This window comes from Corvus cornix, chromosome 3 (assembly GCF_000738735.6).
Source record: "Corvus cornix cornix isolate S_Up_H32 chromosome 3, ASM73873v5, whole genome shotgun sequence".
Lineage (NCBI taxonomy): Eukaryota > Metazoa > Chordata > Aves > Passeriformes > Corvidae > Corvus > Corvus cornix.
Genome location: NC_047056.1, coordinates 77,815,768 through 78,352,007, shown reverse-complemented (window position 1 = coordinate 78,352,007; position 536,240 = coordinate 77,815,768). Strand labels below are relative to the sequence as shown.

General features: G+C 41.8%; 9 protein-coding genes across 34 annotated transcripts; 3 read left to right on the top strand and 6 right to left on the bottom strand.

The window, feature by feature from the left end:
• Positions 1–18,602: 18,602 nt before the first annotated feature.
• On the bottom strand, positions 18,603–54,363 carry LOC104692323 (gamma-aminobutyric acid type A receptor subunit rho2). Of its 2 annotated transcripts, XM_019285991.3 has the most exons (10): positions 52,582–54,363; positions 46,869–46,975; positions 37,174–37,241; positions 32,971–33,194; positions 29,563–29,645; positions 28,196–28,336; positions 27,825–27,977; positions 27,012–27,208; positions 22,352–22,483; positions 18,603–19,384 (listed from the first exon to the last, which is right to left on the bottom strand). In XM_019285991.3, the coding sequence occupies exons 1-10, from the start codon at positions 52,935–52,937 to the stop codon at positions 19,346–19,348; spliced, it is 1,500 nt and encodes a 499-aa protein (XP_019141536.1). In that variant the 5' UTR covers positions 52,938–54,363; the 3' UTR covers positions 18,603–19,345. The 2 variants fall into 2 exon arrangements, with proteins under 2 accessions (XP_019141536.1, XP_010402607.1); XM_010404305.4 differs by having other exon boundaries at positions 18,603–22,483.
• An 803-nt stretch (positions 54,364–55,166) lies between these two features.
• Positions 55,167–84,042, bottom strand: UBE2J1 (ubiquitin conjugating enzyme E2 J1). Of its 2 annotated transcripts, XM_039569232.1 has the most exons (8): positions 83,910–84,040; positions 72,980–73,053; positions 71,203–71,334; positions 70,554–70,638; positions 69,042–69,147; positions 67,036–67,165; positions 63,201–63,332; positions 55,167–56,388 (listed from the first exon to the last, which is right to left on the bottom strand). In XM_039569232.1, exons 1-8 carry the CDS (start codon positions 83,938–83,940, stop codon positions 56,116–56,118), a joined length of 963 nt encoding a protein of 320 aa, XP_039425166.1. In that variant the 5' UTR covers positions 83,941–84,040; the 3' UTR covers positions 55,167–56,115. The 2 variants fall into 2 exon arrangements, with proteins under 2 accessions (XP_039425166.1, XP_039425167.1); XM_039569233.1 differs by lacking the exon at positions 63,201–63,332 and having other exon boundaries at positions 83,910–84,042.
• An 11,323-nt stretch (positions 84,043–95,365) lies between these two features.
• On the bottom strand, positions 95,366–114,851 carry RRAGD (Ras related GTP binding D). Of its 2 annotated transcripts, none has more exons than XM_039569361.1 (7): positions 114,598–114,851; positions 107,833–108,128; positions 107,217–107,416; positions 106,126–106,240; positions 100,384–100,526; positions 98,483–98,631; positions 95,366–96,548 (listed from the first exon to the last, which is right to left on the bottom strand). In XM_039569361.1, the coding sequence occupies exons 1-7, from the start codon at positions 114,743–114,745 to the stop codon at positions 96,397–96,399; spliced, it is 1,203 nt and encodes a 400-aa protein (XP_039425295.1). In that variant the 5' UTR covers positions 114,746–114,851; the 3' UTR covers positions 95,366–96,396. The 2 variants fall into 2 exon arrangements, with proteins under 2 accessions (XP_039425295.1, XP_039425296.1); XM_039569362.1 differs by lacking the exon at positions 114,598–114,851 and adding an exon at positions 114,438–114,501.
• A 4,007-nt stretch (positions 114,852–118,858) lies between these two features.
• Positions 118,859–210,298, top strand: ANKRD6 (ankyrin repeat domain 6). 12 transcript variants are annotated; one of them, XM_039568563.1, is made up of 18 exons: positions 118,859–118,954; positions 119,333–119,465; positions 124,654–124,753; positions 175,144–175,400; positions 183,620–183,718; positions 191,881–191,979; positions 192,483–192,581; positions 195,823–195,921; positions 196,832–196,930; positions 198,503–198,601; positions 198,820–198,897; positions 199,713–199,817; positions 200,066–200,206; positions 200,434–200,610; positions 202,614–202,766; positions 203,322–203,435; positions 205,185–205,527; positions 206,627–210,298. In XM_039568563.1, the coding sequence occupies exons 4-18, from the start codon at positions 175,281–175,283 to the stop codon at positions 207,184–207,186; spliced, it is 2,385 nt and encodes a 794-aa protein (XP_039424497.1). In that variant the 5' UTR covers positions 118,859–118,954; positions 119,333–119,465; positions 124,654–124,753; positions 175,144–175,280; the 3' UTR covers positions 207,187–210,298. The 12 variants fall into 12 exon arrangements, with proteins under 12 accessions (XP_039424497.1, XP_039424498.1, XP_039424495.1 ...); XM_039568564.1 differs by lacking the exon at positions 124,654–124,753 and having other exon boundaries at positions 200,069–200,206; XM_039568561.1 differs by lacking the exon at positions 124,654–124,753.
• A 279-nt stretch (positions 210,299–210,577) lies between these two features.
• Positions 210,578–212,104, bottom strand: LYRM2 (LYR motif containing 2). The gene is made up of 3 exons (XM_010404184.2): positions 212,004–212,104; positions 211,708–211,848; positions 210,578–211,114 (listed from the first exon to the last, which is right to left on the bottom strand). The coding sequence occupies exons 1-3, from the start codon at positions 212,046–212,048 to the stop codon at positions 211,034–211,036; spliced, it is 267 nt and encodes an 88-aa protein (XP_010402486.1). The 5' UTR covers positions 212,049–212,104; the 3' UTR covers positions 210,578–211,033.
• A 98-nt stretch (positions 212,105–212,202) lies between these two features.
• Positions 212,203–306,243, bottom strand: MDN1 (midasin AAA ATPase 1). 2 transcript variants are annotated; one of them, XM_039568557.1, is made up of 102 exons: positions 306,043–306,243; positions 300,362–300,588; positions 298,709–298,933; positions 297,272–297,379; positions 297,000–297,192; positions 294,811–295,023; positions 293,446–293,577; positions 291,878–291,981; positions 290,243–290,357; positions 288,497–288,690; positions 287,392–287,473; positions 286,635–286,730; positions 285,549–285,661; positions 284,858–285,006; positions 284,698–284,758; positions 283,991–284,202; positions 282,452–282,555; positions 281,309–281,453; positions 279,927–280,023; positions 278,602–278,715; positions 277,856–278,003; positions 277,581–277,691; positions 276,638–276,789; positions 276,010–276,188; positions 275,427–275,635; positions 274,195–274,341; positions 273,333–273,474; positions 273,071–273,205; positions 272,856–272,994; positions 271,792–271,930; positions 271,572–271,702; positions 270,939–271,083; positions 269,700–269,829; positions 268,907–269,137; positions 267,978–268,175; positions 266,329–266,537; positions 265,680–265,802; positions 264,584–264,781; positions 264,385–264,492; positions 263,627–263,815; positions 262,752–262,841; positions 262,397–262,657; positions 261,984–262,254; positions 261,310–261,469; positions 260,916–261,032; positions 259,564–259,772; positions 258,871–259,016; positions 258,184–258,386; positions 256,856–257,076; positions 255,719–255,832; positions 254,775–254,907; positions 253,979–254,088; positions 253,198–253,331; positions 252,451–252,611; positions 251,978–252,098; positions 250,918–251,128; positions 250,545–250,776; positions 249,601–249,727; positions 248,549–248,719; positions 248,193–248,407; positions 247,715–248,096; positions 247,400–247,509; positions 245,614–246,310; positions 244,477–244,638; positions 243,521–243,794; positions 242,311–242,546; positions 241,547–241,642; positions 241,213–241,307; positions 240,396–240,520; positions 239,114–239,260; positions 238,725–238,834; positions 238,203–238,276; positions 237,818–238,013; positions 236,217–236,373; positions 235,902–236,048; positions 235,356–235,482; positions 234,319–234,424; positions 233,110–233,225; positions 231,608–232,087; positions 230,859–231,085; positions 230,366–230,512; positions 229,965–230,137; positions 229,430–229,591; positions 229,154–229,291; positions 228,789–228,930; positions 228,387–228,556; positions 228,003–228,146; positions 227,225–227,357; positions 226,243–226,562; positions 224,576–224,737; positions 224,097–224,198; positions 223,737–223,938; positions 223,097–223,267; positions 221,473–221,630; positions 219,615–219,704; positions 219,110–219,225; positions 218,313–218,487; positions 217,561–217,634; positions 217,353–217,467; positions 216,307–216,370; positions 214,507–214,649; positions 212,203–213,163 (listed from the first exon to the last, which is right to left on the bottom strand). In XM_039568557.1, the coding sequence occupies exons 1-102, from the start codon at positions 306,142–306,144 to the stop codon at positions 212,975–212,977; spliced, it is 16,710 nt and encodes a 5,569-aa protein (XP_039424491.1). In that variant the 5' UTR covers positions 306,145–306,243; the 3' UTR covers positions 212,203–212,974. The 2 variants fall into 2 exon arrangements, with proteins under 2 accessions (XP_039424491.1, XP_039424490.1); XM_039568556.1 differs by having other exon boundaries at positions 228,387–228,559; positions 306,043–306,242.
• An 87-nt stretch (positions 306,244–306,330) lies between these two features.
• CASP8AP2 (caspase 8 associated protein 2) lies at positions 306,331–327,472 on the top strand. Of its 5 annotated transcripts, none has more exons than XM_039568560.1 (10): positions 306,331–306,764; positions 307,916–307,952; positions 309,069–309,149; positions 310,539–310,639; positions 311,811–311,885; positions 313,173–313,288; positions 315,365–317,853; positions 318,847–321,781; positions 323,373–323,472; positions 324,803–327,472. In XM_039568560.1, exons 2-10 carry the CDS (start codon positions 307,943–307,945, stop codon positions 324,857–324,859), a joined length of 5,964 nt encoding a protein of 1,987 aa, XP_039424494.1. In that variant the 5' UTR covers positions 306,331–306,764; positions 307,916–307,942; the 3' UTR covers positions 324,860–327,472. The 5 variants fall into 5 exon arrangements, with proteins under 5 accessions (XP_039424494.1, XP_039424492.1, XP_039424493.1 ...); XM_039568558.1 differs by having other exon boundaries at positions 307,916–307,991; XM_039568559.1 differs by lacking the exon at positions 306,331–306,764 and adding an exon at positions 307,110–307,148 and having other exon boundaries at positions 307,916–307,991.
• A 4,501-nt stretch (positions 327,473–331,973) lies between these two features.
• Positions 331,974–344,925, top strand: GJA10 (gap junction protein alpha 10). The gene is made up of 5 exons (XM_039568597.1): positions 331,974–332,168; positions 334,945–335,480; positions 335,580–335,817; positions 335,947–336,286; positions 343,612–344,925. Exons 1-5 carry the CDS (start codon positions 332,119–332,121, stop codon positions 343,648–343,650), a joined length of 1,203 nt encoding a protein of 400 aa, XP_039424531.1. The 5' UTR covers positions 331,974–332,118; the 3' UTR covers positions 343,651–344,925.
• A 1,127-nt stretch (positions 344,926–346,052) lies between these two features.
• BACH2 (BTB domain and CNC homolog 2) lies at positions 346,053–533,842 on the bottom strand. 7 transcript variants are annotated; one of them, XM_039568570.1, is made up of 9 exons: positions 533,463–533,842; positions 490,333–490,419; positions 459,133–459,252; positions 448,479–448,583; positions 429,556–429,706; positions 395,402–395,656; positions 365,784–367,328; positions 356,256–356,462; positions 346,053–353,009 (listed from the first exon to the last, which is right to left on the bottom strand). In XM_039568570.1, the coding sequence occupies exons 6-9, from the start codon at positions 395,642–395,644 to the stop codon at positions 352,530–352,532; spliced, it is 2,475 nt and encodes an 824-aa protein (XP_039424504.1). In that variant the 5' UTR covers positions 395,645–395,656; positions 429,556–429,706; positions 448,479–448,583; positions 459,133–459,252; positions 490,333–490,419; positions 533,463–533,842; the 3' UTR covers positions 346,053–352,529. The 7 variants fall into 7 exon arrangements, with proteins under 7 accessions (XP_039424504.1, XP_039424505.1, XP_039424502.1 ...); XM_039568571.1 differs by lacking the exon at positions 459,133–459,252 and adding an exon at positions 455,278–455,396; XM_039568568.1 differs by lacking the exon at positions 459,133–459,252 and adding an exon at positions 407,797–407,896.
• Between the last annotated feature and the right edge of the window lie 2,398 nt (positions 533,843–536,240).

The window sequence follows — 536,240 nt, the reverse complement described above, 5'->3', positions numbered from 1 at the left end:
TCCTCAAATGACTTTACTATTTATCTTATCAGCTGTTAGATTTGGTGGGAAGATACGTGGCAAAACATCTGCATTTTGAGTTATTATTTGGTTTTCTTTGATTTGGTAATTCCTTGGCATTTTATTTCTTGTTGACCCATTAAATGAGTGTTCACAAATATAAAATTTAACATACACTCTGCTTTCCAGATACCCAACTAGTAATAACGTAAGTACTAACTTTCCACCGACATCTGACGTTCACCAGAACTCAGAGCAAATTTTAAAGTGGAAAAGCTACAATACTGTTGACTTTCCTAACTTTAACACCAGTTCTATGGATAGGAGACAGCCATTCAAATGTGAAATGATTGCATCAAATCCCTCAAAGCCAGCCAGCAGCTGAGTCAGGAATAGACCAAGAAGTGGGCATGGACTGTAGTCATGAAGTCAACTGAGCAATGTTGAGTTTTGCAGTAGGAAAGGCCAGCTGATTCCTTTTTATAGCAGAAGCCATCTTTCCTGGAATGCTTTTGTGCTTGAAGACAGATACTAGACCTGCTTGGGTTAGAGTAGGAGCTGAATGCAACTGATAATCCACAAGAAAAATATAAAAGCACCTCAGACAGATGAAACAAATGATCCTGAACAGGAAAGGTGAAAGAAATTCTTGAGTAAGTAGCAATGAATAAGGTTTGAAGTTGCATTGGAGGGCAGTCCCCAGCAGCTGCCCTCACTTAGAGCAGCTTGATCTCCCTGCAGGAATGCTGCTCCCAGCTCCTGCTCAGCTCAGGGCCTGCTCAACACCTGCCCCCTGGTGATGCTTTCCCGGCTCCAGGACTTTATCACTTTGATCAGTGTGTTCCTCAGAGTTCAACAGGGTCTTGGGCTTTTACTTAGTTACTGAGGCATAGAAATGCAGGTTTCCCAGACTGTTTAGGACTTTAATCCTGGATTTCCTGGATTTCCTGGATTTTCATTAACAAATGGTAATAAGAAATGTCACAAAAATAAACTTTTCATTCACTTTGGCCCAACCAAATTATTATAATTTGTTAAATGCACACTTTTTCCATTTGATCTCAGAAGAGTAAATTATTTGTCCAGTTCTATTTATAACCTATCCATCTCCAAAATTAGAACATAATCAGAAGAATAAATTGAGACATATTTTTTTGCCTTTGAGTCAACCATATACTGAAATGATGATCTTGTCAGGAGCAGAAATCCAGTCTGGAGAACAGTCACACAAGCCACCAGACACCACAGGAACCCAGGAGTACTTTCAGTGCCTTCAGGGCAAGGCATGATGCAGTGAAAGTGTCTGACACAACAATATCTCCAGTCAAATCACAACCCAGCCTTCTCTTGTTTAACTAACTACCCAAAGCTTCAAATAGTGCAGTAATACACAGACACCCTGTAAATACTCCTGGAGCTATAATCAAACTACAGCACACACACATAAAAGAGCCCATAGGATTTACACGTTCCAACCTCTTCCTAGCAGGTGTCTGCCTTTGTCTAAAAGCTGTTGATGCAAGCATGGACAACTGTGTCACTGTATCCCTGGTGTGATTTACATTTGCAGGAGCTGGAGGAGCACAAGAGTTCCCGTGTAACAGATCAGGTGCTGCTTGATTTCTGGAAAGTTATTTCCCCTCTGCAGCTTGCTTCTTTCTGAAATGGTACTCTGTGCTCCAAGACACAATGGTGAGAGAATAGTTTTTCACTTCTTTAGTGTCTTCTATCATGGGTGTTGTCAGAGACTTTACAAATCTGGCCTAATATGAAGTTAGCGGGGGTTTCTGCATCCATTACTTATGTCGTTTTTAAGAAGTATACTTCCATTCTTGGGGACATTCACAGGAGATCCATGCTCATTCTCTGTAAGGTGAAATATGCCAACTGGATCCCTCATGTTTGTTGGATTATAGGACCATATCCAAGGAGAATGTTAGTACAGATGAGGAATAAAATTTGAACCCATTGGGGATAAGTGTCATTTCCACTGAGTTTCACTCTGGTGGTGTCAGCAGAGCTGGTGGCTATTCCTAGCTCTTGTAGCTCTGTTCTTTGTATGACTCTAAATCAAACTCTCCAGGAAGCTGAGAGAATGAGAGAAGTGTGAAGATATGTATTTACACCAGAATGGTTAAAGCTAAAGAAGCCCACACAGAAAAGGAAAGAAGACAGTATTGTCTCTGCAGGCACAAGAGGCAAATACACCCTTTTCCAGGCTGTAGCAAGATGTGCTGTGATTGTGGAGAGCAGAGGTAGGGAGCTACTGGCTGGAGTAGGGCAGAGAAAATGTCCTAACAGGAAGATTTTAGTTTTCAGTGTTAAAGATCATCATATGATCTGGCATAAGTGTGCACCAGGGTGGGAATCACATCACTTTATACTGGCCAAGGTTTTCACTACAAATAGCTTTTGCACTTTGTTATCACATTTGTTTTCATGCCCCTGCTCCTCTCTGCTGTCTCTTGCACCCCTTGCTTACAACATCGCATCAGAGCAGATTCACAGGCTTTTGGTGACAAACCCTGGAACTTCTCCAAGCAGTGATGAGGACATCGGTGGATGAACCAATGAAAGACTCAATAAATCATAAACGCTAATGAATAATTACATTTCTGTGCAACTTGAATGGCAAGGAGGAGCAAGCGCCAATGAACCTGTGACCCCAAGCCTTCTTATCACAGAATAAAAATCAGATAGAGACAAGGCAGTGTACATGGGGCTCTAAGCCGCTATAAATCCCTAAATGGATTGTGCACTGCATGAAAGAAAAGGGAAATAGGCCAAGCCCGCATTGAGCAGAAACCTGAATGGCTACAGCAAACAATATGCCTAAGTGAATTGCACTGCTTGGGGACTAATGCATCGAGCTGCTGTTCCTCCCTGCCGAAATGAATAACAATGCCACAACCCCCCAACGGGGCACGTCTTTAATTCCACTCTCCTTTCATTACAGCTCTTCCCTCAGGGATGTCTCTCTCCACCAATGTGTCTTTTCTCCCGACACGATGTGTCTCTGTGCCCGTGGAGGCGTATTTGGGTTTGCCAGTGCCTCTCCGTGGCCCTGCACTCTGTCTGAGGGATTATGTGCGTTGCGTGCTGAGCTGTGTCCTTTTGTTTCAGCCCCTTCTGCAATTCCCCGGAGCTGCCTTAGCTGGATTAGGCTGCTTTGTGTGTGCTTGGCCGTGGGGCACCTGACCTTTTGTGTGGAGGTTCTGCAACCAAAACTGAAGAAAAGATACAAAAAAAAAAAAAAAAAAAAAAAAAAAAAAAAAAAAAAAAAGTGAAGGATAAATGAGAGACAAAAAGACACTTTCAGAAGTATACTTTGCTGTTAGCAGTTTAACAGGGTTGAATTAAAATATTGAAACTACGTACCAGTGCCTGGTGCAGCCTGGTGGAAAGGATTTTTGTCTGCTCCTAGCAGATATACTAGGAAAGGCAGACATGGGATGCTACAGATGTCAAGGATTCCCCTGATGCTCCCCAGTATGTCCTAATCCCCAGAGCACACAGCACTCATTTACTAAGAGGGACTGCTCCCTTAAAGGGAGTTCTGTTGGAAGGTCCAGAACTAAAAAATTTTAAAGCATTCAGACTGGATCGAAGTTATGCTCTGGACATTGTAGACAGGGACTAATTTCACTCCAACTACTAGATTCTGGTCCTTAGTCCTCTTATCCAGCCCATGCCATTCCGCTTTTTTGCAAATAGTAAATTTCTTACACATACAACCCTAGCTAAAAAGGGTTTCCCACTTTCCTCTGCTGTTCTCACAGCTCATCCGTAGCACTCCATGGGAAATTCCAACAGCAATATGCTAAGGGCCTCTGCCTGTCGACCAAGAAATTGTTCCAAATGTTTTTCAAAAAACAGCAACAAAATGGAAGAAAAAACAAAGGCGAAGAGTCTGAAATTCTTACACACAAACACTGAGATTCCAGCAGGACCATCGCAAGGTAAAAGCTGACATGGGTATGAGTAACATCTACAGAACTGTCAACAGCAATTCAGAGAAGACAGTAGTGCTTAATAAGGGAGCTGTTCTGCCAATATTCAGAGGGGATTAAAGGAACAACTGGACTAATTACAGCCCTCAGCCTGACAAAATATTGGAAAGGCTGACATGGCATTCAATAAATGAAGAGTTAGTGAATAATTTGATTAATGTCAATTAGCATGGCTTTAAAGAAAAATAGATCTTTCCAAGTTAATTCTTTTTTGATTAATTTAAAATGTGTTTGCCAGAGGAAATGAAGCTATGTGATGTGCTTCTATAAGGCATTTAATGTTGTAGCACATGGCATTTTTATTAAGGGACTGCTACATTTCAGTACCAAGATAAAATATGGAAAATATTTTAAAACTGGATAAACTCCCCCATATTGAGTATGACTGTAAATGGCAAATCTTCATCAGGTAATGCAATTATCTCCCCAAAGAGACTGGTTCTTTATCCTATGCTGTTCTTGAATTCAGGAATAAAACACAGACTGCTTCCTGAATAAGCATGCAATGGCACAAAGCAGATCAGAAAAACTGAAGGATAACTTGACAAGGAGTAAATGAAATATCATAGGGGAAGGCCCAGAAACTACTAGTGTCATTTGACTACAGCTTGCTACAAAACTGTTTCCTTTGTAGATACTAGACTGTATCTAACAGTCAAGAATGTGCCTCATAATTTTAGGATAAGGAGGAGAAATTCTAGACACCAATGGAGAGTTTTCTTGGAAAACTAGCTGACCTTACCATAGCAAAAAAAAAAAAAAAAGAAAAGAAAAAGAGGAAAAAGAAATAGCAGGGACAGAGTTTGCTAGCTTTTGTGTTTCAAAAAGGAATATTGTAAGAGTATGAAGTATGAAGCTTATGTTTCCTCTTTTGGTGTTGAAACAAACTAGGCAAGTATTGAAAGTGAGAGTTCTCTATCCATCAAGCTAAAGATTTATTCAAATAGCTTTATTAATTTTATTACAAAATCCAGTGCCTGGAAGACCACAGAACACAAATTTGAAATAGAATTTTTTTTTCACCATAGCAATGAAGTTAGTTTCACTATACATGTATTTATTAACTAAAGATAGTATGATTTTCTAGGGGATTTGGACTAGTACTCAGACAGGGATAAATACGAGGAAGTCCAATACTAGGGCCATAACAAAGAGATGATTAGATGATCAAATAATGAGCCAGGCTGAGAACCATCAACTATTGGCACCAGATAAGTGATAAATTTGAACAGTGCTTTTGAAAGACAAATTTGTTTGGATGTGACAACCTTTGCTAAATTTGGCAGTGAATTAACTTCAGAGGGCAGGATGTTATAACAGTTAAGCTTTACAAAATGATTGGCCAAAAAGAGTTTCCTAAATGAATAATAGGCTAAAACGGTTTGTATTTTTTAAAATAAAGACAAAAAAAGTCACAATATTCTCCCTTGATAGACGTATTCTGAGGCACATGGTGGTTGTCAGTTAGCTCCTTCCGTCTGGTGGACCCACCTGCCAGTGCCAAATGGTGTCTGGCCATTGCACACAGGACTCACACAGCTCATACGTGGCTGCAGAGTCAATGACCTGATTAATGTCAGCAAGTCTCACCTTTCTAGTCTTGTTTTGTTCTGATGGAGTCTCGTATGAGGAATGCCCCTGGGCAACCTGTCCTATGGCTTCCTGCATATTTTCCCTCACTGGAGTCACTGCAGTTTAGTTTTGGCACAAAGAAATCCAGTAGGTTTTGTTTTCCTCTGTGAATACGCTGCAGCATCTCCAGCTCTGTCAGTTCTGAGATATTTCAATTTTGCACTAACATTGAATCATGACTGCAGGCTGGGGCAACTCTAACAATAATATTCCCTGAATTTCTGTGTGGAAACAATATTAGCTGGCATTTGGATATACTGAAGCTCTGTGAATTATACATGGTCATTTGGAAAATTACTGGTTGGGTCCTTTCCTTCTGCTACTCATCTTCGCTGTAACAATGATGCCTCAAAGCAACAGTAAAAACGAAACTGAACAGGTAGTATGAGGAGGAAACAGGAGCCACTAATTCACATGCAATTCTGCAATTTCAGCGGCAACCTCTAAAAGCTGCTAGGTGGGCATCACAAATAAACTTGCCTGACACAGCTTCTCCAGCATGGCTGGTGCTGTTCACTGCCTCTGGATCCCAGACTCCTGCAGTCCTTCCAGGTCTTCAGATCTGTGGTTAAACAGAAACGCCTCAGCAGACATTTCAGACAATGTCTCCCTTTAGCCCGTTGCCCAGAAGCGTAACCCCACTGGTGCTCATTTGCTCTGTCCTCCAGATTTACAGAGATGAACTGGAGTTCTTTTAGACCATTTCCTCAACCAACAAATTCCCTGTAAAAAATTCTTGTACAGGATACATCTAGGATTTCCATATGTTTTTAAAATTTTATTGAAATTGGAACAATTGACTTTTTAATTGTCTCTCAGGATCTCAATTTAGCAAAATGTTCATTTGCTCAGTTTGTCTTACTGCTGTTGTTAGTGTCTTTATAGAAATAGTGGGCTGAATACAGTGAAACGTTTTGTGTTTCTCCACCAGATTAGCTTCTGCCTCTTGTCTGCAGATACCATATGGTGTAATATGGGAAGAGACAAGACTGTAATTAGTAGACCATTAGTCTGATTGCAATATTTAACTGAAATAAAATGCTAATAAGAGGTCTTGTTCTGCAGACATTGACTGCAAGTGTGCAGGAATCAACAGATGATTGTGTAGCGTAGAAATCACTGCCACTGGCAAATGACCAAGCTTAGAATGTAAAGATTCTTGTCAGATCATCCTGCTTTCCCTCTGCAGAGTGAGGGAGTTCATGACTTTTAATCCTGTTGTTTCCCAAACTGCATGGTCAGTAACAACTGTTATTTGTCAAGTCTTAGTGGCATAATAGATTTGTGTTTGGAATCGAGCTTTTATTAATTTTGGTCTTCATATAATTTACAATCTTTTATTAGCATCATTTTGATGTTCCTTTTGCAGCACAAATTATCATTGGTCTCTTGAGATGTAATTGAAGGTTTTGATAGGCTCTTTTCACATCAAAGTCTTAAAGCAATTTTCCTTCATTGGATGTGAGACAACTGGCCTTGGTATCTGACTTCTTGCTGTACCAAGAAATTGTCTGGGATCCAGACTTATTATTAACACAACCACTGTCTGGAGATGATGTATTTATCCCATGCCATGGGTTTAATTTTTTCTTGTGGTTTGCAAAAATATTTGAATTTAGTATTTACTGTTCAGTATGAACTGAACCTTAAGAGGAAGTCCTGATGTTAGTGTGTCTTTTCTGATGACTATACACTGGTGAACTGGCCTATTTCCCTGTATAACCTACTAAAAAGTTTTGATGGTACTTTATGGTCTCCAGACTGAAAGATCCAATTAGATCAGGCTTCTCAGGACCCTGTACAGTTGAATTTTTTATACCTCCAAGGGTGAAGTTTCTACAGCCTCTCTAAACAGCTTTCTCCTTGTACCTTGCTGCAGCTTGTCACTATTGCCACTTGCCTTCTGCTGAGCATCGCTGAGAACAGGTCTACACCTCACAGAAAGCAGATCAGCCACATCAGCCCCCAGCCTGTATCCATGCTCAGGGCTATCCTTCCCCACGTGCAGGACCCTGCATTTGCCTTCGATGAATTTCAGATGACTCCTCTCTCCACCCCGTTGGGGTCCTTCTGAAGGGCTGCACAGCCCTCTGGGGTATCAGCCACTCCTCCAGCTTTGTGTCATCAGTGAACTTGCTGAGGAGGAATCTGCCCCTTCATCCAAGTCATCGATGAACAAGTTAACTCAGCAGGGTCAAAGATGCCTGGACCTGCTGTGAAGCAGAAGCTGCATAGGAAAAAGAGTGCCAGATGTTGAAAATAAAGGTGTACAGTGTTGAGCTTGTAATGTGTTAGGTGAGCTGTGTTACAGAAAAATCCAGCCCTTTTATTTTTTACCTTTTCCACATCATTTCACCATTGTTTCCTCTTTCCCCCTTCCAAACCAGGTCAATCCCAGTTATATGAATCCATGCATGTACCACTAAAGCCATTGTGTGGAGGCCATTGAAAAGAGTCACTGAAGTATATGAGCAAGCATAAGGCACATCACCAGGAGGACCGGGGCACAAAAGATCTATTAGAAAGGTCTCAGCAGCTCACTGAGGTGGAATAGATAGAAGAGGCAGTCTTTATCTTAGTGGTTTTATTTCCAGATAAAATAGAGAAAACTGGATGTACACTTCGCTGCAAGCACACTAGCAAATGGCAGACTTTAAAAAGGATTATTCAGACCATAGAAGAGGAAAAACACAAACATAATTAGTACAGTTTTTGCTATGACAATTTTGGTTTCTCACGTCATTGATTTCTGCACATATTTCCTCTTCCGCGCATTTATTCCCTTTAGCCTCTCATAGCTAACACATTCCCTTTCTAGTTCAGTTTCTTGCTCTCATTCCATGACACATCCAAGCCAAGGTAAGCAGAAGTGAACAAGCCACAGCAGTGGCAGGACAGCTCAGCCCTGAGCAGCTGCCTGTCCCCAGGACTTGTGTCCACATCAGGGCTGCCCCACTTCTGCCACCAGTGCCATTTGCTTGTGTCGCATCTGGGGACTGACCTCGGGGATGAGACAGGGTGGGGGTGAGCCTTACACCCAGCACTGTCCAGACAGATCAAGTCCTGTAGTGTCAGTCAGGGGAACAGAATCATCTGCAATTTTTCTTTCCACTGCAGTACAGAGACATGGAGGTTAAGGAAAAGAAAGGGAGAAATTTTGCTGTCATTCACTCTATTCTTTCACGTGCTTTTCCATCTGGAATACCAACTTGGAATTTTTTCTTTGCCAGAGACTCCAACACTGCAATAGGCAGCTGCGTCAGGAGGCAGCACCGACTAAGGCCGGGTCTCTGCCTCTTGGAGCATAACGTGGGCAGTGGGGCTGGCAGGGACGTGGGAAGCAGCGGGGGCAGAGCGACAGCCAGGCGGCAGTGGTTGAGGCTGCGAGGCTGAGCGGCGGAGGCAGGCAGCCGGCGGGCAGCGGCGCAAGCAGGCGGCACCGCTGCAGGCAGGCAGCATCTCTGCAGGCAGGCTTCCACCTGCTGGCCACCAGCGGTTCCACAGCTGCTTTTCCGCGCTGCCTGACGCCACGGATCCCAGCAGATGGGGGCCTCGCAGGAATGACCGCACAGTGAAGCCATCGCGGCCCAGGGGCCAGGGTGGGTCAGCAAAGAAGTCTTTGTCATGCAGTTTGGTGTATCAGGGTGCAGTCATGCACCTTTGTCATGCAGTTTGGTGTATGCTGTATTACCCCAGCATGAAAGAGGCTGCAAACAGATGTGTATTTGTATCTGGAAGGAAATGACACCTTCCTGATAGCCTCTGGCCAAGGCAGAGGATTGGAAAGGATGCTTCCTGCCCAGGGTGGGGGAAGCGTCAAAAAAAAATCCAGATTGCCATAGTCCACACTCGCTCCAATGTGCGGGTAACTGGAGGCTTCAGGAGAGCCAGCTGAGCAGCTCCCATGGGTGGTAAAATTCACCCAGAGATGCAACAAACCAGAATAAAATAGATCTACCCTCCTTCCTCACTCCCTCTCCAAAAGGCATCACTCTCTAGCTATGGAAAGATGCTTAGCATTAGTAGGTTTGTTTATGGCTTTGATTTAAATGACAGTTTTTCGTTCATTGAACTCTCAGGCACCTGAAAATGGGCTCTGATTTCTTAGGCTAAATCCTTCCCACTCCCTCTCTGGCAACAGCAAATTTGTTGTCAGAGGTTTGATACTAATAGCATTTGAATGGTTTATGTTTAAAGAAAAATAAGGTCATTATTCCAGAGAGAAATCCAGAGCTAATAGAAGGAGAGATAGTGGTTTGAGATGCTCTGGGCAAGGACCCAAAAAGCAGACTATTAGCATGTGGAGTAGCAAGTTTATGGCTTTGCAGGACAGTGTGCTGTTGTCAGCCCAGAAACAGTCCAGGAAAGTCAGAAATCTCCAGGAATTCAGTCTGTGGTATGGAGGAACACAATGGATGAGGTTTGTGCTGAATATATAAAGCATGACATGTACGGGAATACATCATACCCTTCCCATGATTGTCATCAGTGGTCAGTGCAGGGTGTCCTATGCTACCACCCAGAGTTGAGCTCTGAGAATGCTGCTTTTCCAACATAAAAAAAAAAAAAAAAAAAAGAGAGACAGAGAAACCATCTTCCCCTCTACAATAAAATGTTTCTTTTCAATATTTGTCCTTGAAAGCTTTTCAAACTTTTTCCTTCTGTTGACTTCCTTCATTTCCCTAGCTTCTCAGCAAAGGCTGAGCAAAGAAACTAAATAAATCCAGAAAAATACAGAGCAGACATATCTAAAGCAGCATGTTTTGAGACAGAAAATGTTGGTGAAATTTTCTTTAAGATTTTTTATTTTAAAACTGCAAAACTCAAGATTATATTGAGATTTCTAAAAAAAGGTTGTCTGTTTTTTTGTCTTTTTCTAGTGCTGGAGGTTGTTATTAATCTGTACATGCTTTTTGCACATGGATTCTGAAGCTCTTATTAGAGCTTATCTCTTCATTTTACACTAAAGACATTGTCCAGAGTGCCGGAGCCAAAAAAGCCATTAACAATCTTCAGACTGGCATCCCTTTAACAGTGACTTCTTTCATAGCCCAGACAAAGTATTAGAAACCATTCAGCATTTTTGAGAGATGAGTAGATGATCTAATGGGGCTGTTTCATCCCTGATGCCAATAGTTGGATGTTTTCATCTCGTTGCTCACTTTGTATTGGTGTCACAAATTTTCTCTCAGCTATAAATGTGGCCTGTAATTTCCATTACAGCACATACAGAGTTGTCCATGAGTGAAAAGTAGGTGGATTTTGCTTTGTGCTGAGAAGCATAAAGCTGCTCAGAGACTTTACTGGTAAAAAGCAGTGTATGAAAAAGGCTCAGAGAGGGGCTGTTGACCATTTTCTCTGCTCATGTTAGTACCCAACCCGCATTGCTTGCATGGCAGCCTGCTGGGAAGCCTCCTTTGCACACCCAGGTACTATCAGCTGACAGACCTTTGGTAGTCAGGGACTTCTGGACATGTATTCCCTGGGCAGCAGCCCCGTGGTGTTTCTCTCCACCCCTCTCGTCTGCCACAGTGTGTAGCTTAAGCTGCAGAGAAGTTTGGGGGTGCTGCTGGCTGGGCTGTTGCATTGGAAGTACCTCAGTGGCAGTGCTCCTGTCCTCCCATCCTCAGGATCTGGGAAGCCTCAGGGGCAACATCATGGTCCTAGACAGGAGAACAGGGCTCTTCCAGGTCCCCCTAACACAAGTGTACATGAATGACAAAAACTCTAAGGAGCCATTTAAACAGAAATCAGTAGAGTTCAGCCTCACTCACGTGTACCCTGCTCTGGCCATGCCAATCAGCTGCAAATTCAATCACCTGCCATGCCTCTTTTGAAGTCTCTGCCTATGACAGTATCTCTGCCACCAGCCTCTCTCCCTGTTTGAAGTCCTTTGCCTGCACAGAACTTACTTTGTTCTCACACTTCTTACAGATTTAATCTGCTTTCCGCAATTTGGCATCACTGCAGAAACGCAAGGTGAAACGGAAAAGAGATGAAAGAAAACCCCAGGATCTGAGAGATCCCATTTAACCTGCTGAGTATCCATGCTGCTGGGGAGATATGGGTCTCCTTTGCCTTCTCCTATTCACGTGTCACAAGTTGTGGAGCTTCTCCTGCTTCATGTACATTTATTTTGGGTAAGTCAGTGTTCCATAGAAGATAAAATGCTCAAGTAATATGGAATAATTCTTGCTTTAAGACATTATTGTCAAATTCCTCAGATCATCAGTAAATTAGTAGGAAGATTCTTATCAGGTAATGAATAAAACTAGGTGTAGTAAATAACCAGGCCTCACATGTACAAATCACCTGCCTGCATGTGAAGCAGTTTTATTGTATCCATACCTTAGGTCACAGGGTAACTATAGTGATTTTTAACTGGTAATTTTTGACACTATTTATTGGTATTCCAGGGGATTTAGCTTTTCAGTGAGTTTAGTTTTTGGTCCCATGACTTTGGGAGAATATCTCAGACCCTCTGCTGGGGTGGGTGCAAGCACCTCTGCAAGTTCCCCCTGCAAGGGTGACACTGGCACAAGCCTGGAAAGAAGGTGACACCTACAGAGTAGCCCAGGAACCAGAACCTAAGGCCTCCTCTCAGGGAATGTCTTAAGGAAGGGAGAGGAAAATCAGTGAGTCAGTGGAATGCCTTGCTTCCTTGCAAGTGGAAATAAACGTCCTGGGAGCCTCCTGATGGCGAGGAGGGTGAAAATCTCTGTGTGTGCATCCACCACATCATCGGCTGCCTGGATCTGGGCAGCTGCACAGTCCCCTGCCAACACCCCTGCTGCTTAAGCTGCCTTTGACCTCCTGCTTTTCACAGCCCATCTCACAGCCTGGTACAGCTGCACCCCTGCTCCTTGCACCTTCCCAGGGCGACTCCTTTAACACAAGCACCCATCGGACAGCCCCAAACACCCGTGGCTGAGGTCAGGGAACCTTCATCATCCCTCCAGCTGTGAGAGCCCTGGTGTGGCCCCACAAGGCCATCTTCTGCATCCCTGGGGCTCCGGGTCCACACCGTGCCCTACTCCTGCCTCACACCACCTCCTCTGCCACATCTGCGTCACCAGGCCATGGTGTAACATATTGTACTCTTTAGGAAACAAGCTCAGCGCTCCTGGAATTAGAATCTGAGTGACACTGGCTGAATCATAGCCTTTAAAAAAATAGCAGGTTTGGTTTTTTGGGGTTTTTTTTTGTCTGTTTTTCCTGCAGTGGAACAAAGCCGGATTTAAAGGTCTGCTGTGGGTGGATGATTGCAACCCTTGATCCCCAGCCAGAAGCATTACATTACATAAAGAGTTTTTTCTTCATTAGGAATTAATCTGTGCTAACCAACTGTCAGCTGCTGGTAACGACTGTTTATTAACATGCTGCCCTCCCCAGACTAGGGGCATTTAACTGACTTATTACATTAGATGTAATATGAAAATGCACTTATCCATATCCCAGGCATTCACGTGGCACAGCTTTCCGCCTGTCTGCCCGTGCGTGTGCTGGTGCAGGGGAGTGAGGGCAGCCGGGCAGGGCAGGGCAGCGCAGGGCAGGGCCTCAGCCATCCTCCTGCCTCCCTGCTGCCTGGCTGCAGGGTGTAACCTCAGCTCACCAGCAGCTGAGCTGATAAAAGAGACTTGTCTGTGAAAGTCCTGCTTTGGAATATACTGGGAGCATTATTTGCCTCCATGGCAGGAACCAAAGTTTGCAGCAATGCTGTAGGCATGGAAAAGCCCTTCTATGCATTTATGGAATGCACGAGTTCATTGGTGGTTAAGTCATTGGTTTATTCTGCCTGGTGGGATTTTTTTGAATGTTCAAAACTAGTCACTTCTGGGCTACAGGTAATCTTAACAGGTGTTATGGAAAAGCTGGGGATGTTGCTCATGTACACACCAAAAAAAAAAATTCAAATTCCAGTCTCAAATCATGCCACTTCTTTTGCAGAAGGAAATGGTGGATGCAAGCAGGGCTTGTATGCCTTGATAGCAATAGGACAAGGAGAAACAGTTTTAAACTAAGAGACAGTAGTTTTAGATTAGACATTAGGAAGAAATTCTTTCCTGTGAGGGTGGTGAGGCACTGGAGCAGGTTGCCTAGAGAAGTTGTGGATGCCCCAACCCTGGAGATGTTCAAGGCCAGGCTGGATGGGGCTTTGAGTGATCTGGTCTAGTGGAAGGTGTCCCTGACCATGGCAGGGGAGTTGGAACTAGATGATCTTTAAGGTCTCTTGCAACCCAGACCATTCTACAACTGAAGTAAGGCTGTTGTAAGATTTTTCTGTAAACAACCCAGGGGACTCTGAGGAGGATCTCAGACAAAGTGGAGGTCCCTTAGTCCAGGGAAGTGAAGAGCAGAGGAAACATGGGATATATCTGCACAAATTTAGGTACATGAACTTTCCTTCATACCCACAGGGCATAACAGACCTGGCAAGGCAGATTCAGCCGGGCTACCAGTGAATACTTCCTAATTTTGAGGCTGGTTAATCACTGGTAGAAGCTCCCTGGGGAGGCTGTGGCATTGCAGGTTTTTAAGAGAAGCCTGCACAAGCACCTGCCAGAAGTGGTTTAAATGTGGTCAATGATGCCTCCAGGCACAGGAGCATCAGCTGCCTGGTCCTCCCCACAGCCCTGTTTGGCCTGACTGTTGTGGCATCACTTGGCATGGCAGCCTTGTCCTGGTGGTGGGGACGTGCCCCAAGACTATCATTCCTTGGCCAGAAAGATGTTGGTGCTGGAGCTGTGCTGAGCCTTGCTGTGCTGTGCCGGAGACCTGGCACACACTGAGCCCTAGTGCCATGTGTGTGTGCTCTGCCCAAGCACTCAGGGAACCCAGCTCAGCAGCTTCACCCTCCTTATTCTTCCTGACCCTTTACAAAAATTTTTCAGCCTCTTTCTCTCTTCAGCTTGTTTCTGGGTCATTGCTGATCTCCTCTCACAGCCTTATGGAGAGCAGAAACAAGGATCAGGGTAGATACGAGGAGACAGTTGGAGGGGTGTCTGTTTGGCATGTGAAGCCTTTGACTCCATCACCTGCTCTACTGACAGCAGAAGCTCATGAGGCTGGGATGAGAGATGGATGAGGTCCTTGAGGTGTTCAGGGACCTCCAGATTCAGGGAGGCAGCTGGGAAATGGCACCAGGGGCAGTTTAACACCACAGTGCTGAGCCTGGACAGGAAGCTGAGCCTGGAGGCTCATGAGAATTGAACATCATGGCATTCTGCTCCATACAGGCTGAGCCAGGGCCCCAAGACATGCCTTGGAGTGGACATGAAGCTTTGGGGCAGCCTCTGTACTGGAAATGGATGTGCTTGGAAGCAACTGTGAGCATTTTAGAGCTTAGGTGGCAGCTTAGCAGCCATGGGATGGAGAGACTGAGGAATGAAACTCTGGGTCTAAGGCTCATCCTGCGTGTTTGCTTCAGTCCTGGGTGCAGTCCTGGGCAGCCCACAGGTGTTTCTCCTGTGGGAAGCCTCCTGGACCTGCACCCACCATCCAGCTGGGCCATGACACCTCTCCACCATTGTGTGTCATGCATCCACACAGCCTTGACTGAGACCTGAAGTGAGGGTAAGACTCAGACTTCTTTCTGAGGCTGCTTCCTTCTCTGTGAAATCAAACAAATTTTAATTTTTATTATTTTACCAAGCTGTTTTACCACTTCCCAATTAAATAGCTTCAGCTAATTGGATTCATATAGTAAGGAAACCTTACAGAGTTTGTATTTGTGAAGCAGCCTCGATGGTTCCTTCCCTTGGCAGAGCACCAGCACAAAGGTGTTTTGCACTGGAGCTGTTAGTCACTTGTTTTTATGACTTTTGTCACCAGCTGAGACGTGGGAAGAATACTGACATTCTGTAATATTTACGTCAGCTACCAAAGAACTGAGGAGGAGAAAGCACAAATATTACAGCTGTGATTAAAGAAAAGCTGGAGAACCAAGGAGCAGCTAATGGCTTGGCAAAAATACTGCCTTTGGCACAGTCACAAAAATACTTTCATTTTGGGGGGAGGACTTTTTTCCTCTTCTTGCCTCTTTTGCTACTTTTTCCTCTTCTTTAAGGAAGCCGTGTCCTGCTAAGCACTGCTGCATCTGCAGGAGGGTGGGTAAGAGATATGGAGAGCCCTTCAGTGGGAGGCTGAGTGTGGGGAAGGGAAAGCTGATGGGCAGCATTGTTCCTGGACAGCATCACCAGCCAGCTCCAGGCGTTCCTGTACTGGTTAATGAGGTACAGAATCGCACAGAGCTGCTGCCCCAGCCTTACTCTGTGAGTGGTGGTGAAGGCTTATGGCAGCTCAGCATGTGCCATTTCCATTTAGCAGCTCAGTTCAAAATCGAGTTGCATCTCCTGCGTCATTTAGGACATAGAGTGCCCAAGAGCCTGGGACAGACCCCCTGACCCCCAGTAATCAGCAGGGCCTCCCATTTCAGTAATTTCATTTGCTTTCTGTGTCATACACCAGCCCTTCTCCAAACAAAGGAGCCCTTTGAAGCAAGAGCTCCTCCTCCTCTTCCTCTCCTAGGTCACCACTGGGATGAAAGGGAAGTCTGATGTGGGAGGAATCTGACAGGAAGATCCTGCAAACAGACACCACCTTTTCAGACTGAGCACCAGCCTCCCTCATGGATGAAGAGAGAGCCCCCACCTCAGCCCCAGAATAAGAGAAACACTTCTTTCAGTGTGCCACCTTGGGAGCACCTCAGAGACCTTTGGGGCAGGGGCACACTGATCCCATAAAGAAAGTATCTCACAGAGGCACAGAACATGGGCCAAGTCCTGAGGAAAACTCCTTTGTCACCTTGCCTGGGGTGGCAGTTTGCATCCACGGCACCGTCATGGATGGTGGCTGTGGTTAGGGTGATGACCACCTAGGTGGTTAGTGTCTCCAGGTCTGGCCAAGCAGGAGTTTCCTTTCCTCCTCAGAGAGCCTTACAAAGTCCCCCCCAGCACCAGGCTTGAGCACCCAGAAATATGTGTTAGATGTCAAGGCTTCTATCTGGTGCAAATGATAGGATCTTTCTCCTGTGCAGCTCCCTGGAAAGCACCTTGTGTCCCTGCCCAACAGGTGAATAATTCTGCCTTTCCTGTTTTGTGGAACAGCAGCTCTCCCGAAATTCTAGACACAAAATAAGCAGGTTTTTCACTTGGATACTGCTGCAATTACAATCTGTGCAGAGCACTGAAGGTCTCCTCCCATCTGTACCTATAAAAATGTGGTCATTATGCACCTTAATAAGAAAGCTTTAAAATTCCATGGTTGAAATGAATTTGGACCCTAATAGAAATCCAGATAAAATGGAAAGAGCCAGGAGGCTAGAGAGTTTTACAGCTCTAATGTTCTGTCCCTTTTCCCAAAATATATTTGTTCAAGTAATTCAAACTGTCGTTACAATTAACTTGTCCTTTCATTTCTCTCTCTGAATTCCCTCTAAGCTAAACACACAATTTCTTCTATAAATCTGTGTGACAAGTAGAGCAGTAAAATCTTTCCTTCTTTTTTTTCCACATCATTTATATGCATTTTGCATGGGTTGAGTTGCCAGGCATTTCTCCTAAGCTAATTTCTATGGTTGCAAGTGCACATATCCACACTCAGAGACCCCTAAAAGACTTGTGGTATAAGTCCAATTTGGACAACTGGCCAAAAGGAGTCTTCAGCATTTTCTCAAAGGGAGGAAGTCTTAAAAATCAGGTATTATCTGCTAAGGGCTTTGCTTCTTGCTCTGGGCAGTGGGCAATTCAGGGGTGTCCTGATTCCTGGCTGCCTTGCAAATGGAGTGCTGGGGCACACATTCTTGATGTAGCCCCTATCTCTTTAGTGCTGCAGGATGAGCTGGGGGGGGGGGGGTACACCTGGGAGCTGTGCATGTCTCTCTGTGTTGGTGTGGAGGGGACTCTGCCCGTGGCTACCACAGGCACGTGGCACCTGTGTGAAACCCTGACCAAGGACCAGCTAAAAATACACATGGCCAGAACGGAGCCCAAACCTCTGGCCAAAATAGCTACACCACCTGCACTGCACCACCTCTCATGACTACCCTATGGCTGGTGGGGATCCCACCCCTTCTGGCAGAATATAACCTTTTCATGCCCAAATCAAGGAGAGGCACATGGTGATGTGTGATTCCCAGGCAACAAGTGCCTTGGGAAAATTGGATCCCCTCACCTTTGCCTCCACAGCAGGCTCTGCTCAGCCTGGCGGTCACTCCTGTACTTCCACAAGAGCTGGATGCCAAGAGTGGCACCTTTCCCCTGCTTGAGCACAATTTCCCTTCTCTCTTCATCTGAAATGATAATTCCTCTGACCAGGAAAGTAATGACCCTGATACATTATTTCAAATGTCATTTTTGCAAAGTAATTAATCAGCTTAATGTGGGACTGGATTACATTTTAATTTTAATAGTGCTAAATTCTTGCTGTTTTTTAAATAAATTTTCCTGCTCTTTACATTTTAGCAGGGCAGTATCTCACTTAGTTAGGCTGTACCTTGCTGTAATCTCTCCACTGTGGAAACTTGACAGACAATAACCTTTATTCAGTGGTTCGGGCATCAGCCTCACCCATGCACATTTATTTTTGTTCCATAAGTCGGCATTAGGGAGAATAGCTGAGATCTGGTAGCTGGGACCTCGGAGCAGTTTTATCTTCCATTGGGAAGTGTGGAGACAATGTTTTCAAAGGCACACAGCAGGAATTAAATGAAAAGTTCTCATTTGTAGTCAAATGGAGATTGAGATATATACCTGTCGCTTGATCTTTTGAAAATGTGCCATCAATTGTAAAGCAATTATTAAACTTTCTTCAGTGTGGGTTGCAGTTTTCACAAAAGGTCTCCATAGCTTATAACTGTGATTAACAGCTCCCTTTTCCCAAAGAGCTTTGCATACTTCAAAGTACTCGCACGCTTCCACTACATTCCTTCCACCTTTTGAAATGTTTTTTACTTGAAATCAATTACAAATGAGGTGTTTATTCAAATCCTTTGCCCCTGGATATCAACTCATAGATAACAGATTTCCAAACAGAATTAAAATCACATTTTAAAGTTCACACCATGAAATGAACTCTTTTCCACTCTTTCCATCTGTTATTTTATTACCAGGTTTGATTACAACAACCAGCACAGTGGATTGTACCCATTGCACAAGTTTAGCCTCAGCATTGCTTGCATCCTTCTCAACACCTCCTTTTTCAGAAAAAAAAAAAGTAAGAGAACCCATATTTTTTGCCAATACCTCACTTCTTGGCCCTTGGCTGACAATAAGAGCTTTTCTCCATTCAATGTAGTAAGTTTTCTGGGCATAATAAACGGTAATTTACATACAATATATTACAATTTCACATATGGACACTATTTAACGTAGGTACATATCCCAGTGTCTTCGTTTGTTATAGATTATGCCTGCATACACATTATACATCTGTGCACATAGATATATAGTTACTTTTTCTCAAAGACATGATTTGGTCAGAAGTAAAAGTAAAATGGAGCCAGACCTAGAATGAGCAGAGCTGGCATTTTCTCTCATTCCAATTGGACCAGGTTGTGCAGAGAAGGCATTTTCATCAGTGACCTCAATTTGCCCAAATCTCCTGTGCACTTCTGAAAATCCTGTCCTTCAGTAGGTTCATTGTCCGTCTGCTCAGTGCCTCCCAGGATTGGGTTGTATCCATCAAACAGCATTCAGAGCCCAGCTTCAGGCACTCCCTCTCAAAACGTTGGTTGGATCTGGCAACTGGAAGTTAGACAGTGCTCATGGAGTCTCTTGTAATCCAGGTGAAATCAAAGGTGAAATACATTGTCAATACCATACTTCAAATATTTGCTCTATCTTCATGCCTAGCCACTCTTCTCTGAATAAACAGAAAAATACAATTCATAATGCTGACTGAAGGAGAACTCTTGGCTTTATTTGCATCTATACTTTTCATTTTAATTAATAATAAGCTTAAGTAGTGCCTAAGATAGAGGAGGGATTTTTTTGCTCTAGTGGAAAAATACCCTCTTGATAGTTTTATAGGCTGATAAAAGCAGACGTCAATATCAGTTATGTACACATGCAAATAAAATAACAGTAAGGTATCCTCTCCAAAAGATGCTTATTAGGCTTTAAAACTACAGGGAATGCTAGTACAAAGATGGTAGGACCTAAAGGATGTCTTTGCCATCACATAACTTCTAAGGGAACAGGAGGTGTAATAAAAAGAAATGGCAAAGTAAAGCACTAGGACTTCCTGGGTTTTGTGTGCCAGGAGGCATTATTCATCAACAGCCCTCACTTTTTGGCTATTTGTCTACATTTATCCCTGGTTTAATGTCATTATAATGCAGGGGAGTTGTAATAGCATCATAAGGCAGGAGAGATACCTGCTTTCTGCCAGCTGGACTGGTTCCGAGGATGCATTTAAGAACTCACTGGTAAGTAATACAAAATTGGATTCCCACTGGGTAACCTGCTCAGAAATCATAAGCATGCCCCCCACACATGCTAACTAAGCACATTAAGCCCCTCGGCACCTTATGAGGTAGGTAAATCCTAGTGCTCCTCGCTTTCTAGATGGAGGAGCTGAGGCACTGAGAGGTTAAATGGCATGTGCCATGGGTAATGCTGAAAGACTGGCAAAACAGGGGAGCACAGGAACCAAATTTCTCACTCCCTGAATTTTCTGGTGACTTCATAGTGCAGTTCTGCTTCCTTTCCCCAGCAAAGGTCCCTTTGCTTCACTGTTCTGCTGCCAGCTGGGACATTGTCTCCTGTTTTACACTCAAAACTGCTAATGCTGAAGAACACACTCTTATGCCCAGGCTTTAACATCTCAAAAAATGAGTGATCTATTTCTTTCATATTTTTTGTGTCTTTCTTGTAGTGATCTCCGCCTGCCAACGTGAGAAGTATCCACGTTTCAACTGCAGGAGCAATGAGTGGTAAATGCACTGAGCTGGTGGTGGCTCAGGAGACAGTGACAGGCTGGGCAATCCTGCCCCTCATATACTGTCCTTCCTCTTCTTGCCAGCAATTTCAGGGCTGTGTTTTCTTACTTCCATGACCAGACAGAACTCCATTCATGTCAGTTATTAACATGGCTGATTAAAGGGAAACGTAGTTGTTAATTTTAGCTTCTCTCATCAATTTTGTTTCCACTAAATCGGTGCCATCATCAGCTTGACTTAGGCAGTAATATTTCTTAGGCAGTAATATTTGAGGCACAAGGGAAAATCTGGGTATTGTTGACAGCCAAGAGTTGACATTTCTCTGCCACCTTCTACGTCCCCTGAGATTTAGGATGTAAGAATTCCTGCTATGGTTAAGAAGAAAATTTCATGTGCCAACAAATACTTACAGTTACATCAGTATTCTTTGTTTGCTTTTTCTTTTTTCTAACCTCAGTCCTGGCACTTCAAGCTCAGCCCCCACTGCTCAGTTTCAGCTTGGTAAACAAGTGTTTTGATGTACATAATCTCCACGACAGCCAAAAACTCATGGTGTTTTCTTAAAATAAGGAGCACAAAAACTTGAGCATCGCTGTCTTGTTGGTGTCGTGCTTCTACATTTGGGTTTTGCTGTCAGCATTGTTAGCAAAGAGAAGGGAGATATCACGGGATAGGAGAAGAACTGCCAAGCACGTAAGTTTGTTACAATGCTGTGCAGCAGCTTCAAAGGACTTACACAGACCTTGGACCAACAGTATTACTCTTGGCCATTTAATCTCTGACATGCCTCTGTTTCTGCAGAGAGGTTCTGGCAGACATATACCCCTTTTGATCCCAAATGCCTGAACAGAAGGGCATTGTGTTGACTGGGAGAGGCACATTGGGATGTACAGTTTGTCTGTGGACTGCACTTTGTAATCTAGAAAAAAAGCCTGCTGACTCAGACATACCACCTGTGCTCTGTAACCAGCCCAGCTGATCCTGGCCAGTCAGCTGTCCTAATGGTACTGATGAAGGTCCTATCCAGAGAGAAAGCAGAATCCGTACCCTTAAAGGAGGTGTTCTTCAGAAAACAATGGAAAAAAAATTACATTTGTATGCCAAAGAAAAAACAAAAGAATTTGCTCAAAAGCAGAGATTTTGTAAAAGGAAATGCTCATTCAGTTTCCTTACAGGAGCTGCACTGTCCAGACCTCCCCATGCAAGTTGCATTTATTTAATTCCTTACAGCTCACATGAGCACTGTCTTTGGTTGTCCATTGCACAGCAGGCACCACCAGCGTGGCCAGCCCCAAACGAGCATCCAGCACATTTGGGTGTATGGTGGACACGTATTTTCAAGTATGAGAAATGGCATGTGTCATAAAGCAAACGGGAGCAGGGGTGTGGGTTGGAAATCAACCAGCACAGCAACTTCCTCCATGAGGTCTGTGCATGGAATTGCCTTCTGGAGGATGTGTCCTCCCCTTTACCCTTTGAAGAAGCAATAAAATAATCAGGTTTCTGGCTTTGTGTCCAGATCAGACAAAAAAAATACCAACAAAAGAGTGGTTTGTAGCCATCTTCTGATTCAGTCACTGGTGTGCCAGCATGCTTAGCTAAAGACAGACCAATATATCAAATTAAAAACTATGTAGGTGCCTGGGAATATTAATCTTGAATATTTATCAATTGCATGAGTGTTCTGGATGATGCGCAAGCCCACATAGCCCCTCAGGCCTCTCTTCCTTGATGAATTAGATTCATTGCTCATAGCTAAATGCACAACCACCTTTTCTGGTTTTTCTTCTTCTGGTACCATCTGGTTTCTTGTATATCCTGCCAGGCTGTTGGCATCAGATTCACTGTAGTTTCCATCCAGCATCATAGTTTTCGAGTGAGGTATTCCACATGAACATGAAAACTAGGGACATAAGCAAGAAATACAGCTGAATATTGGAAAAACACGTCAGCAACAGAAATTATGCCTTTCTATTAACAGACAGATGTAAACAGTGGAGTTCAAAATTTTGATTGAGATATTTTAAATTTCTCTTTGAACAAAAAAGTCACTTTTTTTTTCTTGTTTTCAAAAGGAAGAAACAGGGTTTATCTCCACTGCTTGGACGAGCAGCTTCAGAAAAGATTAGAACAATGCTTTAGCAGACATATAGTCTAAGCAAAAGATTTTCTTAGCTAGCTGTTGTTCAGGCTTACTGTCTTGAGGTTCCTTATTTTTCATTCTTTGTTTTTATAAATATTCATGGACAAGATGCAGTTTAATCTGTGGAAATGGCTTATCCAGTACATGTTATGGGAAGAAAAGGGCCAAGTTCTGGTTTCACAGATACACATTTTCTTCATAAATCTGATTTTAAACCAAGCAGAGGACCAGATAAAAGCATAATGTAAAATACCAGCTCTGTTGGAGCTAACATCAAAACTTTCATTGGCTTCAGCAGCACTAGCATGCATCCCACAAAAAAATCCAATGAATACATATAGAATTTTGAATAGGAAATGCAGTCTTCTATCATTCAAAACCTTCAAAACCTTTTCCTGTCCCAGCAATATCGATTATGTATTTATGCACAATGAAAATGGACTCCAAAACCTCCTTCTGCTAGGAGCTCCTGTCTCTGATTTCCCACAGACCAATTTCCTCACCTAGTAATACTTTGCACCCTCCACCAACTTTGTTGTGTGAGTTTTCCAAGAACTTGTTTTCAAGGATATGTTCAGCTAAAGCAAATGTATATATCTGAATATATATATATATATGTGTGTGTGTAAAAATGTATATAACATCAATATGTAATATTCAGGATGCCATTGGAAAACACTACAGTCAAGGCTTTTCCTTCAAATTATTTAAACAACAGGACACATTGCTTATTGAAAACCTTAAAATCAACTTAAGGATTGTTTTCTATGTTCTTGACATAACCAAAAGATTTGGTATCAGCAGGTTATGTTCAGAAAAACATGGCAAGTTAGTGGCCCACTTACTTTACTTTTTTTGAGCACTCCGTGAGTACAATTGAACATCAATTGGATTTTAAGACATATTTTATTCTAGGCACACACACTTAAAAAACCACACACCCCAAAACCAACATAACCAAACCAAAACAGAACAAAACCAGAGTGAAGCTCCCCGAAAAGGACTGTCATGATTTAATCCCAGCTGGCATCTAAGCATCATGCAGTCACTCACTCAACCCACCCTCCCCACTGAACTCCGGAGGGTTGTGGAGGAGAATCAGAAGTAAAACTTGTAGATTGAGATAAGAACAGTTTAATAACTGAAATGTGTTCTGTGGAATATCCCTTTGGCTAGTTTGGGTCACCTGTTCTGGTCATGTTCCCTCCCAACTTTTTTTGTTTGCCTCCTCACTGGCAGAGCATAAGACACAAAAACATCCTTGACACAGGACAAACACAACTTAGCAACAACATCAGTGTGTTACATTATCCTCACACTGAATTCAAAACACAGCACTGTACCAGCTACTGAAAAGACACTAATCCTATGCCAGCCAAAACCAGAATAATACCAAACAACAAAAAAACCACAGGGAAGAGTTACACATCAGGTTCTTTATCAGGAACTTACAGGTCCAGGAGATGGTGGCTGAGCGTGAGGGACAGCAGTTGCAATAACAAGCTAATTGCTGCAGGACTCAGCAGAGAAAGCAATTCTGCAGATTTACTGTCAGCCCCCAGGTCAAATTACAGTTCCCATGGCTTCATGCACACATGATGACAGCCACCTCTATGGACAAGAGAGCCTGACGAGCTAGAAACCCACCTCCACAGATCCTAAAATTACACTCATCCTCACATAGGCACGTACCCACAGAGGTGCACTACATAATTTCACCCTGCAGAAATTTTAGCCTATGTCCACAGCAATAATTCAAAGACTGCCAAAGAGCCTCTTTGGGCATGGGAATGCAGCTGACAGTACATTTAGAGTGTCAGAAATGTCTCTGGCCTGGATTTTGTGCAGCCCAGCTGATGCCTTAGGATTTCAGCTTTTATATTTTTCATATCCTGTAATTCGTTAGTGTATAATTCTAAACTCCATGTAGCCTGTTAGCTACAGTTCTCCCATTTTGGTCAGACAAAACAATTTCTCTCTAAGTCTAAAACTCAAGGACACCTTACTGTCTCAGGCCCTGAGATATGTAAACAAAAGTGAGTTGGGGGGGAGCAAACCTGGGGTAAATGACTTCATTACCTGAAGCTGTAATTGGAGGATTAACCCCTGATATGCAAATGGACCAAACTTATAAAAGTGAAAACCTGTGACCTGTTGTTCATTTTAGGTGTAGCCCCGGGGGGCTTTGACGGCCCTAACGTACCTGAAAGCCTTTCAATAAATATAACTGCTTTTTACTCTCTTAATTTTGTCTAGCCTCTGTAGCCTTACATAGTCCCAACAAGGCATCATAGCAAGCTCTGAAAAATTTCCAGGTATGGGCTGGGAATAAGCATAGGGCCACAGACCTTTTGACACAGGCATTTCACAGCAGCTCCTGTAACCTTGAGGAAGAGAAGGCTTCGTTTTAGACACTGCATCCCTTTGTCCCTGGCACACTGAATTTCTTAATGTAGACATAACACAGCTCTCCTCTGGGTAGTCTTACATGTTCGTGCTGGACTTTTTAGATCTTTCATAGGGGAGTAGCACTGGCTGACAAGATCTACATTTACTGTGAGAAATGTCTCTTCTGCTTCTTCAAGAGCTTCCTCCTCAAATAATGCTCTTTATTATCTCTGTTCCCATTTCCCTACTGAGGAATAATATCGTCACACATTGAAGACTGGGTACAATATTTTCCCTGTTGTAGTAAAAAGGCATTTGCTGAATACAGAATTCAGTGTACAAAACTCAGTAAAGGGCAGATTTATGATATAAATAACAAGTTACACCATCACTGGATGTGGGAAAACATTCCGGAAAACATTCCAGAAAACTTAGCAGAAAATTAACAAACCCTCTCAAGTTCATTTCATCCCTCTAGTAGAGTTAAAAACAAAGGAGAAGAGTTTTCATCTTTAAAAAAAACCATACAGGTTTATTCTAGGCAAGTCAGACCTAGCAAGGATGTTTCTTGTTATTTCCCATGACCTGCCAAGACACTGTATTCTTTGGACTTGGGAAGCCTGAGCATGGCTGGCTAAAATGCCACAGATCACTGCTCACATGCAGCAAGTCAGACACACTGGAGTCGCTGTGCTTGCACAGAGCATCTCTGCCTTGTGTTGCAGAGAATTGCTGGGCCCCAGGTGGGGACTAGGAAGGGCATAGATAAATTAAGAATCTCGGGACCTGTTCAAGTAGCTTTCCAGAATCATAATGCTGTTGAGAAGGCCTTGAAGAGAGGTAAAATCTCATCACAGAAGTCTGGTAAATTTATCCAATTGTTTTTTTAAGTATATCTAATTATATTCTTTTACAGTATGTCAACTGGGAAAGGTGCTGGAATGTTATGTGGCTTGTGCTGCTCTTCAAGAAAGTCATAGGAAGAAGAGGAAGGGAAGAGAAGGACATGCAAAACCAAAAGAGTAGTTCAGAGAGGGAAATAGCATGCTTAAATTGTATCAAAGATGATGTCTGCATTGGCATTTCCAACAAGCTTGTACAAATTTCTCCAGGAGTCAAAGACAGTAGGTTACCAATATTACCAGTAGACTAATGCGGTGTGTTCCTACTGGGAAGAAAGAAACTGTAAAACATGGTGATGTCCTGGGTGCATGGGGACTGAAAAAATTTGGTCCCAAGCCTTAGTGTTCAAAAGGAGATGGTGCTTTGTGTAATCACAAAGAAGAAGGGCTTACAGGTCTGTAAGATACTTCAGGCTGGAAAGGACTTCAGGAGATCTCTAGTCCTATGTCCTGCTCCCAGCAGGGCCAAGCTGCTCAGGACTGTCTCTGGTCAGGTCTTGAAACACTCTAGGGATGCAGGATAAGACCTTTCATGGTACATTAAAAAGTACAAGCATAAGCTTGGCTGAGCATTGTTTGTGCTTGGTAATGGGCAACACCTCCACTATTACATCCATTAAATCCAGTTCCCACAGTAAAGCTGCCTATAGAGAGAGGAAATTAATTTGCTCCAAATAACCCCTTTAGCTTACTAAACAGGAATCGTGGCAGCTGCAGTGAAGATTTTCTACTTTCCCGTCTTGCCATTCCCTCGCAGTTCCAGGCTGCACTCTTTTCCAGTTCAGATCACACTCTCCTTTCTGATGTTTCTATGAAGATCCATAAGATCGAATCCTGTTTTTCTGTGTTAGTAATTCAGCCTGAGGTGGAGCAGTCTAAACAGACCCAATTACACATATGGTTGTCAGTGTTTTCCCATTAACAGACAGTCAATATAAAGACCAGATCAGCTGTAAGGAAAAAAAAAGAATAAATGGATGAACAAAAGTTTTTCTCACCTTCTCCCGCAGTTTCCTCTCCTTCCGCTCTTGCACCGTTGTCAGGTAATTCACAGCCGCGTATTCCAGCACCGAGAGGAACACAAACACAAAACTGACCCACAGGTAAATATCCACTGCTTTGATGTAGGAAACACGAGGCATGGAGGCATTCACCCCAGTGATGATGGTGGACATGGTCAGCACAGTGGTTATCCCTGAAAGGAACCAAGAGAAAGAAATGTTATTGACTGATACAGTCCATAAAGTTTTTTTGTTTTTAGAAAAGCAGAAATTACAGTCTACATGATGATCTAAAAGATGTTCAATATGAAATAAATGTGCATTAAGTATCTGTTCTGCCAGTGCAGAACTGCTCCCCTGCCTACATTTTTGTGCTCATGATGGGTTGAGTTTTGAGGAGTAATGGAGCAGTCAACATTTTGCATTTAACAAACAGCATTTAACTCCTTCCTGAACCTCGAGGGTTTAAACACAATGCTGTTAAAACACATTTTTAACACACCTAATCCTAAGGTCAGGTCTGCTAAGACCAGTGGAGACAAGGACTCCTGTTTCCTAGCTGTACCAATCTGTGTTACAGCTTCATTTTTAAGACCACAGCACTTTCTGTCCTGAGCTACAGAAAAGTGAGGAAGACAGCTTAGTGATGAATGACTTAAAGTGCAAGTTATACATTATATTAATCATCAGATAATACCACCATTTGCTTGCACAATAACTTTAACCATCAAAATGAACAGTTCCCTTTCCTGCCAAAACTTTCATGTTCAAAGTTTTCACACAGCCATGGTTTGTTGCAGTTGTTCTCACCCAAAGAGACTCTGGCAGGAACTGCTCGTCGGTCGATCCAGAAGGACACCCAGGACAACATGACCATGAGAGTGGCAGGGAAGTAGGTTTGGAGCAAGAAGAAAAAGATGTGTCGACGTAAAGTGAAATTTATATAGAGTCGATTGTACCAACCTTTGAGAGAGGAGGAAAGCCAGAATCAGTGAGAACAGCCTGGACAGTAGGCACAGAGACAAGATCTTTCTTTTGTTCTTTTATTTTTAAGACTAGTAAAACAAGAAACTGAGCTTTCAAACAGACTCTGAAGACTACATTTCAGTGACATTATCTCTCACAAGCAGTTAATGCAGCATTAGATTTAGCAATAGTAGGAAATCGGAAAAGGTCAATACCCGTGCTACTGTAGAAAGCCAGTCTTGATGTGGTGTGGAATTTTTGTATCAAAAACTGAGATAAAGAAATTTTTTCATCAGTTTTCAGAGATTCATTGCCATTTTTCCAATACAGCATCAGATCTTCATCAGTGTAAGCATCTTAGGAAAAGAAGAAATACAATGTGATGTGACTTTATCTTAGAGGTTCAACAAAAGTTAATACATCCAGTCTTTGGCATGAACTAATGGCACAAATAAGTTTGCCAACAGCAAGGGAGTTCAAAAGATCTTCTCATATAATGTACCATGACAACAACAAAAATCCAGGTCATCCTGATTCAAGAAAACAAATCCTCTTTTCGCTCATCATTGAAATGACAGCTAGAATGGCACTCCTCTGAACATCACAGACCAAAAATAGATAACAGCTCAGGAAATAATCATGGGTAAAACACCTTAATTTAGAGGAAGGAGGAAGCATGGACACTTCAAACTATCTTAGAATGATAAAAGCAAAGAGGACTGGTGAGAAGCAAGAGCCCAGAAATATGTTAAAAGTGTAAAGAAAAACTTAGAGAATTTGTACACTAACAGGAACAGGGAATGAGAAGAGGGTTATCAAGATGGTCAGGGACTGGAGCACATGGCTTAAGACAAGAGGCTGGGGGAGCAGGGCTTGTTCTCTTGGGAGAAGAGCAGTCTGTTGTGGGGTCCTGTCATGCAGAAGGTGGCAGAAGCCTTTTCCCAGACACTTTGACAAAATGGAGAACGAAAGGACGAGAGGCAAGGGATGCAAGTCTCAGCAAAGGATTGTTCCCAAGCAAGTAAAAGGAAACATTTTCAGGATCAGGGCTGTCAAATATTTGAGCAAGTTGCAGAGAAAAGTTGTGGACACAGCCCCAAGCAACCCATCATAAAGAGCTCCCTGCTCTCAGGAGAGTATTTGGGCAGCTGATCTCAAGGTCAATGAAAATTATCCTCTGATTCTGATTCTGGCTTTTTGCAGAGGAACATTCAGTTAAACAGCTGGAAGGACCTCAAAACAACTGGATACTAGTCTTGCCATACAATGGAGAAGGTCTACAAAAACCCTTACTGTTCACATTACTTTCTCCACAGAACAACTCCTTCCCAAAGAAGCTGAGCCCAGATCACAGTGTTTGCAGAATCAGGATTATGACATAGGACACTTTCCTTGCAAATTCCTGTCTTGCAGCATAAGGGCTAGATACACAATACTGCTGAGTCAATAGAAGGACTCCTAGTAACTCTGATGAACTATTTTTTCAGGCTCTAAAACAGACAGTATTCTGAAATGTGTCCAATGAAATGTCTGTGCAGCCAGCCTTGGAGCACATCTAGCTACAAACACAGATACAACATACAGCTTTCCAGCTCCAGAGAACATGTCTGAGAGTCCAGGGGGAAGCGGCTGAAGTCCATGTTGCACATTGCTGTCACTGTGACCCTAGAAATTGAAAACAAGAAAAGCTGGTTTCTATGAGGAGCAATCAAGCAAGAATGTTATTGCAGATAATTATTCTGCAGCTTTAAAGCCAGCAATCATGCACGACGTAAGCAAAAAATCCACAGGAAAATGCCTACCAATTCTCCAAGTTCAAGCCAGAGGGATTATACACAGAAACTCCAAAGAAAAATATAATCTCAATATCTAGCCAGGAATTAAAGTGCTGTCTTGGGCATTACTTTTATACTAATGTCAGTACAGATATTTCCACTATGTTTAATATCCAACTATTTGCCTACAAGACTACAATGTAAAGTAACTTCACCATTTACATTTGAAAATTCCCTTATGTGCAGTTTGATTAAGGTTTCCTCATTTTCCCTATTGCTCAGTTCGCTCCATAGTCACCCCCAGAATGACCCAAGCCTAAGGAATATGACCACCCTTATTGCAAGCTACAAAATTCGTCCAGTACATACATGATTAAGGCAAACGCAGTTTCTTACAGCACTCAATAAACTCTTTTAATCTGAGGGGTGTATTTCCGGGGCAGGGGTTGTAAAATGGGTGCAGCTGGTTTTCAGCAAGTGAGATTTGCTTCTGTTAAGTTTGTGTCTTAGCTAAAGGGCTGCAGCAATCACAGCTCTGGTTTTTAAACTAGTCCAGTTGTGCACAACCTTACATAAGAAATTTTCCAGTGGATCAGTGAACTTTCTCTTGCAGACAGATTTGCAGTGGAGCTCTCGATTTAGGAGGGGCAAATCAGCTGTGACTCATCATTTCAGAGGCCAACTTATGTTGGCTGTGAACATTTTCTGGATTCTTGCAGATGTCGATGAAGAACTTTTCCTCTGTTCCAGGGAGTGTGATCCAAATCCTACCCTGACCTACGCACTCATCACCTCTGAAAGGCACATGCTGTTCATTTTGACTATAAACCAGAGCAAAATTTTGCCATATTTGCAAAATTTAAAGAATGTTTTTGGGGATACACTCCAGAAGGTATCCTGCAAAAATGACCTCCCCTAACTGTGTGTAGCATTTAAGCATTGTATAACTCAGTCTCATTAAAATGTGTTATTTTCTTTCCTTGGCATCACCTGTGGCACAACCTGTGGTCAATAAGAGTTTGTTAGTCAGGGACAGCACAGAAACTTGCCTCATCAATATGATATTCCTCAATTAAGAGTGCAGTGTCCAGGTGGCTTTGAATGCCCAAGGCACAAAACAGGAATGAAATGTTCCTCAGTCCAGTGTCAATCCCATGCAGACATCTCAAGATATCTGAGGGCATTTCCAGCACCACAGGACACTCATGTTTTTTCAGCTGGATATTGTTCTGAGTGCTCTAAAGAACCACCAGGCTCAAATGCTATTGAGATTTTCTTTCTCCTTGGATTTTACCTATCAAATGATCAATTTGAGTCTTGTGCAATCAGCTGTGGCTTACTCACAGACTTGTCTCTTTTGCGTAACATTAAAAAGTCACATCACCTCCTCAACAGATCACAGAATCAAACTTTATAGACAACCTTTCCTAGTTTTTGAAAATCATTTTACCATAGCTGAAGCGAATAAGTTCCAGAAAGATCCTAGAACAGAAATCCTTGGCTACAAAGCATTCAAAGGTCACTGTACACTTAGAGCATGCTTTCTGTCCTGAGGAAATATCCTTTTGTTTGGGCTCTTGAGCTTTTCTCCTCTGTCACTGTGTTTTTCTCCGCTTCTCTTTTTTCATTCGTCTGAAGGAAATTAAATCTGCTGGGATGCTGATGTGAGCAGCCATAAAGGCAGCCTGGTTCGAAGGAGAAACTACTGAGCAAAAAACCTGTCTGCTGAAAAATATGGACAGAGGTCTGCCAAGCCTACCAGCCTGGGAACAAGACAAATCCTTGAGAAGCACAGCCAGCCTCTTTGACATGCAGATAGGGTACCTAGAAACTGGAGACATCCTGAAATAACATCAATAACTGCCAAAAAAAGTTATTTTAAAGGCAATTGATTGTCAGAAAAGGTAAGAAATTATATTGAAAATAAAAAAGGGTCTGAGAGAGCAGAAAACCTCATTATCTATTGACCATCACAGGTGAAAACCAGAAATTACCAGCATCTACTGCCTGTTCATAGTGGTGGCATCCTACACCCTCTTATCTCTCTGGATATAAGGAGGATATAATTTTTATCCAAAATGAAGCCTTCCTCTGAGAACTTCCCATACTACACATACTTTTCTGTTCCTTAGAAGGTTGAATTCAGCGCATGAACTTTCTACCATCTCTTGGACACCCACCAAGGACACCTGGCTGACTCCACACCCTATGACTCAGAGCATCTCTGAAATGAGATTCTGCTGTCTCACTGGTCCCCTCTGAGCCCACTTTGGAGTCTGTTTCAGTTTTCCCTTCCATCTGTTGGATGATTTGGATCACTTGGTGGTATCTCTATGCACCCACACAAGCAACCTGTCCTAAGTGTACCTGAGGGTATATTGTGGACGAGTTGCTCCACCAATGCTAAGTAACCTGTAACAGTGTATAACCTGGTTAGTTAATGGCTGTTGCCACATAATTGATGGATGCTAAATTATTGACTGCTGATAGTAATTTGCAATAGCATGATATGTATATATAGTCACTTTATTAATCACAGGCATAGTTGCCAGTGGTGATTTTGTGGTAGTTTACTGGCTAGTGGTGATTTTTGTGGTATTTTTGATAATCTGTAATAAGGTAGAGAAGTTTAGAGGATTAAGTCTCCGTGTCCTTGTGTATTACAGAATCCTGCAAATCCACAGTCATGGTCTGGGTATACCTGCAGGATGGATAACTGTCCAGGTTATGACAGACATCCCTCAGGATTCTTCTGGCCAACAAATCTACTAGAAAACCAGGATGTCTTTAATACTGCCATTTCAGCTTCAATAAACTTAAACGCTTACATCAACAGGAAAGCACCACAACTACAAAAAAAAAAAAAATTCTAGACAAACAAGAAGGAAAATAGGATAATTATAGAGGTCACCATCTGGTACATCAGCAGCTTCCAGTTTAATCACACACTGACCCTGGGATGAACACTTCAGCTTGACTAAGCCCTGCACTGACTGCAAAGAGTTGGGGCCATGCTTCCCCCTGGCTTCCCCCAGCATGGTTTCTCAGAGTTTCCTGCAAAGCATTTTGCACTGGACATTGTGGAAACAGAGCACCAGCAGCGGGAGTAGCAGGATTGGCAGTAGCAATCCTGGCGATCACCAAAGTCAAGCCTAGAGCAAAACTGGCAGCAAAGCCCCAGGGGATGCTCAGGGGCAGCAGGGCTGCTCCCTCACCTCATGCTGTAGAGGACATGCCCATCAGGGAACACTCGCAGCATGATGTTGTCTGTGGTGGTATCATGAATGAAGGATCTCTTGGAATGCACGAAGAAGACATCAGGGACCCAGATCTTCTTCACCAGCCTGCCGTCGAAGGTCCTGCTCTTGTTATTGGTGCTGGAAAATGAGAGACGCTCATCCTTCCAGTAGTGCCTTAAGTACAAGGTCATAGTGAAATCCTTCAAAAAAGGGAAGAGAACCAAGAAAAGGAAGAGAGGGGTCTGTCAGTGCTGGGCTCTACAACTAGAACACATCAGAAAGAAAACTCACTCCCAGCAGATAGATGAAATCTCTCCGCTCTCAGCTCCTGATTCTTTCCTAGGTCAATGCTCTCTGTGAATAGATTTTCCTGACAAAATAATTTCAGCCAAAACAAAGCATAACCAACTAACGAATTTATTACAGTACCCAGCAATGTTCAGTCCCAAAATGGGATATAAATATGCCCCAACAGAAGCAGTGCCCTGCAGAAATGATTCTTCAATTCTGGCAAAATTACCTTACAGGACTATGGTAGCAAAAATACGGTCAAGAGAAAAAATTGAAAGTTAGCTTAATGATCAGGCTAAACACTAAACAATTTATCCCCAAAAGGACTAAATTGTTGCAAACACCAACCAAGTGAGGGAACTGTGTTTCCTGCCATATAAATGTGTAAATAAAGTTCCCTTTTAGGCTTGTTAATGGGGCAGGAACTTCAGTCACATAAACAAAAACATCTGTTTGTTGATCCCAACCTGGCAGCTCCTGCTTTTAGAGCTGAATCCACTCTCATGCTGAGAGACCAAATACATTTCTTTTCTTTATATTCCCAATTAAGCAAGTGATTATGGGAGCTGCAGCCGCCAAGCCCAAGCAGGCAGCAACACAAGCCAGGGTCTCTCCCTAACCATGTGGCAACCACTTTCTCAAGCCACAACTGATCAGTTTGGTGACAGTGACAATCAGTTACCCTGACTCTGCTTCAAAGGGCTGTTTCACAACTGCCTTGCATTGCCAGGAGGTTTTTCATTAATTTGTCAAAGAAGGCTTTAGTGCCAGTCCTCACCTTGCAGCCCTGCACAGTAGAGCTGGCCAGACACCCACCTCTCTGACCATGGCAGAGACTGGCCTGGGGGACACTTCTGCTCACCCACCTGCAGGTCCCCACCTTATCAGACTGGTCCCAGGCTCCCCCACTGCTCATCCCAGGGATGCTGCCAGCTCCTGTTTCCTACTGGACACTGGACACCTTCCCCTTACATCTATAGTCCCAAAGAAACACTTTCAGCAGCTACTGCCACTGACAGAGCTTAGGTTGCAACCTGGCTAGAAGAGTCAGCCTCAGGGGCCAGAAATCAAACTCATCAGTTTGACTAGAGCTGGGAAAAAGGAAATCAAGGAAGAGGCACAATTGCTGCTTTCTTAGGAGACAGGGCAAGTTATGGTAGAAGTCAAAAAAGGAGTAAAGAAGAGCCTGGCTATTCAGGGTTACCAATTGCCTGGCCATGACATGAGGGGCACAGGACTCCAGGAGAGGAGGACCATTCTCATGGTTTAACCCCAGCCAGCAACTCGGTACAACACAGACACTTGCTTACTCCTCCCTCCCCCCACCTCCAGCTGATGGGTTGGGGAGTAGACTCAGACGAAGCTGGATTGAGATAAAAACAGTTTAATAATTGAAATAAAGTAAATATTAATAAGAATAGTAATGAAAAGGAAGATAAAAAGAGAGAGAGGGGCAAAACTCCAGAAAAACAAGTGATGCACAAGACAGTTGCTGACAGATGTCCAGCACATCCCCCAGCAGCGATTGGCCCCTCCCAGCCAACTCCCCCCAGTTTATACGCTGGGCATGACATTCTATAGTGGGGAATATCCCTTTGGCCAGTTCAGGTCAGCTGTCCTGGCCATGCTCCCTCACAGCTTCTTGTGCCCCTCCTCACTGGCAGAGCACGAGACACTGAAAAGTCCTGACTCAGAGTAAGCACTACTGAGCTACAACCAAAGCACTGCGTTATCAGTATTATTCTCATACTAAATCCAAAACACAGCACTGGACCAGATACTAAGAAGAAAATTAGCTCTGTTCCAGCCAAAACCAGGACAACTGCAAAATGCCTCTGGGCAGCTCCATCATCAGAGCACAGGGAAACAAGAACCATCAGCCAGGCACCCTCGGCATGGCTTACAGCTGCTGGAGAGGAGGGGAAAGAGACTGTCTGAAGGCACAACATGGGAAGGAGCCCACTGCTTTCCAGGTCACCCCTTTCCCCATCCTACCATACAAGAGCTTTTCATCTTTCACCTTCAGCCCCTTTCTCTCTCCAAACAGCCAACACAGTGGCCTCTGCAATGGCCAGCTCTCCTCTCTCTCCAGTGGCCAACATGGTGCACCAAATGCTGCAAACACAGAGCCAAAGTGGCAGCTGACAACAGCTTCTAAGTATAAAATCCAACTTAAGGAGTCTTTTTCATGGCATGACTCAAAAGAGGCAGTGTGCTGATGGCTTGTTCCTTTCTGACCAGCACACGCACTATTTAAAAGCAAGAAAAGGGGTTTACTTCAGCACTCACAAATAGGAAAGTCCCTTGGAAAACAAGGTTTTACAACACTGGGAGAACGATAGTACCTGCCAGAAGCACAGCCAATGAGTCTACACAAGTACCTCGACTTCGGCAGCACATTTCATGTTTGTTCCATGCTCCAGGCAGCCTCAAGAGCATGCCCCACCACTGCACACAGCACAGCCCATCCACATCAACCAGACAGGCACCAGTTTTAAACTCACATGCTTTAAACAGCCCCTGGCTGCTCTCATTGGCACGCACAGCCTTGCAGATACAGTGGGTTGCGGCTGGTGATGCTCTTCTTTGGGGCACCAGCTGCCTGCTCAAGCAGTGATAGGTAAGGACTGCCCAGCCAAGAGTACCTGATTTGCAGGGCCACTTCAGAGCAGTTTGAAACAAGCCCTGCCTGCAATGGGAAGACCAAGAGGGCACCTTGTTGCAGGCACAGCCAGCCCTGGTCCCCTGGCCAGGCAGACAGCTTACTGCCCACTCTCCTCCCTGCAAACACACATGCTGGGACAGTCTGTTGGAAAAACATACCAACATAACTCAGACCGACCTGGGACAACATTCTTCTACCCCAAACACATGTCAGCAACTGCTCTAGAAAGTACTTGAGCTGGGAAAACAGGAACTATTAACAGCTAAGGGAGAGAACTGACCTCAAAGACTTCTGATGGGCAAGATTTTTGTTGAATCCTGACAGAAAGCACTGTGAGTTATTTACTTGCGCTAATTAGGCCTCTTTGCTGCTCTGACATTATCTTGATATACTAGAGCCCCAGTTCTCCTCCTGGCAGCCATTTCCTATACTGACAGCTCCCTCCCACACACCTCACTGCATGCATACCCCCAAACCCTCTCTTTCAATATCCAGGCATGCAAGCTCCCTGGTTTTAATCACACAACACAGAATAGTTTGGGTTGGAAAGAACGTTTAAAGGTCATCTAAACCAAGCCCTCCAAAATGGGATGAAGATGTAACTGTAGCATAGTAAAAAACACTCAACCTAAAGCTCTTCCTTTACGTTTTGTCTAGACCACAAAATGTGCACAAGAACAGGGAGGAAAAGGCACAAAGAGGGAGGAGCCAAGAAGCTTCCTCTTCTCCTCTGTGTTCCCCTTTCCACTTCTCTTTCAAGTGTTTTTATTCCATTTCCTACAATTAAAAAAAAAAAAAATCACCATGAAACAACCCAAAACCAAACAGTGAAATGTGTGTGAGCACTCATGTTATGTCATGAATGGTTCCCTAAGGAAGAAAACTCCTGCAGCAAGTGCAGCTTATGTGAATTTTACCATATAGCTTCAAACCTTCATATGCAGCTGCTTGTATTTTAGTTGTGACAGATCTTTCATAGCATTGATTATTCTCCCATTCAAGGTCCCTTTTCCCTTCATGCTTTTTATCTTTATCTGGAGATACAGAGGTAAGACTTTGATCACCTGGTTTTATTAAGTCTTTGGCTCTGAATATCAGCCTCTTTGAATTTCAGAGGTGCTGCTAGTACTTTCATCTGACCAATGATTACAAGCCCACAGATTTCAAGTCAGAAGGTCTTTTTATGACTAGAAGCAATTGAGGCTTAGAAGAGGATTACATACCATGTCAACCTCAGAAATGCTGTCCAAGCTTTCAACTTGCACATCCACCCCAACAGGAATCGCAGGGCCTGAAAGAGAATGAGATTTAGATATGTAAATAAATGTTCTCTCACATCATCTGCATTTAATTAGCACTTCTAAGGTGACATGCAAACATTTCTGAGCTAATGTTGTACATTTCTGTCAATGGTTCTTCATGAGGGGGCTGGGGAAAGAGTCAGTGAATAATCATGTAAGGGCCCTTTCGAAACATTGAATTATCTTCCCCTTGGCATATGCTGCAATGTTGACACTTTGCCAGTTAATCCAGAGCTTGGATGAAACATTTGCATATGTTTTTAAAAACTAAGCCATCCCACCTTAAATTTTAGGCCTTTTTGAACAAATTTATCCCCAAGGACAGGGGACTCAGATGAAGAAATGGCAAGCAATGAGCCCTTCCTTGGAGGTTTCTCATTTTTTACCAACAAGACAAGTCACATTAATCTCTCAAGAGCCCATCATCATTTTGATTCATGTTACTCACTGATGATATCACTAGTTTTCCACAGTAGTTTTAAAATTAGCAGCCAGAGAGTTCACAAAGAGTAAATAAGCAGAAAACATCCCATAATGAATGCCCACTCCTCTATTACTAGAAGCCCTGTATCAAAACTTCACTGTAGACTGCTGCTCATTAATGGCCAGGATCTGCTCAGATGACTCAAGATTCCTGTAGTGTGTTTTCATGCAGCTTTTCCCAAATTCTGGTGGTAAGCGCCTCCTGAGACGTGCACACCAAGCACGACCCAGCGGGGCAGCTCAGCAGAAACTGCTGAGGAGCAGTGCAGGCGGATTCAGTGTTGCCTGGTGGTCTCAGTGTGTCGCAGTGGGTCTCACAGGACTCACACCAATGACCCTGCCCGGGTTGTGTCTCCAGCCTGGGCACTGTCAGTGAGTGTGACCATGCCAAAGGAAGCAGAAGCTCTGAAGACGTGTCTGGGACTTGACCAGCAGAAATTAATTTTCCAAGGACCATAGTAGCCTCCATGAAGATATGCAAAGACTTTTAGCAGCTAGATTTTGAACCTGCTTAGCAGTCAGATAATACGTAAGATGCACCACAGTCCCTTTGTGGACTCAGACCCATATTTGCAGTGCCACAAACAGCAGGGCCTGCTGCATGCACATATTTAGCTAGAGTAGCATCTTCCTCAAGACTATATTGAAGCTCTGAATACACCACAAGCCTAACCAGAGAGCAGAAATGCTGCTGAGAGAGCAGCACACTTTTGCAAGCTGATATCCATCCTGTTCCTGTACCTGCAGCAGCACGTACAGACTCCCACACATCTTCAGGGCTTTTGAACACAGCCTTATGTTTGCCTCTGCTGGGGGAGAAAGAAGCACCAACTCTGCCTCAGTAGGGAAAGGCTGATCCCCATGCCCTTGAGACAAGATATGCCCAACCCCACAGCAGGTTTGCCAGGGCTTTGATAAGCCAGCCTCACCTGATTCCAGCAGAGCACACTGTCCCCTTCCCACGTGCCCAGCTCCAGCCTGTTATGCCCACAGTGTCTGTCAGCAGCTGTGCTGGGAACAGGCACCTCGAAGCAAGCCCTGTGGAGCAGGACCAGGCTCCTCAGAATGACCAATTCCAGTCTGAGTGACTGTTGCCCCCAGCAGTGAAGCTCTAACAGGGCTAACCCAGCACTCTGAGATGACTCCCAGATGCTTACAAGCACCTACATGACACATTCAGACACATGGCTCTGCGCTACGTACTTTAAAAAAATTGCCAGCAAACATTTGCAACTGAGAGAAAGAATTTTTCTATGACATTTCTCTTGCTCAGTAAAACATGCTTTGCTTTATTGGGCTTTTTTTTTTTTAAACAAGATAGCAAAAAGCACTGTATCTGTGGTGACGAGACATTTTGATGTGCAGTACAATCAACAGAGAAACAACACAAGCCTGCTGATGGCAGTGTCCTGTTGGTAGCCAATTAGACTTGTTCTGCTCAGATACCTTGTGAAGTCATACATGGTAGTCAAGAAGAGCTTGGGCAATAATTCAAATACTTATCTATTTCCTTAATGCATTCAAGTACCTAAGAGCTCTTCAGTGCGGCCATGCCTGTGACACTGATCTTGGGCCTGTGCTACAGCGAGGCTCAATGCTCAGAGAAGCTTCTTCAGAAAGGTTCCACAGCCCAGCACAATCCACTTCAGGGCAGGCCCAAGGCTGCCCTCAGCACTGCCCTGTCTGGCAGCAGAGAAAGCGTGTGTGACTAACATTACCATTGCCACATCCAGCTGGGGACATTGCAGCCGTGCCCCCCACAGACATGCCGTGGCAGGCAGGGTGCTAGCGGAGGAGAATCGAGGTCTCTGCCAGGATAGCCTCACACTGCAATCAGGCTGTGCCAGACGAGGATGGCAGCAGCTGGCCGTGGTACTTCCCACCACATCTCCCTGGTGGGAGCCGAGGAACACATGGTGGGCTGCCCCCCACAGCTCCCAGACTGCAAGAGAGACTCTCTGTGTATGGATCCTTAATTTAGCCTTGATTCAGGAAATCAACACCCACCCATAGTCTATTTACTGCTGCGATTTCTATGCTTCTCTGAACACTAATCACAGATTTAAAAATACCCAAAAAACAAACAACTAAAAACCAAACCCATAAACATAAGAACACTGCCAAGCTGGTATCTGTCCCGCCCTCCTATTCCTTCCCTATCTGCTCTTGAAGATAAAATACTATGTCCATGTTCTTTTCTTTGTTCATGTTCCTGCATCAAACACTCAATAACCAGAAGTTATCTCATTGCAAGGACAAAGCCTAAGGTTCAGTTTGGGGCTGACACAAAGCTTTGTTAACCCCAAAATAAAGGGTGTTCTTTGTTAAGGTGGATGGTTTGGAAAGTCCTTGAGAGAAGAGGTCCTAGGCTGGATTAGATGTCTTTTCTGCAGCTGATCACAAATTTGGGGGGATGATAACAATAGTGATTGTAATAGAGAGAGGGAGAAATTATTTGAACATTGGACTCAAATGTTTAGTACTTAATACAGAAATGTAAAGATGAGACTGCAAAACTGTTGCAGTGGGGATCCTGCAACATACATATATCAAACCAGGAGTCCCGTGGAAAGGAAATATATAGGACAGACAGATTCTTGCTAGCTGTTTCAGAGATGTTTATTTCTCCAGCCGCATGGCCGGAGCTCTGCCGAGGAACTGTTCCAGTCACGGGCCCAAGGGTCCTTCTGCCCGCGCAGGGAACACAAACCAACCCATGGGAACGAGGCTGAGCAGGGGCAGGGAATCCCCGTGTCTGTGCCCTCAGGGCCCCTCTCCCAGGGCTACATGGCAGGGGAGGGACCCCGACACAAACCCAATTTATCAGCAGAAATATTTACTCTGTCTTTTTTTGGGCAAACTCCTACTACAATCAGCTGGAGTAATCACTACTTTTTCCTTCTCCCTGCTCCTCTTTCAGCACCTGGGGCTGAGGCAATGAGAGAGCACACAAATAGGATATGTTGAGACACCAAGACCCTTTGGAGGAGGTTTAGACAAGAAGCTGGACCGAGCAGGGAAGGGTGAGTGAAGGGCCAGTGGGGACAGCCTGTGAGGTAGTGACAGGAATCAAATGATCACCAAGTCCTGCTCTCAGCGATGAGCATAACTGATAGTGATAATTGCGAATTCACTCGGCCCATCACTCTACAAAACTTCAAGATGTAGTTTTGCAGAAGCACTTGATGGAAGCAACACTGAAAGTGCATACAGCTTCTGAGGCAAAACAGAAGCCCTGTCTAGAAATTACCTCTTTAAACCACAGAAACAAACCCTGTGTTTCCTTGAAGGTCACATTGGCTACAGCACATACCATTGAATTAAATGGCTGTTGATCACTCAGAGAGAAATATCAGGAGATCTTTGGTCTCACTAACCCATAGAGTCAATTAGGAACTCCCAGCTTTTTAATCCTGTCCCTCTGGCAACTAAACTGTTGAACCACAGAGGCTCTGGGTGTTTTGCCAAAATCCTCATCAAATGCCACTAGGGATGAACAAAAGGAAAAAAACCTCTGTATTGAGAGGGAGCAGGGTATGATGAGGGTGTGAATGTGAACAAACAAGAACAGCTGAGATGGCATATGACAAACTGAACTGGTAGACAGAACAATTAACTTAGATTACAGCATTAGATGCAAAATAGCCCTCATCAACCAGCCTTTCTTTGTCATAAGCAATATTTTATCATTATTCACTTTTTCTTCAGAAAGAAGAAATACAGAAGGATCATCCTAGAGAAATATAAGCAACAAAAGACTCGAACACTTTAACACCGGAGAGATCTCAAAGCTCAGGCTCCTCTCTAGGATGTTCACTGCTGGACAGGCAGCTAAATGGATCCATGTGAAAGCTGGGGATATGGCTGACAAAAGGAAGCAGTGCTGCTTTGCTCAAAGACTGCAGTCCAGCAGAGTTTTTTAGATCACAGTTTAGAGTCTCTGAAAAATATCAGCCAAATTCATGGAATTACCTGAATTAAACAAGTATTTACAGTACAAGGTCTAGAGATAACTTGTATAGCCTTCAACTGAAACATTTCTTCCAGAAACAGCAAACATGTCAACATCCTTTATCCCCATCACTGTCCACAGCAATATCTTGCAGAACACAAATCCTAATTCAACAGGACCGATAAAGTCAGGAAACAAATCCTGGACTCTTAAGGCTTCATAGAAGTCACAGGCTTCTCTTTACAACACAGAAATGAACCCACCAATAAACACAGCACAGCGGCAACTTCCAAACAAACTCAAGACACTTGCACCATCATTAGCAAATTTGACAATTTAAAAATTGGAAATGGAAAATAGGAGATTTTCCTTTTGATGGAGATATTTATATTTGTGTGTTGAGGGAGGATTTAAGTGACCTGAAGCACAAACTGGGGCTGATGGGAGGGAGAGCACTGCTTTCTCTCTTTTATTGGGTAGTATTTGTTAGCCCCACAATTTCTGCATGGGATTTACATGCAACATGATGGAGCACCCTTGCACCTTCTCACCATAAAGGTACTGCCTTCTGAAACTGAATCAGACACATCTTATTTCTGTAAATTCCTACACATCAGTGTTCTAGCCTCAGCTCAAACTTTGATGTTAAAAAGATGCTCAGGAACCAGCCTGTCAAGGTGCTTGTGGCTTCAAATATTCATTCCTTTGCCAAGCTCACAAACTGGTGTGCTGACAATCAGTGGCTCCTTATTTCCCTTTCCCTTGCAGCAAACTGCTCTGTCTTGAGACCTGCTCTTCAGTGAAAGCCATTACCCATTCAGCCTAGGTGCTGCACACAGAAAAGATGGTGTTCAGAATACCTTTAGAGAAGACCCACCGCGCATCTGCATTCAGTGGTTGTACAAGGAGAAGAGATGTACCCAAAAAGCCTCCATTTTGGGTGGGTTCTGTCATGAAGACTTTGTGGCTTGTTTCATATTGCAGAAACTCCTGTTTGAGTATCAAACTGCCCCAGATAGAATGGGATGTCTGGCCTGTGGCTAACCTCTCCAGGGAACCCAGGAGGTTTCCACAAGTCCTGTGCAGGAATGACTTCAGAGAAAGTCCAACATTAAAGCCTGTTACATCCCAGTGTGTCTCCACACCTAAAAACACCCACCAGTGAGCAGCATGAGAGCTTCAAAGGGTGAGTCAGTTGCCAGTTAGAACTGGGCACAAACGTGGTTTCTATTTCTGACCACTGGAGCAGGCTTTGGAAGATAGGGAAGAGTGTGCTACCATGAAGATGCCTGGAGTCAGTTTTCCACTCCAGCTCTGAGAATAAAGCTTTGTGATGCCTCTGATTTTTCTCTTTGGCAGTGCTTTCAAAGGCATGTTTGTTTCTCTCTGAGACAGTGTCTCAGTCCACTCATCTATCTTGGAAGGAGGGAGGCCCTGAGATAAAAATATCTACACGGGAAACAAGCAGGTTTGAGATTTCCTTCCTGACAGGTATCTCATGCACACCCAGAGAGACTGCAAACATCCATAAGAGATCCATCCCATGTCTGCAAGAAGCAAAACAGCTTTCAATGTATCTTCATTTATGTGTGTGTGTGTATATTTACTTTTTAATGAATGTATATCTGATTGGGACCTCTTAGGTGTGGGCAGCTTCCAGGCACAGAGCACCAGGACGTGCTCATCACCTGCCTCATGCCTGCAGAGCTTCGTCTCTCTGCATCTCACTGACAGCTGTTCATCAGCAGAGAAGCAAGTTCTATTCCAGTTCTTGATACAAACACTCAGTGAACTGCTCGTGCTTTATTCACCCCACTGTTCACCCATCCTGGCAAAAGCACTGCCCAGAAAGGGCAGTGAGGACCAGCTGACGTTAGGCTACTAGGCTATGAGCAAATATAATACAAGTAAAGCATTAGGCTGGTCCTCAATAAAGAAGATACAGCTATTTTAAGTATCAACTAAAGCTGCTTATTCACAGGCTCCCTGTAAAATACGAGATGTCATAAATGAAATGCTTAAAATGGGTGTTTAAGGAAGGCAGGAAAACAAACATTTACATAATCTTTAAATATTAATAATAGTAAATAATACCTGAACATCTGCTAGCTAGAACAAGGTCACTGACATGGAGATAACTCCCTAAGGGTCAAAACCCCTGCAGTCTCTTTAAGCTTAGGGAGGCTCTTTGACCATCAGCAAAGCAAAAGAACTTTGTCATTGCCTCTGTACCCAGTTGCCTGTCTCTAATGGGCTGAGGGCAGGCAAGACAACCATGCTTATTGGGCTGTTAATAACACAACTTACACAACATTTGTTTGCTCACTTGCTCTTTACAAAAATACTTTTTCTTGAAAAACCCTTCACCTTTCTCTAACATTGGGGGTTTTTTTCCATTTCACCTTGCATAACCCGAGCCTTCTCTGCCCATTGGTCACAGCTGTGTTGGGCTGGCAGCTTGCTGACTGTCATCTGCAGACCAGCAAGAGTCACTGTGGCCACCATAAAGCAGCCCATACCCCCGTCCCCTTTTTAGCTTAAGGTGAAGTTGCAGGCTGGCCCACCAAGCTTGGGAACCATCATCATCACAGTACTGGGTTTCTTTTAGTGTTAATACCACTCACAATTTACTTAGGGTATTATTTAAATTTTCCAGAACTGAGGTGCCTTTCCCACCTGCAAGGTAACATCACAGGCCCATTGCAATTCCACAGAGCTGGAATCACAATTAGACCAGAGAGGGTCTTAGGGCAGCGACCCATCACAGCCACATGTATCCCACAGCCTCCTCTTCTCCACTTCCACAGTACAAAAGCCTTTTTATCCTCCACAGGTCAGATTACATCAGTTTGACTGACATTGCCACAGCAAAAAGCTGGAAGCACTCATGGTCCACAGCAAATCACTGTGATTGCCTGACGAATAACATTACAGACAGAAATATGAGGAACACCTCTTACCAGACTTTTGTTTCCTTTCCTTTATGTTTTTTTCCATCAGGCTTATCATCTGTCACTAAAACCACACTGTGCAGTTCTGCAGCTGAGCAAGAACCTGTAGCACCTGCTATGTCCGTGTGTCTGAGTCAGGCTTTCCAAGGCTGGAGCCTCAACAAAGCTGTTTCCATGCTTTGCTGCTTCTCACATACCATTTCAATACACCTTTGTCCCAAGAATCTCTGCAAGTTAAGGAGGTTTTAAGCAAATTTTTTTTTTAAATGATGAATTTCCATTATAAAAAAGGGAACCTTCTCAGCAAAGCCTCTTAGGATATTTCTCAATTTTATAGACATTTTTCCAAATTTTGGCTCTAAAAGAATCTTGATGCCGTGATGGGAGGTAGCATGGGAAAACAAGGCATAAGAGAGATTAAAATGCAGTTCCATTAACACTAGAGGAGTGACTGTGTAATTCAGTGTGTCTGTTTGCTGTGACCTGTGCTCAAATGTGTTCTTCAAGGACTCTGTGACACTGATGAAAATAGTTAAATTCAGATCTGTTTCCAGAAATACAATGCAGTGGTGCCACTGGGCATCAAACCATCAGCACAACAAAACAAAACCCCACAGCTTCCCCCCAAAACAGGTATGATGGCCTGGCACACATCCAGTGTGCCAGGGGAAAAAAGTTAAAAAATCACCATGGCCCCCCAGCTGTCTCCAACTGAGTCAAGGTAAGGAGTCCAAATATTCTCCCAGAGAAGCCCTATCATCCCACCCATCAGACCAGCATGTCTTTTGTCCAGAGGACAGATCAGCTGCAGAGGGGACAGATCAGCAATTCTAGTTTTTCCATATCAGGCACTCAGGAGTCAACAGCCAAGCTTCAAAAATTGAGATTGGCTGGGAAAAAAAAAAAAAAAAAAGATCTGAAAACCTAGGACAGCATCCTCTGAGCTTATAGCAGGGGAGGACATACCTGGGATTTAGGGTGGCTTGTGCACTTTGGCGAACTCACACTTTTCCAGCCTATTCATAAAGGAGCCCAGTGCCTCCAGGGCCAGCTCCCAAACCTCATCCCTGAGTCTCAGCTGCACCCAGGGCTCTGTGTGTTCCCACTAGCCCCAGGGAGATCTGCCTATGCTGCACCCAGAGGGCAATTTAAGGCAAACCCTTCAACCCTACAAGTAGCAGATCAAGGTTATCACTGATTAGCAAAAACTTACCTCCAATGGTCGGGCTGGACTACAACTTGCTAGTAAATAACATTGTGGGGGCAGGAAACACTGGTGATGACAGGTTTTGAACTCTGGAGTTTGAAAATATATATATATAAATTGTGAGCAGGGGTCAGCACTGTGCTCTCCGAACGGCACATGTGCACTGAGGGGCAAGAAACATCTTTTCAGCCATGCCAGGAACGGGCAGGTCTGAGAAGCTCTGTTCTACGGACCAGGTGCAAAGGGCACAACACTCGTGTGTCCCACTGGGCAGGGAGAGGTAGCACTTCACCCTAGATGGCCAAGTGACAAAGGATACAGCATTAGTCCTTCAAGGAAAACTATAGCAAACGCTGTCCTTAGCTCTGGAAGGGCTTGGTGATTGATCTAATCAGAAAAGGGATTGTCATACTGGTATTCCAGCAGTTTTTGTTCAGGTACGCTCTTATCTCTTCAGTAGTGAATCTAGAAAGGTCAGGCAAGCACATTCCTGTAACTGGGTGTGACCAAAGGCAGAAGTGAACGTGGCAGAGGTCTTCCCTCCCACTCTTTTATTCACTTATGAGCATTTGAGACAAGATTTTTTCTGGACAAAAGTATTCCATTTTCTCCTAGCAATGATGGGCTGTGATTCACCCAATGAGTTCTTTACTCTGCAATTTAATCCCATCAGCTGAAAAGCTCATTGCAACTTCACAACCACAAGTGAATATTAAAACCTGCAGCTTGCTCCTCTTCTCATTAGAGTGAAACACTTACTGGGAGGGTCCATCCTCAGCTCGGGGGAATGCCAGCCAAAACCAGAGCCAACTCAGTAACAGGAAGGAATGTAGGAACTGTACAGAGCGCAGAGGGCAATGAGAATGAGTATGAGGCCTCTCTGAATTGGCACCAAGTCTGTTTCCTTCACACTGATGCATCTGGACAGAGGTTGGTTTGTTTGTTTTAATTAGATTGTTAATTGGATAATTATATTATTCTTAATTAGATTAGCATAAAATCAAGAGAACCATTTTATTCTCACCTCCAAAGGCCGGCCTCATGGTGAAATCATGTTCGTCGATTTTGAGAAGCTGCTCTGTCTTTCCTTTCCAGGCTTTGGTCAAGTCCTCATTCTTCTTAGAGACGTGGCTGCAAAAGACAGCAATAGCATTGTTCTGAGGTTTCTGTGCCCAAGTGCCACAAGTGCCAGCCCGATTTCGGAGCTACAGGAGCAGCAGCCTTGCAGGCACCGTCCCAGGGACTGTGGGGAGACTGCCAGCACCAAAACACAGACACAGCGCTGCCTTCCCCCAGCATTAGTTCAGACCTTTGTACCCCACAGGCAGCCCTGCTGCCTCTGTCCCCCGCCAAGGACATGGTGCTCACTCTGCTCCAGACACCAAGGCTCCCAGGGAGGCACAAGGCGGACAGCACAGCATCTCACAGGGGAGCTGGATGCAGCGAATGTCGCAGCTCAGAGCAAGCAGCAGTAGAAGCAGCTGGCTGCTCCGTGTTACCTGGCCAGGATTTGGCCAGGTACCGAGGCAACATTGTCATGAGAAAGCTCTTTTCAATGGTGGTCACGCAATGTCATGCACTACTTGGAAACTGCCCCACAAACTTCAATTCAGTGCTGGCAGTTTGTGTGGACAGAGGGTCTTCTGGCTTTCAGCAACAACAAAACCACCCATTCCTCCCCACAAGAGCAGGAAGAGAAGAGTTTTATCTAAAGAAGCCTTCAGTCCTTCACTTTTCTGAACATTAAGGTAGGAAAAATTCTTACTTTTTATTTGAGATACAATATGATGAGTGGGAGAAGGATGACAACATACCCCTGAGAACAGTGCAAGATAGTCACTAAAATCACGTAAGGGGATAACTAACCAGCAGGCAAACATACTGCATGCACTTCTGGAAGAAAATCCAGATCAGCATCCCTGGCTTTTCTCCAGTGGTGCAGAATGGAAGACTTGGACTGTTAAGGCTCCTCAATCCCTTTGTGCTCTGGACATAAGATCTGATGAAATTATAAATACTGCCACAATTAGCTGATTTCCAGTAACTCGCTAAAAATAATTATGATAAATAGAAAGAACTTTATACAAAAGGGTTCAGGTTCCTTTTCCTGTATGGAAGAAATATTACTGAAAATAAAGAACAGAAAATCTTGGAGGAAAAATAGAGAGACTACTTAGGCTTAAAGTATTGGTCAAAAATTCAGAACTTATAAAACAATCACACCTCTCATAGGTGTGGGTATGGAAAGGGGTTCTTAGCTTCATTAAAATATAAAGCACGATAAGTATGAGCCAAAGGGAGCATAAATCACAAATTAGATGAAAAGTTTCCCATCAGAGCACTCATTTCAAGAAAGAAATTATGAAACCTAAAGGGTGTGGATAGCTGCTGCTAACATCAATAATCCATTTCCTTATAAAAAGGAGGTGAAAAGGAAGCAACAGAATTTTAAAATAATTATATCAAATAGATGTTTTGAAGGAATATAACCCCTTGTACCCCAGGGCACATGCTACATAGGAAAAGTTGGATCTCCCTCAGGTTACTTTGGGCTCCTGTTTCACTCGGGATGTCAGGGCTTCTCCCCCCGCCGGCTGTGAGAAAGAGCCAGCTGGAGCAAGTGCCCGGACAAGGCTGCATTAATGGTTACCTAAACGCAGGGGTGTAAAACCAAGCACAGCCATTAATGGGAATGGTTGGAGGCAAAAGTTTAGCTTTTAACTGCTTGCTGCAGGGGGGAAGCTTTGTTTTGCTGCAAAGGTTAGGGCTGCTGCCAAAGCGCTCCACTTCACCATCCACAGCGCAGCCTCTGCGCCCGAAAAGCTGCAAGTCGGGAAGAAGGATCTGCCTGTGTCTGCTTGACTTTAATTATCAGGGAAAAGCCAGAGTACCAGTGAATGTTCAACCAAGTCTCTCTCCTCAAAGAAGAGGGTAAAAAAAATCTAATTAAAATCCGCTAAAACATTGGATTGCACATTGTATGAGGAATTAGTATGGAAAACCCTGGCAGTGGTATCTTGTAAATCAATGGCTCAGCCTCACTGAAATGCTACATTTTGATCAATTCTTTAAAAATCATCAAACGGCAAAGAGCACACAGGAGAGCTGCTGAAAACAGTCTGTGGCTGCAGAGGCTTCAGCGGGATGGTTGGGGACACAGACACTGTCTTAGGAAGAAAAGAGGTTTTCAGGCACATCCTGAGCCAGGGGTTGCATTTAATAACCATCATTTAATCATCAGTTTGTGCCCAATCCTTCAGGTATTATGACGGCCAATTCAGATTTTATAGAAAGAGTTCTGTCAGCCCCTTTTAAATCAATTTAATCCATTTAAAAAGTTTTTGTGTTGAGATATTTTTAATGACAGGAAGTCTACACAGCCTTTAAAGTTTATTACTACTTTGTCTATTTAATCCAATTCAAGACCAAGTTTGTTTGAAAAAAAAAATATTTATAACACAGCTTTTATAACAGCTGATGCTTGACATCAGCTCTGCCGTATCTTCTGCTCTCCTCTGGCAGGCACCCCGTGCCAGCCCCACTGCTGTTTGGCATTGGGAACATCTCATTACCTGCAGCAAAGGTGACACCAGCTGCTAATGCTCTTGCAGAGCTGAAGGATGCTCTGAACACTGCTGCCTGCCGGGTGCCTTTACTGACAATCTAATCACCAGTATCTCATAAATCCTCCCTGATGTACTTATGGTCTTTAGCATTTCTGATTATAGATTTGTCAGGGTTTCTTTCAGCTTTATGCACACTCTGCAATTCACCACTATTCATTTAAATCCACCCATCTCCCTTTGTCTTTTTTTGCCACATTTTTCATATATGAAAATATGAAACCAATTTTATTGCTGTTTAGATTTCATTCAAGGGGCATGAATTTGATAAATCTGACTTCTGTGAAGAATTGTTTCTGTTTAAAGAGGAGAGAACTTTTTTAACCAACAATGCTGTTACAGTTCTAGAGCCCTTGGTTCGTGCACCATTTGTATATCTTGCACATCAGCAAGAACACCCTCAGCTTCATACAAACAAGTATCACTGATACCCTTCAAACAGTTTCTCAATATAAGTGGCAGAGACTCTACACCCTGGAAAATGTGAAAAACTACTGTCAAAGTACAAAGCTGGGAGCTGCTACGTGATGAGCACAGACCAATTTCCTACACAAAGCCTGGGCTCTCCAGAACGTAACATGAAGCAGTGTCGGGCAACAGTCAGGGCAGTGATGCACAGAGGCAGTTGTTTCTTTATGTTATACCTCAATGTGTAGGAGGAGAGATGTGTTAGCAGTGAGGGGGGGATGCAGGAGTAAGAGAAAATTAAATGCAAGGCAGTTTCTAATCAAGCAAGGATATCCATTCAGCATGCTGAGCGAGGCACTGCTCACTGAAAAAAGAAAGTGTTACAATTTATTAACACAAACCACTGCAAGTAATTAAGGATGCACAGGCAACCCTTAACCTGGCATTTGTTAATTTGTGTTCCTAACCTGACTTTCCCCATGTTCCTTTCCCACTTAGGCACAGGCTCAACAACTCCTCTGCAGAACGGTGGCAGAGAGCTGCCCCAGAACCTGCAGGACCAGCCACCCCAAGCTCCCAGAGCTCCGTGGGGAAGGACCTCTGCTCCAGGGGAACCTCTGTGCAATGCCCACGTAAGAAACTACAGCACTGAAGGGGTTCTGCACCTGCACAACCCAAGCTATCTTCTTCAAGTCAGTATAAAGGTCTTTACACCAGGCTGACTTATCCCCTTAGTGGACACAAAATACCAAACTTACCAAATGTACATTCCCAAACACAGGAATAAATTTTCTTGAATAAGAAAAGTTTACAGTAAAATTTACTCTATTTCTTACGGTAAGTCAGCAAGAGAAATACTAGGCAGAAAATGTGATGAAATCATTTAAAAGATCATTCTTTTAATTTTTCTTACATGATTAGGAAACCAGCCTAGGAACTAGTTTTAGTTTCCTTTTACTAGAACAGTCCACTATTCATTGTTGGTTTAGGGACAACAAAATTTTTTCTACATAACTAAAAATTAAAATATTAGTGACACTGCTCCATACACTTCTTTTTGTTGCAACATTGCAGAATTCTCTGTATTTAAAACGTAATTCACATTTGACAATCCCTAAAATCTGATTTTATAAAATTTTAAATAACTACATTGCATAGGAATTGTAGGGGGGGGGGGGTGCGTGTATACATATCTATATCTGGCATATAGTTCCTCAGGTCCTACCTAGATGGAAAATTGTTCATTAATCATTACATCACAGAAAACGAAATAGTATTGTTATTCTTTACAGTATATTTATAAAAATAATTTTAGCAGTGCTTCGACTGCCACAGTCACAGCTCATGAAAATATTGGCACTGTAAAAACTGTAAATTATTTTCACCATGTTCAAATAAAGTACAAAACTTTTAACCCAGGGAATAGCTCTACTTCAGGGCAAATTAATATTTAAAGAAGGATTTATACTCTTTTGTTACTTCAAAGCACATGATCTCTACTACACAGAAAAAAGGTTTGCAAGGAAGTGCTACTGTTCAATCCCCCGCATTCCTCAGAATACAGACTTTGAAATATTTTCAGAGTTCAGTGAAAGATTTCACTCAATAATTGAGATTCTGTGAACAAAAGTGGTAAAACTTCAGTAGACTTTAGGATTTCAGGGTCAGGCCCAGGCTGTTTCAGCTTTTTAACATTTACGTCACTAAAAGCATATGCCACTGTATTTTTTCAATATGTAGTGTAAACCTGATAGCATATTATGTTTTCTTTGCTTCCAATTACATCATATTTCTTTTCAAAACATTCAAGTAACACTGCTCCCTATAAAAGTGTTGAGTGATAAACCAAGAAATTCACAAAAATAAATGAAAATATGAAAGTTTACTGTCATAGTAAACCACTTAATAAGATGGATTAACCCAATTTTATTTTTGAGCCCTTCAAACAATGAATAGTCTTGCAAGATACAATTGCCACTGGATGACATAACCACAAAAAAGGATAACATACTTTGGACTGTCTGACAGGTTTGGAAGATTATCTGTTCTAATGTAAACCTCTGGACAAATCTCAGCAGCAGTAAATCTAATAAGCTTTACTAAGACCTTTAACTCTTTCTTGTGCTTTCATTTAACTTTTTTTTTTAAAGCTTCCATGTATTTCTTCAAAATATATTTCTAATTTTACAATCCCTGGGTAACTTCCAGGATTTATTTTGTTATTAATTACCACAATGTGTGCAAACCAACATCCCCATCTCAAATTATCAGAGCATAATGGGCAATTCCAAGTGAATGTAAGTAACACAGACATTCCAGCAAGCAGGTAAATAACCTGCCCCTGAAACAGCGCTGAAACATTAAACAGTACGCACATTTGAACACCTCTGTTAACTGCAACTCCTCTGAATTCTCTCAGTAATTTGCATTTATGGCTAAGAATAATTTTACCACAATCCGTGCTGAAGTAGTCCACTTCTCTGCAAAACCTGCCTCACTCACAGTTAATCAAGGTTAGCATTAGAAGTGTCCACTTACAGATAAAACTGATTATACTACCAGACACTGCTATAAAGACATTACCTATAAAGCTGTTTGCACACACAATGCACACAAAGACATTGTCAGAGTGGGTTTTTATTTCCCTGTAGTAATATATTTGTAACACTCCAGGAAAAGATACATACATGGTTTAGCAACCCTTACCTTGCCCTCTGCATACCCAGATGGGTCCACCTCCTCCTCCTGTGTTTTCTGCTTTCCACAACAAGAACTAAGCAGAATATTAATAAAAGGAGTTTTGTGAAATAAGGCATCTTGCTGGAAATGGGAGCCGGGCACTCTGCACTCCAGTGACCTCCTGTAGTACAAGATCCCCCAGGCTTAAACATTGAATCAACTCTAATTCTGGTGTGGCGCGTTGGTCGGCGATCAGTGTCAGAAACGCTGCGCTCCCGGCGTGATGCATTCCACAGGCTTTCAAGGGGCTTCGCACTCAGAGCTTTTCCCTCATCACCGCTAAATGATTGGCCATTACTCACCAAGTTTGCCTCACTAAACATTTCCACTGGGTCCTAAAGGATACTTACTAAAGCCATTATATAAAAACCTGCAATTCTGCATGCCGGCTTTTTGCTCAATCCCCTAATCTCAGCGCTATCCTCCTGCCAGACTGCAAAACCAGGCTGTCCCTTTTCATTAGGCTTTCTACATTTTTTGATCCTCTGTATGGTATCTTTTTCAACTGGTAACTGCCTGTGCCGCGTTTCAGGCATGTATCTCATTGTAATATGAGTGGATTTTAATGGATTTAGGGCAGGTGAAGTTTTATTTTCTGTCTGGCTCTTCATGCTGTTGAAGACGGAACATGAGCTACGTCCCCTGAAAATGCTGACTTTATTTACAGTTAACTTCAAAGGAAAATTAAAACAGTAACTCCCAATCTATACATGCAATTGCATTCACATAAACCAAGTCACCTTTTTTTTTTTCAAATAGTTATTTGCACAATCAGGCATTTTAACTTTTATCAAAGAAGATCAAAACTAAAATTAAAAGATACAAAGCAGCTATTTCTTTAATCACAAGGAAGAGGCTGTTTCCAAAATCCATTCAAGGCCTATTTCCTCAGAGCCTGGTCACAGGGCAATGCTGATTTGGCCTCTCTGCGGAACACCGGGCTGTGTTAACAACAGCCGGTGTGTGGTACTCACAGGAGGCAGAAGTCTGCTTGGCACAGCAGGGATTCAGCAGGAAAAGCAGAGCACATTCAGAGCAAACGCTCCAGAGCAGCAAGCAACTCAAAATCCAGCAGAATGTCTAGTGGGTCATACCTCTTCCAGAACTCTCTTCCGTGAGCCCATGTTTGCAGTACTTGAATTGAACAGGGATTCAAGCACCACACAACAAGGAAACACAGTACTTCTATTTTAGAGGCTACAGGACCTAAACAGGTTTTTTAGGGTTTTGCTGTGTGATTTTAGGGGGGAATTTGTGTAGTGGTTTCTGCTTGTTTTTATTTAATTTCTAATGAAATAGACAAATCAGGTTAAAAGATGTTAATATATTGACATCAAATTAGCCTGCAGCACAAAGTGTAACTGCTGAACAAATATAGACTTTTGTCTGAACTTCTCACAGAAATTATTTTTTCACCTTTGCTCCCTTATACCTGCAAACAAGATTACCAACAATACAGAGAAACTCTAAAAGACTCAGATTTAGGGGTTTTTATATATTTACACATCCCCCTTAGACGCAAAATGGGCTTTCCTTATTTTGGAAGTTGTTATAGCTACTTTAGTGTTGCAAAACAGTAATATATAGTATAGTTGACAAAATTTAGGAAAGCTCTAGGTAGCTTGATAAATACTTGCTGAAAAACAGGATGAGAATCTCACTTAAGTCATTGGTATTGATGCCTTAGGTTTTAACTTTCTTATTTTTCAAATCCTATACTGCCTGGTGTGTAACTCTGAAGTTTCCTGTAGCCTGTTAACTTCTGCTCTCTCATGCTAGGTAGACATAACAAAGCCTCTCCAGCCCTGCTCTCCAAGGACACTCAGACTGTCCTAGGCCGAAAAAGTATAAACCAGAAGCCTCTAAAGGGGGGGTAGGCTTGGGGAAATTACATCATTAACTGAAGCTTTAATTGGAGAATTAGCCCTGACATGCAAATGAACCAAACCTATAAAAGTGTGAAGAACTCGTGACCTGTTGTCCATCTTGGGGTCCATCTTGGCAGCAGCCTCTGGCTCCCCAGGGTGTACCTCTGAAGGCCCTTCAAATAAATACCTACCTTTATTCCCTTACTCCTGTCTACCTGTCTAGTCTCAAATGTTTTTAGGTAGCCACTTCAGGCATCACTACCATGTTTGACAGCAACAAAATGAAAGCTAGCTAAATTTCCTTGTCTATGAAATAAACATGCTGAACAATAATTTGAACAGTAATAATACAAGAGGAAGATTATCCCACCCATTGCTGTCTTCTACTTCAGTATTTAAACAGTCACAGATGAAACTTCTCAAAACCCTAACAATTGTAGGCCTACTGCTTGTACATGCTTTTTCACAGTATTCATGAATATTACCAGGGACTTTTAAAATAAACTTATTATAAGAAGATCTCTGGGTCCAAAGTATTGATTTTAGGTTAAAAAAAAAAAAAGAACGCATTAAAAAAAGCCCCGAAAGTAACAAAGGAAAAAACCAACCAACCAAAAGAAACCCCCACACAAAAACCCAACCAACCAAAAAAAACCCCAGACAAACAAGAAACCAACTGCCATGTGATATGTGAAACATATCCAAAGACTGGCTTGAAACTTTATTACTAGCAGGGTTGTAATAAATATTTCTCTTAAGCATGTTCATATATATGAGAATTTAAGTATAATAAGGTTTAAATTTTCTTTAGTAAATAAAACTACATATGAAACATTCAGTTCAACACATTATGTATATTTCTGGTATAATTAAAAGACAATAGCTCTGGGTAAATAATTATATTACATATTTATAACTATTGCAAGAATAGACATGTTTCGTATAATCTTCAAATTTTAAAAACAAGATATACAATTGAAAGTACTAGAAGAGGACATTCAAATCTTTCAAAAGGTTATCCAATCTTTGTTCCGAAAAATAAAAATCAAAATAATGCAAGTAGTTTTCTGGCACCTACTTTCCTCCCATACTCTTTTCCCCCTTCCACACACACAAAGCAGCATCACAACCAATTTGTATGTGTTTCCCCTCTGGAAATGTGTCATGGCAAACTAAAGTGGTTACAAAATTGTATTCCCTCTAAATTAGGAGTTCACCAGACACAAACACATAGTAGTGTTTCATTTTATAATCCCCTCTCCAATGCCAAATCTCATACTAACTTAGGGTACTTAGATGGGTGTTTATGCCCCCGTAAAAAACTTAATCAACCACTTCTTAAAAATTGTCTTTTTCTAGTTTATAAATGACACAAATTTAGTCCCATTCCACATGCCTTAATGTTACTACTCCACTGCACTGTTTCTCCAAGTATCTAGCGGGCACTCAATTAAAACTTCTAGCTGCATGTCCAACTTTGCTTTTCTTACAAGTAATGTATCCGTAGGTACATTAACATTCATAAGGATTTAAGCGTAAATACAAAAGTAACCTTTGTAAACAGTTTCCATGTCATAGCCAATACAGAATGTTCAGTGAAGCATTCAAGTCACTGCTGTTAGGACAAACCACCTTACAACTCAAATATATACTCGTTAGCCAAACATATTCTACGAAATATGAGAGCTGCCAGCGCAAAGGTCAGCAGGACGATGAGCACAGTTGAGCCCGTGTGGTTCGTGTTGACCCTCGGCTGCTGTGCCCGGTTGAAGTCGGTTGAAGTCGGGGCCCGTCTCTGGCTCTGCTGCTGCGCACGGCGCTGCCGAGGACTCATCGAGGTGGTGGTAGTGGACACAGCTGGAGTACGCTCCTGGCCAGCCACTGCACTGCTGTTCTGAGTTTCAGACTGGAAAAGAAATGTTGGGAGTTGTGAGACAATACAGCACATAAGATTGGCAAGAGATAAAATCATAAGGACTAAAATGTACTCTTCAGATAACTGTTAATACATGTCACTAATAATTACAAGATTGTTATAGCTGAAAATTAGCAGTCCTATGGACAAGAAAAGGCTGAAGGAATTCTGTCAAACCATATTTGTGTTAAAGAGATTTCAAATATCTTTGTCTATGATTTAACTCTTTGCTGCTCACGAAATCTTTAATAATCCTCCAGATAGTTAAATCTCTGAGGATTTGCAATGTCACCTATACTGAAGGGGAAACAAGTTGGGGAAGCCAAAGGAAGGATGGAGAGAAGTCCAAGTACTGTAATTAAGCAATGCTGCAGTGCTTCCTTTGGACAGCTGGGTTCAGAAGTCTGTTCTCATCACCACCACCACCACTGAAAAAAAAAAATCACAACAGAAGTCCTAACCACAAACCACCTACGTGATACCAGCAGGCGTTCCCAAGCACAGCACGTGTGCAGGCACTTATCTATTGCCCTCTACTGGTCAAATTCGGTGTGACATTACAAGTACTAAAAAAGAAACTTCAGCGAATCATGTTCTCCTCACGAGAGTTTTACACTGAAGAAAACAAGTTTCAATCTTATGAACTAGAAAATATGACATCTGATCTTCCACCAGTCTAATCCTTCTTGCAAGACTAAAAAGCTCAAACTTCCGACATTTAATATCAAAAATAGTGATACAGGACAGTCATAAGAAATAAGCATTTGACAAGGTTCAACTTTGAAGTGTTTAAAAAAAAAAAAAGAAGCTCTGAGAAAAAATCGCAGATTTTAAAATTTTTAAGTCTTATTTTCAGTCCTCAGAACAGTTTTCTGGTATTCCTATTTAAAGCAACTTGCAGCTATTTTCCAGAGTTAGCTTTCTCCCCCTTTCCTTCTAAAAGATTATCATTACAGCAGGTAAAACTAGAACTCTGGACATTTTATATTTGTTTCCAAAGCCTTTTAATGGACACAATACCCATAACCTTAAGCACTGCTTCAGCCATCTACGATATCCATAAAAGATAACCTTTCCACACGACCAGATAGGGAATGTCCTCAACTGCGTATCAGGTTTGACAATCCACAAAACAATAAATATCACTTGGTCTGTGTGTGGACAAATTTTCACCTCGTCAGTGATTTGTCTAGCCCAGGGAAGAGGCTTTCCATTCCTACCTCCTCATCATTATTATTTCCCACTGTTTATCACTGGCAAGGAAGTACTTACGCAATTACTTGCCACATTTGACAACTTGCCTGTTTACACAGGTGTCTTGCCTAAATAAGCAAAGCAGCTTGGGTAGCTTCAAAGAAAAATGTTTTTAAAAGACACATTTTATCAGCAGAGACAGCCACTAACACCCCAAGCAGCCTGTCATGATTTCCAGTACACTGCAAAAAAAATAAATTGCTTCACACTGAACTCACTTGAAAGCTCCTCATGCCAAGGAAAATAAAGACTTAGGGAAGCCAAGTCTTTGAAAAATGAAATTCCTAGACTCATCTACATTCCCATCATCCAGAAGGTGAGGGGGACAAAAGTGAATTCAGGACACAAGAACTACCAATTCAAGTAGGCAGTGTTTTTCTTCTTCTAATAGTTTTTAAAGAAATTTTAAAAATCTATAAATATTCCTAGTCCATCTTACTAACAAAAGTACCTAGCACTGGCTGTCCCACACATCTTCTCATCACTGCAAAACTTTAATAATAAAACAGAAAGGCCCTGTTCTGAACAGAACAAGCTGTCATACACTGACATGAACAGATCTGTGATTCAAGAGAAATCTCACTGAGAATTTCAAGGTTTTAAGCTATTTTTCTGAGGAAATTATAGATGGATTGGGGTGGCAGCAGACCAACAGCTTCACCCAAAGCTCAGCTAATGCACCACCTTGAGATTCTCAATCAGTGGCCAACTATTACCAGACATGCAGAAGAAAGATAAGAAATGAGTGATTATGATCCAATATAAAGTTGAGTCCTGGTGCTACAGTATCTTAAATGACAGATAGATAGATAGATTTTTTTTTTGTTTGAAGACTAAATTGTTAAGAATCCTAAAAGTGGCAGATGCGCTGTACTAGCAAAAAAAATCAAAATCATCTTGTCTTCACCCTAATGGCAAGTCTTTAAACTTTTCATAAGCAAACATTACAAGTTTTTTAGACTAACACAAAACCTCACATAACACAAGTTCCATTAATTATTTCTGCCAAATCATGGTTTTTGTCAAACCACACTGGAAATATGGATGAGGGCTTAACAGACTAAAAATAGAAATATTTAATAATAGTTACATTGTAGCCACCTTTAGCAGCTGATCTTATCTTTACAGACATTTAATACACACATGTAATATTATTACATACTATTTATATTACTACATGTCATATTATTTCTGAAACTTCTGAAACTGTTTGGACTGATAGAAAACTTTGCTCCAAGGACATCTGATTAATTATTTGATGAATAAGCTATTTCAGTAAAATACACTTATATCAGAGTTAACAAAAACTTGTATCGTCTAACAAAATGCAAGTAAGGAAATTTGTAACATGTTTAGTCTACTGAAGAATGGTGAAATTCATTGCATCCTTTATATCTCCAGGCCATTATTTAAAAAAATTTTATCAGAATACTAGAAGGATTAAATAATCATCTTAGAAGGGATGTTTTAAAAATACAGCAAACTCTAGGAACACAGAACCATATAAATCGTCTGGGTTACTGAAGTCTCTTTCTCTTATACTAATGATCTGGGGACAGATGCAGATATCAGGATAGGTGAAATACTTGTTTGTTTGTGTGACTTCCAACTGAAGAAAAGCCAAAGTTTGACACAGCATGGCTTAATGGCTAATATGAAAAACATCTATTTTTTAATGAATCAAAGTTGGGACAAGTATTGTCAATTGCCAAGACATTTAAAATTGTTGCTGTAGTATTACAAAACTAAGACACCCCTTAACAGAGATAAAGGGAAACACTTTTTACCAATATATCATTCAGAACTTATGATTAAAGATAAGGGCTTCTATAAATCTCATGCATCAGAACACAGCCTCATTTTTTGACAGAAACCTCCTTCATCAGCTCAAGAGTAGCTGGCTTCAGTTACACTGTTTATTGGCCCTTGTAATGCTTCATCCAGCCACTACTATCAGTGCAGCTCACTACTATAGGATATTGTTTACTAACAGGTGTACTGAGGCTTAATGTATTCCCAGCTTATCAGAAAACAGCCTAACCACAATTTTTACCTTGTTCCTTGATAAAGCTTATCAAGCATCAACTTTATTCATTAGCTATAAGCCCCAAGGTGGGACATCATTCCATATTAATACACCAAATGTATTGCTACAGATTCGGTGGGAGTTCAGACACCCATAATCCACATGGATTTAGTCAGCGCAATCAGGGGGGAAGACAGAGAAATGCAGCCTACCAGCCTCTGCTGCTGAGTAAACTGCAGTACTCTCCAGTGTCCACCAAAGAGTCCCACGGACTGTGATCAGAGTTTTGGTACCAAAATTCAGGTGACCACTGGACCTGAGTCCAACCCAAGTCAAACCTGAGTATCTATAATATATTCCTTCAAAAACATTGTTTTGCTCAGATGTGGAAGGATCTCACCTTAATACTAAGGGCAATTACTTTTATCAAGCCAACTTTCAGTAGTACCTTGCCTGCAATTTGAATACTGAAACAAGAATAATGTACCACTACTTTGGCCTGAGCAGACAGCAACTACAAATCAAAAGAAAAAAAAAAAAAAGAAAAAAAAATATTGTCAGAAGTAGTCCAGAGGTGTTCTCTGCGCTGGGTTTAGACTCCTCAGACGTACTGTGTCACGTAATGCCTTGGACAGCCTGGTGTTTTACTCTTATTAATGCCTAAAGACGGTTCTTTGCAGCTCTGTATCCTTTTATACAGGTTGCTGTGGAAGCATTTTCCAGAGTAGTGTTGTTCCTTTTCTTGTTCTCATGCTGTTGTACTCGTTGCCTTGCACCTGGCAAACCTCAATAAAGTTGTTGTGACAAGTTCTCTTGGGAAGCAGCTCTCACTGGCATGAGAGCCAACCCCTTCCCCTTCTTCTTCTTCCTTGAAAAATAAGCTGTTTAAAGCCTTGATAAATGTTTAATAATACAGGCACATAAAACTTAGCAGCCAACGTGCAACATCTGCACCAGTGTTGCACATTCCAGTCATTACTAACAGGGCTGTGAATGGGAACAACCACAGCTGGTGTGGCAAAAAGACGAGAGAAGGTGGGGAGGAAGGGAAGTGACCTGGAAGACATGGTCATGTAGGGAAAGCACGAAAGTCAAGAACTCTGAGTGCACCTCTCCCACAGCATAGACAAACACATCCATGAGGCAACTACACAGCATGTATCTTCAAAGGGCAAGAATCTGTAAGACTGAAGTACTGAGTAACACAATGACAGCCAAAATATAAACAGCGGTTTCAAACTGAGTTTTGAAATCGGAAAAACACATGCTTAACTGAAACACTGTAAGTCTTGGTCCTTCTTTAGTCAGTGGGCATACAATCCTTTCCCTAAGTGAAAGCTGACAGAAGGGAGAGCTAACTGAAAATATATTTTCTTCTGATGGAATGAAAAATTCTCTCTTCAGGAATAAGGGCCCCCACAGAACAAAGGAATGGACACAAAGTGATGCCATGCCAGAGACACGTTTCAGTGTGCTCTTCATACAAGAATTATGTTAAGCCTGTCCCAGAAAGGACATCACTGTGCTCACAAATATATTGCCATTAATACATTTTAAAAATCCCTGTCCTTTATACTTAAAGGTATAAAACATTATGGAATGGAGAACTGTTGCTGGAGAGAACAAACATGAAGCAGTCGCATAGTAAAACACAGTCTAGAGATTCCTTCACTTTCACGTAGGGGTGAGCCTTTCCTTAGCACCTATTTACCATTGTGTCTTTAATGTAAAGACTGGTTACAACTGTTCTAGGAGCAAAAGAAAGGTAACACTCCATTTTTTCTGCATGATTACTTCTAGTATTCACCTCTGTATTGTTTAGAAAGACAAAAGGTCCCATGGCTTCAGAGTGAGACACATTAATCTACTGTACCAGAAGGAATTACACAAACTAATACAAGAATTCAGCACTGGGCCTACCTCTCCCCTTTATACTCTTTTCAAAGAGAGTAAACCCAGCAAATTTTCTACAATAGCTTTTAATTAAACACACATTGTAGAGTACATGGCAAACATTTATTTTATCCACGAAGAGAGAATAATATGTTTTGGTGCTGCCTACATCTAACACAACTTAATGAGGCAGACTTAATCAGGTCTTTACATAACAAGAACTCAATAAACAGATTTTACACATGTAAGAAACCCAGCTGAGTAGAAAAGATCTGAGGTTAGCATGGGTAGTCTTTCACACATCTAAACAGAACAAGGCCCAGAGTGCCCTACTTTGAAAAGATTTCTATTAACTTTCACATGAAAAAGAACACAAAAATAGCAAGCTCAAATTCCTTAAAATAGTCTTTCCTGTTACACATTTCTTTCTTCCACTTTGTGTCTGTTTTCCCTACTGAATGGCTCCAGATAATTCCTAACACTCAAAATGTGACAGCTCAGAAACACAGGTGTTGGTTCAAACTAAAACTAAAAATCCCAAATATTAATTCCCTAAAACATGAACCTGCTTATCATTTACAGTTAATCATATATAAAAATATTTTACATGCATTTATATGTTTAAAGGTCTGATTTCCCATGGGCCTGTTCTTCTGGAAATTAAATTTATCATTAATTATTAAATCAGTATAATTGATAAAACCAGTTTTCTTAAAAGTGTGATTAATTTTAAAAAGTTTCTCTCCTCAAGAAAACACCAGCAATGCCTTGGTATGTCAGCTCTTTCTACTATATTAGCCAGGATTTGTAACAAGAAGAATAAAATAAAATGGTTTATTAAATCCTGAACAATCTGGAAAATTTCTTCTTGTGGGGAAAAAAAGTATGCTATTAGCATGTTTATATTTCTACGTAGCTTGAAAATATGTTTCAAACACACAACAGATGTTCTGACGTTATTTGACATGTTTTAGGTTTTTTAACCAATCTGCAGCCCCATCCTCTCTAAAAAAGGCAGCTTAGCTGGGATTTGCCTGCAATTTATCAGTGAATTTAGATTGCATTTGCAACAGTTCTATCAGCAGCTGCCTTGGCCCATCACCAGACCTCAGTCACTTCTGAAACCTTTATGTAAGCCCTACACCTAGCAGTTTTAAAACATAAGTGTCATACTTCAAATGGTAAGAATATTTTAGAGTTACTTAAGAGGTTATAAAAGGCAGGGAGATAGTATTGATTAATATTTAAAAGCTACAGGTTATCACTGAAACATTTTTTGCCTCTGGCTAAGAATTCTGTTGAAAAAAACCCATGCTACATTATGCAGATGGTAAATTGTAGTGCTTCAGACACCATAAAATTTTAATCAACACTTAATGTAATTAAAGGAAACATTGGGAAGAAGAACTGCTAAAAGAACTTTATTTATTGTTTTAAGGGAAGGAAGTGAAAGCAGAGATTGCTATTTCTAAAAGTTATTCAGCACACTATTTGCTAATAGATTTTATATAAAAGTATGCAAGAGTTCCAGAATAAATATGTGAACTACATACTCTTAATCAGGACTCAGCTTAAGAGAACCAATTTCATGTTCAGACTATGCCCAATAAAGCTCAAAGATGGACCATACCGTCGCACTTGTTGGATCTGGGAATGCTCTAGCTGCACCATCCTGCTGAGGCTCACATGAAGCAGCAGAGTGGTTCAGTCCTGATGCGTTTGAGGGTCCAGCCTCAGACCTCCTGGATGAATTGACCTCTGCCTACAAGAAGCACATATGTACACTTCACAGACAAGATCAAAGTTGCTCCAAAAAGATCTGGCTTATTGTGGAATGTGTATTTTATTGTAGAGAATATGAGGCTTACCAAAATGTAATAATCAGATGTGCCAGTTGCATCTCAATCACACAGCAATACGTTAAAGAAATTTTCATTCTTTAAAAAAGTCTGCAAATGTGCAGTTTAAAAAACAATTTTGAAGTTTGTTTGCACGTAAAAACAAATACAACATTCAAAAAAAGCACAGATGTAGAGAGCAAAAAATAAAATTCTTTAGAAGATCCAGGACATTATGTCAGAATAACACCATTTTTAAAACTTGTGTTTTGCATGTCCTTAAGACAATGCTGACCTACTGTTGATACAAGTGAAGTAGCACAGCCTGTTCCCCCACAAGACTAAGGAGCGTCTTGTGAGTGCTAATGTAATGTGGCTATACTGGTTTCAGTACCAAAGTTGCCTCACAGACAGAGTGGGCATATATGCATGACACTACATTGGGTAGTATATGCATACCAATGTTCAGTATTTAAATTTCAGCACAGAGTAAAACAAAAAATGTATCTTATGATACTGCTTTCGTATACATTTACAAAATGTCTACTAGGCATTATTTCCCAGAATTTAGGTTTCATGCCTAGGAAATCTGAGACAAGAAATCAGTAGTATCATGTAGGAGAACACAAACCCTAGTATACATGCTAGCAATAATCTCTTGGGAATGGAAAAGTACGTACCATTATAGTGCTGAACTGAAATACTTTTAAAATTGACACATTTCAAATAAAAAAAGAAGTCATGACCAGACCAATTTTTATCAGTAAGCAAGTCACCTCCCAAGTCATGTGTCTAGATCCCAATTTATTACAAGGACGACAACTTCAAATCTAGTAACTGTCTTCAAATGCAGATATAAGTAGTGGTGGTAGTAGTAGCAAGAAATACAAACGGTGTATTAGAAAACAACCAGTTATGGTGACAACAAACTGATAAGATCACAGTATAATATTCTTTCATTATACTATTTAGTGTGAGGAAATTAAGTTCTCTCTTTCTTGATGTGTATTACCTCAAGAGAATCCAAGAAATATGGCACCGAAACAATCTGGAGATGGATTTAACATTTGAAAATTTAGAAGCTGACAACACTGCTTTCCCCTTGCATTTGACTATTATGAACAGTAATATCAGACAGGAAAAGTTATGATTCAAAAATGGATCATCAACAAAGCAACACAGAATTATGAAAAATTTAGACTGGAATAGACCTCTAGATGTCCCTGGACCAACTCTCTCTAGAGTCATGTCCAGACAAGTTTTGAGCATCTCCAAAGCTGGGGATTCCACAGCCTGTCTGGGTAGTCTGCTCCAGCAATTTGAAAACGCTTCTTTCCTACATTCAATCATAAGTTCCCTGGAACCTGTGAGTACTGATTTTCATACTCTTCCTTTTTCCAAGATGAGCTTATTTAACCTTTACTGTTAATCTCTATAAAGGACTACAAAATGTGCATATGATTTAATTTAGTTTATGAAAGTACTAAGTCTAGTATCTAGACTGAAGTCAGACTAACATTCAAAAGATGACCAACATATTTAAACATAATAATGATGGTGAGCAGAGAATTAATTTTACTGCAAAATATGCTTTGTAATGGCAACATGAAGGTAAACTATACTGTTTTACAGTGATACATATGCGATCAGTAATTTCTTTTTCTTTATCCTTTTTTAAGCAAAATGGAATTTCTGTTATATAACACCTAAAATGCAGAAAACATTTTGGAAGTCAATATAAAACTAATACAAAATATAATTTTCTATTAAAACAGACAGGAACAAAGGTGGATGTTCACAGAAGCAGGAAAACCGTAATGAGAAAGTGTGTTGGATTTTTTTTCCCTCCTGAATTTCATATTCCTATCTCAATACCACACATGGGGCTTTTTTTTAAATTACCACTTTGTTTAAAGCTGGTAAGAAACACAAAAATCCTGGGATCACCTACACAAAGTTAGGAAATCTCTTCTTTAAGGATGAAGCTAATGCAGAGTTTGCTAGTATGTTTGCTAATAGAGAGACTCTCTCACATTATACACTCAATCAGCAATCTGATGTTAAATCTTACCCCATAAATTGACATGAAATATATCCAAATGATTAAAAACTTCTGTATTTCCTGCTAGTAATTCATACTATTAGTTTATTACAAACACATCAACTGAACACCTCAGCCTAACATCAAACAGGTAAGAAAGTCAAGCAAAGCAGAGAAGCAGGAAGCTTAAAAAACCCCAACCCCTAAAATTTGATTTGAGATGGGAAGAAGGATGCAATCAGAGGACAGAACTGTTTTAGCCTTACTAAAAAAACCCCACAACGGATTGTAAAAGGCTGTAGAAACCTAAGACTTTTGTTCATTTTTTCCCTGACAAGTGCTTGTTCTTAGGAGGTGGTGTCAAGCATATAGGTACATGGAAAGCACCAATGTTCTTTAAAGACTGATGTCCCTAAGTCTTTCATTTTAAATCTGAAAAAGGTATGAAATGTAAGCTACGAATTTTCTCTCACAGAAGAAGCCCAAATAAAAACATACTCTGATATTTCTAGAATTTCTCTGATGAAGATTAGCAGTTCTTAAGTAAAAATCAATCCTACAATTTTAAACCCTTATATATTTTTAAAAAGCCAGGAAAAAGCAGTCCATTGCTTCTCCAAGTAGCTCAGCTTTAGAACTCTGTCCCTCTATCTCATCTTTGTAAAATACTTGGAGATGTTTTTATCATAAGCGTTATGGCATGAGAACATGCATGTCCTGCAAAATTGGCAGGAATGCTCAGAAGACGACCATCTTTGCTTTCATGGCACACAAAAAAAGTAAAAGTAGCCTTTAGGACAGCGTTAGAAGAACATGGGTGACAAAAGGGGACATATTGCCAGCCTTGGCCTTAGTGAGGATGTGCTCTGCACTAATGCCGCATTGTCATAAAATAACTGTAGCTCCCTGCCCTCATGCACAGTAGTCTTCCTCTGTGGCTGACTTAAGAGTTTAGTGGTAAACCCAGTGAAAAACAACACTGTGCATGCAAGACATGCAATTCTCTAAGGAATGTATTTGTCTAAACAAACCTTGCTTTCACTGAAACACAAGCTAGAGAACACATTTTTCGGTCACAGCAACTTCCATACCAGAGTTCAACTTTCAGTATCTTCAGATAGTAGCAGAGTAGTTCAAAAGAATTTGCAACCATTTTTCAGTAGTAATATGTTTTATTCCTTCCATAAGCCAAAAGGGAAAAAAAAAAAAATCACAAAGGTAAAAAATTTAGGTTAGCTCTGCCCAAACTTTCCTAGAACTTTCATGATAAGACTAATTCTGGAGAATTCAATCAAGTTATTAGTGTCTGAAAATAGGGAAGTAAAAGGTAGTTTTTACCACACTGGTCACCACTAGAATTAAAATTAACCAATCAATGCTTGAGATGCACAACTTATTAACTAGCAAATTTCAAGAGATCCACTCTTATTTTTCTCTTTCAGACTATACCAAGAAAACAGGCTTCCAAATAGCCATAGATGAAGGTTTTCTGAAATTATGAATGTTTCTGCGATTTACAAGTTTTTCCTCAGTATTTTTTTTCTAATTTTATACAAGAGAGGTAAAAGTTTAAACAGTGACTTCACCTTGAAGCTAATTTGCCTGGCAAGTTCTTTAGCCTCCTTGTCTGCCTGGCTTGACACGCTTCCAGATGTCAGTGGTAAGAGGGCTGTCTTCATAGACGTGCCACACATTTCACAACAGAAGTCTTGTGACCTGCCCACAAATGACAGAATAGCATGTTCTCAGTGTTCCTGTGTGCTTGTTTAAACAAACTTTTTGCAGAACAATCCATACAAAGTCAAGTGGTGGCAAGGCCAGTAGCTTAGAAACACTTCCCTCTGCCTCAAATCACATTATCTTGAAAAAATATGTTGACAATTATCTATATTACTAACACAAATTCTCTCATGTCATTTAGGAAAGTATTAACAACTGACTTACATAACACGATTATTTATACTTTATTAATAATTTCTTACAATTAAAAAACCTATTTTATATCTGCAGCAAATAAAAATGATAAGTGATAAAGATTTAACTATTATTACAAATGTTATACTGGACCCAGGAGCTTGCACCTCCAATCCAGGAATTTCGGTTTCTAGGAAAACCTTACCTTCCCTCTCTTGCACACATCATCGGTATATGGGGCACACTGCAGGCAGCTCTCCAGGCCAGTGAGGAACCGTAGAGCCTTGACAGCACAGTATCAAGACCAACCTGTCCCACTGACTCACTCCTGTTACTGAATGCCACTGAGAAGAGTCTGGTTCTGCCTTCTTTACAGCCTCCTTTCAGATATTAGTACACATAGATATAATCCCCTGAACCTTCTCTTCTCCAGGCTGAACACTCCCAGCTCTTTCACTATCTCCCTGTATGAAACATGTTCCAGCCCTCAATCACCTTTGTGGCACTGCACTGAATTAGCTCCAGGAAGTCCTTATCTTTCTTGTACCCTGACCTGGCCACAGCCCCGACCTGAACCCAGCACTCCTGGTGTCTCACCAGTGCTGAGTACTGAAGTAGGATCACTTCCCTTGACCGCCTGGCAATGCTTCTCCTCATGCTACCCAGGACACCATCAGCCTTCTTTGCTGCAAGGGCATCCTGCTCCCTCATGATCAGTTTGGTCTCCACCAGAACCTTCCCTTCCAAGCTCCCTTCCAGATAATCAGCTGGTGTTATTCCTCTCCAGGGGCAGGACTTTTCTCTGACATTCCTCCAGCCCGCTGAGGCTCCTCTGAATGGCAGCACAACCTTCTGGCATATCAGCTACTCTGCTCTGTTCACCTGCAAACTTGCTGAGGGTGCACCTCGTCCCAGCATCCAGGTTGTTAATGCCACTAATGACACTGAATAGCACTGGCCCCAGTAATGACACCGGGAATACACCAGTAGTGACCAGCCTGCAGTTGGATATTGTGTTAGTTATCACAGTCCTTTGAGCCAGGCAGCTCAGCCAGTTCTTAATCCACCTTACTGTCCCCACCTACCTAGGCTGTACTTCATGACTGAGGATAAGGGAAAGAACACCAAAAGCCTTGATAAAGTCCCTATAAACAACACCCACTGCTTTCCATTTGTCCACTAAGCTAATAATTTCATCATAGTAACCTCATCTTAAGCTAATTTCCTGGAGATCATTTAGAAGCAGTTGCTTCAGAATTTTGTCATTATTTCATTATTATTATTATGTACTTAAGGGCAAAGATACATTATTGTCTTGGTTGTTTTCTCCCCCACTTACTATCAATTCCATCATACCCACTTTCCCTCCATGCTGCAATTAGTACAGGATCACAATGTTAATTACATCTCCAAGCCTGAATTTCCGACAAACCTCTAATATGACCACACAATGCTGGAAAGAACAGAGCCCTCTCAAAAGTATTTTGTTTGACTGCAAGTTCCAAGTTTGCACAATATTCAGAGAAAAAAAACCAACTACATATGCAAGGCATCAAACTTGTTTTATATTTGGAATAAATGCAAGATAATAGACTGAAGTACCTTATTTTCTACTCAATGCATTACTCTAAAAGTGAGTGAATACATATGTACCTACAGTAACAAACTTAGCACTTACTTCTTTGCAAGAGCTCTTCTTTCTTCTGGTGTGTAATCTAGAGATCCTATTGCTCCTTCACCTTTGGTTGGCATAAAACCAATGATGGCTAATAAAGCTGTTCTTACTAAAATGGGAAAACAGAGCTATAAACAAGGTGGCAGAAACAACAGTCATGTAATCTCATTCCACACTCATAAAAGTTGCAGCTCTGACTGCAAAACTTCATTCTGCCAAGTCAATTTCATACAAGCAGCTCTGGTTTGGTGGTTTTTTTTTGGTACACTGCAAGGCTTTCTTAGTTTTGTTTTAACATCATATTGTAAATAAAGAGAAGGCCATCAGCGAACAGAGAAGAAAAAATCAATTGTAACAAAAATGTTCCAACAAGAAGAGTGTTCCATACTTTAAAAATGATCAAAAAAAGGTAAGGCAGAACTGGCATATAAAGGGGAGGGGGACAGGGAGGGGAGGGGAGGCAGGGGGAGAAGAAGAAGGTAAGAAGGTTCACAGGGAATTCTTTTTGTGTGTGCTTTCTATTAGACATTAATTCTGCACTTTACCGTATACATGCTCAGTGTTTTTCTTTTATGTAAAGTATCACAGAGTTTGTTCCTTTTATGTCATCATAATAGGGGAAGGAGCTCACTTAAAATATTAATAACTGCTTGTAACAGAATTGTCATCTAAAGCATCTCTCTTGACAACATCTATACTTGGATTTTGTTTTAGAGAAGTAATGAAATTTTAGAATTCACTTTGCTAATAGATTTAGTAAACAAATACCACATCAAAAATAAGTACCACAGAAAAGAGACAGGTATTTACAACTCCTATTTAGAAACACAGCATTTTCTGTGCTTTTAAAAAACGTAAGAGACCTAACAAAAGTTGAAGAGTGGTCTGCTAGAAAACTCCTAAGATCTTACCAACATATTTTAAAAGTGAAACTGATATGTCAAGAAATAATTGATATATTGTACTCAGCAAAACTAAAATTACTTTAACACAAGCATATTGCCTTGGATGAACTGTGCCAACTCTCAATTTCTGTGATAATAGTGTTTTAAAAAATAGAGCAGATTCAGTTATTCTGAACTCAGACCACATTATCTTTCCTCTTAGTGCTCAGAACCACACCATTAGACTTGAAAACTCCCCTCTATTAATATTCAAGCTGGCTTTAGTGATCATACAAAAACAGGGCAAAGTAATAGCATTTATTTTCATAAGAACAATTTAAATATCCACAAAGAATATTCTAACAGTCTGAGAATTCTTAATGCTTATGCATCCAAGTAAAGTAGAGCTTACCATCACCCCTCAGTTTCTCAACCCTGGCTTTTACTTAATATCATTTCCAAATCCATCTATTTTGCTCTTTCATAACCTTACATTTGACAAATTCCCCCACAATTTTACACCCCCAAAATCTGTCTCCTTTTCCACTATAAATATTCTTCATGAGATTTTTTTAGTTTAAGAAACAAGTAGTTTGACAGGGGTAACATTTTCCAAATAATTGTTACTTACTACTCCACGAAGGCTGCCATGTTTCAGGATGATGCCCTGAGATGCTTAAACAAATTTTCTTCCCCACTTCAAACCTGCCATTTGCCTTCAAAGGAAGAAGGAGGATACAAAAAAACATGCTAGAAGTTAACTCTTGAGTTTTGGTAAAAGTTGTAAAAATCATGATCAAAAGAATTCCATATGCAAACAATATGTGACAACTGTATTACTGCCACCTCACAAAATTGGCATTCAGCTTGCTGAACACAGAACTCTGTCATCTGACTCTATTAGTGCATTAAGAAAACCTTCTACAAAACTATGCACAAAGGAAGGCCTTTGCCCCAAACTACAGGTCTGCCTTCCTACATCTGTGCAATGTTTTCAACAGAAACCCAGCGGGCCCATGAGGAGAACAAAATGTTAGACAATCACATCAGCAATGTGATTTCTCCTGAAGGAAAAAACTTCAATTTATTAGGCATAAAGCTTCATGCAATTAGAGATTACCAAAATCATCTTGGAAGATTTTGGATCTTCAGTTATACTGTACTATGCAACCTTTCTTACAAAAACAACATTATGTTAAATGCCAAGAATCTCTCTCTCTCTCCACCTATGATAAAATTGATGACATGAAAATGAAAAACTAGTAAGCATGCTTACTTACCGTCAGCAAAATAATGCTGGGTGGTTTCATGGGATATTCAGGTGGTAGCACTATTCGCCCATGATAAATCCCTCCATCAAAATCTGAATCTGGCGGGCCTCTAACAGTGAAGTGCCATTCAAAAAGATTATCCTAAAATGCCCCCATCAATCGAAGAAGTGGAACAAAAAAAAAAAAAAAGGGTTTGTCACAGAAATAGACAACTCAATGCCATTTTCTTGAACAAGGACAGGCTGAAGAAACAGTGCTCAGCAGAAGTTTTAAAAAGTCAAAATCAAGTGGAGAGTTACTAGAATGCAGCACTAAGGATATAACATTATAGTTTTCTGGTAATTTTCTTACACAATAATTCGCCAAAACCCTCAAATTCATTATCCAAATTTTTTACGCTAGCTGTATAAATTATGCCAAGAGTTTTATTACCCCGCAGATGGAAAACTGAGTCAATGAAGAGAAAACTGGATCTTTGCCTCAGTTAACAAAAATCTCTGGAGAACCAAGGGGAGACCTACACCAAGAAGAACACTAATGACAGCCTCCCCAAAGCTCCTTCTGTGCCCAGGTCAACACAGGGACTTGACTCACACCCCAGAGAATTCCTATTCTTCCTCTTCCACTAACAGTTTTGAAACAGCTACTGTGCCTTATTGCACAACAGGTACACTTTGAAACAACTTCTCTTTAAACATTATTTCTTTGGGGTTTTGAGCTGGCTTTTGTGTAGCAGAACTTCTGCTGCCAATAACTTCCCAAGTATTTACAAGCAGAACAACTCCTCCTGTTAGGACAGGAGCCCAAAGGAGGCTTGTTGCCAGTGAACGAAATCCCTCAGCTAATCCTAAACACTGGTATTACAGCGTTGGGACTGCCCACCTAGTTACAATTTTTCAAGTACAGGAGATAACTGTTAAGATTTCCAGCATTTCCTTTCATCTGCCACTGTTCTCTTCCCAGTGAGACACTGTTCCAATCCAGAAGTAAGACCTTCATGTAGGTTACAAATAATAGCAAGGATTAAACCTTTCATTTCACCACAGGAAGGGGAAACAAGGTACAGATAGAAACTAGTAGACAATAAGGTATATTTTATAGCATCTAGGAACATGCATCATTACGTGAGCATGTTTAGATTTCTGCAAACAGCTAAAAATCAAACCTCCCAACTGATACCACAGGACAGTGCCTTTTTTAAATTAATCCAGTGAAATTAGAAGGGTTTTCTGTTTAAGCTTCTAACCACCAGAACTTCGTTGTCCTCTCAGCCCAAAAACTTAACCGGGTGTTTAGGCAAGAAGCTACTCCTTACATGAAATCCCTCTCTCTTACAATGCATCCAGAATTCCACACATTTATGTTTTTCACAGGTTTTCTTAAATGCAAAACAGCAATCCTCAGAGATCACTTTGGGTTAAGTATTTCAGTGAGCAACTCAACAACTGAGCCCGATTTCAGGTTTGGGTACAAAAAACTTGACTTAAATATTATGTATTTACACAGTCTTGGAAAGGAGATGGGGGAATAAACACATCCATGCCATAAAACTACTCAGGTGCAATGTAAAACTATTACGTACTTTCACCAAAAACCTGGAACTACAAAACCAGTGAAGTTGAATTCTGCTGCTGATTTCCATCATAGGGAAAAAAAGAGGTTTGCTAGCACTTAAATATGTACATTTTAAATATATATGCATTTTAGAGAAGTATATATTAATTAAGAGTATATGTGAATAAAACTGCCTAACTACAAGCTCTTGCAAACATATAGAGAAACAAACCTCCAAAGGCTGTGCATGATAATGATCTGTAGGATCCTTCAGTTCCGCAGCCTCTTTCATCAAACGTTTGACAGCTGAAAAAAAAAAGGCATAAGACATGAAAATGAAGAAAATAAATTAATATGCATTGCATAGAAAAATACATAAAACATTTCTTGAAGAACTCTACTCAGCTAACTAATCTTTTCCAGCATATTCCAGCTTCTTCACTAGAGTTCATAATTCAAGACACGATATAATTACTTACGATGAATAAAACTTAAATGGGTTATACAAGCATAAAGTTATGAAAAATATGTTGCATGGTCACAGAGTTTCTCAATACTGAACACTGGGACTGAAGTAGTTTTATATTAGTAACTGCACCAGACAGGAGGAAAAACATACATATTAACAGAGTTTCAGACTACAAGATATACACGGCTAACAACCTCAATATTTTATGATACAGGACATCAAAGATGTGCATCTTTAACAACTGCTGAAAAGCTTTATCCTGATACCTCCCGTAACAATTACGTGACTACTCCCTGAGTTGTTCAAAGGGAGGTCACAGTAATACTGGACAGAAACCAACACATCACCAGTGAGAGGAGATGAAGTTTTTATTTGGTTTGGAAACACATATGCCTAGCCATAAAAATTTACCCAGGGCCTCTGCAGTTGGAACCTGCCACTGAGTGTGAATGCCCAGGTATTTTTCTATCATAACTTCAGGATAGTCATTAGTAACCTTCTCCAACCTTCTACTTCAGAAATACCAGCATCATCTGTATTTTCTGCATCTCCTTCTTCTGGCCACTTTGTAAGCTGCTACAACACTTGTACTTCCAGGTGCCCTCATGTGCACCATACATTAATGTCTAATAAAAAACTCTAACCACCCCACAGAGGAATTTTCCTTCCAGTCTACTGTGAGAAGTTCTTTTCCTCCTTCATGCTTTTGGACAGCTATAAACAATGGCTCGAAGTTTGAGAATTTCACTTCTTACAACCCAAAAAGAACAACGATTATGTGGAAATTTGCTGCCGCCAGTTACCCCAGTTATGCTGCTGCCACAGGGAAGTGTCAATTAAACAATTTACAAATCCCACCAGGTCACATCACAGGTAGCAGCATTCTGCTGAATAACAGTTTGTCTCTTTCATCTTCATTAAGGTTTACCAGTTCATTAGAGAGGAATAATAAGATAACCAGTCTGGACCAGAAAAGGCTTTGGACTCAGCATTGGCTCACAGCCAACAAGCCTGGACACTTGCCTTCAGAAGAAGAGTGGCATGCACCAGGATGAGCTAATTCAGGAGCAAACACCCCATGAAGCAAAAGGGTGACCATGAGAAAACTGAGAATATATGTAACGAAGCCTAATAAAGACAGAGCAGTCATGGACAAGGCAGACAACTGTTTCTGAGATTTCCCAGCTGAGGCACCAAGACAGGAAAGAAGAAATACAGTCTCCCATAACAGCATCATGTGCAGTCACCCATGTTCACTGCAGGAAAGCTATTAGAGCATAATACTATTCCACTCTTGGGGCATGAAACACAGCAAAATCTAATTTAGCTCTCATGTACCACAGAGATAATTTGCTTATAAGAAGTTTTCAGTATTAAGCAACCCAGGACATCTTAAAAATCTATCAGGTGACATAACTTCAGCCTTCCAGTACCTGAAGAGAGCCTACAAGAAAGATGGGAAAGGGACTTTTATAAGAGCATGCAGCAACAGGACAGGGGGAATGAGAGTAGATTTTGATTAGATATTAGGAAAAATTTCTTTCCTGTGAGGGTGGTGAGGTGCTGGAACAAATTATCCAGTGAAGTTGTGGATGCCCCATCCCTGAAAGTGTTCCAGGCCAGGTTGGATGGAGCTCTGAGCAACCCGGTATAAAGAAAGGTGCCCCTACCCATGGCAGGGGGGTTGGAAGCAGGTGATCTTTAAGGCGCTTTCCAACCCAAGCCTTTCTATTATTTCATGATTCTAAGCAGCACATGTGTATGCAGAAAGGCTGAGAACTGGGGTTGTTCAGCCTGAAGAAAAGGCTCTGGGGAGACTTTAGTGTGACCTTTCAATACCTAAAAGATGCTTGTAAGAAAGAAGAAACTTTTTACCACAGCCTGTAGTGACAAGACAAGAGCCAATGGTTTAAAACTCAAAGAGTAGGTTTAGATTGGACATATGGAAGGAATTCTCTACAGTGAGGGCAATGAGGCACTGGAACAAGTTGCCCAGAGAACAAGTTGTGGATGCCTCATCCCTGGAAGCACTGAAGGTCAAGTTGGACACGTCTTTGAGCTGCAATCTAACTGAAAGTGTCCCTGCCTGAGGCAGGGAGGCTGAACTAGAAGACCTTTAAAGATCCCTGCCAACCCAAACCATTCTGTGCTTCTCTTCCCACATTGCTGAAAAATGCCAACTGAGAGGCTGCAAAGAAAAGCCTGGAGCAATAAAGGTTCATTCTGAGAACATGTGATCCAGTGAAGAAAGCATGAAACTGTTTCTTCTTTAAGCACTGCTGCAGTATTCATGAACACAGCTCCTCCTTTGGCTACCAAAAACTGTGGCGGAAGAAACAAGCATAATTCACAAAGTCTGCCTTCAACAAGTTATGGTATTTCAACCCAATTAAGTCACACTGAGTCACTGAGTAAACATTTGGCAATGGCAATTCTGAAAAATCAGAATGGTTTGGGCCCATTTGAAATAAAGAATTGCAGACTATCAATGAAGTCAAAGAGTATCACTAATTCAGCCAAAAAAAGAGAAGTCAAGACACTGAATTTGTCTAAGACAGGTTTTAGAGACACAATTATCAATTTATTTTTTAATGTGGCATAATCATCAGCATGAAAAATAACCACACTTTCACAGATACACTCAGCAACACTTTATCAATGTTCATCAAAATTAAATGCTGAGGAAATTAAGTTCCTGGACTAGAGATTACACACCTCCTACCCAGCAGGAAGTGTGGGAACTGTCTACTGCCCTGAGGAGGAAAGAGAATACTACAGGTCAGAGACTCTGCCTGACAGCCTGCCTCTTGTGTTACACTGAACTTATCAAAATTTTCTGAAAAGCAAAATATGGATATTAAAAATCTGAGAATCAAATTTAAAGCCCCCAGCATGCTTTAGGATTGAGTGGTGGAATAACAATTAATGAACAGAATCTGTACAATATATGCATATATGATTCGTAGATTTATTTCTGCCAAAAGCCACGTCCAGTCAAATTCCACTTTCATCATCACTTACTTTAAGCTACCCTGAAACTTCAGTTCACACAACTGCTTCTCTTGGATATGTCTGGAAGTCACATTCAAGTACTCCTGCTATGTGGAGCTGGTTATGTGCCCAACTAGACAAGTCTGCACCTAGTGGCTCAGGACACCTTCTGGACACAGAAAACGCAAGTGATCAGTCTTTGTAAATGTCAGTATTATTGCTTAAAGGGATGACAGGATTTGAACATCCACAGTGTTCTCTTAGTAAATCATTATGCCTTTTCTTTAGAAAAAAAAAAAGAAGGTTGTTCATGACAGTATCTTCCTAAAATGCGTAGCAAACCTTTCATTCTGAAATGAATTCCCAAACCAAAATTTCAGTCGTACTGTTTGAAAAAGGAAGTACATAATGAACAAATAAATAATGGAATCCAAAACAGCTGGCATAAAGCTAGAGATCGCTCAATCTTTCAAGTTGACTTACCTAATCTGGGGAAAGAGGAATAAAACAACTTGACAGCTTTTACTGCTTTGGCAAATGTTTCCTAGCTTTTATTTATGACGGCTATTTTTTTTTTTTCCACTTTAAGCAAGATTTAGAGGTCTACTCAGAAGAAATATAGAAGAAGTAGTAATTTTTCCCTATGGCTCTGCTGACCAAAACAGCACAAGTAAGGATGCAACTTATTTACTGAATACAGGTTTTCCAATGAAAGTAAAACTCTCATAAAACCCTTCATCTCAGAGAAACTTCTGTAACTACTCAATCCACTTAAGCTATTAGTAAAACACAGGTCATCTTTGTTACATGTTTGTCTATTAATGAGGCTACTATCTACAGTTACAAAAAACAGACAACAATAAGAAAAATTTTAAAAATTGAAATCACATAAACCATTTGAGACAAGCATCAAGTCCCTTCAATTACATGCATGTGTCATGGGTGACATGTTGGGAGGGTCTTCTTAACTCCAGCTGGCTTTGTTTTCTTCCCCCCTCCACTCTATTGCCTCCTCCACTCTATACCTGACCATCAAGCCAAGAGTGCCTGACCCACGGCTGGTGTAACCATCAAGTGACTGCAGAGGTCAAAGTGCAGAGAGTCACCTGCTGAATCACCAGTCCCCACAGCAGCCCAAAGTACCAGGGAACCCAAACTGCATTGGCATTCAAAAGAAAATCCCATTTACTAAAGGTAATGTTTAAATTTCTTGTAAGGGGAAAAAATAACAGTGAATCACACTGTCAGTAGTTCCACTGCATAAAGAATGGATCACATCACTAAAAAAAGTTAGGATTAAGTTCATGTGTAAAATACACAGGATTTCTTGTAAGATGACAATACTTGAAGAGCTTTGACATTTTAAGCAAAAAACCCCCACCTTTAGTGATGTGGTGACTGACGCATGTAAGGAAACATATTTAAAGTAAAGAGTCACAGTACCTCTTTGATATGGAAAACAGTATTTTTCAATAGTGGTTTTTTTTGCTGGACTCTGTAGAGAATGGCTTATTAAATCTAAACACAAAGCAACTCTAACAGGTTCACAGCGACCCACACAGTGTCACCAGGTACCTGTGTGTTACCTGTTCCTTCTGGATGTGATTCTCCTGGACAGCTTAGAACCTGTGAATGACGTGCAATCATTTGTGAACTAAAAATAATAGAAGAGGGGGAAAGGGGGCTTGAGACAACTACTCTGAAATACCAATTACAATCCTTTTGCAGAACAGAGTGTTAAATGGTATCTACTCTAGAAATTAACCCAAGGTACCATATTTTCAAGTGAGCTCTGTATCACTTGAGTGATACAGTGCTTTTCTCCTCTACCTCTGCATTCCTTCTGCCTATTCATGAAGCCCCCATCTTAACCCTTCCAAGTTTGCACCTGTCTTTAGATTTTTGAGCTCCTGTACATATTTTTGTATGTTATTTCACAAAAATGTGACTATATTTTCATAAAAATCTGCACAGTAGTTTATAGTAAATTAATTTTGAATCAAGACTACAATTAAAGTTTCATTAGGACCCAGATACCTGATCCTTCTTCACAAAAAAAAAAAAAGCTCAAACAACATCCCAGTCACAGCCAAAAATAAAATCCCTGGAAGACAGACAAAGCTTCAGTTGGGCAAGTCCTTCAAACCACTGATGAGGAGAATATACTATATATTCTGTACCTTTAAATCTCTTTTACAAAGTATTCCCTACCATCTCTGTGATGGGACTACACAAATCTTTGCTCTGACAACTCAGCAGCCATGCAAAGATGTACAGATACTTACACATTTTTCAGTCTTCTGGCACCAGAAAGACAGCAGTAGAAGAAGCAACCCATAATGCTAACGATCCTTGCCATACTACCAGTGATCACCTTATCAAAACTACATCCTCCTGTGCTAGAGGAATGGGCAAAATGAAGAATTAAATTTTCAGTCTCAATCTCTTGAAAACAGTGAACAACATAATTTTAAAATCACCACCTATAGTTTCCACATGATTTTAAACATCATGAAGTACAGAACACTATTCTTCATACTAAAGAAACCACACTTCTTTGTCTAAATGAAAGCAAATGGAGACAATTAAGTTGCTGATCATTGAACGTCAGTACTGCTGTGATGTTCTTTATTAATCAAGTTCCCATTTTATTTTGATCTCATGTACCAAGACAAAGCAATTGTTCTTACAAAACCAAAATGTCTAACTGCAGAACTGGAACAACTGTCTGGGGCAGCCATAGCTTCCAAAATTGCTTTTATTTTCAAATTTGATGTTTTGGTTTAACCCCACACAGCTACTAGAAATTACACAGCTGCTTGCTCATTCCCTCCCAGTGCTCTACTCTGGTGGCAAGGAGTATCAGGAGTGAGAAAAAGTAAATCTTCTGGGTTGCGATAAGAACAGTTTAATAACTGAAGCAAAGTAAAATATAAAACTACTAATGATAATTTTAAAATCATGATAATAATGGTAACGAAAAAGAGAGAGAGAAATAAAATCCCAGAAAAACAAGGGATGCTCACCACCCACTGACCAATGCCCAGCACATCCCCCAGCAGCGATCAGCCCCTCCCAGCCAACTCCCCCAGTTTATACTCTGGGCATGACATTCTATAGTGGGGAATATCCCTTTGGCCAGTTCAGGTCAGCTGTCCTGGCCATGCTCCCTCACAGCTTCTTGTGCCCCTCCTCACTGGCAGAGCATGAGACACTGAAAAGTCCTGACTCAGAGTAAGCACTACTGAGCCACGACCAAAACATCTGTGTGTTACCAACATGATTCTCATACTAAATCCAAAACACAGCACTGGACCAGCTACTAGGAAGAAAATTAACTCCATCCCAGCTGAGACCAGGACATTTCTTTGGCAGTTCCTTCGACTTCTGCTACAAAACAAATGGAACCACCATTTCTGAAGAAAAAGGCCAGCTGTTTTCCACCCTCAGGGTCTCAGATACATCCTTTCTCAAGACCCATAAGCCTCCTGAATAGCTGCTTTACATCTTCACAGCCTCACATACATTCTTTCACACAACAAATAAGCCTCCTGTACTCATACAAAGTATTAAAAACTATTAAAAAAAAAAAAAAACCTTTAAATTAGTCTTGTCTTGCTTTCCTCTCACCCTCAGAAACAGTCAACCTTTAGTACTCATTTCCCTCAGGGCAGCAGCAAGTACAGTACTCTTCTTGTAGTTGCAATTCAAAACAACTGGTTTTTTTGCCGTTGTTAACAACGGGAGGTTAAACTTACAAAATGCAAGGTGCTTGTTGAACACACTAAGATCAAACAATATCTTCAGCCTTAATAAAATTTTAACATCTGTTCAACTTTTTGTTTTTAAACAATCTATCCTTATTTCGTACACAGAAGACACTAAGCAGCACAACAGCTACTCGCTACTTCCTATTTGCTCTGTTTTGTTAAAAAAGAACTGACGTGTGCTTGTTGGCACAGAACACTTACTTGTACAAAATATGGAGTGGAGAAAGAAGTACAGTTTGTAGAAAAAGCCGCAATCTTATTGAAGATGACAGCTAAGACGATCACAATCTCAGCATTGTTATTTTTCCTATGCCTCCAAGATCCCAAAGCACTGCCCTGGGCAAAAATGCAGGACAGCTTGCCGTGCCTCCCTCCACGTGCTCTCCCTATGCCTCCAGTGCCCTTGCTAATCAAATAATCGATGAGGTGGTCTGCTGAAAACAAAACAAACCCTGCCCAGAAAAAAAAACAAAACAAAAACCCACTGCTGTTTGTGGGCTCTGTGTGAGGCACTGTAAGTAGCTCTTCATAATTCAAGTGTCTGTGCTAATACCAGCTCAGATGCCTGGTCACAGCCTACGCAAAAGCGAGAGATTGTCACTACAAGAGCAGTGACTACAAGATTTGGTGTCTGATTTTACAGCAGGCTAAGGGTCACAGCTCTTGGGGAAAAAAAAAGTTAAGAGATTATTCCAAGTAGCTGTCTTATAAATTTCAGAAAACAGGGATGTTCCTGAAGCATGAAGAGGATGAAGTCTGTGCTTTAGTCAGCTGAGCTTTAATATTGATGGGAGAGGTTTATCAGCCATGTGGTAGCAGGCTGATATACACTGACTAAACCATTTTGAAATCCTATGACAGAAAATAGCCTGCCCTTTTACAAGTGCTAAAAATACACACAAAAATATGAAGTAACAGCTTACAAGGCTTTGCCTTATTGAAGCAATACAAAGAAGCCTGAAGTGTGAAATTTCATCCCTTCCAAAATTACCGGTCTTTTTGGGAAGAAATAAAAAAGAAACTCAAGTTCATGGGCAGTGTGAGAAGACAGCATCATGTGAATTCTTCCATGGCTCCTTGCTCTTACAAAGAGTAACTGGCAGGAAACAGGAGCCACTTGGCCATCCCAGACCTGCACTGGCCACGGCCTGTACCTATGGCAAACTGAGACCTGTCAGAGCTGCGCTGCCTCTCATCGACACAGATGTGGTGTGCAGTGGAACAACGTGCTTTGTGTTGTGGAGAGTTACCATCTTTCAGATATGTTGGGATGAACTAATATTAGCTGTAGAAACAGGATAAGGATGAAGATGAACACATTGCCTAGGAGCAATCAGCAGCAGGACAAAGCTGTGCAGCAATATTGCTCTTTTGTGGTCTGCTTGAGAGCACACAAAAAGTACAGCACTGGAGAGCCTAAATGATACCCACTCATCAATCTGGCCCAGCATATTCATAGAAGAGGAATCCAGGTATTAACCACAGATGAACCTCAGGTGCTTCACAATTCTACAGCAGAATTTGGCTTAAAAATAAAGATCAATTAAAAACACATGTTTCTTTTACCAAAATTTTCCTATTTAAAGTGTATTTTCACCTATAACATTACATTAAAGCAACTTATACTAAAAGGGTTACTAAGATTTGCCCTTTTAAAAACTACTGAGCAGATGGAAGTCACCATTTGCAGTTTGCTCAAGTCCAAAAGCAGATTTCAACAGTAGAAGCCTCTTGTACAGGTACAAAACGATTACTTTTCCACTCTGTCTCAAGATAGCATGTTCCAAATCCCTAAAGCTGACCTAAAGGTTAGCAGCTTGGTTCTTCCTCTATTACAGGCAAAGGAACAACAACAGGCACAAGGACAGTTACTTGTTCTAAAGCCCTAGAAGGCTCAGTTACCAAAATAATCCCTTTAGTTCGGAGATGACACAACCCCTTGAAATAGAAAATATGGTGGACTTCTTTTTATGTATTTTAGTGCATTTACATTAATTGAAACCACCTTAATATTAGAATATTCTACAGTTCCATCTTAAGCCTGTAGTCGAATGGCAAGAGTAAGATACCACCACTAAACTGCACATGTAACCGTAACAAGATCAGAATTTGTAAAACATGCACAGAACTATTAAGTAATTACATATGCTTATCTACCTGGTTAGCAAGTAAAGTGCCAGACTAAAAGCAGTGGCTATACATAATTACAGTCAACTCATTTTAATGGACAACTGTTGAAGAAACAATATTTATTTAAAATATTTTTTTATACTTATTCAACACCTTTCTGCCCATCTGTTCAGTGAACGATTTCACACATATTGACTATTGAAATCAATATTTTAAATCGTTATAGAGGTTTTAAAAGTTATTAATATAATTTATAAACTGTCAGTATCTATATAGAAAAAAATAGTTTAATATATTAATATGCAACCAAACATGTTTAATTGGGAGAAGTAATATTGATCCATTGTATGAATTATTTGTCTTTGCTGCATAAAGTTCATTTTGTTATAGAATAACACAGGTGCTGAAAATTAATTCCAGTAATTTTCTCTTGAATATACGGGAGACAAGTAACAACAAAGGGGAAGAACATTTCTAAATTAAGCCACAAGTATTTGTCCTCTCCACCCAGATCCCAGGTGCTTGTCATACAGCACACCACCACTGTTTCCCATGACGTGGCGAACCACAACTAGTGAGCATGTTTGTGTGGCCTTGTAAATTCACATATGGCACACATCCTGCATGTCTCCCTAAAAAAAGTATTCCTTCCTGATATTTTAAATGACAACAAGTTCATCATTTGCTTAGTGATTCTTCTTATCTTTGGGTTATGCAACTTGGGTTGGGTGAGGCTAAATGACATAATTTAGCAATAGACACATCATCTGCATGAGATATGTTTGTAAACAAGCCTGTCACTGACATTTGTAAAGTACAACTCACCGTAACATTCAGTTTCTCCCCACCTCCCACGCTGGTAACAGGACGGTATGATTAAAAAATAAAGCCACTATTCATCATAATAACATGAAGCCGATAATGCCTATTTCTCAACAGCTGGTTAGGGGAAAGCAGGGGCAGGACAACAGCCGACACACAAACCCGACCAGCCCTTACAAGCTGCGGATGAGGTTTTGCTTCGGCAGTGTCAGGCCTCTGGCTGTGCAAGCAGCTCTCAGAAGGTGAAGCCCTGGCACAGCCGGTCAGAAGCCACTGCTCCAACACAGCCATACGGGCAGACATTGCCTGTGCACTATTTGCTTCCTAGGAATCAAAACCTTCCCTTCTAGCGCTGTTTCTCCAGGCATCACCCACATCTCTTGAGGCGTCCCTCTCACTTCAAGGATTCAAAGGAAAGGCCAGGAGTTACAGGCATGAATTTTGACATGCAAACTTGTCAAACCAGACATGTGAACAAACACAGACACACAAGTGAATAGAGCCTGTACAGCAACGCTTCTGCAAAACAAACTGACGGCACACAGGCCAAGTTATCCTTGGCAGTCTGTCCCCTCACACGCACCTAGTCGGAGCGGAGGCGATGCCCCGGGGAACAGGGCACGGCCACCTGACTAAACGTTCAAAGGTACGTTTCCACGAACCACCAAAAAATGCGTGGGCACACAGACTTGGCGGTCAGGGTGTTTTGAACCGAATTACAGCTCGGAGGAAGGTTTCAACGCCATCGCACTGCGAAGGCTAGGCGAACCGATCCCGGCCGGCCTCCGCCTGAACGCCGCCACCGCCCCGGCGCAGGGGACCCGCCGCCGCGGCCCCCGGCCCTCCTCCCGGCCGCGGCCTCGGCCCGGCCCCCGACCCCTCCGCGACCCGCGGTAGCCCCGAGGCGGGCGCGCCGCCCGCAGCGGCCCGGGCAGCCCGTGAAGGAGCGGCCGCCACCCCCGCCCGGCCCCGCCACCTACCCGGGCTCTTGAGGTTGTACCGGGCCTCCATGGCAGCGGGCACCGCTCGCTCCGTCCGCGGCGGCTCCGGCGGGGGGCGGAGGAGGAAGGCCGGGCCCGGCCGAGCCCGCCTCGCCTCGGGACACTCCCCTGACGTGGCAGCGGCGGCGACAGCCCCGCCGTGACCGCGGGGAGGCACCTGCCTCGCCGGCACCGCCCCGGGCCCGGCCCCGGAACCGCAGCCGGGAGGGGACGCGGTGCTGCCGTGCCCGGGCCGCGGTGGCTGGGCCAGTGGCAGTGTCCCTTCTGCGTCCCGGCCCGGCTCCGCCCCGACCCGCAGAGGTGATGGTGCCTCTGGACCTCGATGGGTTTGAAAACTGGGGGCTCGGAAAGGGGACTTTCAGGACCCCCATAGACCCAACGCCCACCCCGCCCAAAGGACTTCACTGTGAGACTTAGTAGGATCTTGTTTCTTGGTTTTCAGGATCATGAAAGACTGAAATGGTGTCATACGCCAATGATTATTATTTTAGGCAAGAATTACCAGCAAGAGTGTGACTTGATAGCCATCCTTTCCATGCCACAGTGACAGAGGGATATTTGTATCTACAACTGTTTCTCTTCCACCATGGTTATAGGCGTAATATGCTTGGGATAGCACTTTTAAGAATATATTGCTCAGGGAATATCTAAATTAAAGTGGTCAGAATCTCAGGAGTCTCTGTTTCCTTTTGATTCAGTACAAGCTCTAAATAAGAAAAAAATGTGCTTGTCCTCATCAGAACTTTGAAGCTCATATCTAGCTCATATTGTCCTTCATTTCACCTGTGAAATTAATTGTCCCTAATTTCATGTTACTTTTATATTCTTCATAATCATACTAAGAAAAATAATTCTTTATGTTTTGATGTCTTAGTTCTCTTTTTCCCTCTTTGAACAGCAATGGCAAACAGTTGTAAATAAAAATATTTGAGTAGGTACATATTTTTCACCTTGCCATGTTCTCAAACGCAAAACAATGTGTTAGTCTTCCCTTCAATAAGTAAAGAAAAGGACTTTACTCCTGAACAACTAGCAGAATTTTCAAAGGGAAGAAGTGATCATCGTTTTTACAGGACAAAGCACTATGAATAATAGAAAGGGTTATTAATGTATAGAGATGGGAAAAGAGGGCATCAGACCTTGGGGTTCCCTCTTGCAACGAAAGCACCCTAAGGTACATTAAATGGCCATCAACTCTTGATGACATTTCAGCATTTCTCACCACTTGAGACAGTGAGCTGCAGGCACTGGCTGTCAGGTTCACAAACTGTTTTGGTCACAAGTATGCCTCGTCTTTCCTTGTCTTCCAGAGCCACCTTGCTGTGCAGCTGGAGAAGGGCGTTGGGACGATCTGTCACTAAATCGTGCCCTTCCCCAAAGTATGAAAGAGATATTTTGCATTCAGAAATCTGGATTTCCATGTAAAAAGTTCTGGAATCTATTTTGGTTGAAGATAATTTTTGAAGTTGTGTTATAACATTAATAGGATAAAGTGGTACTACATAAGTGTCATGTGGAGTTCAGTTTTGCCTTCTGGGCTCTGGCCTTTGACCCTGGATGCACAGTGTCATTTTTTATAGTTCAAGGAGGAAGCACCTGCAGTTAATGTGAAACTTGGGCTTTCAGCTAAAAAAAGATAGTCACTCTAACTGCATGACAGCTAAGCACTATTGAAAATAAGCTGAATAGACTTAAAGCAAGAGAAATAACACTGAAAGGAGGTGCACATTTTCCCCATTTAAGTAAGCTACAGTGTGGCCTGGCTGGGAGCTGGGGGAATCGCCATGAGATATTGTGCAGAGCTAGCAGTACAAGACTGTTTTCATTTTCAGATGTACCATTAGTTAAAAGTCAGAGCTGCAGGACATGAATGCTGCCAGATGAAACTGCTGATTCCTGCAAGGTAGTCAGCATACAGTTAGAGATCTGGGGATTAATTCCCAGCCCCATATCCCAGCAGCTGCTTGGGGCACATGAGGAGCTGGCACTGCAGAGCTCTTGCACAGTCAGTGTTGCCAGTCCAGAAGCAGCAGCCTCCCTCCTCTTCCTGCCTCTGGTTAAAAATACCCTTTGGATTTGTGTTTTCATCTGCCTTTTGTTTAGACTTTTGCAGGAAGAAGCCATTTTGTACTAGAACTTGTGGGTTTTAAAACCAAACACCAAATATAGTAGCAAAATTGCAGTCAAATCCTACATGCTGGCAGCACTTCATGTAGCTTGTGTATCCTGTCATATGATCTAACTTGGTGAAAAAATAAACATGCTCAGCTGAAGCACATAGAAACTGAAAGTTTGCCTGAACACTGCTGCAAGAAAGATTTTGTTATTTAATGCCACACTGAATCGGTGCTGAATTTTTTTCTCATGTTTCTATGTACTTTTCTGTAGTTATCTTTGGATGAAAACAGAGACTCTGATAGATCCACCCAGGTCCAGAGACTGATAGATCCACCTAGTAGCATATAGGCCCTTTTGGTGCAAAAAAAATTATAAAATTAATGACATCATAAGGTTTGATAAAATGAATAATTTTTCAGTTGAAGGTGTTTTTTACTGTGAAAGAAAGGCCAAGTCAGAGTAAATAATGGGCAGAATTCTGCTGAACACTTGCAGACTATGGATACACATTTCTGAGCTGATTTCCTGAGGCTCGCTTTATAGCTGATTGAGAGAACTTGGAGTTCATCTTGCCTGGAATAGATGTTAGCTGTACACCCAACAAATCATGCTTTAAAAGTTCCTGCATTTTTCAGTGAGCTGCAAAGGGGGTTAAGCTAAGTCCTCTGTGTTCTAGACCACCCTAGTTAGGTATTTTTAGATGGATGTATATATATAGCTGCATCTGATATACATAGCTCTCTATACCTGAGAGAAATGTATCCTGCATTTTCCCTCAGTTCAGAAGAATTACAAGCATTTCAGTCAATATAGTCTCTTGTTTTTAACAGTAAGATCCTTGAAGAACTGATTTTAAATGTCCTAGAAGGGAGCTCAGCCAGTATGGGAATCACAAAGGTCAGCATGCAGAGTTGGGGGGATGGACACTTCTCTAAGAAGAGTCCCGCAGGAGCCCCCAAAGAGGGAGTTACTCCCAAAACCTCCCCTTTCTCTGGGAGGCAGAACACCTGTGTGACATAGGGGTTCAGTTTTTGCACAAAGGCGTGATGCATCAGTGTATATTCTTACACATCTCAGGGAATTATGCTAGGTAATGTGACACTGAACTCCTATTTATTTCTTTGTGCGGATTGTGTAATTGTACGAGATGAGGTACATTTCAACAGTGTATAAATATTACCTAAAGTAATTACCTAAAGTAAATTACCTGAAGTGATTACCTAAAGTCAGTTAGGTAATGAGTGGGGTAAAGAGTGGGGCTTGTATGCTTTGTAGGCTGTGTCATAAACTCAGCTACAAACTATTTATTCTAGAGAAGGTTTGAGATCACAGAAGCTTATGATAATACAATAGTTCTTTGTACAGAGTAATCACACCCTGCTTTTACAAATTCACAAAATGTAGAAGGGTTTGCCTCATTTATAATACTAACCTTTCAATACAAGCAGTTGACTGCAGAATTAAACTGTAATGGAATTAAGGAATCTAATATTCATATGCCTATATTGTCAGTGCGAACAGATATGACTCACTTGCAAGAGAAATCATTGTGGTACTCATTGTGGCTGATACTGTCTCGGCTTTTAAAATCCTTTATGTGAATTCAGACGTTGTAAATCTGGATTCAACAAGCACACCTCCTCCTCACCCATACAAACAAGTGTGGCATTGTGTAACCAATGCCCTGTAGCAATTGCACAGATGGATGGTGCTTCTCAGGAAAGCAATTACTGTCTGTTCTTCAAGCTTAGTTCTAAGGCAACCATCTCACAAAATGGGGGGCTTTGCCAGCTGACTTTTAATTAGCATTATTTCAGAAATTAAGAAAGACAGTGGGGAAAGGAATTACCAGATTGCTTTAATTGATGAAGCAAGCGAGTGCCTGATCTGGACCATTGGTGCAGAATTAGTGTGGACTAACAATATGTTCCACAATGTGAAGTCAAAATAAAGCTACAGATTTTTCGCCTTTTCTTTACTCCCTGAAGAATGGGGAGAGTCACGACAATCAGTTGACTCACAGTGTTCTGGCATCATTGCTGTAATAGTTCAGATGGTTTCCTGGTTCAGAAGACATGTGCAAAGACCCAAGTCAAAGCTGAAGCTGTGTCCAAGTGACAGCTGTTCGTGACTCTGAACTTCCCTGATTTAGTTGCTCTATCTTTAGCAGCTACAGATAATGGCAGAAATTTTCTCTGGTGCATATTCTTTACCATGCAAATTGCAGAGCACACCAGATAGTTGGAGGAAGTTGCGAACTACTCAGATTAAAAAATACTTTGCTCCTGTGCCACTATTTAAGGAGAAAAGGCTGAGCATAGCCTTTGACTCATGCAACCAGGTCTCTTTAGGGCTTCAGGCCCCAGATTTTCTTTTTATCACTTTTTCCATGTTTGAATGGCTCTACATGCCCCTTCACTTTAACTTACTCCCATAAGCTTCCTTCTGGGAAGGGAGCACCTGTCCTCACAATTACACACCAGGCAGAGGGAAAGCAGTCAGGTTTGTCTGTTGGACTGCCATCAAGCAATCTTTCCACCCCATCCATTCCAAAACTGTTACTCACAGTGTGCACTTGCATGTTCCTGCCTGCATACAGCTCTGACTGACTCAGCAATAGAAATGAAGGATTGGTGATCAGGCTCTTAATTTAAAGCTCCTCAAAAAGCATTTACCAATCAGTGTAAGCTTACTGTGTCATTAACCAAGATATTTTCAGTTACCAGCTCTCTTCACCAGCCTCCTGTAGATATGTGGGACACACAGGAGTTTCTCAGATGGTTAGTGGAAATCTGTGGCTTGATTCAATTGCACACACATAAGCATCTGATGCTGTCTGAGGTATCCTAAGGTATGCCAGATATCCGTACAGAGCAGAAAGGTATGGGATACTGGTGCCATTCTGAACACAGCAGCAGCATGAGGGCAGGTGAAGTGCCTAGAGCGCCTTCAATGACACAAGGGGTCCATGTGGGCACCCAGACTAAAGCCCTAACTAAAGCCACAACAGTCAGGAGAGCCCAGAGAGTGGCTCTGCTGACCGAACATGCCTACCCTCTGGCAAATTGCATTGCTCCCTGGACTCCAGCTGACTGTACTGCCTGATCTCCTCTGCCTGATACCAGGTTCGCTCTCCTCTGCATTTTCAGCTGCTTGGGCTCCACAGTCCAGTCCTGGTAGGGCTTAGCCCCGGAGCCTTGGTTCGGCATTCTCAGGGAAAGAGCTGCACAGCAGAGCCATGCAAGGTAAGACAGACCCAGACATGGAGGTAGGGCTGTTGAGATATGGTCCAGAGAAAAGGCAACGGTGTTGAAAAGGTGTAAAATGCTGGAGGTAAAAAGCAGGGAGTCAAAAGATGGCAGTTTGGTGACACTTGAGCCAGGGAAGACTCATCTGTTGTCTTGCACAGGAAGGTGAGCATGTTCATGCTTAGTCTAGTAGCTTGCTACCGATATTAACCAATAAATTACTACTTTACATTCCTAAATTGTCTGTAGCTGCTTGCAGGCTTTTTTTTCCTTGCTGAATGGTGTCTAGCAAAGTGACTCATGGGGATGCAGACTTGCAGGGGATGCAGGCTGCAGAGGAATGTTATTATTCTGGAAGAGAAATAACAAAAGCTAAAACCAACTGTGCAGCCTGGTGTTGTCATAACTATTCAGATGACAGGATTTTTATGGGGACTATTAATGGTAGCAATATAAAAAGGGGGGAGAAGAAGGAAAGAACTTCTTCCATCCTGAGAAATTTCTATGAAAGCATTCAGTTCATGGGAGCAGGAAGCTTTCACGGGAGAGAGTGTACTGAGTAAAGCAGAAAGACATTTATAATCTGTCAAGAGAATACTAAATTTAAAGCAAACACTCAAGTTTCTGCATAATGGACTTTATGAAAAATACAAAATTTGAATGACAACTGCTGCTTTATAGACAGAAAATGTGGAATTGAAATATGAAATGAAATTACTGAAGGAACAGAGCTAGAAACAGTGCTGAGGAAGGGGAACAGGACTGGTGGGAGTGAATTAATTTGTGTGCCTCTGCTGCAAAACTTGCATTCAGCACTTAGGATATGAGATCAAGGCAGCATGATGAATGGCATACTGACAGCCCAAAGAAGTTCAAGCAGCTGCAAAGGGAGTATTGGAAGAGAAGCAATTTGTGGATCAGACCATTTGGCTCACCAGAGGACAATTCAGTCATTGAAAATGGCATTGCAGAGAAACAAGAGTATGGTTCCACTTCTCCGCACAGGGTTTGGAGACAAAGATGGTCCCAGGACCTTTTGATCTGGCACTACTGGATTTGCCAGAAGGCACACCTGTTCTCTCTGTATACTGCTGTGCAAAAGGAGTTGAAACAGGTTACATTTCCCACAGCCCAGATGGCTCTCATTATCAGAGCAGCCCCAAAACCAGATGTGGATGTGCATAAGCAATGGGAAAATTCAATCCATAGTTGACTTGACCTCAGAACAAGTCAGAGTTGAATGATACCACCGCACTGGATGGTGGGGCTTCTAGAAACCCCAGGAGTGCTGCTGAAAGGTTTTAAGTTTATTGCTGGGGCATCCATCACTCCATCCAATTAGGCAGTTTTATCACCAGCATTAAGAGGAACTCCAGCTTCAGAAGAGAGCTTGCAGCACTAGTTGTGATGGAGTCTGAAAGCACTACTGGCTCCTAAACTGTTGGATGATTGTTTTATCTGGATAACAGAAAGCTGAGGAAGGACTAGTGCGGTATTTATCAAGGAAGCATGCGCTAGGTATGGGAAGGAGTGTGTGGGAAGGAGTAAGGAGGCAGCCCAGTTTTGAGGACCAAGAACATAAATTTGCAGTGATGCATGGATTGAACTGGCTGAGTGGGCACCTACCTGACACATAAACACCAAATGCAAATGTAAGTTCATCTGGGTCAGAAATTTGCAGTGCTGATGAGGAAGTGAGTTAAGACTATAGCATTCCCTGATGCTAGCACTCTCGAGGAATTGACACACCACAACTTACACCCATTTTCACTGGCAAGCTGAGGTTGCTCTTGGATGTAGTCAGACTGTTTGCTCTCCCTGTGCTGCTCTCCTGCTTTAGAATTCTTTTTGATTTCCAGTGTGAATGTGTTCATATGGTTTACTTATATTTGTACTGACACTACGCTTCAGTTCAGCACAGTTAAGAATAGCATTTAGTTTGCACTGAATAGAGATAAAAACCTACACAAAGGGTAAATCCTGCTATAAAAGGAAAGGCAGCTTTGATACTGTCCTGTTGCTCCCTGTCAGGGCTCCTTGGGCCTTTGAGGACCATATGGTGTAACCAACCTCAACCACATCACCTCCATGTGGCTGATCCTGTTGTGATAAGCCCATTATCTTTCCTTAGTATACATTTTCACAGAACCACAGAATCAATTCAGTTGGAAAAGACCTCTGGGATCATCAAGTCCAACCTATGACTGAACACCACCAGGTCAACTTAGTGCCACTAAGTGCTATGTCCAATCTTTCCTTAAATACCTCCAGTGATAGTGACTCCATTACCTCCCTGGGCAGCCCATTCCAGTGTCTAATCACCCTTTTTGTGAAGAAATTCCTCCTAATATCCAACCTGAACATTTTGTGTAAGGCAGCTTGAATACACCGCAGTGTTCTGGCCTACACACTGTACTTTTTGCTACTCTGTACTTTTTTTCTTGCTTCTCATGTTTGCACTCACCCGTGTATCTAATCCCAATGCTTCTCAATTTAGGCTAGTACATGTTAGTTGTTGGCTTGGTTGTTTTTGGTTTTGTTTTTTTAAGAAAGGACATCAATGGGTTTTTTTCTCTTTTTCTTCTGCTATTCTGCCATTCTGAACTAAATAATCCTTCTTTCTTGTAGCAGGTCCAGATATTAAGGAAAATATTCAGCACAGTATCTTCTCTGACTAGTGTCATGAAAATCTTTCACCTTATTGAAAATGTTAGTTTAGTCCAAGAGGCATTGTGATAGACTGCTGCACTAGGGTTTTTGTCCTGGACATATTTATATATTTTTTTTTAATTTTAAAATATGTTCTGGAGATGATTAATAAATGTTTAAAATCTGACTACGAATATAAACTGTAACTTCAATATGAACATGTATTTTATGGCATGCATAAAAACCAGGATTACATAAGTATGTTGAATCTTTTTAAGGATGTTAATAGCATGTAATGGATTTTTACAATTTAGGTGGCTTCGTACTCAATATTTTTTCAGTATTTTTTAGCTCAAGACCTAGCCTCTGGCTCATAATGCCTAGAAGCCAAAGGGAATAGGTTGGCAGGAACCAAGGAGACTGGGTATCAGAACTGGGTACAGAGCAATGTGAAATTCAGAGATAGCAAATTGAGAAAGGTAACACAGAAGATACCAGGGAGAAAACAAAAGCAACAATCTGCTAGTGTCATTTTTAAATGTAGCTATTTGAAGATATGTGCATGAGCTAATATGCAAATATTAATACAGTGAGAAATCAAGTGGGATGTCAACCATATGCCACCATATAGAGGAGCCCAAAAGAACTTCCCAACCAAGCTTATTTCTCATTTTCCACATAGCTCAAATGGGAGAATTTGATGTGTTTATCTGTAACTGAGTAAATTCACATGCGGCTATTGATAAATATTTAGAATCTGAAAGAAATTTTGGTGTTAATGATCTGTCTATCGAACAGGACAGAGATAAAGCTGCAGCACAAAAATCATGACAATGTCATGTACATCATTCAGTACAAAAAAGGGAAAACCTGTGTTCAGTTTAAGAAAAAAATATTCTACAGTGACTATTGCAAATGACAGTGACAGTAAATATTAAAGTCATTAAAGCAAACAGTGGCTGCTGTATACAACAACCTATTTAGGGTTATTTTCTTTAATTCCTCAACTTAATCTGATGATGCATATAAAAATAGAGGGAGTTTGTAGGTTAACATTTCTTTTAAAAATTCCTGCAGTACTTTCACAGAATGAACTCCCTTAATATCAAACCATCAGGAGTGCAATTTCACATGCAAGAAACCACAGCATTTTTGTTTTAATGAGAAAAAAACCTGTGCTATCATGAAACATGAGATCTCAAATGATCCATCTGAATTATACTTTATCAGAGTAGTTTGCTCCTGTCAATTACACTTCCATGCCAATGCACAGCATGTTGGCAATCACAGGATTTTAGAAAGTATTTCAGCACTGTAACATTTTAAATAGCCATTCCAGTGTATGCTCAAAGGTGCATTTTAACTCTTCAGAGAATCTTTTACACACTCTGAGCTGCTGACTGTTGAATTACTTACGGGGACTTCCTCAACTATAACAAGTTCTTGGATATAACTATTGTATAGTTATCTAGCTCCTGACTTTAAAATGTCTGTGAGATACTAAATTGGTTTGGGTTTATTATAAACCAGTGTTTTAAAATTACAGGGCTAGTTCATTAATGGTCCCTAGCCTTTTTAGTTAACTCCAATGTGGATACAAAAATGCTGCTAGCAAGGATTTTCTTGCTATTTTCTAAGTCCGTGAGAGACTTTTCTCTCACACAGAAGAGGTAGCAGAGTTATGTAAACAACCAAACACCTGCAGCCTTGAAAAGTCTTGTTTATGGTATAGTAGAAAAATATTTTGACAATGGATGTTTTAGGATTTTAGCCAATCACCCAAGGGGTGGCTGATCCTTGTCCAATTGGACTATGAAGAAAAAAGTCTATAAAAGAGTTTGTAAAATAATTAAATAAATCAATCTTGCTGCACAATTCCTGCCTGCTGGATCTTCTCTCCTCCTCCCTACGGCTGCGGAACGCGGTGATATACCCTAGGGTTGCAGTAATACTCCAATGATAAATAAAAAATGGAGACTCTCAGATCAGATACTTTAGAAATACTGGACTATTTGGAAAGTAATTACTTCTTGCACAATTTCTAATTTTAGAAAAGGTGTATCAACACTGCCTTGTCCTAAGTGGCTCTTGTAGCACATGGGGTATTTAACTTCTTTAAAATAAAAACTAGAATCTCAATAAAATTTAGAATAAAGTTTTTTTAAAAGAAAAAGCAAGTTTTAAAATATGTTCTTAAAAAGAATGCCTCACTCAGTACTCAATCACTTCAGCTAGAACATTACAAAATGATTACTCAAAAGTGAAATGAGTCATCACCTAACCTGAAAATACTGAAGTTAAACACTAAAACGAATGAATTTTTAAAATTCTTTCAATTTTATATTTGAAACAGAAGTAATCTGATGAAAATTATACTTACTCTGATAATATCCAAATGGAAATTTTATCTTGGCTAAAGTCACCTTCACTAAATCATGCTAGATAGTCTATTCCAAATTCTAAGGGGGACTGCAAGAGCTAACTCCACTGTCTTAAACAAGCTGATGGTCTCTAATACAAGGGCATGCATGACTACATGGAATTCAGGCCAAATATATGGAAGCTACATTCAGTTATGACTCACACCATAGCCACTATGATGAGATACTTTATTTACACATTAAGAAAAAATCTGGCCCAGCCTGGTAGGTGTTCTTAGTCCCACATAGCCACCTACACCTGGATACGTGTAGGAGTGAAGAGCAGACAGAAATTGTGACCCAGTGGTGGATCTCAACAAATTGAAAGTCCTGTGGAAAGCTGCCAAAAGGTGTTTCTTACCCATCACTGCTTTGGTGAACTCTGAAAACAGCTTTCCATTACTTTACCTGAGGGGCTAGTCAGAAGAATTGCCCTCAACTAAGCTATTACTGGTGACAGTACCAAAAGGAATCTGAACTCTGTGTTTTTGAAAACACACTGGTTTGACTACAGCTACTGTCACTATTCTTCACACCAGCATCAGGATCAGTGGTTTTCACTATTATCAATATTTCTTACCTTCCTGAGCACCTAGAACTGCATTACTTACCACACAACTCTTGACAGAGCTATTGGTTCGATCCTCCTGCCTGCCTCCAGAGCTATTTTGGCTAGGGGCAGATTAGCTGTGAATAAGGTACATTTCCCCTTACCTGTTCCTGGTGTACAGCAAGCTGCCTCCCATTCTGGTCAAGTTCTTCTCACTCCCAAAAGCTGCCAACAAAATCACTGGACTATGCATGCAATTGGTAAAAAAAAGTTTCCCTTCCAACTAGAAACTATAGTTTTGTATCACTAATTAAACAAAAACACTGAATACAGAACATGGAAAGTAAGTGTTGCTTCTTTTTAGGTTTGAGAGTGCTCGCTGTCCTGGCTGATGCTGTGGTAAATCTCCCCATATTCAATATTAAAATAAGAAGTAGTAATGTAGGCTGATTATTACAGCAGGTAGATTGTCCAGTCCTCATTTAATGGTCTCGTCTTGATTTCAATCACAGATGTACCCATTAGAGGGAATCAGAATCCAGTGCTCACATCTTTATGACTTATCAGCACATCAGAACATCAGGGTGGAAATACATACAGATTCTTCACTGCGCCAACTGTACATGTGCAGGCTCTCAACACAAACTTAGCAATGTAAATCCAGCCGTACAGATACAACATACTCCTCTGAAGCCTTAGAAAAATACCAGTGCAACATAGAGCCATTTTACAAAACAATCATCTTTATAGAAAGGTATTTTAGTGGTATATGCTGAGGTAAATAATAAAAACAGACCCAAGAGAGGGCATGACCAGTGTTAAGGAGAACTCTGGATGAAATTTGGCCAAAAGCCTGTTTTATAAAAGCTAATATTTACCTACCAGTTACGATCCCTGGTAAGGTGCTTATTGCTGTAATACTTCAATATTATTCTTCAGTTTACAAATTGAAAAATATATGAAATTAGATCTGTATGAATGTTAGGTATTAGCTGTCACAAATTTAAAAAGGCATTGTACCAAGTTTTCTTAATTGTTTACTAACCAATTTGATTGTAGCAGGTAAATAAACTACAGCATACATTTTACCTGACACCATGCATCAAAATCACCAAAAAACCTAAGTTTATCAAAGTCCAACTCCACAAGGAAAACATGAAAAAGTGCAAATTATGTACCCAGTATTTCTGTCACAGCTGTTTTTTCTTAATACGGCATGAAAAAGGTTTACAGCATATATTAAGAAAATTCTTACAAGTGTTCACCTCAATGTTTATATATACAACATTTTGCTCAAAGTGCTCACTATATGAAAAAAACTGATTGGATAAAAATATTTAAACAGTGCTTTCTGAACCTTCAGGGAAAATTCATATAATACATCAGTCCCATTTGTTCTCCTCTTCACTCAGTGCAATGAGATGCAGAAGTCACATCAACTTCCTGAAAACTTTGCTTGCCACTTTGCCAGAAAACCTCAGTTACAGTGGCATTCTTGGTGTCCCATTGGGAGTGGGTCTTTTATTTTTTTGTAGGTGGCTTTGATGTTTTCGAGATCTTACTACTTTCATTCTTACTTCAAACACTTCTTGTATGGCTTTTCGAAAACAATGGAAATTGTAGTCTATTAATCCTACAGAGACAGAAATGTTTTACATATTAATAAGGACATTCATATAAATAAGGTAATGAAAATACTGCTTATATTCTATGTTTAGTGAAATACCATACTCTCTGTCTGGAAGTCATATTTAGTAAACTGTCCAGGAATTTCTTCTGTGCTAAGCAAAAGCATATTTGATAAATACAAATAATTCAGTAAGCATTACAGCTTGATACCATGCCTGCTATTAAATATACCTGCAAGTTTTAAGAGAAAACAAATAGAAGTTCATTGGCAGATAACAGAGCCTTAATTTCATAAAGGGCTTTGAAAAAGTGCTCAGTACACTAGAAGAAAAACTGAAATCTTTCATAAAATATGGTGTCATTTTGGAAATTTTACAGAATAACTGTGATAGAAATAAGTAGCATCTATTAATCAAGAAATGTTCCTTTTTTGACAATACATAAACTTTGAAATGGATACTTGATAGAACTATTACCAAATCTCAGCCAGCTCTGTTTCATCTTACATTGTAATTAAAAAACAACACAATAGACATGCTGTTAGGTTAGATACTTACATAATAGGCAGATCACATTACCATGTCAGTGGGCTGAATGTGATCCCACAGAAAAGCTGTAAAGCCATATAGGTAGTCAATTGGAAGACTTACTAAGTGCTACAATTCTGTAATACCACAATACAATTTTAGAATTTTGGTACTGAGCTCATGACCTCATTCAATGTTAATGCCATCAGCTTTCTTAAATACTGCAGCATTTTCCACTTCAATTTCCCTAACAGGAGATACATATTTTTAAGTGGTTTAAATCCACCATGTTACACTTTGGGTTTTTTTCCCCAGGAATTATCTTCCCTCTCCCTAGAGTTCAGACAAAATATTACTTGGAAATCATGAGGCATAAAAAGCTCATCTCCATAATAATACCAGAACTGAACTGCAGAAGAGTGCAGGCTACCAAGTTTCCCAACTATGCAGACACAACAACCTCACACAGTTATGGACAAACCCTAATGGCTGTTTATTCACCATGGTGTCTTTTCTGAAACAGTGCTGCTAGTAAGTATGCAGAAATAACACTTTTTATGCTTACAACAGAAAGTGTCTGCATCCAACATTCATATGCAATAAAGGTGGTAGAGGTATGGAAGAGGCATTTGACCAGTTTAAGTTCTATCAAAAGCTCACCAGGCTGTCAAACAGCCCAGCAGACACGGTACAAGTGCTGCATTCACAAACACACCAACACTGACTGATGAATTAATAGCACAAGATGGGGCACACAAGCCCAGATGACGGCTTGCTCTTCCACTGTTGAGTTTTGGTCTCAGGGCATGTCACAAAGACCAGTAACTCAGTGAACATCGTGCCAGTGAGCAGAGAGATCATGAAGTAAGGGTTCAGTATTGACCTTGACCAGGGTCAGAGAGACAACAAGGAAATTTTATGCACTTTAACTACAAAATATTAAAGCACTCCTAAACAGGACTAGGTCCAAAATATGCAACTTTTCAAAAACCTCCTTTCAGATATAAGAAAAGCAAGAACAATCTATCATCCAGTTTCAAAAATTTTCCCTTGGCAAGCAGGCAAGCTATTCCAAATGTGTATGCTGGTATCAACAGTTACAAATCAGTGTCAGTCAAGACAAACAAACACAGTCTACAGTTGCAGGTGGAAGCTTTACTGCATTGGATGTAAGTTTTCAAATGCTTTCGTATCAGAATGTTGTCAAATACGCTTATGATTTCATCCCATCTTAATGCCCAACACAAGTACTTCATGCCTTTAAACATGTTATGTAAGCTTTATCAAGCTGTACTTACCTCAATATTTATCATACAGTTAGAAACTGTTAACAGCTAGTAACAACCTCAGTTATTCATTAACTCAGTAATACAAGGGAAAATTAATGCAATACCACAAAAGGGGAAAATACCTTTTCTCTCAAAGCTTTCTTCTCTGACAAAACAAACAAGAGCAAGGAATTTTGTCACCTCTTTTAAATAAAGGACAGTTGTATTATTCAGTTTTATGATTGCCATTGATTCTTTGTCATAAGGAGTTCCAGTGCCATCATCTTTAAGCCTAAAGAGCAACATTCAAACAAACAAGAAAAGGTAAGACACCAGATTAGCTAACAAAAGTACTGCTACATTGGTTCTCTCACCAAAGAATCTCAAACTTTATGAAATCTTCATTTTAACCTTTCAGGGGATCTCTTCTTCAAACTACACACTACGTAAACTAAGAAGACAAAGAAATTGTTTATCCGATCACACACCAAACCTTAGATCTGGGGCTAGAAATCAGATTGTTTGGTTGCCACGTGCCTGAACTGGAACCTTATTTTTCCTCTGTAAGTTACAAGCCATTTGCCACAAGGCTGCTTTTCTTTTAATCAGTGCTTTCTATTATGACATCATAAACATGTGAAACAGTAGGTCTGTACTGGTAAGTCCAAACCCAGTAACCTTGCTTGAGCGGTGGCAGCTGACTGATAGTTTAAGACATCATGAGACTTTCCTCATGAGATGTTGGCTTTTGCAACATCGTATTATGAAAAGAGATTTCTCCTTCACAGATGCTGTGTCATGATGATCACTGTATTATGTTTTTGTATGTTGTAACATTGTAATTTTATCCTCATTCCTGAATGCACACACAGAGATTGTTAAATGGGTAGTTATCACCGATCTCCCAGAACAATTAGTCTCAATAATATATTAAGTTCCACAGGAACAGAGGACAAGAAATTAATTGTAGTATCATGTCTTTAGTCTGTAACTAAAAAGTGGCAAGCAGATCTCTGGTGATAAATGCTAAATGGCTACACAACCAGTGGCAGAATGATATTTTGTAAATAAAGAGCCCCACAAGTGGTGTTGAACAGATAATTATTAAATGGACAGTCTTTTGAACTACACAGCAGCATCTTTCTCTTTATAAAAATCAGCCATCCTTTATTTTATACCTCTGTAAAACAAGTTCTTATACAATTACTGAAGTGATGACTCCAAAATCTGAAATGCACAGTAGAATATACAAACTTCAGAGATTTTAGGTAAGTATTCAACAGTTTATTGCTCCAGTGCTTACTGCATATCTGCACCAGGACTCTCCCTTGTACCTTCTCCAAGAGTGCAAGTCTGTCAGTGGGTACAAATGCAAAGCTACCTCAGCCCACCACTCTCTAAGCATGCTGTGCATTGGCCTCCAAGTGTAAGCATCTTAATGCACTAACTCTTCACGTGCTCCTGCCTTTCCCAGGAATGGCTGGCATTACATTTAGCCAAGGGCCAAGCCACTGAAAACATAGCTTGCAAGGAGATGTACATGCCAGCCCAGGAGATTCCCACTTGCTAATGTATAAGAAGGGGAAACTGAAAAAAACCAGAAAGGTTATGTAGGAAATAGAGGACAAACAGGGAACTGAAGTGAGAGTGAAACAACTCTCTGAGGTAATTAGAGGCCACTGGCTATTAAATGAAACTAAATATGGCCCCACTTCTTTTTAAAACAGGAGGCATCCTTCTGTTGACTTCATCCCTAGGGAACAAAAAGATGATGTTTCCTTTTATTTTAGGTTGGTTTCTTCCCACTTCTTCCTCCAAATAAAATTATTAGCATAGAAAGAGGAAGATGCTCACAAAAGAGGCTGAACACGGAGCAGTGCTTGTTGCTGGGAAGGATCAGTCCCTCAGAAGCCAGCCGCTTCCTCCTCCCCTCTCCTGGCAAATTACCCATTCTCATTATTGTTTATACCCACATCACTCTAATTTTGAGGCTATTCAGATTGCCAGTACACAACTTTATGGAAAACATTAATAATTTACTTACCCATATATACAAGAAATGTCAATCACAACATCTATCATATCACAGCAGAGCTCGTAAGTTTGCATATCCACTGGAGTGCTGTCCGTTGCAATATAGATCTTGCTGACTACATCAAATAAAAACGCTTTTTCAATCCCAGAATTCTATTCAAGAGAAGAAAAAAAAGAAAAAAAAAGTGGAAGCCATGCTTTCAAATTAACACCAAGCTTTTTTGCTCCCTTACTTGCCTGCTGTACAAAACAACTAGGCTAAAGAAGTTAAACTGCAATCAAGCTCATTTTGAAAGAACTGTACATACAGCACTGTCATATTTGTAACAAACCACAGTGCTCACAGACCTTCCAGCAGTATCTGCCTCTGAGCAGACATAATGCCAAATTACACTCCCAAACTTCTCCACCTGGAGAGAGTACATTTCTTTTCTGTGGAAAATGTGGGGGAGCAAGGGGGGTAAGAAAAAGCTTCCAAGTTCAAGCTTTTGGTGTTTTAATTGTAGCAACAGACATAAAAGAAAGCTGGAATCCAAAGTTTTTCTAGCTGGAAATATAAGAAGATAGAAACAAAGGAAAGAAAACACTGATGGACAAAGAAGACAGTATTGTTCAGGAACTGATCTCTCAAAGAAACTAAGAATTTTTTTCATTGGTCTGTAGCTGTTCTACTGTCTGGTTCTGTAGAACATCTTTTAGGACCACAGGAGAAAGACCAGTGTTTTGATGGTGCCTTCAGGTTTCATGTAGCACTGGTGGTTAAAGCCATGTTTAAAATGCTAAGGCTTGTTAAAGTGATGACAGCTATGTTCCTGTCATCCTGCCAAGCTGGTTAAGATGCTCTCCATACTGGAGATGTATCATATTCACAGCTCTGAGAAGCTAGCCAGGAATGCTAGCTCTTACCCTTTGTGTAGATAAGGTGAACTGCCATAAGGCTCTGCTTCCTGGAAAAAAAATGTGTACGGCTTAACTGAAAACAGTAGCCTTGCTGGCTATCTGGATATCAAGGGATTACACCTGAGCAGTTGTCCCAGCATGAAAAGAAAGGGCAATCTCCCAGTATTGCTAAAGTTATAGAATACACTTCAGTATCCACCTATACCGGAAGACAAGCAACTTTCTTCATCCAACTGAATTGTCTCCATATATGGGATTCCCTTTTTAACATGGTTTAGGACTGCTGCCACAGTAGTTTTGTAACCACCAAAAACCACACTGAAAATCCCTAACAAGTTTTAACTGTTTCAGCTTCTTTTGTAGTTACAGAACTTTTCCTTTTTTTCTTCTTTCTTTTCTAAGTCAACTATTTAACACATAGTTAAGTGACTAAAGTGACTCTCCTGCTTTCCATATTTCCTGAAATAGGCAGAAAAATTTCCAACACTATATATGCTATTGAACAATGGCCAGTAGTATTTTGGGCATTTTCTTCTTTAAAAGGCGTCATTCTTCCATCACTGCACACAGAGCTAAGGCTGCAAACATCCATTAGTAATAACAGAGTATAGAGGTGAATTTCTTGCATTTCATAATGGAAAAGACTCTCTGAGCGGCATATTTCAATAAGTCAGTAATAAAAAATATCAAAACAAAGTATACACTGTGGATACCTTAAGTATATGGGCTGAAGCACAGGATGTACAAGGAGAGTCTAAGAGAAATGGCTTTGTTCAACCTGAAGAAGAGAAGGCTCATTGCTATCTACAGTATCTAATGTAAGGGTTCAGAGAAGCCAGAGCCAGAGCTAAACTCTTCTCAGAGCTACAATGTTGAAGGATAGAAGGCAAAAGGCACAGGCTGAAATTCTGACTTGATGTAAGGAAAAAAAAAAGTAAGAGTGGTGAAGGATTGGGAGCATGCTGAACTGAGAGTTTGTAGAGTTTCTATCCTTCCAAATGCACAAAGCTGAACTGGACCCAGCCATAACCAGCTTGCTGTAACTCGCCTGACTCTGAACAGCAGCTGACCTCTAAAGGTCACTTTCAGCCTACAGGGCTCTATGAATCTATGTTCTTTGAGCACAAAGAACAAAAATGTATGCATATTTATGCTGGTTGTTCTGGCCACATATGGTAGTTCCGTAATTTTACTTTTTAAACAGTAATTCTGACAGCACCTCACACAGTTCAACAGATGCTGTCAAATAAGATTAATTACAAGAGTCACTTGAAATATCACGTAAGTACATAGCTGTAATTAATGGCCAAAATTGTATTTGAAAATACAAGTAATTTCAGACAGAAGAAGCTGGAACATGAGACCTGCAGTGTCATTCTGGAGAAGTCAATTACAAAATTCTGTATTACACAAAGAGAGACATAGCAACAATTTCACCTGTACAATTGCACCCCTAAGATGCACTTTAAATTATTAGGATGTCAGTGACAATGTAGTAACATTTAACAATGAGAAGTGATGTTTTCATCTCAGAGCTCCAGGTGCTGCAGCCTGCCTGTACTTGCAGTGACAGTTCAGAAAGTTCTCATCTTGAGACGCTTGCCATGCCAGCCATTACCCGTGCTGGTAAGGGCAAAAATTGGTCTCTTAACTTAAGCTTGTTTTCAATTGCAACTCATCCATTGTGGTAGGACCTGCTGAGAAACTGCACGTATTTGCTTCCTTAGAACTTTTTATGGTGACAGATATCTCTGTGAAATGGTAGGATGGACTGACAGGAGTAGTAACCACTAAATTGTACCCACATGTCTTCAAATATTTCATTTGCCAGGGTTTTTATTACAACTGTAACTGAAAAATCAGAGGATTTCCCAAAATTTTTGTGTGGAAATTACTCAACACCCTCCTCGCTCCACCCCCAGCCCCGAAAAAACCCAAACAGAAATTGTAGAAACAATAATAACAAGTCATAAAAAACCCAGGAAAAGGTGGATAAAAAGTACTATTCAAAGAGACATTATATCATTAATACTCAGGGAAAATGGCAATAAAAAATCAACTGTTTCTGTTACTAGAGCAGGTGGGTTCCTCACTGAATGAAGGGCTGCCACTGATTAAATGAGAGCAGGGTCTGAATAAACACCAGGTCTCTCTGACACAACCCTACAGTATGAAGAGAAGATGTAGTAAAATGTGCTAAAAGCACTCCGAATCAACGTAACAATATTCCATGGTTAATCTGAACCAAGACATTGTGAAAAATCTGCAATGAATATATGAAATTTTATTTTGGATAGGTAAAGATCATGAGGTACTTGAAATTCAAACCATGTTTCTCAACTATTTGTTGTATGCATGATGATGTAGAAGACAGCTTCTATTCATTAAATAGAATGGGTTCAGTAAAAGTGGTAGTATTACTCCAATTCCTAGGATAGGTAAGCAGGCCTATCTTTTTCTGTCTTTAAAGTATAAAGAGTAAGCCAGAATCTGGCCCTAAAAAGTGATTCTCAGAAGAACTTAAGAGGATATTGCCAGTCACATCCAGTTAGGAATGGATTTTGGACAATTATTTAAACAGGTCTTACATCAAACAGCAGATTTCATGAATTAATTCAAAGCACTACCTTTGAATTTACAGATTACAAAATTTAAGTCATTAAATGATCAAACCTGTACATAATTTTATTTTTACTTTAATAATTGTTTAGTTTTATGCATACATTTTAATATCCCTCAAAACAAACCAAACAACCCTCAAATGAAAATCCACATTCCCATGTCACACAACTTGACTGGTTGATAAGGCAACAGTAATTAAGAAACAGGCATCCTTCTATATGAAGCTGGTAAGTGTGTTAGGTAAGATTTACACGGATTTTGAGTGCCAAACAAACTGTTATTTTATGACTTACAAGTAGTTAAATTAAAGAATGCAGAAGCAGTATTATCACACTGATGGTTCCTTAAACATGCTTGCACACTGTGGCATTATAAACTTAGGCAAAAACCTGCTGTGAACCTGAGAGTGATTGCAGATCTATTTTTGTAATCATCAGGTTTTTGTGTTAGAACTCTCCATGGCATGTATGAAAGCACTTCCTCATGAATGCTGCTGCAAAACCAAAAGTAGAACACGAATACACCCACACCCTGATATCCAACACGCTGGCTTCCTGAGGTAGGGTGTGACCGAAATCCATGCCAAAATTTGTTGTTACTAAGTTGCCAAGGTAAAGAAGCACCCCCTAATTAATTGTATACAGGAGAACAACGTTTAATCTTCCTGTGGTTGCAAACAATCATTCTGAGTCTCTCTGTCTACAGACAGAAGATACAAGCATGCTCTGAGCATAGCAATGCAGCTACACGTGGCCCTTGGTCGCCAAGAAACTGGAGCCAAGAAACAGTCTGAGACTCTTTCCCATACTGAACAGGGGAAATAGCACACTGCCCTCGCTTTTCTGGACTTCCCATTTATTTGAAGTACTTGTTCTTCCTTACAAATTATACCTGATATTCAAGGTATGATTGGGGCTGGGTGTTCCAGACACACGAGCAACTGTCATCAGTCATTCAGGAAGCTCCTTGTGCTCAGTTCATGTGGAGATTCTGTACAAACCCTTCACCAAGTCCAAACAATGAGGAGACTCCATACAAAGCTCTGACACACAATGAGTGACTGGGGTGACTCTGGCACAAGGAAGACTGTTATTCAGATAGCTTTCTCTGTCAGACTGTGTGCCAAAACCACTATCTAAATGGTCTAGAATTGTTGGCATCATTTCTTCATTACCTTTCTGTCATGGAGTTTTGAGACTACGTGATAATAACTAATATACAGTCCAGCTGGTTTGGAAGAAACTGATCTTTGTAGTAAACCATTCATTATGAAACAGTATAAATATGTTGTTTAATAGTAAGAGAATAATATTTTCTTATGTCAAAATCACAAAAAGACACAACAAAATATCTTGCTTGGAAATTGAAGCTTCAGAAATTAGTGCTAGATCCAAGTGCAAAATTAGAATTCTGTGAGAAAGTGTGCAGTTTTTGGAGCCACTATGACCACTAAAATAGGGAGTTTCCCCTTTTCACAACCTACTCACTGTGCTCCCCTTCACTCATTGCCCCATATTTCCATCTCTTACCTTGTGTCATAACAAGAGCATGTTGGACTCCTCCACCACCTGCTTTTTTAACTAAATTAAATAGTGCATAAGTGCATGTCATAGAAACCCCAGGAGGGAACAGGTGAGTGTCAGAACCACTACAAAGGAAAGGAAGGGATCAGACATACAAGAAGAGTGGAGCAAGCAATGTCTTCCACAGTGATGATAAACCACTAGAGATACAAAGCTCCCTAACTGGCCTTCAGGGTAACTATGGAAGTGGTAAAAGTTGTGGTAGATGCTACGGCTAAAAATTTTGCAACATAAGAAGATTTTCTTAAGCTTGGTAAACTTCTGATACAAAGTAAAATTAATTCTGGGAAGCACTATAGACAGCTCCACAAATGAGGTCGGACTAGATTATGTTCTTTAAAGTATTTATTCATACAAGTTTTAAGCACATCTTAAACAAATGCATGCAGCACAGACTTTTGCAACATTCAGATTGATGCTACAATGTGACTCAGGAAATACTGTGAGTAGCTCAGCAGCTCACCAATGCTGTTTAATAGAAAGGGAGGTGAGGCCAAGCTGCATGGAGGTGCATTTCAACTAAGTTCTGATACTTTCTCTGAGAGTTCACACTGCTCATGATCTCTAAGAAGGCAGTGAACAGAGTATCTGAACATGCATGTTGGACATAGCCAGATCTACAGACAAAGGATATGGTAAGTACTTACTGAAATAAAGATGTTAAGCAGGTTTTCCAGTGTTGGGAGCTGTGGAATCAGTTTCTGTACCACTTTGCTAAATGCTTCAAATATAGAATGATCATATATGCTTGTCAGATAAAAGCTGGAAAAAAACGTCACCACATTTTCCTTTTAGCCACATACTGTGAACATGATGTACCTTTCATAATATGAGTGAAATAAAATATTGTCAAACAGTAAGTGCCTATAGTAATGCAATTACCCTGTGATCAAAAGTCACAATATGATTGCAGCACAGGACTTCATCTCTCTACTAAAAAAACCCCAACCTAGACACTGAAACCTAGACCTTGATGTAGAACTTTTTAATGCGACTCCCATGCTGGTATCCTTACAAAACTATTTATCAAATTGCAGGAGGGGAGTATTACTGACTATGTCTGTTGTGATCTAATTTTTGAAAGCTGTGGACCCATTTATCAGTGTAGTGATGCAGTCGAGTAGTTAAGAGCTCTAAAGCTGGCATGTTCACAGAGCAGGCCTCTCTTTTTAATGTATTTGTATTTGGCGTTAAAGTGCTAAGAAAGCCATGACAAACTGATGTCCTCTGGTTCCCAGCCTGCAGAAGTACACTATTTGTCACTATTTGCTACAGTAATCCACTTTACCAGAAGACACAAGGCAAGAATACAGCACAGGTCCTCCCAGGTGGCTCCAAGCCAGCTGCAGCAGTGAGGATGAGCGACTGGGAGGGGACTGTGTGGCAGAGAGCTCTCAAAGAAGGCAGAAGTGATGTAGTGGCATACACTCCACTGCCTGGAACTCTACTGGTTGCTGTCACTGTCCAAGCCAACTTATTTCAAGACAGCAACTGCAGCAAAAACTGAAAGGACTCTGGCATGTTTGTCATCTGTTATTAAGCAGCTCTCCATCTTTCACTCCAAGACAGCAATCAGAAATAAGATACTTTGGCTCAGGTCAAATGTAGCATCTCTGATTATCCCTTTCCTTCACAGATCAAAAGCACATTGCCTGCTACTTCAAGAAAACAGAAAATGGTAACTTGTCAAATAAACTGCTCTCCTCTTTAGCATTCTCTGCACAGCAGCTTTTCTCACCTGAGGTGAATCTTCTCCAATCCAGCATCTGCAAGGTCATCATTTGCCCGCTGGTGAATATCCCTCTGCGTTTCAATCTTGTGATCATCAGATAAACCATCCACTTTATGGATAAAGATTTCAAAGTTGATATCTGGATTCACTTTATAGGCTCTGGTCACAGTAAGATGCAGCCGAGCTAATGCTTCCATATAATCATCCTAATAAAGGAAAAAGAAGAGCTACAAGTTATGAAAGTATTTAAAAATATATGTATTAAGTTTTATGATACTTATTTTTAGATAGTACTACAGCTCAACAACAGCTTAATTTTTTTAATGTTTTATAAGTAGAAGCCTGAGCCTACATCCAGCATGTGCACCAATCTCATGCTGTCAGGACTGAGGAATCTGAGTAAGAACATTGAGATGTTAAAACAAATTAGTTAAACTTCTGAACATACTGCAGAGAGAGATTAAAAATAGCCAAGCAGCTCTTCAAGTTTTAATGACTTCTTTTAATGTGTGTTTGTGATGTAGATTATTTATTTGCTTTGAAAAAACCCTATGCTTTCCAACCCATTTGTCTATTGCTGAAGGAAGAAAAGAAAAGAGTAGCTTAAAGCCCCTTTTTTTACCTGAGAATCAATAACAAATATCAGTGCTCCAGTGCCTCTGAAAATCATCTCATAATCAAACGTAGGGTCAAAGAAGTCAATTTGCCCAGGAAAATCCCATATCTGAAAGTTGACAAAGGAGCTGTTGGAAACATCCTCTCTGCAGATCTTGTTTGTGCTCTCCAAGAAGAGAGTCTCATTCGGCGACATTTTGTGAAAGACAACTTTCTGAATGGAAGACTTTCCACTTCTTCTCAATCCCATGAGCAGGATTCTTGGCTTAACTTCAGTACTGAAGGGATCATTGAAATCCAAAACTGAATAAAACCACACAAGAAGAAAAGGAATATACTATGGCAATATAATTAGTAACTGCCAGATAACATGCATTTGATATTTATTTTCAGGAAATTTTTATTTGAATTTATGCAAATGTTACCAATGTTTAAGCTTAGAGAGCAGTGCTACAGGCATTTTAACTTATTTGCCCCTTAGGCTATACTATCAGAAAATCTACTTCTCACCTCTAAGACACAAACTGTAGAAGCCTTGACTGCTCTGTTTGTACATGAAAAATCTGTTATCACACACAGACATCCTAAAATACCTAATTTTACTCTAATTAACACTATGCCAGATATATTCTTCTTTAAAAGAGTATCATCTGATAACAAATACCCTTTTCAGCTGATAGCTACATCACACTGCTGGAAGAACAGAGTAAGACTGTGTTAAGTACTTCTGCATGACCTTCCTACCTGAGGGCTTCCCTTCTCTAAAATCAACCAACCAATAAATAAATAAATGAATGAAATCACAAATGCAAGGAGCTACAGGAAGAGTTCAACTCAGCAGGCACACAATTCTTCTATGTTGGAACGTACAATACTGAGCTCATGAGGAGTCCTTTTCTAAGGTGCTTAGGATTTCACCTGCTGCTCAGTATTTTGTGTTACAGTCTGTAAAGTTTTGTTACCCAATAAATAAGATTACAGCATATCATCTGCCTATTTGTAAAACAAAGGCCTGGAAACAGGAGTTTCATTGTGTTACCTACCCCAGTTTGAAACTGGTACCACTTTTCCTGGTGCTGATGCAAGTTATATCAGCATCAAGCAGTTCTAACAGTAAACTATGCTGTTATATCTCTAAGGACATGAATGCATAGCTATCCATTCCTGTAGGCACACCAACTTTAGCTTCAGGTATCTCCAATCAAAACACCTACAGCAGTCTAAATTGCTGCATTTAGTCGGCCTGTAACTTTGAAATGTCTTTTGGTGCTGAAGGTGAAGTAGCACTGCCCTTATAAGTAAAAAGCTTTCTAACACCTCTGTGAAACTCTTTCTGCAGTGTCAAACACAAGCAACGCAAAAAAATGAGTTGTCAGTGCTAAATCCACAGAGTACAACTCCGAGTACACAGAGGTCAGGTTTAAAATACTGATCACACAACAGGCTAACAGGCTACTGATCACACAACAATCTAGTGATGTTTGGTAGACCTCCCCACCACTGCACTACAGACTATTCAGATAATACCTCATAGCACAACATAATTGCATTGCATTTCCTTCCCTTTTTCTGCTGGGTAGGTTTTGAATTGCGGAAAACTGGCACATATTTATTCACATGCATAATTCTTGAATATGCCCTGCATACATTAAGCTTTACTCCCGAAATATGAAAATCCAAACCAAGAAACCTTAGCAACAATTTGAACCTGTCAATTTATTACATAGCCCTCTCTGCCAAAAAAGATGGAAAGCTTAAAGGAATCTTTTGCCTAGGAACATGTTTTGCACCCAGGGGTGGTGACCACATCTTGTGTCTTCTTGTGTCCCTCAAGCCTCACTCACATTCCAGAAACACAAGAGCAGGGTATGTCTGCCAGGAAGGTACAGAAGCATGTCCAGGTCTGTTTGTGCCTCCCAATTTGAGTGACAGAGAAGTAGAGCTTCTCAAACTGAAGGTATTGCAGTGTTAGCATAAAACATCTCCTGGCACCATCTACTGGCTTGTGGGAGGTTGTGCCACTCGGTGTAGCCCCGTGGCACCAGTGACTGACAGGAGTTTTCAACTCATATCGGTGGGATACTGTCCATTTCAAATACAATTGAAAGGCCTTGGCAGTTATTACCACTTACTGTGGTCTTGTCAATTATCACACATGAGCACTGCCAGGCAGGAGTAGTGCACAGGGGAAATGCCTTCAGGCAGAACAGGGATAGGTAACTCTGTAAGAATCTCATCCTACAAACACAGCCACTTCGGCTGATCCACACACAACAAATTTAGGAGGTAAGAAACTGAGGTCAACATGCTGCTCTACTCTTCCCATCAACTTGAATAGGGGTAGTACCTCCTGTGGCTGAGAGAAACATGTGCCCTACAACACTTCACACCTACAGAAAACATCAGCTCTAAGATGATGTAACAAAATTTTATGTTTTGGGGGTACTGTGTTGTCAATTAACCAAACCAAACATGCAAGATTTAATGGTGTATCCTCAATCTCACTCTGATTTTTGGCCATCAGAACGGAAAATAATTTATCCAAAGCTTTAAACAGACTTTATAAAAACATATAAAGAACAGTCTTCAGGTGGAGGTTTTATTGCATGTTTCAAAAAAAAAAAAAAAGCCTCCCATTTGCTCTGTACACAACTGAACTTACAAAGTCTCATCTACCATGGATTTGTACTTTGTGTCCCCTTCCTCTTCCCACCACAATAACACCAACTTCCTCCTGTATGTCTTATGACATCTCCTCCAAATAACAGATATGACATGCTGTGGCTGATCTGGAGCTCAGCACATTTCAGCTGGCTACACCGTGTACACCCGTCTGCCAGCTGCTGCCACAGAGAAAACACAAAGCTGCTCCCCTGTTCCTCTGAGGACACTTCATTTAGCTTTCTCCTCTCTTCTGAATGCCAGTTTTCCTCAAACTTGTGGGAACTTAATAAACTTTGAGACGTCTTTTGTTCAAATTTGGTTCAAGGTGGACAGCAGTTTCCAAGGTTCTGACCATTGACGAGACAACCTGAGGACAGGCTACCTACCTAACTTCCTTTTCTTTAAGAAACAAGCTAAAACCCCACATATATCTGAAGAAGTATTTTAAATAACTTGGTGTTTTTATGTTGTTGTATTAAATTATTCCAGGCTGTTAAGATTTTTACTGATTGTAATGCTTAATACCAAGAAATTGCTTTCTATTAAAGCCATACCAAAAAAAAAATACAGTTGCAACTGCAAACAGAATTAGCGATGAGAAGAATGAAGACCAGCTCTTCTGCTAGTAAGACTGTTATTTAGCTTTTGAAATCCTGCCAGTTCAAAGACAGGGAAATGTTAAGAGTATCATCCAAACCTGATGAGATAGCAAGGCTTCTATAGCACTTCCCTCTCAGAGAGAGTTAAGAGATTACCTTATATGTAAAGGAATTGGACGATGCTTTGCCTGCCCACATTCCTTTGCAGGAGTACTTGACAACTCCTTTTTTAATTTGCCACAGAAATGCCAGTAGATGTATCACTGCAACTTCCCAGACTAGGTTACTGAGTGAGATCATAATAAGCCCAAGAGAAACACTAAACTCTTCTCTGTTCTATAACAGGAAAGATATTTTTCCCTATTGTGAGATGCAACACATTTCCTGCTTCATTCACTTCTGCAAAAAGTAAATGTAAAATGCCAGTCTCTAATGCATATCAACAGCCCTTCATATTTCAGCTTTTCTAAGCAGCCATAAAGAACAGAAGCCATGCTGGTTAGAGACTATATCCTTTGAAGTATTCACGAATTTAACTCAACAAACCTAAAAGCACTTTCCCCTAGAGAAGCACTCAATTCCTTACAAAACTTCTGTTAACTGCAGTTGTGTCCTAGCTTAGGGAGTGTGTTTTGCATGCATTGCAACATGCAGAAGAGCACAGCTCTGAGGAGTTGAGAACTCCACGTAGCAGTCCCGACCTGTCTCACCAGGATGCACAGTACAGAACAAATACTTTAATATCTCCTTTATGCTATTAGATACACATGGATAACTAAAACAGTTTTTGAAGCCCATCCTGAATTCCAGGTCAATTGCAATTAATTATCAAAGCAGGTGACTATCAGTGCTTCCCAGGTGTATGGGATGGGGATGCCATGTTCTGTACATCCCACCAGCTTTCAAACATCCAAATAAAAAACATCACAGCTCATCTGTTCAAGTAACATAAAGCCAAAAGGAATTGTTTCGCTCATGTTACCATCCGCAAGTAACAAGCCTTGGAGTCTAGCTTTGAACTAATACAGCTAATAATGTGGGTTTTTTCCCACTTATGCAGTTATATTAAGTTTTAACCATTTCTGTGTAAAGGAGAGGTAGCAGTCCCAAACTTTCTACTCTTACCTTCAAACCCATTCATCTTGTAGCATTTCCAGTACTACCGTGACTGTGGTATTTGCAGCACTTTGGATTGCTGTCAAGACAATGCCCTTACAAAACACATACAATGAACATCTTCAACTCTAACAGATGGCCTGAGACTAAAGAGTTAACAGAAAAAGCTTGTATGCAATAAAGAAGGCTGTTCAGCTACTGTGGGTTCATAGACATTGAAGAAACGCCTGGTGGAAGGAAATTCTTGTGGCTACAGAAAAGACTCAGAACCAGAAGACCTGGTTCCACACTGCCTCAAGTGCAGCACTGTGCAATGCTATGTCTTAAAGCCACTTCCTTGGACACTCTGCAGAGGGCTTCCCTGCTTCTAAACACTTTTTAATTGCATATTAAAAAAATATGACTAGGCTTTATGTAAATTTTAGTGTTTTCAAGTCTCTGAATATGTGTAAACTAAGGACAAGAGCCATGGTTTTAGCCATTGAAGCTGGAGACACAAACCCAGTATGGAGTGAGAGATAACCAATCTTCTGCATGCTTACAAGAATCAATTATGCTTTTACTTTTAAGCCTGGCTTCTCTCTTCACTGTCAACAGCCATGCATTGAAGTCATCCTTCTTATACTGCCCTTTTCATTCTTTCTTTGTAGAAAAGTGAAGGCTGTGATACTGAATTTTGGACTACTTGCTGTACAGAGCCAGGAAGAGAGGACAAAAAATAAGGGAAAGCCTCTTGCCCTGCAGCCCAGTGTTACACAAAACACAGACCTGAATCCCAACCCCCTCCATTTCAGATGCTGTATGTCTCTTTCTCCAGACAATTCAAAATGCAACAGAAAACCAGGGAATCTGGACAGTTAAAATAGATTTTGTTTTAATCCTGTGTAAAAAAGTCCCTGCAATGGACTGTCTTCTCCTGCTATTAACTATGTAAAGGTTTTTTTCTGTTAAGTACAATATTTTGGTGTTACTATAAAGAAGCAATTGCAATTTTTAGCAGTCTAACAAGTTCCTATTCAGAAATATCCAAATAAATTCATCTGAACACAGAATACGGATTACTTTCTACAGAAAATATTAACTCAGTGTAGCACTAAAGAAATTAATTAGAATTTCTTCTCTTTGCATCAAAATGAAGGCAGTTCTTTAGCAGGTTCAAGTAAGACTTTATTTAGTCTCAGTTATACTCTTATAGTCTAACATTCCTATGGCTTTTAACCATGAAGGCTTATACTCAAAGCACTGACCTTCCTCCCCTCCCCAAAATTACATTAGTCAATGCAGCACCTCCCATGGCAGCCTGTAGGACTGGGCCTTTAAGGAGAAGGGTTCCACACACTAATATAGAAGTAGACTTAAAATATGTGGCCTTTTATTATGCTCTTATAAAAAAGCACTTCTTTTTTTATCCTGCTAAACTGAGAGTTCTCCAAGCTCCTTTGTGAAATATGTCTCAGAAGAATGAATTCAGGCTCTGAATGAACGCAACAGGCTCTGAGCTGGCATTTCCTTTTTCTACTGAATGAGACTGCTTTTCCTGGTAAGCCCGTCCTTCTTAGCATCACCATCCATACTGCCACGGACATGCAGTGAGTAACGCGGGTCCTCACAAGCACAGACAGACATTTAGCAGAGCCTGCCACCGTGGGACTGACACTCGCAGCTGCGGAGGAGCCCCGGACACAGAGCTGCGTGTGGCCGCTGCCTTTTATAGCGTGACACCCAACCCCCCACCTCCTTGGCACACTCGGGTCACATCACCAGGCTGTGGCCTCTAAGTAATAACTCCCACCCCAGACAAGAAGAATACTGATGAGAGATTACACACACACACTTTGCCTGCACTCCCCTTGCCTCCTTCCTCCTTCCCGACGCTTCCTGTTACCTGTCAGCCCTTGCCCCGCTCCTTCCTCAGAGCTCCCTGCACCCTCTGACCCACCGAGTACGGTGTCCCCGTTCCGGCCCTTCCCATGGCCACCTCCGCAGCATCCCCGCTCCTCCCGGCCTCTCAGCACCCACCCCCGTCCCAACTGGGCCTGCCCTCCCTCTGGACGCCTCGTCTACCCCGCACCGCTGTCACTGGCTCCCCCCGGGGAGCCTCGCCTCCTCCCTGACCCACATCCACGGGGCCGCCAAACCTCACCTCCTGGCGGCTGCCCCGTGCCCCCCGCCACCGTCCCGACCTCACCCCCACCCCCACCCCCGCCCCCGCCCTGCCTCACTCCACACCCACACTCGTTGCCGGCCGCTGCCCCGCAGTGTCCTCCGAGCCCGATGCTGCCTCTCGGCCCTCCGGGAGGAGCCCCAGCCTCCGCCCCCGCAGCCCCGCGGCCGCTGCCACGCCGCTCCCGCCGCCCCCGGTGCCGCTGCGGCCGCCGCGAGCGGCCACTCACACGCCTCATCGCCGCCGCTCTCCGCGTCGCCGTCCGAAAAGGACTCGGCCCTGTCGGCGTAGCCCGCCAAGCCCACGATCTCCTCCTCCTCTTCCTCCTCCTCGTCCCCCTCTTCCTCCTCCGGCAGCTTCCTCGGCACCTGGCTCATGCCGGCCGCACTCCTCGCGGGGCTCCGCGGCCCCTCTGCTGCGGCGGTCGGGGCGCGGGGGTGCAGGTCCCGCGCTGGCGCCGCGCCCGCCGCCGCTCCCCTCCTTCCCCCCGCACGGCGCTGGCGGAGCGCGGCGCAGCTGCCGGCGGGGCGGGCGGGGAGGCGGCGTGACCCGCGTCACCTGACGCGCCCGGTCACGGGCCGCCGGGGCCTCCGCGCTCGCCCGAGCCCGCTCCCGCTCCCAAGCCCAGCCCGCCGCTGGCACCCTAGCGCCGGCGGGGCATAGCCAGGCGCTCCGGGCTCACCAGCGGGTCCGGGACTGCCGGCGCCGCCGCCGCCCGCCCCGGCCCTGCTGTCCCGAGGGACACCCGTGGGAGCGGTGCACACGCGAGGCGCTGCTCCTGGCGTGCGGGGCACCGTGGGTGGGCGAGCGGAGTGGCCAGGTGTGCCAGGCAGCGGCACCGAGATGGCACCTGGCCCTTCTGTTACAAGCAGCCCTGCTCAGAACCCTTAGAGTCATAAAATCAGTTAGGTTGGAAAAGACCTCTGAGGTCATCGAGTCCAACCTATGACCGAACACCACCATCTCAACTACACCGTGGCACTAAGTATCACGTCCAGGCTTTCCTTAAACACCCCCAGGGGCGGTGACTCCACCACCTCCCTGGGCAGCCCATTCCAATGTCTAATCACCCTCTCTGTGAAGAATTCCTGCCTAATGTACCACCTAAATTTCCCCTGAGGCAGCTTAAGACTATGTCCTCTCGTTCTGTGTTACCGGTTGCCTGGGAGAAGAGTCCAACCCTTATCTGACTACAACCTCCTTTCAGGTAGTTGAAGAGAGTGATAAGGTCTCCCCTGAGCCTCCTCTTCTTGGTCGTGTCATGCAATCTCACCCGGCACAAAGCCCAAAGATGGACTCGGGACTCTCCTGCATCACCCCTACACACCTTCAGCATGTGGGAGACTGTGGGACCTGGGCGGGACCAGTGTGTCTTTCACCAGTCTAAGCTCCAGAGTGTGTGTGTTAGTCCCTGGCTGTTATCCCATGCTGCCCACTGTGGTGACCGGCAGCTGAATTCCTTATTCACCAACACCAAATTTTCCTGTGTTTCTGTTTCTCTCTTACTACTTCTTCTTGTCCTGTTCTCCCTCCTTGCATTCATTATAATGATTAGATTTCTGTTTGGAGTCTCCACGTTTTTCCCTGCAGCTGGTTATTTTTTCCCACCTGTTTTGCACTAACCCACTGGAGATAATGGAGGTACAGGTCTGTTCAGAGGCGGGAGAAATCCCCCTTGTCTATTAATATACATATTTATCGAAATGCCTGCCTTTATTCTCAACTGATCAACCTGCTTAGAAGTTTTGCTTGAACAGATTAACAATGTACTAAAAGATTATGGGAAATGTTTCAAAGTTAAACCTTGTAAAAGAAATTAGAACTTAGGTTTGGAGCAGGACTTTTTTACCAGTCACGTTTTCAGCATTGTGTCTTGGGACAGCCCTGGCAGGCATTAGCCTGCTGAAAACTGATGGAAAGAGGAAGAGAGTTTCCAGGTGTGTAATGAAGGGCCATCTGTCTCACACACCAGCTGACCTCTTATGCGCACAAAGGGCTGTTAGGTCTCAAGGCCAGCTTTGGATATTAGGTCTTGCCCAGAAATCTGTCTGTATTAGGTTTCTTCTATACAAAGAGCTATGAAACATGACCAATGAGAGAGAGAATAATTTGGATATATTAAATACTAAATCAGGCTGTAGAAACTTAAAAAAGAGGACTGGTTACAATGCAGCTCTTCCCACTTCAGGTTCAAAGCCATGTAGACTCCAGGCCCATTGCCGGATAGGTTTTTAGAGTAGGGCTGAGGAACTTCTGCCAATCCCTTGGCAATATAATGTCATGGACTCTACATAAGCCTCAGGACTTGCTCCTCCTCTGTCCTTTTGCCACCAGGTTGTTTTCAGTCCCCTCTGCATTGGGCCTTTTTCTCCTTTTTCTTTAGTCAGGTCACTTGACTTTGAAGCTGGGTGCACATAATGAAACAGCACCCAGCCTTCAGTCACAGGACTTGTAGTAGGGGCAGGTAAATAAGAGGTTGATTCTTTGCATATATGACATGTACAGTGTTAGATGTGACTGTGTCCATGGAGAGCTGTAGTTCATAGACATGATATACTTTCTGTTTCATTCATTTCTCTTCCCACTAGAAAAAAAAAATCCAGAAAAATACAAAACGGACTGTCTGGATTAGAAAAGGTTAATGTTAATTAAGCACAGGGAATGGTCCCACTGACATCCATGCAATCAAGGAGCCTATCTGCATCTAGGTTTGCAAGATCATGATAGGGTCTTATCCTGTTCCTGTTAAAGAGTGAAAATTTCCATAAAATACATTGATCACAGATCAGTGCCAAGAAAGCCTTTTTCTACAACGTGGTAACATCTCGTTTCTCAATCATAATGATCAAACATAACCAAAATAGTTCTGCAAACTTTTACATATATGGAACTTATTTAACATACAGATTAACTGTTACTCACAGAAATACTTCTATTCCTACATTAGAATTTTGCACAATATCAAATTAAATAAAATTCACATGAAGTAAGCCTATCCTGAATATGGAAATAAGCAAACAGAATTGTAATGCGAAGAATCACAGTGCGTTTTTATGTGTTTTAGCAACTACTCTTTAACTTCGGTAATGACACCAGACTTCAGATTAATGTTGGAGTTTTGACAAAGCCTTGCTGAGATCAGGGAGGCATCAGAACAGTAAATCCAGTCAGTCATTTGTGGGGAGCACCAAGGGTTTTGATGTAAACCTGTGGTATGACTATTGCTACAGAACGATGACTACCATAGTAATTGCTTAGTGAAAAAGGCATAAATAGAGTAATCTGAAAAAACATTCAAAAGAATGTATTCATGACATAACTAGGAAGTGGCTGTGATACTTCATTGTTTAGCTTGTTTAGGGCATCAGTTCATTTAGGGCATCCTGAGAATGCCTTCAAGCCAGAGAAAGAGCCTTTGAAAGCGACCAGGCATTGTATGGGGAACAGCTGCTTGTTTTCTGTTTTCTTCTTCCAGTCCCACTTCTATCATTTTACTCAGCCTACTCATACAAACTCCTTTCTCCTCTACCAGCGTCTACAGATGGTCCTGTCTAACTTGCCTCCCTACCAGTTTGTGAATTACTGACATTCACCCATAATTGCCCATACAAACACATGCCTTGGGTGAGCGGAAGGTCCCAGGGATATTGTGGTAGCTGGAGGGGTGGGTGAGGCAGTAAGGAGGCACAGTCAGCTTTCAAGGCGTCCCTCTCTGACCTTCAGCTCAGACTTCAAAGCCCGCTGACTGGCTCCCTGATGGAGGGAAGGGCATCTAGCCTGCCCGAAATTGGGGAAATTTTATTGTGTCCGGTTCTGAGCTCCTCAGTACAAGAGGGACATGTAGCCGCTGTGGGTCCAGCAGAGGGCAAGGAGGGTGATTCAGAGACTGAAACAGCTCTCTTACGAGGAAAGGCTGAGGGAGCTGAGCTTGGTTGCTGAAGATGTGACTGAGGGGAGACTTCACTACTGTGTATAAATATCTAAAGGGACCGTACCAAGAAGATGGATCGGCCTCTTCTCGGTGGTCTCAGCCATTCCAACACGAGGCAATGGGCAGAAACTGATGCATGGGAAGTTCCACCTGAACATGAGGAAGAACTTATTTACTTATTTACAGCCCAGAGAGGCTGTGGAAGTTACCTCACAGGAGATATTCAAGAGCTGTCTGGACGCAGTCCTGTTCCACGTGCTCTAGGACGACCCCGGTTAACCAGGGAGGTTGGACCTGTGATTCTGTGGCTTTGTAGCGCTTCTGCTCCTACGCAAATTGTTATGAGCTTCCATAATCAAGTTGCAAAGGAGCTTCGGTCCAGGAGAGCGTCCAGCCCGCGTGGAGCCAGAGCCCTGCGTTCCTCGCGGGGCTCCGTGCTGGCTCGGCCGCCCGCCGGCGGGGCGGGAGGCGGCCCGGGCCGATGGGCGCTGCCCGCCCGCCGCGGCCGCTCGGTGTCGCCCTCGCAGCGGGCACGGAGCGGCGGCGGCGGCGGCGGCACCACCCCCGGGGCAGCCCCGGCCGGCGGCGGAGGCGCCGCTGGAGGGGCAGTGCCGAGCCCGGCCCGGTGGGAGCGGGTGCCGCGGGGGCAGCGCAGGTGAGCGCGGAGCCCACCCGCGCCCCCCGCCGCGGGTTGCGTGTGGCTGCGCTGGGGCGGGGGAGCGCGGCGGGGGCCGGGCGGGGCGGGGGCGCTTCTGGCGGGGCCGCACAGGTGATGGCGGAGGTGGCCGGGCTGTGGTGGGGCTGACGGATGGGGACGGGGACGGGGACGGGGACGACCGCGGCGAAGCCAATGCCCCGCACCTGAGTAGTGAAAGTGTTGCCTTACTCCAGACCGGGGAGGGACCCCAAGTTGGGAAGACACGGACCCTCCGGTGTGCCGCGGAGGTACAAGAGCCTGTGTCGACGTAGGAGTTCAGTTGCAGGTTTGGGGGTGAAAATGAGGAGTCTTAACGCTCTTGTTCCAACTTTCAAGGGCGCGTCTGATGAGAAATGGAAATCTGGCTCAAAGTCATCCTTCCTGTTGTTGACATCACCTGAAAGCTCCACTGGAAATATTTCCACTAGTTTGCTGCAAACATCAGCCTCCCCTGAGGTCTCAACACCTTGTGAGTACACACTGGCTGCTGATAGAGCTCTAATTGTGGAAATCCATGGCTACGGCATGTAATTGTTCTGCAGTGTTCTTTTTATTGCAAGCATTAATAAAGGGCTTATCGTGCCCTGGGGTGTTGTGTGCATTATAGCATAGGCTGTAGACAGTGCTCTGTTTTTTAAAAAAGGCATAACCAATATCTTCATATTTTTATAATTATATGCAAAGTGACTGTTTGGGTTTCTGCTTGGTATTTCTGCAATAGACACGACCAAAAGGACATGTTGTCTGCTACTGAATACCTTTTGTTCACAGGGAAAACATTGAGAGGTTAGAAAGTAGCTTGTTGGTAGGTGCATCAGTGAATCTTTGCCCCATGAGTTATTTAAATGAACCTAGAATGTACTACCAACGTTAAAGGAGTAATTGGGAAGATCAGTAAGTCCGCCTCTGTCCAAAGACAGAGGAGCATAACTATGTCTTAACTCTTATGCAGCACTGGTTAGGCATGGATCCGATCCCCTGGCAGGACTGTTTGAGTCTATGGTTTATTCTGAGGAGAATGTTATTTACTTTCTTTCAAGGTGATGTGTCAGGCTGCGCAGCTAGTTTTATAACAACTTATTTTGGCAGGCTCAAGTTCCAAGTATTGTGTAATCTTCATTCTCTAGATAGGTGGAAAACAAAGTGTTTCTGGAGATGTGTGATTACGTGTAAGATCTGTAGTTGCATTGCAGACCACAAGACATGGTGTAATGACTCTCATTCAGAACTTCGTAATAATTTCTGAGCAGAAAATACTAAAAATATAGTTAAATACACTGCATGTTGCAAAACCTACAGTTGAGTGGCTGCATAAATTGTTTAGATGCTTGGTATGTAGATAGATGATGTATGCCTGTTTGTCCGTGAGGACCTATTAGTCTGCAAGGCTAAATGGGAATTGTGTAGCAGCAGTAGTAACGTCCCTGCTCTTCTCCTTGTTTTTTTGTTTGAAAAAACCTAATAAAATAAAAAAGGACCTTTGTGATAGTATTCAGTTGGAAAATTTTCACTTTCCCCTGCTCCTTAATATTTACCCAGACAGTGCTACCAACCTCATATAGGAGACTGGCTTTGAACACTAGAAATGAACAGCCAGTAAATGATGGGAAAAAATAAACTGATAACCTCCTGATCGTGCAGGTGCTTTCCTTCACGATTTTTTCACAGAGGTCTTTTTGGGGAACAGAAATTGTGTGAAGTTGTCTGCACTAATGGGGCTCCCATGTTGGCTGTTGTAGTTGCAGCACCAGGCTTAGCATCTTGCCCTGTCACAGGTGGCACGTTCTGGAGTTCACATTATCAAACTTACTATGTTCTTGGACTAGATGAGATGAATGATCTCTTAATAAATCAGGTGCTTGTAGGGTGTGGTACTGAGCAATTGAGCCTCAAGCTGCATTTCTCCACATGTCTTCAGCTTCACCTTCACCTCTGTTTGGCTTTGCCAGTGAGTAATTTTGTGATGTATAAAAAAAAGACCTTACTGCCCCTTATTCGCTAAATCTGTACAACAGGATGAACAATGCTTATTGGTTTGGATAGGTGGTGTACCAATGAACATTTGTAAAGCACTTTCAGGTTCTTAAATTAATTATACTGACAACTATATTTATTCTCATTAGTTTCAGATGTCCAATTCCTCTTTTTCCCTCAACAGTTAGGACTTTGGATGAAGTTGCAGAGAATTCACAGCTCTATGTATTTTTAGAGATATATCAGTACAACACGTCCATAGTGGAAGTATTTTATTTAAAACCACAATTGAGGTGCCCTATTTTATTGGCAAGATTGATCAGGGAGATATATTTGTCAAAGACATAAATTTATTGTAATTCCTTTGGGCAAATAAAAATTTGAAATAAATATTTTTAGTTACTTTTGTTTATTCAGGGATGAAATATGTGACTTCCTCAAAAATGATCCAGCCAAAAATAGAGGGTGTAGAGCTGTACTTCAGAAAGACCTTAATTCATAACAACAAGGGGCTAATTTTCTTCCCTGCCTCCTATGCAGCTATTTTGACCCCAAAATCTCCAGAATGGTTTCTGAAGTACAGTACTAGAAATATTCTTCCATACCATTGCTAACTTGTGAGCCCTTTAGGAACAGCTTAGTTGCTTCTCACTTGACTACTCCACTCCCTGTTTAACAGCAAGTGCAGCTGAATAGTTTGTTACAGTTCATTGACAGCAGTTGTGAGAAAAGTGAAATCCTGAAATACCCCAGGTCTTGCTTGATCTGTCACTGAATTATGTGTACTGGTCTCTTTCTAAACTTTTTCCACTCCTTTTGTCCCTGTTTGGTTTATCTCATGCTGCCATTCGGAAGACTGTTGGATTTGTGAAGGCAGGTGTTCCAAAGTTAGGAAGAGTCAGAATAAGTGTGTGGAGTCCTCACTTATTTGTTGCATAGCTTTCAAATGCATGAGTGTTGAGATACTGCCTGTGACTGGGATGTTCTCTGTGTATTGCTTCCTTTGACAGGTTGTGCATGACACAGTGATGCTTTGTATTCAAAGTGGTGCTGGTTTGGCCAGACAGGTATTTTTCTTGTTCTCTGGAAAACTCTGAGGTCCAGTTGGAGGTGTGTCTTGGGAGTGAAGCAGGAAGGATACTGTTGGTGTGCAGTAGTTTGATACCAGTGTCAAGAATGCTATAAAAAAAAACGGTGATGAAATGAGCATCAATTCAGGACACATTTTTGAGAGGTGTGTGATAAATGAGGCATTAAGGCTGCACAGGACTTCGAGCTTATTGTCTATTATTAATCTAGCTTATTACCACTAACAGTTAGTTGGATTTATTGAAAGAGGAAGAGGTCCTGTTGCGATAAATGAATCCCCATTGGATGGCCTAATGGATACAGTACAACAGCTTGAATTCTTGCATTATGCAGTTGTGGGGAGGTTGTCTTGGTAGCCTTAGTGAGGTACTTCTGATGCAATATCGAATGCATAGGTAGCTCATGGTATGATGCAGGACTGTAGGTTGCTGGCTTGCTCTTGCACTGTTTTACTTTTGATCCTTTGTCAGGGATCCTGCCATGTGTGACATGAAATTAATTAGAATGAACAGGAAGACTCTCTCTTCCAGCCAGCACTCATATCTTCCTGCCTTCTCCTCCGTGGCTCCTTCCTTCCCACTCCCCACACCCACTGCTGGTCCTCCAAACCCTAGGTGCATCTCAGCCAAGCCACAGCCACGGGGGGAATCTGGCTGTGATTAGGGATGGGATTTGGGCACGTCTGTGGGAAAGTGGTGGATGGAAGTATCTGGTATGGATGCCAGCCAGATGGAGTATACTGGTGCTACAGGCTAGCTGGGGTGTGATGTGCTGGGCATAGGTAGCCTAGTGGGATTGCTGTAATCCTGAAGAAATATTTATATACTCCTATGTCAGAAAAGCCTAGGCTTTTTTTCTTACATTGTGTTCAAAAGCATATTTGGAGTACTATTCAAATCATGAAATCATACCTCCTTCAAATCCTGGATTTAAACAAGCTTCTCCTAACAGCCTATCCCTTATTTTCCCTTTCTCTCTCATGATTTGCCACCTTCCCCACCTAAGCACCATCCACTTTGTGAAGTGAGCCGCTGAAGATACAGGTTTTGTGTGCATGTCTTGACATGCTGTTGGACAAAAGCATTTTCATTTGCACTATGGAAAATGCATTTGGATTTGATGGAAATTAGTTCCTTAAGAGTGTGCATCTTCATTGTGTGTGCATTGCAGTGGGATAATTTCCTTTTCCAGTTTGAGATGCCAATTGCTTTAAGCCAGTCAGGAATATTTTCTATTGGTTTTAACAGCATCTGCAATATGACATCTTAGGAAGACCTGTTGCTAGTTTATTTGTATTGTGTCAATACACTTCTGAGTTCAAATGCCCTAAATTGTCTCGGATGGGTCAGTCACTGAGGAAAAGTGCCAGCTTTATAAACTAAGAAAGCACTGTGAATGTGTGGTAATTATATATGACCTTAATATTTGAGTAGCTTCTTAACAGTGATCAGAGTGAATCATTTTAGATATGTTTTACTTGTATTCAGAGTTTGATGTCTGTGTGCAACAGATGCAGAAGTTGCAGCTGGTTTGGAGTCTTGGGTAGGATGTGATCTTTTCACTGTATCACTGCTGTCTCAAATAATTGCTCTAATAACTGCCAGGCAGATCTGTTGCTTAACTTAGTTTGTTAGTATTTTGTAAAGCTTACATATGAGTAATTTTCCTTCATTTTCTGTCTGAGCACTTTCGGGATTAGACTCTGGTCGAAGTCTTTCAAGAGGGATGGAGGGTGTCTGTCTTCTGGCTGCAGAATATCTGCCTGACATCTACAGTCTTTCATTGACGTTATTGTTCTGGTTTAAATCCAGATTTTGAAAGTGCAGCACTTTCGTATCAGTTTGGTTTTTCTGGACTTTACAGCAGCTCCTGAATTCTTGCAAGTATGTGTTTGTGGATACAAAAATGCTACTAGCAAGAATTTTTTTGCTATTTTCTAAGTTCATGAGAGACTTTTCTCTCTCACAGAAGAGGTACCAGAGTTCTGTAACCAATGAAACACCTGCAACCTTGAGAAGCCTTGTTTATACTATAGTAGAAAAATATTTTGACAATGGGTGTTTTAGGATTTTAGCTAATCACCCAAGGGGTGGCTGATCCTTGTCAAATTAGACTATGAAGAAAAAAGTCTATAAAAGAGTTTGTAAAATAATTAAATGAATCAATCTTGCTGCACAATTCTGCCTGCTGGATCTTCTCTCTTCCTCCCTACGGCTGCGGGACACGGTGATATACCCTAGAGCATTTTAATATGTGTTGTTCTTTTTTCACAGCTTCTGTGTAAAATCAGGCCATGCTCTTTCCATGTGCTTTTTTAAAAATTATTTTTAAGTTTATGGTGGTTTTTAATGTTTATTTTTAAGCTTATGGTTTAAGTATTGATATGAATGGCAGACTCAGGTGTGGAGTAAGCTTAAACATGAATTTGAAGTGTAATATTTTTTTAATGAACAGTCAGCTACCAAGTTGGATTCTCTTCTTTCCCTGTAAGACTACACTTAATCAGTTTGGAGAAGCCAGGGTTTAAGAAATCCTGGCCTGGTGTACACTGGGTGAGGCTGTCATCCATTTCACTTTCTCTGGTGTCTCGACAGGCAAGTGGAGGTGCCCCTGCAGGTCAGCAGCTTCATTACCAGCATGCCTGATAAAGCAGAACTGGGTTTGGTGATGAATGAGGACAGCTCAGTCAAGAGGGTATGCTGATGTTAGCTGTGTTAGTTGCTGTTAGCCTCAAAATAAGCAAGATCAAATTTAATTTTTTAAATTCTAGTAATGTAAAGAGTTTTCAAAAGCTTACCAAGTGACATAGATGCTTTTGACATAGCTGGAAAAACAGAGTGCCTAACATTAGCAGCTTCTCTGTGTGACCATTTTTACAAATCATACTTCAGTTGAAGGCGGGGAGAGGTGGACATCTCTCACTGACTGGGACACGACTGTCTGTCTGGGCAGATTTCTTTCAGCTCTTCCTGCTCTGTGGCCAGGAGCTGAGCAAGGTATGATGAGCCTGGTTTGGAAGTGCAGGTGAATGGTTTCATGGTCAGCCTGGCTAATTCTCATCTCTAAGTTGGCTGTATTTCATTTGCAGAGAAAGATGGCATATATTCTCTTTAATGCCTTTCACTCTTGTAGGGCATCCATGTCAGTGAGTCTCTCAAGCTGAGGAGGGAACATGAGTGAACAGTAAACATCCTGAGAAGATCAGAGAAGAAAGGCTATGAAAAACACAGCTTGAAAGTTGCTTTATGATGAGAGCTATTTCTTCTCACTTGTTTTGAGCCTGAAATATGCTGGTTTAATCTGATGCCTTCTAGTATTTCTCCAACCTGATTTTCTTCTACTTAATTATATCCTACCTTTGGTTGTCTCATGTTCTTCTTCCTTGAAACTTTTCTGGTTTTGCTAAACCTTTTCCAAGAAGAGAAGGCCAGAGTTACAACTTCTAACATGCAATTGAGTTTCTTAGATTAAAGGTGGGTTTGGTTGTATTCTCTGCAGTAATGATTTTTTAGCACTCTTCCTGCTTTTTAACTGTGCTGATGCTTTTGTAAGAACAGTCCACCGTCAACCCAGGATTTCATTCCTGAATCATCCCAAACCCATCATTATGCATACGGAGTTGACGTGTTTTTCCCCACCACAAATACCAGACTGTGTTTAAATGGTATTGAAATCTACCAGCCATTTTAACAGTTGTAATCTTTCCCTGTCCCCTTGTGACTCATTAGTGGGTGTAATGGGCACAATATATGCTTAATGCAGATGGCCGTGGGGCTGCAGGCTTAGTGTCCTTCTCCTGGGAAGACTGACCTTGTACTGTTTATTTCCTGTCTAACTGGTTCTCTATACAGATGAGGACTTTTCCTGTTATCCCATGACTGCCTAGTTTTCATAATACTGGGATTTTTTTGGTGGGTTTGCTTTTTTTTTCTTTTAAGCGGCTTTCCTTCCTTTGAAGAGAATCTTTGGGGATTGGACATGAGTTACTGAGGAATAACTTCACATCAGTGAAACCATGGTAACAGGCTATGTGTACATTCACCACAAATGTGAAGTAGCTTAATTTAAACGTCTGTCTTATGTCCAAACAATCAACATTCAGCTCTAACTTGTCTACATTGCAATCACATCCCAGCTTGCTTCATAAAATTTTAAGTTTCAGTGTTCTATTTGGGATTTAGTTTTGGTCAGAGAGTGCCCCAGTGTATTATAGTAACTCACTTCTGTTTCTCGTTCTTCCTACTTGTCAGACCAGGTTGACTATTTCTATATTTAGCTCTGCTTTGCTTATTCATCCTTGCTCAATAAGAATTTTACACTTTGTTTACCTGGAAGCAAGATGGGACCCAGTGTGAAAGTGAATGGCAGAATTAAAAGAGTGGTATGAGTACTTGCACTAAGTAGCATGCCATATCAATAAATCAAAGCAGAATTTGTAGATATAAGCTCTGATCCTTGGCAGAGTCTCTTAACTGAAAAAACCTAATATTTTAAGAAATTGTTCCTAGATTCATAGTCTCCATACAAGAGTAACATAGGTCAAAAAAAAAAAAAAACCCAAATTTTTTCTGCCTCCTTTCTGTTCCCCTTGTCTCTGCCCATCAACACATAGTTGAGAAGTTTAAAAGCTAACTTCTGAGTTCCATATTCTTTCAGAGAATTTAGCCTTTCATGTCTGTAACTGCAGACATACAAATGAGGCGGGTGTTGCTGCTTTATTTACTAGAACTGTGCCAGGTTTTTCCTCTTTTTGTTTGTAATCCTCAAAGTAGGATACTTGGCATGGAAGATAGAAACACATTTTATTCAAAATCAAGCATACAGAACTTGGATACATGTATTTCCAGCTTTTAAAAATATTTCTTTTGAAAAGTTGTAATAATATGAATTTGCTTGCATTTCATATGTGGGTTTGTACATGCAGCAAATGTCTGGATATACTTACATGGGATGAGCTGGTTTTGGTAACAGGCACACCAAGAAAACAGGTAAGGGTGCATTTAGAAGAACTCAGCACAGCCCTTGAAAGAAAAAAACCCCAATATTTTAAAGGTTTATTTGTTCTCCTCACAATTTGAAATTAAGACTCTCTCCTTGACTGAAACAAGTGTTGAGCTACTCAGGAGGCTGTGGTTTAAAGCTAGTTTTGTCTGGGACCCGTTCTCAGTCTTTCCCAGACATGGAATAAAGAGTGTCAGTGAAATTGAGAACTTGCTCTGTGTTTCAGTCCTGTGTAACTCTCATGAAACACACGGATACTCTGCCTTAGTGGAAAAAGCACTAAATGCTCTTTTCAAGTAAGCTAAGCCAGGGAGAGTTATCAGAGGAGAGAGACACTATGATGGAATTTCTCAGTACATTAGTAAATATGTGCTACAGTGTTTCACGCTAAGATGAAGAATTTTTCTATCATTCTAGGGAGCTGTATACTTGTCATCTTCCCCAAAATACTAAGATTTTGAAAATCATTAGCTATATAGGCAGTGTCTTAGTTTGACTGATATTAATAAAGTTGCATTGTAAATTTTAATGTAGCAGCAAGCATCTGTTGTATGTCTGTCCTTCTTACTTGTAAAAAAGCAAACTGACCTTCAGTTGATCAGTTGTCATGATTCAACTTTTGAGTATGAGTACCCACTCTTCTGCTAACAAAAGTTTCTCATGGTTTGTTTATGTTAAGCTTAGCTCAAAATACATATGGTCTTCCAAGAAAAACAGAATCAGGCAAAAGTGTCTGTAATGCAAGAGTTAGCAGATTTTAAAGTACCACTTAAAAATCACTTCCCTTATGCTCTGTAAGTGGCATTTTCAGGCCTTCCTTAATGAGGGATCAAGAATAAAGTGATACTAAAGTAATGACTCATTAAATAAATCACATGATTTATACTCAAATAACAGTATGGCCCATAGAGAGGTAATTATCAACAGCTTGTGTGTAGCAAAATTATAATTAGTTTACTGTATTAAATCTAAGAAGGGTAGAACTGAAAAACAAAACCTCTAACCAGTTTTGGCATTATTAGTTTAAAGACGGATGCTTCTTATTTTGTTCTTTTCTAAATTGAATTTTATGTTGTATTTTGTATCGGTAATGCTGGATCAGAACCTGATTTCCCTGCTTCTGTGGCTGATCTCATTCAATTCAATGACTGTTTATGTGAATAAGACCCAAAGAATGTGGCTTTGTATGAAAAATATCCTCCCAGAGGGAGTTGTAGTAGGCTCACACTTAATATAAAGGGGAAAAAAAAAAAACCAAAAAAGAAATGAGTGTTTATGTTTCCTTGTCTTGTTGTACAATGATTTTCAGTGTAGTTTCATATTCCGTGAAATTAAATCTGTAGCCAAGATGATATGATATTGGACAATTTTTATAATTCAGCATGCAGGTCTGTGCTGTTGAAACAATAGGCTGAGTGTTTTTAGGTGCAGATAGCCTGACTAAAATGATGTGTTGCAAAAGGAGTTGCAGTGCATTTTCGATAATGTTGAGCAGAGATACTTGTGAACTCTGCATGGTGTGTTACAGTCATGGGAGTAGTTAACAAGATAAAGAAAATCTCAGCTTTCTCTCTGTTTACAAAACTGGCCTTTCTGGAAGGACTGGAAAACAAGAATACAAATATATAATCTGCTTGCCTTCTCTTTCTACCCCTCCTTTCTGTCTCCCTGTATTGAGTCAAGAATAAATGGGAAGGCTAAATGTAAGAAAACAGCACGAGAGTCAGTCCTTAGTTTTTGCTCTCTGTTTTATACACCACCGGGAGCTGGTAGTTGTGTGGCGATGCAGATCCCCTGGTAAGGTGTGATTCAGTCCTGTAGTGCTGACAGAGCAGAACTCTGCCCTTAACTCCTCCTCACTCACACTGCAGTACCTGCAACTCCACAGATGGGTCAGCATAGTTCAGGAGGGAAGTTTGATTTTGTCTGCTCTGAAACGCCAGTGCGTGTTTCTACCATATTAGACCACTCCTGTGATTTTAAGGTAATGAAAATGTCCTTAACATCTTGTCCTTTTTCAATTTAATTTTCCCATTTTCTCTTCATTTTGTGCCACTTCTAAAAGCTCTGTATTGTTCCCCAATTTTGTCTTCCCCCCTCTTTTGTCCTAGTACTTTTGCATCATTGATCTGAGAATCATCTGATTTTCTTTGATCTGTTTCTCCTCCCCTACAGATCTCCTATTGTTTTGCTAGCTGTGCTCCTGACAGTGGTTAATAAATTCTGAGTCACCACTTGGAACCCAGAAGAGCTGTAAATAGAGCAAAAGGTTGTTTGACAATCCTTTAAGAAAGAATTTGTCAGAGAGTGAAAAATGATATGTGTCCCTCTTCCATACCTTTCCAGGTGATCTTTACAGATCATATTGATTGTCGTGACACATCTTCCAAGGCTTTTTGAAAGCTTTTTGTTCAGTGTTTTCTTCCTTGTCCTGTCCTCTAGCCTTTACCTGTCTCAATTTGCAATCTTATTTTTTCTGCTTTCACTTCAACTCTAGTGTTGTTTGAGTCTTGGGGCATGTTTTTCCATCTCTGACAGCTTTCAACTCTGTTCCAACATCAGTAGCTTATGGGCTTTTGTGGTTGTGCTTCCAGCTTTGGTAGGCTTCCAATCCTTATCAGTATATTGGTTTTTTGATAACAGTGGTCCACTGTGTTCCTTGGTAGGGAGTGATGGTTAAGGAGTATCTATTTCTATCTTACTGGACAGGAACTGCCACCTCCTTGAGATTTTTATTGTATTTTTCTTCTATGTTGTAAAAGTGAAAATGGAATCTCTTTCAAAAGGGTGTCCTCGAATATACAAGGCACAGAGATGCTGAGCTTCATGAGGGTAGGGAAGCAGGCAGCCATGAGGAAAATTTTTCTGCCTGTTTCTGGGAACATGGTCCAGGCACGTGATGTCACTCTAGCATGATCCTGCCCTTCTCTGTTTTTCCATCATAAGGTTTGGGGGTTTTTTTTGCTTCTTATTTCTCTTTAGAACATGGACAGCCTTTGTGGACAGATAATGTAAAATGTTTTCCATGTCTTAACGCAGTCTTATATGAGCTGGCCTCTTGTAAAGTATGAAGGAGACTCAGATATCCTGAAATTTCAGAGTATTCATTAACTATAAAGCAGATACACTGAACTCCATGATCCTTTTCAGTCTCAAAATAAGACCAAAGCATGTATTTTGACTGAAGACAAATTAGAAACATAAGGGGACTGAAATGGATGCAACAAATAGCATCATTCTCCATGGTTCCTATCAGTGGCTGACCAAGGAGGTGCTTGTACTAAGGGATCCTGACTTCACCAAGGTGCTGTAGGTAAGCCCATGTAGTAGCGCTTTTCCAGATTTTCCTTTCTTTCAGGCTGTGGGAAACATCCACAAGCATTAAGAGGCTGAGTGTCTTTAAACCAGAGAGATGGCTTCCACTGCAGGATTGCTCCTTTGGGTTCCTGCAGTGTCTGTGAGCATACAGGGAAAGAAGGGGGGTCAGGGAGTAGTGAGGGGGAATGGGGTCCTTTGTGTTCCCTTTGCACTCTCAGCTCTCTGTACTTGACAAGAGTACAAATATTTCTGGATGATGAACCTGTGACTTCTTGTGCGCAGCAGCCACGAGGGCGGAGTCTTCACTGGGAGCTGAGGTTCTGTCCTGCGAGAGGAGAAGCTTTCAAGAAATGCAGTCTCTGTAGCGTAGGTTCTTGAATCACCTAAAATTATATTAGTGGTGATCCTTTTAATCTGTACAAAGAGCCTGCTGGTGTGGGAGATTTTTATTTTACCTGGTTGCATATCGCGTTTCGATGCAGCAGATGGCATGTGTATGACAAGTGCCCTTTGGTAGGAGAGTAAACACAACAAGAAACACACCCCAACCCCCTGGCATTTTCTTAGGCCTTTTGTAACATCAAAGCACCCTTGTGCAATGCTCATTACAGTCACCTGATGCAAGAGCCAAGGTTTTGTGATAGCTATTTTCTTCTGTTGTTCCTATGTTAGTACAGCTGGCAAGATTCTCGAGATACAGGGAAGAGCAGATGTGATATTCAAGGTGAGATGTGTTAATTGAGCTGTAGCCTGCACTGAGAGAGATTAACTTCAGTTACTTGTCCTGGAAGTATTTTTTGTTGATCCATAGTTTTTTAAAATTAATTGAGATCCTACTTTGCAATACAAGTAGGACAGGACAGAAACATACGATTTTGTTTATTTTGAGCTTGGTGGGGAGGCAGTCCTCATGATTCAAATGCTGAGTTGAAACTGTTGCTCTGCATGGCTTGAAGAAAAGAAATGAAGAAGGACATTTTGGGAACTGGGCTGTTCAGTGGGTTGGAACAAAAGAGCACTGAGCTAGGGAACCACTTTTGTTATCTGACTGAGATTTCCACCACTGAACTTCTGCATGGAGTGGGGAAGAGTCTTCTGCAGAACTTCCAAAGAATTTGGCAAGTATTAAAGATAGCACAGAGGGTGCCCACAACCCACTGAGAGATCCTTCAATTCCATGTCTGCCAGGGGGCCAGGCAAGAGGATCAGAATTTCCAAAGTGTTGTCTGCATGACCTATCTGGAGATTACGCACAAACATCACCTGTACAGATACAGCTGTGAAGGGTAACTTGACCTTGTGGTATTACAACTTCATAGGGGAATTTAGATGTCTTTTTGCAGATACTGTTTCTTTGGCATCAAACTCTTGATAGTCCTTGACTATTTCATGATAACGGTGATTGGCTTAAACATCAAAGTCTTATTTCTGTGGGGAATCAAGTCCCTAGTCTGGTCCCCCAAGTCCAGAACTTGTCATCCTTTTTGACCCTTCCTATTTTGTAATTACTTCAGACATCTGCTTTCCACCTATACTCTCTAATTACCTAGGGGCAAAGTTAAGCTTTCCTTTTTGTTGTTCAGAGTATCTAGTGGGAATGGCTTCAGAAAACCTTCAGACTGACACAGGATATAAAGCAAGCCTATGTTCCTTCTCTGTACTTTGTAAGTCTTACCCATGTGCTTTCTCAGACTTTCTGAAAGATTATGTTTCTCCTGGTTCATGACAACCATCCTGATGGGTGCTTTTCTACACCAAAGCAGGTTATTTGCTGACTTTAAAAAATAAGACTGAGCTGACTTTTCAGATAGTAATTGCCAAGATTCTCTCTCCGTATAGGATAATTCCCATGGTCACGTTCTGTCTTTGCAATAAACCCTATTTCAGTTTTAATTCACCTTATTCTTCACATTAACTGTGTTATCTTCTGTTTCAGTAACAAAACCTTTAGGAATTAGGAATCCAAATGTAACCCTGTTGCACTTACGGTTATGGCACTCACTGTTAGGTTCATTAGGGTGATGGACTAAAAACCTCACTGACAAACTGAATGTCTAAGATGAGCAGAATCATGGAGTTGTAGACCAGTGCTACTGTTCTCATCTACCTGTGTTTATTTTGCATCTTGTAAAGCACCAGCAAGAACACTGTGGAGGAGTGATCTGAGTATCACAGCGTTGCATCCTTGGATATGAACAGTTGATGAGGAAAATCAACTTTGATGTGCCTACTAGGATTATTGACTTAGTTGTGCTTGTTGCGGAGAAACTGCCTTACTTTGGGTTGGTTTGGATATTCTCGCATATGGGTGGAGGAGTGTCATGGTTTAACCCCATCTGGAAACTAAGTCTGACACAGCTGCTTGCTCATTCTTCCCTTCCCTACTGGTGAGATGGGAAGGAGAATCAGAAAAAAAGCCCTAAGAAAGGGAAAAAACCCCAAACAACCCTCATGGGTTGACATAAGAACAGTTTGAAACACAGTAAAATATAATGCTAATACACTACTAATGATAGCAGTAATATTATACTAATGGTAACAATGCTACTACTAAAAAAGAATAACATAAAACTCCAGAAAACTAAGTGATACACAGTGCAATTGCTCGCTACCCACAGATCAATGCCCAGCCCATCTGCAAGCAGTGATTGGCAGCCCTCAGATAACACACTTCTGTTTATGTACCGGATGTGTTGCTTTATGGTATGGAATATCCCTTTGGCCAGCTCAGGTCAGCTCTCCTGGCCATGCTCCCTCCTGGCTTCTTGTGCTTCTCCTCACTGGCAGGGCATGAGACACTGAGAGTCCTTGACTTAGTGTAGGCACTTCTGAGCCACAACCAAAACATCCATGTGTTACCAACATGATTCTCATACCAAATCCAAAACACAGCACTGAACCAGCTACTGAGAAAATTAGCTCTATCCTAGCAAAGACCAGGACAAGGAGAAGGTGTAACAAGAGTGGGCAGGGGGTGAAATGGACTGGTGCAGCTGAGGGCTTTTAGCAGATACTTCTTCAAACCTCTGTCGGCAATGTTATTCACACAATTCCGGGACTGTCTTCAGACTGTGTTTACATAAACTAAACTTATTCCTGGATTCTCATGTTGTAGTGTCTGAGTCAGCAAATGTGTCCTACTAAGATATTCAGCCCAATATGTTTTGATGAAATAAAGGTCTTGTACCAAAACTCTGCTGCTGTCATTATTGTGTGGTCTGTCCCAGCACATGCCTTTTCTCAAGCATAACTCCCCTTCTTCCCTCAAAATCTACAACTGTAAAAGTCTTACTGGCCTGCCAGCACATGTCTTCAAAGAACCCAAGGGGCATTTTTAGTGAGAAATGCTTTAGAATTCCTGGCTTGATTTATGAGGAAAAGAGAAAAATAATCATAGAAACATTATCCTCTTATCTGTTCAAATTTTTGCCTTCAACTTTATGGTGATAACAGCTTAACTTTTTGCAAATGGAATAACCAAATGTTTACCTGTTTTCCACTTAGAAATATAGACTTTCTTTGCTTAAATGCAAGACAGTTTGAGAGAAAGGGAAGTGGAAATGTAAAGGACTAGAGGTCTTTGTTCTAAATTGTGGAATAAATAAATGTTCAGAGCCTCAGCACTGGAAGTTTCCTGAAAACTTTTCCTGTAACTTGTCTTTGGGAAATAAAGCTGAAAAGTTTTTTAGCAGTTTGCTATACTGTTCTAAGGAGGTTTTTGTAATTTGTACAAAGTGAGACAAACATGGCAACAGGTCTTCACTTTTGATTTCCTTTCATCAGCCCACCAGTGTTAATTATGCATTTCTTTCTTTCTTTTGAGCAAGACCACATTACAGCCACAGAAATAAAGCAAGTACAATCATTCTGCATTACTTATATTAATGCATTCATAATCATAATTATATCATAAGCATGTTCACAGGTACAGAAATCCACTCCAGCCCATGCTGAGGTCACCAGTTACAACAGGTGCCCTAAGTCTTATCAGCATCTTCACTGCATTTCAGAAAGTGCCAAACCTGTTCTCATTTATGCTGCACTCAGCCACTAGCCATAATTTCTCACTATTCAGTAACACCTCTCTCTCCTTCCCCCCCTCCAAAAAAAAGCTTGACTCCCAACATTCCTCTCATGTCTTACAAATATTTGTGTGAGACTGTGGCAACAAGCTGACTCTATTCATCACCAGCAGCGAGTCCTTTTCTGCTTCCTTCTTAAACCTGTGTTTTCCAGCACTTACTCCTGTGGTTCAGGTGCTGGAGGAGGCGTGTACTGTGGTTTTCAACAACCTTGAGTGCAAATCCTGTGGATCGTTAGCATAGGCAAGTGGTATGAGAGAATGCAGAGGCAGGGGGTACTGCTGTATATTTGGTTTTCCGTGGCTTTTATTTGAAAAAGGAAATTAAACATGAAAAAACATAAGAAGAGAATGCTGTGGTGTAAACCTTAAAGACGTCATCGTGTATTTGCTGCTCTGTGGGAGACGTGCCCTGTGTGCTGCATAGGAGAAGCAGTGACTGGGCAAGGCTCTGGAGAGGTAAGAGTGCACTTTTGTGTGGAAGCTGTGACCTGGAACTCAAGAGCAGGAGCAATGCTTGACTAATTCTGGCAGTTCTGCTCTCTCTATGATTTGCTTGGCAGCTTTAGTGTTACATTAACTCCTCCTCAGTGTTACATTAATTCGGGGCAAACAAGTTCCTTAGGTTTCCTGTTGCACTCCCAAACAAGACACATTAATCAAAACTAGGATAACTTTCTGTACATACCTCGCTTTTACTGTATTCTTTTGCAAGCATTTTCACTGCATGCAAGTCTGAACAAAATGTGTTTCATGGTTTTTGTTTCCTTGTTTTAATACCTATCACTGTAAGTACTGTACTGAGGGGTTGGATCTCCAGGGAAGTTTGTTTGCACTGCACTTGCGATGGTCAAGTCACGTGAGTTTAAATCCAAGGAACGAAATAACAACAATATTATTATTATTATTATTATTATTATTTTGTCTCTTGTCTGGTCCAGAGCAGAACTGCCTCTGAAAATGCAGAGAAGGTATTCTTGGAGAGGAGACTGGCACTCTGTTGCAAAGGTTGCCCAGATGCCAGTACTCGAATAAGACATTTTTTGCCCATGTTGGTTCTGCTGACTTTGTTTCAATCTCTTAATTGGTTTTTTTAAGCTTTGAATCAAGCAAGCAAGAGCAATATACTTCTCATAAAAATGGTAGTAAAACCCCCTGCAGCTTCTGAAGTGAATTTCTGTGTACCCTTATCCTAGTAGGTCTGTGAGTAAATCGACATGCAGTCTAGCAAGGAGGAAACTTTTCAAGTAGAACTTTTCCTAAGCAGATGAAAATACAACTCTCCTGCTCTCAATCTGCAAATCTAGTTCATATAAAATCTCAGATGCCTTGTAAGAGAACAGCTGCAAGTCTGTTCATGCAAAATTGCAAGTATTGTTCTTGTGTGTAAATAGTTTGTAAATATTACTGGAGGTACCAAAACAGAAAATGTAAAAAGAAAACTGTGCTCACCAAGGGGACAGTCCTGCTCTGCTTGGTGCTTCTGACAGAAGTTGTGCTGTGGAAGACAGGAACAAGATCGATTTCAGATTCTTCTTTTCTTTACCCTCTGCTGCTTCCTGCTGAACTACCTTTTTTTTTTTCTCCCAGTAGCCTGAAACACATTCCAGAAATGTCTGTCTGAGGTAGAAGAGTAAGAGTGCCAAGGCTGCTGATGAATAAGAGACTTTGTGATGAATCTTGTAAAATTGGACCTTTTCATTCAGACAATGGTCTCCATTACTGAGTCTTTTGTTGCCTTTTGAATTGCTGAGGAGATGTTAAGTGTTGTCCTGCAACACTTCCCTCTAGCGTACCTGAATTACCAGAGGGGTGAATTGCTTTGACGGGGTGGGGGGGTGGGGAAAATGCAAGAGGAAGTTGACTCAGTTTATTAAATCTGAAGGTGCAGCAATGGTATTACTTCACTTCTGAAACTACCCAGTTTTGGGATATTTAAGTTCACGCTGGAAGTTTGATTTTGAACTTGCTGATCCAAGCTGAGAGATGATAATGAAAGCTTTTGACTTTAAAATCACCACTTCTTAAACAGATACTCAGATCCTACTGACTCCCAGTTCCTTTGAATAAATCTGTACTTTTTTTTTTTTCTTCAATTCTAAGCTATTTTGCAACAATATTATTATTCTAAGATTTGGTTTATTTGTTGATATTTCGACTTGGAGTTTCCTACAGGGAGAATTTGGATTGCATGTATATTTTATCCAGGCAATGTCAGAATCCCAAACATACATTTTTCTCTTGCATAGAGTTTTCCTGTAGTAACCTGTGGCAGTTTCTATCAAAGGTGGCGTGCAGTGTGTGGTCAGGGCTGCAGCAGCTGTGTCCCAGGAGTGCACCTTGGTGAAGTTAGCCATCATGCCTCAGATTGTAGTATCTGATCACTAATTGGCAATAGTAATATGTAAACATAGATGTGTGAGCTGTCACTTCAGGAAGGAGCACTTGATGCAATGGAGGAACTGCCCTGTGGTTCGACAGGAGTCCTTGCTTGTGAAAGCTTGCAGTTAGGAGAATTGAGTCTCATGGACTTGTCTCCAAAACCTTAGCTCTTCATTAGGTCTGACAGGGTATCACACAAATGTCTTTGAAATTAATCCATTATATGAAATTCCTGTGGTCATTTTTAACTTAAACACCTTGAGAGAGAGAGAGAGAGAGAGAGAGAGATGTCTTTAAATAGTTCGGTATTTTTTCCTTCAATTATTGTAGGTGCTCCTACTGTCTCCATTTGCAATGCTTCCTTCTCTCCCAGGTTGAAGTGGGCAGCTCTGTTACAGCAAACAACTGTAGCATCCTTTCAGCATTACTTCCAGAGCCATCAGTTTCCAGCTTCAAGGGAGCTGCCCTGTCTCCACAGATTCTTCCAGCTTATTGTGTTGGCTGCTGGTGCATTGGCTTGGCAGCCACTCTTGTCTGGGAGAGCTTTTTAGATACTCCAGTGCTTATTTTGTATGGAAATCTTCTGGACAAAATGTCTAATTCAGGAGGTAGGCAGCTGCTTTCCACACTGCACCAAGTTCTGCATTTCACTTCTTTGTTATGTACAAGGGGTTTGGCTGGGAAATCTGCGCTCTCTCTCTGTGCTGCTTGTTCTTCTGAGCAGTTGCAGCAGCCAGCATCCCTTCAGATCTCAGGGGAGACCTCGGAATGCAGTGAGAAACATCCAAATCTTTCCAGTGCTGGGGAAATGCCCCTGGCAGGGTGCTTGTTGAGGAGTACTGCAAGATATCTGGCTAGATGGGGCTACTTCCCTACATCACCAAGCAAGAAAGGAGAGAAACCAGAAGTGGGTACAAAAAGTTTCAAGAGCAAGGCAGGCTCTTCTCCCTGTCCCTGTGAGGGAAGCACCCCGACAGCCCATGCTACCTGCTGCACCTGATGCAGAACTGCACTGATGCCTCTTCCCTTCTTCCCGCAGTCCAGAGATGTCAGATGGGCTCCCTGCTCTCGCTGATGGTTTTGTTGTGGCAGGGCACCCCAAGGACACAGTCCTTCTGAAGAGCTTCCACACTTACGGGGATAGTGCAGGCCTGCCAGATGCACACCACGGATGAGTGAGTAGTATAGGGTGAACTTGGTCCTGATTTCTAATGTGAAACCTTGCTCACTGATGCAGGGGGAGAAGACAAGCACACTCCTCTTTTAAAAATGCCTTCTGTGACCAGTTTTGTCCTCCGCCCTGCAAAAACTGATAAAGCATTTTAAGGGAATGAATCCTGTCATAAACCAACATTGCTGCTTTTGTTCACTTGAGAAAATTCACTGTGGAGTCTGTTCTTCTAGTTGGGGAGCGCAGCACTGGCCTCTTGGGAAGCAGATAGATCCCTGCAGAAAATAGAGCTGTAGACACATGGTTCCGTGCAAGTGTGCTGAGATACCCTTTTCTCTTGTGCCAGCAGGTGACAGTCTCCCCTCCCAGCAAAGGGACTTCCTCAGTCTTAACTCTTTAACAATACTGTAAAAGTGAGGCTCTGTTCTTAAAGCAAGATGGAGGAGCTGGCATCCTCAGTTTTCTTCAGATATTTCTTAGTTTTTTTTATGGGCTCATGGAAGCTACTGATTCAAGTCAGAAAATACAGAATATTGTGAAAATTGCAATATAAGCCTGCCCAAGAGAATTTGTGGCTGTGTATTACACTTTCTGCAGAATGGTGTGGAGAGGAGTAATTTTCTGCCTATTCTGACGGTTTGAGTGTTTTGGTTTTTTCTTTTTTTAAACCAAAAATCTAGGTTGTTGCCTAGTGTTGTTGCTACAGATCTCCAAGAGGTAGCGTCCAGGACTGAACATGTTTTGCAGGATGTTTGCATTCTTGTCACTGCTCTCCTCTCCCTAACCCCAGCTTGCCACTTCCTCATTCATTTAAGGAAGACAGAGGGTTCTTTATTGTGTGATAGTCAAAATGTAATGTGATAGTGTTGCAGGAGAGCTGGTGGAATGGTACCAGCTGTTTGGTGTTTTCTGTTTCAGGGAGATCTGTAGCTATAAGGATGGCTTCTGTCTTACTCAGTCCCTAAGCAGGAAGGGAAGGCAAGTTGGGAACGCTTTGTGGCACCATCTGTGCAGCCACGAGCCTTTCCAGGGGCTGCAAGTCAATGTGGATGGTGTTGTGAGTTAGGTGCCTCTTAATCTCCTGAGGAAGAACAATGCCAGCTGCTCAGACAGAGGTAAGTGTGGAGCTGGGTCTCACCACATGTGAAAACCTCTGAGTTGGCAAACCAAATAGATGTGAAAACCCACAGAGAATCTCCGAAAGATCCAATTTTAGATCACATTTTTTCATGAAGGAAGTGTGGGGAGATCTGTTGTCATATAAAGGCATCAGGGTTGTTGTGTCCCTGGCCTCTTGTGAAAGAAGCAGCTGAGGTTTCCCTATAGAATATGCTTTTAGTTAGCTGGTCAGATCATCTGTTGTAGATATTCCTTGTTGTTTCTGTTTCACCTTCTGTTGTACTCCAAGTGAGCCAGCACATATTACAGTATTGTCTTTCCTGATGGGCAGATGAGTAAAGCAGGACTGATAAATGGTTGTTTCAGAACTGCTTCTTGAAAGACACATCCATAATTTTGTGGACAAATTCAATAACCAGAACATGCTTTCTTCATTTTTGAACGTGTGTCTCATGAAACGTGTTATCATACATGTTATCCCACAAACACATTGTTCTTTGGAGGTAATATTAACTGTGCTTATTAATGCACAAAGTCCCTGACAAAGAGAACTTGCATAGCCTATATGCAAAAGTAGCTTAATTCTCTTGTCTTTAAGATTAGTTACATTTTGGAGCTTCTCTCCCAGCAATAGGTTTAAAATAAGACACTGCCAGTAGTTGTCTTGGACAGTTAAGTCGTTAAGGCAGTCTCAGAATGAGTTAATAGCAGTAGCAGGCTCCTGTTCTCTCAGAGAAGGATGTGTGACTTTTTCTTCTAGATAAATTGTATATCGGAATTTAGAAAAGGCTTATTGTAAATATTCCCTTGCTGAAGGAGTGTTCAGCCCACCACTGGATGCAATTATATGCCCATATGAAACCATCCTTTGACCCACTAGTATCTTGTATTTCTTCTGGCAAGTAGAATATGTGCAACATAAGCCCTGAAACTGAATTCTTACTACAGTCATTGTACAAATTAATTTATTTCAGAAGTGGCAAAATCTTTTCATATTCTCCCAGTATGTATGCTGATTAATATTTTCTAATTTCATTCATACCACATAACAGTTTGGTTTGGAAGGGACACCTGGAGATCTGTGGAAGCTACACACTTTATATATTGGGACAGTGCTTTAAAAACCTGAGGGAAACTAAATCAGGTCCTTGTACACTGTGCTTTCCTGACTGAAGATGAAACCACTTTTGGCTCAGTAGCTTTCAGTTGTACTGCTGGTCTCTCAACAGTAGCACACTGCTACAGATTTCATCTCAAGTAATCATTTCACAGCTGCCCTTACATCATTGCCATGTTTTTGTCCTTCACCCTTGACTGAGCTTTTGAGCAGTGAGCATCTAGTGAAGGTGATGATGATGATAAAAATGTAGCCATTCAGAAAAAAATCAGCCAAGGACGTTTGCACCAAGTGGTTTATGTTGGGTATTCGGCTTCATAGGTGAAGCAGTGAAATCTCGTCAGGAGGTCATTCGTTCTGAGAGTGATTGGACAGGGCATTGCAAGTTTACATCTTGTCTTATGAAGAGTGGTCATGATGGTCAAAATTTCAAGCTAGTAAAAAGTCATCTCTTGATTTTCGTTTTAAAAAGAGATCAGCATCTCTTGCTGCCACAAAACTAGCCTCCAGAAAGAGAACCTCTCCTCCACCTTTTCTCTCATTACTAGATTTGTGTTGGTGGTTGACTATCCTGATGATCCTGCTCTGGTCTCTTTTCTTCATGGCAAACTTGCAGCCATCTATATTTGAAACTGCGTTAAGTGTTGGGTCTCTGCAGGCATTCCACTTCTCTTGCCTTAGTTTCTTTGCTGTCAAATCACTAGTGGTCAGATGTTTAAGGAATGAGTGAATGAGCTCTTGATGAGTGTTTAAAGACAGCCCCATTGATGTCCGGTGTGACACCAGACCAGTAGCTCATTTCTAAGTAACAGCACTGTAACAAATACAGATCAATTGTACAATTACGCAGGTTCAAATGACAGAAAATCCCGTAACTCACCAGTACTGGGCTAAGCTTAATGTCCAGGTGCACAAAGATTTACATGATCATAGTGACCAGGTAGGCCAGCAGGAAGCTGGGAATGGCTTTTCTCCAGGTGATGAGTGCATTGGGTTTGCGCAGCCAGGTTTTGGTAACAGGTGGGCTACAGGGATTGCTTCTCTGAGAAGCTGCCAGAAGCTTTCTCTGTTCAATACAGGCAATGCCAGCTGGCTCCAAGACAGGCCCCTGGCTGGGCAAGGCTGAGCCCATCACTGATGGTGGTAGTGCCTCTGGGATAACAGAGTTAAGAAGGGGAAAAAGTTACTGCATAGAGGCAAATTGCTGCCAGAGAAGAGAGGAGTGAGAATATGTGAGAGGGACAGTTCTGTGGACACCAAGATCAGTGAGGAAGGAGGGGAAGGAGGTGCTCCAGGAGCCGAAGCTGAGATTCCCTTGCAGGCCATGGTGAAGTAGATGTGCCCCTGCAGGCCATAAGATCCATGGGGGAGCAGAGATCTACCTGCAGCCCATGGTGAACCTCACGCCATAGCTGGTGGATTCCCAAAGAAGGCTGTGATCTGGTGGGAGCACTGAGCTGGAAAAGGCTCCTGGAGGCCCATGAGACCTCGTGGAGAGAGGAGCCCACACTGGAGCTGGTTTGCTGGCAGGACTTGTGACTCTACAGGGGACCCACATGGGAGCAGCCTGTTCCTGAAGGACTGCACCCCATGGGAGGGACCCACACTGGAGCAGTTTGTGGAGGCCTGCAGCCCGTGGGACAGACTCATGTTGGAGAAGTTTGTGGAGGACTGTGTCCTGTGGGAGGGACCCCAGGCTGGAGCAGGGGAATAGTGTGAGGAGTCCTTCCTCTGATCCTGGTTCCCCAGAGGAGGAAGGCAGAGAACCAGGAATGAAGTTAAGCCCAGGAAGGAGGGAGAGGTGAGGGGAAGGTGCTTTTAAGATTTGTTTTTACTTCTTGTTATCCTACTCTGATTTGATTGGTAGTGAGTTCGAGTCTGTTTGGCCTGTGATGGTAATTGGTGAGTGATCTTTCCCTGCCCTTAGCTTGACCCATGAGCCTTTCATTATATTTTCTCTCCCCTGTCCAGTTAAGGAGGGGGATGATAGAGCAGCTTTGATGGGCACCTGGCATCCAGCTAAGATTAAACCAACACAAGGAACAACTTGGACCAGCCATAGGGCTCAAAAAATACCAAGTTCTCCAATAAGATGATTTTTTTTACTGCTGTGTAAAAAAAATGGTCCGTGACCATGTCCTACTTCCACTCCCCCTCTTTGCCAGTTCTGTCCTCGGTGTGCTCAGGTGAGGAAATACTGTGTAAGGCAGTACTAGTCCCATGCTTACACATCTGTCAGCATCAGTTGGGAACTGATTATTCTGTTTTCGGAAGGAATCAGTGGTGATGGTGGCGGCAGATGTTTCCCTGATGTCCAAGTTACGCTCTGCTCCCATGGCAGCTGGTGGTTGTAATGGATGATCTTTGTCTTCACTGTTGGTAGAGATTTATTTTATGTGAGTGTACTCAGTTTTCTTACGTTCCATTCATGGGCTGGAAGGAAGGCAAGCTTTCATTTCCTGATACTTTTAAGGAAAAAATAAGTGGGATAGGGAAGGGGGTCATTTAGTCAGTAATGGAAGCTGGGGACAGGAGTAGGGTGGCCACAGGGTGCCAGACACCAGTTTTTTCTCAGGAGTGCTTTTGACTGTGCTCATATGTTTTATTTCATGAGTTTTTAATGTTAGTTTTTTAAAGGTTAGGGCATAAATGTAAAACTTGTTACGACTTCCTTAAACTAGAAGGGGATCGAATTTAGGATTTCTCTTCTCCTCACTTGGCCCTTACAGGAAATGTTTGGTGCATTTGTGGCTTTCCAAAATGGACAAGGAGAGGGGAGTATCTACTCATGAGGGTTACTTCATTACTGATTTTCCAGCCTGTCCTGTGTATTTCTTTACCTACTATATGCTGACATCATTTGGATCCAGCTGCTGCTGAAATAAAAGGCCATTTTGCCATCTGTGTTCACCTGCCTAAAAAGCTACTGTAAGCAGGGAAGAGAGAGCAGAATACTTCGACTCCATCTGTTAGGATGGACTAACTGCTAATTTAGGAGGGTTGTTCAGTCCCATGGTAATCTTTGCTGTGGGCATGCGAGAACTGAAATAATAATTGTAACAGTCTAGTCTCTTTTACAGTCCCTCAAGGCAAGTGTTTGTGATTATTTGCTGTAAGATACAAATCAAAAGCAATACATGCATTAGGATTTGGGAACCGTCTCATTTCCCCAGTGTAAGAGGAGAAAAAAGAGCCCGGGTAAATTTCCTCGTGCTAAGGGTATTTCTTGCAACACCCATTATCTGCAGCATAGATATCACAAGCTATTTAAAAACGATACCTCTTGAAAACAAATCGCTGAAAATCCATTTCTAGTTGATGGATCAGAAAGGCATTACCGTCTTGTAGAGCTTTTGCTCCAGTATCCTGCATAGTGCTTTATCCTGTGTAGTCATTTTGCTGAGCAGCGGAAGGCACAGAAGGAAGGAGGGTCACTGCCTGCTGTGAAACCTCTCCTGCAGCCCTGCATTAATAGGCTCCTTTCTTCTGGCCTGTGTAATACCTGTTAGCTGCCCCCTGTGGCATGTTTGCACAAGGGTTATTCCTGCAGTGTATTTGGCCCCAGTTTGTGCTGTGGCTGAATTAGATCAACCCAAACCCATATGTAACACTTTTTCCCCCTGGTTAGATTGACCTTGGGAGTAAACCTGTTCCCTGGGGCTATGTCTGGTTTTATGTATGTGCTGGGTCAAGGTATTAACTGTTAGTCAAAGTTGCTGGCTTGTTCACGGTTCATTAAAAATAAAGCAGACAAGTTAACACTGAACCGACTGCTCTAAAGCTGTGTTAATGTTTTCCTCCCTGACACAGGTGGGGACCTGACCTCTTTCCTCTTACCGGTGGTTTTGCATGCAAGAAGCTTAACTTGTCTTTAAAGTCTCACTTATCAGTAAAAACAGCTGTGTTATGAAATACAAAAGCTCATCTCATCTGGTAAAGAAACATACTCTTGCCAGTTACACCGTACATAGAAGGGCAGTGTGGAAGTGCAGTCCCTCTTCCTAATAGAAATGAGTAGGTCACTCTGAAACTCTTAATTGATGTAATTTACTGACCCTGGGTGCCTTTCTCACCTCCTGAGCATGTCCCCTAGGCAGTTTGGGAACTGCCCAGTGCATTAAAGGACACCTGAGATGCTTTGTGTTCCCAGGCAGTGCAGCTGCTCTTATGGATGCAGTGAGAGCCGTACTCCAGTTTTAGAACTCCTTTTACCCTGTAGGGGTAACAGCTGCTTTTGGCGCTGATCCTGAGCACCTACAGCTGTGAGTTACTTCTAGCCTTGCCTCTTCACTTCTGTTCAGAAGTGGTGGTACCACTCTGTAAGTCAGATGGTGAGTTGTGAGAATTTCTTATGGAGGTTGCATCTGCTCTGTTAACTCCTCTACCCAGAGCAGCACAACTTCTTGTGACTGTTGTACTCTGCTTTCGTCACAGTGGTCCTTGCTGTGCCAGAACGCATCCAAATGAGACCTTCCACCCTTGTTTGGCTTCCTCAGGGTAGGTGAATTGCACCTTTGAGAGCAGTAATAAATGTGAGTTCAAATATTGCTTTTTAACTTTTATATTTCTTCCTCAGTGTTTTGATTAAGGCAAATTAAAAATTAATAATGTAGCAGCCTGTATTCTAAGGTCAGGCAAGTTAGCAATTTGAATTCGTTGAGTGTGATGGGGGCATAAAGACAAAATGAGAGGTTTCAAGGGGTCTTACAATAGTAATTCCTTAGGAGTGAGCAAAATAGCAGACTGAGATTTGCTAGACTCAGAGGGATGCCAGGATAATCAAACCATCCACAGGTCTGGAATCCTGTACACTGAGATACTAGATAAACATCCAGACCTGTAGACTGTTAGATCATCCATATTTCGTTGCCATTTCTTTGTCAGTACAAAAAAACCCCAGTACCCAAATGGGGACAAAATGTCATGTACACTTCTGTGTGTATGACTGTATCTGCTGTAAGTATCTTGTGCTTGTTTTAATTCTGGCTGGAGATTTGTCTCTGGTTTCACCGTCTGGAAGCTGGGATATTGGTACCACAAAGTACCTTTTTGAACAGCTGAACTAAATGTTACCTTTTTTGAAAAAAAATGAGTCAGTCAGTCATCTTCTTAATAATAATAATAATGATGATGTATTTTTATAAAGTATCTTACATAATTTTCTAAAATCAAAGCACTGGGACCTAAATAGCTGAGGTTCATTAAGCAGATGAAATGAAAGAAGAGAAGCATCTGGCAGAAGAATGGAGGGCAGTGTAAAAATAGAGGCATATGGTAGTTCGAATAGCATTAGTAATTTCTGAAATTACATTGCCTGTGAACCTCTGCTCCATTCAAAGTAGAAGACTGCACCAACAAAGCCAATTTTCAGGACACTCACCACAGTGTTCCTGTCTTCCTGAAAATAAGTGGCCAAAGGTAGGGGAAATCAGAGGTACCTTTTGGCTAGCAGAAATTTTTGCCACATGGACAATTTGATAATGTACCCCAAATAAGCCTTCAGAAAGTGAATCAGTAAATATTTTTTTTTAATATGCTGTTTTCCTAAAACATGTGCCCTGATTCATTGTGACTAGTCAGTATAAGGATCCTGGAGAATATTCCTTAAATAAACACACCCCTTATTTGTGTATATTTATTTGCACAGACCGTCTGAAGAGGCTGGCTTGCTTTGTGCTGGGTTGTGGAGGTTTTGCCATAACATGGCTTAATGGAAAACTGTATTTCAGAAACATTGAGGATTTTTTCAGACTTTTAATCTTGAGTTAAAGAGTCAGTTTTAAATTTCTATTGTAAACTCCTTGTTTCAGGCTTTTTTTGGTTTGTTTTTTGCATTCCTCTTTGTTTTTTCCTTTTCCTCCCCTACATAATTTCCCCCTACTCTCAACTGTAATCTTTTACGTTCCTTCTAAGAAATTTAGCTGGGTGTAAATGGTAGTGCATTACTTCTTGCAGTATCACCGTATGTCACAGTAAACCTGGAATCAGTGTTTTTACAGCTTGTAAACCAAAAGTGTAGGAAAATTAAATGACTCTCTCAACAGCACAGAGAAAGCCTCTGTCAGACCTGGGACTGGAATACAGATAGGTATTCTGGTCACATCACTGGACCCAGCTACCTCTGTGTCTAATTGCTGCGTTATTTGTCTGTCTGACCTTTTCATCTTTCTCATCTCATTGCTCTCCTAATCTGAGTCTTCTCAAATGGTCTAGGTTGCTTCAGGCCTGGCCACTCTGGAACTGCTTTGGTGGGCGTGTTCACCTGGCTCTCCATAATGCTTTTTTTTCATCGTGGTAGTAACATAGGCAGGCTTCTAGTATCATAAATATGCTTAATAATAATATGGTGGGACATGGATATATTGCTTATTAAGAAAGATTGCAGAACGTATAACTGCTGTTACCTATGGAGAATAGGGTCTTCAGGATTATTTCCAATTTATGTAATTGTGGGCACTATTATACTCAATGTTTCCTAAAGTAGAGAAAGTCTTTTTGACAGTTTGTTGAAAATCCCCTGGTGTCTCTGACTGTACTGTACAAGTAATGTGGTGTAGTCACTAGGGGATTATATTAAATTGGAAATGCGTATTTTGCATTAATAGTCGAAGTGCAAGAGCCCCTTATTAGGAGAATGGCAATTGACAGCTTGCTAAAGGAGGTTTTCGTATTTTAAGATTTTAATAGTGATAAGTACAATGATCCTGTATGCTGCATGCTTCTAATTGTGAAATAAAAGGCACACTAAAATCAGTTTTCCCAAATAAAGGTGGTTAAAATTTATTTCTGAAATGCAGAAGCTATTTAGCTCTGTAGAAAGTGGTGAGACCTGTGCTGGTTTGGAGTTAATGCTGGAGAGGTTCAGCACTGGGACTGTTTCATTTCACTCAGTTTCCAGTGAACAGCTGCAAGTGCTCAGCTTTTCATGCACATTTTAAAAGCAATTTGATTAGCAAAAATGGGATGATGCAGAAGTTGCTTCTCTCAGAAAACTCACTGGTGAGTTCTACTATAATTTAATATGGTCTAGTGGTCACATTCAAAGTGAATAAAATGAAAAATACCCATTATCAGTGTCCATACTTCAATTAGTCCCATTTTTGAGGTAAAGAGATCTGGAGGGACATGAGTAACTCTGATAAGTAGCCTCAGATTTCTTTATCAGGATATGCTAAATTAATTAAACATGGGCTGCTTAACAACAACATCACTTTATTTTTTGTGTCAGTTTAATAGTTGTTTTTAAATCACAATAAGTCACACTGGCATATCTTATTCACACAAAAGAGCCTCTGCATTTTTCTTCCTTTGCCTACTAAAATCAGCAGTTCTCTAGCCACTACTTATGTATCCAGCCTGAGAGGTATCTTTTACACTTCAGCACTATGTTCTTCATTTCCATTTAGGTTTTGGTTCACTGTGTCTTATAGGTGTTTTTTTTTCCAGTACTGCTGCTTAGTCAGTTCATTCCTATTTTTGCGTTTGTATGGAACTTTTCACTTTATTGATTGCATCCTCTTTATTCCATACCATTTCTGCAATTTGAAATTACTTTGAAAAGTGATCTGTCTCCCTCTAAAGAACTTGAAACTTTACCCATTCTGATGTTAGAGACAGATTTCACAAGTGTCATCTCTGTTTCCTTGATCCCACATGGGACTATTGAACAAAACTGGACTCAGCATATACATATATAGGAGCCTATCAGAAATTGCAGGACAGTTTGATAAGGAAACTGTCAGAGATAACTACTGAGCTATTGATTTTCTAAATCACTCAGGCACCTAGCTTACACCCATAGGTTGTATTTCCTTAGTTCGTTTGTCGGTGTCAAAAGCCTTACTGAATTCAAGATGCATACACTGCTTTTCTTTGTGACCCTGTCAAAGAGGAACATTATATTAGACATAATTTTTGATGATTTTTGTGCTTAGTTTTGTTAGCGTACTTCCATTGTTGTATTCTACTTGAGGCTGCTTAACAGTTTATTTCTGGGTGATAAGGACAGGATGGCAGTTTGTAATTCTTTTAATTTTTCTTCTTTTCACCTTTTCAATGACAATTTTAACCTTCCTCTGTAGACTTTGTATTTTCTCTCTTCTGAGCAAGTGTATAAATATGAACCTAAACAGGTGTATGGATGTTGGTTGAGCATTTTAATTGATAATATTTTCCAGAATGTCCTGACCTACCCCTTATTTTCTCTCATGGGCTTTCTTTGGTATAACAAGACAAGGCTGGAAAATGAGCAGCTGTATTGGCTTAGCTGGAACAAAAGCTCTTCTTCCTTGCCTCACACAGTGGCCAGAAGTATATGGCTAGAGAAGAGAAGGAAGAAAAATGATCTCTCCCGTGCCTCTATATGATCCTTCAATATCTACAGCATCCTTTTCCTGGGTAAGATGGGATTGGACAATAGTGACCTAAGCTTGATTTCCTAAATTCCATAAATGAATGCTCATGTTAATTTCTGGAGGTAAAACAGTTCTTTTGCTATGGCATAATTGTTGCTGGATATTTAATCAGACTATAGTCACATAATAAATGCTTTTATCTTCATCAGAACTTTCTGGTAATTTTTCATGATGTTACTCTATCACTCCTGTACCTGCAGATAGTGTTCTTTTACCCTAAACGGTGGCATGACTTTGGAAGCAGTATGTGGCCTAGAGAGTTAAGGCAACTACTTATATATTGTGTGAGAATTGAATGACAGCAATATTATTTTGGGGATATGAACATGACTGATAAAAGGTTTATCTGAAATGGTTAAGCAACATTGTTGTTATTTTAAATTACATCAGTAAGCTGTTTTTAGGGAAGAATGATGAAAGAGGGATGACAGACTGAGGTGAAACAGTAGAAGGAGAGCAATACAAGGTGCAGGATACATTTGGTACAGCTGGGTGAACATACTGAAGTCATGGCGCTTTGAGCTGAAGGGCTGTAACTTTGTATAGGTTTTAGAGATTCGTCCATGAGATGTGAGTGTCAGTGTTACTTGTGTGTTTTATGAAGCTGATGATTGGGAAGATTAGACTCTGCAAACACCTCACCCGGTCTAGGAATCATACCCACTGCTTTATTTGCTTGTAGTTCATCTGTGAATGAAAGAAGAAAATGATACAATTTTTGTTTCAGTGTTGCACCTAGCAAATCTGAAAGGGTCTGCTGTTTCTCTTGACTGCTTTACTTTTCACCATAGCAGTGTTTCGAACACCACAGTCTTCTCTGAGTGTGTTGGAGGTCTCCAGGGAGGACCAGCATGATCAGGATGGGCATGTATCCAGCTGTAGGCTGCAGACTGATAGGATGCAGGAAACACTTTGGCTACTGTAGTGAAGGGATGCATCTTCCTGAACATAGTCCAAAACAAAACAAAGTAACAAAAAGGATTTTTCCTTTCCTTTGGCACTCTTGCTGTGATGACTACTCTGACATCACCTTTCCAGTCATTCATGTGGCATCCCAGGAGAGGCAAGACATGAATTTCTAATACGAGTAATAAACAGGAGCTTTCCTTCTCTTCACCTAAATATGTCATTTAATATTGCAGGGGCAGAGGATATGTTTTCTTTGGCAGGTCATTTTTAAGAGTCTTCCACACAATTTTTATACCAAAACACTTCACTTAAGTAATTCTGTTACAGAGAGACTTTAAGAAGCTCAGGCAAGAAAGGCAAGACACATTTTCTCCTTGGGTTTGAAACAAGTTAGAAAGTAGATGAGGGAGGGAGGTGTACAAAGGCTCTTCCAGATTTCATGAGCAGGGAGATGTTTTGCACCAGCAGTGCATTTGGATGGGCACAGAAGAGGCCTGTGCTGCTTCAGCCAAGAGGCAGGAACATCCTCTAGGGAAGAGACGAGAGAGAGCAGGCTCCCAGCCCAAGGGATGTGAAGGCAAAGCTGTGCCATGGAGTTGTGCAGACTTGGGTTTTGTGATGCTCTGTCTCTGTCCTGTATGGCACCAGGTTATGTGTGGAGCAGTGCCAGAACAAAATGTGGCCTCATCTGAGTTGCTTGCAGATGAGGAACAAGTGTGTTGGCCCATCATGTTGTTCAGTCTGTTTAAATTTGTTAATGCATAATAATGTGAGAATTTAGCAAGGATTCCCATTCCTTCCCACTTCCCTCTGCATTGAAGCTGCCACTTGTATTGTTTCCTTTCTTCTTTTCCTTCTTTCTCTTCTGATGCTCACCAGAAATCTGGAACAATGGAGTTTTACACTGCTGCAGAAAGTGCAGCACCTGCCATGTGAAATCTCTCCTTTTCTCTTTGGGTGAAAGCTTTAAGCAACACTTGTCCCAGACAGAGATTAAGGCCTCGGTATTGCTGTCTGGGCTGCACATTTGATTAATACAGGGTCCCTTTATTGTCACCCTGCCTTTCTGCTCCTCCTCATTGGAAATCAGTGACTCTTCCCCAATTCATTCATGACACAGAGAAAAGAATGTCTAATGATACATATAGATAAAGAAAATATATAGCATGCATTCAGCTAGTAAAATGAGCTCTTTTCCCACATGGGGAGGGGATTAGGCAGGGGGGCATTTGCCTCCTGCAGCTGCTGGTAGAAGCCTCTAACAGACGGCAATGCAATATATGTATATGTATATATATATATATATACACAAACGCATGTATGTGCACACACAAGTAGGAGAGCTAAACACAGTTGGTGTTGACACATAGTTTTGTTTTGTGTTTATGTTTCAGTGAAAGGATGTGGTGGCCTGGAGTTGTGGGGGTGTTTGCCTTTGAAGGTTGGAAATAGTTTTGCTCCTGCAAGCTACTGTTTCCGTTAGCACTTGACAGCCCCGTTGGCACGGAGAGGATTTATTTGCTGGGGATTATCTAGGGAGGCGCTGCAAGGAGGGGTGTGGGGGTGTGTTTTGGCCACAGCATGGTGCTCTGGGGACATAATCCTTCCTGTAAGGAATTGCACAATTTATTTACAGAGATAGAAATGGGTATGTTGATAGTTTGCTGTAACCCTTTTAGCCCTTATATCCAAGGTTTTCTCCACTTTTTAGTGATGCAGTCCTTCCAGACACAGACAGGGTGAATATGTGTATCAGTTCACCTGGGGTTGGAGTTCCACAAGTGCTTTTCTGCTGTGCTCTCCCTGCTGCCTCCCAGCTGACCAGCTGCAGGTCATGCCAGGGCTGGTATCTGGGGCTTGCTGCAGTTCCCTTCAGCCTGGGTGGGAGCACGAGCACAGGACCTGCAGTGCAAAGCCAAGCCAAAAACAAGCTCCCTTGGACACATGCTTATCCTGTGCCAGGGCAGTGTGGAGGGACTGTTGGTGCAAAGAGCAGTGGGAGTTGCTCAGAGGAGACATCGCAGGTCCAGCTGTTACTGGATTGATTTGATGGGGAGCAGCAGCTTTCTTCTGCAGTGACAGGGGGGTTATGTGCAGCGTTGGTGGTGAGACCAGTGAGGCCAGGGCTTGCCTTACCCCAGGGCAGAGATGCTGGAGTTTGAAGCTGCAGGGTTTGGAGCTGGCTAGAGCCTAGCTGTAGGGATACATGCTAAAGGTATGCCCAGAGCAGGGTTACCAGGTTCAGTGTGATAGGTGGTGTTACAGAACAGAAGGAGGAGGGAAAAATCATCTTAGGTATTTATAAACCATAATGCAGAGTGTAGAAAGTAATGTGAATAAAACCATACATATAAAAATATATTTGATATATATAAATGTGTCAAATATATATATATATATATATAATTGCTATATATAAATATATTATGAGTGTAAGGAAAGCTTCACTCTGCTCACCTTGTTGGTCTTCATGCTCGACCCTGGTGGTCTTGCACTTTGGTCGTTCAAGTCTCTGACAGAAATAAGGAACAAAAAAACCACCAAAAAAACCCAGCCAGCAACTGTGGTTCTAGATGAGTTCAGGTGAAATGAACATGAATGAGGCAAATGTAGTTGGACTGTGTTTTATGTGTGCTTTCTCAGTGGAAGATGCTTGTCTGTCCACTGCTGTGGAGGTTCTGCCTTCAGAATGTTCTGGATCCACTCCAGACCATAAGGTGGCAGTGGCCATAGTGTGCCTTCTTTTATCTTTCAGTTGGTTTTACTCCTGTTTTTAATGTGTCAGCATAGTAAAGCTTTTATTATCCCAGCACCTCCCTGAGAAACTTACTCTACTGCTGTATGAAGTGACCTGGTTAGTAACTCAGTTTCAGTATTAATTTTTTTTAATGCATTGTTATGTGGGTACCTGAAACTGTCAGCTTTCTTTGGTAGTGGTGCTACAGATCAAGAACCCAAAAGTCAGACCTCATAAAGCGAGTATTTCCACAAGCACCTGTTCACTTTGTTTATGGAGGAATGTCTCCAGCACAGAATGAGCTTCATTCTTGCAGCTCTGGCAAATGAGCTGTGACACACTCTTACTGATGCTGCTGCTGCAAGTAATCAGCTAGAGGTTACTTTCCTGGATGAAATACATTTAAATGGCAGGGAAGGAGAAGACTGTGATTTATTTTGATTGCTTTTCCCCATGATATTTGAATACTGCAGTGTCTGATATGAACAGGTATATACAAAGATTTTTTTCTCCATACGACACCATAAATCAAGAGAGAGTTTAAAAAAACCCAAATTGCTTTTACTGACTTCACCTTTTCCTTTCAAGAGCCCAGGAGCTTAGATCTGAATGCTTCAAGTGAACATATTGGTCTATTTATGTTGAATGAAGCAATATATTTTTATGTTGGGTAATGTATCTCTGAGGCAAATATCATCACATGAACGTAATAAACATTTAGAGTCAGCCTTCTTTGTTTATGTTTTCATTCCCAGCTCAGTGCTAAAGAAATAGTTATAAATCTGCTCATCAGAGGTTTTGATAAGCATTTTTCTATAGTTGCAGAGTGATTAAGATATAATAATGTGTTTGAGATATGTTTGAGGAATAAAGTGCTTAATAACCCAGCTCTATACTAGCTGTTACAAAACATCTGTAGGTTTTTTCTCCTTACCAAAGAAGTGATAAATTAGGGTGTTTCACTGTGGAAATTCCATCCTTTTTCTTAGGTTCGGTTTCTTTTAAATTGACCAGAATGGGAAAACAAATATGACAAAAATAGGTATAATCGCTCAAAATTCTTCATTAAGAGTGTGTGACTATAAACTGGGGGCACAGGGGTCAATTTGGAAAAACAAAACCCATAAATTTTACTCTGTGATATGTGTGTAACAGGCTCAAAAGATACTAATTTAAAAAGTGTGAGGGCCTTTGAAGGAACTTAGGCAGCAATGGGAGCACTCGCTCGCTTGCTGGCTTGTGCATGCAGGCATGTACGGCTGCTTGTTTTTCAGACAATTGTGCCAGCGCTGTAACAGCTCTTGTTTGGCACAACACCCTTCAGTGCACTGAGACTGTGCTGCTTGTTTCATCCCAGCATCTGGTGAGATTAAGTATTAGTGCTGCTGTTTAACGAACAGTGTGCGGATGTGGATGAGTATTTGGGGTTGTTTTTGTTTCCTCTGGTTTGTAGCCGACAAAGCCGTAGGGATGAACAAAGCCTTCCAGACTGCCTACTATATAGATTAATTTACAGCTGCCAGTTTATATTAGTTGTTCTATTTATTCTGCTTCGGTGCTTTTTTGAGGAAAGGAGTATTTCTTAGTCAATTGTCTGGCAAAGAGAAAGGAATTCAGAAATGTGAGGCAAACAAATTTGCGGTAATTAGACAAGCTTTTGGCAGCTGAGCTGTTTGCTCCCTTTTCCTATGATATTATGTTACATGGAAGGACTGAAGTTTGAAAACAGAATTTAAGTTGATGTCTGAACTTTGTCTTTACTCTCCTGGTCTGTGTATTGGCGATGCTGAGGCTTGATTGATAGCAGCTATAACCACATTTCTTGTTGGCCTACTTAGAAGCATAGCCCTACGGGAGGTTTAGACAAGCAGAGCAGTGTATATCTCTTGCCTCTGCAGCTTCTATGATGCTGTAGGTTTATCAGGAACATCTAATGCTCTTTATTTTTGTTTCCCTATGACTTTCCTTCTCTCTTTCTGTTTGCACTGACTCCTGGTGCCATGTGCTGACCACCTGACACAGCCAGGGACTGCTGACTCTAGCTGCTGGAGATGTCCAAAGCTGTCCACAACCCTGCACACCGTGAGAGACAACTCTGTGCATTGGATGGTTATCAGTGAGGGCATGAGAGAAATATCTGAGAGTTTATCCAAGAGCCTTATGCAAATGTCTGGATATTGACAATACAGACTGACTGATGTCTGTCTTCTAAAATAATTGCTGTGGAGGACTCAAGTAGTTCAGAAGGGGATTAGTTGGTTTACTTACAGCAGGATCAGGCACGCTGGGGTATGTGCTCTTCTTCCCCACCACTTGCAGGAACAGGAACAGGAGCCACTGCTCTCAGGACCCCACAGCGTCAGGGGAGCCCATTCTCCACCAAGATGTCCCTGATGGACCGTCAGCTCTGAGGGAAGGCAAGGAAGTAAAGTCTCCGTAATTCACTCATAAACCTTGGAAGGGAGCAGTTAGAATATCTTGTGTACTTGGATGAAAGTGTCTAATGAGAGATCTGTCATGCAGAGATAGATACAGAGGCATATGTATACATGCTTATTTTTTTTGCTGTGGTGGGAAGGTGGTTTTGTTCCATAGTAGGTGATTAGTAGCAGGCATGACACCGGCATTGTGAAATTTGCTTTCTTCTGTCTTGATTGGACTTTGGCTTTGGAGCTTGCAGGTGTCTGTGACAACAGTGCAGCTGTGCAGTGTGCAGCTGCGTTTGAGAAATACTTTCTACTCCTCTTATGATCTTCATCCTTTTGAAGGTCTTTTAATTGATTTGGAAATACCCATTTAATGAATGTTGTTCTTTTAACTGTTTCATATCAGATGTTTCAAGTATATGTGTGCTCCATTAATATGATTTTTTTTGTTGACTGTGTCAAAAGTTACTTGATATGTTCTGTGTGAAAGATTTCAAAACCTTATTAGCTAATCTTGTTGTTTTTAAGATTGTCTGGCAAAATGGAGCTGGTACTGGATTTCTTCAAAGTATTCTTTGGCATACAGTGGGTGCTTAGAGTTTAAAAAAAACCCTTCTAAATGCACCAAAACAGTCAGTGAATTATCAAAAAGAAAAATGTCATATGTGGGGTATTTTTTATTGTAACCAGTCTTTAAGGTGGTTCAGAATAATTAATAAAACTATTTCAAACCCATTATTTTTCACCATTGTAATTGAAGTACATTTCCTCCAAGAACAGCTCTGCACAATATTGGGAAGTAGCAGTCATACTATATAAAAAAGTATACCAAAAATTCACTGTTTTCTGATACTTTTCTTTGTACTGAATAGACATTTGTGAAAATATAGTACTTTTTTGGTTAAAAAGTAGAACTGTCAAATTTTACTATAAAGTTTGTATTTTGTTGCAATTGACTGTGTGTTTATCACCAGAGATGCCAAGCTTTCACATTTTTTAAATCACATGTAAAATTAGTTCCTAGAATTAGGTAAGCTCCTCCCAATGCCTCACTTACATGCCAGTTGAGTCTGCTGCTCGAAAAAACTCTTTTAAGTAATCTTCTTTTGGGACATGAAATCTCAGGGCACGTTGGGTTGTCTTCAGAAGGTGTAAAGCTGAGTGAAATGTATCTTTTTCTGTTGCAGTTGTGGAAGGTTTTACTCCTGGGTCAAAATGGCAAAACTTCAGCGCAGCCATGTGTCCATTTAGCTGCTGGTAGGGATTAGATGTTTAGGATGATTTGCTCTACAGCTGGGGTGGGTTTACAAGTGTGCTGCTTTGCTTTGGAAACATCCAGTTCCTCTGCCATGGACTACGGCTGGAGACAGCCTGGGTAGCTGTTTGCTGCTGAACTTCTCCCCTCTTAATGAGATGATACAGCAGATATAGGATACTCTTGGGTAATACTTTCAGGCAGTGTTTTCCTTCTTGTTTTTGATACAAACAAGATGACCAATCAAATGGTTTTTACTTTAAGTTTTAAAAAAATATATGTACATTTAAATTGCCTGCTATTAAATCACTGGGTTTTGTTTATGGGATCACTTTTGGAAATTCAGTATGGTTCTCTTTTGTCAAGGAAATTTTATTTATTATTTTTTATCATATGCATTGTTCTATGTAACAGCTGAATAAAGAATCAAATTTCTTCGTTACTACATGCTCTACAGCAATCCTGAGTAGATGGAAGAGAACTAGAGTATATCTCAGTACCTGGCTTCTTTATTCCATGTAGTTTGTGCTGCTTTGGTAGGCATCTAAAATCATTGCACTTATTTTGATTGTTATCAGAAATCAAAAAGCCTGACAAAACTGCAGAGAGACTTGATTTTTTTCTTTCATTCTGCAAAAACATTTATCTATTATTTTCTATCTCACTATCTAAGTCAACGGAGGCTTCATCCTTGTGTGTGTGTGAAAGGGAAAGTGCCCTCCTGTGCAGATGAGCAGGGAGCAGGAATCAGACAGTATCTCCGTTAAGCTTCCTTAAACATCTAGTAAGAGTTTTAGAGTAAAACCTTTGAGAAATATTGTGGTTTAATGCCTTCACGTCAAATGGTTGTATGGGTTTTCTGGTTTTCTTTCATGTGCACAAATGACTTAACAAAAATAATGGCTGTTGACCTTATTATAGAAATATATATTCAGAGCATACATAATTAATAAGACCTTATAAAGTAATTGGTGTGTATAAAAACCCACAGAACCCCACAAAAAGACTTTAAATTACATACGTTACTTTCTTTTGAATGTTTCCCTTTCAACTCCTGACTTTCTTTTATTTTTGCTTCCTTCTGCTGTTTCTATTGGAGCTTACTCTTAGAGCGCATATAAAGCAGAAAGTATTTGGGATATTTTTAGGGTTTTGTTGCAAATACCCAGGTTGTAGCTATCCAGTTGTGTTAGCTGATTTTGATCCTTTTGCCTGTTTTATTTGTGCCACAGATGGGAAGCAGGCAGTGTGCTGAGCAGGTATGTGGTCGCCAGTACAGCAGGTGTGCTTTCTGACAGACCTGCCTGCCTGTCCAGCTGTATCTGTGCATCTGCTCGGAGTTGGATTCTTATGGAAAGACTGGAAATGGTCAGTAGTGGCAGAACAGTGGAAACCACCACCGAGGCTGAATCCCATCTTTGGGTTTTGATATCCAAAACAGAAATGGGACTAATCTCATCCCCTCACATACATACACAAAAAGCATGCTTTTTAGTGTAAATTAGGTAAGGAAAAGTAGTTCCTGTATTTTCTAATATGTTTTAAACATAGTGATTTGGAATGAATGTGAGAAAGTAAACAGGTAATTTTGCAAAGTCTTTCAGGTGCTAGTGAAACATCAGGCTATTCAAATTTGGACACTTGACTCTTAAACCAACCTGTCTGCCTGGGACTCTCTTTAAGCGAATGGAAAGAGACATTTTTCCTCCAAAGGAATGTTGGAGGAAGATCCAAAATCTCCGAATTAAGTGCCTAGTGTGGACAGCCTTCTGTTTCTATCTCCGTAAGCGTGCTCTGCAGTCAGTGAAGAGAATGGATCTGGGCTACCTGTGGATACGTATTGCCAGTCCCTTGTCTTTCCTGCAGGGTGGTGGTGAGGGAGAGAGATGGGGCAGTGTGGCCACCAGGTTCTTCTAGGGGACAAATCCAGCAGCATGCTCATTTACTTGAATTAATTCCTACACATGATGGTCCTAAAATTCCCCATCTTTTAGAGAAAGCTGAGTAAGTGACATTTCATAGGCTGTCCGTTCTGTTATCTAAAGAGCTCTTCTGTTTTCATGTGGAGGGCACCTCATTCCCACGGTCACAGTGCTCCAGAGCCCTTTGTTCATCTTTGCCTCTCTTTTTGCCCCTTTTGGATGGAGGGGCATAAATCTTTTTGAAACATCCAGCTTAAATGTCAGGGTACTTAAAGAAACAGTGACGCAGCTACTTGTGTTCATCATGAAGCATTTAAACAGAGAACAATAAACAGCCAGTAAGTTCATAAATAAAAAGGTATGTTTTCCTGCGAGAACCATAACAATTCACTGGTGTCTGTGCTTTGCAGCCTGTCACGGTATCTGGTTTTAATGTGTGTGCCTTACAGTGGCTTTGCAGGTAGCTGAATTGTCCTTCATTTGGCATCCCTAACTTTAAGTGGACTAAGTTCTATCTGCTTAAACTTCCCCTCTGTTATTTCTTCCCTTTCTCATTTGATTTTCTTTTGAAAAGCAGTAAAGAAACTAGCAAAAGAGAGGGAAGTAAGATCTAGTGGAGAAATGCCATAGTTCAGTTGAACCCAAACTTGAATTAAGAACTGTTACTTTTACTATTTGTATTTTGGAGTCGTATTGCAGGGTGGCAATCCCTGTTTGCTTCAAATACGTGGCTTTTAGTAACAAACATTACACCTAGCAGAAAGAATTCTTCAGCATGCTTTGTTATAGATCGAGAGCCACAGACTAAATATACCGACATGCAAAAAAGTAGCCTGGAGATTTAAATGCATTTGTAAATATGAACAATAAATTAATATGTAGCTCTCTGGGTATCAGGAGTTGGAGTGAAATCATCGATGTCAAAAGCAAATTCCCTGTGATGTAATAGGGTCAAGGATCGTACTTATTTTCTACTTAAGGTTTTGCATATGTAAAGTTAGATATACTCAAGGTGGCATGAGGAATGGCTTTGCTGCTTTAATAACAGCAAAATGAATGGTGGTTAAAAGGTGCTGGGTATCCTGTAGCCTCAGATGGGAGCTAAGGGCTATAATGACAGTTCAGAAGACAGTCTAGAAACAATTTCTAGCTCTTTCTGTAAAGAGAGGGAAGGCTTGACATAGCAAAATATTTTCTCTAAAGGATGGCCAGTCTGTTGTTACGTATGGGGTTCTCACCATCTAAGTAGAGGTGTGTGAAAATTAGAGGTGAGGTCCCTTTGCGGTCAGAGGAAGGGACAAGAAAGAAGCTGGGACACCCCTATGCCTGCATTACAGTTGTTTGTCTTTCTCTGTCGATGGTAGAAGGAAATTTAACTAATCTGAACCAAAACTTTTAAAATATTTAAGTTATGCAGTGAAGTGTATCCAGCGTGGTGAGCAAAGCTTTGTGAGGCACTTGTATGCTCAGTCATTAACCTCCTGTTAAGAGAAAGAAGTGGAGGCAATGACCAATGTATTGCCTGTAAATAGTGTAAAATAGAAATATAATGAGTGGGAGGAGCAGGGAATTGCGAAGAATTGGCTGAAGTCTCCAGGGTTTTGTCTTTTCCCTTCCCCCTTGCACCTGGGTGGATCAATAGAAAGGGAGAGCAGTTGTGTAATGGCTTTTTTTGCCCGTCACTGTGTGCTGCTAGTTTGACACATGCAATTTACTTGGAAAAGCTTAAGTAGCCTTAATAACAGAGAGTCCCAGCAGAGCTGACACTAATGGTCTCCCCCGTTGTCAGTCTCAACAGAGAGATTAAGAACTGAATGAACAAAGAGACCCAATTACCATCTCCCCCCTCTGGATGTTGCCGCATGAAAACAGGTATGAGCTGTGACAGTGGGTCTTTGGACAGACTCTGTCTCTCCCCATGCCTTGGTGTGAGAGGGGGTTTTACTGTGCTCTCAATTTAGTGCCTTTACTGAAGGCTGCTGCAACATCACCCAGTCCAGCTTTTTTGCACAAATAGTGAAGTTCAGTCATCTTGAAAGAAATTCAGTATATCATGCCCTGATAATGCACATTGTTGAACACTCTTCAGACACGATCCAATACACTGTGCTAAACCTAGCCCGGCTAGGTCTGCCATTTTTTCTACTCAGTTTTGCACTGCCAAATCATCTTTTCTTGGCTAAAGCTTGTAGGGAGCTGTCACAGTGCAGCTCTGCAGGGTGTGCAGCCAGAGACAGATGTGTCCCCAGTGCACTGGGTTGAACTTGCAAAAAGTCTCAAAAAAACCAGAACATCTGTTTCTGCTTTCATCTGGAGCTTGGAGTGACTTGGTTAATAACAAAATATAAGCACTGATTGTGAATGGCTACACACTACCCTTTATGAGTGCTGTTCCTCAAATATATTATAAAGCACAGTGCCAGCTCTTTTTTGCCTCCTTTCTTAGGACAGGTTTGTACAATCAATCCAATATTCAGTTTAAAAAATTGCTGCTGCATGTGCTAATAATTTTGTGTCTCTTTTTTATGGCTAATTTGTCTTTATGGCATCAGTGGAAAGCTTTAATTGGAACTCATTTCTCAGTAAGACTGGCCTTTTTAGAGGAATTTTGCTATTCTTCTGTTTCTCTAGCATGACAGACCAAAGATTTCTCACCATTAGGAAATAAAACAAATGTGTTTCAGGAGGGCTCTAGGTGGGCTTTACCAACATAGGGTTTGATTGATGATGATTTGATTGATTGATTGTGAAAAGTAGCTATCCCACCTTATTCAGTCTCAGTATCAAGGAAAAACATCACCTTTCACTGAACAGCTGATTTTCAAAGATACTGTCCTATTGACAAACCAGTTGTTAAACCAAACTTGTCTCCCTGGATTTAGAAGATTAAAACCTAAATAATACTTACAGCATCAGTATCAACATTGTCTAGCCTTGTCAGTCTTTGCTTTATAACTCATTGTGTTTTCCAACATCACTTAAAATACTTTGCCAGGTACACCAGGTACCTGGTGGAGCTCAACATATTTATATTTCAAAGGTAGATGCTTAGCATTTTATTAGCTGAATGTAAGTGTATGAACATATTCAGTTGATGGTTCTATAGAGGAACAAATGCTCTTGTACAATATAATAACTAATATTTATGCTGCTAAAATGTATTTAATATGCATGAAAAATAATGGTTTTGGCTAAACTCAGGTTTATACAGCTTTGTATGTTTTTCTGAGTACATACAGTGTACAAACAAACTCTGCAAATTGAATGAATGCAGTATTTAATCTAAAGTGAAATGCTTAACACTCGTAGCAGCAGTTCAAAGATGAAGACAGCTTTATTAGTGTTGTAGAGTCATGCTTTCTTAAACCCGAATTCTTGTCTTACTGTGGCTAATTAAAGTTGTTGATCTCCAGTGATTAAATTTGCTCCCTTATATATCACAGTTACAGTGTTGGTTTTTTAAGTGATTTGTCCATATACCAAAAATGGGGGAGAGGGGAGAAAAGTGGTAATAATCTCTATTATCAAAGACTTGCATGACTGATACAAAAGAGAGGAGTATATAAACTTTCTATTCCCACCTAAAGAAAATTTGAAATACCTCCTCCTAAACGGACTGGAGTGCATTTTGGGAAATACCTGAGTGTTTCTTTAATCATGTGCACTAAACAAATACGCCAATTTATAAAGAAGCAGTAATTTATTATCAGTATTTACAGCCCCAGTGAGGTTTTTGGCCACGTGGGCTTGTCCCTGGGAGATTCCCTTTTTTCTCCCTCCAGTTCTCTCTCAGTGCAGGAACTCAGCAATTGTTTTGAAGAGAATACTGGCAAAAGAAGCTTTTTCACTGCTTGTGTTCTCTTCTCCTTTCTTACAAGCCATTCGTTCTTCAGCAAAGGCAGAAGTTCTTTGCCTGCCCTCCTTTGCTAACCCCTCCACTTGCCCTGATGAGTGTGTCCAATCTCCAACCATTTCTCTCCTTTTTCATCTCTTCTCTTAGTATCCACCCTCAGGTCTCATTCCTCTGGTTTTGCGAGCAGCGTAAGCTCATCTGAACCTCTTCCAGCGTGAAAAAAAGACCAGATCATCACCAGTTACATTCGCACTTCTAGGTACCTTCTGCAATTCTCTTCTCCCCCTTACTGACAGTGTGCTGTCAGTAGTTGTTGGTGGCACCAGTGCCTTTTCCAGTCCAGCTTTGCACATTTCAGTCTGGGCAGCATCTTTCCTGACCTCTTCCTCACCAAAGGTTACAATATGCACTTCCTCCTCAGCCTCACATCAGCTGTCATCTGTCTGCAGTCCCCAATGTTCTTGTAATCCTGCCCATGCTTTTGTTCCCTGATTTCATACAAGATGCTGGGTAGCACGCCTGGGCTCTTAAGCTGTTCATGGCTTTGCTGCTGGATCTCTCCTACACTGTCTGCCACTCTGTCCGATTGCTGCTGCTTGATTTTCCTCACAAATACAGAACAGGGATCTATTTCACCTTTTGGAACCGTTTCTTTGAACCGAGTCTCAGATTGTGAGTAGTCTTTAACAAATAATGTGTGAATTAGCAGCATGCTGTGTTAATTTCATACTGTAGGTGCTATTTGCCAGGCAATTTGAATAGATGTGGAGTTACTTCTGTTAGTATAGTTTTCAAAGAGTATAAATAAGAGATAAGATACCCAAGTGAAATCACACTAGCTGTCTTCCTGATGAACCTGGTGAGATGAACAGAATGATACAGCTAATCAAATTATCTTGAGTTAGGCTTAATCACGCTTCTGCACTAATGTTTCTGGTTTGTTTGGGTTTTTTTTTTAAAGAACCTTCTAATTTCCCAGTTCTTATATGCAGTTGTAACAGCACGTAACCTATGGAACTTGTACCACCTCTGAGATATTTTAGGAACCTGTTTTCAGAGTATACCATTTATTCCTAAACAGAAGTAGCATATAAGTTCATCCAAGCTGTAGGAAGGGATGAGCTCTGGAGATGTCTCTCCAAGTTTTGCTTCTTGATTCTAACGTCAGGCTATGTCTTTCTGCACATTATCTTGAATGTGACTATTGATAATCGACCTGTAGTTTAAATACTCTTTATTTATTTGGTTCTTTATATTTCAGTTGGTATTTCCAATTAAAATGAAACAGCAAGGTGTATTCACAAGACAATGACATTGTCATTGACAAAATTTTGGTACAATGACATTGACATTGTCATTGTACCAAAAGGTCAAGTCACAGACATAACTAGTGCTTGGTTTTCCAATGCCTTTATGTATTATCAAGTGGTTTTTGTACTTAAACACATCTGCTGATCTGAATGCATCAGGAAAAAAGATAGCAAAAGCAGTTAAATTATGTGGTGATTTTAATTAGTAGGAAAGAGGGATGGTAAGGTCTTCCAACAGCATTTTCTAATTGAAGTCACTGAACTGGCATTTCAGCAATGATTTCTGCTTCAGAGATCAAGAGAGATTATTTATCCTTAGCAGTTTTCAGCTCTCAAAAGTTCATGCAGGCCAAGTGACTTCCATCATTTGTGAACACTGTTGTGAACTTGTCCCTTTCCTGATTTTATTGATTTGTCACATGATTTCTGGGAAGATACAAAGGTCTTTGTTGCATTTACCTTGTCCTTACGAAGCAGTGAGAGCTGCACAATTTTATTTTCAGAGGTCAGTTTGTGGGAACCAAACTGGAGAGCTGTGGTTGGAACTTGTTTATAATGGGAAATGGGCATGTAAACCTCAGGAGGAAACGTCTGGGTTTGCCCAGGTGTATGCTAGCAGCTGAGTGCTGCAGAAAGCACTGGTATTAAATTTCTGTGTTTCTCAGTCTGCTGTGATGCTCCATTTATGATGTGTTTCTCCTCACCCAGGAACAGTGTACCATACTGTGGTACAGAGACTTGCTGTGGTCAACACTGGGAAAGACTGGAGCTGGCATCCCCATTATCCTTCTCTAGGGGTTGCCTTGCAAGACACAGCTGTAAAATGTTCCTCAGAAAAAAATGAATGGTAGATCCTTAAGAGTGTGCAAAAACCAAATACGACCTTTCAAAATTTTTTGTCTAAAATTTATAAAAATAATGCCATGCAGAATTGCATTTTAGAAATGCATTCCAGTTCCTGAGTAACGAGGGGTTGTGAAGAGCTTGGAGTTACACCTGTGACACTGGGTTATGGTATTTATGTCCCGCTGCTGTGTTCTTTGGGGTGTGCAGTTCCTCGCTTCCTCTGCTGTCCTTGTTACACCTCTGTTGAACTGCATTTTTAAGGAACCAGTGGCTTGAGGAGTGTCAAACATCCCACTGAAATGGGATTTCCCTAAGCAGGAGGCTAGCTTCAAGACATTCTTCAAGAATTCTTCAAGACAAAGTCACAGACTTTCCCCCTAGGAGGCCCTATCCTCTGCTCAAGGAGGGGCTTTCCATGTGCTGAAGCTTTTCATTGTTTCTGGAAAATCAGGCACTCTCAACATGGAGAACTAGCTGGGCTAGTCCTAGTGGGACTATTGGGATCCTAGTGGGATCACTGACTAGGGCTTAGAAAATTAGACCAGAGAGTGTGATGTGATTTCTGAAGTCCATGCAGAAGACAAGTCATTACTGAGATTTGCTGATGCTTTCAACACCTGTTCATTTTTGCATTTTTTTTCCAAACTGAGTGTTTTCCCATGGTAAAGTAGAGTGCTTGCTTCAGATGTTTACTCCAGCTCTTTGGTCCCACTGTCCTCAGCTTCCATGATGGATACCTCTGATTGAAGAGGTGAGTTATTTGAGAACTATTAACTGTCAGTGTCCAAGGAGAGTCTTTTCCCTTGTAAAGCATCCCTCATTATCATGCTATCAACACTGCACCTTCTGGTTTTGCCAGAGATTTTTCCATTGAGATAATCCCTGCACAGCTGTCTGTTGTCACCCTTGCAAGCCAGCATGAAAGCAAGATCAGCCATGCTGTCAGCATTAAGAGATCTTCCAGTTAATACCACAATACAGTAAAGCAGCAAAAAATGTAATCTGATGTGGTGCATACAGCCCATAGAATGTGTGCAAAACACCTTATTTTTTTAGTTTTATTTTTAAAGTTATTTTTATCCCCTGGACTTGTTTTTCACAAAGATTTGGTTTGCTTAGGTACTTTGTATTGATTAAGCAGTCATGGGTTGCTGCTAATGAAAGTAATTGCTTTATTCCTGAGGGGACTGCAGCTTGTTGTAAAACAGGATGTAACAGTCCTTTAATACAACGTAAAAGGGTTTCCAGGTAGATACATTCTCTGTTGCTGCCTGAAATGTTTGTGGGCTTTGGCTCTGCAAGTTATTACTGCTTCTGCCCCTCCTGCTTGTGTCACTATAGAGAAATGAGTGTTACTCCTCACACTCAATTGTGTTCTTGGTGCCCCCAGCTTATGAAAAATACAAACAGCTTTTAACCATTAATTCACAAATCGGGTGATGGGACAGAAAGCAGTGTGGGAGGGTGGAGTAGGGAGGAAATGCAGGAACTTCAAAAGGAGAGGAAATCCATGGGGATTTAGGTCCACTGGGTCCAAAATCAAGAGGATTAAACTCTGCTGAGTTGAGTGCCAAGCACTACACTGTAAGAATGGATCTCTGATTGCTACAAGGCAGAGAATTACTGTTTAAGCTGCAGAAATAAGTCTGAGAATTTGGAGTGTGCTGGGAAGTGAATTTGATCTGTCTGATGCCATTGCAAGGAAAGGCAAGCCCAGAGCTCTGGGATGCAGAGGTTGATCTGTAGAGGAGATCAGAGGGAATTATTAACTGCATGGTTGTCATGACCTGAAGGGTTAACTGGCCTGCGGGAGTAAGAAGATTTTGACCATGAGGGGTTTCAGGGATTCTGTAATACAGAAGTGGTCCCAGGGGAAGACCAGTAAAGTGACAGGCAGAGTCTCATGTCAATGATAAGCCTTGTCATGAAGCTGGGAGTCAGCCAGACATCCCTAATGAGAGTCCAAGAGTTTGTCTAGGAGATTTTGTGGAAAGTTCGTGCAGGGAGCTCAACCTGTGTAAGAAAACCACAAGCAGTGCAGGAAATAACCAGAGGATAAAGCTCCACTTTGGGTAAAAAGTAAGTCCTTTCTATGGCAAAAAGACATTAGAGGGTGTACGACAGCAGCCAAGAGGTGCTGTAATTTCTATTTTTCAGCTGGGAGAACCAGTAGATGATGATGATGATTTCTCATATCTCAGACCAATTTTTGTTTTCTAGACTGTTTCCTGTTCTTGTAGTTAGAAGACCCAATGGCAGTTGTTGAACCTTATTTTCTCAGGATGTTTTCCCCTTTTTCCACCTTTCCCACTTTTTTCATCTTTTCAGATAATAAGTTCCTTGGTTTTGTACTTCTCAATGGTACCTCAGGATGCCAGCTGCCCTTCAAAGATGCTGACTGCACTTCTCAAGGATGCTGCTGGCTCCCAGGCTCACAGTCCAGCAGGCATTTCCTATTTCAGCACACATATTCTGCTCAGTAATTCTCTCCTTGCAACCAGGTTGCCTTTAGGGCTGCTCAGGTCAAGAGTCCTCTGCAAATACTCTCCATAGTTTTGAGTACTGAGCCTCAAAAGAACTGTCAGGGGATGAACGAGCAGAGAGCTGGAATAAGAGATCTAGAGCGGAGTGACAAAAAATCTTCAGTGCTTTATCTAGACAAGGAAGGAGTAAAGGAAATTGGAAAGGGGACAGGGATCCTGTAGAGGGATCTTCCATGCTTCATTACATTTGTCAATATAGTAGAAAAATACAAGGTCTCATTTTGATAAACCGGCTTATTTTGTGAGGAAGAGTGTTGTAATTGCCTGGGGTACAACACTGACAGTATTGAAATCTCTGTTCATTGCCCCAGTTTCTGTGCCACTACATGCCTTCACGTGGTAGTCCAGTCTATTTGCTGAAACTGCTGACAAATGTATCCTTTGATATGTGTTGGAATCTTTTTGTCATTTATGAGCATCTTTGCACTAGAATTGGAGCAGAGACCTTCTGTGGGTGTCGTTAGGATCCTGCACAGCCATGAAACAGCAGTTTTGGTAGCTGATTTGACCTGGCTACCAAAGCGAAATTGAGCCCCTGGTCTCAAGAAGAAAAGCTTTGTCCCCTTCAGCTGCTGCTGTGTAACCCAAAGCACTGAGCAACATGGGAAGTGTGCAGCATGAAGGCTTTGTGCACTACATCAGAGAGTCTTTGCTGTCCTTGGCCCAGACTTGTGGATATAGTCCCTAAACCTACACTTTTCTCTCCTTATTAGGATCTCCTCAGAGATGATTTAAAGTTGCTCCCCACTTCTTTCAGGGCTCTTTTAAAGTCTGCTGAGGTCAGAGGGAGCCTTCTGGCAGACTCAGCAGGTTTGGGACCTTTCCTAAAGTGGTTCCCTGTGTGAATCAGGTGCAGCTAATTTTACCTCATCAATAATGTTTTTTTCTTGGGAGTTACAGCCAGCTTCTCAGCAGCAGCACTGGGGGATCAGCGCATGGGTTTAGGAAATGAGAATTATTGTCCTAGCTGTGCTGTGACTGGTGGGGTGATTCCATGCAACAAAATATGACCTCTGTGTTTGCTTCCCTGCTGTGCTTGGTTTCTCTCACTTGCCCATTTTCCAGGGTGTGCCAAATCCCTGGATATTTGTGCTTCCTCTTGCTGTTGCAGTACCCTGGGGTGGGAGGCAACCGGAAAAATCGTAATCTCTTCATGGTAATGGTGTGCACCATAACTGGGGCACACACCTCTTGGGGGGTTACAGTGGACAGACTCAGCACTTCTGCCCATGCTTGTCTGAATACATCTCTCTCCCACCCTGGCCACTCCATCCCTAGGATTTCATCCACTGACTTTCAGCTTGAGCCTTGTTAAGCTTTTAATTGACACACTGCCTGCCAGACCCTTGCTCTCATGCCAGAAGCCTAGCAATATTGGGGAATATTGTGCCAATATCCAAACAACTCACGTTGTCTCCATGATTCAGTGCTGAACTGGGAGACACTGATCCACCTATCTCACCACATCTCCCGGTGCTCTCCCAAGACATCAGCTGTGAGGATACAGGAGGGGCTGCATCATCGCTGCTGGCAGCTCCTAAGTCATGTTTTTCTTGAAGAGGAAGGACATCTCCAGTGCTCTTTTGCCAGCTGAAAAATATTTTGAAGCTAGGAAATGTGTTCTTTTCTTTTCTGCGCAGTCAGCCAGAGCATTTCCTGATCACTGCCTGGCTGCACATCTTTAATAATGTGTATAAAAGATAGGAGTAGCTCAAATAGGAGTTCGTGCCTTGGTGCTGGTTGGCATTAGTTTATCGTAGTGGTGTTTTCTGGCCTTGAAAAAAAAATCTGTAAATGTAGGAATTAGTTTTTTCTTGAAATTTTCTGGAATGTCTTTTTCAGTATTAACCTGAGTTGCTATTATATGCCATCTGGGAGAGTGTGGGACTGCTTGTGCTAGCAGGGAAGGGGGTTCAGGTCATACATGGGCAGGAGGAGACCTCTTCACCAGCACTCTGACATGGCAGCAGCAGGGTTCCCAAACTGAATGACAGATACTGTCCGTGCTAAAGCTAATCTGAACCCTGGCAGCAGAGGACATGCTCTGGGGGTAAGAAAGGAGGGAAGAACAGCAGAGAAGGAAAGGGAGTTGGTTGTGGAAAGGGTTATAGCACTTTTTGCTCACAGCGAGGTCCTGCAGTAATTTTAATTGGCTCCTGCACAGAAAATGATGGTGAGGGACAATTCTCCCATCCGAAGCCCCACTGTGTGTGAGGGCAACATAAACCCCCACTCTCCCACGAGCACAGCCGTGTGTCTGCTTCGTTCCCAAGGTTAGGCTCCGGCACTTCTGTTAAGCAGCAGTCAGCTGGAAAGATCTCCTAACTGGTTTTATGCAAATGGGAGCAGATATGTCATGATTGTGTGTTTGCACACTGGCACTGTCCCCTATCAAACAATAGGTATTGTTTTGTCATGTAAATAGTGCTCAACTGACAGGGCTTGCTGTGAGTTGAGCTTGCTTCTACTGAGTGGTTTTGACGTGTGTGTACGAAGGTGTTGAAAGAGAGGGAGTGGGGAGTAACAAAGCTGTGAAACTTCAATGAGATAAGCCAAATAAACCCCCCAAATCATGTTATATGGAAGGTGGTAAGTATATAACCTGTGTGTTGGGTAAGGGAGGTTAGGGCTACATGGCAGAGAGGTAAGTAAAAGGGGAAGAAAAACAGTTGTTTTTGTACAAGATGAGTAATGTCTAAGCAATGACTTGAAACTGCCTCTGATCTTTGTCATTGCTCTCCATGTGTCCGTGCCTCTCTCCAAGAGCGTTCTGCCTGGCAGGTGCCACGGTGGAGGTTGGTTTTGATGGTACCAAGGCGTTGCCTGAGAGCTGCCAGGCAGCTGAGGATTTACACTGAGTGCAGCCAGTGGTGGAGGCCGGGCGCAGAGATGGGCTGGACAAAGCAGTTGGGGAAGCTGCAGTCGCTGTCTCCCCGTGCTCATTGCCAAGCGGGGCTGGCCGTCGGTCCGGCTGCGGGTGGCCACCTGCAGTGGAGCAGTGACATCAATCAGTCTGCTCTGGTTGTGGTGGGAAGCCTGATGAGCAACTGTCATGCAGATGCTCCCTGGGAGGCTGCTAAATAGTCATTGTTGAAGTAATTAATAGCAACAAGTGAAAAAAAAAGAAGCCCGGAAAATGTTTCCAGATGTCCCAGACAGTGGTGATACTTAGGGTGATGAATATGCAACTGTCCATATGAAAACTGAATAATTGTACTTGCCACCATAAAACACATAATGAAAACAGTACCCCCCCCCCCAGAGACCAACATACAATCTACTAAATGTCTGTGTAGATGTCCAGTTCAAAATGTTGATTGGTGTAAAACCGAACTCCAAAAATAGTATTGATGATGATGTAAAGAAAAGAAGAAAAGTGTGAATCAAAAGCACATTGTTCTCAACCTGGTGGGGGGCTTTGCTGTTTTCCAGATAAAGCTGCTGCTGGTTTTCACAATTACACCTTTGACTGATTTTTAAGTTTCTTTTGGGGCAGGAGGGGGTGAGAGGCAGTGTCCTCCCTTTAGCAAAATATGTAGATATTTCTCCTGAGTAGTTTATACTGGATCGATGGTGGAACTAAAGAAAAACCACTGAAAGGGAAGTAGTGCTGCATGTCTTGGACAAACCCTTTTAAAGTCAGCTGAGAGAAATGGCAGATATATCAGCATTCTGCAGTAAATGATAAATGAGTTCCAGGAAATTCACTCTTTCTAATGCAATAATCCACTCTGCTGAATAATGCTGTTATTCTAAAGTGAATACAATCTTAGTGTTTACGTCATATTTTATGTATGACAAACTGCTTTGCAAAGAGGCTGGACAAGGAAAAGAGCATTTTATAGATTTTATACTGTTATGTACTAATAAAAAAAGAAAGCCATTTTGCTTTGAGAGTTAAGCAAAGAAGAGATGAGCAGTATTTAGATATAGGAAATTTTCTTGAAAGACTATTCTTTATTTTATTATTTTATTATTATAATTTATTATAAATTATAAAATAATATAATTTTATAATTTTACTATTACAAAATGGTACCTATTATGTACCCTCCCATAACAAAATGGTCTGGCTCCGTATCTTAATGTTGGGGTATTCCAAAATAATTTAGACTAATTTTATTCCATTGTTTATGTTGAATGAAATAAAGCTACCAGGTGCTGAGAGTTTTTCTTGGCCTACAGGGTCCCCAGGGCAGTGGTCACAGCCCCAAGCCTGCCAGAGTTCAGGAAACATTTGGACAATGCTCTCAGGCACATGGTGGGATTTTTGGGGCCAACCTGTGCAGGGCCAGGAGTTGGACTCGTTGATCTTGGTGGATCCCTTCCAACTCAGGAAATTCTGTTATTCTATGATTCTGTGATTCTGTTCAGCATAATTTTGGGTGATAAACTAAAAAAGAGAATTTGGGATCCCTTGCAGGAAACTGCAGTCCGTTCTTCTTTTGTTCGCCTTTCATCTTGTACCTCAGTACACATGGAAACTTTTTGTTAGCTATATAAGCATTCTTTTATTCAAATACTAATTTAGCTTAGTGATTGCATTGTGAATGACCTGTGCTCTGGCATATCATCTTTTCCATTTAGCACAGAGGACTTCTTAAAATCGATTAGCTTATAGCTCCTAAATCTTTCATAGTTTTGGCTTTTTTTCTCTTCCCTCAGAGAGGAAGCTGCTGGTTTTAACCCTTCCCATGAATTTAGGAGAGTCAATTGCTTAGCCTTTCAGTCTCTGTGATGTGTGATGTTTCCTGGACTGTCCTTTGGCTTTCAAAAATCATCATTCCTGTGCTTTTTTTGTTATTGACGTGTAGGTGCTACGGCCACTGAAGCAGCCTGGCAGCAGTTTGGAGGGGAGGGAGCTGGGGAGGGGGAAGGTGCAGAGACTGTTTTTTGCCAGCTCTGCCAGTTGCATGGGAGAGAGGATGGAGCTGGGAGCTTTACAACCCTGCCACGGAGCAGCCAGCTGCCCACCCACACCGTGCTGTGCCACCCCAGGCAGACATCTCCTAAGCATCCGTAGGGCAGCGTGGCTCAGTGAGCTGAGGGCTTAATCCGTGGGGATGCAGCTGGACCTGAGCGCCTGGGGACGGTGCCTTGCAGCTGCCAGTCGGGAATACTAATCCACAGTCAGCCTGTCCTTTTCCACACTCCACCGATGGGGTGAGCACGTTATCCTCAGGGCTGAGCCAGGTTATCCTCGGAAGGGATTGACCCACAGCGCAGCAACTGAACCTGTGGGCATCACATCTGGCCAGTTTCCTTGGAGAGGCTTGGGAAGTAGGTGTTGCTTTCCCAGCCTGCCCCAGGTAAGTAATCTGATCTTAAACAAAGAAGCACAGAGATGCTGTTTTTTCATTTAAAAATATGCTAAAGCAAAATAATTTTTTTTTTGTTGTTTTGAATGCATAAGGTTTGAATATTCTCATGCTCTGTGCCTCCCTTGAGCTTCTGGATCTTGGGGGTGATAATGAGGGATTTAATTCTGGGCAGCAGGTGCTGGCAGCAGGGATGCGATGCAGTGTCTGTAATCGTGTTGTCGGGTTCATTTTGCACCATCTGGGTGTGAAAGGAGCAGTCAAGCTTTTAATTGCAGTCCTTTGGCATCTGGTACCTTCCTCCTGCTGCTGGGGGTGCAGACGTGGTCAAGGGAAGACGCTCTGTGTGTCTGAGGCACGTAGAGAGTTAAAGCTGGGGGGAGCGATGCCACTGCCAGTGTAGCCACTCTGCTGGGGATGGGTCCATGGGGAGGGGAATGAGAAGGCTGTTCCCACTTCCACTGTTCACCCATCACCTTTTCTGCCAGCTCAGGAGAAAAGGAAAGTTGGTCTTTCAGTTGTCTGGGCTTCCTATTCTAATTGGATGCTCTTTTCTGAATTGCAAATAATCCCAGCTGAGGAGATGTAAAGCAGATGTGATAGGGAGTGTGACCTGTTGTGCAAGCAGGAACCAGGCTCGTGCCATGACTGCCCTCTGGGAACAGGACCGACACCTGCTGGAGAGCTGGGCAAAGTGGGAGATACCCCTGAAAGATGGATAGCTGAATCAGCTCCTTGCTATGCTTTTGTGTATGATCCAGGGGGTGGAAAAGGCAAGAAGGCAAACTCCATGATAGCCCATGATAGCAGTGATGCCGTCACAGTCCATCACTCCAGTGTGGCAGGGCATGGCAGGAGGAGGCTTATGATCTCCATGTGCTGCTGTAGTGGGAAGGCAGCATGAGAGAGGGAGAATAATTGAATAGGGAGTATGATTTCCAGCATTTACCTTGCATAGATTATCCAGACTTTTCCAGCCCTACATTGTTGAGGTGTTAGTGTGTCTTTCTGGTGGTGTGGTTAATATGTGATGAGCATCTATGGTTTCTGCAAAATTGCTCAGAAATGTCAGTATGTCAGGAAAATGTCTCCATTGAGACTGAGATTTGTAGTGAATATGCAAATCTGTCAGTGACAGTGATGTCACTGTTTTGTTTTTTTTAGTTTTGTTTTTTTTTTAATTTATGAGGTAAGAAAACCAAGCAGGATCTGACCACAGATGTCGTAAGATGTCAGTGTGTTGTACATGACTCCAGCCAAAGTGTTGGTGGCCAGCTTAGGGGTAAGGATGGGGACAAACAAGTGATGCCACAGTTCACCTGGAAACTACCACTGCCTGGGCAGGGGCTGGCACAGAAGCACACCATCCCTCTGCCTGAAAAGCTCCCTGTTGTAAGGTGTGCCCTGCACTGTGTACTGGTCACAGAGAGGAGGTGAGGGGTGTGCTCCTGGGTTATGGAAGCAGCACTTTGAGATGTGATGGGAGGGTCAGGGATGTGTTGGGAGCAGGGGGCCGGGATCATGGGTGGGTGGTGGGGGTATGGAGGGAGGGTGGGTGTTCAGCTTGCTTTGGAAGCACGAGTCACTGGAAATCAAATACTTGAGAAGGTAAGATTGAAACTTGTGTTGTTTGTCACAGATCAAGTTACTAAGTGTAGACCATCTGTATTTCTTGGCGCTTTTTAAATGGTTTGTACTATAATGTGTATAGCACTGAGCCAGAGGAGCAGGGTATGGTGTGCTAGTTAAGGACATGAGGGGTTTTTCTTCCATCTTCCATATTTTCCATGTTACCAGGGTGTACAAACTCTGTCCATCACATTGAGGGTGTGGGTGAAACCAGTCCAGTGGCACAGGGTACAGCACCACTCCTCTGCTGTCCTGTGTTACTCTGCGGCCCAGACACTCTTTGTCTGGTTTCTCTGAATAAATGTGCCGCTATTTCCATATTGCTCCAAGCATGTTTGCACTTAGAAAGGAGGGGGAAGGTGAGGAAAAGCTAACCTGAGTCTTTTACCTAGAATCAGTATTGCCTAATGCTTACAGTTGGAAGTCAAGCGTCAGTTATCTGGAGTTTTTGCTGGCTTTGGCATAACCTTCTATTGACCTCAGAGAAACCAGTAATTTTTCTATGCTTTCGAGGACCTTTTTCTAAAATGCATGTAATATTCTTCTACATATTGTTCACCTCAAAAGGTGTTATAAAAATTAAAGCTCATAAAGCGTTCTAAGATTCGTTAATATAAATTACCATAGGAGTGCAAATTAACTTCTGCTATTACCATCTACTACTACAAACTAACCTACAGTTTTAGTTATTGCTGTGGGGAGATGGATTTAAAGGATAACGTAAGGGTGAAAGACATTGTATTCCACTGTGAATCTCCAAGATCATCTGGACCCTGTACCTATTACTCTTGAGCTATGCAGTGTGTTTAGTCCTGGTGGCTGTTACGGAGCAGTGCAGTGATATTTCAAGAGAGGAGGACAAATAATTTGTAAATACACTGGATATCTTGAAGGTGTTTTTCCTGTACTGAAACAATTAAATACTAAAGTGGGAAAAGCACAAATAAAGCTGAAATCTTCCCAAACTAGGCAGCTTCTGGATCCCGCAGCTCAAAGTGATCTGTCGATACATTTTCTGTAATTATATCAGAAAGCTCTTTCCAGCTCTGATGGCTCATTGGATGGGTCAGTGGAGCCCGGGCAGACAAACATAGTTTCATGATGAGTGCTAAATCTGAATTGTTTCTGGGGTCAGTGGGGCATGATGTCAGCTCTGTGGGGAGAACATAATTTCTCAGTGACAGCAAAGATGAGTGTTTCCCAATAGCAGGTTGTGATCTCTCGCAGTGGTGTCCTTGGGATGGTTCAGGGGGAGGCTGTGAAGCATTTCATACTCCTGAGGGAGCAGTCAGCTGCCTTTAATTGCTGACTGCACTCAGTCCTTCTAGGGCAGAGGTTCGTATATTTGTATCAGCAGCCAGTAACTATAACCTATTCTTGTTCCTTTGGCTGACAGTAGTTAACCCATCCTTGGCTAGTTAAGGACTGGGAGGTCTGGTGGGGGGGAAAGAGGATGAAAGGGGACCACACAAATAGAGGTTAGGCCAAAAGAGAATTAAGCTCTCAGAAAGTTTAAGGATTTTTGTCCCAACCAAGGGGAATGAGGGCCCATTGGAAATGTGCTACTGTCTACATCTCTCTGCCTTGCAACAGAAGTGCAATGTCTTCAGGAGTTCTGAGGAGTTTTTGTGATCCCCTCCCAAACCAATGCTAGATGAACGCTCAGGGAGGAGCTGCTGTAGTGCTCTGTTTCTGAAATCTCGCTGACAGCAGTGTTGTTTTCTGATCCATAGGTCCAGAGGATGGCATAGCAATAACGTCACTGTCCAGGGAGCTGGAGTCCTTCCTCGCCTGCCTGCATGCTGCTTGAACTGATCCCAAGCCTTTGTTTTTGGACTGAAGAAACCTGAAAACCTTTCTCTCCTAATTCATGAGCCAGCAGGATGTGGTCGCTGTGCTTTCAGAACGCCTGCTTGTAGCCGCCTACAAAGGCCAAGTGGAGAATGTGGTGCAGCTTATCAACAGGGGTGCCAAGGTAGCAGTTACCAAGGTAACGAGAGAAAAATGCTTTGCAAGAGCCCTGGGAACTAATGTAACTCTTCTAAACCATTGTCTGTGAAAATGCCCTCCTAGCTTTACCAACTTGAATGTGACTGAAGTTAGTGTTCAGATTTCCTTAAAGTTTGCATTTAATAGCTCATGCAAATTTGCAATATAGTGCACATGTTGTGTTTGTACCCTTTGCAGTGGGTGCAGCTGTGATGAACACTTCGTCCTTGGAAACATGGTGTGTTGACAGAGCGGAGCAACATTTTTCAAAGCATGCATTGACTTCTGAACACTGTGTGACCTGATGAATGCAGCAATTCATCACTGTCAAGAGAAGGCAGTTCAGGGCACCCATCTCCCTGGGTGAGGGGATGGGGAAAAGCCACCTCTTGTGGCAGGGTAAAGGGACACTGAAAGTGTTTCTTGCTGCTGAAGTCTCTTGGTGCAGCAGCCTCACTTATACCCAACATCGTCATTGATTTGTTCTGTGTAGTCCCTTAGTCAGTTTCAAACTTGGGGGTTGCAAATTGTGTTCCCCATACCTTTTCGATAAAGTCAGTCAAAGGATTTCTGCTTAGATACAAGAGAGTTCAAACTGATGCTCACCTATTCCTAATGCTCAGCATGTTATCAATAATACTGTCTTAGAAAAGATGAAATGTAATTGCCTGTTGCAAGAAGGTTTTATCAGCAAAAAACCTTAAAAAGAACTAGGTAAGTTAAGTCTTTAGAACTGTAACATAAAATTTGGGGTGTGCTGTTTTGATGAACTGTTTTTCTCCATCCTATCTATTTTTATTTGTGTTTCCATATTGGTTTTGAACATTCCATATATATGGGAGCTAGTATTTGCAGATAGAAAGCACATTTGGTAAAAAGAGGAAAAGACAGAATAATTATCTGTCAGTGACAGTTGTTTTCAGTCCCTTCACAGTGTTTGAGATGTAGATAATATTTATTTTGAAAGCTGGAGTGATCCAAGGACAACCTGTGTTTGTAAGTTTTGTTTGCCAAAATAACTATCCTCTTGTTGGTAGATAAAAAGCACAGATGTAGTAAGCGTGAATAGTCTCATGTAGATGCCTGTTTGGATCTGTTGTCCAAGCATCTCTGTAGCTGATGAACAGCTATTAAAGGTAGTCAGTAATAGACCAGGAAATACTGACTTACACATACCTGGATGGTAGCTCAGGGTTTTGTGGTTGTGTTTTCTTTTGTTTGGTTTTTTTTTTTCCTTGTTTTTTTGATTTTTTTAGGATGATGAGCTTTGAGGCTGCTGAGGGACCTCTGCTAATTACAATAAGAAACAAACAGTGTAGATTTGACTTTGAAACACAAAATCAGGTTAATTTGATATAATGCAGATTTCCTAGAGTTGACAGGTTTTTGTTTCCTATATGACATAAGTGGCTCCCTTGCTTTGTTGTTCTACCCTGTGTGGAAAATCAAAACAAAGCTCATTTGGCAGTGAAATCGCAGCCAGGTGCAATGTGCTGGAGTTTCTGTTGGAGAGATGTGCTTGCCAACCATGCTGGAGAGCTGTGGGCTCTGAGGCCATCCCTGTAGCTCACCTGGTACTACAGCATTGTAGCTATTCTTTCCTAGAAGTTGTGGGTCATCCCTGTGGAGCCCAGAGAGGGAAGATGACAAAGGCTGTCCCTGTTGTCATGCTGGATGCATCCCAGCACACTGACAGACAGTACAGATGAGGTACTTGGGTAGCCTGGTGACAAGCCCTGCTCAGAAGAGATGAAGTCAGAGCTGCAAGACTGTGGAGGAGTGCACAGAGGAACAGAGTCTCTCAGAGCAGCAGCCAAGGCTGTACTATATACAGGGTGTTTTGGAGGCACACACACTCTTTCTTCTCCCATGCTGTGAGCCAGAGAGAGCTGAGCCCAGTGCGAACCAAGAGGTGTGAGACCAACCTGGTGCCCTCACCAAAGCCCATCTGTTCAGGCTCTGTAATGTCCTGTTCAGTTGTACACAGCATGGAGTTTGCATGGGGCTCTCAGCCAGCCAGCTGGCTGCATAGGGAGAGCATGTGCATAGTTACCTACAAAAGGCTGTATAAACATACCCTGGAAGAGCTTGGCTTGCTAAGCTGATGGCACACATAAGCTGGAAGGAGAAAGAGCTGTTTAAAGTTGAGGACAAGGTTGTCACAAGAGCAAGGATGTAGAAATTAGACTCAGGTATATTTGAACTGGAAATCTGAAGGGGTTTTTTAGCCATCACACCAACAGGTTCTTGTGGAGTCTTCCAATAAGCAGAACAAGCACAAAATAAGAACAACTTTCAGGATAGGGGTTCTTAATTTTAGAAGGGAAATTAGATGGCAGGCGTCTTGTAGTGCAGTAAAATATACCAAGCTCTCAGGTAAGTTGAAACTCAGAACCCTCTTCTCCCCCAAGATAAAAGTCATTGCACAATGAAGCATAAAAATAAATTTATCCATGTGCATGCCTTAGTTCTGTTTTACATGTATGTCTTCTGCTTTTATTAGTAGTTTTCAGTTTGTTCTGTCTCATTATAAATTATAGAGGTTTGCTTCCAAAAAAAAAAAAAAAAGGATTTGATACTTGTCAAGCAAACTTCTGCTGAATTCTCTGGGTTTTATTGAAGGAAGACACATGGAAGCAAAGCTCTCTGGAGGGAAAGAAAAAGTTCCCATATCACAGTAGGCTTTAAATGTATTTCTGATCCGCATCTGTAAGCACAGACCAGTTGCTGTGAATAACACTGCAGAGCCACAGATTAAAGTGTACAGGATCTAGTGATAAATCTAGAGGTATTTATTCAAAAAGGATTAATTGAGCATAGCTCAAGAAAAATGAAGGATATTTTCTGTAACAAACCAAGTACTAGTAAATGCTTTATAGCCGACTTGTCCAGTTCTATTTTTGTCCTGTGTGGAAGGTCATATGATGTGGTTAATTGTTGCTTCAGTAAACAACAATTCAGCTGCAAAACAGTATTTCATTTTTGTCACTTCTGAGTAGATGATTTCAGAAAAAGGAGTAAGAATATGAAAGAAACAAAATCCAATGGAAAATACACATACCTGGGTGCTCACTTCAGCATTACGTTGAGGATGCACTTGTTTCATTTTGGCAGCATTACTAGCAAGGCATCTGTGCAGGTGAAGTCAATATGGAAACGTGCACCTCCTCTGACTCCAGTGAGGGACACTCGGGCTCGTTCCAGATTTGGGGCCTTTTAAAATATGTAAAGAGGAGCTGATGGCCCCTAGGTCACACCAGTGCCAGCAATCTGACATCAGGGAGCCCACAGTCAGAGAGGGCTGGTGGCACTGCGTGGCACATGCGTTGAGCACTTGTTGTGTTGCTGGACCTCTGCCACCAGCCACACGGGGTTGTGGCCTAGGGCAGGTGTGGTGCTCAGCAGAGGCTTTGTGGCTCTGCTCTTCTCAAAGAGTCCCTGCTTGGTCAGGGGCTCTGTTGCTGCTCTGCCTCTTATGACAAAGAGATCATTTCCATTTTTCTGCCTTTTTGTCTGACATTCTTCACAGGTGTGAAATGTGTAGCTGATTCCTTTATGAAATGGGGAATATAGCCTGAAAAACTGGTCATACCTACCAGCTGATCCAACACACAGGTGCCCTTATCAAGTACTTTGGTGAATAAGCTGCAAAAACTGGAAAACTAGGAACTTAAGCCTTTTCTTCCAAGCAAGAAAGCTGGTCCCTTCTTTCAGTCCTTTTGTAGTAGAGCTGTCTTTCAGTGAAATTATTGACAGCTGCATCTTTGGCACAAAAGCACTGGGACTTTTGCTGAGCTGATGTGCCTTGCTGTCCTCCCAGGATGTTGTTGTCCTTTTCCTGACATGGGGGTTTGCATGGCCAGGTTTTGGTAGTGGGAAGGGCTACAGGTATGGTTTCTGTGAGAAGCTGCCAAAAGCTTCCACACGTCTGGCAGAGCCACTGCCAGGTGGCTCCAAGATGGATGTGCTGCTGGTCAAGGCTGGCCCAGTCAGAAATGGTGGTAGCACCTCTGGGATAATATATTTAAAAAGGAAAAAAAAAAAGTTAAAGAGAAGATGTAATTACAGCCAGGGAACAGCAGTGAGAATATGTGAGAGAAACAGCTCTGCAGACACCTAGGTCAGTGGAGGAGGGGGAGGAGGTTCTTCAGATGCTGGAGGTGGGATTGCCCTGCAGCCTGTGGTGAAGACCATAGTGAGGCAGCTGTGCCCCTGCAGCCCATGGGGTTGCAGAGATCCAGCTGCAGCCTGTGGAAGCAGACCCATACCAGAGCAGGTGGATGCCTGAAAGAGGCCTGTGAATCCATGAGAAACTTGTGCTGGAGCAGGTTCCTGCATTAAGATCAAAGCTATAAAATTGAATTCTGCAGAGAGTGGATGATAATTCAGGAGAAAAGCCTCAAAGAAATGCAAAAGGTAGTGCATCTGTTTTGATTCAGTAATTGTTTGGTTTAACATTTGAACTAGTCATGTTATGAACACACCATATGGCAACACTTTTGTAATGCTAGGGTACTTTAAGTCTCAACTTCAGAGCATGTTGAGTTCTTTAAAGCAGTCTCTCTTTTTCTTCTTTTTTAAGCTAAGGCAGAAACAAAAAAGAAATGTATTTTGGTGCTTTCACATTTTTGCACTCCTTCAGTTTGAAAAGCTGTTTGTGTCTGTTTTAAACAATAAATAAAGATAAATTAAAAGGGACTAACACACACTTAGGAACTTGCTGAGTGCCTATTGAGGTCAATGAGAAGCTTTCTGCTGACTTGAGCGAGCAGATTATTCATGGAGAACAGTCTAACAAATCAGCAGTGTGAACAATGTGACAGGACTTGGATTTTGCTTTCAGGCTTTCCAATAAAATGTGGACAGGCATGTTTTTTATGAGTGCAGAATGGATGAATAAATAACAGTCCTTGTGCATCACAAGAGCAGGGTGCGATGGAGAACTGAATGTACCTGCATAAAAGTACCTACATATGTAAACACAAGGAAAGATCATGGAGCTTATGGTGCTAAGGCCCCCCTGTATGGATTTGGTTGTGGAGTGCATGTACATTGGCAGCGATGCTAAGAGAATTCTGCTTTTAAGTGGTGTGTATCGACAGCTGCCTGTCAGTGTCTGGAAGTTAGAGCATGGATTGAATGCAAACAAAAACCTACCCTTGCATTTTACTGCTGAAGTTCATGTGGCTGTTTACGGTGCTGGGCTGCCACCCGATACACCCCACAGCTACAGCAGTGTTTCACGGTGGCTGGAAGTTGCAGTCCAATAGGTCCCATTTATTTTGTCAGTAAGTCCATGACACAGGACCATTTGTATGATTTGTTGCCTCTTGAAGCAATTGTTTACATTTGAATAGAAGTCCAAATTGCCTTTTTTTTTTTTTCATATGAATGACTGCTTTATTGGTTCATTAATCCCAAGATGTAGCAGTCTCTCATTTGTATTTGTAATAACCCCCAAATCATTGCAGTTCATATTTGGCAATGCTCACAAGCTTCTAAGTCAGTACTCTCCAGAACAGTCCCTGGGTTTGGTGTTGTGTCCTTGAAGTGAGCATGTAGGAGATGCTCTGGCTTGTATGTTTTCTTTCCTGCTAGGACCCTTGTGTGTATTCAGATAAACCCCCTCTTTGCTGCTGCATTGAGTGCAGAATGTCTTTATGGAGGAGACACACAGAGGAAGTTTTGTCTGTCTGTGTTCATGTCTCTGCCCCCTATATATTTTGGGTAGGATGAATTGCTGTAAGAGAAAAAGTTTGTGGGCTGTTGGTTTGACTTACAGACATGAAGGCAAAAGCAGCCCTGACTACTGCTGCTGTGGCATGGACTCGTTCAGTGTTTCTCTCCAAAGCTTGCTGTGCGCCAAGTTGGTTATCACAACATGAGGGGCACCCAAACTGCCTTGTCTCTTCCTCCCTGTTTGTTCTAGATTGGAGTGTGCATGTGTATGTACATCCATACCTCCGTGTGTGTGTATGTGTGTGGGGATTTGATGTTTGTCCAGTGTTTCCTTGCCTGCACTGGAACAGTGTCCAGCTGTACTGCCCACCTCTACTCTCATTTGGATGTTGCTGGGAAGAAAAAGAAAATCTGGCATTGCTGGTTCTTGCAGGGCTGTGATTAATCTTGAGATGATCAGTACTCTTCCAAAAGCCTGATCCTCTAATCAATGTAATATGCTGGAATTGATCCTCCTTCCCAGTCTCCTCTCCTGGCTAATGTCATAGTTTTTGTTTGTCGTGTCCCTTTAAAGTAGGAAGAACTCAAGGACTGTATGTGTGCAGAAAGTCTGGTTCCTGAAGTCTCTCTTTAGACTTTCCGGTAGGTGAGATGCCTCTGAACCTATGTTTCTGGATAGAGAATCTGAAACACACAAACACTCTGGAGTAAAAATGATCCTTTAGTCTTTCAGTTCAACCATGCCAGCAATTGCCCAGGAAGGTGTGTTGGGTGAAGAAAATATGTTCCTTGTATTCAAATAAACTCCTATTCTGCTTTCATAGCTTACTTTTAACATAGTACCTTTAACTGCATGTCAGCATTTTTTCAGTGGTTAGAGCTGGTTATCTTATCAGAAAGTTTCCCTGCTGGAATATATATTCATGTTGTTGACACTTTAGTTTTAAAGCACATGAGCTGGCTTCAAGTTGGGTTTGTTTGGGATTTTTCCTTCTCCATGCACAGATTGCTATAAATTGTTTTCATGGTGTATTAATAACCTGGGAAGTGAGATAGATGCCTGGATTGGGTGATTTACTTATTGGCATTAAGGAATGTAGAAAGTCAGGACCTGTAAATCTGAGTGTGCTGGAGCACATGCTCATAATCCAGACGTATTGTTCATGGTCGGGAGTGATTTGCCAGTTTGGTATTTTTTTTAATTTTATTTTGTTCTTTTTTTTTTTCCTTTCTTTCTTTTTTTCTTTTTATCCCTGCGTTGCCTGGGGATTTTATGCCTCCTGCTGTTGAGTTAGCTGGAACAGCAATATAGCCCTGGCTCTCCTCCAGGCTCATGGAGAAGGAAGTGTGGTCAGTGTAGCTCAGTGCCCTTCGATCCAGGGACAGGATTTTAGGCACCTGTGGCCAGATTGAGCCAGAGGCATCCAGGCAGGAGCCTGGATGGTGCCCAGGGGCAGTGGTGGCAACAAAAATGAGCCCTTCCTATGCCTTTAGCAGGGCAAGAATGGAAGTTTTTCATGTGGGAATGTACTGCTGCTGCCAGCAAGGGACAACATATGGGTTTTGAGAGGCTCAAGTGTCATACTGTGGGTGAGGATTTTGTCCTCAGATCTGCCCCTTTAAGTCAATAATGTAGGACAATTAATCAACACTTAATGTTTCCGAAGCTCAGCACAACTAACCAGTAATGGCACAGACATTTTGCCTTCAGCCATTCTGTTGAATTCCAACTGTGTTTTTCCTTTTTGCTCTCAGGAGCCTGAGTTAACAAGGCTTTACCAGCTATGGGGGGTATGGGGTTTGCTATATGAAAACAATTTTGTCTTGAGCTTGGTTTATTATTTACTTGAAGTAGTTTTCTTACTGAAGGAGTTGCTTAAAATCTTGGAGAGCCAATGGTTGCCTTCTGTGTACTTCAAGCCACTAGTCAGACAGCTATTGAAGTGTTTGCCCCTTCTGTGCTTGAAGTATTAGGGCTGTTTATCTTCCTTTGCAGGGTAGATCATTGGGTGGAAAAATAGACAATAGCACCAGTAGTGAAGGAATAGATATATAATAGATACAGGTGAAGAGTAATGTGACTTTTAATGTGATCCTCGCAAAATGCCTGGTGGAGAAAACAGCATTCTTTGTGATGATACCTTGTGAATTTAGCAATTGCTGGAATCAGCAATTGGCTGTACAGAGGGAAGGTGACAGCAGTTGACAGTTCTGTGCTCCAGAGGGACAGAAACAAAATGGTCATGAATTCTGCTCAGGCTTGGACACAGAGCCAGATCTGAATTTGTAAGGAAGTACCCTTATGTGAATATAATATCCCTTTCGTAGAGTGTCATTGGGATAAACTGAAATGTTGCAGAAGGTGGAGGAGAAGTTTGCAGCTTTCACAAAACCAAGGTAAAGCCTTTGTCACACTAATACATGTCAGTTGATACTATTGCAGGTTTCAGAGAGTGAGGTACAAGCAGGAGAATGATGACTATTCAACTACCATGCATAAAAATTCATCTTAAGGTATTATTATTTTCTTCTCATTCATAGCATGGCCGGACCCCCCTGCATCTTGCTGCCCACAAGGGTCATCTCCACGTTGTCCAGGTTTTGTTGAAGGCAGGTTGTGACCTCGATATTCAGGATGATGTAAGTAGATACAACCTTCTAACTTGGGGTGGAGGGGAAAAGGTGATTTGCAAATAACAGTAGACCGTCACTTCTTTGAAGTAGGATTAAATGACAACAAAATCTCTCTCTCTACTTTCCAATTCAGAGATGTAACCTCTAATTTGGAGATGCAAAAGTGTATGGGAAAAAATGTAAAATGTGGTGGTTTTCAGTGAATAGCTTGGTCCTCTTGTTCAAGCTGCAGAGCTTTATAAGAGCTCTGCTTGTGCCAGGTGGGTGTGAGAGCCATCATCTGCTGTTTCTTGTAGAAATGCACTAGGAGTTCATTGTGGGAACCCGCTGGAGGACATCAGGTAGGGGACACAGCCCGTTGTGATGTTTGCCTGAACTGGGAGATGCTTTTTGAGTAGACACACCCCTCAGCATCTAGAACAGCTGCCCGTAGCACAGTGCTGTGCCATGGGATGGCACCATGCTTCATGTGGGGGTGGTCACATCTCTGAGGTTGTTGTGTGGTGGGGCATCAGCACAAAAAAGCTTTGAATTTACCAAATGGTAGTTTGTCTTCATTTGGTAAAATATGTAAGTTACTGGAATTTCTTGGGTTTCTATAAGAGTTGTTCTAATCTTGGACTGGGCTTTAAGGCACTTTGGAGTGACAGGTAACATGGAATTAGTTCCCTCACTCTGGTGAAAAAAGGTGTAGGCTGAAATGTGCAACAGCAGTTAAATAAGCATGATTTCTTCAAATTAATCGCTAACTTCTGATGGCACACTGGAAGAAGTTGAGGAAGGGTTGCTTTTGTTCCCCCTGTAATATATAAGGTGGAGAGTCTTCACAGGCCATAGAGGTCCAGAGGTGTTAGTAGAGGTACGTGTATGACTGTTAGGACACTGGAAATGTCTAGGTGCCTTTTGAAAATGCCCTTGGGCATTTGTTTGCATCTAGAGAGTTAAATGTCTATAGCAATTGGAAAACTGTTTTTTTCTCTGCATGAGTAGCTGATTCCCTGTGAGACAAGAGCAGTCTGTCTGCCTGACAAGCTTGGGGCTGGAGTACTGATGTGGCCAGCTTTCTACAGGGAAACTTAATTTTCCACGTAGAAAATTTGCTTCCTGTGCTCTTTATTCTTTCACTGTGCTCTTCTGTGAAATGGAGCAGATTTGCAAGTGGAATGGGAAAATCAGTTTATTCAGATGTATCCTGGGTATGCTTTTTGACTTCTCCCAGCAGAAATGATTCATTAGATATTTAAGACAAAACTGCAGATACTTTACAAATACAGCCAGTTTTCCTGAGAAAAGAAAACTGCTGCTCTAAGAAAGCAAGAGCTTCCACTGATTTGGTCAAATTTGGTTTCTGTGGAAACTGTTTTTTGAATAAGTCTGGTTCATTTGTTTTAAGCCTCTAGGAATAAAATCTAGGCTGTTTATATGTAAACATGATAGCCATGATGGAAAAACAGTAAAGCAGTGTTCAGCATCATTTCAGTTCAGTGAAAAGTCTTGCTTGTAGAAATGCTCAGCTCATAGAAGACATGTTGTCTTGTGAGCTTCTCAGAGGCTTTGTTCACGACAATTGGATAGTTCCTCTAAATGTGGTGATTAATGTGAGCAGAGTAGATGCATAGATACTGCTTCTTTAAAATGTATTTTGATGTGTAGCTTTGTACTTAGTAGAACTAGTAATTTGGTTGGGATTGAGGGGAGCCTCAGGAGTTGCTGAATCTCAAAGGATATGTTTGGATTTGTCTTGTAGGAGGAGGAAGGCTAAAACTCCAAATGAAGATTTTTGCTTGTGATAGGTATTAACTAAAATATTTCTGCTTTCCTTTTACATAGGTCTTCAAAGAAGGTTCTCTGCTTATGGCTTCTCCTTGTATAATCCATTTTACAGTTTATGCCCCACAAAATATGTTTGTAGTCTCTTTTAGTTGCAATCTATTGATTATACCTTCTGTCACTTTTACTGTGTACTTATGTGGCAGTGAAGGCATCTTAGTCTCAAGTGTTGATTAACATCTGTATGCTTCATTGCTGTTTTTCAGCAGGTTCAGATATGAAAATGCCTGTGTGTGGAGTATTATATTTCATTGAAAAGCAAATTATTTTGTTGATCTTGGTCTATGGCATTGTTGCGATAGCACACAAAAATCCAAAAAGATGACCTACATTTTATTTTTCCAAATAACAAGAGAAACCTAAACACTTTATTTTGGAGTTTTGATCAAATTCAAGACTTAAGTTTTAATTTGCCAGATGATAAGTAGAAACTTAAAAGCTGCTAAATGTTGTGGAGAGATTAAAATGCTCCCTTTCATGTTCTACAGATATATTCCCTAAACACGGTAAGAGCCTTAAGAATTAGTTGAAGAATGACCTCCAGTGGCCTGGAGTGGGATTATTACGAGTTTCAGCCGGTGGAGTCCAGCTCTGTAGAATACGCCACTCCGGGAGCTGACTCTTTCCTTCTCCCTGCCAATACTGACAACTCTTACTGGGATCCCAATGCCATCTCTGAATGGTCAATGAGTGTCCATACAGCACAAACCTCAGAAATAGTCCAGGAGAAAATTGTCCCGGTGAAGGAAATCAAGGATGAAAAAAATAAGAGAAACCAGAAGAGAAAGGCTAGGAAGGAACCTAGAAGATCAGAAAGAGAGAAGGAGGTTAGAACTCTCTTGCATCAGCCCTGCCCTGCGCCTGACGCCTGCTGCGTGCATGCTGCGAATCCTGGTGCGGCGCTCCGGCGTGGCCGAGCTCCCTGCGCTGCATGGCTGCATGGCCCGCTTGGCGCTCCCTGCTCTGCATCCAGTCCCCTGCCCTGTCTGCACCCTTGAAAATCTAACTGGGAAAACAAGCTGATTTAAAACAAAGGCTAGAGATCCTGAAATTTCCCTTCTGGAAGCTCCAGTTTAAGAAGCAGAAAATTAGTTTCAAATGGAACAATAGCCCAGGGTTCATAACCATTTCTAGCTGAATGAAAATATGCAAAGGGGCTTATTCCTGTGGTCCCATTTCATATAAGCTGTAATTTGTTTTGTTCATGATTATTTTTCATGCCTTGATCACTTCTGCTGGACATGCATCATCATCATTTATTGTGCAGAGTGAAGTTGTTCTTAACGGTGTTTCATGACTGCCTCTCTGTAGCAAAAGGGGAGGAGAGCAGCACAGAGACATTGAGAAACATGAGAGCTTATTCAGTTCCCTTTGTGTACAGCTGCTTCAGGATATCCACATATGCTTGTATGCTCCTGCAAGTATTTAACACTTGGTTATATTTTAACTTCAGAATATTTTGATTCTGCTGTGAATTTAGTGGCTTGATTTTATATTACATGACTTTACAAGCACCATTCAGCACTTTGTATCAGGGATTGAAGCCATGAGTTTTTCCTGGTTATTTTGGTTGGTTGTTTTTTTGGTTGGCCGAAGATGTGGATGCTCCATCCCTGGAAGTGTTCAAAGCCAGGCTGGATGGAGCAACCTGGTCTAGTGGAAGGTGTCCCTGCCCATGGCAGGGGAGTTGGAACTAGGTGATCTTTAGGGTTCCTTCCAACCCAAACCATTCTATGATCTTGGTTCAATTTGCCTGTAGCAAGATAGTCTGTTGATTTCTGCAAACATAGAAGTGAAGAGGCAAAGTGTGACATGGGAGAAGGGCTTTAAAGGAGATTGTACAACTGTTGGATGCTCTGGAGAATAGGAATGTGCAGGAAAAAATGGGGTTATAGGTTGGGTTTTTTTTAATCAGATAAAGGAAAAAGTAACATGTATTACAAACTAATGTAAACCAAATCTCATTAATTTGGGTCTGTAGAGTCTATAATAGAGACTCCAGTAACCCAGGAGAGCTGTCAGGAGTCTACCTGAGACTGTGTTGGAAGTCACTTGTGTTGTTTCCTTCCACTTGGGGTGAACTTTGGATGTAAACAGATGCCTGCCCAATTTCCAAGTGCCTGTTCCCAGTGGTTGCATCCACTGTTCTAAGATAGCGCATGAGGAAGCTCAGGGAGATAGTTGCAAACACCAGGACACTGAGCAAATTCCACCAGCAGTGCCAACAGAGAAGTGCTAAACAAAGGGTAATGCTGAAGTCCATGGGGAAAAATCAAGATGTAGGTGTCTGCCTTTCTTCAGGACTCCCAGCCTGTAAGCCTCTCCTGGAAGCAGGTGTTTAAGCCCTCTGTAGAGAGCATGGTTTCCCCCTCTGGAAATGTACCCGCTGCTCTGCAGGAGCCCAGTTACAGGTAGAGCTCTCAAATGTGCAGTCCTGCATCCTCTGCATCAGGGGATGCAGATTTCTATCCCAGTCTCCCAGTGTCAGCCTCTTACTATCCCAGTGAATACCGAGATTTTTTTCCTAGAAGTGGAGAACTTTCAATACTGCAGTGCTATCATGGCAGGACGACCTGGGCCAGTACCACTACCTCTGGGCTACTCTGGAAGAGCCAGTGGCCACTTCCTTTGCTGGCTTGATTTTGAAGGGTTGCAACTATACTGGCAACATGTGTGGAGCTTCTTCCATCAAGCATGTGACAAGGGCACTCACAGGGGCAGAGGGAGGAGGGGAGCTGCCTGCATTAGGGCTGTGCAGGGCCAGGGTGTGCTGTGCCACCGTGACACAGTGCCCTGTACCCACCCACCTTGCAAGCTGACATGTCCAGGATGTGGACACGTTGGAGTGGAATCTCCTGAGTTTGAATTGCCTTCAGGGCTGGGCAGAGTCTGAGGAAGGGGGTTTAAGATTCACCAGTGTCGACCTTAGTGCCTTCCTTCTATTGAGCCTTTTTGGCTTTGGGCAGACTCTTGTTTCTATCAAGGTCGTGTTTCTGTGACACGGCACTGGAGTTGTCTCTCTTCATTGTTACTGATCTGCAGCCTCTTCCTAAGGCATAAATCTCTTGCAAATAGGATCATAAATTGTGCCCAACATAATAGTCTGGACAGTTAATACGCATTTACCAGTGTAATTGCTCTCTGAGCCTCTGGAACAGACCCCTAATGCTTTGCTAAAGGCGGAATTCTAGTGAGTGCTTTCAGAAATGGTTATTTTAGCAATTAATAAAAGGTACACAAGTCAGTGATTACACTGTCTGAAAATTCATGCTGTGAAAAAAACACAACTCATCTGTTTTCTCAGACTCCATGAAAGACAAGGCAGGGATTTGCTCCATTGCTGATGGGGAGGGAAGGCAGGTTAGTGTGCAGTGGTGCAGGCACTGTTACTTATAGGATGACTGTGCCCTCCCGTGGCTGGGTTGCTCAGTGGCTGTTACACAGAAGCCATCACAACCTGGTGGTTCAGCTTCCACAGCACTTTAAGCAGTTTAATGTTTGTGCTGAGGTATAAGGAAACAGTGGACCAGGTGCTGCCCTGTCCTGCTGGCTGAGGGATATGGTCATGGTAGGGACAGACCCTCACCAGGACTCTGACGTGTGCCCTCTCTTCACTGGGAGGTGCCTCAGTTGGTGAAACAAGGTTCGAGATACTCTTTGACACTCCCTGTTGCATGGATGAGGTATTTATTTTGTCCAGTCAGGGTGTGGGTTGGACCTTACTCTTGGATGCTCTTGTAGGGAAGATGTCAGCACCAAAGTCCATACCTTGGGCAGGAAGTACCTGAGCCTGCCATTTGTGGGACTTGTGTCCCTTCACCTATGTAGGCTTCCGTTTCAGAGACCAGAATATATTTTAGGACAAAGCTTAGGCATGGCTGAAGCTGTCCCAGTACTGCTCTGTATTCCCAGTGTATGGCCCCCCAGCATACGGGTTGGGATTACCAAGGGAGACCTGGTCTCTCAGCAGTGAGGTGTGCTGCCCACTTTCCAAACAGACAAATGTCTTTGTTTTAAATTTAAATGAAATGCTGTTAGAAGTAGCTGTCATATCAACAAAGCCCCAAAAGCTGAATAGTCTTTGACCTCACTGTGGTTACTGTGATGGGGACAGGAACAAGCCTTGGTTTAAACTGTCCCAGTAAGAAGATCCTTAATTACAAACCAAATCCTGTACAGTCCCTTCCTGTCCCCAATTTGATCTTCTCCAGAGTAATTTTCCAGGCTGTAAAGCAGTAGGAACTAACCATTCATTGTTCAAATTCCATCCACTGCAGTGGCAGTTGCCATTTTGTTTTAGTCTGTTTTATAATATCTTTTGTAGGTTTGCTGGTGCATCAATACCACTTGGCCGGGGTAGGTTGGCAGATTACTTTCCACTTCATGATAGTCAGACAAAAAGACTTTTGCACTGTCCCACATGACTCACTACTGCAGTAACAGTAGCTGTGCCATTATCAAAAATCAGGTATCAAATTCTTTCTCAGTTTGTTGGTGAGCAGATTTCCATGTAGTCATAGTAACCGGTAACTATCTGACGTTTGTACTTGTGAGATGGTAAAATTTAGACATTTTCCATAACATTTTGGTTGTCTTTGAATTTGGAACAAATACATAAGTTCAGAGCACTTGCCATGCTGTCAATTTTCCAATACTTCTTGTTTTCCTGAAAGTCCCACTTCCTGGAAGCATTACTGTCTTTGTCTCTTAAAATACATTTTCAGTTGCAAAAAAAAAAGCAAAAATATGTAACCTCTAGAAACAAAAAAATTAGCAGGTTTTTAAAAAGCACCTTCAACACAATTTTTTAAAATCAACTTCATGATTATAAGCTAATTTAATGATTTACTGGTAGGGATTACTGAAAGGTTGTGGTTGGCAATGCTCATTTTTTTATAGATTAATAACTATTTTGGTGTCATTAGCACGAAAGCACCCCACCAAGAGCAATTTTTCAGTCAGCTGCTAATTGCCTTTGAGAACAAATTGTTCAAATACGCCAGTTATCCAAAGACTCTAGAACAGAAAATACAGAAATTCCTCTAGTTTTAGTATTTAATATAATATGCTACTATCTGATAACGAATTGTAGCAGAGAAATTTTGTATCTATTTAGGATTTGGCTTCCTGCAAGCTTCTTTTCTTTAGGACATGTGGCATATCTCTGCCCTGTGTGTGTTTGTGGTGACCATTATCTAGATAAGCAGAAATGGATGGGATTCCAAATCTGTTTATTCATCACAGAAAAGTCTGTGTGCAGCTTTGAAGCCTGTCTTTGTTCCTGGACTCAGGCTGTGCTTCAGCATTGATGGTTCAAAGCAACTTCAAAGGAAAGCCAAGACCAGTTGTTGTGGCAGCAGTGGAACTGCTACAGCTCATTTTCCCATTGATCCCTGTGTTACATCCCTATGCACTGCTTCATAAATCCTTCTCTAGCCCCTCTTTTATCAGGTTCTCACCAACATGTACATAAAAACGTATAGATAACCCCTGATGGGCAGGGACACTGGTTTAAGTCTGCCTAGTCTTCAGTTTCTGGAAGGATTGCAGAAAACTAACCTTGGGCTCTCTAGCTGAGCAAATGAGTTCAGCAGTTTTTAGAGAGGAGATAGATGGGCAGTCAGACAAGATGACCACATTGGTGTAATTTCTTTTAGAAAGCTGGCCTTAAAGGAAATAAACTGATGTAAGAGACTTGCTTGTTGCTGCTGCGTGGCGGGTCACTGAGAAATGAAAGTCCTTTGGACCTCAAGATTACTCAGTTGCTCGAGTGAAACAAGTGGATGGTCCTGCAGTTGTGGTCCTCATCGTAAAGTTGCCTCCACTCTTAGCACGAATGGGTAAATTCATCAGAGGTGCTGAAGAGACAGATCTCATGCTCCTTATCCTAAGCAGGGCTGATGGAGCAATCAGAGCCAGAACAGGAGAGCCTTATCCAGTTAGTGTAAGTGCTGGAGGATCATTATGATGAATTACAACAGCCTGTAATTCCCTTTAGTCCCCTACAGACACTGTTGACTATTAGACACATAGAGCCAAACGTCTTCAATTCACTGCCTTCTAATACTGCCATGTGTTTAGAATGCTTCAGCGCTGTATATGGGATTGTGATGACTTGCAAAATACTGTAAATGGTTTGTAGCTCTCTGATAGTTTCAATAACTTCATTAATCTTGGAAACTTCAATGGTAGTTGTTTATGGGGACTGTTTTCAAAGGCAGCTTGGATTTAAGCAGTATGTGTGTCAAAGGTGCAGCCCCTGTGTATGTTGTCTGCATTTGCATTGAGTCAAAATGAGGTGGGAATTGTACCAATTACAAATTTGCTTCTTTTTGCAGGGTGACCAGACAGCATTGCATCGGGCTGCTGTGGTAGGGAACACCGATATAATAGCAACTCTGATTCAAGAGGGCTGTGCTTTGGACAGACAAGACAAGGTAAAAGGCAAAGCAAAAGCCCTTGGGATGGCAGCCTTTGCAGTCAGTAATGTTAAGGTCTAAGAGAGAAAGTTACAGTTTATACTCCTTAGTAAGTGTCTGATGCTTTGAGAGTAATTGGAACAATTACACTGAGAAAAAGGCTGCACCTTCTCTTTAATACAAGTGACTGATTTAGTTATGCTTTTATATTAGGCTGATAGTTTTTGGTTTGAAAGTCTGTTCTCAGCTCATTAAGGGATGAATTAAAGGAATGTGCAACCATACTACGCCCTACACAAAACACTGCACAGTTCCCATGATTATCTCAGAAATTTGAGAATCCCAGGCTGTAAGTTTAATTTAGGAGTAAATATAACTAATTTCAAGTTCCAAACAAATAATATTTTTACCCTCTTCTAAAAGTAAAATAGAAAAGAAGCTAGTAGGAAATGAAAATATTTTTAAGAGAGTAGGTTGGTTATACAGCCCCTAACCTTCTACTCTGTGTGTGTGCTCTTCAGGATGGGAACACTGCTCTTCATGAAGCTTGCTGGCATGGATTCAGTCAGTCTGCCAAAGTGCTTGTTAAAGCAGGAGCCAACGTTCTTGCCAAGAACAAGGTGAGACCCATGGAAGAGGAGCTTTCAGTTCTGGTCTAAGGTGGCTGTTTCTCAGAACTGGAGATTTCTGGCCGTGGCATTTCTCAGCAGGTGGGGGACCAGCTCTTAGTGAGATTTTTTCTTCTTTTTCTTTTCATTTATCACGCCTGGATGGTTCATCCACAGGCATTAGGAAATTCATATTTTGGCAGCTGACGCAGGAGAAACTCAATAACGTGTTGAATGATACATTAATTACAGCTGAGGAACACTGCCATTCCTGTGGAAATCTCCATGGTGCTCTAATTTATACTGAGGAGATTCATTGTGATTGGTGTGATTTAAAATGGAAATGAATTGTACTAATAAGAAAATGGTATTGAAAATCTGTTTTTTTCCAGAAATTAAACAGCCAAAGGAATGTAAGCCACAGAGGGAAACAAAAAAAAGAGTACCTTTTGTTACTAAATTCTTACTAATATATTAGCATAGTCTCTTCCCAGAATCTTGTAATGAACCTGGATTATGTTCCTTTCGGTATTTATAAAACCTTGAGAGCTGTTTAGAGGAAAGAATAACAAAGTAAAGGGGTTTAGTTCCACTCTAATTGTTATAACTGAGGGGCACTTCAATTCAGTAATTCAGAAGTTAATGGAATAGTCCAGGAAATGGTGGTAGCAGCCCATGGTGTGAGCAGAGTCAGGGTTTGGATGGCTGTGCTGCTGGGTTGCTCAGATCACGCGGCTGGCACTGTGCCCTAGGTGACAGGGAGAGGGGCTTTGGGATGGCTTTAGGGGATGTCTGAGCATTTTTGGTAAATTTCTTTCTAAAACAGCAGCTGGAAGGGGCTGGGAAAGAAAGGAGACAGCTGGTCAAAGTCTAAGATTTTGAGTAAAAAGGCATGTTGCCTGGGCATAATGTTCCTGTATATGCACGTGTGTATATGTATATGCACTATAGAAGCATAGGTTTGTACAGTTGTGCTCTGCAATTACATCGTCTTCAATACTGTTTTATGTGTATCCCTTCTTTTATATTATTTCTACTACCAATTCTTATTTTCTGTAATTACTTTTGCTGTAATGCCCACCTAGATTTGTATCAAGGGTACTTCAGAGAACTTCTCATGCTTGACTATGAAGTCTTGTTGAAGCTATCCCTGGATATGCTTGTCTGTGTATAACCATGCACTTCTGTACAAAGGTGTGGGCTTAAGATGCAAGTCTGGTTATCCTGCATGCTTGGGTGCCTCAGGGAGTTAGAAGATTTCGCTTACAATCCAGTGTATGTCAGCTGGAGGCAACCTCTCTGGGAAAGTATGTGCACAAAATAGCTCAGCAGGGTTGATGGCTGAAATATGACTGGCAAACTTAAATACTACCTGAGCAACTCCTGTGCTAGTCTTTGATGTCTTACCCACACAGTCTTACCCTTTGCATTTCACTCTTTGGATGTTTTCTAATGGACAAGATATATTCTCAGGAGCTGCTGAAAAATGTGGGAATCCTGCATGCTTGTACGTGCTTTTTACCCTTTTGTTTTCAAGAAAAATGAAGAGCTTAAGTCTGCTTAATCCCAAAATGGTTTCTCTGTTCTCTCAGCTTTTTGTGTTACTGATGACAAGGCATTATCATTCTGACAGCTTTTCTGGCAGCCAGGGTTGAGTGCCATGTGCAGGAGCATCCCACAGGCTCTTGACTTACACCTAGACAATGTGTGATTTGGGATGGACGGGACAGATATGGGCTGCTAGATTTGCCAAATCTGTGAAGCAGCAGAAGATGGGAAGGATTTGACACTGTGTTTTGGGTAGCTGTATTCCTCCTGCACAGCAATCACCCTGGAGGTGCAGTTTATTTTAAGTTGGCTGAATAAAATCTCTTCTGCTGTGATAGATCATTCAGTGAGATCAGTTGTAGCCTTATTTTTAGATTCTCCATCAGTCTGTACATTTCAGTGAAGACTCCCAGACTGGTACAACTTGGACCCTCTCTCCCTCTCAGAAGTTGGTGTGAGATTTGTCACCCCATGGGAGATGAACCAGATGAGCCACTCTGTGAACTCTGACCCTTGGCACCGTGATTCTCCCAGAATTGAAGTCCTCATCTGCTGCACAGGACATCTGCCTCCCACCAGGACCAAGCTGCCAAACAGCAAATGATAAAGGCATTGCAGAGGCTTTTCAGAGATAAACCCGGGAGGGAAAAAATGAACACTTAAATGCAATTTAGCTGTGAAGAAAAATGTTCATGTCTGTCACAGCTTAGGGACTGCATTCAGGTCTGTAATATCGAAGTGAAGACCTAAGACCACATCTAAGACTTGGCCTTTTGTAATTCAAACCCTGCAGCTTTGATCTGTGTTTTGAAAGCAAGGGGGACAAATTAAAGGACATAATCAAGGTGAACAGGCAGCGCAGTAAGCCTGGTAAACCTTTTTACCTGAGGTGATTTAATTTCTAGCTCCCAATAGCCAAAAACCCTGAATGTTTTCAGGCCAACAAAAGCCAAATGCTGCCAGAAAAACTTGTCAGACCAAAAAAATCATTCACCACGTTAGAGAGGCAATACACAAGCCAACACTTCTTTGATTTCTATCCATTTCTGCACATTTTCTTCTTTGAGGAACCATAGCATGTGATTCTCTGGAGCTTGGGTGGCTTTTTGCCCTCCCTTCTCATCTTGGCTGGAGACTGGTGTGCCTCCTGAACATCAAAGCTTCTTGAGAGCCTAAAAGCTATATCCTGCCTGGTGGGAGCACCTACAGACCCAGCGAGACTTCGAGATGGTTTGTGTTATGAACATAAGGAGACAGGAGTTGTGACCCTGGTCTGCTGAATACCCTGCAGTAGTCATGGCTGGGATCAAAGATCCTGTGCCATGGCAATTTGGTTTTTTGTGTCTGTGCATGGGGGAAACCTGAAACACAAGAATTACAGTTCTTTGAATTAAATATTTAACACTGCTGTTTGAGACTAATGAATGAGACAGTTTTTAGAGTTCTTTCTTCCTGTAAACAGATTTGACCAATGCAGATATCATTAGACTGTCCTGTTTCTGCCTTTATTATGTCCCAGGTAAGCCATTGCCAGAATGAAGTGGGGATTTCACTGTCCGGGTTCATTCACCTCGTATCTTTGGGAAAATAACAGTTTCCCACCCTTAGGTGGATCTTTTTGTGCGAAGACCTGTGAGGTTTTATTTTTTAATATTTATGTCCAATTTCTAAATATGGCTTTTATATTTTCCTGTATTTCTCTAAGGCAGGTAACACACCTCTTCACCTGGCTTGCCAGAATAGCCATTCCCAGAGTACTCGTGTTTTGTTACTTGGAGGATCTCGAGCAGACCTCAAAAATAATGTGAGTTTTGGAAATAACATGTTCATTTTTGTGTGACTTTGTTTTAGCTATATTGCTTTAACTTGTAGAAATACTCAGAAAGGCTTTAAGCTATGATTTTTATTATAAATTATATTGAAAAAACCCCACTATCCAACCATTGTATTCATCATGCACAGGAATGCTTTTGGTAGGACTGAGCGATGCGCTACTTGTGCATCTCTTGAGCAGGGATAGAAGGAGCCAAATGGGGTTTTCCTGTTGCACAGACAGTGGTGAAAGGCTTCAGATCTGCAGATCACATATACTGTGTGTTAGTCTGTCAAATGAGGTAGATTCAAGGTGGCTTCAGTTCCAGACAGCTTTCCTTCTATTTTATAATGATTCTGGCATGATAAATAAAGAGATAAGCAATCTACAAAGGGAAGCCAAATGTTTTTGCCCTGCTTGATAACAAAATCGGCAGAGAAATGGAAACCTGTGGGGTTTTGGTACCCAGGCTCAGCTGCACAAGTGCCACCCTTCATGAAAATGCTGCTCAGGCCACCACTCATGTTTTCTACACTATGTGCAACCCTAAGGTGAGATTCCAAATTGCACTGGTTTGTGGTTCAGAAGAATAGATGTAATGGGAAAATATAACTAACTTGGGGTTTGTAGTGCCAGTAAAATAGCATTTATAATTCCAGTATTTCCCATCAGTGGTTAAAGAATTCATGTTCTCACCTTGCCTGACCTGAGCTCTTGCTAAACTTTCCCACCCATGATAGCAGATTTTGTACTGCAGAGAAGACAGCATTGCTGTTCTGTGGAGGTGTGTGGTGTTTACTGCTCTTTCTGATTTAGTAGGATTATTTCATCCCTGAACACCATGACAAATACAGGCTTTCTCACTGTGATTACATGCTCAGAGCTTTGTTTCTGTTTGCAGGCAGGAGATACCTGTCTGCATGTGGCTGCTCGTTATAATCACTTGCCCATCATTAGGGTGCTGCTCAGTGCTTTCTGTTCTGTCCATGAAAAGAACCAGGTCAGTGCATGAACCTCATTGTGACTCTGTGCCCTTTGCATACGGCCAGTTGTTGGGAAGAGGAATTCCTACTGAAGTAATCCCGCTTCACTCTGTGTGTTCCACTGTACCACCAAATGCCTAAGCTTTTAAGAACAGCCTTAAAGTAATGGCATATCAGTGGTTTATTATTTTGCCATCGCATTTGCATTATTTCTTTAAAGCATTGCTTATTTATGAGGTGATTTAATGATCTTATAGCCATTACAGAGACATTGTGAAGCACAACTCACTGACATTTAGATGCTACTAAAATGCGAATTCCTCTGGAATACTTTTCTTCACTGTGTTTTGCAGTAGAGGGAATTAAGAGGACATAAAAGTGAAGACAAAGTATGCTCTAAATTCAAACTAATGATCAGTCCAGACTAGGATTAATCAGGCATAGTTGTTTTATAGAGAAGTAATTGATTGCTGTACCTATAGCATAGCCTAATTGGGTAGTAGAAGGGAATGAAATTAGTACAGTAAAACGTGTTAAATCTGCTAAATAAACATATTATGTGGTGCTTAACCACGTTTTCTCATGTTCCTGGGAAATTTTCCATGTGTAGTTGAGGATCATAAAGATGTTTTCTGAACTGTACATTTAATGTTCTTTCTTCACTATGAGATATTACAGCAAAGAAAATGGGTTTCAGCATGTTAAATTTACTACGTAATTTTATTTGGAAATGAGTTTTTCAAATTGCAAAATGAGCTACTGAATATTAAGATCAACTGGTGTGAACCTGGTCCAGAGAGATATCCCTTTCCTTCATTCCCCAGCACTACCCAAAGTTGTTCCATATTTGCCCACAGAATGATTTGATTTAGGAGTACACTTCATCTAAGTTAGCAACAAGCAATTGATAACCACTAGTCCTGAGGAGATCTAATTTTATGAAAGCAAAATGCAAGACCAGGGGGACAGGAGGGCATTATACGCATGTGTCCGCTCTCACTTGAACAGTTGTTGGCTCTGTTATGAGTGCTCAAATCTGATCATGGCTGTCTTCACCTCACTGCACCAGGACAAGGGCAGGGCAGTGTGTTAGTGCAGGACCTGGACTGCCTCCTGGCTCTGATCCAAAATCAGTTTTTCCTGAGGAATCTTGTGAAGAGAATGCCAACCCTCTTGCTGAGTAATGTGATACATGACCACCTGCACACCAAATAATCAAACCTGGGGAAAAAAAAAGAAGAGAAGGTTGTGGTGGGAAAACTTGTTCTAGCCTCAGATGTCGTATCCATTTGCTGGAGGTAGAGCCGGGCTGTCTCCACGATGCATCATGTGTCACTTGGTTTAGAAAAATCAGATCACCAGCGCCCCAGCTGCATTTCTCAAACCCAGGCTGAAGTAGCTCTTTGCCTGCTCCTGTCATCTTCCCACTCAGTTATTTTTTATTGACCAGACCTTATTTAAGCTTAGTTGTTGCATCAGTAAGTGTAGGTTTTTTTAATCTCTGAGCATCTTTTAGGAAGGTGTGAATTTTGTAGGGTGAGACCCGAGGACTTGTGTCACAACTTTGTTTTCTGCTTTCTGACTCGCAGGCAGGGGATACTGCACTCCATGTAGCTGCTGCTCTAAATCACAAGAAGGTGGTGAAGCTCTTGCTGGAGGCAGGAGCTGATGCATCCGTTGTCAACAATGTAAGCAGGACACAGAGTTTCTTTGGTATTTTATATTAATGTAGAGTCTCTTCAACATTCTTCATAGGCTTGGTAGAAAATACTTGGTTGAATTATTAAATTAAAGCAATTAGTCACTTTACTCTTGTGCACAGAGTATATACCAGCTTGGTGGGAGAAATTCCACATTTTCAGTAGTTTGTGTTTTGAAGGAAATGCTGTTTTCTTTTTCCTCTCAGGCAGGCCAGACCCCTCTAGAGGTTGCCAGACAGCACAATAACCCCGAGGTTGCGCTCCTGCTCACTAAGGCATCACAGGTACGTTACACATCTCTCCCCAACACACACATACACATGGAGCTGAGGCCACTTAACCTTGGGAGGCTGCATCCCCTGCTCCTTGTCTTCTGCTGTGAAAGGTTCCTGTGTTTCTGCTGGCATTGTGGGCTGGCCTCAGGTCTATTGACACAGAGCCTCTCAGCCTCCAGGGTGAGCAAGGTGTGCAGATTAAGCCTCAGCATGAAGTGCTGTCAGAGGTTTCTCTGTCCTGACTGGCAGAGTGTGGAGTAGTCAGAAGCACTTGTTCCCTGCAGTGGCCCAGGAGTTAGAAAGTTGCCCTGTACCCAGAAGCTCCTGAGTTGTGTCACTCTGCTGCCTGTCTCAGGCATATCCCATCCCCAAAATGGTGGTTAGCACTGGAGGATGCTTTGCAGTGGGGACAAAATGTTTATGTCCTGTTTATACTTTGCAGCTGTGTGTGAAATGCTGCAATGCTCTTCAGGCCAGAAGGTAGGTGGGAGGGCATGAGACCAGGCATAATCCTTGCCCTCACCTTCCTTGTCACCTCCGCATGAAAAAGGCTGGGCTTGGCTTGGGAACCAGCCCAAGGACAGCAGAGGAGGTGCTCACCCTTCTAGGGGACAGCAGAGTGTCCCAACAGACTGAGCTCAGTGGTGGTGTGTTTTAACAGCCATAAACACCCACGTTGCTTGGCCCATCAGTTTCCATCTGGCAGTGCACTCTCCTTTATCCGTTGCCTTTCAGACAGGCAAGGAAAAAGTCTGCTCTATTACTTGTCTTCTGTGGTAGGAAAGAGCATGACATCACTGAGTAACAGTGTGGTCTGCCTTCAGGTCTCACGTTTTAACCGTGGGAGAAGCCTGAGGAAGAAGAGAGAGAGACTGAAGGAGGAAAGGCGAGCTCAGTCGGTGCCACGGGATGAAGTGGTACAGAGCAAGGTATGGCCTGGCATTACCAACTGGATCTACTGTGAAGAGGGACTGTCACTAAAACCCATGAGGAATCAGTCCATTTGGAGCCATCACTTGTGCATGGCCCCAGCAGCTGCCTGAGGCTGTCTGTCATGCTCTGCTGCTAAAGCATTTCCCACTCACGTGTGCAGAGCAGCTTAAAACTGGGCAGTCGAGGAAGAGCCTCCTTTTCCCCATCTCTGCAACCGCTCTGAACTTTCTGTCTTTGCTTCAAGCAGGGCAGTGTCTCAGCTGCTGACGACACACAGAGCAGCGACCAGCCGCCAGAGAGGAAGAACAACCTGAAGGATAAACCCCGGTCAGCCTCACCAGATCCCAAAGGAAAAAAGAGCAAAAAGAAAAAGCCAAAAGAAAAGGTATCAGTAGATTTAAAACAGCAGGGAGAGAAAGGATAGCTGTTCAGAAGTGGTGTGGGTGTCACTTTAGTGTGTTGGGGCAGCAGCCCCACCATGCTCCTGGGGCAGAGATAGTCTTCAGATAAAACTGATTTTTGCTGTAATTGTCTCAAAGGATTTGTCCCATTCCCACCAGGAATAGTTTACCAGGGCTCATATAGGCAAAACACTGTGTGTATGTTATGCAGGTTTCAGCACTCTCGGACCCCATCTCCCCAGCTGATCAGCAGACACTCCCTCAGCCCCAGAAAAACGTGCCTAAGCGCAGAAGTAAACACCACTGCTCCTCTCCACCCCCTCCCCACGAGGTCCGAGCCTACCAGCTCTACACACTCTACCGAGGAAAGGATGGGAAGGTGATGCAGGTGAGCCACTGCCCTCTCAGAGGGAGACATTGCGAGCAGCGTGTGCAGCTGGGACACAGGTAATGGATAGAACATATGCTCCACTACCTGCACTCTCAGGGACATGAAATCATGACTTGGGATTGGTTTTCCTTGCTTGGGCTTCAGCTGCATTTTGGCCTGAATTCTGGCAAACTATAAGCTGGTTTTGTGCCTGTTAAAGAAGCCACACTTGAGTAGTTTTGATCTGCAAAGATAAGGCGTGAACAGTGATTGGAAATGATACAAGAACTTTCATGATATACTTTGAAACATTAAGAGTTCTGACAGGAGATGCAAAGAGATTTTCCAAGGAAAAGCAGTGTTTGAGCACTGAAAGCTTACTGCCTAAACCAAGAGGTTGAGTAAGCTCAATAGATTTTGTTCCAATTCTTCCTGGGTTTTGCAACATGTCTTTGGGGATTCTATGTTTACTGGGGCAGGATTTCTATAGAAACTGGTAAACAAATAAACCTGGAGCTACCAGCCCATGTGCATTTATTCTAGTTTGGAGAATGATGTTTTAGTCACTTTATTACACAGTTAATTACCAGTAGACATTTACAGGAAAGCATAAAAACAGTCATTAAATTATCCTGTAGACACGGTAGACAGCTGTATTGTTGTTTTCTTAATACTGCCCTCCTGTACTCCTATGAGGTCTATCCTTTCATTTCCTTAGCTTCTCACATCCATCCATCATCTCTTGTTAGTCCCCTCCTGTAGTTCAGAATTTCAGGAGATTCTGAAGATCATTCAAGTCAGACTTCAAAGGTTTTACTGGCTGTTTACTGCTTTCCAATCTCTCAGTGTAATGTCTGAGAAATTTCCAGACAGGGACACTATGGAATTATCCTCTAGCAGACATCAGGAAGGATGGAGGGCCTTTCATATATTAAAAGGAGTATCTCCCTGCTGCGGGGATCTGACGGGCCATAGGAAGGACTTGTGGAGCAGAGAGGTACAGAAAGCAGATAGAAGAGATTTGTATACAAATCTCATCTATTCACAAAGATTAGCTTAATAGAGCTAGAGTCCCATACAGTTTTTCCTGAAATACATGACACTCCTCTCTCCTTTTCTTTTTTGCTTGTCTGTCTTCTTTGATGCCCTGAGGCCATGAATAGCAAACATAATTTCTGAAGTACATGTACTTCTGAAGCTTTCTTTAGTACTTAGCAAACCACCCACCTTTCCCTGGCAAGGGAATAACCCCCAATTTATGAAACACTGCTGCGGGGCTAAAGAAGATGGGGAGGCTCCCCTGCAGACAGATTCAGAGCAGCTGCTTTGGGCTCCTGGTACAGCCCCTGAAGGAGCCAGTTTCTGCCTTTGGGCCGCAGAGGAAGCTGATGAGGTTTAGCTGTCCTTGCTTAAGGGAGCCTTTTGTGAGCATCTCCCTGAGAGAGTTAAATGTGGTCAGTGCAGTTGCCCTTGCAGAGGGGCCATGGGATGGTGTCAGGTGAGTCAAAGGCAGGCAGAGGAGTGCCCAGCAGGCAAGGGGCAGCTGAATGCCAGAAGGGTGAGGGCAGACAAAAGCAGCGAGGGCCTTGCCATTCAGTACCAAAAAAAGGACAGAGCACATTATTGGCATTAGGTTAAAAAGCAAATGCACATAATCCACAAAATCAGATTTTTTTTTTTACAATTGAGAATTACAGCATTAAGACACAGGGTATAGGCCTGTGATGTACTCCCTCAGCCAGCACACAGGGTCTGAGCACAGTGCTGCGTGTAGCCCCAGTGAAATCAACACTGCTGCGTGTTTGGGTGTGTCCACACACATCAGATCAATCCTTGTGTAGGCTGTGCTTTTTCAACTAACAGCCCATTTGCTGAGCTGCTGTAAGATACTGTCAGGAGGGTGAGATACAGTACATGGGATAGAAGAACCCAAGACTGACTGAAGGAGGCTGTGATAATGTTCCAGGTGTGCTAAGAGGGTGGTGGGGTGTAGCAAGTAAATGTATCATCACTCCTTCCAGGCACCCATAAATGGATGTCGTTGTGAGCCCCTGATAAATAAACTGGAGAATCAGCTGGAGGCAACAGTGGAAGAGATAAAAGCTGAGCTTGGGACAGTACAAGATAAGATGAATATTAAGCTGGGCCAGATGGAAAGCAAAACTCAACATCAAGTAAGAATATGACCTGAGGGTCTGCTTGTCCATATGATTTAGAAACATATCCTCAACTTAATTAATATTTTCATTGTAATGATTCATTTTTTGCTTCTTGTGTTGTAAAAGCAAACCTGAACTCTTAATACTTAAGTCCAGGGAACTGTAACATTCCACTGGGAAATGATGTTGTGAACTAGGGTCTTGAGAAAAAACACATTGAATGTGTTAAGTGGCTTCTGGTGCTTCTTTATACAAGGAAACTTAAGGGCTTGAGGCATTAAGAGGGAAAAAAGGCAGCCCTATGTCTGGTCAGTTCATAGTTGTCAAAATCCCACTTGCTGAATTATGTATGGATTGACATTCAAGATCATCTAAATTACTTTTTATTTTTAATTTAGTAGTTATTAATTGGTAATTTTGTGATTGAACCTCTTTGCAAGCTACATCTAATTGTAGTTGGGAGCATTCCTAGAAATGAAGACTGAAAGACTATACTTTGGTTTACAGGGTTCACAGATGGGAGTTTGGTTTCTAACATGATGATCTCAGCTGAACTGTTTTTCCCCACAGCTGCGTGTTTTGGACAAGCTTATGGCTGAGCGACTGTCGGCAGAGAGGACAGAGTGCCTTCACCGCTTGCAGCAGCACACGGAGCTGGAGAAGAGTGAGGGGGAGAAGCGGCAGGGGGGGCTTGAAACAACTACTCCCTCTTAGCTCATCCCCTGGCAGCTCAGCTCAGGAGTTTCATTCTGGCAGGCAGAAAATATCAGAGATGTGTCTCATCTGTTCAAACAGGTTAAAGAGCTCTAAAGACTGAATTATTCCTATCCACCATCTTAGTCACTCAACCAAATTTATGAAGTTTTTGCATTAGAAATGAGGAATGTGACATCCAGTCCCACTGCTGTAATTTAATTTGGTGTGTCTCTAGTGTGGGATCTACAACAAAATACCGTTTTTCTAACGGTGATTTGCAAACATTTCTACCACTAAATTTTTCACAGTTGTGCTTTCAGCTTTTGCTTCATTAGAGGACATATGCAGGAACACATCCAATCAGTAAAAAAGGCTAAGATCTGTGTTGTTCCTTTTCCTTCTCATTCATTTGGTTGTGGGCCCTGGGAATCTCTCCCTTCTTCTTCATCTGATCTTTTTTCCCCCATGTATTAAAAGGCTGAAGTTCTTTCCTCTGATGTTAGCAACACGGCATCATCTCCAAGCTGTGTATTACTGACAATGGGAAAGTCTTTTTTGGTATGCTTGTTCAACCAGCAGTACAAGAATAACTGTTCCCACAGAGATCCAGTTCTTGCCCTTCCAGCTTCTGCAAAAACTCGCCATTTAAAACCTGCTGAGAAATTTGTGTTTCTCCACTCACAAAGATGAATTTAAAATGCAGTTCGTTTTCTCATTATTGGTATTCTTCCAAGAATTGAGAACTACACTTTGTGTTAGGAAAATGTCATGAGTGTTTGTAAGACCATTCCAAATCCATGTAAAAAGACTGACAGCTGTGATAATCCTTGCATAAGATACTGATCAAGATACTTGGGTCTAACATCCAGCAAACACTCTTTTCCAAAGAGAAGTACTTACCAAACTAAGGCAGCTTTAATTTTTATTTCGTAAGAGACATAAGTATTTTACTGGCTTCTGAACATCTAGGCTTGTGCTCCATCTCCCTGTAATCTCCATTTAAGAAACAAGATGCTGGAGTGATACATCAGGTGAACTGAATTAAGCGATGTCAGCTGTTCTGGCTCAGTTGGGTCTCATTGAAACAACTGAAAAAACAGAATTGGGCTTTACTAAACACACTGACTAAATATCCTTGTGCCTAGGAGGGCCTGACCTAAATTCATGTCATATGAACAACAGGGTGAAAAGAGCTACTCCTGTTCTAAATTATTTAAATGCATCTGCAGCTGACACTTATTAAGCATCTGTGTAATCTGAAAGCTGCTAGTGATTTATCATATAGTGGGGGGCTCTCATTCATCACTGAATGAATGAAGGTGATTAATGGTGAGAGAAGCAGAGGCTGGTAATTGTATAAAGCTGTCCCCCAGAAGCATCTAATTTGAATTCCACTCTTAAAAAAATGACCATGTGGTGTTCCTTGCACTTAGAAAGTATCATTGACTGTATGATTAAAGAAGTCATCAGAGTTGCATTGGAAGTAGCATATTCACATCTAAGAGTGGTAGCTTGGACTAAAAGAGGCTGCCTTTCATTAGCTAGTGCATAGTTCTCCACCTTTTCTGATCGGCAGTCCTTTAAATATTCCCAGTGGCAGCATGTACATCTGAATAGGGAGTCTAAGCTCATAGATACCCAGTATGCTTCTCTTTGTCCCTGCCACCTGTCCTCAGCAGCCCAGGAACCATGGGATCTCATCATAGGATCATGTAATTTACAGTCTCTTTCTGATAGATTTCCTTGGTTGATGAGCTGAAGACCTGGTGCTTGTTGAAGATTCAGAATCTGGAGCTCAAGCTTTCTGGAGATTCCAGGTCGTCAAGGCCAAAATCAACTTTGTCCACTTGTGAGTCTCTCACTGAGACCCTGGATACTGACAACAACCCCCACAGTGCCAAGGACTGTAAAGCCAACCAGCCTGTGCTGCAGTCAGAGGGCTCCCACCAGCATTCCTATATCACACTTCCAAATAGCCTCTTGGAAGATGGGGGAAGGAGCAGAGTCCAGATGCCAGAACAAAGCTTTGGGCAACACTTTTGCGTTAAACAAGATGGAGCATTGGGTACAACCACGTCAGGTACTTAGATGTCATATCCATTCAAGGGCGAGCGCATTCACTGAGGGATACTTGCGTTAGTAACACCACATAATTCTGGTGGTGTGCTTTCCCCCATTCATATGCCTCATGTCTTGGGATTTGAATACACTTCAAGGCAGCCACTGGGAATATTTTAAGACGTGGCTGGGTGGAATTCCACTGACTCTTCCTAATGCTTCCACTGTGTCTTTGAAGCAAAAGTCCTTTGGTGCTTTGAATAACTCTTGGCCCTGGAAGCTTGTGAGGGGGAAAAAAAAAAAAGAGATGTGCAGAACGGCCAGGTCTCCACAGCCAAGTAGAATGCTGTCAGAGCCCTGGCTTCTCTAAAATACAATGTATATGTCCCCTAAACACTATGCAAAGTGAACAGACATGGATGCCCCATCAAACTAGAAAGGTTCATAAGAGATCTTGCAGTACTTGAGTGTGAGCTGTTCTGCATTGGGACAGTTCAAAAACATCAACGTGTGACCTTTCCAAAATTACTGGGACTTCCAGTTTTATAGAAGCAGGGAGTTCATAAATATCAGCAGACATAACCTACTTTGGAAGTCTAGACTGATACTTGTTACACATCCCTCCAATGAAGTCACAGAATCACAGAATGGTTTGGGTTGGTAGGGACCCTAAAGATCATCTAGTTCCAACCCCCCTGCCATGGGTAGAGACAACTATACTTTCCACTATACCAAGTTGCTCAGAGCCACATCCAGCCTGGCCTTGAGGAAAAGGCTCAAAAGTGAAAACACTTCTGAGGATGGGGCATCCACAACTCTGGGCAACCTGTGCCAGTGCCTCATCACCCTCACAGTAAGGAATTTTTGCCTAATATTTATGTCCTTTGCCTGTTGTCCATCTGTAGCCCCACAGCTGCAATGCAGCACCTTCCTGCCTTGGCCAGCTTTTCTCTTTTAATGACTTCTATTACATCACCTGACTGTGAACATATGATAAATTAATACAAGCCTCTACAACGTACACACAAACCCACATAATTCATCAAACAACGAGGTCTTCTGAGTGCTAAAATAAATGCCCAGAGTTTTTCTTAATATATTGTGTATAATTTATTCTATAGGTACAGAGCAACAGGTAGTGGCTGGCGGACCAGTTTCTTCTTCTGCCCCTTCTCAAGATGTCAGGCCAAAGGACAGAGCTGTGAGTGCCAGCACGTTCCACAAGTTCCAGCAGGAGCTACCCTCCTCCGAGCTTTTGGGCTCCAAATTAAGACACGTTAAAGTTCAAGCTGCTTTGCAGCCATTGACTGAGCCTGCAAAGACTGAACCGCAGAGCAGCTACTTCATTGACAAAGGAACTCAGACAAAGAAGTCCAGCAAAAGCGGGCAGTCGAGGCACAAAGCTCTGCACCACACCGGGGCACAGCCTGGCCAGGAGCAGCAGCCCTCGGCCCTGCCTGCCCCTCCGCTCAGAGACACCTCCCAGGCTCTGGAGATTACCCAGTACTTCTTTGAGGCCGTGTCCACGCAGATGGAGAAGTGGTACGAGCGGAAGATAGAAGAAGCCCGGTGCCAAGCAAACCAGAGAGCGCAGCAAGACAAAGCTGCACTCAAGGAGCACATCAAATGCTTAGAAGAGGAGCTCTGCAAATTAAGGACTAAGGTGCAGAAAGAGAGCTAGCATCTGCCAGGCAGGTAATCAAGCAACAGGACTAATTCTGGAACCTGCCGTATGGGAATTTGGAATATTGATAGATATTTGTAGTGCCTGTTACATCCAAACAAAACACTCTTTTTCAGTAGAAATAACTTTGGAAACTCCACAACTGAGGAGAGTTCATATGCAAACTCTATTGATAACAAAGAGATGCTGCAGATTATTTCCAAGAGTCTGTTAATATTGCACTCTCAGTTTCCAGATGCTGCTTGAAACCAAACTGCATTAGTAACCAAAACTGCTTTTTGAAAAGGGAATTCCCTTACTTCCACACAGGACACAGGCTAGAGGGTTCCACTGTATGCTACATGGAAATGTGTGGTGATACCAGTACTGAAATAAATCCAGGATGTTTGAAAGCTTTTGACAGAATTACTTAGTGATGGAAGGGCTATTGATCCTATTTTAGATACTCCCAGGGCCTCTCTCTAGTCAGTGGAGAGAAGCTAAAGAACCCACTCCAATTACAAGCCCGGGTGGGTGACAGATGCAGGCTTCCAGCTGGGAGATGGCAGGCAACCATGGAGGGAGATGCTAAGGCGACTCATCCCATTAGGTACAGAGGCTTCAGCTACCACTTTGCTTTTCTCTTGGTTTTCCATTACTAAAACAAGTGCTAAATCAGACTTGTCTTATTTTTAAGGTGTCCTGGTTGCAGAGCTCCTTGTGGTTACACTATTGTTGGGGCTGTACTCCAGTAATGTGACTGAGAACTTTTGTTTAGGGCATGGATGGCAAGTATTTTACTGAAAGTGTGGTCTATTTGTTAGGTGTAATTTTTATATAAATATCTTTTCCTTCAAGCAGCACATGGCTGAATTCTCTACTATTGCAGAGGCCTGAAAAAGTCCTTTATCTAAGGAAGTGAAAGCTTGGTTCCCTGTATTCAAATGTTTATTTTTCTGCAGTCAGGATTTTTTCCCAGGCACCTTGTCCAGACTGTCTACCTTTGTACCTCTGAATGATTCCTCTCTCTGTTTTTTTCCCTTGTATCTCTAAAATGGAGACCAGGTCCTGGCGAGTCTACAGGTTTTAGGACAAACAGTCCCACAAAACAGAACTCAACATTTTAAAGGTTTTATTGATGTTTTGTTATAAAATCAGAACTTCACTGACCCATGCTTTCCATGCTGACAGACTCCAAATAATCCAGAGGCACTGTAACTCATTGCATCTTCACCCCTTTAGAGTTTCTTCCTTATACCTCTGAGAAGGCTCCATCAAATTCTGTTAGAAAAGAAGTTTACTTACCAGATGATGATAGAACAACTGCTCAGAATCAGTTCCAACACAGGACAACTGCTCAGAATCACTTCCAACACAGGATGGTACTGTTATGCCAAGGAGAAGATGACTTTTTTTTTCTGTACTAAGGAGTTCTAAAATCAATACAAAATACTTCACAGTGTTGAAGAACACCATTCACTTATTAGTAATTAAGCTTTGGTCTTCTTAGCAGATGTATAAAGCAAAAAAAGTCATATAACAATATTTTTCAAGTTCCTATCACTGCACTATCACGACAAGTGTATCTGCAGCTATGGAAATCCTGGTTTTATTGCTCTGACTTCTGTAGTCTACTATAGACACTTTGGTATGTTTACAGTTTTGTTTAAGCTACAGTAGGAATGCAGAAGCATGCTATTGAAGTTTTGTATCACCTGGATGAAGCTAATGTTTTGCCAAGCAATTAAAGTAAATGTTGCTCAGAAATGCGTGGTGTAACGTTTTCTAGCCAGAGAAAACTGACACAGTCCCCTCGCTTGACTTGGAAGGGGGAGCAGAAGATTGGACTTTGAACTTCCAAGCTTTTTGTTTGTGGTTATAAAACATGGAAATGGAGTTTGCCATCTGTGCTGAGGGAGGCTGCAGGGACTGAGTGCTGTCTGTTGGCTGGTGCAGGCCCCCATTTCAGAAGTTACAGGCACAGGGCTGAGTTGTGCACTGATCACACACACGCTCCTGAGCTTGCCAAGCTCAAGGAGAGGCTGCAGCTTTAGCTGCTCTACTTCCCATACACACCACACTACCAAAGTCATAGGTCCAAGTACTTCTAAGTAAATCCAAGTAATTACCAAGTAATTTAAGGCAGTAACCTGGCTGCAGGTTACTGATTTTAGAGGTTCTCTGAAGCCAATGACTGCATGGTAAAAGGGAAGCATTTTCTGCTAATTCCTTTCTATACCCCTCCCTTCTTCACAGTTGTGAAGGACTTCTCAAAAGACGTGCATGATCTACCTACCTTTATCTGCAGGTAAATTTGCTTACCCTTACAGGCTGTACTTGGACTCCTTAAGGCTTCTGGCTGCCAACATTATCTTGGCAAGCCCACAGAACAGTGGAGATGAAGGGCAGCAGCACTGAAGAGGTCAGCATCTGCCTGTCAGTCCTAGCTCTGGATTACATGCCCACAACCTGGAAATGTACGAACTGGGAGTCAAAGGAGTAATGCAGGCTCTGGGTTCCAAAAGGAAAGCACAGTCATGAGGCAGCAGGGTAAAGCCTCCTGATTAAGGAACAGAAATCCAAGCACTGGCTGAAAGGCTACTGTGGTAACAGCCAACATTGGTTATGGCTTGTTCAATCAAAATCCCTAAGAACTTTCTCCGAACATGAAAAATAAATCCCCAACACACTAATGTTCTGTCAGTGTGTTCTACAAGAAAATGTTAACAACATGTAAAATTTTAATGACGCATTTTTACATACATATTTTTCACAGACTGATTGAAGCTCAGAGGATTCAGTCTATACAAATCTGAACCACAGTTTCTGCTTCCAGCTGGGGTCTTTGTCTTGTATCCTGGAATACTGTCCTCTCCTTTCCCTGGTGCCAGTGGTGATACCTATTTACTGGATTTGCTGCCAGTCTGTCCAGCTCAGCAACTCTGCAGCAAACCACCTTGGGAAGCAGGGGTGTTCCCTAAGGAAACTACAATAGCAGAGTGGGAGAGGGAAGAGTTCCTGCATGTCTTGGAATCACCACCTAAAATAGTCACGCATCTATCTACTGCTGCCTGTCTGGTTACGTGAAGAAAATCCCCAGCTCATCCAGGCATTTTTAAATTATATGGGGGGAAAAAAAAAAGATACACTGCAGCTCAAGGAAAGCGAGAACAGTTGCAAGCTAACAATTAGAAATGGAGAAGTGTAACATTTGAATAAACAAACCACAACATTTGCAGTTAGTATTTTCTACCTCTAATTCTTCCTTATATATTGACTTTTAAATACTAGTTTGAAGGTACTTGGTCATAAATGTTTTGGATTAAAATCTCCCATTTTCATATATAAAGACCTCCCCTTTTAAGTTTTATTCAGCTACTACTGAAAATCAACATCTACACACAAAAAATTAAGATGATGTTTGTTCCGGGCCAATTTATTTATCCTCAGTTCTTTCTTTTAATCACAAGTTTGGATGAAAATCCTTGGCATGGTACATGAAGAGCTGTTATTGTGAATGTTACCACAGTAAAAAGCAGACAAAATAATCTGGCATATATTTATTTTCCATTCCACCAGCATTAACACAGCTGTTGTAATTTTTGGTGCTTTCTGCTTTTCCTGCAGCACATACTATCATCCATGCAGATCTTTAAAGTCCTTTGTGTCCAAGTGATTTCCACTTTTGAGGGTAGCCAAACTGAGAAGTGGATGAGGAAGAGGAAAAAACAAAAGCCCCACTGTAGTAGATTCCTCCTTCAAACATTACCAGGTTGCCAGCAAAGCTACCATTATAACCACATTCTGGAAAAAACACTGTGCTTATTTGCAGCAGATGAAAAGCGAACTGTCAATAAAATTAAGATCAAGATTTTGCCAGTTTAAGTGTTCTTTGAAGTTCCTGAAGTTGCATGTTGCCCTGAGTAATCATCATCCTGATTGCATCCTGTAAAATAGAATGGAATCTAGTGAACTGAACACCCCCCCCATACACAGCACAGGTTTCACCCAAGCACACAGACTTCTAATGCATTAAAATACATACAATTCTTACTGGCACTGCTGTCATCTACTTCTTTGTGTGATGTAACATTACAGTCTCTGACATGGTTAAAAACCAGGTAAATAAATTGATTAATTTCCTCTAGTTCCTTAATGATATTCTTGCCTGTGGCTTTGCTTTAAAACGCAGTTTTTAACAGGATTCAAACTCCTAATAATGTTTCCTTTATGCCTCTGTATGTACTGCCTTTGCAAGCTCAGTAATGAGAACTGCACACAGATATGATGGAGATGGGTCTTACAGAGCAGCTGGGTGTTTCTCTCAACATTATCTAAGGACTCCAAGGCTTTGCATAACTCAGCCACCATTACTTGGGCCCTGGCTAGAAAAAGGAAGAACTAGGAAGCAGAGGACTGGAGTCTTCTCACCAGTCTGGAAGCGACGCCTACAAAACAAACCCCCGAGACACAGGACAGGACATGGCAGGGACCATTCCCGAGGGCAGGCGATCAGAGTTGCGGGTTCCCGATCCTCACCTCTTCTGTAGCATCCTTATTTCTCCTGAATTCCTCCCTGGCCCAGTCCTTTAAGTAGCGGCGATCCTGCTCAGCAGGAACCTCCCGGATAGCCCGCAGGATCTTGCGATACAACTGAAGGACCTGCTGCCGCCTCAGGAACTGGCGAGGAGAGAGGGAAGTCTGCCCGCTGCCCCAGGACGGTGCTGCGAGCTGCACCCTCGGCGGCTCTGCTTCGAGGGATATTTAAACAACCACCGAGTTCCCCGTCGTACCTACAGGACGCAGTTTTCCCGAGTCCCCCAGCCCACCCGTACCTGCTTGAGGGTAAGCGCGCCCGGGGGGACGCGCCCGGCGGCCATGACGCGGCTCCGCCTCTGCCCCCCGCGGGGCCGCCGAGCCCGCCCCGCGCGGGCGGGGCCAAGGCCGCCATTTCCTGCGTCGTCCCAGGAGTGCCGGCAGGGGCACCGTCCGTCGCTTTATTTAAGCTTTGATCAATTCAAGGCACAGACGTCGTAATTACAAAGAGCGGTACCTCTCTTTATTACTACAGACGATACAAGATGCATAGCTTTTGCAATGAAAAATCCCGTCGGTGCTCTAGGACACCGGATTTATGAAACATCCCCAATGCCTGCCTCGGACAGGGGTAAACTCCACAGTGTAAACTGGTAAGGCAGGGATCAGAATATGACATGATTCGGAAAAGTCCCTGCTGGTATCGTCAGGCAAAAATCAGAAATAATTAAAAAAAAAAAGTGTTAAAACCGCAGAATAGTTTCAAGTATTCAAGTACTTATTTTTTGGTTGTTCAAAACCATCTGCCGCCCCTGCTCCCCACTCCTTCCCAGAGGCACCTCCACATGGTGCTAAAGAAGGCTTTATTTGCAAGACACCTCAACTTGTAAAGCAAAAATGCTTTTCCAGGAGCAAGACTGGTTTTACTTACAGCAGCACGGAGAGAGCAGCAGGAATAATTTTACCTCTGTTAATATTACAAATGCTTTTTTTTTTTTTTAAGGTAATAAGTTATTACAAGAGGAGTTGAGACAGGTTTTACATTACTTGTGGGAATACCAGGAGGCAATCTCACCATTGCATAATTGTCCTCTGACACTCCTGGGAGGATGCACACAAACCATTCTGTTCTTACACAGTCTCTGCCCCAGGGCAGCTCCCATAGGATAATCCCAGTTAGGAGAGCCTTGTGACCCCTCCCGTGAAATGCAGTTTCTTGTATTTCAGCGGTTCAGCAGCAGCAATCGGGTCCTGACCTTGTCTCCAAAGTCTAAAGAGTGTCAGAGGCAGTCACCAGTTCAAACCACTGTCTGAGGGCATCACTCAGAGTTTCTGGGAGCGCGTTCACATCTCTAAGGATCATGTAGAACGGGAATGGGAATTCTTCCATGTAAGACCTGATTTCAGGCAGTTCTCCAGGTCCTTTGAATATGGGTACTTTAATGTCCAAAATAGAATCCTGTAAAAAAAGTACTGATGTTACTATTAAATGAGACACATATTCTATGATCACTGATAGAATTTACCCTGTTTTCTAAATACTTATAATTCTCCCCCGTTAGATTAAAAGTTAGTAAAATACTCTTAAGATTAAAAGCTGTAAGTGTTCAGTGGTAAATCAGATCAGAAGCTGAACATAAATCAGTTAAATGCTTTTGCCCTTTTAGATAAAAGTGTACTAATCCATGAATTACAGGCTAGAAGAGACTAAGCTTAAGTTTCTGCAAATTCTGTAAATAAATTCTGTCTTCTCTTAGCATTTTATGATTTTATTGTTGGCACTTTAGTTCTATTAATTTGATACCTTCCCAAGAGAGTCTGTAAGCTCTTTAGTGCTGAGTTCAACTCATATTTGTGCAGTGCTCTAATAAAAGATTCCTTATGAAGTTCATAGTATTTCAACAGATACTACAAAGACAAAAATCAGATTAAACTCCAGCTGTGCTTCTTGTAAAGTAACTTCTTAGTTGCTCAGTGTAGCAGCTCAGAAATAAATAAAGCTTATGGAAAACATCTTTTTCTCCCTGGAAAAAAAAACTTATGAAAAGCACCCAGAATTTTCACTTGATACTACAGCCAGGTTTCATCGGAACCTTTCAGCAGTTCGTCAGCAGGAGAACTGTTGGTTTTTCAACAATAAATATAGCAGATGTGTTTTGTATGCAAAAATAAAGATACAGGAAGAAAACATGAACTACAAAATAGGAGTCTTTACCACATAATTCGCTACCAGGCTTATGTTTGCTCACTTACTGCACTACAGAGTCTTCCTGAAACACTCCCAGATATTTCAGCTTCCCATCCAAAGATATTTAAGTTTTCTTCCCCCATTACCAGATGCAGGACTCAGATTTCCCAACTGAGGCATTAAATAACTCTCACATACTCCCTTCTGTCTAATGTTTAATCTCATACTGGCTCCAGCTGTCATGTCAATTGGAGACTGCTGTCAGAAATTATCAAGTTGAATCAGAGCTGAGATGGAACAAAGCATCTCTCAAACTCCAAATCTGTCAACTTGCCAGCTGCTTCCCTGGTGGCCCAGAGCTACAGCCATTCTGTTTGAAGACGGGAGCTCTTATTTAGCCTTTCTGTGGCATGCAAGCCGAGATTTTTTTTAATTACAAAAGATAAGAAGCACAGTAGGAAGAAATGGTAGATCTGACAGACGTGAAAAACTGCAATTGGGTTCAGTATCTCTGACCACTACAAAAGATAAGGTAGCTGTATGACATTACAAAAGACAAGAAAAAGATTTGTATCGGTTTCTCATTCACTGCAGCTGAATACTTGTTCACTTACCCGGGAATTAGGATTGTCCAACACTACGAAAATAACAAAGATATTGGCATTCCGAGCTGCTTGAACTGCTGCTGTCACCCGTTCCTTGCCTTCCAAGAAAAGGCCTCTTCCATCAGATACAATCAGAAGCAGCTGTGCCGTTTCTGAGCACAAAGAACATTTAAAATTCCAGTGAGTTCAGAGTAATCCATTTAAAAGGCAAACCCCCCTATTTTGCTGTTTGCCCTGTGGATATAATGGAAAAAGGGGTATTCCTAAGGAAATTAACTCTTAATCAAATAGAATTATGTGACTTAACATTAAGCTGCTGTTACTAGTAGGTCAAGAAAGAGAGTAGTGTGTGATACCATTGAAAATAATGGGGTAAGGGGGTGGTGACACCCACAACACACAGACGACTCGCACCATCCATCAGTACTATAATCAAGGATGAAAGTCATGGAAAATACCAAGCAAACTTAGTCACGGACTTGTCTTTCATGCCTAGGGATTGAATACTGACTGAATACTGACAAGAGTCCAGCCCCCAGCTCAGGAGAGCACCAGCTGCTTCAATGAAATGGAGCTCAAATCTGTTCCTCTAGAAGAGGCACCTATGGGTCCATCTGTAGGCTTTTCTCTGTTGTCCCCACTTTAACAGGCTCGGCTTCCATCAGAGAACAATCCTGGAGTGCCCAAAATGGGTTATTTTTGGAAGAAACTAAATCAAAAGATAGGCTCAGAGGCACAGTCAAGGCGGTCCAGCTATTTTGAAGTAAACCTACTGAAACATCAGACACAGCACCCATGCTGGGTTCCTCAGCACCAACCATGTCTGGAGACATCTTACTTGACTCAAGTTGCCCCCAGAGTCAGATACATCCTTCTGCAGGTACATTCTAAGTTATGCATCTGTCACCCTTTAATTACACATAAAACCACAGTAATTACAGTCAGGAATGCAAGCCCTAATTGTTACAGAGGGATGCAGAACACACTTCTGCAGACAGGCCCCAAATGTGACAGGGCTTTGTCTTTTTACAGAAAGAGGTGAAGGATCCTACGGCCTTTTCTCTTGCCAGCTCTCTAATCCTAAGGAGCTGATTGCTGCTGCATCCCTGTCTAGTTTAACGGAACTGGATGCTGCTCCCCCTCAGAATATTCTGACATCCTGGCCACCCTGTGGCAAAGCAGCTGTGGATTATAAATCCCAGACTGTCCAGATCTTGGAGTACTTCAACGAGAACTTATAAAAAATACTGGTGCCACCATGACAAGCTTTTAGCTATCACAAAACAATCTTTTAGACTAACTATGGGTCAGACACAAGGCAAGCAGTCTTCCAGCTGTTCTGGGAAATTCAAGCAGCTTGTGATCTAAAGCTGCAGGACAGTGAAAGGCAGGAAGGAGGCAAATTCCCTCCTCAGAGCGGTGTGCTTCTGGATATCTAGAGAACTCAAGCTCTCAAGCAGGAGCAGAAGTGTCTAGAATCAGGGTCCCTATGAAGCTGGACAATGCTGCAAGCTGGCACAGCCTAGGCTGTAACACAGTCTGCAAGCATGAGGTAAAGGGAGACAGGTAAGGCGTGCCTTTTAAAAAAGTCTTACACAAAATTCTAGTGAATTATTGACAAATACCAAGTAGGTGTCTCAGGTTTTGAGCTAAATTTCAAGCAAACATTGCTTTTTACAAAGCAAAACCTAAAGCCCTAGTGCAAGTGATGTTTCAGTGCTAGGAGCCTTCGTGGCAGGATCCTACTTCGGGACTGTAGTGAGCATTCTGCTGCCAGGGCAACAAGCACAGTAACACAAAAAAACTCACCCGGACTAATATTTTGAGACAACTGCTGTGCTGCAGCAAACATATTTGCTGATGATTCTAGAAACTGCAGAAGAAATCAATAAGAAAATTAAGTGATTTCATCATAAAAATAATAATAATGAAAACATTTCTAAAGAACACCTTTCTCTATTTTAAATGCTAAGACAGTCTGACCACCTAACACAGATACAGTTCTTGGCATTTTCCTGTATTAACTCCTGCTTGAAATTTATGAAGTACTTTTGAACTAAAGAATCTTCAGAGAAGCCTTCAAACAGGATTTAATTTTTTTCCACTGCTAGAAAAGCCATCAAACCAGTACACTGCTAAAGAGATTAATGGCATCACTGAAAATTTCTAGGCTGAACTTCTTTGGCTTCAACTTGAAACAGAATTATCCAGTTTCATATTCCCCATTAAAATTAAGAACATCAACAGTCAAATCCTTCCAATTTTGGTTTATAAGATTACTGTTGACTATTTGGGTCTCCTCTGTTTCCATTTAATATCAACAGAAAATCTTACTGAAGCCTGGAAGGGTAAGACTGCAAAAACCTTCCTAAAAGAAGAAAACTTTTCAGCTCTCCGTATCTGTATTCCTATATGCCCATTTTAATAATTTACTATATTTACGTAATTTACTACAGGGAATTATTTTTTTCAGGAATCAGTCAAGTCTGACAAACTTAAAGCTCTTCCTTCTAATACTACAGTGGAATCCATGGCATGGAATTCTCCTAAAGTCTCACAAACTTTGATGGGATTTGGCATTGGGGTACTCAATAGCTTGTACCCAAAATACTTTTGAAGACCCAATACAGAGAAAGGTGAATGCTTCAAAGTGGTGTTAATCAGAACTAGAAGTGAGAAAACACTCTTCCTGTTACAAAATTATGACCACTATTTCTTTGTATCTAACCTGCTATCAGACTCTCAAATACAAAAAAGTAGTAAGTGTTACAAAGTGATCATGAAACCATGAAGCTGCTGATATCTTGTCTGGAAAAGACAGGCAAACCTGTTGCCCTCGAGGGATTCTTGTGTACCTGAGCTATTTTTGTTTTCTTCTGCTGAAACTTGCAAAGACGCAATATCTGTGTCCCTGACTGGTCACTGAACTGCTCATGGAATGGGTGCAGCAGCTGAACAGTCTCTCCAAAGCTTTAGAAAAGAAGAGAAAATTACAGCATGAAACTGGTCTTTACATTCTGCTCTGAAGTACTGAAGAAAAGTCAAGATTTCAAATAAACTCACCTACACACAGCAATTTGTCCCACTTCTAGAAGAGTCAGAGCATTTCCAATAACTGCTAGGGATTCATAAGCAAGCTATTAAAAAAAAAAGTTACATCAAAAATAGCATATTCAATGTTTTACTCAAAGCCCAATACTAAATATGAAGAATGTTATTTAAATTATTTTTCTTCATCTAGAAAAACAATTGAAGAGACTGCCTGTCTTTTTGCCTGTCTTATGTAAGACAGTCAGTGCAGTAAAGATACACTAGCTCTGCTTGAGGGCTTCAGCTGATTGATTTAGAGACACCACTTTATACAGGCTAATAAGTAATAAATAATACATTAGCCTTTATACAGGCTAATAAGAAATAAATAAGTAACTGTTTAGAAGGAAACACACCATTTCAATTAATAAAAACCCTACAAGTGGGCTAGGATGAATGAATATTTAGTGCTCCAATGAACTGCCAGATAAGGAAGTTTCAGCCTTTTGTAGGCTACAGAAAGTAATTTTACAGTGGGATATGTACACCTCTGTCTAACAAACAACAGCTCAATCCTTTCAGCTAGTTTTCACTGATCTTTTGTTAATAAATCTCTTAGGTATGAAGTGACAAGAGTTCAAGCACATGGTCTGTAAAAATAGCTGCTCTGGAATTATCAGTCAGACTTTCCAGCAGCCACCAGCCCTGTATGAAACAAGTCAGCAACTGCCATACTCATCAATGACAGGCAGTTTCTCCATACTTCTCCTGAGGTTTTATTTTACCTGTTTAGAGTGATTGTCAATCATACTAGAGGAATCATCAATAGCCAGGCAAATCTGGTACTGTCGTTTACTGGGCTTGGTCCTTCGCAGCCAGATCTTGTCTTTTCGGAACTGACTGGCAATGTACGGGATCACTTTGCGCATGTTCAGTCTCTTCCCTGTTCTGTAGTCTCCTCTGAAAGTTGAGAAAAAAGACATAGTGACAGGGATTATCAGCAAATATCTCATTCTGGAAATCCATGGCCTACGCAGCATATACCCCACATAAAATTTTTTTTTTAAATACAAAAAATCCAAAATTAGTATCTTAACACTTCTATTTAGTTATAGATTAAAAAATCCCCACATTTTTAATGTAAGATGGATATTCAGTGTTTTTAAAAGAAGTTTACATCTAGGTATCTAAAATGGAAGGCAGACCTTGAATTTAGACTCCACCAGTTTGAAACAAGTCTGTATCTCTTAAAAAAATCATTTAATGTTATAAACAACATAAAACATTTTGACTTTTAACATAATCTTTGACTTCACTTCAAATGGTGAAGTTGATTGATCACCTGCTACATAGGAGAAAAAAAAGTAGGAGGAAATATCCTCAGGATGGGTGCCTACTACTATATCATATTTGCATTTAATAAAATAACCTAATGTTCCCATACAAGGAAATTGAAGGCATTTGCAAACAGGAATCATTACTGTAACACAAGAACAACATAAAGCTGCAGTTTTACAGAGGCTAAAGCACCCCAAACCCATCAGTTTGAAGAAATCAGAAGCCTCAGAAAGACCCAACTTACTTCAGCTTGGCAGCCTGAGTGGGTTCCAGTATGAGTCGCAGCTGTTCACAAAGCTGCTGTGACAGAGGAGCTGTCAGTACTAAATACCTCTGCCACAACTGCGCTGCTTCCTTCTCCTACAACATCACACAAAGAAATTAAAATGCATTATGAAAAAACAAAAACAGTAGGAGACCACTGTCTGAAGAAAGAAACCAAACCTCAGTGCACTAAGGTGAAGGCAGTGAGGGGAGGGCAGTAACCAGCTAAAACTGAGGGTGTCTCATATGACAATCTGCATTCACATTCAAAACAAGATCTGAAACATCATCCTGCTTCAAGAATAATGTGATTTTTTTTTCAGAGTAAGTTAAACGTAACAATAAAAATAGTATCTAAATCATGTGATTTTGAGTATTTAGATTCCAGCCTGCTTGGATTGCTCAATGTTTTAGCAGTAAAAGAAGATGAAATAATGCAATGAAGGATTATTATGACAGTTTTATATTCAAATGAGGTCACAAACCTCCTCTGGAGTTCCAGGCTGTTGTGTCTGCCAAGCTTCCAATTGCCTTTCAAGTTCCTTTCTTAGCTCTTCAGGATCTCTAACAATGTGCTAGAAGTGGAATTATGAGTTTTATGAGACAGAAAAATAAGTTTACACATCTGGTGATCCCCAAAGTATAGCAAACTATAAAAAAAGTATAAATGCATTGTTCTTATTCTTTTAAACAAAAAAAATACCTGAATACCTAAATGAAGATTTTAAATCTCCATGTTTTTTAATAGCTTCCATGTACATTAAAGATAAATACCTCCCCCACAATTATCTCCATATGTGATATAATCAATATAGAAACAAGGCTAGGAACATCTATGATGCTGACACTGAATATAATAAACCACAGAATTTCAAGATAAAACAGTGAAATGATCTTTACAAACACCAGATTTAATGACAGTATAATGGAGACCAAACTATTGAACACTACACCTACCTAGTATCTTTGAAAACAGTGTACTTCACTTAATTATATTTTTTTAAAAAGCTTCATTCAAACCACTTGAAGACTGAATGACATCATCCTCCTTACCTGGCACCAATACTATTTGATAAGCCATTCTGTTAAAGGACACCCAAACTTTATGATACTTCTTTTACTTTCATTGTGCTTCCACTGACAACCTCTGTCCCTGACTTACAAACTCCCAGCTTAGCAGAACAGCAGTACATGGTCTGCATAACCTGCAGGTTTATGGACTAAGGAAAATAAACCCATGACTGCAAACTCAGTAGTCCCAGTAACTTCTCATTCCTCAAGAAGAAGCAGCTGGTCCCACTGGTCAACTACTGTAGGTTTAAGGAAGGGAGCAAGAATATACATGGAGGGGATTTATCTCTTCTTCCTTTCCCTGAAAGCTGAGAAGCTGCACTTTTCCCCCAGCAGCCTCGTTCCCTTCCCCTTTAATGGTGCTGCAAGAGCTCCCTCTCCTGTTTCACATTTTGCATGCCAATTGGAAAAAAATCTACAAACCCCAAAACCACAATTATTTTAACAACAGGAGAATGCTTGCATTCAGCAGCCTTTTTCCAAAGAGCTGCAATATTTGGCATTAAGACAGAAATACCCAATGTAGCTGGGACACAATCCTTTCTGTATTATGCACAGAAACAGTAGAATAGCACCCTCCAAGTGTGTACTTAGGATACCATACTGTAAGAATGAAAGGTCAATCCTTCTAAAAAAACTAGACACTGAAAATATTTTTACTTTATCAACTGGTTATTCACCACCAACTGCTTCTATGCCATAGGTCTTTATGATAAAATGTGCTTCTTCAATGAAGTTTGCACTGGAAAACCCTGAGTGTTACATGAAGCTCTAGGATCTTCTAGGCCATAGTATTTTTTTAATTGAGACATTCATAAAATGCTCAAAAAGGTTCTACAATACCTGCAATCAGCTTTTATAAAGAAGTAATATATTATAATGAATTAACTGAAGTGTGGATTCTGTATGTACCCTTTTGTTGTCTTCAGGCCACAACCCTTGCTCATTGCTTTCCACTTTAACCAAGCATTTGATCTGCAGATTCATCTCAGCAGAACAGTTCTTTACAGTTAGAAAAACAGAAGCTTCTAAAAAAAACTATGTGAGAAGATTCCATGGGTAGAACTAGTCATTTTAAAGGCATCATTCAGCTGCATATACAACAGTGTATGTGTGTTACTTTTCATTCTGCTATTAAATAGTATCAAGGTACTGAGTTGGCTGAAAAAAAGTAATTCTAGCCTTTTGCATTCAGAGTTTCATTAACACAGGTCAAGTAAAACCATCTTTTTCTACTACTGTAGCTGGAAGAAGATAGCCTGGGGATCCTACCTGGGAAGTGTCCATCAGAAACTGGTGGGCTGTGTGTATGGTCGAGTCCTTACTTCGCTCTGGCTTCTCTTCAGTCACCTTTGGTAGCTTTTCTGGTGCAGAGTCACTGACATCCTCCAAGTCAAAAGTCTGGATCTCTGGCTCCACCTCACCTGGTCCTACAACCACAAAACTAATTACTGACTTCATGGATCACACATAATACAAGAAGCAGTATCGTATCTTGACTATTTTACAGAGCATCTCATATGCTTTGTAGTGCAGCCTAGACATTTTCTTTTAAAAGAAGTGCCACATTTTAAGACATTTAATTCTAGGAATGGGATGAATACATCTTGCAACTCACTGGAACAGATAACCATGCATTTCCTAATGCAAATTGTTTTTCTGTCTTGTAACCTTCTTGCCAAACAAACAAAATAGTAGTTAAGAGATCTTTAACACCTGACAATGCCACTGGTGAAGTACATTTATTGACTCTCATAGCCTCTGACAGAATGATAGGACGTATAAAGTCATTTGAGAACAGTCAGAAAATCATCATTAAAAACCAGCAATCTTTGCTTATCTTTTACGCTCTAATTTTTTAACAGAACAGTTTTCTATAAATCAAAAATCAATTTACAAATAAAGGAATGGACTAAAGAGTTTGTTTTATTACTATTGCTACTGTACTATACTGTTTAACAACTAATTTCTTAAGAAATATTCTAAAGGAGAAAAAATATGACATTGTAGCAGATGTTTTGAAAACTTTAGTTTTTCAGAACATACAGTTAGAGAATCGTGTGGAAAAACAAGTAGACTGATTACATGCACACCTGTACCATAAAGCTAAAAGAGTTTAGCAAGAGATTTAAGTGATTAAAGTTCATGGGAGTGGGACGCTTGTAAAACTTGTCTCCGCTCTCCAGCCACGCTGTGTTGTTCAAGAAGAAAACTGTTCAAAATCTAAGCTACAGTGTCATTTACTCAGATTCATCAAAATTACAATTCCTATTGCAATTGGCAAGAGATACTTCTATCTAGCTTATTTTGTTTGGGGGGGCTCTGTGGCTGACAAGTCAGATCTATCTTCTCCTCTACCAGTCACTTCTGTTAGCTGCTCAGTTTTGTTCCCACTTAAGAAAGAAGGCAGTGAGAGTTTGGTGCTACCTCATTGGATGTTATTCAGACCAGCTCCTCAACTTCTTGCTGGTTTATTTGTTTTTTTTGCCAGAAGTTATACATAAAACAGTTGAATTACATGGTGCTGATGGTGGTGACACTGGAATGCATTGTTATATGCCAATTAATTGAATTGGCATTGTGTTGAACAGCAGGGAAGTGTTTGCTTTTTATTTCTTCAAAGTGGTGGATAAAGATTAGAGACCATTAACTTGAAAGAAAGCAGCAAACCCCTCTGTCACTCAATCAATTTAGCAAAGGCTAATGCTGGTTACTAGGCAGAAGTAAGAATATTGCTGCAGCAGAATCAATTTAGAGCAGGCATTTTAGCCTTACAAAAGATTTTACAACAGATGAGTCTTATGAAACTCATCCACTGCATGCAAATCTAAATACCTACATATACATCTAAGATCCATATCAGCATATATTCAGAATACTTTTTAAGTAAATGTACCAGGAGGTTTAGTGGCAGTAGACTTCTTTTTTTCTGGCTTCAGCTCCTCAGTGTCTACTGCTCTGAGATCCTCGTCCTGCATTTCTGTTTCCATTGCTGCATCTTCACAGTCTCCTTCTTCCTTTTCCTCAGGAGGCATAATAGGTTCCTCTTGCTCCTTGCTAGCTACATCTGCACAAAGACAACAACACGTGTCAAGAGGAAAGTGGAAGGAGAAGTAGTCAAGTTAAAAAAAAAATGTTGCATTTTCTGAGGCCACTGCATATCAGTTTCAGCAAACTTAGAAGAGATCCGAGGCTCAAACCCCTGTTTTATCTTTCATTCTGCTGTGCTGTGTCAAGTTCAGTATTGTGTGGATTAACTGAAGTAAGATTTGAAGAGAACAGATTGTAAAGATATATATTAAGATAAAATCCATTTTTATAAGTCAAATCGGTATTTTCAAAAGTGTTACTGTTAGTTTGAGTCTGACTGCCAAAGAGTAGCATTTATTGCAGTGAAATGGTGCTGCATCTTTAACCAAAGCAAGGATGGTCAAATGTAACGTTATAAAGCAAACAGGGAAAACCACAGCAAATACGAGTGTTTCAAGGTTTGATTCTGCAATGACAACTCTTTACACCCAGAAATACCACTGTACCATATGTCTGTGCATCATAGTGTTCAGAGCCTTGTTTAATATGTTCAAATGCTTCAGCCTCCTCCACGTTTTGTTGAGGCTGAGTTATATCCTGCTTTGTTTCACTGCTGGATTCCATGGTTCTCAGTCGCTTGTGGATGCGTTCATTGTGATCTCCCATTGAGCGCTCATTGTCTGCCTGGCCAGGTTTCCTCTTGAAACTCTGAAGAAAACAAATTAACACCATGAAATTCAAGAGAGGTGTAACCCACCACTAATGAGAACAGTCTTCTAACAAGGAGAAACTGAGTCCTGCCTATTTGCTGGTTAATATTAAGACATTTAAACAAAAATTTAAGATTTTTTATAACAGAGATGAACCTGTGTATTTTTCCTGCTTTGCTTCTGAGAAGCCATCCGGGCCATGCATGTGGATTCATGGCCTTCTGACTGATTTGCACTTGAAGCTCCAGTTCCACTTTCCTGAAAAAGAAAAAAAAAATTTCAAGTGTAACCGAAAATAGCAACTACTGTAAACAAACTCCAGATGTTAAAACTGCAGTGCTTTGCTACGTTCTGTTCTGAATGACCAATGGCTCATAACTGCAAGTATAATTCTTATGGAGAGCAGACAAGCCACTTCTGCAGTTCAACAACTACCCTAAACTTACCTTTATAGTAGTGAAAATGCAGGGTGTATCTACATGGTCTTGAAGGTTTTTTTCAGTGAATTTATAACTGGTACAAACTCAGGTCTTATACACAGTTCTTAAAAACTATGGCGGCAGTTCCCTAATTTCAACTTGAAAACATATTCACAAATTTAGCATTTTTAACTCAGACACTTCCACATAATTTACCTCTTTAGACTGGTCTCTTTCTGAAGCCTCTCCAGCCAGCTCAACAGCACTGTCACTCTGCAGATTTTCTTGCCCAGTCTGCCCTTGTGTTTCATGCTCCATTCTTTCCTCAGCCTCAGGAATCTGTTCATCCATCTCTGAATTATCTTTATCCTCCTCTTCCTGAAATAACATCAATTATAACATTCTAAAAGACACTGAGAACTGTGTGTTATTGAAAGGCACTTAAAGATGAATAAGGTCATCAGGCACAGTAAGGATGGGTTAACAAAGGGAAAGTCCTATTAAATTTGATACCCCTTCTAGGATGAGATCACGGGCCTAGCAGATGAAGGGAAGGCAGTGGATGTAGTTTTTCTGGATTTTTAGTAAGGCTTTTGATAGTGTCTCTCACAGCATCCTTTTGGACAAGCTGTCCAGCTGTGGGATGAGCAGATTCACAGTGTGCTGGGTGGATTGCAGGGCTCAAATGGTTGTAGTGAATGGGGCTTCATCTGACTGGTGACACTCACCAGTGCTGTTCCTCAGGGCTCAGCTCCAGCACTAGTCCTGTTCAATGTGTTCATCAACAACCTGGATGCAGGAGTTGAATGCACTGTTAGCAGGTTTGCTGATGATACAAACTGGGAGGTGCTGTGGGCTCTCTTGAGGGACAAGAGGCCTTTGCAGAGGGATCCAGATAGATTGGGGCACTGGACTATGATTAATGGGATGAAATTTAACAGGTGCAAATGCTGGATTCTGCACTCAGAATGGAATAATGCTGGGCACAACTGGGAGAAGAGTGGTTGGAGAGCGGCTCTGAAAAGGGATCTGGGGATGCTGCCCACAGCAGGCTCAGTGTGAGTGAGCACTGAGCCCCAGCAGCCCAGAGGGTTAATCTCCATCCTGGGGTGCATCAAACACAGCAACACCAGCTGGTCAAGAGAGGTGGTGAATCCACTGTGTTCAGCAGTGGTGCAGCTTCACCTGAGTGCTGTGTGCAGTTCTGGGCCCCACAAGCTAAGAAGGATGTGAAAGTCCTTAAATATGTCCAGAGGAGGGTAACAAAGGTGGTGCAAGGGCTGGAAGCAATGTTCCATGAAGAGTGGCTAAGGACTTTGGGCTTGTCTGGTTTGGAGAAGGAGGCTGAAGAGTGAGCCTACATTGCTCTCTACAACTTCCTGAGAAGGGGACATGGAGAGAGAGGTGCTGATCTCTTCTCCCTGGTACCCAGTGATAGGATGCATGGGAATGGTCATTAGGACTTTAACATCACTTCTTCACTGAAAGGGTGCTCAAACACTGGAACACACTTCCTAGAGAGGTGGTCAATGCCCCAGAGCTGTCAATGTTTAAGAGGCATTTGGTCAACATGCTTAAGAATATGCTTAAATTTGTGGTCAGCCCTGAAGTGGTCAGGCAGTTGGACTAGATGATCACTGTAGGTCCCTTCCAACTGAAGTAGTCTATTCCATTCTAACACAAGGCCAAGGAGGCAGCAGGAACACAGACAGCAGAAACACATGTTTAAAGAGCATAGCTCTTGTTATCCTGATGAAGGATCTCACTAACATTGTATCTACCAATGTCAAATTTGTTTTGGAGTATCACAGAACACATCCATTTCTTCAATCTTGTATAAGACAATTAAAAAAAAAAAAATTCTTTTATTTATTACACTCTACCTGAGGTTGAAGGCCTTGGTCTTCATTAGGGATTCCCTTATCTTCGGCAGATTCATTTTTTTTCTCATTAGGTGGTTGTGACTCTTCCTCTTCTTCTTCTGCATCCTCAGTGTTCCCTGCGTCATCTTCTTGATCATGAACATCTTTGTCTCCTTCATCTTCCTTCTCCTCTTTATCTTCAGAAACGCCTTCTTCAGCTGCTTTTGCATCCTGATCATCTCTTTCTGTCTCATCAGTATCCTCTTCCTTCTGTTCTTCTGTCTTCTCTGCCTCATTTAAATCCACAGGTTTCTCATCTATTTCAAAATCATTCTCTTCTTCTGGATTTAAAAAAAAAAAAATCAGAAAGGTATATAAAACTTTCAGCAAAGTACAGAGACTGAATATTCAGATATTTGGAATAAAACAGCCCAGTCTATCAAAAACCCATAAAATACTGAGTCCTATACACAGAATCTACGATTTTCTATAGCCAGATAATTCCTTTAAGTCTCAATTGATTTCTAACTAGCAATATAGCAAGATGAATTCCTACTAACTCCCTTTAACCAAATATTCCTGAGGGTCAATTGACTTTTAAGAGTACAAATACTCTTAAAGTATAATAGAATAACATATTCTATTATATAATGTTCTTGAAAGCATAATAAAAAAAATATGAAACCACAAAAGCAACTGGACTATTAAATAAGGAGATTCCAGCAAAAGTCAGGCTGTATCACTTGGATAACATGAGAAAGCCTGCTCCACAGTGTGCATGAAAGGGAGGTAAAGGAAAATGCTGTAATGCTGAGTTCTTGTCTGGCCTGCATTTGGTATATTGGTATTTTGATACACAAATGAATTTGTAGCTTCTTGGTGGTTATACAGAATCCTTCCACCACCTCTCTCCTTTCTATAGACAAAAAGGGTTCATGAACTGATTATTCCCTCCATTTCCATGTGGCTTTCATCTAGGAAATGTAGAGATTTTCAGCTGTACCTTCATCCTCCTCATCATCACTCTTCTCATTACTCTGCAGATTCAAATTATCAGGAAGGTCCAAAGGTTCAACTTCAGGCTCCTTTTCTTGCTGGCCATGATACGGATCTACTTCATTCTCATCATACTCACGCTGTCAGCAAAAGAATGGGGGAAAAAATAACAGGCATGTACTAAGTGGGAGGATAGGCAAAGATAAGAAATAAGATACTACTGTATTCTCTAGGACAGAGAAATACTGGATACAATATTACATTCTGATCAGTTAAAAGTGGATTTCCAGTGGTACACATACTCATGCATTAAGAGCAGAAAGAAAAATTTCAGCAAATGCATTTGCATAAATTGTTGGTACTTAAAACCAGCATGTTTTGTGTTCAAAAGCCAGTTCTCCTAGCTGAAACATTCTAAACAGAATATGCACTCTTGGAGATGCTAAATGCACACGGAAAAGGTGTTTCTGTTGCTAAACACACCAGAATTAGAGTTTTGAAGCTTTGACCATCAAAACATCAATTCACTGTAAAGCCTGTTTTGGCAGCCATTACAAGTTCAGGGTGCTGCAAAAAAAAAATTCTTTCTGGAATAAAAATCAGAAAATAAATGTATATTATAATGGATACAGTATGGTTTACTTTTAGCTCTGAAATGAACTAACTTTTTTTCAGTGCACTTCACTATTAAAAAAAACCCATTTCAAATTCTGAGAAACACATGATATGAGCAACAGAACGTGGTTTAACAGCAAGATACTTCATGTAGTCCAAGTAATTTTTACCTCATCAATTTGTTCATGGATTTTCTCTTTATTTCCACTGTCCTCTTCCTGTTGCTCTTTTTCCTCATTCTTGGGAGGTTGTTTTTTATTATCCTTGTTTCCTATCCCCAAATTGTCATCTTTTGCAACAAGCTCTGAATCCTCCTATTAATAAATCCAAAAGACACTCAGTTATGTTACCTGCTTTTCAAAGTCTCAGTGACAAGACCATCTCCTACAGAAAAAAAAGACAACATTAAACAAAAGCCCTGAAACACTAAACAAAATTTAACTCGACTTCCTAAGGCCAAGAGCTCTGAGAGGCAATTCCCATTCTAGGTCACATTAAGTTAGCAGAGTTCAATTCCTTTGATACATTTTTCCCCCCACCCCTTTCCTTATTACCTCATCCATTCCTGGTCCAGTTTCTTCTGTTTTACTACTAGCATCTTCTTCATCATCATCATCTTCTTCATCCCCCCAGAGCCTTTCATCTAGTTTATCATCAGCTTCAGCATTATCAAGATTGCCCATCTGCTTATCCAGTTCCTCCTCTTCATCTGAATTTTCCTCATCTTCTGTGTACAGTTCAGAATGTGTTTCAGTACAGAGGAGGGAAAGCTAATGTTTTTGTTAACTTTATAAACAAATAAGCAATCATACTTTGAACCTTAATTTCATCACCCCATTCACTTAATTGATATATGCTGAAAAAGACACACATGCCCATGTTACAGAAAAGTATCAACCTTTACTGGACTGATCTACAACTTTTCTTGTAAGTTTGCCACAGTGGAAGAACCAAACCTTTTTTCTCCCGTTCTCCATCATGCATCTTTCCTTCAAAGTCTTCAGACATTTCAATTGCATTGTCTTCTCCTTCAATGTCTGGTTTAGAATCTTGATCCTCTTTCTCCTTCTCTTCACCCTTTCGAAAACTGTCTTCTATCTAAATCATTGGTAAAGCCAAAAATTACAATGGATCTTGCCTATATAGTAAAAGCTTAAGTATCACAACAATATTTGTAAACTGATATGCAAAGATGAAAGCCAAAATAAATAGGTGACTGAAGGTAACTTCATGTTTCTTCTACCCAAGACATCCACATCATGGATTTCAAGAGCTTTTCTAGTTTTGCTTCAATTAAACAAGAACAACCCCAAACACTTGCCTGATCTTCACTTTCTATTTTGTCGCTCACATCCTTCTTGCCTTCCCCTTCTCCAATACCACCATCCTCATAATCATGGAACTCTGTTGCTCCCTCTCCTGCTTCATCTTCAAGTAATTCTTTTGGCAGACAAAACCCCTGCAAAGGCAAACAGAAACTCAAAGCCTTCTTCAGTAGTAAGTTTAGTTACTTACTACTTAGCTTAGTTTCTACTCAAGACTCTTACACATTAAATATATGCTTGCCATATACCCACTGTTATCTCTAATAACTTACCTTTAGGGCAAGCTCTGTAAAAATGCTGGTTAGAACAGAAAGCAATTTTCCAGTACTCCTGTGAGATGCCAGTGAAACGGTGAGGTAGAACAGGATGAGGTCTGAGTACTTGCAGAGCATGGGCTGTAGACGCACCAGCAAATAGCAGGACTGGTTGAAGAACTGCAGTTAAAAAACAAGAAGAGCTGTCAGTCATTATTTGTACTTAGTGACATGCACCTCAGAGAGGGTCATGATAGTGACTATAAAGAAATGCTCAAAGCAGAAATATCAGTAAGTGAGTTTAAGTACAATTTCTACAGTTTCTGGAGCTTTTCTAGATTTTTCACAAAACCAAAAACTTTGTCTTCTTACTACAGAAATGTTTGACTTTTGCACTACAGAAGACTACCTTTATTTGTCCACAGTTTCTCACATGCTTCTAGTTTTAAGGCACTGGGCAAGAAGCGACGCACATTGAACCACCAAAGTAGTTCACAATTCCAAATCTCTTGAGACTCCTAAGCCAATAAACTCTTGAAAAGAACAATTTTACCTTATGTTTATATGAAGTACAGTCTTCCCTGTAATATTTCAGGATCTCCAGGAGCTCTGAAACACCTAAAATTGCCTTCTGCACATGTAGGGACTCCAAATCAGCGGACAGATCTTCATCCAAAAGTTTAGTTATATGTCCAGCTTTAACCACATCAAGTAAGGCTGCATCCTCTTTGTTTGAAATACATGAAAAAAATGGAGATCAAGTCAGACAACCTAAAAATGTCATAGTAAGAAATCTGGATATATCTACCCTCTCTGTTTAAATACACAACTTCTCTTAAAATAGCAATTTCTTTGTGTATGGTACCTCTGACACACACACACAATTTAAGAAATTTTAAGGTTTGCATTGTTTAAACTCTTCTGCTCCCCACTCAAGTATATTGACAAACTTACCATTTTCCTCTGAAGATTTTTCTTCCTCTTTTCCACCTTCCTGTTTTCTCTCTACCAAACACTGAACAGCATACAGAACAGCACGGATAACAGTCTCCACTTTTGTTGAGAATTGCTCCACAAATTCTTCATCCGACTGTTGATTTCCTTTTGAACCGTAACATAGGCAGTTTTACACGGAAACACATCAGATTACAAGTTCCTATGTTTCCTTTATGCAAGGACAATGACAGCACTATGCAATTTTTACTACCCAGTTCTACCAAAATATCCTTGCTAATCCTGATCTTCAACATGGTGCAAGATCTGTCACTAACAGAGATGGTAAAAAAATAATACTGCACAAATAAAGTCTGGACTAAATTTTGAAAGTTTGAATTTCATGAAGTTTTTGGATAACAGAAGGAACACGGGGCCACCTTCAGCAACAACCACACTAATAAATTGTGTCTTTACCAACATTACAAATCAGGTAGAGAAATATTATCCTTACCACTGCAATTTGACACAGAAGCAAGAAGCTGTGTTCTCCAGGCTGTGAAGTCTGAAGACGTGTTATTAACTTCTTCTTGTATATACTTCAGGCTCTTGATGAGGGCCATCTGATTTGCAGCTTCCCTGTCTTGCCCATTTGGAAGAAACAGGGACTCTATGCTTTGTAACTGGGCTGAGACTTCCAGCAAACAACTCACAGCTGATGCGCAAACCTCAAAGTCTCTCCTGCAACAGAAATACCATAATACTGAAAGAAGAACAAACAGCCCAATTTAAGATTAAACCTTTTCTGGGGCATGGATAAGGGAGAGGCAGCCTATCTCCATGAATTTATTAAATAAAAGGTCTGACAACAAGCTTATATTCACACTGTTTGAAGCAGAGAGAAAATTAGAAGATTGTTATTAAATAGGCTACAAATTTCTTTTAAAATGAAAATTTCTTCATTAAATTTTTATTTGAAATTCACCTCATTAGCTAAGGAGCTATGGGGATAAAATCCTGAGAGACCAAAGACAAAGTGGGAAGCTGAGATGGAAATCTTTTTGACTTGTCAGGGGAGTAGGAGAAGACATACATTTCTTTAAAGAGTCAGGCACTGCATTTTGCAAAAAAAAATGAAAGGAAAAATGTTTGAAGAGCATCTGAACCCACTTTTCAATATATGCATAGGCAAAAATTTTCAAAATGACTTCACACATATTATGTGAACATAAAACAGAAGAGATGTTCATGTGTAGAACTCACCAGGAATAAAAGGAGGTCTCACGTGACTGTTGTCTTACTCTGTCCACTTCTGCTTTCATGGCCTTTACATTTGCCATCGTTGCAGTCAGTTGTGTAGCTACCTGCAGCCACAGCTGATCCTTATTTCGCATTCTGCATCCAGGAGGCAATTGCTCAGTTGTTACTGGAGACAAGTGTTTTAGATCTGAGGGAATCAGGTCAGGTATTCCTGCAAGAACATTTCCCATTTCAGGTACTGAATTCTGAAAAATATTGGGTTTGACATCAGTCCTTTCACTCTCATTGGACCTGGCTGACTCTTCTTTTGGGCAGCACTGGATAAACCAAGACAGATCCTCAAGAACCATCACGCACTGCATGGAAAGTTGCTGCAGTCTGTCTGTCCATTGTTGAATACTGTCTTGAGGAGGAAATGCTGAATTGTATTCTCTGTCAGCAGTCAACCTAGAATCTATCTCTTGTATACAACTCAGGAAGTTCCTAGTTAAAAAGAAAGAAGGAGAAGTTATGATCACTGAGTTTTATGTTGTACTTCCTTTTTAAAAGCTCTACCTTTAACTAAATTAATTTTAAAAAAATCTAGATAATAACCTCTCCTGGAAAAACTAAAAAAATAGTTTTCTCTTTTTTTTTTATAAGTTGTTTAATTAGTGGTTTTTTCCCCTCCCTGAATTATGAAATACTCCAAAACCCAGGAAATCTGATTTGCCATGAAAGTCATAGTAATGCAGATAAGTGTCCTGAAAATTTTACTATTCCTGTGACTGTAAAGCTGAGGAGTTTGTTTAGTTGGGTTTTTTTATTTGTTTTTTTCAAGTTTCCTGGGATTAGAATAAATTTTGCACCTGTAATCTCCAGTCCAGAATTCCTTCTCTGTACAAAGGTACTAGCTCCTAACCTGACTTCAGAAAGTTTTGTGGATTACAGTGTGCTGAGCACAAATATGCTCAACAAAGGTGGTGTCTGCAATCACTCTGATGACTCAAGCAATGGAGTGAAAAATCATATCAAGTAAGAAAGAGTCTTACTTTTCCTGTTACAGTTTTGACACAACATTTAGTATGTCCCACCTTTCTAGAATTTTTCTTTGTAAGCTGTTGATGCTTTATTTATTTTGGCTCAAAATACCACCCAGATCATTTATTTGGCCCAGGTCAAGCCAACAACTTGAATGTGAACAAAATTAACTTAGGCCAATACCAAATGAGAGAGATAAAACAATCTGTAAGTTTAATGGTTTAACTGTGAAATTAACTACAGGAATTATTTCACATATATGCCTAACTTGTTTTACAAAATTATTTTGATTCCAAAATACTGGCTGCAGTGATAGGATAAACTTAAATCTTTTCTATCTAGGTTTAAATGAGGGGAGGATAAACATAGGGAAGCAGAGGAAAAATTTGTTATTCTCTTCTACCTTATTTTCCATCTTTCTTGAACTGATGTGCTTACTGTGAAAACTTCTTGCCAACATTTAAATGCTGGAAGATGGAAAATACCTCAGTAAGATCCACTGTTCTGTCAATGCAGTAAGAGATCGCCTCTGTCTCACAAGCATCTGCATGAGGTGTGCAGTGAACCCTTTGCATCGTTCAATGCTACCTAGTCCAATATCCTAAACAAAACAGAGACAGAAAAAGTGGGAGGGAACAGTCAGATAAACAACCAGACAACAGCATTCTCTGTGCCTCCATTTCACTGAGCAGACTGAAAGATTATGGTTTAATTGAACAAGTCTTAATATACAGACTAGAGTTACAATTATTAGTTTCCCCATCTTCATCTTTTCTGCATCTTCTATATATCCTGCATACAAATTGACTTTCAAGTAACTTCTGCAATAGTCACATTACACATCACTCCACTGCAGCAATTCGTATCAGGAATTTAGTTCCAGTATTAAATCTACCTTTTATAAGTAATGATTAAAATCTGAAGAGATACCAGTCTAAATACTTTACATTCATGACCACTCTAAAACCATTCAATTCATTTTACCAGATACACTGACAATTACTTTCACTCCTTTCATTAGAAGGGGGTCACATCGTAAGGCTCAGAATAAATGCTCACAACACAAAGCATAACTGATCACAGTCATGTTCCACTATTTGTATCCAATATCAGGTGTGACTTTGTAAGATCATGTTGTAAAACAAGGGGTAATGCATAGTGAGAGGAAGAGCATCTGGAAGAGACACTTTGTTTCTGAAATGCTGCAAAAGTGGTTCTGGTTTGGCAGAACCCATTTGTCTGTTCTACTGATTTTAGACCAATCTTTAAATGAAGAAATATATTGGCAATTCTTGTGCTGGACACAGACTTCAGTTACGCCCAATTATAAATATCAACTGATTTCTTCACGAACACCAAATAACATTGGGTTTATTTTCCTTACAAGTTTGGATTCAGCATTTCATGAGTTCCTTCATGCACAACAAGTAGCAATTTGGGATCTGATGGGATGAAAGACACTGTACACTGAACAGATCATTAACTTCTTTCCCTAAACCAATTTTGTCCCTTCATAAAACAGCAGGTTTTCACACGCTGCATTTAAGGAGTGGTACAAAAGTGTCATATTTAATATCATATTACACAACATAGCATAATCTCCCATCACCTTTTTACTGCTAGGAAATTTCAGTCCAAGCTGGTAAAATGAAGTTAACAGAATTAAGATTCTGTTTTTACTTTGCTGTTTTTACCTTGGCAGGTGCTAAGAATGCTGTCTGGAGCCGAGAGTGACGTGCAAGTGACCGATAGAAGTACTTCTGGCATCCATCCCAGGCAGAAGAAATCTCTGTCAGCAACCTGGCAGAACACAAAGAGGTCTGGTATTAAAAAGTACCTCAGCATGCTGGAGCCACCAGGTCAGCTCTTCACCTCAACAGTTTTGCTTGAAATTTGTTGTTTTGCAAATGCATTCATCTTGCAATTCTTCATTTTATCTAAAAATATTCTAATCTTAAGAAAACATTAAATTTTTAAAATAAACTCTAAGGAAACCAAATGGCAATAGCAGCAAGATCACCATCTTTGAATACCATTTAATGCTTAATTAGTGATACTGTTTTTCTTCCCCTCATGCAAATAAATCCAGCTTCACACAGAAGCTTTTCTTTTGGCCCTGATGCAAGGTACCATAAACTAAACCCTTACAGCCCAGAAGGACAACAGCCAGCATGTCTCAGTAACAAAAAAAAAGCACTTGTTGACAGAGAAACAAAAAAAAATAAATCTGAGAAACCATCTTTCCTCTAAGAAAGTTTTTCTGTTAATGCCCACTTCCAAGAATTTGCATTTTCTCCTGAAATATGACATTATTTAATGAAGACAAAACAATGAAGTAATCCCTGACAATCACAGCTCACCTTCAATAAAATCACTAGCAGTTTACACTCTAATATAATGCTAGCAAAGCACCCCAGGCAAGGCTGGACAGTGGAGGGCCAACTGAAATCTAATTCATGGAAAGAATGAAACTGAGGGTACAGTTGTTAAAGTGCAAATTAAAAAAAAAAAAAAAAAACAAACAAAAAAACAAAAAAAAACCCAAAATGAAAAAAACCCAAATCCTTGCTCAGTTGCACATACCAAACTGAGAAGTAATAGAAGGAAAGGAATATGCAAAATCCTAAATGAATTACCATCCAGAAATCCAGTCTAAATCAACAAGCAATAAATTCCATGTACTACAGCTGCAATTCACACAATCTGAGGGTAAAAAGTCCTGTGTACATACGTGGCATCCAGTTCATGTGTACAATTCACTGCAGCCAATGCACTACACAAGTCCAGTGGACGAAGGTAGAGAACTTCCTGGTAGTCTTTGGAACGGGACCAAGACAGACCTTTCCGGTACGACAAACCTGGAACAGTATTTGAGCACACATCCTTCCATGCCCTCGTTCTTCACATGAAAAATGTCACTCATACAGTTGGTAGTAAGATATCAAATGTTCTTATTTTGACAAGTCTTTGAACATGCTGCAAGTTTTGTAATGTAAGAACACATTGTAGCTGAGCTATCTTGAGCTGAACACAGCCGAACAACACAGCTGAAATAAGACTAACAGACCTGTGTGCATTTAGGACTTTTCACTGCCCCATGTCCTTTAAGAAGGTTGAGTTAGGGATCATTTTTAAGACATGAAAAGGCTGATGAATGAGGAAAGTAAAGGTGTTACCTGTCATCGTATTATGGTGGGTTTAGATGTACTGGCAAAGATAGTAAAATGCTCAAGAACTCTGTACTTTTAAATCAAGTCCATTTTTAGTCAAAGCTCACCTGTTTTAGCAAGGCTTTTAAAGAGATCTGACAAAGCCCGTTGCTTTTGCATCTGAATATGTTTTGCCTCGGATTTCTGCTTTTCCTTAGTTGCTGTCTGGTCAAATGTTAAATTTTGCAGTTCAGCTACAGAAACAATAATACCACCTGTATAGAAGACAGCAGACAAAGGTAAGAGATTGAAAATTTCATGTACACAAAGCAGCTGTGCAAAGACACTCTAGGAAGACGACTATATATCTGCACTTTTTCCTGGTTTGTTCCATTTATGTTATAGATGTCAACTGTGGTATGGAAATCACAGGAAAACCTAACCTGTGAACTGGTCGAGATTTTCCACCAGGCTTAGGAATGAATTATTTTCTGTAACTGCTGTACACATTTTCTTCATTTTTTTAGTAAGCTTAGACAGACGATACTGAAGAGATTCTGTATGAAATGTAATGCCATCCTGACATTCTGGGAGTGCCCTCTGAAAAAAAAAATGAAAGAAAATTATACACAAATATTCAAAGCTCTCATTTGATCACTAGGAGTAAATCACTTTAAAAAAAGGGCTAAATTCATCTGAAACCCCAAAACATGCTCATGTGATTCTTTCATCAGTTCAGCACCAATACTCGAGAAGAATTATAATACATGTATGTCAGGCAGACATTAGTTTTGAAAACAGTCAAGCAAATGAAAGACGCTACGATCTTACTGTCTTAGGCATTTGTCATTACCTCCATGAAAAAAGTAATCACTGCTTCAGGTCAGCTTCCTCTGCCTTCCAAGTTTAAAGGCATTCACCTAAATCACTAATGCCCTCAGGATGCCAGGTAAGAACACCCTCACTTACTTTCCACGAGACACGAATTTTGTTCTTAAAGAACAACAAAACCAGTGTGCAAGTAGAAATTATTAAATAACAGAATTAATTCCTCAGCACATCCAAAGCTAATCCTTTTGTTCAATTTATGTTTGCATGCATCTTCTTTAAGGAATGAAGACAACATGAAGTGAAACCAACAACCTTGTTAACTATCAATAATAGGCTTACAAATCACTGATCAACAAACCAAACCCTCAATCAATCAAACACGTTAGATTTGCATTAGATTTCTGCCTCCTTGCTCTACCCTCCTGTACAGGACACGAGCAAGACCAGCCCTGCTCCTGGTCTGAAGAAACTGAACAAAGCTGAGTGTAACTCAGCATTTCCCACTCACCACCAAATTCTGATGAGTTATGACTGTCTCCTTGCATCTTGTTAATAAAAACTAACGATATGAGTAGGAATTCTTTCAGGAAGAAATTTACCTGGCTTCCTCTCTGAGCTGGGCAAATTAATTAGAGACATACTAAACTGACGCTCTGGGGAGCAGGATTTACCATGCATCAGCTTGTCCAAGGCAAATGTTCACAGTCCAGTAACTGTCAGCCAACAGCAAACATATGACAGTGTAGTGCATTCCCCTATCAGTAGCCAAGCCGAAAGTGACTTAATATTTAATCAGAGCTTATATACACAAAAATCCCACAGCTACACGATTGTTTATTTGGGCCCTTGTTTAGAAAAAAATAACAACTTCAACTCCCAGGCTATTTTACTGCACTAATAGTAGAGAAGTAACAAATTGCTGCAGACAATATGTAAGCAAATTGGAGATGAAATGTGTGACTGCCTCATCTCTCTATCAGAGCACAGATATAGCACCAGATCAGTACAGACCATGCTTGTCATTCCATGCTGCATTCCCACCCATCTGCAGTGTTGCGTAACACTGAACACAAGTAAGACCAAAGAAGTTTATGATATATTCAACAGATTTGACACTTACATAAGACCTTCCTGAATAAATCAGTGAAAAGCAACATATAGATGAGAACACAGAAAATATTCTTCCCACACTTAGAATAACTCATTCAGTCACCTTGGTAACATCTGTTCTAGCAGACAGAACCTTTCTTAATGTGTTGTTTAGCCTCTGAATTTTGGTTTCTTTGTCGTCAGATTCTTCTTGCTTTTGCATGCAGTCCAGCTGCTCTTCCTTACCAATTTCCACCAAGGCAGGCCGACATGGCTCATCCAGAACAACTTCAAACTTCTTCATGAATTTAAAGAGGGTTCTAATTACCAAATGAAAGCAAAAATGTTACTGGGTTTTGTAATCCTGGAAATCTCCCAGCTGCTGGAAATAAATGTTTCCACTGTGTTATGAGCAGAAGAAACATTTCTGCATTCAAATGCAACATCATAGAGAAATCATCTAGAAGGAAGGTTCAAAATAGGGAGCTTAATTTTAAGTTCTGGCTTACCTCCGTATTTTTTCAACTGATTGCTTTATAGCCCAGAAGCTGACATCATTCCACCTGGAAATCTTCACAAATTCCTATTGGGAAAATGAATAATTAGTGGGATTACTTATGTAAATGAAATGAAGTATTTCCCTATCAAAGATGATCTTTAAACCTAATAAGCTATGATGATCTGGTAGTCTTAAAATGCAAGACATTTTAGTAAGTGAGAAAATTATTGCACAGGCATCTTATTAATAAAGTGTTTGCACTGCATAAAAACTGCTGCATAGCCAAATGTTATGAAATCCAAAAGGGCTTCACCACTGGTAGAAACCTGCAGGGATAAATGGGAGTGATCAAACCTTAAAGCCTTCAATCAACTCATCCCCCACCTCAAAAATAAATTCTTGCCAAAGAAAATGTGAAGTTTAGTAGGGATTACAGTGGCCAACAGAGCTATTATAGACAAATTCAAATTGTATCTGCTCCACTGTCCCTTCGATTAGACCGATACATTGTCCGAGCCAAGTTTCCTTTTACCTTAAGTTCCTTTTCTATGGGTTGACGAAGTTCAGTGATTTTGGCCTCGACACACTCTGAAAACTGCTTATAGTAATTGTATAGATTCCACAGGATGCTGCACAGAACATCTAGAAGTGAGAAGGGACAGATAACAATAACAACAATAATACTAATAATCATTATCATCCTTCTTTTACCAGAGGATATTCTTCAGTACCATTACAATAAATGCACCCCTGTTCTTTTTGGAAGTTTAGCAACACCACAAGGTGGGGTAAATTGACCAACAGGAAAACAGCACCATTGGTTTGTGTTCTACTTAGGAGCTTAGTGACCTGTTTGGAAAGTCTGGAACACTTGATGGCCAGACTGCTGGACAGATAACACAGATAATGCTAACAACTTACCCTTTTCAGCTACTTGAGGCAACAGCAATACATGGCAGTGAAAAACCAATAGTGCTTGGAGCCGTGCATGAAACTCTCCCAGAGTAGAGCCTTCAATGAAAGCCTGTAAGGTGCTGACCAGCGTTTTCAGATCCATTTGCTCAGTTCCTGAACATTGGATCAGAAATTTAGAAAGAAAGTGAGAGAAAACAAAAAAACCCCCAGAAGATCTACATGAAAATTGTTGTCTGCTCTTTCTAAACTTTCACCTAAATATTGTATCTCGATTAGGAAAAGTTCAAAACAAAATAGGACAGGGGCAGAGAGGGGAAGAATTCTGATTTAATAAGTAAAACCAACAAATGCCACACAGGGCAAAGGACAGGGAACAAGAAGCAGCATTAAGATATTGACTGAGAAGGTCAGTTATATGTCCAATTGCAGAGTCAGTGCACTGAGTATTTACAGAATACTTGCTATTGTCTATGAATGAATGAATGAATGGCTTTTTCAGTCAGGATGAGCCCTACTACAAATTAGTCACTGCCAGTTTCTTAACTCCTCAAAGTCATGAGGACAGAAACAGATCAGAAGAATCTGGTAGAGAATACAGTGTCTTTGGAGTATTACCTATGGAAGAAGACATGTGGTCCCCTTGGAGATGTAATATAAGCTAAGAATCTGAAGCTCATCAAGTGCATTAAGTAGTCATGAGATTGGAAACTCAACCTCAAGCCAGAGGATACTGCTTTCATCTTTACAATTCCATTAAATATGGGGGAGGCAAGGTACTGCCCCTCATTCCCCTATTTTATGTAACATGAACACGTGCGGACAGATTTGCTAAGAACAGTACATACCAAAACCTACCTATTCTAAGAATACTTTAGGCTTTATACAGAATGTTAAAAGCAGTTCAGCTGGGATGAATTATGTTTCTGCAGCTAAAAAAACCGAGGTGCCTTTTCCAGTTGCAGGTGGAGGCCTCCTACCCTCCAGATCTGTTTGAAATGTTTGTATGTGCATGACGACATACAGCTATCACAATTCTACTTTCTTTTAGATACTTTTTAAAGACATCTTTTCTTTACATTGCAACACTGGCCCTATGAGCCACCAAGTTGTTTCAGAAATACAAAGTTCACTCCATATGGAAGACCCTACACAGTCATGGAATTTACTGTAGGGCAAAGAACTACACCTGAAAAATGCATTGTCAAATTCTGGCATTTAGGACCTTAAACGTATATCCTTAGTAATCACTAGAACTGCATCACACATTCATTTTAAGGCCAGCACTTACCTTCTGTGTTTGCCTCTGTCTGTTCTTGAACATACTTCTCAATCATCTGATAGATTGAGAACCAGTGCTTTGTGGATTTCTCCACATGCTGCTTCATAATATTGTCCAAACTTACTGACCAGCAACTAGAAACAATAAGAGAGGAGATAAATCAAAAATATCAGGGGTAGTTTGTGTTCAAAACAACAAAAATTTGTTTTCTGTTTCTATTTAACTACTGGAAAATGTAACAGGATGAAAGAATCTGCACATAGGCTTATATACATACATTACATACACACATATCAGCCTATATACAATCAACTCCTGAGGATCATTGTTTTGGCAACATTATTAAATATGTGAGAAGAAATTATGGAATGGTAAAGCAAAATCCATCAGAGGCAGATTCAAAAGTTTCTTTTCTCAGAAACTGAGGTGGACTTGTAGAATTCCTGATTGGGACATACTGTGGCTATAAAAATTTTACATGGTCTTAAACAGGAGACTGGACAATAATTTTTAAGTACAATTTAATGATGGTTATTAAACAGGAAAAGACCCTGCAGGGTCAGGAAACCCTAGGATGAAAACAGGAGAGCATATGTAAAACATTGCTTCTACTTCTCCTAAGGCAAATACATAGGGCCTGGATATGCTCATTCTGAGCCACTACAAATCCTCGCTGGAGGTTTCTTTTCCCCCCACATTTTCACTATGACAGACGCACAGAAGCATGTTCCAGGATTAAGGCAATTCTGTGTTGGAATGTGCTTCCATATGGAGATGAAAAGCTTACAGTATCTAAGGAAAAGCAGCATGGAAGGACAGTTCTTACTTCAACTCCAATCTACGCCACTGAATAATCAGTTGTGTGACCAGATCAAGATGCTTCCGCAAGGACAAGGCTCGACTAGCATTTTCCTCCCAGTCCTGGAAAAGAAAAGTTCCCCTTTACACAAAGCCAGAAATTAGTCACTGCCTGGCAAGACTCATGCATTACTCTGGATTACTGGGTTCTTGCTCTTGAAACTTTCAGCATGGAGTAAGTTCACTTCCCCAAATCCTGTCAAGCAGACAGCTTTCACATACTGTGTTTGTAACATGGTACCAAATACAGGTAAGGAAGCATAAAAGAGAAAACAAAGCTTTTCCTTAGCCTTTTTTCTTACCTGTGCCTTTGCAAGAAGAATCTCCAAGCCATTCAGAAACTTTGAGAGAGGACTAGAAAGTGGAAAACTCCGGATTCTGTCCATCACAACTAACAGCTGCAGAATAAAAACAAAAGCATTCAGCCCATAGTAAATGCACTTTCAACAGAAGAAGCCGTGAAATTGAGTTAATTTCTGTTAGCATAACCATTCCCCACAAGAGATAAGAATTCTCTTTTTTTTTTTTTTTTTACATTTTTAAACTGCTTTCTCAATTTAGTATAAGCTCACTAGTTCAGTAAGGCCAATGCACTCGGGGAAGGTAGCACGAATGACCTAATGCAGAGTTCCTATAGAATCTGAGTTTCTACATTACTCTAAGAAATGTAACCTGAGGACCACATAGATCCCATAAGAGAGACTAAAAATAATTATTCTAAAGCATTATGAAAGAAAGAACTTTGGAAAAAAACAGGAGTAGAAACAGCAAGACCCTAGGGATCTTTGAGCTATGGCAGACTGAAGATTGCTTAAAGTTCTAAGTTCAGAGTTGGCAGAACCCCACCTAACATTTCATAACTAAAATAGAACAGCTAATAATACCTATACCTTTTATGAATAAACAGGTATGACTTCAGAACATCTGCATAAGTAATACAGACAACATCTACGCAAGCATATGAATGTGTATGCACATGTCTATGCATATCTATAGACGTATTTACACCTAAATGCAATCCTAAAATGCTCCAGCTTCCCCCAAACATTTGCTGAGGTGTTTTTACCTGCACAAGTACAGGATGCTCTGGCCATTCCTGCAGTAGCCCATTTATTTCTTTAGCAAAATTGTCAAGTACAGGTTGGCACTGTCGGACTTGCTGAATATTGGGATGCTGGTAGAAGTCATATGGGCCATCTTGCTGCAGCACAAGATCTGAAGCTACTTCCTCAAAAAAGGTATTGTGAAGAAGAGTGCTAAGCAGAAGTTGGCTTCCCAAAAGACTGTCATTCATTTCAGCACCTAGGAAGCAAGTAAGGATGACATCACACATGCTATTAATTCTTATTTCAGTTGAATAGATAAAGTTGGGGTTTTTTTCCCCCTGTATCCCAAGCCTTAGCATGTTATCTTTTACAAGGATATAGTACTATGTCACTGGAACAATGAGATGGAGTATAGAACACGAGACATACTTAGAGTTTATATTCTCTATTTTATCAAATTTTTCTACAGAAGTACAACCAGCATTCTAAACGTGGGCTGTGATCCTATCAGAAAAACACAGCTCCTCTGTATGTAAATTCACGTCAAGAGATATTACTATAAAACTAGTAGGAAGGCTCTGTGGAAAAGTAATCCAACATGCAAAAAAACTCCCACATAGATTACACCTCAGGTGCAAACACAAAAGTAAGGCACTGTAGAAACATCAGCCCTTATCTGCTTCATTTTAATTGCACACATGCACTTATTACATCAGAACTGAAATACACAGCTCTGCTTTGAAAAGTGATGATTCTGAGTTCTCACAGATTGTTAACACAATTGACACATCAAGTTTTCCAAAATTCAGGGTGGAAAAAAAAACCCCAATGCCATTTTTCTTTTCAACTATATACATAAGCTAAATTGAAACCAATTGTTTAATGAACTTCATTGCAAAATTTACTTCTGGGAAATTTCTTCAAGTGCTTTATCTTCCACAGGACTATGTAGATCCATGTGATCAAAATGTCACTCAGTATTCAATACATTTTTAAATTGTGTTGGTCTTCTGTATTACCACATGGAATTAAAAAAATGCATAAAAGAATAAAAATCAAAGCATTCCATAAGACAATTCTGAACTTGGGGCAAATTCTTTGGAAAAAGAAAATTCAGGTTTGTGCATTTTCACCATAATATGTGTGTTTCATGGCCTGTAATGCAATTATTTTTAGACAAATCGTTACAAATCTAAACCTGCATATCTGAAATACTGCTAGCAGTCTTACCAATTAAAGGATAGAATTGTGACACCAGGCATGCACCAGTCTGATAGCAGGAAATAAATGTACTAAAATAATGCTTGGCCTGATGAGAAGGCAGACTCTGTTGATACCACAGGGATCGAGCAAAGTTTAAGCACAACTGTTGATGAACCTTCATTACTGTTTGCATAGAGCTCTTGGACAAAAGGGCTCTGTTAATTTCCAGCTGGTCTTCCACTGGATCTTCGGTTTCCATTTTTTCTTCTAGGCTTGGCTGAGCTGTGATATCTTCAAAGTCCTGCAAATTACATGAAAATCAAAAGTAAATTTTAATTTCTTCCTTTAATGCCTCCTCTCCCTATCTCCTTTTTTGGTTTTTTTTGGCATTGCAAGGACATGCTAATGATTTGCAGCTGGTACCATACAGACAGACTGCGAGTCTGAAACAGAACACAGGTGTACAGAACATTTCAGGGCATAACTACAGCAGGCAAGTGTGCAGTACAGTGATCCCTGAGCTGCTGCCAACTAAACCCCTTTTCAGAAAACACAGCAGAAAACACCCCTTTTCAGTAAACCACCTCAACACTGTGTGGTTGCTTGAGGACCTGAACTGTTCTCTCCCAGCTGCTTTATTTAATCAAGGAGATCAGCCTTCTCCATAGGTAGTAGGACCTCAGATGACTTTACTTGCTAAATTAATAAAATTCCTGATTTTTACAAGTAACTACATTATCATTCAGTTATATAACTTGGGATTATTCACCCAACCACAGTACTGGAAATTAATCCCAAAAACTTTTTGCAGTCAGAAGATAAAATAAACCACGGGCGCGTAACTTAATACCTATCAAAATCTACCCCCATCCGGCTTTTGGTTGAAGGAAAAACTGCTTCATTCCTCATGTCATTAATAGCATGTATTTTCAGGAGCAACTTCAGATGTAATTTTTGTATTTCTTAACAGTTACAGCTATTACCTTTTCATGAAAAGGAAATCTCTTCCTAAATTCTTCTTCTTCCTCTTCTTCCTCACTCTGTCCTTTCCCATGACTTTTACTCCTGTATCTGTACAGGCTGCGTTCTATTGCCTCCTGCTCTTGGGCACGGCGTTCCTGTTCATCCCATTCATTTACAATTGCCTAAGGAAACACAAAGCAGGATGCTTCTACACAAGTTAACATTCAAAATCATCTCCTATTCCTTCAACGGGGCAGCATCTATTTTGCTTGGCTCTTCCCTCCTCTGTGGCCTACAACAGTAGAAATCAAAGCCATCCAACATTTGTGAACTGCCCTCTTAACAAGCTAATGAGGTAAACGCAAAGACAACAATATGCAACAGAGTATTCAACCAAATTCTAGTCTCCTTTCTTAAACATTTTATAAAGAGACACTCTACAAAGTTTGCTTTGGGGTGTTTTTTTCTTTGTGTCCCCATTTTTGGGTTTTGTTATTTGAAGTTTTTCTTATATAAATAAAATCTTTGGTAATTGTTACAGGCTCTAATTTTATGCCTTGATAAATCCAAACAAGTTAATCCAGTATTTTAGATTATCTTTTACAATTAAGTGGGAAAAATTTAGAAAATTTTAAAGAACATCATACTAATGATTATCAAGATAAGGACCTCTAAAGATCATCTAATCCAACCCCTCTAACATGGGCAGGGACATCTTCCAGTAGACAGGTTGCTCAAAGCCCCATCCAATCACTCTCAAACACTTCCAGGGTTGCAGCATCCACAACTTCTCTGGACACAACCTGTTGCTGTGTCTCACCATCCACATTTTAAAACAATTATTTTCATATCCAATCTAGATTTACCCTCTTTCAGTTTAAAACTGTTATGCCTTGTCCTACAAGCCTTGGTAAAAAGTCTCCTTCCATCCTTTTTATAAACCCCTTTTATATACTGAAAAGCCACAACAATGTCTCCTCAGAGACATCTCTTCCTCCAGCTGAACAACCCAAACTCTGTCAGCCTTCATTCATAAGAGAAGTGTTTCAGCCCTCTGATTTCTGTGGGCCTCCTCTAGACCTGTTTTAAGAGATCCACATCTTCCACAGGGGACAAGTTCAGTGCAAGAATTGCAGTTATGGGCAACCAGAGCTTACCCGACACAGATGTCTGAAGAGCTGCAGAGATTTCTGGTCCATCTCTCCTCTGGATAGTACATGGCATCGAAGATGCAACAAAGCATTCACCAGGAGTTGTTCCAGAGTTGGGCAAGGCTGTTCAGTTCCCTCAGATCCTCCTTCAGAGTGCTTCAGAGAGAACTTTTTAAGTCCATTAAGTACCCCAACTGAATTCACTGAGCATAAAATTTCTGCCCGAGCAAAGTAAGTAGGAAGGGCATGGCCAACAGAAGGAAATGCCAACAAAGAAGTGAGGAGGTTGGTGAGATCAGCTGGGCACACAAAGCTCTGCAGCATTGCACACGCTTCAGAAGCCACTAACCGCATGCCATGTTGCAGCTGCACGATGGCAGCTTGGAGTGGAATGATGGCATCAGGGAATGCAGCATACTCCTCTGCCAGGTGTTTTCTAAACTGATGGTGTGACTGTTGCCACGATGCTTCTTCATTTAACAGGCTCTGTACAGCCTGCAGTGATTTAGGTCTCTCTCCACGGAGGAACTGCAGAAGGCGGGCTAGAAGGTCTTGGACTGCGGAAACCCGTGCTATGCTATTGATGTACTGGTGAGCCTCCTGGTACAAGCAATCATACAGTGGAGCTGGAGGCCTGAAGGCCTTCCTTCTAGAAAGGCTGCTTATCTGCTCTTTCAACCTTTGCATTCTTTCATGCAACAGTCTGTTAAGAAATAACATTGACCAGTTTAGACATAGAAATATGGTTCATACAAACCTGTTTAAACAGCTCTAACATAACAGTTAGCTAAAGAGGAAGATTAATCAGAAATACTCTGCTACTTTGTGCGAAACAGCAAACAAGGGAAACACAAGGGACAGCCGTTTAGCACAGAGGTGTAGATTTCTCTCCCTGTCACTTCAACAAGCTTCAATTACTTTTTTCTTGCTACCTGACAGCTCTGTGAGCATTAAGAAAAAAGTAATGCAATTGGTAAAACTCAGCCATTCAGAATCTGCTTTCAGTGATTATCATTCTCTTTAAGCAGTAGCATGGAACTAGCAGGTCCTCTACATGTGTAATAATGAAATCAAAAATTCCTATTAAAAGTGGAAAATTGTGAACAATAGATAGTTTTTATCTCCATGTACAAGGAACACACCTGGAAGGCTGCACAAAGGAGAAAGCTGTCTTTGCTTAAAATTTCGTCAGACAAAAAAAGAACCACAAAAAGCCCCAAACAAAGTAACAGTGGCTACAGATTCTGAATGTCAACAGTGTACTCTGTGTGGTAAGAAATTTAATTCATCCACAGCAACATAGGCAAAGGTTACTGCTAAAATACACATATGGAGATTTCTCCCCAGTAATACGAGCTGAAGAACTTTGCAAAATAGCACTGTCATGTATAGTGGCCTTGAGGAACTACAGTGATAGATAAACAATTCATCTCATTTCAACTGACTGATAACATTGTCACATTTTAACAAAAGTACAGTAATTTAAATGTATAGCATTATTTTTACTTCTGGGCATGGTTTCAACTTTATGAGTATATGATGACCACTGCTTTAATTGCTCTATTTACAGCAGTACAAAGTGTACTGACAATTCCTTACTGCAAGTAAAGAGCACAGCTTCTGTATTTTTCTCTTCCACCTCAATATGTAAATTGATACTTTAAAACCAGCAACTCTAGTTTCTACAGAAAGAGAGAAAAACTGTAAAGCTGAGGAGAAAAGTTTCAAAGCCTGAGCACACAAAGATGACATGTCCAAACTAAAAGAGATGGGTTCAGGGCCGGGGTGTTACCTGATATGGGGATGAATATAGTTGCTGACTGTTTCATCTTCAATACTTTTTCCTGTATGCAGTTGGGATGAAAAGTCATGTGTTTTCCATTCACACTCCAGCTGGTATAACTAAAAAGGAAAGAATAAACCATTCACAGCAGTTCTGATTTTAGTAACCAAGTAGGTACATCAACTTCTTGGACATTAAAAGAAGTTCTAACTGTATAGTTTAAAAATCACAACCAAGTATTTGCCCAAGGACCCCCCAAGCCAAACTCCTCTGTGTTGATTTTATACATAACAATGGTAAAAGCCAACTTGGCTTCATACTCACCTCTTCTTTTGAGTACTTGAGCTTGTATTCTCTTTTAACAGCTGGATCAAACCTGGTCTGTGGAAGCCACATCTGGATCTGCACCAAGCCAATGACCACCCAGAGGCTTCCTCGCCAAGCTGTCTCTGGTAACTCCTGAAGCCCTTCCCCATAGAACTGATGCAAGCACGTGAGCAGAAGAAACAGAAATTCTTTAGGAAGTAGCTCCTGATCAGTGATGCTTCCAAGTATCTTGAGAAGGTACTCATATGCAACAGGATCCCTGATGTAGAGCTTCTCACAGCACTCCAAAAACTCTTCTTGAAGATCCATTGGAACCAGATCTACCAGGGCAGAGAGCTGTCTGCTTAGCATTATTCCTTGCAGTCTAGCATCTGTGTGTCTGGAGGAAAAGGAATGAGAAGTTTACACACAGTAAGCAAACTCCTGTAACATGCTTGATTTAAATAACTTATATGTGGAAGAGAGGTCTTAATACCTAAAATCTGCTATTGAAGAGACAGCCAGGTTGGTCCACAGCGCTGTGCTGACTCTGTGAAGCTGCTGTGCTCTCTCCATCCATTCTCCCAGTGTTACATGGGATGATGACAGGACAGGAAGCCCACTCACATCCCACTGACTTGTCTTGCTACTGCTAGTTAGAATTTCAAAGAAGCACTTTGAGAAAACAGCTCGGGTCAAAATGCCTGGGCCCTAAATTAAGAGATTAAGAGTTAGATTGTTCAGATGCAACTTGCACTGACTATGACAGAACTTACAATGGCTTTAGAAAACTGCTGAATTAGACAACAAGAGCATTCAGCATAGAATTCGATTAGGTCAGAAGAGACAAACCTTCATAGAACGGTTCACATGGGATTTAGAGAAGCTGTTTTCCTCTGTTGCAGGCAGTGGCCTCCAAGTCAACCAGTAGTCTGGGTCCATAGTGAAAGTACTGCTCCAAAAGGATGCTAACACAGCATTAACTAGCTGAGATGACAGAAGAGACATTTCTTCAGGGGATATCTAAGGAGAAACAACAACCTAGAGGTGAGACTAATGTACAGGGAGCAAAAGAGAATTAAGCACACACACGTACAAAGAAAGCATGATTCTGTTTCTCAGTAGGGACAGTACAAGATATTCTCCAAGATCCTTTCAAATTCACATAGTATTTCCTTGCATCTCCTCAACACAGAGTATGCTTCCTGATGTCAGCACTGTCTCCTGTCTGTGAAATATGCAGCATGTTTACAGAGCAAGTTGTTAGAATACAGCCTCTAGTCTATGACTGCGCAACCTTTTGTTACGATACACGAGGGTGCAGAGGCATGAAACAGGTAAAGCCATCCAAAACTCTGCTCTGAAGCATTTAAAGTGAACTTGTGCCTTACTTCGCTTTGTGGGAACATAACCATTGTATCATAAATATTAACCAGAGTTATTAAACGTTCTACAGAAAATGCATAAAGTAGTTTTATCAGTCTGTTTGATTTGCAACAGATCTAAAGGGACATGGGAATAGAGGAAAGCATTTTTCAGTGTAAAGTTACTTTGAACACATAGATACAACCAAGCTGGCACCTGCCATCTACACAATTTCCTGTTTTCCACTAGGTCACAGATGCATGTATGGAACAATACTACCAAACTAAATCATACAGAACTATGTTATTTAAGACTTTGTTGTATTTTATCTTTCAACATTGTGCTTTAATTACATTTTCTCAAGGCTCACACTTAATAACCTTTCTTGTTAAAAGAAGGAACAGTTTTTGTCAGGCAGAGGCAGAAAAACTGCATGTCAATAATCTTAGTGATATACGTATTTTGAAGAACCTTTGAAAACTTCTGCAAGATTAATTAAAGATCTGATTTAATTAAATTAAAATAAAACTTATCCTTACTTCATTAAGGTGTAACAAGTGCCACAGTCCAGAGAGCTGGTGAGAAGCAGCTGGTGTCAACTTCAGAGAAAAAGCTATAAACTGAGCTAGATCTGAACATATGCTTAATTCTTGACTGCAGTTATTCCTGTAGCAGGTAAAAAAAATACAACCTAAGCAATGCTTAAGCAGGGCACATGAAACAAATCATTTGGACAGTAAAACAAATTGAGATGGCAGGCAAAGTCACCGAAAGGTTAAAATGACAGCATTTCAAATGTTGGAGAAGAACAAGCAAATACTACTCAAAACACTTGAATCCTTCAAAGTTGACAAAATCTAAACACAAGAAAAAGGGGGAAAAGTGGAATGTCCTGTAGCTATAAGCTCCATGTTGAGCAAACCATACAAAAGCATTTGGGGAGAAACTGTTTTCTAGCTTTATAGCTTTTGTGAAAATTCAGAACTTTGCTGAATTCAAGAGTGAACCAATGATTCTAAGAGTCTCATTACACAAAAATTAGCTTTCACTGAAGTCCATAAATGAATAGCTTTCTTTTAAGGAATGGTAAACCAGACTAAAAATAAATACACTTGGCCCCTTGAAACAACACAAACACTTCTTAAATTAACTATTAATTTAAACTGTGATTCTATGAATGTATAGTTTACACAAAAGGAAGCATGCATGCTAGTTTACTTCCTTCATTTCCAGGTCTAGTTTAGTCTTTCTGCAGTAGCCCCCTGCAATCTGGTGATAAACATCTTCTGTTGATTCCTAATACCCCATGTATTTGTGTGCTGCACAGATATATATGCACATGCACACAGGTGTGTATATAGATTACAAATACATACACACAGATTTACATGCAGATGTAAAGCACCAAAGTTACAGCTTCTAGCTAGGGATTCTGAATCTCATGAAAGAAATAAAGGATTTCTTTCTCCAGCCTTCTTCTTACCTTCTTGCACAAGCCTTGGCCAGCCAATCTGCTGTCAGTTTGTACTGCCAGAGCACCCCTATGTATTCCATTGCAGGCCACAGCTGAACCTGACTGCAGAGCTGATTCAGCAAGGCAGGGTCTAACTTGTTGGAGATGGTGTTTTCAGGAAGCCTTTCTTCTGAATAACTGTATGTGACTCCTTCTGCTTTCAGTTGTGAATGCAGAGCTTTCAGAAATATCTGTAGTTGATCTGTTTGACAGAATATAAAAGGCACATAAATGCACGTACTATGTTTCTTGTCAGTGAACATCTAACACCCTTTCCATCTGTGTATGAAAGAATGGAGATGGCAGAAACCATCCTGCTGGGCTCTTACCAAGTGTTACCTACCCAGACTAACATCTTCTAAATGATTGGCTCTTATTATCAGGCCATCAGCTTGCAGCAATGCTTTCTTCATCTTTACTCCTGCGGCAGCGATTTTCACACAGCACATTTTTTCCTGCCACCTACTTTCTCCAAAGGCCAATCTTAGCTCCAAGGTGTTCAGTGCTTTGCTGAGAGCTTTTAACTGAGAAAAACATTCCATGCCCAGCTTATCCTGGAAACGTGAAAAGGACAATTTGTTTCAGCAGCACTAACAAAACCACAAACAAGATTTGAGACTGCAGTTAAAACTAAGATTTTGAATTCACGTGCACACAACTAAAGTACAAGTATATATAAACCAGCCTGCAACAACAGCTTAACAATAATCTTTTAGTAGCCTGATTCAATACAGCAGGAAGACAGAAATTGAAACAGGTGACCACAATTCCTCCTTGTCAAGTTAGAGTTTTTTCCCTTCATAAAGAAACTACATATATTATGCAGACAAATAATACTTCAACATGGCAACTTACCTAAATCAAGGGCGATAAATACACAAAATGATAAAAAAACCCCCTCAGGATCTACTGTGACTTAAAAAAAATTGCAGTTTACACCTGCAATTTAAATACATTTGGATGTTTAGATACATTAGATACATCTGGATGCTTAAATACATTTGGATCTCTCCAAATTCTCAGTAAGCACTGAATGTTCTTCAAAGTCTCACTAAGTAAACCACGTGCATTTTTTGATAGCTGAGTATCCTTGAGAGATAAGGTAATAAAAACCTAGGTCTAACTACTGGTCACCAACATGAATGCAAAGGCACCCCTCTGTATTAAACAAATATTTTCTATACATATCATAATTCATAGTAGAAATGTTATCTGGATAACTGATGTATTTCTCAAAAGAGATGTACATTAACATATGCTGAAACTTTCTTTTAATCAATCTAACAAACACAAAAGAAATGTGTTTTTGCTGTCCTGGAAAGCAAGTGCTGTAAATACATTAAAGCCTATCTGGACATTGCTGGAAATACAAATCTTTTGCAAACAGAGCAGAGTATTGATACCTTAAAAGGAAGGGGTCTTCCTAGAGACTTCTGTAGTATCTTCATATTGGCTGAAATACCAGAAGGATTGACCAAGCAGCTCTGAATCTGCTGTGAAACAGATTGAATTTCCCTGGAAATCCTTGTAGAGAAAAAACAAAAAAAAGGGAGGGGCAGAGGGAAGAAAAGCCCACACAGTTAACGGAAGTTTGAGAAACAAGGCAAAAGGATGCATAGGAAAGTCTCTCTCTCATCATTTCACTAAGGGGGTAAAATTTCTAGATGATCATTCGAGCACGCAGATGCACAGTGCTAGGAAACACAAATTTTAAAAATGAACAGCTACTTAATACATTGTTATTTGCATCACTAATGGAACATGACTTGGGACACTAATCCAAACAATGCTAATTAGCTGTAACACTAAAGAAAAGAGTAATTTATACAGCCATGTAACAGAAACAAATCAAAAACCACCAAACAAAGCCACTCACTTGTTCTGGTCTGATCCAATAAGCATCTGAGGAATTCTGTCAATTAGGTGTTTCATAACCCAGTGCCAGTGCAGAGCCAGAAGTGACAACCCTGGCGAATCCACCGTGACAGTGTCAGACACTGCCCAGAACCGGTCCCGCCACAGCGAGCAGTAGAAAATCTAGCAACAAGCCAAGGAGGTTACAGTGTTACCACTGCTGCAGGTTACACAATACTGCGTGGTTCAAGCAAGAGAAAAAGCAAAACCATCACCATATATTAACTTAGAGTCCCACAATGCTTTGTATTTAGTGCTACACAACCAGGACTCAACCGCAGGCTCTCTAAAAACACCACACTGGCAGGTGGAACTACACCAGCCAAAACCAAACAATCCCTGCACCAAGTCTACAATGTCAAGATTTCAGCAAAATTATATTCATGGTCTGAAAAGGGAGAGGGAGGAGTGAACCACCCCTGTGACCTGTATGTCAGCTGTCAGGGTTCAGATATTCTTATCACAAATAGAAATGGATACTCCCTTTATCATCAAACAGCCACTTCTACAGCACAGTTCATGCCATCCTAAGCAGGTATTAGAGGGCACAAATACAGCTACTGAAACAAACATGATCATTTGCCTGCTGTTAGGCATATTCTGAATACAGACAGAAGCACTGCTGTTTATTTCATGGTCCCTGAAACTAGTGTTCTGCACACAATCACATTTCACTTAACCCTAAATGTACTATGGAAAGTCTACTCACATCATGCATGTCATTGTCACTTAAGGCCACCTGATTAGACTTCACCCAGTGAAGTGCAAATGCATCCCAAAGTTCAAAGAAAGCAGCAAGGTTGACCACGATTCCATGAGGAAGACAGTTGTAACTCCCTGGATCTGAGGTTTGGGGAAGAGGAAAAGAAAGGGAAGGACTGAATATTCCAGCCACATCACATGACACATAAGGGTCAACTTCTGATCACTAGAACCTCTCTATAACTGAGAAAAAAACCCCACAGCCTTGGAAAAGATCCAAGAAATTAAGCAATATAAGTAGTCCTTCATTATTTGCACAATTCTCTATTACCTCTTTGCATTTTATACACATATTAAAAAAAACCATTATGAGGGATTCCTTCATCAATTGCTTCTATGCAGCACACTAACCTCATCACTAAATCTTACCTTTTGTTTTAGAAGTAAAACTCCCTACTTACATAATCTGAAGAACTTGGTTATTCATATTAGCTAAAGACAGAATGTTATTCCAATTTCTCTCCACTGTTATCCTAAAGTTTGGTTAATTAAGAGAGAAATCATATCCACTCATTACCTCATAGAGGTGGGACATAAATAGTGTAGCCTAAGGTATATCTAATTTAAGAAGAATGTGTTAGATACCACACTAGTCCTCATCTGATTGCTTTACATTCACATACTCTTTCTTTGCACACCATGTTTAAAGTATACATTTCATAACAATGCAAATTAACCATATTTCAAATTGACTACAGAACCAAAAGGAACAGCAAAAATCAACCCACTTTTGTGGAAATCTAGAGACATTCTTAAGACACTGTTTCTTGGCTTCTTGCTGGCAATCAAATTCTTCTCAATGTAACTTCTTTTTTCTCGGTCAAGAAATAACACTGCCCTGAAGTAAAAATAAAGTTGTTACCAATCCAGTATGCTTTAAATCCTTGGCCTTATGACAACGGTGAGCTACAACATGACATTTGAACTACAAAGTGACATAATGTATTCACTGTATTATGGAAGAAGAACCAGGTGCAGAAAATTGCAACAGATAATTGCTTGAATATGGTTTCTGTAGAAGCAAGCTTCACAAGGAGCAGACTCCTGACTTCACCAAGAAGGAAAAACCAGTGAGCTACTTAACAGGTGCAACACCATGGCCTCTGGGATATGTGAGCAGCTGCTTCCTTACACTTTAACTCCAGAATCTATGTACTTTTTCATCTTGTTAGGAAAAACAGTCCACATGCAAAAGCAGGGCAACTATTTCAGCTTTTTCAGAGATTTCACACTGCTGCTTCTGCCTCTTTAATGCTTTATCCCAACATTCTGATTTGTCCTTGAAGTACTGCACCATGTATGGAATGCCGGGAGCTCTGCTCCCTATATTAAGTGATTGTGTTTAATATGCATCTACAGAAAACAGAAGCAAAGAATTTAAATACCTGTACAAAACCTCTGCCTGGTATTATTTGAGATCACATCTATCAAAACCTACAAACACACGTGGCAGACACCACAAAGGTTTACTCAGCTCTGGTTACAGGCACTGGGCACTCTTTAAAGGTTTTTTTTGTAACCCACCGATTTGCTGCAGACTTCAAAAGGATAAGAAGCTGGTCTGTGTGTTTCATTTCTGTATCAAAGCTCATTGAATTTCTAATGATTTCCAAAAACTGCATGTTCCATCTTGGGTCCAGAGGCATCACATGTTCATCTGGAAAGGCAGACAAGACAGGACAGCAGTGAAACATTACTCAGTTCTTTTCTTGATCCCCCTGCCTATACAAGAACATTAGGGAAATAAAGAAGCAGCCTAGGAAGAAGGCAGTCAAACTCTCTCACTCCAGATATCCAAACAGAAAAGCATTAAAACTGACTGCAGGTTCTGGAAAACAGAACACTGACAATAAATTAAAACAGGGGTTAGAGCACCCAAACACAGCTTGGAAACTCAAGCCCAGCTCACATTCCAGGCAATATACCCAGGATCATCCATAAAAGGTCCAGTGTCACTGTATGTAGTTTCCATGCACCTAACAAGCTTGGAAATGAAGCCACAGGCCTGAGCCCCCACAAAACACCAAGGGAAAATTATAGGCCAAAACAGGGGTTTCAGATGGACTAACACAAATCTTGGGGAAAAAAGACCAGGGTGCCTAATCTATCAAGTCAGAAAGGCAGTGAATATTTGAATCACTCTTCAGAACATCACCCTGAGCTGTAGGAATACATCTGAGTCACGGATACACGGCCAGGACTCATGGGCAGAGCACTCATATCTAACTTGAATAGGATGAATACATTTAATTGTCATACTTGCTGTTCTAGACAGCAAGAATGTTTGTATTTGTTGTAATTGATTTTTTGGTTTTAATTTCTTCGTTGTACTTTCTTTTATGACAGAAGCAACATATATTTAGAATTGAGTCTTTGTTTTGCTACATACATTTCCTAAGAAGGGTTGCAGTGTGTTCAGAGAACAAATAAAGGAAGCAATGTCTTACATCCATCTTTTTCAGAAGTACCTGTCATAGTTGGCTGTAGCAACTTGATCATGTTACTGACTCCAGATGAGAGAGGACTGGCATAAAAACAACCAAGGGCTACAGCACCTGCTTCCAGCTGAATTCGCACTGAATCTGCAGGCGAAGAGGGGAGAACATGGGCACAGAAGAGCATTTAGTAAAAATCAAGAAAGGTAACTTCAACTGAGCCAGCACAAGCCGATTGAATCAAATCTGTGCATGCACTCTGGATATGCTGGTTGGTCGTATTTTGTATTAGCTCCAAAAGGTCTTAAAAGCACCAGAATGTCATGGCTGACGACATAAATCCAGCAAGGAGGTCTAGTTGAACTGGTGATACTACATGTATGCTATTAAATATATGGTTTGTGAAAATCCTTGAGTTTATAGCTTCAAATCTTCCTCTCAACACATCTGTTGTGGGGGGGGGGAGAGGGTCTTTTCTTTACAATTTAAAAAAAAAGCATACTTTTCATTAAAAGTAATTTTTTAGGTATTTTCTACTTTGCAAACCTACCTGCCTGAAAAGACAGCAAAATAAAGGGGAAGCAATCCCATTAATATAGGGACAACATAGTCTGAGATTTCAGACCACAGAAGAAAGCTAAATGGGTAAATTACTTGGACTAGTGCCTGCCTAGATGCTCCAGGAGTTTAATGAGATTAATACTGTAATTAAATGAATAGCTCATCTCAGCTATTATCCTGAATGTTCAGACAACACTGCTTCAGGAAATCTCAGTTCTACAGTTTCTTGGCTTTCTAAGCATTTGTATTTTAATACCAAATACACAGAAGGCATTTGACTACTTTCACTATCACTAAAAAAAAAAAAGTGAAAAGGTGTATTTGCTTACACAGACCAAGACCCATCCAAAAATAACTAATTCAGAAGCGGCACAAGTTACCCACGTTTGAATAATAAAGGATAATGCTTAGCCCAAAGTCTCCTTATTTCCCTAACATGCACAACCTGTTTCTATCCCTCCCTGGAGCATCCATGCCCTTGAATTAGTGTGGATAGTTGAGAGTCTCCATAACTCAGATAATTTGAATGGTCTGGATGTTTTCATACAACACTTATGATTTGCAAAAACTTAACAAGTCAGCCTTTAGACCAAACAAATTATTACATACCTAGCACCTGTGGCAGATTTTTGGCTAAGGAGTTAAGCCATTTAACTCTTAATTTCCAATCTTGATTGGTCGCCTTTTCTATGAACAACTTCACTGAAGCCTGGAGAACTTCCATTTTGTCCATCCAGTTTGCATCAATCTCAACAGCACTGAACTTGAGACTCTCGGGATTAGTGGACTGCATAACTTTCTTAAGATCTTGCAGAGTCACTGGTAATGTCCTGAAACACAAAGAAATCCAGCAATCAAGGGCTTGAACTGCCAGATCCAGGAAAGAATATATTTTGCAACCATCTTTAGGCATCAGTGTAGCAATGCAATGATCTTTCCTCCATTATTTAGCTTTAAAACCACTTTTCAATTTCAAATCCATTGAGGGTGTCTACTGTTAGGAGCTCACTGCTGCCAAAAATTCATGCACTACCCCAGGTGAATATGCACAGAATTTCACTGAGAAATTCTAATTGATTTGTGCACCAGAATGATATGCAAAGTTAAATTTAAAAAGACAGGAAAGTAAGTGTCATTGATTAAAAACAAACAAACAAACAAAATAGCAAACAACACAGCATGTTGCTAAGGTTTCACAATTTCAACATTGTATCTTAGTAGCAACTTCTACAGCTTGTTCTTTCACTGGAAGCAAACTACAGTACCTGTCCAGAGTAGGCTACTAAGCAGAGAAGGCAGGAAGGAAGTTTTTGCCCCAGTGTTGTAAAAATTAACAGCTATATTGCACAAGAAACCACTAAAAAAAATTCTTTTATATACCCCCTGCACATGGGCCTCTGCTTCTTTCAGACAGCTCTGTCTGAAAGAAAGGAAATTTGTGCTTTTATCTGAAACTACTGGACCTAAAATTACTGATGAATAATCGATTACATGAAAACAGGAAATCCAGAGAATCATTAGTATACTTTAAAGTAGTTCAACGCTCAGGTTTTTTAAAGCTTAGAAGGAAACTGAAGGAAGAGATTTTGGGGCTCTTATTACCTACTAAACCCAGTGTTTGCATTCACATTTTCTGCTAAATGCTTACTCCTAACATCTCTCAAAATGAGTCAAATGCACTTATTGAAGATCAAAGAGACAAGTCTTTTGAACGTATTTTGAAGATTTAAGAATAAAGCAGTAAATAATTAAACTTTCACTTGCAGTGGTTGTATGGAAAGGTAACAGGAACACAGTTACAGTGCATGACAATCACAGTCTCTACCTGCACAATTTGATAAACACAGAATTTTGCAATAAACAATGAATAGTTCACATGTATTGTTTCTTATTTACTAGACAAAAAAAAAAAAAAAAAAAAAAGGTTTCCTGCCTACCTGCCGTTTCTGAGGTTTAGTCTGTGCAGACAGTACATCAGGACCTGTCCATCCTGCTGGACTGTGGAAAGGAGCGAGTCTTCAGCTGCAAACAGACCTGAAGGCAGCGAGTCTGGCCACAATCCCACTGCTAGCAAGGACTCACCCCAAGTGTCAGGGGAAGCCAGAGAGGAAGCATGCCTCGTAACCAATTCTAACACAAGCTACAACAAACAACCAAAAAGCAGCTTAGAGTCATATTCGAACATGTAACATGCATTCAAGCACAACGGCTCAGGAAACATTTTCATTACATGTATTTATTATTAAGTTATTATAGACCAAATCTTCTACAAACACTATATAACATACACAATGAAAGTACCAATACATTCCCACCAGAAGTGAAATAACACACTATACAGTTTCAAACAGGAAGTGAATGTGTCCACAGATGACAGTGTGCACAGTGTTACAGGCTACAGCTCCATCAGTATGAATATCCCAATATCCCAGCTGAAGCTGTTACAAACGACAAGCCTCAGAGTCCAAACAGGGTACTGTTCAGTTCATCTCTCCAAGAGCACCATCTCCATCAATCTCTTGCACAGGCATGTAGGAAGCAGGATCTCAAATACTAGCCTCATGCAGTTACATTTTTCACTTATCTAGTTATCTAAGAAAAGCTTTCAAATACAGGACTTTTACCTTTTGATTAATCTGCAGTTGTTGTGAGCGGCCATAAACTTCCCAACAGGCTCTGTAAAAAGACTTTGCTAATCCAAGGCCTCTTTGTATTTGCTGCACAATTAATACAGCAGCCTGAAGCAAAGGTGACAACGATGACACAGAACCTGAAAGATTCACAGCAATTAGGGTGATGTGAATGTTTAGCAACTGTCAACCCTTTCATCTGACAAACACCACTTTAGGTGTCATGATACAAAACAAATATATCCTCCTGTCCTGAAAGCTGAGTGGATTCTTCCCAAGGCTGATAAGAAAATCTGACAAGATTGTAAATAACAGATGACCAGCTCAAAATAAGACATCAAACAGCTGAGATGAATGAAACTCAGCTGCAAAGAAGAACTTGTGCAACCCCTCTCTTTTGCTGATTTTCACTTACATACACTGCCTTCCCTATAACAAGGGACAACAGACTAGCACCAGAGTCTGAGGTCTCTGTAACAAAGCACTGTAGTTACCACTTTTTCATGACTTGGGCCTACTTCCTGGGAAGGCAAAAAACCAATCCAAAACTACCTGATTATAGTTTTATGTGCTTACTTATATCAGCACATAACACAATAAAATAACCAGGGTTTAATACCAAAGACTTCATCCATATATATGTAATGAGCCCACATTGCTAAAAAACACCAAGAAGATTTTTTTTACCTGCTATTGCTGCCTTGGTTTCTGAATGCACAGCCAGAAGTGCATCACAGACACTATCTCCAACTAAACCCAAACCATGCAGGAGTAACTTCAAATCCAGACTGTCCAATACATTTCCATCAGTCTCCCCAGGAACATAAATTTCAATACCACGATTCCGCATGGCTCTGGATATTTCCCCATGAACTGGATCCATAGAAAGAAAGAGCCTGTTGGATATTAGAAAAGAATAATTCAAGTTGATAGGGACCTACAACAATCATCCATTTCAACTGCCTTAAATTCTAAAGATGTAACTTAGGTCCTTAAACTATCTGGAACTACCAAATCTGCTTCTCCATAAAGTAAATTCATCTTCATAAAAATGGGGACACGATATCTAGAAAGCCAGAGACAGCTACTGAATTTAAATGAGAAATCTGTATGAATAGTTATACTTTGCAATTAGACACAGATATTCTGCACGACTTTCAACTCATTATTATCTGAGTTATGACTGTTTTATCATTTGCCCACTTACAAAGAGAAGTTAAACTATGCCTCTGAGCTATAAAGGCTTTTAAAAGTCTTAGCAACAGCTTCAAATAAATCTGTGCTATTTAAAAACCAAAGTATCCAACATCCAAGCAGTTAATACTATCAATAGACACCTCTTAAAAGCAAGGAGGAAAAAGTACTTCTGAGACACAAAGCAGTGAAAACAGGTTTCTGAGAAGTCAAAAATGTTTCCAATTCAGAGGAGCCAGAGAGTATCAGTCCCAATATCCTTGTTATGGATTTATAAAAGGTAGGAATTACACAGAATCCTGTTATGTTCTCCTCCCATCTTCCTCAGAGACTACTTCAAGTCTGAGAGAATAGACTGTCTGTTTGGGTGGTTTGTTGGGGTTTTTTTAATTTCTGTCACTGCAGGAAACTGAAATTTATAGATGGGTTGGAAAAAGCTGTGAAGAAAATTATTATGCCCATATATCAGCTTTCATAACCAGCACATCTAAAGACTTCACCATCCTCAATGCATGTATCATCAACTTCATTACAGTGAGACAGGGAAGTGCTGAACTCCTAAATTAGAAATGAAAAATCAAGGCAGAGGCACACTGCTATGAATTTTCCAGTGTAATAGTTTGTGTTGCAACAGGGATATAAAGCAAAGCCTCTTAACCTCTCTTTTATATGCTCACCACAGTGCAGTTTTCTTTCTTGCTAGACAGTGTCACTACACTACATGGCAAACTGAACAGCATTCAAAATACCAAAAGACCGGCTCACTGATGACACCTTTATTCTAAACCTATTTGATAAAGGGAAAAAAAACCTTGAAAAAAAAAAAAAGCAGAAATGCAAAGTACCTGAAGTTTGGATGAGGAGTTATTGTAGGAATTGTGCCATCTATGACACCTCTCTCACTCATGGTCAGAACACCTCCTGGTTCAAGCAAAGCATTCAAGCGGTCCAGCACAGATGGGCTACATTCAAAACAAAGCCATGTGGTCATAAAAAGGTACCAATTTGATCCCTTTCTCCTCTGAAATCAAAATGGTACCCATCTTGAGCAAAAGACAAACAGGAAAACAATCAAGTGCTAAGCTGTCTGAGAAAGAAGATACTCTTCCAGAAAATCTAATTTATTGCTCCTCTGTATTATCAAATGCAAAATACTCAGTTGTGAACCACACAGTAGGAGGCAAAGTCAGTTGGGGAGGTCAAAATATTCACTGAAACAAGGCCACTAAAATCTCTTACTTGCAGAAATTAACATTGTCCATTAACAGCCAGTCTCCAGATTGCAGAGCCTGAACCAACATCCCATCCACCCATTCAAAAGTGCCATGGCTGTTGCAGTCAGCAGCCTGGGCCTGCTGCAGCTTGAAACGTCGGAACTCTTCTACCAGGTGAGCAAACTCTGAAAGGAAATACATCTTACACTGAGACTTACATCAACAAAGTAGCTTCCAGTTCCATTCGAGAAAAATAGTAGTTATTTTGTTAATAAACATATATGCTTCCTACTTTTTAGGGGAACATAACAGCAGAGGCTCCAGCTCTTCAGTAGCCTCCCATGGGCAAAATCCATGTGAACAGAAAAGGTTTGCAAGCACAAAGAAATATAAAACAGATCGACACTTTACTCCCTAAACAGGTACTTTTCTGCATCCTTTCTCCCTCTTTAGATGAAATTTGATGAGTATTAATGCCTTATTTTAAACAATGATTAAAAAAAAGAAGGAAAACCAACTCATACATTATTCTGCTGACATATGTGAAGTACAGCTATCAGTGCTTCCAAGTACAAATGCAAGAATAGCGTATCCAAGTTCCCTTTCTTAGGAATACAAGGTAAGAGCTTGTATTGCATCATACATTGAGTAGCTCAGTACAGGAGAATTTCAGTGCTTCCAACTGCCCACCATACATACCTGCCTTTGTGTAAGAATTTATTTTGTTGTTTAGTCTCTGGGTAAGTACAAGTATTCCCTCCAGTTTGCTCACTAATTCAGCTGTAACACTTCCACCTCCTTCCCCCAGAGATTTGGGTTTGTAATTCAGGATGAAATTGCTCCAAGCACGCAGCACGAGTTCAGCATCATCTGCACAAAGTTCTGCCAGGAGAAGACTGTCCCTTATGAGTGTGCTCACGGCATTCTCCACCCCTTCCAAAAGGCGCTGCCATGGCCTGTTGATATCAACCTGCAAAAAGGCCATTAGGGAGTCAGTTCATGCAGAAGACTGTGGTGCCAAGGCTCCATTTACAAACACAAACTCACTGCAGACTGGCCACTATTAGGTGGGAAGGAGAAATACTGCCAAACATTACCAAACCAGTATTTACCTGCTCAAATCCACCCAGGAGTTCAGTTGTATCCATCGCGCTGTTCATCGCCATGATTTTCAGCCGGTGGCCGGTGAGATGGGCCAACAGCTCCACCAGACTGGTTTTGCCAACAGCTGCCGGGCCCACCAGGATCACCATCCAGCTCATGTGCACACACTTCATTATGGGCTCCAGGGACTGCAGTGAATGATGCAGAAGCGAGAGAGTTCTGCCAGAATGAGGAATGTAGTTGCCACGAGAAAGAACTGAATAACCAATCTGAAAGGGATGACAAACAGAGGCAAATGGGAGTTTAGCTGTGCAAGTTTTTTCCTTCCCTATCCCATCACAAAATCCCTTGTCAACAGTTTACCTGAACATTATATGGATTGATGTGAAACTCCCTGGTTCCTGTATACACATTGGCCTCCTGGCCAAAAATGTCTCTAAATACAGAAATAACCTAGAAGAGTTAAAAGAGCAAAAAAGAGACTTTTCAGTTCAAGTTATCCACTGCTCCAAAGATTCACTTCTAAAGATTTACATCTGAAGTATCTTTTCCTCTCAGCTCCACACCTGTATGACAGTAACTAACACAGTAAATCACAAGCTAATTTAACTCAAAGTGCAGCAAGCCATGTGAGTGTGAGCTGCTCACAGCAACCTTTTCATTAATCATGGTTTCCCGAGACTTGAAATACTGTAAGCAATGTGTTTCTTTAACAATGTACTGGGATAGAATTCACTTCATAAATAAGCTCTTTAGTAACACAGAAAAATATTACAATGTTACAGGGAGGGGAAAGTCAACCCATGAGGAAATATCCCATCATGTACAGCCAGTAACTTCAGTTTTACAATCTGACTGACTTTCAGTTTAATACCATTTAAATGCTGTGAAATTAAACAAAAGCACAAGATTTCTAAGCAAGAGAGGGATAAGTAGGTGGCAAACATATTATTTAATACAAAACCACACAAGAGTATGTTGTTTAAGTCCTTGATTATTCTATTTGTCTTCATTTACATCAGCTGCCTGCTTTTACACTAATTAAATTGGTATTTCAAATGCCCTGGGGAGCAGATATCTATATCAAACCTCAAAACCCCAAACAAACCTATTTTTCTTTTTTAAGAGATAAATGTCTATGAATGAATAGCAAGGAATCTTCAAATTGGAGATCTATACTTGGATTTCTATAAATATTTCCTGACCATCTGAAGAGCAAGGAAGAACACATGGCTCACCTTTTCTTTGTCTTCTCTGGTTCTCATTCTTTCTCCATAGACCAAAAACACATGCTGGCCTGGATCATAACATCCTGGGGATTGGTCAACAAGCATAAGCTGGCACCAGCGGAAAAGATCACGTAAGTTGAACTCCCAGGGTCCTCCTTTCTGTCCCCACTTCTTTTCAGCCATTACTTCTTTTTCAATCTGGAAAAAAAAAAAAGTAATTTAAAAACTAATCTTTTATTCCACCCACAAGCTGGTCTTCAAATCTTTTTTAAAAAACTCGACTGAGCTTCTGCCTTGGTACTGCTTACAAGACTGAGACAACTGAAAGAGCAGGCTGAATTTACTTTGCTGAACATATGTTAGGAACTAAAGCTTGGTTTAGTTTGTCTCTTCCCTACTATTCCTCTAACACTCAGCTCAATTTTCCAATTTGCTCTTGCCCTCTTATAAATGAATATGCAGTAAGATGCTGACACAAGAGATTTTACCCAAGGTCACAGAATACTACTTTCTCCTGTGTATAAATGTTTTATCTTCCATGAAAACCAACGCCTTGTCAGTTATCAACCAACCATCTGACTGTCGTGGTACAAGAATTCAGGTACCAGGTTTAGTGGTGTTCTTTACTTTCTTCTGCATATACTTTCACCCCTCTTTTTTTACCCACACACTTCTCTATAAAAATGCTTGGAAATATAACATTAATTTTTTTCTAGTCTTACTGCATTCTGCCTACTTCTACAGAAAAGAAATTAAAATATATTTACCTTGTTATTGAAAGCAACCATTTTAGCAATAATAGTTTTATCAATAGCAGGAAACAATGTATTCCCAATAAACTTCAGATCTTCTGCTGACAGTGGATCAACATACACCTATAAAATCAAGAGAATTCAGAGTGTTTATACACCCAGAAACCTACAAGACAGGATCACGATGTAGTGTAAACCAAACAAATAAGCTTGCCTGTGTAAATCTATTAAGAAAGGACTTGGGGAGACCCTTCCTTCCACCTCCTTGTCTGTACGGATTCTGGCATCCAAAAATCTTAGTCGTCTTGTGCTGTACATGAAAATTCATTCCCAATTCTGGAACATAAATCTCAGCTCTGTGGTCAAAGCATGCATTTAGCCCCTCTAACACAGACTGAGAAGCCAGATTCAACTGAGGAAAGAAATAAGGATACAATATTAATGGTCCACAAAACATTTTTGCATAATGTCTAGTTTAATAATCTCTGGTTTAATAATCTGGGATATCTAGAAGGTAAAATTCCATTTCATTGCTGTTCTAGAACTAGCACATGTTATTACCACCAGCTAGCCTGTTATTACACTAGAGCAACTAACCCTTATACTTGTTATTTGTACTGTTTTTTTCCACTGTGATAACAAAACAATTCTCCATCATAAAAGCTGCATGTTCGAGATGTTTCTTCTGAATTTACGTTCACAGATTTGTGGCACTCAGAGCATTTTGTTCGTTTGTTTTTTAAATTAAGGCAGTCTCAGCTATTTAATTATAGTGGTTGTTTAAAGTGGCATTCTTCACAATAGTGGGGGAAAAGAAGGTAGACAAGGGGCTACAGAATTGAAGATTTTGCACTCTAAAGTAATTAGAATGCATATTGCCAAGAAGGCAGATCTGTGCACACACACGCGTGAAAGCATGTGCTACATGGTACGTGAACAAACCTGCAGTGGCAGGATAGCTTATACTGGCAAGATGGAGCTCTTCTCCATCTCAAATAAGTAACCAACACAGTGTGTCAGTCCCAGAAAAACACCTTCTATTTCAGTGAAATTGTATCCATGGAAGACACTTGCCCCAAAACTTCTGTTGACACTCTTCCCTAAAAACTTTCAAATGTAAATCAAACCTGTCCTTGGTTTTCGCAGCAATTCAAGCTGAGATTCAACCCTTGTCCTCTTGTCTCAAAGAAATCTAGTCATCACCTGCCTCCATGAAGGGAGGGCATCGTCACTCAAAGGTATTTATTCCACAGGACAAATCACCAAATTTGCTCTTCTAGAACATTCCATTTTATTTGTCCTGAATTTACCTCATCTAACACAATCCAGTGTCCAGCCTTTAATGCTGCTAACAGTGGTCCATCACGCCAGGCAAATTCTCCTCCCTTCCCACCTTCAACAGGCAAGTCTGTACCAAATAAGTCTGTCACATCCTTTGGGAGTAAAGAACAGAATGGGGGAGTTGAGGAATTACAAAATTTAACAGAAGTTCATAAACAGCATTTGTTAACTTTACTTAACATTTTCTCCCTTCCCTTTTAATACCTACACTTTAGGTCTATTTAAAAATTTTCAGTAGTTGCAAAATGCTAAAAGCTTTTCCATTATAGGACTCCAGTGACCAGCTACTATATTTAACAACACAAATTTAAATTGGAACAGAAAAGCTAAAAAGCCTTAAAGCTGTTTTCAAGTAATGTTGCAGAAGCCAAGAAAAACACAGTAGACAAAGATACGCATGACTTCACCTGAAAAGAACAGAAATACCTGGGAATTGGCACTCACTCTCAGAAGCTTACTGCTCTTTCTGGTTCCCCCTCCCATTCAGTTTTATCTTGAGACCAAGAAGGAAGAATTGACATTTCAGAGACAGTGCTGAAAAGAACTGCACTTTAAAAGTTACTCAAGGCTTCTACCCTGCCATAAACACTGAGTAATGAAGATAATATTTTATTCTACCGTTTGCTCAGACAGGTTGATTCGAACAAGACAGTTTCCTGAGGCTTTTGCCAGGGCAGCAACTAGGCTGGTCTTGCCCACTCCTGGTGAGCCCTCCAACAAAATAGGTTTGTTAAGCTGTAGAGCTCTTAACAGTCTTTGTGCATTCACTGCTGTAGTCCCAGCATTTAAAGCATAATCTGTCGTGTTGTTCCTCTGGAGAACAGGGCCTAAAACAAAGGAAAAGTAAACCAGAAAACAATTAGACCAGAATGTTTATGCTGGAGGTGCTGACAGTGTGCCTCTGAATGAGCTCACTCTGTCTGTAAATTGCTGATCTCAGTACAGCAAGCAATGGAGATTCCAGTTTATATGCCATTCTCAGAGATCAGGCACACACACTTTCTGTTTGACCCATAGCTGCATCTCAGCCCATCTCCATATATTTATGTTGAATTTAGCAAAAAAAGCATACAGATACATGATTTATTTTGCATGAAACTTCAATACCTCCTGGTTCATGATTTAAACTAGGCATCTATCCCTGAAAAAACATAAATCTGTCCTTGCACTTCAGTCATGTGGATCTAACACTCAAAAGCAGCTCTTGAAGAATTGACACTGAGGGATACAATACAGTCATGCTCCAGAATAACATATTAATCTATTCCATACACTGCCAGTTTTGTGAAGGAACACCCCTTTAATTAAAACTTTGCTTTTTCTTTACTGTTATTATGGCATACAGTGGGGAGAGAGCACAGAGCTTGTCTGCTAAATTCCTGCCAGTATAGCTCCCTGGCCATCACTCCCCCAAATGTGTAATACAGCATTGCTCAGGTATACAAGGTGTTAATCACCAAGGCATCCTACACACCTTGATACCTGTTCTGTATGAAAGGGATCCCAAGAGATTCCTTTTGCGATCTAATCAGCAGAGGGGAACTCTAAGCAACTTACCAAAAAGCATTACTTTGCACAATTTTATGCATGACTAACACAATCCATGAATGCCAGAAAGTTCAAATATGAACAATTAATACAGCATTAGGAACACATAGGTCCATGTGCTAAAAACTAACCAGCTGAGTTAGAAAGCTCACAGTCATCAATTTTTAGTCCTGTCACTGCATTTTAAGGGTAAGAAGCAGTGTTTTGTTAATTCCATTTGCATTAATTTGTCCCACAAGGGACTGAAAAGCAGGGACTAAATAATTTTGCAAAAATTGTAGCAAATCTTTGAGAGCCTAGAGCAAGGCCAGGCATTAACCTCCAGTCTGTTTAGCTTTGTATTTAGGACCCCTGCTTTCCATGCTTTGTACAGCTTTAGTTAGTGGAAGTTAACAGGCGTTCCAAGCATGCAGAAGTGACAGAAAATCACAACTCCAAATTAAAAAAAGCTTTGTTGCACCAAAAAACAGTCTATGAAAACTAGCCCATTAACCATTAAGAAGTAATGAAAAAAGGGAATGAACAGATGTGTCTTCTTAATAAATGTGACTGAGTTGCAATCTACACACTTGGAGGCAGAAAAGGCATTTTTCTAAGGCTTAAGAACCAATAAATTGTTCTCTGATGGTTCAGGTATCCTACTGAGATTTAGCGAATAACAAAACTACTGAAAATATAAATCACAGAATAAATGTCCACCCACTCCCACAGTCTCTTGCCTCTTGGAATAAAAAATGGGTGAATTCCCATAAAGTCGTCCATCCATACGAACTCTTTTTCCTTTGTTCTGTCATAAATCTTTAGTTCATTCTTCTGATAATCAGTCAGCTCAAAGAACTGACTCATTTTCTCACTTAAGAATGTCAGGCATTTATCACGAGCTAATAAAGCCATGTCAGCTGAGCAGGATGTTGTACCTGTAATTAGAAAAGTTAAGTGTGCTTCAAAACATAACTAGGTACATTCATCTTATGACAAGAAACTCAATCCCTTCATGTGCATGCAGGTTTTTATTTCATTTTAATGTATTTGCTTGACAGTGCTTCCAGTACTATTTACCATGGACAGATTGCTCTGTGAGCAACAGAACTAAGGGCATCGTATTTCCAACTCCCTTTCTTCTACCATCACAACCACCCTGATCCCTCGCCATAGCCTCCCCCAGGCTTTCTTTTCTGGCATTTCTTGTGCCTTTCACTTTCCCTCCTCTCCCTTATCTACTATTTATTAGCTGGGCCAGCAGCCAAACACACAAAGATGCATTCTCAGCTATGTGCATGGTACAGGCCAACACAGACAGATGCTCATATGTGGAGTGGGGGATAGAGAGATTAATATGTGCTCATGTGCTTAAGTACTGTATCAGCTCAGAAGACTCAAAAGAAAATACAGCTTTTCTTTACTTGTGTGCTAGCCTTTGTAATATTATTAATCCCTCTAATTTACTTTAGCTTGCTGTATTACTCAAACTCTTGCTACTGAAACACAGAAAAGGCACATGACATAGAGATTGTTAAATAGAAGTAAAAGCTGCTCTCAGAAGAGTCCCATGCTGCCCCAAAGCATTTTGTTTGCATTTGACTAAAAAATATTAATACAAATATACAGTTTCATATTTTCTGCTACCAAATGAGCACTGAAGACTTACCTGATCCTATTCCATCAATATACACCAAACATGCAGCATGGATAAAAGACATCACTGGGGAAACGTTAAGGCGGCTACATCCCTTGGCAGAACCCGACTCATCCTCTACCATGACATTCATGAAATTAACCCAGGCCAAGACGTCTCTCACACTGAGAATACACTGGCGACCAAACTCTTGTTTAGTCAGCCATTCAACAAAGTCCATCATAAGTTCTGCTATGTCTGCCCCTAAAAAGAATGTAAACAAACAAACAAACACACACAAACCCAAATAAATTTGAGTTGTAAAATAATTGTTTTGGTCACATCTGCTACACTGTTGTAAAAACATCTCTAAAGTAGGTACAGCTGCATGAGCAATGTGGATGGGTACTCTATATCCTAGAAAAACAATAACACAAGAGTAAGTTCATGCCTGAGCTGTCGTTACAGATCCTTTTAAATTCTGGTAACAAGACAGAATCAGGTGACTAATACTAACAGTGAAGCTGCTGGCAGAAAGTGAAGTGTCCAGTCTTTCAACACTCTACATTAAAACCAAGTTGGGACATTGAAGGGCTGGGGATAGTTCAGCTATCTGGATGGTGAAGTAAACACAGCCCTGAACCTACTTCTGGCTGTAACATACACAGTGAGGGAAGAACAAACTCCAAAATACATCATACTGTCCTCAGGGAAAAACGTAGCAGAGAAAGGGTCACACTGGTATAAATTCTGAAGAAAGGTTGGCAGCCTCCAACCTCCTTATTTTCTTAGCAGTATTTGAATACCAACACAGAGAAATACCTACCCTCGTGGTTTATTGCACCCAGAGACAATCCTGGATGAAGATTGTGTTTTACAATCTGTACCAAATCATCCCGGCCATTGCTCTGTGGGCACCATATTTCTGTAAATCTGTTGCGCAGCGCAGGGGAAAGCTGCAAACAAGCAGAGTAACAGAGCAATTAAAGATTCATTACATCATCTTCCTTAGGGCTCTGTTAACAACAGCCTTGTTGTCACTGCACTTGTAAACAATAAATAAAGTGAACAAGAAAGACCTTTCCTTCTAATTTTGACAGAGACACTTTGCAAAATCTTTGCAAAAAGGAGGATTTTTAAAACTTCTAGTAGTGGTATCAATGCAGGAAATGTGTTCTAAAGGAAGTTCAAAGGAATATGGGAAGAAACTGAGCTGGTTTGCAAGCACCAAACCTACATTTCATTCTAGGACATCATGTATCAAACAATGGCTCTGTAATCTCCCTTTGCTTAAAAGAAAACCACATGGAAATTCGCCTTCAATTACAACCCGCTTCTCTACTTTCTCTCTTTCTTGGCTGAATTGGTCAAGCAAAAATTAGTAGCACAAATTCAATGCAGAAATAAATCCTGTTTAAACACATGGCTTCACAATGAGTGGTTCTCTATTCCAGAAACCACTTTAAATGGAGTACCCATCTTGTTTTGAGTAAAAGAGCTTCTGGTTCTTTTTTATAGACCTAGCTTCCAACACTGCTTAAAAGTTGCAGGGTTTTGTTGTCTTATGGGTTTTCTTTAACATGTTTTAAATTACTTAATTCTCAACTTCAGAAACCATTTTTTGCAATAAATGAAAAAGATCTTCTGCGATGTGATGTTCATTATTCACCAAGAAACACAAGAGGACCATCACTGTCTGAATAGGATTAGTGAGAACAATCTGTTACACAACTTCGTACTACCCCAGAGAGCTGGATTTACTTGCTTCACAAGTCACAGATCCTGCACTTGAAGTATTCTACATAATAAGCCTGAGTATTGAGAGGCCTGAAGCTTCCTTTGACATTTTGCTGAGTAGTCATTTATAATGCCAAAGTGACAGCCCACGGAAGTGGCAGAAAACAGATTCACCCCAATCCTCATTTAGAGTGATGAAGCAGATGCCAACTAGAAAGCACTGGATGCCAGAATTGGCATGACACATTTTGGCATTGCACCTCCAACCACTTAATGGCCAGTAAAACCAGAAAGATGCATGCTGTATTTCCAGATGTTTTGACTTTACCTCTTTTTTCCCAAAGTCACCTCCAGGGTTCATGGTCGCAAGGATACGGAATTTCTTTCCTGCAACTAATAGTTCTACCTCATTCTCCTCATCATCTTGACCACCTTTTTCAGCAAGTACCAATGTCTTTTCAGCTTCAAGAACACTAGAGAAATGGATAAAAAAAAATTGCTAATTTTAAATTCTGTTCCACACTTCAAAAGGTCACTTAAAAATGAAAATCACATTAATCGGCCTGGATAAACTTTCGTTTACCCAATATAACAGGTAACAGAAAAGACTAAAATGAGGGATACTGCAAATAGATAATGAAGTTAAACTTGTATTTTAGTTGTTCTGGTTTGTTTTTTTTTTTTAGACACACACAAAAGAGGGGAATAACTAGATTTTGTTCCTGGGATTTGACAAGAGGCATAATTTCAAGAGCTCGCTGACAGGCTGAAAATATTAATACTGCAGATGGTAAACTAGAGATTTTAAGTTTTATTTGTACCATTGTCCTTTTTAGCAAGAGAACACCTCACCTAAGCCAGGAAACAAATGTGCCTAAAAGAAGTCAGATTTACCCCACTTATGTTTGGATAATGAACAGACACATTGAGGATGCTTAGTACTACCACATTTAAGACATACCTGTTAAGTCGCTCTAGTACAGAATCATCAGCTAAAGAAATCTCATCAAGGAGAAAAAACCCCTCCTCTTTCATTGCTAAAACAAGAGGTCCATCACACCACTCAAAGAGTCTAGAACCATCAGATTCCTCCTAAGAAATGGAAAAGGAAGTGAAGTCATAACCACTACTTTTTACTTCCATGGTCCCACCATCCAAGCTATTACTGGTGCAAGACAAACCTGGTCTTTGGACCTCTGCCTGACTGGTCGCAGCCCTCCCAGGAAGTCTGATGTCTCCATATGCAGGTGGCAATTCACTGAGTACAGCTTCTGATTTGCTAATGATGCAAAGATCTGACAAATGGTAGTTTTACCACACCTGCAATGAAGTAATTTCATTAAAAAGGATGAATTTAAAAAAGAAGCAAAACCAAACAATCAGCTCACTTTGGACAGGATTCATACTTTCATTGAAGAGCTATGAGGCAAAGGCCCAACACGCAAATTTCCTTCTGCTCCTTTCCTTTAAAGAAATGTATGCAAAGTGAAGCCGTCTTTGGCACAACTGTTGCTGACTTGTCCAAGAGGCCTTTAATTAAATTTAAATCAATACCTGCATAGATACATTTCTGCATGTTGAAAGTCAAATTTTTTCAGCTTGCCCTTACAGATACCCAACCAGCCTAACATTTCACTGAACTAGAACTGCTACACGTCTGGACCAAGCCTAAGTCCGAGGAAATAAACCACCGAGTACCTAGTTTTCATTTACTACCCAAGTAAATTTTTCTTCTCTCTTTTCTTGCATTTTTCTTTCCTTCTCTTCTACAAAAATTTAGGCTACAAATTTATAACCAGCACAAAGCAGACATTATCTACTTCCATGACCTCCTCTACAGCATATGAGGTGGAGAAGTGGTAGCAAGGCTATATTCAAGCTCTTAAAACATGTAAATTGAATGTGTTCTCAAAGAGAAAAATGCCACAATACCCCAAAAGCAGGCACTACAGTGAGGCACACTGAGATGCTACAGGGCACCTTGTAAAGATGGGGACAGAAGTCAGCTCATTTTCATTTTACTACTTTTATATAACTTCTGTGTAGTTATACAATGCAGATAAACCCATCAAAGACTTGGGTTAAACGAGATGCAATTGCTTCCCCTCAAAAAGGAACTGTGAAAAACAGCAGTTGCAAGCCTGCCATGAGAAAGGCTCAAATGTCCCAGATCAAAGAAGCACTGAAGCCCCCAACTCAGCAGCCAGTGAAGCACTACCAAGAACAGCACAAGAAGCAGGATTACCCAGTGTCTCCCACCAGCAGTACTGGTTCACCAAACTCCAGGGCTCGTCCCACCAAAATGGCAAGTCTCCTCATCCCTTGAGTCCAGACAACATGGTTAAAATCTCTGTCCATTACTGACATCCACGTGGAAGACTTAGCTGCACAACAGAAAGCAATCCATCAGCTTCAGTCACATCTAGAGATCTACCAGTGGGGTCCCTATAGGAAACTCACCCAGTAGCTTCTTGACACTTTCCCCTGAGAAGAGAGACTCAGGATATATTTTTTTCTTGAAGTGTTTTTCAATGACATTTTGAATAACATCCACCTCCTCCTGTTTCCTGACTCTGCCTGCCAGAAGCATAAAACCTGCAAAACAGAGGAAGAGAGAAAGCAATTACTACCTGGGTAATCAGCAACAAAAATTTACACTTAAGAAGTGGGGCTGGAAAGTGATTCTACAGACACTTAAAAAAGCTGGGGCAGCAGAGCTCACCATCATTTGCTAAGTGCTGAAGCCAGTCATACTCCTTCTGCAGCTGTTCTGCCAACCTGTACCTTTCAGCCCAGCGGAACAGATCCCGCAGGGTAATGAATCCATGCTTCCCAGCAAACACTGTCGAGCCTCTGCGGTAAGACTGACACAAGAACAAAATGGGAGCTATTTTTTCATGAACTCGTCCAAATACTTCAAGCAAAGCTAATCACCACTCTCTGCAGTGACGTTGTAACAAGAAAATTCCATGAACAACAACAACAAAAAACCCTAGTAGAGTCACAACTCCTAAAGACTAACTCTTTTTAGGCAGGTATTTGACGAGCACCAGGAACAAAATAATTTCGACAATAATAATAATTTAAAAAAAAATCAACTAAGAATAAAATAGGTACCTGGAATAAAACAAAATCCAGTTTGTGCTGCTGTAATTGCTTTCAAATACGAGGTAGTTTTAGCTACATAATAAGTGTCAAATGCCTGTTGAATACAGGAGTGGCCAAACATATCCAAAATTGCTGCTTAGAAATAATACCAAATTTCACGTGACCCAAAGACACCTACAAATCCAGTACTGTACTTTGGCTCCAGAGAAAGGGATAATTCTACACATCAAATCCCAAGATGTCTGGTTTTTTTGGGTTTTTTTCCTCGTAGCTTTCTCTCAAATCTGACATCAGCTTTCCAATTCTTCGTCTTAACCACTGAAATTTGTACCTTGGTGGGTTCTCTCCATGGTTTAGAATTGTAAATATCCATCAGCTAACAATACCTCCCCCTCAAAGGAATTTCTACTACTTTGTACATGTTACTTTGAAATATGTTTGCATTTGTTAGACTAAAAGAAGGAAGACTCTCATACTTGCAGGTCTAACATGACTTTGACAAGCTTGCTGCAGTAAGAAGGTGGCAAACTGCATCTCCTGTGCAGGATGGTTTCCAGTTCAGCACTTGGCAGTTCATCAAAATGCAGCTCCACAAAACGATTTCTGAAGGCTCTGGACAAAACCTAAAATATGAGACCACACTACTGCTCGAACTTTTTCCTTTGATATTGCTCATAGATCTTCCCCTACACATCCAAAGGAAATAGGGATAGTGTCATAGCATACCAATTAACACACACACATCAACATTGAAAGAAAGCACAAGAGACAGTCTGGGTGAGGACAAAACCTTTAAAATGGATTGTGTGTTTTAAGGGCCTAGGCAGCTAAATATTGCAAAGCCACAAGCTCACTCTCCTTACAATGGGAGAATTGGAATGATAGAAGTGATAAAACTTTTAGGCTGAGACAAAGACAGTTTCATAAGTAAAGCAAAAGGTGCGTGTGCAAACAAAGAAAAATCAGGAATTAATTCATTGCTTCACATCAATAGGCAGGTATTCAGCCATCTCCAGGAAATACAGGCTTCATCATACACCAGTGTTATTTAGGGAAACAAACACTGAACATCCCCCTCTTCCTCCCCCTCCCCCCAGTTTTGACTGCTGAGTTTTGATATATGACATGGAACATCCCTTTGGTCAGCTGGGGTCAGCTGTCCCAGCTGTGTCCCCTCACAGCTTCTCCAGCACTCCCACGCTACTCCACAAGTAGGTGGGGCAGTGTGAGAAGCAGAAAAGGCCTTGAAGCTGTGCAAGCACTGCCCAGCAATAACTAAGACATCCCTGTGCTATCAACACTGTTTTGATCACAAATCCAAAACACAGCACCATACCAGTCACTAAAAAGAAAATTACCTATTCCAGACAAAAAACAGTACAAAATGGACTTCTATAGCCTAAGTAGAATCTCTTTTCCAGTGCTCTTAGACAAGAAATGCTGAGTCACTTAAAATACACATGAACTCCAGTTCAGTAAATCACTTAAATCTCAACTACCTAAAATGAATTAGAAATTCTGCATCTGTGAAACAAGCAACTCACCTAAACAGAAGCCAGATGTACTGACAGTCCACAGCCACCTCAACTCCCTCCCTCTTGAGAGATTCATGCTGCTACACATCAAAAGGTTCTCACATCACACTTTATGTATGAGAGAGATTAATTCCCTAAAGTCTTACCTACCCAAATAAATAGATCATACAGACCTTTCTGCCACCATAGAGACCTGGAGGGTTCTGTGTGGCAAACAGCATGAAGCGAGGGTGAGCTTTGACAACTTCCTGAGTCTCAGTAATGAACAGCTCTCTGTTATCATCCAACAAGCGGTTGAGAGCCTCCAGAACATCAGTGGGAGCCAAATTCAATTCATCTAGAACAATCCAGTAGCCCTTTCTCATTGCATCTATGAGAATGCCTTGGGGGGAACGGAAAAATTCCAAGTTAAAAATCTTATCAAGCAAATCTAACAGAAGCACGCACTCAGATACTTTTAGCAACCCATTTTCATTCAGGATAAACACTGATCTAGAGAAGGAAGCAACAGTATTGTTTAAATTGTTGACTTACCATCTTTAGGTCCAATAGGACAAGCATGATCAGACAGACATGAACTTTTCAGAATTCAATGAAATTCACACAAGTGATTACCAATAAAGTGCAACTACTAACTTTATGACAGGTCATCTCTCCATTGTAATAAACCAGATATGTTAAGCAGAAAAGAAGAAAAAAAACCCCGGCCATTGAAATGAGACAGGAATTTGGAGTATATAGAACATGCTCACTTACCTTCCTTAAATACCAGCTTTCCAGAGGCATCTGATGTGTAACAGCCAATATATTCTTGGATATCAGTATGCTCATGGTTGTTAATCCTTACACAATGATTCCCAGTAGCAGCAGCCAACCAGCGAATTAAACTGGTTTTACCAACAGAGGTCTCTCCTTGAATCAGTACTGGATGAGTCCTAAAAGCCATGACCAAAATAGTGGGTTAGAAGCAGGAGCCATGCCTTTCTCACACACAAGGTGTCAACATTATTAAACCACATTACCAAAACACCACCACTTCACTCATTTAGGGTATCCAAGATCACACACTAACAGGCAAATACAAATAACTTTACTCCCAAGTGCTAACAGCTACCCATGAAGTTTTTCATGGCAGTGTGAAACAAGCAGGTTATTCTAACTGCAAATTTCTAGATCAGAATTTAAATAAAACTAGGTATGGCAGCAAGATGTTTTAAGGAAACAAGAAACATATGTATAAATTTCAAGTCACTCTATAATGAAAAGTTAACTGTAAAGTAGAAGGAAAATAGACATTATTCATAGACTTAGAGGGGCACCAACACTCAAGGCCTAAACAAACATATTTAACCTATATTTTTAATTAAAAACTTGAAACACTTACCCTGCAGACACAACCCTGACAATGTCTTTCAGATTAAGCTTAACTGAAGGGGTGAGCACATAACTCTCATCTACTGTAGGTTCTTTGTCCCCAGCTGAAATCCAGTATCCTTCTATAAGTATAAAACTCCCTCCTTGGGGTTTTGGTATTTGCTAAGGAGACATGATAGAAATAACAGATTATACAAACGGGTTTCAATTTGCTAATGAAAACAACTACTGTTACAGCACTGCTACCTATGCTGTAAAGAAATTTTAAATCAATCCCTGAGCACTCCTGCAATAAGCACTGTCACAGAATGCAAATTACAGGAAAAACCTGACCAGATTGTTTCAGGGTCATGAAGCAGGAATCTTTGCCAGTGCCATGAAGTTAAAAGTGTCTCAAGAGCCTAGCACTGAATTTTGAAGGGCATTTTCAGGCAGGAACTTTGCTTTAATCTTTTTATGCTCAGACACATTTTCCAGTACGAAAGGGTTTATTTTGAAACCAATACCCATCTCTTAAACTGGCTTCCCCATCCCCCACGCAAACTCGTGCTCGGTTCCCAGCACTAGTGATATTCTTCCTTTCCCATAAAAGACAAAGCACAGATGCTTCTTCATATCCATATGTTCTGCATTCAGAGTTTAAAAATATAAAGCCTGAGAAAGCTCCTCAAAAGTCTGTGAAAGCTTTACAGTTGGAGCCACTGCATTAAGCTGCCCACGCTCCACAGTGCTGGAAGCCTGAATAAATAAACAAATAAATGAGCTCACATACAAACATTCAAGCGAAGTGAAAAACTACAGAAGAATGGTACTAATTTTTTCTAGTTCTTATCTTTATAAAATGAAAAACAGAACTGCAAGAAGGAAATGCAGAGGAAAAAAAGGAGAGAAGACAACTCAAAATAAATTCCACTTTAAATACCAGACAGCTCTTCATAATCTTAGTTGCCTACCTGCTTGAGAAGGCTTTTGATGTTGCCAGAGACTATATGCTGGCAAATTAGCTTTTGAACCACTGGGTGAGAACCTCTGTCAAGCTGCGTCAGGAAACTCAAACAGAAACCCTAAGAAGAAGAATTATTTTCAGTGATAAATACGAAAAGTAGGGGAAAAGATACAGACTAAAGAACCATTTCTGTTCAATACTGAACCTAGAGAGGATTATCTTTTACCCAAACAACCTCTGTAGTGAATACACACTGAAACAAATGCTAGCACAGGTGATCACCTCATACAGGGAGCGCGCTATGCTGCCACACGGATTAGACGCTGCAAATCTCAATGCCCTGCACAGGGTACGGAGACTGTAGTGAGGTCTGTGGCCAGTTCCATCCACCAACTTTGTTTCTGCTTCCTTTCTCACAGACAAATAAAAGCTGCAAAAACAAATTTACACAGAGCTGTTACTGATCAGACCACTGCTACAAGGAATTCAAACCCAAGTATGAACACCTCAGCTTATTCCCAACTGGAACTTTTCTTAGAAGCTCCAGGCTGGGAAAGCCATGCCAAGCTCTGCCATCTGTACAATCAGTGAAGCAAAGCAACAGAGTATTTTTAGAACTGTATTTTTGAGAGAGCTTGATATACAGGGAGTGACTATACACTCCAAGTATTCTAAATGTGAGATAGTTCACCTTACACTACAGGAAAGAAAAGTAACTCTAGACAAATACAACAAACCATTTTAGTCTCTCAGATGTGAAACAGGACTGAAACAACAATACTTTTTAACTGGTGCCACCAAGAAAACAATTCTGAATTAATAAAAAATAGAAATCTCCTTCCCACAAGTACAGAAACCCTCAGAATCAAGATGAATGTCCATGCTCTTCTGTTTCCTAAAGCTATGCCAACTGCTCCATGGGGAGCATTACGGTGTTTCCCAAAGCAGTCTAGCCACGGACTACAGTTACATACTTTCTTTTTGTGACTTATTTCATCAAGAATTATAAGAGATTACAGTCAACTCACTTCACAATTCCTTGTACTGTGCTTTTGTTCACATTCAAGCTTCTCAGATAATCCATGATAAGAATCTGCAAGTCTCCTTCATTTCTCAATTCTTCTACATAAAGTTCAGTAAACCTGAAAGAATCAAATCAATCTGTAGCACTTAAGGCACCTGACCATATTGAAAAATCATGTTATATATAAATCTCATGGCATGTAACATTTTAAATTTTTAAGTAACAGAATACGGGTAGTTAAAGCTATAGACCTATAGACTGTCAAACCTACAGGCAGACTCAAGAACCAGAGCAGTTGAAAAATAAGGTATTACTAATACTTCCAAGTAATTTATCTAAATTAGTTTAATTTCTTAGACTGAAAGTGAACAATGTGACTTAAACTACAATTTTAAACAATTTGCAATAGATACCTGAATGTTACAGCCTGAACAATGCAGTACTGACACAGCTGTAGCTATTTTTGACAAATAGTAGTAGGTATTTTTGACAAATAGAAATACAAATTCATTTAAACTTAGCAAGTTATGCTGATGCTGGACTCTCTCCTGTATTACAATCACTTTCTTTCCTTTCACGATTCTGCAAGACAGCCAATAGCAATAAAACCTTGCTTTGCCACTGGAAACTACAAATGACTAGTTACACATAGGTGGTGCATCTCCACAGTCTTGCAAAGTGTTTAGGAATCTGGGAAGGGACTATACATGCAACTTTTGGCACTCATGAGGGAAACTGCATCAAGCAGGAGATCTGTGCATACAGGAAGGTAGATGGCACTGAAGAATGCATCCGCCACAATTCCAATTTCCTTGCCACAACTTACATGTTTTAAGACCACACATCAAATATTTTGAGTATCACACACCTGCGCCACCATGCAAATCCTCTTCTTTTTAGTGAACGAGACTGGACATGAAGCTTTTTGCAAGGATCATCAACACTTCTGAGTTATCAAGAGAAAGGCTGCTAAACAGACACAAAGCACTTACCTGTCTTTATTACTCCAATCAGGAACATAAACTGCTGCAGTAGCATTCCCAGGTACTGACAGCTTGTGAAGAATAATCATTTCCTGCCCCCACTGACAACACTCTACACTACTGCTAGACCACTTGCTCACAGCTCAGCTACTTCACCAAAGTATTTTGCTGATTCTATTTCATGAAAAACCTTCACCATAATGTGGAAAGCATCTCTCACAGGCAGTAAATTTGAGTCCAGATTTGTATCCTCAGGCTTCAGATAAGGCATTCTGGTCAACTCCTGAAACTAATTAAACTCTGAAAAAGACAGTGACTATTTTGTCCCAGAATCATTATTTCCTACCTGTTTCTTATTCCTAGAGGAAGATTTCTCTTTCCAACATCTGTAGCTGGATTCATGCATGCAAACAAGCGAAAATCAGGGTGACGGACAAGAGGCTCTAAAGTAAAGCAGAAATAAAAGACATAAGGTTCACAATAAACACTGGATATTTATTATGTTAAATAAGGTATATTTTATCTAAGGCAACTTTCTATTGCTGCACTACTAAAATTCCTTAAAAATTCCAGTGGCAAAAATTTTCAGAGAACCCCACATGATTTTCTCAGAAGTACCTGCATCTTCACAACAGCCACAGGCAAGTGAAACCTTGACTTTTTTGTGCATAGCGAAATGTTTTAACAAATGTCTTGGGGTGACCTTATGATGTGTATCCCATATTGCTGCCTATGCCCAGAAATTAATTCCTGTGCCTTTCTATGACTCTAAACTGAGCCTGAGAGGGGGAAGGAAAAACTGAGCAAAACTTTTTCAAAGCAGTTTGCAGCTTGTTCAAGGTCACACACAGCAATTTTTTTTTCCCAGTTGCGGCGGGGGAGGGAGGAAGCACCCGGCTGGCTGCTCCCGGGTCAGTTTTTTGGCCAGTTGTTCAGCTCCTTTTTCTCCGGAGAGAGACTGTGAGTTGAATTTTCCCTTTCCCTGGAATTTCAGATTTGCCCCTTTTCCACTGGATTGCTTCAACATCAGAGCACATCAGGAGGACTTTTCATCAGGCACAGAGGGCCTGGCCCTGGGCCAAGCCCCAGCTCCAAGGAGACCGAAGGGAGGACTCGAACACTCTCCCAGGTTTTTTCTCCACAGAGAGAGATTTTATTACTTAGCATTATTTTCCTTTCCCTGTGTGTTTGGTAAATAAATAGTTTTTATCTCTTTCCTTTGAGGAAAATTTATTTTCCCCGAACCTGGTGGGAGAGGGGTGGTGACCTGCCTTCTCTCAGAGGATATATTTCTAAATTTGGCCAAACCAGCACATATTTAGTTCAAAATGTTTCAAAAATTATGTAAGCCCTAAACTTGCAACTCTTTTTGTCTCTTTCAGAACAATAGCCAGTGCTTCCCTTGGCCAGGAAGAAAATCCAGCCTAGGATGCTCACACAACACTTGCCTCTGTCTGTAGCTCTTGAGAGCAGCATTCAGCAACTGCATTTTTTTACCTTTACATCTGTAAAAGGAGTTAACTTCCTACACAGCAGCCCCTGCAGTGCTGTTGAGAACACACCAGTGTTTTGGACTTCTTGCAAAGAACTATAAAGCCTACAAAGAGCACATCACTCTTTTGCACACATTCATTTTAATGGTAAATGAGCTCAATTTATTTTGAGCTACACAGGATAGGGAAGTCAGCTGGATACCAAGATACAGAAAAGAAAGCATAGAAATAGTACCTGTGTCTCCTCTGTCTAATAACACCAGTGACCCAGATGATCCTTCCAATAAACCACTCAGGCACTCCAAAGTCTCTGCTGCAGCCAAGTTAATTTCATCCAATAAAATCCACTCTCCTTTTTTTACTGCTTGTGCTAGAGTACCCTAAAAATAAGACAAATTTCTTAATCATGTTGCCAGCAATGATATATCAACTGAAGCATTCAGATACAGGAAATACTTGGTGTGCACTCTGTGCCTTGATTAGACAAATGGCAGTTCCAAACCTTTTACAGCAATAGCAGTTTTACTGCTCTCTCTCAATAACAGCAATTATTTTGCCAGTCACAGAAGTCAGGCAGTTATCACACCATTACATCAGACACCAGTTTGACTGGTTCAAATGTAAGATTTAAGATCTCTTATTTGTGCAATGCTGTCTGTTGGTGATACCTACCACTGACACCACATAGAATAAAGACAGTTAATCCAAAGACACAAGCAATATTATGCTCCTATGGAATCTGTACCTTATTAATTAAAACGATGACTATATTAATTAAAACGATGACTATATTTAAGTCAAAGGTTCTCCAACTATTCATACATACATTTTTTATAGAGGACTGGTCAACATTTTACACACTTTACATGAAATTTGAGTGCATATATTCAGACTAACAGGGTGACAAGGAGCAAGCATGCATATACCTCACAATTTCTCCTAATCACACTTAATGTCATTAAAACATATTATGGGTTGGAAATGTTTTGAAAAATCACTTTTAGATAAATAATCAATCCTTAATATTAAATCTTTCACAGGAATCCCTAGACAGAAGCATGAGCTACTGGAGACTGGTCAAGAAGTTTTTTCTAATCTGATACAGTTGAAAAGATGGTATGACATACTCTTTTATCATACCAGTCCTAATTCCTATTATACAGCACTGATTTAATGTGCTACCACAAAACATTCTCCCACTCCCCATCTAAACATTGCCTCCTTGAAGCTGCACACTTGGTTTCATGAGTTATCATGGAACACATTTTACTTCACAGCAAGGTTCTTGCCAGGAAGCTATTTATATAATACTGATTGCAAAGACTTTTAAATACTTCTCCTTATTCCTCCTAGCACCAAAATGCAAATCCCTAAATACCTCAACAAATGCAAAGAGAAGAGCATTTTCTGTCATTTTCATCTGTTGATGAGCGTGATTCAGTTTAAGACCAAATGCCTCCCACTTTTCCTTCAGTGGCAAGCCTGCAAGCAAAACAAATTTAAGTTTGGACCATCCAAACAATATCACAAAAAAAATGTCTGACAACAGCACTTTAATCAAGTTGTTTCCAGCACAGAGGCAAAAGCAAGCTTGAGCAACAAAAACATTCAAGTCCTGCAGGTGACACACCACAAATTAAAAAAATAATTTAATCTTGTTTTGGTTTTTGTGTTCGTGGTTTTTTGTTTTTTAAATTTAACTGTACCCATATGTGGATAATGTTCAGATAATTTGCTATTCATTCCTAGATGAGGAACAAACACTTATACTGCACTTTGTTCCAGCATGACTGTTACCACTCTGATTTCCAGAGAGAGAAAGACACGTCAAAAAAATAAATCCAAATTTATAACCCTTATGACAGAACAGATTAACAATGAACACTTCAGTATCAATAAACACACTGATGCTTATCAGTTACAACATTACTTACTATAGCACTGATTTCAGTTACTTGCTAAAAATCACTAACTGAGCTACATACAGCACCAAAATTCCTCAAGAAACTTTGCAAGTTACAGATTTCAGCTTGTCTTTATTTCAGCTTATCTTTATTTTAGCATTGTCAATTCTTGGATTAACTAGTCTTTAAACCCTATTTTTTTTTTTACATTTGTGGGCATTTCATTTAATATCACTTAAAAGAAGAGTGGAGATAAAGTTCATAATTAATTTTACTTAACCCAAACTGAATGAAAGCTACAACTTCACTTATTCTGCTGGTCTAGAACCAGACACAACTCCGTACAAGACAAAGTATCAATGCTGCCCCAGCCTCAAAATGGGTTGTGAAGTATAAAACAAGGAAAAACCTATTTGGGAACTAAACCCCATAGAAACAAAAGAAAACACTAGGCAAGTCAGCATCACTGCCAGAGGAACCAAGGCAAAAGCAAGCTCTTAAAATTATTACTACCCTAAAACAGTTATTACTTCGGGCTTGGGTTTTTTGTTGTTGCTTTGCTTTGTATTTTAAATAGGACATATTTGTGAGACATAAGCAGGTTTCAGGACTGAAAGTATGAATGCATTCACATAGAAGATTGACACACAACCAACCAGGACTGCTCACCAGCACAGCAAACAAGTGCTGAGTGGAGACCAGATGTCAAGGGTACCATAGGGCAGACAAGTCAACCTCCACACCGTCAGGCATAGCTAACAGCAGAGATGAGTTAGAAAAAGGAAAAACAAAACAAAACACAACCCAATCACTATTCTAACAGAGTTCTGAATGTCTTGTTGCAATGTTGACATTGCATTTCTCAAAACCAGAAAAAAAGATGTAATATAGGGGGAGGGAAAACCCCCTAAACCTCAAACAAACCCAAATTAAAAGAACAGAAGTCACCATTATTTATGTACCCTCTGCAGTGGTTCAGCACTAACGTGTGTTTGATCCATCTGAAGTCTTACCAGATGCATTTTCTTTTACTTCTTTATTAATAGCAGATTTATGAATATGTTGCATTAGTTTTAGCAGATCATGCCAACGCTTCTGCCTGTAGCAAGTCTGAATGTGTCCCAAGAATGTTTGATTTTTCTTCCTAGAGAATGTCTGAGAGAAGAGTTCTTCAAAAGACTCTCGCAGAGGGAGCCAGATCAGCTTGTTATCCACAGGCTTGTAACTGAAGAGAAGCAAAACAGTAATTCCTCATGTGAGACAGAGTTATCTGTGAACTTAAAAAAGAAAACAACCCCAAAACCAGTTACTTGTAACAACAATATGCTGCATGGATGAAGCCTTGTTTCTGAAGTTTTTTACTCAACTAACAAACCATGTAAAATTGCACATATTTAAATGTACCTCATGAGGCAATTTTGTAAAGACAGGAGCACCCTGACAAGCAAAATATTTGTAATACTACCAAACAGTATGTCCAGTGAATATTACATCAGATTTCTATTGAACAACTTAGCCATTTTTAAAGACATCGGGCTGTGTTTCTGAATGACGCAATCACACACGGCTCTGCACACAATTCAGTGAAATTGCTCTGTTCTGCAGCAAGGACAAGAGGGTTCCTGCATGCAAACATGTTTCTTAAGACATACATCCTACTATTAAACAGATACTGCCCATTTGTTACACAGAACAGACAGAACAGTGGTCAGTGACTCACCCCCCTAAGAGATCTGCTGTGTCACTTTGTTGGTTCATGTTGACAACCCTCAAACGTTGTCCTTGAAACAGAAATAGAAAGTGCCATCATCTTGTGGTTTGTTCATTTGTTGTTTTTTAAATTATCTTCACGTAAGTTACAATTTTCACTCATTATTTACCTGTAATGTGAGCTAGGTACTGAACTGTTGAAGTTTTGCCAGTTCCTGTTTCACCAACCAAAAGCACAGGCTCTCCTTTGACAACACACACTGCAAGCTGTTCAATCAATACTGCAGATGGCCGTGTGGCAGCAAAGGTATGTTTTGCCCTGAAAAAACAAAGCAAGTTACTCAAAACTAAGATTTATCAAGGAGCTCATTCCAATTTTACCTTCACCATTTTTTAGTGGAGGGGTTTGATTTAGGATTTTTTTTTAATATAGGTCTGAAAAGAAATAGTTCTAAGATATCCTTCTAAGATACTTACTTTTCTCAAGATACAACCTAAAAATTCAGGGTTTCCAAGTAACTTCCTGGCCAATGGAGTTAGCAACACATACTACAAAAATCTCCCTTTACAAAGGCAGATCCATCAAAATCATTTTATAACTGCTGTGGCTCCACACTGCTTTGAAGACACTCTAGTTCAAAGAAGCTGAAAATCTCTACGGCTTTATCTGCCAGAAGCACAATGCAGACAACTCTTAAAGATACACACGGTAAAACTAAGATCGCAAGGGAAAGAACTCTCACATTCCTTTCATTAGGGTGAGAATACCCAATTCACATTTTCCTTAACCCTGTGACTTGCAGTCTATTCTACTCCACCACAAAACATTTCAATTCACATGGAAACTACAGGATATTTTACCTCTGTACAGTGAGAGCCTGGTTCTGCTTCTTCACAAGATGCACTCTTCCGACAGAGACTTCTTGTTCCCTTATTGAAATTTCTGGTTTATAGAGTTCACAGAAGAACTCCACCTGTGAAAAAAGCATCAACATTTCCAATACTAATGCTGCTTACATCACACTAAGAACACCCACACTATGCTACCAGCATTACTTTGCAGCAAGCTAATTTTTAATGGTAAAATTCTAGATTTTTCAGGTTTTAAATACACATCACCTAAAACAGTGAAGGACCTCAGAAGTGTTTTTATCTGTACAAGCAACTTTCAGCTTAATAACTTCATAATAGTCTTTGCCACTCTATTTCTACTTCACCTACTTCCATGGTAAGTTCAACTACATAAACTTGAACTGTTATTTTAACAATAAACAAACAACCTCCCTTAAAAAAACCCTTTGTGTAAAGAAGGGTATTTTGCCACTTGCAGGGAATAATACACTCCTGTAATGAAATAATGCAAAGAAGGACAAAGAGAAAAACCCACAGAAGTTTCAGGGATCCATCTGTCAGCTTACAGGAGGGAATTTGATTTGCATACTTCTACAGTCAGAAATAGTTGACAAATAAATGATTTAGTTTAGTTCTGTCATTTATAGAGCTCCAGAGAGGCAGCTTATTTTGTAATCAGTGAGTACAGAACAAGTAGCAGTAAAGATCACGTTTCCCTCTGATCTCTCTGTTTAAATGATTAACATGCACTGTAAACCACCTAAGAAAAAACCACATTCTTTACTACCCTGTGCATCTAGTGGTATCATGTGCTTAGGCAGCTGTGCAATCCTTTTGCATCATGAGGCCATTTGCTCTAAAACAGGTTCCCTGGAACCCTCAGATTAAAAAAAAAAAAAAAAAAAAAAATGCAGCTGAATATAAAATAGGAGAAAAACAGATCCTGGGATGGAACAGAGCGCAAAAAACCTGTTTGGGACAGAGAGGTGGGCATAATTTTAAATAAAAAATAGCATAACATGTTACAGAATAATTGCAAGCTATATAATACAGAATACTACCAATAAAGATTATGTTAATTATAGCTCAACATACCTTTTTTTTTGAAATGTTTAGGTAACTTCCAATAACTTTTGCCATTTTCTGTCTGCTCTCTTGGTTGGACAACATGGCTGTGAAACAGTCCAGTGCCTGTCAAGGAGAAAACCAACTTGTTGAACACTAGTTTTGTATGATTTTATCTGACAAGCACCATCTTAATAGAAACGAACCCAAATCCAATCCAACCATTGCAAATAAAACTATTTCACTGTCCTCAGATCAAGTCAAACAACAGAGTTCAAAAAGATGTAACAAGGACTTCTAAACTCTGTAATGTAGTGGGTTTCTACCAAAAGCAAAAACTTTTCAATGCCCAGTCACAAAAGCTTTTTTTAGATGAATGGACCAAAATGGAGAAGGAAGCAACATCTCAAAATTGCCTCTGACTGATGCACACCCAAAAAATTCCCAACCTAGACTGTAGACTGATCAACAGGGAAGTAGAAACGCAGCCCCATGTTAGAAGACAAAGAAAGGTCTCAGTCATATGCAATCCCAGCTTGTATCAGTTAAAATTATATGCACCATGCTGTTTGTATGACAGCAGTAAAGTCTTTCATCACCTTACTGCAAGCAACTTTCCTAGTAGCAACAAGAGCTTCTGATTAGAGATTATCACAAACATTCCAACCACAGTCCAATTGCTTCAAACAAACCCCAAAAAATTCCCATCTCACATTCCCAAAGAGAGTATTTTGCGAGACAATGCTAGAATTTGGGTAATCAATTTCTAGATCAAGTCTTACCGCACCTCCTGAAAAATATTCACTGCTGTGGTTGAAGAGTTACTGTCAAAGTTGTAAGCAATCCTGCTGCACCAATTCAGTAGGTCTCTAAAAAGAAAAACCAAAAAGATTTGGTACAAACATGCCAAAATACACATCACCTTCTTTCATGTTCAGCTTAGGCCATGACACCATCTTCTGGCAGCTGCACGTGTAGTTGTTGTGAAAATCGTACATGGGAAGACACAAAGAGGTTGATAACTCTGAGGAGTAGCTGAGCACAAAGACCAATGTTGCTTATAAGCAGGTAATACATACTCCACTAAATCATAATGCAACAATGAAACTGAAAGGTGTTAAAGAATCCAGAAAAGTATAAACCCCTCATTTTTTCAAGATACAGATTCCTTATCAACAACAAGATCTTCCAAAAGGCAAGAAAAGGAAACTTTGTTCTAGAAAAAAACAATGTTCTTATGTTCCACAAAAATATTAGGTACTACCCACACCTAATATTTACTAACTAATTCACAAAGCACTACTGGTTACAGAAATTCCAGATGAGTAGAACTGACATTTGGTAGGAGAGGAAGAAATAATTCAGCATCAAGCTACATTTCATCACAGAATTTCTGAAATTCACAGTACATTACAGATACAGTTATTTTCAGTTGCCTTAAGTTATAATGCTGAGAATGTTCAGTATGAAACAATTTAGATAATATACTCAGTTGCTGAAAACATTATCTTCTAGCTACTGAGAGAACATTATACAGCACCTTCCAGTTTTTACTTAGTACTGATATCTCGTGTTAACAATAATTAAGAATAAATTCATATGGCCAGATACCAACTAAGCACTGCATATGACAAAACCTACACGTTCCCCCACACCCACCAAAAAGGAAGTACAGCAAATAGGAAGTTTAAATAATCCAGAATGAGTTTCTTTAAATGATATATTGATCATTATTTTAAAACAAAAAATGTATTTTCCCAGTTTTTGCAAAATTCCCATTTAATTATTCAAGCTTTTACAATTATTTTTAAAAAATTAAGAAAAATAACAAAAATAAACCCTTCTATCTCTGTAGCTAGCTGACTTCCAATAAACATGTAAGAAAAGACAACCTTAGAGATAGTTCTCGTCCTTCCAGATTTGGTTTCTTATGTTCTGATCTAGATTCTGATGCTGCTTCTGATGTGTGACTGGAGCCAGCAGCACAGTTTTCTGGTGACTGATACTTGTCTCCCGCAAGGTCCATGAAAATTTCTAGCAAGTGATCTGTCACAAGAGCAAGGCTGGGGTATCTCCTTTGGAGGACCTGAAAGAAGAAACAAAAAAGAAGAAAATGAAACGAAACAACAAAACAAAAATCCCACCTGCACTGGAAAGAAACCAACCCCGGTTTTCACCAGGAGATGCTTCAACAGATACTTTAGCTAGCAAGCTACATGAAACTGCTCCCTTGCAGTCTCTGATCTGAAGAAAACAGAAGTTATCATGACTACTATGATACTGATTTTGATGTCAAAAATGAACTTTGCCAACTCAACTCTACTCCAATTCATTTAATACATTCACACAAATACAAATACCTACAGGAAGAACGGAAAGTACATTCAATCCTATCTGAAGCCAAACCATGACCACACAACTTTACAGCTGATTACAGAAGTCCTTATCTCCCACCCTTCTTTTTATGACTAAATTCATTTGAGCGTTCAAATTGTCTTTTCACTGTGCTGACAAAGGCACTTTAAGGGATAATCTCCTTCTGTAGTTTCCTTTCAGCTCAGTTATCTCCACTAAAGTTGCCAACCAAAATATTGCTTCCCAAAATTACTTTTCACAGACATAGGCCAGGAAAACTGGTCCTAACCTGCCAGACTGACTTTTAAGATTACCAAGAAGAACATGAGTCTGTTTTCAAGGCAAGCAGGTCGGTGTTCTCGAACATTGTCTCTTCTATTACTACTACTGAATCTTAGTGCTTAATCTATACATTTTCGTGACTTAAGCTTTAAAGTTGCAGAAAAATAATAAAGAGAACCTAGTGGTAAGCAACATATCTAGCCCTCAAGTTTTGTTTCTTCATAAGGTTTTGATAATTGCTCTTGCCCCATTCCTAACAATTAGCTGACAAATGACAAGAAAGGAAAAAAAACCACACAGATATTTAAGGCCACCTAGTGACCTAGTGCTGGCTGCTGAATGAGTCCAAATGAGTGAATAAATTCTACTGAAAAAACTGTCTTCTTCATTCTAGAAAACTCAGAACTGTCTCCTCAACTCTTCTGCTAGACACTGTTCACTACCTTTTCTCTTAACTGAGGGTCTTGTAGGACCAGATCCTGTTTTGAGCTCTGTATCACACGGAGAATCTCCAGAGAATTCTATTTTCATATGAGCCTTAGGCTGCTTTAATCTTAAGAGCTACACAAAGCAAACACTTCCCAGAGATGCTAACAAAAGAAAGATGTTAATAGAAGCAATTATTTTTAATTGATAACTGACCAACTATTTTTCAACTCAAAGCTTATAATTAGAGTGAGCTCAATTTTCTTTTTTGCTATTTCTCTCTGCTTTCAAGTTTCTGTGGGCTAATAAGTGGCAAAGTAACTTGATTCTTAGACCCACACAAAGCAGAATTGTGTCTGTCAAGGCAAGTTCCAGGAATCTTTGTTCAATTCACTTCAAATTTTCCTGACAAACTGCCTGTTTACTTCAAAATTGGCAGCATAAAGCTGAAATTGTAAGGGTCTATTGTGGAACTTGAAGATAAAAATAAGGATTCAATTAACTACTGAAAAACATTTATTACCCTAGGTTGAAACAATTATTCACATGCCACAATGGAGCAACACACCCCATACCTCCTTGAGTTCTCCTTTGCTCATGTTATCCAGATGTATTTTGGTCCAGTATTTGTCCAGAAGAGCAGCATGGCTGCTTTGCTGCCTGTACCAACCTCCACCACAGCTGAATATCCTAAATCAAAACAACATGAAGAAACACAGCATGTTGAACGTGGCTGAAGAATTCAGCATTTTCAGTGCATTTCTGTGCATCAAAGAACACGTTACATAGAGCTGCTACAGCATAATGCAGCAGGCATGAACGACACTGTCACTGTACTGTGATGTACCCTACCCTGCCTAACCACACCTTCTGAATTGCCTATTATCACAGTGTTTTTCTTCCTATAATGCAAAATCTCCACAGAAATTCTTTTTCTGAAAGACTTAACTTACTGTCGGCTGTCTATCAGAAGCAACATATGGAACCCTTTGTAAAGAGAGAAACCTGACAGAAGTGGCCTGCGAAGTATCTTAAAGGATCTGTGCTCTTACTGCAGAGATGCAGGAAAAGCATGTCTAGCTTGTCCCCTCCACATTGGTTTATGATTATTCTTCCTCATCCTCCAGACTCAGCTCTTGCCATCATACATTTCATTCCCTTTGTTCTTTTACTGCAGCAATAACTATTCAGCCATGTGGTTTTTTACCCACTGTGGAAGTAGCCTTGCACATGCAAAATACTAGATTTGGGGTTGTGGTTTGGCTTTTGTTTTCTGGTGGGTTTTTGTTGGTTTTTTCTTCTTTGTTGTATTGTGTTTGGTTTCAATTGTTAAATACCATTTCCCAGCTGTAAACTCAACAGATTTAGGGAAACTACTCTAACTAGCTCAATGAAGACTATAATTTGCTGCTATACAAACTGTTCACTGATGTGCTAGCTTTGGCTGGGATAGAGTTAAATTTCTTCGTAATAGCTGGTATGGGGCTGTGTTTTACATTTGTGACCAAAACAATACCAATAATCCAGGGATGTCTTAGTTACTCCTGAGCAGGGCTTCCACAGATTCAAACCCTTTTCTGCTTCTCACCCTGCCCCAGCATAGAGGGTACACAAGCAGCTGGGAAGGGACACAGCCAGGACAGCTGATCCCAACTGACCACAAGGATATTCCATATCAGATGGGATCATGCTTAGCATATAAAGCTGTGGGAAGAAGGAAGGGTGAGGATGCTCAGAGAGATGGCATTTGTCTCTGTTTGTGTGGAAACCTTTTGCTTTACCTAAATTCTATCTCAACCCAAGATTTTTCCCACTTTTACTCTTCCAGCTCTCTCCCCCATCCTGCTGCAGGGGCGTGAGCGAGCGCCTGTATGGTGCTTAGTTGCTGACTGAGGTTAAACCATTACAGCCATGCCTTCAGAAATAAAAATTATTAGGAAATGAGGCAACCAAAAGAGTTGACTACAAAAGACTCAATTCCAGAAAAAATAGATCAGAAGAAAAGAACTAATTTACAGAAGAAAGACAAAAGCAGGAAAATATGTTAAAGGCTTTGAAATAAACTATAAAAGATTTGAAAACAGCTTCTATTGCTTGTTAATTGGAAATTGCTAAAATACTCCTAACACAAGTATCTTGCACTTAAAAGTACCTTGGACTTAAAAATAGGATACCCATGCTCTCAATCTCATTTAAGTTCACAAACTTACCTTCTGGTTGCAAAAAATTGGAATCCTGGTGCTACTTTTAAACAGTCACCACGACCAGGAATCAGTAACTCTCTTTTCTCCAAAAGAGGAATCAGCACAGAGATCTGGAAAGAAAAAAAAAAAATTTTTTTTGATGGCACTAACAGACAGCACAACCATCCACACTCATTTCCCACTTGAGATGCTGGAGCAATGCCACGGAGCACCATTCCGTTGCCAGCAACTGCCATTCCCATAGATTGCACTTCCAAGTGATGCCAACAGGAATTGCAGAGTCCCCAGCAATTTTAATCAGCAGTGGAAGTCATAGGTGTAATGTTTACTTACCCTTTTTTCTCCTGTATTCAAATTTAATGATAAGAGAATGGAATAACAGCCTTTACTCTGCAAGTCCAAACCAAAACTATTTATTTTTAAATTATCAAATGACTTATTAGACACTTCCACACCAGAAGCTTTATTTTCTTTATCTGCCCAAAGAAAGATGACCTGTATCTCAAAGATGTCATTCTCAAACATCAACCTTTTCCAGTGTATACACTGCTACCCCCAGGAGAGCCTGGGGTCTATTTAAAAAATCTACCCTTTCCCAGAGAAGGACAGTAATGGTGGTGGAAGAAAGAAGGGAGGTATGACCACACCGACTGCTCAGCACAGAGGGGGGCACACAGAGATCCTTTGATATGGAGCAGACAGGATGCCTGCAGGGAGGACCTGAAGAAAGGGATTTGATGAATGCAGGATACTGTTCAGGGTATGCTTATCATGAGTGCAATGAGTTGAGTCCACATAAGCAAACAAGTGCACGACCCCCTAGCAGTGAACTGTCTGTACATACAAGCAGTATTCATTTGCTTTCTTATCTTCTATTTCTAATATCAGAAGCCTAGAACCTAATAAACAAACTGACAGGTTATTCAGTCACACAAAGGATGCTTTATGGAACAGATATGAAAGGAAACACCAGCAGAATGTCCAGCAAGCCTACGCAGCAAAGCATCTCTATCACACCATTCTTGCAAATGACTTGTTTTCAGTAGCCATTACTTCAAGAGGCAAGGATGACTGACTAACTAGTTGTTCTGGAGCCAAAAACCAGGAAATCTTAGACCTTATAATGCTTAGTGCAACAGCACATTTTTAATATGTAAGAAATGTGTAGGAAAAGATGTGGAAGGAAAAAAAAGCCCTACACAACAAAACACCAAAAAGAAAATCTTATTAACAGCACCAGCCTCATACATTGACAATATTCTGCGGTGTTCAGGACCACATTTGGTTTCAAACACCAAAACATTATTAAATAGACACATTATCAGCTCATTATCAGTGTCAATTTCAGTCTCCAGAGTGAAATCTGGCATTAGTGGCAGGGTCATGACTACTCTGTAACAAAGACAAAAACTAATGCCGTGTGCAAATATGCGAACAGACATGAATTCTTTCCAAGCCCTTCTAAAGCAGCAGCATTTTCAGCGTGCTGCTACAAAACCCTGGTGATTAGACTCCCAAAACTGCCACCACGGGCATAAAGACCAGTACTTTAAAACAAACATAAAGGTACATACCACATCCAGAGGAGCATAATCAATATCCTCCAGAAGTATCCAGTGACCTTTGGTCACAGCTTGAGTCAAGGTCCCAGGCTGCCACACAAACTCCCCTGGTACATCTGTGCATCGATACATGCCCAGCAGCGTCTGTGACAGAAACCATTGGCACATCAGAGACCGGGCACCACATCCCCAGAGAAAAGGAGGGCAAATAGGACCAAAGTTGGGACATAAGTGACATTCAGCCTCCACCTCACTAAACGATCTGTCTGGCAATCTCTGCCCAGCATTGCACTTTTTCTAATTAAAAAGAAAGGTTTCCCCCTGCCTCCAGTGGCAATTTAACTGAATCATAATAATTAAAACAAGCCAGGTAATTGGAAGTGGATTTAGGAGCTGTGCCATCCTAATTTACGAGGGACCTAAAGTAACACAGAAGACTGGGGTCTAGGGTCACACTGAACTTTATTTCATGCTTTCAAAAAGTCTGTGACTAAGGTAGTAAAAGGAACTATAAAGCAAGTTATTCAAAGGTAAAATCCAGTCAAAGCTTTGCTTTTCTCTCAAATTGACACTTCAATATTTAAGCATTGCTTAAAAAATTGAGTTTATGATTTTACTACTACATATTTTATACCTTGAACTTCATCACTTTTTCTTAAATATGATTGTCTTAAGTCTTGTATATGAGATGAAACAGTTGTGAGATGGTGAAACCAGGTGTTCCATGCAAGCAAACAAGGTGCTCATGCATGCTAATAAAAACCTTCTAATAACTTCTTGTGGATACTAACCACCCTTGAAAACTAAAAATAAATCGTGCCAAACAACATAAATCAACTCAAGCTCCAAAATTCTATATGCAAAACAAGAAGTACATGAAATTACCTACAGATAGAGCTTAATCATTAATATGTAACTGCAAGTCACCTCAACATTCCAGTATCTGACTTTATCTCACCTTTATCGCAAAAAAAAGGCATCAGATTAAACTGACATTAGCTCACTTAAACTGAAATAAAAGTGTTCATACAACCTTTGGCACCAGAATCCTGCCTTTTCCAATACCAATCAATTTTTTTTATATTTAAAAAAAACATCAATAGAGCTCTTCCACAAAAAAAAAAAGCCCTGATAAAATATAATTTGAATGACACAGGTTCAGCACAATTATGCAAAGAATTTAAAACCTACTGGAAAATAACTGCTATTTTTCTTGTTTGTTTATTTATTCATTCTCATCAATAGTAAGACCAGTACTAATGAGTTGGGCAGTGTAGGGTCCTTGAGTGAAAACATTATATTATTAGAAAATTAAGTCCATGCTTTAAGTAAAAGTTATGTCTCATGATCCAACCATAAAACAAATCCATCAGTTACCTTACTATCAGTTTGATCTCCAAGCTGAACTTTCAAAATATGAGGAGGTTTTGCTCTTCCCGTAACAGCTGCTAAATATTCAATTAAAGAGGTTTTGCCACATCCTATTGGTCCTTCTAATAAAACAGGAGTCTGATACGCTACAGCAATAGCAAGGTTTTGAAGATTTGTGAAGGCAGATTCAACCAAAACAAAACTGTTGGTGTTATTTTCCTGTTCAAACATAAAATTTGGGTTACTACACTGAATTTGCTTTTCTTACAGTTGTACAACATAGAACAATTAGGAAAGTGAGTCTAACAAGAAAAATTTTGGCCTGCAGATCTGCATATCAAATAAAATAAGGGAATCTAAAGTTGTATTTATTGACAGGTATTAAAATAGATTTAATCCAAAATATATTATAGCTGAAACACTTAATGAAAAGTATACATACAATTTGATCCTAAGGGGAATTCACACCAAGTTGTCAGTACAGGCATAGTAACTATTCAGTCATAACTCATGTCAATCAAATACAATTTGCAATGTAAGTGAAATTCAGTCATCAGAATGGGTCCAAATCACAGAACAAATCAAATAGCAGTTGCATTCAAATGATGCAAATATGAATATTAAATGAATGAATATGAGTATTTACTTCTTTCTGTAGAGGCCAAAGTACAAGATCATTAAACTCAGTGAATGAAAAAAAAAAAAAGGTATATTCAATAACATTTTCATTTTATTCAAAATTAAATGAATGCAGTTTATTGAATGGCAATTAATCAATGCTACAGATAGTCTCCAAATATTTAGACTCTTACAGTCATATCAATATATGGCACAAAAAATAGTGCTTTGTGCCAAAAGGCTCAGAGGAAAGAAATCACAGCATTAAAATGAGTGTCTTGTATTTAAGTCTGACCTTTTTTCACATATAGCTTGATGTACTTCTCTGGAAACAAGAGAACCTGCTTCCCCTCACAGTTTGCTCCTACATCTTCATCAGACCTCCTAAGCTGTCACTGGAACCTCCCTATTGTAACTGGAACTACACTGTAGACCAGACCAGTGAAATACCTGTGGCTATTAAAAAAATAAAAGCATTCCTTTCAGGGAAGTTCTCTCCTCCCTCATAGATAATGAGTATTCTTTCAGTAATCCAGTTTACTGCATGGCCTGGCGTCAGCACAGCTGCAACAGCTGTGATGCTGCCATGGGAGTAAGAATCTTCTTAAACAGCTCTACAGTTTCCTCTCCTACAGCAAATTTCAAACCACTCTCAATCCCATAAAAAAATCCCAAAAGGCTAGAAAACAGTGAATTCAAAAACAGAAGCGGGGAGAAAAATGGGGGGGGGGGGGGGGAGAGGGGAGGGGAAGAGGAATCTGGAGGAAAAATCCTCTTTCCTTGCTTCTGCTACTCAAACAATTCTAGACACTAGTAGTCTTCATTCATTTCTTTGTCCCGTTGTAGATCACTGTTACAAAATTAAACAAAAAACTCAGCTAAGAGCTAAAACTGCTACCTAAAGGAGAAAAACAGTCAGGAATACTGGCTGTAGCTACAAAGAGGGATCTGGAGAGCTTAAGTTGAATAGCAATTAAAAAGAAAAAAGGTTAAATACTGTTTGTTTAAATACATTTAGCCTTCGATGGGCTTCCCAAAACTGTAAGGCACTATAGTCTGCATTACACTTTCTCAAGTGGTGACAGTAAATTCTTGTTCACTTCCTTTCCCCTTTCTCTGCCTTCCAGAAAAGTTTAAGTAGCAGCCTTTTTTTTTTTCATAGAAGAACTGAGCATATGTTTGGAGAAAGGCTGCATATAAGATGCCTATATAGCACAAAAAAAACCTATGTCATGCAGGTAGAAGCATCTGTCCTAGATCCTGGCTTTAGTCAGCTATGGATTATTACCCTGAGATTGGAGTTACTATGTAAGGCTGAATATTCTTTTGCAATATGTTTCTACAAACTGCTACATGAAGGTAAAGTGAACAGCACTATTGTTCCTTCACTGCTTCACTCCACTGCAGAGCTTCTCTGTGGTGTGTGTATTATGCAACACTAGTTTACAGCACACACTGAGAAAGATACACACATTACCCATAGTATCTCAATGCCATCTAATCAGGAAATAAAGTCAGTTCACTGTACTTAGAAATTCCTAAACCAAAATGTACTGATTTATCCGTGGATTACATACCTGCTCTTCAGAAACATGCTGTAGTCTAGGCAGCACAATGCCACAGACAGCTACTACGTGTGCAGAGAGGTCGCCCGACACAATGTGTCCTTGTGCATAGTGCAGTTCCTTCTCCTTTTGCCAAAACGAGGAGTCTGGATTAGCCAAAACTAGGGCTTTTTCCACATTCTGCAGCTGAGATTCTTCTAGCAACCTGTGAAAGCCATGTTTATTAACTCAGCTGAAAGCCATCAAGAAAAACAAATAGTGTTCATGATTTTAAAAGTTCTTACTTTAGTCTGAAATGTATCAGCTCCTCAGGATTGAATATTTTCTTCAGGAAAGATAATTTATGCTCATCATTCATGCATGTAACCAGCGCAAGACAGTTTGAAGTATACCTAAAAATTGTATTTAGAATAAAATATGTCAAAACAGTCTTAAGAAATGTAGTTTGACAACTGTCAATTGCATACCAAAACATTAAGTTTGGAAAAACGTGCAGAAAACTTTATCCATAGAAATTATTTTAGCACTATGCTTAACATCCTTTCAGATTAGACAAATATCTCAGAACTGAGGAAAGCAATTCTGACATGGCAGTTTTAATTTATACACCAATTAGCTAACATTTCTCTGAAGAACTGAATTATCAGCAGAAATGTAATAACGGAATGCACTTTCCCAAGTAAATGGAAGTTAACATACGAGACAAGGAATTGAGGTCATCTTTGCCCAGTTTTTTTTCTCCTACCATTTTCCTTCCACACTTGCATTTCATGCTATTTCTAAAGTAAACCTAACGCAATGAAATCAATTCTGAGTGCCTAAAAAAGCCAACAACTCCCAAGTCATCACTACATAAAGCTGTCTTGCAACAAAGGAATATTTAATATAAATCATAAACCAGTTTTCATTTATTATAACACTGGTTTTAATTTCCAAGAACAAAGTTTTGTTCTATGAGCGTGGTGGGGGGAAGGAAGAGTGGGCAGAAGAAGACTGTTTCAGGACAAAAGTTTGAAAGTCAGCTCATTCACTTACTTAAGACTATTGGCTGAACACCAGGTAAAACAAATCTAGTCAATGAATTACAAGTAATCTCTCTTTTTCTGAGACTAAGCCTGTAATTTTGAAGAGCTTCATAAATGATTTGAAAACACTCTTGGTTCTGCCCTTCCTAAATCATACACCTTACTTAAAATATGTGTTACTAACACAATTCTGAATTTATGTTTTAAAAAGTGAACACTATTAGAGATCTTTTTAAAAATAAAAGGCACTATCAATACTACCACTGACATAAATAAGGTAGAGCATGTGATCAGGTTGAAGCCCTGCAGGCAGAAGCCTAACATCAAACATTGGACCAAATTCCCACATGAAGCCTGTAACAAGGCCAATACGAAGTGTAGCTTAAATAAGCCAAGTTTTACAGCCCCTGAGAAATCTATATACAAACAATTGAAAAAAGAACCAACTTGGGCAAACTGAAGTTATTTGGAAAGATTCTCTAGACCATAGTTTAAACACTACCAGCCTAAAATTCACTTTGTGATAGATCACGATAGATTTCAAAAGGTCAGTTAAGAAGTACAAGTACAGATACCATTGGTAGGGATTTCTGGTATTATTTGAAGATGCTTTCTATGGCATGTGAACACTGTTGATTAGAACTCAAGACACAGATAAAACCTCCACATCTTCTTCATTGAATAGATGTTACTTACCAACGGACTAAAGTGTCATGACTCCTTAGGAGTGGAACACACACACTCCAGTCCCATAGCTCCCGGAACACTGACTGCTCCTTTTGTAAAAATCTGTAGGCTGCCTCCATGAGGTCTCGTAACTTCATTCGTCTGCGCCCATATCGGACTGTGTTTGCATCCGAGCTCTCCAGGAAAAGCCTCTGGAAAACTGGTGACGTAGTTTTAAAGTATCTTAAAGCAAATCTTTAGAAGAGAGAGAGAGAAAGAGATGGAACACAGACATGTGAGTCAGAAGAAGGAAAACCAGACACTAATAAAAATGTCAGGGCACAGGTCCTAGGACAGTAACTGACATTACTAAGAACTAAGGCCTATAATTAACTTTATTCACTCGTGGGAAAGACAACCACTTCAGCAATCAGCTGACAACAGACACTTAACCTTATTAGAAATCATTACTTAATTATCAAGGGGAAACAGTACTGCCTTTGGTGAAAACTCTTTGATTGTTCTTGTTTACTGAAAAAGTAAGACTGATTCCTACTTATGTACCTTTATATTCTAGCGGCCTAGAGGTCTAATATTAAAGTCAGAGATTTTGGTTGTGAACTATTATCAGGGCAGCTGTTTTGCTTTCCTGTACATCACAGATGAAAGCCACATTGTATCTTACAACACGATTCAACTAAAATAAACTGTGTTTGAGACTTGTATTTACTAAATAATTCTTTCCATTCAAAACACATCTGTTATTGTGGGAGACTATTCAAATCTTGACATCACCTCTCTTCACCAGGGAACATTAACAAGCACATACTGCCTAGATGAAATGTTAACTGCAATGCTAATGGTTAACGTCTCAAACAACTGTACATTTGCAAAAGCAGCAGTGCTTTGCTGAGGATGTGCAGGGTGACAGCCCAGGGGCAGAGGGGGTGAGCATCCACTGCCTGGGGCTACGAGCTGGGGTTTGGGCTATGCCTGGAAGAGGCTGCTAAAAAGCAAATCCTGCAAAGTGGGATAATGCTTTTTATCATGACAATGTCCTCCCTTACACAACTGGCTCAGGTGCAAAAACTCCCCTCGGGGAAAGTACCAGGACATTCACATGGGCCTGAAGGTTTTCATCCCTTCTGATGGGGCATAACTGGCTGAACTACATTAGAGGCAGCTGTCATGTCTTAGGAGGAGTCATAAATCAAAGAGCCCCGAAGTACCCCCAGACTCACTTTTAGGAACTTCCACCAGAGAACTGGGCATGATCCACAGTGTACAACTCTGCCCTGCCGGGGTGGGTACCTGGGCATTCCCACCTGAACCTGAGTGTTTATCAACCCAACAAATTTTATGTTTCATGGGCTTCCTCCATCCCCCGATGGATCAACACTTCGACCATTGCTTGGACCAATGGCCACTGAAACTGCGACATTTTTTATGCTTATATATTGCTGTATTTCTACAGATAATAACCAAAACAGCTACTTATCTCCTTTCCATTGCAACCAAATTGTTCTAAAATAAACAGCACATGCATATATATAAAAACATCAGTCGGTCTGTGTACTTCTCTCTAATCTGCCCCAAAGGATCTATTAACAAGAACCTGAGTTACCCTTGTCTCTGGGGGCTGTAACACTTCCTACGTTCAAACACTGACATCTCATTACTCACGGCAAAACATCAGGGTGGTCAGCAACCAGCTTGCTCATTGCTACACACAGCCTTTCATGCCGATCATGGTTGATCTGGCCACCAGCTTTAATAGCTTCTGCATTTCTTTCCAACAAATCCAGCAGGATGGGCCGAACTTGACGGCCGATCAATACAGTACATTCTTTATCCAGCAATAACTGTGCTAAAGTATTGAGGATGCACTGGCGATCCTGCTGAGTCCAAACCTAAAGGAATGGGAAGTAAGAACAGGTTAAATGGAAAATGATTTTGACTTTCAACTTCAGAACTATTCATGCAGAAGTCAGAGTGAATTTTACAGGAACAAATAGTTCAAAACCAGAAGGGAGTCCAAAATCCCAAAGCAAGTACTCAATTGACACAGTTCTCTGTATTAAAAAAAAAATTCCTTAAAAAAAAAGAGAAAGAGTAAGATGCAGAATGACACACTAAATAGGAATTACAAAGTAGTCCCAAAATCCTAAATCATACTTTACAACTGAAAGATAAAGCAAACAATTTACAGTATGTTTTTTTTTAAAGAAAAAGATTAGGAAAATGTTGTAACAACTAATACATCTTTCTGCCTAGAATTTCCATTGACCTTAACAGCTTGGTTTCATGAGAGCCACAAAACATTTAAGAATTTGAGTTCTTAAATTTATGTTGCTTCGTGGTCACTCTCTCTTTACAAAAAAGAAGCATTTGATCAGTCATGATCACAGCCTTATTTTCATAGCTCTGACAGGGATTATAGCGAGCAATGCTCTTAACAAGAAGCAGCTCGTATCTGCAATTTTGAAGTTGAAAATCTTTTTCTTTTTATGCTGTTACACAAAAATGGTCATTCAGTGCTTTAAAATACAAGGAAAACATATTCGCATCTGTTAGAAGAAAGAAAAAAACCAAACCAACACACCTTACCCTCACATCTACCCCACCTACTCCCCCCAACCCTCTTAACTTTGTAACAACCCATTTCTTGTGTCTTACCCTTAAATTTCTCTGGTCTTTGAGGTTATGTTACTACCCAAGCATCTCTCCATTTCCATGATGCTTAACATATAATGCAGCATAAGTAATTTTGGAAATCAGGATTATGAATTTGCACTATAGCGGTTTTGCTCTTAACTCGGATGCTCCACGCTTCCCTCCCTTATTGAGTGAACCCTTAGCCAGAAGTATTCTGTAATTCAGGTACTTTTTTGCTTCAGCACCACATGCAGCCAATTTCTGCTTCTCCTACGCTTTTGTTACTCGGGTAAAACCTGTTCCTGGTCTCACAGATGGGATGGTTTCATTGTTACAAGAGTGCAGTGGTCCTCTGAAAGGATGACCTCCTAAGGCTCTACCACCGTCCACACCCTCCTAGAACGCATGCAAACCTGTTCCTCGGTCTCCTGAATTTGAATAGACATTCACCCCCATACAGCATAAAAAGCCAGGGAAACTGAGGTATATACACTACAAAGATCAAACCCATCATATTAATTGCAAGCAGTTTCTTACAGGCCTTTTGTTTGCTTTTAGAAGACATAAGCTTATCTTCCTCTCATCTATCACAGGAGCACAAAAAATAATTTTTAAAATGGAGTGAGGCCCTGTTCATTACAGGGAAGCAGATTTTGAGTGGCAAAATGACTGGTAAGTTGTTCAAAGGCAGAATGGCTCAAAAGAACCAGAAATAAACTCCACTGGAAAAAATAAAAAGTACCTCCAGTTTTCAAATTAATTACATCTTTGGCTACCCAAACAAGGCACAACAGGGTGCTTAATTTACTAACCAGAGCTCTGAATATCTGAATAAAGCCAATTAACAATAAAACAGTAAATAATGTGACTGATTCAGTAAATTCTGTATTTACATGTCTATGGTACAACAAATTCATGCCATTAGCAATTTTGTGAGAGGAAGCAGGTTTTTAATCATTTTGTGCAGTACCCTTAGGACATATAAAGCTGTTCAGAAATCACAGTGGCAACATTCTCATTCTACCAAGAGACTGTCTATCTGATTTCAGAGTCTAAATTAAAAATTTTATGGAAAAGCGGAATACTGTCAGAGGGGTTTTTTTAACTAAACATGGCTTTGTGAAACACCAGCTTTCTCAACCAATAGCAATAGACAGCTGATCTGGAAGTGTTCAAGCCTGGGATAGTAAATCTGCACATGTGGTTCCAAGCAGCTGCTTTAAGAAAGCATCACAAAAGACTGTGCCTCCAAACACAGAGCACATACACACACTGTCTCTATTATTAATGAGACACACAAAGCAGATACAGCTAGGATTGAGACCTGGAGTCAGACATGATCCCAGGTGCTGCTCTAGCAGCAGGATGAGCATCTCCTTCCCAACCCGCACAGTGTATTTGCTCAGTGCACACAAGGTACAGAAATCTTTAATAATACCCAGCTTAATCCAAACCCTAAATTCATAAACTAATGGATCACAGCAATGAGCAATGTGGTCCCACATGAAATCCACACTTCTGCTCATGACTCACAGGTAACACCAGACACAGATTTAACAGTGGGATACTTCTAAAGAGTAGGAGGGCATAAGGGCCACACATGGGAAATCTTTCTTCCCCTCCAACACAGGAACTCACGTTGTTGTCTCTGTTCCACCACACAACAGCTCTACCACTGTATGACTATGCAGCAATCAATTCAGCAAGATGATCCAAACTAATCTTTCTTATGAAGTCCTACACTGGGTGGGAAAGTTGAATGTATTTTCCAAATCAGCAGGCTTACTGGGCTCAAGATAAGAGAAGCAACACAAATGTGTGGCTTGGCCTTGGGAAGAGGCTAAAAGAAAACAGAGCAGCACCACTCTTTTTGGCAGCTGTTCAGTTCAGCAAAATAAACCAAAACACGAGCCTGCACTCTTCCTATAACCTATGCAGTTCAAGGGGAAAAAAAAAAAAAAAGCAGGGGTGATAAGCAGTCTCACAGGGAGCACAAGCTGGAACTTCCTAAACCTCCTTCAACACATCTCTGACAGAGTCAGACAGATCTCTCCCGCACAAGAGAGGATGAAAGCAAGAAGTTTCTGGTTGACTTTGTATCATTAACACACAGTGTCCCAAAAATCACAGCACTTCAAAAACTAGCAGAAGGAGATGACAATACAGCCCAAGATGGAAGCCAAAGTGCAACATACCTTCCCTTATTTCTAATGCTACATGATGCAAAGTCTAACTAATCTTTCAAATAAAATGTTGAAGCCATATTTCAGTATGAAAAAACCTCTGCCTTAGTTGCCAGAGCACCAAGACATTTTTCTGGCAGATAATGGGTAGCTGTGTGAATTTAAGACCACTAGGTTACCTCATTTTTCCTACACTTATTAATATAAAGGAATAAAGGCACTTTTCAACATCAAATGCTAAGCCTGAAGGACTCTAAAGAAAAGCTTGGAATTATTATTAAGACAACTTTCACTGCTACATAGAAAAATGAAATGCAAAATGAAGGATGCCAAGCTAAACCACCAAGACATTAAAAAGGAAAATCAAGAATGGTGTGCTCAAGATCTCCTGTCCACTTAGGATGGTTGCATAGACTAAAGAGAAGAAATATCCAAAGGGGTTAGATTTTTTGATATATATCTTTCCATATAAGCACAGTGGTAGATGCAAAGGACAGAAACAAGAAAGGGTATTTTTGCATTAAAGTTCCATTCCTAATAGTGTTTTAACCTTCACAGTAATTAACTTCTCTACTGAAATTACATGATCACAGGGAACCAAAATACATACATTTGCACAAAATTCACATTTGGAATTCTATGCAGGAAGACTTTCTGGCACACCTTTGGTAACTCAGAGCCAAAAGCACATTCCACTTTGTGGAGACCCATTGTTTCTACAGTTTGCTTAAATTATTCAAAAATGTGAAGGTGGGAAACAGGTCCAGAGAGCTTTTCATCCCACCTTCCTCATTAAGAGCACCGAAATTTGCTGTATCTTTGCAGAGTTCATGGTATATAAAAATACTTTACAGAAAGGGCTCTAATTCTATTACATACCCAAGCACAGAGAACAAAACCTTCAATGACCACATGAACTGTGCCACACTATGAACCTTAAAAGACTGCTCCTTACTTAGCAGTTGTGGGCAAGTTTCATTCCTTTATGGAACACTGAAGAATAAGTTGCCAGAAAGACATAATGAAGCTGTACAGCAAAGAGAGCTCTAGATTTCCAGAATGCATGCTTCCTAGGTTAGATACAAAGCAGCTTGTAGGAAATCAGGTATGACGTTTAGAGACGGAGTTTGTTTACTGGCAAGACAAGCTTAAAATAATCCTAGAGCTGTAGCTTTCAAGCCTGGAAACAGCAATTCAGTTTTCAAAAGGATGCGTCATTGTTAAGTATTGTGCTGTTCCAGACTCCCTCTATACAATCACTCTTTAACAATTTCCACCTAGCAAGACTTTTAAACCTGAAGCATATCTCCAACCAGTCACCAAAAGGGAAAGGGAACAGTTTCTTTCCCAATCTCAGATCTCAGTGACTCACTTCTGGTTCACTGCTCCATCTGTCTGCTACAACATGCATCCACACCATCCCCGCCTCTATTTCTCAGCAGTTTCTCTCTCGAAAAGCAACTCTTCATCACTGCTTCCCACCAATTAGCTTCAACTCAGGAATATATATTCACATCAATTTTACTTTGATCCTGTGATTTGCGGCAACAGAAGAAAGAGCCATCTGTCTACCAACAAGGAAACTTGAGTACCAGTATGAAAGTCTTCCCCAACCATAACTGAGACAGCAACTCAGACTGAAAGCCAATATTCTGAAAAAATATGATACTTTAGACTTTTCATCTTCAAACAACTGGGACATTTCCAAGACACTCAAAGAGAAACAGAGACTTTGAGCCCCAAAATGTGTACACATCTTAGGGGCTTCAAAAGCTCTACCATGAAAAATATTAATAAAACAACATCTGATGTGCTGACATCCTGGTACTACATGTCTTCAAGCATTTCAGAGGGAGAAAGGAGATCGGCCTTAACTCTCCTAGAAAGCAGGTGTGCTTTTCAGAGCTAAGGTAGCCTAAGCATGAAAGTGACTACAGGATCATGTTTCCAGCATCACTACAACCTGTGAGACTGTGATTAAAAAAAAAACCTCAAAGCAAAGCCTAGAAAATCAATGCTTGTTTTTATCCCACATGCTGCTTCAAGGTAATTAAAGAAGACACGAAAAATAGCATCAGGGTAGGGACTAGTTACTGTCTCAGTGCTTGGTAACAAAATGCCAACTCTCACTAACACGCTTCCAGAGTCACCTCAGGGGACACGAAGATATTGGAGATTTTAACTGCGGGCCGAAGCGCAATAGGAGGGGACCCAGGATACAGATGAGGATCTTCCTCATGGGCTGCACCCGCGCATTCCTGAAAGGAGCGGGGGAGGCAAGAAACAGCATCAGGGGGAGAGAGAGAGGGAGAGACAGAGAGAGGGGGAGGCAGAGAGCGGGGATTAGCTCCCGCTGGCCGCCCGAGAGCCAGGGACGGCCGGGGGGGTCGGGCACACACAAAGCTGCCGGGAGGAGACGGCGGCACGCTCCCTCCGCTCCACAGTGGCCCCTGCGAGACGCGCCCGCACGGAGGGAGGACGGACGCGCGGGGGCTACCGCCGAGCCCCGCGCCGCCCGCTTCTCACCTGCTTCGCCAGGAATCTGCTCAGCTCCACGCCGCTCTTCTCGTTCCTGCGCGCCACCAGCTGCAGCGGCTCCGCCAGGCGGAACCGCAGATCCGCCGCCATCCTCGTCCTGCTCCTGCTCGTCCCGCGGCGGGGCAGAGCGGCGGGAGCGGCGCGGGGCGCGCAGCACGTGCAGCGCGCAGCGGACGCGGCACCAGCAACTTCCGCTCCGCCGCCGTCACGGGGAAGCGCGGCCGCCGCCCCGCCCCCCGCGCGGTGCCCTCCGCCCCGGACTACAGCTCCCGGCGTGCACCGCGCCGCCTCCTCTCTCGCCGCGGGCGCCGTCCGGGAGCGGAGCGGGGCTCTCCCGCTGGCTCAGGGCACTGGAAGTCCGCGCGTGTGGGGCTGCGTTTGCCGCGCCCTCGGCCTACGCTGCTCCCTGCTTCCCGGAGAGCCATCTGCCACTGCTGCCGCAGGACTCGCCCGCCCGTGAGCCCTTTAAATCTGGGTCAGGGAGGCGGCCGAGGGCGGGCGGTGACGGGCGCGGCAGCGGGTGGCCCCGGCTCGGGCGGCAGGAACGTTACGCCCCCGGTGGCAGCCGCTCGCGGAGGCCGAGCGCGGCTGTCGGGCGGTAACGATGTCCGTGCAGGGGTTTGGCAGCGGGATCGCCGATAGCAGGAGCCGCCGGCATTAAACCTTTGGCTTCCCGAGAGCACCGCCGTAGCAGCGGGGAACGGCACCAGGTGAGCGCGCGTGTGTCGTGCGGCGCTGCCCCAGGCAGCTACCAGCTGCCGCGACACCGGCCTGCGTGACCAGCGAGTGCCGTGAGTTCCGGGCCGGAGCAGGCGGGAGGCGCCCGGCTCGTCCCGCCGGGAGCAGCGCGCGATTTCCCGCGCTCGGGGCCGGGCCGGGATGGGGCCCGCGGTCAGGAAGGGCGAGGGGGCGGGGCCACGGTGGAGGGGCGGGGCGCGGCCGCCGCGCGCGTCTCACTTTGGCGCCAACTGCTCGGGGCCGGGGGCGGGGCTGTGACGTCACGGCGGCGGATGCGCCGTGCGGCTGCGGCCGTTGGCTGGCGCGGCGCTGGCCCCGCCCCCCGCGCCCGGCCTGCGGCACCGCGGCGGCGGCCGGTGAGTGCCCCGGCCCTGCGCCGCTCCCCCGGCTCGGCACCGCCGGCTCGGCACCCCCGGCTCGGCACCCCCGGGCACGGCACCGCCGGGCACGCGCCCCTGCGGGCACAGCCTGCCCGCCGCCGGCGGCTGGGGGAGCCGCGACCCGGGGTGCTCCTGCCCTGGCCCCCGAGAGGTCCCGAGCTCTTCCGCCGTGGCAGGAATTGGGGCGGGGGGGAGCCCCTTCCCCGCCTGTGCAGGGAGGGCGAGGCCTGGGGAGTGAGGAAGGGCCGCTCTCTCTGAACGGGCTGGCGGCTGCTCCGCGCCTGTACCTTCCCCCCCTGCCCGCCCCCCAGCCTGAGCCTCTGCCAGCCCCCCTGCTCGGTACTGGTTTGACTGGTGGTATCAGACAAGGGGAATTTCCTCTTAAATGGTCAGTAGGGAAGAAATCAGAATTATTAAATCAGATTATTTTAACTGGGTAAGATACCTGTTCGCAGAATGCAGTGCTGGTTTTCAAATCAGAATTTCTTTGTAGGATCTGTAAGTGACAGCTAAAGATCTCCAGGATGCTTATTTAAGTAACAGATAATTTCTTAAATTTCTTGAAAGCTCATTTTGTTACCTTGATACAAGAGTTTTCTCATTCTAGTGCTAGATTTTATTGAAGAACAAGGGCCACAGGTAGCTCACGTGTAATTGACATACTTCAAGATGATGCTGCTTTATGTTGCTGTTCTGAAATTGTCAGTTAATTGGTTCTCTTTGCTTTGATATTTTCCTCGTAGATGGGGAAGCCATAGGGAGTTTGTATCATGGCAGCAGGTGAGGATGGACTGGGACTGTTTGATATCCGCTACAGTGGTAAGAAGTGTTAGATTACTTTCTGATTTGCAGGGAAGTAATGCAAGCAGTCTTATGCTAATAAATAGGTCCGAAAATAACTTAAAAAACAAGTTCGAAGTTGTGACAAATACTGATGAGCTTCAACTGTAATTAAATGGCTGTGGCACAATATCATGCAAGCCATATCCCATTAATCAGTTTGTATTTAAAACCATACCTGTACTTTGGATTTCTGAATGTTTTGAGGGATGCCTGGAGCTGGTCTCTCCCCTGTCTTTCCTGCTGTATAATTTAACCTTTAGCTGTATCTTAATGAAGCTTGCATTTGAACAGTTAGGGGCACTGCTCTTTTGTTTGCTGTTTGTAAGAGCCAATGTGTACCCATAATAAGGTACTCTATTTCCAGCTCCACAGTTGGTTGCCTTGAGACATATTTGGGAGATTCCCAGCCTCAGAAGGACTGTGGACATTGATGTTTTTCTTTATAGAAATAATGTTTGTTGCAGAACTAGAGAGGTTCACATGGAGGAGACGAGAGTGATAAGAGGCATTGGAAAAAGACATGAAGAGAGAATGAGGAGATTTAGATTAAAATACGTTTGCAGAACCAGTTAGTGTGTGAGTAGATGGCAATACTAAAGCAAATTGTTTGTGTTATGATACAGACTGCTACAATACTTTTTTTTTTAGCAAGAAATGTTTCTTCTAACAGTAGTGGTTTTATTGTACCAAATCTTTTCTTTTTGTTTTTGAGTTGTGTAAGTTTTGTATTCAGTGCATTCTAGAAAACAGTTTCAGAGTTAGATCAAGTTTACTTAATTTATCATTTTAAAATCTATTTGCCGTATAATATGCTTTGTGCACAGTTCTTGTAGTATTTACAAACTGATCTTACAGGACTGTCTTTGCTCCCTGGTGAATAAAGATCTTTTCTCCACAGTAGCAGTAGTTTGCTGGAAAAATTTCCCTGTCTTTCACTGGTCTGTACTGTTACCTCTACTATTTTCTAGCTGCACTTACTTTATGGGGAAGGTAGAGTTTGCAGTTTACTAAATGATTACTTTGGCCTTTTTTTTTTTTTTTCCATTGCTTTAGCTGAAGCTTCCCCCTTCAGGGAAGGAGATGAGAGCTCAGTGGATATTTATGATGGCTTGGACAGCAGTGTGTCGGTTTCTGGTAGGTTAATTGTGTCCCACTGCTTGGCTTGGAACATGATAGAGTCTCTGCTTCTTAGGCTGATTTCAAGTAAAACAATATTTAATTTTAGGTTTACATTTAGCTGTTGTAACCTATGCTTCAGTGAGCAGCTTCTTTAAATTCAAGACATATATGTTAGGCTGTATAAATGCAGCAGAGAATTCTTAAATCTATTAGTTGAATGAATGAGAGTTTTCCTCTGATACTGGCTATTTGAAGAGACTTGGGTGTGTAAGGGGTACAGAGAAACCCTAGCTATTCTATCTGTGCTGTGATACGGGACATTTTATCTTGGGAAAAACACCTTTATTTTGTGTTTATGTAAGCTTCAGGACCAGATCCAACAGTCACTGATCACAAAATCCCCAGTGAGAGATCCAGTGCATACTTTCTATGTGATACAGTATATTCAGGAGATCATTTTAACCTTTTGTTACTTTCCAAATAATTTGACATGCTAATGTAAATTAATTTCTTCTTTTAACTTCTTTGAAGGTGAGTAATAAATGGATCCAGCACATGATCTTTTTCATGAGCCTTAGTGTACCATTTAATGAGATGCTGTTTCTAGTATTTAAGCAATTATTTCTCTCCTGATCTTACAGCTGTAAGACCACTGAATTTTTATGGAAGGACTGTGCTATATCCTACAGACATAAAGCATCTATAAATTTTTTTATTTTGCATTTTGTATTTCTGAAGTTCATATTTCACATACGGAGATGCATTGTTTAGTAAACATCAAAGATACAAGGAGGAATAGCAATGTAATGAAAGCATTTTATATAGTCCATGTCGAATTTCCCGCACTCCTCTGTCTCCCACAAGTCCAGTTTTGAGGGATCTTGGTATTTTAAATTTGAAGAGAGGACTGGTGAGATGTTACATCTTACAAATAAGATGTTATTTGTACATCCTCTTACATTGGTATTGTCCAAAGGATGGAAGCACAGCTTTGATAGCTGACTTCATTTTTTTGTCGGCAAATGCATCTGTATTTCAGGGGTGTCATAAGCCAGGTCCTGTCAGTTAAGTGTACTTGGTGAACAGAGCACCCATGAGGATTTGAGGAAAAAACACTGTCATTAAATAAATTGGGTGTTTGGGTGTTGGCTTGTCAGTTGGTTTTGTTTGGGTCTTTTTTTCATTTCACTTTCATTTCACTTAGAGATGGCTATTTCAAGAAACCTTTGTACCTTACTGCAACATGATATGCCATGAGCATGTAATAATTCTTTATTTTGTGTGTTGTTACCTTGTAAGTACAAGAAGTAGAACCAAAATGCACAGGCAGTATAGAACAGTGTAAACAATGCAACTTGGCTAGAAAACTACCTTTTCCTTATGTCATTGCTTTTCTTTATATAGACAATTTTGCACCAAATACTACACCATCTAGAAGCAGCTTAAATTTATTTGATGAAATATTAATTGAAGAAGGGACTGCAAAGAAAGCATCCTATGATGAGGTATGTATTAATATGGAAAAAAAATCTGGTGTTTTTGGGGGGTTTTGTTCCAAATTTTCTTGTGTAAAAAGTAAAGTACAGAAAATGTTGTCGGCATGCTCACATTGTTGGAAAAATAGGCTGTTTTTAAATAAGTAAGAACAAGAGTGTGCTAATAAACTCTTAGGACAATGAGTTCATCTGAAGAGGGAAATCTGTCACTCTGTGACATGATGTGTTCCCATTTCTTATCCTTTGCATGCAGTTCATGTATCAGCTACATAGTGGGAGAATGTTTTGTGGTTTCCCTCTAGTCAAGGATCTCATCAGACATATGATACAAAGCTGGTCTTGACATTTCTCCCAACAAATTTTTTACAGAGTAAAGCAGATAAATCCATGACCTATCTTATGTCTTGTTAAATTCTGTCCTTGAGACTGAAGGTGGCCATGCAGTAGGTAGCTGCTTCCAGCAAATCAAGGCAACACTCACTTAAGTAGCATCACCAGTCCTGGCCTACAAGACGCATTTAAATGGCATAAAAGGGACAGACATCCACAGATGTTGGAAGGAGCAGGAGCGGAACCTCCAGGACTCCACTGAGTGATGAAAATGTCACTTTGCAAGTTTGAAAGTTGTTGACTGTTTGTTTGAATGGAAGTTGTCCATTCTTCTGTGAAAGCTTTGTCACTATCTACCTCTAAAGAAGAGCTTCTGCCAAATTTATTTTGCTTAACTTTGTGATCTTAGCAGCATCATGTCCTTTTGCAGTCTATTTTTTGCAGTCCACGTTTGTAGTAACTTTTTGTTGTGTTTTCCCTTACCTGTTTTGTGTTACATAAAATCTGACAAGAGAGTCCCCATCTACTTGGCTCTTAGAACTCCTGCTCCTTGGTAATTGTGTCTTTAATTTCACAACAATATGGCTTTCTGTTATTCTTTAGCCTATTACTGTTAGGCAAGCACACATAGATTTCCTCTTATCTGAGTGTTTGTGTCATTTTAGAGACCTGTATACTAGTTGGAGCATATTGGAGCCTTTTGTTTCAATACAGCTTTAATGTGTTTCTTTGGGGGAAAAAACAGGTTTGTAATATACATTAGTGTGTTAACTAGGTATAAATCTAGAGAAGTAACTCTTCTGTGTAATTAAGTCCACTCCTATGCTGTGAATTCTTCTCTCTTTGACAGTTGCAGGCAGAATATGGAAAATGCCAACAGCAAATTAAAGAGTTGATGAAGAAATTTAAAGAAATACAGGCACAGGTATTGTAGTTCAAAGGGAAATATTGTCAAGAGAATGCAAAGTAAATTGAATATTGCTTTGAGAAAGAAATTTTACATGCTTTCCAGACTTGATCCATTGCATGGATAGTTTGTAAAGCGCTCCTGTAGATAGATGCTAGGAGCTTGTTCTGCCTAGGATGGTTGCTGGGATAGCCTACTGACAAAATCAGTAGGTAAATTGTTTCACAATGTTGTGTGCAGTAAGACTTTATTTGGTTAAAAGCTGTCTTGTGTCTTCTTAATTAGAAAGTGAATGTGTGAAATGAGTAGTTATCAGAAAGGTATCCAGTACTCGTTGTTTTTTTAATGCACTAGGGACAGGGCTGTAAAGGTACCTGCACTGTCATTAGAACTGGAAGCAGATGTCTGTGTTGCTTTGAGCACAGTGCCAATTTGAAAAGTCTGAGCTGCTCTTCAACTTGAGCTGGTGTTCCCTTGCTGTGCCATTCTATAGAGCTGGATTATTTGGGGCAATTCTGCAGTGTGCTCTAGTGCATATTACACATAACTCCCAAAGGTTCTAAGGTTTGCAGTGGTAAGCAGCTGCTGCCCTGTGACACTTCTGTATTGTTTTCTGCAAATCTTGTCTGCCTTTCTGAGCAGGCTTTGCTGAGGACAATTATCAAGAGAAGGGACTATTTCTAGGATTGACAGGGTTCTAGAATATCATGCCTAGAAAGATTAGAGTGATAGAGTACCCAAAGTTGGTTTTGATACCTTGAAAAAAATATGCTCTTTCTCTGAATGTGCTTTAGAGCTACATCTCTCATTTACTGCAGTGACCAAGAAAGCAATAAATTGAGTAAAAGAATGAAATGAAGAGGTGGATTATCATTTTTTAGCTCACTTGTTTTATGGCATATTTCAGTTTTATTAAATTGTATGCTTGAAATGTTTGAAATAGTTACCAGGACCACAAACAGGACCGTAAATGTGAGTGATGTTACAAAAAAAGCAAAAAACCCAAAAAAACTAAAACAAAAAACCAAAAAAACAAACAACAACAACAAAACCAATGCAACACCCCCCCCAAAAAAAAACCAACCTGAAAGAAAACCCCCAGAAAAACCCCAAACTTTTTGGATGTCAATAATTTTGATTTCTTCGAAAAGTTTTATATATGTTTTACTGTCACTTTGCCAATGATGAGACATTTTTCTCGTGGTTGTCTTGCACTATTTTTCATTACATGTTTGGATACCCAAGCTAATTCTTGTTTTTTCTCTCCCTCTCTCTTGCTGTCTGTTTTATATATATTTAAAATAGAATATCATTCTACAGAATGAAAACCAGGCTCTCAAAAAGAATATTTCAGCCCTTATCAAAACAGCAAGAGTGGAAATTAACCGTAAGGATGAAGAAATTAGTCATCTCCATCAAAGGTACAAATAGACAGTAGAACTGAAAACATGCTTTTTTTCTGATCATGTTTATATACTTGTTAGAAATTTTTATATGTATTTGAAGAAAAAGTAATGAAAAAAAATTACTTAGTAAATAACTGTGTAGTTTAGAACCAGTACAATCAGAGGAAATACATAGATATCTCCTTTGCCTGATGGGGTCTTTGGTTTCTACTTAAGAAACCAAGAAGGAGTCCAAATGGTGACCTTTTGCATGAATTTTTGTTTGTAACCCACTGTTCCTTGTGGGTTATCTAACTATCTTGCATGTTTCAAAGCAGATACTCTACACAGTTCAGCTTCAAAACCAGTCTTGTTTTATGGCCTCAGATTTGAATTCCATGGAACTTGCCAGGCAACAAATGAAAAAAAATTGATTATATAATGTTTTCATGGCAAGATGTGAAATCCCTGTCTCCAGTGGTGGGGGATAACAACTGGAGATTTATTGGTTATTTCTGTATACCACTAATGTTATTGGAAGGAGTTGCAAACAGTGAAGTATGGGTGGGAGAGTAGCTGACAGTAAGGTTTCTGAACCACGTGAAATCAGAGCAGGGGTTCAGGATTTGATCTAGGTATTTTGGAAGCATCCATCATGGAAAATTGTGGGAAAGGTGGCACTTTGATATCTTAGAAGTCTGTTGCATGGTTTATAGTAAATTAGCTTAGCTTAGACAATGCATCTGTGTGTAAAGATTATTTCAAAGTTAGTATCTCTCAGGGAATTGTTAGTGTTTATCTCAAAAAAACCCCTCAACTTTAAAACCACAAAATCAAACAAACACAGCTTGGATACAGTAACATTAATCACACATATACAGATTTAATAGCAAGCCTAAAGCATAGAAAAAAATTATCAGTTTCATTCAAAATGAAACAAATATAAGAAAGGATTTTGTGTTACAACAGCTGCAGCATTATTAGGGTTCAACATTCAGTTCACATCACAATGTCATGTTTTTGGAGTAGGCCCAGTTGTATAAGGTGTTCATATCATATTTAAATTTACTGTATTGACCCATAGGAAGTATTCCATTTTATAAAGCAAAATCAATCCTATTTTGTATTGGAGATAATTATTTTACACTTGCACTGCTTCCTTACAACTGGATGCTGCTTCATCATAGAATTGCAGGCCAAATCCAGATGTCTGTGTTGCAGCCACTTCATCCTTGACTCTCTGAAACAGAGCCAGACATTTAGTGATTTGGGGGAGACCCCAACAGTTTGCTGCCATCATTTGTTGCTGTGACTTTTTATTTTTCTTTCTTTCTACATGGATTAGACACCATCATTCTTTTTATGTAGTGGTGAGTGTATAAAAAGGTTGACCTTGTCTTTAGTGATGATATTTGAATGAAATGTTGTGTTGACTATGGTAGAAAAGTGTCTGGTTGTTTTTGGTGTTTGTTTTATTGTGGTGGGTTTGGGAGGTTGGTTAGTTGTTTGTTTTAGTAGTGAGGTAACTGGTGCATTCTATCAGTAATGAATAGGAGTTTATGCCATACAGGCTACATGTACCCTTTTAAATTTGAGTTTTTAAATTATTTTTAATATGATGACTTCTCAGCAGTAGCATGTGGCCTTGATGAGGCTTGGTTATCATAATGTACTACTTGTCTTCTGGAGCTTGCAACAACTCCCAAATGTAGTTTATTTACTTATTGATGGTTTTTCAGTTATAATTATTTTAAATCACTAATGCTGTAAAGAACAACTTTTTTTACCTGGGGGAAAGCTCTCTTTATTGCTGGACAATGATACTAATTTGAATTACTGAAATTGTTAACTAGGCTCAATATAGTACTTTTTCATAAATCTTGATTTTTCTTCAGATGAATTTCCTTTGGAAAATATGTATATAAATTATATTCTTTTGTTCTGTGCTGATGGATGTTATTAAATGTTTTTTATATCGCCCACTTTTATTCAGATTGAAAATGAAAGAAAGTGTTAACAATTTTTACAGATACATGGATTCATTGCAGTTCAGCTTTAGTTATGTTTAAATAAATTTTAAAAGAGCATAACATTTTTCCTTTTTATAAACAGGCTATCAGAATTTCCCAACCATCGAAGAACATACCTTCCAGGATCAACTAAAACAAAAGATTCCAAATTCAGACCTTCTGATTTAGGTGACAATATGAAGATGGAACATAGAATGAAAAATGACTGTTCAAAAGATGGATACCACAGTTACTCATCTCATAACACGGACAGTGGGAAGTCTGGCTCTGAAAAAAGGAACACTCCATTTTTGCTGAGGCACCCTCCTGAAGAGCTCTGCAGTGATGGTACTCACACGTGTGCACTGAGCTATGACCATACTTCCAGCAAGGAGAGCAGAAAGGAAAGAAAAGAAACTAAAAGTAATGAACAGTACAGCAGGGGAAATGTCAACAAATACAAGAGAGAAGTACATCAGAGCACTGGAAATGATGGTGACAGTGAAGAGGGGAATTCAGATCCTCAACAGAAGCTGAAAACCCTTTCAGAGAAGGCTAGTAAAAATGAATTGCAACAAAAAAGTCAGAGCATGAAACTCAAATGCAGTCCAAGTGTAGAAAGAAGAGTAGAAAGGGGTGTTTCTTCCTGGGAGAAACAGACAGCTGGTAAAGACAGGTTTCAAACAAGAGGTGAATTGTATGCTGATGAGAGATTACAAAGTGGATTAAAAAAAGACATTAAAACACATGATAAAGGTGAAAAACATGCTGGCCAAAAAAATAAACCAACTGAAAAGCTGCAAGAGCAACCAAGGAGGCCTGGTAGGGGGAGCAGTCCACACTCCAAGAATGAACATTCAAAGACTGTTCATGAATCACGCAAATGTCGTGTGGAAGAGTCTAGAAAAGTAAAACACATTGACTGCAAGAGAGACAGGGGAACAGATGATCATATCTCTCGAGAAGGAAGGACTTCACCTTCTAATTCCAGCAGCAGAGAGCATAAATATGCACGCTTGAAGGAAAGTAGTAGTAGACATGAATGGGAAACAGCACATTCCAAATCAGAAAGACACAGAACTGAAGAAAAAAGGAAAAGGGAAAGAGAGGATCAGGATGAAAATAGACATTTTAGAAATGAAAAAAAAGTTGCAAAAGAATTTTCTCACCAATCTGTAAAAGACTCCAAGAAAGGTACAGATGTTACAAAAAGCATGAGAAAGAAACCCTGTAAGCTGGAAGAAACATCCAGAGTAGCAGATAGCTTAAAAAATGATAAAGTTCCCAAAACTAAAGGTAATCGCACTGGGCCAAAAAGCAAAGACTTAAAACTTAGCTTTATGGAAAAGCTAAATTTAACTCTTTCTCCTAATAAGAAACAATGTCTGTCTGCAGTGGGTAGGCTTAGAAAACCTTCCCAAAAGGCCACTGATGAGGGAGGTACAGAGCTCACACTGCAAGCAGAACTCTTAGATTCTGCCCACCCTCTAGACTGTGGTCCCACAGAGCACAGTCATTCAGCACTACAAGTTCTGGACGCTGCAGCTCAAAGCAACGTGGAACCATCGCTGCCTGTTTCCGTCAGTTCTGAAAACGGAGCCTTGAAAGTAGCAGCAGCAGATCCAGCACAGTGTGAAGCGTTGCCAGCAGTTGCAGCTGATGAACCAAGCTCAGAAACCTTTCCAGAAGCAGACGTGGGTCAGGTACAGCCCCAGACATTGCCAGAAGCAGCAAAGGTGCTGGTTCCTGATGAGATGGAGGCAGAAACGCCATCAGAAGTGGCAGAGGCTTGTGATCCAGTTGAACTGGAAGCCTCAGGAAAAACAGCAGCAGTGACGGGTCTGAACCACCCTGAATCTTTGCCCCTGGAGGTGACAGGGAGTATGGCAGAGTGTGAAGAGTTGCCTGTGACAGAGGGTGAGATGCAGGATGGTAATGTACCAGCAGCAGAAGTGGCTGAACCTGAACCTGCAAGTGCAAGTATGGGAGACCTTCTAGAGTCAGCAGCAGAGAAGAAAGAGGAAGATAAAATATGGGTGGCTACTGACAAAGAAAGCTCTGCAGATCAATGTGGCTCTCAAAATGTTGTCTTAGATGACTCAGAAGCCAGAAGTTCTGGTGATCTGGAGTCCTCTGGTACTGCAGATGGCATCAGTGAAACAAAACCAGACTGTTTAATGGAAGTAGTGAGGGATGATGATCACGTGGCGGCAGAAAATGTTGACTGTCCCATGGAGGAAAAGAGTATCTGTGAAATTAGTATTAGTACATCTCATTTACTGGACAGAACTATAATAACTGCTAAGGATGAACCACTAGTTGACCAGAATACTTGTAATCTGGAGCCAGACCTAACTGATAACAGTACTGCAACAGCATCTTCTCTCAGTGGTGAGATGTGTCCTATAACTAAAGAGATAGAAACTAACCCAGTTTCTGTTGATGATGACAGCTCAATACTGAGCATTGATCTCAATCACTTGAGGTATATTCCAAAGGCAATCAGCCCACTGAATAGTCCAGTGCGTCCTTTGGCTAAAGCACTGAAGATGGAAGGTCCCTGTAAAGGCCTTGTGAAGACTTACAACAAAGGTATTTGTATATATGTATGTTCTAATTTCTTTTCTACATAAAGCTTAGAAGATCTGCTTATGGAAAGCAGAAATTACTTCTTTTAACTGCCTTCTGAAAGATACAAATTGTGTCTTCTTAAGCTGTGTATGTCTCAGTGGTCCTTTTTGTTAGTAGTGGAAGCATTTAATGTTGCAGCCAAGATTGTAGCTATTTGAATATTAGTGCTCTAAAAATTGGAGTTGGTCACTACTGGCAGAAGATTGGTTGAAATACGAGTTTTGTATTAACTTACTAAAAAAACACATACGCATGTCTTAGTTGTGGCTAGTTTTGCATAGATCCCTTTAGGTTTTCCTCTGAAATTGTGGAAGCAAAAGTTACATAGGATCATATTCTTTCAGGTATTTGTGAACTTAAGTCTTCCTTGTAATGTCCTGCTGCAATTAAAACAAAAATTCTTGGAAGTTTAGATTTCTTACTAGAAAAGAAATGGTGGAGTGGCATTGAAATCTGTTTATGTTTCAGAGCATAACACTTTATGGGAGTATTAGAACATTAATGGGTCATTTGTTCTCAATTTGTTTTAGTTTTGAAATTTAAAAGAAAAGCCACCTATTGTATGTAAATGATGTGATAGTTGTTATTTAGCTGGTACAGTAATCAGAAAACTTGTTAAAGTAAATGGAAAGAAATTCAAAATTGATGAAAACTGCTGTATTTTTCTCTTTCCAATTGATGTATTTGTGAGATAGTTCGCATGTGTTTGGTGAAATGTTGAGGCCCCTTAAAGCTCAAAATTTGCTCAAAATAAAGCTCAATTTGCCCCTTAAAGCTCAAATCCCTTAAACTGCTGAAGCAAACCACCCAAACTTGTTATAGCTCAGGCTTCCCGAGTTCAAACAAACAGTTCTGAATAGTCAGTTTACAGAAGAGAATCTTGCAGGTCTTTCTGAAAATGCTGTTTAAAATTGCATTCTTTATGGTGATTAGCAAACTGTTTTCTTTTTATAGATTTAATTCCTGAAGGTGCTGTTGTCATCTGTCCCTCAAAGAACTTGTCAAAGGAGGTAAACAAAGAAAATCAAAAGCCAGTTAGTATGTCTGATGAACACTTAGAGATGGAGTCTCAGCTAAGTATCTCTTCAGATGAAATAGAAGAAGGCGAAATTGTGAGTAGCGATGAAGAGAAAGAAAAATCTAAACCAGAGAGAGGCTCTGAAAATACAAAAAAGTCGAGACCAAAAGCTTCTTCTGAGACACGAAATTTGACCAGCAGTCCTCAGAATCAAAACAGCAAAACTGTGCACTGCAATGAAGATAATGGAAAATTTGTTTCTGTGCAAGTAAGCACACGAAAGAACAGAGAGAGGCATAAAAATCAGACCTTCAGATCTTCAAAGAATATGAGGAAAAACAAAACTGTGAGCATTGCTTGTCTTGAAAAAATAGTTCATGTTATTGTTGAACCTTCAAATATACAAGAAATCATGCAGATGCTCAGAGCTATACGAAAACAGATGAGGAAAAGTTATATGAAGTTCAAAGTACACTTCCCAGTTCAGCATTTTCACAGAATTATAGAATCTGGGATCATAAATTTTACAGCATTAATAAGATACTTGAACTTTTCCAAGATATGTGCATTAGGTGATACATTAAAATTGAATATCTGTGATATTATAGAGTCAAAACTTAAACAAGTTAAAAAGAATGCAATAGTGGACCGTCTTTTTGAACAGCAAGTGTCAGATATGAAAAAACAGTTGTGGAAATTTGTAGATGAACAGCTTGATTACTTATTTGAAAAGATAAAGAGAATTATAATAAAGCTATGTGATGTGGGAAATGAGGGTGAGGATGGGAAGTTCGAAAGAGCTGGAAAGCAAAACCACAAGATCAGTCATAAAAATGATGTGCAGAGATCTAGAAAAAAGTCCCTGAAAGATGGTTCTCAAAAGCCCGAAGAATATATTTCAAAGGCAACTGTGGATTATCAACAACCTAAGTGTCACCATGAGAAAAATAAGACAGGTACACCAAAAACTGCCTTTACAAAATGTCTTAACTCCATTGATAACACAAGAAGTTCCCAAACAAAAGTTCACCTCTCTAAAGAGAGTAATTTACAAAGCACTCTTACTCCAGTGAAGGGTGTTAAACATGAAAAGGAAGGACTCCAACTGTCCAGAGATGCTAACAAGTCTGATCTTAGTTATGAGCTTCTCACAGAACAACAAGCGTCCAGTCTCACATTTAATCTTGTAAGTGATGCTCAAATGGGTGAAATATTTAAAAGCTTATTGCAAGGCTCTGATCTCTTGGAAAAAAATGGTGGCAATATCAACAGAAATGAGTGTGAATTCAGGACACCAGAAAAACAGTTTTTAGACAGTCATAAATGCAGGGATAATGCTGCTGAACTAGAGCAAGAAATTGCTCCAAAGGACGCATGCATGGATTGTAAACAGGAAGAGGGTATTAGCTGGACTGTTGTTTCACCTGTAAGAGCTCCCTCACTAGCATCTAGGCCTCAGATGCCTGTTGATCCAGATGTGCTGGATGAGAGCTGTATGTTTGAGGTTTCCACAAACTCGGCTTCGTGCAAAGAAGATGAATGCAATTTGCAGAAGAATAAATCATGTGTTTCTTCTATCCTTCTTGAAGATTTGGCTGTTTCCTTAACGATTCCATCACCTTTGAAATCAGATGCTCACCTCAGCTTCCTAAAACCTGAGAATAATTCTAGCTCAGCTCCAGAGGGTGTTGTTAGTGCACATTACAGCGAAGATGCACTTCTTGGAGAGGAGGATGCCACTGAACAAGACATTCATTTGGCTTTAGAATCTGATAACTCAAGCAGTAAATCAAGTTGTTCATCATCGTGGACAAGTCGGCCTGTTGCTCCTGGTTTTCAGTGTCGCCCCAGCCTACCAATGCAAGCAGTAATCATGGAGAAATCCAATGATCATTTTATTGTAAAGATTAGGCGTGCAGTGCCATCTGTCTCACCAGCTTCTGATCAGATGGCTCCAGTGAAGGAGGCACAGGCATCCTCAACCAAGACTGGAAAAGGAGAAACGAGAACTGGGGGAAAAGAAAGGGACAGCCAGAGTGCCACCGTGAAAGAAGCCGTCAAACCAGATCTGGTTAAGATGGATCACTTGCCTCACGTCAGTGCTGAACAAGAACAAAATCCTACCTTAGCTCAGCCTCTGAAGGAGTCACACAATAGTATTGGAAAGGAAGAAAGTACTGAGTTGCTTGGGACCCGTAGAAAATCTTCAGACAAAGAGAGCCACGACACTGAAAGCCCAGATAAAGGCTCTGAGCAATCTGAGGCACACAAATTGCAAGTATCCAAAAACATAAATGAAATGCATGTTAGATCTCAAGCTTCTTTTCCTGCTGGATGCAATATGAAGTCATACATAACAGATGGTGTTGTTAATGGAACTTCATGTCATGCAGTGAAATCCAGAGCAGATAACGGGACTCGGGAAACTTCAACAGGAAACTCGGAAGTCAGTGATAAAAAGGAAGAACTTGAAGAGTGCTTCAATGCATCTGTAGACTTAACAGAAGAGCTTTCTGATGAGACTGTAAGAGGGGAATGTGATCTTGAAACAAAACCCAGTTCAAAGACTAATGGAGGGTGCCAGATAAGTATAGATGATAAAACTAGTAAAAAGAGGAAAAAAGAGACCGTAGAAGAGAATTCCGATTCAAAAAGGCAACGAAAAGGAACTGAATCAGCAGGTGAGGGGAGTGATGGAAGTAATATCAGGTCTGAAGATAGAAATTCATCACCCAAACAATGTTCCAATAAGAAGAATGAGCTACAGCAGAACAAAGACTCTTCTGCCTTGGGTTCATCTCCATCATCACCTAGCCTCTATGCCAAAAACATCATTAAAAAGAAGGGAGAAGTAGTAGTATCCTGGACAAGGTAATTTCTGATTTGATCTGCTTGATTGCTTTAGGGCTTTTTTAAACTACCTTATACACTGAAAAGAGGGAAGAAAAGGGTATTTAGCTGATGACTGAAGTTATTTGGTAGCGCTACACCCTTCTCTAAAAAGTGGAATGGGACCCTCCTTTTATCAATGCAGGATTGCTCTGGGAGATTGGTGTCCATCACTTATCCACATATCCCGAAGTAAGAGTCCTCCTGGCTTTTGTTTTGAAAGTTATGGGCCATAGGTGACAAGACCTACTGTAATGCACTGTCTGTTCTTGTTATTTCCCCTGCGCAGTTTATTTCTTCTGTCCAAAAATTCCAGCCAGGCTTGGTAGGGAATGGAGGTCCTTGATGTTCCTATGAGGCATCAGTGACTGGTGAAGGAGAATAGCTAAAGATTTCCCCTTCTGAGGGAAGGCATGAGAGCAAACAGTTTTTTGTTTTCGGGTCTGAGCTGCTCAATATGTGGAAATGTACTAGTCAACCATTCAACTCAGGTACTCCAATTTGCAGGATGTGTGTGACAAGTGAGGTGGCTGTACATGTCAATAATTCATGCAAAATTATCGTCGTGTATTCTTATTTTTAAGAAACTATAGTTGGCAGGTTTTGCTGTTCTTGGTACAACTTGATACAATCAACACTTTATAAAGGGGGTTCTAAAATTTTTCAGGACAGACCTTTCTAAACTATAGTTTGGATATAAAGTTAGTTTCTAGGTAACATTTTAAAAGAAAATCAGCTCCTTCATGGAAAAAAGACAGCAAAAGCTAATGTGATTTTTTTTTAATATGCACACCAAAAAGGTAGGAAGAGACTTACAGTTTTCCTTATGAATATGACCAGGTTTTCGGTTTCACACTTTTTATTTATCTTTGAACTTTTGTTTGTCTTTTAGAAAAAAAAGGCATTTATTTAAATAATTGGTCATTACGTTTTTCTTTGAAATTGAAGAAAAGAAATATAATTTATTGAAGTATGACAGGTTTCAGTCAAATAAAATTACTGTCTATACACATTTTGCCTAAATCGTTGATGAGACAAACAGGAAACTGGTGACACACTACAGAATAGACTTCTGATTTTTTATTCTCATCTGAACAGTAGATGTGCTCCGAGTATCTTTATTACATTAAGCCACTTAGAGAAGTCAAGTGCCTCTCTGGTTGATCTTTGAACATCAGTGGGCCTTAGGTGAAAGCTGCTATTCAGCCATGCAAACTGAGGCATGTGCACCTGGAACTACTGACCCTGTTGAATCTGAGTTCCTCTCAATTCAAGTTTAAATGTCTGGTTTAGAAGCTTAAAATTCTTTAACTTTGGTTTGGGGCTAACTGTTATAACAATCCTGCTCTTCGTAGTATGGGAACATAATCTCCACTACCACTTGTTTGTACTGACTCTATTACTCTGTGCTGGTAGAAGAAAGGATCCTCCACAAATTCATTGCTGCTGTTTGAATTCATATTCTGTAGTTTGGAAATACTCCAAATTTTATATAGGCCTGTATGTATTATTTTGCTTGTGTGCACGTACACAACTATATGTATGAATATTTTAAAAATTCACTTTTGTCTAGAAATGATGACCGAGAAATTTTACTGGAATGTCAGAAAAAAGGACCATCAAGCAAAACTTTTGTTTCCTTGGCCACTAGGCTAAACAAAAGCCCAAATCAGGTAGGTGATGATATTCTTATGTTTGCTAACAGCAATATTCCTACACTGACAATTGTAGTTGAACAAAGATCTTTGGAGATTGTCTGCAAATCTGTAGTTTTCTTTTCCTCATGTCATTTTGGGGGATTCTTGTAAAAAATAATCTGATTCTGCCAGTTGTTACTTCTTAAAAATACACATTATAGGTGTATTATGGGGATTCCTCAATACTTGTTTGATTGGTGTGTTGAAAGTGCTACACTCATAAGGGATTGTTGTTGGATCGGCACTTAGATAAAGAAAGGCAATTTTGAGAGGCCTGAAGCCTTTGCACACCTTTAATAAATTAGGAAAAAAATTGAAGTTAGAGCTCAAAAAAAGTACCAGGGTTGTGCAGAAAGGACATTTTTAATGAAGATGTTTCATTTTTCTTTCATTTTTTAATTAAAAAGTTTCAAAAGACACAGATAGCAAATTAATGTAGAGTATTTCCAGAGGTTTGCATATAACTTTACACTTAAGTTGAATTTTTCTCTTAATCTATATCCTGAAAATCTAGAAAGGGAGAAACACATTTGACTCCATTAGGAAATCCTGCATGATTGGGATTTGGCTTTTAGAGTGTTGTTTTGTATGGCTGCAGGGTTTTTGTGGGGTTTGGAAGCTGTTGGGGTGGCTGGTTGGATAAAACAGTGTTATCTGTGCATTTATGCCTCTCTTCCCAGTTAGTTTGGTGGATCATCAATATGCTATAGCAATATGTATATAGCAATAAGAAACACTAGCTTAGAGCTGAATGAGGTCACTATGTCAGCTGTAGCTATGTTCAGGAAAAAACTTTTTACTCTGATCTACAGACCAGTTATGTAAAATCCCTGGTGGGCAGATTACTCCATGATGAGCCAAAAATACCTGAAGCAATAATTGTATAAGAGGGTTGAAAATAACCTATAAACGGTGCTTTTTGTGGTGTACAAAATAAGCTTTTGTCTTTACATTTGCATCTTACTCATGGTTACACATGGCAAATTCAAGGCTAATTGTCTTTGAAGCCTTCATTTTTTTCCCTCTTTTTGTAGGGAAACCTGTGTTAAACCTGTGTTGGCTCTAGCTCTCCTTGATTAACCTGGAAGCTATTTCAAGTGTGAAAGGTGTAGGAAGACTTCTAGATCCAGTTAATCTGTTATTGGTGCTCCTAAAATTCTCCTACTAAAATTTCTTGTAAGCAAATAGTGGTGGTCTTAAAAAAAATTGATGTCAGATCAATCTGTCTTGGTAGATGTGGAAGTCTGGGTCTGGGGCCTTAATGATGTATCTTTTTTTTTTTTTTTTTTTTTTTGTCCTCCATTAGGTTTCAGAAAGATTCAAGCAGTTAATGAAGCTGTTCAAGAAATCCAAGTGCAAGTAGACTCAAACCAAGTTGCTTCATGGTTACAGGGCGTAGCTGTTACCTGCAGGGATGGACTGGAGCCACTGCATTCGTATGATGGGATTATGGGGTGGTATCCAAGTCAGAATACTGAGTTTGGTAAATCCAGTGCACTGTTAGTTATTGTCTGCGTTTCCTCTGACGTTCTTTAACAGGGTAACACAGAGGGAACTTCACAAACCAAGTGGCTAGGGAAGAAAGGGCTTTGACACTGCGCATGGGGCAGTATCATTTCAAGTGGGTGACATCTCCTGTTAGTTAAAGGTGTTCTGTGAGTGGAGACAAGGGCAAGCAGTTGAGTGGGAATGGTGGCTCTTGTTTCGCTTGACAGAAGTTCTGTGTGTGCTGATGTCGAACTCTGATCTTAAAAAGTGAGAGTGCTTTGGAATCCAGTTGGCAGATAATCCTGGAAAATGACAGGTAGGTCATCTTTGTGACTGTGGAACATATTTTAAGAAGTGAGGACTTGTTCTTTTAAAATAAGGCAGGGCAATGATTCCAGAAGTTGCTTATCTAGTAATTGAATTCTGTTGCTCAGGAATAGGTGGATCCTGCAGCTTGTTTTTAACAAATATTTGTGACGATTGTTTACTTACTGGAGAGTTAAATCTAACAGAATCTGTTTTCAGAATAGTCGGTGTGCAGGGTAGCTTAAGTGTTAACTTCATATGAGCACTACTCCGCAAAGGCCATTATGTTTTTCTATTCCAAATTACATCTGGAAAAGGTACTTTGTTAAGGTCTTCAACATAATAAACATTCTGTTTTGTTAAAAAAAGAGTAAATATTGAGAAGTGATTTTCTGTTAAAAATTAATTTAGAAACAGACAGACCTTTACAGTTTCATAAAGTGTGACTTTGTAGCTACTAACCAGAAACAAAACTTCTCTGTAAAAACAAGCAGTTTTCAAAAGCTTGTCAACTTGGCATGTTTTGACAGCAATTGCATCTATCTTTACAAATTGTTTAGTACATTAGAAATTCATTATGTTCTATTTTAAAAAATCTGTTATAACTGTTTCCAGTTTTACTAGAACATACCTAAAGTGTGTGTGTGTGTGTATATATATATATTTACACACACATCTCATACACACTGCTGTTTTATCCCAAATTTCTAAAAAGGTTTTTTTTTTTTTCTTCTCTCTGAGAAACATCCCTGGAAGTTGCAAGGGTTTTTTTTAATGAGTTCATTGATTTTTGAGGTTTTATTCTGTATGGAGGACCAGAATTGCTGTAGTCTTTATTCAGTCAGAGCATCTGCTGAGTTCAGTTAGACTTCAGTTAATAGCCCCACCAAAGTGCATTGTCTTTCAACTTGGATTGAATTGGCTCTTTTTCAGAGTCCAGTGACCATTTCTTCAATGTCAGCATGTTTTTTTGTTCCCTCTCCAACTGATGGGACAGACCTCTCTTTCTAATAAACCATCAGATAATTTGTCCGTGATGTTGTTGTCACTGACCACTTTGGAGTATTGTACATGTGACCTACAGAATGGATTGTCATGCTGCCAAACAGTGCATTGCCCTTATTTTAGGTAGTGCTCTGGAAACTGTTACAAGGAATGACTTGAGTAGGTGATGATGTCAGTTCTGGCAGTCTTCCGTCTTAAATGCTTGCTTCTGAAATGTTTGCTTTTAATGATCAAATCTCACCTTCTGTGCTAATGCTGGCAGTGCCTGGTGATTTCAGTGGGGGATTGGTGCACCAGCCTGTGTTTGTTCTTAACAAACATTTGTGACAATTGTTAATTTGGTGAAGATTTAAATCTAACTGAAACTGTTTTAAGAACAGTAAGTTTGCAGAGAAGTGTTCGTATTTGTGCAAAAGTTGGACTCTACTAAGAGTATTCTTTTAACTATATCCTTATGGATCAACATGTGCACAGTACTGAAGGCACTGAGGGAAGTCACTTCTCTCCATTTAAATGCTTCCTCTCTGCATCAAAAAAGGCAGGCAGTATTTTATTACAAAGTTGTTTATTCCTTATCTGTGTTACTTGCTTTCATATCTGTATAGGTGATGGGAGGCAGGGTTTGACCGTTTTGAATCTGACTTGGGATTCCTTTTTTGTAAAGTGTGAAACTTGGTTAATGTTCTCTTTATTGTATCTATGTGTACAGCTTCCTACATGGTCTTGTAAAATATCTGATGTTTGTATATATATAAATATATGTATAAAAATAGGAGGAGCTTTGTTTAGCCAAAGATGATTTTTTTAAACTATATAAAACTACAGGTTTATTTTGTATAAACTAAATAGTTTGCTTACTGTAAGAGCAATACAAAAAATAAAACTGTAAAACTCACACACGTTCTTGTTGAACAAAGGTTGTCTTGGAGTGGCTTTGTACCATTGTTTGTAATTTATTTCTCCAACAAGAATTTTGATACATATATGCCAAATGTACTGTATGTAATTGTACAGTCTTCTTTGTGAAACCTCAGGTAAATCAAAATATTTTATAGAACTGTTGGTTAATGGCTTGACAAGTACACATGCTGTGAAGCAGCATTAAAATTTAGTTCCGTTAGTTGGTGTAAGTGGGTAGCTATGTTGACGTTCTGGCCAATAAACATGGAAGTTGCCAGCTGGTGCTCTACTGTAATTACTGCTCTGAGTCGTGACTAGAAATTGGAGAATTTCACAAACTACGTAAAACCCTTAAGCTACTTATGAATCAGGACCTACAACTTTAATCTTTTTTCTGGAAACAGGGTTATTGTTGAGTGGAATATTACAGAGGAGAAAGACCTTTTCAGGTGCAGGACCTTTCACTGGAAGAGTGTAGCTGGTGGCCCTTCGAGAGTCTTACTCCAACTTGCTACTGAAGAATAGGTCTACTTCTGTCCAACACACGTATTTTTACAGGATTCTGTTTAATGGATGTGAGTATTCAAAAATTTTTTGGAGTTGAAATTCAGAGAGTGGGGTTTGTGGAGATGTGCGTGACAGTGAAATCATCGAGCACTGGGCATTGAATTTTGAGGGCTTCTCTCTAAGGCAAAGTCTGTTTGCAGCTAAAGGTGTACATACAACAGTTGTCTTAACTCAGGGCACTTCTCTTAGATGTCAATCCAGCAGCAGATAGCTATTTCCATTGAGGCTTTTGTCTAATTGTATTCACTCTAAAACCAAATGCAGAATAATCTTCAGTAATTTGTCTTCATGAAGGGAGGCAGCAGTAATAAGGCATGCTGAGGAACAGGCTTAAGGATTTCTTAGAAGACTATGAAATCAGTCAAGAGGCTTTTCAGGAGTGGAATTGGCTTTGCCAGGAAAGATGGATAAAGTTTCAGGGGTGGCTGTCTGGTTCCTATGAAAGGCAACTTGCTCCAGAAGGAGCGAGTTAGCACCAGTATTAACAGTAATATTTGCCTGTAGTAAAATGGAAAAACAAGTTCAAGTGAAGTGGCTTTTTTAATAAGCCAAGGGGTTTCTAGACAGTGAGGGTGCACTGAACCAGGTTAGTGGTTTAGGCTAAAACTAAAATTCTGTAGTCTCATCTTCGCATTTCATTGTGCTCATACCTGAATTGCTTTGGCTGCAGCCTGTTGTCTGGCTCACTGTTCACATCCATTGGCTTCAGAGTTTTGTGATGAATTTGGTGAGATGGCAGAAAGCATGTGCACTTTGAAGTGGCTTTGACCCTGTACTCTTAGCTTGTTGTGATGTAACAATTGTAAAGTATTAGTACAAGGAAATGCTGCTGTGTTACAAGAAGATTACTATTAGTTCCCACGTATATCCTTTTCTGTTTTTCAAATGTGTGAGTCCCTGACAAGAATATCAAAAGCTGCAGTGCTATAAAAAGTGTATTTGGACCTAATACTTGAAGAACTTATTTTGTACTAGCTGTCGCTTCTAATTTAGAATCATAGAATACCCTGAGCTGGAAGGGACCAACTCCTGGCCCTGCACAGGATAGCCCCAAGAATCCCGCCATCTGCCTGAGAGTGTTGTCCAAATGCTTCTTGAATTCTGTCAGGCTTGGTGCTGTGACCACTTCCCTGGGGAGTCTGTTCCAGTGCTCAACCACCTTCTGAATGAAGAACCTTTTTCTAATATCCAACCTAAACCTTCCCTGACACAACTTCAGGCCATTGCCTTGGGTCCTGTCACTGGGCACTGCAGAGATCAGTGTGTGCCCCTCCTCTTCTCTTCATGAAGTTGTAGACTGCAGTGAGGCCTCCCCTCAGTCTCCTCCAGGCTGAACAGACCAGGTGACCTCAGCTTCCCCTCAAGGCCCTTCACCATCTTCGTTGCCCTCCTTTGGACACTTTAATAGCTTTATGTATTTCTTAGACTGTGGCGCCCAAAACTGCAAACAGGACTCAAGGTGGGACAATGTCCTCCCTTGCCTTGCTGGTGATGCTGTGCTTGATGCCCCCCAGGACAGGGCTGGCCCTCCTGGCTGCCAGGGCACTGCTGACTCATGGGCAACTTTCTCTTGACCAGGAGTGCCAAGTCCCTTTCCATGGCACTGCTTTCCAGCATCTCATTCCCTGCTCTGTCTGTACATCCAGGGTTGCCCCCATCCCAGGGGCAGAAAGAATCCTGCTGTCACACACAAGACAGAGTAAATGCCCCATACTGGGTTTGGATACTGGGATTTATTGAATAAGCACCAGGACTAGACCTTTCACCCTCCTTGGCTGTGATCAGCTCCTGCCCCAGCACTATGTTCCATGTGATGCCTTGAGAGGCCACCTAAAAACAGACACTAGACAGGAGTAAGGGAATAAAGGTAGGTGTTTATTTGAAGGGCCTTCAAAGGAACCCCCTGGGGAGCCAGAGGCTGCTGCCAAGATGGACCCCCCAAGATGGACAACAGGTCATGAGTTCTTCACACTTTTATAGGTTTGGGTCATTTGCATATCAGGGTTAATTCTCCAATTAAAGCTTCAGTTAATGATGTAATTTTCCCAAGCTTGCCCCCGCTTTAGAGAGGCTTCTGGTTTATACTTTTTCGGCCTAGGATGGTCTGAGTATCCTTGGAGAGCAGCCCAGAGAGGCTTTGTTATGTCTACCTAGCAGGAGAGAGCAGAAGTTAACAGGTTACAAGAAACTTCAGAGTTACACACCAGGCAGTACAGGATTTGAAAAACATGAACGTTAAAACCTGAGGCTTCACGTTAAAACTCTTCTTCCTAGCAGGGAGGTCACTCCAGGTCCAGGTAGGTCAGGCATGAAGATGTGCTGGTTCCCACTGTGCTGCTTCTCACAGTTGCCTATTCCAGTCACCACTGGAATTTCAGTCTCTGATTTGCAGGATATCTTCCCTCCCAACACATCCACGCACAGCCTGCTGCCATTCACATGTAAGCTGATTCTGTCTACAGCAGATGCTTATAGGAAGGGAGTGTCCTGAGGCACCACAGATTCTTGTTTCTCTCCAAATGCAAACACCACCATCCCTGTGCCCCCACCCCTGCTTCCCTTTCATGCACAATTAATTATGTGGTCCATTAATAATAAGCTTGTATGAGCAGTCTTTTAGCAACATTAATTATTCTGCTGCTAAAGCAGAAATGCAACAAATTGTCCCTGAACAGCCTACTGTCACCCTCCCTGTCCCCTGAGAAAACCAAAACCGTAAACCAGGTTGCTCTGAGGTTCTGGACCAAGGGGCAGATGGAATTGGACAGAAATGTGCTGGGCCCAGAATGAGCTGCTTCTGCAGTGAACAACAGAGCTCATTCTCTGACAGGATGGACACGTCATAGGTACTGCAGCTCTTGCTCTTTTCTCAAGTTTTCACAGCCAGCAGATGTGAAGAGGGTGCTCCTGGGAAACACCTGGGCACTGCAGAAGCTGCTGGAGATGTCAGGTCAACAACATCTGATGAGGCAGCACAGAAGACCCAGGCCTGCGTCCAAGGTCTGAGACAGCTGAAGCAGCAAGGAAAAGCCTTAGGGACTTGGTGACAAAATTTGGAAAGAAGAGACATGAAAATAAGATGGCAATGACAGGCACGAGAGTATAAGGATGAGAAAGGCCTGTGGCAGTCTGGGTGGTTCAGATGAATATTAATGCATCTCTTAGGAGTGAAAACTGTAACCCTACTTCCCCTGAAGTGTTTGTAATGTTTGCATAAACCATACATCTGCTGTGTTTGGCTGAGGCTAGAGGAAAGGTGCTGTAGCCACCTCACATGCTGCAGGGCAGGGCTCTGAAGGTATATTCAAACAGGACTTTCAGGGGGACGTACAGCTTGTGCAAGAGAGAAGGATGCAATGGTACATAAATCAGAGATAATTCCAAAGAAGGGGTGGGGCTACTGTCCTTTGAGAACTGGCCACTCCTCTTCTTATTAGTGGGAGTATCTTTAGGAAGAAGAGTCCGAAACAGAAATAATTTCTGTGCCTTATAAAATGGAAGAAAAGGTCCAGAAGTTCCACAACAAGAGAGGAAAAAAAAAAGAGTATTTGGAATTTCCATAAAATTTAGGCCTGGGCCTGGGCAGGACTAGGCAGTGGAAGGTCTTAGTATCAGCAACTCAGCTCTGGTAGCTCCGATTTCTCACAAAATCCCATTTTGACAGCTCACTTTCCTTTTTTAAACCTTGTCTCTCACAGATACCAGTCCTGAATGGTCTTGGGGGTGGCTCTTCAAGGGCTACTGTGCTGAAAGCCTGTGTTTCTAACTCAAGACTCGAGTCTCAGTTCCTGTGGCCTCCATTTTCAAAGGCTCAGTCTAACGCATCCTAAATTAACTCACCAGGCAACAGAGTATGAAATCGGACATGACCGATCGATCCTCGAGCATCGATTCAAAGCGAAACTAATGGAATGTAAAGAAAATGTAAGACTCTATTGTACTGTAAAGTACAAAAATGTCTACCTATTTAGCCATTTTATAAAATAAAATTTCATTTGGGAGGTGGGTGGAGGTGTCAAGTTTGAAGAACTGACTAAAACAAGGCATAGGGACATTACAAACTGCTGCCATACAGATTGAGCCTTGGGGGAATGGCTTTGGTAGACACCGCTGACTAAAATAATTGCACGATAATTTTGGCTAGAGGCACCATCCTATCATCTGATGATTTTTAAACCGTGTATGAATAGTTTAGACAGAGCGATCTGGGCATCCAGCTACATAGAACTGAGAAGCCCGTTCAGTGGACCACGTCTATGCTTTGGCTCTTGGGGAAAAGAAAAAAAAGAAAAAAAAAAGAGATGTCCTAGGATTCTCAAAGAGAGGTCTCTGAGAAATAACAACAAGCAGTTCTGCATGCTCCTTCTGCAATGCTCTAAGAGACTAACCAAAGGCTTTCTCCTAAGGTAAGTAGCAGAAAAGTAATTCTTCCTAGGGGCAGTATGGAGCAGGCAGGTGCCTGTCAGACTTGAAGCAATGCAAAATAAATCCATGAGTATTTGCATCTTAACATTTAACTTCTTCTGACAAGAAATTTAAAGTTTAATGCTGCTTTTTCATACCTCAACTGATGCAAATCTGGCATGAATGTAATACAGGAGTCATTTGAATAGTGGCAAATGACCAGATTAATTTTAAAGAAATAATGAAATCAAAAATTAAAGGAACTTCCTCCAGGAGAAATGGTGGATTCCCATCTGTTTCTAAGTGATTACATGCATGAATTTTTATTGTTTGAAATAACCATACAAAAATACTTGAGCCGACACAAAGGTAGTCAGATGGTATAATGAGAAACATCTCAGGCATGTACTTTACTAAAAATGGTATATTTCTAGTCTACAACACTAGTAATATAGAATAGGCTGCACTACTAGAATTTCTAGTCTACTAGTAAACTGGAAATAATGATATCATTGATTTTTGAGATTACTCTCTTACAGTAAACTGAAATTACTCTGTTACACAGAACTCAATTAAGGCCAGGGAAGGGAAAAAAATGGAAGAATTAGAAGCACATTGCTATGACAAGGTTGTGAAATAGTTTGGGCTGATTTCTTAGAGACTCTGGCTTTTATGGCTCTAACTTCTTTATTTTATACAACATTCACTGTGTCAATATTTATGCTGCAGTTTTACCAGTGCAGAGCTGAGGGCAAGTGTCCTGGTATCACAGGGTCACTTAGAGGGTGAGTTATACCATTCCTACAATTACATTACTCTCCTCTGTTGGCTTTTATAATGCAAAGGTGAGGATAGAGTTATTTAAGATAGAAACAACTTAAGAAACAAAACTCTATAGAGCTGGAATGATCTGTTTATATACCTCTCTTGCCCCAAATAGTTATATACACTTTCTGTTCCAGAACAATGGCAGTTCCTACTGCTAGATGAATGCATTTTTTCTTTGGGATTAAAGCATATCTCCTTTTCCCTTTTATTCCTGAATTTACATTGTAGCATCACACTTGGGGTTTTATTGTTTGGTTGGGTTTTTTTGCTGAGTCTATCAATTTCAGTGAGGGATCAGCCATTTGCAAGGCAATGAGTATATCTAAAGCTCCTTTGTTTAACTGTTGCATTGGACTACAATAATTATTGCTGACTTTTTGTTTTCCTCATGTCTCATTGCAATGATATGTGTGGGAGGGAAGGAGTGGGGAAACAAGATATTCTGGGTGCATCACAGCACCTAAGAAATTGCTTCACTCGATATGTTTCCTTAGCCAGTTCCGTGTGTGAAAATTCAAATTTGCAGACTGAAAACAGTCCCAGAAACAAAATAATGAAATCTGTAGGATGCCTGTGCTGAGAATGACTTCACTGCTGGTTACAACTGAAAATCTTTACTTGCAGTGTGGAAAAATGCAGCCTTGAAGCAGAATTGAACTACATGGGATCATGTCATGAACCAAGCCATATTAATAATGGTGATATCACCCAGCTACACTATCATTTAAATACATACAAGATTTTGGGCACATCAACCAGCCACTTTCAAACAAAAAAAGGTTAGAAATTGCACTTTACTAAAGGTTGTAGTTTAGTGGAATTTGGGACTTCTTTAAAGTATTGTAGCACAAAAAAAATTCAAGTGTGAACCCTAAAGTAGATATGATCCCAGTTGCTTTCAATAATTCATTACCGTATTAGTAGAACACATTCCAGGGACTCAGCACCAAACATGCAGTTCATGCATAAATAAGCAGTCAAATATCTTACATTTCAATTCCCCACATTACCCGAAGCTCCAAAATAGTTTCAAAAGAAGCAGCTTGTAAATCAAGCATCTGGTAGCAGAACATAGATCAATTTGCTTGTGAATCAAGCATTTTGTTAATCATTTTTGTTAAAAGGATTTTCATACACTCACTGTTAAAAACCTCCACATTGCTCCATGATGTAATCCCTGATTTCATTATCTCATATGTTAAAATTTATAATTAAGATGAAGTCTTGGTGGTCCAGTAAAACTTGATGCATAAAAATAAAGGTAATAACCCTAGGAGCACTCAGTTTATTGATATTGTCCTAGAACTGAGACTGCAAATGTAAAGTTATGTGTAAATCAGCTACGTATTTGTAGTTTTAGGAAGCCAAGAGAGAAACTTGTGAATTGTTACCCGGGTAGGTGGGAAAATATTGGATGGATGACACTAATATTGCTACTACCTTGGGGTAAAAATGAAACTTTTTTTTAGTCAGTTATAGGACACTTCTCAAAGCTTTATCCAACAAATTAAAGCCAAGAACATTATCTATTATGGCAAAACTATGGCAAATTCATAGTCAATGTGGAATGGAGTGGGTGTAGAATTAACCTGTAGTTGGCAAAGGATTTGCAAAGTGGGAAAAAAGTCTTCATTTCTAGTGGGAAGAAAATAATATAAAATTATGGGCAGTTATGAAGTACTGTGTATTACAGCTGAAATTAATCTCTCTTAATCTTAAAATAATCTCACATTTGCATCTTTGACCAGTAATCATGAAGTTTGCATTCATTTAAAGACCCAGTAAGTAGAAAATAATGATGAACTTCTAAGAGCTCTCCAGCTACCAGAATGTATCTGAAAGACATTTATTAAAATAAAAAAAAAAAACAAACGCAAACAAACGAAACTTAAAATGTCCATAAAAAAAAAAAAATCATTGCATGAAAATAATTTTTTTTTTTGTTTCCAGAAATGAACTTCTGACCATGGGGGACTGGAACTTGTTGGGCAGCATCCTTGAAGAAGTGCACATCCACTCCACCATAGTTGGCAAAATCTGGCTCACGATCCTGTTCATATTCCGGATGCTGGTGCTGGGAGTGGCTGCTGAAGATGTCTGGGATGATGAGCAGTCCGAGTTCATCTGCAACACAGAGCAACCTGGCTGCAACAATATCTGTTATGACAAAGCCTTCCCCATCTCTTTGATCAGATACTGGGTACTGCAGATCATATTTGTCTCCTCCCCATCCCTAGTGTACATGGGCCACGCGCTCTACAGGTTAAGGGCGCTCGAGAAAGAGCGACAGAACAGAAAAGCCGACCTGCGGGCTCAGCTCGAGGACCTGGAGCCCATGCTCGAGGAACACAGGAGAGTTGAGAGAGAACTGCGTAAGCTGGAGGAACAGAAGAAAGTGAATAAGGCACCCCTGAGAGGGTCTCTGCTGCGCACCTACGTCCTACATATCCTGACCCGGTCGGTGGTCGAAGTGGGCTTTATGATAGGTCAGTATCTTTTGTACGGGCTTCACATGTCTCCCCTTTACAAATGCACTCGGCCCCCTTGCCCTAACACGGTGGATTGTTTTGTGTCCCGACCCACAGAGAAGACCATCTTTATGGTTTTCATGAACAGCATAGCCGCCGTCTCCCTCTTCCTCAACATCCTCGAAATCGCCCACCTGGGCATCAAGAAGATCCAGAAGAGCCTCTGCGGGCAGCCGCAGTGGCCGGCGGGCCCCTCCGAGGAGGACCCCGGCCTGTACATCTCCAAGAAGAGCTCGGTGGTGCCTCCGCCGCCCTGCCTGGCCAGCAACGCGTCCCCGCCGCGCCCCGCGCCCGCGCCGCTCCCGCCGCCCGCTCCCGCCGCCCCCGCGCCGCCGCCGGCCCGGCAGCACCGCGGGCAGCTCCAGGGGACGCCGCCGCCGCGCCGCCGGCACCACGGACAGCAGCAGCCGCCCTCCTCCAGCAGCGAGGAAGCGCCGCGGGCCGCCCCGGCGGGGGGCGGGGCGGGGGCGGCGGGGGCGGCCGCGGCCACCGCCCACCGGGCGCCCCGCAGGCACAGCCGGGTGAGCGCCTGCCGGGATCTGGATGAGGAGCGCGGCGACTCCCCGGACAGCGGGCACTGCCCGGGCACCCGCAAGTCCAGCTTCCTCTCCCGCGTCTTCACCGGGAGCCGGGCGGGCAGCGACAGCGAGAGCACCGCTTCCCGCGGCGGCTCCGGCTCCGGCTCCGGCTCGGGGGGGAAGCGCCGCGAGGAGGGCGCGCCCAGCCCGCCGCCCGCCGCCGCCTCGGGACGCCGCGTGTCCATGGCAAGTAGCGCCCGGGGCAGCCCGCGGGAGGGGGGCGGCGGGGGGCCCCGGCACCCTGTGCCGGCCCTGGGGAGGAGGGGACGAGCCAGGGGGCAGGACGACTCGGGCAGGACTTCCAACACAGCCCCAGCGCCTCGCGGCCTCCCGGACAAAGCCAAGCTCCCAAACGCTCGGCCTCCTTCTGCAGTGAAAGCAGGAACACCAGGGAATTACTGAGTCCCGAGGAGCTCTAAGTCACCGAATCCCAGCTTCTTTATATTCATTCCATCATCCCAATCAACTGGACGAGGATTGTCCCAGGGAAAATTTCTTCAGCTCCTGCCAGTGTAAGAAAAAGAAGCCTTGAATGCATTGAGTTCAATGACACAACTTCTCTCAGTTTCGGGTTTGTCCCAGAGGTGACCTCCAAGTTGAATAATTGTTCAATGAATAAATCAAAAGATCTGCATTAAAAAACACCCCACCAAATAATTGCAATGCCAGAGCCAACGACTACAGAATTGCTTTTTCAGCAGCTCTTCCTTTTCTTTGGCCCCATGCTCTAGGCTTGCTTACAGTCATAATGTTGATAAGATATAGTGCTTGCACTTAAGAATCAACAAGGCTTTCTTAAAAGTGATTTGAATTGTGGTTGCCTCAGATAACAGGTTTTGTTCTTTGAGAGCACAGAGGCTCCTTTACAATCGCTTGCAGTAGCAAGCCCATAAATACCTTTTTCTGGGGCATGTAATAAACAAGATCACTTCACACAAAGCTCAAAATCATAGATTCTGTTCAATTTTTTTTCCTTGCTCTTCCTAAACACCCCCACTCCCCTTTTTTTCTTATATAGACAACAAACAAAACCAACCAACCAACTTCAAATCTTTTGTGGTAAGAAACACAAGGCACCGTTACATTGCTCATCCAAAAACTGTTTGTGGGTTCCAGTTTTCATGGGATGACAGTTCCTACAATAAGCCAGTCAGCATAAACCATGTTAAATTGTCACTTAGGTGCAATTGAACCACTTTCCACTTCAATCTTTCTAATACAGAGAGAGGGCCTAGAGCCTAATCTGTTGATCTGCTGGGTTTTGATATTCAGATAGAAGGCTCTTTAAAAAGGTGAAGTGCAGAAAGTTATTTAAAGCAAGACAGAATTTCAGTAGCACCCTGTTGCGAACTCACAGAAGTTGCTTGGCAGCTTTTCCTGTGTAATGACAATGACTCTATCTTCCAGGGGAGCTCTTCGGAGAAATACAGTCAGTTTGCAAAACAATGTCATTACTCTTGAAAGTAACAGTGCTCCAGCATGCTGTCTTTGGAGATCATTACGTGTAGGATTTGTGCTAGCATTTTAAAGTGTGACTGATGTAGGTGTGCTACCTGGTGCTTCCTGCTTACAGCACACAATATTTAAAAGTACGTGTACTTCTTAATACAACTGAGTCAAGATTTTGGCAAATGCACTTCACTCTGGCACTGCTGCAGCATTTTATGAATACTGATTTCAATACACAAATATGCTGGTGCATCACAAATATGTGGAACCTGGGCATTAGAACTTGAAGACTCTTACAGTCTGTATTCCCCAATTCCTATATTAACCATTTAATTTGGTCAAAGGCACTCGGCATTGGTTTGATATGTTTTAACTTGATTTCCAGAAGACAATCATAATGTATGAATAATAGAATCATATAACGATTTGGGTTGGAAGGGATCTTAAAGATCATCTAGTTCCAACCCCCACCCTGTCAAGGGACTCCTTCCACTAGACCAGGTTGCCTGAAGCCCCTTCAAGCCTGGATTTGAACACTTCCAGGGATGGGGCGTTCACAACTTCTCTTGGCAACCTGTTCCAGTGCCTCACCCCCCTCACAATAAAGAATTTCTTCCTACTAAACCTACTCTCTTTCATTTTAAAGCCATTCCCATTTGTCCTATCACTACAAGCCCTTGCAAAAAGTCCCTCTACAGCTCTCTTGTAGGCTCCCTTCTACTTACTGGAAGGCCACTACTAGGTCACCCTGGAGCCTTCTCTTCTCCAGTCTGAACAACCCCAATTCTCTCAGCCTTTCCTCATAGGAGAGGCAATGTTTAGAGAACAGAAAAATGTGTATTACTAGATTTATCTGTGTGATAAGAGCATTCAAAATCTATTGATCATGTTTTTTAAAAAAATAAGTACTTAAAAGTAATTGTATTAAAAATTTCCAAATGAAGCTTACAAAACTATGCCATCCTACTGTCATCCCTGATTAACGGTGACTTGCAACAGTAATGCAGAGAAAGCACAGACACTTTTTAATATAACAGTGAATCCACATGAACAAACATACTCTAAACAGCCAAAATGGAGTCTGTTCTAACCTAAATTTTACTAATCTAAGCTGGGTAGCCTAATAGCAGAATTGACACTGTTCTTCAATTTTCTTTGATAACTTTCCCAAACTGTCATCTTTAGTTCCATACTGGTTCCAGTTTTTTCTTTTTCCCTTCATCCACACCATTTGGCCAGAATTTGTCTGTAGCATTCTTCGTATTAGGTTCAATGAGAGATGAGTATCAACTCAACATTGAAAATATCACTTTCTGTAGCTCAATAACCATTCTGGCAACCTCCAACCAAACACCTACCCATGTTCTGTGGTAAGACAGCAGGACAACTGCAGCTGCCCACAAACACTATAGTTTTCTTCTTAGCTGAAAGAAAACCTCAAAGCTACACAAAATCTATCCATCTGATACTGCAAGAGTGTTCAGACAAGTCAACTGCACTCTGTGAGTCAGGACATTGAAAGTACTGAGCAAGTCTAATGGTACAGTTTATGGATGCTTGATCTTCAGCCAGTGATGAGCTTCTTCCTGACCAGTATTATCACCACCACTTCCACAGCAAAACTGAATCTCTTACAAGTAAACAATAATCATTAGGCACAAATAAATGTTTTAAAATTACCTCTTGTAATGTACTGGACCCTCTGGATCAAACTATGAAGACCAGGTGGTGGATAGTAATTGGTCAGGTCATATCATGGGATTTTTTTCATAAGTACAAAACTGCCTCTCTCAAAGAGAACAGGAAGTTCTTCTTAAGACTTCCTCTTTGGAGGAAAGGTTGCTTTGGACCCTTAAGAGAGAATTCATTTAGTTCTTCACTGAAAGCCCTTATGAAACAGCGCAGTAGGATACTGAATACAAAATGCATGTTTGGCTATCAGGATTCCTCAACTTTTTCAGACTTCAGTTCAAACCAGACCATCTCTGTATATAAGAAAGAAGAAATGCCTTTCCCATTGGTAGAATTTATACAGGGAAGCCATGTTTGGCCACAGTGCAAACTAGAAGGCTGTTTAAAACTTCCTCATCTGGAATTGGTGGAGATGAAGAGCCATTTCATCATTTCGCGTCCAACTGCAGCATAAACCCCTGACAAAATATTTACATTGCAACTGTTTAGTTTTACACCCAAACTACTCACTCTTCATGTTCAGTTCTGTTTCTTTCACACTGCATTGTCCAAAGTTAATCATTATTTAGACGAGGAAGCCAAAGTGAGAGAGACAGAAAACCTAAAAAACTTATTTGGCTAAAGATCCATTGGGAAAAAAAATACCTTTTTTTGAGGCACTGCTGGTCAAGCTTTAGGTTTATTAGATTCTGAGGACAGAATACCAAAACTGGACCTTCGAGCACATAGCAAAGCAAAGATGGAGTCAATGCATGACATGAGGGTTATTTCTAACTGATTTCATTCCACCTAAACACAGTGACAAGAGCATTGCTGACTGTATGGATGAGCTAATCTCAATATAATGTTACAAAACTCTACGCTGACAGGGGAATCCAGCAACTGTGTACAGCTGAAGTCAGACTATCTGCAAGTCTCCAAAACCTTGGTCCTGAGGACCACATTCAGCATGCTTTGAAGTGACAGAAAACAATTTTTTCACTGATAACTATCTCCACATTAATAATTTCCAAGGCTCACTTAGAGGATACATTTTAGAGAATATACAGTATCTTATCTTCTACGAAATATGGTGGGTACACACATAGTTCTGCCCTAAGGTTTGCATCTCTCACCACATTTTAACTTTTATTTTAGGGGAGATATAGCTGTGGAGCAAGAGGGCATCTTCTGCATGATCCCAGGCTGCCAGACACCATTAGGCAAAGCAGGTCTTAAATGGCAGCTTTTCACACACAGCTGAGTGAAAAGAGCTTCACTGAATTTAGTATATCCACAATCATAACTGACAGCCAGGAGCTGGATCCACAAAGGTGTGTAGGAATTATGCTGCTGTCAATAGGACTCTGCACATGAATGATATTATGAGAAAAAACCCTCATAATTTGCACCAGTCAGGGTCTTGACTAATGGATAATCCATGCTTAAGCCTGATAAGATTAATTGACTGATGCAGTCAAAGGTCAGTATATAATGAGTACCGATACAACCTGTGCTCTCTTGAAAATAGGCAGGGCCAGGAATTACAGCCCAGAATAGGCACTCTCGGGGGATTGCACTGAGGGCGGTTGTCTCACAGCCTGTGCATGCAGGGCTGTGTGAAGCCATTACAACCATCCAATAACTCTCTTCTTATCTCTGGGGGCCATGAAAAACAGATCTGAGCACTCCAAATGACCAGTTAGAGAAGACGGCAGCTTTACTTCCAAAGGCACCGTTTGCCAGAATCAAGCAGTCTTCCTCCTCACCCATTTTCTGCAAACCAGGGAACGATTACAGAACGAACAGAAAGCTCATCTGAGATGACCACAGCCTGAGGTTCCATCTTCAGAGTGTCACAGTGTCATCCCAATTCAATAGCTGAATGCAAGCATTTCTACAAAAGCTGGAGGCTGGCTGGTATTTCCTTGCTAGCTGCATTTGAAGTCTTTGCTAGTCGTGTTTCCTGCCCTTCTAAAGCAGAGGATTCCAGTTGCATGCTACCTGAGCATGTCCAGTATCAGTTCTTTCTGGTCTTTATCCATGTGATAATTTTCTAAAGAATTCTATGGTGTACTCTAAAACCTAGAAGTTTTAATTTGGCTAACTGGGATTTGGAACATGTACACTAGATTGGCAATTCTCTTCACAAAGGCACCAACTTTCAGATGACTTGGAACTAATTATCACATTTGCAACCCATGCCTAAATCTGTATTAAGAGAACTACTGTGCTAGTGCTCTTGCTAGAGTACCCAAGGGTATTCCAAGAAGATGGGGGGCTTGACATTATCTAATGGTTGTGTTTCTTCATGAAGCCATGATAAGTTCCTAAATCACAAAACAAAACTGGAAATCACTAGAAGATGTGTAATGTTCTTAGCAACCAAAATTACTAGATCAAGATTTTCATAAAGAATTAGGCCTTTTAGACACTCCAGATTTTTGTTTTTCAAGAAGTGCGGCATCTTCCCCATCCTCTCCTCCAGAGCGCCCTGTGCTTTCACACTGTAATTTTTCTAAGTCTGTATTTTTGGCTACAAAGTAACCAATGTATCTTTAAAAGCCAGGCTCCCTTCTCATGGTGAATGAAGGGATAAAATTGACAATGAAGCAGGTGGTGACGCTGATACCCTCAGATTGCAGAATTGGTCTGAGATAGGGCTGCTGATTTTATTCATTTTCAGAAAAGGAAGTCTCTGGGGCTGAAATCCTGGTTCTGTCAAAGTTGGGGAAATTTTACAATTCACTAGGTTTGGTTTTCCTCATTGCACTGCTCTTTTATTCCTCTATGCTGTTCAATTTTTTCCTGCTTCTCAATTCTCCATTCAGCTTTGAGCCTCTTACCCACTGGGAAAACACTCCATAGTGAGCAGGATAGGGAGGAGAAAGCTGCTGTTCAGCATGAGTGCTTGCCATCTTCTTCAGAACATGGCATGTTTATTCAACCTTTCAACAACATGTAAGGAATAAATATCCACTCATTTAACTAGCTGCTCACCTGCTCTTGCTTCTGGGGCTGCAACAGCTTGATAAGAGTGAATGTACATTGAAATAACAAACCTGATAACCATGGAGGAGTTATTTATACAGCTGAGCTCCACCAGGAAAATCTAGAGGTAGGGTGAGGGAGTGGAAAAACCCTGTGTTCCTCTAGGATTTTTGAGAATCCTTATAGGTGTTCACATTTACACCTCTGGTAACTACTGCTGGTTTTGTACAGCTTTGCCGTGAAAACACCTCTTTAAAAAAATAAATAAATCCCACAGTGTTTGTATCTTATTCTGCCCTGGAGCACTCAGAAGAAGCTTGTGGTGATGACAGCAAGTGTACCAATTATTCTGCAAAAGCCACTTGGCCACCCAAATGTAACCATTCACCAGTTGCACAAACACAGATAAACTTTGGGTGTTAGCAGCAGTTGAACACTAATTAACCCCTCTGAGGATTTGTGCAGCAACAAACAAGCTGGATTTTAGAAAGTGGAACTTGTTTAATTGAGTCTGTCTTTGTTAGGTTTTAAAGAATTCAAAAATATACAAGCCCCCTTACTAGGTATAGGAAGAGCTCTAGGATGGGTTCACTGATTTCAAACAAATTATTAAACCACAGAATTATAGAATCAGAATGGTTTGGGTTTAAAAGGACCTTAAAAATAATCTAGTTCCAACCCCCACCCCCATGGGCAGGGACACCTCCCACTAGACAACGTTGCTCAAAGCCCCACCCAACCTGGCCTTGAACACTTCCAGGGATGGCACATTCACCACTGCTCAGGGGAACCTGTTTCCGTGCCTCACCACCCTCATAGTAAAGAATTTCTTCCTAAAACCTAATATAAACCTACTCTCAGTTTGAAGCCATTACCCTTTGTCCTATCACTACATGCCCTTGCTACCAGTCCCTCTACAGCTCTGTTGTAGGCCCTCTTTAGGTACTGGGAGGTGCTATAAGGTCTCCCTGAAGCCTTCTCCAGGCTGAACAGCCCCAACTCAGCCTGTCTTCATAGGACAGGTGTCCCAGCCTCTCTGCCCATCTTCACAGCCCTCCGCTGGACTTACTCCAGCAGCTCCAATGACATTCTTATATCAGGGTCCCAGAGCTAGATGCAGCACTCCAGGTGAGGTCTCACAGGAGCCGAGTAGAGAGGGAGAATCGCCTCCCTCAACCTGCTGGTCACTCTAATGCATTCATGTGTTTATTCTGGTTTAAAAGCAAGGTGTTGCCCCTCTTCCCACCCTCCCCTTAGCATTGACCAAAGCCCTACAAGGCAAGTTTGTTGTCAGCTAAACACCAGATACCCTTCACTATGTGTTGGGGTTAATTACTATGATAGCATTTGTTTTTCTCCTTTAAGCCAATTCATGCTTTCTTTCTCTTGTTATCTTTCAGAGTATGCTCCTAGAACTATCATCCATCATGAAAAAGTAAGGACATTCTAAGGAGAAGAAATAAACGAAGGGATCAAGCACAAACTGCCTTCAGCAGAGAGACAAAAAGCAGATTTTCTGTTGCTATGTTCCCCTCTCCCGCTGCTATAATGTGTAATTGATAATACAGTTTAAAGAAGCAAACACTTATTCCTCCATTTCATGCCAATCCCAGCTGTACTGTACTCTGACTGCTGGTGTTAATGGGTAGCTCTCTCCACGACTCAAGATTTCTCTCACGTAGACTGAGTTGGATCTTGTCAGTGTGTGCTGCCACTGCAGAAACACCCTTGTGTCTTTGAGGGAGCGTTTTGGGATGTACAACTTGTTGTGCATGCTAGTGGTGTTCATATCAGAAACCAGCCTGATCCACAGACCTTCAAGGTAGCGTAAGACCCAAGCCACTGACAAGAAAGGAATAGTTTGATTTGAAAGTAACCTGGAAGGCTACATGGTCTCTATCTCTCCAGACTTCAACAGCCAATAAATAAAAAGACAGAGGAAACACTCACAGAATCTGAAAGGACAGAAAATTAAAGCAAGGGAAAAAAACAGTTGAAGAATACCTGCTGCTCGTCTGCCTTTGCTAATGCAATCCTCAAACTCTGATAGAGCTTTTCCATGCTAATGTAGCATCCTCATAGCTAATGCTTTTGGATTCAAAATTGAAACTGATATCAGACAATTTAAGTGCAAAACATCTATACTTTTTAGTTTGCTGTTTGAGAAGATCACATCATGGTCACAAAAATCTTATTTGTTTCACAGTCTCATTAATTCATACAGAAGAACCAAAAGACAAGCAAAGCCAAAAAGAGCTCATTTCAGTTTGCTAGGACAGCCTAGCTCTGGAGGGTTGGCTTTCTGGGTTTTATGCAGCCCAAGAAAGCATCACTTCCACTTGTGTACCTGGAAAATAAAGCACTTTCTTCTGACTGTCCCTGACCCTGTTTCTGGCCACATACTTTAAGCTGCTTTTATTTGTCAAGCTTATCACAGTTCACATTTGCTATCAGCTCAGCAGGGAGCGATGCTTGGAACAAGTTCGTTTGCTATGCAGCTTTCCCTAAACATAAAAATCCTCCATGACTTGACAACTGTAAGGCAAGGCTAGCAGAAAGCAGGACTGCTGGAAAATAACTCAAGCATAAAGATTGCAGTGTTTTGTTTTTTTCAAGTGCGTGTGATTTACATTCATATTCTGCCTCACTAGAAACTCATTGACAAATTGCCTGTGCATTTGTTCAGTATTTTAAGGCAAAAAAAAAAAAAAAAAGGAAATACTTGAAATGGTGGCCATTAAATGCCAGTAACAACTGAGGGATGGAGAAACAGCTTTGCTAAAGTACTTTGTCTACTGCCAGGCTGTGTAGATGCAGTGGATGCAACATCTTCTGACAGATTTGATAGGGTGGGAAGCCTTCCTCATATTCATACATGCTCAACAGGAAGATTCAGAAAACTGAGTAATGCAATGGAAAGTAGTGTCTGATTTTCTTCCATGAGAACCTTAAGACTGAAACACTGCAGGCAACTTTCACTGCTGCAGATGGAGGAGAATGCAGCTTGCATCTCTAAGGTTGGTGGCCCAGGGAACACGATCTACGGTCTCCTGTTTGGTGATAAAAAAAGCCTGGAGACCTCCCTCTAGCAGCTTGCCCTCCTCCCCACTCCACAGCCAGCAAGCATGTGGGCCAGGGTAGGACAACTGGTCACGCCATTCCCCCTCCCAGGGTCTCCTGCCAAGCTATTGAGCAGGCTCCCAGCTTGTGTCTGACACAAGGAGAGAGGTGGTTGATGTGGGAGCCCCACAGCACAAACAGTCCCCGCTAGACCCCATGTCCTGCTTGTGGTAATAGCATCCGAAGCTGTTGTAATTTCTTCTTTCCTTTCTGGCTTTTCTGCTAATGGTCCATGGCACAGGTTTCCTCTTTCAGAGAGGAACACTACAGAGATTTTTCAGCTATGTTTTGTTTCTACAGAAACCTCTCTAAGTTTCTCTCACGTTTTCCTTAAAGGGGAAACAAACCTCAGCCTCTTCCCTTACCTTCCAATAAGAACACTGGCTCTTCAGAAGACCAAAACAAAGACTGAGCAGAATTGCCTGAAGTCATGCACTAGGGGAATGCATATAGATACAGCTTATTTGATTTTCCAAAAAAACTTATTTCACGTTTGCAAAGGAACACCCTGGGCTGTTCCTGCAGATCAAAGGTAACTGGATCCCTGGATCAAAGACTACTAGTGAATTAGCAGTGGGACCACGTGAGTAGAAGTCTCTTCATCAGTCTAGAGATTCACCTGGCAGTAACAAGCACACCCAACCTACCCTCCTGAATCTCACCTACAATCTACGTGTTAACCGAGCCCTGCAACATTGATTTCAGAGTCAAGATGAGGCGATTTACAATACATAATGATATGTCTTTATTTCATCAACAGAAATGGTGTCTAGACAAAATTCAGTTAACACTAGCAATTCAAATGAATGAAAAGGGTTGGGTGGTTTTTTTTCATTTTTGTTTTTTTGCACAATACTGTATTTACAATGAGTAAATGACATTTTAAATTCATTAGTTCATAGCAATGCTTTCTTCCAAAAAGGTAAAAATTCTTAGTAACAGAGAGTAAGCATCAACAGCCACCTCATTTATTTATACAATAAAAATCACAAGAAACCACAGTCACCTAGAAAAAAAAATAAAGACAAGCTTAAGAACTAGTACAATAAAATGATGCATTGAATTAAGTTACATTAATCGCATAGAATTTGTGTAAAAAGTATGTAGAAAAAACACCTGATGTAACCTGTTACAGTCATTGACCAGTTATGAGAGGTACAGAGGGTTATACAGGTAGATATGTGTGAAAACTGTCCATACTGTTTGACCTGGGGAGGAAGAGAAGAGGGGTTGCACCCCCTTGCATACACTGATAAAACCCTGTTTTGAATATGGCCTCTGAAGTTTGTAAGGCATATATAAGAGGTGCACTTGTAACCAACTGGTTCTGGAACAAACTCTTAGGGCATCCCCACCCTTGAAATCAAAGGTGATGCTTGGAACTTTGAGTAAACAACCACGCACCGAATATCACCAAAGTGTTTAGTATCATTCCTGCTGGTCTGAGGGATCCAGAGAGCTTCAGGCAGAGCGAACGCAGTAGTGGGAACAGGACATGCACATTTCTCTCGGGTACATCACAGATGCAGGGTACCACTGGCCTGGGCACGGGGTGCCAGCCACAGCTCCCAGCACGGGGCAGCTGCTCCCTCCTCTGCCCACATCCCAGAGTGTGGGCTCCTCTGGCTGCAGGGATGAGCCCACCGTCGACTGCAGCCCCTGCTTGGCTCCCTCCAAAACGGGGGGGAGTCATTTAGGTTTGTAGCCTGGGACGATCTCTGCTTCTAAGCAATCAATGAAATCAAACACTGCCAGTTGCCATTTCTATTTTGGGATGCTAGTTTTTTTCTGCATGCCCTTAATTAGCCAAAAGGGACAACAGTGGCACTGCATGAACCACACAGTGACTTTCACTTATGTCAAGGGCTCTGCCCACAGTCTCTTAAGTTTGTATAAGAACAGGAGTCATCTAACTGGCTTTTTAGCAGTTGTTTGGTTGGGGTAATGAGCTCATAAAAAGATATTTTTATTATTCTTTCCTGCCCAAAAGTGATTTTGTTTGCAAAAATGGCAATATTATCCGTGTAATACCTTAAAATGCATATCAATAATTGACTTCGATATAAATAATACCTATCTTGGTGGAGTGTAGGAAAATACTGTACACTTAGTCTTTGCAAGTAATGCCATTAAAATTTTGAGAGTAAAGGGAATAATTATTCTACAGACCACCAACAATAGATCTTTTAAATATACACACAGTATTTGAACATATGCATATACACATATATTGTATTCTACAGCATCAGACCTGATGCCTGAGTCATAAAATACTCCAGGGAGTATTATAAATATACATATATGTATTATAAACAGGAAAATACACAAACACACACTCTGACTAGAATTATAGATGTATGTATACATACATACACATATCTTATATATGGATGCAAAATTAACTTGGACTGTGTTGGCAGAGACAAAACTGAAATGAAGTAAAAATCTGTTGAGAAAATTTCTAACAGGAAAGAGAGCAGAAATTCTTTATGTTAATAGTTTTAGTTTCACCTCACTTCTGATAAAAATAAAACTGCTCCATACTTAGCAGATCCCCTCCTTATGCAAAGACGCTGCTCATACTGAGCTAAAACTTCTCAAGGCAGCCCTAAAATAGAGACTTTTAAAATGATGTAGCCATAGGCTACAACATTCACCCAGAGGCACCTTCAAAATCATCTCAGATCAGGAAAAAAAAAGGTGGAAGCAGCACTCCATGTTGCAATGGTAGAGGATGTGAAGTGGAGCAAAATGTAAGCCTGTGGAAACCTGGCAAAAGTTCACTTTATCTCACTGCAAAATTCACTGTGGGTCTCCTATTCTGCAAGTGCACCCCTTGCTCTCTCTTCACCATCACAGCAGTGGATTACAAGACACAGGTGAGGATGTGGTGTTGATTCTGGAATCGCAACACTTCACCATGCTTTCTCCTCGTGGATCAGTTTTCATTTTATTACAGGATTATAGTGAGTCCAGCATGCAGATTTGTTTTATTTACTAGGCAATCATGAAGTCACATATTAAAAAAATTAAACATATATCTAGGCATTTTAACTTCTATGTAAGCACTCTTTAGGATACAGACTTGACGAAGTGTCGCATTCCAGATTAACAACCACACTATCAGCATTAATCATTTCTCTGGCAGGACTTAATCCACTTAGCAAAGTTATGTATCTCGTTCCCACTCTCCTTTTTAAAGAGAAGTAGCAGTTAGCATACTAATCACTGTGGCTTGCTTTTGCAGCACATTTTACTTCCTTGGGAAAAAAATAATACAGGGATTAGATCCAAAAATATAGTGCATCTTAAAAGCAGCATATACCCTTAGAAAGACATTTAATAAATTACTTGTACAATATATAAAATAATAGTTTTATACTGCAGCATCAAACTCTTGACGCCTGAGTCATCACGTTAGGAAGTCAGTGATATAAATACTGGGATCTCCTGATAACACAGCCAACATTTTTGCTTTTGTTTTGCTTGTTTTCCGTTTTGTTTTCCGTTTTGATTTTCCTCTCTCTCTCTTTTTTTTTTTTAAATATATCTTTTCACTACCTTTTTGTTCCAGAATCAGCTTGCAATGAGCTTTAATTGTGTTCAAGGCACCCCCAGAGAACGCAGAGAAACAAACACATTATATAGTGTAGTACTCACCTGACAAAGCATAACAAGCCTAAATGAAATGAGGTTTCCTGGCAATACAAGTATAGCAATAGCAGAGGAAAAGGAGGACTAGATACAGACTGGACAGAGCTCCAAGGACTCACATGCCCATGGGAGCAGTACAGTGCTCAGCGGGGAGATGGGGTCTCACCACGCCATTCCCAAGCAACGCCCGGCAGGACAGATGCTGCATGTATCCTCTTGGACAAATGCAAAGAGATTCTTAAGATCACAGTGACCACTGGCCAAACTCTTAAAATTCTGCTGTCAGATTTTTTTTGCTCTTCCCAATGATATTTTGTGGTCACTTGGTTTGTCTTTGTGAGAAAAGAATGGTTGGGTATGTAAACTGGCGTCCAGGTCTGAAACTAATTCTCCCAATATCTTCCTTTAATGTTAGCCCAGAAACTGCTTTGAAAGCCACATGGTTCAAAATAGCAAAAAAACCCCTCAAAACAAAATAGAAACAAACAGCAACCACCACCACCACCAAAAAAACCCCACTGAAAAACCATGATACATGTAAATATAGGAAGCAATGACACAAAATCAGCCACTTCTAATGGGAAAGAATGAAATCAAACATCCAGAAAAGCTTGCAGGGGAGGGAAAGAGAGAGACGAGCGAAAGGTTGAGGAAGAGACACTTATTTGAGCAGTGGTTTTAAATATCAGTTCCCAAGGTAGAGGAAATCAAGAGACCCAGCACCAGTATGAGGCCAGGTCAAACCTAAGAGCTGCAGCGCAATGGGTTGTGTGGGTGGGTTTTTTAAACCGTTGGAATGAGGTCAAGAGTACCAGTTGCACATGAGTTGTTAGTAGAGTAAATCTTCATGTCAGGAAGCAAGTTAAAACTTGGTTTTATACTCATAAAACATTCTATCTATTCATATATATAGGAGGTCACTTAAAAATAAAAAAGGCAACAGAAAAACATCTTTAAAATACTGTGTCAGTTGACCCTTCCCTCCCGCCCGCCCCCAGCCCCCCCAAGTAGCTATGACTCTATAATGTGATTCACATTTAGTTTTAAATTCTAGCTTTCAACATGGTCTCATAGAAACAAAACTTCTCTGCGAAGCACAGAACTGCTTTGCAACGTCAACGAATTCAAAGGAAAATCAAATCCCACCCCCCCGCCAAAGAGCTTCTCAGTGAAGTTACCTGCAAAGGATGGCTGGGAGGGGGTTCAGATATTTTTAGGTTAAGCTCTTCTAAAAAGATAGGACAACTCCTCCCCCTTTTTCAACCATGTGAACTAGGAGTTTATGGCATTTGTATATTTTTGAACATTTAAAGGTAAGGATTTTGTACAGTAATGATTAATACTTAAACATAAATATTTTCCTACATTATATACTAGTTTTTCTTTGTACATGCGGGGAAAAAAGTATTTTCAACAAACATGGCACATGCTATATGCATTTCCTCCTCAGTAGCTTGGCTACAATAGTTTGGATGAAGAGGATAAAAGCAAGACTTTGTGGCGAGTGGGCGACAGTCCATGAGCACAGTCTGAAGATGGAAGAAAGTGGAGAGAGGGAGCTGATTCCTCCTCCAGGGTTCAAGATGCTGATCTACTTGAGTGCCTCAAAAAACCACCAGCGCACACCTCTAGTGTAAACGTTAGCACAGAAGACCACATTATCACTTAGTGCTTCTGAGAAGCTGCTTCCCCACACTTCCTTTTTTTTTAACAGGTGTGAACAGCTGGTCATTTTTTTTTCAGCGAGAACAAACAATATCAGCCAATAAAGCACATGACAGTTGTCGTCAATAAAGCCACACAACCTGGCACACATAGGGCAAAGAACCACAAAATAAAAACTCAGTACACTTAGAATAGTAATAATTATTAAAAAAGCATTAGGAGGTTGTTCTTCTGTCTACACTGTACATACAGATGTTATGCTTGGAAAGCTGCTGTCTCACACAGTCATAACATGAGTCAACATTAAGATACAAGTCCAATACAGTTACAACTAAGCCAATTCACTGAGTAGTCTCCTTTGAGACAGCATTCTTTTAGCTGCAGCTTGTGCTGAGGGCAATGCTGCAGGATGAGAGGATCCTGGAACACAAGAATTTGATGGGTAAGTGACCAAATCGGGTGTTGGCAAACGTATGTTTTGCTCTTAGAGGATACAGTGCTAGCTGGACTTCCATAAGGAAGCCAAAGTTAACAACTAGGGGTGTGATCCTGCAACTCCGCCTACCTAGGCAGGGTCACAGACTTCACCAGACCCACCTCTGCAACTTGGGTCTGGTGGGGAGAACAGGTAATGTCTGAGGACAGCTGAGGTCAGGCTCTGGGGACTAGCCGGAGCAGCAGTTGCTTCCATGAGTAAAGGATGCAGAGTGGGGCTGGAGAAAAAGCCCCCAAGTATATTGATGAGATCTCTTGTTTGCCTTACTTCGTGGAACATATGATGAATTGATCCAGTTGTCAAATACACTTTTCTCTAAAGAGTGAAATATACTTTCCCCTATAAGACTCCAAAAGCATCATTAACAGCACTTAAACTTGGCTTGTGAAACAGAAAGAAGTCTAAATATAAAAATAATTCAAGCAGATTCTCTTTACAAACTGTATAGTGAATTCAGTATTTGGCAAGACCGTTTTTACTACATAATGAGCTCCTGAGTGTTTGTCTATTAGCTAAAAATTTTCTATTTCCTTTAAGCCATAAAGCAAAGAAAACCATATACTCAAGTTATTCTGAAGTCGTGACTTCATTTATGAAAAGAGGTTTGACCAGAAACTCAGTGCAAGTGGCAAAGTTGACCATTACTGTACAGTATCTGCAAGAAAATAAAATAACTCCACATTGCTCAAGTGGCACAAAATGGCTGTGCCAAAAAAATTGTCTATAATAAAATCTCAAATAAGTTTCCAACATTAAAATTTTATAAATAAGTACAAATTGAATGCTATTGCTGAACTGCGAACTGAGGAAAAAATTATCATGTAACAAGTTACCAAACTAGTTCTAGCATCGAAGACAAAAAGGAATGTTGGAACTTGTTTATACAATAGAAATGAAAGCTTCCAGTTTGTAGGATGAGAAAAACTGAGGCATGCAGGGACTCTTGCATATGGATATATATATTTTATATATATTATATATAATATGTACAGTTTAGCTATAAAACTTTGATGTGTAAAGAAGCTGTCTTCAATGAAAAATTGAACATTCAGAGGAAATTCCTGAGTTAGGGTTTTGTGACATGGGCCACTGAGAAAAAAGCTGTGGTTGGGTCCTCAGAGGTGTTATGTCCATCCCTGTTAAGATTGAAATCAACATACAAAAACAGACAGTGTTGCCACTGCTTCGTTCCCTGCCTGAGCAAGGGATAGCACCATTGTGAAGAGAACTCCTGCTTGTAGAGAGGAGGGAATACTTAAAAACAGTATTGCTGCTAAGACCACTGTAGTGTGCACCAAATACGTTCTTCTAGACAACAAATGAACACTGCCACTGGCTGACTGAAGAACACCTGACCAGGTGTAATGTTAAGGTTACGAGTCACTAGGTGTAATCTTTCCTAGGCTGCTCATCTGTTGTACATTTATCAGTCATTTCCTGACAGAAGTCTACCGTGACCGTTTGGCTGCTCTGCTCTGGTGGAAGCTCTCTCTCGGGGTAAGTACCTGCGTCAGCTCCATCCAACCCCCCGCCAGCTGAACAATTTTCCGAGATGTTGTTGGGCAGCCAGGGTGCTCCCAGTTGCACTGAGCCTTGCTCCGAGCAGCACTGCATGCTCTCCCCGACGCACTGGGAGGTCACCAGGCTCTGCTCCACACCTGCTGGGGTGGGGCTGATGGTGGTGACTGGCTGTAGATCCATGGGTCTGAGAACGGGGCAGTATCGGTGGAGAGCTTGGATCTGTTCCGGGCTCTGCATGTCTCTACACACTTCTTGGGAAAGACACGAGAAGTTGTCTAACAATTCTCCCATGCTTGCTTTCAGCTGGTTCCTTTCGGAGAGCAATTTCTCTTTCTCACACACCTGAAAAAGAAAGAAGGCATCTTAGGCTGGGGAAGGTACATCCACTGCATGCTCATTCTGGGCATGTATGAACAGAACCCAAGAACACCAACATGTCACAGTTGTTTTCATATGGCCAGAAGAAAAGTCACAAATACATCAAGTATTTGACTACCACGAGGTCTGCGTGGACTGTAGTTTGGGAAGCATCTGGAGAAAAACATTTGAACTGGAAGAGGATAGAATCACAAGTTATTCCCACAGAATTGTTCCCTGTATAAACTAAGGCTGCCTGACAGATGATACAAAAGAACTCTGAAAAAACCATTTCGATGGAGAAGTGCCATTTCCCATCTAATCAGCAAGAACACAGGGGTTAATTCCTGAAGTGAGGATAAGCTGCCAATGTTTGGTTCACCCTTGAACTGCTGGGTTGGCTGCTTAGGCTGGGGTGCACCCCCTGGAGCCCTGTTACCACTGAGAGAGGTGAGTTTATTCAGAAGAGAGGACCTAAGTGTGCTCTGGGGACTGCACCATGGCTTGTTTTCTTACGTCCTGGTGCTCAATGGTTTGGGCTTGATCTAATACAGATATTTTTATGATCTAATACAGATATTTTTATGAACCCAGCCTAAGGTTTCACCTCTAAAAAACGGTGTTGACTCAGTGTAGACTGACTGGGATGGTCCTGCTGCGTCTCCTTCTGTCTCAGGCAGGTGGGCATACTGCTCAAGAGAGTCGATGAGATTTTGTAGAGTACCAGAACTATTTCCAGAGCTGAGCTGGCCCCAAAAGCAGCACAGCCACGTATCTCACCTAGTAACACTGCTAAACCCAAGATGTCTCGGCATCTGAGGTGTGAAAGCTCCACAACTCAGATAATCCAGCTCTGGGTAGTTGTTGACAGCTGATAGTATTGTCCTGGGTCCAGAGCCCACACTGGAAGCATACAGCTGTGTGAATGCGAAAGAGAGCAGTGCACATGAAAAGAACGAACTGCTAAAATATTGATAAATCTATCAAGAAAGCATAAAAATAATAAAAAAATAAACAGATGCTCAAGTACATCTTGAGATGATGAATTATGGAGGAGAATATGCTGTGAGTTTGCAGGGAAAAAAGGGAATGTGAGTGGGTAGATGAATGAGTGAGAGAAAGCAGGCAAAAAATATTACCTATCAAACTCTGAGGATACAACCATTTCACTCACTGTCTGCTGTGAAACCATCTGTGTCAAGAAGATGGGTGACTTACAGTAAGTAACTACAGGGGGAAAAGGGGTCTTTCATAAAAAAGGCCCAGCCAAGTGAAAAACCCTTAAACCACAGCACCTTTATATAATTCACGAGACTGGAAACTGCTGATCACAAAGTGAACAGAAGATAACAAAGGAAATTCCAGTGATCACGTATTGTGTGTTTATTCTTCTCCCTGTCCCTGTCTTCCAGCTCAGGGGGCTGGGTACCCAGAGAACAACAGGTCTCACTATTGAGTAAGACGGAGGCAAGGAAGGCATTAAGCACCTCAGCCTTTTCCTCCTTCTTTGTCACTATGTTTCTCCTGCATTCAATAAAGGATGGAGATTCTCTTTGGCCTTCCTTTTGTTACTGGTCTGTTTTTAAAAACATTTTTATTGTCTTCTACAGCAGTAGTCAGATTAAGTTCTAGTTGGACTTCTACCCTTCTAATTTTCTCCCTGCATAACTTCATGACATCCTTGTAGTCCTCCTGAGTCGCTGCACCTTCTTCCAAAGATAATAAACTCTTTTTTTTCCTTGAGTTTCAGCCAAAACTCTCCGTTCATCCAGGCTGGTCTTCCCAGTGGCTCGTCTTTTGGCGCATGGGGTCAGCCCGCTCCCATGCCTGTAAGATTTCCTTCTTGAAGAATGTCCAGCCTTCCTCGACTCCTCTGCCCTTCAGTACTGCCTCCTTAGGGATTTAGTCTCCTAAACAGGCCAAAGTCTGCATTCTGGAAGTCCAAGGTGGCAGTTCTGCTGACCCTCCTCCTTAGCTCTCCAACAAGCAAAAACTCCATCATTTTGTGATCACTGTGCCCAAAAACGCCTCCAGCCATCACTTCACCCACCAGCCCTTCACTGTTTGCAAACATGTCCATTGGAGTGCCTTCCCTACTTGGCTCACTCACTGCATATTGCCACATATCCAAGTCCCTTTCGCTAAATAGAAAGTCAGTGTTTTTTTGGGAAAAATCCTGCACCTCAAATGGTTTTTGATTCCTCAAAAGCAGGGATCAAGCCCACAAGGCCACTCATATGCCATTCATTCATTCATTTCCCTGAGATGCGTGTTTGTGCTGGGGAGAGGACTTAAAATTTTTATTTTCTCTATCCACAGTTGATTACGTCAGACAATAAAGGCAATGTCACAGGATTGCATGAAATCAATGAACCCAAATTAATTTTCAAGTGAAGGCTACAGGTTAAAGGCTGAATCACCCCTTGCTGGTAGTCCAGCCCTGGGAGAGCTGCTCCTGGGGCTCTGGAGAGTGAGAGATGGGAACTCCTCCCCATCACCAGCTCAGTGCAGAGGGACAGGCATGTGCAGCTAAGACTGGACCTGCTTCTTTTGACAACCTGATGAGAATCCATCTACTCTTTCACTGTGCAGAACCTCTGACTCATCCTGTACACACTGTGCATTATACTCAGCGCAGGAAGCAGTTGCTCACTATTTTGTTTATCTTTGTTATGTTGTTTGTTTTGCATCAGTGGAGCACTACTCTGAACAATGTTTTGATTTTTCTTTTTTCCCCCCAGGGCTTCAGCAGCACAGCATCTGAAGGCTTCACAAGCCTTGATGATTTAAGCCTTGCAACCATCTTGCGAGGTCAGTGTCATCTCCCTGTTACAGACAGGAAGCAGACAGGCACAAGGAGCAGTGAGTAACCCAAAGTCACGCGGCTTTCTGCCATTTGTGAGGTGATGGCAACTCAGCTTCTTCCAACAGATCCCTGCTTCTTTCACACTATGTTTGCTACAGCTTGTGCAGAGAACAAAGCACCATGAAGCACAAAAAACCACACCTGAGTTGTCCATACCATGATTGAGAGAGGAATTTTCTGAGCAGCCACTTGGCCTCACTCCAGTCACCTCACTCCCTTAAAATGTGGTAGCACTGTCTTACTGTACATTCTGCTTATGAATGTACAAACTGACTGAACCCACTGAAGTCTGGAGTGGAATTGCTGTCAATGACCTGCAGGCTGCAGTGGGTGGAGCTGGGCTGCGGCGAGAGCACGGAACTCACCAACTTGCGGATTTCACATTCGAGGTTCTGAATACAGTCCAGTTTCCTCTTGCGGCAGCGCTGAGCTGCAATCCGGTTCTTGCTGCGCCGACGGACATCGTGGATGAACTCGAGCTGCTCTGAGGTTAGCTTGTGCATCTTTATCATCATCTGGAAATCATTCCTTGGAAGATCTGTGATTTGATCAACAGGAAAAGGAAGTTTCACCTAAAACAAACAAACACAAGACAAGAACAAAGAGTCATATTTTGCTTGCTCAATGCAAGCTGAACAACAGTGAGCGGAAGGACGATCATCTTTGCTGCCACCCCCTCAATAAACAACAAACCAAGTTTTACATTGAGCAAGTTCTTAACACTCCCTTGTGGCACACTGTGGAGGTCCAGATGGTAAGGATAAGATGATAATTGTACTTAAAGCAGCAACATATACGAATCTCGGACAAAAATTTCATCTTTCAACAAAGACCTAATAACTGATGTCATTGCATTAAAAGAAGGTTCTGTCCACTAGGAGACATGGCCTTTTGGAAAGAGTGAAGTACCTTGCTGCTATTAAATTCAAACTAGTTTCAAGGAAGGGGCTATTACCACAGCAGGAAATGTGTCTCTGGTTGGACTGCAGGACTGGAAGTTTGATTAAGTGTGAGGTTAAAAATGCAACTGACACCTCAAGGGGATGAAAAATACTGTATTGCAATTAGGAAAGGTCACCTAAGCAGCATTTCAACTGAACAGTACACCACGTAAGAAGAAAGGGTCAGAGGAGTGTGATGCAGCGTATCCTACCCTGCTAAAATATATACATTTTAAAATAAACCAATATATGTTGACACTGTAATCTTGCAGATTTTAAGAGCACTGAAATTGTATTTCTTGAAAAAGTCAGGGTCTGGCTTCAGGAATTCTTCCAATTATGCATTAAAGCAGAGCAAAATACAAAGCTCCCAGCAGTCTGAAGCAATGAACACACACTGTGTCAAAAGCTGGAGAAGGGTGGATGTGTTCAAAGACTTTAGCTTTTTTTTCCCAAAATCTATCAGCTTGCTCAAATCAAGGTAAGCACCTCTCCTTAGAAACCTTGCTCGATGTAGATGATGTAGAGCCTCGGACTGATAACTATCAAAAAACTGATGTTCCTCGGCCAACTATTTGGTGGTCAAATAAGCATCAGCTGACAAAGCTGAAGGAGATGCAGAGTAATTCAATTGACCCCTTCTTTTTATGAGTCATACCCTCACTGCCCAAAAGATGGCAGTAAATATTTATGTTTCTGTCCCTGTTTGGTACAATCGAACCTCTGCAACAAGGAGACTATTCTGCACACGGGCTATCAAAGAAAGTAAAGTTGCTCCAGCCAAATGAAAGATATGGGTTGAAAATGTTCCTTTGATATTTAAAATGTGCATTGTCTTCAAATGGTGCACTTCAAAATTACTTGGAGATAAAGAAAGTACAATATGGATTATAAGTAAGTTATCTTTATCAAAGAGCTGAGTTGTTCAAGCAGAACAGTTTGCTGAGGACACACGTACACCAACACACAGCGGTGGCCTCTGGCATCGACAGTCATGGACCCTCACCAGGCACCTGAACCTGCCAGTAAGCAGCTCCTCACCTTGTCTATGAGTGTTCTTGGGTGTTTTCTTGTACCCTTCTATCATTGCCCTGTGCATTGCCAAGCCTGAGGTATGTAAAGTTCCGTGCAAACACGTGCAAACACCTACCACATTCTTTCAGATGGCTTCATGCCCTGAATGTTCATTCATGCCCTGAATGTTCATTCATGCCCCTCTGCCCCATGTGTCCAGGCACTGCTTCATAACACACTACTTGACAGGTCAATTTATACCAGCAAGGAATGCCAAACACTGCCCAAACCCTCCCAAATTCTTGCTTGTACACACAAAGGCTGACCTTCGGCACAGTGATGTGGACTACCTTGTTTACAGACTGCCAGCTAATGACAAGAAACCTGTTTGATTTCCCCTCCTGAGCCTTTGGATGGTCAACATAAACCCAGTGTCACCTGCTTTTCTCTCAAGCTTCAACCAGGGTCTGAAAATGAAAACAGCCCATGCTTTCCTCTGAAAGACACCACAGTTTCACTGCAAAACCAGCCCTTTCATGTTTCCAGTTTCTCCTTATTTTTTTAAGACCAAAACAGAAAGCAGCATTACCTTTATTTCTCCCTACCTCTCCCTTTCAAAACATATTTACTTGCAAGGAGGAGATGTGCTTGCAGCTGGAATGGGAATGAAAGAGAAGCAACTTAAATATGTCAGGTAGAAGTTGCTGAAGGGAAATGGGAAAATAAATAAAAACAGATTCATTAAAAAAAAAAGGGATTGAAAATAAAACCATCTACACAGCAGACCAGAGACTGCTATCAGTAATCCCAGCATAATCCCACTCATGTCACAGGCAGCATTGCACAGGATTAAAAATGTGAAAGGGAAAGTGGAAGTGAGTCAGACTCATTTCCTTCACCATTCACAGCATTTTTATTGCCTGTCTCCCTCTTCGAAATCAGCTGTCAACTGAAAAAAAAATACCAACCCACCAAGCTTTTGGCACGGACACAGTGAATAACTGCACCAGGGTGTTGCTGCAGTGAGAGGCTAAAGTGTTTTACATCTGCACAGGGCAAGACTCTCAGCTGGTATTTATCATAACAGAGTGGTGAGTCATTTTGCAAGAGCCTGCAACTGTGCAGTGGGTGGGATTCATGTGACTCACCCAGAGCTGCCTGAAATGATGGGTTGGGACTACCTAGTATCTGGGTCCCTTCAGATGGCAATGCATCCTGCGCGGCTTCTCCCCACTTCTGGCTGCAGAAGGAGTGGACTTAAGACTCAGAAAAGATTCTGCATCTTACATTATCTATAAGGAGGCGAGAGAAACCTTACCTGAGGTGTCTGAAAAAGACAGTCAATATTTTCTAAGATGCAAAAGAAAATCCCAGCGAGTATACTTTCTCGAAAAGTTTTCTTTCTAATAACTATGACTTTTTGGTTCAAACTATTTCAAGTTAAAAATGTAAGTGGGATCCCTGCTCCTTCCAGGAGTTACTCCAGCCAGAGCTAACCTCACAGAGCTCCAGAATCTTCCCTTATCAGCACAATTACTCTTTCCATGCATTTTTACACCAGCAGCACAAGCTCATTATCCACCACACAACAAACAACCTGGCACCTTCTACCACCACTGCAGACTCTATTGCCCCGACTCTGGCTGATGACACCCAATCCACCCTGGCGAAAAAGGAAATCTGGTTAGGATTTTGTGGCATTTTCCCCCCCATATTAATATTAGGATACCAGTGTAAATGTCAATGCTTTGAGTGGCTAAGTCAGAGCAGCGATGTAGACAGACAGGGACAGTGACTGACTCAGCACTTGCAAGGCCCATATATTACCAATTCCTTCAAGCTTCACTAGTTAGTGCCAGCTTGGATCATATGCTAGTTACTGCTGTCCTGCTCATCTACTGTACTAGTTACTGCTGCTGCTGCTGCTCTCCTGCCTCTCCTTTTTGTCTGGAATAAAGGAAGGAGTCTAGGACCTGTATTCACTCACATTAAAATATAAATGTCAACTGCTGGGAATTTCTTTATCCTATGCCTAACCTTAGCTTTTTCATTCTTCCTTTGTATCTATATTAAGACATCATCTTCCCTGAGCTGCTAAGTGCTAATAAAGGCAATGAACTTTCCAAGCCTGACTTTAACATCACAGAAACTAAAAGGACTAATATATTATCCATAAGAAAAAACAACCATTATGCAGTGGGTATGGGAAGGTGGAACTCATCATACCAGTTGGTCAGTTGCTCCAGAGCTATAAGAAAAAAACCTGCTGCCTTAGTGCCCTCAAATCCTGAAAGCCTCTGACACTTAAAATTGCTGTCCTTGGAAGGCTCTCAGGACCCACCCAAGCAACCCAGCACAGGGGCTCAATCATACTAATGCCTTTTTTATATGCAGAAATGGGTACTTTGCTTCGCACAAAAGAGCCCAAGATATCAATGTTGTTTTTCCAAGTACCTTCCTTAGCATGCAAGTCTGTCTTCCACAAACACTCAAGAAGAAATTAATTCCAGGACAGGAGCTGAGGTACGTCCACCTGCATTAGGGGCTCAGTTGCCTACATGGTATTTCAGGCACCACTTGTGGTCCTACAGAATAGGGACCTATTCCTGTCCTGGTTTCACTTGGACAGAGACTATCTAAGAAGCACAAAGACAATGGGCCATCATTTGTGTAAGAGATAGCCAAGATGCCCTCCCACTCATTTTCTTATCCCACTGTCTACTGGCACAGGTGAAGCTTCAAAACACCTCCTTTTTCCAGGTGTCAACTACACCAAGATGGCAAAGGACTGCAAAAGGAGAATGGTGAGCCCAGGCAGTGAAGATCTACCATTCTGTCAATAAACCAGGCTCTAAATTGTCCCATTTCAGATCAGCAGGTCCCACTGCAGACAGTGAGTTCCATCTGACACAAGACACCTGATGGCCCTGTAGTGGCATGGGGTCAACTCCAGCCTCACCTTGTGAGGGCCATGAGAGGCATTTGGGTCAGCAAAAGCTGCCTGAGAGGGCACTGCAATGGACCTAGTGGAGGCAGCCTGGGTAACCTTTTGATTTGCTACCTGCCTCACAGAAATAGGGGACCAGGCTAATCCCATGGCTGAGTGCTTTAATGCAACAATCAGGAGATGTGGATGGGGTTCTCATCCTTTAGCCCGTGACTTGGACTTGCATTCAGATCACACACTGCTGGTGCTCAGAATGGTGGGCTGACCTCTTCCCATTCACGTCTTGCAGTGTCCCCAGCTTTCAGCTCTTCAAAGGGCACAACAGTACGATACTTCTGCCCTTTAACAGGCTTCTCTGAGACCAGGGATAGCACAGAAACACAGACAGAAGCCACAGGTGCACTTAAGAATGGAAGATCAGGCAGTGAAATGAGAGGGGTTAAAGTACAGTATTTCTCTGAAAGGTTTGCTTTTGCAGCTCAAGAACTGGAGTCCTTTAAGAGCTCATGCAAGGTCTTCAGATCAGGGTATAAAAGAACTGGTTGTAGGGCTCCACGAAATAATACAGTGTTTAAAAGGACCCTCCTGAAATTTCAGGCTCTCGGTGTTGTTGTAATCCAGAAATTCTTTGCTACCAGTATGGAGACCATTCCTACTGAAGAGAGGAAAGAAAACAAAACTCCCATGAAGTTTATCTTACAAGACTGATGTTTGACAAACCCCATTTAAACAGACATTGAGAAACAATTCCCAGTGCTCTGCTGATACCATCCTAGTCAGGAGAACATCTACCAGAAAATGATCTGGAGACCAATTTTTCTCACTTTCAAATTTGCAAACCTAGTAAAATCAGGAATGCTGGGGTGACTGCTCATCAAATTCTGGGGAGGTATCACATACCACAGCAAATTAAACCCTTCACATGTATTTTTCTTGGTTGCCCTTCTTTCCATGTAACATTCTTCACTGGGTAGGAATATTAAGCAGTGAAGCAGACTCAGATGAGGTAACTCAGCACAGTTCCAGTAGATTCCTGGTGGAGCAACATTGGTTTACTCTTTTCTGGGGCTCTGACTTGCAGTATTTTGCTAAGCACCAGCAGATGAACAGAAAAAGGGTGGCTGCCTGTCACTTAACATGGAGGGGTTTTGACTCTTGCTGAAGGTTATTTACCAACAATATCCTCAAAGGTCTAATTGCATTAGCTTTGCTTTTATGAAAATTTCCTTTGAAAAGTGACTCACTAACCCAGGCGGGAAATTCTTTTGAAATATGGATGAAAAGACATTGAATGCAATTCTCTAGATAGTTCTTGGAAAACTCCACCTCTTACCTCCTCTTGCCCTTGTTTATTTTTTTCCTCAGAAAACTCACTTATCAGATTAGACTGAGCTGAGATTTCTTTTTAACTGGTTTAGTAGTACAATATTTTTTACAAATTTTCTATCAGAAAATTAAGTACTCTTAAGTACTTGATGAAGAAAAAGAATACCAAGAAAAGTAGGTAGTGCAGAAGTTTCTGTTCCTAAGTAGGTTAACAGATTGACAGACTACTTCCTTCTCAACAATTCATTATTTCAGGGCTTATTGTTTTGTTGTTGCTATTTTAAGCAGGATTGTCAGAACCTGCCTGTAAGCACTGAGCTTTAAGTCTTCTCTCTAGTATTATATCTCAGTAATTGATTTTTCACAACCTGTGGAGGCCTGAGAGAGCTGAGTGAAAAGAGCAACACAAACTATTAAATATTTCTGTGAAGTCCCAATAGCTCAAGGAACAGCCCTGTTCCTGCAAGTCTGTACCATGGGTACACCCCACACTGCACTTGCTGCCTCTATCAGGAAGCCTTAACAAAGGGAGATTGCAGAAGAGTCTTGGTGGCTCCAGGAAGGGAAGCAATAGGCAAGCACATCCTGGAGAGGATTTACCAGTGATGTTACAAGGACTGCCACCTCCTCTGACAATTGTGACTGCCATCTGCACCCCCAATAAGACAGAGGCTCGTCACAAGGTGGGGTCACCTTCACCCACATGACATCATGCTGAGCCCTAGCACCCCATTTCTGGCACCAAACAACTTTGTCTATGTGCTCCTGAATGGCATCTGACTGTGGGAAAGCAGAATGCCTGAAAAAAGCAGAGAGAAGCCTTTTACCTAGTTCTCACACAATCAATACATCAGCAAATGATGGTTTGTGACATTAATTCTGGCAGCGACAGCACTCTGGGAGCCAAATTAAGACCAACTAGGTCCAAATTCCAGGGGAACTGAGCAGCCCTGTGAGATAACTGATGGTCAGAGTCCGCCAGGCTTATTCCCATCAGGCCATCCCACCCCGATGGAAGCTGACCTGCAGCAGAAGAACCTGCATGGCCACTCTCCAGAAGGGCAAGCATGTCACCCCCAGATATCTTATCAGGTGCTTTTTGAATAGAAGCCCAGAAAACACTGTGTGTTCTGATATGGAGGGGGAAAGGGACCCCATCTGTGAAGTCATCGGGACAGGAAGGGCAAAGCAACAATTTCAAGAATGGAGAAAGATTCCCATGCAGCTTGCAGAGAGGTGAAGAGCAGAAAGCTGTCCATTTCAGACAGCTGTGAGTCTCTCCTGCTGTTTTCATCACAGCCAAACTGCTAAAAGTAGGTAGAGCAAGTTATACAAGAACTTCCTGCTGCTGTTACATATTTTCTGGTGTCTGGTTTAAGATACCCTTTACTGAGGTTTCCACAGCAGCAGATCTTGCAGGATTGCAGGATACACACCCCAAGTCACTGTGTAAATACAGTATTGTTTAATGAGGCTGCAGTCTGTTCTTGTATTGGTAACAACCTTCAAAAGATCATTTTTGAGACAAAATCTCTACCAAAGTACTGGTGTGATCTGTTTACCCTTGGCTTGTTCAGGATAGTGCAGTGCAACCTCATGGAGCATTAATTCCTCACCACATTTTTAATGCCTAGCAGTCCTAATCAAAATGCCCTGGGTATATAAAAAAAAAAAAAAAAAAAAAAAAAAAAAAAAAAAAAGCCTTATCAGCAGTCCCAGGGAGAAAACTTGCTCAGCACAGTTCAGAAAATCTTCCCCAGAGGAAACCAGCAGCAAAACCAGGAGTGGCGCAAACCTCTCCTAGCACTGTCTCAGAGCCAGATGTCTGCCTGCCAGCAGCACACCCAGACGGCCTCCTGTAGCTGCCTGTTTGCTCCTTCTGTGTCCCCCCTCTCATCCATGGTCTCCTGCACATATTCACATACCTTTTTTCTGGGAAACCACCACCAGTCCCCTATAACCCTCTAATTTCACTCTTCCAGGCTCATTTCTGCTGCAGCATATCTCCGCACAATTAGGTAATTATGACAGCTAATTAATTATCAAACCTCAAAAGACTCACCTCTGCCCTCTGTGCTGCCTCATGCTGAGCAAGCAGCACACATGGGTGGAGATGGATGGTCCCTGGTCCCTGATGCCCTCTGCCCCTCGTAAAAGCAGGACTTCACTGAGAACCCAGCTGTGGCCAAACTGAGCTGCTGCAGAGCTTCCCAAATGAGATCTCCTGCACAGTATCCCAGGCAGCCTCCCAAAGAGACTCCTCTCCCTTCTGCATTGTCCCCTGCTTACGACATGGGGATGAAGAAGAACTGTCCTCTCAGAATCACTGGTCCAGTGTTACCAGGGTTTAGGACACCAGAGGCTCCCCAGGCTCTTCAGCCCTTCCTTAAAGCTAAGCAGCTAATTAAAGGAAGCACCCACATCCGTCGGAAAAAAGAAAGCCTGGAATGTAGCTGGAATAAAGACTGAGGGATAGAATTAAGTTCAGTCTTTTCATCCCTACTCCATAACTAAGCCCACATGGCTCTGAACTGGGTGCTCTGAGAATATGAACCCCCCAAAGCTGCACTCGTTTCTCCCCACACTGAAGCACAAGCTCTCAGTGGAGTTTTTCAGCATTACTAGAGGAACCTGATATGTGATTTCACCCAGATGTTCTCTAGGTCATGCAGTTTCCTAATGAAACCCTGTGAATCAACAATAAACAGCCCAGCCACTTTCTGGGCTCCACAAAACGTCTCCTTGATTTAAGTCTGCCCTCTCACTAGTGACTTCACACAGACAGTTTATTTGGTTATGGTTAGCCAGTTATCACTGCAGCATCTTCAGCTGGCCCATCTCTAGCTTTAAAGAGGGCCCCTCTTTCTCCTGCCTCTCCTGGCAGAATGATATGGAAATTGACAGCTTGCTTTTCAGCCCCAGATCATTCTGTTGTCATTCCCTGAACAGTCCTGGAAATTAAAGGATAACTTCTCTCTGAAACCATTTGTGCCATGGCTGCTAGAGCTCACCACCAAACCAAATGTCACAGGCCGGGAACATGATCTCAAGCTGTCACATAATAGAGGCAAAACCCAGTACCTGAACATTCAACACGCACACACACACACACACACACACACGGGAAGATGACTTGAATGCCATTCCCACAGCACAGGGTGGCCAGCTATGCAATTGTTTAAGTAATTTTACACCTCTGCTGGCAACATGCAGCATTGGCTCTTCGAGTAGGCTGCCCAACCCTCCGTGTCAGGAAAGGCACAGCTTGAGGGTGCTCCAACACACCCGCAGCAATAACGAGTGGAGCAGGAACCACCTCAGCAAATTAAGAATAAGGAGCAGTGCTTTGTGCCACGGAAGTAGGTGAGGGAGGGAGGAAGACAGAACATTGCTTGGAGACTTCTAAGCACATCAATGCACTCTCATCATTCAGCAGTTTGCTATTTTCCCATACCCAAATTTTTACAAGTGCAGAACATCTCAGAGGTCAAGCAGACCTATAAGTCAACCATGTGCACTCAGCTGATGAGGGAACAACCAGAAGTTACTCTTTGCCTTTATAAACAAAGAAAGTGCTGGGAAAATGCAAAGTCATTTGAGAGAATCAAGGAGTGATTAATTGGGTCATAACAACTGTGATATATGTACTTATCTTAAATCCCTACCTCATGCCCTCTGTCTTGCACAGGACATGATTCACTGTCTGCTTCTGAGAATGACCCAGACTCATCGCTGGAGTTTGTTCCATAGGATGGCTCACATTTAATCTGGGCTCGGACTGGGTTGTACAATCCATCCCCTACCACGCCGGGCTCCTGGTGCTCGGGCGCCAGGAATCGAGGGCCTTGGGAACAAGGGGAAGAGGAGAGCTCACAAAGACGCAGACTGCAGGGAGAGCCGCCGCTGCCATCCTCTGCGTACGAGTAGGAAGAGCATGAGCTGGAGGTCCTGGTTCTGGTTTCCAGAGGAGGAGAGCGAGGGCAAACTTTAATTGGCACTGGACAGCTGGTGTTCGGCCGCATCCTTCCCGGCAAGTGATCAGCTGTCAGTCCGCTGTGCGAATAGGTCTGAGAGCTGGGGAGAGACTGGCTGCCACCAGCCCACAGACCCTTTGGCACAGTCTCAGTGAGGTCTTTGTCCAAGCTGCTCACACCAGAATATGAATGCACTGAAGTGTTTACTTGGTCACAAGCATTTGAAGAGAATATAACACTCCTCCTGTCCAGTTCCCCTTCTTGCTTACAGAGAGTTTCAAAGCCGGGCCCCCTGAGTGGTGATCCCACTGTGAAGCTGGAAGCATCCTTCTGCATGGCATGGGACTGTCCATAGTTCCCTGTGAAAGGGACATAATCAGTTTTGTGGTCACCCTGAGTTGTCCCTTTTTCAAAAGGGCATGCTGGACTCCTGCCAAAGTGCTGTTGGGAAGTGCTGGGGAAGCCAACCAAATCTATGCTTTTTGTTCTGTTGAAGAAAGACCGCAAGCAAGAAGGAGAAGACCCACTTTTTGGCCTGTCAACACAAGTGGGGCTTGGCTGTTTCCTGTCCATTTCAACATCCCCTTCTTTATCCCTGATGTCAGGTTCATCTCCAGACAGGCAAAGTGTGATGCTTTCTTCATCGTTCTCTTCATTCTGAGGCTCACTTTTTATCTGCCCCATAGCAAGTCCTGATTTGAGGCCATTTCCAGAGCTCTCTTCGCTGAATGTGCTTGCAAAACCTGAGGTACTGATGTGTGATGTGTTGTAGACATTCTTGGTACAAGCAAGCTGGTATTTCTTGTATCTGGGGTACCGTGTTACTGCATCTTTATCCAAATTGTCCTTGCTATCTCTCAGCATGTCAGAGTCAGGCAGCATCCCTTCACCTTTTTCTGCTCCAGCAACAGTGGTTTCAAAATTGAAGGGCTCTTGGTGCATCCTCTCCCTTGGGCAAGATATTTTTGACGTCTCCGATTCCATCGTCTCCTCCTCATCCCCATCGGAGTTCTCCTCATCGTGCATGCGCTGACAGGTGGTATCTTTCTTGCACAGAAACAGGCCATCTTCGTTGTTCAGCAGTTGTGTCTGAAGGAAGCTGAAGCAGGAGTCCTCCAGGTTGTGCATGCGCAGGAATTCAGCGCAGTGGATGACCTCCTGGATGTTTTCTCTGCTGAGTAACAGCTTAGCAGTGTAGGCGAACTGTAACAATGGACCAAATCCCCTGACAGTGACCTGCAAAAAGAGAGAGGGAAATTGCCAGCATTACCATCAGCTCTTGCTATCATCCCAAGTCCTTCATCATGTGGTTAGATAAACTAACAGATCTGGCATTCAGAAATAAATGCTGCTCAACACCAGCTGTTCTTCTGTCACTCCAGCAATGATGCTACATCCAGCAACTAGCACTGCTCCCTTTATGTTGCTCCTGTACATCACGGCACAGGTTGAACAGAGCACTATTTTTCCCATGTATCTTGAGGACCTATGAACTAAGTCTCTGCCCTAATAAAAGACTGACAAAACCAGCCTTACGTGGATCTCATTTTAACTGTGCTACAGCACCCTACCATGAAAGCACCAGTTAAATTTTGATTCTTCTGCCCTGATGGAAAATCCAATGAACAGTGGTTTCAATCTTAAGACATCACTTAAATCCAAAAAGTGTTTTGGGAAGGAAACACTTAGTCTTACAGCAAAATTCAACAGAAAGCATCTTTCTGCCTCTTTCGAAAGCAAACCATTTCCTTTTTTTCTTCTCAAATTTTTTTGCAAGCCATTGCTGAATACATAATAGGTAAGTACTGACTGCATAGCTTTCCTCCATCCCATGGAGATTATTCTCCTCATACTGTTCCTGATTTTAGTGAGCCTGAGGTACAGCTAACAGAAAATAAATTAATATTTATAGTTCAAATGATAGAAATTATGCTGAGTCCCACCTCAGTACTTAATTTTCCACCGTTTTCTTTGTAGAAAGAGTAAAAACTATTTCCAGGAGAGTGATCTCCAGTCAGCTGTTCCAGGTCTGAGTTATGCACTGCTACTCATCTTGTTTTCTTACCATACCATCTATGTTTTACATTAATATGCCATATATTTAAAAATACACACTTTCCCCCCCTCCCCATTTTTTCAGTGGTATCTTTACATACAGCTATTAAATAAGTTGCCACATGGTAAACTAAAGATATTGTCTGTCTTTGACAAAAATGCACTGCCACTAACTTCCGTTAAAATTTTTTCTCCCAATGGGCATGAAACAAGGGGATTGGAAAAACTCTACTCTTCATAAAGCAGCAAGAGGCTGCTTCAGAACCAGAACTCAGCAACAAGGATTAAGGTTTCTGCACAAGAAAATTCAGTGGTTTGGCCACAAGGTTGAGATTTGGAAGACCACAACTCAATTTCCCATTGCACCAACCATCTACTACATGACCCTGCTAAGTCACTTCAGTGTCAATTCACTGAGATGCTTTCTTGGCTTTCTTGCAAGTAGCACTCATTTATCCGAGTTCCCTGTGCTTTGCTTACCAGAGAAAGGCCTCTAGATGGGATTCAGCATGCCAACACCTGCATGCCTGTGTGAGGTTGGGATGCACGGCCTGCAACCTCCTTCTGGATGCAGAGGTCTTTGGCAGGCATCCCCAGCTCAGTTTCTTCTTTTAAAACAAACAGGAAGAGGAAGCACTGCTGTCTCCTTTTTTTGCAAAATGGCCTAAACACTAGCAAGTAGGAGACCAGGTCCCTTCCCCGGGCTGTGGGGACTGAAACTCCCATTTCCCAGCTCCTCAGAAGGGTGTATCTGGGATGGCATGGGATACACTCAAGGTGAGTAGCTTTTTACTATTCTTCCAATTGAATTAATGCCACCGAGCAAAGAAGCTGCTCAAGAGGCTGGTGAGCCATGAGGCCACAAATTTGCGATGGTCTAATTCGTGACTAGTGTGTATCTGAGTGAATAATTTGGTTCATCTCAATGAAAAGCCTATAAATCCCTATACTGCCTCAGGAACAGTGGTGGAGTTCCCAGATTTTTATAGAAAATCCTGACTTCCAGAAACAAGCCTTTGTTATTCATAGATCTGTACTTATGATGGCGGATTATGAAGACACCACAAGTGGTGCAGATTTTGATGGGGAGAAAAATATTTTAAAACACCTCTAAAATTGCTCCCAATAGCTATTCCATCCATAACATTACTCTCTATCTGCTATTTTAAGAAGCAGTGCATTTTCATGCACATACTTACACACTTGCACGTTCCTGTTTTACAATACGCCTCTGGTACAGAACTGCCAAGATTTACAGCTGGCTATTAAACCAATCTCTGCTTTATCTGTGTTACACTTTCTGCCTATTTGTTAGATTATCAGCTCACTAAAGGCCTATCTGCATTTTATCTATGCAGCATGATTAACAAAATTGCTCGGGAACTTAATGAGCTACTCGCAGGCTGATGGTAAGATCTTCAGTGTGGGGGCTTACATATTGCCGCATATCTTGTAAGCTCGGCAGCAGCATAGGTCTGCAGGGGCTCTGGAGCACAAACCCAGCTCTCCTGGCAGTGGTGTCACTTGGCCACTAGGTGGAATGGCTGGAAAGCAAATTAAAATAATTTCCTGTGCTGGGCCAGGGTTTCACCTGCCTGCCTGCCACCCCAGCACAGGCACTCTGCACAGCCTCGGGCTGACTCATACAACCCCACAGCAAGGCTGTCTCCCACGCTGACACAGGCTTTTGCTCCAGGTAAATCACCACGATAACAAACAGCAGCAAGGCAGCTGTTGGAGCTGCTCTGCACTGGATGTATCGGAAGCAGAGCCTGAGACTGTGCCGTGGGCTCCCCACGATGCCCAGCAGATGCCTCACGTGAAGGACAATGAAAACACTGAGCAAATGTGTGCCTTGACTTCCTTAGGAGATATTACCCAGTGACACAACCTTCACTCTCACAATCTTCAGATCCAAAGGGAGAAAGTTTCTTTTCAAGCACCCGGCGCTTGTCATTGCCCTCAGGCAGAAATCTCTCAAGTGCCAATTCTTGAAACTGCACAAACAATAACTTTGGAAACAAACGGGTGCAAAGCTTGTTGCCAAGTGTGAAAGCCAGCGCAAGCTCTGCAGCCTGAAGCTGTCTAAATATTGATTCGGCTCCCGTGGCAGGTTCCCTGCCTCGGCCCCACCAGTTTTGGGACTGCTTGCATCTGATGTATTCTGGCAGGAAGGCTGCAATAGAGCCGCTGGAGCGTGACTATGAACACCGCACACTGGGAAAGAAAAGGCTTTGAAGCTGCATGTACTACCACCACACAGGCATTTCTCTAGGAACAGATAAGGACAGTCTTTTAAAATTATTTAATCTGACTGATGCATCCCAGTGAAAAAAGTTAGTGAAAACAAGTTGATCTACGTTTGCAGAAGGAAAGAGGTAATTTCTCTGATATAACAGTCTTCATTTACATGCGACAGAGACTTTTGTTGGATGTGTAAAACCCATGCCAGCAACAATCCCAGGGGTTTTTTTCCCCTATTGAAAGTAAGATGTCCAAAAGTTGTTTGCTTTAAAACCTTATTTTCTGTCTAACTGATGTTTAAGCAGGCAGGTCAGTTTGTGGGAGCCTCCACTGGGCACCCTGTCCAAGCTCATATGCCAAGTCACTGTCTTTCAATCCTTTACCTTATTCCAATTTCTACCCATCCCTATTGTCTAAATGGAATTGACTGGCTACTAGAAAACTGGGCAGAGAAAACGTAAAGCATACATATAAAACAATGCCCCCACAGAGAGAAAAGCAAAGCAAAGATCACAGCTTCTTGGAGGTATGATTTCTTTCCCTTATGTTTCAAGGCAGGGTAGGAGAGGACTTCTTCTGTGTTCTTGGAGCATGCCAAACAGTCCACCAAGACTAAGCATAAAGCACTTTATTTGTCTTGCTTCTGTCCCCAGCTGGTCTTGTAGGCATTAAAACCCGTCTAGTGCACAGAGAGCACAGGTACTGCAGCCCTACCTAAGGAACCTGGCACACCTCCTTGCTCTACAGCAATCCGAGACCAAGTCCATGCGCAGCTTCTGCCTCTGCTATGCTGCCATAGGTACACCGTGCTCAGTGTGCAGTAGGGAGGTCTGTGTCAATTCAGCTTTGTGGTGATAACAAGCCTGACCACTGCTAAGGTGAGAGAAAACAACTCCTGCCCTTTATCTCCTTGTCTTTCAGACTGAGCTAGCTGAGCTGGGGGATTTGTGTTTTGTATGGCCATGCCCTTGTGAGTTTGTGATATTGAGGAACAGGCTGGAAACAATGCAATGATATGATCACCATCAAGAGATGTTAATCAGCATTAGCCATATTGAATTTACCAGCAAAATACAGACAGCAGCCCTGCAGAAAATAAGCACGCAAAGTCTATTTTAGTTCAGTTCGAGATTGCTTTTCTCCTTACAGACTCCCGGGGAGTGCAATGCTCTGGTTAGTCCTAATTGATTTAAGTGACCAGACTTCCACTACTTCCTTTGGGAGATCATTGCCAGACTCTACTTAAAACCTCCTTGTGAGGAAATATTTCCCTTATTTTCCTCCATCATCTCTCATTATATTTCCTTGATGCATTCCGGGTAATGTTTTTTCCTTTTGGAGAAATAGTTGTATTGTTTTTAGACTCTCTGCCTTCCCTTTTTGGTTGGTCATTACCGAAAAACTGGCTAATTCAAGGAAAAGAATATTGATCACTGTCGGATGGGAGAATAAAAAGCTGAGAAGACAGTCAGCAATAAATGCTAGTAAAGGAGGCAGCATTACAGATGCAAACAGAGCATGTTTAGCAAAGCATTCTTCTAGTTCTGTACTATTCTAAAATTAGGAGGAGGGTTAGCTCGCTTCCACATTGGGAACAGCATCTTTTTGTAAGGGACTTCTAGGTCAGAAATTCTATTTTAAATGTAGCTGTACACACACAGGCACCGTGGGAGACACAGTACCGTGGGTGAACTCCCTCTGGCTCCCCACTGTATCCGTGTCCTCGGTGAGGGCTGATCAGGCATGCCATGGAGGCCTCTGTGCTGTTCTGAACACACTGGATGTGGCCTCGGAGCACACGCAGAGGGCTGACATTTCTGCCAATGGGCCGGACTCACTGTGCGCCGCAGAGTTCATCAGTGCACGCTCATTAGTGAGCTGCCCAGACTTCCAGATGTCTCAAAATCCCAGACAAATAGACAAAATCCTCCAATTCTGCACAGACAGTATTTCTTATGGGGGGTGGGAGGGAAGGTTATTTCCAAAGGAAACACGGATGTCTGGTAACCCTGCTTGGAATGGCATCTGTATGAAAAGCTGCATCTGGAGCAGGGAAAGTCAACTCCTGCAAAATGCCAGCAAAGTCTGACTACAATTTAAAGAGGGGAAGAGTGACTAAGGGCAAAAAAAGATCACTGTAAACATGTAGGAATGTAAAACTTGGCAAGGCAATATCTAAAATGAAGCAAGGGAATGTTTACAGTAATCTGATGCAAACTAACATCAAGAACAGAGAAGAACTGTCTAGTTTGCTATGGGACGCTATTGGCATTTGCAGTGAGAAGAAATTAAAATGTAGGGATTTTTTTCCTGACTCTTAACCTAACAGTCAATTCAGAGCGATCTTGGAAGGCTTTCCAGGGAAGATGATGGATACTTTATGTCTGAGTAGTGCAAAGGAAAACTAACAAAGCACAACCTTGTTCTGGAGAGCTGGGCTCTGGGCTTTAATTTAGTAGACTTTTCCAGGGCTAATTTCCGTGCTAATGAGGGCACAGTGCCAATGATCTGCTAGAAAAGAGCAATAAAGTTCAACAGCAAATGTACATGCAATTGTTCCTTTCCAAATAAAGCATACCTGGGGCACATGCAAAGAACAAGCTCATTGGTGGTGGTGTGAGAGGGCAGAACCCTCTCCTCCCCTCCAGGGATATAACAAAATCTGCAGCACATTAGTTGCTAAATCCTACTGAATTGGGGGTAATTTAGGTGGTGAGACCTTCAGACCCACTGAGAATGCACAAGTCCTGACAGAGCAGCGCAGGCACACGTTATTATCTTTACACATTTGAGTAGACTTCTTAAAACTCAGTAGGAGCACTGATAGGTTTGTTGTGAAGCACTCAAGCTGCTTGTAGGTTAATGGTTTATATTTTTAGTATTTTGGTTTTCAGGTTAAATTCATCATCAGGCACCTAAGAACAGTTAGAAACCCCTCATCTCTAATTTCCAATCATGGATTCAATTAAACCATTTTGTGGGGAAGGAAGAAAGAAAAATTGAATCAAACCTCACATGCTGAATATCAAATCTCTTAAAACAACTGGGTAGAAACATAGCAGAAATGTAACTGTTTCTTGCAGAACTCCAAATGAATCAGTTATTCGCACACTGTTTCATAGCAGGTCTACTGTGGCACCCCCTTTACTGGCCCTTTCAGCATTGCTACTGTAGTCTAAAGGCACGTGTAGAGCCTTTTAAATCCATCTCAGCCCTGACGTTGTCTAATATGCCCAAGCATGTAGCCAACAAACTACCAACTTCTCTCTCAGCCAGCATGTTCCCAGCACTACAAGTTATATAATCAAACACATGCTAGAAAAATAAGAGATAAGATTAGTGACAGTTAACTGCTGCTATTTTTTTTCCACAGCCTGAAGAAGGTCTCTGGGATTAAATATTAACTCTAATCTTATTTGCTAAAATTAGCACACGGTGTATTCTTTTTCTTCTACAGCCAATTGCAAGTATAGCACAAGAGTTTTTTTCAGAGTGTAATCTGATAACCAAAATCAGTTGCCAAAGCTGTTATTCCATTAAGAATTAAGAGACTTCCTGGTTATTTACTTGGTTATTTTTACCTGGGATGGTGAAGCCTGGCTTTTTCCTAGCTTGGGCTTACTTGGTTTTGGAAAACTCTCTGAAAGATTTAAGTATATTACTAGGCTCAAACAGGTCAGTCACATGTGCAAAACCAACAGTGTTAAGACATCACAGTTTGTTCCTATATATGCACACAGGCAGGAATTGTTTTGAAACCCTGATCCTTTTACATAAGGTGGGAACATGCAGGATGCAGGAAAAAATCAGAAGAGATGATAAACAGCAGAGTACTTTTGTAAGGCAATGCTACATCAATATTTTACTGTATTTCCCCTCTTTGATTTAACAGCATTTAAATGTTCTCTCACCAACAGCTTATAGATGTATTTCCTTTGTTTGCTCATAAGGCTAAAGTGAGTGATCACGCTTTAAAAATTCCACTTGGGTGAGAAGCATCAGATGCTGGTATTTGTATTATGTAAGCTTTTAAACAACAAAGGAATGTACAAGTTGCTGATAGAGAAGACCAACAAAGAGAGGACTTTGTTTTCACCCTAAAAACACTTTTAAAATTAAGTGGATACCCTGCCAGCCCTAGTTTAACATCCTGCCTCTTCTGGTAGTGCATACAAATTTAGTGCAGGAGAGTAACCTGAAGTCCAAGTGGCAGTGTGGCCTCTCTCACATGGCATCACGTTGCAGGGGTGGGAGGCCACCACACCATCACCACGCATTCCCTGGGCATGAACCAGGGGAACAGAGAAACTGGACACACAGGTTCTTTCTTTAGGAGGCCCATTACCTAATCATTAATTTCAAAAGTCCCCCTGGAAAAATTGCCATCTGCAAAGCCACACCCTGAGTGGTCTAAGGGTATCCTGGTATCTTTCCACCGCATCTTCCACAACAGCCTCTTGAGGCTGTCAGACTGAGAGCTTCAAGAAGATGCTTACCTGCCCTTAGTGGTGCTTTTACAGAATATGTCACACTGGAAGTGCTTGTCCAGCTTTCGGTTTTGTGCTTTCAAAAGATAAAACCCTATGAGTGCCCCCCTCAGCCTTCCCCCCTGAAATCCCAGCTGCTGGCCAGACAACAAATTTACACTAGAAGCCCTGATTGCCTGTGTGAGTGTAGAGGGAAACCAAGTGACTTCTCATTTTCCTCTCTCTGGCATAATGAACACGTCCAGGGGCACCACGAGCACTTCAAAGAGCCTCCTCCCTCAGCACCCAAAAGGGCTGCAGAGACCAATATCCCTTAGTGCCCACAGAGCATTCCAATGTGGCAGGTGTGACTGCAGGAGGTGAGCCGGGGAGGAAGGAGAAGTCATTCATGCTAGACTCGCCTCGAGGATGGGAAGCAATAATTGCAAACTGTGTCCAGTGCTCCGTGAGAAGTGCGTCAGCGCTGATGGCGGGGCAAGTGGCTTGGAATTGATTGCCAAGGGCAAAGATGGTGTAAACAGCCGCTGGATCGATGACCATGTTATCGGTTATGTCAGCGTTCGGCCGCACGTGATTCATGGGTGGAGTGTGAGAGTTGAGGCACCCACATACTTGGGCTTGTCTGAATCAAATTCACCGTGGCAATGGCCCCAGCTTTGAAGTATTCTCAAAACCCCAAGGCCTTAAGCCTGGGGCCAATAATGTCAGAGGAACCAAAGGGGAAGAGAGAATCAGAACATATTTAAGAAATTAAAAAAATAAACTAGAGTGTAATAGAAGTAAAAATAGTCTCTGATCCAAATGCAATGCTTATTTTAATCCACAACTTCTAGTTTTATTTCCTCTCAGAGTTACTGAAGCCAAATTGAAATTCTTTCAACCTTTCAAAAGTGAGACTGGTTTCAAATCAAAGCAAAGAATTTAGTTTTGGAAATTATGACAGTATCCCTGCACATTTTCAGCACCTCTGAAAATTCTGAGGGGAAAGTAATTTTCTGAATTTGCCACACCTTTCAGAAAATACACTGTTTATTGAGAAGGAAGGTAGAAATCATCAGGCACAAGCCTCAATACTTTGCTGCAGACACATCTCAGTGCAGGAAACAGCAGGCGTCTTACCAAACATCGAGGAATACACTTGGAAAACTGAAAGGTTATGGGACTGGAAGATGCAGTGCTCTTCCATAGCAGGGATGCACTGCCTGCATCACATCTGCTCGGAACACTGGTCACTGCCAGATGCACCCACTGGGGAGCCCTAGGTTTTACCATTCACAGCAGTCTTCTGAGCAGAAGGGGACATTTGCCCGCATGGCTGCTCCTCTGGGCCACAGGGAAGCTCTGCCATGAGAAGCTGGGCAGCTAAGGGAGGCAGGTCTGTGCTTCACCTCCCTCTGCCACCTCACAGCAGCACAACACCTTCAGCAAAACAGCTCTTGGACTGGAGGGGGAAACCTCTTAAACTCCTGCAAGCAAACCTGCCACATGATAACTGTCAGAGTCCTTATTTTAAAATCTCACTTAGTAACCTGTTTTGAAGTCAAATACAATTTTGTTATTTTTTCCTAACTAATTCTGTGGCTTGGGGTATGTTGTTGATGTCAGAGGATGTCTGGAACATAACAAGAACACAGAAAATTCCAAGTTATGGCCAAGAGAATACTTGCAGGCAAGCCTAGGTGAAAAGGCTTTAGGAGAAGAACTTGGAGGCTGCTAAGGTGAGACTCTGGGTGAAGGTGTTAAAAAGAAAATTAGAGATGAGGATGTTTCAAACAACCGTTTCTCTAAAGGGACAACATGGCCACAACATTACTCAATCAACAAAGAGCATGTAAAGAAGTGGCACTAATTAGCAGTTTAAACACTCACTCATGAACTGGAAGATACAGAAAAGGGAGACATGGCTGTGATATCTGTCTGTTTCAAATACTTTTGTTTTTTCCAGTGCTACATGCATCTTAAGAAACCTAGAACACAGTAACAAAGGATGACACAAGAAGGTGGCTCAGCAGAAATGCTGCCTTCTCTCCCTGGGTGCATGTGCAAGCCATGCTGAAACCAGTGGGGAAGAAACAAGCAGAAATGAACAGATTTTAACTGAAAAGAATCATCAGAATTAAAGTACAACTCTAATTTAAAATTAAAATTAGTTCCACATTTTTGCAAAAGGAAAATTAAACTGACCCCAAGATTAAAAAAGAAAAAAAAAAAAAAAAAAGAGAAAGTGTTAGCAGTAAGGAGGGGTGAGGAAGGAGTGGGAAAGCTTTCACAGAATATAAATTGTGAGAGAAGAGTCTGTAAAAGATCTGTTTAGGTGCATATCATGAGCCAAAGGGGTAGAAAAAGAGAAAACAAAAGCAGTTTAAGAACTTTTAGAATGAGGAAAGAATCTCTAAAAGCCTCCAAATTACATTAGGAAATATCAAAATAGGCAGAAAATGAAGATGCATGTAGAAATTTGCTAATTCAGAAGGTGCTTAGAGGAGTGGCTCAGAGTTTCTGAAGCTGTAATTAATACACAAGTAAACACAACAACACTGAAAAATTACCAAGATTTGTAAACTTACCAATACTCCTCTTTCCCAGGCATAGCAGAATGTATTTATTTATGCACACGAACTATGTAATAGTGTATTAAATACACAGTGCATTAAATACACTGTAATTACTTTATAAAAACAAGGAGTACTTCACAGCAAGCCACCTCACTACAAGCCCTACTATTATACTCCATGCAGTGTAGGAGAGGAAGAAGCACTCTCTGTCAGATATGATTTAAAAAACCACAAGGTTGCACTCTGAGGAAGAGCACTAAATCAGAAGACAAAGGAGCTAGAGGAGAAGCAGGCTCAGGAGACCGGGCTGGGTAACATCCGAAGCAGCTCGCGGATGCTCTGCCATGGTTTCCACAGGGCTGACAACACCCGTGCTTCTGGCACTGCCTGTCACCATGTGCTGGCATGGCACAGCAGATAAAATCACTGGCATCCTTACACTGGGGCAGCAGACAGTGCTGCCCAGCAAATACCATAACGCTTCAAATCCAGAGATGCTCTTGCTGGGCTGTGGATGGAAATGAATGTAAAAGGCTTTACTGTTGCAATTCATGAGGTAACCAAGCAATTACAACTATTAACTGGTAGGCTGAAACCCTGTAAAAGTGACCCAGCTTCCTACAAGCACCTGATTTTTTAAAACAAAACCCTGCCAAATTCTGCATTCGTTCCAGTTTTCCTTCTCCTGCCCTACCTTGCCATTTAATTTCCGGTATTCAGATGTGCAATTTTTCTGCCATCACCTTGTTTTTGTTCTTGCATGGCTACAACAGATCTGAGGATTATGGTGGCTTTTGTTCCACTGCTTGGTGTTCACATTTCATCAATGACATCTGCTCAGCTCAGCAATGCAGGTTTGCAAGGAGAACCAGCCACTGCTGAGCTGGCAAAGTTGGTTCCCTCCCATCCTCCACAAGGAGCAGTTAACTCTTCTCTCGGTGGCCCCAAAGGTTAACTAGGCTCTGTAAATCCCACCAGAAAAAATCATAGGCATTTGCCTTTTTGCTGAGATTTCATGTCTGCTATGAGCAAAAGGTAAATGGCTCTTTTAGTCCCTAAAGAGTGCAGGCTTAGCAGGAGTTACCCATAGTAAAGAGGTCAAAGGCAGGGAAAGATGGGAAGGTTGGGCAACAGCATCCCAGTGCAGCCACAACCTTGTGTCCAGCTCTAGGCTGTTCCTAAGGACAGGACTTTCCCCTTTCTGCTTCATACATGATATTTTTAAGATCTACCCAGAAACTGAGGGGTAGAAAATGCCATCTACCCTAGAAGCCCCAGAAAGACTCTACACACAGAAAAATTATGGCATTTCCAGCATGACTTCCTCAGAGGGTGGAAGGTGGGACTTTACAGCTATTTGTGTGTGTGTGTGTGTGTGACTACATATGCTCACGTGCACCCACGCATGCTAGTGTGAGAAAGAGACTAGATAACGTGAATGTGTGTGAAAGGGATTGAATTAGCCCCATCTGCTCTGAAAAGATCGTTTTTTCCTTGGATTTCTATTACCATCGTATCATTGCCACACTGGAGTGATTCTAAAAGGCTACAGCTCTGGCAGCCAGCATCATTACAGCTGCTCAGATTATTAACAGCATAAATAAACTCTCAGAGACACTACTAAGAAAATATTAACTACAATTATCACTGTCTGATAAAATAATGAACAGCAAAGTGTTACTCTGCTGCCTCAGTCACCAGCGTGTATTTATGTGTGCTGTGAGCAACAAAAACCAGTTTATGTGCATACTGAAGCACTCTGGAATTGGTTCTTGCTATTTTATTTTATTTTACTTGTATTTTTCTAAAGATCAAGCAGCACAGGCTGAAGCTCTGTATTTGCAGGATTCGGTGTACCCTGCCTCCTTTCCCGCTGTATATAATCCCATTAATTCCAAGTGAACAGAAAGCCATGCCTGTAGCCATGCACACGTCTGTTGGAGGAGGGACATGGGCAGCGTGCAAGCTACCAGCAGCAACTCTAAAACCTCTTGATGGATTTTTACTCTTGGGCCTCGCCCTTTTTTTCCCTAGATGAGGAGCAAGGGCCCACACGACGTCAATGCTGTGTTTGGTGCATAGATACTCCTCACCTTCATCTTTTCCACTGGCCTGCACCACTTTGGCTTTGTGAGCTTGTTTTTCCTCCCATTCCTCAGTAATACTCTTGAGTCCTGTTCTTTCTTGAGTGCACTGGGGAGATTTGGCTTGGTTTCTAATTAATAGAAATTATTAATTCCCTGCAAGCACTGGGGAAAAAAGTTTTTAATCACATAGAGAGAAGGGCATGGGAGCAGGAGCCTCTTGCCCCATGTCCCCAGGCTGGCCTCCAGCCCCAGCGCCCAAGCAACACCCTCCTTAGCAGTCATCTCATCTTCTTCACTGTCTGTTGTTTGTTGGAGCTCACCAAAAAGAGGAGAAAGAAGCTACTTGGTCCTGAAACCAGTCACTGTGGGGCAGACAGGGTGCTGAAGCTCCAGCCTGGGCAGATGGTTCTCATGGCCCCAGGGCAGGAGAGGCTGCCCTCCTCTGAGTGGGATCCTGTGGGTCAGTGACCACCCTGCCCTCCGACAGCTTCCATGTCTTCCCAGGAAGGAAGGGTGATGGTGGCAGGGTGACACAGGAATAACAGGCATGTTACTGAGCTGAACACGCACACTGGGACCTTTCTGCCTGAGCATGTGAGGCCAGGCCAGGGTGAGAGCTTCTGTCAGACTCCTGGGAAAAGGGCCACCTCCCTGCCTGGTGTGAAGGAAAATTAGGAAGATGATGGAGAGGGCAGCTGCAACTAAATACAGCTAGAAAGGAAGGCAAAACCGCTATGCTGGGTGAGAGAAAAGGGAAGGGGGAATTTTCTAAAACAGCTTCCCTCAATCTAAGACAAAAAAATCATGCACTGTACCTTTAGTGTTTTTATCCCACTGCCCTTTTTAATAATTTCTGCAGCATCTCACACTCCTTGCCTGCTCTCTTTTTCTCCTCTGCAAGCCTTTTGTTCCACCAACCCCCACTCCAGTGCTTACTGCCAGCTTCCAGCAGCCACGGCGGGACCACCTTTTCATTTGTGCACCCCGGCGCTTTCCCTGCCTGCATTGCCACGACAGTGACAGATGAAGAAAAGTGGGGTGCAGAGGCAGGAGGAAACATCATCTTCGAGTGTCTCTCTGCCAGCTGTGAGGGAAGGACAGCAAGGAGGAGGTGGCCTTCTCCCTTCATAGAAATCACTGTGAGAATGAACCTTTGCTCCTGGGAGGGGAAGAGTCGAGCCACAGCCCTCCTCACTATTTTCCCTCCAGCATCCTCCCTCTCTTCCTTCTCAGCAATCGGCCTCTTCTGGCCACCAAAGCAGGTTAGCTGTGGCTTGCCCTGAATAAGTGACCTACATTAATTTTTCCTCTGTAATTAAAGTAGTCTTCTGTGAAACAATTTATAAGAACTCTGGGAAAGAAAACAGTGTATTGTTCCATACACATTTTCAAAGACAAATTTGTTCTCTTCAAATGAACTTTGTCCCCCAAAAAGCCTCTATGGAAGGTAAAACACAGAGAATGGTAAAGGATTCGCTGAAGAAGAACTGAAGTTCATTTTAAATCAGTGTACCATGTACAAATGCTGTCTTACAAATAGGATTATTTAACTTAAACCTTAGATCTGTCAAGTTCCATTACTTCAAATGGAGCCTGTCATTTCTTGACTTCATTATAAATCAGGATTATATTACAATTTATGTTAGGTAAAGTCTCTGCTTCCATAGGAGACGGTGAAAAAAAAAAAAAATTACACAGCAGTCAGTAAATAGAGCAAAGTCACTGCACTGTTCTTGAAAGGCAAAAAGTCATCTTGCTAAATGAGGGTCTGAGCTGTCCTGTACGAAGACTGTTCCTAATAAATAAAAGACCTCTGGGAAAAGTGCTGAGCATACGCTGGATCTATTTTCAGCTTGCATCAGCAGCTGCTGCCCCTGGGATCGCATCCTTGCTCATACCCTACACCATATGTAATCACTCCAGTGCTGCAACCAGTAAGATAATGAAAGAGCATGGCATAAATCTATACTTGAGTGGAATGCTAAATGAGAAAAATAATACAAAAAAGGGGGAAATAAACCACATTTTCAAGTCATTAGGAAGAAAGACTTTGACATATGAAGTGTTGCAACCATTAATAGCACTTATCATATAGAGTGGAGACAAAGAGACAAATTAATCAAACTGACAGAACTGGGACATTTTATGCTAATGCAGGCTCCTGGGTTTTCGTTTGTATTCCTCTGTGTCTGGAAAACTGATACCATTACAGGGCAGGAAATTGCATGAATAACATGCAACAGATCATAAAAATTCGCACACCAAGTGCAGAAACACTGCCAAAAGCACTGTAAAAACAAGGCTAGAGACCTCAACAGAGGAGCTCCCAACAGCTAATGAATGCAAATAAGTATAGGAATATTTCCCATCCATGCATAACAATGAGACATAGGCTGTGACTCCAGAGTCTCCAATAGTGTAGGTAAAATAAATCCTGGAGAGCAAACATGCAGATAGCTGGGGGGAACTGCTGGCCAAGCCAGGGTCTGAATGTGTTTGCAGTATTGCAGCCAGCAGTTTAAAGCCACCAGGGAACTGGCACAGCCAAGTGTCGCCTCCGTCTGAAAGTACTGCTATGTTAGATTTAATTTACTGTTTCAGGTACAAGAGAGAGGGAAGGAGGATGTAAGAGGAAATAAAACAGAGTCACAAAACAGCACATAATCACACAAACCAAAAATCCCCCTGCCCCTGTGCAAATGCACTGCACACTGTAAAACCCTCACAGATAAAGACATTTAAAACATTAGTTTAGGAAATACAGAATGTGCTTGCTGTCCAAAGCCACAGCCATGTTGTAAGAGGCAGGAAATAGAAAGAACTACAGGAATGCTGGGCAGGGCATGGTGTAATGCAGGATCTTGCCAAGCTTCCTTCATTTGCTGTAGAGGCTTCCCAGGGACCTTTAAAAACCTCTGGCAAAGCAGAGCACTGCTGAAGTGCAGAGAACTCCTCAGCCATATAAACTCCAAAGGACAAATGCTTTCACTTGATGGGCAACCATGGCATTTCTCATGGCTGTTCTCTAAAAAACTGATGTTTCCCCCTTGTACGGTAGCTACCGCACAAACCTAAAGCAAGGAACAACTCTGGGGGGTAAAAGGAGTAAAGCTGATACCTTTTGGAGCTGAGTCATTTCCAGCACTGCTTTCACCTTCCCCAGAATAGAATGATATGCAGCTGACAGGATTGAGCAAGAGCATTTATGTGCCAGTACTATGTGCATAAAGAGGGTGTGGAAATGCCAGCCTGTCCAGGGGTTGCTGCTTTCCCAAGTCCTTCCCACATTTGGTGCTGGAGAACCCCATGTTCAGAGGTGGCAGGGTAGCAGCTGGTTCACCTCAGCAGGGATGGGCATGGGGAGCACACAATACAGAGCCCAGCTCTCCATCACTCTCCAGCAGATCATTGTGGTGGATTTACAGAGTTTTAGCCATGTGAACAGGTTTATCCTCAAAACTCCTTCTGTTCCTTTGGTCACTACTAGAGCCCCAACAGGGTACTCAGCATTGTACCAAAAAAAGGGCACGCACACACCAAAGCAAGCTAGTCCAAAAGCTCCCTGAGGACAATGACAGAGTGACCTTTGTTTTAGCAGGAGAAATCAGAAACAGGCATTCATCTTGTAAATACACACCCATCTGACAGATGGACAAGGGCTGCAATCTACAAATGGAATTACTTTCTCCCTTAAATGTAAAAAAAAAATGATAGCACAGACAACTAATTACAGAAAGGCCTCATGAAAACCTTGGCTTTAAGAAAACAGTAGCATTGGAAGGAAAACAGTTTGGTCAAAGTGTTATAACCATTTATATTTCTTCTGCTTTTTACAATAGCAAAGACACCTTTGAAGTCTCCTGAGGACATATATGACACTGACCTTTTCTTTTCTTTTACCCATAATCAGAGCAGTTTGGGAAAAGAAAAGCCTAGATATGAGTAAAACATCCATTCCTGAAAGAGAATATTTAGAGAGGTCTTTATTACCACCTTATCATTCAACCACGGGGTTGAAAGCACAGTGACAAGAAACAACCATAAATTCTCACAGCCTTTTAGCTAAGCAATTCCTCTGCAGAAAAGCAGTTCTAAAATCAAACTGTAACTTGGTCCAGTAATTCAGATTAAAGCCATATCTGAGAACTAAGATGAGTGCAAGAGCAGATGATGCAAACAGTCTGGTTCTCCAAGGCTGGGATTGACTTGAAACCCCCTGAAGAGCAGTTTATGTGTGCAGTGCCTGTCTGCCCTACAGAGATGCTTGCAGAGGTCCAGTGCAGCTCCTGCTAGGATCACCATACCTGAATAACACCAGCTAAAGACAAAGGCCAGAAACACGATCAAACGTTTGTCTTTAACGATTTACCTGCATAGGCCCTCTCAACTGAGTTTTCCAATTGGATAGTTCATGCATAATAGTGAAATAAAACCTGAATAAAAGGGAATAAAAGGGAAGGATTAGGCTCACATTTGAAAAGGAAGCAAAACTAAACCAAGTCTGAGGTAGCCCTTACTGGGTGGTCTTCTCAGTCCTCCAACTGCAAGATACATTGAAGACAAGGAAAGAAGTAAAGGAGCTAGTGATTTAAAGGCTTCTGCCACTACTGAAAGCAATTCTTTCTGCTTTTTGAATGCTATGATGACTTTGTAAATGTGAACAAGTTTCTTTGTAGAATGCCCAGTGCCTATATATGCCAGGGACATCTCTTCATTCTTCACTTCCTTGGACAATGGTATAGATATTATGTGACCTCAATGGCTACTGCTTATATAAATGGAGCAAAAATGACAAGGGTAGATGGCTCTTACAAAAGTCAGGCAACTCTCCATTTTTTGTGCCTTGCATTTGACAAATCAATTCTGACATTTAAAACATACCCATTAAAACGTGGTTTGATGTGTTCAGTCTCCTGAAAACTAGCAAATTCAAGGGATAGACAGAAACTGCTTGATTTGGCTTTATGTCCAAACAAAAGTGCCATATGCAGAAAGCCATCCATGGTACAACAAGAAAATCTGCAGTCAGACAAAAATAAGGTTAAAAGATAGTTGAATTCAACAGGCAGATGGAATGGCTGCAGACCTATCTACCTCAAGTCCAGCTTCCCCTTCCAGAAACAGAAATGAGCACTAGTCCTCTACGAGATCAGACGGGAAGTTGTCAGGTTTTGTGTCTCCACAGCTTTTTCCTGTCTTGAAAGGTTACTGGCTCCAACATCATCCTTTGAAGGAAACAGGAAACAACTCAAACCTTTTCTGTTTTTACTTGACCAGGAATCCTCTGACAGGCAAATTTTCTCTGAAGGCTGCCTGTGTATCTGGGGAGAGAGGTGGCTAGGCATGCTGTGTGGTCAGAGATGGAAAGATATTTTGCTTTCAGAGTTGTTTAAGACTTGTTTCTTACTAGCTGCAGGCCCTTGAAACAGAGAACCACAGGTCTGAATTTCAAAGGTAAGCGAAAACCCAAGACACTTCTCAGATGCAAAAGTTTTCTTTACACAGTCAGAAATGTACTCTCAGCCTCCTAGATGACAGTCTCACAAAAATCCAGGACCACTTCATCAAAAATATTTTTTCCAGAAACTAAGAACTGTACTGGTAAAGTTTGCACGGACAATCCTTTTTTCTTTTTATCTACTTTCTACACCTTGAAACATCAACACAAACTGCATTCCCATCCATTCTGGAAACATAAAGTAAGAGGTATATGCAGAGATGAGGAAATTTGGTCCTATCACAATTCAAAGCAAGCAAATTTCAAGCAGAGTATTACCATGTGTTTGAAGTACAATACAATGGATGCCCACATGTCTTCGAACTATTATCCCTGTTCAGGTCCCTTTCTGGGCCAATTTATTTATTTAGATGGTCTAGGAACAGAAGGAAGCACTGAGAACACAACAGTGCCCATGAATCCATCCTGGCTCACACTTGCCAGATCTCTCTGCTATCCTTACAGTAAGTCTGTACACTTCCATTTCTCTGAAGTGTTGCTCTGAAATGATGAGCAGCTGCTGCAGGGAATGATGTGGACCAGGTGCAATATATACTCAACTAAATATGGTTCCTTCAACACTAAGAGAAAGATGCCTTGTTTTTGATGTCCTGAAAACCTACAGCTCCCATTTGCCAAGAATGATTAGCTCTTTTTGGAAGAGATTAAGTCTTGCTAGGAATCTGCTCACCTATTGTTTGGGATATATGGAATGGTCTGCAACTGCTGTGACTTAAGCAAAATTTCCTAATTAAGCATCCCCAAAGTGTCCCTGGTGAGGGACAAGAAGCCTGTAGCAATTCACAGGCTCGTTCTGATCTGCTCCACGCCTCCAAGTCTACTTTCTTCTTGGATGTGGTAATTTCAGCAGTTGTTGTCAATGGCAGTGCACAGGACCTCAGGAGTGATGCAAGAGGAACAGGCAGAGGACACAGAGCAGAGCCCATCTGTCACCCAGGACCAGTCACCCAGGTAAGGTGAGCAGCTCCATCCTATCCTGATCATCCTGAGAAATGCTGCAGCTAGTCCAACAAGATCCTCAATGCCTTGTACAGAGGGAAGGAAATGAAACTGAAGCTCTGGGTCAGGTGTGTGAGCTGGTCTGGGACCAGCAGCTGTGCCAGCTGTGGGTCAGTCTGTTCACCTCCATGTGAGGTAATGTGAACCAGAGCATTTAGAGAGATGTAAACATTGCTGAGGGGTTCACACAAGGTGATTTAATCTTCACTGACCTGATGCACAGACCTGTGCTGTAATTCCCATCTGATGCATCAACTCCCACTCCAGCATGTGCAGAGAGGTGATGACAGTATTTTATTTGGTCACAAGAGACCTCAGAAATCTACATCTGAAGGTTTTATATTACCATTATTTAACTTCAGAGCTGATACCTCTCAATTCCAGCTGCTTGGTGACACCTTGTTTATATATTGGTTTTACTGAAAGCTTTTGTATTGCAGTTTTCTGCCATTCTGAGTTCAGCTATGATTATTTTGACTGTGGACCCGCAGCAAGGAGCAGGGTGCCATTTCAATTACAAATCAATCTTCTCCACAACATCTTTTAAAGGCTTCTAAATTAAAAAAAAAAAAAAAAAAGGAAATATTTCAACTACTTTTGTGTGCGGGAAACAGACAATTACACTTAAATGCACACTTTGATGCTATCAGCTCTTAGAAGGTCAGATTAAACAAAGCGAGAGAAGAAAGGTTTATTAGCAAATCTGATCCATCTTCTTCTAGGATATTAAATTCCACTGAACTACATCAGTACTGAGCACCAAATTTCTTAAAGGGGTGCCTAAATTTTGTCCCCCTCAAAGGCCATTTGCCTTACAGTTATGAAACAATGTGCAGTCATACATATATCACTGAACAGTTTGTTGCTAAAAACCCATGCCAAATTTTTCAGTTGATTTTAATCTGGCTTCAAAACAACTGCCAGTGGCTCTCTTGATATCTTTCCCCAGTAAATTACAACACGCTTCCTAGAGATATGCCTGATACTTTCTTTTCATTTAAGTCTTTAAACAACCACACAAGCCTCCACTCAAATTCTTTCAGAGAAATTAAAACTCACTTTTTAAAACAAACCAAGCCTGGGCTAGACAGAGCTGTAGTTTGACCAACTACAGCTGCTCCTATTTATTTATTTTATTAAAGTAAATAAAGTGCCCAAGGACAAAGCTTTTAGTAGTGTTAGACTGCACTGGGACTCAGAGGTGTTTGCTGGCTGTCTCTTGTCAAAATGGGATAGATGAAAATTCATTACAACACAAAAATCCTGGAATAAACCAAACATTTTGCTCTTCAGTTTGCATCAAATTTAACAGAATGTGTGTGTTTACTTCTTCCTCTAAAAAAACAACCCTGTAAAACTCACAAAGAGCACCTCATTCCCGCATCCTAGTACCATTCAATTGCCTTCTGCTCACCTAAAACCCGTACTTCACTTCCAAACTGAACCATACTTCCTAGGCTTAATGTTTGTTGACTGCTGCAATGCATCATTTGAATACATAGCATATTCCACCCCATAACATGCTCAATTTCACTAGTAGCTGAGAAAAACAGTCAGTCTGACAATATTCACCAGGGAATCCTTGTCAGAAAGTGCTGTATGAAGAGTAAAAATTTTTTTTTTTGGGTCTTGGGAACAAAACTTGGTATTGGAATCAGAAAGTCTCTTGAAGGTTGTGGTGTCTCACACTGTGAAGCTGACAGGTGTCTTCACTGGACCTTACCTGTCTGTTTAGTCAAATGCTCAGCCTGTATTTCTGGACTCTTTAAAGAGCAGATACCTGGTTTGAAGTCATTAAAGAAATTGAAAGGGATTTTTAGAGAGAGAGAAAGCAAAGGTAAGAGAATTGTAAGTGTAGAGGGAGGAGAGGGAGAGATCTTTCAGTCTGCAGGGCCAGAGTGCTCAGAGAGCTGAGGCACAGTCATGGCTCATCCATCTCATTTTCATTAATATATATTTGAATACAGCAAATAAAACCAAAAAACTAAAAAATCCCAAACACAACAAACAAAACCAACCCACCTCCTGTTACACATCCTTATTGCTTCTTCTCATGCCCTTAACGTAGGACATACTATTCAAGATATCTTTTACAACTTAAATTATGTTTGTTATATTTGACCAAGAAAGTTTCCACGCTGCAAACTGCCTTTACACCAGCGAGTGCAATCACAGTCAATGAGGCCAATTGAACAGTAGAGGCAGGCAGGGGTCTAACAAAGGCAACAAAATTGAGTCCACTTATTGCAGTGGTGAATTTTGTTCTGCACATTCATCTCCCTATCTCCTTTGACAGTACACTTTTATATGCCTACTTGAATAAATAAATATATTGTACAGCTACTGCTGAAGGGGGGGAAAGGAGCTATTGCAAGATTTTCTCTACTTAACATGCATGTATACATGACTTCTGTTTTGCTTTTTGAAGCCTAGCTCTCACCACAACATAGAGGTATTTTGCTTTTCTCCACCTGAAAAGATCAGAGAATGTTATAAATAGCAAGACAGCCCTCATCAGAAAATAATGGAAGTTACATTATGCGGAATGAAAAGTATGGGGCTAGTTTCTTCACCACACTTGAGGCATGAAAAATTAAGCAGTGCTGGAAGCCTTTGCAGTGATACATGGATGGAATTTCATATCACATCTTGAAGATCTTGTTTCTATTTTATTGCTCACCTGCTAGAAACAAAGTACATCATTTGCACCTTGTACTGTGCTACATAAGCATCACACATAAAACAACATCCAATTCTGCCTCATGGTTTCCCCTGAATTAGTGTCCTGTCATGTCAGACTTCAAAGAGTACCCAAATGCTCAGTTTTAGTCTCACTACAGAGCTGCAGCCTCCAGTCATCCCTCTGTGTGGTCAGTGCTGGCACTGTGAGGCAGCATGAAAAATAACACATTCCCTAGGAGGAATTTAGAGAACCAAAGACCCAACCTTCTATCCATATGGACTGACTGAAGTGGCATTACTGAGGTAAGGTTGAAGCATGAGTAAGTTTGAAGCTCGACTTTATTAGAAGCCTGATGGATATAACCCTTTGCCACTACAAAAAGCTCTGCAGATGAAGGGAATAATGGCTTTCAGGTTCTTGCCACCTCCTGAGCCAAAGCAGAAATAATTCTGGCCAGTGCTGCAATCTGTGAGGAACATCAATGGCCAATACAGTCATATAAAGAGAAAACCACATTACTGCTTTCCATTCTCTAAGAGCTAGCCTTAGCTACTCCTAATATATCTCCAGGATGCCAATGAAAAAGGGTCTTTTGTTGTTCCCTACTGTGTTAAACATCCCTCCAGCTGGGACAGAAACTTCTTGCCCTCTTGCTCCTCTTTTCCACATTTATCACCTCTTTCACTCTATGCTCCTGTGCAGAGCACTCCCAGCTCAGTTCCTATATTCTTCAAAGATATTATATTTATATATACAGAGAATACAAAGAAAGGAAAAAAGACAAAGTAAGAGAGCACTGTTTATTTTTAGGGAGATTAAAAGGAATAGTAAGTGCCTTTATCCAGCAGAGTATATAATAGTTGACCTCCTGCATCCTGCCTTTGATTTTCTCCTCATCACAATCATCTCTCGTTGGCTAATTCCCAGCATTTTTCCCTCAGGCTGGCAGGTTGGCATGGATGGTTAGCAGCTGCCAGTATTTCTCCTCCCTGTCAGCTACGAACCATGCTAATGTTAGATGCCTGGCTCAGTCCCACCCAGGGTGCTGCTGCATGCCTTCGCTTCCAACATACTCAGCTTTTGCCAGCCTTGAATCCCAAATCTGAGGTCCTGTCCTGCCTTTCTCCCTGCGAAGCTTAACCAACCGTGTGAGGGAGTTAACCCATGCCAACCAAAGAAGCAGATGACAAAATTCACAGGACTAGACCCTGTGGGGAAAAGGGAGGTTTTGCAGCAGTAAAGGTGATGCCTTAGGTTTTAACTTTTATATTTTTCAAATCCTGTACTAGTGTGTAACTCTGAAGTTTCTTGTAGCCTGTTAACTTCTCCTCTCTCATGCTGGTTAGACATAACAAAACCTCTCCAAGCTTGCTCTCCAAGGACACCCAGATTGTCCTAGACCCAAAATGTGTAAACTAGCATCTTAAGAAGGGGAGTAAACTTGGGGAAATTGCATAATTAACTGAAGTTTTAATTGGAGAATTGATCCTGATATGCAAATGAACCAAACCAATAAAAGTGTGAAGCACTCGTGACGTGGGGTCCATCTTGGGTGTAGCCTTTTTGACTGCCCAGGGTGTACCTCTGAAGGCCCTTCAAATAAATACCTACCTCTGTTCCCTTATTCTTGTCTAGCCTCTGTTTTTAGGTGGCCACCCCAGGCATCAAAGGAGAGAGAACGTGGAGAAATTCAGCCTTTGGTGTGTGCTTACATCTACTTTGAACATCATTCTCTTAACAGCAAAGGAAAGAGCTGTGTGGATAAATCCCACAACCTCATCTTAAAAGAGATGCTGCTTCCTTTTGCCCCTTGGAAGGCTTGGACACCACAGATAGCTCAGTTTAATCCTTTTGGAAGAAAACATTTCCAGCAGACAGTTCATTACACTAAAAAAAGGTCATCACTCTGAAACAGATTCATGAAATCTGAGCGCTACAGGTAAAACGAACCAACCTACTGGAGAAGCAAGTTTCTAAAACTTGAAACAGAAAGGCTGGTATCAGACCAGTGCTAAAGAAAGCTTGGTCTGCTGTTTCAGAAGACTTTTGATTAGCTTCATCTGAGAGGAAGGCATTTGGTGCTCTCATGGATGGTGAAAATTCTTTTCAATTGTAAGCCCCCAAATCAAAAAAATGCAAGCAAGGTTGAGAATCTCTATTTCCAACCTGTAAGAATCTAATGCCACTGAGGAGTTTTACTTGTTGCTGTTTCTATTTCTGTCTTTTCACCATGTAACTGCACCCCCAGCTTTCAAAAGAGTGAGTGAATAAGGTGTTTGAACAGAAGATGTTCCCCTGTTCGGTGCCCAGTTTTCAGCTTGCCCATGCAGACTCACCGTGCACTTCCATTAGCAGAGTTAGGCAGGTAATAATAGCAAATAAAATAATAGCAAATAAAAAGCCCATTCGATGAAGCACTGGCTCCTTCTCAAGTAAAGTTGAGTACCACTACAGCATGAATGACTCAATCATCTACTCGAGAGCTATTACTTGCAGCGATGAAGCAATGTTAATTGGATAACGGCCTGCTGCCAGCTAATATTGGCATGACCTACAAAACCCCTGGCTGACAGCCGTGTCTCTCTCCATCACACCTTTTTTTGTAGTCTGGATGGGAAGTGGAAACCATTAAAAAAGCCTCATAAGTGCCATTTAACTTCTTATCATAAATTAAAAACTTAATTAAGTGCCTTGTTAGAGGAAGGAAGACCAGTTTTTGTGATTAAATAAAACAAAACAACAGTTAGGGGTATGGAGTGAATAACAAACTTTACAGCTTCAAACTCAGTTCTTTGAAAGTATTAATTCTGGGTTGTGTTTACCAGCACCTGCTAGAGGAAAACTGCATAATTGCTGAAAAATACCCCGGGTGAAAAGCAGGCAAGGTTCTAGTTGTTTGGCAAAATGCAAATGAAGAAAAAAGCATAGAAGTTAAGAGCTAATGGGGCCCTCTTTTATGAGCTGTAGGCAGCTGAAACACTCCATTCCTCTAACTGGATCTGAGGGTTGATAGTTCACACACCACTCTGAGTTCACATCAGATAGTTCACAAGGCCACATCTGAGCCCTTGCTATTATGCAGCTGCTCTGTGCAGCTTGTCTACACACTGAAATATGTTGCTTTAACAAAAGGTGTGGTATGAAATCAAATTACCAAGACCAGCACAGAAGGGTTTATGGAAACTCTTCAATCAGTGCAGAATTAGCTCCATCCTGACTTTGTTTAAGTTGATTAAGGAAAGGTTTGAACTGAGGCACATTAAGACATGCTTGAACTAACCTGAAATGTCTAACACAAGGTTTTGCAGTGGTTTAAAACCCTCTAAATCCAACTAGTCCCAATTCTGTGTGTGCACAATGTCTCCCTACTGAAATGACTGGTGTATTGTAAAGACTGCTCTCACTTGTAACTGGATATAAACAAGAACTAATGTAAAAAACATCTGTTCCCTGTTTAGCTAGACAACAGTTAACAATGTCTGGATGCCAGATTAACGAAATGACCCCAACATGCTATGAAGTAAAAAAAAAGTCTGCAGTTTAGACTTCAGAGGCAGATTTACTGCTTTGAATAATCAGAAATAAGTTATTTTCTTTGATGTTAAGCTTCCTCACACCAACATAACATGAATGTAAAAGCTTTATATATAAAGCTTTATCCAGATCCAACATGAAACCTTTGAGAAATAATAGTAACAACAGTGCCCTTTCTCTGCAATGTACTTCAACAGTTTTCAAACTACGCCAGAATTTAAAATACAGTGTTTTTGTGGTTGACTTAAAAACAGCTCTGTGAATTTATGAACGATTGTCACCTTCAGAGAAGTTTTGAACAGTGAAGACTATATTTAAAAATTATTTTCAGTATCTGTTTTTCTATAATATTTCACACCAACATAAATTGTCTCTAAGCACAAAAAAAAGTATTCACTCAGGATATTCACTTTCAACTTTTGTTTGAAATTTTTCCACTGGAAGAATAACCCCTACATGACAGAGTAAGTCAGTTTTCACAGATACCTTAAGAAATAACTCACTGCTGCCAGAGGTCTGCAGACCACAGACTGAAAACAGTAGCCTTGGGAAGCGTCCTTAGCTTGTGAACCAAAGATGACCCTGCTAACTTCTTTAAATGCAGTATAACTAAGATGGTATTTCCTCTGCTTTTCAGCTCTTAAAAACCAGGAGTGTTTCAGTTCCTCTTGCAGGGAGCTCTGACACTCTTGGATGCACTTCCCATATCTCTCCACAGGCACCTACCGAAGTGCCCAGCGCTGTGAAGCCAAGTAACACTAGAAGCAGAGATGTGCATCTTAACCAAGAAGTAACTGAGAAACAGCAAGGTGCATCAGGCAGCTTTCCTTATCCCAAGTGACTAGCTTTGTGAGGAAATTATTTAGCTGACCACCTCACACACAGCTGTTCAAGTAAAGTAGCCACCAAGAAAACTAAGATGCAATGCATTTAGCAGCAATTAATTTGCATGTAGAAAATATCTGTACAAGTAAGCATTGGTAACTGTCATTATCTTTTTTAATAGGCCAAGAGAGCTCTTTTCCAGGATGAGAAAGTTAAAGCCCTTGTACTCTGCAACTAATAGAAGCACATGGCAAAGTAGCAGTGGTGGTCTTAGGAGAGGCATAACAATTTCAGAGCTCTTGGAAAAACCATAAGAACTAGATTCACTACTTCTGCAACTCCATGAGCTTCACTGGAGCCATAAGAGCAGCCAGTGTAACCCTAAGTCACTAAAATGTTTTGATCTTTCATTGAGATGCATTCTAAAATGTAAAACTCCAATACTTCATTTATTCAAAGGGGATTTGCTTAAATAGAAATAATTTATGGTTGAACTGGAGGATTTTTTCTTAGACAGTATCTCATATAAAACACATAGAAAGACAAACCTTTGTATTTTAAATCTTTAGTGTCATATTAATATAGGACTGGGTGACCAAGTGCAGACACATCATAACCCCTCCACTGGCCAGCAGCTCAGCACCTCACTGCTGCTGAAATTAGAAATCTTCTAATTTTCAATCTACTTTTACTGAAAGCCAGTTGAAACCAATCAGTGCTTGAGTCAACAGTGTCTTTTAGCATTGAAGAGAAAATCCTCCATTCAGCTGTTTCAGCTCCTCTGCCTAACTAGAGCTGCAGCACACTCAGTTGTCATACCAGCAGTATGAACCTGCCATGGTCCTTTCTTCTCCTCCTTTAGGCCAGGCTCATTCTTCTGAACATCTCAGTCACTTTTCTACATGCTTATTTGAATTTCTATTATTTTTCTTTATGTAACAGGACCTGAATTATATACAGGTGTTTCACTAAGGCTTCGATAGTCTCCTGCCATTTCATACCTGTGTACCCTTGGGCATGTTTTGTCACCTCTCTGCTCCTACCCCTGCTTTGTGGCAAGAAAGCAATGTGACACTGACTGAGACTCGATTCTTCCACTGGAAATTATTAGCGGACAGTGCAGAATCAAAGTGCGCATCCTAGTGCGTCCTCTGCAATATCTCTAAACTCCTATGTCTGGGTTGAAGTGTCTTCATGAGTAATATCCAGTGTCAGGACTCATGAAGTCACAGCCAGTGACCTACTTCTAATGCTCTCCAACTTGTGCTGTGACAACATCACGATGCTGCTGAAGTCTCTGGAGAACTAAACCAGAGGGGGAAAAATGATGTGTGACACTTTGGGACCTGTCATCATTTAAAAACCCACCATGCCTCTTCAAGGGCATTTAGCAAATGATGGTGAAAAACCTTCTGAATGCCAGAGTACCTTCCCACTGAGCAACTGCTGTGCTGTGCCCTGGGTACATTGCCGCTCTTCTCATGCCACCTTTCCCAGCCGGAGACACCAGGCAGGCAGTGCCGAGGCAGCAGGTGATGGCAGCCCTAGCCATCAGGCATGCACCTCCCCTCTGTGGGCAACAAAGCCACCAGCATGCCCTATGGTAGCTGTGCTGTCATGGCTGTATGGCTGTGAGGAAATTACAGTGGGGGTGGAAGCCAGCCAGTGAGATTCTGTGATAAAATAAACTTTCCAGTGAGGTATGTGTTTTCTACGTCCCTTGGCTTCCTGCTGTGGGAGTCACACTGCATGACAAAACCTCTGCTTTCTGACAGACTGTGTTCATGGTTTCTCAGTGGAAAACACAGTTAAATCCCAAACTCTTTATGAGGGGAGGTGTGAGGAAGCCAGTCTGAATAAGGTGCAGGAGAGCGTAAAGAAGTGGAATAAAGATATGAGCTGCCAGAGAGGGGTGGACAGCAATGAAACTCCCAATAACATGACAGCTCAAATGATTTTTCAGCAATAACCTGCCATGTAGCTGTCGCATCACTCCTTTCAAATTTCCTGTCTAGAAGAGCAGAGGAATATCAGGGTCCTAATACTGCCCTGAATGAGGCTATGGTAATTAAACGTTTGGGTACAATTCCTTCAGCAGCAGTGACAAAGGCGAGCTGAAGCATCTTAAAGCTTTGCCTCCATAATAAGGCTGGCGTGGTGTGAACACGTCCATCCTTCAGCGATTCGCAACCCACCCAAACACAAAAAGCACATCCTGAGCCGTGCTGGGGCAGCCACCGACACCTGTGCCATGCTCCCTTTGGCCACCACGTGGGAAGAAGGGGCGCGTTGTTACGGCGGGGGCACGGCAACATACTGTACCTCTTCCGGCAGGCTGACCACCAGGTCATTTTCCGTCTGCCCTACCAAGGCCTGCAAGAAGTACTCGCTGCAGGCAGCCAGCACAGCCCGGTGGGCGCGGAACTCCTTCCCCTCCACAATCAGCGTCACGTCACAGAGAATGTCCTGCTTCCGCTGGTCATTTAAGCAGAGGAGAATATTGGTACAGTGCACCGTTGACTCATACACATACATGGGGGAGTCAGTCTTCTCATCCACAGACATGCCGTTCACACCCTGCAGGGGACAAGGGAGAAGAAAGCAGAAACAAGGTGGTGAGGAGCAGCACGGTCCCTGCGTGAATGCGGTATGGTGAGATTCAGCCCAATATCGGGATAACTCAGGACCATGGCCAAGCAGCCCATTAATGCTTAAGTCCAAGAAAGTTCCTAGGGAAAGATATCGCGATTGATACTGGTTTGATGCCACCAGATTTCACCCTGTCATGCTTGGATTACCTACTTGCCCCACCAACTTCCCCCCTCAAAACCAAAATAGGGTTTGGACGGGCTGCAAAGTGCTTTTCTTTGACCACCTACTATGCGTCTCCAATTTCCAATTTAGTAATGGCAATAACATGGGGACATTGGAAATTTTAGAAGATTTTAGAAAAAAAAGATGCTAGAGTTACTGTTGGGTTTTCTAATGGTGAAAAAAAAGGGCTTTGCGCTTGCTTCTGATATTTTCAGATCAAAGGGAAAAAGCCCTCAACCCCCCCAGTCTACTCTCTGAAGACCTTGGCTCAAGTAAAAGGCAAGGTGGAACTGCACCTGATGAAGACAAGCCAAGACTAACTACAGCAACTTAATTTCTCAATCAGAATTTTAGGCCTTAAGAGGGAGAGATATTTAGCGGCTCCAGAATAAATCTGTTTCCATGTATGGCTAAAGCAACACGCCTTCATCAGTAGCTTAACGCCATTTACAGAAGAGTAGATGTTTCTGAATTCCACACCCACAGACCCAAGAAAATCCCTTGACCTGTATGGATGTCTGGCTCCAGGCAGCACATGGGTGCTGGGGCTACTTCTGCCTGCAGGTCTCCCCCTCCTTCTAACAGCAAAGCAGAGGTTGGAATGATGTAAGACACCCATTACACACCCATTACTACTGTCTGAGTCAGGGAAATTCTCTGCCTGATGTTCTGCAATTTCTGACACATGTAGAACTGGGAAAGCCTCTGAACACTGGGACTGGATTTGTGATGGTGGAAGGAAACACCTTCCCCCAATACCCCACACTGCATGAACCCCCTTTGCACCTGAACACATTGAAGTAATTAATTTACTCAAAACTTCTTCCCTAGTGTTAGACTGAATCCTCTTTTCATTATTTTCCCATTTCAACTTCTCTGAGTAGGAAGGTGTAAAAGCCTGTGCTGTGACTGAACATACCATGTATCCCAAACTAAACCCTCTTGTTTTCAGGCTTACATGGGGAAAAGGATTATTTGTATGTATTACTCTATCTGTTGTTGAAGGGAAAGTTCTGCAAATGCACAAACCTGCAGTATTTTTAAGGAATTATTTCTCCTTCTTGAGAACAACAACTGCCTTCTGAGAGGTAAAATTCAGAGGCATCAAGGGCTAAGGGTAAGATGATGGTATTTTGGTATAGTATTGCTGCATTGCAAATATCTGACTACTGTATCAAGTAAAAGCAAAATTCCTCTTCTGCTACTTTCCAATGTGGATCATTGCAGCATTCTCCTTTGCTAGTGCAATATACAGGCACATTGCTAGACCCAACATGACTTCAAACTATTTCTCTTGCCGTGAGTTCAAACTAGGTTACCATTTTCCTACAGTGCCATTTGAAAGACACTAATCATCTAGACAAGAATGGACTTAAGAGGACGCACTTGTTACTTACATTTACTAGACTTCTCAATTGTAACTTCATCTTCCCACCTTTATACAAGTATTTTTAAGCCAGTGGCTACAATGACTCTGTACAAAACAGGTATTTTTGCCAAGAGTGCAAAACTGTACTGTTACTGGAAGTCTTAATGGAATGCTTACAGATTCCCTTTTACTGGTATTTTCAATCTTTATGCTGACTCACGCTACACTTTTGAGCACTCAGCTGAAATGCTTACATGAACAGAAAAAACCCCACAACCAACCAGCACAGATTAGCCCTTCAACAACTTAACATCTAGACAGAAGATACATAGCTGCTAATTGATCTGCATACAGGCAGGGGAGGGAGACATTTCGGGGGGTGGGTTATACCAGCTGGATTTCTTGACTAGAAAAAAAAAAATTTTTCTCTGTATAAATTGAGACTAATGAGGAGAATTGACAGCAATCATGTTATTAGCACTCCACCAAGGTAGAAAAGAAAATGACACTTAGCTCATCTCACTCACAGCTTTCTGTATAACTAAACCCCGATGCTAATGATAGCGCTATAATGATGTTCTAAGTGGTCACTCTTGCGTGCTATGAAATGAAAGAGTTTACAAGAACAATCTAGTGGGAAAACCTGAGAGTTGCAAATGACAATGCAAAGGGGAAAGCAGTAAGCTTTTTTTTTCCCTTTATTTTCCAGGCATGTCTTATGCCTGTAATATCTCAGATGACAAAAAAAAGGACAAGAAACCTGAAACCCAGCAGATAATGAATAGAACATCAATTATATTTTCAGTGCCTTAGAAAAATCCCACCAAACCCCAGCTAGCCTGAAATTGCAATCCTCTCTTACAGTAATAGTGCAATTTGTGTGAATCAAACCCTGAATTACTTGGTTACTAATTAGTAATTTCTCACTTTTTAACTACAGCTCTCATCAAGTGTATTTTTTTAAAAAATTTGCTGCATGGGCTGTGAAGTGCTGAAAATACCATGATGTATTTCCCCGCTGGTGAGCAAGCCTGCCTTCTCTGCTAGGAAACCAGAGCGGTGCAGTCCTGGGCTGCTGGGGCTATAAACTGCACCATCCTCTCCAGCGGATCCCCACCTGCGCTCTCGGGAAGGACCTCCACCCAGCTGCCTATAACATCGTACTTTCCCAGGGCTACTGTTGTGACTCCAGGGGCTTCCTGAAGGTGGACCCATGCTGTTCCCCTTCCCACAGCCCCTGAGGATCCATGTGGATGCCCTGTCTGGCAGCTGCAATCTCAGCCTTCCACAGACTTCCCCCTGACCATGCCCCTGACCCCTTTAGGAAGCACCCCAAGCCCTGCATTGCGCACAGGGAAACTGGGTCTGGGCTACAGCTCAGGACCACCTATTTATCAGCTTTTAATGTTTCAACACAAGTGATTTACAGTCTTTCCTTTTCCACGATCTGCCATCGACCAAATGACCTCCAGACATGAGGTGTTTCCTCTCCAAGAGGGCTTTATCCTGCAGGAAAGGCGCAAGATGGTGAAACCCTTCACTGGGAAGTATATTGTTCATTTTCACAGGGAAAGGGTTTAGAGGGCAAAGAGAAAAGGTCACTGTAGGACTTTGGCATGTAGTAGCACGAAAATTAGCAGAATTCAACTCTTTTTTTTTCCCCTCTCCTTGGAAGAAAAAGACCCAGGGATCTGGTATTATCTCTGAACTCTGAGGCAAGCTGGGCTGCAAGCCTTTTACACAGTGTTAATTCAAACTGCATCATTTTTTGCTGAATTCAGTATTATGCTGAGTTTGCAGAACCTTATTCATGGAAATCATTGCTACACACTTGGTATTTCTTCAGACTGAAAAGAGAATGTCTTAGCAAGCCTTTCTCTGGCTCAAAAGAACATGCTGTGCATTTGTTTGCATATAGGTCACTGTGCTGCCAGAAAAAGCCTCTATGAAACAAAAGTTTCCAGAAACTGGCATGAGCTACTGTGGGCAAGAAAAGCACCATTGAAACCTAGGCAGAAAAGTTGCTGGTAAAGGCCAGCAACTGCAGTGAAGTGAACTGAAAGGTTGCTTACACGTTCCTTCCATGGTGATGGGTGGAAGATCCCACCAAACCCTTCTGCACAGGCAGCATGGAGGAAGCATGCAAAACCTCAGGAGACCAAAAATGTTGCTCATGGAACATCCGAATCACTCTGTGCGCGCTGTCTGCACTGGCTGGCGCTCATCCAAAACTCTCCAGGAACTCATGAACACATTGACTGAGCTGCTACCAAAAATACATTACCTATCACAGAAAAACAGCTCCTGCCTCACAAGACTGGAGCACACGCAATGTGGTGTCTGTTTTTAAAGGGAAACGTGAGGGGAGAGAAAATCTTATCAAGACAGACCAGAAAGTCCTGCATCAGAACTGGGCTAATTATGTGAAAAGGTAAATCTCTATCATGGCAGAGCTACAGAGCACTTAACCAGGCAAATTATCATCGTGACAAAGCAGCATGGCTTCTTCAAGGGGAAGTCATGTCTCTGATGGGCTCTATTAGAATTCCTGAAGTGTGTCAAATTAGCAGTGAGGAACACTGGTAAGTGTAATTAGTGTTGACTTTCAGAAATCCTTTGAAAAAAACCTTTAAAAATGGCTGTTAGAGAAACTCAGTTGCCATAAGCTGAGAAGTTGCATCAGACTGGAAATCACTTAGGATAAACTGTATTCTACAGAGGAGGAATGCAGGAGCAATTTTCAGCAGGTTAGCAGTGAAATTTCTCCAGAAACTGGCTTACATCTGGCTGTGGTCACACTGTTCAACATGCCCGAGTTCCTCTGATCTCTGGAGCTACAGCAAGGCTGGGCACACTTAGTTCTTGCATGGCAGACTGCCTGTATGTACAGGCAGGGTCCTCACAGCAGCCTGCCCACTCTTCCTGCAACGTCATTGATAAGGTTGAGCCAGACACTGGGAACAATTTGAAACAGCAGAGGTTTAGACTGAACATAAGGAAAAACTGAGGAACAGGATGCCTGGACAGGCTGTGATTCCTGACCATTGAAATGAACCAAAATTGTACCCTGTCCTCATAGCAGGATGCTTGTTTAGTTTTCCTTGAGAGATTTCACAGTCACTGCAATAAACCGTATGTACAACTGACCACTGCTGCATGTTACTGGGCAAAGAACTCACTGCATATATCAAAGGATGAGTTACTTCTAATAAAAATATCCAGAGCCACATTACTGAGAGTACAAGTTTACATGGGATGAATATTTACACGCTGCAGCATGTATATTCCACTGTCCAATATTCCACAGACAATATTCCACTGTCCAACAACAAATGTGCTTATATTATCCTTCCTGACCTACTAACCAGTGCCTCAGAAACAAATTATTTGATGGATATCAACGCAGATAAAACTCCAAATCGATTGTTTCCTAGACCTCCTCAACCCCTGTGTCCCCAGCTGTGGGAGACAGCAATGGACATGCTGGCTGGTGCTCCCCTTTCTTGAACGGAAACTGAAGTTGTGTGGGACCAAGTTGCTGCAGGCAAGCAGTAGAAAACATCTGTCACCGATACCAGGGACTCCTGCTCCCACTGGTTCCAGCAGAGCAGCTGGTTTAGGACATGAGAAGCCACACAATGCTAAATTCAATTCATAAAAGGTGCATAAACTGCAGCAGAAGCATCTTTGTAGTCTGTCCATGGCAAACCACCAGCAAGGATGGGGGAAAAGAGGGACCCAACGGCACCATCTCATCCCCCTCCTTGTCCCCTAGGAGATGTTAACAGGAATCACATCTACAACAGTGCACAGAGGACTCCCAACAGCTTCACTGAGAAGGCCTAAAAAGGTTTATCAGTGTCTCCTCATTATGCCTGTAATGCTACATTGTAATAAAGAAGCCAACCGATAACACTGTGATTCCTCATTTAGGAATTGCAGTACCTGACCTGTTGTAAAATGAACCACAGGTTTTGCTTGGAAGCATAAGCTGGAGATCACATTTTATATCCTACTACTCAAGGTGACTCCCGACTTTCTCCTTATTGCATTAAGAGAGGATCAATACTCAACTGGGACTATTTTTAGTTCCAGTTCACATTCTCTCAATCAGCTCCACTAACAGTAAAAGAAATATTCTTAGGAATAGTTTGAAGTGGCCAGCTTGAACACATCTAAGGCTCTTTGGTCAGCAGTAGCTGGAGTCTGCATCACAGATTTGCACGTAAACATCTCACAGAATTTCTGTTCAACAGGATTCAGGCAGAGAAGGTGAAAAAATGCTCTTTTGTTCTGACATTTTCTATTGTTTTTTCCTCCTAACAATTTAGCAAAAGGTACTCAGAAAAAAAATGGGGAGAATGATGATAAAATAATGAAAAAAAGTTCAGAGCAACTTGTCCTTCTGACAAATGGCAGCAGAAGCACATCAGACTTGACAGTTTTTAGGGATAAACATGCACTGTTTTTAAGTGGCAAGTGGGAGGAAAATAATTTTCCAGGCTTCCTTCCCCATCTCCTAATATTTTTTCTACAAAAAGACTTGTTCTGTGTAATCAACACTTTGTTTTTAAAGAGAGTTATCAATAACTGACACTTCAGAGCTCCTAAAATGACCATGATTGTAATTGGTTATTACATTCTCTCAATTATAGCTATAACAACAAAGGATATGATTATATTGTCACTGCTTTCCTTTAAAAAGAAACTATTGAAAGGCCTAATGATTAATTCACCATTTTTGAGAGCTCATTGTAATGACAGCAGACTATATACAAAGGTCTCTTCAGTGAGCCCATTATTCAATTAATAAATGCTGAATACTGAGCAGTCATAGTCATATGAAACTCCCAAGAATTCTGTGAATTTTTAACCAATTAATTATCAATTACAACATCATAAAACACCAGCACAAAAATAGAAACAACGAAATTTAATTATAGCTTATTCTTCTTAGTTGCCGCAAATACTATACAAGACTGATTTTGATTAATAATTCATACAGCAATAAAGTATCAGGAAAGATAATTATACTGTGCCACAATTCTCACACTGATTTCTGTAATTACAGATTACAACAGTGTTAGCAATTTAAAAAGGTTAGGGAGCAGTAGTAATTTGCTATGTCATCCTCAGCAATATTAATGTCTTCTCCTCTGAGCACCCCAGATAATTGAAAATAGACTCGCAGGCCGCCAGGCTACATGGACTTTCCTCCTGCCAAACATACTGTGGGTGCCAGGGCCATTAGCAAGATTGTCTTAAGAAATGAGCTTTTCACATTGATCAAGTAGCTTCTGCTGTAAAGCAGAAGGTACATGGACAACTGGAAAAGACACTGTAGAGCATTCCTGGCTGGCAGCTGCAGACGTGTTGCTGCCAAGAGTGATGGCTGGTGCTCCTGACCATAGTGCCTTGAAGCACGACCTTCACTGGACTGTGAGTGGGAAAGGGGACAGCTAAGAGAAAGCCAAGGGAGAATTAAACCACAGGCCTTCTAGACAGGCAGGTCTGGCTGGGCACACAGCAGGGCCCTGCAGACATTTGCTAACATCTCCTAAAGGCAAGAATTCCTGTTGCTGAGGAGGCTGCATGGCTCCAACACATTGAGCGTCCACAGCCCAGGGAGTACCCTTGGAAATGCTGAGCAGCTGCACGTGGTTCAAGGGCCACAAACCAGTCCCCATTAGTTACACCACAGGCACTGAGCAGAAGCATCAGTGCCTGGGCTGGCTGCTGGGCTGGGCCATGAGCCCCTTTTCTGGCAAGCTTCAGGTGGATTCCAAATGGAGATGAGAACACTGGAAATTCCTTCCTTGGCTAAACTGACAGGAACAGGTATGTATCCTGCAGACTGGTTTTGAACAGCTCATATGCCATCACAGCGCAGAGGCTTTGATGTTGGAATTAAGTCCCACTGCAAAGTCATTCACTGCTTTTGTTATACTGGACCTAGACCCTACAGCACAACTGGATAGATACTGGGCAAAAAAAAAAAAAAAAAAAAAAAGAATAAAAAAAGAGTGACTCTGATCCTGCAGACCTTTAAAGAGAACTGCTGAATATAACTTCAATCTGTAGCATTTTGGTTACTCACAATGATTTTGCTATTGGCAGAATGCACACATGAGCAAAAATGTACCACAGCTTCATTTCTACAATGAAGGTTGTTTTTTTTAAAAGTATTGTCAGGATGCCCGTAGTCTCCATGATGAATGTTTATTTAAACCCCAGGTGTCTACTCTAAAGAAATTGTGCTTCAGGTTGTTCAGAGATCGGTACCACAAGGAGTCAGGGATTCCCAGTGGAGGTTGCTTTGAAGAGTCCAAACAGATTTATGCTCCACATAGAGATAAAACCTATTTCTTGACTTCAGAGGGTTGTGTTGCTATTGTTTCTTGAGAGAGTAACCCAGATGAACAAGGTAATGAGAGCTCACATTCTTTAGGGACTTTAGTTAACATGCAAATAATGTTTACACATGGCACATGCATTGACATATACATTCTATACAGGCCTACTAGGCAAAGAATACACATGAATATTTTTATGACTCAGTAAAAATTATATAATTATACTACTAATTTTCCTACACTGAGTGAATCACGCTTAGTTTAACATGCATTTTCAATGTTCTGTAAATAAACTGATGATGCCCTCAGGAAAGAGGCATGGTAGATGCGTGGAGGAAGACAGATTCATAGAATGGTTTGGGTTGGAAGGGACCTTAAAAGTCATCTAGTTCCAACCCTCCTGCCATGGGCAGGGACACCTTCCACATAGACCAGGCAGGAAAACAGGAGGAACAACAGAAAAACTGTCCTCTATCCTTATTTCTCAGGAGCTACTTAACTGACATATATGAACATGGAAAATAAGAAACACAGAACTCTTTCCTGACAAAATCTCCTCTTACAGTTTTCACATTGCTCTTTACAGTAGTTGGCTACGGTGAAGGGGACCGGAACTAAGTCTGCTACTCAAAATAGCTTATTCAAAGCAGAATGGGGAATGCCCAACACTGAAACACTGCCAGGAAACCACCAAGCACAACAAACAACATATTATGTTCTTCTGAAGCAGTCAATGGTTTCAGGACCTTTTGGATTGTTCTTGGGTGAGCTGGATTGCCGGATTAAAGAAACTGAGAGGGAAAAATGAAGTAGTAATTTGTCTTTATTTTGCCTTCCAGCTTGGTAAACTCTCTGAGAAAGTTAAAGGTCTCCACACAAACAGGGGCTGGAAATTCTGGCAAAGGCCCACTACATTCTTTGCTTTAATTGAGTGTTTTGGGGGGGGGGGGTTTGCTTAAGGAATGATACAGTGTTATGGCTCCTCCCTTTTTCCTAAAACACTATATACTTTATGTGTACCTCTGCGGGCATATGTGTACATGATATTGCCCTAATGCCACCAATATTTGGAAGCTACAAATTATGAACAACAGCACTGTGCAGCTCCTTTTAGCAGCCTTTGAATGTCAAAGATTATGCTAACAAGTTATTTGAATAAAAGCTATTAATTTCCTTTATGTTCTCTTCTCAACTTTAAAGCTCCAGTGGAATTCAGTGCTGAAGCTCTGTACTTGAAATTTTGATTGCTATCAAATGAGCATTGCTTTCACTTTTTAAAAAAAAGAAAGAAACACCAAACACACAAAAAACCCCCCCAAAAACCAACAAAGAAACAACCCCACAAAAAAAGCAGACAAGAAAGTTCTCTCTCAAAATTGTATTTTTTTTTCACTAAGCTGTACTAATTACTGCTTTTCCAGCCTATCTGCAGAACTGGTGGAAGCAGTTCTATCTGCTTGAGAGGCTATGGCCAAAACCATGCAAACATCTTTGACTACACAAATTGCAGAGGCTGCGAAAGCAACCCAACTCCATTTTCTCCTGTCATACTGCATAGCTGTTCTGGGAAAAATCTGCTCTCTTTGTTTTACCCCCTAAAATGCAAGCTTTTCATCTTTCCTGCAAGTTAGCAGGTGGTCAAAACATCCTTCATCTTTCCTTGGGACACAAACTGGCATGTCCTTTGGAACGTGTCTGTTGTGATTAATGTGTGAAGAGCAGGGACGCATGCAGTAGGTCACTGGGTTAAATTTGGGACAGACTTGTGTAGGGTGTAACTTCGCACCTTCTGCTCTCGGGAAAGAATACAGGTGTTGCCTTCTCCTTGGAGAGTGGGACACTATCTGTCTGTGCAGCATTTTCCACAACCAAAGGGATACCAAAAATAATGTTCTCCTTTGAAAACTGAAGGAAAAATATTTCTTTACAGCTAGATCATAGATTTTGACTGATCTATAACTAAGTAACTAAACAAACGAATAAATAAATATATTCTAGTGACAACTGCATTATGACCCACAGATTTACACATCTGAATCTTGGAAGTACCATTAATACATGCAAAAAGCAATTTTCATGTGTTTTTCTAGTGATCAAATGATCAGAAGATCACTGGAACGACTATTTAGAAACTCAGAGCAAGTGTCAAGGGGATACCTGGATTACATCAAGGGATTCTGACTGTGGTTTTGATCCTGCAAAGATCTGAGAATTTCCCTTTTGTTATCAGAAGGTTTAAGCAGGAATTGCAAGCCTTTCCACTACTCTCAGAGTCTGACATATGCCTAGATGCCTATTTAAAGTCCCTTTATCCATGGACTGGCCCTTATTCTGGAACTTGACTGCCTTTCCTGTTGTAGACAATAAATCGTCCCATGGAGAAAGGTGCACGGAAAGCAATCAATTCTGCTGCCAACACCTACCAGACTACAGCCAAGGTAAGGAGAGGATGTGAGACAGAAATGGGCAGTTGGACTCAGTACAATTGCAGTCTGAAGGAGCCCAGAGAAAAAGAAAAGATTTGATGTATTTGGGTAGTGGTTCTGAGGACAAGTAAAACCAATGTAGCATTTGCATCTGTAGTTTCTTACAGGTCTGCAAAGACAGCAGAAGGCAAACACAAGCTTTCCTTCTCCTGTAAGATCCAGAGGAGCTTATGAAATCTTCTTTGCCATGGTAAAGAACAAGGGATTAAAGCTACAGAGACTGCTATAAGAAGAACTTGGATTTTATCTTTCTTTGAGAACACTTGTATTATTTGTTGAGCTTTTCATGAAGCTTTTCGAAGCTTGTTTTTTTCTTTACCCCCACAGAACTACAACGTACTCAAACACACTTAAAGCTGCAAAAGCCATCAAATCAAATCAAATAGGAGATTAACGCCCCAAACTCAAAACTAAGCCATGCTTTATCCCAGGGAAACAGAGTGGTTTGATTATTTTTGTTTGAAACTCTGTCATGGGAGTTTTAATCTCAGGGTATTCCTTATATGGTTCACAAACCCGAAAGGCAGAAAGGACCACCTACTCTGGCCTCCTAAAGGCAAATCAACCACTGCCTTTATCACACAGACTTGCAATCCTGACAGAGCAATGAAATCCAGTGGTTTTTTTTTTTTGACAAGCTCTCTCTTCGACTGTTACTGGAATTATCTGTACCTTTAGCCTCCAAGTTCTCTTTTGACAGATTCTGAAATAGCTGTTCCACTATTTTACCCTGGACTGACGTCAAGCAAAACCAGCCATCAGTTCCCCGGGACATCCCTTTTATCTTTTTGAAATATTGGAAATACAGTTGGCAGCCCTCCAATTTTCTGGAATTTCCCATTTCCCAAGATTTATTATAAATTACCAGCCACTTAACAGAGTTTTTTGGCTACTTCCTTTAAAATTCCTGGATGTAAAATTAGTAGGATGTGAGAATGTTTAATTTCAACCACTCTTGCCTCTCAGATCCTCCTCTGCTATAAGCAGCAAACTTTCTCTTCTTTCCATATTACTGCACAGGATGGACATATCTTCTTCCACAGTTTCAAATACAAAAAACACCTGGGGAACACTTCTGCCTTTTCTATTTTCCCTTTTTGGATATTAAATTAGTAAATGTTTTATCATGACTTGTATTTCTTCGTTTAACCAGAATGGCTTCTCATTAGAGTAACTTTTTTGTTATTGATGGCAGTGTAAAATCATAATTTTGAGAGCTGGCAGAATATTCTTCAACAATTCCCAGTGCGTTCAACGCTTTTTACTTTAAATGCAATGTTATGCCAACACAACAGATTCTAACTTTGGAAAACATCTTTTTCAATTCTGAGTACAGCGTATGCATAAATTCATAATCTCCTAGTATACGATGTACCCTGATTGCACAAGGTCACTGTATGGGATTTGAGACCCCGTGATTCATGTTATTTAAGACTGTCCACAAATAATACAGTTTGACAAATTGCTTCCCTTCTTGCTTCATTTTCTCATGCATCAAGTCGCAAAGTTGTATTTTCCAGTCCATTTTTAAGAGAACCACTCCCACTGAAAATCCCACAGCTCAGGTACCACTCTCTCCAATGCCGCTGCTATAATGCTAGAAACCTGGCTAATAAAACGCCAAACAGTGTGATTCTTGTGCAATCCTAATGGTTTAGACTTACATATACCGGTTTAGAGTTACACCAGACTTACGCAAGGCTGGTTGATGTGGTTGGGTATTCACTGATGTCACTCTCTCCCTCTATGGTTATTTACAGCCCCCGTCTGCTCATTTGTCTTCAAGAGGAATGTACTGTTGGTAGAGAAAGAGGCCACTGAAACCAGACATTCCCACAGTCTCTGCAGATCTTAGCTTGGAGATCCACAAAATCCCAAGCCTTGTCCACCCTCAGCAGCATGGTGGGTGCCACCTGCTGCTACTTTCTCCCTTTCTTCTCCATTCACAAGGGGACAGACACTCCAGGACACCTTGGCTGTATCATATCTGAGGACAACACAAAAGAAATTAATGAGGTCCTTGTCGGCACAGTGGGAATCATCACTGCCACGCTACCTTCAGGACCATGGCACATTTGGTCAGGGCTGTATTTTGGGCAGCTGTGACCTGAGGAAGCTTTGCCTGGCTGATGAGATGTACGCCCATACCTACAGTCTGGACAATCTTTAAGAGAGAATGCTTTTTTTTCCTGAGAAGAAAAGTCTGTATGATTTTTCTGATGTGAATTGAGAAGCTATATTCTCCACAGATCTTGGAGACATGCAATTAAAGACTGTCAAATTTGCATGCACGCAGGATTCAATTGAAGGCTGAGCAGGCGATGTTATAACATTTCTCACTTGACTTGACAACCTTATATTCTTTTAACAGCTTTTGTGCATAATTTCCTTGCTTTAAACAAACTGAAGGTGCCATTGTATAACCTGACCCCTGAGCCCACGAGGGTGAGGATGAGGGTAGTAGCCAGGAGATTCCTGCTTCCCAAGCAGAACTGGCTGACAATCACTGGTCTGCAAAATCCCACCTGAACAGTCTGCAGCACCGCACCAAATGCAGATGGAGCAAGCAGAGCACAGCTCTGCAGGTCCCCCTGTTTTGTCAGAAACCTGACTTTCGAGGAAGAATTGAGCAGAAACTGCTAGCTGCCCTGGGCTTTCCTCAGCAAACTTTCTGGTTGGTCAGATGGATTTCCAGCAACGGCTGCAGCATGTCCCCAGCCCACTCTCCAGCTGAGATCTCATGCCTTTGCTCCACAGCATGAGGGCACCAGAGCTTTAGAGGAGCTCAAAAAAATGCTGAACATTGGGAAATCAACACATAATTTCAAGCTTTATTTTCCTTTTTATTTCCCCCTTAGCTGAAACATTTCGGCGGTGGTTTTCCAACGACAGTCTGAGAAAACATCACAGCAAGAAAACTACGACTCTGTGCACCTGAAGTCTGGCAAACCTGCTGTGGTTCAAGATAAGTTTTCATAGAGGGAAATTAGAAGACACAAGACAGCCAGTCCTGTTTCTGCTGCGCACATAGAGTAAGAAGCATCAGGAGGTCTGCATGCAACGGGACGTAGCTTGCACATTCCAGCACTTACTTATGAAGGTGTTGAGTGCCATTAATCCACGCTCTTTAATTAGATTTGGGGTCGCTTGCAACAAGTGGGATCAAGCCATAAAAGCATGAGGACAAGGAGATTAAACTACAGATTAATAATTATATAGTATAAACAATCTGGGATAAAATAAAACTCTTACACTCCACTGGAAATTGGCATATGTCCAGTTTATGTATAAAGCGGGAGATCTATAAAGCTCATTGATTAGTATTTCAAACGAAACTAATCTAAAAGCATTACTAATTATTAACTGAAATATGTAATACAAACAGCATGCTAGAAAACAATCAATACTTCTCCGTGCTTGCAAACCCCTACAGCAATTTTTGTGCTATAAAGGGGACCAGACTAGATGGCAAGCTCTAGTGCTTGCCAGGGAGTTTGTCTCATGGAAAAGAGAACAGTCCGCAATGTAAAAACAAGCATGCTTTTTTCTTACTTCTTCCCCCTCAACTTCTGCCTAACCTAAATGTACCTAACCTATATTGTAGACTGCAATAAAAAAAATAAACTAGTTAAAAAATCACTCCACAAGTCTTTCTAACTAAATCAATGAACTTTGTTTCTTGGACTGTCATAAGAATGCAATCATTGTTATGCAGGACCCAATCCAATCTTTTTAGACAAACTTGACCACATAGAGACATAGCTTCAGAAAAGGAAGAGACAATTTTCAGCTATCAGACTAAATGAAGATTTTGCCATTAGGACAGTTCAAGTCTTGTAGAAATAGGCTCAGTTAATTTGTATTTATCAGAGGTCAAGATCAGGTAAGTCCATCCACAGATTCATGCCATTACCTCAAGAATTTAAAGTGCTAGTAAGACACAGTTTGGTTATATGTCCAAGGGAATGTCAAAATGCTTTAAATAAATACCTGTTGCTTGATGAAATACAGGACAGCCACCACTGGATTATGAATGACACGATGCTATTCCATCACAGCATACTGTTCTCCAATACAGTGTCTTTAAAGCAGACACATATGTGCATGTGCCTATAGTTATAAATGTGTGTAATGCATATACCCACACATATATATGCGCATATATATATGCACACACATAGACATGTATCTGTATACCTGTGCAAACATATGCACAACATTCAATTGCTATCTCTTAAAAAATATGTATTATTATCATTGTGTGTTTCATGTCACCTGGCATGAGCTTTTCAAACATTAAAAAATGACATGTCTCTGTTAAGAGTCCAATCAACAAAGCTACCCATCCTTACATCAAGAAAGAAATGCTCCTTTTACTCTACAAATTAGGTGTCTCAGTATTATTTGTAGCCTTTATACCATGCATTTCTCACCTGAAGTACATATGCACACATGCATTCTTCTCTGCTACACGTGGCAAGAATTTTTTCCAAAAAGAGTACAAGAAAGAGAAGAAATTAAAATCCTGAAAAAGATGTTTGTGCAAATGTTTTTAGTAATAATAAAGGAGGATAGAGGCATGAAAAAAACCCTCTGAAATGGGACAATGCAGAAGCGATGGTGAAAAGTTGAAAGGATAGGGAAGAGCCAGGAGCAACATCCACAAGGATGTTAAGAATTGTGTTATTATGGATGTATGGAAGGGTTCAAGAAAAAAGAAGAGAAAGGACCTGGGTTACTTTGGAGAAACAGAGTCCTGAAGAGGCTAGGGCTCATGGATCAAGAGCTGCTCAGACGGAAAGGCAGAGGAGGGATGGCTGGAGACGTTTCTAGGGAGAAAGGTCTGTAGTAAGGGGGCAGGAGCCCAGTCCTGGCTCCATTGCTTCCAGGGAGGCAGAGGGGCTGGAGTGAGAACAGGGAAATGAATGGTGAGAAAGAGTGGCTATTGTCCAGTGTTTTCAGTGAGCAAAAAGAAATTGAAGAAGCTGAAGATAAAGCATTGCATACTACAGTGAGTATGTAAGGCTGTTGGGAGGGAGCAGAAGAAAAGAGGGCGCAGGCGGCAGAGAGAGAAATGTTTCACTGCCCAGAACAGAGAGGGGAGCGACTGCCAAGGAGCTTGAAAGAACAGTGGGAATGAAGGCAATGCCGAGAAAGAAGATTCATGGAAATTGTCTGTTCTCCCTCTGGGAGGTAGGATGATGCTGGGAGGTGAGGGGAGAGAAAAGTCTCAGGCACTCAGAGAAGCAAACAGGGAGAAATGTCAGAGTGGAGAAGAGATGAGAGGGGAGAGGTAATCACTGGTGAGAGGCTAGAGAGTGGGTGAGGACACGGTGCCAAGAGATGATAATCCATCTGATTAGAGAATTAGGCACAAGAGATGTCAAGCAAAAGGCAGAGAGCAGAAGAGGCTACGGATGTGGCAAGAAGACCCTGAGCTTAAAATAAAACTGTCAAGCAGTCCAAATACACCAGCCATGCACTTCCCCTCTGCCTGCCCCCTTTCTCCATCACACCATCAGGGATCAACTATCTTATTACTGCAGGGAACAAACAAAAATCCAGCTGCCCTCAGGCTGATCCTGGAGGAGCAACAGAATAGGAATGAGGAGAAATAAAAGCTGGCTGGCAGTAGCTGCCCGTGGATAAAAAGGAGACCTTTATCAGAGCTGTGCGGCTGTATTTGATTTATGAGGGCTTCTTCTTGCAAAACAGAGGCACAGCAGTGTAAATGGCTTCCTAAAGAAAGCCTTGTGGACAGCACCTCCCACAGATCAGAAAGAAAGGAAATGCGGATGTCCTGGGCTAGCCCGGGATGGCTTGGGAGCTGGGGCTCCTGGCTCAGGCATTCAGCACAAAGCTACTGGCACTGCGCCGTGCCCACGCAGGAACAGCTACGCCCCACGGCACCAGGATTCGGCTACACTGCGCCCCCAGCACTTTCTACGGCGGCTGTCACTATTTTGATTGTGAATGTAACATCCCCTTGTAATGAAAAGGCTCGGCTCCTCAGGAAAAGGACTACCAAGCACTGTAAAAATCCCTCTCTTTTTGACAAAGATGTCTGCTTCCAATTTAAGGAACAAAACACTGTAGTCTGGATTGCACACTACACATTTTTGTAAATGTTCTTTTGTAGTAGCAAGTAATTAATCTTGTGTTAGCACCCAAAAAGTGCCCACGAGTTTTTGAACTTGCAAACAGCTGGAAAATGCCTACTTAGGCTAGTGTGCACATCTTTGAGTAATTCCTATTTGTTAATTACTCTTCCAGAAGCTGCCAACAGCTATTCTAACATTTTTCTAACCAGGGAGGGATATCACATCACAGAATCATGTGAATTAACAATGAGACAGTGGTGAAGCAATGGGATAAAAATCAGAGAGTTGAGAAAGAAATTAAAGCTAATTGATTTGCACCAAAAAAAATTGCAGTATATAAACACCATTTCAGAAACAAAGGACATGGCTGGGGAACAAATAAACAAAAGTGAAACCAGCATTTGCAGAAGTTGTCAGAGTAGATTCCTTCTCTCGGTGACAGATGAGATGAGACTTAAGCCCAGGACCCCTTACAAATGAGACTTGCTAGTACTCCACTAACCCACTGCAACCAAAGCAATATTCCCCTCTGCAACACAACAGATGTGATTCAAACTGGCAAGCCATGGCACATAAAAGCATGATGCCTTCCCCTGCTCAGTGCAGTTTTTTGCAATATTCATTGCAATGGCCCAGAGGGAATTCCAGCTCACAGTGTGCAGAAAGCTCGCTGATGCTCCTGCACAGCAGAGAGGACCCCCACATGGCTGAAGGGGCACCAAAGGGCAACAAGCAGCGCTGTTGGAGGAACCACCTCGAGATGGAGCTGCCGATGAGCCGATGGGGCTCCCTTGGGCCTGTGTGGGAGGCGGGGGGAGGCAGAAGAGGAAAATCAAAGAGGTACCTTTAGATATGTGTGTGCACATTTAACTGTGGCAAGCTAATGCAGGATTTGCAATAGAACGCCTGCTCTGAAAATGGCAAAGGCAAGTTATTACCAGGATGAACATCCTTATTCACCATCTCAGGGGAAGCTCTGGCCATCTTCAAGCAAATGTCTTTTTCTTGGAATGCTGTTAAGCTGTGGTCATCAATCCTATTTAAGGAATGGGAGGAATGGCTTCATATCACTGCTTCCCCTCCTCACTCGATGTGACATAAAATACCAGCACATTAGAACAGGCAAAAGAAATGGAGCTTGGCTGGTAATGGCCACACTCGTGTATTTATTAAGCCGCTCAGGGAAGGAGGCACCAGGCTCAGAAGGCGCAGCTCCTTCATCGAATGCCTAGAGCAGCAGCTTCCTGCTACCAAGAGGTTTCCTTGAAATCCCTCCAGAATCACTTTGCAACCCAAGTGTAAAAGAAGCCACTTGCTGTGCTCTGATTGCCCACTTGAACTTTTTGAGAAGGTTGTGTGTATTTACCGTCAATCTTCAGCACTGTGTTGCCAACTGACTTGCGGTGGAAAGGCCGCAAAACCGGACGGGTGCACTTACACGACCCACACGCTGCTCTGCCCCTACGCCTCAGAAGGGCATGTAGAGAGATGGGGCAACACCCTCATGTGCTGGTGGGCCACAGGGGCACAGGCAAACCCCCTGATTTAGGAGCTTGTGCTGCCACTGCTGCGGCAGTAAGAAGAAATGATTCCCCTGACTTGGCTGCTCAACCAGATTGGCAAAATCTGTTAAAAGACAAGGTGATTTTCCTAATCATTACAGCCTAGACAGGAGCTGGAATTTGGCTCACATTGGCTGTTCAAATGCTTCACTACTGGGCACTGCTAGAGGGTTTAGCATCACCACGTTCGTTATCTCTCCCTGGCTTCATCTTGTCTGTGCTGTGTATACATAAGGACACATGGACCATGAGACTCCCAATGAACTCTTGTAATACCAGCTGTCATCAGCCACCTCGGAGTCAGGAAAAACATGCTTCAGCAAGAGATTGTGTCTATAAACATGGCAAAACTAATCATCCCAAGAAGGGTTCCCCTTCCTCTTAAAATTAGTAGTGTATACAGTCAGATAGCTCAATGTAAACACATCACTCTGAATTTCACCAGCTTCACTATCAAGCACTGTTGCACTGCTATGGAAGGAAAAGTATGAATCCTGTAGGAAGTCTCTGCTATAACAGATACTAAATCTGACATGTGAAGAGTTTTATTGTAGTGTTTCTAAAGGAGTGAAAAGGGAGAGAAAACATGCGAAGACTAAAACCATCAACACACCAAAGGTTACAAGAGAACTGTTAAATGCGTGTCCCTGTGAGAAATGGAGAGGATAGCTGAAGCCCCTCCTGTGACTAAGGCAGTGGACAAGCTCCAGTGAAGAGTCCAGGAGAGAAAAGAGGAAGGTAGTCATTAGATAGGACATCCCGGGTTTGAGAACAGGAAGGTTTTCCAGAAAAACTGCTCTAGGTAATTTAAGCAATCATTTGTAAAACACAGGACAAGAAAGAGCCCCCAGGACCAGCCATGGTCTGAGGACTATGCAAGCCACATCTCTCAAGCCAGAAGAGCTCAGATGGTTTGAAGTAAGTATTTCAATTCTTACAGATATTCTTAAATCTCATCTAGTTGTCCCTTTTTTCAGAGACAAAAGCAAAGTACTACATTCTGTTAAGTATGGTTGTTCCTCAAACCAGTGAACAGGATGCCTCCCGCAGTGCCCAGTGGTGCTGCACAGCTCAGCAGTAGCACCAGGATAATGGGATGCATACACCCTTGTATTCTATGAAGGAGCCTGTACAAAAGAGATGTCTTCAGTGACCACTGCAAGACTGGAGACCCCTGTAGCATGAAATAGGAGGGTGGAAAGAAAGGCTGAATGAATCATGAGCTAGGAAAAAAGGGTTGTGACACACCCCCACACTTTTCCATTTCAGGTCTGTAAAATTCAGCTACATTGAGGTGATGCTGCTGACACCACTGCTCAGAGAGAAGCAAGTCTGAATCAATCAGAATCTGTCTAAGACCTGAGCAAAACCCTCCAGCACAACAGAGGACAGAGAAGTTGTCATCATTTACACAGGAATAACAAAGAGAGGTGAGTCCAGCAACCTTACCCTGAGCAAAGGAATCATCAGGAAAGCCTCGCCCAGTGCAGCTGCTGAGAGAAAAGGTCAGGAAGAACACAGCCAGATTTCGAGCAAAAAATCCACTCATCTTGCAAACCATTTCCATGTCCATGGGTGCAAAGGCACTGCAAGCTTCTGCAGACACAGCCTGCCCTGGAGCCCCACTGGAGCAGAGGGGGGACATGAAAAGTGCCACAGGCCAGTCTTTCAAGCAAAGGAGCAGCAACCATTTAACGGATGCAAAGCGACAGCCTCAAACGCTCGCGCAACAACGAAGCATCAGCAAAAGCCAAATGGAGATGAACAGAAACATGCTCTCGTATCCACAGCCATCTGTCCCTCTTTGCTCGTTGTTTTACAAATTGACCTACTGTTCCAAATCCCAGATTTTCAGAAATAGCTCTGGATGAAGGTATTACCAAGAAAAACGATCAGTGTCAGCTAACCAGTGTAACTGAGGAGTTCTTTCCAGGAGGCTGAGGCAGTGATGACAGAAGCTGGAAAACCAAAATCCCAGAGAGGGGGAAGCACAAGCCACTCAGATACATAGGCAAGGAGCAACAGCAGCAACATTTGACAGTGCAAGTGATGTTCTCTTCCGCCAAAGGCAGGTGAGAAGCTTAACAAAGACCTTTTCTGTTTTCTGGTGCAAATGATGCATCTCAGAGAACAACCAACCACACTGGCCTTGGAGTAAAGGAGACCAGAAAACCAAGGGGATTCCTAAAATCTATTACTGTACCAAATACACAGCTAGCATTCTCCCATGAACTGAAAATCCCTTCAACTACTCCCAAACAACTACTGCCTCCTCATTTTGTACAAAGATAAATTTCCTCTCCAATATAATTTTTAATACTATAAGTAGGCTTGGTAACACAACCCCGTTAATTTAATATCCTCCGAGATCTTTACCATCTCTCCCTGTTGAGGTTTTCTGCAAAGCACCATCCTCATAATTTTTCAGTCTTTTGAGCCCTTAATTTCCTATTAACTTGGCATATTTGTACTGGCCTGACTGGTTTTATTGTGTGCTTTCATCAGTGGTAAGTGAATAACCTCCTCACATGGCTTTTGGGGGGGATTTCCTCCCAGCACTGCCAAGGGAGCCACGACTTGCCATGTGTCCTCCCCCACCTCAGCGCTCCCTCTCCCTCTGAAATGGGGAAAGATGAAAACTAGAAAACGCAACAGATGGTCTGAAATCCTCTTTCTGCGAAACCCATCACTACGGCACTGAGCTTAGGCAATATTTCAAATATTTCCGCATGTGCCAACAGCAGTATCCATGACTAGGGATGATGAGGAGACTGCTTGTGAAACTCCCCCATAGACACTGTTTGCAACAGCCTAGTCCTCTTGTTGAAGGCTCTCTTCCCTACTCCAAATCCAATGAGAAAACTAATCTTCTCCAGATTTAAAGCTGACAGGTGGTACATGCATAATTAAAGATGACCTAACAGAGAATGCTCTCATTTCTGGCATATTATCAGACACTTAAGCAAAGCAATTATCAGTAGGCAATCTTTTCTGTCAACAGAGATTGGATGAAACATTTTGCCAGTCAGGAAGATATTATAACGATGATACATATGTATTTGCAGATACTCCAGCAATATAATATAGACTTAAATCTCTCCTGTCTCAGACAAATGTCTTCATCACCTATGGAGGACCACATCTTCTCACATTTTCATGTTCCCCTGTGCCATTTCCACAGACTCACCAGACAAAGTACACAGACTCCACCTTGCTCCTACTCATGTCAACCTTTTCCTTCAATCCATCTGGACTAGAGGCCCTGCCACTCCTCTCCACCAAGGGAAGGACAGTCTTACTGTCCTCTCTAGCTCCTGCACTTTTTCCACCTGCACTACCTGGTAGATGGCTGATCTGTGGGCCAGGAAACCTTGTTCTTCTGCCTTTTTTCCCCTCCCAAAGCAAGCAAAACCCCAGGAAATGTGTCCTCCCCCTTTCTTACTCAAACACCAACAAGAAGTCAGCTCCTCCAACACAACCCATCCAAGCCTCCCCCAAATACCTTCTTCTTCATCCACAGGTAGCAGTCACCTGTGGCACATCAGGGGCTGGGCATGATATTGCTCTTTTACTCCTTGTCATAACTTTTGTGACATAAACACCTGCAGGGAAGGATTAGGGCCCCCATACGTCATGATGGACTGTGTCTGTTGTGAACAACCATGCCTTACTCAGGACCACAAGCTGAGCATCTTTATCTTGGGAGCTGTGAAGGTGGAAGAGATGAGTGGCCTTGTTCTCCTTAGCTTATAGAGGGGGCAAACCCAAGCGGAGATCAGTTGGGAATTTTATGTGGAATCAACCCAAAAATCTATACTAGAACTAGGAATATCTTCCCTGCTTTTTGGTTAACAAGCAGATGGTATGGTCTCCCAAAATAGCAGTGTCACCCATGTAGTTTGAAAGAAGCAGAAACTTTTTAACCTAAACTCTTAAAATGCTTCCTTCAAGCAGTGTTTTGCAATGAATCCAGAGAGCGTTCTGTGCCTTTTTTTTTTTTTTTTTTCTCCTGAGCAGGGATTTTAAAAAAAGAATTTTTTGTGGAAGAAAGACAGGGAGAACAAAAAACAATTAGGAAAAGGAAAGCCTAAAAAGGTTAGTGGTTTTCTTAATTTTGGGAAAATTAGGGCTGTGAGAAGTATTATAAACCGCAATTACATACACACATGGGACTGCATTTTACCTTACGAAAGAGCTGCTCTTAGGGTATAAAATTGCTTTAATACTGCACTACGACAAACGTTTTTTTTTAAAAAAGGCTTATGATAATGGATTTTCAAAGCAAAAGTAAAGCTGCTTTTCCCTGAGAACAGGGCTTTAGAGAAGGGAAACTTCACAATGCCAGTGGTGTGCGTTTTGCTGCATTTCACAAGATCTCTCATTATTTAAATTCCGATGTATTTATGTCATACATGGATAAACGATCTTATTGTTCAGAACATGTCTTTATATGAACATCTCTGCTGTTAGAACTAGTGTTATTTAGCTGGTTTTTTTCCTCTCTCCTTACCAAGTCAGAACAAAAGTGTCTTTTATTGCAGTTTTGTGAACTTCATGCAAATGGCAGTTTTTACACATCAATCGTCAGTTTAATAACACTAATGATAACAGGGGAATTGAAAGTAATAGGCTGATTTTTTGGCAAGCAAATCAGAATTTATAGAGAAGTTTCTACGATGTCAAACTTTATAGCCCTGTGTTATCAAAAGCACGAGGAGTGAGAATTAAGATTAAACCACTGACTTGTTAGCAAGCTACACTTACTAAACCACAGCCTTCCTGCACCAAGATTGATTATTCAGAAATCCACTGTAAAAGATAGGAAGAGATAGGGATAGTCTTCTGGGACCTCAGGGAAACATTTATACAACAGAATACATTTGCCAGGGGGTACCGACCTGACTGAGCAGGCTCAATATTTCTCTCGGTTAAAGCAAGACTGTTCAGTCTCCCAGTCTTCTCTAAGGCATAGTTTGGTCATTCCTTCTCCTGCTCTATCCCACTCTTGCAATCACAACACTTTGCAGCATTTAAAGTCCAGTTTTGCACCTATCACTCATCCAAGTGGCCCTGGTGACTTCACAGGTGCTGGTTATAGGCTTTCATGCCACAGGACCAAGCATGGGAAGAGGAAAAAAGCCTCATATGAGTAGCTAGAGCTGTGAGAACTAATGGACTTTCTGTGGATTGTGGATGGATGACTACAAAGAACCACATTTTGAAAACACAGCTTGATCATGATCACAGGAGTAACACTAAATATAAGAAAAAAGCATTTGCTTTCCCAACACGCAAAAAACCAGATATGGCAAAATGCCAGTTTTTGACACAAAATACCACAGGAGAAGTGAGTGACAGAGGATTTTTAATACTACTACGAACAGGTGCTTAAGCAGGCATAGTAGTTTCCCATGACAGTGACGGTCTGAGGACAAATTTTATATCTCTAATGTCTGAATTCCCCTTTTTATCCAGACAGACAGACAGACACAGTCCTACACCCTGGACCACTCCGACCCAGTTCTAATGCAGGAGGTATAGACGGAAATTGCACTTTGCTTCCTCCCACTCACATTTGGCTATGATCAGGACCCACTGCTAAATTGCTCTACTATTGAATCCCATCCCACACAGGGCATCTTCTTTTCCACAGATGCCTGACTGCTTTTCCACATGGTCTGTGGGTTTGATGCTTTGGTTTCCAGCTACAGGCTCTAGGGGCTGAATCCTTTTCATGGGAGCATTTGAACTGCTACCTTCCTAGAGTCAGCACCCTTCAGTTTGGCCATATTTCCTGGTTAATGCTCCCACAACTTGAACCACCATTTCCACATGAAGAAGCCTGTTTCATGGACTGCTAAAACTGCGTTCCATGTCCTTCCTCCTGCCTTGTGTGGGCTTTGCCAAAAATCAAGTTTTGGAGAGGAGGAATGAAGCCTGCTCCCTTATCATTACTTATAGCATGTACTCTCAGTGATGTTTTTTATCAGTAGACAAGTGGGAAAATATGTTTTAAGAAGGACAAAGACTGCTACCGTTTTACAAAAAGCCCCAAAACAAGCAGAGCTTATTATGTACCACAGGATGAAATGCAGCATCTTCGGGGAACAGATGTTTTATCATCAAGCAGCAGTTTGGGAGGACTGTGGGAGCTGGGCTGTCTCACCCATGAGCAAACTAGGAAATTACAGGAGCTTGTAGGTGTTGTCTGTGTGTGAGGTCAGAGACAGAGAAGCAGTTAAACCCCATCTCTAAGGTACTGTCCCTGTGCGGGTGGATGTAGTAGGTTGTTACAGAGAATAAAATGGTGGGAAATAACTATTTCACTCAACACCATCACTGTGGCTGGGACTGGCATTAGCAGTGGGGTTTGGTGGGCAAAAAGCAGAACAGTGTGAGGAACACACTGCGATGCATTAGTGCATACATGTTGAAAGGGTAAATCTCTGGATTTTTGCTGTCTTGTCAGGATGACATCATGCTCCTACCTGCCCGCATCATGGACCTCACCACGCCTCTAAACGAGACCTTAAAGTTTGTGTCCCGTGATCTGCTGCTGCTCACCACAGTCCAGCCCCTCACTGCTAGTGAGAACAGTAACAACCCCTGTCTCCCTACAAATTTATGCTAGAATTACCCTGTAAGGAAAATCCAGGCCAAAAAGGAAGTCCTCAGTGAAATGAAGCGATGCATTAAAAAACACTGTTTGAGCTTGGAACATGATTAGATTTTCCTCAAGTCTGAAGGAGTCCCAGTTCCTAATGGAAAAATGGGAGCTGTGCATGCTAACACCTTTTGCTGCAGGTTGGTATCCACTCCAAACACCATCTCAAAAATACTTTCGCTTCATCAATACATTTCTAATTCAACCAAAAATAAATTAAAATAGCATCAGAAAAGCTTTGCATGGTAAACATCAGAAAAACACTGGTTTCCAAGCCTGCAGCCAGTTGTTCTATAATATCTTCTGCTTTGTGCTGACAACCTTTTTTCCCTCCAATCATTCAGACACAATGCCTTCAGGTCTGTCTAAGTAATGTAATTTACTGGAGTGGAATTCCCTTGATACCTTCTGCAGCACTCAGTGACAGTATCATTTATACTCTACACTGTCATGCCATGACACTGATACATTGGCTTTCATCCCTCATTCAGCACAGAGGGTGCAATTTCACCTTCCATTGTGCCCTTCTGCAGACTGCGTGTACAAATTCCCTCCATTCATTCCTAATTACAAACCTCTGCTGAAATACTCTCATTAGATTTATATTTCTCACTCCAAAGTGTCAATCTTATTTCAAAATTCCAATTTTCTGGGAGATTCATCCATTAGCAGCAACCTCCAAAGCATTCCTTAACCGAGTGCATTAAAAGTGAAGCTGGCAGAGCAGAGACGCACTTAAAATACACCATTACAGCAAATCTCCATTGCTAATGTTTTCACATTATTCGAGCAATGCAATAAGGAGCCTGTGACTAGCCAGCCTTGCTCCTCCAGCAGTGATGGGCCGAAGCCCCCAGTCCACTGCTGTGTCCAGCTCTGCTCGCACTGTGAGACTGCACCACATCCCAAAGCATCTGCTGCTGTCCCCGCCTCACAGGACCTCCTGTACAGCATGAGGTGGCTGTTCAAAGGACCCCAGAAGCTGAGAGCCACAGAAAGAGTCTATGACAACTGTAAAAAGGCCCGAGTACAGCTTGTTTTCTGTGGTAAAGTTAAAAAAAAACCCAACAAAAACAAGCTTGGGGTTTCCCAAGGTAGCAGTTCTGCTCTGCAACCCAAAAGGTTGCTAGAGGTCTTCAGCTGAAAATCTCAACCACATTGTTTGTGTCACTTACACTAATCCTAATTTAGTGGCCACATGTAGGACTGCTCCCTTCAAACTGTGTACAGGAAACACAACTTCACAGATTCCCCAGAGCAGCTCTACAAGTAGTTAAAAAAAATCAAAAGAGATCCTTCTACGTCTTCAAGAGAAAGTCAAACACCTTACAAACCTCATCACCATACAAGGGAAAAAAATGAAGAGCACAGCAGGGGTACTGATAGTTGCACAATGCGCCCGATGTGCCATCGCTAAAAATAGCCCGTGTGGCGATACCCCTGGAAGAGTCCAGCACGTCTCATCCCGCTGGAAAGAGCAGCAGCAGTGATCAGCGCAGGAGTGCTGCTGCCACATGACACACGTGTTGCACTCTCTCCTGTCATTATCTTCAAAGCCATCAGGTTTGAACTCACCTGCAGCTGGCACAGCAGTAGAAAAGAAGGCTGGGTGGGGAGAAAAAAAACACCTCTACAACTGTACTGAAAAAGGGAAAATTCCACAGAAAAATATTACAGCAAATGATTACGCTCCTTGTCAGCATCTGGGCACCTACAGGACTGAGGCATGCAGGTGATTATAACAGAGGTAATGTAATTCCCTGCAGCAACCACTGTGGGGGAAACTAATAATTGCTGAAGTTTTGCCCGTTCCCATCTGAAGTATTTGAAGCCTTGATTACCGCATCAGCTCTCTTGCCATTTGTACTTTGTATCAAGGCAAGAGCTGGTCCAACAAGCAGGCACAGATGTAAGAGCAGAAAGGCACATTTCAGCAAAAAGGCAAAAGTAAGGCAGCAATGACAGGCATGAGCCCTCCTAGGAAGAGAGGGAGGACTACACCAAGCTAATTTAAAGGGATTTCATATTGCCTAATGAAAGACTCACCATTGACAGCGTGACTAGTCCATGGAACAAGCGCGTGTGCTTCTAAGTGCCCCCAGTACCGCACATCCTCCTCACCACGTGGTGTTAGTCAGAGTGAAAACGTATTGTCTTACAAAGCCCGATTTTCAAGACCAACACCTCTGCTACCCTGCCAAGCCTGGCAAAGCTGGGAAGGTCATGAAGTGACAAGAAAGCAGTGATGCTTAAGCTGCCACACAGCAGAAAGCAAGTTTTCAGCCTCTACCTCTGGTCCTGCAGCTCTTGGATAGATGCTCTCTCCTCTCATCCATCACAAGAATGACATCAGACCAAGAAGCCTGACATGCACAGGCACACTCATTCTCTGGAAATGCCACAGCTACTAATGAGTGAAGCTGGGACAGCACCAAAGCTGACACCATGAAGCTACAAATTTCCCTGCATATACTGACATCTCTCTTTAATATTTCTCTTGGCCACGAGCTGACATATCAATTAATGTGGTCAGAATACATTTAGTAGTTCAAGATACTGCAACTGGTTTAGTGGATTCCTAACCAGTGCAACTACCTGGAAAAGTATCAGACAGTGTATTTCAATAGTCACCCTAAAAAGCAAACCAAAAGGATTTTATCTGCCAAAAGTTAACCCTGAGAATTTGTTTCTCAAGCTCAGCAGATTTGTATAGTTTCCATTTTTTTTTCTCCTTCACTTTTTCTCTGCCAGAAGATGAAATTCCAGATCAACAACGCAAGGTACACCAGTGAAGTTTTGAAAGTTTTAACTTTAAAGATCTTCCCGTCCTCTCCAAAGCTGCTTTTTCCAGACAGCAGAATAATTCTGCTTCCAAAATTCTTTCATCACCACCTTTTACTTATGTACTATGCCTAACTACTTTTTCTTTTTTTTTTTCCAGTAAGAAGTTGATGAATTAACACAGCCAGACCACACCACAAGTAAGCTCTGACTCTCCTTTCAACACAGACCCATTTACAAGCATTAAAACCTAGGACTCACCCACCAGACAGAGCCGAAGCTGCAGGCAAGCCAGTCATCAGAGCTAAGAGAAATATTATGCTTGCTCTACAAATGCTGAAGCATTTGAATCTTATTTTTAGTTGTACACAAAGGGCAATAAATGGAAAATCTTATTGTAACCACTGCTTTTTCGTGGCCACCCACACTTCCAACACCTACAGCAAAAGTATATAAATGCAAAAGCCCCAAAACTCATGGCTCATCTTAACAAGGGATGTAAACTAGCTAGTTGCTGTTAACTTTTTTTCCAGTTTATATCTAGTGGGCCATTATATTCTGTTAAACTTTGAAGACAATTTTCACATGCTGTGCGTATCTACTGTCCAGGACTCTGTTGGATTTTCATACATTTTTCCCAGTACCAGCATGCCTGGTAAAGTCCTTCTCTAAGTTAGCTGACCACTGACTGATTTTCAAATTATGAAGTAGAGAAGGTGCTTCCCCCTAACTCTCAGTTTCTTCCCCTGCTGCCCAAACTACTGAGGTACAAGGAGTTAATGCTTCACTTACCTGTGAGAAATTATGCTGAATACTCTACCCAGAAACTGGCAATTAAAAAAAAAATCCCTTTACACTCATAACAGTAGAAGAACTTCAAACAAATTGCTGTCAAGGATGATTTCATTGTGTTTAAATCCACTTTATTTCAAGTCACTTTGCAAATTACTCTTTAATTTTATACCTAAAACTCTCAGGTCTACTATGATGCCAGTTTGCTCTCCTGTATGTCCTATGCCTGATTCTTTCAATTTACAGAAAGTAACACAAGTGTGAACCTAATTATCATTTGAAAACCCGCAGAAAACTAATTCAACTGACTGAGTAAAAAAGAAATAAAGGAAAAAAGGTCCGTCTCAAGACCAGACCCAACAGGAGGGTGATGCCAAGTCTGGAGATGATGAGAGTGAACAATCTCATGCCATTAATCATCTTGCTGTCACTGAATGTGCGGGTTATTATAGCAAGAAAACGATCCAATACAACGCTTTTACGTCTCAACTCTTTGTAAATCATAACAGGAAACATGTCCTACCAGCTAGCAATCAATATTTAACTAAATGATCGAAGACCAAGTGCTGGCTCCAGAAAAATGTACCTTTACCTGCCCTTGCTTATCAATTGCCCGCTAGACCCAAAAGCGCGTCACCTTCCTGCAGCTCCTGACAAGGCAAAGGCAGAGCCGGCTGCTCTCCACGCACGCTGCTGAAATCAGGTGTGTGCTTTCCTGCCAAGGATTTAGGTCGCAGGACCTGTGTGCTGAACGCCGCAGAAGCGCGGGTATCTAAGTATTATGAAAATAAATGGGTCATACACCACTGAGCTAACAACCACACCACCCCCAAGCCGGGCACTGAATGACTGTGCAGAGCTCTGCCAGAGGGAGAGGAGAGGTTGAGCCAGCAGTGAAAACAAAACTGATGTGGTGAGATGGATTTTACTTTTCACTGGTTACAGAGAAAGTTGGTCTTGCTGTCACCATCTCTCAGGCTTTTCTGTGGAAAAAAAAATTAAAGCAATGTGCAGGCTGGTAAGATGTCCTGTGGAGACAGGCTGGCATCTCACCCCACCGGGAAAGGGGAAGCGCCACTGGCCCCGGGCAGAGGGAGGGCTGTGACTCAGTCCCTGGGGCTGGCACACACACACACACCCGCGCTGTCACCTGCCACGGCGAAAAATAAAAGTTCTCGCCACAACACGGCGGCCACATGGGAAACGCCGAGTAAACAGATCAATGACGCCGCGCGCCCACGCAGCCCGTGGCACCGCTGGGGTGACGAACAAACAAACCTTCGGCCAATGGCAACAGGCCGAGAGGTGTCACAGTAATTCGAGTTCATGTGGCATGCTACACTGCAACAAACACCGCTGTCCTTCGCTGCTGTTACCAGCTAAACATGAGCAGAGTGCTCTTCCTGGCCACACAGCCCGTGGTCATCGCGTGTGCCTGGGTGGGGATGCCTCCAACACTGGGGTCTTGGTCAGAAACCTCCAGGAAGGGACACTGGCTCACCACCCGCACACATGTGCCCTGCCTGAAGCCACACCAGCGCTTTTCAGACCATACATTTGTCCAGATACATATTTTATTTTAGAAAACATACACATGCATATATATATAAGTTTTATAAATATTTAAGTTTCATTTTTATATATATACACACATCTGCACATATAAATAAAGTTATATTTAGTCATCAGATGTACTTGTATCAAAAGCTGTCCCCGGCCACTCAGCCTGGTTAAGGTACAGAGGCACTGATGATGCTGAGAAGCCCCTGATCACATTGAGGGACTGACACAGTGCTGCTGGCAGTGGTCAATGGAAAGGATGCCATGGGAGGCTGTAAAGGTCCCCGAGGTGGAAGACACTCCACACCCTCTGGTGGCATGAGGTACAGAGTCCTGATACGCCAGTACCATAAAATAGGTAACAAAGTGTCTTTGCCCCTGTTGAGAACAGCACTCCAACAGGAAAATGTACCAGAGAAATCATGAAATGCAGACATGGCCACATCTCTCATCCAGTAAGATAAACCTGCCAATGTCCTCACTGGTCCTGGCACTTGGGAAGAGGGTTTGGTACTGATAGTTAGGAGTGTTTGATAAGTCAATGTCCAAAGTGACACAATTTTGCCTTCAGAAATCTGATTTCCTTCTGAATTCTGTCAAGTTATCTGACCTTTAAGTGCAGATTTTAAAAAAGATACATTTTTCCCAGGCTGTGGTGGTAGGCAAGTGACAGACATTTAACCATCAATATCTGCATATTTAAAATTTTACATTATTTACATCTGCCTAGAGGTGGCCATAGGACAGATTTCAAGAAATCTTTCTAAAATTTTTTTTAATACTCCGAAGAACTCATACCTAGCGAATATGAAATTTTTGTATAGAAGTTTCTGACTTTTGGGTTGACTTATTTTTTCATCCTGTATAAAGCGCTTATAGGCATTTGATAAGCAGTACAAATCTGGTCTTTTTATGAGATGCAGAAAGACATTAATTGGGATGTTATTTTTGCTGCTTTTAGAGGAAAACACACAGGGCTAAAACAAAGCAGGAAATGTGAGCAGAGTATGGACACTGCTAGGAATAGTCACCTGCCTCCTCTAGGATGCCAGCAGCCCTGCCCCATGAGCTGCTCCAAGGCACAGCTCTGTACATTCTCTGTCATTCATGATTGTTTGGGATAACAAACGGAGAGAGCCTCTCAGCAGAGAGCATAGCTTCTCCCCAGCTGCTGTATTCCCACACTACAGTACACTCAGTCTAACCTAGCCAGGATTAATTCCCTGAGAACCTAGAGAAATGGGGTTTTTTTTTACTATCCCGGCACATGCACCATAACAGGGTTTTGCAATATGCTTCATCAGAATGAGCAAGGGACTTTCTGCTCTGAACTCACATATCAGTATTTTTATGGAAATTTTATCAATCAGCATCCAAGTAGTATTATAAAAATGAAATAATAAATGCACAGGGGGGAAGGCATACTTGCTTATCCCACTGTACCCTGGGAAAAGCAACAAGAACGCAGTTGTTGCAGCTGGGTCAACCCTGTGCAACTGCTCTTTCCAGCAGGGCTAATTAACAAGTGAAAGTCTGCTTCTTTCTATGGAAATTGCTATAACAAGGTAATTGTTACAAGCAGTCTGTCATCAAAAATAGCCAGACAGTGGGAAACACTGAGAAATCAAATAGGCAACGAGCAGCTTGCCCTCATGTCTACCTGTGCCGGCGTGGATCTGCACACACGGCGGGTGCAACCCCAGCCAACAGCCTGTGAGGTGGTGCATGGGTTTTCTAGGAGCTAGAGTACACACCATGTTTTAAAAATGATGCATAGCTCAAGCACATAACCACAGTTAAAAGAGAAAGAAGAAAGAAAAAAATGGAAAAGCACATATTTGATGATGGCTCCTATATCCTCACACTGGTTTTCAAGTTCATTTGGTCCTCAGACTTGATTTTGTTCCTTGAAAAGGAGACGTGATCATACGTAGCACAACAAGAAGCAAGACAAAACTTCCTATTCACTTCTTGGAATGAGAGAGGCTTTTTCTCCCATTTCTGTCTGCTTTTTCAAGTCCCTCAACAAGGATGATATTTTTGAAGTTAGTTCCTCTGGAAGTGTTTTTAATAGTGAATTTGCAAGATGCCTAATGATAAGCTTTTCAAACATCATGAGAAAACCCTGCAAAAAATTGTGAATAAGCCTTCCAAACCTCATGGGAGTAGTGCTAAGTAGGACTAATGAAAAACAAGCTTTTTCTGCCTGCCTAGCTGTTACAACTCATATCAAGTCTTCTTCCCTTAAGACAAGCACTAAAAACAAATTTCAAGCCAGATCCAAAATTTTCCTGTAGTCAGACGATTCCTGCTAAAGGGGATTTGATTAATAACTGCACCAGATAATGCCAAACCCTAAAGGAAATGGCAACACTCTCCCTTTTTTTTTGGAAAATGAAATCAAACTCACACCCTGTAAGGCCTCTTTGACAGTGAATTCTGTTACTACCCAGACTGTCTCCACTGCATACGGCTTCACCATTGTTTTTTCTGATACTCATCACACCAGAAAAAAAAATTTCCTCTCTTTAAAAACTGAATTTCCATATGCATTAAAGAACACTGTCCTCCATTTGCAATAGACTTTTCTTGCTTTAAATAAATCTTCTAGCGTCACACAAGCAAATAAAGTACTTCAAAAAAAGGTATATTTCTAATGTAAAAGCTTTGGTTCCAAAACACTCATACTTTTTTAGAAGTAGTATTACAGATCAGTTTCTAAGATTAAAAATGGTGTTAGTAGGCATTCAAGAAAAACTGACCAGTAAGGAGTGCTGCTTCACTGACCTGTTCTGATTAAACTGCACCATATGCATTTGTCACTGCAGTGAACAAATACAGGCAGTAACATGCACAGTGCCACACTCTGAACCACAATTTTGTATTATCTCCTTTTGCCAAGCTGCTCTATACCACCATCTCAAAGATAAAAACCTCTAAACCACAAAAATATTTGCTTTTGTTTTAAAAATTAATGAAATTAGGTTGTGCTCTAGCCTTTTCCCAAACGCGTCATCTCTGGGGTGTCCCGTCCTCCGTAGAGCACGGGCCATCACATCCATGCCATCCTTACAATGGTCCAGAAGCTTCTCCTATCTCAGAACACAGAATTAGGGTTAGAACTGCTGACAAACTGCAAAGGGTTAAACAAGCTTCTCCCCGCTGATTCTATGTCAGGCTGTGCTACGGAATGTTTCACAGGAAGACTCAGCCATCACGAGATTAGGGATGAAATACATGCACAGCACCATAAGCTGCTCCCCCTCTTGGGAGAAAAATCAAAGCACTACAAGCACTGGGAACTACTACCCAGGTTGAGAAGACAGGAAGGGGTCCCCTCAATCTGCCCCTAGTAGATGAGTGCACAGCTTTCTTTACCCTCCCACAGTCAGGCGGAGCACTTAATTCCACCTGGAAGGAGCTGGAGGTAGCCATGAAGATCCTGCTGATGCTTACAGAGACTTTTGGGGCAGCAGGCTGAAGGACAAAGCAGCACCAGGGCTCCTCCAAGGGAAATAGTCCAGGAACCCGAAAGGAGAAGGATGTGGATTTCATCATGTGAGAAATAGAAGGGTGCCTGCAGTCTTGTTGGGCAGGTGATGGCCTCCAAGCTCGCACGGAGCACGTGCAGCTTTGGCAGAGCACACCAAGGTAAGCGTACACGCACGTAGCCAGGTGCCGAGGAAAACAAAGCGCAGTTGGAGCAGTGGGGCGAACAGAGCTATTTTAAGTACTTCTCGCTATGGTTTACTGTAGTAGCAGAACACTTAGGAAAGCCGTCAAAATGACAATCACTATTTAGGTTAAAAAAGCAAGTAACTACTTCAATAACAATTTATTCACCACCTAATGTTTGCAGTTGAATTACAGCTTTTACAGTGTTTTTCTAAAGTGTGATATTTACTGCCTCCACCTTGCCTCCCCAAGATCTTTTTTCTTCTTTTTTTCCTTTCGTTTTTTCTTTAAATAGAAAGGAATTGGAATAATAACTTACATGTAACTTTTCTAGGTTCTGTGCTGGCTAAAATGTTCTCACGATGCAGGGAACAGGATCAATGGAGAAATTAAGAGGCTGCAGCAATCCATTAAGAAGTGACCCTCCAAAATTCTGTAGGGCAGTGCTCAGGCAACTCAGTTGTAGCAACCTAAAACAAAATAAAGGCAAGAGTTAAAAAAAAAATGAAGCACTGAATCTTCACAAACAGCTCTTTGTTTATTCCTTTGAATTCTAAAAAAAAATTGGGGTGTCTTTTTTATTAAATATAGATGGTCTTTATGCCAAACATGACAATTACTTTATGCCCATTTCACACTTCCTCCAAGCTTTAAGCTGTAGATACCTTCCAACAAAGACCATGCTTTGCTTGCATTTGTATAGTATGAGGCCTCTGAGAAGAACTGTTGAGCAGATAAACTAACACTTCTGTGATTATTTTACCAGATCATACCACAGATAGGTGCATCCTTATGCATACATACTAAGGAATTCTTTACTGTGATGGTGGTGAGGCACTGGAGCAGGTTGCACAGAGAAACTGTGGATGCTCCATCCCTGGAAGTGTTCTAGGTCAAGGTTGGATGGGCCTTTGAGCAACCTGGTCTAGTGACAGCTGTCCCTGCCCACAGCAGATGGGTTGGAACCAGATTAGCTTTAAAGCTCAACCTAAACCACCCTGTGATTCTATGAAACTGCACACCACACCAGAAAGGAGTTCCAACAAAACCAGCAAATTTATCTAGTGAGATTTAAATAATAATTAATACTGGATTTTGTCAAAGCTTTGCACTGATTTTATCAAGGAATTAAAGTTGGGAACACAAAATTTGTTCCTTTGTTTCTCCTTTTCTCTGGGGAGCTTCAGAGAAGAACCACCGTCAGCGTAGTGGTATTCCTGGTTGGTATCCCTGGTTGATGTGGTGTGTGCCATAATCCTGCAGCCACCCTAAAGCAAAGCTACCTGTCACGCCAGTCCATGTCAAAAGAAAACTGGAGAGACAATAAAATGTTCAGCTGCCCACAGGAAATTCTTTGTGCTGTCACGTCTGTGCAAGGGGCTCAGTCCCTGGAGGGGAGGCACTCCAGGATGGGGAAGGCTGGTGAGAGCAGGACTGGGGCCAGGGGGCTGGAGGAGGTGAGATGAAACCCCCAGCACCCAAATCCCAGCATCGCCACACAGCCCAGATCCCACAGTGCACACAGGCCCAATCCCAGACTCCGGAAAAGGCTTCCCCCATCTACCAAGGAAGTGGTCACACTCTGAAGTGGATGAGGAGAAAATACTTGTGGAAGGAGAAGTAATTAGCTTCAAGCTACAGAGGTTCTCAAGTCGAGGTTTTCAGGTTGCCAGCGCCCAACACTTTACTGTGTTCCTGGAAAAAAACGTTGGAATGCTTAACTACTATTTACTTGAGTAAAGTTGGCAACTGGGAGTGGAAAGGAAGATGGTTTTCTTTTGAACAGAAGGGGACAGCAACAGTACAAGCAGTGGCATGTATCTATCTTCACAGGATCACTGCAAAGGCTGTGTCTGCAGAATTACCACACACTAAAGCTAGATAAAGGGGGAGGTGAGAAAGAGGAAAATAAACCCCTGAAGTTTAGATTTTTTAAAAACGCCTCTTATTTTTTACAAACTTGCAAAATTAACTCTTCAGTAAAAAGATCTGGTTTCCCAAGAGATGTCTGCTATGTCTATTTGTGACCAATGACTGTTTATGACTCTGTAAAAAATGAAAAGAATAATAAAATGCAGTGAAAAGAAGAGAGATTTGGTGGTTATTTTTCTAAGTATGCTGTGCTGGTAAAAAAAGTTCAATATTTTCTGAGCACTGATCCTACTGCATTTTACTCCAAGTTTTGCAGAGAATTGGTTCACTTAAGAAAAGTAGGTTATTCCCTCTGGATGGCACCCTCCTAGATGGTTTACCAACAGAAGCTCAAACTCTTGCTACCTTTAAGGATTACCTAATTTGGTACTTGAAAAGAATCATGAGGCTATGCTAGGAACACAATGCTTGTGTCTCTTCAGTTTATACAGTTTTCTCCAATTGGGCATAACATTAATTGACAGACTGTAAGAGTACCAAATATTTAGGGTCCCAAATATACATTATCTAAATTGCCCATAAACCTGAAAATATAAACTCTAAATCTGTTCAGTCATAAATCACTGGGAAAACAAAAATAACTGTTGCTTACTCAATGGCCAAAGGACTAAAACGAGGCAAGGCTCTGTGTTTTCAAGGATAAGTTAGTTTCCTGAGCAAAAATTGCACTTGCCACAATGTATCAGAAGAAAAAGAGAAGAAACAGAAGTTGCGAATAGAGAAATAAGAAAAAAAAAAGGGGCGGGGGAGGGAAAAGAAGATTTTCAGCACCACTGAAGCTTTTCTGAGAAGGTCTGATTGATGTTCACTGCTGTAGAAAGCATGAGGCTGCATCCCAAACATTTCATTCCCTTCTGCAAATGTCTCACTCCATACCTCTCCCCATGTCCCCCAGATATTCTTGCCCTATGCGGGATGATCCAGCCAGCATCAGGTTTTACACATGATCTGAAAGACTAAAGCAGGAATCTCTCTACCCAGGGGTCAGCTTAGGGTAGAATGAAACCTAACCCCTGTCCACGCTCAGCCCAAGGGCTTCTTCATGCTTTCCATTTGACAAATGACTTTCCCTAAAACAGGCAAATTATTAAAGGCAAAACTGTTACTACAGCTGCAAACTTACAGGAATACATAAAAATTGAGTTCATATGAAGAGCCAGCAGTGCACCTACTGAAGAGAAATTTCAGCACTTTAACATGCTGATCAGCCAGGTTTACAGCATCGGGAAGAGCTGGATCTTAGGCAGGGGAAGATGCACTCTCTGCTCCAAGGCTTGCTCACATCAAGGTCTCAGCTCTCAGCACAGACCTGCACATGCGGGACATCAGTTATAGGGTCATGGGAGGCCATAAAATCACTGTCCTACACCAGCTTGAAGACCCAGCTCCTGGAGTCTTGGAGGTTGCAAGAAAACCTTATATTTATTCTAAAAAAAAGCATCCCCCTTAACAGATTGCAAAGAAATCTAGAAAAATAACAATACTTCAAACTGCACTTTGCAAATCTGTTTGATTTTTTTAAAACTTATATTGTTTCACAACCTCTTGTACATTTTTGAATCAGGTTAACTTTTTTCTCCCCCTTTCTGATGGCTTCCAGTACCGCCTGGCAGCTGAAATTAGCACTGAGGAACGCAACTGTAAAGGAAGACACACCAGACACCCTAACTGGCAGAAGAATGCATGAAGTTGAAAAACCATTTGCTTCAATAAAACACCTTCCAGTTTGGATTTCTGTTGTACAGAGAGAGCATTCAAAGGAGAGGTTTTGTTTTTAATAGAACTTTAATGCTTAAGAGGAGGAAAATTGGCAAGTTCTTCTGTTTGCAACGAACAAAACAAGAAAGGTGAATTGAGAAGGGCATGATGAATGTACCTGGGTATTACTCCAGTTATCATGAAAGATGTTTCAGACTGAAAATCGTGTAGTTGTGCTCAAGAAAACTGGAGATGCTGGGTGGGTCCTGAGGGAGGTGAACAACAAATACACAAGTGCGACAAATACATAGTGGGTGGTTTACCCTGATGTTCAGCATGGGTGGGTAAAATGAGGGCTAAGTAAAAGGAGCCACACAAGGTGACAAGTTGGTGAACTTCTCTCAGATGTGGACAGGAGAAAAAATATTTAAGGAACTCTGTGCACCTGCGAGCCAGGAGAGGTGAGCACAGGTGTGCAAACAGAGATGGTGTTTTCTGAAGCAGTGCCTCACTTGGTGGAGTGCAATGATGCTACTTACACAAATACGTGCAGAAATTGATCCCAGTGAAGTCAAGGATCCCTCTTTGTCACATGCAATACCATCAGAGATTAGCAAATGTGTTTTGTTTACGTTTTGTGTGTAATTTCTTTCTGGCTGAAATAGCTTCATAGGAACATTTGTAGCTTGAAGGGTCGCCTGAGGCTGGGAAGGCATTTGCAGTGTTCCTGACATCTAGTGCATGATCTATCCCTGAAATCTGTAAATTAAACCCAAGATGGTATCGATACCTATGTCACAAAAGACACATGGTCTGCTTCACCCTCAGTGCATTTAATTTCCTCATAATAACCTGCGTAGTTCTTCCGAAGGGAAAGAACATGCTCATCCATCACTCCTGCTTCTTCCCACATGCCACTGTTTAACCAGGGGCAGCCAAAACAGGAGTCAGAAGGACACAGCAGCTTCTTCCCCAGTGCCCAGAGGTGGGATGCAGAAAACCAACACAACCAAGGAGGTGTGGACCAGAAACAGGGAGGTACTCACCCATCCCAGGGCTGCGATAACCAGCTCTGCAGTGCATCCCTATCTGGGTGAGCTGTGTCAACAGTCAGAGGAGATGAGATTGAGCTGTTCCCACAGATGTGGGAAAATGGCAAAACTATGTGAGGAACCACTCTGGCTAGAAACTATGACTGAAGTCACCAGGAGAACCATAAAGACAACCATGGCTGGCTGGCTGGCTGCAGGGGAAGGCAGCTGCTGCTGCCCTGTGCTGGCCAGGGGAGTGCTCTGGAGTCTGCAAACTGGATTTTTACCAGCTACACTTAACAAAACCAATCAGGCTTAAACAGAAAACCTTCAGAGTAGCTGGGGAATGTGCACAGGGAGAATTTTCCACCCCTCTTTGTCCTCTGGTTGCAGTTAGGTCTGTGACACACCAACCAGGCAGGACTAGGAGAGGCATAAGGCTGTAGTTCAAGAGTATTGCCACAGGAACTTATGAATCTTTTTATGTAAATCCTGAATGATTTTCTCATTGGAATATACTTGACTTAAAGCCACCACCGAAAATATTTTATCTTGGGGTTATGACTCATGAAAGAATGGCTAGGTGTGAAAGGAAAGTTAATACATTCTGTGAGAAAAAAACCCTCCCCAGTAACCTTATGACACGAGTTGAATATTTATGTCCTATGCAGTAAAGCCAACAGCAAAAGCCGCAGACTAATACTTTGTGTCAGATCTGATGAAAATTCAGATACCTACCTTATTTCCCCTTAAGGGCTGGAAATTATGGTTAACACACATGCAAACAGGAGAAAATGAGATGGTGCAGTGATGAGGATGAAACTGCTGTCCCTTAGTCTGGCATGTAGGAAGATGATACCTGACTAGCCAGCGCTGGTTCTCTTGGACAAGGATGCTTCCCAGGTCATCATGAAATGACACCGCTCACTGGGTTAATGCTCCAGGACTCCTGACCCAACACACATGACCCACAAAAACACACACTTGCCACGCAAAAAAGATGTTCCCGTGTTGAATGATTATCACAGTTAGACTTTTACTGCTAAATTCTTTTAAAAACTGCAAATTGAGAAACCCGTTAACATCCAGAACGAAAGAACAGGCCACAGTCAACCACAAAAACTGCCCATAAGGTTCAGCATGTGGGAAAGAGATAAGTAAATGCTGCAAAAGATGAACAATATTTAAGTATTAACACAAATGTTTGTTTTGGGAAGGTTTATCTGGCATCTCTACCGGTTTTCCTCCAAGCTCTAATACAAAAATAACTACGTCTAACTGCAACTGGGAAGAGATGGCAGCAGCTCAACATTGCTCCCTTTTTTTTCCTCTGTACTCAGAAAAAAACCCCAACTGTCTTACAATGTTACACAAACTAATTTTAAGGTGATTTAGGATGAAGTCAGTCACACATTTGGAAGTTCAGAAAGTTCAGGCAGTGGTCTTGTTTTCATCAGCCTGTGGAATGAGGATATACGTGTGCAACATAAGGGCAGGAGAAACAGTCTTGCTCCAGCTGTACAGCTGGTCCCCCACGTTACAGCATGAAGTGAGGAAAATATCCTCTAGGTCGTATAAATTCTGGATGCAACAATTGCTCACCAAACTACGAAGAGGTAGATGTGTACATCCATGTTGATGGAGGTACACACCTACCCTAAGCCTGTGAAAACTGATAGGGCTGAAAGTGGGCAAGTGCTGCATCTCCCATGAAGGAGCTGCCTCTTAGCTTCTCTGTCTCCACCCCTTTCTCCAGGGGAAAGTCAAAAGACCCGAAATTGTTTTGTGGGTAACCTTCAGTGGTTGTTAAAAATACAAAAAGAGAAAGGCAGAATGGTGATGGGAAAGAGCTTCAAAAATATGTTCCCTCTTGGGTGAACTCAGGTCTGTTTAACAAGAAAAGCCAGAGAGGCCACGCACAGTAATGTTGAGAAAAAGGAAATGGTACTTCATTTTAGCCAGTCATAAATCTTACCAGTGAGCCTCTAACGGCAAACCGGCGAGCAGGGGAATTTTTATACAGATAATTAGTTGTGAGCTAATATCAGGTTTACTGTGCTGTACACTCTGTGTGTGCAACATGGTCTCAACCTGCAAAAACCCACACGAGGCTCTGGCTGCCTTGCTGCCGCTGACTTTGCCAGAAGGCGTGCAGCTGAAACTCCCAGAAACCCTTAGGAAAAAGAGGTGAAGATGGAAATGGATATTTCTGCTCCACAGAAATCTTGTCTGTAGCCCAGAAATATTCTTTTGATGGGGAAAAATGCACCATGTTTAAAAAACCACACCCCTCTGCTACAGGGGAGATGGACCAACAGGACACCTTGTGCCACCATTAGCACCCTCGTCTTCTGGGATACAGACACCATTCACAGATCCTGTAGAGCAGGCAGATGGGTCAGGAAAAAAGGTTTATCCATTGAAGTGAGTAACAAAACGTGGTGGAGGTAATTTATCAGCCAGAAAGAACCAGCTGTGAAGATGCCTCACAAGAACCAAAGTCAACGGGACATTCCCTCCACCTGTGCTGGGAGCAAGACAGCCCATCCGCCAGTGCTTGTTCCTCGACATTTTGCTCTATTTCAGAGACAGCAAGAGACTTGCACTAGTGACTGACATAAGCGAGGACTCCACCACATCTAATAGTCAGACCGCACTTCCAGTCTAAGAGAAGCCACTTTTCAGTTTCTAGATGAGAGGGAGTCCAGGAGACACATGGCAGCAGCACGCCGGGTATGCTAGGTGCCAGCAAGCATCCTAGCACTTGGGAAGCTACTTTAGAAGAGACCAATTTGGTCTAGATGAGGGGGTCTGGAAGCCTTCATCCCCAAAAGATGCCCAAGCTAGGAAATGGCCCGGAGAGGCCAGACAACTTGCAAAGAGACAGCTCGATAAGAGAGCCCACCCCAGCTGCACAAGGAGCTTTGAGGCTACTGGTCCTCACAGGCTACCTTGGTGCTCCCTACCTGCTTTCTGCCTGTCCTCTTTTTTCTTTTTCAGCCCCAACCTAGTGCAACAGGACAGATACACCCATTGCTCGACCACACTCCTCTGCTGGCCCAAAATAGCTGGGGGCAGGTGGGGCTGGGGGAAGACCAGCTTTGTCTGCATGGGGTTAAAGCAGCAGGTCTTTTGTCAAAGGCTCAGTTTGCCTGCTACCGTATGTTAAACTGAAAGACCAATCTGTATCTACTGCGCTGCACTGCAATTATGGGGGTTTTTTAATCATTCAACCTAATGGTACACAGCTGTCACAAGAATCTTAGAACACATCACTGGCTCTCTTTGATCTGATTAACCAGATAAGGAACCACAGCCAAACGATATGAAAGGATGAGTCCAAATTTCAAACTCTCAGCCGAGCAAAGAATTTCATTCAAAGGAATGTGCAAAATGAGGAGGGAGGAGGCTCACAATGCAAATGAAGGTTTTATTTACTACTGATGTAAGAAGGTGAAATACTCTCCATTGTGTGGTTTAAGAATCAATGGACCCCAGCCTCAAAGTGGTGCAGATAGGTGTTATATCTGCTACACTAATCTGTGTGGATGCCAATATTTGTGTTATCCTTTTTCCAGACTGGAAATGAGGGGCTTTCTTCCACAGGGATGGCTTTTTATACTGAAGAAGCCTCCCTGTGATACTGAAGAGCTCCAAGGGCACGTCCCTCACATACCCAAACTGCTTCTGTTCAGCATGTTTCTTCAGATGGCATAGTATTTATTTTTTTGAATTCAAGACAGCTTTGTTTATTTGCTTTTATTTCTAGCATAATGTTTACTATTCCAATCAGAACATTCTGTAATCTCATCTAAATGTTTTATTATTAATTGCTGCACCCCACACCCCGCCCTTAATAATTATCCTCGGGAGAGGTAAACATTTCAACATGACTTACTCTAGTTAAAGCCATGAATATGCATTATTTATTTATTTAGGTAAACAGTAATTAAGAAAAAATCACCAAACCGCCTTCTCTTTGAAATGAGCTCTACTTTACCAGCCTTGCCGTGGGAATTGCAAGTCTCTTAAACACATCTATTACTTTGTCCTCCTCCACCATGATTTACAATGATGGGCCTCAGACCACACTACAGCTGTCAGGAAAGCAGTCAGTCCTTACGCTGTCTGAGGCTGGGTGACAAGTCCAAAGCATCCAGACTCAGTCTCAAGGATAAGCAAGAGGTACCAAGATGTCAGCAGAGAAGAAAGGTGCAGGATGAGGAAAAGAATATTGCTATCTATCACTCAATACACTGATTTTTAAGTTTTTTCTCAGCAAGACAACCACTACTGACTTGAAAATGTTCATGACCCCCCTTCTGCCCTCTCCCTATAGACAGAGGGCTATGTCCTGACAGAGGGGCTTGTGACCACTGAAGCTCCCCATGCTAAGCTGGGGAGCAGCCAGCCCCAAACCAAGGAGTTTTTGGTGCCAGAACAGTCAGATAGCCCCATGTGCCACATATATATACACAGCTTATGCACTGGGTAATAAGCAGCTGAGTGACTCCACTCAATTCCCCTGGTCTTCTTCCTCAGTATTACATTAACTCAAATATTACAACATCCCATCCTGCCTTATACTTCCACCACAAGCCATGACAGAATATGGCAGCACCACAGGCAATGAAGACACTAACAGGGCACCCAATTCTTTAAACCAAAAAATTAAGACACACCAAGATAGTCCTGACATGGCAGATCATCCAGCCTAAGGATCGCACCAGCACTACAAGAGAGGAATCGAAATGTGTCCTAAAGACAAAGGGATTTTCACAGGTCTAAAACTGTTAGGTAAATAGATAAAACTGTGGTTGGGGCTTTGTTTCAGTTTTCAAAGCTAATTTCCGGCCACTGTTCAGAGAAATGCTTTGCATTTCCATTTCTGACTCACCTGCTTTAACAAGCGCACTCGCTGGAATTACTAAGCATGGGATCTCATGAAAACATTTCGCTTTCTGAATCAAAGTGCTTTTTTTACTGATGTGAACTTATCTATAAAGTTTACCTTGGTAACAACACTGGTGATGTGCAGGTACGAGTGCACAGTGCGATGGGTCAGAGGACCCTTCTCCCACTGGGCATCCCATCAAGGTACAGGAATGCCTCCCAAATTCTGCCCAGCCACTCGGAGCACGCTGACACCAGTGTCTCACATCCCCATCACAAAGTGATATGCGCTCCCAGAGACACATTCAAACAGCAGGTATCAATGAAAAGCATTCCTGAAAAGAACCTGTTATGAAACCGAAAATCGGAGATTGCCGCAGCGCTGTGCCCAAGTTGAGTCATCAGTTCCCTTTACAGCCTAATAATTGACACTGCCTTGATCAGAATGACTGATCTGAATGTTGCTTTGTGTTTGTGTGTTTTTGTTGGTTTTTCTTCTTTTTAATTAAAAAAAAAAAAAAATTCTTATGTAAACAAGCCGTCTGTCACCTTGCAGGAGTATTTGTATTCTTCAGATCATGGGAAACATCTGTCAGAACCAGATTTTGCTCTCCTCAGTCAACTTGATACAGTCTTAATCAGACTGTACTACAAAGAAACTAAAAACTGGTCTTGTTACAGAAAAAATTCGCTACCAACTCTCAGTGGAAGCACTGATTTTATTGCGCTTTCTTGGGATTAAATGCTGCAAAGATTATTAAAAGAGTTCCCTCCTTCCTCTGCGGGATCTCTCCCCCAAAGGAAATCCTGGGAATTTACATGCTGCTTTTCTCCTCTCTTTGTGCACTTTTCCAAAATTAACTACCTTCCAGGAAGAGATAGCTAGGAGAAGAATCAAGGTAAAGTGAAACTTCAGAGCATGCCGATTTCCCACCTTTTGACATGGGTACTCGGATAACGGAGTGATTCCCCTTCTGATGCTTTCAACAAATAAACGCTCCCACGCATCTGCATCCCGCAGGTCACACCTCCCCAAAATGATTCATTAAGTATTTTCACATCTTCTACATAGGGAAAGATCAAGTAAGGCTGCAACTGCCTCTAGCGGTGTTTTCTGAAGAAAAGGTGACAAAAAATAGGGTGGTTGCTACTACCAGGATAAGGGTGATGTTAGACTGCCATGCTGTGAGTCTTCTGCCAGGGAATCTGCCCTGGAATAGCAAAGTCATTACAATGAAAGAAAAAAGAAGCCAATTCGAGAAACAATGTGAGATTATAACAGAGAGAGCAGGCTATTCCATTAGCAAGTAAATGAAGAGGAGATGACTGTGGCAGGAGGACCAGGATCAGTGGGTACCAGGCAGGTGTCTGAGCTGGGACTGTATGCAGAGCCCTATTAAATGGACCAATAATTTATAGATTGAGGGGATAGTACTAGAAACATTCAATAGTGTATGCATGGTCTTAATTAGAAGTACGGCCCTGGAGGGGTGAGAAATTAATGGCTATGTCTGTATTAGCTTTTACCCTTAGACCTAAACCATTCCACTGGAACCGTGTTGCTGATATGATGCCCAATTTTTGTATTTTATCTGGCAGTAACTCCAGCCTGGTGCTGCAGACTGAGCACCCACCAGCAGCTGGAGTACATCACCAGCACAGCTGGAGGCACAACTCTCAGCTTGTATCAGTAACTCATGGATTACACATCATGCCACTAATTCTTAAATACAAGGCATGAGATAGGAGAACCTTGGTATACTTTGGAGAAGGTGGAGGACGACCCATCTAAGCACTGTGTACTGAGAGTAATACAACAGCAGATTTTAAAACAAGAAGACAGACAAAATCCAAAGCTGTGCAGGAGGAGAAAAGCTAAAACAAATGGCATAAAAGAGGAAAAGGAAATGATCTACTGGCTGAAGAAGACATTAGATTTTATTTTCCTTAACTGTGGCAGATAGCTGGACATGAAACTAGTATAAGACATAGCTGCAAAATACTGTACTCTTTTGAATGGAGTGGAACTGTTCTTGAAAGCCTTGCTTTAAAAAAATCTTCATGCATGCAATTTTTTTGAAATAAGAAATTACTGCAGAAACAATCCTATGACAATACTAAACAAGATGGAATTTCAATTGTAGTTTAGATATAATGTCCAGAAATCATATGGATTTAGCCCTGCTCAGCACAGAATCCAAGGAGTATCATCAACCTTGCAACATCTTGGGGAATCTTGCATTTTTCTGAAAACCACTTTTACCAGCTTCAGCTATTTTAGAGAGAAATGGACTGCCACACTCCCAAAATGTGAGGTGAAACACTATTTTGGCCAGATTTGAGAAGAGACTGGACCTAGTTAGCACTGGTTTCATCTACCTGACCTAAGATAATGCATGTTTTTGACTGTGACTTTCATAAACTCTTCCAAGTTTCATTTTATTATTCCAAGCTACGAGGGTGGCAATATAAAGACAGAGGAAGCAGAAAAAAACTGGATAGGAATTAAAAGCACTTTTCACTGTCGAGCCAGCAAGTGTAAGAATTGTATTTAGCTTCATGAGAGCACTGCCAACACTAACAAACCATTTGCTGTCTGCTGCTGCATACCAGCAGGTAATGTGCACAAGCTTACATTAGTACTTTGATGCATGCAAAGTGGACAAATTTTGAAGTGCCCCCTGCATTTGCTTCTTAGTTAATTTTGCACCAACTCTTGAATGTCCCAATGAAAAAAATAAAGGCGTGGGAAACAAAGAGAAACAGGGTTTATCACCTCATAAAGGTAACCAAAACAGCAAAGACTATTTCAAATGTCTATCTAGTTCTCCCTGACAGTTCAACTCCAACTGAAAACTTAGATATGACATGAATTTCTTCTTCAGTTTCCTGTCACCTGAAAACAGAAGTTTAATATCAGTATTATCACCATCCCAGTTAACTATCACCTAAAGAAGTAGTAAGAACCAGCAATCATTAGGCCACAAGCAAAGCCAACTCCATAACAGAAAAAAAAAAAAAAATTCTTATCAATCTCTCTTCTCTGCTCTCAAAATGTGACAGCAGCAGCTTCAGGGACATCCTGCATGGTCCATTCTCACCACTTGTTCCTGTAGAAAAGATGTTTTCTGCACTCAGTAATTATAGCTTAACATTGTCAGGTGAAAAGAGCTGCTTTCTACAGTTCACATGGCTTTCAGAGGTGGGGTTTTTTTTGTTTTGTTTTTAACTTGTATGACAAAACCTACCTGTTCTGCCATTATTATCTTGTTTTATTACTCCCTGTAGTCCTGGCATCTGTTTAAAATGATGTAAAAAGTAGGCAGTTGCACAGAGAATGATTAGTACAGCACGTGCTGCAGCAAGCAATGTTACATATTTTATTGCTCATGAAGTCAGTGTACTGGAACTGGCCAAATGTGTTACTTCGGTCTGAAAGTACACTTTTCCTTTTCTGCTTGCACCAGGATAATTAATAACTGGAAGAAATAATAGTGAAAGTAAGCATGGTGTTAGGTAAGCACTAATGACACAAGCTTATGTTTAGATCAAGGATTGTTGTTTGGGATGTCTCTCTACAAGAGAACAACAAAGTTTGCACCTCATGTTTGTCACAAGGACACTTGCCACACCGTCTGCTCAGCCATCAACCCAAATTACTTGCTACCTGTGCCAGTGTCCTCATCCCACTTAAAAGTGCTTTTCCCTGAACCTCTGCAAGTGAAAAATTAAATCTAATGCTTCCCCATTTGTTCAGTGGCTGATGAAAACCTCATTAATGAATACTTGGGCAAAAAGGCTCTCTACAATTGCAGCACACCGTCGTAAAGCCAATGCACGATGGCCAGCAAATGTTTCCCAGTGGCAATTGGCTTTACACAGCTTCTTACTTGGTAAATAGTGACAGGAAATACTGAAAAAATATTTGTTTTCCTGTATTTATTTCTATACTGGGTGAGGCAAGACAAAAGGATGTTTAGGCACTGAACTGATTTCAGGCCTCGTCCTCTGTGAATGACTTGGCCCGCAATGTTATAGGGCTTTTAATCTCACATACCTCATGGATCCTATTATCACCACCATCATAATGACCAGACATCGTTTACTTCGCGTTCCCCCAGCCTGCCTTAGGCTGGGCACATAGAAATGAGAGCATCACTCACACAGAGCTGACTGGAGAAGGCCACCCATCATTTCACCTGCTTGGCTTCACCTCCCCATGCCAAACAGTGCCACCTCAAGCTGCTCCTGCCAGTGGGCAGGTCAAGGAACAGCGTAACCCAAACCATAAGGATCAGAAGACATCCAGCTCACCTTGTTCATGGGAAAGGCAGAAAGCAATCCCCAGGTGTTTCTATAATTCCTGTTGCTCTCAGCACAATTAGATTTTATTGAACTGTAATCCTAGATAAGTGTATTGAATCTTACAGCTGAAGCCAATTACACTGTGTTAAATAGCCTTCCTGATTTGCAAGACGAAGAACACTTCTCTATAAAACTAAATTAGCTCAATAACTCATTATTTGTAGCTTGGGCAAAGGGCTGAAACAGCACTGGACAACTAAGCAGCTGCTGCATTTTCAGGCACTAATCCTTTAGAGCTGTAAGCAGACTGAATTCCCAGTTTGCTGGGGAAAGGGACAAGCACTGCAGGCAGAGAGGCGACATCCAATGTCAACAGCACTACATCTCAAACCGCCCCTGTTTCCTCACGGCAAAGGACTCTGAGCTGACCAGCCTCAGAAGGAACGAGACATTGCTTTTCCTGTACTGAGAAGTCCTCACACTTAGAGGTTTAACTCCCAACCCAAAGGAGATAAAAGGGCACATCAAAAGGCATGTGACTTGTCATTTCTGATTCCTTACTCAGAATTAGCATCAGCACCAAGTGAGAGTATATAAAAATCCCTTAAATGAGTATTTCTGCTTATTAGGGATTGAGTGGAGGAGCAGAGGGGCTGAAGGCCAGTGGTGGTGATGGGCTATGTGGACATCCTTAGCAGCCACACCTTGGCAGGAGTCCATGAGTGTGGCATTCCACTGCCTAGCACCACCTTCCTCAGCTGCTAGGGTCACTTTTGGTGCCCCTCCAATCAGCCTCAAGCACTCTTTGGTTTCTTTCTTACACACAACCGTGTTTACGTGTTAGGAGATCTCCACGTAAGTTGGGAGACGACAGAAGCTGTGTTTCTGATCCCATTGGGTTGTGCCAGGTGCACGTATTGAGCAGACAGGAGTGACTCAAAGCCATAAGCAGACAGACTGAGCAGAGAAAGGTGAGAGACAGGGAATATTCCAAATGCCTGCTGCTGCACTGGGGCAGCCAAACTCCACAAAAAAATAGGCCTGAAAGACTTGGAAAGAAAAAAAATCAACCCTTTTGAGATCTAGAAATAATTTCCTTTACTCCTTAACACAAAAATGCAAGCAGCATGGGTGACTATCCCCTGTGAGGAAGCACACCTCTCTCGCTCTGGTCTCCAGGGTGGCTCTTCCCATCGCAACATCATGTCCTTCAGCAACATCAGTAGTCTTTGTGCTCACAATGAACGTGAGGAAGATAATCTCCACTGCACAAATGAGGAAGTCAGTCATGGGGCAAATGAAGGAGGTTGCCTGAGAACACACAGGAAACCTGTGACTGAGGCAGGGAACTGAACCCAGACCATGAGTTCCAGTTGGGTGCCCAGTCCAAGCTGGGTGGCTGACAGACCACCTCTTCTTATGGGGCTTTGAAATTGAAGTTTGGTGGGTTTTATAATGAACATTTTCTTTTTTTTTCATTTGTCTAGTCACTACGTTTCATTACACTCACACTTCTGCTTTGTGAAGGCTTTTTATCCTGCTTCTTTTCTGTTTTGGCTTAAAAAACCAACACAGCTGAACATCAAACAGAATTTACCCTTGACGGTTTGGTCTTCTGCCCTACCAACATCGTCCTCTCCCTAGTGCTCAGTGTTGTGTCCTTTGTGCACCCTGTGGCTGCCTGTGGCTTCACCAAAACACACCAGTGATATTTAGAAGGAGATGTCTTACTCGTAGCTTCACAGACTTACAGCAACTGCTTATGCGAACTGCAGTGCTGTGAGGCAGCAGAGCAGACCTGGTGGGAAAACCAGAGAAAAGAGATGCACAAAAAAGGTCAGTTCCAAAGTGAGTGTTCTGACGCTGCTATGCATCATGTCAATGTGAGCAATCATCTGAAGAACAGCTACCAGTAAGCCACAGTGTCAGACTGCATAGGATGTTTTACTGGCTTGGCTAATGAATCACTGGGAAAATGTGAGCCATGTGCTCACTGCCAGGGCAGTTGCCACAGTGGGTGAAAACAATGTCTCTTTCACTATCATCATGACCTGTGGTTTAATTGATAGTCTAAAATGTTTTAAGATCTTTCTGTGTAAGGCACATAATATGCACTTCCAAGACAAAATTCTTTGGTATTATACTATTTGCAAGGAGGTGCAACGAATCAAACCGCTATTTCATGAAATAATTCACACTGGCTGAATCCCTCACAGAATGTCTCAAGATCTTGAAAAGGAAAAAATAACTAATTTCCACCTGTGTAATAACAGTGGGAAAGAAAAAGATTTCACATTTTTGTGAGAAAATGTTGCAAAACCACAGACTTTTGAAAGTGCCCAATATGGTATTTTCAGCTTATCTGGATGAAGCCCAAACTATCCACAGCTAACCAAGGTGCATCAGAAGATTGTAATCATTCCACTCCCACCACAGGCTTTTTGTCCCACTGTGCATCCAAGGCTGTCAAGCCCTACAAAATAACATAGGACTTTCATGCTTAAAGCAGCCGAACAGCTGCAAAAATAACTCTGTAAAAATATTGAATAGTTGGTCCCACTCAGCAGCTGGAAAAACATTTACTGACTGAAAAATTCAGTGTTTGATATTACTTAATAGTTGGGGAAAAACTATTTGTGAATCATAATTAACGTTTATTTAACTATTTAAAAGCATGCATCTACTGTTTGAGGCTTCACAGAGAGCAAATATGTGGCCTTCTGGCATCATTAAACAGACTAATACAGTTGAAATGGAAGGACATGAGGCAGAAAACCACACTGGAATAGTGAATCCTTCAAGGAACTGGTGTAACTGTGATTGCCTCAGTAGTGTGGACACTACAACACCAGGTTTGAACCAAATCAGTAGCAACTACCCTGGGGTAAATTGAATGAATGCACAACTCTAGCTCCTGGTGCCAGAGCAATGCAAACATCATGATATAAACTGGATGAAAATCCATCACTAACAGTGATAGAGAAAACATTCCCCTTCAAACTGCCTCAGGGGTTGATGGACAACTCTATGGTGGCATCAGCCCAGGGCCAAGTGACAGAGGGGCTTCCTGCGAACAGCTGCTGCAGAGCCCTGCAAGAAAGGACCAGAAGTGCTCATCACCCCCAGAGGAGCCAGGGGCCTGCTTCCCATGCTGAAAGTGTGGCCAGCGGGACTAAGGCAGCGATCATCCACCTGTATTCTGTACTGGTGAGGCCACACCTCAAATCCTGTGTTCAGTTTTGGGCCCCTCACTACGAGAAGGACACTGAGGTGCTGGAACATGTCCAGAGAAGGGCAATCACACTGGTGAGAGGTCTGGAGCACAAGTCTGATGAGGAGCAGCTGAGGGAGCTGGGTTTGTTTAGCCTGGAGAAAAGAGGGTTCAGGGAGGACCTTACCACTTTCTACAACTGCCTGAAAGGAGGCTGTAGCCAGGTGGGAGTCAGCCTCCTCTCCCAAGTGACAAGATCAGAGGCAGCAGCCTCAAGTTGCTCCAGGAGAGATTTATATTGGACACTAGGAAAAATTTCTTCACAGAAAGGATTGTCAAGCATTGAACAGGCTGCCCAGGGAAGTGGTTGGGTCCCCATCCCTGGAGGTATTTAAAAGCCACGTAGATATGGCACTTAGGGACATGGCTTAGTGGTGGACTTGCCAGTGCTGGGCTAGCAGTTGGACTTGATGGTCTTGAAGGTACTTTCCAACCTAAACAACTGTGCTTGTATGATTCTTAGTGATTTTATGGTTCCATGAAAGCAACAGTGGCTTAGGTCAGGATGTAAGTTACACAAGCAGATGAAACATTTACAGGCATTATGCTGAAAACAAACATTATGCCTTGTTTTAAACTTCTAATTGGAAAACTGCTTGAATTCGGACTTTTCGAAGTCCTAATTTCCCCCAAACAATTCCCTCACTTGTTCTCTGCACATATGACATGGCTGAAATGTCCCATCACTGACAGCAACCAGTCCTTTCTTCATCTCATTCAACTTCACCCATGCAGAATTGGGCTGAGCCCCTCATGGGTCCAGCAGGCATGAAGCAAGGACAAAAGAGCAGTTACTGTATCTGGCAGATAACTGCAAGCAGGGCCAAGCCAAAGATTCCTGTCCAGCACAACCTCACCTAGAGAGTGACCCAGGTGTGCCAGTTCACTGTACAGAGTAAAGATTCACAAAAAAGAAACCTATGGCAAAAAACTGACTTGGCCGCTGTGTTTGAAGGACTTGGCGACAGGTTTAGCATAAGTATATATATATTTTATACATAGTATATGTATGCAAATGTCACCTGTAGGGAATATTCTGTAAGGTGCTGAGGAATGTGAGCAGCCTGTATAAATAAACGTGCTTAACTAAGTGATTTGGACTCTAAGTCACCAACTCTCCCACCACTGCTCTCTCAAGTGACCATGGTATCAGAGGCCATTTCAAGGGAAATGCACTTATGTCATACAATACTTCTCATATCATACTTCTCATAACCAGCAGCAGCAGGAAAATGAAGGCAATATAAAAAAAAATAAAAGTTATAAAATTTCAGGAGACAAACATCCCTGAATGGATTATGCTTTCAAAACAAACTGCAAAAATAGCATAATAAGGTTTTTTTGGTGTACATCTCAAAGTTTTCTACGATGATATTATTTGTTCTAAATGTAAACACATTCTCAATGCCATATGCAATGCAATTGGCTTGCAACCTGAAATAGGGCCCTTTTCATTGAGACTCACTCATCACTAGGATGATCTCAATTTATCACTGTGGGTCCCCTTCAATTCAGGATGTTCTGTGATTCCATGATCACAGAAACAGATGCAGCTGACCAAATTCACCTCCATTCACAGCCTGCTGAGGTTTCCTAGCTATATCCCCTGCATGGTCAAAGGGACAAAGCAATGCTCTTTTTGGATCAGACAGGGCAACTATTCATGGACCATTTCAAACTGAGTTAGGCCAGACCACAGGTTACGAAAATCTCCACACAGCATTTGCTCTAGCAAGGCTACACCAGCATAGCTAAAATGCTGAAGTGCAGGCTGGGATGAACACTCAAAAAACATGTATGCCATAGAGCTAATGACAAAACAGACCAATAAGTACTCGGTCAGATTTCTTTCTAGGCTTCTATGTAGCTGCCTGTTCTCAGAAGTGTTCAGATAGTATGCTGGGGAGTTCTAGAGCAATGCAGCAAAAAGCCTTGAAAGGACCTTAGCTTTATGCTATGCACAGATACGGAGGTGCTTGAGTTCCCACATGCATTGCTAGTCTTACTAGATGTTAGAGTAAAAATGTGAAATTAAAAGAAACAACCGAAATATCTCAAAACCACCCCAAACCTGAAGAAACCACTTGATGATGCTTTTGTAAAAACACTTACTTACAATGCAGTCCTGGAAGTGATTTCCAAGCAAGCCAACTGCTGCTCTAGTTTACTGGATGGTGTGGCTCAGCTCTTTCATACAGGCAGCACTTACAGTTGTATCTAGAAAAGGAAATATAACCAAAATTCTTTATGAGCAAATACACAAGTAAAGTCATCTTTCTCTTTAAAACTATGACCAGGTTAAAACTAGCTTTAGCCGGTCTCAATAGCTCTTGTGCCTAGCTTCACATGTGCTGCCTGCTCACAGGAACAAGCCCCAAGGTGCAGCCAAAGCCACCCTACAGTATGTAAGCCAAGAGCGACTGTGCCTGAGGAAAAAACCCCACACCGAGTGCATCAAAGCAGCAAACAAATGCTCCCAGCTGTTTTTCTCATCTAGTTCTACTTAAAACATTTGCAGGAAATGCAAGATGAATTAGTGCCAAAAAAATGTAGGTGATTTCAGTAAGGCCAGGAATTCCAGGCACCAACCTCTATTTTCTCTCTCTTGAGTGGGTGTTCACTTGTAAATTGTAGACATGTTAGCAATTCAACGACTGAGCGAATTAACATTCAACTTAACAGTCATTGTTAGGTTGGGAGGTTATTACTGCTTGTTCTGCTAAAGTGACAAGCTAAAATAGGTTTGTATCTGAAAAGTTGTTTTCTACAATACATATTCCCTGTCTTTTCGTACCAAATAATTTTCTTCCATCATGTCAACTCCTATTGTATGCACCACCACTGCCAGCTCCACCACAGCAGATGGGATAGGCAAGGAGAAACAGCAAGGGGACAGGTGAGAAGGAGAGAGCACTCAGCCCCCCCATTTCTCTTTGGGCTGCCATATTAATTTTTTCCCAGGCATTTTATGTGGTTGATTCAAGACTTCTCAGCAAAAGAGCATACTTGCATTTGCAGGATATTCTGCTTTTAAAGCAAGCAAGCAAAGGCAAAACCCAAGAGCAAAGAGAGGGCTCTACTTCACCAAGTCATGAGCCTGAGAAAGCTGGTTGTTATCAGGCACTCTTTGGGGCACAGAATTGAGAGCTGTGATTTCCCAGCCTTGCAGGTGATTATTATTAATGGAAAAAATAAGTTTTCAAGGTTGAGTCAACATACCACCACATGTTTAATTTTTGCAGACTCAGATCCATTTTGTACTAGTAAACGAGCTTGCATCCTTTCCTCCGTGCTTTTTTTTTTCTTTATTTTTTTATTTTAGGGTAGCTCACAAGCTGCTGACAACTCACACTGTACTAGGAGCTGTTCACACTGCACAAAGTGTTTACCACTCACAAGTGATGCTAAAAATTAATTTACAGTACCGCTACAGCAAGCTTTGACAAATTGTCATGTGTTGACACAGTCATAAGTTGTTGGTTAAAAAAAGTAACACTTCCCTCTTCTGCCACTTCATGTTTGAGACCAGGGATGGGCACATTATGCAAAGTTTGAGGGTTTGTAAGCTTCACAAATGTTTGGGCTTCACAAAACAAGCTTGGTTGTGAAAGTTTTTTCTCTTACAGTTAGGCATGTGTTTATTGCCAAAAAGACTCTAGTAAGAAAAAAAAATCCTTTCCCATCTACCAAGATCTGTGTGTTGTGCAAAACTAGAATAAAAGGCTGTAAAATAAATAACCTTGCACTATACTTGTTCTAGATAAGATCACAGCAGTGACAAATAGCCTGGATCAACTCCTCAGAGCTGCAAACACCACCCTCCTGTTGTAGAAAGGAAGGAAGAAAAATATAGCTACGAGTAAGAGTTTTAATTGTTCTCAGCTGTCACACAATGTTATCTTAAGTGAACGCATTTATTTCTCGATTCTCATATATAGCTCTATATGGAAAAGAAAGAACTCCAGCTGTGGCAGACAAGGTTCAAATTGATTTCCGTGTACTCAAGATAGTAGGTGTTAGTCAGCACTCATGCCCACCAGTGGCAGCTCTTAAATTTTAACTCCTTCTCCTCAGGGCAGGACAAATAAACTATCTAGTTTACACTCTGGAATCAGTAATGGACAAAACAGTGCTGCCAGCTGACATGAGCAGTGTTTTGGTGGTGATGCAAACTTGAAACATTAACCCCAAACTAGCCTAAATCCAGGGAAAGAAACAAAGCCAAGCAAAATGAGCACTCACAGCACCTGCCAAATGGGCTTCACGAGGAGCATGTAAAAGCCACTGCTTTACATTGTGCACCAGTGACCTGGACAGCCAGTGCTCCAGTAGCTCTCCCTAGGATGACCAAATCTCAGAGCACAGACCACACAAGAAAGCAGAATAAATTCATTCCGAAAATTAGCTTGGCAATACAAGGAATTAATTTTCTCTTTTTTCCCCACTCCTTAACACCTGTACAAAGTAGAGATGCTTTGAGTGCTTCCAAAGTCCTGAGGAGAGGCAACGTTTTACCTTGTAGAACTCGCCCTATGCCTGCATCAGTGCAAGAATGACCCACCTAATTTCTCTACAAAAGTCACAACATGTTACTTCAAGCAAAAAGAGCTCCTGCAAAACATTAGGGAGGGATGAAATTTCGTACAGACTCTTCACTTGCTCCCACTTTACACACCCTGTATAGAATTTCAACATCTGAGATGCTACTCTGATATACTCTCAGACAGATCTAAGGAAAGCAAAGGACATTTATATCATTATAGTCAGGATGGACATTGCCTTGTGCTGTTGACTGAAATTATATCATCCATGCTTAATTAGCATAGATCACTGTACATTCAGAAAAGCACTAAAGTGGCAACTCCTACTTTCCTCCCCCAAGTAACAAAAACTTATAAATATTTTCAGTGCATCATATGAAATGCATTATTTCACTAGATGCAGTTTAAGAGTCAGCAGGGTTGGAATAAAGATGATTCAACTATTAATTCAAAAACTTCAGCTGTTGAGTTAGCTAGAAGGCAAAACCAATTCTACTCCACCTTGGAAGAAAACAAATAAAATCTTAAGTTTTACTGTAAGTTATCTCAACTGCCAAAGCACGATTTCTCCTGTACCTTTTTACTTCTTTGCTGTATAGAAGGGAACAAACAACTTAAATTCCTGAAGTTCTAACTTTGGGATGGAAAAAGCCCAAGATATCCAAGTCACTAATCTAGTTAAGAATACTATGAGGGAAAAAGTGGGACCTGGGGTTTTCTGAAGCGTTTTTTAGTTGTTTTTGTTTGTTTGGGGGATTTTTTTTTATTTTGAGACAAAGTATCTGTTCACTTTTCTCAAGTTTTATCCTGATGGATTCAACTTGTGAGTGTGAAGAAACCACCCCCAAGCAGAAGGGCCATTCTTGCCAAAGTCCCTTGTGTGAGTTTGAGCTTGCTCTACCCAACACAGGGCCAATGCAGCAAGGTTCAGCATTGGGGAAATGCAGACCCAGGATCTCCCGTGGCCTCTGCATCACACCTCTCCACTCTGCCCTTCAGTTTCATCACAGGGAGGAAGGCAGAGTCTTGGCTGATCCCACAGCCACACTCCCTCACACTGCTATCTGCAGGGCATCAGAACAAAGCCATAGAGGTGACATTCATCCCAGGCAAGCCGTCACCAGGATTTCAAAAGCAAAAGGGAACATATGAAGGTGTCCTGATCCTTGATGAAGCATGCACACAACTGAAGGGGTAAATTGATGTATTGAATAGTTATACCAAGTATGCACTGGGTAGTCACTGCTTGCATGGGATGCAGACTGTGAAACAAATTCCCCCGGCTAGAAATTAAAAAGAAAAGGAGGATTGCATCTTCCTTATTCCATGGGGAGTGCTTTTCCAACCACTGAGACAGGACACTAGCCCAAAGGCAAGTGACACCTGTGAGTGCCTACACCAAGGGCAATCTTCCTGTCCCAGTTCTACGCCTGTCTTCACTTTGCTGCAAAGGCCATGTCACCTCTGTTACACAGAGCTCTGCCACCTACGAGCAGTGGGGAAGCAGCTTAACTGCCCAACCTGGCAGGACCTCCTGTGAGCATTTGGGGGTGGGAGGAAACTTACCAGCTTTTGTGTGTGTGGGCACTTTAAAAGTGGTTCCAGTTCTTAAACCTTAAGAGATGCTCAAATTGCCTTGAACTGAAAGGATTTCAGTATTGGAATACTGGAGGTCATTAAAAGATGTATAGATATGGTGCTTAGGGACATGGTTTCAGGGTGGACTTGGCAGTCTTGGGTTAATGGTTGGACTCGATGATCTTAGAAGTCTAAAGTTGCTGTTTCCTTCCTGACTCCCTACCCCCAGTGCAGGAGGGAGCAAAGGGAAGCAGTATCTCTGCAAGCATGAAACACTGGGAAAAAGCATTAGATCTTTGCCTTCACCTGGAGCACACCTTGCACTTCCAGCCCTTTCAAGCAGAGGAAACCTGGTGGCCCCATGGACCCATCTCCCAGGGCTCCATGGCAGGGGGAGGGACCTCAACACCTGGTGGCCCCATGGAGAGTATAATGACTTGAAAGCCAGCATCTGTGTCCCACTTTGTTGCTCCAGCAGAAAGGAAGCGCAAAGATCCCTCAGGAGGCAGTTCGGGAACTGCCTGCCCCACACAAAGTGCACTCACACACACGTACATGGGCACTCCTCTCCTTTGCCTTTTATTTTTTTTAACTGTATACACTAGTATATTTTTCACTACTCTCTTAGCATGACATCCATTGCATGGTATGTAACAATCAATGCCAACATTACATCTATAGCATTAGCACAGAAACATGTAATTCATTGAAACAGGACTTTCTTCTTCCCCAGCTTCTCATAGCTGGTTTTGTTATATAAATCCATATGACTTCTTGCTTGATTTGGATCTATTCAGATCAAATCTTTACTAAACCCAGAAGCATTTTGTTTTTAACAAATATATTCCCATCCTTCCAAATCAAATCTCCACTTCTAGCTGAGACAATGTCATCAAACTCTTACTGTAGTGTACTACTTCTAAGCAAATGAACTTAAAAATTCAGTTAAATGGCAATGTACAGCTAAAGGGCTCTGAAGGTTTATCTATCACGTGGCAAAAATCTTTCTTTGTACAGCATCTGTATAAATACCCATAGGATTCTCTAGATGTTTTTGAGCCACCTCAGGCCAGAAGAGTAACTAGGTAATGAAGAAAATCATGTCAAGTTTTATGAGATCCTTAGCAAAATGGTTTAATTTGAACCAGGTTGGCTAATACATCCTGAAATCCTCCTCTATATATTCCACACGGCAGTATCTTGTCTGTGCAACCTGGTTACAAGTCAGGAGAAGGATACAGGTGAAAACCTTGCACGACCTTTTGATCCACAGTGATTTCCACAGGAGAAATCACTGCAGGAAAGGTACAAGCGAAACTAGTTAACTAGTGGTGTTCACTCCACCTTTAATACCTGCTGATAATGACAACTCAATGAAAAGATGAACATATTCCCATGCCTTCTGAGGCAATTATTCTTTATGGGGTGTTCAAGGAACTACCACCCCATTTATACACACTTTGCTACTTCACCCAAAATTGCAAAACATCCCAGTTTCAGGAGCTGCTGGGCTGCAGTGAAGACGTGTTCAAAGTACTGTCTGTTCAGCAACATGGACACCAACACTGGCAACATAAACATTGAAGAGGCACGTGGGTATATGCAAAAATTTCATTCAGCACAAAGAAAAGCAACACTAGGACAGAAGGATCCGAAATTAATCCAGTTTCTGTCTTCCCACTGACTTCCCTCACTATTGGAAAGACTTTGGTTTGGATTTTAGTCAAGTCTGGTTTACAGTGCCCAACTTCGTGTGTCATAAAAAAACACCGACCCTGCTGGAACGCCTTACTCATTACACAGCCCTGCAAAAATTATTAGCTACGATATAAGGCATTTCCCTTTGGGGACCAGAAAGGGTGAAAAAAGGGGACGGAGAGTGACAGATTGTGGTTTCTAATGCAGCAGCAAAAAAATAAATAAGCAAGAGGAATTCAGGATATAACGTGTTTACATTTGTCAAAACAAGTTTCCTGGAGACATGGAGGGTCCACGCTGCTGAGCTGTCACTTCTGCTTGAAACTGCTGCCTCATGCTATCAGGAGGTCAGCCACTGACCTACTTTCTGATAGGACTGAATTAATTTGCTACTTCTGTACACAAACCTTTTTTGTTTTTTTTTAAAGGAATACTTAACAAACCCAGAAAAAGCTGCCTTTTATCCAACTTGGAGTTTCAACTGGTGCTGTGCAAGGCTATTACATACCCTGGCATGGGGCCCAGTGTGCTTGGGCTGCTTATTCTTTTGGAAAAATCTGTACAGAGTATTTTTAATGAGTTGACGCTGCAAATAACGTCTTTCCTTTTTGAACTCCTACACTACACTAATACCGGTGATTTAACCCCCTACACACAATAAGGGAGGCCAGCACTCGAATAGGCTGTGCTTTGTCTAGGCTGCTCCTGAAATAGATGCCTTCCACTACAAGATTAGCTCCCCAAATAGACAGATGCATGGCGCGATATACTTACAGGATTAAAACATAAAGTTATTAATAGAAATAAGACGAGTAGGTGAAACTTATGAACTAAACACCTACCAATCCAATCATTCCCTGCACAGAGCCAGCTAAGCAGTGCTCACCAGGAGATGATGGTATGCTAGGAGCCCGTAAACTAAAAAGCATTCTTCTCAGAAAGGTTTATCAGGCAGAAGTAGCAGCAAAAGAGGTGCCACCTACTTCCCCTCTTTGCTTAATGGCTACCTACATGCACATAGCACTAATGTCCCTACACAAAGCCTTCCATTTAAATAAATCCATGGTGGAGGGTTTCACAGATCTTTCAAATACCTGGACTACCGAAATATGAGAAGTCAGCTCTTGAAATCCTCCTTAACAATGCCATCCGTTGAAAGCTTCACTGCTTGGGTGGGCTCCTCTTCCCAGGTCTCTCGTGGGTAGCAGCACTGCTGTTTGGAAACAGGACAGCCATGTACCAATCCGCTAAAGCAGAGCCATTCTGCTTTAAGGCTCTGGACTAACATTTGGAAGACGAGACCTCTTTAGCAACTTGGTCTCATACACTCACCTCACCCTCCATCTGCTAAGCAAAGATAAGGATCTTCTCCAAGTGCTTGGCTTGCTTAGTACCAAAACACTGTGGGTGAGACTCACACTTTCCTTTGCATTTCCCCAGGGTCCAATCTAATAATAGAGGAGGTAGTACTGACTACCGTAATACAAGACGACTATGGGTATCACAACAGATTTATGATCACTCGAGTTCCTGGACTTGATTAGGCTCACGTTGCCAAAGATAACTATGCCAAACCTAGCACTCGCAACTGCAAATGCATTCTTGTCAACCTTTTTAGCTTTCATCTGTGCATATTTACAAGCCCTGGATCTGATGTTCAAATAAATCCAGTAATTCACTCAAACCCACCAGGATTCGAACACATTAGGGAAGTGTCAAGATGTCATTGAGCTTGTTCTGCAGAAAAGAGTGCTTTATAGTTTCAGAAAGAAATAGAAAAGGGAGTTATTTAATGAGATGGTGGCATATTGAAACATGGATAGATAAGTAATTAATAGCTACCTTCTCTAAGTGAAAACTTTTCTGAGTGAAAAATCAGCTTATATGAAAAACTACAAGTCAACTGCTGCCATTTTTGGATGGATAAGAACTGTCATGCATGTTAGCATCTCCATTGCCATGAAGGATTTTACTCCTTTAAGCAATTCACAAAGACTTTCACATAGAACAGCATGTGGGAAGCAAAGAACTAACAGAAGGAGACACCAAAGAAATGTTGATATTCGCAACTAGAATTCTAATGAAAAATGTTATCAGGAATACATGAAAACAGGAGAGAACTTCTGCCATGAGAAGCAGAAGCTTTAGTCCCTTAGGATCAAGAGTAACTACATAGTTGTATAGGTGCTATCATTAGAGTACAAAATATTGGCCAAATAGCCTCTTTATGTTGGTATCTCAAAACATTTTCTTATTTCAGAGGTCCAGTATTCAACTAGCAGATCACCTTGTTAAGAACTGTCTTAACCCTGGTGTGAAGGTTTCTTTAGCAAATTTCTATACAGCTTCAAGTGGAACATATGGCACCTTAAAGTAAACAAAACAGGAGAAGGGGAAAAGAGTCATGTTCCAAGAAATAGGAAGTATAAACCTATTAATTAAGCATTTAATTCCTTTTATCCCTCATGTCTGTCTTCACAGGCTCTCTCGGCAATCAACCAATTTTAGGATTCACTGCTGTCATGCCAATCGTGGCAGTACTTCAGCTAAAAAGGCGCTGTCAAACATAATGAAGTTTCCCTTCAGCTTGTTCCCACACTGGTGCTGCGTACAGCACACACGCTGCCTGGCGAGGGGAGGTGGGGGCAAGGCTTGATCTGTCCTAGTTCCCAAAAACTGTAGACCCGTCCTAGGTGGCAATGGCACAACGGAATCACACCAATGGTTGAGATTATATGCTACAGAAACCACCTCACACCCTCCTATGCAACACACAAATAGCACCCAGTGGTGCATTTTTGTCCAACTTAGAGGTGGACTTGGCAGTGCTGAGCTAAAAATTGGACGTGATGATCTTAAAGGTCTTTTCCAACCTAAACAATTGTATGACTCTTCTCCAACCTGCACATGCCTTGGACTGAGGCATTCTATAAACATGAAAAAATTTCCCAGCATTTCACTATTACAGTTCAGTCTCTCACTTGAACCATGGACACCATCCCCTGTACTTCAGCCAGTGATGCTGCACACAGAGCACAGGGAAGAAGAATATGGCAGAGAGATTCCCCCTTGTGAAGGAGAATATACATGCCTCTGTTTCTAACAGTTTGTTTTCAGCATGGTACTGCGTTCCTGTGGGAACTGGTGTTGGCAGAGATCAAATTGTAGTTCAGGGCTTATAAGGCTTTGAAATCTATGAGGATAGTCACTGACAACGAGCTGTGTGTTTGTAGGTGCTGACTTGGGCAAAGAAGGTACCAGTGATGTCCTGACTATAAACTGCATTTAAAACGCACATTTGGCTGCCTCACCTGAATTATCCCTGCTTTCTGTCCCTAGTAAGCTCTGGCCTGGCAGCTGATGCTCCCAAGCAGCTTGTGGCAGTGGCCATCCGAAGCCAGTGACCCAGGCTACTGGCTCCTGGGGCAGGGACTGTCACCCAGCACACAGCGCAGTGGGGCCCTGACTCGCTCAGCCTCTGGGCATCACAGCAGCATAAATGAGGATAACCTAAATGCCACAGAAGGGCAGCTACTCAGCTCTGCAACAGCAGCACACTTTACAGCAAACACCTCATATCCCAGAGCTTGAAATAGAAATCTCTGTGAAAAAAACTGCACGACGTGAAAGTCTGTATTAAAAACCCAGCAAGCTGCACTGTTTGGCATCTTGTTTTTCCAACCCTTGTGAGAAGTCCAAATAGATCAAATGCATATCTGTAATACTGCTCTCTGAGTAACAGCTATTTTAAACCAATTTTGGCAGACACTAAGAGTCGTAAGCAGGATGCCAGTTGTATGGTTCCTTGCGTCCTTCTCCCGGATCCAGCCGGCCAGCCAGCAGAGGTGAGGGGACACCCTCCTGCTCTGCTAAGGAAGCTCTGACACCTTCACCTTCCTTTCAGCCCAAGTGTGCTGAGTTCCTGCAGAAAGGAGAGCTTGCCTTTGCTGCTCCAAGGATAGAGGAATATCACCAATAAAAATCAGAATTTTCCAAGTTTCAAAAGTTCCCTTTCCACAAAACAACCCTTAAAAAGAGAATAGATAATGAGCTGCAAAACATTTTTTCACAGGCACTCACTTGAGATGACCCACATAATTCACTTGGCCACTTCACATTTCCTAAGTTACAGCAATAAGTAGTATAAAAGCTTTTACAGTCATGCACAGTCATATCCCTTTTTTTGCTTTATGTATAAAAGTGCCTACTGTAGTTTGTCTTTTATCAGCAAAAATTAACATCCCCACATAAATACATGGACTGTGATATCCATTAACAGATACCTGAACATCTAACACTTGCTGCTGATCCTGGTCACTTCCCTGCTCCTCTTTACCTTTCCCAACAGCCTCCTCTGAAATCTCCCAGCATTCACCAGCCTTCCAAGCACCAGCCAACCCAGAAGTGCCGCTGGTACACAACTTGCCATTTAGCAGAGTTTCCTTTCCCTGGATCTCCAGGTTGCATAAAGCTCCCATCCCAGACTCCTATCTGGGAATTCAGATGGGGGGTAAGATTATGCCTTGTGACCACACAGCACAAGCTACAGTGCATTAAAGTAAATATAACAAAATATAAGTAAAAATAAGGAAAGGTCTACAATAAGTAAATCCCACTTTTTCAGTGCACACCACAGGAACATACATATCCCACAAAAGGGATTAGGTACTACGTCCATGTTGGATGGAGGGAGGTGGAGAGGTCAAGCCAGAAAACCTGAGAAGTAAAAGCAGAAATATTCAACATAGCGATGGCACTGAAGAAAGAAGGAATTTTTTTTGCACAACTGCAGCAAGGCTTGCAGGGACAGGGGGAAGCAGTGGGGGTGGGAAGGGATGATGTTCAAACAGCAGCGCTGGCAGAGCTTGAGGTCAGTCAAAGGAGGTCATGCCATTTCAGCAGAAAACCCTGCTGGAATTATCCTACTGGGCAAGAATGATCATACTCACGGAAAGACTGCAACGCGCAGTCTTGGTCAAACTAAGTAACCCAGGATTCCAGCTATGGAAAAACAAATCCCAGGAAGCAAGGCCATTCCCAACAAACTGGACACAGACAGACTGCAGCTGCTGAAACACATAAGCGGAGGGACATAATATTAGAACATATTTTTATGCTTCCTAGGACAACAACAAACCCAAGCCTGAAGCTGTATTTTGGGCACACTAGCTCAAACTATCTTTAGACAGGAAAAGTGTGTGTGTGTGTACAGATGTTCCAGCAGGCACGGAGACCAGAGAGCTGGAAAAAGCATTTGCTCACTTCCGAACCTTATAAAAATCGTCTGTTGCAAATGAGGGTGGGGATAAATACACCAGGCAATGCTGAAACAAAATAAAAACAAAAACCAGGCAAGAAGCCAGTAGTTGGTCAGGGATTGGTGCGGTATAGTGGCTCCATGCCTTCTCCAGCTTTACTTCTCCCAACAGATGTTTCCAGGTGTTATCCCCTCCTGCAGTCCCCCCGCTATGTTTTACTCCTCCTGCCAGCTCCTTCATCCAGCTTTCTATCTATCTCACTTTCACAGCTGCTCTCTTGGAAGCACAATTGAAGCTATAAATTCACATCTGTAATAAAAATAGTTTTTCTAACAGCTATTCTTCTTCCCTATCGATGGTGACACAAATGATACAGAATCGCTGGCAATTCAGGGGTGTCACTGCAGCTTTAATCACTGATCAAAACAGAGAGCAATACTCTGTCTCACAAGGAAAACAGCAATAACTGAACTTTTAAATTTATTTATCTATCTATCTATACATATATCTTGGAATTATTTCTATTTGTGAAGAACTGAAAAATACAAGAAATGGCCTCAAAGCTCTTTTCCATAGAGCAGCTATTATTATTTGAAGTAAAACATAATTATCACCTTGTTCCAGAAAACACATCTAGATGCCTTCTCCTTTGCCCTCTTGGATGTAAGAGAATCCTTGGGGCCACAACCAAAGCAAGCAATGCTTTCATGGTCTCTAAAGTGACTCAAGTGAGCCAACAATACAAAAGACTCTGCTCATCTCATAACCTCCAAATCTTTCTTAATCTTCAGCCTGTGGCAAAACAGAAACCCCAAACTTTGTGCTTTGGGCATGATATAGAAGTGACCATTCCTGCAAGCAGTGCTTGTACAAGAAAACTGTGATTTGCATGGAAGACACATCTCCTTTGCGCTCAACTTGCCTTTAAGGCAAATAAATCAGCCATGGGCAAGCATTGGGTTAATATTGGCAGGGCAAATTCCAGGCATGAAGCCCTAGGAGAAGAAGCATAGCTTTGGGTGATGGAGATTGGCCACCAGCCTGCTGTTGGTAGGGTAATGGAGGAACCAAATAAAGAAACACAAAATTGCACTGACAGGAGCAAAAAAAGATCACAAAGAGATTGATTAAAAAAATCCAAAAAAACGAGAAAGAGCCAAAGCAGGGAAGTTTGACAAACAGGGACAGTGTCTGTGCAAGAAGCTCTATATAGCATTTTTATAACAAGGGCAGGGTTTAGCACTGGACCTGGAGGGGACTGGTCCGCCCTGGTGACTGCCTCTGCCTCCAGGAAAGGCTGGGAGCTTTCCTAAGCTCCTTAGCGCTGTGTGTGACCAGCACAACAGGGCTCTGCCTGCAATGAGTGTGCTGTGCCACTGCTACTACAGCGTGACAGCAGCTTCCCAACAGGTAACGGGGTGCCCGTGATTCCAGTGCTGCAGTGGTATTTGCTGTAATTTTTGTTAAGGTTTTCATAGTTAGCCAAGCCACTATTGTTTTTATTGACATTCACACATGCACACAGTGCTTAAGAGAGAGAAGGGGGGCAAAAATAGAAGCTTAATTGAAAGTTCAGCTTCTTTCAACTTAATTTGTTAGTAGGTTCATCATCATTTTTTGACAGAATAATCTTTCCACAGTGAATTATTTTCACTGGAAAAAAAGAGGAGACCAACAAATTGCTGGATATAATTTGTGCTTTAAATAATGAAGCAATTAATGGCATTTTAGCAAGAACACATTCTTCTCCCCAGAAATAAAATCCCTATTTCATCTCATCTAAATTGCATGGTCAGCTTCAAATAAGCGCAATATAAATCTCCTTCCCATACTGCTGCTGTTATCTATGATAAAGGGAAGAGACAGAAAGCAATCTTGTGTTCTGTATTCACTGACACATCATTTTCATGCTACACTACACTGTAATTTATTTCTAATGGGATAAACCTCTTGTAGTCTCCCTGCATTGTTCAGCCACACACACATCCCCAACTGGTACCAAGATTGTGGGACTGGCAGGTGCAACACCCAGGGACCCCGCTTGGTGGATTTAGGATGTCTACTGCACATTTCAGCAAAGCTACAGCTGTGAAAATAAACAGAGAGACTGTATAATTAAGGTACGTTTTTCTTCTTTCCCACCCACTGCCTCCTGCAAGAAAGGCAGTCAAAGAGTATGACACTTTTCAGTACTTCTTGTAATTTCCAACTAAACTTTTCATTTTTTATTTAATCGGTTTGAGATGATGCAAAAAGACATGTGGAGCTGTGAGAGATTAAAGGGCATGGAAACCAGTTGAAAGTGAGAAGTCCTTATGGTTTAGCCACAGCAGAGGTATCGTTTCATACAAAGGAAAATATCTTTGAAGCTCCTTCTCCTGTCCTCATCAAGAGTTATACAACAAATGTATACCTCTTGCAATGTATGAAAATCAAGCTGGGGCCATGAAGAGCTACATGTATTATTTTTGTTTGCAATGTTTTCATAGGATTTTGCAGAAGAAGGTAAAACCTATGGCTCAAGGCTTACAAAAACTTCCTTCAAATTAAAAGTTTGGACTGAAGACCCAGTTACTCCTGATACAATCCTGAAATGGATAGGTGCAAACAGAAGGCTACCTATGATATTCCTGCAGAAATTAATATATTTTAGAGAACATCCCCATTAATTTGTACAACACTTTTCTCTGTCAAAATGTGCAAGACCACTACAGATACTTAAGCTTCTGCCAGTTAATAAACACGATCATCAAGCACCATCACTTAACAAGATAACAATCTCAGTTTTACTGCGCCTCTCACACCCACCTCTCCAGCTCTGCTGATTGCTACACTCACATACAGTGGACATCTTACAAAGTAAAATACCGTCTAATTAGCTGCCTACTATCTGGCTACTTCTGTGGCCCAATCACTCCAGCAGTCTACAGCAGGATTAATCCTGTCTGATTCAGATGCAATGTAGAAACTTGCAGCTGTGACAGTCAACTCCCCCCATTCCCTTTACTGTCAATGCAAAGTGACAGTCCCTTCCAGGGCACATGTCACACCACTGCAGGTACCCATCTTTGAGGCAGTGAATGAACACCTTGCTGCCTAGGGAAGGCACTAAGAGCTCCACTGTGGCCACCTCCACATGGACAAACTCCTGCTCAAAGCAGCCTGGCGGCAGGAGAGCTGGGTCTGGTCTCCTGAGCAAAGGTCACTCCAGATGCTTTGCCATCTCCATCTGGACTGGGGTCCTCAGTGCACCCCATGCCCCTGGGAAGGATGGTGACAACAACAGCCAGTCTGCAGAGAACAGGCAGGAGAAATGCAGTCCCAGGCACCAGCAGCAGGGCTGCACCTGCTTTATATTGCTTCTTGCTGCAGATTATGAATGTTAGCTCTGGTTTACCAACAACTCATGCTTCAAAAATTTGATAAAATACCCCAAAGGCTAATTCTTGCTGAACTCCATCCCTGCTGCCACAATCAATTTGTACTATGACTTTGTTCTGGGGATATGTCTGCAACCACTTATGCGAGGAGCCCAAATGCCTTGATCCAGCCCAGCCTAGGCAGGCAGTGCTGCTCACGTCCACGTTGGGTCACGGGTGAAGGGAAGCGGTCCCAACAAGGCTGGCTACTACTTTAACAGGGATTCCAGCTGAGATCCTGCGAGTGAAGCTCCTTGTGGAAACCACCAAGCAGCCCTGCCAGATGCTCCTGGGGCTCTGCAGAGCACTGGCCAAGGAAACCCTCAGGCAACCCCACAGCAAGGCCCAAGCTCTCACAACCGGCCTCTGCTGCATCCCAACCTACCTACAGTGTTTGCTACCAGTCTGTATTCTGATGTCTGCTGATGTCAAAATTGCAAATATAGCAGATCCTGGGTTCATTTACATTTTACTCATCTGAAACTCCCTCTTAAATGCAATCCAGATGAGCTCCTTGGAGAGGACAGTGGCCCTTGCTGTCTCCAGCCCCACTTAGCAGACTGTTTTCAAAAGGGAGCAGAATCATTTTAGATAGACTGCCTTTCACTGTGGTTGGAAAGGGAATCCTTGATCATGCTCCTAAGGTCAGACCCTGCTTTCTGAGCATCTTTGGAGAGGGATGGCTGCATAACGCACAGCACCAGCTCAGGAAAGCACTATGTGCGACTTTACTGAGCTGCTTGTGATGCCTACCAGTTCTTGAAGGCAAAATGCAAGGCTTAGCTCTCCCTGGCAAATAGGTGACTTTGTACTTTGTCGCCTGGCCATAGACACAAAAAGATGGTATCATGTGAAGTGTGCAGGTGTGCCTGCACCTACTGCCATGGCTCACCCTGCTGCTGCAGAGGGGTCTGCTGCATGAAACAGGGCAGGCTGAAAGCAAACCCTCAAAAGAGATGCTTGGCCCCAGATTTGTAGTGCCTGGGAGCCACAGCTATCTTACAAGGCTACCGAGGAAGAATCGGAAGGGCTAAACCTGGCTAGCTAGGAAGTTCATGGTAAATGGTAAAAAATGCCTTTGAGGCAGGTGCAAGTAAAACAGCAAGCTTAAATCTGGGAGGAAGACATTGGGATTCTCACTCCAAACACAGCAGAAAGCTTTGGTTTGGATGCTAGAACAGTCTCCCTAGGCACAGGGCTGGGATCTTCTTGCCTCAACCTTTCAAAGCTAGGCTGAATGAAAAATAGTAAGAGTTTGGCTGGAAAAGCATGAGCAGATGATAGAATCAGTCTTTTTTGCTTTAAATTTTTAACTCTCTGAAAAATCAGCTTCTCATCCAATAGGCAGGTGACACTGCCACTAGGAATAATCATTTGACAGCTGTACCCCAGCACAGATGTCAAAAGAGAAGCAGCAGAAGTGATGTAGCACAACTGGCCTAGCAAGAAGGGTGCAAACTGCTTCAACCCTGACACACAAGGTGCTAAGATGCAGTGACAAAAGCAGGGAGAATGAATAGGGTCCAGTAACTTTTCTAAGAAAGCAGGGTTTGCATACAGGAACCAGAATTATAAAGAACAAACAACTGAAGATCTATTTGTACTATTGATTAAAAAATAGCATGGGATGTTACTTTTGTCCCTATGTTCTACAAACTGGTCTAAAATTCCAGAACCTAAACATTTTTTCTTTGCTCTGGTAACTGCCATCAGCTAAAACACCAGCTGAAATAAACTCATAAAACTGCATTAAGTCTAATGCACAGGCACTTTGTACATACAGTACAAAGCTAAGGGCTACCCTTCACCTCTGAAGACAATCTGTAGCTACACTTACACCATCTTAGGCCATTTATAGATAAAGCTACAAGCAACTTCTTTATTCTCAGTGCAGCGTGTGAAACGTGGGGGTTTTTTTCCATTTCCACAGAAATTTACTTCACCTACAAGCCCCTCAGGACAGCTTGTGAAACTAGAAAAGGTAGTGTACTGTCCACTGCTTCTAATTAAAATCTTAGTCCTGTGGTGAGGTCACGTGATTTCCTTGAGGTCAGACAGAAAAAGCCCACTAGACCAGAGACGACAGATATCTTGGCTCGTCCATGCAGTGCAGCCCTCCGCAGCCTGGGCCAGAAATGCTGTCATTGGGAAGCTCTGGCTCCTCTCAGTAACCTGACTTTAAATAGTCTAGATCTTTAAAGGAGAAAATGCTATGGAAAATCCCATGTAAAGTCCCATGCTCCGTCCCACCACTCCCCTGAGGGTACCAAGAGTAACTTTTTCCCCCAAAGCCTTCTTGCACCTGCAGATGTTGCTCTGGGAGTCAATGTGGCTCCAAAGCCTGTGCCAGTCTTCAGCCGCTCTCTGGAGTTTTTCTGTATCCTTGAGTGCCAGTAAGCGTTCACACTCCAAGTAATATCTGGTCTGACCATTTCCGTGTTCCTCCAGCTGCTTGAGAGCCCATCTGCTCAGACAGGCTTGCTGGCTTCACTCACTGCACACAACCCAATGTTTCCACCGCTTACCCTGGAGAACTTGGGGGACACACTGGTGAGGAAGTGATAGATCTTTGCATTTGTGACACATTCACTCCGTCTGTTACCTAGTATTTTCCCCAGGTATTTACCTCTGGAGGCATGAGACGTCTGTGCCTCTGGTGAGTTTCCAATACTCACATCCACATGTTAAAATGGAAATAACATCTGAGTGGAAGACTCCTAGTTTGGTCTTTACATTTGTATTTTCAATGACTAATTTTGTTTAAGTTGGTAAACGCAGCTGTTGCCTTGCCAGTTGGTGACATTTCCTTTTGGACTTCCCCCCCTGGTTGGTGTGTCTCTGCCAAGACATGTAAATTGACTCATTCCTTGTATTCCTTTGCCTGTTTATACAGATCTCTATACAGGTCTCTTGAGATTTGTTTCCTTAAATAATTATTAGCCCTGAAATGCCAGACAGTCTTTTCTTACATGTTTTCTGAATTGTCACTTAAGCATCCCAAGCTCAGGATGCTGGATTTAACTGATGTACCAGCTCATTATAATACATCCAGGTGTACTTTTTCTTACGGTGACTTGGTCATGTCACCATCTATTCAACAGCAACCGTAGAGAGGTGAAAGAATGCAGGTTGGTTTTACACCAGCATTATCCATGATGAACCGTCCACTCAGCTTTCTACTTGGTTCAATGGCTTGAGCTTGTCAGTGACTTCACAGCCATTACAAATAACACATACTTGAAAAGAATAGATTAGTCTCCTGAAAAAGGTAATAAAAATATCCTCCCCAAGAGCTCCAAACAAACAACCGCATCAAACTGGCAGGTGATCTGCCTCAAGCCAGGGAGCAGGAGGCTATCCAAAATCTTGATAGCAGAGGCTATCCAAAAATCTGGCCATTGCTTTATCTCCTGAATTGAAATGTCTGAGCTGAAGCTGTAAGAGAAAAAAAACCAGAATCTCTGTTTTTCATTGTGGTTTGGGATTTTTTCATTTCTGATGATTGTACCAGTGAAAGGAACAGAACTTCTCTTCCACTCTTGCAATCGCTTGCATCACTTTCTAAAATACTTTATCTGGAATGCAATTTTTTTGTATCAGTTGGATTATTAATTTTTTCATATTCCTGGATTTCTTGAAGAGTGCAGCAACTGCTTATTCAATGATTTTTCAACAATGGTCTCTACCTCCAGCTACTCCAAATTGTGGTTTTAGAGAGCTTTTCACATCTGCCTTTTTACTATGAGACAGCATCTCTACTCTGGGATTTTCAGTTCCTTTGGCAAAGTCACAGCGCTCCTCCCACCGTCATCATCCTTCTCCTGTCACTAAATAGCTTTCACTTGCTAACCTCAGACAGGCCTACTGGGTGGTAGAACCCGGCCTGCTGAGCAAAGGAAATAGCTTTTTCAGGAACTAGACCAGCTTCTTGGACAAGGCTATCTTCTTTATTTCTCTTGGGGTCTCTATTCTTGTTCTGGAATTGATTTTCCTGCTGATTTTGCTGTGTGCATTCAAATGTCCAGTGTTGGCCTTGGTATTTCCATCCTTGGAAAGCCCACTATCTGGGATTGCTCAGCTGAAAACCAGTTACATTTTTAGCCACATATGGCATGTTCACTTCAGTAGTAAAACTAATTTACTAGTTCTTCTGCACTTCTTTCCCTTTTCTTTTTCTTTTTCATATTGTCACAAAAAAAGAATCGCTTCTATTGCCTGCTAAGATGTGCTAAAGATAAACACTGTGTTTGCCTCCAATATACTCAGACCACAACAATTCCACCGACTGCTGTGGGGACACCTTTACACTATGTCCAGGCATCTCCAAGAGCCCAGAGAGCAGGCAGAGTTCTGCCAGGCCCCAAGTTATTGCTTTGGAGACAGAAGATGACATTCGGCCATTGATTCCTCTGTTCTGTCATCAGCCTTAACCCCAAGAAAGAAGTCTCCCTTTTAGTAAGCAGATGTCAGGCTGAGAAATTTGGTCCAAGTCTGCTCTTATCTCATCGCAGTAGTTGTCTTTTGGTAATACAGTGTAATTGTCATTTCATGTACTGTGTTTGAAATCTAGTTCAGAGCAATCGACCACTAATTGGTTCCCAGTCTACAAGCTATTTTTCTGCCTTGGAAGTCATAATTAATGCTACTCCCTCCGAGTTATCATCATCTTGCTTCATGAATATATTATAGCTTTGTTTTCATTCTTAAGATTGCTCTTCATCAATTCCTGGTCACAGACAGTTTGCTTACTCAAAGGATTTTACTTACTCTATTCCTCCATCTCTTTCACCTGCATCTCTTTTGTTGTTGCAGACTTTATTCCACTGTTCCAGAAACCTACTTTCTGTGGTTAGATTTTTTTCCAAACCTTTCCCTAAAGAACTCTTCAGAGGCTTGCTTGGCTCATGGCTTTCACCAAAGCAGGTCGCATCATTTCACCCAAGACAGAATCTGCTGTTTACCTGGCAAGTACTTTGCTGGAACAGCTATCTTCCCATCTTCCTCTAATTTCCTCTTCCTTTTAGGCCTCTTTTCCAAGGACAGATTTTTTTGCCTGTAGCTGAGCCCCAACCACAGAGTGTTCTACTACTGCTTTTCACCACAACCATGATGTTTGACCAGTTTGGTTTGGGCCATGAGACTCTGCAACCTTGCCCTCAGCGAGGTCAGCTTGAGCCTTGATTTGGCGTCTGGGTTCAAGTGGTAGTCATGCACTGCCAGCTGCTAAAGGAACGCAGCAGTTTTCCTGTCACCTACATTCTACTTGATAAGGATGCCTCAAGATGAAAAGATTCCGAGTACTCACATTTTACAGTAACAGCAGCCATTTCAATACCTGGCTTAAAAAAGAAACCACATCTTACATCTCAGAAACGGCCGTGCTCTGTCTCCAGAGCTGATGTAAATTCTTCATACCTTCTTCTGCATGACATTTTGCATTGCCTCCCTCCCTTGTCCCCAGCACACTAAATGTTAGTAGTTATCACCACCTGAATCTTACGCAGGTTCACATTAGGACTCCCTAAATACAGTGAAGCACAGAAACTTAACACCTACCAGAGCTGGGAGAAAAACATTCATAAAAATTTTTTTTTGGCTGCTGAACTAGCTCATATTCTTCTATACTTACAGTGCTATTTGGTTCAGCAGATGGAGAATGTAAAGGAAGGTCCCTTTTGCCAACAATTTCTACTACCTCACACGAGAAATGTTAGCTACACGTGGGCCCCATGTGACACAGTAATTTTGGACCTGACAATGGGTAAACTGTTGGGAAGAGCAGACTTTGCGCTTGAATGGTCAAGCCACAGACCTGAAATATTAACATTCAAAAGTCAGGTTCAAGGGAGAGCCGAAATGGGCCAGCAGTGCTGAAAAGAACAGTTGGTCATCATTGCAAAAAGCCCAGTCTTTCAGGGAGACACACGCACAGAGGGGAAGGAAGTTTAACCCAGGGGGCCAGTACCTGGGACTTGCTAACTCACTTTCCCAGAGCAAAACTATAGTGGGTAACTATTGACCAAATGAGAGCTGAAGAAGCCAAATCAGGATTTATGGGACTGCTCTGAAAATCTACAGGATGGACAGTGGATTAGGTCAGTGCACTGAGGTCACCTGCACTGACATGTGTCACCTTTGGCACCACCCACATTAGTGAATGGGGTGGGAGATGGGGTGGGGAGAGGGAAGAAGGAAAAACCATGGTTTGGGGTAAAAGAAAGTTTTCTGGCTAAAAAATGAGACCAAAAAAATGCTATTTCTGAGAAATTGGGAAATGAGTGTCACTCTTTTAATCATAACAGAAGACAGAAACAGGGAAGACAAAGAAGATATGTTCAGAAGAACATAAAACCCAGAGATGTCTTAATGCTTTTCGCAGATAACAAGCTCTCAAGTAGTATAAATACAGTCTGAGCAAGTGTAATCAATATATAGCTTGCTTTAAAAAAGACAAACCATCTGCATTTCACCTCTTCATGTTAACACACTGTAATAAACAAACAGCTATGGAAAGCAAACAACAAGGGACCTGAGCTGTGTTAAAAACTTTCTTGTATAACCTCAAGCAACTACTTTGTGCCTCAGCTTATACACACATAAAAGCTGTATATACTACAACTGGGTTTAATTAAAATTTGGTGGTTAAAGTACTGTTTTAGTGTATAACTTTTCTCAAAGTTATGCAATTTTTGCCATTTATGGTAATCTGGTACATCATTTCTCTCTAGGAAAAAAAAGTGTTTCTGAAACAGAAAGAGACTGGAATCCACTTGTTCAAATCCAGACTTTAAAATGACATAAGAGACACCCCTAGATGTTCTGGACCATCACACCGTGGAGTTACCTCCCGGCGAGAAAGAGTGATCAGCAAGAGGATACACGAACTCCCTACACCAAGTCTCCAGCAAAGGACTTCCAGTGTAGTTTTTTACTAGCAAAAGGCAGGTGTCTGAATAAATACAGGTGTCTGAAAACCTGTAGCTAGTAGGTCTCAGAGGAAGCAAAGAGAAAGCTGAAGGAAGACGGAAATGACTATTTCAGATTCCCAAGGGGACAGCTAGCTTCTGTTGCCCTAAGTAATAAGAATGTTTCTTCATTTGCTTTGATTATGAATTTTAATTTTGTGATACCTGATTTTCTTTGCTTGACCTCCTAATGGCTAGACAACAATTCTGTGCATGACTGTACTTCAATTTTATTTCTACACCCTGATAATTAGCCCTCTTTGATGGAGCATGTTTTAATACAATCTGTAGATAAGTTGGGCTGCCATCAAACCCATTGAGATTGGGTTTGTTCTCAGCTTTTGATTTTATTAAGTGCAGGCATGGAAAGGCAAGAACTGAAGCATTAGTTCAAACAGGAATGAGCTCCAATCCCTGTTCTCAAAAGCAAGAACTTTGAGGCGCATGGGAACCCCAGGGAACACACAGGGTCACCTTTGCCTTAGTTAAATTCCTCCACTTCTGTAACTCTCTTGCCTTCCATTTTGGCACCTGTTGAGCAGACAGAAGAAGAAATACTTGGGGAAAGAATGCCAAGGGAAGACTTCCTTGCAGAATTTTTGTTTCGTTGTTCATTAGCAGGTAGGCGACAGCCGTACATATCAACGTGGGTGAGCACATAGGGCTTTCATGGAAGACAGAGCGCCAACGTTCATTCCCAGGAGACTCATCTCACTTACAAGACGCCCACGTTCACACTGCAATCACAGCTGCACCAGCTACAGTCATCTTGGAGGCTCTGCTCTCAAGATGCTGGTGAAAGATATCCTAAATCGCAATGCCATCTCCCATTATTCCAAGTCTTCTGTCAGCAGACTCAAACTCAGGATCCTTTATAGTAATGGAGAGATTTACCAACACCTTTACCACTAATATAATCTGCCAAGAAAGCACTTTTCATTATCTGTTTTAAAATATATATAAGTCTTATGTATCACATATTCCTTATCAATTTTATGTAACAACAGCACTGAAGACCAGCGATACAGGAGCTCTTGATGTTTGCAACTTGCTTACAGGATCCAAATCTAAGAGACAGCATCACTGCATTTAGAAATGTCACATCAAGGCTTCCAGTAGCTTCAACATTTCCCATTTCATTAAATGAAAGAAGAGGTGGAGAAAGGAGGAAACCGTATTTCTGCTCCACTTGACAAATGCAAGAAACTGCATATAGATCAACTGACACAACCTCTCTGAATCTTGCTGAAACACACAAACAAAGCAAGATCAACCCAGGCAACTGGGTTGCAAAAAGAATTTGCTGCCATGGTTTGGGCAAATGGTTTAAAACCCAGAACAGAAGGTTTTGGATACCTTGGTTGAATGCTACCAAATGAATAACTGCACACAAGTATACCGTGGATAGCAGGTTTCAGAAATCAGCACCTATCTATCTACCACTTCAGTGGTAATCAACAGATTAACTCTGTATGACAATTTAGCTACAAGTCTCAGCCTGGAAGCACTTCCCTCCCCCCTACACCTAAATCACAGTCAGAAATGCTCCAAAGGAGATTAGGGAGACGAGTTCGCCAAGCACAAAGTGCTGACCTAAATGTGTTCCTCTTTAAGTAGGTGGAGGTTCTAAATTTGACTGAAATGGCAATGTTCAGTCCAGCCCTTTTGTGTTTTTCAAGATTTGTATAAGCTTTTAAAGCCTCTCATTTCTTTTAAAGCAGGTTTCACTATCCCTAGAAATATTTTCTGCTCTTAGCCTTTTTGCTATAAACATACAAATTGCACATACACATATTCTGCTGAATCTAGAGAAATGACAGGGTTTGTGCTTCACCTGCTCCATCTGAAAAAAGCTGCAGGTGATGCTCTGGCTTGTGCCAGCACTTGGTAGTGGTGTTCTAGTGTACAAGAGGGATGGCTGTTTCATCAAACCATGTGCTCTGTAAGCTTTTACACTGTAAGAAAGGAGATCCCAAAATATAGGCTGCTGCATTTCTTATTTTCATCCATACAACACTGTTAAATCAATGGGATTTACATGGATTAGCAAAGGACAAAATTAGCCTATTTTAGTAATGGTAAAATGACATTAAGATTATAACCCATCTCACAGTCCCAAGATTAATTACTTCCCCACTCAATATATCAAAAGGTTCTTTCCGCCTAACAGAGTCGTGTCAAATGAAAATAAAATAGTGGGGTTTTTTTCTTTTCTCTGTTTTAGACATGATGTATTTTAAAACTGAAAGAATTAATTGCTTCATTTTCTTTAAAGAGTGAAAAAGGAGCACAGGCTGCTATGCTGCTTGGTTAGAAACATCAGACTGAGGCTGCTGACAACTCACTGAACCCTGAACTATGACATCAGAGCTGGCCACAATGTAAATCTTTTGGGAAGATGAAGCTCTTTTATACACCTGTGAGGTTGCTGTTGCCCCCCACCTGGCTGCTCCTGAGATTCTCACACGTGAATAACTGTGCCTGTATGGGAACATTAAGAGAAAATGTCACTGAGGTTTTGAAATGATAACCAGAAAACACACTGTGGTATTAGTTCTGCTAAACAGTATAAGAGCTTAAATTTTAGTTTTTATTAGCTTCTGCAAGGCTGAATTTCCCAGAATGATGTAATTGCCATCTCAAAATCATCTAAAAATGTTTTTTTCTGTCCTCACACTACAGCTCTACATCTCCCCTCTGCTGAGCTACGTCTAGAACAGCTAATCTGAGATCAACTCACACATTGGTTTCCAGGGGACACAAATATAAAATGGGCTGAAGGATACCTAGGATGATGCAGAGAAACGTGTTTTGCACACACAGAGACACAACCACTTCAGCATGCTGTAAGGAATCATCAGCCACCAAAGGACATGTGGCAGCTGCCTGCCCGCACGCTGGTCCGCGTGTGTGGCCTCCGTAAGCCAGCCCGGCCCGGCCCAGCCCAGCCGACCAGCTACAAGAGGGTTGACTCCATTGGTAGCTGCGGACAAACAGAAGAGTTACTTGCTGCTAGTCCAGTGAAGAGTATTAAAGGCAACCAGTTCTTAACACAGAGCCCACAAGGACACTTGTTTGACAGCTGCCCCCCAGATATCCGGCCTCGAGTGCTGGTCGGGGGCTGTACCTGCGGCTGTGACAAAACCCGGGCAACTCAGGCTAAGGGAGTCCCGGTCCACACACGGATTCATGATCCCAGGGTGGGCAACTCTGACAGCATCCCGAGCTGAACTCCTGGGGGTCGTACACCTAGACATGGCATTTTCCTCCAGAAGGCAGTTTATTCTGGCTGCTTTGCTTTAAGCTGCTTGTACCCATCCCTCCATCAGCAAATGCAGGGCTGGTTTACAGCCCCTGTCCTGGGAGCTGCATCTCCGCAGGGCTGCATGTGTGCACTACAGTTTAAGCACTTTGGGACTGCTCAGAGTGAAATGCATAAAATGCTAATGTATTACTAGACTCCTACAATATTTTTAAATAGCATCTCTGGTATATAGAACTATTTTACAAGCAAGTCAGTGTTCCATGACACCAAAGATTTTTATTTTATCTTTTAAAGTTTAAATATCAGTGAAAAGTGGGTGTTGATAGGATCTGCCAGCAGCACAAACAAAATGTACGAATCCAGACTAGAAATGAAAAGATCTCTCCACAACAGGGAAAGTAAGGCAGCACAATGGAAAAATATTCCACAATACATAGCACCTTGAAAGTATTGAACAAGCAAGTAGAACAAAGATTTCAAAGCACATTTGGACGTGGTTCTTCATGCAACATGTCAAAACCACTACCTTCTCCTCCCCTTCTTCTTGACAGATGGTCTGACTGGGCCCGAAGCCACACCACCAAGCTGTGATCCTGGCAAAACCCACAAGGTAAATAAGGCTGGGCACAAAGTACAACTGGATAGGAGGCATGTGAGTGCTGAAGAATGAGATTCTGGCGATTCAGACAGCAGCACAAGCTCATCTGAAACAATGCTCCAGCACAGTGCCAAGAGTGCTCTAGAGGTAAACACTACATAGTCAGGGCTGTATCTATCTCCAGTTGAAGAGATGTTTAAAGGTTAAACACTTTTCTGTTTAAAAGGTTAAACACTTCAAATTTCCTGGGCAAATCCCAACTGTCTTCATTTTATTTCAAGCTACTGTGAAGAAAAAAACCCAAACAAAATCTCAACATTTATTGATTTTGGTTTTCTCCTGTGCTGCTAGAGTGGTGTAAAGATGCAAGAAAGTGCTACTATGCTCTTTTGCAAGACAGGATGTGTTTCATGGGTACCAAACCACCTCTATGTGTGCTTTGTAAGATCAACTGATTCCCTCAGAGCTAAGAAACACTGAGAAGATGCCAAGTCACATAATTTGGGGAATTGTTTTTGTTTAATATTGTATATGGAACCACCTGCATGAGAACAAATCAATAATCAAAGCCAGCCATGGCCAGACGACAAATCCCTCTGCTTCTGCAGGTTTCAATGTCACATTACCAGTGCTATTTGAATTCTGGTTCGTTTTTAACTTCCGATCAAAGCTAACATAGCTGGGAAGACAATGCTTTCCACGCTCCGCCTTCCCCCCTCCTCGCTGCTCTGAAATCATCTGTCTCAAAGCCAGAAGTCTAAATGGAGTGTAGGGCAAGTTCAAAACAGGGAGTGTTGCTGGGAGTCTACTGCCAATTCCACTCTGCAGTCACAGCTTGCTCCCACAGCTCCATTAGCTGCCTGCAATCAAGGGCGGACGACTCAGTCCTGCTTGCTGTCCAGGTTTAATAGCTTCAGCTAGTTAATGAGCAATGGCTAGATTGCATTCCAAGGCTTCACATCATTCACAAAGCAATTAAGTGTACACTTCTTGGGCTCCTCCAGGAGCCCAAGAGAAGTGCCTTGTTCTACTGAGACGAAAACTGGAAGGCACAATTTTCAAAATGGAGTAGCGTGACACAATGGGAAACTGTCAGAATATTCACCTTCTCCAAGTATCACACTGAATGCATCATTCCTTTACCACAGACCTCTCAAGAGCTCACTTACCTGTACACCCCTGGACTATAGATTGCTCTTGCTACATGAAACCAAGAGCTGTAAGCCACTGGGAAGCATCTCAGTGCATGCTCAGTGCTGAAAAAGCAGGCTAAGGAGCCACTGAGTTAACAAAGCAGATCTTTACTCTGAAAGCCACTGCAAAGGCAGGGGTACTTCTTACATGTATACTTTTTACACATTCTCACCAGAGAATGTTTGCAAGGCACCTTGCAAACAACGAAACACTTACACCTAGATTTACAAAGCTCAGAAGCTAAGTGACTTGAGCCCTCAGGCATTCCTCACAAAACCAGGAGCATGTCCGTAGAGAACGAAGCTACCTCTGAAGGCAGAACTGGGGAAAAGCAAGCATTTCCATTGACTGACACATGCTCATTCACCCTCCATACTCTTGCACTACTTTACTGCTATTTATACAAGTACCGTTACTGCTGCAATGCCCCTTCCACATGTTTGTGTATATTTAAACTCTCACTTCCAAGGCAAAGATCCTTCTGTTTGTTACGGGGAGGCAACTTCTCTGGCAGCACAAAGGTTATCCTGGACCAAAGCTGGATCTTCCACGGACTCTGAAAGTTCAACTTCTTACATCTGCGGGCTGTCTTTTCCATGCTGTTCAGCTGAATCTGAGGGAGAAAGGAGTCCTGCTGGCAAGGGCCTGTCTAAAAGACATGCTCTCAACAAAATGTTGAGAGCCAAGACCACAGAGCTAGTAAGTAAATGGCAGCCACACTGACAGAACATCCTTCTCATCCCATATACAGTGTTCACATATGAGACTTTTGAAAGCCCGGATACTTACTGGTTTATAACACCTTTACTAAAAAGGAAAGGACATCAAAAAAAAAAAATCCCCAAACATTCAGGGTCCCTTCACAACCTATTTCTGTAAAACCAGGAATCAGATTCCATTTCTCTGAGCATATCCACTACCTAAACTGGAGATGAGTTTCAGGAGGAAAAAAGAAAAATATCACCTCTTTACTCATTTACCAAAAAACTCTTCACTAAACTTTCAAAAAAGACTTTTGCAACAACACAAGACTGGTCTTTTTACTTTAAATGCAAAACCTTAGTATGGAAGGGAAGCACAATTGAAGGATTATATAAGTTTTTTCTTCTATTATTCTCCATTTCCTTTGCACATGCCAGTCAAAACTATAAAATACTTGTGGGAGAAATGCAGAAGGCACGGTTTCACATTCCAAAAGATCTATTTCCATGTGCTGCATATGAGACAGTCGACCACCCAGGAAAGCCAGGCAAACACACTGTGGCCCACCAGTGCTGCAGTTGCTGACGAGCCCCCCTTCTCTATCAGGGCTTTGCCCTGTAGTTCCTATGAGAAATAAGCATCAAGCCTGACAAGCAGCCAAGCCTGTGGCTGCATCACCTCTAAGTCTGCCCTGAAACAGTACTGATGAGCAGACCTGCACTTTGTCCTCTTGAGAAGTGGTGCCAAGTGCTAAAATATTTTTAATAAACTGGCCACAAGAAAGAAAATAAAAAAGGAGTAGATAACCTTAATACAGAAGCCTGTAATATTATCACCTGTTTACTTGTCAAACCCTTCCATCCTATCTCTTTGCCCTCCATCACAACACTTTCACCTCAGTTTTATTAGAGAAACGAGAGTGAAGATGGGTCATCTGTAGTCTTGGGAAAGGGTATGACCAGCTATTTTCTCTCCCTAAGAGCCATGGACAATGTTACTTTCTTCTCATACATCAATCACAGAAAGGTTTGGTAGCTGTTTCAGAGTCACTAAAAATTAATCAGTCCCTGAGAAGCCAAACTGGTTGAGAAACTGCTGGCTGGAGCAACAGAAGCAGGCACGACTTGCCTTCAACAAAGCAGAAGGAATTTGGTTTTAGTTAATGGGGTAAAGGGCAGTAAAACTCGGCCAAGTATTTATTTATTGCACTGGAGTGCCTGCAGCAAGAGAGGAGGTGAGACGGTGTAAAGTTTTTGTAATCCCAGCCTTGAAAGAGAGGTAATTGAACTCTGGTTTCACTGCTGGAGTAAGATAGCACAGAAAATCTTTGGTATGTGCTGTAGAAATGATGATTTATAGAAGCAATGAGGTGCGGGTGTGTGTGTAAAACCAAAAAAGATCTAAAAGCTCTAAAAGCCCTAAAGTATTCCCAAGACAATACCTTTTCGTTGACCTGTTGGCCATTACTTTCTACCAGTTCAAGACAGTCAGGAACACGAGGAAGCAATAAACCACTAGTGAGATTGTTGCTTTGCAGAACGATGCTTTCAGTTCAGCAGTGGGGAATGCTGACTGTACCCTGGGCATCACTGAAGTGTACCCTTGGATCTCTCCAGTGTTAAATAAATAAATTTAACAAAAGTTACAAGTATTAATGAAGCTTTATGTAGTCTTGTCCCAAACCTCCACTCAGTGGTGTTGCTACTGGATAATACTTCAGTACAGGCTGATATATGGACATACCAGCTGTGACTTATTTGGCTCTCAGTCATGTCCCCCCACTCGGTGTGAGGGTAACATAACAGGGGTGGGCAGTGAGAGACCCCCAAATCGAGATTCATTTCAACTCTGGTGAACACAACTGACTTTCAGTTCATGGCAGAGCAAAAAACCATGGAGATCCACCTGAGGATGCTACAGAGGCTCACTGGATGTGTAGCAGAGATCAAGAAAAAACAATGAAGAGGAAAAATGGGATGGCCTTGCAGTGTTTAGCTGGGACTGTCAGGCAACAGTTAATGCTGAGGAATCTTGCAATTCTGTTTATATTCTTTCACCACAAGCAGGTGTTGGGAAGCCCAGGATGGGAGGGGCATGCAGATAAAAAAAAAGAAAGAGGAACCACTTTTTTTTCTGGTGTGCGTGATATATTCAGATGAATCTTTTTTACCGACAGGCTCTCTTCCTGGAATTAGCACGGATGCCCAAGCTTCACTCCATGGCTCTCTGATAAACACACAGCATAGCTCAAATGGCTAGATTGTGTTGCCTGTTTGTGGTGGAGGTTTTGATGGGAGTTCTGGGGTTATTAAGTAATTTTTAACAGAAATATTATTAAAACCTCCCACCTTTTTAAAATTTACATTTGTTTGGTTGAAGTTTTGTTATTTCCATACTATTATAGTTGTGTGCTGTAATGCTTACCATCCGAAAAGTGAGACATAAAGGACACATATCCATTGACACACATCTCACTTCTTCCCTTGGACACCTTGAATACAGCAGTGCACATGATTCTTACTGCGACAGATTTTGTACAGAGGAATGCTCTAATCTGTAGATTTCCCTCCAACTGCTGCTGTTCCTTGTCCAGTGCCACAGCCACTTCTCTCCCTTTTTCTGCAGCTCTTTGTTACTGAACGCCAGTGTCACTGGCTGACATGATTGTTGTGGCTGACATTATGTCACTACTCTAAAGGAAACAGGCAGAGGGCAAAGGAAAAAAAAAAACTCAACCCAAAACCTGTAGCCACCTTAGGCAAAAGGAATCAGCCTCAAAGAGATATAACCAACCTCACTCTTTCCAGTTAAAGAGAAGGTCCTTGCACTGCAATAGACACGTGGCATCTCAATCAGCTCCTATGCTTGGAAAATGGGTACCCTTCTGCCTGCCCCAACACATATCCTGGAGTGCTTCAGTTCTCAGACATTAAAGGCAAAGATGGGGGGGGCGGGGGGGGGACAGAGGGGGATAAAATGGTTAAAACCAACCAAACAAACCAACACAAACAAAATAAAAAACAAACCACCAAAAAGTCCAACCCAGCGTCAGACAGGAGATAAAGCCAGACCTGTGATTCAGCAGATTCAAATGCTCAGAAATACAACAGCCTGTGCACTACTGAAAGACAGCAGCAGTCCATTACACGTATGGATTTGCAGCACTTTGTCAGCACTAATGATGTTACCTCATTAAAAGAGATAAATGCCTTACTGTACTACCAAAAGCATCTGCTCCTTCCTTCTTCTCGCCTGTTCTCCATCAGGGCCATCAGCAGCAGCACAGTGAAAACAAATCCAAATACAACACTAAACGCACTTAGAGCCACTCGCTAAGGTTGCTTTTTGTTGTTTAAATGTTAACATTTTTATGGCATTTTTTTTAATGGGGTTATTCTGTGCTTCCTACCATGGGTACCTCTTCTCTTGATACTAAATCAGCATAGCAAAGAAAAACAAAGCCCTGTGAACCACCATGGCCCACCAGCTTTCAAAGCACTTCCAGAAAATAAACTAATGTCTACCTCGAATAATTAATTCACCATTGAGTAAAATGATGCAACTTCAATCACAGCAGGTGAATTAGGCAAGGGGGTGACAATGACTTCCGTCTGTTAACACTCTCCAACATGTTGCCACACTCAACACAACAGTTTTCTTCCAACAGATTCCTCTCTACGTGCAAAGGTAGCAGTTTACTATAATGAATGTTTTATGCATTATTCCTTTGTGTATAGGGTCTCCCAAGTACACATTATTAAAGTCTATTAAACTCTCTATTTAGCAGAATTACCAATGTGCCTTTGGGGAAATTATTACAATGAAGCTGTACTGGTATTTAAACTCCAGTTGTTTAACAATGTTTTCCTAATCACCAATCCAGGTATCAACATTAAAATGCAGTCAGACTTCTTCCAGCGCAGCGTAAACCTGTCTATGAGCTGCTTATGGAAATTAATTTAAAAAAATGAGTATTTCTACTTGGCATGTTTTTCATAATTAGCCTCAGACAGCTTTTGCTTTAAAATAATAAGAATTCATTCCTGATCCTCTCCACCAAGCAGAGCCCTCCACAGTTAAACCTGGTTACAGAACCAACTAATTATTTGCAGCCATACAGTTTCTATCAGCATACCAGTCTCTGCAAGATACCAGCCCATTCAAGGAAAATCTGGCCAACAAGGCCCCATTCTTTACAAATGGCTTTTCTATGAAAAAAGGCCTATCCTGGGTGCAAGGGATGGAGAAGTCCAAAAGCTGCTTAAACGCAGTGTATGCCCAGATCCCTCCTCTGGTCCAGATAAAACTCAAAGAGTTGAGTATGTGAAGCAACAACAGAGCAGTTACTAACTGTTGTTTGTGCCCCTCAGATCAATTCCCCTTTTCATTCTGCACAATACAGCTGTAACTAGCTACTCTCTAAATGTGCCTGCTTTTGTGGCAATGAGTCAAACTTGGTTCCAAATTTGTAAATGTGTGTCTGTACCTGCCGTGACAAGAACAAATATTTTCCCAATGGGAAGAGTCTCATGTTTCTCAGGGGAAGAGGAAGTAAACTTCATCATACTAGAAATCAGAGGATTCAGCTTCCTGGGGTGGGGTAGAAGAGACGGAGGTCTCAACCTTTCAGGTTTCCTCCATGGCCTTCAATAAATCACTGGGTTCCTGCCTTCATTTTTCATCAGTATGAAGTGCTCAGGTTCTATCTATGGGGGAGTCAGGCTCTCCAGCAAAGACAAAAGATGTCTTGTCCTTGCTACTACATTACACTAGCAGTTTTACAACTTCAACACCAGTTCAGTTCTCAGTCATCTTCAGTGAAGAAAACAGCATTACTGTATTGAAAAAATGCAGACAACAATCTTACGAAACCAGTGGGCACAGAAACAGAACATAAATAACGGAGCTGAGAAACAGGGCTTGACATCTTATGAAGATGCAAAATTTAGGCCATCACACATGCATGTTTTGATATGCCAGAATTCAAAGTTTATGTGCAAATACAGATAAAAGGAGGGCCAAAGTCATCACTGGAAGCTGGTATATATACTAAAGATTCCTCTGACAAGTATGAGTCAAATACTGTCGGCTCTTTTTGTCTCTAAGGCAGGCCTGCACAATGAAGTTGTTTCCACCAGGACCAAAAGTCCTTCAGGGAACAATTCTTGGGAAAAAAGCACAGCAAACAGGTGGGCATATTTTAGCCATGCACTAATTTCCATAAAGATCAATGGACAAAAGCTCTTCCTTTCTCCAGTTACAAACCCAGAGCCAAAACACCTTCTCTGTTTTACAATCTCATTGATGTTGCTCAAGTTACACATGCTCCAGAGCAGGTTTTGTCCTTGGGGGCACTGGGAGACCAAATCTCCCGTAAATAAGAAAGGAAACAATCTGTTCACCTTAACTGAAATGGGATGAGGAATATCCCCTTTCACCTATAAAGGGAGACATATGTCTAAGAGACAAAGGGAAACCACCACTAATTTCACTTATTTAGTGTGCCTCTCCATCAGGAAAGACTCTTACATACTTAAAAAGTTTTTCCAGCTTTTAAGGCTACTTTATGCAACTGCAGATCAGAAGCCCTGAAGTATACCAGTTGTTCGCTTAGAGAGGTCTCTGGTGCCTACTTCACTGCCTTCCATCCTATTTGTTAGGGTTGATCAAGGCTGCACTCTATACCCTGAATTTGCCAGTCCCTTTTCCTACTACTTATTTTACCTCAACACTAGTTTCACAACCGTGAGGTGAGATGCTGCTGCTAAGCTGCACAAAATCCAACCACATCTTCAGCTTAGTTAATTGTTGACTGGCATCACCCAATCAAGCCTATTACGGTCAGCTTCACAAGCACCAACACTGGCACATGAGGGAATGGGGCAAGTCCTGGCCAAGGACAACGTAGCAAGAGAAAGACAATGAGCAGTCGTAACTGGGACTGGTGTAGGCTGCCAAAAAACCTCTAGTCCCTGACACGTACCAAAGACACCGTAGGAAAACACGAGTGCGCATTGTGGCATTTGACATGGGGACATTGCAATATGTGTGTCTAATGTTCCCATCCTGTTACGTCATTGTGTTGATCACACCATACGACAGACCTCACAAAAGCACCTGGCAATACAGTGTCACGTTTATTCCACAGTACTGGGCGTAGACCTTCATTTGTTACTGCGGCACATGGATCAGCAGCTATCCCAGCCAAGCTGTCACTTTGTCTCTCCTGCCACCTACTGTACTGAAAACCAAAATATGTGTCACCAACTCACGGGCATTTCCACTTCTGTTTGGAGATACCAACCTTTAGTTCTACTAGAAGTGGAACTACATGCATATGGGAACTCCCTGCTGTCACCACTCCTTCAGCAATACTATCCAGTGTTTCCTGATGAAGGCTAACTGCAGCACTTTGAGCTCTACTTAACTCACTGATCCTTCAGGGTTAAAATTAGCATTAAATACTAAAAATTTTCCAGAGTTTAGGGCACGAAATCCTCTCCCCCTTTGCCCCATGGAGAATTAATCACAGAAGATTTATTCTAAATGGTGAACAGGCTATGATACCCCACAAACCTCTGCACCTTAACTGGTTACGTCCAATGACAACTCTCACAGGGGGCAAAACCCAGCAGAAAAATAACTTCCCATTGGGCGTGTGATTGTCAGCCTGTGGGCTGGGGTGAAACTCTTGCTACACTTGAGCTGCGAAACCAAATGAGTGTCACCCAAGAACAGACCTGACAGAGGCAAGAGTCTGTTTCAGACCGTGGTTTACCCTTGTCCTTTCAACCTCTCGCTCACACAGTGCCAGCTGAGCAGGTCTGGCTGTGCCACCCGTACCCTCAGCAGTGCAGTGCTACCCACGACATCCTCCCTCTGTGGTCCCACTGCCTACAACATCACTGACTGCAAAAAGGGCTTCACTGATGCTTGTGTCCAAGCGGTGAATCCCAGGAGAAGAATTCTTTAATCATAATTATCTGGGTTCTGCCATCCCTCTGGACACCATTAACCACAGTGAACACCATGGAGAAGGGCAGCAACAAGTCTGAGCTGGTCCAGACTAGTCCAAGCCCACCACAGGGGCTTCAAACCTATTCACGGTACTATGTGGAAGCCAATTAGCAATCAACCCAAAACCAAATAGACAGACATCCTATGTTAATTACTTATGCCGTTCGCCCAGAATGCATGACAAGTTCATTTTCCAGTATTTTATTATTAATTTTGAAAAAGTATTCAAATAGAAAACAACAAGCTGAATTTTCTAACATAAATCTCATTAGCTTCTACTAAGAAGATACCTTGTGGGTGCTGGTTTATTTTCCTATATATGGCATTCCCTTTTACCTAATCAACAGCTTGGGGCTCTATGACAGCAGCTGTCTTTGATACAAGGAGTGTTCTCATGAAGGAGGAAGGCATCCAACATTTGCATGATCCAGTAAGCAATCAAATATATTTATTTATGCTGTGACCACAGTAATCAAGATGTATTAAATGCAGAACAGAGCACCAGTTAAGTGCATTTTAAATCTGATTTTTCACTGGTTGCAGTAAAGAAATTGTTGACTAGAGAGACTCTTTAGGGTCTTTACAGGCTGCAATTAGCAAAGCAGATACAGAAGATAAATTACTCCACTCCTGCAAAAGCAAGTCTTACTTTTGCAAGTAATAGTGGGCCTTTCATCTTAGCACTTAGAATTTGATCAAGTGAGAAAAAACCATCAATATAATTCCACTCACTCCCAGATAAACTTCTCTGAAAAATGAGGACATCTCTTTTCCTTAAACAAATCTGACAAGGTTATTAAAAATATTTTTGTAACAGACAGAGTTCAGTATGAGCACAGGAAAACAATTGGCAAGAGCAACTGGAGTGTCTAATCCCAGCTATTTAGCCACCAAAATTCTTCAAGAGCTGTGATACATCCACTTAAAAGCCAAATATGGCTCACAAATAGCTATTAAACATGAATGAACTTATCAAGAAGCAATAGTATGTTCCAATTAATCATACAAAGGCTGCAAAGAGGTTAAAAAAAATATTTCTACAGTATCTGATCAGAAGCGGCTTTTGCTGACACCAATTTAATTTATAACAAAATCAAGGCAAAAAACGAAAAGATCACATTAGCGGTTAGTAATGCTACAGGAACTATCAGTGAAAAGCTAACTAAATGAACAGAGCCTTAAAACAACTTGGTATTTTTTAACACAGACTTGAAAACTTGCTACTGCAAAGGCAGTGGGAGAAGGGGCTTGGACATCCTCATTAGCATCTTTCAACTCTCAAGGTTCCCTAAGGATGCTCCAAGGGAATTCAAGATGGCAATTTTATACACAAAGTAATGTCTGGATTGATGTATCCCTTAACCAACCTGCAAAGTTTAATCTCCAAAAGAACTTTTACCTCTGCTGTGCTTGACCACATGGAAGGCTAAGAGATTTAAGCTTGTTTGGTCTATGGCTGACAGAGACTCTCTAACAGAAATGGAAGTTGGATGATAAGCAGATAACAAGCTGCTCCCAGAGTTTCCCTTGCTTTGAGAAGAGTGAAGCCACTGGGAGATTTTCAGAGCAGTTTCTACAAACAAGCTGTTAAGAAAAGCCGCTATCCAGAAGGCTTGACAGGAGGAAAAAGGAAGCAGGGAAATCACAGTAAATAGGATTTGGCCGCATCCAGAAAACAGCTAGGTTTCGAATACATTACAAACAGTCCTGCACTTTACTGCTGCACCAATTCATTGCTGGATGAGAAAAATTTACACAGATTTAAAGGTCCACAGAAATTTAGATTAATCTGTTTAGAACAAATCTTGCCTCTCCCTCTGAAATGCCCTCTAGATGAACACATGACAAAGAGGAAATTGCCACCACTACACTATAACTTCTATAATTTTCTGTTAGGAGGAAGGCAGGCTAGGGATTTATTTATTTTGAGGTTATTTCCCAGAGCATCTCTCCTTGGCACAACATAAGAAGGTTAAGCAACCTCAGCAGGAGATTCTCAGTGCCTCCCTTACCAAGCCCTGGTGGGGACCTCCTGCTCATCCTCCAAACTAGGATGGAGAGAATTAGTAGTTTAAAGCTACTAAATGAAAGAAAAATTGCCACAGACAATGTCCTCTACCTGTGCAAACTAATGCCAAACACAGGACATGATTCAACATGCATGAACTCCATACTTATCCCTCCTCAGATCCCAAAGGAGGCAGCGCCACAGTACGTGCGAGGAGGGAAGAGGCCAGCAGCGGCAGAGAAATTTCTAGTCTAATCATGAGACAGACAGAAGAATGGAAACGATAGGAGAAGTGAGATAAAAGAATTAGGGGGCTGATAGCATCAACACACTTTTAGAAGAAGGAGAGGAAGTTGAGCGGCTGTGAAAGAGGGGGAAGGAAGAGTAAGGCTGATTTTCCCGATAGACAGGTCATGAACAGTTCCCGAAACCTGCCTAGTCGGGCTGGTTGTCTGACGTAAAGATGCAAAAAGCAACACATGTGGCATCTTTGAAGCGGAAAAAGGAGACGTTGAGGAGTGGGGCACTCTGTAGGGGAATGAAAAACCTACAAGTCTTCTAAGTGCCATAAATAGAGACGAAGCTAGAGCTTTCAACCTATAATGAATGTGAATAGTTAAATAGGAGTTTTGCAGAATTGTCCACTAAGACAAAAATCTTAAAAACTGGCTCTTCACAAATGCCTTTTCTTTTGGAAATCCCACACCCACTGCTGGGAGATTAGCTTTACAAAGTGAGAATTTAACTGGAATTGCAGCTCTGGGTAACAACAGGAAATGTTGCTCACAGCAACAGAAAATGTAGGATGATTAGGTTTTTGGGGAAGAAGGGAAAGAAAGTTACAGTAACTATGCAAACAGAATAAATAACAATGCTGTCCTTCTCCAGGACCTTTCCGAGGATCTGGGAGCAACCTACAGCCACTCCTCATTAAAGGCTGCTGTGCTACGGCCACAGCTTCTTGCACCATCTAGGTCCCAAGCCTGGCTGTACTCCTTATCTTTACACTTCTATCCCTCTGCAGATCCTCACACCAGACATCAGCTGGTGGGCAGGGACCCATGGCAGGTTTGTGCAGTGCAGGACTCCAGCTGGGACTTGGGGTGTTGCCAAGTGCTCCTTGTACATAAGTAATGAGGCAGCCTCATCAAGAGACAGAAAACACAAAAGGTTTCCACCAAGTGCGAAAACCTGTAAGCGCGAGAAGGGAAGGCTCTCCCCACACCGAACGTGCTGTGCTCAGTGGCGCAGCCCAGCAGGGCAAGCAGGCTGGGAAAGCCAGCCGTCTTTCAGACAAAAGTGTAAAAAAAGAAGCAGGAGGAGAAAAAGGGAAAGACAAGGTCAAGTTAGAGGGAGGCAGGCTCCAGACAAACCCTCCCCAGAGGAAAGCACCTCAACAGACATTGCTGTGGAGACAGCAATGCAGAAGATACTACTCAGCAGGGGAGAGGGTCATGTTAAAATACAAACCCTTGTTTACATGCTCCCCCAAGTTCCTCAACAGTTGCTGAGAATTTTAGGAAATACTTTGCATTGGACTTGTTTTATTGCATGTTTCCCAGCAATTTCCAGTTCCAGTTTCTACTTTTATTCTTTATTTTTAATCACCACTGGGACAAAACAGTAACATTCAGATACTGCCTTGCTAAGAAAACCGGAGTAACTGGGAGTTATATTAACAATACTTAAATACAGTCTATTTAAAGGTTTGAACGCATCTTGTTAGAACACTGCATAAATTAACCCAACCTAATTCTCTAGGATGTAACAAGATCTGAAAAGCTCCAAGTTTCATGTTCTCTCTTACCACCCACTTAAAAAACCAAAACCCAACATGCTGAGGTTAGCTCAGGTTGCAAATGAAAACAAAATTCACATTCAACTGAACAAACGCAATTTACTCCTTGATGCAGTGAAGATGATGCACAACCAGCTCAAAACCAAAGCAAGAAGAGGTTCTCTCCCACCCCCTCCATGCATATCTCCCCTCGTTGTCACTGTTAATGATGCCCCCCCAGTCTGTCCACCCAGGATTGTTAACCATTCCCTCCATCCCTCCCCACTGTCCGAAACCATCCCTGGATGGAGGGAAGCTCGCCCTGCTGCCGCTGGGCTCCCGGTCTCCCCCGCACCACTTGCACTGGCAGCCAGACAAAGCAAACTCCAGTTGCATCACGGAGCAAACTCATTTTCCAGCAACCTCCCAGCCCGGAGTTTACCGCTACTGTAATCCAGTGCTGTCAACAACGCCGCCTTTGTTGCGCGCCCGTGTGCGCCGCTTGCTTGCTGGTTGCGTTGTTGTTTTGGTTTTTTTACTATTATTATTTTTTATTGTTATTATTTATTTTAAGGAGGATTTTTGTTTTAAATGAGTAATCTGTTTTCGAGAGATTTCTCCTCCGTGCTGGCTCCACCCTGTACTGTAAACGAGACATTACCTTATACAAGAATGAATCTGCTGCATTCCTCTGTCTAGCTGCCTCGCAGCACATTTCCTACGCTCGCAGCAGCCCCGGCAGTGCACGCTCTCCCACCCCTTCCCCCCACCTTTTTCTCTTTTTTCTTTCCTTTTTTTTTTTTTCCTTTTCACTGCCTCGCTGTGTTTTTGTGTAAATGATCTCACATGACTCAACAAATCCATCTGCCTGGAGCAGGCCAAGTTTGGAGCCTTCCCAGGAGGGAGGAGAAGAATTGCTTTGTGGAAAGGACCTGGAGCTTTGCCCTTTCTCTGGCTCAAATTACCCGCCTGTCAGGCCTGACGGATTTGGCTAAAAATAAAAGGAAGCGGGCCGTGAAAAGGAGATGAATGAGCTCAGCAGTTCCTTAGATAACATGGGGTCTGGTGTCGCCCAAAGATCCCAGAGCAGGAACTTCGGATGCCGGACATGTAAGCGTGGTGCTGCAAGCCTCAGTGAATTCAGCTGCTTGAGGACCCCAAAAAAAAGGCTCAAGAAAAGGCAAAACCAACTATACCCTGTTGGAAATAAATGGTTTAAAGACACTCAGAACAGGAAAACTGCCTGCTGTAGGATTTGGGCTTGTAAATGGGGAGATTTACAGGGTTTCCAGAGGGGAAAGGGGGCGTGGGGGGGTGTGGCAGGGGGGCCGTACGTGATGTCAGCTTCCCACCCTGACCGGGGAGCCTCTGCATCCTTCCTGCAAATGCCTGCCCAGCGCCCGCAGCGGGTATTAAGCACTTAGCTTGGCAATGTAATGACACACTGCAACAATCTGTAATGCGAGGCAGTCAGCAAAGCCCTGGCTCGAAAAGCTCTTTCTCCTAACCATTAACCATATGTTTGGCTCCGCCGCCGCCCAAGCGAGCGGGTGTTCCAGCGCACCATCTGGTTTCTATCCACACAAGCAACTGCAAAGCACAGAGTATTTCCCTCTGGAGCTGTGTCTTCCTCCGTGGCCCCCGATCCCCAGCCGGCTCCCCACTCCTCTGCTCCCCATCTTCCTCCTTCGTGCCTTTCCAGCGGCAACTTTGCCTCCCTGTCCCACTGATGGCTCGAGGCGGTGGAGACCACAGCCACCCCACCACAGGTTCACCAGAAGAGCAGGGATGCTGCGTTGTTCTGCCCTCCGTGAGCTGCACATGTGTACACAGATGGACTGCATCCCTCATCACCAATGTCTGGGGTATCACATTAAAAAAATAAGTGTGTTCTTGAGTGGTCCAGGAGCTGCTGCAGTGACCATCGCATCTCGCTCACGCACACATGCGCACAGGGAATGTTCAGTTTGGATTACATCAACTCCATGCCGACACTGCAAAAGGACCTCAGGAATGTACCTAACAACAGGAGGACCATTAGCAGTGTTATCTCCTGCTCTCATGTAGGGCTTTCTATGCACATTAGGTGTTGGTCCCCTGTCCCACCAAAATAAGAAGGCTCTGGGGAGAAAAAAAAGAAGTAAAAAAAGAAAAGGAGAAAGAGGAATGGAATGAGAGTGCGCTGAAGAAAAAGGAATGAAAATATTTACTTTTCCTGTGATAACTAAACAAGCTCTTTCTGAAATGATAAAAAAAGCTTTCAAGTGTTATATTGTAGAAGGCCTTGTACCATATGTTTGCTTTATGATTTTGTGAATTCTAATTACTATTTATGTTTTTAAAGCACTTCCATCATTCCGTTTGTTTCTGAAGTACCTATGGGACATCAGCAGTAATTTTCCCCTCAGGTTGGCCAATTTAAGATTAATCATGACCCATTACAAGTAAGTATTCAGGGATGCAAGCAATAGGATATTCAGCAAATCCAGCACTTGCTCCTTTAAAATAAGTTTATACTCCGCAATGACTCACACATACAGTGTTTATCCAAGTTACCAGTGCTACGAGGGAAAAAAAAAGCCCATTACATTTGCAAATACATACAAATCACAGCTGTAAGCACCCGACTGCTTACACCAAGACTTGTTTCTATGACTGGATATTGATTTTTTTAATAATGTGTCATTATACCAATGTTGATACAGCAACTAGCTTCCTGGAGTATGCAATTTAATACTAAAGAGAAGCTGGCTTTAGGAAATATCAAATCCACACCCCCTCACATCCTTTTTGGTCATGACTACAGCAATGCAAAGCCACAACTGCTTTTTTCTCCACCTTGCACCTAATGAAGAAAATGCGCTTGCCAGTTAGAAACAGCTCAGTCTAAGGCAATGAGCTTCACTGATCTGTTTCTCAGTAAAATACTGCAGAACCTCTTCAACCGTTGCTGGAAACCAAGAGTCTGTGTTGGAAAAGATGCATATTTTTCAAACTTGCTCTATATGAGAAATCGGTGAACGAAAAAGCACACTGTAGGCCCTTATCCTAGAATCAAACAGGCGTGGGGAAAACCATATGCTTGTGAAAAGCCTGATGACTTCACTAGGATTGCCTAAGACGCTTGAGGATAGGATCTGCTCCCAATTACAAATGAGGAGTGCAATTAGCACTGTAAACTCCCCCTGCCTTCATTTTGCACTCCCCTTCAGTGAGGGAAATAAATAAAATGATTTAAACCATAAGAGATGCATTTTAGCTAGCAATTTACTTTTCCTACAAAAGAGGATGTAAATATGTTAAAGTCCATTATTTTAAGATAATGTGTTGCAAACATTAGTAGTATGCTCAAACATCACGCACCAGGTTTCCTACAACCATGCAATGAGAAATTGTCTTCATTCACACAGAAAACAACCAGCAGTAGTTCTCTAAAGGTCTGTGTCTGGGTCTTTCAGCAGATAATGATCTGCTCTGATCCAGAAATCCTTTTAGAGGGGGAATTCAAGGGAAATATTCATAGATTCAGAGTTCTGCAGTTTGAAGGGACAGCTAATCATCTGACCTTCTTCCATGAAACAGGCATGGAGCTTCCCCACCTACATCGACGCAGCTGTAATGGGTTGAAGGAGATAATCTCCTAGGCTTAAAAACAAACCCATGAAAAAAACCCCAACAAAACAAAAAAAACCAGTCTCAGATTCACCAGCCTGACATAAAGAAGGAAGCTACCGCAGCCCCAGCATCACTCCCCTATTCACCAACCACCAGCACTATGGGAACACCCACACCCTCTCATCTGGTCTGAATGAATTAACAGCCAGCTACTGGGTCTTGTTATACCTTGTCACCTTCCTCTACTCCTTGGCCTCTGACAAAGGGCCACCGGCAGCCTGAAACCCAGCCAGTTTTTAAAGCAGAATAAAAAGTGGTGTCACATTATTACCTGAATCCACCGAGTCCTCCTGCCAACAACGATGTTTATGCAATCACATTTTTCTGTTTTTAAAAACTTCTCTCTTGCCTCATTGCTCTGTGTGAAAAACAACACAAAAGAGAAAACTGATTAACTGCAAGCCATTATCTATTATTTGCATTACAGCAGTTTCACAGTAGATATTCAGGTCTTTTGTTTTCTGCCTCATCTCATAAAAACATTAAACAAGAAAAAGTGCTTCCCCAAAATCACTCATTGATCAAATAGAAGCAACAGATGCCAGTTTGAAAAGGCAGATGAGATACCACAGCCCATCACTTGTAGAGCTACACAGGAGAACACAGCTCTCCTATGCCCACATCCTCTGCCCTCCTCCCAGGGCATCCTGCCTGGCAGCACCAGGACCAATGCCAAGCAGACAGTGCCACCAAAAGCAGAAATACGGAGGGAGAGAAAGCTAATTAAATTTCTTTCAGTGTCAACAGCAAATACATACCACTAATAACCACAGCAGTGATGTAAAAATAATACTCGCAAAATTGCATTGATGGTAGATTACTTAATCATAAAGTTTCCCCGTACTCTGTACCTACAACATTATTTAAGTAGTGATTCCACCTAAAATTCTCAGAAGGGTCTTTTAGTGTCTGTGTTTACTCTTTGCTTCCCATATTAGTAGCTTTAAGCTTTAGTGTCAAATTCTCCTGCCAATACACTTCATAGAAGACATTTCTACATTTAAATAAGGAAGAAAAAAGCCTATACCGTAGAAATCCAACTGAAGACACAACCTCAGCCCCCCACCCCCAACCTCCCTGAATAGCCAGAAGACACATCATAAGTAAAGGAATTTTCAGTACTGGAAATGCCATTAGTGTCAGTATTTCATTGCTTTCTTTGAAAGCAAACAAAACAAACCCCTTCACTTAAAGAGATGCAACTCAACCATGTGCACATGATCCCTTGCCTACTTTCACAAGGGCATACACAATGAAAGCCAGACACACAGCACAGGGTGGGGAATATGGCTGCGATAGCCTTCCTGCGTTTCAGGGCTCAGGCATTTGGCACACTCTGTCCATTGTTGACATGGATGACTGACAGAAAGTTTTGTCGCAAGATTTTGGTCATGGTCATGTCTGATTGAGACATTCCCAAAAAAGTGGCTGGAAAGACCAAATTCTGGCAATCTCTGGAACAGAGTTTAAACCTGGTTTTAGCCTGATGCCACATAAAGCAAAGAACACAGTCTAGTCCAGGGCGGAGGAGAAAAGAGGCGACCTTTGCCTCTGGCATCTGCTGCCAACCACAGGGCAGGGCCAACTCTCAAGCAAGGAGGGTCTCCTGATCCAGGTGACCTCTCTCCTGCAGCCTGGAGTCACATATGCTCAAAACAGAGCAGCCAAGATCTGGGCCAGGGGACGGCATGGAAAAACATGTCAAAACAAGAAATTTCACTTAATGGGAACAGAAAATTGGAGGTAGGATGGGGAGAGAGCAAGAATTAGGGTGAGGCAGGGAGGGCTGCATGGTGGCTGTGCAGCTGCAGCACTGCCAAAGAATCACATTCAAGATTCTATGATGCCAGTGGATGCTGCCATTTATTTTCTTCCTGCAAAAATCTTTGGTGTACCACAGGTATGTTGCAAGAGAGAACATGGATGAGTTCAAGCACTCATCCCTCAAAAGGGAGGCAAATGTGGCAGGTGAGTGCTGCCTGCTGTGGCTGCCATCACTCTTGGCACATGGGATATACCTGAGCTGAGCATCAGGGCTTCAGGATAAGAGTGCATGACAACTCTAACAGCTGTTGGCAGCAAGGATGGCAGCCACCCTGACACTCCCTGCCACCCTCTCAGCATCCAGGCACATGAGCTGTGCCTTGGAGAGCTGCCACGCAGCTCCAGTGAACCACTACACCAGTTATTTAAACTCAGTATCCCTCAAGTGGCCATTAACAGTGAATTCCTAACCAACCTGAAACCCTGGCTTCTCTCAACTAAAAGTAATGAACAGTCACAGCAGAAGGGAACTTTATTTCCAGTGCACAAAGTACTATACAGTACAGATACATCTCAGCAGCAAGGCTGTAAGATCCTCAGGATGCTTTGTCCTCTTGTTTTAAGTCTCTTCCTGTAAAGAGAAGTGGCGCTTCCCAAATCATTTGTCAAATCCTGAAGCCTGACACTGGTAAACAGAGTAAGATCGTGAGGAAATTACAAACTTCTTCAGTAGGATTTGAGTACTGTGCCATAAATAAAAATTTGGGCCAAACAGAGGACAGCAGGGAAAAAACAAGATGCTGAATAGGGAGTTTGCCCAGGGCTTGCAGCTACTGCTGGCAGTAGGCAGGGAACTTGCAGGAAGAGAAGAGTGTGATATACTCAAAAACTGTCTATGCATTTACAAGATCTGCAGAAATCCATTTTATATCAGAGCACCACTCTGAACTTAGAGAATCATAGAGTGCTTTGGGTTGGAAGGGACCCTAAAGATCAGCTGTAATGTTGCAATGTATTTGTGTATGAAAATAAAATTAACAGTAAATAGCTGAAACTGCCTTGGATATTAAGCTACCTTAGACATTCATAGCATATAACGGAACACAGGTCTACAGTCAACCAAATGCACAGCACAGGAAGACAGACCTTAAAGGTAAATAATTCAGGACTTGAATTCTTTAAGGTAAATAATTCAGGGCTCTAATGAATTCACTGACTGTAAATAGGGAGTTCCACTGTGAGGAACCCTCCAAACTGCCCTACATCCAATCCTCGGGAGTGCAGAGCAGAAAACCATCAGCAGAAATATGTCTCAAACATCCTTGGCTATGCCAGCAAGGACTTTAACACAAAAGGAGTCTTGGACAGGAAAAGATAGCTTCGCAGACTGCTTCCAGTACTCCATACTGTGACCATGAGCTGCTGAAAAGGACATGCAGTTTCAGAAACACTACTTGGGCAAACAGTGAGGTGGCTGTGAAGCAAGGAAGCTGACCCATGTTGCATCCAACAGAAGCATTGGAAAAACCCTTCAAGGATAGCCAACACAGCAGGTTGGTCTAGCGGTGCTAAAACCACACAAGACTATGGGTGAAGCTGTCAGCTCTTTGTTAAATATGACAGCCCATAGATGGAAAGAAACCAGACTACCCCTCGAGTCCTCCTCACTTCACTATCTCTCTTCTCTATCCTCTTCGATTGACTATTGCCAAGTGCTTTTATCAACACCTGGGAATTCCTGTGCATCCGTCAACACGCATTTCAGCCAGCCAAATCCCATCAACAAACCACAGAATAAATCCTCATAAATTCTTAAACTACCAGCAAGTGTCAGTCTTCCCAGCTTGCACCCTCTAGTTCCAAGGAGGTGTTTTACAAGCAGCAACTACTCCTGACCAAGCAAGGAAACTGTATCGAGTCAAGATGCAGCAAATTGTCAGTTACACAGTGTTGTTGCTGCAAAAAACCCAAACAAACCTACAAGGATTTTTATGCTGTCTCATACTCTAAAAGCAGTATTTAACAACACTAAAGTTGCCTCAGATCCTCTTACGAGACCTACATGAAACCAAACAGTGGAATGAAATCCCGCCTTTTGCCGCCAGACAAGGGCACGTCAGCAGCAATAGCCAAGGCGCTCTGAGGAGCCTGGAAACACTGTATGGGAACATGCCCGCGAATCAGCAGCCGAAAACACAACTGCTGTTCTCGCTCCGTGCCCAGCGGAGATAGAGATCTCATTGCCAGCAGAGATCTGGGTCACCACCAGGAAGCTGGAGTTATCCCAGCACCATCATCTTTTAGGTAATGTTCCCAAAAGGGGAAACAAGTATGTGGCAAGGTTTCATTTGACAAGATGCTGGTTGTAAACAAAAACAACAACTGGGGGTTTCCTTGCTCCCTGGTGATATCATCCAAATGGAACAAAACCCCAACGAATATCGCCTGGTGTCTTGTATCCAAAGTGCTTTGCAGAAGGAGTTTTCTGCAAATGCAAGGTTCAGATTGCAGTTTCTCAAGAGCTGGCAAATGCACCTCGACTGCCAAAGTCTGCCTCCTCCTAAACACCAGGCTAAAATGTATTCATTTGCCTATCTTGTACTTCAAAACTGGGGAAGAAAAACACCAGAAAGACAACATTCTAAACATATGATGTTTATGAAAAACAAACATTCTGAGTCTCCACACAATCAAGTAGCTGACACTTATCCAGGTGCAGGACTGAAAACCAGATCAGCTTTCTAATCCCTGCTAACCAAAACTTTTGCAACCTTCCTGTATGCCGTTTCCTTGTTTACATCTCATGGTACGGGAGTTCAACTTTTGGAGAAACATGAATGGTAAACCTAGAAAGTGAAATGTGGTATTATTTACAGAATAGGAGAGCATGCTGTTCACAAGAATTCTAGGCGCACACATCCCAACCCTGTTCCTCAGTTCAACACCCACTCCTGAAATCCTGTACCAACCAGATTAGCCAATGTGCACATGCCTGCACTCTTGTGGAAACAATAGTCTCTTTCAGTCCATACAATCTTCTGAAGAACCAGGCAAAAACGTCATGGGAGAAGTTAGGAAATATCTGCAGAAAACAGCACACAAGATGAAAGGCAGAACAAGCCTTTTAACTTGCACAAAGTACATAACATGGAGGATAAGCACAGAACTTGGTTACCTAGCCCCTCTTCCAAAGGGCTATTTTCTTCTCCCCCCCAGGATGGAAAAGGGGATTGTTGAAACAACTTTAAAAAGAAAAAAAACCACTGGGATAGTGGAACAGCTCCCTTACAAACAGACCATTGCAAGCAAAATTCAGCTCCAGGAGCTGTGGCAGACCTGGGAGAAAATACACACTACCCTTAAGTGCCAGGATCTCTGGCAGACACCAGGGATCCTGGCTGGCATGATGAGCCCTCCTGTCCCCAGTGCACAGCACTCCTTCCTCCATTCTCCTCCCAAACACTGTTGCTGCAGAAGGCACAGAACTACTTTTTAATTAATCCAGCACAAAGTTGGAGCTGCCTCAGGGTTAAGCTAAACATTTGCTGTCTTTAACCACGACGGCAGAACCAACTACAGTGAAAAACACTTCACCATAAGGCTAGGGAATTGAGGACAGAAAAGGAGCTGCAACAGAGTCACCCCTGACCTCTCAAAATTTTGCCTCCAGAGCATGCAAAAATAAGAAACTGAATTTTTAATCATCTGGGAAATGGAGCAGGGAGACACTCTTAGTAAAATTATTGTTGTGAATATCACATAAAAGGCCTTATGGAGTTTTACCATCCACCTTCTGTTCCAAACTGTAGGCCTCCAAATAACCTATCAGAAAAAATCCAACTACCCACACTATCAGGAAAGCACTAAGCACTCACAGACATTTAAAAAGGCATACAGTTCTACAAATCCTTGTTTCTCCTCTCACTAGGGGTTGTAACTCCTGCAGGAAACACATGCTCCCGTAACAAAGCAGGTATTCTCTGCATGTACTCATGCTGCCTATTTTTTTTTTTAATCATCTGGTATGCATCTTTCTAGGCATGCTTATGTTAGAGGAAATGCTAGCATTAGGTCTGCAAAAGAACATTGACTACCTGTTCTGCATGAACACTGTGAAGGCTAATCTCTGCCTTGTGCTGAGCAGTCCATACAACCACTGGCATCTTACCACACGTGTGCTTCCCCTCAACTCGTGCTCACTCTCCGCGGGATTTTACTACACAGTTCATCAGTACAGTATTTTTTCAAACTGTAGGAGCAAGTCAAAGCATATTTTGATGTGTCTGATTGCACAGAGACCATATGAAAACATGTAAGTCGGTCACAGAAGAATACAAGTTACTTTTTCATTTCACAGCTCCAAGAGTCAGAAAGGGTGAGTAGGACCCTGATATATACCAGATGTTTTAAAGTAAGGAAAAACTGGTGTGGACACATTTGTCCATCATGAAAGCTTCCTGAAAGTTACCAACTGGCCTTACTACAGGGAGCAGGCTTGTTCTGCCTGTGGAAGATTACAAGCCTAATGCAATGGGAGTATTCACAGCCTTCATGCACATGTATAATCCTACTCTCTTTTCCTGAAAATAAATTTAACAAGTCCATCACTGTGATGTGAAAAAGGCCTCAAAACAGAATCATTTTGTTACCTACACAAAAAAGTTGGGGCTGGAGCATATCCATGGTTTTGCCAAGCACCACACTTAACCCAAGAAATCAAAGAGCAAATTTTTTTCATTTGTTTCTAGCAAGTATTGAGTCAGTTTCCTTTAGAAAATTTTCTTCTGAATTTGTGTTTGGATATTAAAAAAAGCAAATTAAAAAGGCTTTCACCTCAGCCACAACCCTCACTGCACTCTACAAATACATATGGAGACTTCACATCCTGAAAAGACAAGTTTCACCTTGTCGTTAAAAGATTGGAGGTTGTTTTCTTTTCTATTTCAATAAAAGGGAAACTTCATCATTAAAACAAAAGGAAAAGAGGAAGAAAAAAAAAAAGGCAGCCCTGCAGAAAAGCATCATTTCAGAGTAACAGGAATATGCATCTATCACTTAAATTGGCCCCTTGGGTAAAGCCCATTGCAGAGATCAAAAGTCTTTCCACAGACTTGGGAGAAAGCCTGGAGAGTTCAAAATACTGATGAGAGTGGACATCACTGTTCTTGACTGCATGGTGTAGGGGTGCATGAAGGCAAAACTCCCACAACGGCCATAACACTTCCCAGTACGAGAAACCCCAGGGACTTTGGGTACCACAAAAGCACACACTCTCGAGAGCTTTCAGACAGCACAGTGATACAACTCACTGATGACATAGGGAGGCTGATAACATTTTTTGTTGGTGACTCTGCAGCTCCTATTTCCACAGCCCATGCTAGTTCAAAGAACACCACAGGACACACACGGCGGAAAAAGGAGTATCTCAGGCCAGGGTCAGATAAATACACACCAAAGTGAAGCAAGATGACAGCTGGGATTGCTAAGGAGTACATTCAGTGCAGGTAGCTCAGTCTGAAAGCTGCAGGCTGTGCTCTGGGTAGCAGGAGCGCCAGGCAAGAGGCCACAAACTGGTGCTGTTGACCCCTTGCACAACAGAAGGCACAGGGACCAGTGGTGCCAGCCAGGTCACTGGCACTCAGAGACACAGCAGGAGCCAGTGAATCAGCAGGAAGACTCTAGACTATCTTGCACATAGACTGGAAGTGTAAGAAAGCCCAGGGTTTCCTTTGTTTCTGTGGGGCTCCTGTTTCTATGTTACTGCCCCATGATTAAACTGCTTTAAAGATCCAGATGTCTGGGGAAACCTGGTGCTGAGCTAGTAAGGAAACCTCGTTGGACTGTGTGAGTGTGTTGTGTGTAGGGAGGCATGCAGGGCACTGGTCAGGTCACTGGAGCTGCCTGCTGCGAAGGGGCTTCAGTCCCAGCAGTGGTGGTGGGACTGTGCCTGCCACCGTGCACCCTGAATGATCCTACAGGAACATCTCTCGAGCCTCCCATATCCAACCTAAAGCAAGCTCTTCATGAACACTGCCTCAATTCTTTTTCTACATATTGTTTACTGTAATAAAAAGAGGTTTTGGATATTTACCTAGGGCTTGTGAGGTGACAGTATATTTTTCTCACAATACAGTTAAATAGCATCGATATCTGTTGTTTTCTTTTCATGTTCCCTTGTGCACATACACTCTCCCCTTCTTTCAGCCTGGCTCTGCCTGAGGTGTAAGCAGAATTGTCAGCTCCTCCAGCTCTAGGAAGGAATCACTGCCTCAGGCTCGCACTGAAATCACTCCTTTTCACACAGGACTGTGGAGATAATCCTTTGCCCAATAAATAGCCCACTTTCTTCCTTGTTGCTCCAGACAGATATGAATGAATGAATCGCACTTTTTCTGAACACCACCTTCTGCTTTTATTGAGTACTTCACTCACTGCCAGCTGCACCTCCTTGCCCTATGAGGCATCAGTTAAGGTTGCTGGGTCTGATTTCCTAGTCCCCTGCTATAAGTCTCTTTGAGGGAAAAAAGGTTGGATGCTACTAGCCCTACGAGAAAACATGCATTTAGTCCATAACCAAGGCTCCTGAAACACAGCTGTTAAGCGCAAATCCCAGTTTCTGAAATTTTTTTTCTGCTGCCTCATTATCTTTACTACATGCCAGCAGAAACCAGAGTCCCTGTAGGCTGAGGGAGGAAGTCTTTATGCTTCCAGCTGCATCTAACTCTGGCTAGTCAACCAGATGCAAAATATTGCATCAACCTGATGTTTCACTTCAAAGTTTCAAAATTTTCCTCTTACAGCTGGGACTAGGTGCTTGTGGTTTCAGTTACCACTGGGGAAATGGAATCTCACAGCCAACACTTCAGATTACTTCCCAACACTGCCGGGCTGCCCTCAAAAGAAAAACGACCAGAAGATGTCAAACAGACACTTAGAAAATGCTCTGTAACACACAAAAAGTTAAGTGCAACTAATTGAAATAAAGATTGAAGCTCCCTGTAAATCATCATTTTAATCTTAAGAGTCAGACAGGATCCCTAAAAAGTAGCCCTGGCCAAGTTCTGACCATTAAACCAAAGCCTGCAGGTGCTGACTTCATGCCATAATTGTCTTCCAGCCAGACTCATCCAGTTAAGCAGACGTCAATATTTTCATCAGAATCCATAGACTGAAACTCCATTTTTTCAGTATAGTCATGCACAGGAAAAAAAAAATTCAACTTGCCAATGAAGAACAAAAATACCAGATCAATGCACATACAGTCTTAGAATAAAACTCTAATCCCTCACTTGCTAAGAAATCTCTTTCAAAGAAATGTTTATGTTAAAATTTAGAGTTGTGTTCAACATTAATCCTAGGGAATTTTACGACAGAATGTACCAATTTTAAAAGGATTCTACAGCCTTAACAAATTCCTGGAACCCATAGACAGAAATTAAATAGGGGGAACCTACAGTGTTGGCTAGACATATTTCAATATTTGTTACCATAGAAACAAGTCAGTAGATTTAGGGTTTGGAGTTATCCTTGCTATAAAATATTAAACTTCTTACAGTTTTTGCATATGTATATTATGGCAAGAACACTGTCAATCCTGATAAAGCCCAAAGCATCTTAATTATTTAACAGGATTTTAGCTTTTTTTCCCCCCTTTTTATTAACAGAGTATCTTTTAATTTATTTTCTCCTTGATACACTGTATTTTAAGATCTTCCAATAGGAAACACTTCTGGCTGACAGAATAATATACAGGAAATGAAGACATGTTTTTCCTCAATGTTGTGGATAAACAGTAGATAAAAGGAACGCACACATAATCTAATAAACAAGATTCAGCAGTAATTATAAAAATTACACCAGTTAGCACTTGTGTTACCAGCTAAAAGTATATTAAATTTTATACTTCTTTAGAAACACAGTTCATACTTCAGATTTGGTGGTTTTGTTTTCAATCTTAGCAACGGAGAAATGCTCAAGTACAAAAGTGATTAATATCTCGATATTTCAACAGTATCAAATATTTCAGGCAGATACCTGAGAAACAAAACAAATGCATTGTCCTTTCATGCTTCGGAAGAGCATCAACAGTTGCGTTCAACATAGTGCAACCTGTGGGCAAAAGGATCAGCAATTGCAACAAAGAGGAAGGAAAGATGCTTCCTCCAGCAACACTCCTTTAAAAAGTAAGAAGAGCACTCTTGTTTAGACAACTTGAATGGTGGAGGGGACCGACAGCTCAGGATACCATCCAGGCAGGAGCTCAGCCAGGAGCAGTGAGGAAGGTCAACACTTGGGCAAGCCCAAGCCCACTGCCCCTGGGACTGGATGTATGCAAGTGATTTTGACCCTGATGATTTCGCAGCCAAAAAAGGCTCCACATTGCAACCCTAGCTTTTTGTTTGGATTCAAGAAAATCTGTTTACAGAAGGCTCAACACAATGAAAAAATGAAAAACTTCGGAGTAAAAGCCATAAACCACAGAGTTGTTTCAGTACTTTATTCCAGCACTGAAGTGGACAAGGAAAAACACCAACAAAAGCAAAGCAAACCAGAACAAAGACAAAAACTGAGCAAGACTGAAACACCCTCTTCTTCCAAGAATTAAACAATACTTTTTATGAAGTGTAAATATAAGCAGTGGAACTGCCATTTCCTAATGCTTCTGAGGTCAGTCTTCTAGCACAGCTTCTCAAATAGCCAATTAAATGTACACAGTTCTCACACTTGCATGCATGCTATCAGTTTTAAAAACCCTGCAGCTCAAGCCTTTAAAAAAAATAATGGAAAAACTTATTCTTGAAGGCCTGCAAGGCAACCCTTTAACTAATGGAAAATCTTCAACACTTCAGAAGAGGAAAATGGTAAGATGGCTTAATTTTAAATGAGTAAGAATTTAAATGTCACTTCCTGCACGTGACATCGATTTGAATAATCTTGCATTTTTGTTTTCTTTGGTGCGGTTAACGGTGGAATCTTTGTAGAGTACATTTCTATGGCACTTACAGTTGCATGTTTATGTTCAGCAGCTCCTTTGCATAATTCTGAACACAAATAATCAGAAAGTGATTTTTCCTCTGTAAAGAAAGAGATTGATCTAAAAAGTAGCATGCTATAGGACTTACAAAGAAGGCTGGAGAAAAATTATCCCAAAACTGAAGGGAAAAATGCACAACTTCCTTTAACTGACAGCTGCAGTGAGGTACAATGAATTTATTTTATCTGAGCGGTTTTGTACACACACTGAAGATAGAGCAACACTATGTACTCTAAAGGAGTTCACTCAAGTCCACAAAGGGCACCACTGTCAACCTGCAGTTGAGAAGTGGGAAGTTATTCACATGTCTGAGTAAGTCATGGAACAATAAGAGATGCTGGCAGGACACGTTGCCAAAAATAAGGCATTGCATGCATGCATTCAACTCCAGAGCTATAAACCCCCTTGTCACACCCTCTTGTAGGCTCTACAGGCCAGGTTTGTACCATAGGAAGCCCTACTCCACTGGACACAGGAGCCTCAGGTCTTCCCAACTCATGCTGCACGTGTCAACACCTCAGCACGCCCCCTCATCCTTTCCATGAAGTGTTTTTAAGCCAGGGGCTGGTTGGGAGAATCACTTAAAAGACATGATGTGACTTTTACAAAGTTTTCTGTAGAATTCATAGATATAAGTAAAATAAAGCAATCTACATAGGTGCTGCAGGTGCATCTTGGAACAAAAGAGCTCTTATTCAGAGATCATAGAATGGTTGGGGTTGGAAGAAACCTTAGAGATCACCTAGTTCCAAGTCCCCTGCTATGGACACTTTTCACTAGACCAGGTTGCTCAAAGCCCTATCCAACCTGGCCTTGACTATTTCCAGGAATGGGGCATCCACAGCTTCTCTGGGCAACCTGCTCCAGTGCCTCGCCACCCTCACAGGAAAGAATTTCTTCCCAATATCTAATCTAAACCCATCCTCTTTCAGTTTAAAGCCATTACCCCTTGTCCTACCTCCATTCAAGAAGGCCACTCAGCTGATAGATATCTCTACCTTGTTTTGTCAAAAATCCCCAAAAAAAACCCCCAAAAAACAAACAAGAAATGCATCCACACAGTGGTGGCCTTTAAGTCATTTGACAAACACCTCTCCAATTTAAGCAGCAGTTTGTGGTGCCACCAGGGGTGGCGTGGGTTGCCCTCCTGTGGTGGCAGGACAGCACAGGACCAGTGCCTGGCCAGCCCATACCTGGGCTCCAAAAAGGGGCATTCCAGCAATGCATGATCCAAAAAAGGGGAGACAGCAAAACCTATGCCCTAGTGCTGTTGAGAGGCAGGAAGGTGTGCTCCGGTTCTGGAGAGCATGCTTCATTTGGTCTGCTCAAAATACATGTTTTAGAAAATAAACTGGGATGATAAACCAGGAGATTGTGTTTCTTGTAACTCAAGAAGAAAATAAATTTCACCCAAATAAAAATTCAGTATGTGAAAAAAATACTCTATACAACATGCAATTTACCCAAAAGTAATTCATTTCTCTTTATACCAAGCAGGACAAAAGCCCATCTGGATTAAAAAAGAGAATGGACATGAGTTTCCCATCTCAGCAAGACATGGAAAAGAACACAAACATCTCATGCCTCTCCAGTCTTGACCCAATAACTAAGGGATGAAGATACCACAGGCTGTCAGGATGTTGTATTTGCCATTCGAGGCGGGGCAGGAGTACTGCTCCTTCGTCTGGAGCATCTTGTTCCTGGTCACCCAAACAAAGAGAGGAAATTGGGGTATATGGACAGGGATCTGAACTGGCACAGAAATACATGCATCTCTTCCAATATTGGAAGATTAACGTGTGAGAGACTTGATGAATGGGAAGGACTAAATATAGAACCAAAAAATAAGCGAAATGATTAATTCCTAGGAAAGGAAACTCATGATTTATAGAAGAAAAAATTTAGTAAGTCTTGGGAAACCAAAGGGAATAAGCAGCAAGTGAGCTGCAGGGTGGGACCATCTGGTGCATAGTGCCACGGCAGCACAGGGCACATACCCACAGCTTCAGTGCCCCTCTCGCCTTCTCCCAGACTCAGTGCATGCAGAGCAGACAAAGCAGAAATAGGCAGTGTTTAGAGGTTAGTGGATGAAAATAACTGATTTTAAAAACAAGCTGAAATTGGTTTTAAATAATATCTTATAATCTGAAAAGAAAATGGTCTCTTAATTAAATGTTTCCATGTGGTCTTGCAGTGGCCTGGTAGCTGTCACACATGTCCTTGCATTCTAAGCTTTCTAGAAATTTCTAAAAATAACTGGATGCTTGTTTAACACTGTTTTAATTTATTTTATGAAGAAATGGAAGGCATTTTTAGCATATTTATTTTTTATTTCTGGGTTATAACATCTCAACAGTAACCCATTCTTTTGATCCTGTGCTTCTTTGTTTTGCGACTATTAAGATAAACTAACTCTTTCACAGTCAGCATGCAACCAACAGGCATCCCAAAACAGCATAAACCTGAGGAATAATCCAGCACCTTAAAGGTTATTATGATCAGTCATTTGCTTGGTGTGTTCAATTCACTTGCTTTTGTGGGGAACAATAACACAAAGGAAGAAAACAGATATGCTGTGAAACTGTAAAAGCACTACATGTTTCAGCATGGCACCTGCTTGATTTTTTTTTTTAACTTAATGCCATTTTAAAATAACTTACAAAAATACTTTTTTCAGTTAAAAAAAAAAAAAGATACAGCCAATTACATCCTCTTTGGGTTATGCCCATGAATGAGCTACTCACTGCATTAGAAACAAGCACCTGGACCAACTCATGGGCATCCAGCAAAGTCCACTGGTTTCCTTTCAAAACACTCATTTACAAAAGACAGTGTCAAATCCCAACCTGTGAGTGGCCTTGTTATTAAATACAAAATCTCAAGAGTGGAAGTGATGAGTGCAGGATGCAGAGGGGCTGCTCACCACAGTGGAGCCTGAGGCTCCAGCCCAGAACAGCTGCGCACAGGCAGGAGACCACTCCCCGCTCTGGAGAGGGTATTAAGACACCAAGGCAAATACTTTTCATACTTTTCTGAAGGTCCATTACAACATACTGTACCACAACCCCATTAAGAAACAATTCCGTGCTATCTCTGGGAGATCTTGCATTTCCTCACACCAGTCTTTGTGTGCACATCCCCTTTACACCAAATACTTTCTGTACAGGGTAAACAGCAGGACCTGGATTTGCACAGCCAGCCAGCCAGGAAAGAAGTGGTCTGAGACTGTGGGGAAGCATCAGCACCTCTCAGTCCTAGCACAGTTGTCTTATTAAACAAAATACCCCAACACTGCAGCAGGGACCCTTCCTGTCACCCTTCATTTCATCTGGTCTATTAGCTCCCACACATCCTAGGAAAAAGTTTCCCATCCTTCACTTTCCAGAGGGAAAGGACACGCTCAGAAGAGCTGTCACTCTGTTACCAACAGATCCAAGGGGAATTCAAGCTTTTGTAAGTGGGCTGAGATAAAACTTATCACCATCTATGCAGCTTTCTTTGCTGGCCGCTCCCTTCTCACAGTCCCCTGCAACTTCCAAACTTTGCTCTGTCCCCTACATCCCTCAGGAGTTGTCTTTGGGATGAGGACACTCAGCAGTGTTTCAGAAGGACTCCAGCAGCTCCCCCTGCCACTGAAGAAAGCACCACACAAACTTCAGAGTCAGGGACACATCACCTTGATGCATTTTTCTTGCTGAGGTCCAGTTTCTCTCATTAGCCTTTTGAAGGAGAACATTTTCATACAACAAGAATATGAAGATGATTCTCTACCCTTTTCCCTATACAAAGGCTAAGATCTAGGGGAATAGCACATGTCATTTGCTGTGGTGAAATTCTGCGTGAAGAGCAGTAATAAAATTTTTTGAGAACCCGATATATAAAAAAGAATCAAAATACAAACCTCAATTTTCAAAAAATGCACCATTCTCAGTTTAATGCTGTAGGCTACAACAGTCTGTTTTACAATCAGTAATGCAACACAGCCTCCCTATTAACTAAATAAATTCCCATCTTTGATTCAGTGGGAATCTGTTGTTCTAAACAAAATATATAAGGCAAGAAGGTTTATTTAAAATGCCAAGTATTTAAATGAAACTGACAAGAAAAATAGGAACAGGCATTGCACATTTCACAAAAGGGCAGCTATAACAATAATTTACGCTGAAGTGGCCAAAAGATGAAGCAATAGAAAATTGGAAGCAATTAACATGTAACATTCAAGAAATATTAAATACATACTGAAGACTCAATACAACATTCACACAAAAAGATGTAGTGATGAAAAGCAGATACTTCGCATAATAAGCAATGAGATATTCCAAATGTGGCCATAAAAACAGAGGAGACTTGTAATGCCACACTGAGAAGAGCTGGCTGCAGAACTGCAGTGCTGATAACATAAGCAGGGAGGGATGGGGCACAAGCGCATCACCCTCCCCACCAGGAGAGGAGGTAACAGCCCTGCAGCCCTGCTCGTGTGTCAACAGCACCTGCTTGCTGCCAGCCCAGCTGGTACTTATGGCTTTGGTAAGTCCTACTCCTCTGAAGAAACAGCTCTGGGTAAAACCAGGAGAACCACAACCTGTGCAACCAGGAGAATCACAGCACCTGATCCATGCCCACTCTTGCTGCCCTGGGAAGCCAACTTCACCCTCTAGGTCTGTCTTGACCCAAGTACGTATCAACACTGGTGTCTCTTCTGGCACCTCCTGAGGTCACGCTCTCCAATGGCTTCCCTCAGAACAGGATATCACAGTGCAGTTTCCCTCTCTCCACAGACCAGGACCATCCTCTCAGGCTGCCAGCAGCTTTAAACATACAAATGCTTAGCCAGAGTTCAGACCTACTCCGTGTCCACAAGTTTAGTTCGTCCAAGGCACAGAAGAGGGACCCAGGCATATGGGTGGATTTTATGTAGGCTCTAGAAACCATCTTTTACTTCAATGAGTACGAGACTTGCATGCAGCCAGGCAAACCAGCAGTTCTGTCTACATGCTCCACCCTTTTTTTCAGCCGACACAGAGAAGGGCATAGTAAGCACTCTAAGGGCATCGCTTGTCTAGAATCACAGTGGTGATCCTCTGTATCAGGAACCAACACCACCTGCCATCCAAGCCCTACTTCTTGCTGCAACAAGCCCCCAGGCCTAAGTGAGCCTATTTACAACAGAATCGCACCTCACAGCTCCTCTCTGCCTCTATGCAGCTCCTTGCGCATTCTTCCAGGATCTCTGTGAGCTGGAGGTTCCCTGTTTCATGGGGAAAGTAAGGAGCCTGCCAACTGCTCCAAAAAAAAGACAGCAAGAAGCCTAATGATAATGAAGTGCCAGGGTTTTCTGTCACAAGTTTAGGTAGAACTTCAAGATGACAAAGGAATCATCCACCCATCACAGATGCAGATGCCAAGAGAGGCTTTTCCTTTGCTTTTCTGCTATGCTAATATTTCAAGAGGATGACATTATTTAATTTTTTTTTAAACTGAGCTGTCATGGTCTTTGAAGTACCACCACACTTACAGCATGGGGCCTGGCAAACTCAGATGAAAATGGCTAATGAATTTCAGATTTTTTGTTTTGTTGCTCTTGTGTTTGATGTTGAAACCTAAAAATGTTGGAATGCAATTGTTATTCTTGCATGATAAAGGCTGTTTCTATCACAGCCCTGAAATACTGCAGGGGTTACACACAAAATGCACAATTCTATTACCTTATCATATCAAGACCATGAAGTTGTTACCTGCAGAAAATCAATTCCTACACAGTAGTTATTACAGACCATTAATTTGTACAAGGAGAAGTGTGTTCTCCCTGGATTTATAAAATTTTCTTCTAATATTACAGCCTTTTGTCTGCTTGGGAGGGATGAGGAGCATTAAAAAAAACCACCACCAAGAAGTTAATGTGAGAAGCCAGCTGATTTTTAGTGTACAGATCTGAAGTCCTCTGGAAGGCAGGAATGCACTTGGGCATCCCTTTGTTCTGCAGAGTGTGGGAGCTCACTGTACCCCAGTTTCAGACACTGCTTTATCTGTTGGGGATTATCCAGACCAACTACATGGAGTTAAATCCCCAAGGAGGCTGAAGGGAATAGGCAGGAAGGAGAACCAGTCATGGCAGGGGGGTGAAAGCCACCAGGACCCTTCAGCAGATGATGGGGAAGCTACTGATGGGGAGACCAAACAGCATGGGGTTGCATCCCTTCAACAGAGTTCCCCTATGCTTGGCACCGGTGAGGCCACAGCTTGAGTGCTGTGTCCAGTTCTGGGCCCCTCACGACAAGACAGACATTGAGGTGCAAAAGCAGGTCCAGAGAAGGGTAACAAAGCTGATGAAGAGTCTAGAGTGCAAGTCCTATGAGGAGGAGCTGAGAGAGCTTGAATTGCTTAGCTTGGAGAAAAGGAGTCTGAGGGATGACCTTATCACTCTCCACAATGGCCTGAAAGGAGATTGCAGCCAGGTGGGGGTCAGTCTCTTCTCCCGGGCAACCAGTGACAGGATTAGAGGACATAGTCTTAAACTGTGCCAGGGGAGGTCTGGGTTAGAGAGATTGAAGAAATTCTTCACAGAAAGGGCAATCGGATATTGGAATGGGCTGCCCAGGGAGGTGGTGAAGTCACCATCCCTGAAGGCATTTAAGGAAAGACTTGGACGCAGCGCTTAGTACCATGGCTTGGTGGTGTTTGGTCACAGGCTGGACTCAGTCTCAGAGGTCTTTTCCAACCTAATTGGTTCTGTGAACACAGAGGCAACAGGGACTAACAGGAATGGCACAGAGCTCACAAGAAAGAAACATGCTCAGCTGAGCAGGAAGAGCCAGGTGAACATTTGCTCTCCCAATTCTGCTACATAAGGTTAACTTGTCATGAATTAGGTTTTGACTTAGTCAAGCAGAACCCAAGCATGGTTTTCCAGGTAAACACCAAATTTGTGCAGGATCATGACAAGTGATGAGGCTTTCCTGACCTTGTAGGCTTTCTGGGGGAGGCCTGGGGCAGGGTGATGGAGTCTGAAGACAGCAATCCTCAGCCCACGGAAGGTGCAGGGACCTGCACACACCCATGCCAGAACCTGAGCTCACCCAGCAAGCCCAGCACATGCAGGTCCCAGGTACAGTTCATTTTGCATAAGCTGATTAAATCCAACAGGTTTGTGCTCGTAAGCACCAAAACACTGTGGGTATTTTGCCTCTGCCTGTCTCACTCTGCTTGCTTTAAAGAGCAGGCTGCGTATGTCCCAGCAGGGCCAACCAGCCTCAAGCAGCTCCGGTATCCCTGTGGCCACTAGTGGCCTTCCCTTCACCCCCATGCACCCACGCAGGGACTCTCCTGACCCTGTCCTCACCGGCTGATGCTCCTCCCTCTCCAGGAGCACCCTGATGCCTTTCTGTCCCCATCTCCATCAGAGCAGTCATACGTCACACCACCCTGCTTAGTGCTTCTCCTCTCCAAAGCTGGCTGTAAGGAGTAAATAATCCTCTCTAAGCCCCGGGGAAGGCAGGTAGTGTCCATTTTACACATATAGAAACAGAGGAAGGGGTGAAGAGGTTCAGCCTGTTTCTATCAGTAGATCCCTGAAGATCAAACACGCCACTGGTAAGCGTTTTAACTTAAGCTCTTAGGCAACACAGGGTAACCTAACAAACCTAACAAGCAGGTACTGAATGTTTATGATCTGTTTGTTTACGTGACACACAAAAAATTTACTCTGGGCAATTTCTCTGGGTATGTTCATTGTTCTGTAAGCTTGTGTGTGCACGTTTGTGGCTGTATCCTCTCCTCTAATCTTCAAGCTAATTTCAGCCAAAGAATTGACTGGAGGCAACAGGAACAATCTATGAGCTTCCTCCAGAAACATTTGAGTGGACTGCACGAGCCGTACTTCCCATTCTTCCAGCCTAACTGCTATACGAGAAAAGCAGGAGGACAAATGAAAGCTGAAGAAACCACAAAGTAGTCACTTGCAAACCTCTCCAGCACAAGCAGTTGCTAGTCCACTGCCAGCATCGCACTGGACATCCCACGGATTACCCACCCTCTGGGTTTCTCACGTGCGTGGTTATTATGTAAGGTCATATGATCTGACACATGTGTTCCTCGAAGTGATGGGCTTCCTGGACTCCATCCAGAGGATCAGTGAGGATTCTATGGTCACCAAGAGCTTTGAGAGAACTCTGCTGTTCAGTCAGTTGTACCCTGCTTGGACAGTTAAAGGGGATGCCTCTACTTTTCTAGGAGGTCCAAGACCTCAGTGGAATTAATTAACGCGGTAGAACTCCACACCCACATTACACGTTACAGAATTATTTCCAGTACCAATGCTGGTAGATATTACACAGATGGAATATAAAAGTTGCTTTAGAAAGACAAAAGCCTCTTACAACCACTTCATAATGTTAAGATTTTCAATTCTCTGCAATAAATGCTATCTGCTAACAACATTTAAAGTGGGCGGCAATCCTGGTTCCAGCATACTTAAAGCTTTGCATCAGAACAAAACTATCATAAATTGGTTAAAAACCACAGTGATATGCAGTTGACACCCATGTATGTTACACTGGTTCCCAAGAACAAATGGTATGTGTATACCTCAGTATGCTCCATTTGTTATTGCTGTTAAGAATAATGCAAAGTACTTAAAATCTAAAGCAAAGTATAATGCAGTTGGAAAAAATATGCAAACTTCTCTTGTGCACATAATACAATTCCTCTACATTCTCTATGAAATCAATATTGTTTACTAAAGCATTCTTTGTATAGATAGCAGACGATCAACAAGAGATCAAACAGTGGTATATAAATGAAAGAATAGTTTAAACTATGTTGTCTCCAGTCCATTCCCCCATTATGTCCTTATTGTAATACACATGCTGGAAAATTAAAAGAAACATTATTTATAATTATCATACATGAACATAAAAATGCCAACTGAAACACAAAGTATTAAGCTGACAGCAGTGGTCTCTGCGTAACAGTAATTCCTTTGGATATTCAAGTAACTGCAGTAACAGGAAATCAGCTAACAAAACCACCATGGTCGGGAGCCACTGTCCTAAATGGCATTAAATACTACGAATGTGAAAGAGTGGTACATCATATAAATCTTTCCTCTGTTTTTACAAAGAATGAAGTGCCGTCTGACTCCTCACCTGGAGCTTCACAATACAGTTATTCTGACTGACAAACTCATCTGATTTCCAATCCAAAGTTTGCTTTATCTCCGTCTGAGGAACTGAACAGATGCTTCTACCACGAAAAATGACATCCAGCCTGCTGCTGACACTTTGCTAGTAATCTCAAAAGCAAGAACTAGGGACCCACTGCAGTTTAAAAAAAAAGATGTTTTTCTGCTGAAACCCAAGTATTGGTTCTGACAAAGTCCTACATGCAATCATCCCCCCCGCTCAAGGAAGAGAAGCTCTGCAGGCTTTACCCAGCTCATACCCCACAGAGCAGCCGAGCAGCTGCTTACCTGCTGGTGCATGGAATCTGCTCGGGGAAGGGTTCCCTGTTCTTACCTGCCTGCCAAGAGTTGGCAGAACATCACTTGCTTCTTTCAGTACTGGAGAACAGCCCCTCAGCAGAAGGTGCAAATAAACCCTAAACCCTCTTCATTATTTGTTTTTCTTTTGTAAAACACACTCCAGCAGGTGATGCTGCCACTAAATTTCTCAGCATTTGAATTATCTGAAAACACATTAGCAAAATAAATGAAGGTGAAATGGAATTTCAAATACCAGTTTCCCTGGTCTTTATTCTGCCACAGAGGAAAATTTCACTAGGGAAAAATACGTCAGTTTTGGAACTAAACATTTGACTAAGGCTTGGAAATAAACTTGGACATGAAAAAAAAAGTCTTTTCATTTAGGAAGGGAATTGATTATTAGCTTGTATAATCCCAAATTCTCTGGGTAACCAAGACATTCAAGACAGAGCATAGACAAAAACCAGTTACCTACATGGATTAAAAAAAAAAAAAAAAAACACAGGCAGAAAAAAGAAGCTTTTAGGAAGACCATATTAAATGCATATAAACCCCTTTTTCTCAAAGCCTAACACTAATTTTCCCTGCATTTATTTTCCCACACTTAGCAGCTAATTTCCCTAACACCCCTGAAAATACCAGCACTAATTCTAGGCATTATTAATGATCACAGGCTACATCTCCTAACTGCAATAATTCTAGGCTGAACTTCATGTACTAAACATTGCATTCCATAGACTGATGAGCCAGCTCTCAGATAAACATGCTTGGTTAAGTATCAAGTATTAACACCCTATGGCAATCTGAGTCCATGCACAGTGACTCAGTGCAATTATTCTGAGTGTAACAATAAGTGGGCAGTCATGCGGATTTGCAACTTATTGGTTTAAGCATGAAATTAAACAAGCAAGAAAAATTAATGAAAACTATTCAATTTTAGACCAGACTGGGGACAAAATATGAGTAAGTATTATAAACATGACATAATCTCATTTAAGGAGACTGTGTAACACATAGGTTTTACAAATAGTTACAGACATTAATCTTGTTAAGTTTATTTCCAGAGTTTTATTCAGTAACAGGATTGATTGGTTGAAGAAACACAGGCTCAGACAAAAAACTAGCTGAAAGCTCTATTTTTGTCAGAGTGATGGATTCTTTTCTTAAGTAACTTGTTTTGTTGTCTTTTGTTCCAGGACTATAAACATTATTAGCAGTTCTCCAACTGGCAAGAGAGGCTGAGATGTTTTGTCTTCACCATTCTGGATTGCTTTTTGTTCTCTTACACAATCCAAGAGTTGGAAAGAGGCAACAATTTTGATTTCCCTTCCCTGTAAGATCACCTTTCTTTTGCTCACAACTGGGTCTTTCCACTGAAGCAGTGAGGATAGAACTGCTCCATGGCTCACCCTTGCTCTGGGAAGAGAAGGGTTGCAGATCCTGATAAGCAGAACTATTGCAACCTATGAGCTTACATATCTGACAACCAACATTACCATCCAGTTCCCTGTTGTTAATTTGCTTCCTATCATCACTGACTTCCCACAACCAAGCCTCTGCATGGCTTTCATGTGGCTGCAGTTATTTCTGTTTGCACCAAGAGGTCATTTCATATGTTGCTAGCAGAAGGGATACTGCTTTCTTCTGTGACTTCAGGCAGCTTTTAGGAAACAAAGATTTCCTGCCCCCTTTCCAACTAGAGGCAAAGGTCAGGGAGTCTAACAATGAAGCACAGTGTTGCAGCTCAATATTTTAGTGCTAAAAAATTTACCCACAAAAGCAGAGAGGACAATTGCTATATAAAACTCCATGCACAAATACATCCCATCCAAAACACATGTTTGTAGCCCAAGCAAGGATTTGTGCCCTCTAAAACAATGCTATTATGTATAGATTTTCTGGGAAAGATGGTGTTACTAAGCAAAGGTCCAACACTTTAAAAGTGGTATGTCTGGGGTTTTGTAAGAAATGAAAAGCACAATCCATGAGGTATGAACAAAACAAGATACCTTCCTTGCTGAACTCAATTGCTAATGGTCACGTTCACACTTTGCCTCCATGCTGTGACCTGTTCCAGACTATGCCATCCCCTTGACCTACTGAAAGCATTTACAGCCAAAGGGTGATTTCTTTAAATCAACATTATCTTCCACATCTCACTAACAAGTACTGATGTACCATTCTACCCCTATGATATTTCTTGTATTCAGGATCCAAGAGGAAACATATTGGAACATCTTTGCCATACATTTTTCAGAGCAGTATAATACTGCCCGGAGCACCAAGGCCTCACTACATATTTATGAGCTGTCAATTTTCAAACAACATCCTTCCCAGGCAAAGGAAATAATCACCAAAAACCCACAGTGAAAACTGTTTCATTATTTGGATCACAGCTTGTAAGCATGATCTTTGCTGTCCCATACAGGGAATGGCTGCTTTTGTGTTAACGTTCACTACAGCTCTTCTATTCCATTTGGAGGAGATGGGACCCTAAATCAGCACAGGTCAATGCGGCATCTCCCATCAACAGCTAGCCCTTTATCTATTTCACTGGATATTGGATAGTGGTCTGCTGGATGTAATACACTGATTTAATTTTGCTCATTTTCATTTCTGTAGAAGCTAAGTGTTCCCCACAGAGTAGTACTTTTTGTTTACATTTTTTACAAGACTCCCAAATGCATCATTCAGAGGAAATACTGTCAGTATAATAGTTTATACTGTACACAAGAAAATGCCTTCTCAGATCACACTCATAATCTACCTCACTATCAGCTTCAGGAAATAAAGCTACAGAAGCTTCAGGGCAAGGTGCAAAAAGACTAACACTAGTCAATCACAGGAAAAACTACCCCATCCTGTCTCTTCTGTTCCCCTTGCCATGCTGGAAACCAAGCTCTGAGGAGGATGCCTTTGCCCCAAAGCAGAGGGCTGTCAGCTAGCAACTTTTTCCAATAGCTTCTATCCTGGAATGCCTCACTCTTTTGGGTTACTCACCAGGATAGAGAAAAAGCTCATTCAAACCTCTAAGTCTTCCTCCATAAAAATGAAGCTGAGCCACTTTCTCTGCCCCAAACGTTCAGGCACACTTTCTTCTGCAGCCTCTGCGATGATCATCCAACCACTCACGCAGGTGACAGAACTCACCATTGAACGTGCTCATCACAGCACTTCCCAAACTAGTCAAGCATGGGATGGAATAAGGACATATGCAGAATAGAAATCCAGCTGCTTTTCCTGAATGGCTTCAAAGAAATTAAAATCCTCCATCTACTTGCTGACTTCCTGCATTTAAGACAATTAGTTAAATCAACACACATCTATCACTGTAAAAAGCAGGTGTGTTGTATCCAGGGTTTGGAGAAAGACAAAAAATATTTACTATGTAGATAGACTAGCTGTATGTGAACAAAACAAACTGGTATAGACTGAACTCACTCATGCATTAACAGCCAAGAAAAAAAGAAAACTTATGGTTGCCTCTTCAGCTGGGCAGAAGCAACAGGCAGGGCTTCTGACAGGTTGATTAGATGACTTTTTTTTTTACTACTCTGAGTAAGGAGACAGGCAGGAAAGGAAGTCTAAGTCCTACTTACAGAGAAGCAAAAGCATGCTCTTCTCATGCTCCAGTCCCTGGAGACCTATCGACTGATCTGCAGCACACTCTTATTTTTCAGTAGTCCTCCATCTCCCTGCTCTCGTTCTACAGAGACACTGGCTCATGCTCCAGCCCTCTGTCCCCACATTTCCTGCCCAGCCCCTCCACACCTTGGTCAAAGTTGCAGAGGAAATGACATGGATGGTTTCAGAGTGGCTGTGAAGCACCCAAGACTTATTCAGTCTTGGACCTGACAACCAGGAGTCCCTTCTCCAGCCCAGGTGAGCCACCACAGAGTAGTAGCATGGGTTCCCTGAACCACTGGAGGGCCTGACAGCCTCTGCTCCAGCACAGCATTCCTCTGCCCAAGGGAAATCATTTCCCCTACAGCGATTCACTGATTTACAGCTGGTTAGATACTACCCCCACCTCCTTGGTGAATGCAACATACACAAGCACATGGTCTGCAGCTGCAGGGACAAACCCCAGGGGAGACAGAGTGATTGATGTGCCATATACAGGCTGCCACCAGTTGAGAAAGCTCCCATCTGAAAGGATAAATTGCTTATCTTCAATGTCAGAAGTTCCTCACACTGTCTTAGAGGAAGGATCAGTCCCATGTCTAAGCCAAACCCCTCCCTATCCATAAAATTCACACAAATCCATAGAAGAAAAACTCCTTTCTCATGTGAGTACCAGCAACCATGTGCTTTTATGCGGTGTTTCTCCTTTTTTGAGGGCAGAGAAAGGTAGGTGAAGGGCAGTTCTTCCTATGGGCCAGTGTTTCAGTGTGGGACAGGTCTGCACTGCCATCACGGCAGCTGTAGTGACTGGGACCACCAGCCTGGTGTGCAGGGCGGCCGGCCTGGGCTGAAATTCTGACTCCCCCTGAGCAGCAAGTATTGTGGCCAGACTCCTGGTACCCAAATTAACCTCTTCTCGGTTAAGCCAAAAATTCCAGTATAAGGCTGCTCCCCATCATAACCAGATCCTGTTCATGAGGTGAGGATGACGGCTTTATGTGTTACAGGAATTGTTTTGTACCAAAGCAGAGAACAAAAGGAGGGATGGCAGGAATGGGACAGAAAAGCTACATGAGTGGTGGACTGCATCCTTGCAGCCAAGGAGAGACCGGCTGGTTGAGGGTAGATTCTCGCATCTCGGGAGAGACTACTGATGAGAATGCCAACAAGACAGAAATGTAGTAAAAAGCTAGGTCAGTGAGACTTCTAAATGCCAAGAGGCACAAAAAAACATATGCAGAAAAGCTCATTAATCATAAAATACCCTCCTGTGCCTTACATTGGGGATCCAAAATAAACACTGGAGTTTTAAACTCTTTTCAAGAAATTATACCAAATGACATGAATTCTGGATGTGTCCATGTTTGGGTTTCTAGGCAATAAGGCTTCAGTATAACTCTATTCCATGCCAGGTACTAGTTTTATAATGGAAGTCAGACCTCCTTGACATGTGATGGTGGGAGGTCTGAGATACTGCACATGACCAAATAAGCCTACTTCTCTGAAGCCACTGTGGGATTCCCCCCCACACTTATATGAGAAGCAGCTGCTTCTTTTTGCTGGTGGTGTTGGTGTGTTTTTAATGTAAATGCATTTCCCCTTCTCCAGAACACGGTCCCAGGGTATTGTGGCACCCTGACAGTAAGTCTTGCATGGCATCTTGCTTGAAAGGAAAAATGAATTTTTTTCCTGCAGAGAACTGAGGAGACCCCACAGCCAGGGTCCTCCCAGAGAAGAGGAGCAACACACTGCCAGAGGATAGCAGAGGCCAGGAGCTCAGAACTGACCTCAGATTTTCCAATCTTCTTACCTAATAACAATGCTACACTACCACAATACATCTCTTCAGGTTTGAGATGTAAAAACACGGTCCCTACAATTAGATGCTAAAGTAAGTTGCGGTGAATAATCTAAAAATTATGACCCAACTACATCAGATTTTTGGTAAACTGCTCAACAAGGACAGTTCAGGTCCAATTTTAAGGTACGACTGTCATATAAGGGTGCAAGAACAGTTTTCTCTCTCGCTTTTGCCATCAATGGAGACTCCATGTGGAAGGTCATTTTTGCTGAGGACCAAGTGACATTGCTGCAGACTAAGAAGAGTAAACAAAACTGGAGGATGGAGATCCTATTGTGTGTACGTGCAGCAACTCCAGCTCAACACGTGTCCATCCTCCTCTGTCTCCTTGACCTCCTCTACTGGAATTCACTGACCCCTTACTTTTACCACTTATGAGAAACACAGCTAAATGACTAAGTTTGAAATGTCTTTGAAGAAAGTTGTCTTTTTTCTTTTTTTTCTCTAACCTGAACATTTCATTGAGAAGGGTTTTACCAGATCACAGCATAGCTCAGGTTGGAAAAGACCTCTAAGATCATCAATTCCAAACACTAAACCAGCACTGAACAAGTCCAACACTAAATAATCATGCCCCCAAACGCCATAGATACATGTCTTTTAAATGCCTTAAGGGATAGAGCCCCCACTGCCCTGGGCAGCCTGTTCAATTCTTGATGACCCTTTCCATGAAGAAATTTTTCCAGTTATCCAATCTACACCTTCTCTGGTGCAATTTGAGGCCATTTCCTCTTGTTCTACTGCTTGTTACTTGGGAGAAGAGACTGACCCCCACCTCTCCACAATCTCCTTTCAAGTAGGTGTAAAGAGCAATAAGGTCCCTCCTGAGCCTCCAGGCTGAACAACTTCAGCTGCTCCTAAGATATGTATTTCAGACCAGCTTTGTTCACATCAGCCTTCTGCTGACACATTTCAACCCCCCAACCAAGCCCTTCTTGTTGTGAGGGTCCCAAAACCAAACACAGTATTCAAGGTGTGGCCTTACCAGTGCCAAGCACAGGGAGACAATCACTTCCCCAGACCTGCCATTAAAAGCTATTCTGATGCAGATGGATGCATAGTAAATGTTTGTAGAGAGGAGAGGGTAAGCCAGTAGCCTTGAGATGAAAACTTGGCAGTCCTCTGGAGAAGCCCCATGTGAATCCATACTTTCAGCTCAAGTTACCAGCTATAGATGACTGCAGAGCCATGAGATTTTGGCTTAGCCAAACAGGAATGCAGCTGCCCTACCTATTGCTTTACAGCAGCAGGTATGATGGTGACACAGTCTAACACAAGGCATGCCACAGTGCCACCAGAAGAGCAATGTGTGTGATGCTCTTCCCTCCAGCTGCTGCGTAAGGCACGGACCAGTGTCCTCCGACCAAAGAAGTGCAGTGCAAAGAGGTGGACAGGCTTTTCTTTCCTTGCTGGAAACCAATCAGAACAATAACCACCTCACAAAGGGCACCACAAAACTTAGCATGCTCATTGCTGATGTCTGCAGTGCCACAGTTCTGGCTCCTAGTGCCGTGTCCATTCGTATTTCAGATCGGGCAAGGGGAATACCCTCATTTTAGTGACTAATTCTGTTATCATAACAGGCATGTTCTCTGTTCACCGTAAGCCTCCTTTGTATCTGATGAGTGCATCTGGGAGGAAAGGGAGTAAAGGGAGGAAGATATTCTGCATTTATGTTTCCATTAATTCAGCATGAGAAACAGATCAAATGTTCATTTATTCCGCGTTCCAGGACACTTCTTCCAGACGCTATATATAGTTTCTCAGATACCAGCATCTCCCTCACCTACATATTCACACTAATCCATACAAAAATATGAGTCATTACACAAAGTTCCATCCAGAAGAGTAAGCCATTCATCCTTTGTGGGAGGAGAAGGAGAGGGGAAATTAAGAGCTGTTTCCAATTTAATTGGCAGACTTTACATTTTTGTTCTGCTTCCATTGGAAAGTGTGGTGCTAATTTTTCTGCCACAGCTTGCAACCATGGTGAGATCTCAATCTGCTTCATTTACATCTACCAGCAGGACTGCTAAAAAAATAAAATAAATCAGAACTGTATTTGCCATGCCTCTGGTCAGCATGCAAGTTCTATATGCTGAACTTCTGCTTGTGTTATTTCAGGGAGTCAAATGTTTTAAAGCTCCCTGAAACTGCTAAGCGCCTTTTTCAACTGCTCAAACCTTGGTGTGGTATTCTTGAGAGCACAATACCTTCTGAGCTCATTTTGAAAAAGAAAGAAAAGTACCATGGATTCACTCACAGTGCTCTGCAGCATACCCTTGACTTTAAGTTTTATACCATAAAGCACATTTATGCCCCACCCTGTCTTTTTACTGTACCTTCTAGTCAAAAACATGGTTTCCTGTAAGCAAGCAGCTCTTTTTTGGGCTAATTTTTAAGTGAGGTTACTTAGGAAGCAGCAAATTAGAACAGGTTTCTGTTCTGATAATTCCTACATTATCTACTTTGAAACAATTATGTCTTTCCCTTTCCAGTGTGACAGAGTACTGGACTTCGACTGTTTTCTCATTTTTACTCTTTGTATAATTCCTGATTTTTTTCTCAGATGTTTCTTGGCTTTGCATCTTTTTCTCTCTCATTTTCTAATCCAACAATTCCAGCCTGGCAGCTGCACATAACATTTATGACTATTTCAACTCAACCTCCCTCGTCTTGTTCCTTTTTGCAAACAGCCCTTAAATCACAGTCTTTGCCTCATGAGCAATTCAGGAGCCATTCCCACTGACTGTATTACCCGAGAGGTATGAGTGTTCCATTGGTGCAGGGACCATCCATCACCCTGCAGCGTTGAGTCGGGTTAATTCCACAGGCGTTGCTGAGCTCCCAGGACCATCAGCAAGGTAGCACTGAGCAGAAAATCCTCTGGCAGAGGACTGGAACCTTCTACTTGAGCTGCTTCTGGAGCTCCTGCAGTGCTCAAGGAGGGACATTTGGGACACCTATCTATACATGGATTTTGGCAAGAGGATTGTAGGATTACAAAGAACGGCAACCTGAAGTCCAAAGGAGATAATACACAAAAGACACCAAATCTGCAGCCTTTCTGCAGGAGATAAGCTAAAGCCACACTGCCATGGGATTTTCAGCACCTTTTTCCAAATTAAATTAATTTATTTCTGTGTGACTTTGGTAACGATTCACAGAGCTTGCTACGTCTTTGTGGAACATTAGATTTCCCTGCAGTTGCACCCTTTCAAAACATGTATCAAGCCTTAAGGCTTCTGCATCAACATACGTGGCTGTGTACAACAATTTCTAAAGTGTCAAACACACAGAAGAGAAATACTGTTGGGTCCTTCAGTAGCCACCTCAGTTGACAAGGAGACAGGATGTAGCACAAACATCAGAAAGACTGTTCTGCACCTCTGATACCTAATACCTACATTTGACAGTTCAGCTTGCTCAAGCTCCCCTGGAGCAGAGCATTTGGAGCTCCTGTCAACCAAGCTGATGCCAAATATTCCAGGCACCTTCATGGGAAAACCACATTTTTCTTCATAAAAAAAGAGGAGTACGTAAACTATATCCTGCTCCATGGCAGTACAGGACATGAAGAGAAAAAAAAAAGAAAAAAATAAAAAAAAGGAATCACAGGCACTAAAGCAGCACAATCTGCTAAGAAAGAAGAATGTTACAACCAGCAAGGTGTGCATGTGTATGTCTGCTCCCTTCCATTTCCACCTCCTTCCCAACCTAGCACGTGCAATTTTATCCAGTGTAGCCTGCTGGGCTATAGCATTCCATCTGAAATGTAAGGGAATATGAGCCACATGCAATACATTCAACAAATATTCAAGGCATTAAGAGGCACCTGAACAGTTCAGGAAAATTACAAGCCCTCAAGTAAAGACTTCAAAATTAAAAGGAAACAAATCTGTACTTGCAACTGTTAACACCAAGCTTCTTCGGGTACGGCTGCAAAAAAAAGGCAACTCATCTACAGAGAGAGTGTTTCCTCACAGACTCCAGGTATTTAAGCTTTCTATTTCATTTTAAGGCTCTCCAACAGTTTGTGTTAGGCATTTAAAACTTACAAGCCATAAAATTATTTAGTCTCAAAAAGTGATCTTTGAAAGGCAAAAATGCATACTCTTAGCTGATGAGTAATCAGGAAAAATTTCTTTTCTCTTTTAAAAATGAAGTTATGCTTGCCCTATAAAAATTACGGAAACTTTTAAAGGCAGAAGATGCCATGGAGGGGGAAAAAAAAAAAAAAAGAAAAAAGAAGAAATGCAACACTAGATAATTTTAAACACTTCGCATACCTAAAAAGGGCATATTAAACCACAGCCTTAGTCATAAACCTCCAGTAAGTGCAAAGACAAAGTACCGCGGGCGCGACATACAGCCGCTTGGCTGCCGGCGAGGAGCGGCTTCGAGTGCAAAACACACGCCAAAGGAAATGGGTGTCGTACCTCGCCTGCCTCCAGCATCTCCTCCTCCACCCCCACCTTCCCGACCACCTGTAGCACCCTCAGAGGAAGCAGACATGCTCCCACATACATTCCAGCTATGCTGTGCCAGCCGCACAGTACGCACGCAGCCAGCAGCACATGTGGGGAAGTACATGCATGGAGTACTGGCATCGGGTCTCTCTGCTATGATTAACCTCGTCTGCGGGCAAGCCGGAATTACTTTCTCATTTTTTAATTTAAAAAACAAACCAGAAAAGCAGCCCAAGGAGCAAAAGGGACCCCCTCCATCACATTCGTGCCCTTTCCCTTTCTCCCCCGCACGCACACCTACCCACACCTACATTGTGCTGGAAAAAGGCTGTAAGCATGGCATTACCACTATTGTGTCCTGGGTACAGGGAGCTGTGGTTTTGAGATTAAGCACCCAGTAAAGAAATTTTACCCTTTTGACCAGAATTTTCCATAAGCAATTGAACATTGGTTAGGAAAATAAAATAGAGAAATGTCTAAATTTCCTCTCATGCTCAGATGCGGCTATATGGTTGAGATCACTTCCCCGCGATGAGCTAAAATTAGGGCAAAAAGGACATACACCAAGTGCCTGAGAGAAGATGCCTGCAGAAGATGCCTGGCCATGGGGACCGTGCTACTGGGGACACTGGGAACTGGTGCCAGAGCAGCACCACCTGGTTTGGGGGCTCTCCTTGCAGGTGCCAGAAGGGCACCCTGAATCCACCAGCTTCAAATACACTGCTATAGGTATCTTTTCATCAGTGGTCAGTCTTAAAGGAGAAAAAAAAAAAAAGAAATCATGTGATATCACCGCTGCCCTGAAAAACCCAGCAGCCACAGAGAAAGAAGTTTTACCCCTGTAAACCCCAAAGAAGAAAGGAGCAGAAAAAAGATGCAGGGAAAGCAACTTGTTTTCCAAAGGTCCTCTGGAAACTCTTGGGGTGCTTTTCCTATTCTGCTGCAACGATCTTCTCTCTGAGCCATTTCACGTTTGCCAATACACTGGGGGAGGGACCCATGGGTGGGGAGGGAGTTAAAAATAAAAACAAACACTGAAAACTATTTGTAAACTGTTTCACCCCAGCGAACCCTTCAACTCGCGGTTTCTCTAACCGACTGCACAGCACACCTGCAGAGTGAGTCGGGGCAGGAGACACCCCTCCATAAATACCCGGGAGATCCCTCGCCTGGCTGCGCCTCCTTGGGCGCCTCTCTGTGTGGGATGATAGCACCGGCTGCCCATCTTCCTGGGAATGGCCTGAACTTTACAGTCAAGTAACAAATGGGAAGTGGGCAGGGGACAATACCAAATAAATATATATATATATATATTTCCTCAGAAAAAATATGCCCTGAATATAATTTCAGCTTTGCAACAGTCAACACTGCCCTTATCTGGGTTTCAACACATACAAGATCTCAGGCACCTAGTCATCTCTCCTTCACCCCACCATTTCTGACTAGCCAAAGAAAGCAGCTGTGCCAGGTGTTACCAAGTACAGCTGTAAATCCTGCAGTCTCCTCTGCCCCATCCAGGTGACCTGCAACCTGAAGTGCCAAATCTGGCAATTAAGCGATCCCCCAAACCCTGCAAAGTCCCATGAAAGCCAGATGCCCATCTCCTCCAGCATCAGTTCTGTGCTCCAGGTCTGTTGACCAACACTGACCACTGCACATCTGGAGCAAAATGCTAGGAGCAAAGACATTCCTCACAGTTCTGGTTTACTCATAGTCCAACAAAAGGGCACTAATTCTCACCTCTGGGTGGACTCCTACTTTAAAGAAACAAACAAAAAACCACCAAGCAAATCCCAAGCCACCTTCAGGCGGTGAATCAGGCATTGCTTGAGTCACGCATGTACAGCGTGAACCAAACTCAACTGAGAGCTGCACCACCGACCTCAGCTTTTGCTCTTTGCCTGCCCACCCCCGCCACCCCCACCTCCACCCCAAAACTAGCAAGCAGACAAGCTTGTTCACAATCCTCTGAAGGTTTAAATCAGAAATCTGCAAGCAATGCTAGTGTGGGCATCGACATCCTGTGTGTGGTGGGGAGTGCATTAACACTGCTGATGCTGGGAAATGTGCAAGTAACCAGGACGGGCAAATCCCAAAGGCTGGCACTCAAATAAGCATCCCCAGTATGGCTGTTTGTCCAAAGCTTAACCAAACTATCCAAACTTGCTGATGTGCAAAGTTAAGACTGGAAGGGAAAACCTTTCAGAAACCCTTATTCTTCACACTAGAACATAGCTACAGGATATTTTCAGTATTTACATGGAATGGAATTAGATTCTAGGAATCCAGTCTGGGAAAATGAAGTTCTTCTATCTTTTCCTCAAGACCAAATCATGTTTGTCTTATTTTGACAACAGCTGAGCACAACAGAGCTCTTCTATGGCCCCATCACACTGCAGACCCTACAACCAAAGGCTATTCTGTCCTCTCTGCCAGCTTTTGCATTGCTTGTTTACAGAACTGTGGCACTAGGAAAACCCTGAAACCACCTATACCAAAGGACAGTCAGAGAGAGGACAACTTCACTGCAAGAAACGGACTCCAAATCGTGGGGGAGGAAAACAGGCACTTGGGGAAGGAGACAGGAAAAGTGGGGGGGCAAGCAAACCACTTTTGGCATTCGTGTTTACCACTGCCACCTTGCCCCACCCCCCTGCACACCCTCTCCAGAGCACTCAAGTGTCATCTGCACTTCAAATTCCTTTGCTGCAGAGTGCAGTAGTCAGCCATTTCATGTTATTTTAGAGCAGACTGTAAAGACTTGGTCCTATAAAGTTCTCCTGTGACATTACTGACCTTGTTGCTCTTTATGCTACTCCAGTTTCCATAAGAAAGAAAAAAGTAGTTAAATTCTCAAGTGATTCAATCAAGTACTGTGTTCATCTTCAGAAATAACTGGCATCACTTTGAGATCAAAATATCTACCTCACTTCTATAGAAAGACTTTATAGCTTTAAGTTCTATATAGATAACACTTCAACAGCACAATAATTTTTTCTCTACCGAAACTAATCACGAAAAGCACCAGAAATATTTGTAGCAGGCAGCTAATACCAATTACTACTTTCCTTGCAAGCTATTTTGACTAAATTAGCCTTGATAGCATCACAATTTGTTGATGTAGGAAACAATAGAAATTAACAAGCCACAGCAGTCAGGGCAGGGAAAGAGAACCATGGAGGCAGCATTTACCCCTTGAAAATAGGATTTGCGAAGAAAAACTAGAAGCATTACACTGACTACATAACATGTGGGTTGCTGTACAACAGAACTTGTGCATTGCATTTGTAACCTTGTGTTTGGCTTTAGTAACTGCGGCTAGACAAAACAACTGGACTGTAGCTGTACAACACCACATGGCAGACCTCACTTTGATCTTAGAAAACAGTAAAATATTTCTAGAGAAAGTTTGGAGACGATCTAAGTGATACTCACAGCTTTTTAAGCTTGGAATTTGCTGGTTGGTGCATAAAGCATTACTCACTTTCTGAACAAAGTGGAAAGTTAACACAAATTGGCAGATGACTAACTGTCCAAGAAAGAGATTACTGAATGAATCACTGACTCTACTTTTAGTCTAATAATAAGACAAATGAAGAGGACCAAGAAGGGGAAAAAGACAAACAAATAAACTTCCTTGCAAGTGTTTAAATTCGCACTGCCCATGATTTTCCAGCTATGACAAACTATGCATAGATTTCATAATTTACCATGAGTTTTACATTGGGGTTAGCTTACTGACATGCCTCATGATTATTTCACACCATCACTTAATTTGGATTTCTGTAAGAACTCTGCTCCACACTTTCCCTTGATACACATTTAATAAATCACAGGAACAAATTAAGGGTTGGAAATGAAGTTAAATTGCCGAGTTGAGTCACAAGCACTTGGCAGGGTACAGATTCCACACACAGAAGTACCTCAGGCACAGCAGATACCTGAAGCTGACCTGAAGCTGACCTGAAGCAGAATTTAGGTTTCCCAGAAGAAGAAGGACCTTCAAAGTTTCCTGACATTTTCATCTTTACTACTCAGGTTCTGGTGAAAAGTTTGCCTAATGCACAACCAGCATTCAGCTTTGCAGAAAATGACCCCAGGTGCTGCTCAAGAACAAAGGAAAGGGGCAGCAGTGCCGTCCCCCTCCCAAACAACAGCCATCCAGCTCTAGCAGCCTGGTGGAGTGAAGCTACAGACAGCAAATCTAGGAGATCTGTGTTTGCCCTCAGCAACCTGCCCACCCACTGCTCCCCCTGTCTTTCCCACATTAGCTCTGCTGCTCTTTGGACCTGTGGTCTTACTCATCAAATTGCCTATGAAAATTAGCCAGGGTAAATTGATGTGTACTAGGTTGAAAGGCTGAATCAGCTCAGCAAAGCACAAGCACATGGCCAAGCAGGACCTCTTACTCTCACCCAGTGGCACAAGGCACTACCAGCTCCTAATTTCACCCTCTTGTTTTGAAGGATGAAGTTAGACTCCCTCCCTCACCTGAGTAAATTCAAGTCACTCGGGTCATCTGCTGAACTTGTTACTCAGCATTGCTTGCCATCATCCCCAGAGTGATAAAAGGTTGTGAGAAGACCCAAGGGTTTTGGATTGCAGCCACATGGTTCAGAAAATTCTCCACAGTCACCAGGTTTGCTCATCTCCTCCTATGCAACAGATTTAAAATTCTCAAGAGCTCATCACATCTGGGAGATCGGTGACATGACCATGTTGCATGAGGTCAGAAGCCAGAATCAGGTAGGAATTAGAATAGTTATAGAATCACAGAATAGTTTGGGTTGGAACGACCTTCTGGATTATCTAGTTCCAAACCCCCTGTCATGGGCAGGGATGCCTTCCAGTGGACCAGGTTGCTCTAAGTTCCATCCAATTTGGCCTTGAATACTTCCAGATTTGGGGTATCCACAGCTTCTCTGGGCAACCTGTTCCAGTGCCTCACCATCCTCACAGTAAAGAATTTCTTTCCAATATCTAATTTAAACCTACCCTCTTTCAGTTATTTGAACATTTGCAGGAGATAGTACTTCTGCATTTTGTTAACATTGAAGACTCAATCAAATGAGTTCTGCTTTCCTCTAACTTTTTTTCAATTGTCCGTTGCAGACACAAGATGGAAATATATATCCCAAACCTGTCATGCCCTGGGAAGCAAGTTCCTACTGCCAAGCTATAGGGTAGGCTAGGCACAGGCTGCTACTGGTTTTCTGCAGAGCCACACATTGCCGGAGGAAGACAAGAACAATCTCCAGGAGATGGGGCCTGGTGCAGTGATGGTCAGTGCACTTTGGGGACCAGATGTCCCATGGCCAGCTCTAAGTCTTTTAACAAGCTGTAGTTTAATTTGATGCATTATCCAGGTTCTTGACAGACTCCACAGCAAACTTAACATGCACAGAACTAACCCTACACATCGGCTGACTAATTTCCTGCCAATTTAATTCTCAGGGCTGGCCCACTGTGGGAAGAGACAGGTGCCAGGGCAAGCAAAGGCAAGGAGGAGATGCTGAGCAGAATCACAGTCCCAAATTTCAGCAGCAACACTGTCAGCTGCCCTTCACAGGTCCAGCCTTCAGTGATTTTGGACACAAATCCCATTTCAGAGTCAGCAGAGCTCAAAACATCAATGAGGTTTAGACGCATTATTCATTTGCCATGATCCAACCTTCACGACACTTCTGTCGGCATGATTTTCTAAAGACAAGTCAGAATCAGAGTGCTGGACCTATGCCCTCTTGAACTCTGAATGACCACTGACATCTTATTTTGCAGTCTTTACCAACTACTCTTCTGTGAACTTCAAGAAGAATTGTCCCTAAAATCCTTTAAGTTGGAATTTGGCCTTTTATGCTATATCCATCTGAAAATAATAAAACCTGTCTTATTGTTGCCATGTAACAAACAATTGGATTTCCACATGTTGCAAAGTTTTATTTCCACAGGCTTCTGTGCCTCTATTTTCAGTGTACCTCTCCCAGTAAGAGGCTACAAGACAAAGATTCTCCATCACAGTCTGGTGACACAAGAAACTGACAAACACATCCAAGGTATTTCAGCACAACCCAAACCAACTACATAAATATATTTAAATATTTAGTGGTAAAAGATGCCTGCTGACAATGAGGGAGCTGGGATGAGTCTAGATTTTGAGAATCTGCCCCTGAACAGATTTTTTAAAAAGCACACTCTGCTTTTAGAACAGAATAAGAAGAAACAAAGAACCATCACATCCTTACAAGGAATAACTTACTAGTATAAATATTGCAACAACAGAGAAAGTAATCATGGAGGCTTCATAAATGTGGGAATTTTCACTCTAACAGCAAAGAAAATACTAGCTCTGCCTCATGTATAGTCTTTAAACCTTGTAACAACACAGGCCACTTGAAAACAAATAGCAACACCAAATATTAATGCAGCAGATCAGGAGACACTGACTGGACTACCATTAAAGGTACTACACCTTGAACAAAAGAATTAAAATTTGATATACTGTAACACCATGAAGGGCATGATCTGCTTACATGGAAACAAAATAACCTTGCATTCTACAAGGCACACCTTCAAAAAAAAAAAAAAAAGCAGGATGTGCTAGAGGTTGCTTCACTGCACTGAACACAGCGCAGAATCTTTACAAAAAGATAAAAGGATTTGAAAACTATTACTTTTTAAGAGAGAGAGAAATAAAATAATTTAAAAGATCACTTTCTGATTTGCACTTTTTTCAGTATCACTTTCAGTACTGGAAGATGTGCGCTTCCTTCCAGGTAGCGACAGACACATCCTACCGTTGTCAGTTATGTTTCAACTCCTATTTTCTGTTTACTTTCCTCTCCAGATCCCCTGACCCCCAGCTGAAACAGCAATACAGGTCACTCAGCAGTCTTACTGTCCCTCTCTTTACCAGATTGGAAAAGAGGTAGAGAACAGCAGCTCAGCAAGAAGAGGTAGTGTGCCAAGTCTTCCCCCACTCGACATAAATACATTATATTTTCCAGATGTGCATCTCTGACATCGAGGCTAAGCAATACTCTACGGTGAAATGCAAAATGCTGAGAAGGAGACAGGAGAGGGGAAGACTTTCGCACTGCAAGCAGTGGTATAAGTAGGTTTTCTTTGGATGGTACAAGATCACAGCAAATCACTAAATCTTCCGTAAGTTTAAAAAAAAAAAAAAATCTCAAAGTAATATTTTCCAACCTTTCACTAAGAGTAGGGGCCAAAACCACACGTTTTAAAGGTCTTCCACAGTTTTATTATTAGAAGTAGAAACCCTACTGATACTGATGAGTCATTTGTATTGGCGGAAACCAAGAACACCCATTTTCTTCATGTGTTATAAAGCTCTCAGTGTGGTTTTCTATTCATTACTGGTCAAAGTAGTTGACTAAAAACAAAACAAGTGACAAGAACTCACCTTGTTATTAAACCCTGCTCTACAGCAGCTGATTTTATTTATCACACTTTCAAAGACCGCTTATTTTTCACCCTATTCCACAAGAAGAAGAAAAATACACAAAAGACAGCTACAAATCTAAACTCCCTGACAGTAAATCCTGAACTGCAGATGGCTAATTCACTCCACTTCTGCAAAGGCTTTTGTGATCAGCTAAGAAAGAAAGAAGAAAGGAAAAAAAACCAACCCACAACAAGAAGATCAGTTAAAAATCATCAGTCAGCAGCAGCTATCATTTTAGGATCCTTATGAGTAATCAGAATAGAGTCTGTAAATAAAGAAGCAGTTGTACAAGAGCGTGAGCAGATGAAGGAATCCTTTCATGCTAGCAGCCAGTGATACTGCCACACAGGAGGTAAAAACCAGACTAAGAAATAGCAAAATTCTGAAAATTAAACACAGGTAAACCAGGTTTTTTAAAGTTTAATCAGAATTCCTTGCTGGCTTTAAAGAAGATTTCTACCATAAAAAGGGGTGGAGAGTAGGAGACTCCACAGCACAGCCTGCATTTGGAAAGGGAAAACACAATTCATAGGCTAGACTTGCCATACCCAAATTTAGAAAGATACTCAGGGGGATTTTTTGGTAACATCCCAGTCACAAAAAACCCCAACCAACCAACCCCAAAGTAAACCAAAAAAAAAAAAAAAAAGAAAGAAAGAAAGACAAAAAGTAAACCCCAGAGGTTTAGCCTGCTGAACATCAGTAGCGCCAGAATGCACTTGGAGCGCAACCTCTGCAGCGGCACAATGAACTTCCACTTTACCCTCTGCACCTAGAGGAATGGCAGCCTGGCAAAATGACAGTGTGTTTTGATGTTGCTGGGGAAGAAAACCACAGCAAAGCAGTGACCGGAGAACCGAAAATAACCTTTGAACAGCGGCTCGGCACTGCCGGTCTCTGCCCGCGCCTCCTATTGTGGATAGTTTATAGCCAGGGTAGCTCCAAGCTGCACCAGACACGTGAGTCAGCAAGAGCGGCACGTAAGAAACTGCTGACATGTTCAATTGCTCTCACACACACCGAACACACCTACCCACTAAATAAAAAACAGCCTGCATGCAAATCGGGGTGAAGGAACACCTCCACACCTACAGTTCCTGTTTTCCTAGTTCAGGTTTAAATTTTAAAGCGATCAGTAAAGAAAGAAGGAAAAAAAAAAAAAAAAAAAAAAAGAAAAAAAAACCCTCAGTGAATGTCAGCTATAATAAGTAGCTGTGATTAAGTCTCAAGGGTCATTTTGTTTATTTAAGCTGCTTTTCCTCTTTTCAAAAAACAAAATTGCTGCTCCACAGCCCAGAAGCCCTGTGTGGTGACAGGCAGCAAACAGTTCCTGTTTTTCTTAGTGGGGAGACTCCTCTTGAACCTGTGCACCAAACCCCATCTACCCATCACAGCCCAGCTGATTGTTTTCAACACTCAGGAAAAAAGGAAAAAAAAAAAAAAGAAAAAAAAAGACAAAAAGGGAAAAAAAAAAAGCTTCAGGCTTCTATTTCAATACCTTCTAGGGATGAACTGGAAATTCCCATGTCTTTTGTTCCTAATAGCTTTTCAAACATCTTGTTCAGTTGAGATAGCAGAGACAGTTGTATGCAAATGATAGGTCTTAGGAATAAATCTGGGAGGATCTGACCATCTTAGGTCACCTTTCAAACTAAAAAGAAGAAAAAGGCATAGCTCAGGTCCCCGTGCCTCTTGCCCCTGCGACCACCACCTCCTCCTTCTCCATTTCCTTTGAGGCACTGAATCCGAAATGCCCCAGCCGTCTCCGAGGGCAGGTTTCTACCAGCAGGTGTAAATAGCAAAGGGGGAGCAGACACGGAAGTCAGGGAGGGCCGAGAGGTTACACACAGAGGGGCTGCATGCCTGGCGGCCCCCTCACCCACACAGGAGCTGCAGTTCAGCCCCCACTGTACTAGGAGCTTTTACAGACAGTCTTTTTCAAGCTAAACGGGACCCATCTTTTGATCTGCTGAGATGCCAGTGCAGCACAGGTGGTGTTCTTCAGATTGTTGCTGTGGCTCCTTCTGCAGAAAGATCAATACAATCGAGCAGAGGAGTCTTCTGAGCCCAATTTTTGACAGATCAAAGTTCTGCCACACATGTAAACTTTTAGCATAAGGGTTTTCCTGAACTTATTCCCTTGTTCCTTTTTATTTGCCTGTTCTGAACACGTGGTTGCTCTTTGATCATTAGTTCTAGTAACTTAGAAGCTGCAAGTCCATCACTGGTCATAGAGGCATTTGTGTACATTCCTTTGCTTGCCTGCTTTAAAATTGTAATTCATAGTCTAAGAGCGGCATAGTATGCAGTGCTCTTTTCAATCCACTACAAAGATGTTTCTGCCTATCTGAAAAGCAAGAAGAGCACATTGCAACTCAGCTGGCTATATTCATACATTTTACATCTTCTTGATGCAAGCTTCAAATAAATGTAATATTCAGACAGCTGCCAAGGTTAGTATCTTTTGGCTGAATTTAAAGGAATGATGATCATTTTTTTTAACAACCTGAATGAGTACTTTGAGCACTATTCCGGAAATCCTGCAGGAGTTACTGGGAGTAGAACTCTACTACCCATTCATCTACCACATCAAAATCATTTGGGCACCTACTCAAATATCAATAAAAAACTGCAGTATCAGAACAACACTCTCTACACATTCTCTTAAAGCATCTATAGTCCACAGGAACACTGAAAGCAGCAGGACTAACTCAGATTTAGAGAAAGCGTGAAGTTTAAATCTGAATTTTCTTCAACTCATCAATGGAATGATTAGTGTATTTCCCCTAACAGCTCAACTCAGAAAATGATGATATACAACTATCACACCCAAAATGAGCTGAGCTGAAAATTCAGACCCGAAGATGAAAGACAAAAGCATGCATGCCTTCAAATCTAAGTCAGACCTGTTCAACGCTACAGGTATGTTCTTAGTGTAAACTAAGAAGCCATTGAGAAAGTCTTCCTTTGAGTAAAAAGGCACATACATTTTGATTTGAATGTATAAAACATGTTCATACCACCTAAATTAAAACCCCAAGAGACTCCTCACGTCACACAGAAAATGCTATTCAATTTTACCAACTGTTTATTACGTAAAAATGTGATTACAACTGAAAAGATTACTTCACATATATTAATGTTACACATATAATTTTTCAGCATAGTACCATAAACCTCTCTTCACTATGGTCTGAGAGGTCTCCTCTTTATCTGTGCATATGTGAAGCCCTACCCATGAAGGGTCATTGTATGCCTGTGTGCGTCACAGGCACAAAATGACAAAACATCTATTTCTATTCTTAAAGAAAAAAAAACACTTGATTTTTTTCCATAACACCTTTTTTTTCAGAAAACATGAAAGAAAATAACTAATTGGCAACCATACTGCAGCCTTATTAAGAAAAACAGCTATGGCACTTCAGAACTGAAAAATCAAGCAACAAAAGTTTTAAAATAAGCAAAGGCAAGCAACTTCAGCCACATATTCCACACTACACATCATCTCTACAGGGCTTTATTTTCAGGTCTCTTTGTCTATTATTATGCACTTGTAGAAAGAGATTTGTGAGATTTTATTATTTCAAATGAGTATCTGAAGACTTTTACAATGTCAAAGATTTACCAAAATCTCCTCATAAACTCGGTTTTATGCCTAACTTTCCTTCCTGCCCAGCACAGAAGAGCAAACAGCCAATGTTTTGCTGCAAAATGAATGACTGAAAGGCAAGAGGAAAAGAGAGGAAGGCATCCCACCTGCATCACCAGAGCAATCTGCCAGCATGCACATTACCACCAACAGATGTTCCAGATGTACCTCTGGGTCAGAAAAAGACTAGGAATACCTGTCCTAGCACTGCTTCCCAGTGTGAGATACCTCAGCATAAACAACTGCTGTTGATTAACAACTCAGGATCTGTCGGCATGTGCATTAGTCATGTATTTGCTGCCTGCATCTTCCCCATCTACTCTCCACAATGGTAAAAGTTCAAAAAAATTTTAGCTGTTTAACCTCAAGTTTCCCAGCAGAGTTGCCCAGGATTGCCCAGAAATGCACACTCTGCTTCTGTGGAACATTTCTACAAAAGATACCTAAATATCTTGAGAACCACCCTACCTGCAAAATCACTAGGGACCTTTCTTGTCCACTTGACAGCTGTGTACTGGCATACATCTGTTTGAGTGGTTCGCCCAGCGTTACAGAGGAAACTAACAAGAAAACTAGACCTATGATCCTGATTTTTCAGTTCTCTACTTTTCCAATTAGTCACGGCTTCCTTCCATTCCTTGCAGAGCACCTTCAGAACAGCCTTTGAAGCTGGAGGGTCAAACGCGAAAAGCGATGCTGAAAACACAGGTTCAGTACACTGCAGGGAAGCACGACGCCGATCCATTTTGCTGCACAGCTGCCCAGATCCCAGTGACAGGGGGCAAGCGGGTGGACACAAAAGCCAACAAGGCTTTTAAAAGAGCAAGCCCACATGAGAGGTGGAATTTTATTTCTACTTGTCAGATGTAAAGCTCCTAGAACAGTGGTTTAAAGCTGTTGTCTATGGGGCTGTTGCAGCAAAAGTCTAATACACCACCTTATCGTTTTATTCTACCCATCTCATCTCAGCAATTACCTCAAAATTCAGTATTTACACACCTGAAAAAGTCAATTTACCCAAGCATCACCACCCTCCCCAAACTGCAGAGCATTCCACCAGCTACAGCAGAATCTCAGACAATTCCCAGCTCAAAAAAACCCCAACTTGTTTTCAGCTCGAGCCTCAGAAGAAAAAATTAAAATATGCACAAGTTTAGCGACAGTTCCAAAGTCTCTGAAAACGGGCTTTCATCACGAAAACACTGACACACGGCTTCAACTAGAGCAAACAGGAACGCTGTAATTTCCCAATCTTTCCAACATCTTAAGGAGTATTTTTAATCAGACGTCGTCCCTGCCTCACGTTTATTATTAAAGACTGAAACACGGGGTTTACTCCGGAGCCTCCGGGGCTTCAATAACAAGGGCACAATGATCTCACTGCAACTGAAGCGATTTAAGCAAGACACCCGCTGCATGACCAAAATAGCCCGCTCCACAAAAGGAGAGGCACGGTTTCACACTTAGCCTCTTTCATGACAGCCAGCGTCTCCGCGGCGCGCTGCCTTGCCCGCACGCTGCGCCTTAACGATCCCAGAAACTGTTACCGGAGTTCGCATCCCGAACCGAACCGACGGCACCAGGGGCACCGGGAGGCACGGCGGGACGCGCTGCCCGCCTGCCCCGGGAGGCTGCAGGTGGCCGCGGCGGGGCCGGGCAAGGCGCGGGGCCGGCGCTTGGCGGAGGGGCTGCCCGGGGCTCCCGGCCGTGCGGAGCGGCGCGGAGGGGAGCGGAGGGGAGCGGGAGAGCGCGCACGGACACACGCGCACTTGGGCGCCCGCCGAACACTCCCCGTTACGCAACGTGCGTATTTCCCACTTTAAGGAATAAGCACTAAGCGCGCCTGCACAGCCCGCGGAGCTCCGGGGGCGGGGGTGCAGCCCCCCGCCTGACCCCGCGCAACAGCTGCTGTTCCTGAGAGGAGGAGGAGGAGGAGGAGGAGAAGGAGGGGAGAAACCACGCTGCCCCCGCCCGGCCAGCCTCCCCCCAAACTTCGCCCCCCCCGCCCGTTCCCCTTCCCCAGCGGGGCTGCCGAGCCGCGGAACAGGCGCACTCACCTCGCCTCCGCGCAACTTTCGGGGGTCGCCCCTCTCGCTGCAGCCTGGGCGGGAGGTGGGGGAGGCAATGGGGCGGGGTGGAGTGGGCCCGGGGCTGGGGGGCTGTTACGGCTGAGGAGGTTTGGGGAAGGGGAAGGTTGCTCTTGTTGTTGCTGCTGCTGTTGTTTCGGAAATTCTTATTAGTATTTCTCTGCGGTCAGAAACCTGCACCCTCCCCCCCCCAAATGAAAAAAAAAAAACCCGACCCAGGCGATCATCACATGGCGATTGCTTTGAACCAGCTGTTTCCAGAGCCAAAGTCTTGCGGAGAAAAATAAAGGGGGAAGGGAGGGAAGGAGGGGAGGGCTGGCAGGGGGGCCGGAGGAGGAGAGAAAGCCGCAGCGGAGGGAGGGCGGGTGGAGGGAGGCGGGCGGCGGGGGGAGGGGGAGCAGCACCGCGGCGGCTGTGTCGCTGCCGGAGCGGCACCCGGGGCCGGCGGCGGTGGCAGCCCGACCGGTGGAGGCGGAGGAGAGAAGGCGGCGCTGCTGTGCTGCTGCTGCCGCGGCCGCTGCTGCTGCCCGGCTCTGCCGCCCGCCCGCCGCCGCCTCCCGCGCCCTGGCCCAGCGCCGCCCCCGCCCCTCAATCGCTACATTGTTGACATTCGCAGGCTGACGTCACCCTCCCCGCCCCGCGCGCGCTTCATTCACAACAACGCTACGCCAACGGCGCAGCGCCCGCCGCCGCGCCTACGCCCGCCTCGGCCCCTACGCACGGGCAGCGGCGTACGGCCGCTCCGCGAATAGCGGCGGCGGCGCCGCCGGCGCTCCGCCCGCCTCGCCCCTCCGCCAGCGGCCGGCGCATGCGCAGAGCGGGCTCGCTCGCTCCCTCCCGCGGCACTCTGTGTGTGTGTGTGTGTGTGTGTGTGTGTGCGCGCGGGGGGGGGAGAGTGGGTGCGTGCGTGCGCGCGTGCCGCCGGACCCCGCGCCGGGGCTCGCGCCGGCGGCCGCGGGGGGCTCTGGGAGCCGTAGTCCGCCGCGAGGGGCAGCCATGGCGGCGGGGCCGGCCCGAGGGGGCCCTGCCGCGACGGCTGTGGCGGTGGGGAGGCACGGGGCAGGGTGTGACGGGCAGGGCAAAGAACACCCACCCCGGTCACCCCTGGCTGCCGGCGGGGCCGCCTCGGTGTTGATGTCTGCGTTATTTTGCGCGCTCCGCCCCCCGGAGAAACCTCATCCTACTTAGAGTGCCGACCGCAAGAGCCCAACAGTCATGAGTCAGCCGTGCCGAACACCGCACGGGGAGATGAGCGCTCCCGGGACAGAAAACAAAAACAAAACCCCGACAAGTGTTCCCGGCGCGGGAGCGCTGATTGTTCTTCGCCTCCTCTCGGGTGTGTGTGTGTGTGTGTGTGTGTGTGTGTGTAAAGCGCCCGATTCCGAGCCCTTTTCCCACCCCAAGGCTTGGCGCCATGGTTCCTTTCGCCAAGTGGAAAGCTGTGATTCCTGCAAATTATCCTGGTGCCGGCAGCCAGTGCTTCTGAGCGAGACCCCAAATGTCAATGGACGTGAAACGCAGTTGGGAGAGCCGGAAAATGAATAAGCCGCATTCTGCAAGCCCGAGTTACTCAGCCGAGCTCGGACAGAAACACATAAAGATGAAAGACAGCTGATAAAAAGGAAAGTTGGAGAATAAATGATTCACAATAGGGGCCGTGAGTGAGATTATCTCTGGAGACATCTCTAATTAAAGGGCGTTGGATAACTAGAGGGTTGCATTTTCCTGGGTCAGTGGTCTTGAAAAAGAAATTGCAGTTGCAGTAAATGTCAATAAAGAATGATGGTGACCTACTGCTAACAAAAGCACGTTCAGTAATTAACGTGCATGTTTGTTATTTTTTCTGCGTTTGTCAGTTTTCATTGTACATTTTCATCCTCTGTTTCCCCTTTCACTACAGCCAGATGATATGCTGTGTTTTCTGTATCTTTTAGAGAGGAGTGAGCTATTCCAGTGAAATTTTCTCAATGATTTCTTCTCCTGAAATTGCAGCAGCTTCATCAGGCTACCTGCGTTTTCAAAGTCTGCTAAACTACAGAAAACTATGTTGTCAACCTAGGTTCAACTCTTTGTATGTCAGGGCAAGTATATAGTCGCTTTTCCAAAATGTGATCCTTCCCAGTTTGCATTTTGCACTATAGTCCGCTTGAGTAAAGTGGAAAGCCTTTAGTTCCTTATAGCATTTTGCCCCTACTTTTCCTAGCTACATGTGGCTGCAGAACAGCACCCCAGTGGAGATTTTGACTCATAAACTTCACTTTCTCTTTCCAAATAATGTTCATATAAAGCCTTGCTCACCAGTGCAATTTAGGTTCTGGTTCTGCAGACATATATGGTGTTAAGCACACGAAAAAAGTCCCACAGGGTGTAAGGAGACTCATCATGTTTATACACTGGTAGGGCTGAGTCTTCGTGTTGCCTTGTTTTTCCCTGAGACACAAAAATAATTTTGTATTGGCATGAGAGATAAAAATGCTATAATGAGAAGGACAGAGAGATAAAAATAAGCCATGCATCATTTGTAATGCTTTAGTTAGCACGCTACGTGCTCGTTATGCCACTGCATTCAAAGTGCACGTATTCTGTTGTTTACAGCACACTCCAGGAGATACGGCTCCAGGTAGTCAAAGCCGTCCAAATTGAGAACTCAATAAAGCACGCTGTGTACGCTCTGCCCATAGCACAATAATTGCCATTTACCTTACTGGCTGATGTTTTAAAATGAATGCTACTATTTGCCTAAAAGGA

Excerpts from the sequence above, each read along its gene's own strand:
- LOC104692323 (XM_010404305.4), bottom strand. The coding sequence starts at position 52,937 with ATGTTTAGTGAGGCAAACTTGGTGAGTAATGGCCAATCATTTAGCGGT. Across the intron at positions 28,337-29,562 it reads TTCTCTGGAGCTGGAAAGCT|ATGCTTACACTGATGAAGAT; the intron begins GTATGTTGTATC and ends TCTTTTCCTAAG. Across the intron at positions 22,484-27,011 it reads AGAGGAAACTGCGGGAGAAG|TTTTCATGTTCATGTGGAAT; the intron begins GTGAGAAAAACT and ends TTATGTCCCTAG.
- UBE2J1 (XM_039569232.1), bottom strand. The coding sequence starts at position 83,940 with ATGGAGGCCCGGTACAACCTCAAGAGCCCGG. Across the intron at positions 71,335-72,979 it reads ATCATGCACAGCCTTTGGAG|GATAATCTTTTTGAATGGCA; the intron begins GTTTGTTTCTCT and ends GGGGCATTTTAG. Across the intron at positions 63,333-67,035 it reads CCAGGCAAATTAGCTTCAAG|GCAGAGGTCAATTCATCCAG; the intron begins GTGAAGTCACTG and ends TGCTTCTTGTAG.
- RRAGD (XM_039569361.1), bottom strand. The coding sequence starts at position 114,745 with ATGAGCCAGGTGCCGAGGAAGCTGCCGGAGGAGGAAGAGGGGGACGAG. Across the intron at positions 107,417-107,832 it reads TATTTGTTATTGATTCTCAG|GATGATTATATGGAAGCATT; the intron begins GTAAAAAAAGGG and ends TTCCTTTATTAG. Across the intron at positions 100,527-106,125 it reads TGCTTAACATCTTTATTTCA|AATTCTGGGATTGAAAAAGC; the intron begins GTAAGTACTTAC and ends TCTCTTGAATAG.
- ANKRD6 (XM_010404196.4), top strand. The coding sequence starts at position 186,076 with ATGACCTCCAGTGGCCTGGAGTGGGATTATTACGAGTTTCAGCCGGTG. Across the intron at positions 186,370-191,880 it reads GATCAGAAAGAGAGAAGGAG|GGTGACCAGACAGCATTGCA; the intron begins GTTAGAACTCTC and ends TTCTTTTTGCAG. Across the intron at positions 196,931-198,502 it reads CTGTCCATGAAAAGAACCAG|GCAGGGGATACTGCACTCCA; the intron begins GTCAGTGCATGA and ends TCTGACTCGCAG.
- LYRM2 (XM_010404184.2), bottom strand. The coding sequence starts at position 212,048 with ATGGCCGCCGGGCGCGTCCCCCCGGGCGCGCTTACCCTCAAGCAG. Across the intron at positions 211,849-212,003 it reads GCGCGCTTACCCTCAAGCAG|TTCCTGAGGCGGCAGCAGGT; the intron begins GTACGGGTGGGC and ends TCTCCTCGCCAG. Across the intron at positions 211,115-211,707 it reads ATAAGGATGCTACAGAAGAG|GATGCAATCAGGATGATGAT; the intron begins GTGAGGATCGGG and ends TCTATTTTACAG.
- MDN1 (XM_039568556.1), bottom strand. The coding sequence starts at position 306,144 with ATGGCGGCGGATCTGCGGTTCCGCCTGGCGGAGCCGCTGCAGCTGGTG. Across the intron at positions 288,691-290,242 it reads GCAAAGGAGAACTCAAGGAG|GTCCTCCAAAGGAGATACCC; the intron begins GTATGGGGTGTG and ends TTCTTCTTTCAG. Across the intron at positions 284,759-284,857 it reads GTACCTAGCTCACATTACAG|GACAACGTTTGAGGGTTGTC; the intron begins GTAAATAATGAG and ends TTCTGTTTCAAG.
- CASP8AP2 (XM_039568558.1), top strand. The coding sequence starts at position 307,943 with ATGGCAGCAGGTGAGGATGGACTGGGACTGTTTGATATCCGCTACAGT. Across the intron at positions 307,992-309,068 it reads GTTTGATATCCGCTACAGTG|CTGAAGCTTCCCCCTTCAGG; the intron begins GTAAGAAGTGTT and ends CCATTGCTTTAG. Across the intron at positions 317,854-318,846 it reads TGTGAAGACTTACAACAAAG|ATTTAATTCCTGAAGGTGCT; the intron begins GTATTTGTATAT and ends TTCTTTTTATAG.
- GJA10 (XM_039568597.1), top strand. The coding sequence starts at position 332,119 with ATGCTCCTTCTGCAATGCTCTAAGAGACTAACCAAAGGCTTTCTCCTA. Across the intron at positions 335,481-335,579 it reads CGAAGTGGGCTTTATGATAG|AGAAGACCATCTTTATGGTT; the intron begins GTCAGTATCTTT and ends CCCGACCCACAG. Across the intron at positions 335,818-335,946 it reads CCGCCGCGCCCCGCGCCCGC|CGAGGAAGCGCCGCGGGCCG; the intron begins GCCGCTCCCGCC and ends CTCCTCCAGCAG.
- BACH2 (XM_039568570.1), bottom strand. The coding sequence starts at position 395,644 with ATGTCTGTGGATGAGAAGACTGACTCCCCCATGTATGTGTATGAGTCA. Across the intron at positions 367,329-395,401 it reads TGGTCAGCCTGCCGGAAGAG|GTCACTGTCAGGGGATTTGG; the intron begins GTACAGTATGTT and ends CTCTTTTTGCAG. Across the intron at positions 356,463-365,783 it reads TGCAAGACAGAGGGCATGAG|GTGAAACTTCCTTTTCCTGT; the intron begins GTAGGGATTTAA and ends TGTTTGTTTTAG.